This window comes from Meriones unguiculatus, chromosome 2 (genome assembly GCF_030254825.1).
Source record: "Meriones unguiculatus strain TT.TT164.6M chromosome 2, Bangor_MerUng_6.1, whole genome shotgun sequence".
NCBI classification, from domain to species: Eukaryota; Metazoa; Chordata; class Mammalia; order Rodentia; family Muridae; genus Meriones; species Meriones unguiculatus.
This window is the reverse complement of record NC_083350.1, coordinates 82510992-83087707: the sequence shown is the minus strand read 5'-3', so window position 1 is coordinate 83087707 and position 576716 is coordinate 82510992. Positions and strand designations below refer to the sequence as shown.

Sequence of the window (576716 nt, the reverse complement as noted above, 5' to 3'; positions counted from 1 at the left end):
GACCCTTTAAGCACCTCAATAATCTACTGCTTTGTGGGGGTGTATGATCTCAATAACTGGTGAGTAAGAGCTGCCTCCCTTTTCTCCTTGGCTTGCAGTGCAGGAGCTCATGACCTACACAGCCAGACTGGGTTTCCAGCCTCATTCCTAACACTTAGAGAATCTGAAACTTAAAAATTACTTTACCTCTTCAAGCCTCAGCTTGCAAAATCACAACCTGGGACCTTTCCCTTCACTTGTCCCTGCTTTTTGTGTGTTCAAGTGATTGGTTGATTCTGATTTTGTTTTGTGAGGTATGCTTTGGGAGATAGATAGATAGATAGATAGATAGATAGATAGATAGATAGATAGATAGATATGTCCCAAGATCATCACCATCTCTCCACCTCTGCCTCCCAGATGCTGGGATTACAGGAATGTGTGTCTCTGTGCCCGACTTCTCTTTGTTCTTTTTTTTTTATCAGTTACATTTTATTAACTCTGTATCCCAGCCGTGTCCCGATCCCGAATTCCCTCCCAGTCCCTCCCTCCCTCCCTCATCTCCACCGTGCCCCTTTCCAAGTCCACTGATAGGGGGGACCTCCTCCCCATTCATCTGATCCTGTTTTATCAGGTATCTTCAGGACTAGCTGCAAAGCCCTCCTCTGTGGCCTAACAGGACTGCTCCTCCCTTCGGGGGTGGGGAGACCAAAGAGCCAGTCATTGAGTTCCTGTTAAAAATAGTCCCTGTTCCCCTCACTTTGGGAAACCAATTGGTTACTGAGCTACCACAGGCTACATCTGAGTGGAGGTTCTAGGTTATATCCATACATGGTCCTTGGTTGAATGTCAGTCTCAGAAAAGACCCTGTGCCCAGATATATTTGGTCCTTGTGGAGCTCCTATCCTTTCCCCATCAGACTAACTCCCCTTCTTTCTTATGATTCCCTGTACTCTGTGGATTTATTTCTGGGTCTTCTATGCGGTTCCATTGATCCTCCTTTCTATTTCTATGCCAATACCATGCAGTTTTTATTACTGTTGCCCTGTAGTACAGACTCATGCCAAAGGTTTGGTCATGAGTCTTTGCTTTGAAAACACTGCTAGTTAGAGTCTTTCAGATGCGCTCAGTAGACTCCTGTCATACGTTCAATGCACATCCCATCTGTCTTTCTAAACGAGGATTGATCATCTTACCCCATGTCCGCTCAATTGATTATCTTTTTTAGGTATATAGATTTCATTATGTTTATCATATCTTATAGGTCTATATAAGTGAGTATATCCCATGTTTGTCTTTCTCCTTCTGGGATATTTCACTCAGAATGATCTTTTCTAGATCCCACCATTTGCCTGCAAATTTCATGATTTCCTCCTTTTTGATTGCTAAGTAGTATTCCATTGTATAAAAATACCACAATTTCTGTACCCATTCCACCGTTGATGGACATCTGGGTTGTTTCCAGGTTCTGGCTATTACAAATAGAGCTGCTATAAACATGGTTGAGCAAGTATCCCTTTTGTGTACTTGAACGAACTTTGGGTATATACCTAGCAGTGGTATAGCTGGGTCTTGAGGAAGCACTATTCCTATTTGTCTTAGGAAGCGCCAGATAGCTTTCCAGAGTGGTTGTACCAGTTTACATTCCCACCAGCAGTGGAGCAGGGTTCCCCTTTCTCCACAACCTCTCCAGCATGTGTTATCGCTTGAGTTTTTCATCTTGGCCATTCTGATGGGTGTAAGGTGAAATCTCAGGGTTGTTTTGATTTGCATTTCCCTGATGGCTAATGAGGATGAGCATTTCTTTAAGTGTTTTTCTGCCATTCGATATTCCTCTGTCGAGAATTCTCTGTTTAGCTCTGTTCCCCATTTTTTAATTGGATTACTTGGATTGCTGCTTTTCAGCTTCTTTAGTTCTTTGTATATACTGGATATTAGTCCTCTGTCAGATAAAGGGTTAGTGAAGAGTCTTTCCCAATCTGTAGGCAGTCATTTTGTTTTGATGACGGTATCCTTTGCTTTACAGAAACTTTTCAGTTTCATGAGGTCCCATTTATTGATTGTTGCTCTTAGAGCCTGTGCTGTTGGTGTTCTGTTCAGGAAGTTGTCTCCTGTGCCAATGAGTTCTAGGCTGTTCCCCACTTTTTTTCCAATTGATTTAGGGTATCTGGTTTTATGATGAGGTCCTTGATCCACTTTGACTTTAGTTTTGTGCAGGGTGATAAATATGGATCTATTTTCATTTTTCTGCATGTAGACATCCAGTTGGTCCAGCACCATTTGTTGAAGATGCTGTCTTTTTTCCATTGAATGGAATTGGCTTCTTTGTCGAATATCGAGTATTCATAGGTGTGTGGATTTATTTCTGGGTCTTCTATGCGGTTCCATTGATCCTCCTTTCTATTTCTATGCCAATACCATGCAGTTTTTATTACTGTTGCCCTGTAGTACAGCTTGAGATCAGGAATGGAGATACCTCCAGATGATCTGTTGTTGTACAGGATCGTTTTGGAGACTCTGGGGTTTTGTTTCTCCATATGAAGCTGAGAATCTTTTTTTCAAGGTCTGTAAAGAATTGAGTTGGTATTTTGATGGGAATTGCATTGAATCTGTAGATTGCTTTTGGCAGTATGGCCATCTTCACAATGTTAATCCTACCAATCCATGAGCATGGGAGATCTTTCCATCTTCTGATGTCTTCTTCGATTTCTTTCTTCAGAGACTTGAAGTTTTTCTCAAACAGGTCTTTCACTTGCTTGGTTAGGTTCACACCAAGGTACTTTATGTTATTAGTGGCTATTGTGAAGGGTGTTGTTTCCCTAATTTCTTTCTCAGCCTTTTTGTCTCTGGTAAATAGGAGGGCTTCTGATTTTTTTGAGTTGATTTTGTATCCTGCCACTTTGCTGAAGGTGTTTATCAGCTGAAGGAGTTCTCTGGTTGAATTTTTGGGGTCACTCATGTATACTATCATATCATCTGCAAATAGTGACACTTTGACCTCTTCCTTTCCGATTTGTATCCCCTTGATCTCCTTTAGTTGTCTTATTGCTCTGGCTAGGACTTCAAGTACTATGTTGAAGAGATATGGGGACAATGGACAGCCTTGTCTTGTCCCTGATTTCAGTGGGATTGATTTAAGTTTCTCTCCATTGAGTTTGATGTTAGCTATAGGCTTGCTATATATTGCCTTTACTATGTTTAGGTATGTGCCTTGTATCCCTGATCTCTCCAAGACTTTAAACATGAATGGGTGTTGGACTTTGTCAAATGCTTTTTCAGCATCTAAGGAGATGATCATGTGGTTTTTCTCCTTCAGTTTGTTTATGTAGTGGATTATATTGATGGATTTCCGTATGTTGAACCACCCTTGCATGCCTGGGATGAAGCCTACTTGGTCATGGTGGATGATATCTTTGATGTGTTCTTGGATTCGGTTTGCAAGTATTTTATTGAGTATTTTTGCGTCAATGTTCATAAGAGAGATAGGCCTGAAGTTCTCTTTTTTTGTTGGGTCTTTGTGTGGTTTAGGTATTAAGGTGACTGTGGCTTCATAGAATGAGTTTGGTAGTGTTCCTTCTGTTTCTATTTTGTGGAATAGCTTGAGGAGAATTGGAGTTAGCACTTCTTTGAAGGTCTTGTAGAATTCTGCGCTGAAGCCATCTGGTCCAGGTCTTTTTTTGGAGGGGAGACTGTTAATGACTACTTCGATTTCCTTGGGAGATATAGGGCTATTCAGTCTTTCTACCTGATCTTGACTTAGTTTTGGTAGATGGAATCTTTCAAGAAAATTATCCATTTCATTTAGATTCTCAAATTTTGTGGCATATAGGCTTTGGTAGTATGACCTAATAATTGTTTGGATTTCCTCAATGTCTGTGGTTATGTCCCCATTTTCATTTCTGATTTTGCTGATCTGGATAGTTTCTCTCTGCTTTTTAGTTAGTTTGGCTAAGGGTTTGTCTATCTTGTTGATTTTCTCAAAGAACCAGCTTTTTGTTTCATTGATTCTTTGGATAGTTTTATTTGTTTCTAGTTGATTGATTTCAGCCCTTAGTTTGATTATTTCCAGCTGTCTGCTCCTCTTGGGTGTATCTGCTTCTTTTTTTTTTTCCAGGGTTTTCAGTTGGGCCATTAAGTTGTTTGTATGTGATGTTATGAATTTCTTCTTGCAGGCACTTAGTGCTATAAATTTTCCTCTGAGCACTGCTTTCAATGTGTCCCATAAATTTGGGTATGTTGTGCCTTCCTTTTCATTGAATTCTAGGAAGTCTTTAATTTCTTTCTTTATTTCTTCCTTAACCCAGCTGTCATTGAGTAGTAAGTTGTTCAGTTTCCATGTGCGTGTTGGCTTTTTGTTGTTTCTGTTGTTGTTGATGTCTAGCTTTAGTCCATGGTGGTCAGATAGTATACAAGGGATTATTTCAATCCTTTTGTATCTGTTGAGGCTTGCTTTGTGACCCACTATATGGTCTATTTTGGAAAAGGTTCCATGCAGTGCTGAAAAGAAGGTGTACCCTTTTGAGTTTGGGTGAAATGATCTGTAGACATCTATTAGGTCCATTTGATTTAGGGATTCTGTGAGTGCTTTTATTTCCCTATTTGGTGTCTGTCTAGTTGATCTGTCCCTTGGTGAGAGTGGAGTGTTGAAGTCTCCCACTATTAAGGTATTAGGATCAATGTATGATTTAAGCTTTAATAATGTTTCATTTACAAATGTCGGTGCTCTAGTATTTGGGGCATAGATATTCAAGATTGTGATGTCCTCTTGGTGGATTTTTCCTTTGATGAGAATATAGTGGCCCTCCTTATCTTTTTTGATTAACTTGGGTTGAAAGTCTATTTTATTAGATATTAGGATGGCTACTCCAGCTTGTTTTCTGGAACCATTTGCTTGAAAAACAGTTTCCCAGCCCTTTACTCTGAGGTAGTGTTTGTCTTTGTTGCATAGGTGTGTTTCTTGGATGCAACAGAATGTTGGATCCTGTTTCCTTAACCATTCTGTTAGCCTGTGTCTTTTTATTGGTGAGTTGAGTCCATTGATATTGATAGATAATAGTGACCAATGCATGTTAGTTCCTTTTGTAATGGAGTCGATGATCTAACCCTGTTTCATTGCTTGTTTTCTTTTCATTTTTGTTGGGACATTATCTGTATGCCCTGTTTTCTTGGGTGAATTTGTTTTCATTGGATTGGAGTTTTCCTTCTAGTATCTTCTGTAGGGATGGTTTGCTGTGTAGTTATTGTGTAAATTTAGTTTTGTCATGGAATATTTTGTTTTCTCCATCTATGTTGATTGAAAGCTTTGCAGGGTATAGTAGTCTGGGTTGACATTTGTGATCTCTTAGAGTCTCCATGATACTTTCCCAGGCCCTTCTGGCTTTCATAGTTTCTGATGAGAAGTCCAGTGTGATTCTGATAGGTCTACTTTCATATGTTACTTGGCCTTTTTCCCTTGCTGCTTTTAATATCTTTTCTTTGTTCTGTAGATTTAGTGTTTTGACTATGATGTGACGTGATGTGTTTCTTTTCTGGTCTAGTCTATTTGGAGTTCTGTAGGCCTCTTGTATATTTATGGACATCTCTTTCTTTAAGTTGGGAAAATTTTCTTCTATGATTTTCTTGAAAATATTTTCTGGACCTTGGAGTCTGGAGTCTTCTTTTTCGTGAATACCTATTATTCTTAGATTTTGTCTTTTCATAGCATTCTTGATTTCTTGGATATTTTGTGATTGGAACTTTTCTGATTTTACTTTTTCTTTGAGAGAAGTATCCATTTCTGCAAGTGTGTCTTCAGCTCCAGAGATTCTCTCTTCCATCTCTTGTATTCTGTTGGTGATGCTTACTTTTGTGGTTCCTGATCTTTTCTCCAAGTTCTCCAGCTCAAGGGTTTTCTCATTTTGTGTTTTCTTTATTGATTCTAATTCTGTTTTCATGCCTTGCACCATTTCTTTCATGTGTTTGAATTTGGATTCCTGTCTCTCTACGATGGCTTCTATTTCTTTTTTCATTTCCTTCTTATATGCCACTAATTTTTTCTCTACTTGTGTATCTATTTGTTTGGCTATGTTTGCCTGTGTTTCTTTAAGGATATTGTCTATTTCTTCTTTCTTTGCCTCCAATTGACTGGCCATCTCTTTGAAAGACTTGTTCATTTCCTCCTTATGAGCCTCAAATAATTGGGCAAGCATGGCTTTAAAATCATTGTCCTGTGCTTCTGCTGAATTGGTGTATCCATCGATTTTGGGGTTTGCTGGTGAAGTCATGATGTCCTGATTTATGTTGGAAGTGTTCTTTCGCCTACCCCTGGCCATTGGCTTATCTGAAACCTTCCCTGTTTGTTTTTGGATTCTGCAGATCAGACTGGTGCTGTCTCTCTCTGGTGTCTGGAGAGTTCTTCAGGAAGCTGAGCACTCTCAGCGTGTGCTGAGGACTAGCTGTACCTGTGGGAGGAAAGTACGCAGGCGCAAACGGGGCAAATGTAAGCGTGTGTGTGCACGCGCGTGTGTGTGTCTGTGTGTGTAAGTGTGCGTGGATGAGTTTCTCGAGGGACAGAGTGATGGCTAATGTTGAACCCTTGAGTGTGTGGGAGGGGCTCTGCACTGTATATGTCGCAGGCGCTAATGATGATCGCAGCGCAATTTCTGGCATTAACTGTCTTAACTCCTCAATCAGGCCCACAGGGCAGGAACTTCAATGTCCCTAGTGCCCCTCTGTTTCCCAAAGTGGGTATGTGGGTGGGAGGGGGGTTCGATGCCTGGCTTCTGATTTAGAAGGACCCAGGATCTGGGGAACTGCAGATTCTCAAGGGTGCACTCACTTACAGGCAGGTCTCTTGGCAGAGATCTTGGTATCCGAGGCTCTCTGCTCTCTGGTTTGGCCCTGCTTCTTTGATGTGTTCCGCCAGTTCTGTGCTGCTGTCACTGCCAGGTTCTGAGTTCTTGCTGCAGCTGGAGATTTCAGGGTGGTCACTTCAGCAGGGATGGGGTAACCAGGCTCTCTGTTCTCTAACCAGGTTTGGCCCTGGTTAGTCCTAAACTGGAGGGCTGTGGTGCCCCGCCAGTTCAGTGCTGCTCTGCTGCCACGTCCCGCTGTAACTGGAGACTGGGTTGCTAGTCCCAATGCTTTCTGGGAAGTCCTGGGATCTCTTCGTTGTGCTCTCCAAGCTTGGGAGGCCCAGCGCCTGGTGTGTCCAGGTTGTATGACGTTTCTGCCTGGTTTTGGTGAGTATATAGCGTATTCTCTGTCACTGTGGGATTGGGCGGGCCGTACCGTCAGTGATGGCGATCCTGCGGAGCTAGTATGGTGTCTAGCAGATTCGCGCCCTGGGAGGATGGTGCAGCTGCTGCGCGAATCTGGGACTCCGGGGCATGTACTGCTGGCTTTTGTCTGCCGCTAAAGTGCTTGGGGCTCTGTCTCAGCGGCTGTATACCCCAGGCAGTTAGGTCTGTGCTGAGAAAGATGAGTCCGCTGTGCCGCTGTGCTGAGGAGGAAGGAGGTCTGGGGGAAGGGAGTGCCCCAAGAACAAAGGATTGTTTCTCTCCTTCCCTAAGCAAGTCTCCTGGTGACCGGAGGCCAAAGTTTTCACCTCCTGGGATGTTCCCTGGTGTTCAGAAAGCCTCGCTGTGGTTTTCCTGGGTTGGGGGTCCTTCCATTCTCCAACTCAGAAGATAAGATCAGGTATCCCACTGCTCAGAAACTGTGTGTGCTAGTCGCCATCTTGGCTCCGCCCCCTCTTCTCTTTGTTCTTTATCTGAAGATGTAGCTTTTTGTGATTATTTTATGAATGTTAGATGAGATTATTGGGGTCTCATTAAATGATACCCCCAAATGAAGCTTCAGACACAGCCTCAAAAGGAATGTTTCTCTTAGGGTCCTCTGCCTGAAATCATTCATTTTTTGCAAGGATCAAGCCATAGAACTCCTCTTCTTCAGGGTAGATCATACAAACAATTGAGATATAAAGCTAAAATATTTCTTATCTTTATCTGCGGGTGTGTTTAACAGTTATAAGAAATTCTCTTGGTTCTGGGTAGCAGACTTTATCCTACCCTGTACCCCAAAGGAAGGAATGCTGGCACGGAAGTGCAGCCTTCCAGGATGCATTAGTTACCTTTTAATGGCTGGGATAAACATTGTAGCCTCTAGGGGCCATCACATCCATCTCTCCACTTACCCTCACTGTCACGTCTTGTTTTCTACAATCTCATCTCTACATGTTTGCTCAAGTTTCATTAAACCTGAGTATAAAAATAGGCTACTACTGGAGCCAGCCTCCCCTGCACATATCAACAATATATTTGTACAATAATCAATAGATCAATTTATAAATAAATACACTTTATAAATTATTAAATAATAAAACAAAACATGAAGACTCTTCTCTTGCTAACCTATGCTTCCTTTATAGGGTGTCTGCCATCAAAACCCTTTCCAGGGGGCACGAAAAAGGTCGCCCCCTTTTTGCCCCACCCAGAGGCCTCCTGAGAATGTCTGGCTTATTTAAGAACCAAATATAAAAGCATACTTACCCTGGGAAACATGATCGCCTGGCTGCCTCAAAGATCTCTAGCATTAGTGCCATTTCTCTGCAGGCAGAGAGCGGAGATGGCGGTGTTCCCAGGTATCGCTGTGCCTATGGATTCCATATGGCCTCCATCTGGAACAGAGCTATAGGAGTCAGGTCTCATCCAATTCCCTCTCAGGCCATGGTTTCTTTGCCCAAAGCCCTCCTCAATTCCCAGCGCAGACCCCAGGAGGCGTCCCTGTTCACAGCCCACTTTCATTTTGTCGCTACATGACTATTAACGCTCTAACCTAGGCTTTGCGTTTTCCTTGTTAAGAAGCCTTCCGTGTTTAACTGGACAGGGAGGACATGCTCAGCAGGCAAGCCCTCTCCTCCAGAGAAGCATCTAGTTCTCCTTCCTACCCGGTAAGATTAAAGGTGGTTGTTTTGTCAAACAAACAGGCTAGACTAAAGCCGGAGGAATCAGGGCAGAACTCCTCAGGAGGGGATGCAGGGTAAATCTACACGGGGTGTGCACTCTCTCCCGACTCTGCTGGTTAACCCATCCAAGAAGCAAACAAACCCGCACACGCCTCAAAAAGCAGAATCAGGCGACAATTATTAGTTTCCATTATAATGCATTTTTGTCTCAGAAACACTCATTTGGAAACTATGCTCAAGTAGCTTAAATGTACTTATGATGTGAAAATGAAATTATGAGTTTTATTCTAAAAACCGAATGCTTCCAAAGGGGTCTCAATGACGATTCCACTCACATTGCTATGTGTCATAGAGAGGGAACTGGAAAAAGGAAGACCCCTGTTTCACACCCAGAACGATCTTGAACCAGCGTAGAGTGAAGAAAAGAGAAAGAAAGTGAGTAGTCATGTATTGGGCAACAGGAAGCATCTCTGGTGAGAGAGAAGCTCCTCCTGGACTGTTGTTGTTTAACTTCTTTCTCAGGACTGAGGATTCGACTTCTGCTCACGCTCCGGGTGAACCTGGCGTGTTCAGGCGGGTGGTCAGTTCCAGATGCCCTCTCAGCTGCCCAAACCTCCCGCTGTGTGCTTTCAGGCTGCGCCTTCCTCTTTGCTTACTTGTCTTTTCTTTTTCTCACCATAATTCAACCCACTTACTGTCAGTCTTGAAATCGGCAGCATCAGCTACGCTGATCAAAACAGCCTGGGGCTTTCTGTTTAAATCATTTATAACCTGCTGAATTTATCTTACAGCATTCTACCATACACTTTTAAAGTTATTTACATTTTAAAAAATGAATGAAACTATTAACTTCAAAACACATAGAAATAGTCACTAAAAGTACCAAGTTCACTTTGTGTAGTTGTGATTCAATTTTTAATCTATTTTGGAAAAGAAGAAAATGTTGCCAAGCCCTCAGCTACAGGTGAACAGACAAGCCATGGCTAGTGGCTACAGTGTAGAGCACAGGGTACTGAATCTCCCAACATGGCAAGTCCAAAGTTTTAGGCCCAAGTAAACAACCCACAATGGGTTTCATTTGAAAATGTGAAATTTATTTAAATTAGGATTTCTAAAAGTATATTTGACAAAATGTTCATCTTTAGAATTTTTAGTGTCTATCTATTCTCTCCCTCCCTCTTCCTCTGTCTGTCTGTCTATGTCTCTCTCTCGTGTGTGTGTGTGTGTGTGTGTACATGTGAGCACATGTACAATGAAATTTGTGTGGCATTCCTTAGATATCATCTACACTTTTTGTTTTAGACAAGGTCTCTTAGTGGCCTGGAGCTCACCAGTAGGCTGTTCTGCCTGGGAAGTGAGCTCCGGGAATCTCTGTCTGTAGCTCTGGGAGCACACTGTCCTATTTCCTGGGGGTTCTGAGGATGAGAGCTGGCTCCTTACCTTTGCACACCATGCACTTTACTAGCTGAGCTGTTGCCCAGCCCCGTTTTCCAACTTTATATGGAAGAAAAACTGTTCTTTTGTCAAATATCTGTAAGAATGTTTATGTCAGACAAAACCACAGAGGTTTGCTCAGTTAAGGATTTGTTAAAGGTTCTTAATCAGTCTCAAGCCTGTCTGTGCATTTCCCATGCCTATCCAATCACTGCCCTTCATCTGCTCTACCCCACAGTCCAGTTTCCATATGTCTAATGCATAAATACTTGGGAAGTGCTTATCAAGTCCTTGGACAACGACCTCCCACAAAATGGTTCTGAGAACTTTCTCAGCCATCAATTCTATTTGCCCACTTAAACACACACACACACACACACACAGAGAGAGAGAGAGAGAGAGAGAGAGAGAGAGGCAGAGAGAGAGAGAGAGAGAGAGAGAGAGGCAGAGAGAGAGAGAGAGAGAGAGAGAGGCAGAGAGAGAGAGAGAGAGAGAGGCAGAGAGAGAGAGAGAAAGCATGAAGCCACTGATTTATCTTCATCTTAAGTGATTTGCCACAAAGATTCTGAATAATTAGGACATTTCTGTGCTTCTTGCTGCATAAGCAGTCCCATACACACATGCTGGGAAAATACATTTCAGCCTTACCCTACTATCTTCTGAGTAGGTGAAGAACAAAAAAACAAACAAACAAACAAACAAACAAAAAACCACTAAAACTAGCAAAGAAAAGAAAGGGAAGCAGGCACAAAGGCAGAGGCAACACACTCTGTGCAGAAAAAATAAATTGTTTGAAGAGTTTGTTGTCCCAAACCTGCATCAGTTATTTTCTCCTTCCTTTTCAACAAATGTAAAACCCGTTACAATATAAACAGAGGCCTTGATTCCATTCCTGAAGCCCATACACTTACTTTGGGGGCATCAAATAGGAATGTAAGATCTCATGTGCTGAATGAGCTGGAAGACTATTTTTCTGGGCTACTTCCAGCAGTCCAATTTTATTCAGTCAAGTCACTAAGGAAAAGACTATCCTAACTTCTCCAACATTCCTTTGGAATACATCATGTTATTATGTGCTGTTGACAATTGGCTGAGCCCCAGGTATCTGCACCAATGACCAATTCCTAGAAAATCCAGTCTATGACGTTTTTGAAGGTGTTTTCTGCTTTTCTACAAGGAACTGATTCAGTTATATTAATTGGAATTGGCTCCCTTCGCAATACCAATCTTCTGAACAGCACGAATGTAGGACACTTACAGTCACCTAGGATGGATGGCTGCTTCTGGAGCAGCCCAACACCATGCTGTATGTAACATGTCCCAGAAGGCTCTCTTCCCCAGGAACATTTATTAGCAACAAGAGTTGTTTTGCTTATGTTAGCAGAAATAATAATCTATTAAACAATTCCCAACATTAATTTTTGGTAGGCTAGTACAAATTAAAATCTTGCAAATCAAGTTAAAGGCACAGGATTCTTGAAAAGAAGTTAAACAAATACATTAAAGAAGTTGTAGATTTCTTAGAATTGTAGAAAATGAAATTATAGCATACAGAGTTAGAAGAACAATAGAAATGTGTAGCTCTCCAAGGCAAAATTTCTGGAAAGGCCTCAGTAGCCACTGGTTTGTTTGTATCCTCCACAATAATAATACAAGTATTTATATTTCATTTAAGCGTTAAAAGAAAATTGAAAATACAAGAAAGTATCTTTGTTCTGTATTGTGCAGTATTTAAACATTGTCCAGGTAAGTAACTGATTGCAGCAATAAGATATGACCCTCTACTGAGCATCTCTTGCATATGCCCAGGTGTGGTATAGCTGGATCTTGAGGAAGCACTATTCCTAATTGTCTGAGGACGAGCCAGACTGATTTCCAAAGTAGTTGAACAAGGTTACATTCCCACTGGCAATGGAAGAGGGTTCCCTTTCTCCACAACCTCTACAGCATACATCATTCCTTGGATTTTTTTATCCAAAAAAATCACCCTGAGTGAGGTATCCTAGAAACAGAAAGACACATATGGTATATACTCACTTATAAGTGAATATTAGATATACAATATAGGATAAACATACTATAGTCCTAAAGAAGCTAAACAACAATGAGGACCCTAGGGAAGAGGCTGAAACCTCACTCAGAAGGGCAAACACAATAAACATTAGAAGTAAGAGAAGACAAGAAACAGGACAGGAGCCTTCCGCAGGAGACCTCTGAAAGACTCTACCCACCAGATTATCAAAGGAGACTAATAGCTAAACTTTGGGCAGAGGGCAGGAAACCTTATGGAAGAAGAGTGAGATAGAAAAACATGGAAGGGACAGGAACTCCACAAGGAGACCAACATAGCCAAAGAACCTGAGTACAGGGGGCTCTGCAGAGATCAATACTCCAACCAAGGACCATGCATGGAGATGACATAGACTCCTGCTCAGAGGAAGCCCATAGGCTGCTCAGTGTCCAAGTGGGTTTCCTAGTAGTGGGAACAGGGACTGCTTAGTCCTATGGGCATCTCTGATCTCGTGTAGAGATGCATGCGATGTGCTGCAAAGCTTCTACGACTACCAACAACCTCCTTGAGAAGGAGTGCTGCCTTCAACCGTAACATCTTAAGGTATTTATGGGGTGGAAAGATGGTTCCGTGGTATATAAGAGGACTTAGTTCAGTTCCCAGCACCTACATCATATAACTCACAACCATCTCTGACCCCAGCTCTTTGGGATCCAACATCCTCTTCTGTCCTCTTCCGTCACCACAAGTGGTGTAAATACAACCACAGAGAGAGGCAAACATACACACACACAAAAAAATTAAAGGTATTTTTTTTAAAAAATAGGTTTATGACAAATAAATGAAGCATTTTCTGAAATAATTTCTTTGCTTGCATAGTGTCTGTCCTTCTCTCACTACTATGCTGATTTTCCTTTGAGACTATTGATTCTCTAGCATATCCATTTTCACACCAGTTGCAATTTTCTTTGTACATCCAAAATGTAAACAGCGTGATTAAGCAAGAAATGGATGTCTCAGCTAGAGAACCATGGAGGTAGCTGGATTGTTTGGCATGAGGAAGGAACATTTGCTCTGGCTTCAGTCTTACAGTAAATGTATGGAGTGAAGCCTAAACAACTGTTCACTGGATCATCATATGGCTTGTGAGAGTGTTTAGCAAGCATTCTGCTAAAACTTAAAAAATAAGAAAAAAAAAAAGAAATGTCAAAATGTAGTCTGCTCTCTGCTAGCACACAACTATTCTATACCCGACATTATAGAAGCAGAAGAGAATTATATAACAAGCCCTTAGATGGTAATTTCTGCCACAACCCTGGATGCTAGGGTAGGTTTCTAACACTATCATGTCCAGTTGCTTCCAAGTATCCTCTTTTATTCAAAGTTTTAAATTTACATTTGGTTCCATGTTTGTTTGTTTTCCATAATACTTTCTTTCTCTTGACCCCTTAATCTTGCTGCCTATGATACTGTCGAGGAAAGGTACCCAGAATTTATCAAAAGAATGCTGCATTCTGTAACACAATCTTTACACCCAAGCTCAACAATGATCTTTGGATTAATACTTTCAAAAATAAAGTTAAACTCTGTGTCTCACTGCCCTGTTTTCCCCTTTACAGCACTTTTACCATCTGTAATAATTTTGTAACACTGTTCTATGTTTTTGTCGATGCCTCAAGTCAAGGGCTTCATCTGCTTGTTGTGTATCTCTAACACCAAACAGAGTGTATGAGTATCACTAATGCATGAGAATGATGGTGAAGCAACCATCAATCAAAGAACCAGTAAATGAAATCTAGTGATGGAATGTAAGGACCTTTCTTCATAAATTCATGGGCATCCGTGAGAGGAGAGAGCTTATAAGCTTCTTTCTTTGTTTGTCTTATACAAACCATCAATGCCAGCTGATCCTCCCCAAGGCAGATCCCTCAAATGGATCCTGCTGAGGCTGGACAAAGTCACTGCAGCGTTAATGCAGGACCATACATGCCCTTAACCACACCTAGAACCTTACTCATAGCAAAAGAAGCTATGGTATATTTTCTTCTCATCATATTACCAATTTAGACTATACACAAGTTTGGATCTTCTGTAACGTTTATGACATCTGGCCGGCAGCTTCTAAACCCCACGGGATGCCTTGAAATAAGCAACAGTTGTATTTTGCAACATTTGAGTTATGACATGAGACTGAGTATGTATGCAAGTGCTTTTATACTTATTATTTATATTATAAAATTCCATAGAGAGGAGAAATACATAGTCATGATTATTGTATTTTCACCATTTCCTTAGCAAAGACAGGGACTTCTTTTCACATTCTGTTCTTTTAGCATTTAAAGACAGTAAGTTTATGTCAGCATAAAAAGTAATGGGTCTTGTTATGGCATTTTAATACATACATGTCATCATATTTTGTTCTTATTCATCCTTCCTCTCAAATACTCATCCGGGAAAGAAGCATTGAACTACATATTTTCAGAGAAGAAATTATATTCTGACAATTAATTAGGAAATTTCCACAGCTCATGTTAACTCTTCCAAGCACCATTACAGAAGAGTGACCAAGCCATTCCCCACAAACTTACCTCTGATCCTCATTGTGAAGGACGGACATTTCTCAGCAGTTTCCATTTTCAAGAATGTTCCTGACTATGAACAATAAGCCTGATTTCCCCTTGACATAAACTATCTTCTCTGTCTCCTTATCATGTCAGGGAACCCAACAACACCTCACATCACATTGGACTCATTAGAAGACAGCTATAAATTAAACACTGTAATGTGAAGCACATCAGAAAAGCCCCCCTCCCTTCATGAGTTTGCCTAAAGGTGAAGGTATGGACTTTAGATAAATTGGGTAATACCCCAGTGCCCTTGAGTATTTTCAGTTGTCAAGCAACTCTCATGTAAGTAAACAGCCATATAAAAACACACATATGTACATATATATGCATTCTTTAACAAATATTCTACACAATATTAGAATAAATGCTGTTAAAAGTATTTAGTGCAAAAGCTACGGAAAGGATCTTGTTAGTAAATTCCTACTTCAAAAACCTCTGCTGTTCAAAAACATTCATCCCCCTTATCATGATTTTCTGTTCACACATTTTTAACAACTTATGTTAAGAGTCCCTGATAGCTATGACTTATTAAATAATAGTGCAGGCACTCGGGTTAGGTACTGTTGGTAACTAGTAACTGTACTATTATCAGAAATTGTATTTAAAAATAACCAGCTCATCGCATTTTGAACAAGCCAAGCACATAACAAGACTTATTTTTTTGCAATGTCAGGATCCTCAACTTCCTTCAGCTATGAGAATTGGAAGAGAAAAATGCTGAAACCCATCTCTGGTACCAGGCAATCGAGGAGGACTCCATAATTATTGACAAAAGCTGTACAATGACTTGAGGCATCACTGATAGCCGGACTGGAAACTGGCATCTATAATGAACCTTTGAGCAGGATACAGCAGCTTTTAAAAAAATGTATAATTTAGCTTTGGTAGTTTCCATAAAGTAGATGTTTGATCCTGCCAGTGACCTTCCATGAACTTCTAGCCATGTATAGTCTTTTGGTAAAAAGGTAGAAAATAAAGACTCTTATTTCCCTACTAAGGTGGTAATTACACTTAAGTTGATGTAATTGTGATGTTCGTGGGAGATCTTTATAATTTACCCTTCCATACACTCGCTCTCTCTGTGAAGCCTTTCCCCCCTGAGAAAGCATTTAGAAGAAAAGAACTAACATGCTTGCAAATTGAATAAGTGTTGCATTACAGTGGTTTGCAACCCATTGATAGACCTTTATGCTTTGAACTTCAGTAACAGCATTTGAGAGATTAAAATCGCCTTAGCCAGCAAGCATTCGCTTTCTAAAAGTTCCTATTTCTGAAGCATGAAAGCCCTAAGTTTTGAAAGCTGTGTAAGTCCAAGCAAAGCAAACAGTACCTCTCTCAAGTGAGTTCAATGGTGGTTGGGCTTTCAGAAAACGACTTTTTTTGAGGCTGTCTACAAATAGCCAAAGAAATTTGTCCTTCATTCAACATCTTGGGTTCCTCGGCCATTCTAGTAATTACACATGTTGCCAACCCAATTAAGATTTCAGAAGGAAAGATGATTATTCATTGTAGCAATTTCACTTTTTAGTCAGTGGTAAATTCTGTGAGAAAACTTCATCCTGCAACTTTCCCATCCTCCTGGAATAGGGGCTCTTGGTTGTCAGCCAGAGAAACATGCAAGCCTATCAATATAATTCATGCTGCTTAGAGGGGAAAATTACAGGCATTTCCCAAGCTAGGGCAATTAGCCTTTAGCATTGGAACCCTAGATTATTTATCCACTCAGAAACATCTATACAATGAGAAACAACTGCCTTGAAAGGCACTAAAACGTTTTGTCCAGTTCCCAGGGGCATCTCTGCCTGATGAAGCATTTAATCAACCGCTGCCTAGAGTCATTTGCATTCTATGCGTGTAAACAGTCATGGGAGATAGTCACCGAAACAACTAAAGAAAACAGCACTCAAATAAACTTATCTAAAATAGGACTTGTCTCTACAGGTCTCCAAGAAAAGATCCGAATCTACTAAGGGGCATGTCCAAGTCATCAGCTCTTCTTTTTATTTCATAAAGAGAGAACACTGATAAAAAGGATGTGTATGTGTGTGTGTGTGTGTGTGTGTTCCTTTAAACTCTCAGACTAATGGTCAGCATCATTTCCCTCATTTTTGGCACTACTCTTCTCTCCTCAATAAGAAAGTAGACTACATGAGGGCAGAATGATGGGAGTTCATGCCAATGAAGCTTAACAATTCTTTGATGAATAATTGGTTCTTGAAATCTTCTAATGGCTCAACTAGTCTAAACAAATCTAAACAAGATTTCTACCAGGGGCTGAGGACTATCCCCCTCAATATGATTACATCCTTTGATTCTTTGAATCAAGGTCTTTCCTGCTGTCTTGTACTTTCAGGCCATGTTCTACAGCCTGAATTAAGCTGCACTCCACACAGCTCTCTCAGAGGCAGAGGCAGAGGCAGAAACAGTCTGACACCATGCACAAGACCTGTGCAGGTTCAAGCCAGACAAAGCCAGGCACAGAGAAGAGGAAGGAACACCAAGAAGCTATTTGCAACTAATCGCTGCTGGGAAAGGAAAAGGCATTTATTTCTCCCCACTGGAGTGACAGGGAATGTATCAACCACACACCAGAGCACGCCCCTTGCTCGGAGCAGATGGCCAACACCAAATACACTCCATGTTTCTGTTGATGTGTTTTGTTTGTTCTGGTTTGGTTTGGGGTTCATTTTGTTTCCTTTTCTTTAAGAGAAGGAAAGAACATGGAAACAGAAACAATGTAATCAGAATCTATTGTGTGAAAAAAATAAAGTAAAATAGTTATCTATGTTAAAAAAAAAAGATGCAGTCTATGCCATGTCTTGACAGCTTACAATTTTTGATACCTGAGTCCTTTATGCTCTTAGCCATGCAAGCTATGCTGAACTAAATAATGTCAAACAAAATTTCCTGGTACCCTTCCAAGGATAAGAAATGTCAGGTTTTTCCTATGTTCTGGGGAATGGTCCAGAGACTACTCAGTGGGGGTTCTCTGAGGGCTGTTCTCTGAAGAGGCTCCTCTGCAACCTCCTACCACCCATCCTCCCTCTCATGGTAGTCATCTCTCTGTCTCCTTGCCTTCTATTCTCACTCCAGGTTTTAAAGGGAGATGTTTTCTTCCTACTAAATCTCCATTATATGTAGGTATTAGCATATTGTACTGTGTCTGTGTAAGGCTCTTCCCCCCACCTTGAGGTCTAGCACAGCTTCAAGGCCCCTTTTCCTAGTAAGCCACATTGTCTGAAGAAAAATATACACCATGTTTGTTTCCAGACCAACTCTGGGTTCTTATTGTTATTTCTTTTAATATATTTTCCAACTCCTCTGCATTTATGGTGCTTCCTGATTCTGACGTCACAGAAGTTAAAAGTGTGCTGCTTAAACTTTCCCTACACAAGATTTAATAAATACATAACTACATATCTGAAAAAAAACCAAATATTCACTTAAATAATAGGGCTTTGCACACAAGAATAACAGGAAAATGGTCTTTTGGAATTCAAGCTATTCATCAATAGAGGACTCTTCTTGCCAATTACCTAGGTTCCTTATTGTCAAATAACACATGGACCCTTGTTTTATATATTTGAATATTGTTAATTGATGCTGATAAAATTGGGGGTTCTAAATGAACCAATTTTTAGTTCTTATTACAGGAATAATGAGGACCCATTTGCAGTCTGGATTCAGCTCTCCTGTTTATTAGTCATTTGATTTTACATCATTTTTTGACCTCAGTACCTCAGTATCTAGATAATTTGCAGAATTTTATAGTGATTAAATGAATCAATACAAATAAAGAATGTAGTCTGTACTGCCAAATGTTAGTTTTGACTTTCTACCTTGCAGAATTTAGAACATTCCCATGTGCCCCAAGTACATTTTGCTAGTTTGTTTCACGGAGTCAATTATCAAAACTTCAGAGCTTAGAGATTTTGCACCTTGATGTTTCTTCTGTGTTTATTTGAATGTGATCTTCCTAAAACTCTGTCCTAAACTTTGCACTGCCACATTTAGCATGGTGTCTCACAGTTAGAGCTCTGCTTTTTCCTCTTCAGTTATTCATGGTTGATCACAGGCTCATCCTTCCTCTCTGCCCCTTCTTGCTTCTTCTTCTAATACATGCATATGTTGATCTGGTTGGTATTACAAAGCCTGTAATACATATCAGTAACTGTAGGGAAGATCTCAGCAGGGTCTCAGAAAGACAGCCTCTTTCTTGTCTTCTCATTCTCTGACTTTATACTCTTTCTGCACAGCAAGCCACTACTTACCTAATATAAGCAATAAGACAGCCATATAAGCCCATAGCCATAAAATACAGAAAAATTAGCCTAACTTTTCTTTGCCTTATGTGGAAGACTGGCTATATGGATAATTTTCAACCCTCATGTGTGATAGTAGCGCATAAGACCCTCATTCCAGAAAGAGTCTTGCTTCATACCTGGGGGAATAAGCTACAGAAAGACCAAAGAGAATCTGAGTGGGCACTTTATTGTCCACTTATTTTATTATCAGTGAATTCTGTCCTTCGTGTCTATTCATAGTTGTCCACGCTTCACTAAACTTAAGCATAAAAAATGTTTCCCCAGGTCTTTAGATCTTCAACTTGAATGATTCTATGCTCATGAAACTTTCACTAATAAGTTTGTTGTTTTGTTTTTTAATTCTTCCTTTCAATCTGCCTTTTGCTATAGGGATATCTGTCAGGATCATTTTGATAGATGAGTAAAGGTATCATTCTATGGATCACCAAGATATGTTCAATGAAAAAGAACCTACTGTGGAAAACTTATGAAAACTTAGGCTCTACTGAGCCAGACTATTTCATGCATTCTCCTGTGATCAAGAACAAAAGTGTCAATTTTCACTAGTTCATTGCACATTTGAAGGCTCATTACTCTCTCCAAAAAGGGCCTACCATCAATACTAGAAAATAAAGTAACAGAAAATTCCAAAAAAAATTTTACTGAACAGGAAGCAATTAATTATAGGAAGTCTCTTTTCTTGTTTAGTCTTTGCTTTTCCATGTGGCCTAATTCACCTATTATACTTTTCAGAATCATATTGTGATTATTTTTAATCCCGTACTATTTCAGACAGCATGGGATCAAGTCTTTATGTATGAAATTTATCCTTTCTGCTACATCTCCTTGCAAAAGTCTTGCATGTTTTTCATTTGTTTGTTTTGTTTTGTTTTGTTTTATCTTTAGTTAGCAATTTTTCTTGAATCTTTCTTTGGTTGATTGCTTCTATGACCTATGTCTAAGCATTTTTTTTTGAGAAAACAAGACATAAATATTTTATTTTTGCAATTTTTATTTACTTATATTTTATTAAAAGAATAAAGATTTTATTAAGCATCGTAAGTTGCATTCAATAGCCTGCAATTTGTTTTATTTAAATTATTGTCCGGTATTTTGATCACATTATTTTACTTAACCCAGTTCCTCTCATATGCTCCCTACCTTCCTAACCACCCACCCTCACATTCTCTCTCTTAAAAGAAAATCAAAGTAAAAAAAAAAAAATAACAGTACTAAAAACAAACAAAAACTAAAACAAAAAGCTATAAAAATCATAAATTTAATTTTGTTGTAAGTTTATATTTTTCGCATAACCTATCTTATTGAGGATTCTTTTTTTTTTAAAGATTTATTATGTATACAGTATTCTGCTTGCACACCAGATTTCAGGATAGATGGTTGTGAGACACCATGTGGTTGCTGGGAATTGAACTCAGGACCTTTGGAAGAACAGCCACTGCTCTTAATCTCTGAGCCATCTCTCCAGCCCTTATTTAGGATTCTTAAACACTCCTAACTCCCTTCTATCCACTGACCCAAGGTAGGTGAGAAAGAGGTTATTAAGTAAAGGGGCGGTAGAACATTTTAGAAGTAGTTCCTTGGGATGAGTCCACACTTTGTTGTCCAGATACCAGCAGTCCAGCTCTAAGGCCAGCACCAAACAGCAACAGGAATCAGCACAATTCAGCAGATCAGGGAAGTTCCCCGAGTTCTCTGCAATGTTTCTCTCTGCAAAGTCAGGTGTTGAAGCACAAAGATCAGCACAGCAATGCAGATCCAAAAAGCCAACTCACTGTCCATGGGCTTCTATATATCTCCTCTCCTCAGAGTCCACCCACTGATGTGCTCAGCTGACCAAAGTCACACCCCTTGCACAAGACAGCTCACAGCAAAACATCACATGATTCGACTGAATATCCAAGGAAACAGGAAATGTCCACTTTATTTTGTGTTGGTCAGCTGCTGCTGGGCATGATGCCAGCCTTGTGGTATGGTTGATAAACCCAGTAGCAGTTTTTCTCTTGAAAAAGCTTATTTTTCATTTCCTGGTGGGTATCAATTCAAATAACATGTTTGTTATGATTGGGACTTTGTGCTACCTTCTCCTCAGTGCTGAAAAACTGTTCAGTTTGAACTTCTGCAGGCCCTGTGTACAGTCACAATCCTACAAGTGCATATTGCATTGATCTATCGTATCGTGAAGGTGCTCGGAGTCACCCCCACTTTTGACTATTCTCATCTTCCTATGATATCTTCCACATAAAGTCCTGAGCCTTGAGTGTGGAGAGTGGACAGAAGCATCCCATTTAGGACTGGTGCTCCGCAGTCTCTCACTCTATGCTTATTATTCAGTTGTGAGTCTCTATATTACTTCCCATCTACTGAAAGAAAATCTTTTCTGATGAACAACTCTCTGGTCCATCAATATAGCAATATATAATTTGAAGTCATCTTATTGCTATTGTCCTTTGTCTGAGGAATAGTAGTAGTTTTTTCTACTAGAACCCATGACCTAGGTAACCTGCAGTTCTTGGTCTCTTTAGCAGGGTTGGGTATGGGTTCCATCTCAAGGAATGGGTGTTAAAGCCAATAAAAAATGGTTGGTTACTTCCACTAACATGTGTGCCACTAATGCACCAATACATCTTGCAGGCCGGTCACTTTTTCAGGTTTCAGGGTTTATAGCTGGGTGATGTTGGTGATTACTTTTATCTTCTGAGAGCATGCAAAGCACCCCCAGCACTATAAATGCTAGTAATGCTCATTGGGCACTGGCCTGATTTCTCCACACTCAATGACCTGAGTAAATTGCACCTTCAGCAACAGGGCCCTAGCATCAGGTTCCAGAAAGTAACCAATAACCACACATTTTATATAGAAAATCAGGTTGGCTTTTTGTGGTGCCTTATGCCTATAACTTATTTTGATTTTGTTTCTCTGCCTCATATATTGTAAAGCCCTGACATTATATGCTTTATTCATCTGTTTTCTTAATCAAAGGAAAACTGAACTTGAGGCTTGTTTTCAAAAGTGGGCAGGTGCTGGGATTAAAGACCTGTGCTACCACCATCACGGCTGGTTGAATTTCTAAGCAAAAAATAAACTATTGCCCTACACTTAGCTTGCATGTTTATAATGTAAAGCAAAGCTGCTTTGATTAGTTGTTGATTTTATGAGAGTATTTGCACTTCAATGAAAATAACAGTATGCTATTATTGAGTATGAGATATTAGTGAGAAAATATCAAATAAGGAGACCTCTTCCCATTCAAATTGTCATGAATATTAAATACAGTTACAAATGTATATAGTCAGTTTTGGTGGCTTCCAAAAACGTAATGACGTTCCATACAGGTATGGTGCTGGGGCAGATACTTGCACAATGCAAAGGTCAGATGATCCAAGAAAGAGGGGAAGAAGACATCCTAAGGGAGCAGACTTTTCTCTTTCCTGCAGTAAATTATAAGAGGGCCTAACAGTCTGGAATTAGAAGTGGACTTGCGTTTGTAGTTTCAGAAGTAGTAAAAGGCTGTTCAGATCTTCTGGAGAAAATCACTACCCCTGATACCAAGACCTTAACTTCTTTGTGCTTCATTTTCCGCACTTATAAAAGCTGGATATCTTTCCTCCTCATCACATCACATAAAAGAAAAATGCTAGACACATCAACTTCTCAAACTCTAATTATACAGCTTTCAATCTTCCTCATAGTTATTTCTATACAAATAAGGTGAAATGGAGAATTGAATCTCATACACAGTTTTCTTCCTGCAACATTCGCTGCAGAATTGTTCTTTGAAAACCTACATGAGTTTCTTGAAACCAGACTCTGGTAAATAAAGAAATAAACTGAATATGGTCCATATTTTTGTATGGACTTCAAAGAACTTACAAGTTACTTTGTTTCAAATTTCTGGTTCTACTGAACTTATCTGTGCTACCAATATCTTCCCTAGTTCTAATATCCCATGACCACTTTGTATTCAGATCTAAATCGACTGCGGGGTCATGTGGCATTGTGCAAATGTGCACTGTTTCCATATTAAAACCATTTCTTCCTTTCACTTCAATGAAGCATGGAAGAAGAAACAAAGGCACAGATTCTTGAATCATAACAAATTAATCTTAACCCCTAGCTGACAAGTACTCAACCTTTCTTTGTCTCAGTCCTCATCTTAAAAACTGAAGTTACTTAAGTAGGTTTAAACAAAGCTTCCCCAAGTAGACAACATCAATCAAATACCAGTTTATTTAGCACACTAGTTTTTTTTTCTGTTCTGATCATTGTTTCATGGTTTCAATAATGTGTTTTTCCAATACTAATTCATCTGCCTAGCCCATACCGTCACCATTTTGCTCTATATATTCATCTTACATGGCCATTCATTTAGAGTTCTTAGTTGCTGTGTAGATGTCTTTGAGGGTCAAGCTTCTCTCAATCTCTTTACTACAAAACTCTACTCAGTTTTATTATTAGTATCTCAAATTTAATATGTACCAACAATAATGCATATGCCCATGAACATTACAAAAAATTAGCTAGCAGAATAAAAACATTTCACTCAAAACCTCATGGTGGGCTGCCAAGGACTGATTGTTGAGTGAAGGGTAAGAAGCTAGGTTTAGCTTAGATAGTTTGAAGCCTTTTTTATAATCTTAGATTACATTTGGTAGTAAATGGGGAATAGCTCTGGGGATACTACTGATGGGGTCTAGTGATATGGTCCAGACTATAGACTCTGGTGATTATTTCAATAAATAAACCTTGAAAGTTGGCCTGACAACTCTGGAGGATGGTGTCAATAATCTATGCTTTGTCACCAAGTAAGCAGAACCTAATCCTAGCACACCTTTGTTAATAAAGGACATCGTTGATCACTCTTTCTGTGGATAAGTAATAGTAGGGATGTCCAGAAATAATGACTGCTACACACTTACTACACAAAATTTACTCAGGAGTCTTGATAGTCCACTCAGGAACTATTAAACTCAAACCTATGCATCAGATACTATTATAAATGCTGGGAATATGCCGGTGGACAAATTGACCAAAATTCCCATGCTCAAGGAGTATTGCACTAAAAAAAGATTTCAGATATAAAGAGCATTTAGTTGGAGAGTTTTGTTTAGTTGTTATGTTGAAATCATGTTCCTTGATTGTTAGTTTCTGCTGGAGTATTTTAAAGGGAAGAGAAAGCACACACTTCTACACACACATAAATATCTACTAGTGCGTGTATATATTCACATGCCAATATCTGTAATTGACAGCACCATCCCCTCACACCATATATATTTCTATAAGGGGGATGGGACTTGCTTTCTCATATGTTTCACAGTTGAAAAGCAAAGCAGATGGTGCTTCTAGAGGAGGCAGCTTGCTTGCTGAATATACAGAAATAAAACAGAAATATATATACAGAAATAAAACAGAAAATGAAAGGCAAGAAAACATTCTCATTTGAATAATGAACTATCTGATGTCGCCTCAAAGTTGCAGTTTCATTCTTATCCAATGAAAAGAAACATGCTCAGGCCTTTTGTTCTACATTTATAACAAAACTCAAACCACATGTCTGTCATGTAACAAGCTACTCTGGATAATTTTCTCAAAGAATAATAATCATTGTTTGATGGAACAACTTGTAAAACCCAGAAGGTACCCAGGAAAGTTGACACTTGAAGTAAACTATCTAAGGGGTAATTTGTGGTGACAAATGATCCATTGAATGTTGCATCTAGACTTTAAAACAATTGTTCACACACAAAAGAAAACAAAGGTCTGACAATATGCTCCATCTTAGCTTCCTCTCCCTTTTCATTTCCGTGTTTTCTCTAGTGTAAGGAAGCATCAAATACTCATGAGAGCCGAAATGATGCCTGTAGAGCTTTTATAATTATTAGTCTAAGCTAATGATTTGATTACTTTTTTCTGTGACTATCTTGGCTTATTTCAGCCAGATTATTTTTCAGCTTCTACTGTATGCTGTGTATCTTTCAATGAAATACACAGAGCGCAAATTTGTGGGTCCCCACCTACCATTTCACTGTTGTTATGCACATCAGCAATGCTCACTATTGTCTCCAGGAGGCTTTGTTTAGACCGGAAATAACAAAACTTCAAGGTAATCAACAATGTGTAATAACAGGTGAGGAGGTGGCTTTACTCCCTCCACAGGCCTGTGAGGAAGGAACCTTTTGATGCAACAGTTGACCTGTCCCAGGGAATCAGTCGTTTCTTTTCATCTATTACATACAGAATTCTCAGGAGCCAGGAACCACCTCTGCAAAGGCTGACCAAAGTTTCCTGCTTTTCTAATTATTTGCAGTATGAGGAAAGCCAGCAGATAAAGATGGAACAAAAGATACTCGTGCTACAATGACTGGCACTGTCACTGTGCTAAACTAAGTTGATAAAATCTGTGGGATCCCCACCTCCAGTGGAAACAGGCATTGTGTAGCAACATCATGTGGTTGCAATTCCACATAACAGGATAAAACTGTCCTATGTACCACAGCAAACACTTTATTTTCCCCCAACAACAGATAACAAAGTTCCTTGAGGAATTCTTACCTTTGTACCCCATAACTGAAATATAATAACTCAGATTTAACAATGTTGAACCACTGGTATTACCTCAATTTGTATTATACAACTTGGTAAAGGAGAGAAAAGAAAACATAAATATCTGATATGATATACCTATATATACATACATATCATATATATGTACTTATATATGTACATATCATATATATGTATATATATACATATATATATATACAAACAAGTTCTTTTTTAAGTAATTTATTCCCTCATATATTGCATCCCAACTGTAGTTTCCTCTCCCTTCAATCTCTCCCCTCCCCATCCACTCCTCCTCCATTTCTCTTCAGAAAAGGGCACCCCCCTACCATAGATATCAACCAAACATGGCATATCCGGATGCAGTAATAGAACAGCCCCCATTCTCTGTTAGGGGCCCCACAAAAACACGAAGCTACACAACTATAAAAAATGTGCAGAGGTCCTAGGTTAGAATCATGTGGGTGCCTGGATTGTCGGTTCAGTCTCATTGAGTCCCTGAATCCAGGTTTGTTGATTCTGTGGAGTTTCTGGGTTCTGTGGGTTGTGATGTCCTTGACCCTCTGGCTCTCACAGTCCTTCCTCCCCTTCCACAGGACTCACCGAGTTCTGCCTATTGTACAAACATATTCTTAGTAGAACATTCAAGATAATTACAATCCTCATCTTTGTCACTGGTTTTGTGGCTGTTGCTGGTATTTGAATCAACCTCCTTTGATTACTCATGCTATATTTCAAGCAACTCAAAAGTTTTCTTTTTGTTTGTTTGTTTGTTTGTTTGTTAATTTGAAGGATGACCGATGCCTTCATTCCTGAAGTCTAGACCATTTAAATCCTGCCTAGATTGGGTTGTTGTAGCTTCCTGTTGGTTTTAATTATTAGAAGTTGTAACATCAAGAGATGCCCTGCACTCCAGACATACCCTTCTTTCCCTCAGTTGAGGTGTAGTCGTCCAAGTTCTCCTAATGCTTCTGATCAGTCTTCCTTGATGACATTGTAACCCTTTCTTAACCTTGACTCAATGAAATCAGGAGTCCAGAAGCGGTCGGGACAACTGCTGCCTTCCATTTCAGTGAAACCGTTCAACCTCCTGGAAGGGCACTCTTCCTCTGGAACCCAGACTGCCAGGCAACAAAACCTAGGGTCTCAGGAGTGTGCGACAAAAACTTACCAGGGAGCTGCTAGGGATGACAGTGAGTGGTACTGTGCCTATCTTCAGAACTTGATTCTTGGACCTGTGAATTCTGTCTATAGGAGATGCAGTACTGGAATCTGATCCACGGCACATTCAGCCTTCTGGAAAGCTGTCTCCACCTTCCTGACTACTGCCACCTAGTTGGTACTGAAACTGCATTTTGTAAAGGCCACTCCACTATTCCATCAAGTTAGCTTCTTCAGGATGATGGAGAACATGGTAAGGGCAGTGAATTCCATGAGACTGAGCCCACAACCATATCTGTTTGATTATTAAGTAAGTTTATTAGTTCCCTCTCTCTCTCTCTTTTTGTAGGTCAGGAAGTAAGTCTCTCAGCTACTGGCCCAGCATCATATCTGTTTGGTTCCCAGTTGATAGTTGACTAGCCACCTTCCCTTCCTCTTCTCCTCCCATGGACCTCCCCTAGTCCACTAATGGCGAAGGTCCTCCTCCCCTTCCATCTGACCCTAGCCTAGCAGGTCTCAGGACTGGCTGCATTGTCTTGCATTGTGGCCTGGCAAGGCTGCTTCCCCCTCAGGTGAAAGTGATCAAAGAGCTAGTCACTGAGTTCATGTCAGAGGCAGCCCCTGTTCCCTTTACTAGAGAACCCACTTGGACACTGAGCTGTTATGGGCTACATCTGTGCAGGAGTTCTGTGTTATTTCCATGCATGGTCCTTAGTTGGAGTATCAGTCTCAGAAAAGACCCCTGTGCCCAGAGTTTTTGGTTCTGTTACTTTCCTTGTGGAGCTCCATCCCCTCCAGGCCTTTCTATCTCCCCTTTCTTTCATAAGATTCCCTGCACTCTGTCCAAAGTTTGGCTATGAGTCACATACAGGATAGTCATTGGAAGAGAAAGAAAACAGGGAACAGGACAGGAACCTACCACAGAGGGACTCTGAAAGACTCTTCCCCCTTCTTTCATAAGATTCCCTATACTCTGTCAGTGGAGTAGGGAACTGGTATAGGGAGAAAAGAGAGAGCGAGTGTGGAATTGGGAGGAGACAAGAGAGGGACCACAGGTAGGATACAAATTGAATAAATTGTAATAAATGATAATAATAAAAGAGAAAAGTTAAATACATACACACAAAGTAGGAACATTCTGTTTCAAGAGTAATAATATGATAAAAAGCAATGAGTAGTTGAGGACCCTCTCTAAATTAGAAAAAGAATAAATGAGATGTAGAAAGCAAATATAATATGCCATACTCAACTGGATTCTTTAGAGGGGTAGGGCTACAAAGACCTTACTGAATCATAGAAAATGAAATACTAATTATAGAATAGATGAGTAGTTACTGTTATTTTTTTAATGTTGACAATGAACTGTGGCTATATAAGATGAAGTCTCAGTCCTCAATAAAATATTTAGAAGTGAAGGATTCAATGGTGACAACATATTCTCAAATATTTTGAATGCAGACATTTTCCTGTTATTGAGATGCAACAAACTAGTGCAGGAAGTAAGTAGCCAGAGACTATTTATATGTGTCTTGCCATATACATCTTTTTTGTGAATTTGAAATAATTTCCAAATAAGATGTTTTTAAACTATTTTACAGTACATTTCAGAGATATCATTTTACTCCTATATCAATATGTTCTAGCTCATTTTATGATCTTCCCTGATTAAGGGTAATTAAATGATGGAAAAAACTATACATGGTATGAAGGCACATATTAGTTTATATGTAAGATGATTTGAGCCTCTTTTCAGCTTGTAATATTTACCTAGGGAAACACTTGAAAGATATTTCAAAAAAAATTTAAAGTGAAGTTTATGAAAAATTACTTAGTAAACATCACTTTCCAAGCAGGCTTCCATTAATACTGTGTCCTTACACAAGACGCTCTACTCCCATGAGTCTTTCCATCAAGCTAGCAATGACAGTACTATCTGTACTTATGCAAAGTTCATCAAAGATAACATGGGCATTGATACAACACTTGCAACACAAGAAAGAGTTATGATTTGATGAGAATGTTCCAAAACAGGACTTTTGTCAGAACCAATGTACCACCCATGCTTGTCTCCCTTGTTCGCATCTCCAGCCTGTAGGCTTAGATTTTTTTACCTAACCTACTTTATTTAGGGTTCTTCAATCCTCTACCTCCCTTCCACCCACTGACATGAGGTATGGAAGAGAAGAAGATCATTAGGAAACGGATTGTAGACATTTTTGGATGTAGTTCCTTGTGATGAATCCACTCTCTATTGTCCGGATGTCAGCAGTCCAGTCGAAATAACAATGCGAAACAACAACACAAATTAGCACAATTCAGCAGATCTGGACAAATCAGTGAAAGACAAAAGACTCATTTGGACTTTTCCTGAGAAGTTCTCTGAAACGTTTCTCTCTGAGAAGTAAGGTGTCAAAGCACAAAGATCAGTGCAGCAACATCGCTCCAAACAGCATTGTCTCACTGTCTGTGGGCTTCTGTATATCTCCTCTTCTCAGAGAACACCATGGATGTTTTCAGCTGGCCCTTGCACAAGACAGCTTGCATCAGTACATCACGTGCCCTCTCACAGGACAGCTTCTAGTGAAACATCACATGACACATATGATTCTTAAAGGACAACAACAATAACAAACACAGAAACCTCCACTTCACCAGCCAGTGTTCCCAGCTGTTTAAAGCCAATCAGAAGCATAGGGCAAGAGAGATCCTTCACAGTCTACCCAAGTCAGCATCTCTGGGCACTAAACAGGGTGAAGCAGGTGGAGGATCAATATGGAGAAGAAGAAAGATACCTTTCACAAAATGGTTGATTGAGTTAGTGAGTCAGTGACATTAATGATCTAAAACCCATCTATTCATCTACTACTCAAAGCTTTGGCCCCAGTTTCATCCCCCTCACCAGCAAGGGAAAAATAATTCCCTTCTAGTTTGATTGACCAGATGAAAGTCTCATGTTCAACCATAATCTAAAGCCTATGTATGTGAATGCACTGTTCTGATTGGCTTAAGTCTTCTTGCCATAATCCATCCTTACCATGATGTGAGTGTTCTGAAGTCATTCCTTTGTTACTGAACAAAGTAAAGGATTGTGGTGCAGCTGAGAGATCACCCTCAGTGTCTACCATAGGTGTAAAACACACATCAGTTTCATGCACAGAATGAAACATTTTATTAGTTTCCCACCATATTTACCAAGCTCAACAGAGTGTGCTCATGACTATGAAGTCATGAAAACATGATACATGCCCTCTCCTTTTAAAAGACTTATGACCACGATGAAGGCAATGAAGCACATTAAGAAAATATATAAGAATATAAGATAGGATATTGTATTAATCCATTACCAATTATTAAAAATACACTTCAGAAGGGGCAAATAGATAATTTTACTTATCTCAGAGTTGAGGAGGTTGAAATCCAAGACTGGGGGTAAGTTTTATTAACTGAGCCTCAGCTGAGGACTTTAAATCAGAGGGCATAATGGCTAGAACACGTGTAAAAGCCATAGCACAAAGAGGTAGGAAGCCAGAGAGAGCAAGGCACAACCAGCCTTACTCTTCCACAGTAACTCATGCTCCCAGGGAGTCACTTACTCCTTGAGATCAGCCTTGCTTTCTTTTGAGGGTAGTGTCTTTAATGACCTAATGACTCCACATCTTATTTCTCAAAGATTCTACTACCTTTTAGCACTGCTACATGAAGACATATTTAGGAAACAAATTGCATTCTAACCTTAAAACATGTTAAATGTCCAACCTGAGGAACATGTGCTTTTTAGGACACAGTCTGAAGTGGATGGGTAGATAAAGTAAATATAAGAACTTAGAAATAGATATGCTCTCCAAGCTTTGACAACAGGCTACATAGCCTGTAAGCCACCCACACCCAGCTTCCCTTCTACAGTTTCAGTCACCACACTCACCCATGTTCTGGAAGTTTTAAATGGAGAGTCTCAGAAATAAGCAATTTAAACATGTAAAATAACATGCTACTTTAGGTACATATTGAAGTCTGTATGCCTTTTCTAAACCTCTATCTTGCTTTAAGACACAAATTACATCTTTGCCAAATGTATGTGTTAGCTTTCTAACCATTACTCACTTTAAAAGCATCGTGTTTACCAGGTCATCTGTTTCTATTTGTAGTGTTGTATCCCAATAACCCTTAATAAACTTAATAATATCTCCAACATTTGAGAGGAGTGAGGATGACAACTTGGGTATAACAAAGAGAAGTATTTTTAAGTGTTTCCTGTATCATTTCACATCACGAGAATTATAATGAGGTAGGCTACAAGGCATTTTTATTGGGGAGGAAAGTCATTATCATGTAACTTTTATCATTATCATAGTATGTGGTTATATTTTTCTATTTTCTTTTAAGTATTGATAATTTCTTAATATTGTTGACTTATGAATTAAATTTTTTATAATTATTTTTATTAATTAGTTTATTCACTTAAATCTCCCCTATATCTTCTTCCCCCCTCCCCTCCCAATCGTACCCTCCCTCTTCCCCACCCCTGTCCCTCTTCCACTCCACTGATAAGGGAGGTCCTCCTCCCCTTTCCTCTGATCATAGTCTATCAGGTCTCATCAGGGGTAAATGCATTGTCTTCTTTTGTGACCTGGTAAGGCTGCTCCCCCCTCAGGGGGAGGTGATCAAAGAGCTAGCCACTGAGTTCATGCCAGAGACAGTCCCTGTCCCCATACTAAGGCAAAGAAGATGGACATCAGAGGAGGGAGAAAACAGGGAACAGGACAAGAGCTTACCACAGAGGGCCTCTAAAAGGCTCTACCCTGCAGGGTATCAAGGCAGATGCTGAGACTCATAGACAAACTTTGGGCAGAGTACAGGGAATCTTAAGAAAGAAGTGAGAGGTAGTAAGACCTGGAGAGGACAGGAGCTCCACAAGGAGAACAACAGATCCAAAAAGTTTGGGCCCAGGGGTCTTTTCTGAAACTGATACTCCAGCCAAGGACCACTCATGCAGATAGCCTGAAACCCCTGCACGGAGGTAGCCTATGGTAGTTCAGTGTCCACATGAATTAAATTTTATCATGGATATGTAAGTATAGGACAAAGAAAGCATATAAAATTTGTACCACATATGGTTTCGCGTAGCTATTGAGAGTGTAGGGACACAATCCCAGAGGAGAACGAGAACTACCACTGTACAGTAAAAGTTAATTTTTGTACTCATGGACAAGGACAGATCTTGGCCACAGACCGACCTCACAGTGTCTCTTCTGGAAGCAGCTTCAGTGGCTGGTTCTGTAATGACCACAGTTGGATGCTGGGGTACGCATCAGTCTCTAACAAGACCATGGCTAGCCAACCTTCAGTGTTTCTAGCCTCCATGACATTACCAGTACTGCTTGTTTTCAGATTGCAATAATATCTCTTGCAAAGGTCTATGCATTGTAGGGGTGGCAACAATCCCTACTACCTGGGTCTCTTCCGGGTCATTGGTCAGCACACTTTTTTTTTTAAAGGAAAATTTACTCTTCCATTCATGAGCAGTGTTGGAGTCCTTATGAAAGACAAGTCTCCCAGAGTTCCCACATCATGACCACTGTGACCTGGAAGGGAAAGCTAGGTATGCAGGGTAAAACCTAGCCCTGGGCAGTGACTATTACTGTTCTGGAGACCCTAAGACTATCATAGCCCCAGCACAGGTGGACAACAATGAGCAGAAAAACAATTCTTTCATGTGAAAAGATACTCAACACCAGAGAGCACATTTAAAGTGTTCCACTGCTCATTATCTAGCTGGTTTACGAAGTGTCCTGATTCCTTTAACTACTGGCTTAGCATGGAGTAGATAAGTAAATGCCAAACAACCAGCAAGAAAGAAATATTGAAATAAAATACTACAAACCAGCATTTGTAAAACATGGAGATGCATATAAAAAGAGAGAGAGAGAGAGAGAGAGAGAGAGAAAGAGAGAGAAATCTTTTGTTTTCAGCACTAATTAGCGCATGCCATGGACAGAAGGTTATGATTAATCCTGGAGAAGTGAAGGAAAGAGAGGTTGCTGTGTTCATTCCTAGCACTCTTACAGTATGTTTATATCAAAGACTTGACCTTCCCCAGGGACTAGAGGAAAGGAGGATGGTGAAGCTAAAACAGTGTTTCTCCAAGTGTCTCCTGGAGCCAGCTACATGAAGAATACCAGAGGCACAGATTTATGTGCAGGCCAAGGGGCCTCACCTCAACCTCACAGAGTCAAAAATTTGGAAGGCTTTCAGGGGTGTATTTGGAAAACCTCTTTGCATGACTATCTCTTAAAACTTGAGACAACTTATGAAAAAGGAACTCTTTAGTCATTAAAGCAGGGCTAAGCAAATATATTTTTATCCAGTGGTTTGTTTTACCCTTTTAGGCCATGAGTGTCCACGTGAATCACACAGAAGTGACCTTGTTTTGTTTTGCTTCTTACTTTCTATGGCAGGCTAGGCAGAAAGGAGCAAAGGGCAGGCTTATGGTTTAGATGTTACCAAAACAATTCACCATTTACTTATACACAACAGGAAAGGGCAAACCTGAGAAACTTCTTTGTATTTCTCAGGCAATTCAAATTGCATGACATTGCCAATGGAGCATTAGCTGATGTCTGTTTGTTAGAATATTGTGTGCTCTTTTGTCTTCCATGGGATACATGGCAACTCTCCAGAAACTCTGGTACATTGTCATACTATAATATTTTTCAGTACAGAAGGGAAATGTATCCCATTTCTCCCTTTCCTTCAAAATTATTTCCCATGCTTTTCAAGGATCTTGGCTATGTTCCAGAATTTTTCTAATCAATCTAACATTGTAAACTGTCGAAATGAATTTTCCTTGCTAGAGTTCATATGACACCATGCATTTACTATCTGTTCTACATCAATCCTTTTATTATTTTATTTTTGTGTTATTTTTGTTGTTTCTTGAATCTTTTTTTTTTTTTGTTATTCTTTTCCAATCTATTGGGATGTTTCCAGTTTAAACATATTCATTAAAATGGCTTTAGAAATACATTTTAAAAAATCTGAGTCAGCAAAATCTTATAGCAGTTGCGGATTCTGGCTGACTCAGAATTTGCAACAGCTCTGAAGGAAGTAGTTTGGGAGTTCTGAGGGTAGATGAACTTTTTGGTCTGAAATGACATGTAACTAGCAGGTTCCACTAACATGTGTGATACATATGTGCTGGCTTTGTCTTCGCCTCTTTTATGGTATGTGGCTGCCTTAGCAAGTTGACCAGAACACTAGTTTTGTTTATTTTTATTGTTGCTTTTCTGTATTTCATATCATAAAAATCACCAACAAAAATATGTATCTCCTCTATGTGAGCATCTCCTAAGTCTTCCACACTTTCCTTGCTGGTTATAATTGCTGACGCATACACTACTCCACTGTACAGCTATATTATATGGCCTTCTATTTCTAAAGAAAACCCTCACTGTGGCTTGTTGTTTGTGTGAAGAAGTTAATAATACTTGTTTGAAAATGCAGAACAGCCTTACCAGGCCACAGTAGAGGACAATGCAGCCACTTTTGATGAGAACTGATAGACTAAGATCAGAAAGGAGAGGAGAATCTCCCCTATCAGTGGACTTGGGGAGTGGCATGCATGCAGAAAGGGGAGGAAGGGTGGGATCAGGAGGGGAGGAGGGAGGGGCTTATGGGGGGATACAAAATGAATAAAGTGTAATTAATAAAAAAAGAATATAATTTCTGAGACAATTTTATAGGTAATTATTATAAAAAAAGAAAGAAAATACAGAACAAATAACTTTCGTTCATTCAATAATAGATCAAAGAATGAAAGTATTGGTCAGAGATGGCAGCTATTGGGCTCTGGGGTTTAAGGGCTGTCATTGCTGTCATACTGTGGTCTTCAACAGTAGGGCACTTAGTAGGGTAGTCTGGGGACCAATATCATCAGTTCACTTGGAAGCTTGATAGACATGACTAAACGGCCTTACCAAGATCTCAAGTCAGAATATGTATGTGAAAAGAACCTCCAGATGACTTCTGTGCTTTTTAAACGTGACTGGTCCCCTTCTTTCTGGTTTACTAAGTGGATTGTCTTGCATCTATTTTCCTGAACTGACTTTGGTTTCTAGAATTAATAATTTTTATTGTATATTATAAAACAATTATGATATCACCTATAAAACTCTTATTGTTTTCAATTTTATTCTCACTAGAGATGGTACTATAACAACACAAGCTTACCTAACTTTGGATGACTTCTTGCCAATGTGAATCAGACCTGTAGAGTCATGTGGAATGGTTTTTAACTTATACACCTTCTTTAAAATTAACCTAAGATAGAGCTTCATCAATACCTCAGAGCTTGGCCCAAACACATGTTTAAGTAAGTGTTAAAACACTTTGTAGGTGGTGTTGTTCTTACATTAGTGAGGGCAGAGCAGATGGCAGTCCTTTGTTCATCTTAGCTTGATGCCTGGCTTGGTGGCCAAAGCTATTTTATGCCTAGGGCGGCACAGTAGAGCTAGTCCTGGTGGAGGGGCCCTACACAAGAGCGCAGGAGAGCTGGCCCCACTCTTCTGCGGTGAGGTGGCATGGATGTGGGTATGATGTCCTCCCCCTACCTTACCACCTGCTGTATTTAGGAGAGCTGTCCCCAAGGGCATGAGACCAAGAGAGCTAGCCCTGTCCCACCACCGAATATAGCTCTTAGGAGAGCGGGCTCTGCACCATGCCTGGGCAACAATAAAGTTGGCCCTGAAGGGGAAGGCATGGGTGAGCCAGCCCAAGGGCGCGAGACTGAAAGAGCTACCAAGGCCCTCACAGGCTACAGCACTTGGGAGAATGAGTTCCCACCCCTTGATTGGGCAGCACAGTGAAGTTGCTCTGGAGGCCTTAGTGTGGGTGAATAGGCCCTGAGGGCATGAGAGCAGGAGAGATGACCCTGCCTCCTGCCAATGGTGGCCTAACCAGAGCAGTCCCAGAGTTCACCCTGGTGGTACAGATAAGGGGGATGATCTGGCAGGCTGATTAGCTCAGCTACCACCCAGGCCCAGACCCAGGGCTCTGAATGGCCCACTCCAAAATCTATATCATCTACAAATGGTTAATATGTGTGAAAGGGCCAGTCCTTGGGAGAGGATCTGCACCAATGCTATATCTGACAGAGGGCTAATGTCCAGAATATATAAAGAACTCAAAAAGTAAAAGAGCAAAAAATCAAGTAATCCAATTAAAAAAATGGAGTACAGAGCTAAACAAAGAATTCTCAATAGATGAATATATAATGGCAGAGAAACACTTAAAGAAATGTTCAACGTCCTTAGTCATCAGGGAAATGCAAATCAAAATGACCCAGAGATTCCACCTTACACCCATCAAAATGGCTAAAATCAATAATTCAAGTGACAACACATGTTGGAGAAGATTTGGAGAAAGAGTAACTCTCCTACATTGCTAGTGGGAATGTAAACTTGTACAACCACTATGGAAATGATCTGGCACTTTCTCAGAAAATTAGGAATAGTGCTTCCTCAAGATCCAGCTATAGCACTGCTAGGCATATATCCAAAAGATTCTCAAGTACACAACAAGGACATTTGCTCAGCCATGTTCATAGGAGCTTTATTCATAATAGCTAGAATCAGGAAACAACCCAGATATCCTTCAACAGAAGAATGGATGCAGAAATGATGTTGCGTTTACACAATGGAATACTACTCAACAATTAAAAAACAAGGAAATCATGAAATTTTCAGGCAAATGGATAGAACTAGAAAATATCAGCCTGATTGAGGTATCCCAGAAACAGAAAGACACACATGGTATACATTCACTTATAAGTGGATATTAGACATATAATATAGGATAAACATACTAAAATCTGTGCACATAAAGAAGCTAAGCAAGAAGGAAGACCCTGGGTAAGGTGATCAATCCTCATTCAAAAAAGCAAATGGGATAGATATTGGAAGATGGAGAAAACAGGGACCAGGACAGGAGCCTACCCCAGAGGGCCTCTGAAAGATCTACCCAGCAGGGTATTAAAGCAGATGCTGAGACTCATAGTCAAACTTTGGGCACAGTGCAGGGAATCATATGAAAGAAGGGGGAGATGAAAGATCTGGAGGGGACACGAACTCCACAAGGCAAGCAACAGGACCAAAAAATCTGGGCACAGTGTCTTTTCTGAGATACTCCAACCAAGGACCATTCCTGGATATAACCTAGATAATCTAGAACCCCTGCTCAGATGGAGCCCATGGCAGTTCAGTGTCCAAGTAGGTACCCTAGTAAGGGGAACAGGGGCTGTCTCTGACATGAACTCAAAGGCTGGCTCTTTGATCACCTCCCGCTGAGGTAGAAGCAGCCTTACCAGGCCACAGAGGAAGACGATGCAGCCAGTCCTGATGAGACCTGCTAGGCTAGGGTCAGATGATAGGAGGACCTCACCTATCAGTGGACCATGGGAGGGGCATGGGAGGAGATGAGAGAGGGAGGGTGGGATTGGGCAGAAATGAGGGAGGGGGCTACAGCTGGATGAATAAATTGTAATTAAAAAAGTAATTAATTAAAAAAGAAAGGGTCAGTCCTGCTTTTCCAAAGCTGCAAGATTTCCATGACACAGGGAAACAACACGATAATCAACGAAGATCCAATACGGATGGTGTCACAAGAGCCAGGTGATACTGAACAAGGCCATGGCTCATTGGATTGAACATTTTCAAGTGAAGATGTGTGGACAGAGTGATACACACTGTGGGGCACACTGTGACATACTATATGTTTTCCATGATGAGATGTTTTCTATGCTTACTTTGCTGATATTGTTGTTGCTACTGCTGCTGCTGCTGCTGCTGATGATGATGATGATAATGATGATGAGTGTTTTATTTGGGGGGGATGTTTCATGTGTAAAGAGTAGTTATGAATGTTGGGGAAACTCACAAAGAATCAGTAAAGATTTTTGAAAACTTAAAAAAAGACATCAATGTATCATACAAGTAGTACTTACTTGAAGTTTTTATTTTTCATAACTCAAATTATAAGATATTTTGTGTGGAAAATGTTATAAAAGACAAAGTAAAAAAATTTTAAAAAAAAGGTTGCATGAGCCTATTGGTAGACCACCCATTCTGCATTTTTCTTCAGGATGATATCACAGGTGTCTGGAAAAGCAGAAGGCTGTAGCTGCCAGAATCTCTGCAATCAGTCCTTTGCCACTTCCCTGAATCCAGGTTATCACTTTGTGAATTTTAACATTCTGAAGAGCTGTTGCACAGCCATTGCTTACAACACTAATTCTGAACCTGTAGACCATGAAAGTATCATAAGACATACTGGTTACGTGACATTTATTCTACCATTTAAAACACTGCATCTACAGAACCAAAAAGTCTGGACACAGGGGTCTTTTCTGAGATTGATACTCCAACCAAGGACCATTTATAGATATAACCTAGATAATTTAGAACCTCTGCTCAGATGTAGCCCATGGCAGCTCAGTGTCCAAATGGGTACCCTAGTAATGGGAACAGGGACTGTCTCTGACATGAACTCAGTGGCTGGCTCTTCGATCACCTCCCCCTGAGGAGGAAGCAGCCTTACCAGGCCACAGAGGAAGACAATGCAGCCAGTCCTGATGAGACCTGCTAGGCTAGGGTCAGATGGAAGGGGAGGAGGACCTACCCTATCATTGGACTTGGAGAGGGGCATGGGAGGAGATGAGGGAGTGAGGGTGGGATTGGGAAGGAATGAGGGAGGGGGCTACAGCTGGGATACAAAAGAAATAAACTGTAATTAATATAAAAATAAAAATTTAATTAAAAAAATAAAACACTGCATGTGTTTTAAGTGGATCTGTATATGAACTTTGGAGGGATATATGTTTGGAGACAGGAAGAAATGGAAGGAGGGAGAGAATCCAGTTGTGGTGAATATGATCAAAACATTGTAAACCCTTATAGAATTTTCAAAATATAAAGCATGTATTATATAGATAAAAATAACTTATAATCCAGGACAATGCACTGTTCAAGGAAGTGTCAGAAAGGGATATAAAAGAACATAAATTTAAAAATAGAAATTTGAGTCGCAAGTAAAATCCTAAGCCACTATAAACATAGAATCCATACTATTAACTTTGTGAGAAACACACTTTGTAGGCTATATGCATAATCCTATACATGACTTACATTGATTGAAGGTCTATGAACCAATGTGAAGGTGTGTAAATGGATATATGTATTTATGTCTGCATAAATATAAATATATATTGAATTTTATATCACTTGCTCTTGCTGAATTCTTATAATTTGGAAAAATAATTTTGTTAAGAGTGAGTGTTGAAGGGTGTGTGACTAAGAGTGGTAGACCAGTCAAGTCCGTGATCACAAGTTAGTAAAATGGTGGTTATTTGCAAGATGGTCTTTCTGTTAATTTTGGTTTAAAACTGAATAAACATTATATAAATACATTGAAATTAGAATGCTGACAGAATAAAAACATTTTGTTTTATAAAAACACCACAGACTATTTTAAAAACATTTAAACATTGGCATTAACTATATTTTCCAAGTACCTTTCCTTTATTTTGACATATGAATAATACAGCCCACATGTTTCTAATTCATTTACAACCAATTCATTGAAACTGGCAAGACCTTTGTGCTAACCACATTGCCTAAAGAGACAGTACAAAGAGAAGTCTCAAATCTTTCACTTGCTTCATTCAGTTGAATCATAGATGAAGGAGTTGTGATTGAGAGAGCTTATTGAAAACTGGCCAGCACAGAGCAGGTGTGGGATAGCTCCCCTTGAGTTGTTGGTTGGTGGTATCCCGGAGACTGCCCCCCCCAAAAGCAACATAAGCTCCCAATTGCTCCCATTGCTCCCAATTGCCCTCCCAAGTATGACCGTATTGCTGTTGACATAACATACACACTGGTCAGGAGGCAGTGAAATCAGGTTAACACTGAGCTGGAGGCCTCCCTCTTGGTGGCCAGCTTACAGCACTGGAATGGACCATGTGAACTCTCTGTGAACAGCATGAACTTCAAGATGACAGGCCTGGGAAGATAAGCTTGTGGGTGAAATGCTGGTGTGGTTGTTATGAGAGTAACCAGCTGCTTCCTACTGGATCTGAGTCCCATTCCACAGGAGGAAACACATGCTTGATACTGTAATTATGGACAAACCCCTATGGCTAAGGAATTTGCAGGCTCTGGGGTGAACCTAATGTGATTTTTCTACTAAATGGATGTAATATCAAACTATTCTATAAATTACCCTCACTCTACTCATAGATTAGTGCAGATCTCAGACTTCATCAGAGAAGTGTTTTTTTTGAGCAGATGACAGGTAACTAGGAACTCACAATTGGTCAAAATGCAGAAAGCAAGCATCATATAAGTGCTCAGTCATTAATGGGACATCTCTACCACCCCACCTCATTCCCAAGGCTCAAGGACCTTCCAGAAGAAGTAGCAGAAGGACTGTAGGAGCCAAGGTTGGCAAGCATTGGAATGAAACCGTGTCTTTTGAGCATGACAGAGCCACCAGATTCATGAACTCTCAGGAGCTCTGGCTGCCTATATGAGACCTGCAACAAGCTCAACCCATTCGTCATTCCAACATAGTGAAGGAATGAGTTCACAAGCCCCTATTCCTAACTGAAGCACCGCGGGCAGCTGATGGCTTCTGCAAGAGTTTTATTTAAGTGTGTGCCCGGCGTTATACTGACCATGCTCCGGCAGACGTTCCAACTCCCGGAAGTATAGCCAGCACAAACAAAGCTAAAGCAGTTATTATGAAAAAAATTAAAATACCATGAAGTTGGGGGCTGGAGAAGTAGAAGAGGTTAGGGAAGAAGTAGGGAGGTGAATATCATAAAAAATACATTGCATAAAATTCTCAAATAAATAATTAAATATATTTTGGAAAATGGGCAGTAATTAGGTGTTTCCTTTCACACTATTCAATTTGGCCTCTTTCATCAGTTTTAGAGGCCCCAAGTCTCCTTTGTTGGCTCTGTTCTTTGGATAGTTTGGAACATGTTCATTAATAATATTAGAAATAATAAGTTCCCCAAATATGTATTCTGAAAGGAATTCTTCCATTTACCGCAGACCTTATTTTCCAATAAAAAGAGCTATAATAATCCAATTACATAATAAATTTCTCGCATTTTACTTCTTTCATGCTTAACTGGTGGTGTGAGCCAGTGCAGACGTCTTCTGCCTGAATTTGCGTGAAGTCCCAACACAAATACTGAGCCGAACATTAATAATTAATGTTCATGTTAATTACTTGAATACCTACATGTTAACTTATCTGTTAATTAATCAATTAACAAACATTTTAATTGTACTTTCCATATACTGTCTCTCCAAAATGTACCTACTCATAAGTCCTACTCAGGCTTCTGTTTAATATACAAAATCCTGGGTCTCTTCTTTGGGGTTCAGAGAATTCCTGTTTAGCCAATATCTCAAAATAATTCTTGGCAACAGATAGATATTGTGCTAGTTAATTAAACTTACTATAAAGCAAAGTTTCTCAGAAGCTACTGATGCCAGACCACTTCACTTTTTTCCAAAATGATATTTGATTATATATTAAGTAATACTTATCTACGACAGGTTCTTTCATTTAATATAGTTGCTAGCTGGAAGATTTCTTCCATCAAGCCACTTACCATCATTTTCATTTGGAACGTGTGGTGGTTTGAATAGGGATGAGATCCACAGACTCGCACGCTTGAATGCTTGTCCCGTAGGTAGTAGTACTATTAGGAGGCTGGCCTTGTTTGAATAGATATGGCTTGGTTGGAGAAAGTGTGTCACTGCAGACGAAGGCTTTGGGATCTCCTATGCTCATGCTATGCCCAGTCTCTCCTTGCTGCCTTCAGATCAAGATACAGAATTCTTGGCTCCTTCTCCAGCACCATGTCTGCCTGCATATTGGCTTGTTTCCCACAATAATGATAATGGACTAAACCTCTGAAACTATAAACCAGCCCCAATTAAATGTTTTCCTTTATAAGAGTTGCCATGGTGTCTCTTTATGGCAATAACAACCCCATTAAGATAGAAAGGTAATCTGCATTGTATTAAAAATGGTCTCTTTAAGAAATTTGAAAGAGATATTTAGGAAGGATACCACATGTGGCAGTAAAAGTCACAAATAAACTCTCTTACCCTTCAAGAAAATCATTTAAGCTGGTAGTTAATTTAAACTGCAAGATAAATATCAAAAATAGAAATAAGCCCTCTATGTCATTGCTTTGATTTCGTATGTGCACTTAATTTGCTTTGCATTTTAGGTATGAGTGTGTGTGTATGTGTGACTATATCATTGAGAAGAACTGATTCAGTAGTTTCTACTGGTGTAAAAAACATGATCATTTCAGTCACATACACTCACCTGCCAGTGAGAGGTTGAGGTGTGTACAAGATGTTCTTCTGCTCAAGATCTCATGAGGCTGTAGTCTATTAATTCCCTTGACTAGGAGTTATTGGGAGGGGGGAGGCTTTTCTTTCCAAGATTATTCAAGTTTTTTAGAGAGCACATTTACTTGCGGATGTCTCATTGAAAGCCTTCAGTTTTTACTGGAAGCTGTTCATAGTTTACAGGCTTCTTGACAAACAGCTCAAAGCATGGATGTTTGCTTTTTCTAGGCCATAGGAGATGCTCTACATAATAATACATTGAATGGAATTTTCAACCATAAAACATGTAAAAAGAATCTTTCGTGCCTGTATGGAAGCATCACCTGTCAATAAAACACTAATGGACTATAGGTGAGGCAGGAAGTAGGTGGAACAGTCATCAGGCAGAAAGGATTCTGAGACAAAGCCAGGTGCTAGAAGAGTCATTCAGAAATATGCGGAGGACAGAAGCAGAGTACCTGAGCAGAGGTAGCCAGCCACATGGCAGAATGTAGATTAATATAAATGGGATATTTTAAGTTATGAGCTAATCAGAAAAGAGCCTAGGTAGTTGTAAATATTTTGAGTCTCATGAGTCATTATTCTGGGATCTTGGGGCAGGGAAGAAAAACCACCACAACAATGACATCATGAATGAGAATCTCTTCATGATCAGTAAGTCTCCCTCTTGATATCAAGAAAACAAAATATGAAAAACAAAGACATGACTTCTGGGTTAAGATAGAAGGTTTGAAGACACGCCCATCGTGGCACAAGTGGGAGAAACCAACAACTGTCTGACTGCATTTAATGCCCATTCCATAAGATGGATCAATGTTCTACAATGCTCAATCAGCCAAACATTTGAGATGCAGGGACCTAGGGGAAAACCAAGTACTAATGTTCTGATAAAGGAGCATAGCCATAAAATGACTCCTAATTCTGTTACACTCACAAGTCATTATCTTGCTCAGCCATCATCAGAGCTTTTTACTTCAGTAGATGGGAGCAAATACAGAGATTTACAACTAGAGAGAAAATGAGAGAGCTAGAAACATTCAGTTTTAAATGGGATATCTCCATTACATCTCTTACCTTGGGGCTCAGGAAACTCTGCAGAAGAGGAAGATTTTAAGAACCGATAGTGATGGAAGACACTAAGGAAAAAAGGCCTTCTAGAGCCAATGGGACCGATGCACATATGAACTCACAGAGACTGTGGCAGGAAACACAGACATGGCCTACACAGGTCTAAATCAGATGGGATACCAGCACTGAGAGGAGGTGAACACAACCCCAGCCTTAACTTAGATACGATCACCAGTTGATAACCACTCACAAAGGAAAAATTTATTTTCTCAAAAGGAGTCTCACTGGGTATACAAATCACTCTTAAGGGCAGGCCCCACGATGAACAATAAGTAGATGGACAGAAGGAACTCAGTGGAGTTTTTGGAGGGTTTGTATTTTGTTTGTTTGTTTGTTTATTGACTTATGGTACTTTGCCTCAACTTCCCCCACCCCACAGTTTTGCTTCGTATATGATTGTATGTGCTTTTGTATCTTTATGGGATTTTTTAATGTACAAACATGTGTTTCTGCATATATGTTTCTTGTGGTTTTATTTTGGCTCATTTGTTGTTGCTTATCTGTTCATTTGTTTGTTTTGTCTTATTCAGGTTTGTTTGTTTTTATTATTATTTTGTACTTTTTATATGCCTGTTTGTTTTCTAATGAGAAAGCAAGAAACATTGTGGATTTAGGTGGGTGAGGAAGTGGGGAGGATCTGGAAGAAGTTGGGGAAGTTATGTAATCAGAATACATTGCATGAAAAAAAATCTATTTTCAATAAAATAATAATAATAATAAATAAAAAGACAAGCCCATGTGAATCCATGAAGGGGGGGGGTCAGGAAAACAAAGAATAGTCTCTATTCTTAAAAAAAAATAAAAGATTGTGATAAGATCAGAAACCATGAAGGGAGTGACAGCTAGGCAGTCTGGAGAAACCAAGTAACACAGGGTCAAAGAGAAGAAGCACATGACTGTGGCCACTGCTTTACAGAAAGGGACCTAGGGGAAAACCAAGTACTAATGTTCTGTACTAATGTAAGGGACATCTAAACCTTTATTCAAAGGTAAAGCCAGGTAGGCTTGGTGAAAAGAGAGCAAGAGTCCTACTCAGATGGCAGCCCCACAGTTCTCAGCAGCCTTAAATCTAGTGAGGAGTGTGCATGAGACAATGAGGACTTCCAACACGGTCAGCAATGACTGAAGACACTCTTCTCTTCTTTCTCATCTCATCTCCGAGGCTGTGGTAGGGCAGCATCTGAAATGCGAACACGTTGAGACTGAAGCCCTGCTGAAGGGAGGGGTGCCTATAAGCTAGAAATAATCACAAAAGAGTGAGCCTGGAGTCAGCCTGCCACAGCTGGAAAAGGCAATCATGGAGAGAGGATGGGTGAACACAATGAGAAACCAGCTATCAGGTGGCTTAACTCAGAGGACAAAAGGGATGGGAGCCAAAGCCCCACCCTTGGTGGCTGGTAATAACAGTCCCAATTGCCAGGATGGCTGAAGAGTGCAGTGGGCCTGAGGCTGATGGAAGTGAGAGACAGCCTCCAGTGCTCCCTATTTGCCATGAGGTTCACCTCAGAAACTTGAAGTTTAAATTCTTTGCACTTTGTTCTTCCTTTAGCTTTCAGTATGCATTTAGTAGTGTTTTGACTTAATTTGTGTTTTAAAAAATGGGGCAATAGTTTTGTTCATTTTATAGATTTGTCTAATTTTGATATTGTAATTTTTCTGTATGTAGAAATTGGATTAAAATTTTTTCCCTTTTCCTTCTTTTTTTATTGTAGTCTACATTTTTTCTTTTTCCCTTCTTATACTTAAAATTGCTTTCTTCCTACCCCCATTTCTCTACACTCTTTCTTAATTTCATTCATCTACTATTTTTTAGTTACCTAGAGTAATGTTAGACTTGATAGAATATACTACAACATTTTCCTGTTTTCTGAAATGGAATCAATAGTCTTGTATTTGTTGGCTTTAAGTAATTTTAAGGAAGTGTGCATACATACCCATTTAGTGCTGTTGCTGTGGCAGAAGTTGGTTGAATTCAAGTTTCTATTTCCTCTTCTATGTGTTAGTGTGGTGTGTGGTTTTTGTGGCGGACTGTGTGTTACACACATGTGTGTGAACACACATGCACATGGGTACAGAGGAATACACTCGATGAGCGTGCACGTGCGGAAGAGAGGCCAACACTGGGCGTCTCCTTCCCACACCCTCCACCTTGTGCCTTTAGACGTGTCACTCACTAAACCTGCAACTCACGCTTTCAGCTATACTGGCTGGCCAGTGTGGCCCCACTCAGAATCTGCCTGCATCTGCTTGCCCATTGCCAGGGTTACTCATGCATGCTGTCATGCCTGACTGTTAGGTCAGTCCTAGGACATCTTAATTCAGCTCCTTACGACCGTGCAGTGAGAGCTTTACTCAGTAAGCCATCTCCCCAGCCCATGAATTACATTTTAAAGACTTTATCTTAAATGGTTTATGCACTGGATAAGAGCAGCAGGAAGAAATAGCAGCTTACGTGCTGGAACAACTCCTGGCAATTTTGCTAGCACAACAAATATTCTAAGAGTAGAAGGCCCCTTCATATGTCTCCACCACTTACCACCAAGATTTAAGTGGCATGGCTCTCTGCCTCCTGATGTCAATTTCCTTAGGGAACAACAAACAGCAAAAAAGTTTCTTTTCCTCAGATCTAAAAAATGACAGGTGGAAACAAGCCAAAAAAAAAAAAGGCACCAACATCAGAGACCTAAAGTCACTATTTTCTCTGAGAAAACAGCAAACGTATTACATTTGCTTGGTCAACTGTACATTTACATAAGGTAAAAAGAGCATGCTGGGTATTTTTTCACTTCTGGTTTTTTTTGTTTGTTTGTTTGTTTGTTTGTTTTTTCATTAGTATTAGTAGGACAGAAGAGAAAGTAAATGTATCTGTGGTCTAATTGATTCTGATCAAGATAGCTGTTATTAGGAAATTCACCGTAAAGTCTTTTAGCCTTAGACCTAGGAGTAGAAGGAATTCTTAGTATAGAAATAAAGCCATAAAGAAAACAAGGAGAATGCAGAGCTCCTCCATTAAGGGAACATTCTAAAGACAGCTAAGTTTTCTCGGGTTCATTTATTCATTCATAAAACCAGTCCACACATCAACGATGTGTGTTAAGCACATTGCCAGCATTCAGGAAAGAGCAGAAAAAATTAGACAGGGCTCTTGGTCTTGTGAAGCCTTCAGGCTACAGGGGAAGATTATATTAAAATTATATTAAACCAGTGATCAAACAAAGTACCGCGTGACTATGTGGCCAGAGAATGGGGGCTGGAGAGAGAGAAATGGAACTTTGGTTGTAGCTCTGGATGCTTCATTAATGTCAGCCTTCCCATTCCCTAGAATGCTATTTACCTCGTTCTCTTCGTTCTCTTTCTTTTCCTTTCTTTAAGAATTCCTTTGAATTTAACAAAGGCAATAACAAACACTTAGAAATGTTGGCGACAAAACAAAAGCTTAAGAAATTCCTTGGCTTAACACTGCTACTTCCTGTTGCAGCCACATTCACAGCAGCTACACTCTAAACAGTCCAGAGAAGCACCTGCATTTGTATTTTATTTTATTGAGAGGATCAAATGCTTTCTCTTTGTCTTTTAGTTTGCTCTCGTTTGTTACTGATGACATAGCTTATGCTAAGAAACTGACAATGATTCCTCCTGTTTGCTCTTATCTGAAATTCCTTCAACAACAAAAAGAAAAGAAAGTGATGTCTTGCATTTTACCACAGTATTTCAAAACCAGTGAAGCTGCAGACTTACTTTCACAGGATAAATTCAGATTTTAAAAAGCATATAGCCATGAAAATTAAAAATATTGAGCCAAATATCTTCATATAATACTAAGACGGTAGTATAAAAGACACATTTACTGGTGAGACACATAATCAAGAAAAAGTGAAAATGTAAATGTATAAGTGGCTTATTCTGTTTCTGCTTGAAATGGGCAATGTTCAAGCAGTAATTTCTCACATATTTGTACGTACTCACCGTAAGCAGGCACTGTCCTTAAAAATCAGGACACAAGCAACTAACTGATAAACAATGCCTGATTCGTGGTATTTATATATTCTGGCATACAAAGGCATACAGTAAATCCCAAGCACACTAATAAACATGGGTTCCAGTCAAGGGTCATAGTTATAGTATAGGGTATAATAGGGTAGAGGACAATTGAAAGTTAAGACTGAGAAAAGGTGTTTTATATTGCTGAGAAAGTATCAACTAGTCTCTGGTGTAGGTCTAGAAACAAACAAACAAACAAAAAAAAAAAACCTTTCAATGAATCAAGATAATTCACTTCAATGAACACTTTTTGCAAGCCAACCAATTGGCAGCCACTTCTGTCGTTTCAAATTAGTCAGTCATAAAGGAATGCACTCCAAACGCCAATCAACAGTCAGTCTCACTGGAATGGCTTATGTCTACAGATGAAAGCTATGCTTCTTAATTTCTGTAATTCTGGAAGCTCAAGTCTCCCAAGCTCTATGTAAGAGAAATGCAATGATCTGGTCATTGTTGTCATTTGGAGGCATAACTTTTCTTTACCATAGTAATCCAAACAACTGGGCTTTATCTTTTTGTCTTATTCCTATGTGGTGGCAATCAAGTAGCAGGGACTCTACTAAGAATACAAAATTTAAGAAAAGAAATGAGGAAAGCCAGAGAACTTGTCAAGTTATGCATTTGGAAAAGGTTCTCAAAAGAAGAAAGAGTTGGTACAAATGCTTAAATTAGAAACATGTTTAGTAAGGTAAGGTACTCTCCTTCCTCGGCAAGCTTAGGAAGCTCCCCGTCACCCAGAGACTCCTGAGGCCCAGGGAAAGTTAAGCAGAGACATCACGGTCGGAACACGGTCGGAAGGCCTCACAAGAAGAAGCAGCTGCTGAAAATGGCCCCATCCTAGGGAGTGGGCGCCTTTCTGTCCTCTATGGAGATGCCACCAGTGTGGGCATCATCTAGAAAGCACGGCCTCCACCGTGCTGATTTCTCTCTTGCTTAGAGGAAGTAGGCGGAATAGCCCTCAGGATTTTGGCTTCAAGTCATAACTAAACACCAGTGGGAGACCCTGTGGCACAAGATAAACCAAGCCAGAGCAAAGGCTTTGCAAAACAGATTTCCACTGAAAAGGCTGCCCCTGGAAGTGGTCCAGGTCCTGGATGCTAACACCAAACAGGTTGAACACATGCTGAAGTGAAAACATTAAACGGGGCTGAGTCTTATGCTAACATAATAGCAAATATTCAGAACATATTAAGAAATAACCCAACATACCAAGAGCTATGACAATTGCAATATACATAAAACAAGCTAATTTAGATTGTTATACCCAGTTCGAGAGCCCCCAAAAGATCTCCAGGAATCGACTCCGTTGCAAAACACATGAGGGTCTTTTTATTGAAAATTACAAGCTGCAGCTTGGGCTACACAGCCCCACCGCTGAAGCCGTGGGAGCTGAGCGCACCGTGCCCAGGTTAGTTGGGTGATTTAAAGATTCTGGTTCCTCCCAGCATGCCCAAGGCAGGGGCAATTCCTGCCTGACAAGCATCTATTGGTCAAAATGCTACATTTTGAATTGATTGGCTATAGGAAGGTCCCCAGACCATAATGACCTGGTGTCCCTCCCTAGAGGGATGGGCCAGTTTCCTAGCAACTGTTATCTCTAGTAGGTGGGGAAAGAATGCAGTAAGGCAGTCCTTCCCCTCAGGGTATCAACAGACTTCTCCACCCACATAGTTTAGCCCTTAATAATAGCTGCTAATTTTTAATTTTTTTGGTCTCTCAAGATGAAAAAAAAAAAGGAGAGAATTAATAGTTCCAAGATGAATTAAATGCTGGAACTCACTGATAAGAGTTTTAAAGCAACCAGTACAAAAATGAATCAATAAACAGTTACAAAAAGGCAATTTGTTTTGAAATACAAAAGAATAGAAAAGTCTTAGCGCTCTTCCACAGGCTGCCTAAACACTGCTTGTGTTTCGTCATCTCCAATAATCCCTGAGAAGTTCCAGCGCTTGGGCGAGTACTCACCAGCATCAACGGGCAGCGGAAAACAGTCTTTGACATCAGTGCCATTAAGGATGTGGAGCAGAGACATGCCCGTGGTGCTGACGAAAGCAGACACTGACCTCACTGAGAGGGCTGCAGAGCTCACGGAGGACGAGGTGGAGTGTGTGATCACCATTCCTCAAAATCCACGTGTCCGAGGTCAGCATACCAAGACCACTGGCCGCTGGGGCTGTACTGCGCGGTGTCCAAGAAGAAAAGAGTCTGTGGGCCTTTGCTGTTAATAAATTGTTTCTATACCAAAAAAAAGAAAGAAGAGAGAGAGAGAGAGAGAGAGAGAGAGAGAGAGAGAGAAAGAAAGAAAGAAAGAAAGAAAGAAAGAAAGAAAGAAAGAAAGAAAGGGAAGAGTCTTAGCAAAGGAATAACAATTTTAAAAACAGACGTCCTAAGAATTATGTAACTTAAAAAGTGTGAAAGGAAAGAAATAATAAAATGTTATAAAATATCAGTAATTACATTAAGTTTAAATGATCTAAAATTAGTAATGAAAACTTTGAGAAAGTTATAGTGAATGTTTCAAATGACTTAACTTCAAACTCTGTGTAAGAAATTTATTCCAAACTCAACCACACAGAAAAGTTGAACATAGATGGTCATGCTAAAAAGACAAGTGACTATTACTACAGAAAATTTCCAATCTTTTGATAAGACAGCTTTTATAATTTTTTTGATATCATGGTATGAAAATAGTTCATATTCTTAGAAATCATGCTGTGAATTTTAATCTTTTCTGGGGATGGCTGTCTGTCTGTGGTGAAATACACCCTTGGGTGATACCAAGTTGCCTCGATGACTCAGCCTCCTGTCAGTTACATAATCATGAGATAACTAGTGTTCCAGAGATGCCCATTCTTTACTCATGTACATTCAACAAATTACACCACCTTAAGTAAGATAATCATAAGCAGGCCTTGCAACTAATGGTTTTACCTGGTGTAGACTAATGTGAATATTTTCTGATATACTTAAGGAATGTTAGATGGAGCAATGATCCTCAGTAGATTTGGTGTGAGAAGGGCGTGTTTCACTTTGGTATGTTTAACTTATGGTTTATTAAGATGTAGCCCCGTTACAAGTTGTAAAACAGCAATATCAGATATGTGTATGCTATGTCTTAATGCTTATGCCCCCAAACCCATGTTTTGCAACCTAGTTTCAATGTGACAGTATTTAGAGGTAGGAACTTTTGCTTGTGACTAGCCCATGGGAGAGCCTCAAGAATGACCTGACACTTACAAACAAAACACAAAATCTAGAGGGCAGCCTGGAGCACCAACACAGGAGCACACAGCTGGAATGCATCACTCCTGCGGAAATAGGCCCTCCCCCTGTTAGCACATGAGGACACGGCTAGAATGCATCACCTATGTGGGGATGGGCTCTCACCCTGTTAGCACCAGGATCATGAATGTAGCTGTAAGAAATTTCTGTGTTTTTGTTTGTTTGTTTAATTTTGGTGCATGAGGCCAAATAGATGAAGGCAGCGAGCATTAGAGTAGCAGAGGCAAAAGGCATACTGCAATGATAAATAATCACCTAACTAGGAAGGTAACCATTTAAAAATATGTATGGACAAGAGAGGTAACAGCCAAGGTATATGAATCAAAACTAAAAGAATTAAAAAAAAATTAGTGCAATAATCAGTAGGCAAAGTGGAAGTAAGATGGAAGCGGAGAGACCAATCATGAGGCTGTCATAATATCAATGAGCTGTGATGGGGGTTTGGGATCACACTGTCAGCTCCAAGAGGTAATGAGAGTAATCTAATCTGGCAATATTTTGGGAAATACAGGGACATTTTTAATGTTTCTACTATGCAAAATAATACAGGGAGTAATAAACAATTATACTTACCCAGAAGATGACCATTTTAATTAATGAATTGATTTAATTTCACTTCTTTTTTTCTTATTAGTTACATTTTGTTAACTCTGTATCCCAACTGTATCCCACTCCCTCATTCCCTCCCCAATACTACCCTCCCTCCCTCATCTCCTCCCTGCCCCTTTCCAAGTCCACTGATTGGGGAGGACCTCCTCCCCTTTCATCTGACCCTGTTTTATCAGGTATCTTCAGGACTGGCTACAAAGTCCTCCTCTGTGGCCTAACAGTACTGCTCCTCCCTTGGGGGGTGGGGAGGTCAAAGAGCCTGCTTTAGAAATAGAAATAGTCCTGTTAGAAATAGTCTTTGTTCCCCTTACTATGGGAAACCAATTGGTTACTGAGCTACCATGGGCCACATCCGAGCAGAGGTTCTAGGTTATATCCATACATGGTCCTTGGTGGAGTGTCAGTCTCAGAAAAGACCCCTGTGCCCAGATATATTTGGTCCTTGTGGAGCTCCTATCATTTCCACATCATACTAATTCCCCTTTTTTCCTGTGATTCCCTTTACTCTGCCAAAGGTTTGGTTATGAGTCTTAGTATCTGCTTTGAAACACTGCTAGGTAGAGTCTTTCAGATGCCTTCTGCTGTACACTCCTGTCATACATCCAATGCACATCCCATTTGTCTTTCTAAATGAGGATTGATCATCTTACCCTGTGTCTGCTTTCTTGATTATCTCCTTTAGGTGTATAGATTTCATTATGTTTATCATATCTTGTAGGTCTATATAAGTGAGTATATAGCATGTTTGTCTTTCTCCTTCTGGGATACTTTACTCAGAATGATCTTTTCTAGGTCCCACCATTTGCCTACAAATTTCATGATTTCCTTGTTTTGATTGCTGAGTAGTATTCCATTGTGTAAAAATACCACAATGTCTGTATCCATTCCTCCATTGATGGACATCTGGGTTGTTTCCAGATTCTTGCTATTACAAATAAAGCTGCTATAAACATGGTTGAGCAAATACCCTTGTTGTGTACTTGAACAAATTTTGGGGATATACCTAGCAGTGGTATAGTTGGGTCTTGAGGAAGCACTATTCCTAATTGTCTGAAAAAGCACCAAATTGACTTCCAAAGTGGTTGTACAAGTTTACATTCCCACCAGCAATGGTTCCCCTTTCTCCACAACCTCTCCAGCATGTGTTGTCTCTTGAGTTTTTCATCTTGGCCATTCTGATGAGTGTAAGGTGAAATCTCAGGGTCGTTTTGATTTGCATTTCCCTAATGGCTAATGAGGTTGAGCATTTCCTTAAGTGTTTCTCTGCCATTTGATATTCCTTTATCGAGAATTCTCTGTTTAGCTCTGTTCCCCATTTTTTATTTGGATTACTTCGTTTGTTGCTTTTCAGCTTCTTTAGTTCTTTATATATACTAGATATTAGCCCTCTGTCAGATAAAGGGTTGGTGAAGATTCTTTCCCAATATGTAGGCTGTCGTTTTGTTTTGATGACAGCATCCTTTGCATCACAGAAGCTTTTCAGTTTCATGAGGTCCCATTTATGGATTTTGCTCTTAGAGCCTGAGCTGTTGGTGTTCTGTTCAGGAAGTTGTCTCCTGTGCCAATGAGTTCTAGGCTGTTCCCCAATTTTTCTTCTAACAGATTTAGAGTATCTGGTTTTATGTTGAAGTCTTTGATCCACTTGGACTATAGTTTTGTGCAGGGTGATAAATATGGATCTAGTTTCATTTTCTGTGTGTAGACATCCAGTTAGACCAGCACCATTTGTTGAAGATACTGTCTTTTTTCCATTGAATGGTTTTGGCTTCTTCGTCAAAAATCGAGTATTCATAGGTGTGTGGTTTTATTTCTGGGTCTTCTATTTGGTTCCATTGATCCTCCTTTCTGTTTCTGTGCCAATACCATGCAGTTTTTTATTACTATTGCTCTGTAGTACAGCTTGAGATCGGGGATGGAGATACCTCCAGATGATCTGTTGTTGTACAGGATTGTTTTGGAGATTCTGGGTTTTTTATTTCTCCATATGAATCTGAGAATCTTTTTTTCAAGGTCTGTAAAGAATTGAGTTGGTATTTTGATGGGAATTGCATTGAATCTGTAGATTGCTTTTGACGAGATGGCCATTTTCACAATGTTAATCTTACCAACCCATGAGCACAGAAGATCTTTCCATCTTCTGATATCTTCTTCAATTTCTTTCCTCAGAGACTTGAAGTTTTTCTCAAACAGGTGTTTCCCTTGCTTGGTTAGTGTCACCCCAAGGTACTTTATGTCATTAGAGCTATTGTGAAGGGTGTTGTTTCCCTAATTTCTTTCTCGGCCCTTTTGTTTTTGGTATAAAGGAGGGCTTCTGATTTTTTTGAGTTGATTTTATATCCTGCCACTTTGCTGAAGGTGTTTATCAGTTGAAGGAGTTCTCTGGTTGAATTTTTGGGGTTGCTCATGTATACTATCATATCATCTGCGAAAAGTGACACTTTGACCTCTTCCTTTCCAATTTGTATCCCCCTAATCGCCTTTACTTGTCTTCTTGCTCTGGCTAGGACTTCAAGTACTATATTGAAGAGATATGGAGAGAGTGGGCAGCCTTGTCTTGTCCCTGATTTCAGTGGGATTGATTTAAGTTTCTCTTCATTGAGTTTGATGTTAGCTATAGGCTTGCTGTGTATTGCCTTTACTATGTTTAAGTATATGCCTTGTATCCCTGATCTCTCCAAGACCTTAAACATGAATGGGTGTTGGACTTTGTCAAATGCTTTTTCAGCATCTAAAGAGATATTCATGTGCTTTTCTCCTTCAGTTTGTTTATGTGGTGGATTACTTTGATGGATTTCTGTATGTTGAACCACCCTTGCATGCCTGGGATGAGGCCTATTTGGTCATGATGGATGATATCTTTGATGTGTTATTGGACTTGGTTTGCAAGTATTTTATTGAGTATTTTTTATTTTTGTGTCAATGTTCATAAGAGAGATAGGTCTGATGTTCTCTTTTTTTGTTGAGTCTTTGTGTGGTTTAGGTATCAAGGTGACTGTCACTTCATAGAATGAGTTTGGTAATGTTCCTTCTGTTTCTATTTTGTGGAATAGTTTGAGGAGAATTGGTGTTAGCACTTCTTTGAAGGTCTGGTAGAATTCTGCGCTGAAGCCATCTGGCCCAGGGCTTTTTTTGGAGGGGAGACTGTTAATGACTGCTTCAATTTCCTTGGGGGATATAGGGCTAGTCAGTCTTTCTACCTGATCTTGACTTAATGTTGGAAGATGGAGTCTATCAAGAAAATTGTCCATTTCATTTAGATTTTCAAATTTTGTGGCCTATAGGCTTTTGTAGTATGACCTAATGATTGTTTGGATTTCCTCAGTGTCTGTAGTTATGTCACCCTTTTCATTTCTGATTTTGCTGATTTGGATAGGTTCTCTCTGCTTTTTAGTTAGTTTGCTAAGGGTTTGTCTATCTTGTTGATTTTCTCAAAGAACCAGCTTTTTGTTTTATTGATCCTTTGAATAGTTTTATTTGTTTCTAATTGACTGATTTCAGCCCTGAGTTTGATTATTTCCAGCCGTCTGCTCCTCTTGAGTGTATCTGCTTCTTTTTTTCTGGGTTTTCAGTTGGGCCATTAAGTTACTTGTATATGATGTTACAAATTTCTTCTTGAAGGCACTTAGTGCTATAAATTTTCCTCTGAGCACTGCTTTCAATGTGTCCCATAAATTTAGGTATGTTGTGCCTTCATTTTCATTGAATTCTAGGAAGTCTTTAATTTCTTTCTTTATTTCTTCCTTAACCCAGCTGTCATTGAGTAGCAAGTTGTTCAATTTCCATGTGTGTGTCGGCTTTTTGTTATTTCCGTTGTTATTGATGTCCAGCATTAGTCCATGATGGTCTGATAGAATACAAGGGATTATTTCAATCTTTTTGTATCTGTTGAGGCTTGCTTTGTGACCAACTATATGGTCTATTTGGAAGAAGGTTCCATGAGGTGCTGAAAAGAAGGTATACTCTTTTGAGTTTGGGTGAAAAGATCTGTAGACGTCTATTAGGTTCATTTGATTTAGGGACTCTGTACGTGCTTTTATTTCCCTATTTGGTTTCTGTCTAGTTGATCTGTCCCTTGGTGAGAGTGAGGTATTGAAATCTCCCACTATTAATGTATTAGGATCAATATTTAAGATTTAAGCTTTAATGATGTTTCTTTTACGAATATAGGCACTCTTGTATTTGGGGCATAGATATTCAGAATTTTGAGGTCATCTTGGTGGATTTTTCCTTTGATGAGAATATAGTGCCCCTCTACGTCTTTTTTGATTAGTTTTGGTTGAAAATCTATTTTATTAGATATTAGGATAGCCACTCTTGCTTTGTTTGTTGGGTCCATTTGCTTGAAAAACTGTTTTCCAGCCTTTTACTCTGAGGTAGTTTTTATCTTTGTTGAGTAGGTGTTTCTTGGATGCAGCAGAATGTTGGATCCTGTTTCCGCACCCATTCTGTTAGTCTGTGTCTTTTTATTGGAGAGTTGAGTCCATTGATGTTGATAGATAATAATGACCATTGAATGTTATTTCCTGTTATTGTGGAGTTGGCGATGTTACTGCGATTCATTGCCTGTTTTCTTTTGATTTTTGTTGGAAATTATCTTTAACCTATGTTTTCTTGGGTGTAGTTGTTTTCATTGGATTGGAATTTTCCTTCTAGTATCTTCTGTAAAGCTGGTTTGCTGTTCAAATATTGCTTAAATTTAGTTTTGTCATGGAATATTTTGTTTTTCTCCATCTTTGTTGATTGAAAGCTTTGCTGCGTATAGTAGTCTAGGTTGGCATCTGTGGTCCCTTAGAGCCTGCATTATATCTCCCCAGGCCCTTCTGGCTTTCATAGTTTCAGATGAGAAGTCCGGTGTGATTGTGATAAGTCTACCTTTATATGTTACTTGGCCTTTTTCCTTTGCTGCTTTAGTATCTTTCCTTTGTTCTGTACATTAAGTGTTTTGACTATAATGTGGCATGAGGAGTTTCTTTTCTGGTCTAGTCTATTTGGTGTTCTGTAGGCCTCTTGTATGTTTGTGGACATCTGTTTCTTTAGGTTGGGGAAATTTTCTTCTATGATTTTCTTGAGAATATTTTCTGGACCTTGGAGCCTGTAATCCTCTTCTTCGTCAATTCCTATTATTCTTAGATTTTGCCTTTTCATAGCATCCTTGAGTACTTGGATGGTTTGTGTTTGGGATTTTTCCGATTTTACTTTTGCTTTGAGTGACACATCAATTTCTGCAAGTGTATCTTCAGCACCCGAGATTCTCTCTTCCATCTCTTGTATTCTATTAGTGATGCTTACCTTTGTGGTTCCTTCTCTTTTCTCTAAGTTCTTCAGTTTCAGGGTTTTCTTGGTTTGTGTTTTCTTTATTGATTCTAATTCTGTTTTCATGTCTTGCAACAATTCCTTCATCTGTTTGAATGTGGATTCCTGGGTCTCCAAGATGGTCTCTATTTTTTTTTGTTTGTTTCCTCTCTTAGTGCCACTACTTCTGCCTCCATTTGTTTGGCTATATTTGCCTGTTTCTTTAAGAGCTTTGTTCACTTCGTTTTTCTTTGTTTCCATTTTGGAGGCCAAATCTTTGAGAGATTTATTTGTCTCTTCTTTAACTGTTTGAATCTGTATGACTACTTCTCTGAGAGATTTGTTGGTTTCCTCTTTATGTGCTCCAAATAACCAGATAATCATAGCTTTAAAATAATTTTCTTATGTTTCTGATGAGTTGGAGTGTCCAATAATTTTGGGGGTTGCCGGTAAAACCACAATATCTTGATTTACATTGGTTGTGTTCTTTCGCTGACCCCTGGCCATTTGGTTATCTGTAGTGTTCACTGTCTGTTCCTGGATTCTGCATATCAGACTGGTCTTTCTCTGGTGTCTGGAGAATTCTTCAGGAAAATGGGGGAGGTCCAGTGGTTTCAGTGTGTGTGTTGGTGATACAGCAAACCTGTAGAAGGAAAGTTCACAGGCACAGAAGGGCAAATGCGGGGTAGCGTGTGTTTGAGCGTGTGCTTGTGGGTGTGTCCTAAGGGACAGGGTGTTGGAGAATGAAGAGGCCTTCAGTGTGTGAGAGGGGTGCTTTGCAGGCACTGAAGGTGTTGCAGGCGCTAAGGGATCACAAGCGCTGTTGAAGACTGTGGGTGCATATTGTTTTTGCAGGTCTGCAGGTCTTTGGTGGCTATTCAGCTGGTTTTCTGCCACTGAGGGGTTGGATGGCCCATACAATCACTGGCTGGGCAGCCCTCTGTAGTCCGTGCTGCCACTTGCAGACTTGGGATCTGGGAAGGGTTGTACTGCGGACCTGAGTCTCTGTGGCTAGCACTCTTTGGGGGTGCACTCTGGCGGGGTGGAGTTTCCTGAGGTGCATGCACTCTGGCGGGACCAGGTAGTGATGGTGGTGATGGGTGTGCTCCGAGGGTCCAGAGCTCAGGAAGAGAGCACTAGGTAGGGTGTGGGCTCCTCAGCTGTGTGTTCCGAGGGCTGGCATGCAGCCCGCTGCCGCTGCAGGGTCTGGAGCCCTCTGCCTCTGCCATCTTGGGTCCCAGGAACTGAGCTTTGGGGCTTTGGGATCCAGGAAAGACTGTATTGCGGGACTGAGTCTCTGTGGTTGGCGCTCTGTGGTTGGGCCTGCGATTTCCAGTGGTGGGTGTGCTGTGGCGGGGTGGGATTTCTGGAGGGACATGAGCTCTGCTGCGCTTCTTGCAGTGAGATTGTGTCAGCGGGATGGGGGGAGGGGACACTCCGTGGGTCCGGAGCTCAGCAAGAGGGTCCTGGGCGGGCCGGGGTGGGGCGTGTGTCCCAGCTGCGCTAAGGAGCCTGGAGCTCTGTCTCTGCTGTCTTAATCCCCATGCTGTGAGCTTTGCACTCAGGTGCCTGGTGCTGTGAGCAGGTTTCCCGTGGGAGGCCCAGACAAGGGAAGCGCCTTACTTCCTTCCCAGAGAATTTCACGTCCGATCTAACTCTACAAGCACTTCATGCTTCTGTGGTGTCCCCTTATCTTTAGCAAGCCCAAAAGTCCAAATTCTAGTTTCGATTCTCTCCACTCACCAATTCCGGAGATTCATGTCCTCTGCCTCTCCAAAACGGTGCGGTCTGCTCGCCGCCATCTTGGAACCTCCTTAATTTCACTTCTATAACTTCATAATTAAGTTATTCCTCAGGATATTTACTTCATCTTTAATTTTGTGAATTCAATGATCCTCTCTCAACAAAGACAGAAGAAAGCGTTGTTAAAAAAAGAGAGAGAGAGAGAGAAATATGACCATCATTTAAATCAGGTTCCAATTTTTGCTTATAACCTCACCAAATCATCTTGTGCTAAAGACGGATACTGACCCCTCTTTCTCTAAATGTGTCCCTCAACCTCCTTTTCCCAGGGCCTCCCACCATGAGGCTGGTGCTTTTGAAACACCTTGCTGCCAAAGGTTCGATCAAGGAAGCGTCAGTATCTTCCGCTATTGTAGGGAAAGCAAGTGCTAGTCACATAGATGAACTATGGGTCTTAAATAACTTCCCAAGGGCTTTCAAGAACAGTGTGACTGTGTCTAAATTTCATTTGCTGTTTTTTAAACCTACATACCAAGTAACACAAATTTCCATATGACTGAGACAAAATGTTACCAAGGCTATATGCAACATACTACTGAATACATTATTTAATCCTCACAGTTAATTTAAATATACATTCATAGATGCCTGAATATGTGTGAGTCCTTTCTAAAGGAATCAAGAGACCAGATTTAACAACATAGAGCTTGGGTTTTAAACTCAATCTGATGCTAGAGATCAGGCTGTTAAGACTGGGGTGCAGGATTTCATGAATAGTTTTATAATGACATTCACAAATGACTAAGATAAAGAACACTTTCTCCAATCCTCTCTACTGGTCACTATGAAGTAGTCAGAAAGAGAGTTTTATGTTGTGTTTTGTAAGGATAGAATACACAGATTCCTGCTTAGAACAATGGAAACTCTTCACCTACCCCTCTCTCACTTGCTCATGGCCTTAGTTTAACCACTTTCCTCTCCAAACTGCCACCACAGTGGATACTTCCACTGTCTTCCTCTTAATAGAATTGTAAATGTTTAGTTCAGCATTATCCAAATGCTCAAAATTAGTTGAATAAGGTACTTTGAATTTTAAAACAAACAAACAGGGAAGCCAACAACAAGAAACTTGTGACTTAGATGGTGAGTTAACTTTAGTTCCTTTTTCTCTCCTCCCATGATGCTAATATGCAGCCACACTTTACCAACAAAGGGCTGGTTATGCCATCCTGGAAACACCCACTAAGACCAAGAAGCAATATCCTCAGGTGTTTGGTTCTTCTGTCCATACGTGACCTAAGGCAAAATTTCAGAATGATGAAAGTGCCATTTTATGTAACACAGAGGTCACTGTCTTTTATTACTGTGTGATACATTTGGTATCTTTACTGTCACTTTTGTAATAAGAGAAAATATGTACTTTTTGTCTGAACAATAGCGGTAATGAAATGTTGAGGGAGTACCCGGATTCTTTGCTGACTTCCAAAGATTAGCAGTAAAGATTGTCAAAGTTCAAAGGTGTTACTTCTGAGGTAGGGTTGTTGCCCCTTCCCCTCCTCCCTCTGGGCTATCTTTGTTCTTTAAGAAGACAAACCTGCTAATTGGTACCCTCCTCTGACAAAACCAGCCCGGGGCCCTTGTCTGTCTGTAATGAGGACAAAGGAGAAATAGATTATCGTGAAAAGACTCATTGTCCTCCAGAGTCCTGGAGTTTCATTGTTTGCAAACACCAGGATAGCCTCGGTCTTTAAAAACTCACGTCCTATGTGAGTACTAATTGTAAGTGAAATATTCCTTCAAATGAGATCTAAGAGGAAAACTTAAAATAGAACCACATATACACGTGTCTGAGATTGCGGCTCTTATTTTTAAGACATTTCCCTTCATTTCATGGCAGATAGCGCACACATTTCATAGAGGTGTTCTTGTCAGTCAGGCTGTGGTTTAGTTTTCCTCAGACTTTGCTTACGTTTCCTACTCAAATGCCTAACAGGACTCTAAGTCAACACATGCCCAGGCCTACAATTTTTGCTGATATACATAGAGATATGTAAATTCTAATTTTAAAAACATTTTTACCTGATGCAATGGGATTCAACTGTTTTCCCTATGTTTGCTCTTTCAAATTTCATGCAGGCTAATTTTTCTTTCAGCCCAGAATGGCCATAGCATACATTGGTTTGTCTGTGAGAGACCAAAAGATAAGCAGCGATCGTTAAGACTATGTAAAGTAGGCGTGGTATAGCAGTAAGTTCCCTGAGAGAGAGAGCTACCTCATTGCGTTCTTTCCCCACCCACTAGAGATACAGTTGCTAGGAAACTGGACCCTCCCCCTAGGGAGGGACACCTGGTCATGGTCTGGGAACCTTCCTATAGCCAATCAATTCAAAATGTAGCACCTTGACCAATAGATGCTTGCCAGGCAGGAATTGCTCCTGCCTTGGGCATGCTGGGATGGACCAGAATCTATAAATCACCCAACTAACCTGGGGCGGGGTGCTCAGCTCCCACTGCTTCGGCAGTGGGGCTGCGTAGGCCCAAGCTGCAGCTTGTAATTAACAATAAGACCCTCATGTGTTTTGCAACGGAGTCGATTCCTGGAGATCTTTTGGGGGCTCGCGAACTGGGTATAACATCTGCTAGTTGTCACTGGGACTCTTGGGGATACAAGTAGCTTAAACTGGCTTAAAATTTTAGATGATCAGCTTTGCAGAGTCAGGTCCAACGTAAGCTTATCAATAGTTCCACATCTTCTCTGTTGATTTCAACGGCAACTTCATCCAAAGTCTGGTTCTTCTCACTGACTCAGAGAAGAGAGAAGCTGTGGCAGGGGCATTGTGAGCTGAAGGCCAATCTGAGCAACACAGAGTCATCCCATAAAAATAAACAGATGAATAAATAAATAAAGTAGCTAGGGAAAAATGCATTAACATGCTACTTTACATATGCTGAATAAAGTAAATAAAATTAATTTAATTTAATTTTTTTTGAAAACTTTATACGCTTGAGCATAACATTTTGATCATGTCTACCCTTATGCCAGTGCAGTACCAAAAGCATAAAGTTGGTTAGTTTGCCTTGGGGACAGGGGATTTTCTCTGAGTGTGGTTTGCTGTTTCTTTGGGCACTTTTTTTCTTTTCTCTTCTTTTCTTTTCATATGCTTCCAGTGAGCAGGCCTATTTCCACAGTTACCAGCAGAAAGCCTTCAGGCTCTCTGATTAACAGCTTATTGCACAACTCTCCCAGGAGCACAGAGACAATGGAGTTCACAGAACAATCAAGAGGCCTGAGAGAGGAAAGAAATAAAATCTGTGAATTCTCAACCGATTGTATGCTATGGTTAGGAGGCTTAATGGCAAAGCAAAGGACTTCCATTGGAGTTCTTCTTGGTATTGCCTCTACCACAATCACTGAAAGAGTACCCAACAGCAGGACACTCTGATTGAGTCGGTTCACCCCCCAGGCTGATATTTTGCAGGTTTCAACAGCAACTATATCATAAAAGAAACGTTTATTGTAATTGATAAACAATTCTGAAATGCTCTTTCTGTCACCGTCCTGATCGCTACTCTGAAACCTTGCCCTGCGGAGGCTTTGAGGAGTGTGCTACACATATAAAATATTAAATTTATTTTCATGTGTATGTGCACATGCATGCATGCACTTATCTGTGTGGATTACCAAACACATGTGGACATCAGAGGGACAGCTTTCAAGAGGTGGCTATTTTCTTCCACCATGTGCGACATAGGGGTTGAATTTAGTCGTTAGTCTTGGCCAAAGGTGCTTTCGTTTACTGACCAGTAGACAAAAGCAGCTCTCTGTCACACTTCTAAAGAAACCGTTAAACAGTCTGAACCTATCTTACAATGTTGATCAGCTTTTCTTCTTAGCATCGAGACTGGAAAAGAAAATTATAGATATGAAAATGAAAAAGGCAATTTGATGATTTCCTTTTGATGATTCCTGATAAATCCCTACATCCTTATTGGTTTTTATTAATATATGCCAGTTAAGTATTTCTCTTAGAGGGCCATGTTGAGGCATTAAAGAGACCATTGCACTCAGTCATACAAGCACTGAACTCTAGTCCTTAAACCAACTACTGCGTGTGTGAGCTAAGGAAGGTCCTCAGTTTCTACAAACCTCAGTGTCCTCTTGGGTAGAGGATGGAAGTCTGGAGCTTAAAAATAAACAAACAAACAAACAAACAAACAAATAAATCTTGTAAAGCTGGAGAAGACTTTATGTTCCTTTTATTTTTTAAGCATAAAGCACACAGGTAGAAAAATGCATAAAAAATACCATTTCGTTTAATGGATTCTCACCAACAGAATGTATATAACCAGCATCCACATATCCATCACCCTAGAGTTCCTTCATGATTCCTTCCATTCACTCATTCCCATGGGCTTTGACACTGAAATAATTGAGTGTTTCAGTAAAATAAGATTCTACAAGTCCTGGTCTTTTAAAATAAGCAAAGACTGGAGGTAAATTGTTGTCCAGATTGAGTAAAGAGTATATCATAGTAAAGAGTATTGAGGTTTAACAGGAAACAATGACAAATACAATTATTAACTCTGCAAAATATGTTGACTTCCATTTGTAGGAGCAAAACAGTGTTAAAGATCATGACTCTTGTTTTCTGGGAATTTTACCAACCAAAAGAGAAGTAGAAGAAAAATGGAAAACCTCATGTCTAGGGACCAGAAGCATAGGTTTTTCCTTTGCCACCAGTCACCTCTGAGGGAGAGGTGACTAAGAATGGACATAGAATGGGACACCAAAAAACAACATAGGCCAACAGATCAGACCTGAAGCACCTGAAGGGGTTGTTAGGCCATAGGTCACTGGTCCCTTCTCCACAGTTCCACATTAGATGGTGATGGGTGAGGTGGGTAAGGTCTTAGAACCTAAATTCCTAATGAGTCCCCAGGTCCTTCTGCTGCTGGGGTGACTACCACGTTTAGAACCTCAGCATTCCAAGCACTTCCCATGTAATTAATTCACCATCCAGAGTGTAGTAAGAACAACTTTGCTCACTCTTCATTTCTAAAGAGAAAACACAGTTACATTTTTTGAGATTGGAGGAGAACCTGAGCTATTTAAAGCCGTTTAAATTTGTAGACAGACTTAAGAGCTAAGAGCTACTGGTCTAGAGGATGATTCTGAAAGGTACCTGTATATCAGAGTTAGCTGGGAATTTATTGAACAGACTCCTCGGTGAGTTCTGATGAAGGAGATACAGTAATTCACACGCAGCCACCTCCCACATAAGTGCATGGGAACGCTGGTTCTGGAAGTCAAGATGAACTCACAAATCCTGAAAGCAGCATGAGAAACAGCAACTGAAGAGATTTTCTAACATTGCTAACTAGTTGGATCAGCAAATCATGGGAAAAATTCGAAGCCAAGAAGGGAGGAAATCTGCCTAAAGAAGCTTGTGTAGCAGCCAAAGCATTGCCAGGGAAAACCGATGAGAGCCGAAAGGCCTGCTGCTTCAATGAATTTTCTTCTTGCCCACTTCCTGGCACACCCAGGAACTGCATCTTACTGGGCTCAGAGAATCAACTAAGGCTAAACTGTGATGACTAAGTCCCAGGAGGCTCAGGTCTCTAACACAATGGTTAAGTCTCGAGAAGAAACATTAATGACCAAAGTAGTCATCATGATAATCAGAATGCTAAGTAGTGACGGAATTGGGGAACAGGAAAATGAGTTACATGATTCCAATGTTTATAGATAATCACATTACAATTTATACTTCTCTACAAACACATATTGGGAGAAGCCTAAAGTGCAATCTCTGATGGATAATTCCTAATAGGCACATATAATATTTTCTCCCTTTGCTTGTGTATGGGTTACTACTGGCTGATGAATTGATGTCTCATTGCTTTAGATATCTGAATAACCTCAAGCAACAGAGAGCTGCCTCTTACTCATGCCCACACATTATGTTTATTATGCTGATTTACTGTAGCTTTCACTGGAGCAATGATATATCTCATAGTTTACTTTTCAGAGAATAATTTCTTAGTCCCATCATCTAAGGTTCCTCTTCAACTTCACTATTGCTACATAAGTTTGAGTTCCTGCAGGATGGCCTCGGAGAACCCTTGAGAGACTGACCACTGCTTCAGTGCGTGACAGTGCAGGAGCGGAGACCTTCACTATTAACCTAGTGCAGCAATGGCACAACTGTGATCCACATTCAATATTCTGATCAGAGTGGCACAAGGGCTCACTCCTGGCACCTAGAGCACATGGATGGGCAAACCTGTTTGAACACTGAAAATATACTGACTAAAGGAGAGCAGCTGATGAAAAGGCCTAAATGGTAAAACAATCCCAGATGTACAAGTTCTAATATAAAAATGTAAGACATATAAAAAAATCAAAGTAGCATTATGTTTTCAAAATTACCAGTATCACAATAATGGAGTGAATAATTTATTCTTAATGAATTATAATAAATCCCAGATGAAAAGAATAAAAAGCTCAATGAAGAAAGGCACTCAATATTCAATATAAAAGAGGAAGTCAATAAAGAAAATATCACATTGCAATTTTAGAAATAAAAATTTAATCCAGAATTTATTTCCAATTGATAACCACTTACAAAGGAAAAACTGATTTTCAGAAATGTAGTCTCTCTAGGCTTGCATACTACTCTTAAGGTCAAGCCCCATGCCCACAGTAGATGGTCGACACAGCATGAAATCAACAGCATTTCTCAAGTTTTTGTCTCATAAAGTTTTCTGGGAATTATTTGTTCTTTTCTTTTTCATTTTTTCCTTAAAGGTCGTCTGTGTCTGTATTACAGTTTTAATCAATGTTTTGTTTTTATAGGATTTCTGTGTATGAAAACATGTGTTTCTACATCTATATGTGATTTTTTCACTTTTTAAATTTTTTTTCTTGTTTTTCTGTCTGTTTCATTATATTCCAGTTTGTTTGTTTTTAATTTATCTTAAGTTTCTTATTATTTTTTCAGATACCTGTTTGTATTCTAGTGAGAGAGAAAAAAAAAGAGTGTGGATTTCGGTGGTAGGGTGGAGAGAAGCTGAGAGGAGTTGGAGGAGGGGAAATTATAAACAGAATATATTGTATAAAAAATCTATTTTCAATATTTAGGAAAGTTTTTAAAAAGGGTAGAACCTGGATTGTTTGGATATTTTCTTGGCGAACAAACATCCAAGCAATCCAGCCTGTCGCTAAGACAAGAACACACATATATATCACTATCTGCTTCTGAAAGTGATGATAATGGGGTGTGTGTGAGTGTGTGTGTGTCTGTGTGTGTATGTGTGCACTTTCATATGGATGGGTAGATAGATAATAAATAGAAAGATCGATGATAGATGGAAAGATAGAGGTAGGTAGGTAGGTAGATAGATAGACAGACAGACAGATAGATACAAAGAAACATAGATACATAGACAGATTCATTGATTGTGGTTGGAAACAGACACAGAGACCCACATCCAGACATTATTTGGAGGAAGAGAGTGTAAGGCAGGCATAATGTTACTGTGCATTGTGTAAATATTCAAATTTTTATTTCTGTAACTTCCATATCTGACTACAGTCCTGTTCTGACAATCTCTTGTTTCAATGCTGTGTAAACACTACTCCCCAATTGTTCCCTGATATGTCAATAAAGCAGCCTAACAACCAAAAAAAAAAGGAAAGAACAAGAAAAAGGAAAATCTTATTAATCCAAATAAAAATCTCTGTAGAAAGGTTAACCAGGAGACAATCAAGTGAGAGAACAGAATGTCAAGAATAGGTGGAAGACTGTGAATCCAAACATTCATGTATCATCAAACATAACGAGAAAACATGAACAGAATATACAGGAGCAGCATTAAAAGACCAAATGTATGAGTCATGGTGAGAAGGAAGAAGAGAGAAGCTGCAGATTAGAGGAGCAAACAATACCTACAACATAATCAGCAGGCAACGACCCAAATCTAGAGAAAGAGAAGAGCATTTAGATCCAGTAGACTGATCACCAAACAAACAAGTCCAAAAAAGAACTTCTAAATCCCATATTATAGATGGAAAACTAAGCACAGAGAATAATGATGTACGGAAATCTGCAAGAGAGAAGCACCAAGCCACATATAAAGGCAAACCCACTACCCACTGGGATTACAGCATAATTTTTAACCTTGGAAGTTGGAGAAGCATAGACGGTTGTATTCTAAGTTCAAAAAGGAAAAAAAAAAAAGACTGCCAGTCATGCTTACTATACCTACTATACTAACCACCACAATTTTAAAAATGAACAATTTTTCATGATAAACACAGAATAAACAAATTTATGATCACTAGCAATAATATACTTTATGACCTTGTAGAAATGAAAGCAAACCTACCCAAACTGAGTTGGCAGAAAAAGTAAGATCTCTGCAGAAATTAATGAAATAGAATGGAAAAATGTCAAAGAATCAATGAAATGAATGAATGCTTCTTTTGGGGCTGGAGAGAAGGCACAGCATTGAAGAGCCCTTGTTATTGCAGAGGACCTGGCTTCAGCTCTGCACTCACAGGGTGCCTCACAACCATCTCCAGCTGCAGGTTATCTGATCTCATCTTCTAATATCTATAGGCACTGGACATATACATATTGCACAAACATGAGAACACACACACTATAAATAGATAAATGAATAAACAGATAGATAATAAATAATAAATAAATAAATAGTTGCTCTTTTGAAAGGATAACCAACCCTGAGAAGGCTTTAGTTAAGTTAAAAGAAGGAAAGAAGACCCAAACTAAAAAATTTGAAATGGAAATGAAAATGTTACAACAGATGCAAATGAAATTCAGAAAGTTGTTAGGCCTTTTCTTAAAAACACATGATCCAATAAATGAGACAATTTAAAAGAAATGAGTGAATTTTTATACGTATATTATATACCAAAATTAAACTAAAAGATAAACAGCCTAATGTATCTGCAATATGTGATGAGACTGAAGCAGTTATAATAGTATTAATAATACCTTCATTTAAAAATAATCTAAGTTCAATGGATTCACTGCTAAATTCTCCCATACCCTTAAAGAAAAATTAATACACCCCTTCTTTTATTTTGTAAAATAAAAGATAAAAGAACACTAGCAAAGTTTTTGTTGTTGTTTACAAAGATAGTCCAGCCATGACACCTAAACTACATAAAATACAACAGTCAAATGTGATGATTCACACTTTTAATTCCGGTACCCAGGAAACAAAGGTAGGTAGATTTTTATGAGGTCAATCCCATTTATATTGCAAGTTCCAGACCAACCAGTACCAGGACTACATGTGAGATTCTTTTTCAAAATGAAATAAAAGGACATTACAGCAACCATAAACAGGAAACTTCTCTCTCAGTCTCCTTGATGAATATGCATACAAAAGTTTTCAATATAATACTTAGAAACCAAATTCAAGAATATATCACCAGGATGATTGACTATAACCAAGTCAGCTATGCTGTGGGAAGGCAGAAATAGTTCAACAAACCCAAATCAAACAAATGCAATTTATGCATAACAGAATTTGACTCAAAGATGAAAATCACATGATCATATCAATAATTGCTGGGAAAACTTTTGATAAATGTTGGCATTCTTTTATAATAAAAGCTGCAAAAAAATAGGAATAAAAGGGATATATCTAAACATAATAAAGGCTTTCTATGGGAACATGTCACAAATATGCTAATAGGAGAAAACCAAAAAAGCATTTCCACTAAAACCAGAACAACACTAAAGCACCCCCATCTCTATTTTCATCCAAATCATGCTTGAAGTGTTAGCAAAAACAATAAGACAAAAGAATTACAGTAAAAGGTATAAACAGGAAAGGAGGGAGTCTAACTTTCCTTATTTGAAGATGATACAACTTTATACATGAAAGATCCTGAAATTTTCTTCAGAAAATGGCAAGAATGGGTAAACTCTTTCATCAAAGTGATTAGAAATAAACATAACGCATCACTATCTTCCCTTTATTAAAAAATAAATAAATAAAAAGGAAACTAATACTATTCAGAATACGCTGGGGTTGAGGGCTGAAGGGAGAAATCCTTGAATGAATTTAACTAGTGAAGGAAAAGCCCTACACAACATATGTATATATTTTCTTCAGTATTAAATATATATATAATATATATATTTTATACTGAAGAAATAGAAGAGAGTACTAAAAGATGGAAAGACCTCCCATTCTCATGCATCTGTGTGATTATACAGACTACTAAAAGCAATTTACTATCAATGCAATCCCCATAAATGTTCCTTGTCATTCTCCACAGAAATAGAAACAATAAATTCCAAAATTTATGTGAAATTAGAAAAAACATTAGATGTTGAAAACAATCTGAACAAAAAGAGCAATGATTGAGTTATTGCCATGCCTGATGTGAAAGTTATGAGACAGATCCATTGTAACAAATGCTCATACTGATAGAAAAACCAACATATAGGTCACTGTGGGACCCAGATATAATTCTACATAGCTACAGCTTACTGAACTTTTTTTTATAAAAATATACATTGTAGAAAGAACAACCTTGTCTGTGAATAATGTTTTTTCAGTAAATGCTGTTAGGAATACTGGATTTGAATAATGCAAAAAATGAAACTAGATCCCTATTTCTCAACCTAAATAAATATTTGCTTCAAATGTCTCAGAGACATTAATGTAATGTCTGAAACATTGGAACTCTTAGAGAAAAAGTGGGGGAAACACTTCAAGACAGGCATAGGTAAAAACGTCATGAACTCAAATTGCACAGAAAATAGTAACAATTGACAAATAAAACATCATGAAATAGAAGGCTTGTGAATAGCAAAAGAAACAGTTAACTGAGTGAAGAGACAGTCTTCGAAATGGGGAAAGAATCTTTAGTAGCTATAAGCTGACAAAGTATTAATATTCCGGGATATTAATAAAAAGAACAGAAAAAAGCACCCTGAATAACAAGTGTTTTAACAATGATGAATAAGCCGCGCATCAGTTTTAAAAGACAAAGTTCAAATGGCTAATAAATATATAGGAAACTGTTCAGGATCATCACTAACCATCAGAGAAATGCAAATTCAAACAGCATGAAGGTTCTGTCTTAACAGCAGTCAGACAGTATTGCTGCAGACAGGTACTCTTTGGCCAGGGAGGAATAAAGATGGCAATAAGCTGGAAGTAGCTTTCCTTTTATGCTGGCTAGTTTTCTTTCTTTCTTTTTTCCAGCATTTAATTGTTTCCTTTTTATTCTTTTCAATTATTTTTATTAATTACAGTTTATTCCCCCTGTACCTCCCTCCCTCCTCCCTCCCAATCCCACCCTCCCTCTTCCCCACCTGTGTCTCTCTCCCAGTCCACTGATAAGGGAGGTTCTCCTCCCCTTTCCTCTGATCCCATCCCTCATCCCCTCAAAATACTGCTCTCCCACCCTCTTCTCCTCCTCCCTGCCTCTCCCCAGTCCATTGATAGGGGAGGATGTCTTCCCCTTCCATCTGACCCTAGCCTATCAGGTCTGGCTGCACTGTCTTCCTCTGTGGTGCCTGGTAATGCTGACCCCACCCCGCCTCAAGGGGAGGTGATCAAAAAACCAGCCACTGAGTTCATGTCAGAGACAGCCCCTGTTCTCCTTAGTAAGAACCTACTTGGAGACTGAGCTGCCATGGGCTACATCTAAGCGGAGGTTCTAGGTTATCTTCATGCATGCTCCTTGGTTGGAGTATCAGTTTCAGAAAAGACTCCTGGGCCCAAATTTTTTGGTTCTGTTGGTTCACTGCAGAATTCTACCATACTTTCAAAGAAGAGCTAACACCAATACTCTTCAAACTATTCCACAAAATAGAAACAGAAGGAACATTACCAAACTCATTCTATGGAGCCACAGTCACCTAAATACCTAAACCACACAAAGACCCAAAAAAGAAAGAGAATTTCAGGCCAATATCCATTATGAACATTGGTGCAAAAATACTCAACAAAATACTCACAAACCGAATACAAGAGCACATCGAAGATATCATCCACTATGACCAAGTAGGCTTCAACCCAGGCATGCAGGGATGGTTCAATATTTGAAAATCCATCAATATAATCCACCATGTAAACAAACGGAAAGAAAGAAAAATAAACCACATGATCATCTCTGTAAATGCTGAAAAAGTATTTGATAAAATACAACACTCATTCATGTTTAAAGTGTTGGAGAGATCAGAGATACAAGACACATACCTAAACATAGTTAAGGCAATATACAGCAAGCCTATAGCCAGCATCAAACTAAACAGAGAGAAACTTAAATCAACTTCACTGACATCAGGGACAAGGCAAGGCTGCCCACTCTCTCCATCTCTCTTCAACATAGTTCTTGAAGTCCTTGCTAGAGCAATAAGACAATTAAAGGAGATCAAGGGGATTTAAATCAGAAAGGAAGAAGCTGGCTAGTTTTCATGGTACCAAAATATGTTATGTGGCCTGCTAGGGGAGAAAAGTCATCAATAGTCTTACCCTGCTGAGAACCCTAAAGTACAGTAATAACTTAATGACTAACCTGCCAAGATATGCCTCTGGGCATAATAGTTGCATGCATATTATATTGATAATCAAATATGGTCTAATTGGATTTAAGGTCCACTCCACAAGAAGAAACTCATGCTTGGTACTGTGAATTTGATGGCAAACTAATGTGACAGGAGCTCATAGGCCGTGGGGGTAAATCTACTACTGCTATTTTGCTACATGATTATATTATTTAGAAACCCTTTAAATACATATTTTTATGCCTATGGATTGGTTCAGCTTTTAATCTTCAGAGAAACTTCTTTGTACAATGAATAACAGTTAGTACAAAAATTCTCACAATTGTTCAAAGCACAAAGAATGTCTGTGGAGTTTTCAGCCATAAAATAGGACACCACTCCTACCCCTCCAAGGCTCAGGGAGCATTAAACATTTACTCTTTCTTCTCTTCTGTTTTTCTGTTGGCTGTTGGCCAGAACTTAAGATTCTTTATTTGGTACTGTAGTGTTTCCTCACTCTTTCCCCCTCACTATGTTGCTGCTTGGCTACCACGTGGCTGACCTACATGATGGCTTATTCAAGGTATATCTTTTTCCCCTTCCATTTCTCCATTCTCTTCCTACAGTCAGCTGCTAAGATTTGTAGTTTCTTTGACACAGAGTTTTTCTTTTAAATACTAATAAAATTGTCCCCAACTTTCTTTTGAGTCATTCTTCAATTCTTTTATTAATGGGCCCAGCAGCAACATAAGAAAACCCCAATTTACCTGGTAACATATGGTGACTCTGATGTGATGCAACCTAATTTCTAGTGACAACAGGACTCAGACTTCACAGCAGCTTGCACAAGCCCTTTACTAGGTCAAGCCAGCCAATATTCCAGAACAGGAAGTGGCAAGGCTCATGAGTCTGTGCCACTAGCTGAAGAACTACTGATAGCTGATTGCTCTTAAGGGATAGAAAACAGTTTTCTTTAGGAGTATATCCCCTGGTAAGCTAACTATGCTCCAGTAGATGGATCTACACTTAAATTAATATGAAGTAGGACAGATTGTTCTCTGCGTTATAAAAAACAGGGGTAGAGGAAGTTGTGAAGGCTGAACCTAGCAGGAGATAGGAGTGGTGACATAAGGAATGAATAATATCAAATATATTATATGTATATATGTACTCAAAGGAATTTATAAATATATTATAAAAAAGAAATCAAATAACAATATATGCTAGCAATAATGTGAAGAAAAGAGAATTGTCTACACTGTTGGTAGGAACATAAATTCATGCATATCCTATAGAAATAAGTTTTCTTAAAAAAAAATTAGACCTGCTATGCAACCCCAGCTATACCACTACCAAGTTGCTTCATTCAGCCTTGATATGAGGGTTTGTGACTAGTCTAGTTGTAACTTGTTATGCCATGTTCAGTTGATTCTCCCCAAAAGACTGCTCTTTTTTGTTTTTCTTTTTCTAATAATTTTTACTTTTTTATATTAATCACAGGTTATTTACTTTGTATTCTAGCCATAGCCCCCTCCCTCATTCCCTCCTAATCCCACCCTCCCTCCCTCATCTCCTTCCTGCCCTCTTCCAAGTCATTGCTAGGGGAGGTCCTCCTCCCCTTCCATCTGACCCTAGCTTATCAGGTCTCTTCAGCACTGGCTGCAAAGTCCTCCTCTGTGGCTTAGCAAGGCTGCTTCTTCCTCGGGTAGGGGAGAGGTCAAAGAGCCAGCCATTGAGTTCATGCCAGAAATATTCCCTGTTCCCCTTATTAGGGTATCCACTTGGATACTGAGCTACCATGGGCTACATCTGAGCAGGGGTTTGAGGTTATATCCGTAGGGTCCTTGGTTGGAGAAGCAGTCTCATAATAGACCCCTGTGCTCGGATATATTTGGTACTTGTAGAGCTCCTTTTCTTTCCACGTCATACTAACTCCCTTCTTTCATATGATTCCCTGCACTCTGCCTAAGGTTTGGTTATGAGTCTTAGTGTCTGCTTTGATACACTGCTAGGTAGAGTCTTTCAGAGGACCTCTAATGGTAGGCTCCTGTCCTGTTACTTGTTTTTTTCTCCTACTTCCAATGTAGTATTTCCTGTATATTATCTTAAACTTTCTCTTTTCTTCTAACCTCATTTATATTTCTATCATACGTGTATGCATATATACGTGTGTGTGCCTGTACTGAGTATGTGTGTGATGTGCATGTGTGAGTGTGTTGTCTGTCAGTCTGCCCCTCTATGTGTGTGTGTGTGTGTGTTATGTGTTCAGTTTATTCTGACATGTGTGTGGGTACACAGTGCCTATGCCTGCGAGTGTGGAAGTGGGGTTTCTCACTGAACCTGGAGCCAGACTGCTAACCAGCAAACTACCACACTACTGAGCTACACATATGCATTTGTGTTGGCTAGGTTTTTATGTGGTCTAACAAATGTCCTTACTTAATGAGCTAAGTTTCCAGCCCTTGCTTTAGGCTTTTGAGACAGTGTCTCACTCTACAAGCCAGAGTGTCTAGGGACTCATTATGCATCCCAGGTTTCCCTGAACTGATGGTCACCCTCCTGTCTCATCTTCTGACTAGGAATTAGAAGTGCCCAGCAGCATGCTCAATGTATTGATTATTCTTACATGGTCCAGAAGAAGGTATTGAATCCTCTGAAACAGGAATCATCGGTGGTTCAATGTGTGTGACCTAAGCTAGGGGCTGGGAATCAAACTCTGGTCCTCTACAAAGCAGCAAATGAGCCATTTTGTCTTCAGAACTGTAGCTTCATTTTAACTACTTAGTCAACTAGCCAGTGTTATGAAGCAAGATGATTTTATTCTAAGTAAGCTGTTTGTATTAAATCACCTACCCCAGAAATTACACCATAAGGTATGCATTTTGTTTTCCCCAATCTTGAGATAAGGAATCTGCGGCAAAATGACAAAGCTGAGTTTGAACTCAGTCGGGTTTTGGGCTTTACACAAAGCAAGCCACAAGTCCCCTCACAGCAGGGCCCTCACAAGAAAGCCTCTTCCTGTTTTCAGGGTTTTACTTTCAAGATTGTTCCACTCATTGGCCTCCTCTTGTTTTTCACTTAGTTATTTAGTCTTTGGCTTATTAAGCTTTCCGGAAAGAGCATCTTCTGATTTTGAAGCAGAACAAGATTGATAAAGGAAAAAAACGACAACATAGAAAAGAACAGAAAAGGAAACTTGTGGAGAATTTGTCATTTTAGCCTGCAAATGAATATTTAAAAAGCACTTTCAATTTGCAAAGCAGTGGTTTTGAAACTACAATGCATGCAAGCATTCCCAGGAAAGCTTATTTCCCAGGTTCATCCTCTAATGTTCTTGTACTGAGAATCTGGGGTTTTGTCCAGGGCCACACTCTTTAAAGCAGCCTCCGGTGACCTGGAGGCAGGTGGTCGGAGAGGGGCACATCTGGTGAAACCCGTTTGTAACTGCGGAGCTTGGAAAGGAGAACTAGCTAATCCCCAAAGAATACGTGAGTTTTGTCTGTACATTAATTCAAACCGCCTGGGTGGAAGCTTACTAGCGCTTTTCTCTTTCTAGGCAATTCCCAAGCGCTGGGCCCAGGAGCCTGATTGAAAGGTTAGGGAAGGAGAGGGGAAGGAAGGGGGAGGGGCAATTAAAACCACCGCGGAGCAGAGGATTGTTAACTAAATGACAAAAAAGGGCTTGAGGCACCTTGCTCCTCCTTCCACAGCTCCGTAATCAGCTGTTGTGGCTCTCATTCCACCCAAGGGAGGTTAATGGAAGCTGGGAAAAGCGAAGGATGCTACATAACTTAAAAAGGGAACAAAAGAGGGAACAAAAGAGGAGCAGGCTCATTTTCATGACGAGGGAAGCTTCCTGGCTTCTCCTTCCCCAGTCCTTCTCTATACAAACTTCCCCCTTTTTATTCTTTTCTGTCTCAGTGGGACCAATAAACATTGGTTGTCTGGACAAGCAGTGAGTGCTTTATTAGTAATTATCCCGGGGAAAATCCGATGGCTTAAAATTTTGCTGTAAAGTGATATTGTGCAATTGTGAGTGGTGGTGGGCTGAGCCTGCTGAATTACATTTTCTTGGAGATGAATGTAAGGATATTTTAAACATATTTCCAGTCAAGCAATTGAGCCATTTGATTTTAATATTCGAGCATTATTTGACATGCATTAGCTGTGTATGTAATAGACAACATGATTTTCACTGAACTAAGTAATTTAAGGTAATTTCAGCATACAATGCAGCACAGTGATTAAGACTTCCTGGCTTCAGTCCTAGCCATGCAAATTGCTAGCTGTGTGACCTGACTTTACATCTCTAAGATGCAAGTACTAATCTGTAAAATTGAGATAATAATAGGAGCCTCCTCCCATCCCACACACGCACTTCAGTGGGTTGGGGCGGGCACCAGATGATGCGGTATGTGTATCGGTAAACCTCTCAAGTTAACTCTACAGGAATCTTAGCCTCTCTTGTTTTTGTCTTGCTTTCCTAAAGTATTTATGTTTGCTATTTTAATCCAGTATCTGAACAAAACTTCCAGAAAGAAAGAAAGAAAGAAAGAAAGAAAGAAAGAAAGAAAGAAAGAAAGAAAGAAAGAAAGAAAGAAAGAGAAAAGCCACTAGGGACAAAGGTGCTTTCACTCGTTACTATTGTATTTTAAAAGTTGATAATTCACCGAGCAGGACAATAGATAAATACATATCAAAAGCAAAAGACACACATCTTGAGAACCAAACAGAAGGTGGGTGTAAATCACCCAAAGACTGTGAGATCCTGAATGGTGGATTAGGAGTTTAGTCTCCATTTCTGAATAGTTTTAGGCTTCTACTCTACAAACGTTTCCCAGTGTAATAGACCTATCTATCTATCCGACAAGTGTATGACACTATGGAATTCTGGCACATTCTCTTGGAGCTCTCTGCACCAGGTAACGCTGAGTGTAAGCGTTGCTGACAGCCTTCTCACAGGCAGGTCCCTCCAGTGTACCACCTGAGTCAGCCCCAGCCTGTGCAGGGTTACTAGGCAACCAGCCTCCCACTGAGGTGTCAAGGAGATAGTCTTTATTTTAGAAAGAAAGACACATAAAGCACTCGGAAAACAGCTCATCTGTCCTCTCCTTTACGTAAGTTCACCCCCAAGTGAGTTTACCTGTACCAGATGTCACAACTTCCTGGAAACCAAATTAGAATGCATGTTTCGTAGTGTCTTTATTAAATTGTCATTAATAAATTGTATGGTTACACTGGACCCCCTGACACAGTTAATGATACCAGATCATTCCTCAATTATGAATGGGATACAAGGGAATTGCCATTTGAATCACTGTTGCAGCCACTAAGCCAACGTTTAATTGTAGCCTTTAGAATTGCTCTATTTTTCATGTTATCTGTGTTATACAGTCTTACATCTCAAACTATTATTTTTGAAGTAGCAAATATCACCAAAGTGGTGACAAAGAATAACTGAGTAGATCCTTGGCATTTAAGACAAATCCCAGGTAGATGTGTGAACGAATGCACTTTAATCTGTATTGCCCTGTAGGAAGCTGCAATGAGACGTTTTCATGTTGCAGCTTTTAACTTTCAGAGTGCTGGCTTTGTGAAGAACAGTGCAAGACCTTCTAGAGTTGAAGAGGGAAAAGAAAGAAGATGAAGAAAGAAACACCAGTGGGTCAAACACTCAAGAAGCATTATTTCTAATGGGAGAAATCATTTAAGAACCTTTGGAAGAATGGGGAAATTCTAAATTATATAGCAGTTATGGAAATAAACAGCTTCACATTGACAAATCAGAACAGCATAGCTCTTCATAGGGAATAGGCAGCAGACAGTCTAGAGGGGATACCGAGGAACTCGACCCTCTACATATAACTTGGCCTGCCCCTGATTGCACTGAATACTTCGAGATCTTTTTTATATTCTGGAGCACACACACACAAATGCATCAAACCTAAAGGACTTGTTTCAGGGAAAAATGAGTAGCTTACGGATGGTCCAGTTGCATTCAAGGATGCCAGGATGGTTACTATGCAGTCTCACTTACTTACAGAGAAACTGGATACTGGAAAATGCTGCTTACTTGGTTAGACCACTAGAGAGCCAGAACCTCAGATATAATATGAAAGAAATCTTCTCCACCAACTCTAACTACAGAATTATGATGTGATAATCTCAGCTAGCATGAAAGCCCTGGCTCAACATTCACTAACTTCTTCCCCAAGCTTCAGGAAACAAATGTCACTAATAATATGCATTGTCCTGCTCAGCCATGATGGAAACTAAGCCCAGAGGAAGGATTTGTGTATATATTTTAAAGTTATCAAAATATTCTCCATATTTCAACCAAGTAGAAAAAGTTAGTACATCAACAAAGCATTACTCTGAAAGGCCTTGTAATGCCAATGGGTTTACTTGCCAATATCAATCCTAATAAACTAGAGCGGATGCTGCTGAGTGGGCATGACTGTTACAGTTGTGCAATGATACTGAATTGTAGAATAACAGCAGCCTGTTTTTAGTTAAGATCATGATGTTTTGTTCTTTATGAATTTTATGAATTATAAATTTTTATGCCAATTTCTGTTTTAAAAACAATATTGTGTTTCAGGATATTTGATCATGCTGCGAACCCCAAGATTGTATTGTTTACCGGAAAAACATGTTTGTAGTTGTGATGTGGTTCAGCCCTACCACACACCTTTAATTCAAGAGCTATCTGCTTGAACAGGATTAAATAACGTCAACCATAGGTCAAGAGGTGGAGCAAGTGACCAGTTGACAGGGAGTAAACTTAGGAAAAAAAAAAACAACATATAGAGTAGGAGGAAGTCAGGAGGACAGGAAGTAGAAGGGAGTAGCATTGAGTTGGAGGGGTCTTTTGAGAAGGCATGGGGAAGAAGGATGTCTTCTTTTGGAACATGGGTGGAGGTGGAAGGTCAGCTGGGTGCTTTTTCTGCCTCTCTGAGCTAGCAGGCTTTCACCCCAGCATCTAGCTCCCAAGTCTTTATTGGTAAAATTGAATGATTGAAATTTGATTAAAAACAACAATATTGTATTAACATACTTGTTTTGAATACCTAGCTCATTGTCACTCCCTTCAATTTTAAAAATATCTTCATAAAATTTAAACTTAGAAATAGCAATTAATGGTTTTATAGTAACTAAAGATACACCATGGTTATTACAGAACATATTCATCAAGAAACAGTGGGAATTACAGCAATTTGCACTTTATTAACTATGCTCAGAAGTTGTACAGAGAGTCCTACCGCAGAACAGTCACTGATAACCCTTAACCAGAATGAGCAAAGAAAGCATTGGACTAAGTGGGACTTATCTTCTTCCGTGTTCTGAAAGACTTTATACAGCTCAAGGCAAGCTGTACCCTGAAAGCTACTGCTGCTGTAGACCCCCAACAAGTCTACCCAAAACTCAAGTTCTTGTTAAGTCGTTGCGCCTAAATAGTCTGCATGTTGACCAAAAAAGATTTCCAGGAAAAACCTTAAAGTCTGGCATGACTAATTGTCTAAAGGTAACTATGAATTTTGTCCCAATGTTGATTCTTGAGGAGCAGACCTGACTAGCTCACTTCTAGGAAATTGTACAGAAACATTTCCTTCTAGAAAGTGCTTTGATGGTCGGTGGCCTAGCTCCCAGCTTCTTCCCTCGGAGCCGCAGCTCAACAGCTTTCCTGTGTGGATCAGGAACGCACTGTGTTAAAGGCCTGGTCCTCAGTCTGGTGCTGCTGGGAGATGTTAAGTAGAGGCAGGGCTTAGTTAGAAGTCTTTGACCATCGGGAGAGTGTCCTGAAAGAGGATGTAGGGTGGCAGTATCCTCATCTCTCTTTCACTCCCTGCCCGCCAAGAAGTAAGCTTCTTGCTCCCATGTGCTCCTCTTGTCATGAGGCTCAGCCTCAACCTGACAACATGGCCATCTGAGAAGAGACTGAGGCCTCTAAAATTCTGAGTCAAAATGAAGCCATCATTATAATCTGATTATATCAGATATCTGACACTGTAACCTAAATTTATGACATAGAATACTTTACAGAAAATCTGCCTTTGTCTTTGAGACAATAGCTCAGTGCAATTTGATAATTAATACAATCAAAGCACTGATATACAGTTGTGTTTGATAAGCTCTGAAAATATTAGTGCCTTAACTATTTCTAATTTATCTATTTATTCTGAATAATGGTGTCTAGAGGAAATAGTTTCTAGTAATTTCAGAATATGTTGCTTTCAGCAGAGGAAGGCTGTCTCATATTTGCTGTCTCAGCATTTCATCCTGTGTGTTAGCATTTAGACAGCCTGCTTCTCGGTTGCCTAGTAATCTATGATGTCATCATGTGTCACCCTCCAGTAGATGTACCTGGCAAGTGCCATTCACCTGTACAGGGCTGTTAATGGACCCCTGCCTCTTACCTCTCTCTCTTGCTCTTCTTCTCTCTTGATCTTACAATCTTTCTCTCCTTTCTCCATCGGGACACCCCTCCTTCCCCCTATCATGTCTCTCTCCTTCCCTCTTTCTCCATCTCCATTCAATAAACCTCTTCCATATAATATCTGTTGTGCACATCATCGTTTCACTGTGAATGTTCAGAAGGGATTTAAAAAAACAACTTAAATATTGAATACTTAGTCATCAAAAAAGAAAATGCTTAAAAGAGGAAAGTTTTGACAAAACGTAGTATCTAGACATAGCCCGGACACTGAAAATTTATTACTTTCCATTTCACCTTGCTTCCGCAGAGGCCAAGGCTGACAAATAGCCCTGTGCAAATGATCATCACCCTTTGTCTACAGCGGATGCTGAAGGCCATGTGGGCAGTGACTGAGCAAGTGTGGAGTAAATGCTCACTGCTGGGCTGGTTCTCACTTGGTGTCCGTGCTCTCTCCAGGCCTCTTAGGAGCTCTTAGCAGAGCATCAGTCTGAACCATTTTCATGCTTGGGTTTTCCCCTTTATGCTGTCCTCCTTGTGCACAAAACAAGTGGAACACAGAGAGCAAAATGTTTAAAAATCTCTGCTAATCATCTACTTATTTTAAATAATTCATCAAAAATAAATTCAAAGTAACATTTGGATCTAATTTTTGCTTTTCCTCTGACTTTCTCTTATCTATTCAATATTCATCCATTTCTTTTCTCACTTACCTGAATTTATTTGAAATACCTCATATAGTAACTTACAAGTTATTCTTGAGTATGTGTCTAGTCCCAAAAGCAATGACTTTTATATTGACTGATGGAGTTGTAAGTGTTCTTTAGGTACTTGGAGATATGGCGTGGGTCTGGAGGAAAGATCAATTGTTCTAAGAATGCAGACTTCTGGGACTCTGGGTTCTGTTTTTAACAGATCAACTTTCATCACACATCTGTATCTTTACTTTGTCCAAATAGAATTTATTCTGCATCAGTTTTCTATTGGGTACATGAAATTTTGATATCATGCCTTTGTGGTAGCCACTTGGCTATGAAAACATGAGGGTTCTCATTCAGAGGTGAGGATGTTTTCCTACGGCAAAAAGGCAGTTTGTATGTACAATATGCACATAGCTCTTGTGTGCACCTAGGATGGAGTGGATGCCCTCAGTTGATACCTCAGTAACCTCTGGGTACATCTGTCCTCTTTCTACAAGACAGGATATATCTAAAACTTTTTAGAATATACTTTTGATGCAGATTTTTATAATAAATTTATACTTTATACTTTTTTATACTTTATATAAATTTATACTTTATACTTTTATGTCATTCTGGTATAATAATCTAAAATCTTAAATTGAAAGTTTACAATAAAATTAATGTTTTCATTACTATAACCTTATAATACAATATAGAAAACAATTTAATACAATTTCACTGAGAAAGCCCCACTAGATCTTTTTATTTTTTTCCTTTTGATTCTATTGTTAAATTTTACTTGTTTATTTATCTAAGGCACGCATGTATGTTTGGTTAAGAATTTGATTAACTTTGACTTCAAAGAAGTAGAATGTTGGGGAGCTAAGAAGCGGCAAGTCTGTACAGGCCAGTTCTTAAATGCAAATTTAGCAAACACTGGGGACATTTTCTTCCAGGGCCTCCTCAGAAGCCGCACGACCTTCGCTTCCTACCATTTGTCCTCAGTATCCGGGAGAATTTGTGAGCACAGTGGGTGGTGGGTGCATTTCAGCCCTCTGTTTTTCCCAGGAGAATGTCTGCAAAGGGTGAGCACACTGTCTGGTCCATCAGCACCTCATGAAGCTGAGGTGTTACTGGATCCTAAGTGCCTGCTGCTCCCCTAATAAGAATCATATGCTGTAAGCTGTGGCTAGCAAAAAGGATAGCCAACTAGCGAGGTAAAGAGGAGGAAACTAAAACTATACATTGGGAGGAGAGTTATCAAAGACTCATTTTTATTCTCCTGCAAGCATTTGTTATTATTGTAGAAGAACAGTATTTACATATGTCTGTATGGGGCTTCACCACCTGCTTTTCAGCCTTCTCTGCACATTGTATTGTCTCAGGCTATCGCGAGCAGATACACTCAAACTGCCTCAGGTTATGAGATGTATTTTAAAGATACCTGGGGAAGTGAAGCATCATAAGGCTCTTTCTAGTTGTGACAAAATTGTTGGCTCACTGCTTAAATATAAGGATATTTACTGGAATTAAAATGGCAGAAAACAAGATGATTTTACATTAGTATGTATCATATATTATGTTAATTATTGTATTGAGTCAGTGTCTTATTACCCTAGCTGGCCTGGAACTTACGTAGACCAGGCTGGTTCTAAAATCACAAAGCACCACTTGCCTGTGCCTCTCAAGTACCAGGGCTAAAGGTGTACAGCCCTGTGTGACTATTTCTTATTTATTTATTGTTATGTGTGTTACATGCTGTGGCTCCCATGAACTCTGCCTTATTTTGGTACTCCTTGTGGCTCTGACTAGCTGCCTTTGGTATTATCCTTTTTGCTTCAAAGCTGCCTGTAATTCAGCATATGACTTCTCCCTCCTGCCCTTTTTCCTCTTTGTCTTGCTCATCCTCTGTGACATTACTTTGCCAAACCTCTGGATATCTGGCATTCAGACTCATCCAAAGAGAGAATCTGATTAGTTCAGCTTGTCACCATACTTACTGAAAAGCTGCTGTAGTCGTGTCTAAACAGGCTGCCTTTGTATCAGAAATCAGTCCCTGGTCTTATTAGCCGTGGGCAGGTCAGGGTCACATGGTGGAAAGCATGAGACTTGGTGCCCAGAGAAGCCCCCCACAGCTGCCTTTCTCATAAAGACGCCTTGCGTATGCCAGCCTGCAGAGCAGAATGGCCTGCGTGGTATGGGAAAGTGTTCGGTTCTCATTCATGTTCCCTAACTCTTATTCTGCCACAATCACTGGACTTGGCATTGGTCACTGCAATGGCAAGAGCTCTGCAGAATGAGGCTCAAAGCAGCCTGTGTTAACGGTAGAGATTTCTTGGCCTTCATCCCTGAGACACCAGTCGGTGACTTAAGTCAAAAAGTGTAGCAGCTGCAATGGTTGGTCTATGTGTGCCCTTTGTTTTCTGAGTCACGTCAGCCTCAGTGAGCACATGAGCATCAGCTGGTAACTATTTGCACAGGTCCACCATCTCCTGTGTTGAAGGGATTGCTCCTCTCAAAATTACCACTGATGGAGCCAGGAGTTCCCAGAGGGATTTCCCTAGGCTTGTTGAAATCTAGCCTGAATTCTATCCTTCCTTTGTTTTGAGTTCTTGCAATGAACACCCTGACTGCCACTGATGCCAAGAAAAGCAGCTATGGTTTCTGCCAAAAAAATCTGACTGCAGTTGCTTCAGCAACTGCCACTGCTTTCCTGACTGAGGTCACACCTGCCTCTAAAAACCAGGTCACAAGACATACACGTCCAACGTGGAGGGGACACATACCCAGTTGCCACTCACTGTCTGCCACTGCTGCATTGCTCTTAATGTCAGCATTTCTGTGGTCGTCCTCAGGGTCACTCAAAGTACCAATGAGCCTCATGTCCTAACTTCATAATGCCTCAGAGAGATATAAGGGGGGAAAGTGCTTTGTTAATTTATTGGTTCTTTTATTAAAACTTCATCTCCTACAAATTCAGTCAAAGCAGGAGCTGGGTCAGAGGAGAATCTAGGTGACAGACTGCACTCAGAAATCAGCCTTCCGTCTCAATATCACTACATCGGCCTCTCTAGATCTCTTCATTTTCTTTTGGATAATTTTCTTCCACAAAAGTATTAGTTTTTCATGGTTATAGAGAAAAGACAGGGCTCAGCCATCCCAGGAATAGCTGAGAAGTTGACCATTATATGATCTTGTCATATGATTGACTAATTTAGGGGACACGCTGACCTATAGTATAAAAATTACATAAAAATGTATTTAAGGAAATTTTTATATGTGTACATATAAATGTATTTAAGGATATTTTTATATGTGTACATATACCTGTGTGTGTATGTAGTATAAATACATGTATGATTGATATAAAGAAGAGTTGGAACTTTAAGGCCTATATTACTCCTTATCTAAAGACGTTGGAGAGATTAATTGGTCATCAGGGATTACAGAATTAGAAAAATAAAGAAGTTGTGATTTTTGCATTTACTAACTGTCATCAAGAGGAAGAAGACACTAAATCTAATAGCCAAAAAAGATTCTAATCCCTATAAATGTGAAGCTAATTTTAGTACTATTACTAAAGTCACTAAATTTTACAATTACCTAGTTATATGTTCTTCCATGATGATTTAGATACTTTGGATATGTTTCTATGTTCCTCAAGAAAGTCTTCTGCCATAATATATATGTTTATCCTGAGTGTTAATAAATTTTGGTTTCATAAATCACTCAAATGGATATTTGGTGTGGATTTGTGGATATTCAAAGAACAAGAACTAACCTAAACATAAATCGTTAAGTTACAATATATAGATGAATCCCAGAGAATGTATAAAATTATTTGGTGAATTTTACTAGGAGAGTAAGGTTAAAAAATCAAGTTTCAAGGAGTTCCAGTATATAAATAATGAATGAAAGTGAAGGATGTAGCAAATAAAATTTAAACAGAGGGCCAAGAGGCCCCCTGCACATATGTGGCCAGTGGGCAGTGTGGTCTTCATGTGTGTTGCCTGGCTAGTGGCGGGGGGGGGGTTGTTTCTAACATGGACTCTGTTGCCTGGGTTTGGATCACTTCCTCCTAGCAGGGCTGACTTGCTTGCTCTCTGGGGATGAGGATGTACTCACTCCTGGTGTGATTTGGTGTGCTTTAAGGGTTAGTGGAGGAGTCCCCTTTTCTGGGTGGAAGAGGAGAAGGGAAGGAGGAAGTAAAGGAGGGGAGGATTGGAGGCAAGGAGGGAGAGGGCACCTTTGCGTGGTAAAGTAAATAAACTGAAATAAAAAAAAAGAACAAGAACAAGAGGGCCAAGAGAAAGACTTGAAGAAGGGGTATCATAGAAAGAAATTTAAGAGTCCCCCCCATAACAAGACAGGAGTGGTGTGATCCAAATATACGATATTTAAGAAATTAAATATTAAACATGTGACTTTCATAAAAACTATAAGACCAAACAATTTATCAACTTATTAAAATGAAAAACAACATGCTATTTAGACTGTTTAGTGGACAATTCATGGTTCAGAGATTAAGTCAAAGGCATAATGAATTTGTTAATAAGTAGAAAACCAGATAATATTGTATAAGACAATAAAGGTTGGGATTGTCTGTTATATTTGATAAAAATCAGCTACATATATTCTTATTGGTTTTTATTGTAGGATGCAAGGGTCATTTACATTTTTCTTAGCCAAATTTTTTGCCTTGACATTACTTTTATTTCTACCCCTAATAGGTGGCAAAATAGCCTGATCAGTAAAAATGAAATGCATGTGTATAGTCTTGTAGATTTATCCCATAACCAAGTGAACAGACAAAACTACTAGGAGAAAAATCAATTCCTCTTGTCTATTTCCAAATCTGGAATTAATTTTCTTAGCAGTGTGCATATAAGTGGAGATGGGAAATTGTTCATTATATTTAGTGACTCCAATAGTGACCGTCACAACAATAGCTGGAGCTCTCTGGAGCTGACAACAAAAACAAGGCAAAGAAGTTGACAGGTAAACAAAGGCAGGATAATAGACACAGCATCTGATTCATTTAGGCATTGAGGGGAATTGAAAAGATAGAGGGGAGAGCATTTGCTTTTCCTTTTTTTTAAATATTGACACGATTCTAGTATAAGCTCTAAGCTTATTCCTTAAGCTCAGTGTACAGATTACAATCTCTTTTAACTTTTTCTCATTTTTAAATACTTTGAAAAACTTTGTTCACAACTATTTAAATGCCACAGTAAAAAAAAAAATGATAAAGGAGTATGAATGTCTATTGTTCTAAATGGCCCTTATGCCACAAATCTCTTAAGTACTACTGTGACCCTGCCAACCTAACTTCAACAAGATTAGCATCAAGCTGAAGACATCTCTTGCAAAGCCTGAAAACGGAGTGTATTGGAAAAGGGAATGACTGGAATGGAAAGAGAAGCTGAGAAACACACAGAGGAAGAAAATTATTATTATCTATCTATGGTAGATGCTTTAAAGGATGAAAGATGAACTTGGCAAGTGGATAAAGAGGATGAAATGTCTGGAGAGATGCTGGCCAGTAGCCTCTGAGGGAGTGAATGCTCACGGAAATGTTCCTTACTTCTCTTGTAATGGTGTAGGAACTGGTGTTGGATGTGCCTGCTGTGGGACCTTTCAACGGGAACATGCCTTAACTGTTTCCTCTTTTTCTAAAGGAAGATCTATTTCTATATAATCTGATAATAACGATTTATGGCTTTGGGCACAAATACACAACCCAGAGCCATTCTGAGAACTGGTAGGCATGCTCAGTAGTGAACCGTGCATTTGCTTGCTCTTCAGTAGTGAGTCAGTATACAGTGTAGTTGCTGATTATTTTTTAAAATCTTAGTTACTCAAACTAAAGTCTTTGCTGGGAATTATGGATGCTGTTGATTCCAAAACATCTTTATTTTCTTAAATTCTTGTCTTTATTTATAATAATTATATTCAGTGAAAAATTAGAGAACTGTTGCTTAATTTCTTTAAAAATAATACATTTTTCCTTAAACTTCAGAGAACATTTCTTTGGAGAAAGAGGAAAAAAATAAAAGAGTATTTACGTGGTCTTTTCTCCCTAAGGCTACTAAACACTGTGGTAGCCCTTTATCAACAGTGTTTACACTTCATGATTTTGCTTATGTAGATGGTTGCGGAGTGTAAAATTATGGGTCTGGCGGTTTGTGACCAGAATTTGCTTCTCTACGTTTATCCCTCTTTTACTTGAATTTAAAGTTTTATTTTGGTATGCTTTTGTTTTCCTCTGAAAAACACATAAAGAGGACGTATACTCCCCAGGGAATGTTCCATGAATTGAGAATGGCAGAAAATTTCTCTCCACTGCACACTTTCCAAGTCATTTGAAGGGCATAGCATAAACCGTGCTACAGAATTAGGCTGAAGCTGTGGCTCTGTTTGGTAGAGTTCTTGCTTAGCATCCACACATCGCACAGCATAACCCAGGCATAGTGGCACATGGTTGTAACCCCAGCAAACTAGTGGTGAAAGCAGAGAGTGAGTAGTTCAAGGGTCTGCGAAATACACAGCCTTTCACACCAGAAGAGCTCTCTTTGCCTGCCATCTTTCCCAAAAGAGATCCTGTTCCCTCTCTGAGAACACAACTTAGCCTGATTTTCTCAAGAGTCTATAACTCATTCTGTGTGTAATAAATATAAAAACCACTTTGCAGGAAGACCTAAGTGATTTCGCTTTGTTCTTCAAAGTGTTGCTACGTGCCCTTGCTCTTAGTGGGTTTTCATTTTGTGACTCCTGCACTCTGCAGTGACGTCTGTACTCTTAGGAACTCTTGAGAGCTGAAGTCGACATGTGTCTCATAAAGCTTTTGCAGTTAAGTCTGCAGACTTTGTAGACTACATCCAGTGACTCACAGCCCTGCAGCTCCAGATACATTAATGTTTTAGGGAGTTGGGAAAAAAATCTTTCTTCTTTGTCTATCTTTTCTTTTCTTTTTTGTGGCTTCAAGTAAAAGAAAATTGGCTTCAACTTATTTTGACAACTAAAATAGGGAAAGGAATTTATTCATTCATGGAAAGGAAGAACTGAATAAGAAGATGACTCCGAATACATTGGCATCAACAGAGGAGGTTGGTATAAATATTCTTTTTGTAATTTATATTTTTATTGAAAATAAATTTTTATACAAAATATTCTGAATATGGTTCCTCTCCTCCAAATCCTCCCAGATTCTCATTACCTACCCAAGCAATGAACCCTGAGTCCCTTTTTGCTTTCTCTTTAGAAGATAAACAAGAAAAAAAAGAATAAAAAGAAAAAATACAGGAAATATGCAAAGACACACACACGCACTCACAAACAAACCCATAAAAACATCAGGAAACTATACTATATACAAGCAAAAGACCAGTAAGACAAAAACATGTCGAAACAAATCAATTAAGTGGTTTAAGGAGAACATAAGTACTGCAAACTTCCCTTGATTTTAATCCCCAATTCAGGAGTCATTTTATAATCCACCCATGAAACTGTCTTAGGGGTCACTTTTCATCTGTGCAGACTCCACACTGAAGGTTCTGTAAGCACTGTGTGCCCTGTAGCTCATCGGGAAGCTGCAGAAACCTCCCGAGAATTTCCTCTGGGATAAATTAATAGAAAGGGTGGAATGCTTTGTGGTGCATGATAAATTTGACAAATGCTTACTCATTAAAACACAAACCAAAGAAAAACAAAGCCACCCTGGCCTTGAGGAAGAGGACAGACCTCATTAATGATGATTTACCCACTTTGCTTCCCTTTTGCCCTGTTGGATGACTACAAAGCAGAGCACACTGTTGCAATCCTCAGCTAGACATTATCTCACACACTTCTCCTGCTCTGCTTTCTCTGTCATTCATCTTTCCCAGACAGTTGCCAACAGTCTATCTCAATAGCCAGGGAAGGGAGCATTGCCCGTTGGGGAACAGTTTGCAAATCACTCAGCCGTATCTTCTTCTGAGAGCCTACCAGGTACCAGGCACAGTGCTAGATGCTGGAGTTACAATGATGCCTGCACCCTGTTTTTGTCACGTGCTGTCCTTAAACTCTTTTTTGCTTGCTATCACTTGGAGATCACATTTAGTTTCCAAGTGTGTAAGTTATATTTCTATACATTCCTGTGCCAGATAAAGATCTCCCTGGGAGCTCCATCAGCACAGAGAACATGCTGTATTCATGGTTACCACATCCCATTCACTATGTCCTATAGAGGAATAACTACCACCCACTTCACACCCCTTTTCCATTCACATCCCCTAAGGTTGACAGTTAAGGCCCCGCTATGATGACTCTGTCATTCTAACTTGGAAATCATCCTGATGGCTTCACATTGTACTGCCCAGACGTACTCTGTAAAACAGATTAAGTACTGGTGCTAAAGGAATATTTATGACAAAGAATATTGCAGTCTGGGTTAGAGACGGCATGACGTTTTAGGAGCACTTGCTGCTTTTGCAGAGATCCAGGGGTGTTTCCAGTATCCACTTTGAAAGTCTCTCAACCTCCTGTGACCCCATGTCCTTGGAGTCCTGCTCCTCTGGCCTCTGTGGGCACGTGTCCTCACATACACAGAGACACACCCACACTGTCATAAGGGAAAATAAAATAAATCTTAGGAAACCAAAGGACTTTGTAACCCAGGAAGCAGAACCCTAAGTTAGTTCACTTTGCTTTAAGTCATTATGTTCCTATCCACCTGGTGAGCTTTTGCTGTCCAAGGCCAGATGGACTCCATCTTTTATCTACCTATTATAATTACCTGCCCTTGAATTTTCTGTGCATCAAATTACTTGAGTTATTCACTGCTTCCTGCCTACCTGCCATAGTGAAGCAGATTCTACCTTCTCCTTGGAAGAACACATCTCTCCATCTACCTCCATATGTCGCCTCCAGCCAGCAGAAGGAAAAGCCATGGAGCAGGAGTAGTGGAATTTCACAGGACACCAGATAACTTCACTTCACATGTCTGCGACCATGCACTTGTGTTTGGAAATTTCCAACCATATTCAAAAGCCAGGAGAGAGTGTTTAATTTGGGGCAAGAGAGCAGAAAGTCTTTTGAAACTTTATGAGGAAGGGCCAGCCAAAGGATGGTGGCTTGAGAAATCAGAGGGTTGCTCTTACCATCTGGGTCTGTGGGAAGTCAGGAGCTTTTTAAGAGTGGTAAGGGAGATGAGCTACTCGATAAGGTCCTTTGCAAGAGGAGCTGGTGAGGAATAGTCCGGGGATCAAGGACACGAGAAGGCTGCAGTGGAAAATTATCAGAGCCCAGCGCTACAGCACATCTCCCAGACACTGTCTTTACTACAGATTTTCCGAGAACAGTACAAAGAAGGCCCTTTTCAAACTACAGGAAAGAGAAAAATGAATAGATTAATTCTTTGTTATTTCTTAATAGTTCATTCGACTTGCAGAGACAAAGAACAAGTAACATTTGGAAGTAATCCAAGAATTTTCTTTTTGTTTGTGCTTGCCAGCACACCTGAATACAGTCAAACTGTTAAGACTTATCTAATTTGACATTACAGGTGGCTTTGGGGAGGAATACATATCTTAAAGCTTAAGGGCAAATCAAGTATAAACTGTGTTTTGTGAAGAAAAAAAAACCCAATGTATTTTGACATGGCATGCTGTACTGTAACAATACCAAGGACCTTTGAGTTTCAATGGTGCTAATTTGCAGAACAAGGGTAGAAGATTCTATGCTTCATTTGGAGGTTCTTTTAAGAAATTTTATTGATTGTTATTTAACAAAAACAAGGCAGATATGTTACAGCATCTTTCTATGTGAGATCCAACATTATTATCTGCTTATAAATTTCTTTTTAATTAAATTTTTATTTTTTATATTAATTACAGTTTATTCACTTTGTATCCCAGCTGTAGCCCCCTTCTCTCTCCCCTCCCAATTCCACCCTTCCTCCCTCATTTCCTCTTATGCCCCTCTCCAAGTCCACAGATAGGGGAGGTCCTCCTCCCCTTCCATCTGACCCTAGCTTATCCAGCCTCATCAGAACTGGCTGCATTGTCCTCTTCTGTGGCTTGGCAAGGCTGCTCTCCCATCCAGGGGAGGCGGTCAAAGAGCCAGCCACCGAGTTAATGTCAGAGACAGTCCCTGTTCCCCTTATTAGGGTACTTACTTGGATACTGAGCTGCCATGGGCTACATCTGAGCAGAGGTTCTAGGTTTATCCATGAATTAATCTTTATTAACTCAATTTAAGAAATGATATTTTAAAATGTGATTTTATTTATTGAATGCACATAATATTTCTTTATGTATATGAGATTTCTCAAAATTTCTATGTGTTATACTTAACTCTTGTTCTCTCCACCAGCCTTCTAAATTTTCAGAACAGAAAATTACAACTTCATTATTTTACTAACTCAGGTCATGACCTTTGAATTATTCTCTCCTCTCTTCTCCTCTACCCTCTTCTTTCTTCTCTTTTTTCCATTCCCTTCCTTCTTCCTCCTTTTCTCTCTTCTCTCTTTTTCTATCTCTCTCTCTCCCTTTCCTTCTTTCTCTGTCTCAATGTCTGTGTATTTATCTCTATCTCAGTGTGTCTCTTTTTGTGTCTCTGTCTTTCTCTGCATCTCTGTCTGTGTCTGTGTCTCTATCTCTCTCTGTGTCTCATGCTTTGAGAAAAGGGCTTGCTATGTAGCCCAATGTGGTCTGGAATTTACATAGACACTTCTGTTTTTCCATCCATAGTGCTAGAATTATGTCTATGTTGGGCTTTTGTCTTACACTTACACCACAATACTCAAATAATCAGGGTGACCCATTGACAATATCTTCAAAAAGATCCAGAATTGAATAACTTCTCATTCCTTTCACCATCATCTTCCTGATTCAAGCAACAGTGATCTGTATAATAGCTTGATAGAATAGTCTCAGTCTAGCTTTTTTCTTTTACCTGAATCCCATATAGTCTAATTTCAATAAAAAGGGATCTGTAAAAATCTTTATATTCTGCCTAAAAGTTTGGGTTAACCTCCTACTTCTTTGACAGCAGAAGTCCTTTAAAGAACCCCCCAAAGCTCTAGGAAACCAAGACTCTTTCTTCAGCATCCATTTATATCCCTGACCTCCTGGTACCTTTTTGCCTTCAGAGTCTTTGTCTTTTTCTCTCTGCCTCCATCCTGATGCCTGAATAATGTCTGTTTCTGAACCCATAGAAATCAGCCCCAGAACAATGAGCCCTAAAGAGAGCAGACAACAACATCCCTTTCCCTGAAGTCTCCTGTTGAAATCATCTGCCTAAAGTGGTGATAGAGAGGAAAGAAGGCAAGATCAGGACACAAAATATAATGAAAATAACCATGTGTCACTGCTAAAATCCTTTCCCAAGCATGTATTTACATTACCAACCTCTCATCCCATTAAAGCTACAAACTCCACGTAGCCCTTCCTATGTTATTTAAAAGAGAGACAGGAGCCAGAGAGTTTACAGCCGGAGTATTTCTTAGTCAACCTCCTAGAAGGCACACATAAGAAGCACATGCCTCTCAGACATCCAGCTAAAGCTCCCAATGTGTGTTTTACTCACTTTCTGAGAAATTCTGGTTGCCTTTGGGATATAAACATGGTCTTATCACTGACACCTTAGGCTTATTCAAATAACTGAAAAATGATGATAAATTTCCAGAAGACCTTAAGAAAAATGTAAACATAAAACAGCTTTCCAGAGAGCACATGTTCTGTGAGGCACACAGTGAGGATAGACACAGCTGACCAAGGTGAGCAGTACCATTTTAAGCAGCTATTCCGTAGTTCTTTACTTTAAAACACAAACAACAACAACAACAACAAAAACATCCATAGGGTCAGTCATGAGTGATTTCTCAGCAGAGAGTCAAGGACTTTCTGAGACTGACTTGTGTACCCTCATCCTCTGTGAACAGGGGAAAGGAAAGCTATTGATACACAGATATTCCCAGGAGACCGTCTGGGAAGCAGGACCAGCAGAACAGCTCTCCAGTAAGCACAGAAAGCTGGTGTTGAACACTTCTTCCCTCTTCCTGGTATCCTCCTTCCCTGTCCCCTCAGAAACCACCCCCCCACCTACCCATCCCATCACATCAAGACTTATCAGGACCACAAATAAATTATAATGTTGATAATGCTACTTTAGTTCCATGGACTTTCAAGACTATAGTAGAGGATGTGCTCGGTCCTGATAAGTCTATGGAACTAAAGTAGCATTATCAACATTATAATTTATTTGTGGTGCAGCTCAGAGGTGGCTCAGTTGGTCAAGAACAATTGCTGGAACAAGATAGACATCAGAAGAGGAGAAAACATGGAACAGACAGGAGCCTACCATAGAGGACCTCTGAAAGACCAGCAGGGTATCAAAGATGATGCTGAGACTCATAGCCAAACTTTGGGCAGAGTGCAGGGAATCTTATGAAAGAAAAGGGAGAGAGAAAGACCTGGAGGGTACAGGAGCAACTCAAGGAGAGCAACAGAACCAAAAATAAATCTGGGAACAAGGGTCTTTTCTGAGACTGATACTCCAAAAAGAACCATTAATGAAGATGACCTAAACCCCCACACAGAGGCTAAGTAGCCATGGCAGCTCCGTCTCCAAGCGGGTTCTCTAGTAAGGGGAACAGGGACTGTCTCTGTCATGAACTCAATGGCTGGCTCTTTGATCACCTCCCAGCCTTACCAGGCCACAGAGGAAGACACTGTAGCCAGTCCTGATGAGACCTGATAAGCTAGGGTCAGATGGAAGGGGAGGAGGACCTTCCCTATCAGCTATTACATCCTTGTAATTTTTATAATCTCCTGTCTCTGAATTTCCTGAAAAATCTCTTCAATAATGTTAATTGTTTAAACACTGGGTTTACTTTTCTCATAAGCATTTTTCATAAAGTAATGCATGTACATGTTTAAACTATGAAGTGGTAACAAAGGACTTAAAACAACACAGCAGTCTCTCTTACCCCGGCTCTCCATCCAGACCAACTTCTCTTTGATGGTTGTCAAAGGAAGCCATTCTGACTTCTGCCGCCTTCTGACAGATCTATTTAAAAATTTATGCTAGCCTTTAGCTCAATACTTAAAATCATATTATTAGCACTTATGTGCTATAATTCAACCTGTTTACACATTTATCTTGCACACTTTTGTCTTTGTGTTAGTATCTTTGTTAATTGTTTTTCAATGAACAATAAACATTTATTTACAAACATAAATTCAGTATTCTTCCACACTTTCAAGCATCTGTACTAATATATTACATTGTCAAGTTTGATGGCTTTTTATTGTTCTTTATCAATAAGTTTTATACTTTACATGTAATTTATGTGACACGGAATTTATTTGAGGACTTGTGAGGTTACAATGGGGAATTCTGTAATAGTAATTAAGAAAATGTCTAGATTCACATACCACTAAGAGTTTTAATAATATGTGGTTAGCGAACTATCTCTTTAGGTTGCATATTGAAGTTGAAGATTATTAACTGTTTTGTTTACATAAATGACAACTTAACAGTGTTGACTGCAGAACCAACCAGAGTACTATCTACAGTAGTTCCAGGTGTCTCCCTTACATTGTTTGTTGCCCACTAACATCTTTTCACATCATGAGGGTAGCACTAAATCCATCTCTCTCTTTCTTTTTTCCAAGCTGTCTATTAACCTGCAGCATGGGGTCTCATTTCACCCTATGGCTGCTTCCTGTGGGGTCATCTGTCCTTAGATCTCGTTTTCCTCTCTCTTAGATCAGTGTAGAATCATTGTGACATAAGACGTCTTCAACATGTTCTAAGAGGTCGTAGCAGAGGGCCAGTGAGATGGCTCAGCCAGTGAACACGCTAGCTGGGCAAACTTCAGTCTCTGGAATCCACCAAAAGAATCCATTCATGAATGTTGTCCTCTGACCTCCACATGTGCATCATGACACACATGTGCCAACCCTCACAATGCAATAGTAAATATTTTAAACTGTTTATTATTTAAATAGCAGTAACAATTGTTTTTGAAAATACTTACTTATTTTTATGTGTGTGGGTGTTTGTGCACCACATGCGTGCAGGAGCCAGTGGAGCATAGAAGAGGGTATTGGATTCTCTGGAACTAGAGTTGCATTGGTTGAGAGCCACCTAAAATGTGCACTGGGAACCAAACCCAAGTCCTCTGCAGGAGTTGTGAGTGTTCTTAAGCAGTAGACCATCCCCTCAGTTCCATAAATTATTTTATAAAGAAAGAAATGGTAGCAGAAAACACCCTTCTGGTGCCTGATATTTTGGAAGTCCCGAAAAATGCATACTTTTAAAAAAAATGACTTAACATCTTTAGAATTCTAAGGGAGAAAAACATTTCACTTAAAACTTTGAAGACCTCATTCTGACACCTTTTAGCACTTAAAACTGTTGAGCAGGTGATGAAAGCCATCTGTGTTGTTTTGTTGGTGCCCTGTAGTTTCATTGTCAACTTCTGGTGTAACAATCTCTTTGATGTTCTGAAAGTTTTGGAAAATTTGACAGAAGGTGTAATCATGAACATAATAGTAATATAGTCACTGCATAAATGATTTGTGAGCTTTTTTAATCTGAAACTACTTCTCTGTGTTTTCAATGATTTTTCCTGTTTCTCTTAGAGGCACTGGGTAATCTTCTCCCACCCTTCATTCATTGTGTTTTTCTTTACTTTTAGAAAATGTGAGGTCTATTTTTCTATTCTCTTAATCATCTTTTTTTTTTGTATTATTTATTGTTTTACGGATGCTCATCTTCTCTACACTGCACAAATTTTCCCAAATCATGAATTAGCTGAGTCTCCTCCACAGTCACTTTATTTCTGTTACGTTTGTTATGTTTGTTGCTGTATTTTCTCCAGCTTGGTGACCACCTTTCTTGTTTATAAAAGCACAAGCAAAAGGAAGTGTCTGAGAACTCTGGAGGGAGGAGGCAGCTTATACATTGGCAAGTAGGCAGGAAGCCAGTTCTCACAGGAGTGGCTTCTAAAACAAGGCTAGATAAAGGGCAGCTGCTCCAGGGCCCTTCCTGGCTGTCTTGATTCTCTTTTGAGTGTTCATCTACAGAGAGTAAAGACCCTCCTTCCCTCCTTCCCTCCTTCCCTCCTCCCCTCCTTCTGTCATTTGTTGGTTTGCTGACGGTGCTCATGTCTGGACTTCTGTGTGCTGAGAAGATGTGCCCATGCCAGCCGTCCTTTATCTGCTCCTCCATGGACATGTTCTGCGTCCCCCGCTTTGCTCCTTCCATCAGCTGATTTATGATCCTAAGAGACACACACAAGACTAATGGGTATCCTTCCTGCTTGCAAACCTTGCTCCTCCAATTTCAATGCTCATCTCTGTACTTCCAAAATCAGTGACCTCCCCATACTGGGGATGGCTCCCTAACCTCTTTTTGTCACAAACTTTCACCATTACTCTTAATGTTTCCACAGTCACAGTTTTTTTTTTTTTTTTTTTTACTCAGAGATTATGCTATGTGTGGTTTGAATATTAGACACTTCTTGTCAAATTTTTTTGTTTGTTTGTTTGTTTGAAATGTAGCTCCAGCCTTCTGGAACTACACAAATTCCTTTCTGGTTCTTCACATTGTATGCTCACCACAATCTAATTATATGAGAATTGTTTCTGGCCAGAGGCTATTATAATTACAGGGCAATAATATTACCAAGCTCGTGGAGTGCTACTATCAAGCGTTGCTATCAATATACACAAAGAACCATATTTAACATATTGTAATAGAATTGTAATAGACACGGAGGCTGAGAATTACCACACTTGCCATATGGCAGGGGCGGTGGGTTCTGGGCTATCTGAGAGCTGATGTCTGAATTTTTTTATTAGTTATATAACTCCTGACTTTTTGAACATTTTCCAAAAAAAATACTTGATTATTAATTAATAATAGACCAAGATTTCCAGAATTCTCTACTGATTCTGAATTTGGGGTCACTATCTACATTCCAAGAAGCCATTAAGTTTAGAAAACTACCCTGGGAATGTTAAATGATAGAGCCAAATTAATAGAAAAGAAAAAGCAAAAATGGGGGTTTGTTCACTGTGATGGCTTTGGGAAGAGGAATAAAGAGATCCAGTGACCACTTCAAGTCCACATTCTGGTCCTGGAGTTAAAACAGAGAACAAGCAATATGCACATCTAAGCAGCCTGGTCTAGGTGAGGTGACCCCATCCTTGCCTGGACTCTAGTCTTTACAGCAAGGTGGTCTGACAAGGTGTCAGTACTGTGTAAAATCTCTTTCTAGAAGTCGTTTCTCCTCGCCTTTCTCTTCTTCAAGCATGAGATTCCCAGGAGAATGTTCAGTTTCTTGGTGTCTTGGTTTCAATGGCAGGGTAACAATATCATCAAAATACTGGACTACTGCTAGCACGTACTGCTGTCAGTGCACACAGGGGCCATATTTAACAGTGTAGGATCCAGATACTGCTGAGCCCTTGTCTCCAGGTCCAGTGAGACAGAAAACCCTCCTCTGATATAAATCTACAGTAATGCAGTTTTCTCAGGACACCTACGCAGGGATGTGATGTTCTACCATTTTCAGACTTTGCACAGGGAACATATGTATTCATTATGCTAATCATATATCTAATAAAACCCAGCCAACTGTGCCAGTAAATTATTAATAAGATAAATTTCTCCAATATGATATTGGAAATTTACACTTTTAAGTATGAGTTGGTTCTCTTAGACAGAAATCTCTGGGTTACTGCCAGATCTCTCTCTGGTGTGCATCACCTGGCAAACTTACTGAAGTGTACAGCTTCTGATTCAGAGGACTGACCTGGGCCAAGAAATTTTTACTGAACTGGACAATCATTACAGTGCAAAGCATATTCAGATGTTCTTGAGAATCTCACACAAAGGCCTGCAGGAGAAAGAGGCATATTCTTTAATATATAGAAACCTTCTAGTAAGTGTTGTCAGAATAAACAGACCAGAGAAAATCAATATACAAATATGTCTAAAGTACCTGAATTATGTTAGGGTTAAATACATGGTAATTATTCACATTAAAGATGTAAATGAACCAAAGAACATGGATTGATGTCATTATCAATTTTCTTTTTCATTTTTTTAAAGAAATAACCCATTCGCTTAGATAAAGAGCATTTAACTACTAAAGAAGCTGTGGTGGTTTGAAGAAGAATGCCCCCATAGGTTCTTATATCTAAGTGCTCGGTCTGAGGAATTGGAACGCTTTGAAAGGATTAGAAAGATTAGGTGTGGCCTTGGAGGAAGTATGTCACTCACTGTGAGCAGGCTTTGAGATTTCAAAAGCTCAGTCTCTCTCTCTCTCTCTCTCTCTCTCTCTCTCTCTCTCTCTCTCTCTCTCTCCTCTCATGCTCTCTCTCACTCCCTCTTTTTGCCTATGGATTAAGATGTAGCTACATCTCAGCTAGTTCTCTGGAACCTAGCCTACCTTTTGCCATCTTGGAAACTATAAGCAAATCCCAATTAAATGCTTTCTTTTATGAGTTGCTGTAATCCTGTGTCTCCTAATAACAATAGAACACTAACTGAGACAAAGGTCAAGTTTTGAAATGACAATATTTTTGTTTGTTGGATGAAACATAATTTTACAGCTTAATGTACCTTGTCCATAATGAATTAACGAGTTCCTCTCAAATGCAAAAGGTATATAACCTCAATATGACATTTACAAATAAATAGCAGCTTCCAGGCATGCCTTTTGGCCAGGATAACTTCTCCCTGTATTAGTGCCTTGTGTCAGGGCAAGTCACAGACTCATAGATAACACAGACAAGAAACATGTTGGAACGAGAAGGCATTTTTCTGCTGTCAGTCAACCATTTCATAGACAGAAAGAATCAGCCAAGGGAGCTGTGTGGTTGAACACAACTATTCAAATCAGGGCAAAATTACATTCAAGGTATTTGGTTCACTTAAGAAAGCCCTGGGTTTTTCACTGTTATAAATGTGGGCAGGTAGAAACCCGCAGATTCTGAATGTGAGGTCAGTAGAGATGACAGAAGTCTTTGTCAGATTCCTGATGTTGGATTGGCTCCTTTTGCTCCACTGTCTATTCCCCAGACAGGCTCTTATGATTGCTTTATAGATATTAATTTCTGCAGGGAAGTCACTCATTCTGATTGAAAGGTCTGATGTGATTGAGCTCCAAATACCCATGGCCAGACGCCAAATGAAATTTCCCCTAAATATGAATGCCTTGTCTGTTTCTGCAATCCCAGACAAGGGCTGCTTCAACTCCACCCCTCCCATTCTCTACCCCTTGTCCTTCTGCTAGGTAGAGGAGAAGTCTCCCTTTTACTCTGTGCTGCTTTTCTAGCCTGCATCTCTTACTTGCTTGTACGTTCACAGTCTGTGCTTAATAGCCATAATGTCCGGAGGCACAGTGTTTCAGTCTGCTGAGCTGGCAGCTTTAAAATACTTTCCTACCCCCAAACATTTAAACTCTATAGGAATCGCCTCACTTTTTGTTACTCCTACAGGAGACAGAAAAAGGAGAAGAAGTCACAGGGTAGAGAAAGTTGTCCCTGGAGGGCTCCTTCATGCAGTTTACTCAGTTCAGGTCCTCTGACTAACAGGTCTTACACTCTGAACAAAAATGACACCAGAAATAAAGGAATATGATAATTTGTGTATGATATAGAGTGGTGCCAGCAGGATGAGTCTTTGTCCACCTATGTGTCACGAAGTCGTGCAGTCATGTCCTTTAAAACAGTATTGACTAGATGCCCACACTGTCCTAAGCACGAAGTTAAAATAAAGGTCCCTACTGAATCCTAGCCTTACCTTAACAAAACATAGAATGTGAATAACATGATCCTAATTTATACCTGTCACTGTCACTTGCATTTGCTCATTTTATCTTACTAAGGAAGCTTTTCAAGCCCTGCCCCCTACTGCTAGAAAAAAAATATTTTCTGTGCTTTTAAAATCTTTTATAATGGTTGTTGTTTAATTCAGTCTCCACATTATGATACAATCTGGGATGGGTGTATCATCTAAGCCTTTATAATTAAGTCGGGACTAAATTAGGCATACGATCTAGCCCCATAATCACATTTGTGATTTTAAGTGAAGAGGTTTTTATATAGGTAAGAAAACTATTCCTTTTTTTTTTTTTTTGGTGGGGGGAGTAGTAAGGACCAACATCAGAGAGGTATAATAACAACATAAGTGGCAGAAAATATGGACAAGCAAAATATTTATATTGAATCTAATCTTTTAAAAAAGGTAGAATAAAGATGAGTTTACCCACCATCCTTCTGTAATCCTTTTATGCTTTTGAAAAGATTCTTTTCCTTAGCCTGGTGAGTGACCCCTCTGGGTCTAGGAACAGGAAGGTTCAGTTCCATGGCAAATTACTAAAAGCAGTCTATCAAGCAAAACTTACACAGAGAAGAATGGGGGAGACAATTAAGCCACTGAGTGAAGACCAAATCATGTCAAACAGAGTTTAGATAACAGTATTGACAGAAAGAAGCTGGAGGACATAGGGTGTTTCCTGTGGTACCCATAAATCACAGCGATAGCTGCCCAACTTTCTGTTGCCATCCAGAGTTACAGAAATTATACCAGCAAAAATAATTGTAACATAAGATTGTAATTGAGAATGTGATGTCCTGTCACTGAATTATCATCTTTCTTTGCAGCAAGAATATTTTTTTCAAAGAACTGTTGTAGGACATAGAGGGAAAAGACAGGTTCTGCTGTTGATCCCTGACAGAATTCTTTAGCTTTAGTTCTCAAGACCTAAGAGGTATGGCTGTAACAGAGCTGCATTGTTCAGCAAAGAAACACGAGTGGACACAAGGGCTTAGAAGCTGGGAGGACGGAAAAGGAAGGTCGTACTCATCTTCCCTGCTCTTCACCAGGCTGAGGTACACCCTCAGCACTCTCATTCCCACAGCCATTTTGAAGGCACAAACAGTATAAAGAGATCTAGAAACCTGATAATAACATTTCTCATTGTTGTTTTGTCTTTTTAAAACATGGACTCATCTGAAATATAGAGCAGTTGTCATATTTATTTTATTTCAATTTATTTATTTTTCCCCCTCTGGAGTCCCCTCCCTCTTCTCCTCCTAGTCTCACCCTCCTTTCCTCTTCTACCCCTATGCCCATTTGCTAGTCCCCTGATCTGGGAGGACCTCCTTTCCTTCTATCTGACCCTAGCCTATCAGATCTCATCCAGACTGGCTGCATTGTCTTCTTCTGTGGCCTGACAAGGCTGCACCCCAAAAGGCAAGGTGATCAAAGAGCCAGTCACTGAGTTCATGTCAGAGACAGTCTTGTTTCCATTTCTAGGGAACCCACTTGGAAACTGAACAGGCTATGGGCTAACTCTGAGCAGGGGTCTAGGTGCTCTCCATGCATGGTCTTTGGTTTGGAGTATTGGTCTCTACAGGCACACCCCTGGGCACAGTTTTTTTTTTTTTTTTTTTTTTTTTTTGGTTCTGTTGGTCTCCTTGTGGAGTTCCTGTCTCCTCCAGGACTTTCTGTCTTCCTATTCTTCTGTAAGGTTTCTTGCACTCTGCCCAAAGTATGTCTATGAGTCTCAGTATCTCCTTTGATACCGTGGTGGGTAGAGTCTTTCAGAGGTCCCCTGTGGAAGGCTCCTGTCCTGTTCTTTGTTCTCTTCTACATCTAATGTCTATCCTATTTGCCTTTCTGAATGAGGATTAAGCATTTTCTCTGGGTCCTCCTTGTTGCTTAGCTTCTTTAGGACTATAGATTTTAGTATGTTTATCTTATATTATATGTCTAATATCTACTTATAAATGAATATATACCATGTGTGTCTTTCTGCTTCTGGGATACCTCACTCAGGATGATCTTTTCTATTTCCCACCATTTGCCTGAAAATTTCATGATTTCCTTCTTTTTAATTGCTGAGTAGTATTCCACTATGTAAATGTTCCAGGATTTCTGTATCCATTCCTCCACTGAGAGACAGAGAATTCTCAACAGAGGAATATCAAATGGTAGAAAAACACTTAAAGAAATAAATGCCCAATGCTCTTGCTCATCAAGGAAATGCAGATCAAAACTACCCTGAGATTCTACCTCACACTCTTCAGAATGGCTAAGATAAAAAAGATGTAGCCCATGGCAGCACAGTCTCAAAGTGGGTTCCCTAGTAATGGAATCAGGGACTGTCTCTGTCATTAACTCAGTGGCTGGCTCATTGATCACTTCCCCCTGATGGGGAGGCAGCCTTACCAGGCAACAGAGGAAGATGATGCAGCCAGTCCTGATGAAACATGATAAACTAGGGTCAGATGGAAGGGGAGGAGGACCTCCCCTTTCAGTAGACTGGGGGAGGAGTATGGGAGGAGATGAGGGAAGAAGGGTGGGATTAGGAGGAGATTAGGGAGAGGACTACAGCTGTGATACAAAGTGAATAAACTGTAATTATTAAAAAAATAAATAACATTAAAAAAAACCCTAAAGGGATGATACATGCTGGAGAGGTTATAGAGAAAGGGGAACCCTCCTCCATTGCAGATGGGAATGTAAACTTGTATAACCACTTTGGAAAACAATCTGGCACTTTCCCATAAAATTGGGAATAGTGCCACCTCAAGCTCCAGCAATACCACTCCTAGGCATATACCCAAAAGACGCCCCACCATTCAATAAGGACATTTGTTTAAACATTTTTGTAGCAGCTTTATTTGTAATAGCCATAATCTGGAAACAACCTAGATATCCCTGAAAGAAGGGATGGATACAGTCGGCATCATCAGTCTCTGAATTAATGACAGGATTTAGAAAAAGTAACAGCTTTATGGGAAGAGAAAGGCAAGTTGGCCAATTGTTTTTCTGAGTCATTTTCTAACTTTGTCTATGAATTAAGATTTAACTGGATGCAACTTAAATGCAACCAAAAACTTTTCTCACTCATTACTATAGAACCATAAAAAGTTAGTTGAGGAGGATCCAAGATTGCAGAGAACAGTGCACACCATATCTGAGAGGCCGAGGATCTGAAACTTCGAAATTGGTACAGCTAAAACACAAATGCACACTCTCAAACCAGTGGACCTCTCTAAACTTCCTGAAGACACCAGAGAAAGATGAACCCAGTCTGAACTACAGACACCAGGAACAAACAGTAAAGGTTATGGATAAGCAGATGGCCAGAGGTCAGCATAAGAACACATCTAAAAAATCAGGACATCATGGCTTTACCAGCAACTCCCCAAACCAATGGATACTACAATTCATCGGAAACACAGGAAAATTATTTTAAAGCTATGCTTATCCAGTTATTAGAGGCACATAAAGAGAAAATGAACAAATCTCTCAAGGTAATAGCCAAACAAATGGAGACTAATAAAGAAGAAACAAACAAATCTCTCAAAGAAATACAGGCAAATAAAGCCAAACAAATAGAGGCACAATTAGTGGCATATAGATAGGAAATGAACAAAAAAAAAATACAGGCCATCATAGAAAAACAGGAATCCACATTCAAACAGATGAAGGAAATGGTGCAAGCCATGAAAACAGAATTAGAATTAATAAAGAAAACACAAACAGAGAAAACCATGGAGCTGGAGAACTTAGAGAAAAGATCAGGAACCACAAAGGTAAGTATCACCAACAGAATACAAGAGATGGAGGAGAGAATCTCAGGTGCTGAAGATACACTTGCAGAAATTGATACTTCTCTCAAAGAAAAAGTAAAATTGGAAAAGTTCCAAACACAAAATATCCAAGAAATCAAGAATGCTGGGAAAAGACAAAATCGAAGAATAATAGGAACTGATGGTGTGACTCTAACCAAGCAAGTTAACAAACTGTTCAAAAAAAACTTCAAGTCTCTGAAGAAAGAAATTGAAGAAGATATCAGAAGATGGAAAGATCTCCAGTGTTCATGGATCAGTAAGATTAACATAGTGAAAATGGCCATCCTGCCAAAAGCAATCTACAGATTCACTGCAATTCTCATCAAAATACCAACACAATTATTTAAAGACCTTAAAAGAAAAATTCTCAATTTCACAGGGAAAAACAAAAACCCCCAAATTGCCAAAATAATCCTGTACTACAACCAATCGTCTGGAGGTGTCTCCATCCCTGATCTCAAGCTGTACTACCCAGCAATAGTAATAAATATCGAATGTTACTGGCATAGAAACAGAATGGTGGATCAATGGAATCGAATTGAAGATGCAGAAATAAATCCATACACCCATGGATACTTTTTGCCAAAGAAGCCTTAAAGCATACAATGGAAACAAGACAGCACCTTCAACAAATGGTGTTGGTCTAACTGGTTGTCTAGATGTAGAAAAATGCAAATAGATCCATATTTGTCAACCTGCACAAAACTAAAGTCCAAGTGGATCAAAGACCTCAATACAACCAATCACACTAAATTGGTTAGAAGAAAAAGAGAGGAAGAGCATAGAACTCATTGGCCCAGGAGACAACTTCCTGAACAGAACACCAACAGCACAGGCTCTAAGATCAACAGTCAATAAATGGGACCTCATGAAACTGAAAAGCTTCTGTAAAACAAAGGACACTATCGTCAGAACAAAACAACAACCTACAGACTGGGGAAGGATCTTCACTAACTCTGTATCTGACAGAAGGCTGATATCCAGAATATATAAAGAACTAAAGAAGTTAAAAAGTAACAAATCAAGTAATCCAATTAAAAATGGTGTACAGAGCTAAACAGAGAATTCTCTGTAGAGGAATATAGAAAGGCAGAGAAACACTTAAAGAAATCCTCAATGTCCTTAGTCATCAGGGAAATTTAAATCAAAACGACCTTGAGATTTCACCTTATACCCATCAGAATGGCTAAGATTAAATGCTCAAGTGACAATACATGCTGGAGAGGATGTGGAGAAAGGGGAACCCTCCTTCTTTCTGGTGGGAATGTAAACTTGTACAACCATGTTGGAAATCAATCTAGTGCTTTCTCAGACAATTAGGAATAGTGCTTCCTCAAGATCCAGCTATATTACTCTAGGCATATATCCAAGATATGCTCAAGTACACAACAAGGACACTTGATCAAACATGTTCATTAGCAGCATTATTCTTAATAGCCAGAACCTGGAAACAAACCAGATGTCCCTCACTGGAGGAATGGATACAGAATTTGTGGTCCATTTACACAATGGAATACTACTCAGCAATTCAAAATGAGGAAATCATGAAATTTGTAGGCAAATGGTGGGATCTAGAAAAGATCATCCTGAGTGAGGTATCCCAGAAGCGGAAAGACACACATGAAATATACTCACTTTAAAGTGATTACTAGCCATATAATATACTATAAACATACTAAAATCTGTACATCTAAAAAAGCTAAAAAAGAAGCAGTACCCTGGGTAAGATGATCAATCCTCACTCAGAAAGACAAATAGGATGGACCCTGGAAGAAGGAGGAAACAGGACAGGAGCCTACCACAGAGGGCCCCTGAAAACTCAACCCAGCAGTGTATGAAAGCAGATGTTGAGATTCATAACCAAACTTTGGGCAGAGTGCAGGGAGGACTGGAGCTCCCCAAGGAGAGCAAAGGAACCAAAATATCTGGGCACGGTGATCTTTTCTGAGACTGACACTCAAACCAAGGACCATTCATTGATATAACCTAGAACCTCTGCTCAGATATAGCCCACAACATCTCAGTATCCAAGTGGATGCTTTAGTAAGGGGAACAGGGAATGTCTCTGACATGAACTCAATGGCTGGCTCTTTGACCACCCCCCCTTGAGGGGGAGCAGTCTTGACAGGTCACAGAGGAGGACAATGCAGCCAGTCCTGATGAGACCAGATAATTTAGGGTCAGATGGAAGGGGAGGAGGACTTCCCCTATCCTGCACTTGTAGAGGGGCATGGGATGAGAATGGGGAAGGTGAGAGGATGGGATTAGAAGGGAATGTGTGAGGGGGCCACAGTTGGGATAGAAAGTTGTCTGGAGCCGTGGCTCAGCAGCCTGCTTTGTTATTTAAATCTCGGCGGAGAGATGGTTTTTAGCGGGCCTTTACTAACTCTTGGGGGGGCCTGTAACTGCCTATGTAAATTCTCCTTTTGTTTTGCTGCTTGGAGATCTTAAGCTTTCAAATGGTTCTGTTTGCTCGACAGCCTTTTACTGTGGTTCCTCTAAATGTTTCTCAGACTTGGTAATTTACACAGGGAGTCACCTGCTAGTCACTTTTGGAGTGTTACTTTGGACTTGGCTAGGAGAGTGCTCCTATCAGTGACAACTAAAATCTGCCTGAAGGCCTTTTGGTGTGTCAAAGCTGAGCTGATCTGCACAAGATCATATCACAGTGTCCACCCTAGCAGAGGTTGGTAGTCAAAGACGGGTAAGTTTTCTCTGGGGTGTATAAAAATTCATGTACAAATATTGACCCAAAAATGGGGACATGAATAAAAAATATATACCTTTCGAGAGAAACAACCTAAGACAGGCACAATCTTCTGCTCCATAACTAATAAGTTATGGCCAATTTTAATAATATAAAAAAGGGGGACATGTCGGGAGCAGTGACTCAGTAGCCTGCTTTGGCGGAGAGATGGTTTTTAGCAGGCCTTTACTAACGGCAGAGGAGAACTTGCAAGTCCATCTCCTTTTGTTTGTGACAACAGGTGGGATAGCTTGTGAGGGTTACACCTCTTCCTCTGGCTCCTTGTGCAAATTAACCTATTGTTCTGAGATGTTTGACTGACAAAAAGGAACTACTCAAACAATAAAGTGGTCGGAAGGCTGGAGGCAGAGGATGAGGCAGCACCTGAGACTTGCTGCTTGCTGCAGCAGTCTGCCTTTTGCAAAAGCTGTCGAGTCTGGACCTTTAAAAAGTTTCCTGTGTGCTGTGTGTTTATTTTATTAATTTTAATCCTCACACCCAACTCAAGAACCATTCGACTCTGCCCAGCTGGCCCTGGCAGAAAGTGAATAAAATGTAATTAATATAAAAAGTTAATTTAAAAATTTAGTTGATAAAATTGCTAATGTAATAATACCCAAGACTAAAATTTTCCATAATGTAAATTACTGAAAATATTGTATTAAATAAAAGTATTTACCATTTTTTTTTCTTTTCTTGGAGTGACAGATAAGAGCTCCATAATTTCAAAAGGTGGAGGCAAATCATATCCTCAACCATGAGCGTCAAGATGTGCTGTTAACTACTGTAATTTGATATTTTTTCAGGCCACCACAAATTACATCATCTAAAATTTTTACAGTGTTCATCCTTCTTTTGAACAAACTTGAAATTAAATAGGTAAGGGTCTGATGTGTACTTATACGCACAGCAGTGTCTCCTGGCCAGAGGTAAGTTTAGATATGAACTAGAGTCATAGCATCTTGTATTTACATGTTGAACATTTAAAGTTTGTATCCTTACCAAATGGTGTAGAAAACTGTAAATCCTATGGAGATTGAAAAAGGAAGAGGAGGAGGAGTAATAATAAATTATCTTTGATTAAAGATACCTAGAAAATGCATGAAAAATTTTTGGCTTTGTCTTGAATTATCTAAATACAATTTCAGTATATTTGGCATTTGTCTTATCTGTGAAATTTTTAGAATAAGAGATAAAGGATGCTATTGAACCTTAACTAGTGAGGATACATTCATATAAGATACAAAACACAAACCATTAGATTATTTCTTTCTTTCTTTTTTTTTTTCTGCCTACACCTTTCCTGAGAATCTTCATTGCAAGTTCCAGGCTATCCAGGGGCTTGCCTGGATAATGAGACTCTCTCAACAACAAAAAACTATCCTGATAAGGAGAGATAGTGCTCACAGAGTCATCCACTTAGCTTGAACAGTCATCCAATGACTTGAACAGATGTCATTGGCAAAAGGAGTTTGCCAATAGAAAGACTTTGAACTTGAATTCTGATAGTGGATTTCCCTGTGTATGTAGGCAGATATGGGAAATGCTACCTTCTATAATCACAAGAGTATATTTTTTAGAATTAATCATTTGAGCACTTTGTAACATCCATCCATACATAACTTTTGTAGGTCTGTTTTCCAGGATATATCTGGTCAATAATGTAGTTAAATTAGAAACATGGCAGGTCATGTCTTCATGTCTCTGGAACTTCGTCTATCAGCCTTTGTGTCCTTTTCCATCCTACCTCTTCCATGTGATGGTGTATTGTTCTAACACATCATCTGGTACATTTGTTGACTCGTAACATGTAACCAATCATTTCCTAATCAATGGCTCTTTAAGATACAAATTATCATCTTACTGCCTGTGTGTTGTAGTTCAGGAACATGTCTCGAGGCTCTGATCAAGGCCTCAAAAGTGTGAAATTAAAATATCACTTGAGAGGACAAGAGAGATGGCTAAGAGTGCTTGCCGTGTACAACATGAAGATCTGAGTTTAAATCCCCATTACTCACATAAAATCTAGGCGTGGCCTCATGTACCTGTAACTGTCATATTGAAGGGCAAAAATGGATGGCTCTGAGAACGTTGCTGGCCAGAAAATTTATCTAAAAATAATAAGTTTTGAGCTTAGTGAGGGGTCCTGTCTCAAGATAAGGTTTGTGCAAGAGGGAGACACCTGGCATCTGCAACTGCCTTCGGTATGTTCACAACTGAATGAGTGAATGTGGGCACGATCCTATGTGCACACACCACACACCGCTCATGGCTGAGAGCTACCCGACGCTCAGAGTGCCTTCCAAGCTCGTCAATTAGAGTCTGTAGATTAGAGCCTCTACCGGGAGAAACTTCTCTTACTGATTTGTCTATTTGGAACTTACTTAATAAGGCTCAGCAGATAAGATCACACTTTGTGCAATGTAAAAAGGTTAACATATCTCTTGCATTCTAAAAGGTGGAGACTTTTGATGAAGCTCCAGTCAGAGTTAATAATACACCCTAGAGTCACTTCAGACTGATAACCTATTGTGTATTCAGCTTGTTCAACTTGCTTTTAAGAGAACAATGTAACAGCAGCTTTACTTGTCTTAAATTTCCAATGTAATCAACTTTTAAAATCTAAGCAGACATATAGCTTTAATCTTAATCATCTACTCTTCCAATCCCCTGACTCTTAAAGATTTCTATAAACTGTCCCTTCCTTCCCCCTGTGATGCTTTCTGTGCTGCACAATAAAAAGAGCAAAAACTTTGTTAAGGACAGACACACAAAGACACAGACAGACCCAGGGACAGAGTCACAAGACAGCCTTTAGGTAGGCACAGTTTCAAACTGATGTGACAGACAGAAAAACGACAAGAGACACAGAGATCATGAAGTGGAGATTTTAAATCTGGATTTACTCTTGGTTGAATGACTTCAAATGTAAGTGCTTTTATTTCTTTCCTTGTGATACCAATGCATTGCTGGTAAATTTGAGCTAATCACTAATGCATTTGCTCGATGTATCACTCAAGGAAAGACTACATATAAGACATGCATACCATAGAGCAAGAATCTACAAAGCTGTCTTAGAATTCTGCCTCTCTCTGTAGCATAGACAGGAATGCTAACTGCTGAATGGTCATCCTTCTTAAATGTTCATTAAAGGTGCTTATTGTGTGGCCAAGACTGAGAGATCAGGTATTTTTAAGCTGATACTCAAATATTTCTCTGATTCAATTTGCTGCAAATGGAACTCACAGAAAATAGAGAGGTAGAGCTAGAGAAAGTGAGACCCTAAGAAAATGGACTGCATTCATAGGAACCAAATTGATCTGAACTCTGGAGCTTGAGAGAGTGGCTGCAGACCAAAGAAAGAGATATTGCTACAAGTTATTTGGAATAAATTTTGTGTGTTGGGGGTTTCATTCATGTATATAATATATTCTTGTTATTCTCCCCACACTCTTCTTATATTTCCTTCCTTTTCTTCAAGACTAATTTTAGTTATACATTTCTTTCCTGTAATCATTGCCATTTGTTTGTATCCCAGAGTTTTACTAGGTCCGTCTGTGGCCTGTGGCTGTCCATCACAGCCAGATGCCCTCACTGGTGGATATGTGTCTGGACCCTGTGCCCAATGTCCCTCCTGGAATCATTACATTGCCAGTTAATTAGTAAATTCTAGACACAAGAGAATTTCCCATACCTCGCTGACTGTTAGGGGCAGCGAATGTGGGGTCCACTGCCAATAGACAGTTCCTGTGAGTTCATGATTGATTGGCATGCTACATTGTGCTTGGCTTTCACAGAGATTCACAGAAATTATAAGAAATTATAAGAACCTCTATGCCGGTTCTTATAATTTTTTTCTATCCTCTCTTCCACAATATTCGAAGACCTTTAAGGGGATGCTATATGCACCTTGTTTAGGGCTGACCTCATAACCATACTTCACTCGCAGATTCCTGTACAGCATTGACACTATGCTTTCACTGCGCTCACAGAAAGAAACAGGTTTCTTAAATGAAGGCAGAACACTAACCTTCATCTTAATTCCTTCTCAATGGAGCCTCTCATTCATTTTTTACTTAAAAATTTCAACTGATTGGATGAGGGCTACCCACAATACAGAGGAAAAAGTGTTTTATTTACAGTCTAACTACCTAGATGGTAATCAGTCTCATCCAAATACATATCTTCATGGCAACATCTGAATTTATTTTTGACCAAACAGCTTATTACCCATAATCTAGATAGGTGGAATTATCCATGGTGAAATTACCCATCATGGCCTGTATACAAAAAGCAGATGGATGGACACTTTAAATCCTAACCGGTTGCACATTGCAGTATTTTAGTTTTTCTTAAAGTATTCTTTTGCACACACATGAATAGTTCTAGAGACTAATACACTCAAGGCCTGTTTATCTAAGTCAAGATGTACACTAGATAAAAGCAGCAAACTCTTTTGTATGGCAGTTAAGTACAAGTGTATTTATATGTAATCTCAAGCTCTGCAATCCAGCTTTTAAGCTTTGCATAAATATTGTTTTCTCATATTCAGTGGGCAATAATTCAGCTAGAGATTGACTGATCTAAAATGGGGGCATCCAAGCAGCTTTTCAGAATAGGCTGCGGCTCATCTGTGCCATGTGTGTTTATTATGGGTTGGGCTAAAGAGAAAGAGGCTGTTGGGGCATTGCTCATTTTACAGTTCACCAGGACACCAGAGCGTGGGAAGAACCATGCTATGAGTGCGAAGGCCACTGCTATTTCCTCCTGCTTTGTATGGCTGAAAGCCAATATTATGGTGAAATCTAATTTCATCAGGGTAGAGAAATATAATCTAATTCTATTAAGTAGAACTGCAAAGCCACCTGACAGACGGTGCGGGGAATGTATGAAGTGCAAACCGCTTTCTCATACCGCAGTACTCTGTCACAGCCTGACCCTCCCCAAACATTGCGATGTAAAGGGCATCCAGGGGATCCACCGAACCCACACTGCTCCTGCCCACTCAGATTTTGTTGTTGTTTTATTGCTTGTTTTTATTGTTTGGAGATTTCAAGCACTTACACAATAAACTGTAGTTGTTTCCACCCCCATTCCTTTCTGTGTTTGCTTGTTTCCCTTGTCAGTAAGTGTGCCTCCCAGTTGCATGCTTCTTTCTGTACGACATTTCTCTATCATTGCTGCATTTAGTGTCATTGACTAACCCCACTCACACATGAGATCAGACATTTTCTTAGAAAGGACTCCTCCTTTTTCTGAAGAAAACATGTCCCTAACGAAGCACTCGTGCTTGACCAGTCCTTGTTTATGACACTTTTGTTATACTTAGATAAACTATTACTTTATTCTCTCTTGGCCAGCAGACAGGAAGCCCAGTGGAAGAGCAACCACATTTATCTGTCTTTATTATGTGTTCTCAACACCTCACATAAAACAGAGCAACAAATTTGTTGAATGATGACTGTGCCATACATTTCTAACAATTTACGTTATTACAAAGTTATGGCCATCTGGGTGGGTAGAAATGCAGGAGGCACACTTCAAGAAGACCCTGTCAACCAAAGCAAGAACTTAAAGGTCAGGGCTACCGGAGCATTTAAGCAGACCCAGATGAGGCTACAGTCCCTACAGTGAGCTACATTGCATCTCTTATTTCTGCCAATAAAGAATTAAGTGTTAAGTGTTCTAGCGGACCCCAAGGTTATTCTTCTGTGAGAGCACTAAATGATGGGAGGTTGTTGCTTAAAGAGAGCATTACATGAAGAATTACTTTAATTGTGAGCCATGTGTCAAAAGAAATACTTCCCAAATTAATCTTTTTTTGGAAGAAAAACATATCTTCTTATAACTTATTTTAACCCTCAGTTCTTCTCTTTAATACATGCATGCACACACACACACACACACACACACACGCACATGCATGCAGGCACATGCACACATGTACACACATATACACACACACTGGTGGTCAGGTCAGCTTCTAGTGACATCTATCAAGAAGTGTGAGCTAATTACAGACATTAAAGCTTTTCTCTTCAAGGTATTTGATTTTTCTCTTATTAGCTGGGGAGGGCATGCCTTTTAGCTTTAAGCAAGATCATCTGGAGTGACAGAAAAAGCGTCGGTTCCCTTCCCCTCACCTACCCAGCACCTCCCCTCACATCACATGCCACAGGGGCCCAAGGGTCAGAAACTCCACAAATGCAGTGGTGTCTCTGAAAGGGAGCCCAGCTGAAAGGTTCCTGGAGACAGGGGAAAGCTCTTGGGTTGGCGTCACTGCTGACATTTGTTTTTAATCTATCACAGATCTCCAGCCAGGTTCACAGAGCCCTCTCTGAAGCCTCAACAGAGACATAAATCAGCCCCAATCACAGCAGCAGGGCACCATTTAAAGTGAAGGAGGGGGCGTCATTTTCATTTCTTTTTTCTTCTACTTCAGCAAGTAAGAAAACCCCAGCAGTTAAAAAAAATCTTCTACACCTCTCCATCTGCCCAGAGGAAGAATGATGGAAGGAGAATAGTCAGGAAACCAGAAAGAGAAAGAAAAGCAGCCAGAGAGAGGCATATACACTTGAGAAGAGAGGTGCAAACTCTGTATGGTGGCAGTGTAATAATCTTGCAATCTGAAACCTCGGGAAGAGCAAGGAAAAAAGTTTGTAGGGAAATTTGAGGTTTCCCATGCAATAAATTTTCATGGCCAAGGGCCCACGTCTTTCTGGGTTTTGAAGGCATTTTCAGAGTGCACACGTTTACTGTTTATTTTGTTTTTAACTGTACATATTTAGATATATCTTCTAAAAAGATGAGAGTTCAAGTGCAGGTCTTGGATGCTGTGATCTGTGATCTGTGGTGAAGAATATCCGAGGCTTCTGAAAGTCTCGTGGGAACACGAAACAGCTAACTTCCTGACAACTTTATCCTGTCCTAAGGAGTCATCAGCTGAAGATTGCAATAAGGGATCTGTGTGCAAAGAAGAGCAGCCGTGAACGGAGTGCCTAAGGACACTCGAGCAGCTAGTGCCAAAGTCAAGTGGAAGGCAGCCAGCAGGACATAAAATGTCAGAGCTGAAACCAACCAGATGTGGGCAGAAGTTGACCAATGATCTGGACAGACAGAACTGAATCGTTTTTCTTCCCCACGTGCAGAAAAGATGGGCATTAAGAAAGGGGAGGGACTCCTTGCTCATCCCATACCACAGAGTTCTGAAACAAAACTCTGAGGATGCAAAGTGGTCGCAGGAAAATACCCACAGAGAAAAACAACAACGTGTGGAAGTGCTGCAGTGAGTCAACCTAGCTTCCTTCCGGATGTCTCAGTTTCAAGCCTTGGGTGAGTTCGTTAGCGCTTTTTTATTGTGCAGGTATCTGTCGGCACCTATACTGATATTGAGTCTCACTGCTATGCCTGATGGTTTATTGACTGCTGCACTCCTCAGGTCCAAAGAGAGACTGGCGAGGATAGAGAAACAAAGGCGGTGACTCAGGTACTCACTGTGTTTGTTTCTTTTGTGTCACCATGACAGAAACAGTTGAAACACAAGGGAGGAAAGTTTCATATGGCCCATGGTTTTGGTCCATCATGGCAGGGAAAGCATGACAGAAGGAGTGTATAAAAATGACGGTTTATGTTCCAAAACACCATGGCAGTATAAAACCAAGGCCAGACTGAAACCTTTAATTACTGTTGCTCTATAGTACAGCTTTAAATCAGGGATGGAGATAACTCCTGAAGATCTCTTATCGTACACGATTGTTTTTACCTATTCTTCTTCTTCTTTTTTTTCTTTTTCCATGTGAAGTTGGGAATTTTTCTTTCAAGGTCCTATAAAGAATTGGGTTGGTGTTTTGATGGAGACTGCTTTGATTTTGTAGAATGCTTTTGGTAAGATGATCATTTTTACTAATTTGATCCTACTGATCTATGAGCATGGAAGATCTTTCCATCTTTCTGTTATCTTCTTCAATTTCGTTCTTCAAAGATTTGAAGTGTTTTCATACAAGTTTTTCTCTTGCTTTGTTAGAGTTATAACAAGATACTTAATGTTTTTGTGGTTACTGTGAAGGGTATTGTTTCCCTAATTTCTTTCTTAGCACATTTGTCTTTTAATACAAGAGGGCTGCTGACTTTTTTTTTTTTTTTTTTTGAGTTAATTTTGTATCCAGCCACTTCGGTGAAGGTGTTTATTAGCTGTAGGAGTTCTCTGGCAAAATTTTTGGAGTCACTTATGTATACTATCATATCATCTGTGAATAGTGATACTTTGACTTCTACCTTTCTGATTTGTATCCCCTTCTTCTCCTTTGGTTGTCCTTATTGCTCTAGCTAGGACTTCCAGTACTATACTGAAGCAATACAGAGAGAGTGGGCAACCCTGTCTTGTCTCTGATATCAGTGGAATTGGTTTAAGTTACTCTCTGTTTAGTTTGATGTTGGCTATAGGTTTGTTGTATATTGTCTCTACTATGTTTAGGTATGTGCCTTGTATCCCTGATCTCTCCAAGACTTAAAACATGAATGACTGTTGGATTTTGTCAAATGCTTTTTCAGCAACTAAGGAGATGATCATGTGTGTGCGTGTGTGTGTGTGTGTTTCTTTCAGTTTGTTTATATGGTGGATTACATTGACGGATTTTCATATGTTGAACCACCCCTGCATGCCTAGGATGAAGCCTACTTGGTCATGGTGGATGATATCTTTGATGTGTTCTTGGATTCGGTTTCCAAGTATTTTATTGACTAGTTTTACATCAATGTTCATAAAAGAAATTTGTCTGAAATTCTCTGTTGGGTCTTTGTGTGGTTTAGATATCAAGGTGATTGTGGCCACATAGAGTGAGGTTGGTAATGTTCCTTCTATTTCTATTTTGTGGAATAGTTTGAAGAGTATTGGAGTTATCTCTGCTTTGAAGGTCTGATAGTATTCTGTACTGAAACCATCTGACCATGGGCTTTTTTTTTTGAGAGAGAGAGAGAGAGAGAGAGAGAGAGAGAGACTTTTGACTTTTGATGACTGCTTCTATTTTCTTGGGGGATAGAGAACTATTTAATTTGTTTACCTGATCTTGAGTCAACTTTGGCAAGTGGAATTTTTTAAGAAATTTGTCCATTTCATTTAGATTTTCAAGTTTTGTGGCATACAGGCTTTTGAAGTAGGACTTAATGATTGTTTGGATTTCCTTATTATCTGTTGTTATCTCTCCCTTTTCTCTTTTCACTTCTTATTTTGTTGATTTGGATAGTTTCTCTCTGCCTTTTAGTTAGTTTGGCTAAGGGTTTGTCTATCTTGTTGATCTTCTCAAAGAACCAGATCTTGGTTTCATTGATTCTTTGACTTGTTCTCTTTCTTTCCAGTTTATTATTTTCAGCCCTGATTTTGATTATTTCCAGCTTTCTACTCCTCTTGGGTGTGTCTGCTTCCTTTTTTTTTTTCCCCTAAGGCTTTCATGTGTGCTGTTAATTTGCTTGTATGAGATGTTTTCAATCTTTTCATGAAGACACTTAGTGCTATAAACTTTCCTCTCAGCACTGCGTTGTATGGGACACAAACTTATTGTGTCCCATAAGTTTGGGTTTGTTGTTCTTCATTTTCTGTTGTAAACGGTTAAAATTTACTATGGGTTTAACTTCTGGTAACACTGCTGTTAATCCTCAGCATTTGTATAACCAAATCACCACACAGAGACTGGGTTTTTAGTTAACCTAGAACACAATGCTGGGCAATATTTACTCCCTCCTAAACCTCCAAACCCTCAGTTTCCTAACATTTAGATTTCCCACATTATACCTGCTTTTTGTGAAATCTTAGGTCTGGTTCATGCTCCAAGTCCTCCAAGCTCTCTCCTCCAACTCTGCTCTCCTCGTGCTCTGCTCTCTTCGAGCTCCTCCTCCTTCTCCCCCCACCCTTTCCTGTTCTCTAGCTCCTCCCCTCTTTCTGTCCTCTGGCTCCTCCCATTGCACAACATTGTATCTAGTTGCTTTATTTGTGTCCTGTTTACACAAGAGTTAAGACACAATGCTTATAGTGAGTATCACAATGCAGATTGTATACCAGAGATATCCAGATTGAAACCAGAGAGCTGGGGGTGGGGAAATCAGCATTTGAATTAACAAGGGTAAGGCATATACATTTTAAAAGAACATCATACCAACAATTTTCATTGAATTTTAGGAAGTCCTTAATTTTTTTCCCTGACCTAGTTGTCACTGTGTAGAGAGTTGTTCAGTTTCCATGTGAGTGTAGGCTTTTTGTTATTTCTGTTGTTGTTGAGGTCCAGCTTTAGTCCATCATGGTCTGATAGGATACAAGGTATAAATCTTCTTGTATCTGTTGAAGCTTGCTTTGTGACTGATTATATGTTCAGTTTTGGAGAAGGTCTGTGAAGTGCTGAGAAAAAGGTATATTCTTTTGTGTTTGGTGAACACAAAACACAAAAGGTCTGTTAGGTCTGTTAGGTCGATTTGATTTATGACATCTGTTAGTATCATTATTTCTTGGTTTAGTTTCTGTTTTGTTGACTTGTCTTTTGGTGAGAGTGGGTGTTGATGTCTCCCACTATTAATGTGTGAGGATCAAAGTGTGATTTAAACTTTAATGTTTCTTTTTCAAATGTAGGTGACCTTGTATTTGGAGCATAATTGTTCAGAATTGAGATGTCATCTTGGTGGAATTTTCCTTCAATTAGTATGACGTGTCCTTCCTTATCTCTTTTGATTAATTTTGGTTGACATTTTATTTTTTAGATATTAAAATGGCTATTCCAGCTTGCTTTTTGGGTTCATTTGCTCAGAAAATCTTCCAGGCCTTAATTCTCACTTAATGTCTCTCTTTGTGGCTGAGGCATGTTTCTTGTCTGCAGTAGAATGTTGGGTCCTGTTTACCCATTTATTTTGTTAATTTGTGTCTTTTAATTGCAGAATCTAGTCCATTGGTGTTGAGAGAGATTAATGAGCAGTAACTGTTAGTTCCTTTTATTTTGATGTTGGTTGTGGTATTGTGTTTCTGTGCTTGGCTACTTTTAGTTTTGCTATAGTGAAGTGTTTTGTTTTGTTTTAAAGTGTTTTTCTGAGTGTAATTAGTCTCTTTGGATTGGAGTTTTCCTTCTAGTATTTTTGGAGGCCTGGATTTGTGGATAGGTACTGTTTAATTTTGTTTTTGTCATGGAATATCTTATTTTCTCCATCTATGATGACTGAGAGTTTTGTTGGGTATAATAATCTGGGCTGACATATGTGGTCTCTTAGGGTCTACATGACATCCATCCAGGCCCTTCTGGTTTTCATAGTCTCTGTTGAGAAGTCAGGTGTGATTCTGATAAGTTTTCCATTATATGTTACTTGGCCTTTTTCCCCTTGCGGTTTTTAATATTTTTCTTTGTTCTGTAATTTAATGCTTGGATTATTATGTGGCAGAAGGATTTTCTTTTCTAGTCTACTCTATTAGGTGTTCTGTGGGCCTCTTTTATGCTTATAGGCATCTTTTTCTTTAGATTAGAGAAATTTCCTTCTTTGATTTTGTTGAAAACATTTTCTGGACCTTGGAGACAGGAATCTTCATTTTCCTCTATTCCCATTATTCTTAGGTTTCAAAATGCTGTTTTGATCTCTTGGATGTTTTGTGTCAGGAATTTTTTAGATTTAACATTTCTTTGATGGAAATATCAATTTCTTCCATTGTATCTTCTATACCTGAGATTCTTTCCTCCATCTCTTGTATTTTGTTGGTGATGCTTACCTCTGTAGGTCCTGTTTTATTCTCTAAGTTCTCTCATTCTGTAGTTACCTCAGTTTGTGCATTCTTTTCTGTTTCCATTTCCATCTTCAGAATTTGAAGCATTTTATAGAATTACTTCACCTGATTGCATTTTCCTGTATTTCTTTGAGAGACTTATTCCTTTCCTCTCTATAGAACTCTATTTGACCTCAATCTGTTTGACCATATCTTCCTGTATTTCTTTACATATTTTATTCATTTTCTCTGCTATCATATTCATAAGCATAGATTTAAGGTCTTTTCTTGTGTTTCAGTTGTGTTAGAGTGTCCAGAGCTGATTGCCTTGGGATAACTAGGTTCTAGAAATGCTTTTATACTGGCCCTTAGCCATGAGGTTGTCTTTGACATTGGCTGGTAGTTTCTGGGGTGGGGACAGGGAGGGGAGATGCAGGAAGTTGGATGTTCCCAAAGGAGCTCTCCTCAGATTGGTAGGTATAGTCTCTGATTTGTGGGTGGTTCTCAGGATATTACATAAGGCCCTCCTCAGATGTATGATCCTGTGGAGTAATTGGACTGCTCAGGAGCCCAGGGGCTCTCCTCTCAACATTGGGATGTCCCAGAGACAGCTGCCAGCCACTGGCTTTCTTGCTCTGATGTTAATGAGCCACTGCCCTGACACTGTGCGCAAATACTGTGCTTCCTGAACCAGCAAGGGCAAATTGGAGAACCAGCATGGCCAGAGGTTTGGTAGGTCTCCCCAGGGAAACAGGTTGAGCTTTGATGTGGCATCTGGGGTTGTTCCCATGGCTCCTGGGCATCAGAGGCCCTGAGGCTGGAGGTATGTGACCTGGTGCCCATAAGTTATTCACTCGTCAGGGAGACCAGAGTGCAGGCATGTGGCTATATGCTGAGACCACTCACTGGTAGGAACCAGGGAAATATTCTGGGGATAAGCTGGGTGACCTGAAGTGAGACCCTCTTGTTTCCCTCACTATGTGGTCTCCTCTCACCAGGGAGACCCATATACTGGTGTTTTGAGGCCCACGGTTCAGTCTGGAATGGTAAGCAAAACAGAAAGGCATGTGGCTAGGTGCTGGAGATCTCGAGTAGGGGGAACCCAGGAACTTTTCTGGGATAGCTGGGTGACCTGAGGTTGGGCCCACTTATTTCCCTCATCCTGGGTACCTTCTCACCTAGGAAATACGAAGGTTGGTGTTTTAGGGCCCATTGTTCAGTCTGTCAGTTACTGTGTAGTCATTGCTATCCTGCTGATCAGATATTGTATGCAATTGGGGCTGCCATTTTGAAATCTCCTTCTTTTAGTCTTAACAATTTTTTCATACAATATATTCTTTTTATATTTTTTATATTAATTACAGTTTGTTCACTTTGTATCCCAGCTACAGCCCCATCCCTCATTTCCTCCCAATCCCAACCCCTCTCCTTCATCTCTTCCCATGCCCATCTCCAAGTCTACTGAGGGGGAGGTCTTCCTACCCCTCCATCTGACCCTAGCCTAACACGTCTCATCAGGACTGGCTACATTGTCCTCCTCTGTGGCCTGGTAAGGCTGCTCCCCGCAAAGGGGGAGGTGATCAAAGAGCCAGCCACTGAGTTCATGTCAGAGACAGTCCCTGTTCCCTTTACTAGGGAACCCACTTGGAGACTGAACTGCCTTAGGCTACAACTGAGCAGGGGTTCTAGGTTATCTAGGATCTATCCATGAATGGTCCTTGGTAGGAGTATCAGTCTCAGAAAAGACCCCTGTGCCCAGAATTTTTAGGTTCTGTTGCTCACCTTGTGGAGCTTCATATCTCTCCAGCTCTTACTATCTCCCCCTTCTTTTGTAAGATTGCCTGCACTCTACCCAAAGTTAGGCTATGAGCCTCAGCATGTGCTTTGATATACTGCTGGCTACAGTCTTTCAGAGGTCCTCTGTGTTAGGCTCCTGTCTTGTTTCCTGTTTTCTCCCTCTTCCAATGTTCATCCCATTTGTCTTTCTGAGTGAGGATTGATCATCTTACCCAGGGTACTCCTTCTTTATTAGCTTCGTTAAGTGTAAAGATTTTAGATGTTTATCCTATATTTTATGTCTAATATCCACTTATAGGTGAGTAAAAACCATGAGTGTCTTTCTGCTTCTGCGATATTTCATCCAGGATTATCTTTTCTAGATCCCACCATTTGCCTGCAAATTTTATGATTTCCTTGTTTTTAATTGCTGACTAGTAAGTATTCCATTGTGTAAATGTACCAAAATTTCAGTATCCATTTCTCATTTGAAGGACATCTGGGTTGTTTCCAGGTTCTGGCTATTACAAATAAAACTACTACAAACACGGTTAAGCAAATGTCCTTATTTTATACTTGAGCATATTTTGGATATATGCCTAAGAGTAGTATAGCTGGATTTGGAGGAAGCACTATTCCAAATTGTCTGAGAAATTACCAGATTGATTTCCAAAGTGGTTGTACAAGTTTACATTCCCACCAGCAGTAGAAGAGGGTTCCCCATTCTCCACATCCTTTCCAGCATGTATTGTCACTTGAGTGTTTGATCTTTGCCATTCTGATGAGGGTGAGGTGAAATCTCAGGGTCATTTTGATTTGCATTTCCCTGATGAATAAGTACATTGAGCATTTCTTTAAGTTCTTCTCTGCCATTCGATATTCATCTACAGAGAATTCTCTGTTTAGCTCTGTACCTCATTACTTGATTTTTTTTTCTTTTTAACTTCTTTAGTTCTTTATATATTCTGGATATTAGCCTTCTGTCAGATACAGAGTTAGTGAAGATCCTTCTCCAGTCTGTATGTTGTTGTTTTGTTCTGATGACAGTGTCCTTTGCTTTACAGAAGCTTTTCAGTTTCATGAGGTCCCATTTATTGATTGCTGATCTTAGAGCCTGTGCTCTTAGTGTTCTGTTCAGGAAGTTGTCTCCTGGGCCAATGAGTTCTAGGCTCTTGCCCTCTTTTTCTTCTAACCAATTTAGTGTGTCTGGTTTTATGTTGAATCTTTGATCCACTTGGACTTCAATTTTGTGTAGAATGATAAGTATGGATCTATTTGCATTTTTGTAGACATTCAGTTAGACCAGCACCATTCATTTTCTTTTTTCCATTGTATGGTTTTGGCTTTTTTGTAAAAACTCAAGTATTCATGGGTGTGTGGGTTTATTTCTGAGTCTTGTATTTCATTCCATTGATCCACCATTCTGTTTCTATGCCAGTACCATGCAGTTTTTATTACTATTGCTCTGTAGTACAACTTGAGATCAGGAATGGCGATAACTCCAGAAAATCAGTTGTTGTACATGATCTTTTTAGCAATTCTGTGTTTTTAGTTTTTCCATATGAAGTTGAGAATTTTTCTTTCCAGGAAATCTTTCTCTCAAGAACTGTGGTTTTGTTTTTTGTTTGTTTGTTTGTTTGTTGGTTTTTTTGGGGGGGGGGGAATTGCATTGAATCTGTTAGATTGCTTTTGACAGGATGGCCATTTTCACTATGTTAATCCCACCTATCCATGAGCATGGGAGATCTTTCCATCTTTTGATATCTTCTTCAATTTCTTTCTTCAGACATTTAAAGTTTTTTCTTGAAGAGGTCTTTCACTTGCTTGGTTAGAGTCACACTTTATGTTATGTGTGGCCATGTGAAGGGTGTAATTTTCCTAATTTCTTTCTCAGCCATTTTGTCTTTTGAATATAAAAGGGTTACTGATTTTTCTTTTTTTAATTAGTTTTGTATCCAGCCACTTTGCTGAAGGTGTTTATCAGCTGAAGGAATTCTTTGGTTGAATTTTGGTGGTGGCTCATGTATACTATCATATCATCTGCAAATAGTGATAACTTGACTTCTTCCTTTCCAATTTGTATCCCCTTGATCTCCTTTAGTTGTCTTATTGCTCTAGCTAGGACATCAAGTACTATGTTGAAGAGATATGGAGAGAATGGGAAGCCTTGCTTTGTCCCTAATTTCAGTGGGATTGATTTAAGTTTATCTCCATTGAGTTTGATATTGGCTATAGGCTTGTTGTAAATTGTCTTTACTCTGTTTAGGTAAGTGCCTTGTCTTGTATCCCTGATCTCTCCAAGACATTAAACATGAATGGGTGTTGAATTTCGTCAAATGCTTTTTTGGCATCTAAGGAGATGAGCGTGTGTTTTTTTCTCCTTCAGTTTGATTACATTGATGGATTTATGTATGTTGAACCATCCCTGCATGCCTCGGATGAAGCGTACTTGGTCATGGTGGATGATATCTTTTATGTGCTCTTAGATTTGATTTGCAAGTATATTATTGAGTTTGCATCAATGTTCATAAGAGAGAATGTTCATAAGGTCTGAAGCTCTCTTTTTTTTGTTGGGTTTTTGTGTACTTTAGGTATCAAGGTGACCATGGCTTCATAGAATGCGATTGGTAATGTTCCTTCTGTTTCTATTTTGTGGAATAATTTGAAAAGAATTGGAGTTAATTCTTGTAAGTACTGGTAGAATTCTGGGCTGAAACCATCTGGCCCTGGGCTTTTTTTGAAAGGGAGAATTTTGATGACTACTTCTATCTCCTTGGGGGATATAGAACTATTCAATCTATTTACCTGATCTTGATCTAATTTTGGTAAATGGAATCTATCAGGAAAATTGTCCATTTCCTTTAGATTTTCAAATTTTGTGGCATATAGGCTTTTGTAGTAAGACCTGGTTATTGTTTGGATTTCCTCAGTGTCTGTTGTTTTGTACTTCTTTTTGTTTCTGATTTTGCTGATTTGGATAGTTTCTCTCTGTCTTTTAGTTAGTTTGGCTAAGGTTTGTCTATTTTGTTGATTTTCTCAAAGAACCAGTTCTTGGTTTCATTGATTTTTGAATTGTTTCATTTGTTTCTAATTTATTGATTTCAGCTCTCAGTTTGATTATTTCCAGCCTCTTGAGTATGTCTGCTTTTTTTTTGTCCAGAGCTTTCAGGTGAGCCATTAAGTTGCTTGTATGAGATGTTTCAAATTTCTTCCTGAAGGCACTTAGTGCTATGAATTTTCCTCTTAGCACTGCTTTCATCGTGTCTCATAAATTTGGGTATGTTGTGCTTTCATTTTCATTGAATTCTAGGAAGTCTTTATTTATTTTTTTTATTTCTTCCCTAACCCATCTGTCATTTAGTAGCAAGTTGTTCAGTTTCCATGTGTCTGTAGGCTTTTTGTTAGTTCTGTTGTTGTTGAAGTCTAACTTTAGTCCATGGTGGTCAGATAGAATACAAGGGATTATTTCAATCTTCTTGTATCTGTTGAGGCTTGCTTTGTGACCAACTATATGGTCTATTTTGGAGAAGTTTCCATGAAGTCCTGAAAAAAAGGTATACTCTTTTGAATTTGAGTGAAAGGTTCTGTAGACATTTATTAGGTTCATTTCATTTAGGACCTCTGTAAGTGCTATTATTTCTATACTTAGCTTCTGTCTAGATGATATGTCCCTTGGGAAATGTGGAGTGTGAAGTCTCCCACTATTAAGCACTATTAAGGTGTTGGAATCGATGTATAATTTCAGTTTTCATAATGTTTCATTTACAAATGTAGGCACTCCTCAATGTCCTCCTGGTGGATTTTTCCTTTGATGAGAATGTATTACTCCATTTCATCTTTTTTGATTAATTTTGGTTGAAAGTCTATTTTATTAGATATTAAGATAGCTACCCAAGCTTGTTTCCTAGGTCCATTTGAAAAACCTTTTTCCAGCTCTTCACTCTGAGGTAGTGTTTATTTTTGTTGCAGAGAGATGTGTTTCTTGGATGCAGCAGAATGTTGAATCCTGTTTCTGCAACAATTCTGTTAGTCTGTGTCTTTTTATTGGACAGTTGAGTACATTGATGTTGATAGATAATAGTGACTAATGAATGTTAGTTCCTTTTATTGTAGAGTTGGTGGTGTTACTGTGTTTCAATGTTTGTTTTCTTTTGTTATGAAGTTGTCTATATCTTGTATTTTCTTGGGTGTAGTTGATTTCATTGGATTGGATTTTTCCTTGTAGTATCTATTGTAGGGCTGGGTTGCTGTGTAGATATTGTTTAAATTTAGTTTTGTCATAGACTATTTTGTTTTTTTCCATCTATGTTGATTGAAAGCTTTGCTGGGTATAGTAGTCTGGATTGGCATCTATGGTCCTTTAGTGCCTGCATGACATTTGCCCAGGCCCTCTTGACTTTCATATTTTCTGTTGAGAAATCTGGTGTTATTCCGATAGGTCTAACTTTATATGTGACTTGGCCTTTTTCCTTGATTCTTTTAATATTCTTTTTCTTTGTTCTGTAGATTTAGTATTTTGACTATAATGTGATGTGAGGAATTTGTTTTCTGGTCTAGTATATTTGGTGTTCTGTAGGCCTCTTTTATGATTATGGACATCTCTTTCTTAAGTTGGGAAATTTTCTTTTATTTGAAATTATATTCTGGACCTTGAAGTCTGGAATCTTCTTTTTCATCAATTCCTATTATTCTTTGATTTTGTCTTTTCCTGGCATTCTTGGTTTCTTGGATGTTATGTGTTTGGAACTGTTATGATTTTACTTTTTCTTTGAGAGAAGTATCAATTTCTGCAAGTGTATCTTCAGCACCTGAGATTCTTTCTTTCTTCCATCTCTTGTATTCTATTGGTGATGCTTAACTTTGTGGTTCCTGATCTTTTCTCTAAGTTCCCCAGCTCCAGGGTTTTCTCTGTTTGTGTTTTCTTTATTGATTCTAATTCTGTTTTCATGGCTTGCACCATTTCCTTCATCTGTTTGAATGTGGATTCCTGTCTTTCCATGGTGACCTCTAATTTTTTGTTCATTTCCTCTCTATATGTCACGAATTGTGCCTTTACTTATATCTCTATTTGTAGTTGCCTATATTTCCTTGAGAGCTTTGTTTGTTTCCTCTTTATTTGCCTCCATTTGTGTAGCTATTTCTTTGAGAGATTTGTTTGTCTCCTCTTTATGTGCCTGTAAAAACTGGATAAGTATAGCTTTAAAATCATTTTTTTCTGTGTTTCCAATGAATTAAAATATCCATTGATTTTGGGGGTTGTTGGTAAAGCCATAATGTCCTGATTTTTGTTAGATGTGTTCATACACCAACCTTTGGCCATCTGCTTACCTTTGCTATTTGTTCCCGGATTCTGTACTTCAAACTGGGTCTTTCTTTGGAGTTTCTTCAGGGAAGATGAAAGAGGTCCACTGATTTGAGATTGTGTGTTGGTTTTTCAGCTCTAGGTAAGGGAGGAATGTCACAGTGCCAACACACAAGTATAGGAGAGCAAGCTCGGGTGTGTTCATGGAAGTGTCTTTAAGGACAGGGTGCTAGCAAATGTAGATGCCTGGAATGTGGCCTTAAGCACAGGAAGGGTTTTGGGTGCTGGCGCTGTTCAGGGGTGGAATGTGCATGCACAGATTCCCTGAATACCTCAGTGGCCTACAGGCCTGTCATACTGTCCTCCTAGTATTTAGATCTTTCTGGGCTGCAGGAATTGTTTGCCTGGACTTCACTGGTAGACCCACAGAAAAGGAGCTTCAATGTGGAGAATGCTATCCCAAGAATCCCTATGTTGCCAACAGTGGGGTTGTGGGTGGGAGGGATCCGATGTCTGGCTGCTAGCAAAGAGGTGCCCTGGATCTGGGGCTCTGCACACATTCACTTGAAGGCACAGTCACTCTCTAGCAGGCCTAATCAGAAAACACAGGGGTTCCCCCTGTTCTCTATTCTCAGATTTGGGCTTGCTGGGACAAATTCAAGTATAGGAAATCTGTCAGTTCAGTGGTGCCGCAGCTGCAGAATTGGGAGGCTGGTGCCATGGGCAGCTGGGAGGCCTGCTAAAGCCACAGAACTGGGAGGGCCTGGGGAACTCCTACAGCTGCCTGGGGACCTGAAACCTGGGGGCCAGTACAGCTGGCTGCCTACCACTGAAGAGCCAAGAGCCCCACCTCTGCTGTCTCAGTTACAGAGCAGGAAGTCCTGTGCTAAGAGCAACAGGCACTGTAGGCCTCTTTCACTGGGAAGGGAGGTCTGTCAAGGGGAAGTGCTCTGGGATTGACTATTCACCACTCTCAATCCCTGGAGAAGTCCACGGGTGACCTGAATCCAAATGGTCTCAGCCCACGGGTTGTCCCCTCTCACCCAGGAAGCCTCAATGTCAATGTTCTGGCTTCAGCTGCCCCTAAACTCACCAGTTTCAGAGTTTCGGATCCTCTGCCCCTCAGATAGGGTGCACGTGGTCGTTGCCAGCTTGGATCCCCCAGACTTAACACTTTTTAAAAGCCCATAGTCTCTTCTGAGAATTGAGGCCATATTTTAACTATAATTGCTGTAAAATTAAAATACAGTTACATATTTCCAACATTCAATGGCACAAAGAATACATTATTGTTCCAAAAGGGAGGAAAGAGGTCACAGAGAGAATATAGGCCAAAAAAAGGCAAAACCCAATTAGAACAAAGTCCAAATTCGATATCTCCATGTGTGATGTCATGGTGTTCTTCAGATCTAGCTCCTTTCAGTGTTGTTGACTACATCACACTCCTTGCCTAGGACTGATTCCACACCCTATGAACAGATCTCCTTGAGAGGCATCACAGAACTCTCATCTCCAACAACTGGATCACCAGCACAGTCAGGCTTCACTTTCATAGCTTCATGCAAGATTCTCTCTGGGCCTCCATGTACGTACTGCCCTGCCAAATGCCTGGCTTGGTGGCTTCCACTCCCCCCCCCCCTTAGAGGAAGATTCCATACCTCCTTTCTTGCATTCTTCTTGACTCTAAATTTAGAACTACTTGGCCAAAGCTGCCAAGTTCTTCTACTGCTGAGGTTGAAACTTGGCCTCCATCCTGAATTACATTTGCATGGCTGTCTTTGTGGTTTCCTTTGTTTCTTAAGCTTTCCTTTAACCCCTTTCACAAGCTGGAAGATTTTTGTGTATGTCTTGCCCTTAATTCCACTTTGAATCACTTCTTCAAAGGTTTTTATCTCCTTAAGCAGGGAACTTGGCTCCAATATTGCATTTTCTGGTGTTTTTATTATTATTATTTTTATATTTCTCCTCAAACCTTACACTTACATTTCTCTTTGCACCACATGCTCTTTCATTGTAGATCTGACTGGTAACTACAGGAGATACAATCAATATTAGTTATCATGAAATCTCCTTTGCCAACAGTATTAGCCCAAAACTCTTTAATTAAGCCTTAGACAGATTTTTTGAACAAGAGAAAAAAGCAGCCATATTTAAGAATAGTCTTTAGGCCAGAAGTTAATATTCTTCCTGTGTGATAACCTCTTGAGCTGGACTGCAACAGACTATATCACCCTCATCACCACTGTCCTCAGTGCTCCTACTAGGATGGTTCCGTTATCCTCACTTAGAACATTCAACTGCTCTTCTAATTCAATGTTCCAAAGTCCTCCGTATCCCTCCAAACAACCGCATGGCTAGGCCTATCACAGCAATGTGTCACTCCCGGTACAAACTTCTGTCTTAGTTGCAACCCAATTGCTGTGAAGAGACATCATGACGAAGGCAACCTGTTGTTGAATATCAATATTTATTATGGATTTACCTTTTAGTTAAATAGCAGTTGTTCCTAAACCAGCTGTATACCCAAATCACCACACAGAGACTAAGATTTATTTAATTACCTAGATGACAACACTGAGCAATAATTACTCCATCCTAAACCTCCAAGCCCACATAGCTTCCTCCCATTCAGATTTCCTACATTATATTTGCTTGTAGTCATATCTTAGGTCCAGATGGAAACCAGATAGTGGGGTAGAGAAATCAGCATTTGAACGAACAAGGATAAATTGTATATATTCCACAAGAACATTATACCAACATTTCCCCCTTTAAGTCCAATAAAAGGCTCCTTTTCTTTCAATACAATAATAATTATAAATGTTATGAAAGCTATTAAGTAAGATTTACATGTGCAATGTCCAGTCCATGGGCATTTGGAAACTTAGCAGAAAGTATTTGATTAACCTGTCTTGACAAGTTTAGATTTCAATACCTAAAATAACTCTTATACTTATTGGTTTACCTATATGAATACATTTTCTTAAATTCAAAAAAGCTTAGGCTTAATTATGGTACTGTAACTGTTTGGTCTTCAACTCCACCAGAGACTTCAGAAGGAATAAAATTAGTTATTGGGGTAAATAGGAAGTGCTTGTTAGTAGCTTCTAAAAAATAAAAAATTGACAGAGACAGTTTGCTGCCCGAACAGTCACCCAAAACTCTCGATAACGTTAGAGAATCATCTTCAGCCATCTGGCTCAGAATATTTGACAGACATATATTTGAAACAGGAACTATTTAGGACTTGCTTATGCTGTCTTGGCAGAGTTCAGCAGTTGACTTATCCTGCATTTAAGCTGCCCATTTTTGGCAGAATTATGTCTGTCGTGAAACCATGGTATTTTTTATTTACCCATGTGGCTGGTTTGCCACATTTGAAACCATATGGAAGTTCTTTGATGCTCATCATCTTCTTTGAGGTAGGCTGGGTTCTGCCCGGAGATGACCTGTCTCATCATCAAAGAACCTTTAAAATAATAAAAAATGTTTTTAAGTGTCATATTTTGTGGGTCTCTGAGATTTTTGAAGACTAACCTATCTTTATATAACTGACCTGTCTATAGATTCATATCTGTTAAACTTAAGATGTATACTCCTCTGATAAATTAGACTAGTGTCCAACATGACTGTGAGTTGATTAACTAACAATTAACTTGCATTACCTAATATCCTAACTTTATTTTATCTCTGAATAAGATCATTAACAACTTATAACCATCTCCCAATGACAATAAACATTCATAGCCCCAGAAAACAACCAAAAACCTACCCAAGGAAATTGGATTTCGTTCACATGATTTTTTTTTTCTGACTTTTTGGACACACTGAATTCCTGTTAGGGACACAAAGAAAATTAGGAAAAATGTTTAAGCAGCCATTAACATTAGTAATCCAGTCTTTGAATGTTGAGAAATTTCAGGCTTAATAGAAGTCCTATTTGGAACAGTCTAAAATACTGGACCAATTGAGATTAGTAGCTTTCTTCAAAGGTCTCTTGGGAGCAGGCTTTGATGAGAAACAGCAATTGTAGCAGTTGAGGCAGAAACAACCAGAATGCTGGAATATGCAGGGTGCTGGAACAAATATGTCAATGTCTCAGTGTTCTTGCAAGGATGATTTCTGTCAGGTTGGATCCCACATCTCTGGTCTCTGGTCCTTTTGTTCTTCAAACATATAATTTCTCACAAGCATTACACAATCCTAAATTTATAAATGTATGAGGTGTGCAGGATGAAACTAAACTGTAAACCAATTTTATCTATGGCAATTAAAAGAATGACATAATAAAATTTGAAGATATAGCCAAGGATTTATTGGCCATGTAATATTGAAGTTTTGGCCGGAGACATTTCTTATGTCTCAGTTTCAGGTTTGTTCCCATGTGAAGGTATCAGTACTTTTGTTACCTGTTCTGTTTAGTCTTCTTGATTTCTCTCTTCTTGTGTCTGGCCAAGATCTTCAGGTGGTCTTCCTCTGTCATTTCTGATTTTTATTAGTGTTGATGGAACCCATAATTTCTCCTCTCCTGAATGAATATACACAAAACCTTTACCCCAGCATAACACATTCCCTGTTCCGATTTTGAAATTAAGACCTTTAAATGCTACTCTAATTCAGAAGTCCTTTTTAAATTCCACTGTGTTTTAGCAGCTGTACTACTTATTTCATTTAAACATTTTAAAATTGACAAATCATTATTTAATCTATTTGGAGGATGTCCCTTCCGTTTTGTGACCGTATATTTTTTCTTTATTAATTTCACTTTAATCACTTTGTATTCCCCCTGTGATTCCCTTTCTCCTCCCATCCCAATCCCTCCCTTCCTCCACCCTCTGCATGCATGCCTCTGCCCAGGTCCACTGATAGGGGAGGTCTTCTTTTCCTTCTTTCTGATCCTAATTAATTAGGTCTCATCAGGAGTTGCTGCATTGTCTTCTTCTCAGTAGCCCTCCTGTATGCAAAAGACAAAAGGGCTGAAAAAGAAATTAGGGAAACAGCACCCTTCACAATAGCCACAAGGACATAAAGTACCTTGGTGTGAACCTAACCAAGCAAGTCAAAGATTTCTATGAAAAAACTTTCCGGTCTCTGAAGAAAGAATTAGAAGAAGACATGAGAAGATGGAAAGATCTCCCATGCTCATGGCTTGGCAGAATTAATATAGTAAAAATGGCCATCTTACCTAAAGCAATCTACAGATTCGATGCAATTCCCATCAAATTACCAACACAATTTTTCACAGACCTTGAAAGAAAAATTCTTACTTTCATATGGAACAACAAGAAACCCAGAATTGCTAAAACAATTCTCTACAGTAAAAGATCTTCAGGAGGTATCTTTATCCCGATGTCAAGCTGTACTATAGGGCAAAAATATTAAAAACTGCATGGTACTGGCATAGAAACAGACGGGTGGATCAATGGAATCGAATAGAAGACCCGGACATAAATCCACACACTTATGGACACCTGATTTTTGACAAAGATGCCAAATCCATTCAATGGAAAAAAGACAGCATCTTCAACAAATGGTGCTGGTCTAACTGTATGTCTACATGCAGAAAAATGCAAATAGATCCATACTTATTACCCTGCACAAAACTAAGTCCAAGTGGATCAAAGACCTCAGTATAAAACCAGACACACTAAACCGCTTAGAAGAAAAAGTGGGGAAGAGCCTTGAACTCATTGGCTCAGGAGACAACTGCCTGAACAGAACATCAACAGCAAAGGCTCTAAGAGCAAAAATCAATAAAGGGACACCACGAAACTGAAAAGCTTCTGTAAAGCAAAGTACACTGTTGTCAGAACAAAACGACAGCCTACGGATTGGGAAAGGATCTTCACCAACCCTATATCTGACAGAGAGCTAATATCCAGTATATATAAAGAACTCAAGAAGTTAAACAGCAACAAATCAAGTAATTCAATTAAAAAATTAAGTACAGAGCTAAACAGAGAACTCAACGACCTTAATCATAAGGGAAATGCAAATCAAAATGACCTTAAGATTTCACCTTACACCCATCAGAATGGCCAAGATGAAAAACTCAAGTGACAACACATGCTGGATAGGTTGTGGAGAAAGAGGAACCCTCCTCCACTGCTGGTGGGAATGTAAACTTGTACAATCACTCTGGAAAGCAATCTGGCACTTCCTCAGATAACTAGGATTAATGCTTCCTCAAGATCCAGCTATAGCACTCCTAGGTATATACCCAAAAGAGGCTCAAGTACACAATAAGGACATTTACTCAACCATGTTTGTAGCAGCCTTATTTGTAATAGCCAGAAGCTGGAAACAGCCCAGATGCCCCTCAGTGGAGGAATGGATGCACAAATTGTGGTATATCTACACAATGGAATATTACTCAGCATTAAAAAACAAGGAAATCATGGAATTTGCAGGTAAATGGTGGGATCTGGAAAAGATCATCCTGAGTGAGCTATTCCAGAAGCAGAAAGATGCATAGAGTATATACTCACTCATATAGATATATAATATAGGATAAACCTACTAAAATCTGTACACCTAAAGAAACTAATCAAGAGGGAGGACTCTTGCTAAAATGCTCAATTCCTATACAGAAAAAGAAAGAGGATGGACATCAGAAGAAGGAGAAAAGAGGGAACAAGTCAGGAGCCTGCCACAGAGGACCTCTGAAAGGCTCTGCCCTGCAGACTATCAATGCAGATGCTGAGACTTATGGGCAACTTTTGGGCAGAGTGCAGGGAATCTTAGGAAAGAAGTGGGAAACAGTAAGATCTGGAGAGGACAGGAACCCCACAAGGAGAGCAACAGAACCAAAAAATCTAAGCACAGGGGTCTTTCCTGAGACTGATACTCCAACCAAGGACTTTGCATGGAGATAACCTAAGACCCCTGCACAGATGTAGCCCATGGCAGTTCAGTATCCAAGTGGGTTCCATTGTAATAGGAACAGGGACTGTCTCTGACATGAACTGATTGGCCTGCTCTTTAATTACCTCCCCCTGAGGGGGAAGCAACATATTATCATATTGTTATAATTACTGTTAGATATTTTCATAATTGTGTGAAATGTAGGATTATGTTATATCTGTAACAACTTTCATGTCATAGTGTCTAAAATATTGTTGAATTCCAATAGATATACATGCTGAAGCAAAATCAGCCTCAATTTGCAAGGGTATCTCCACAACATTTACCATCTCAACAAATGTATAACCTTAGGATCATGTTCTCCAGAATTTAAGGCAAAAGACCACTGGAATTCTGAATATGAGTCTATGGAATGGTGCATGTATTTCAGTTCTCCAAACTCTGTAAAATGGAGCACACAAGCCACTGTATGACCTTGTTCCAAGACAACACTAAACAGGATCAGCATTTCTACTTTAGCATGTAGATCTTCATTCAGTAATTCAACCTTGACAATACATATATAATAGGCAGTCTGATCAAGTTGGCCTATAGCTGAAGACTTTCTCTCCAGCATCTCAATGGGCTGTCATTTTGCAATATCTTCGAGCCTCTGTTGACTTTTCTCATCTGGAACCACTTTTTTTTTTTTTTTTTTTTGGTGTTATTGTAAATTCCAGATTGGATTAGTGTGAGGGCTCTCTATTTAGATTCAAAGTTTCCCGTCTCCGTTTTATGGCCTTTAAATTATCATCTATTTTCTCAGTCTCTTTCTCCAAGTCTGTCTTATTCTGATCTTTTCCAAAGAGGATATACAAAACTGAAATCATCAGTGAAAAATTTATTTGTATGCTAAGAGAAACAAATTCAAATGGTATCCAGAAGCACTGTGTCATTGTGCCTTCCTCCATTTTCAACATAGAAAATTACCTTTTTTAATCTCAAAACCTCTCCCTAAGGACTTTATTTTCTTAGACCCAGCTTCCCTTTCAGACCAGTTCAGATGCTTGAGGCTTCTCTGTCTCTGGCTCCTGCTTCTAGGGAGAGGTATTTTTTCTGCCTCCTTGACGGGATCTTGACCCCTTCCTCACTCTGGGAAGTTATTGGGGTCCACAAATCTTTGCTCCTCAGACTGGGGCAAGAACCCCTTCTCAAAGGGATTTTGCTTTCTGCCTTGGCTAGTGAAGTCTAAATTTAAGAAGCTTCCTTGTTAAAGAACCACCTTTTTTTTTTCTCTACCTAAAGCCTTACTGGGGTTTGAGTGTATCAATTTTTTTTTTCTCAGCCTGCTGGAGGCCTTGATGCTCTGCGGGATGTCTGTCTAATCAGGAATCTGTGAGCTCCTAATTTAGTAACTATTTTGCTTTGTTTTTAAGGACAGAACTAAAAAACTGCTCTATCGTTTTACTTTCTATGTAAATTCTTTCTGGATTACAGTAAATTCTGCCACACATTGGTACACTGTTTGTTGTTGAATATTAATATTTATTATTGATTTATCTTTCAGCTAAACCAGCTATATACCAAAATCACAGTATAGAGACTAGGATTTATTTAATTAATTTAGATTACAACTCTGGGTAATAATTACTCCATCCTAAACCTCCAAGCCCACATAGCTTCCTCCCATTCAGATTTCCCACTTTATACTTGCTTGTAGTCATATCTTAGGTCCAGATTGAAACCAGATAGTGGGTAGAGAAATCAGCATTTGAATGAATAAGGGTAAATTGTATACATCCCATAAGAACATTATATCAACAGCAATCTTTTATAAAAGGAGGCATTCAGTGGGATGGAGGCTTGCTTACACTTTCAGCAGCTTAGCCCATCCTCATTGTGGGAAGCAGAGCTAGAGCAATAGCTGAGAGCTTTACACTCTGTTCCATATACAGAGAAAGAGAAGGGGAGAGAGAGAGAGAGAGAAACTTGCTTGGAATTTTTTAAACTTCAAAGCCTACCCCCAGCAACTCTGTTCCACCAACAAGGCTACACTTACTCTAACAAGGTAACTTCTCCTAATTCTTCTAATCCTTCATAAACTGTTCCATTCCATGATGACTAAGCATTCAATATATGACTATGGAACCATTCTTATTCAAACCATCAAACCATCATAGATACATATCCATTTCTAGGGTGATACTTCTATCATCCTTAAACAAACAAGCAAACCACAACTCTATTAAGCCCTTGAAGTCAGCATTTCTGTTCAAACTGGAGCCTAAACCTCTAACACATGAATATTCAGGGAACAAAACACAAAAGTTTTTTTTTAAAACATAAATTGCTTTCTCCTCACTTATTTTTCCTTATACTTTCTAGCCTTTGCCACAAACCTTTGCCGGTAGGATAGTAGCTGCCAAAAATCTTAATTTAGCTGTCTTTCCTATAAGCATCAGATTTAAATTTATTCAAATGACTATTTGTTGTTTCAATTTCTATCTAATTTCTATCACAGCTGCATCAGGTGAAACATTTGAAACACTCATATCATTGTGGGCATTAGTTTTGATATTTTATGAAACATTATGAATAATATATCATTATTCATGATTCTCCCTACATACTCATCTTCTACATTCTTTCCTCATTGATCACATTATCAGTTTTTATCTGTTTAAATTATGTTGTCTCACTTGGGTCTGCTCCTTTCTCTTATCAGTTTGGTCTCTCCACTATTAAAATAAATGTCTTTACTAAGACACCACTCTAATTCTTCTATATTTATTTATTCTTCTTTATTTAATTCTCATTGTTCTAAAAAATGTTACAGCTCCCACTTTACAGAGAGATTCAAGCTCATGAGGTGGTAGAGAAGGGTGCAGATGGAGCAAGCGAGGAGGTACAGGAAATAGGTCAGTTTGGGACAAGGAAAAGACATTGCTTAAACAGCAACAGAATTACCTTTGTGTTGTAAATCCTGGGTTCTATTCAAGCTGTGCAGCAGGTGCCCATAGGAGCTCACCTCTTAGGCAAATCACCAAAGTACAGTGAGTTCCTGTAGATCATTTACCATGTGTCTAAAATGTAAAGTTCCATCTCCCTGTCCTGTCTGCACAGTCCATGTATACTCTGACTTTATCTGTGATCTTTAAACATCCATCACCAACATCTGTCTCAGATGGTTCTATGTTCTGAGCATGTTTTCTTCTTTTATACCACTTTAAAAAAAGTCATTAATGTTGGCCCTAGGACCCCTGATAGATTCTCAAACCTAAAGATGCTCAGTTCTCTCGTTTACATTAGCACAGTATTTGTGGGTAACATGTGTACATCTCATATACATTAAATAAGGTATAAATTACTTATAACAGATAATTATCATACTTAATCTTGATTTTTATGTAGAGTGAAGTGCTCTTCTAGGTATATCTGTGAGGACAGTTCTAAGTACATTTAAGACATGGAAAAACTGAGAGAGAAGAACTATCCTTGGACAAGGGTGGCCCCATTCAATAGGCTAACCTCCTGTATAGAATGCAAATGGAAAAAAAAGTCTGGCGGTATGTGCAAACTCCATTCCTCCTGAGCAAGTGTATCTCCTGCTTCTTCCTTCACTTGTGGACATCAAAACCCTGCTTCTTTAGCCTGTGCATATGGACTCACTCTAGTGTCTGTCCAGATATCGGCAATGTCTTCAACCTCAGTTTTGGGCTATGTTGCTAGCCCCTCTTGCTCTGAGGCTCCATTCCTCTTGGTATGAGTAGCTAGTGGATTCTCTGGCCCTTTATCCTTCACAAAGACCACCCTTATTAAATACATTCCATTACATTCTGTTAATCAAATACCTTTCCCAATATCCTATTAAATCTATTCCTCTAGAGAACCCTCCTTGATGCACTACAAGAATATAAATAGTCATTGCAATATTCTGTTTAGAAACTAATGGGGAAACATCTATATATGCTCAGGATAGGTTCTTACTTTTTGAAATATTTTCAAAACACCAGTTGAATCCAAGAATGCAAACAGAGAGAGGTAGCTATATTCTGTTTCTATATTCTCTTTCTTATCTTTCTGAAAGCCATATCTTTGGATTTGCAAATTCAGTACAGTGAATTTCCCTTTCTCTCTCTAACCTTTACACTGAGAATACATGCTGCTATTGTCTGTTATCTTATATTTACACACATATTTGTCTAAAGTACATCCTGATATACAATGCACAAAGTTAATAGTTCTTTTTTTTCTGACTGATTCCTTGACTGAGATCTTCAAAGTAGGGTACTAATCAATTCTAGATAGACTGCAAAACATTCCAGAGATACTCTAGAAATACTAAGATAATAGAAAAAAGAGACCCTAAACTACTCAGGTCATCTGGTCACAAACATCATTTGTCTTTGTTGAATGGCATATAAGATATGCTTACTTTCACTCTATCAGTTTTACCTATGAAGAGCAAAGAACTAGGAAACCATTTCAGCCAGTGGTCCTATTTTATTCAACCAACTCAGAAAAACTTGTTTCAAAAGCTTCAGTAAAGAGTTAATATCTTTTAGTGAAATGCTGGAATAGAATCACAGGGTGAGGAAAAGGCATCTCTCTGTGCCAGCAACTTAATATCTCCCTATTCCTGTTGTCCTGCCAGGGATTGTAATTCAGGAACTAATCTCAAACTGAGGAGAAGAAACCCTGAGATGCTTCTCGAAAATGGCTGAATGTCCTCAGCAGCTCTTTAGTGAGCGATGATATGTCAGGAACAATTTATCCATAAAATGCACTTTCACCGAATCCCAGCCATCTGCAGGGTCACAGACTCACAACACTGACATCTCTGGAGGGAGTCTTTGCAGCTTTGTGCTTTTTCTGGCAGGAAGAAATAGAGACACTTGTGATTTACTGCTGCTCACTTACAGGGACAGAGTGAATTGTTTCTTAGAAAAGTCAGGCTGAGAAGAGAAATTCAGAAAATAAAAAGGTTTTCTGTTAAGATGCATGCATGTATCAGAGAGCTTGAAATCTGACAAAATATTTTATATTCATAAGAACCAAAAAAATCCTTTTGTTTCCATTATAGCTTTTGGAATTTCTAAATCATCTTAGCTCTCTTTCTTGCCGTAGGGATTCCAGGGTTGTGACTATGTGAGAGAAGCTATTCTCTTTGTTTCTTGCTTCTACTTCCCCCAAGAGGAAAGAGTGGCTTAATTAATTGCAGCAATTAGATACAGTGGGACTTCTTAGCTCTCTCTCTTCCCAGAGATGATCAGTCATCACTGTTCTTGTGTGATCGCATTCTTTTGGACCTGGAAGTCTGTTACCTTTGCTGCTAGTTGTTTTAGAATCAAGAAGAGAGTATGAATGATTAACCTAGACTTTCCAGCAATCCCAACAATATTACCTATGATCTTACTTTTGCACCAAGGAAGCAGAATGAACAATAAATTCACTTTGATCTCAGGTCACCCCATGGAAGTTCCAGTGATTTTTACCAAAAAGCCAAATTAAACAGCATTAACACAGAAAGAACAAGAGACAGAACTGTGGGGTAGATGGAGGGTTAACATTAGAATAGCTTTAAGACAAAATTTGGAAAGACGAAAGTGAAAATTCTGAGACTATGAAAATTATGAAATTGAGCAGAACAAAATGAAGGTCATATTCTACAAAGATCAGTGGAAGTGAAGGCTTTCCCACCATAGACAGAAAATTTAAACTGGCAAGTAAGGCATAATGTGGAAATAAAACATGAAGCAATCATGAGAGATTTGAAACAAATAGCTACCGATTATTTTTGTCTCTACACCAGCTAGAAAACAAAACAACCTCTGAGAGTAAAAGTGATTGAACCACTGTGGGCTTCCACAGGAATACAGAAGTTCCACACCTCTTTGTTCTAGTATTTAGGCAGAGTACAGCCTGTCAACTGCTATCTGTTTGATTCAGCCTAAGCAGGTTGCAAAATACCTTTGTCTACAAACCAAATGCTGCTAGGGAAATGCCAAAGCCATGATGAGACTTTCTGAGAAACGATGTATTCACAAAACAGCAACAAAAAAAGACTTCCAAAATTATCAGGAAAAATGAGCCGTATTTATTATTCTGAAGAGTCATTGGATTTTAAACAACAACAGCAGAAATCTATATTGGAAAGTCAGAAGTACAAAAGAAAAACACCAAAAAAAGGAAACAGATACACCTGCTATGCAGAGAAACATCTACTGTTCAGAAAACAGAATAAAAGTTAATAACAAGAAACAACCTTGATAGCAAATGTTGGGTGTTAGAGCTTGTCTCAAGGACAGTGTGCATGCATGTGTGTGTGTGTCTGTGTGTGTGTCACACAAATATCTTATGAATTACATGTTATGTTATTATAGCTTCCATTTTATAGATAATGAAAACAGGATAGAAAATTGCAGTGAGCTATCAAGGGTTTGTAACTGCTAAGTGATGAAGTTATGGGCAGTTTAATTATTTATAGTTTGAGTTCTAATTTTCATCAGAGATAAGATGTGAGAAGTCATTTTCTCTATGTTATAATAGAATGCAATGAATATGGAACAGTCCAGTTGCAGCAGGTGTCCTAGGAATGAAAAAATAGATAAAATAGAAAAATTTAACGAGAGTCAGAAGACTCAAAGATAAAATTGAGAAAAATCAAAGAAAGTAGAGTAAAATTAATGTAAAGTCTGAAAAATGAATCTTTTGCCTCTCCATAATGCTCACTGATCCTTGATATATGTATATGCATGAGCATTTGTATATGTGTATCCCCTATATACATACAACTGTACACACACATAGATACAAATATATATACATATATATTCCAGCTAGAGTTGATCATTCCACAAGCTCCTATTCTCTCCATTTTGGCCAGTTGTGGGTCTTATTAATCACTATCTGCTGAAAAAAGAAGCTTTTTAGATGAGGATTGAGATACGCATTAATCTATATGTATAAACAAAGAACTTAAGAAACAATTTATTTCTAGCTATGCTAAACAGAATAATAGTATTAAGTTCCCCTAGGGCCTATGTGGGTGGTATGAAGTGAGCACGAGGAGAGTTAAATGGAATACAGAGCGAGCTGGCAAGCTGAAGGACGGAACACTGTGAACAATAACTAAGGAAAATGCAATATGGAGTCTGTAGAAATGTCTTCAACGGGAATTATGTACACATGCAGAAACACTGTAATTGGAGTTTAGCTGTACTAAGGAGACAATGCCTCCCTTAGGCATTACAGGTTGACAGAACACCTGCTGCCAGCTTTGGGTTGTATCTTTATACATTGTTGGTCAGTGGAGTCCCGCAGACCTCATACTCCTGAAATTACAGGTTACTGACAATGTTGTTGATTATTCTCCAGAACTTGATGGCAAGACCCTAACACTTAAGCACATATTTGACCCACAGGACACAGAGAAATCATTTTAGTACCAATCTGGACAATTCACCCCTGCTGTACAAGGTTCTATGCATGTTCTGAGGGGAGACACCTAATCATCTATTTCACCCAGCTGTGAAAACTGTTATTAAAAACTGTCAGTAAATAATGACCTGGCAAAATATGCCAATGATACAATAGTGATGCAATTGTTATAGGACAAATCAACCTCTTTCTACTTGTATTTAAAGCCTGATCCACAAGATAGAACTTATACATGATGTTGTCAGCTATACCAAAGTATATTATTGATAACTACCTCTAAAGTCAGAGACCTTGGGGGAAAACTTAGAAGTTTTTGAAGAGAAAGCAGGTCACGTATAAAGAAATGAATGAAACTATCTTCAAAGGTCTCAACAGTAAGGACTGGATAGTAATCTGCTGAGTGTGCCTGACAGAACATCGGCCATGTCTCCACCTTATTTGGAAAAAGCTTGGACATGCTATACATTAGAATCTATGTTGGAAAACTGGAGGCCACTCTGTTAGGGCAACCATTAAAATGTCAAAAGAACAGAAATTCATATAAATAGAAATAAGAATGATGGTTACTGGGCACAGAGATAGAAGTTGATGAGAATTATTATTATTTTTATTTTTATTTTATTTTATTATTATTATTTTTATCAGTTACATTTTATTAACTCTGTATCCCAGCCGTGTCCCGATCCCGCATTCCCTCCCAGTCCCTCCCTCCCTCCCTCATCTCCACCGTGCCCCTTTCCAAGTCCACTGATAGGGGGGGACCTCCTCCCCATTCATTTGATCCTGTTTTATCAGGTATCTTCAGGACTGGCTGCAAAGCCCTCCTCTGTGGCCTAACAGGACTGCTCCTCCCTTCGGGGGTGGGGAGGCCAAAGAGCCAGTCATTGAGTTCCTGTTAGAAATAGTCCTTCTTCCCCTCACTTTGGGAAACCAATTGGTTACTGAGCTACCACAGGCTACATCTGAGTGGAGGTTCTAGGTTATATCCATACATGGTCCTTGGTTGAATGTCAGTCTCAGAAAAGACCCTGTGCCCAGATATATTTGGTCCTTGTGGAGCTCCTATCCTTTCCCCATCAGACTAACTCCCCTTCTTTCTTATGATTCCCTGTACTCTGCCGAAGGTTTGGTCATGAGTCTTTGCTTTGAAAAGCACTGCTAGTTAGAGTCTTTCAGATGCGCTCAGTAGACTCCTGTCATACGTTTAATGCACATCCCATCTGTCTTTCTAAACGAGGATTGATCATCTTACCCCATGTCTGCTCAATTGATTATCTTTTTTAGGTGTATAGATTTCATTATGTTTATCATATCTTATAGGTCTATATAAGTGAGTATATCCCATGTTTGTCTTTCTCCTTCTGGGATATTTCACTCAGAATGATCTCTTCTAGATCCCACCATTTGCCTGCAAATTTCATGATTTCCTCCTTTTTGATTGCTGAGTAGTATTCCATTGTGTAAAAATACCACAATTTTTGTACCCATTCCTCCGTTGATGGACATCTGGGTTGTTTCCAGGTTCTGGCTATTACAAATAAAGCTGCTATAAACATGGTTGAGCAAGTATCCCTTTTGTGTACTTGAACGAACTTTGGGTATATACCTAGCAGTGGTATGGCTGGATCTTGAGGAAGCACTATTCCTAATTGTCTGAGAAAGCACCAGATTGCTTTCCAGAGTGGTTGTACCAGTTTACATTCCCACCAGCAGTGGAGGAGGGTTCCCCTTTCTCCACAACCTCTCCAGCATGTGTTGTCGCTTGAGTTTTTCATCTTGGCCATTCTGATGGGTGTAAGGTGATAGCTCAGGGTTGTTTTGATTTGCATTTCTCTGATGGCTAAGAGAATTATTATTATTATTATTATTATTATTAATTGAGAATTTTAATTAGGATGAAAATTTGTTGAGACAAATTCTGTTGGTTGCTGTAAAACAGTGTGAATGAACCAACGAATTGGACAGTGAAAGTGGGAAGTCTTATATCTCTACCAGAACCAAAAAGAAAAAAAGCTCCCCCAAATTGTTAAGAGATACTGAGGTAGTCACCAGGGAGAAATATTTATTCAAGCTCTAATGTATTCGTTTAATTGACAAGTGAGTGTATGGACATTTGAAAATGGCTGTAAGTACTTTGTTCAGATCACACGATGCAAGCAGAATTTATCTTACTACAGAAAGATTGCTAGAAAAGGAAACTCCACAATTTCCTCTGTAACCACTTCTAATATTTAACAAATGACATTATTCAGAAATTCTTTATATCTAGCTGAAATCCTTCTCCTTTTATCTAAAAATATTTTTTGTTGCTCTCTTTTGTATAGATAGGCACCAGCTGGGAGATATTTTGCATGCTTTGCCTTTGGGTTGAAATAACTTTAGTTACTTTATCCCTTCCTGGAAGGTTATGTCCTGTGCTTTGAATTAATTTTCTAATAGTTAGTCATAATTTCACTCCTATTTTCTCTGCAATTCCCTTTCACAGGTAGAGCCTGCATGGCTAGTGGACACTGTGAAAAATGTACTTAAACCTCATTTTGCCATTTTCAAAGCTATCTTCTTGTTTACAAACCATTTGTCCATTTATACAGAGTCATTATGAGTGTATTACATCCTGAGAACACTGACAATGAGGTCACAAGACATGGGAACACTGTTAAGAGGCCACAGAGACTAGGAAGTTTTTGCCATGGGTGTGTCATGTGGACAATGAGATGAGTGGGCATGAGCCTGGGGGAATTAACTACTCTCCAGTGTCCTCAGATGTGGCACTGGAAGGAGAGCTCTTTGTGTGGTAAGCCACAGGGTCATATCTCCAGGGTGGTGGCTTCTGCGTTCAGCAGGAACTGGAAAAGTTGGGATGAGTGAGTAATTTAAATGGAAAACACCGTCTTTGAGGATGACTTGTTCTCCTGGCTGTGAGTGAGGAAGCATTGTTGTCCTCATGAAATACTAGACCCCAAGGCAGGAGGAATGGAGAGACTTGGCTTGCTCTACTATAGCAGGGCATCTATGAGCTCAAATACACGTAACATCTTACACTTGTCTAGCATGTTATAGAGTCCTACCACTTACACACGCTCTTGGCCTAATCTATGCTACCAATTTCCCTGAGCTTTCAGCAAGCCACATGCACATATGGTCCCCATACCCTGGAGAAGGAGATCCAGACATGGTCACATGACCAATAGAACACTTAAGATAGACGCATTGCAACTTTAATCTTTTGTTGTTCTTTTTTGTTTTTGTTTGTTTGTTTGTTAAACAGAGAAATAGATTTTATTCCTATATGAAATTTCAAGGAATGTATTGTTTTCTTAGCAACATGTTAATTCTCTGAAATCTTTAACATGACTTATGTCTCTCCTATGCTTTCAGTGACACATTTGTGCCTTTGGTAAATATGGTCCACAGGTAACGTTCAGGTGTATCATTCTTGATTAACAGTTGAGTTGTTACAAGAGAAAACAAAAGTAGCAACTCTAGTCTTCTTTGGGTCACATAACACAGCCTTTCCATGGAGGTCTGTCAGAATAGTACATACTTTGCTGGTGCTCTTCCAGACAACAGAAGTTTGCATAATTAGCTAAGGGCTTTTGTTACCTGAACCCACACCATTTATAAAGCAGGGACCATCATGTGAAAAAGAGCTGGTGGTTGATAGGAAGAAATATGACAGGGAGAAACAAGAGGAAGAAGTTGATTCCACTATCACATTGGATAGTAACCTATGTGGTTCCCAAATAATCTTAGAAACATTGTTTACTGTGGCTCGGGATTGAAGGAAGGCCCCTTTAGCTACTATTGTACTTTTGGTAAATAAACACTAAAAAAGAAAGAATACAATGTTTTTAAATGTGTGTGTTAGTTAATAACATAAAACTATATTCAAAGAATCACTAATGCCATTTCATGTTAACAATACCCTAAAACCAAACATTATCCCAGATAGAATGGGCTGTACACATTGAATAGTTGAGTTGAGACAGAAATAAATACTCTATTGAAACCAAAGCAAGTTAATTTTTTCCTAGGAAAGAAAAAGCTCCTACTTCCTTCTTCCAAGTTTCCATGCAGATTAGATAATGGCCATTTTGTTTGAACAGAGCTTTCACCGACACCCTGACAAGCCACACACATGGCCTTTGAACTTAGGATCCAAAAAGTTCATTGTTGTTCCTTTGGAAAATCCATGTTTTGTGGAGCAGATCTTAAGAAATAAGAAACTTGCCACTGAGTTCATGCCAGAGAAAGTCCCCACAGAGGAAGACAATGCAGCCAGTCCTGATGAGACCTGATAGGCTGGAGTCAAATAGAAGGAGAAGAGGAGGACCTCCCCTATCAGTGGACTAGGGGAGGCACATAGGGAAAGGAGCGTGGGATTGGGAGGAGAGGAGGGTGGAGGCCATAGCCATGATACAAATTGAATAAATTATAATAAATGATAATAATAAATTTTAAAAAATAGGAAACCATATGGGTATCTAACTTTGAAGCTCTATTAGCAAATTCACCTATCCTAACAATGTTAAATTTCTTAAAAGTAAGCTGCAACCAAATTATGGCACAGCAATAGTTATTCTTTTGTACTATAGTTTTAGTGATTTGGATATAAATTAAAGATAAGCTTAGTTGATGCTACTGTTTATTTGTGCCTTACTCATGTAGGAATGCAGAAAACATTCAACCTACCCAATTCTGCAGGCCAAATGTACGTCAGCATATTCATTTAACTGGCGTTAGCCAATGTATACAATCCATTTGAAGGAAAACTTGCCATCTTTTGTTTTATCATGTAACTCTGAGAAGTGGGATAGAAAACTCATTTCAGCACCCATTTTATTATGATATCTGCTTCACTTTTAAGATAAAGACAGAAGAGTGGCAAATCTGAGTACCAAGTTATTACATAATATACACAGCCTTTTGGGATTTAATATAAATCTGGATAACAAAACAGAAGTTCTATAAAGCACATGAAAAATAGATAAACCAACTAGTGAAGTGATCTGTGGTAAACTGATGTATGAGTTTTTATTGTTGTAAGGAAATATCACAAGCTTCAAACATGATTTTATTATCTCAGAACTCTGAAGCCCAGAAGCCTAACTTGACAGAGCTACATTCTCACTGGCATCTGGTTAAGACTGCCTAGTGCTTTGCCTTTTTCAGTTGCAAAGCCTGCTGGGAGTTTTTGTCTCTGGGATTTCCCATCTTCAAAGCCAGCAACACACATTACCAAGATTATTTCTTCTATTTCTGCTTCTATTCCTGTATTTTTTTTCTGTCTCTGCTGCTAACAACCTGTTCTGGAGGGACACTTATAACTATATTTTGCCCACCCAGACAATCTTTCCATCTGGAGATCTTTAATATTGTCACAAATGTAAAAAAATGTTGGTTTATTAATGTGGTTGTAAAAAAATGTGGTTTGTTAGTAAAGATTCTCTAAAGAAACAGAAATAATAGGATGAAAATATATATGTGTGTGTGTATGTATGTATGAATGATACATACGTATTGTCCTGTCTAATTTTTATGTCAGTTTGACACACTCTCGAGTCATCAGAGAGAAGGGAACTTCAATTGAGAAAATGCCTCTTTAACATCCGGTGGTAGACAAGCCTATAGGGCATTTTCCTAGTGAGTGATGGGGAAGGGCCCAGTCCATGATGGGTGTGGTCATCTCTGGGCTAGTCGTCCTGGGTTCTAGAAGAAAGTATGCTGAGCAAGCCAGCAGGAGCCACTCAGTAAGCAGCACCCCTCCATTTCCTCTGCGTTTACTATAACTCCAGGTTCCTGGCTTAAACTTCCTCTGATGAGGAACAGTGATGTGGAAGCAAAGCAAAAAACCTTTTCTCCTCAACTGCTTTCATCAGTGTTTCATCACAACAACAGTAACCTTAACCCCCACACACAAACACACACACACACACACACACACACACACACACACAAATCTACAAATATGAATCCAGATGTAGAACTATTAGGTACTTTCCCAGCACCATGTCTAACTGTATGCTACAATGTTTTCCACCATGATGACAATAGACTAAACCTCTGAACTATACATCAAAAATAAAAATAAAATACAGATATATGTGTATATGTATGAAGGTATGTATATATACATACATAAATATAAAACATAAGACACAATAAGAGATATAAATGCATGCATAACACATGACATGTATGATATATTTATGCATTTACATATGCATGCATAAAATGGATTTACTAGAGTGACTTACAGGCTAGTGTGGTTGATTCATGAAGGAGAGTATCCAGCGGTTGTTCAGCCCATGAAGCTGGATGTCTCAGCCAGCTCAGTCTTTTTTGGAATTCTGAGGAAATAAGTTCTAATGCTAGTGAAAGAATGCCTCAGCAGCAAGAGAGATGAATATTCCAATGAGTGTAGGTAAGCAGGCAAAAACACAAAAGCTTTCTACTTCCATGTCATCTTATTGTACTGACACCAGAATGTTTAGTCAGATTTAGGGTAGGTCTTCCTACTTCAAATGATCCAATCAAGAATACATCTCTCACAGGTATGCCCAAATGCTTAGTTTTGTTTGTTTGTTTGTTTAGTTTATTCTGGATATAGTCAACTTGGCAAAGAGATTAGCCATTATAGCCATGAAAGGAAATATTCACAATTTCAAAACTTAAGACTTAAAAATTTGGGGGAAGGGGGTTACTATTCCAACAGAAATGATAATGAAAATAATATCTTATCTATAATTAATAACTGTTCATTTCACTTAATGTAAAGTTAGTACATTTTATCTGTATACAGGTACGTAAGTGATAAGCACGACAGAGCAAACAATAGACTTTAAACGTTGTTTGGAGCTCTTGCTGTTGCCATTGCTCTTGTTGCGGTTTGTTTAGAGAAAGGGTCCCATTTCACAGTGCAGGCTGGCCTGAGACTTACAACACTTCTTCCTGAGGCCCTCTCTGAAGTGCTGGAACTACAGATGTCAGCCACCACACCTGGCCAAATCACTTTTAATGACTTTCAAGTGTATGTATAAACATCATGTACATGCAAATAAAATATTTGAATATACTATAGTAAGAGAAAAACACATTAAAAATGAAAGAACACTAAAGTCTTGGAGAAGAGCTCATATTTCCAGCATTTAAAAATATGATTTCACAAATGAAAACCAAAGAGTTGAAGAATCCAATAGAAAAATGTGAGCAAAGATGAGACGTTTATGTAAAATGCACAAATGGACAACGTGTGTGTTTCCTCTCAGGTTGCGGGTGTTCTAGATTGCACATGTGTATACTGGGAGTATTCTAATCTTCAAAGATTAACTCCTAAGATGATGTCATCAGGTTTGGGTTAGGTCAGGGGAGTTGATCCATCATAGTGCCCTTGAAAAGAGATGAAGGGTTCTAAAGGTAAGAGAGCCAAGTAGGAAGAGTTCCCTGCCTACAAAACACCAAACGGTGAAGACTCACTCAGCCCAAACTATGAAACATAAATGGTTACTATCTAGCAAATACAATAAAAATAAAGGCAAAAAGAGCAGAAATCAGAAGAGAAAGAAGACAGAGAACAGACAGGAGCCTACCCCAGAGTACCTCTGAAAGACTCTGCCCAGCAATGTATCAAAGCAGATGCTGAGTCAAACTTTGGGCAGAATGGAGGGAATCTTATGAAAGAAGGGGGAGAGAGAAAGACCTGGAAGGGACAGGTGCTTCACAAGGAGAGCAACAGAACCAAAAAATCTGGGAACAGGGGTCTTCTCTGAGACTCATACTCCAACCAAGGACCATGCATAGAGATAACCTAGAACCTCTGCACACATGTAGCCCATGGTAGCTCATTCTCCAAGTGGGTTCTCTAGTAATGCTAACAGAGGCTGCCTCTGACATGCACTCAGTGGCCTGCTCTTTGATCACCTCCCCCTGAGGAGGGAGCAGCCTTACCAGGCCACAGAAGAAGACTATTCAGCCAGCCTTGATGAGACCTGATAGCCTAGGGTCAGATGGGAGAGGAGGAGGACCTCCCCCATCAGTGGACTTGGAAAGAGGCATGGGAGGAGATGAGGGAGGGAAGGTGGATTGAGAGAGAATGGGGGTAGGGACGACAGCTGGGATACAAAGTGAATAAACTGTAATTAATATAAAAAATTAAATAAAAAGAGAAAAAATTAATGGTATACTTTACAGTGGTCTGTAAGTAATCTAATTCTGTGAGAAAAACAATGCTGTGGAAAGGACAGACAGACAATGCAAGAAAAAAAAATAAAGGTGAACTAAGCAATGTACAGCTCCTCCCTAGTGGATGGGAAGAAAGAGCAAGTCTCATTCAAAAGTGGTACTAAGGATCAGGCCCTCAAGAGAAACCTCATTAATGAGAGAATTTCCAAATAAAACTCATAAAGCTATCCAAACCATCAGTTGCATAAAATAAAGAAATATGACAAACATGAAAAAGCAAGGTATTATGACTTCTCCAAAAGATCCCCCCTCCCACGCACACACACACACACACACACACACACACACAAAAGAACACGCCAGATGAAGGGTTCAAAAGTGTGCTGGTAGAGTTATTTCTGCTCCTGCTATGATTGCACCAGTAAATCTTATCAGCAGGTTACTGTTGCAGCAGCTCACAGGGATTGCAGCTGAGCCAGTGCTTACTTTTCTTCTCCAGCAGCATGTAAAGTACTTTCACAGCACCATGAGCACTAGTTATTTGCACATATTTAATGATAAAATTCTAGTTTTATAAAGAAAGTAAATAGAGGAGCATGCTGAGGAGAGGGAGGACTTGCTCATGCCTTCAATCTCTGCCTTTCCTTGGAGAAGACTTTCTCCCACTTCGCATTCTAGTTGTCTGTAGTTCTTTGTTGAGGCCTCACGGAAGAGTTTAAAAGGAGGAAGGATTAGGGAACTATGATGTAATTATCTTATAATAGGAAAATTAAAGGAAATACTTTTAAATAAGCTAACAAATGGCTAATCAATACCAATAGCCACATTATTTATAATTGTCAAATTCTGAGACAGAAAACATGCCTTCAGTAGATAAAATAATAAACTGTAATATGTCCAAACAATGGAAAATTATTCATTGCTTTAAAAAAATTTCAAGCCATGAACATATAAAAGATAATGAAATGCACAGTAGTGGCAGCTGAGTGTAAAAAGTCTATGAACTTTATTATTGCAAGATAGGACATTCTGGAAAGTGCAAAATGATAAAGTAAGGGGATGGTTAGTGACTGTTAGTGACCCAGGAAAAGGATAAATTGGCAGAACATAGGGAAGTTTTAGGGCTGTTAAACTGAACCTATTTTCTGTTAGTAATAGCACAACTCTATAGAACAGGTAAGTTATTTTAAAATGTGGTCCATCTTGGCTGACATTTCTATTCATAGCCTCATTGGCATTCTTCAGGCAACATGGATTCTTTGTGATGAAAGATAGAGACCGAGTGATGGACAGAGTCAACCTGCATTTTTTGTTTGTTTTTGTTTTTGTTTGTTTTGTTTGCAGTGAACCCTTAATCTTCCACTTGGTTACATGAATAGAATATTCCATTTGTATAAGCAAAGCCCTAATCAACTTTTGACAGGGTCTTACTTGGTTCCATTTCTTAATATTTCATGATGTGGATTCAACCTCAGCATTAGTTTCAGACAAGCCATCTCAGACCATGGAAGAAAGTCTTCCGTGTGGCACCACGGTGGGGCGAGCAGACTAGCACGTATTGGTCCAAACTAGGAATACAAAATATCAGTGATAATATAAATGAGGCTGGGAAATAGAAAAACAACTCAGTGCCCCAGCTCTTTTCTGCCCTTTCCTGATAGAGCAACACAGTGCCTTCCCTCCTACATGATTTGTGTTCAAGCACATCCTGGCAGGTTGAGAGAAAACTGGCCTAACTGATGTTGGGCACAAACGGTGAAGGCCAGTCATCTGTTCCTGAAGTGACTTGTTGAGAAGAAAATTCTACTAGCCATATCATGCACATGCATGACAGGGTATGCATAAAGCTCGATCTCAGGATCCAGCTACACCACTCTTGGGCATACACCAAGATGCTCCACCATACCACAAGGATATTTGCTCAGCTATGTTCGTGGCAGCTTTATTCGTAATAGCCAGAATCTGGAAACAACTTAGATATCCCTCAACTGAAGAATGGATTAAAAACAAAAAAACAAAAAAAAACTGTAGTTTCTAAACAATGGAATACTATTCACCTATTAAAAACAAGGAAATCATTAAATTTGCAGGCAAGTGAATGAAACTAGAAAAGATCACCCTTAGTCAGGTAACCCAGAACCAGAAAGAGACACATGGTATACACTCACTCATAAGTAGATATTAGCCATATAATACAGGATTGAACCACACTTCAATCCACAGACCTAAAGAAGCTAAGTAGTAAGAAAGACTCTAGGGAGGATGCTTAGTTCTCAATCAGAAGGTCAAACTGAACAGACACTGGAAGCAGCTGAAGATACAAAACAGTATAGGAACCTACCATAGATGTCCTCTGAAAGGCTCCACCCATCTGGGGATAGATGCTGAGACTCACAGTCAAACTTTGGGCAGAGTGCAGGGAGTCTTATGGAAGAGTGGGGGGACAGAAGGAGGGGACAAGAGCTCCACAAGAAGATCAACAAAGCCAACAAATTTGAGCTCAGGGGGTCCTGCAGAGACTTGATGCACCAATCAAGGACCATGTATGAAGAGGACCTAGGCCCCTGCTCAGATATAGTCAATAGGCAGCTCAATCTCTATGTGGGTTTCCTAGTAAGGGGAGCTGGAGCTCTCTCTGACATGGACTCTGTTGCCTGCTCTTTGATCACTTCCCCCGGTGAGGCAGCCCTGCAAGGCCACAGAGGAAGAGAATGAAGGCAGTCTTGATGAGACTTGATATGCTAGGGTCAGACGGTAGGGGCGGAGGGTTCCCCTTTTTAAGGACCAGTAGAGGGAGATAGAGTGAAAGAGGGAGGGAGGTTGGGCCAGAAGGAGAAGAGGGATGGGGCTACCATCAGGATGTAAACAATAAATTAGAAGAAAAAATTGGGATACACCCTGTTAGGACGGTGCAGCAAAGTTACATGGCTGGTTCCACATGGGAGGTTTATTAAGGGAAGGAGGAAGGGGTCATAGAGACAGTCTCTGGGCAGGGCAGGAAGCGGTTGGTGGCATGAGTTCTCTTATAGGGTGACCCAGAGCATGTGCAGGTGGTTTCAGGTGGTCTGTAGGTGGCTTCACAGATGCCTGATGTCCCGTTTGTCAGGTCATTTGGGGAGGGCCTTAGAGATGCCTGCTTGTGAATCCCAACACACCTCTCTCCATACACACACAGACACACATACAGAAACTGAGCTCACCAACCAGCTGCACTTGTCAATCAGTGTAAGGATCCATTCCCATTCTGGGTTTCTTCTCCTTCTGAATCAACTCATCAGCAAACTTTTGAACAGAATTCGGAAACACTCATTTTGAGTGTACTCTGTACATTTACTGTCACTTGTAATAAATCTGTACTTTCACTGATGCTTTCATGTGTCTTGTTCAACTTTTTGTCACAAGGTACCTGTAAGCAAGGGTGCAGTGAAACCACCGAACTGGACATGGATAAAGGTTTACTGAAGATTAAACTGCCAAGGCTATTTCCTGGGGTGGAGTGGAGCCCATAGAGCAGCAAACTGGTGGGGAAAGCAAGCAGATTTTATACGGCAGTCAGCAAGGTGAGGGTACTTGAGCTGGTACAGGCTGTTTGGAACTAGATGCCCTTACCCAGGAGAGTTGATCTTTGAGGGCAGATCAAGGGAGATACTTGGCAAACATAAATCTACCCTAAGAAAATTGCTTCTCTGCTAAACAGAAACCTAAAGCCAGGCTTCTGTTTACCCAATAACAATCCTTCTGGTTACCTGGTTAGAAGTGTCCTGCTTAAGACACTGTCACCAGCACTGACATTTTGGGAGGTCACTTTGAACCAAACAGTATCATGACATTGCTTCACAGAAAGAAAGAAAGAAAGAAAGAAAGAAGAGAGAGAGAGAGAGAGAGAGAGAGAGAGAAAGAAAGAAAGAAAGAAAGAAAGAAAGAAAGAAAGAAAGAAAGAAAGAAAGAAAGAAAGAAAGAAAGAAAGGAAAGATGTCCTCTGGCAACAGAACCTTTGTATTTTGAGTGAAAATGATGACACCGCGGTTCACAGTCTGGAACAAATGTGCTTCTATAATGATAGTGGTGTGGGTGTCAACGCTGTGGGAGGGAGACACGGGTTGAGCTATGCTGGCCTCTCTATATTTTCTATTCAGTTTTGCTGTAGACTTAAAAATGTTCTAACAATAAATTTTATTATCTTAAATAATAAAAACGTGAGTGACAAAGGAAAGTGTTACTGGAAATTTGGGGGGAGCCACCACATATTACCAGGAAACCATAGTCATCACTTTTGATTCTTAGTTTCTGTAATAAAAAAACAAAAACAAAAACAAAAAAACTAAAGAACAAACTCAGACAGAAGCTAAAAGCAAATTTATTAGAGTTTAAAGGAACACTTCAGGACAGATAAGCTATAAATCTTGGCAGCTGTGTGGAGGAGAATAGAGGGGGACAAAATATGTGCTATTTGACTTAGTGTGGACATGAGACACACAACTGTCAAGCCACCCCAAGGCAGAGAGGGGAGTTTTAAATGAGAAAGTCCAAAACACACACACATACACACACACAAGATGTTTTGGAAAGCATCTGAAATGAAGAGATAGAAAAGAAAAAGAAGAAAAGAACTCAGAACACAAAACATCAGGCATATGCACCCTCACAGAACCTCACAGAGGCCTGTAGCAATTGAACTGAGGGGAAGAAATTCTGGGAAGGAAAGGCACATCAAAGAGCTAATTATTTCTCCTTTTTAGCATGGCTTAAGGTGGCCCAAGCTTCCTGATGGGTTGTACTTTTGCCAGCCCAACTGGATTTTAACTCTTTTGTTTTAAATATAACAAAATAAAATATAAGATAAAACAAAACTATTACATTGAAGTTATATAAGACAAACCAATAGAGAGAGAAGATCCCAAGAGCAGGCGCAAGAGTCATAAACCCTCATCTGTACACTTAGGAATCCAACAAAAACACTAAAGTGGCAGGGAGGTTGTAGTACATGCTTTTAATCCCAGCACCCAGGAGGCAGAGGCAAGTGAATCTCTGTGAATTCAAGGCCAGTCTGGTCTACAGAGCTAGTTCCAGGACAGCCAGGACTACACAAAGAAGCCCTGTCTCAAATAATAAAATGAAAAGAACCCAAACAACATCAAACCTTAATGTGAGCACAAACGACAATGTGCCTACAAGCACAGGGATTAAATAATATTGCTTGGCAGCTATCATCTCTAATGCCCAGATGTGCTGATATTAATTTTATTTTAGCTTAAAACATAAAATTTCAAAGTTATAATTTAATGCTGTTCCATATGTTTGAACAAACTAATTTAGATTGTGAGGATTTTAAAGACTCTCCATTATCTTCTACACACTAGAAGAGTGGTATAGTTCTTGGTAAGTCATCTGGCTTTAAGAAGTCTGGATTACAACTGTGTTCTCAGGCTTGTATTATACCCAATAGTGTTATTCTACAACCTGGTTTAAAGACTTGTGTCAGGGTGGAAATCTCAGGAGTTCACTGCTTCACTTTTTGAGAGTAATAAAAAGTGTAAAGAGTAAGAACTCAAGGTAAGTCTACAGAGTCAGCATGGGATCAGTTAGAAGCCTGGCAAGAACTCTAGGATATGCACGCAGCCTGAGCATAAGACCTGAGCCCCCGTGGACAGATGGAAATCCTTGGAGGTGGAAAAAAATGAAAACATTAAGAGTACACAAATCCGTATGGTCTTATATTCAGTATATTTTATACACATGTACAAGTGGTCTTGCAGTTATTAAGAGTTCAAGCCAGAATTACCCTAGAAGAATTTGGGATTCTGCCAGCCTCTATCCCAAGCACAGAATCCTAAGTATATGGGCTTTCCTTCCTTGCCCTTCTAAGGTCAGCTTCCCTCAGACAGAGTGGCTAGAAGCCACTCTCCAGTCAGCTTTGGGTTGAGGGAAGAGCTGTGACCACCTTTTATCCACCTTTCAACTTTCTTCCTATTGTTCTAGAAGGAACTGATTCCTAAGTCCCTCCAATTCAGTTTATTTTCTGAAAAACAGATAGCACAAGTGGGCAAAACTTGTTCTCTGCCTGACACTAGAGAGGGAAAACCCTCTAGCTACCGCTTACAAGATGAAGTTAATATTCAAGCTGTGACTAAGCAAAAACTTTGGACAGAATCAGTGAATTTTACAACACATTCTATGTATGTTTATTATTTATTAAAACAGTTTTCAGGTTTAAAGCTCCACATCCTGGCTTCCTCCGTACTTTGAATATTTTGGTTGGGAAACCACTTTAAGCAGTAAGAACTGACAAAAACATTGGCCCTAAACTATATGTTTTTATCAGGATGGGATAAAAATGAATCAGTACAGTAAAAACATGATAAATGTACAGATGCCGTCACACACGCCTGGTTTATTGAAGAGAAACCACAACAAAACCAATGTCTGCACTGAAAACTTCAGGTTCCCTAGTAACAAGACACAGAAATTCACATACAGGAGATTTTAGTTCTATAAATGATGGATTTTGCTATGCTTTGCAATTTAAAATATGATGTGTCGAAGATAGATTTATTTCCCTTAGGATTTGTTTCCAAGCTATGATATTTAATTTGATGCTGTCTCATTTTGCAATAGGCTAACAAAAATATGATGTACAATGTAACAACAAATAGTTTAGTGAGCTCTATTAGTTGCGTCCTTGAAGTAAAGTGAATACCTAACCACATGCATCTTGAATAGTTACGAGTTACACGTGTGAGCAAATGCTAGCCTATTATGGTTGGATTTACTTTATATTGTTTTCAGCACAATGGTTTAAGAATTCTTATGTCATATTTATGACTCGTTTATGTCAGCCTGTAACTTTTCTTCTCCTCCTACTATAGCAATGAAGGTGATTACGTGGCATAAGGCATCTCAAATGCTTGAACAGTACATTTGGACTGGGTAGCCACGCATTACCACCAGAGATAGACCACCATAACAAAATTCTACAGATCGGTGGGTTAAATCACAGAAATTAGTTTTATCACACTTGCGAAGGTTGTACATTCCAGATCAAGGGGTTAGCAAGACTGGTTTCCCCTAAAGCTGCCTTGGTGTACAGAAAAGGTTTCCTTCTAGCTGTGTTTCTGGATGGCTCTTTTCTGGGTGCACAGGCAAATAACATCTTTTTCTGTGTTTTTGTAAGAAAACCAATATCTCTAGATTTTTTATCTTAATTACCTTAATACAAGGTATTTTATCTCCAAATAAAGTCATACTGAATTTTAATCTAAGAATCTGGAGGTGACACAATTTAAGACATGGTATTCTAAAACCTGGGAGGAACAGTAGAGAAGTGTCCATTGTGATGCTTGTGTCTAAAATCGATACTACAGGTCTTCTAGACTCTGTTTTCATGGTGTGTAATTTTAACCCCAGTGTTATATATCCTATGGCTTTGAATCCACTGTCATAATGGGCATATATATTCCTGGGTGTTCTCTACTGCTGGAATCCTAGTAGAGCTGGCTTCAGAATTCTTTATCTTTGTAGATATTGTGGAAATAATGCCGTTTTAGCCAGGTTTCTTCAGAGATACAGAAACAAGGTGAATCTCTCTCTCTCTCTCTCTCTCTGTGTGTGTGTGTTTATATATATTCTGATTTATATATTCATATATATATCATATATTCCATAATTTATTAAGTGAGCTTCAAAGTAGTAACAGAAATATCGCTTAGATGCTGAGAACTCAGCACTTGTCCTTACGGCTGGGGGCCTTAGCAGTTGGGGACAATAAAAGTGACAGGAGCAGCTTGTGGAGAATACAATTTGTTGACCTTTCACTGCTTCCTTAAAGGAAATACAGACCCTAAAAGAACCTGTCCGAGGTCTATATAAAGAGGAATGAGAGTGTCCTTTGTTCAGGAGATGTTTAACCTCTGTCTCCTGTAATATTGTTTGGCTTCACATTCAGCAATCTTAGTTCAGTCCTCTGTGATAAAACAGCAGAGAGTAAATTACCTGGGGAATGATTTCTCCCTTTTAAGCATTTACTGGATAGGCTATATTTCAGAAAGGGGGAGGTGTATAGATATGCCACAAAAATATATCACAGGAAATCCAGGTTAAAGTTCAATTATCACAAAGAATAATTTGGACAGTTCATTTACTTCTGTCTTTATCACCAAGCATTTAATGAATTGGGTATTAATGGCAAACGTTTCTGCATACCTTCATCAGATGATTTAGAGGATTATGGTGGTAGCTGAAATAGGTCTCAGAGAAGCAATTAAAAGTTAGAGGTGCAAAAGAATAAAACTTTTATATTTCTGAGGTAGTTTAGAGATTCACCAGTTTGACCATAAATATATTTTAACAAAGAAGAGGTGTAATGTCGCTTTTATTTCCTCAGATGAGGGGATGAGATGAAGCAACACCCAAGCTTCCCAAATACATGGCTCAGCCTGAGTCCAGAGCATTTCTATTTCTGTACTATCTATCCCTAAGCCTAGGGATGGAAGCTTCTAGCCTCTGCACATTCTAATCTTCTGTAACATGGACCTTGATAGCTTCAGCTTCCAGCCTCCCTCACTATCATAGGCTTAGAATATTTTCAGCCTCTGGGACTTACTGCTGAATAAACTCAAACTTTCTAGCTCTTTCTGAACTCTGACTGGCTGGTTCAACTTAGCTGTTCTAGCTCAAACTCTACTTTAGCTGACTGAGGTAAACTGTCTACACACAGCTTCTGATTGAAATGCTCTGTTTGGAAAGATTCCCTCTGAACTCCATGAAGTGCAACTACGCTGACTGCAGGAACTGAGTGAAACTGAAAGGAGCTACAGGAACTCAACGGAACTCTACTGCATTCAATTAAATTGCACCAGACTCAACTCCACCCTCTCTCCTTACACTTCTCTTAAGCAGTGGTGTTGCCTCTTTCCTGTCCTTGTGAGAGTTGGGCATGTCTTTTCTCTGACTCATTCTGTCAAATCTTTCTCTGATTCGTCACCTTGTCTGCCTCTCAATTAGATGGCATTGTTTGGGATTAAAGATGTATACGGTCCTTGGTTGGCATATCAGTCTCAGAAAAGAGCTCTGTTCCCAGATTTTTGGTTCTGTTGCTCTCCTTATGGAGCTCCTGTCCCCTCCAGGTCTTTCCATCTCCCCCTTCTTTCACAAGATTCCCTGCGCTCTGCCCAAAGTTTGACTATGAGTCTCAGCATCTGGTTTAATACTCTGCTAGGTAGAGTCTTTCAGAGGCCCTCTGTGGTAGGCTCTTATTCTGTTTCCTGTTTTCTCCTTCTTCCACTGTCCATCCCATTTGTCTTTCTGAGTGAAGATTAATCATCTTACCAGGGTCCTCCTTCTTACTTAACCTCTTTAGGTGTACAGGTTTTAGTATGTTTATCCTATGTTTTATGTCTACTATCCACTTATAAGTGAGTATATCCTATATGTGACTTTCTGCTTCTGGGATACCTCACTCAGGATGAACTTTTCTATTTCCATCCATTTGCCTGCAAATTTCATGATTTCCTTGCTTTTAATTGCTGAGTAGTATTCCATTGTGTAAATGTGCCACAATATCTGTATCCATTCCTCAGTTGAAGGACATTTGGGTTGTTTCCAGGTTCTGGCTATTACGAATAAAGCTGCTATGAACATGGTTGAGCAAATGTCCATGCATACTTGAGCATATATGCCTAGGAGTGGTATAACTGGATCTTGAGATATCACTATTTCTAATATTCTGAGAAAGTGCCAGATTGATTTCCAAAGTAGTCGTACAAATTTACATTCCTACTAGCAATGCAGGAGGGTTCCCCTTTCTCCACATCCTTTCCAGCATGTGTTGTCACTTGAGACTGATACTACAACCAAGGACCATACATGGAGATAAACAAACCCCTGCACAGATGTAGTCCATGCCAGCTCAGTCTCCAAGTGGGTTCCCTAGTAAGTGGAACTGGGGCTGTCTCTGATTTGAACTCAGTGACTAGCTCTTTGATCATCTCCCCCTGAGCGGGGAGCAGCCTTGCCAGGCCACAGAGGAAGACAATGCAGCCAGTCCTGATGAGACCTGATAGGCTAGGGTCAGATGGAAGGAGAGGAGGACCTCCCCTATCAGTGGACTGGGGTAGGGGCATGGGAGAAGAACAGGGAATGAGTGTAGGGTTGGGAGGGGCTGAGGGAGGGGGTAGAGCTGGGATAGAAAGAGAATAAATTCTAATAGATTAATAAATAATTTAATAAATAAAAATTAAAGAAAGATGTGTACAAAAGGCATATCTGTATTTCAGCCAGAGTGGTTAAAGGTGTGTACTCAGGGCATATCTGTATTCCAGCCAGATCACACAAACATAATGATGTGATCCCCAGCCAGAGTAGCCATGTTGCTGGCTATTCCACAATTCTTCTAGAAAGAGACTTTATTCATTTACTGGCACAGGATACTCATGGCTCCAGGACTGTACCCAAGGGCATTCTCAAGACGTAGTTTTGAATTACATTAGTCAGGGTTTTATAAATACAAAACTTGCAAGGCTACGTACTTCCTTCCTTCATGCAATCAGGAGCAAGCACACATCATGACATACTTCCTTCCTATGTACGATCAGGCAACTGTTATGCCAAGATGTTAGGGTTCCCAAAGACCACCAGGAGCTGTACTATGTATTCAAGAGCAGAGAGCTTTATTTGGGCTTAAGCTCGGTCTCACCACAGTCACCAATGCAGTGGTTCAGAGAAGACAGCCTTGGGCAGCTATAAGGCAAGTTTTTATTGGGGTTTGAGCAAAGATGGGAATGCCCAACTTAGCAGTTACATGATTAGGTGACATTCAGCAAGGGCAAGCTTGTTATAACTTGATTGGTTAACAGACATGATTAACATTTAGGGAGCTATCTGTAGACCTCAGGAATGTTAGGTATTTTCTGTGCCATAAATGTTCTCCTATAAGGTCGGTGGGCTGCCCAGCACAGATGCCCCACCCTGAGACAAATACCCTCCTAGGGGATAATAATAAAACATAAGACACAGATAAAACAAAAATAAAATGTCAGAGTAGGACAAAACACACAGAAGGAAATAAGTGCAAGAGAAGGCACAAGAAACAAATAGGCACGTGTTCGCACACTCAGGATACGAGGACAGGTATTGTAATACCTTCTGCATTGTTCTTACTCATTAGGATTGCTTGGCTACTCATGATCTTTTGTGATTCTGTGTGAACTCCTGTGTTATTCCTCCTAAATCTGTAAAATATGATATGGGGATTTTGATAGATATTGGATTCTGTATATTAATTCTGTTACTGTAGACATTTTCCCAATATTAATTCTGTCTATCCAGGAACATGGAATTTTTTTTTTTCATCTTAGAGTATCTTCTGTGATTTCCTTTATAAATATCTTGAAATTTTTATTGCAGAGGTTTTTTACTTCTTTGGTTAGATATATTTCTAAATATATTTTTAAATGGAATATCCACCCCAATTTCTTTCTGAGAGTAGACTATTAGCATAGATAAAAACTAATATTGTTTTCATAAAAAATTTGATCCTGAAAATTTACTGTAAGTGCTTATTTGGTCCAGAATTTTATAGTATATTCAGTAATGTTTTTCAAGTAAAGAATTATTTCATCAGCATAAAGGGCTAGTTTGACTTCTGTTCCTATTGTTATTCCTTGTATGTCTCTCTCTTGTCTAATTGTTATAACTAAGATACTGAATAAAAGAGAGGTAGAGTGGACATCTTTGTCTCCTTCTTGATTATAGAAAAAAAAATGCTCTCATTATGTCTTCATTTGATAAAATGTGAACTATAGGTTTATTATATATAACACTTATCAGCTTGAGGTACATTTCCTTTATTCCTGAAGTCTCTGGGAATACATGAAACTTTTGTCATAAAGGCATGGCAAAATTTCTCACCTGCATTTCCAGCATCAATCAAAATAATTATGTGGTTTCTATCTTGGAATTGTTTATAGGGTGTATAACATTTATTGATATATGTAAGTTGAACCAACCTTGCCTTTTTAGAATGAAGCTCACATGATCATAATATATAATCTTAATGTGTTCCTGAATTCAATTTTTAAATATTTTGTTAAGAAATTTTGCATATGTATTTTCAAATAAATTGGTCTATAGTTTATTGTTGTTTTTTTGTTTTGTTTTTTGTTTTTTGTTTTTTTCCTCTTCTCTTGCCTCTGTCTCTCTTTTGTGGAATCTTTATCTGGTTTTAGTGTCAAGAGGATACTGAGTTCATAGAATGAATTTAACAGTGTTTTTACTTTCTATGTTGGGAAATAAGTTGAGAAGAATTGGCATGAGGTAGTCCTTAAAGCTTATTAGAATTCATAGTGAATCTATCTTTTTTTTTTTTTTTGAGGCTTTCGATGGTAGCTTCAACCTCGTTGTTTGTAATGGGTCTGTTTAAGATATTTATATCTTTGGAGCTTAATTTGGATAGATAGTGTGCTTTTAGAAATTCTTGTATATTTGCTGAGATTTCCAGATTTTCAGAGTATAAGTTTTCAGAGTAATTTCTAATAAATTTCATTGTAATCATATTGTACCCTTTTGGCCTATAATTTATTAATTTCAATCTCTCTTTTTCAGATTAGCAAAGAGTTTGTCTGTATTTTATTTTTTCAAAGAAACAACTCCATGGTTGGGTGGTTTCATGTATCGTTCTTTAATTCTTAGTTTCATGTACTTGGGAAAATTTTTTGTTGTTTTTTTGAAATCTTTAAGTTGCATCATTAGGGTATTTATTTGATAGCTCCTATAATTAATATTAACTCTTACTGCTATAAGATTTCCTGTTAGAATTTTCTTGGCTGAATCTTAGAAGTTCTTACAGAATGAATTTTCATTTTCATATCTAGGAATTTTTTTCCTTTTTTATCTAGGAAATTTTTTCTTTCCTCTGTGATTAGATGACCCAATAACCATTCAAAAATGTGTTATTTAAACTCTATGCATTTTGTAATTTCTATAGTTTATTTTATTGTTTTATTATTTTACTGCATAGAAGACAAATTCTCTCTTTCTCTCATGTATTTGTTTATTTGACTTGTGCCCTATTATGTGATCAGTTTTGGAGAAGGTTTTATTTGCTGCTGAGAAAATTGTGTGTTTTCCATTTGTTCTGTTCAATATTCTGCATATATTTGTTAAGTCAATTCATCCAGATTATATTTTAGTTCAAAAATTACTTCCACAAACTTTAGAAAAAATTGTTTCAGTTAACTCTTCAATTTCACATTCCAACCATTTTTTAAAGTTAGGAATTTAACAAATTTAATATCGTTGGGGATATGAAAATTGATTCTAAGGGTCTCATGTTGCTGACTTTCCATCATGATAGTTGCTGAAATACAATACAGTGTGGCAGACCTGCATCTGAAGTATTTCCCAGCTCTGACATTCACTTGCTAGGTAAGCTTATACAGCTGACAACATCTGTGTTTCACTTTTACACATCGATAAAATTAGACTAATAATACATATTCATGAAGCTGTTTAATTATTTGTGCATTAATACACATAAAATCTTAGAGCATCCAATCATCTTTATTTTGTGTTAAGTAATTCCTTTTTGTAATCCAGTCCACAAGTAGAAGAATAATCACAACTATTACTAGATAGTTAAATAAAATTGAATAAGTTAAATAAAAGATTATTAAATAAGATATACATGTTTTCCAGTGAAGCAATACATTTATATTTGTTACTAAGCACTAAGTGATTTTTATTGCATTCAGTTATCTTAGATTTTACATTTTTCCAAAAGCAGAAATATCTTCAGGTTATAAATAGGAAAAAAGTTTAAAATGCACAGCAGATTATTTGATCAAAAGACCACAGATTCTCCCATCCCCAGAAGAGTATGTCAGAAGGTAATATATGACCCAAATCATTTCAAAACACAATTGCTCTTTGTCAAGTGACAGCAGTTGAAAAAAACTTGTTATTTCTTTGGTCATGCATATGTTTTTCCTCCAAAAGAAAACCACCACATGACAGTGTACTGTGAGCTGAATAATTTCTTTAAGTGCTGAGGCCACAAGTATAAAAACATGTCCTTCTTTCCTTGCAGACTCAGCTGAACTCAGTGTCATCTACATCACCATTTGATGGCTGCAACCCAAAAATCATCAAAACTAGTCACACAGCAGGCTTCTATTCAGGGTTTATTTGATTATTCGTGCATTATGAAGTAAGAAAAATTGTGCTATACTTTTGGCTATTTTTGGTTATCAAAATTAGATTTCCCACTAGCATTCTGAATTGAAGAGCAGAAATAAAAAGATGAAGCGAAGAAAGGCGGTGTTTACAGAAGGAAGCTGTGTGGCTGCCCAGGGATGAGCTCCAGATGCCCCTCCTGCAGCCCTTGCTCCCAGGGAGGACCTTGTGTGGGTGGTACACGGTGCTCAAGAGGATACCTTTCCTTCAAAAGTGAATCAGCCAATTCCTTCATAACTGCAACTTCTAAGAGGGTTTCCTCACCTTGTCTGGTTTGTCAGCACACCTAACAGGGGCACAGTGAAGCCAGGCTTGTTGGAGAAACTGGAACATCTCATGAAAATTTGGATGGATGAAATTCCTTTTTTTTTTTTACAGATCCTGTTGCCATTTTGATCTACTTCTCCTTTATCACAGTTCAAAGACATGTTTTCTACAAGCTCACATATAAAAAAGCATTGAAAGTCAGTCCTTACCGCATAACTTATATTTTGAAGGCATTCTTCTTTATTATTAATTTTTATTTTTTATATTAATCGCAGGTCATGCACTTTGTATCCCAACAGTAGCTCCCTCCCTCATTCTCTCCCGACCCCACCCTCTATCCCTCATCTCCTCCCTGCCCCTTTCCAACTCCACTGCTAGGAGAGGTCCTCCTCCCCTTCCATCTGACCCTGTTTTATCAGGTATCTTCAGGACTGCCTGCCTGCCTGCCGTGTCCTCCTCTGTGGCCTAAGGGCATTCTCTAGACTTGAGAAACCGCTGGCTTTTGAATTATCAGTAAAGAAACATCTTTTTTTTTTCTTAATTTTATTTTTTTTCTTCACAATTTATTCGTTATATATCCCAATTGAAGACCACTCCCTTAAATCCCCCAGCCCTTCCCCCCCATTCTATTCTCCTAGTCCACTGAAAGGGGGAGTTCTCTACCATTGCCATCTTGCCATCAGCCCATAACTTGTTAAGTCTAATCAGGACTTCCTGGATCCTCTTCCTCCCTGGCCTGGCAAGGCTGCATCATCAGGTGCAAGTGATCAAAGAGCAGTCAACTGAGTTCATGATAGAGGCAGCCCCTGCTCTCCTTACTCAGAGATCCACATGGAGACTGAGCTGCCAATCAGCCATATCTGAGCAGGGTGTCTATGTCCTCTCCATCCATGGTCCTCCGTTGGTGCATCAGTCTCTGCAAGACCTGCTGGGCTTTCAGCTTTGTTGTTATTCTTGTGGGACTCCTGCTCCCTCCATGTCAATCTATTCCCACCCCTCTCTTCCTCCATAAGATTCTCTGCATTCTGCCCAAAGTTTGGCCATGAGTCTCAGCATCCTCTTTGATCCCCTGTTGGGTGGACCTTTTCAGATGACCATTTACAGTAGGTTCTCATCCTGTTTCCTCTCTTTCACTGCTCTGGTGTCTATCCTGTTTGTCATTTTGAATTAGATTTAGGCATCCTCCCCAGGGTCCTCTTTAGTGTTAGTTTCTTTAGGTCTATAGATGACTATCCTATATTATACAGCTAATATCCGCCATTGCTGGTGGGAGTGCAAACTTGTATAACAACTTTGGAAATCAATCTGGCATTTCTCAGAAAATTGGAAATAGCACCACCTGAAGATTCAGCTATACTACTCCTGGGTATATACCCAAAAGATGCCTCACCATTCAATAAGGGCATGTGCTCAACCATGTTCATAACAGCTTTATTTGTAGTAGCCAGAATCTGGAAACAACCTAGATGTCCCTCAATGGAGAAATGGATAAAAAAATTGTGGTACATCTACACAATAGCTATTAAAAATAAGGAAATCATAAAATTTGTGGGCAAATGGATGGAACTAGAAGAGATCATTCTGAGTGAGGTAACCCAGAAACAGAAAGAAACATATCTTTGATGAAATGTCAAAATTCATCTGTGAAATTCATCACAGAAAATTAACTCTGTGAATTATATGTTTCCAATAAGCTGTATGTATGTTATTATGTGTAGTTCTGTTAAAAGGAAGACTGCCTTTTATTAGTTTTACAGACAGCTTAGGTCATGATGAGTTAATTTTCTCAGCAGCAGTGTAAAAATCCTGACCTTCTGACTTCTAGCTGCTTCCTCTTCCACAGTGGTCTCTGAGCCTTGGAAGAAGGGTTGGAGCATATATATTCCATTGAGGGCTGAGTATTCAGCAATCTTCTCTCCTCTGTGCTTTGACCAGTTGTGCGTTTCTCTGTCAGTCACCATCTACTGCAAATGGACGCTTCTTCGATGAGGGTTGAAAGATGCACTGATGTTGGGTGTATGCAGAAAGGACCACAGAAGCAGCAGAACACATGTTCCTTGGGCAGGTCACAGGGGTTTCTGCGGATGTATATTTTAAATATGCATAGAGATACTTTCATTCAGCTTTTTCTTCGACCTGTGGGCAAATTACTCTCTCACATTAATTTCTTTCTCATATGTCACTGCTGTGATGAATATCATGAAAGAGGAAAAAAAGAAAAGGAAGTAATTAAGAAAGTCCTCCCAGAGTTAGTTTATTTATGTTGTGTAAAATGTATCTTAATAGCTAATATTTACACTTACACATTGGAATTCACTAATACTTGGGAAATTCCAGAGGATGTGAGAATAATGACAGTGGAAACCCTGATCATATTACTTTGGTGTTATTATATTGCCTTCTGACTGGTTTGAATATGCTCAAGCAGGCAACAAAGAAATGAAGAGTGATGTTCTGCCCTTAGATTCATTCCTTCTAAGTACAAGCATGAGATACATTTGTAGTTGAATATGGTCTGTGTTCATAAATTTTCTATAAATTATGTCTCAGTTCAATTCAACTCTTAAATGGGACTTTCTGCTAAATACTGGAATCTAACACACATGGTACAACTATATTACCAGAAAGCAACTTACAAATGTTTGGCAAAGTGAAATCAGAGTGAGTGTCATACACTTGGGAAAACTGAGCCTTAAGAATATTCTATTGAATATATGCAGTAAATGCACCTGGGCCGAACAGGCCAGGAACATGTCTTTTATTGTAGACTGACTGGTAGGCCCTTGTAGTTCACTAGCTAAGCTGGTTAAAGTTTAGTGCTAATAAGGTCAAAGTCATAAGTGTGAACTCAGTAAGACTTTCTTATAATTCATAACTGAAAAGTTTAACATTTAACCTCAACCAATCAATGTGTACTTTTATTCACAATAAAGAATGGATAAGAGTAGGTAAAATCATCTTTTTCCACAAAGAACAATAACATTTTTAAACTAATAAGCAATTTTCCTGTAATAGTCAGACAAGTGGAAAGAAAATGAAGAATGGTGGGGCTAGCATTGAGAATGCTATCACCACTGGGTATCTTTGGTACAATCCTTACACTTGAAAACAGAACCAGTTAAAATTTAGAAGGGACAGAGGTGGGAGCTATTGATTATTTCCTCAATATTTTGAAGACAAAGATAAAGGACAGACTCCAGTTATTCTGCTTTCTGATTAGGATTCCTTCTCTCAGACTAGCAAGGTGCATGCACTGTGATCCCATGGGAAAGGGTTTGTTGGTCATTTCTCAAATGTGAGAAACATGTAACCAATGACCTGCCTCCAGGGGAAAGAGGAAAAGTAGAGATGTCTGTTTCCATTAAAAGTGGACAGTTCTACTCTCCTCATTTTTCAGTTTCCAGATAGCATCTACATGCATTTACCTTAAGCTTAAAAATTTTACTTTGAATGTTTTCTTTTTTTGTATACTCCTTTGATTTTCAAAACCTCAGACCATCCTCCAGAAACCAAGACTCCACCATTGACTTTTACCTATAAAGCAACACCAAACTCTTTTACATTGTTTCAAAAACTGTAAGATGTCTCACATAGTTCTTTCCTTTTCCACATAGAAAATCTGGAATTTTTCTAGAACATGAATGATTTCTATAAAAATACTATTTTACTTCAGATGGATCTCTATATAGGCAAATTCTGCCTTAATTTTCAAAGTTCATAACTAGAGTAGCTGACAGTGACAGACAACAGATACTAAGGGAACTGTACAGAAAGAAAACTAAACAGAAATCCAAACCCTTAGTACATACATGACTTACAATGATTTATGCAAGTTATAATCACTTTTTTCTTTATATAAAATTTAAGCAAATGAAAAGATTTGATGGCCTTCAAATAACATCAAAGAAAGACTTTTGTTCAAATCAATATCTGATTTTGAAAACTTTACTTTTAAATCTGACTTTGTATCTCCACTATGCTCAGATAGAAACAGTGAACGATTATTTAGGTTTTACTTCCATTTGCGGTATTGTTGCTTCAAATTGTTGATACGCTTGAAACAGCGACACCCCTTTAATTTACTTATGCCACTGGCTCTCTACGGTAGTGAACATTGGTGGACGTGAGGCTGTGGAAACAGGGTTCTGTGCTTCCTCTCTGAAAGCAGGAACCAACCGAGAGTCTGAAGTTCTGATAGCTTCTCATGTAAGACTGGTCCTGTGATGGCAGGTTGAGAGCCACTGATGTATAACAACAAAGACACCATTTGTTCCTCAAAATCAATAAAATCTTAACTCAGAAGAAATTTCCCATGCCAAACTTTCGACTACTTGAATCAAGTTTGGATTTTATATTTTATAAATATCTGGAGGAAATGACCCTTTGCAATTTCACTGTATTTCTTTTTGAAAAAGTTCCTTGGTCCAGGTAAGTGCTGAGTTACTAATTTCAAGCCTGATCATCAAATATAAGCGCAAAAACAAGGATACTTGGAAAATGTGATAAAATATTCACATGTGCAATTGATCTTGTGAATAACATTGGTCATCCTTGGAAACTATTCACAGCTCCAACTATAGGAACGAAACACCATTTTATAATGTACGAATGAAAAATACTGAAAGAGAAAGAACATCAAATACTGCAGAGGTTTGTTATTAAGAACTACCTGGGTGGCACTGTTCCCTCACCCTGCCCTCATCCTGGATGAAGTCAAAGTCACTCTGTGGAGTAGTCAAAATAAATATTAGCAAGATAAGAAGGAAGGAAATAACAAGAAAAGATGTATGTAAATAATCGCCATGTCATGACTTGCAATTTCATTGCTGTTTTTAAGAGCTATAGAAATAGTCTCAGCTCTCCTTCCCTTACAAAACAGATTTCTAGTGTAAATATAAATCACCACCATTTACTTCCACAATGACAGTGTCTGCTTCCACAGCACAGTTTGCAGAGATTTACTGTGCTGGACAACTGTTTTAGATCCATAGAAGCTGTTTGGGAGACAGATATGTATAACAGAACTTGAGAAATGCTTGCATGTACTCCAGTGTGGTCTCTCTGAATGCTTTCTTCAGGAGACGATCCCTTAAAGAAAAAATTCTTCCTTATAATAGATTTTAATGACTTTCCTAATAGACTTCTTTGCTCAAAGTCTAAAGAAGAAACTTCAGTTTTCATTGCATTTGGCTTCCCCAGAAAGACCAGTAACAACCATTAAAGAATATATAATTTAAGGTGAACAGGCATGATTATGAGTCTCGATGTGCTAAGTGCAGAGAGCATTTTAAACAGAAGACTGACAGGCCTGTCAGCGGTAATGCATGTGCACTCGCATCTGACCTAAAAGCCCTTTCAACATCTGCAAGGACAAAAAGAGAGAAAAATCAGCCAAAGAAAGCTTGTCTTGAGATGAAAGATTAATGACATAGCAAACTGTCTACTTCCATCAGGACAGACTAGTGGCCTCACGAGCTGGAACTCAGAATCTGAACCTTTGAAATAAGCTGTCTTTGTTTTTTGTTTTGTTTTGTTTTCTTTTGTGTGTGTGTGTGTGTGTGTGTGTGTGTGTGTGTGTGTGTGTGTGGTGTTCTCATATTCCCCCTTACAGGCTAAAGTTAGTGCAAAGAGGCACAAAACATCGCTTCTCACCTTTGTCCCTGCTGTGACCTCCCACAGCCTCTGTGTCACAGAGGAAGACTCAGCGTGGATAGATGTTTTCTTTGCAAAGACTTTAGTGTCTAGTTTCCCTCTGAGCTGGTGAGTTCTTAATCGTTTCCTAGCATAAGAGAGGAAAGTTCCATTAGATTGAGATGGTCAGTTTCAGTTTACAGAGAGTGGATTGTGGAAGCCCAAAATATTCTAACTTTAGAGGTATTCCCTTACTCAGTGCACAAGTCTGTATGTGAAACTAGTGAATAGGTCTTGCAAAACAGATGTACAAACTGGAGAAAGAATAGAAAATGCCTAACCCTAAACCTAACCCTGATTCTTGCTCATATTTATGTTCGATTACTTTCCAACATTTGTATCTGTAGTGTAATATGAATTCTCAAATCCCAATTCAGAGTTGAAAGAGATTCTATTGATATATATTACTTCAAAGGCTCTCAAACTGATAAAATACAGGTGCCTTTGTAAAAAGGAAAGTTTTGAGATAATTTTGCAATATTTTACAGATATGCTTAAGTCCAGTCTCAGCTGCAATTAACATAAGAAGAGCTCTCTTGAAGCTATTTACAGAATGAAATGTCTCTAGGGGTTAGTAAATTGCATGCTTTTGAGGCAATTCCCTTCATAAAAAGCACTGATACCTTAGAATGAAATCTCTTGGACATCTCCCATAGAAACTATAGACTTTCATAAGAGACATAATGACTATGTGTCAAGGATAGAGTGATAACCCGTGAATCCTCAAAGAAATCAAAGCAGACTACAAGCTTTCTTTCTTCTGAACACATGTAGCATAAAATTAACACACAAAGACATTTGAAAATATACCTTTTTGTTGCTAAGGTGGTTAATTATTTTCAGCATCACAATTGCAGCCTATTCCATTCCTATTTTATTAGCAAAGAAGAAAATTCTATGAAAGTATAAAACTATTTTTAAATAAACTTTTTAAAAAATTGTATGGCATACAGTTTATTCTTATATATATATAAGCTATTATATATTAATGAATAATATATAATATGACTACTTGAATTTTAAAATCTATCTTTTATTCCCTCCTAGAGGCATTCGGTCCTCTTTTTAAAAATGTTTATTTATTTTATATATATGTGTGTCTGGAGGTATGCATGTATATCATACGCACGCAAATGTCCGTGGAGGCCAGACAGTGACATTGGATTCACCTGGAACTGGAGCTACAAGCAGTTGTGAAACTCTTGCTATGGGTGCTGGGAGCTAGACGCAGAGCCTCTGGAAGAAGAATAAGTGCTCTTACAGCTGGACCACCTCTCCAGGCCCTGTTTACTTCTTCTGACTCTTTGAATTGTAACAGGCGGCTCTTTTTTTTCTTAATTTTAATTTTTATGTTTTTGTATTAATTACAGTTTATTGACTTTGTTGTACCTCAGCTGTACCCTCTCCTTCATTACCCCCCAAACCTGCCTTCCCTCCCTCATCTCTCTTCCTATGCCCCTCCCCCAGTCCACTGATAGGGGAGGTCTTCCTCCACTTCCTTCTGATCCTAGTCTATCAGGTCTCATCAGGCGTGGCTGCATTGTCTTCCTCTGTGGCCTGGTAAGGCTGCTCCCCCCTCAGAGATTGGTGATCAAAGAGCAGGCCAATCAGTTCATGTCAGAGACAGCCCCTGTTCCCATTACTAAAAAGCCCATTTGGACACTGAGCTGCCATGGGCTACATCTGTGCAGGGGTTCTAGGTTATCTCCATGAATGGTCCTTGTTTGGAGTATCAGTCTCAGAAAAGATCCCTGTGCCCAGATTTTTTGGTTCTGTCGCTCTCCTTGTAGAGCTCCTGTCCTTTCCAGGTCTTTCTATCTCCCCTTTCTTTCATAAGATTCCCTGCACTCTGTGCAAAGTTTGGCTATGAATCTCAGCATCTGCTTTGATACACTGCTGGGTAGTCTTTCAGAGGTCTTCTGTGATAGGCTCCTGTCATAGTCCCTGTTTTTTTTTTTTTTCCTCCCTCTTCCAATGTTTATCCCATTTGCCTTTTTGAATGAGGATTGATTATCTTACCCAGGGTCCTCCTTCTTACTTAGCTTCCTTAGGTGTACAGGTTTTAGTATGCTTATCCTATATTATATGTCTAATATCCACTTATAAGTGAATATATACCATGTGTGTCTTTCTGCTTCTGGGATACCTCACTCAGGATGATCTTCTCTGTTTCCATCCATTTGCCTGCAAATTTCATGATTTCCTTGTCTTTAATTGCTGAGTAGTATTCCATTGTGTAAATGTACCACAATTTCTTTATCCACTCCTCAGCTGAGGGCATCTGGATTGTTTTCAGGTTCTGATTACTACAAATAAAGTTGCTAGGAACATGGTTGAGCAAACAGGAAGCTCTTAAGTCAGACATTAACCAATATTTCTCATCACTCGTAAAATAGTTTATGCTATTTGCTCCTTGTGTTTATTATAATGTAGATTTTATATGTTCCTTACATGTAAGTATAATCATGGAATCTTCTACACATTATGTAGGAGAAACAAAGAACCTCAATGCATGTTCCTAGGAAACTACCAGCTAAAAACTATAAAAAGATAAATATCTCCTTTCAAATATTTCCTTCAAATATCTCCTTTGTGTTTTGTCTGGCATTGTGTGTCATCCTGATGAATCTTCTGTCTTAGTCTTCCCTAAGCATATATACATTGCTGTCACAGATGTTCGTCAATATTTGCACCTTTTGGTGGCTTAGGATAGAAATATATATTCAGACAAGACCTGCCCTCATGCACGTGCTCATGCACACACACGCACACACTACAAACAGTCTATTAAAAATGAGAAATTTACACCTGGAAATAGAAAAGGGCTAGTGAGTTGTAAAAGAAACCTGGTTAAAAGCCAAATTAAAATATTTTTAATGAATACTTTCGCTTATAAACATTACCATACATAATGGAAACAAAAGATCTGATCATGTTATCGTGGGAAAGTAATTCAAAATACAATGAGTTTAGGTTCCTAGGTTTACGAAATGGCCATATTGAGAAAGTGGAGCTTGGGGCTAGCGATATGGCCCAGGGGTCAAGGCAATTGCTGCCAAGCCTAAAGACATGAGTTCCTCAAACCCATGGGTGGAAGGAGGGAATGAGTCCTGTATGTTGTTCTCTGCTCTTCACATGTCAGAACACATACATTTCCACAAATGTACAAACAAAATAAATGTAAAATGAAAATTATAAAAAGGAACTGCATACCAAAATAACGGATGATTTTAAACTAAATTAAAAAAATATTAGGGCTAGGTTTCAAGAGTACATTCAAAGCTTTCTTCTTTCCTGCTATTAACAGTAGCATGGCCCTCAAACAGCAGTGACTGCGATTTCTAAACCAAGAAACTGATGCTCAACGTGCTCAAGCGACAGAAAAAAATCTGATAATGCCAAGTCTAGAATGTATATTACCCAACTCTAGTACAATGTTGTTGCTCTGTAGATTCCTGCTATAACAAGACATGGAAATATTTTCAAAGGAACTCATCTTCAAATAGCTATAACCAGACACTGATTTCCCATGACTCCCAAACTTGGCAAGAGCCAATGTCTAGATTGGCTTTCCAGTACTCCTATCATTCAACTGCCACATCCCCCCCCCAACCTGGGACTTTAGGGACATCTTCCATTGCTTCAACAGGAGGATGGTAAAGGCATGTCCAAGGAGGAGCCTGTGATGGCGCTCTTCTGCCTTCTAGCAGGAATGTCTTCAGAATGCTCAGTGGCTACTGCCAACTGGCCATCTAGCACTTGAAAATCGCTTTTCGTTTCCCGTTTTCACGCCAATACGCACAAAGGTCAACACTTGTTAGCGCTCTAAGTTGCTCACTGTCCCCACACTGTCTGGCTCCTTTTCTTTGGTATCAGACTGTTTCAAAAAGAAAAGTCGTTTTACAGAGAGATGACACTGAACTTGGGCCATTTGTAAGGCCTTAAGCATGCTGGTTATGACAAGGTCCGACGCTTGAGGTGGGTGCATTGCTCAATGTTCTCGCACAATCGTTGACCCTAATTGTTGCACCCAGTTCTCGAACCCCAAAAGACGGGGAATAAATAGACTCTGCTGTAAATACATGAGGCTTTTATTATAAGTTACAAGCTGCAGCTTGGGCTCACAGGCCCCACCGCCAAAGCGGGGCTGTGCTCAGGTTAGTTGGGTGATTTAAATATTCCGGTCCCTCCCAGCATGCCCAAAGCAGGGGCGATTCCTGCCCGGCAAGCATCTATTGGGCAAAAGGCAAAAGGGATGCTGCATTTTGAATTGATTGGCTATAGGAAGGTCCCCAAACCATTAATGATCTGGTGTCCCTCCCTAGGGGGATGGGTCAGTTTCCTAGCAACTGTATCTCTAGTGGGCAGGAAAAGAAGGCAGGGCATTTCTGGAAATGTCTCCACTGAGCTAGTTCAGGCCTTAAACATTAAAATAGCCATTTTTAATCTTTTGGTCTCTCATAATCATTAACAGTTCAAAGATAAACAGAGAGTAGATAATCAAAGAACAGAAATGTTTTTAAATTTGACTTAATTACACTAAAATTTATTGATGCTTTTCTTTGCTAAGTACTAATTATCCAAATATGGAAAGAAAAACTCCTAGGAAGACCAATGCATTAGCTAGCATTTTAGAATGACTTTCTCTCCTTTTACTTTTTTCTGTTCCTAATTCATTTCCTGAGATAGGGTCCCTAAATAACTTACCTTGCCTCTAGTTTCTAGGAAGAAATAGATTAAATATTTCCAAAAAGTAGTCAGAATAATTTGGAAGCTAAAAAGAGAAATGGATGGGAGCTATATATTTGGAAACAATTGTTTAAAGGAGAAAAAAAAATCTCATGGGGTCCAGAAATCCCTAGACTGAAAACTGCAGGTAAGAAATTACTGCTAAGAAAGAAATAGTCTTTCCCCCACCACGAATAGTTGGTTACCTAATACAGACTGCTCAGTTCTGAGCTCATATGCACGTAACAACAAAACTGGGCTCAGCAGGTCATATTTATATTTGTGGTGTGTGTGTGCGTGTGTGTGTGTTTGTGTGTGACAATAATAACCAAAGCAAAGATACCATGAGTTTTAGTGGGAGTGGGGGGGATGGGAATGGGGGGAAAGTTGTAGGAAAGGATCAAAAGAAGTGTTTGTTAGAGGGAGGAAAAGGAAGGTAGAAGTAATATAATTGTATTTTAATTAAAATGCACCAAAAGTTTAAAAAGAGTAATACCAAAGCCTTAAGAATAGATGGTAGTAAAAGAGGAAGAAACCTGGAAAGAGAAAAAGGCTAAAGAGGGAACCCTGTGGGAGAGCATCATGTCCTAGGAGCTTGGAACAAGAAGATCTAGTGAAATAAGAATTAAAACCATAATATGGAAATAAAGAAACTCAGAAGCATAGTTTCAGCAGGAGGAGAGGAGCCTCTAAGAAGTCCTTTCCACCTACATCCGTGTGTTCTGTCATTTGTAATGTGAAAGAAAAAGCAAATGTTGACAACAGTGGAAAAAGTAGGGAAAAGGAAAGTGTCCTGCGGCTGACACTGGCTGCAGTTGTCTGCAGAGAACCACTTGTGAGCTCATGGACAGTGGCAGACTTTAGAGCTGGGCCCCGGGATGCGTCCAGGAGATGCTCCTAATGTTCACCCTGGTCACGTGAACCACGGAGCAGACTTCACAGTGGGTATCTCTAAACATTTTCCTGATCATAATTTATAAAATAAAGTGCCAGTTGCCTGGGAGGTTTATTATCTTTTGTTGATAGAAAAGTGATCTGTGAAACTATTAGTTTTCATTTTAAAGGCATTCATTGTAATCTGATATTTGCAAATATTTTCATGTGTGTATGTATCTAATAAAAAAATAAAAAAACAGTAGCTGTCATTAAGTATTGAAATTGTTAAAAATAATTTTAAAAATTTTGCAAGAAGGAAAAGGATATGATCAAAATGTATGACAAAAATGTTTCAGAAAAAATTTGAAAAGCATTTTATTTTTCTGATATTTTTGCATAGGGCATATTTCACCCTTCCATAAAACTACAGTATATTTTGAATAGAAACTCATCTGGATTATAAAAATGCTTAGGAAATTTTATTTTTCTGTATTGACCCATATTTCCTCAATTTTATGTGAGCTCAAATAAATACATGCAATTGAGTGTTCATGTCAAAGCAGTTTTCTGCACAGAGGTAAACACAGAATAGAAATATCTTGGTGTGTTTGTTTAAATAGGAAAACTGCATAGTAAAAGCAGCTGTCATTGTCTGAGGATTAAAACACTTATTCGAAGGATGTGTGCAATCAGCTATGGATTCATTTTTCCCTCTGTGAAAAGTGTGAGTGGAAGCGGTGAAATTTAATCCTAAAATTACCTAACTTTAGTCACAAGACTGTCTTCCTCAGACAATGGGTGGGCTCCCTTTGCTTAGTTTTCTCATTAATGTTCTTTGTTCAGGCGGCTGAATGTGTCAACTTCCATACTGTCACCTGGGATGTAGAACGCTGGAATGTTCTGCAAAATGAGTTCATTTTCTCTCATAGAAACCTGAAATGCTTTTCTTTTTTCTTTTTTAGTTTTAAGTGTGAAGAGGTTTAGTAGAAGGAGTGAAATTCTTCCACAAAAGGCTTTAATTTGCAAGGGACAAGGTCGCAGCTTTGAACCCTGCTGAGGATTTAGTTCCTCCTGACCCCTGGGGCTGTGAGGCATCTTCTTAGTTAAGATGCAGGGCACCAAATCCTTTCCACTGTGGTTTTCAACTCCTCCAGCTAAGAACTCTTAAGGAAGGTGAGAGGGGAGAGGGTAACACGGGAGAAAGGGAGAAAGGGAGAAAGGGAGAGAAAGGCTGTGTATCAATGCTGCTGGTCAGGAAAATACACAATATCAGAGATTTACAGTATATTCACTGCCTTTAGAATAAATATTTCATTCAAAAGATTATCATAGCACGCACATGGTTGAAACTATAGTAATTAACATGGACATCTAAATAATAAAAGCAAAAATGGAATTTCCAGTTTTTCGATGTGAGGATATCTCTGTTTTCAAAAAGCAACGCCATTAACAGTAGGGCTATTTGTTATAATGAATGATATACTGTTATAATGAGTGAAGGCAGTAACCAGTGGGCACTGCTGAGTAAAGTGATCTCCCTCAAACGACTGAAAGATCCAGACGTCTCTCTTGTTGGTTGGGTATTTGGGGAGGTACAGAGATTTTAAAGATTTAACTTGTAGGGATTAAGATGCCAATTTTCTCTTCTTGTGTGTCTTGTTTCTTAATTCTGTAATGAAAAGGAAAATCTAAAATAATTCAGAAAGTTTGAAGAAAGAAAGAAATGAGTTGTTGCTTTTCCTATGTTCTTCTCAGATACCGTTAATGTGGCATGGCTTATTTCCTTCCAACAGTCCAAATAAACCATGTTTTTCCTTGAGATTCCCGTTTCTCCTGCTGGGTGTTTAGATTAACAGGCATGCACCATCACTCCCGGCTAAATGAACCACCCTCTGCTGTCCTCATTTCAAGTATGGAAAGGGGTGATTTTTTTAGATTCTAGTGTGCCTCAGATACTTTTCATCCCACTCCCAACTTTATCAAAGTACAGAGACCAGGGTCAGCAGTCTGTGGGTGAGGATGTCCCAACGCGAAGCAGGATGAAACCATTACCAAGGCCTGTTTACTGACACCCTTGAAAGTGTAAGCAGAAGCAGGACGGGAACAAGGCTCAACAATAATACCTGCCGCTTTTATCTCCTGCTTTTCCTATCATGATTTCACTTTCTAGTGTGCCCTCGCCCTGGCTCCTGCCAGCTGCTGGCTGATTCCTGCCTCTGCCTCTCGCACCTCCATCTGAAGTCAACAGACAGACCCTGTTCCACATCCCCATCGTTTCTGACTTGGGTTTTACTAACTTAGTTTGAGTCTTCTTTCCACTTCTTAGCCAACCACTATGATCCAAGAGATGAAATATTTGTTGAACCATGTATCCACTTTAAAGACTGTTGGAGGTTGGTCTGATGCCGGCCTTCAAGATCTGGTTAAACCTACCTTTGTTGGGTAAACTTGTCCTTGTTGTGTAAACCTGCCTAAGTCAGTAGAGCTAATGGGTTTATTAAACAGCCTATACCTGGGCGAGGCAAAATGGGGTGGGCGTGGTTAAGGTTCCCTGCTTCCCACAGAAAAATCACCAGAGACCTAGGACAGATGGGAAGGGAGGAGGATGGAGGACGCCAGGATGGGTTAAGTGGAGACAGAACCACATGGGCAAGGAGAAAAGACTCCAATAACGGTGTGAAAAGGTCCAGATGAAGAATATAAGCAAATACCATGGGATTATGAATGGAAGGTAGACCAAATAAGGATTAAGGTGGATGGCATTGGATGGGGGCTGGGAGATGGATGATGCGGTTATTCACACAGTGTAGGTGAAATATCTGCCCCACCCAAGGTAAATAAGGCAATTATAAAATCTGACAGGTGTCTGCTGTGTCTTACTATTTGTGATAGCAGGTTAAATAATACTGCTGTCACAATCTTAGCTCTAATGACAAACAATACACAACCCAACAGCCACTGTTTTATTTACTACAACAGACTGCTTCTTTTATATAATAATTTTTATAAACAAAATCAAAAGAGAACATTAGTATTTCCAAAGGAAATTGATATATTTTACCAAAAGAAGAAACTGTTATTGGATCAACATGTGCAAAAATATTCAAGTCACTTAATTTGGGGTCCTCTTATATGAATGAATGCAGTTTTCTTGAAGTTATATTCTGGCAAGTCCTGAGCTCCCAGGAATTCTAACAGCCCAAGAGCAGAATACAGTGATTGAAGGATAGAACTTACAAGTGTCCACAAAGAAAATCCATGGTCTCTTCATGCTGTACTGATAGAATACAAGCACCTTGATTCAAATGTGGGGAAAGAAACCAAGTACAGAGTATACTGGAAAATGCTATCAAAGACCAGTATGTGAGGTGTTCCGTGTATGGAGACAACTCCCATCATTTATACAAATGGTTTAGAGTACATATAGATTCATACCATCTCTTTAAAATTTTATGACACTCTAGGAGTCTGTGAGCTTTGTAGTGGAGTTATTTTGTAGACCCAGATAACAGTTCTTTGATTTAGATGCTAAATATAGCCCTAAGCATGTCTAATCCCGCCCCCTTCCTCCTGTCTCTGAAAGCTTAGCCATTCACAGAACATGCAATTAATAAGTGTGTTTCTAATAACATGCATTTTGTAGTTAGACTTCTCGGCTTCAAACCTTCACCCCAATAAAAACAAACAAACAAAAAAATACATTCTGTAGCTTTCTAGTTGTGTGGCTCTGGCAAAGCTAATTATCTTTTCTAAGTTTTCATTCCTCATCTTTAAAATGGAAATTAAAGAGGCACAATCCTCACAGGCTGATTTTTTGTTTGTTTGTTTGGTTTTGGTTTTTTTAAACTATTGTTTCTAAGGCATTGTTATCTCTTACGTATAGTAATATCTTGATAACTGTCAGCTACTACAATCAATCTTTAAGAGCTTCTGAAAGGACCAGTGTGTCTATCGCATTTCAAATATCAGTACAAGATTCTTGGTCTAAAGGCCTGCAGGTACAATTGAAGAGCAGATTTGCTGATCAGTGGTAAATAGGGGATCACTTGTTTCAGGTGAGTGTCCTGCTGTCTTTGCCTGCAGCCATTAGCCAGAGTCAACTTGCTCTTAGTTGTGTATTCCCAGTACTTAGGTAATCACACCTTGTTCCATGAGTGGAAGGCTCCATTCTTTTCACCAATCTCTGGCAGGGCATACTGTGATTTGTCTGAATCTGCCCATGCTGTCTTGCACTAACTTCCATTAATGTATATCAAAAACTCAGCTGAGCTGGTTTACACAAAAGTTCAATTTAAATCAAGAATTACATGCATACTAAAAGTTCCCTCTTTTTTCATTTTTGTGATATAGACTTACCATGGTGTCCAGGATGACTTCATATTTGATATCTTTCTGTCATTAGTGCTGACTGTGCCACCAGCTTTCACTTCTATTCCCAAAGCTGATATTTAATATAATTAGGTTTATTTAAGTTCTATTAATTAAACTCAAAATTAAAACCAAAACAAATAAATTTATTTCCTTACTTCTAGGGAATCAGTTCACATTATAGATGGTTGTGAGCCACCATGTGGTCGCCAAGAATTGAACTCATGACCTTTGCAAGAGCAGACGGTGCTCTTAACCGCTGAGCCATCTCTCCAGCCCCTCCTTATTTCTAGGATATCAAGTTTTCCTTTGATTATCTGCATTCCCAAGAGAAAAGAACTCTAAAATTGTGAAAGTGCTCATTGGTTACAGGTAAATAATGACTAAAAAACAAAGGAAGAGGCCTTCAGTCTTCAGTTTACTAATCTTCTCCAAGGTCCCAGAAGAGAGGCTGGGTGATACTTGCTTGTATTAAGGGACACAAACAAGACACTAATATACATCTTCTCTAACACAGACATTCTGTGCCTACAGAGATGCATCTGATACTGGGTGAAGTGGATGTTCAACTAAGTACCAAGAGTCAGGTTCTTAATTAGAACTTATGGAGATTCATAGCTCAGAGAGCTCTAAAGATTGCCCTGACGACTTGCTTCATGTGTCCCTTTCCCTTTCCTGACAGTTTACTCCTTCAGCCTCAGTCTCTTAGGAGCCAAGTACAATTATCCACGTCCTTTTCTGACATGAACGACTTACCTACACATGGCATCGTACTCGCGCTGACACCACTCAAGCCATTTTAGAAAGGAAGTGTTAATTCTATAGGTCTAGGCACAAAAATAATTGTTCAAGTGTACTTTCTGAGGCATGGAGTTATAATGTCTTTACTAACAGAAAGTTTTCCCCTTTTTCTTTACCTTAATGTGAAGCTTTTTCAGAATGATAAACCATATAAATATATGTGTATGTGTATTTAATGAGATTCCAGCCTGTGTGCGTTTTCTTTCACAAATCTAAACTTTTAAATTTAGTGGCTGTATCACTCCCTTCTCTGTTTTTAACACACCTATAAAATAAAGTTTATTTTGGCTTATGATTCCAGGAGGTTAAAGTCATTAGCAGCAACATGAGAACTGCGTTAGAGGGCTGCAGCATTAGGAAGCTTGAGAACCACTGCTCTAATGGCTAAGTGCTCAAATGCTTCAGACTATGAAGGACATTTCTTCGAACCACTACTATGGTCTCTGCTATGGTCACATATTTTGATCAAGTTTGCATACAGCCTTTCTTTTACTGTTTTTGGTTAATATCTTTAAATTTTTGTGCCTTTTGTTGTTCTGTATCTCAGGAAAATCTTCGCATTCTAAGCATTTTTGCTTTGTTGTAATTTTTGTGTTTAATCTCCCTGGTAGGCATAAAATGTTTAACTTGGAAGTAGCTATATCTTTTGCAGCCTACTAAGTAATTATTCTTATCTTTCCTCTTTCTAAGAGCAAATGAGGTTACATCTGGGATCGGTTTTCTCCAGCTCTATGGTAGACGTGTAGTTTCAATAGGTTTGGATCTGTTTCTGATGCCAAGTCGACTCTGATGTGGCCCTATCTGGTACGGAAGGAAGTGAGTCAGGGTAGGAAGATCATGTGACTCCAGCGATGGGCTCAGTTTACTGCAGAGTGAAATGAGGGCGTCTGTATTATGGTGACGGAGACCCTTTGTGTGGCTCTGGAGAGTGTGGTGTTTACTGATGAGACCTACGATTACTGAAGCTCTCAGTGTGGCGGGTGTCAGTCACCTACAAACAGACCCAGAGGAGAAAATGGAACCAGACGAAATGCTGATGTCTCATCCTGTTCCTGTGCTGTCACTTCTCAGTTCACCTCAGTTATGTGGCCCAGAAAGTATTTGCTTCACTAGGACCCCGTTACTTGGATCTTAGAACCTCCAAATACATGGAATCATTTGCACTTTTATAACTAAACTTAATTTTTTGTTTTTTCTTACTTTGGAGCAAATTTCTTCCAAATATTTTTTTAAAATAACATGTATATTTAATTCAAATTTAAAGATAATTTTGGGGTTTGTTTGTTTCATTTTTAATTTTTTTATATGATCTCACTATGGAGCACTGGTTGGCATAGAACCTGCTACATAGACCAGGCTGGCCTTTAACTTACAGCCTCTGCCTCTGCCTCCCCAGTCCTGGGATTAAAATTATGTATCACCTTTACTAAGCTATCACAAAATTATACTGGATTGAATTTTTTTTTTAAGGAATGAATAATATTATATTTTTTCATGGCTAAAATTCCTTTTAAATACTCTTAGATCATAAACTGACTTAATCATTGGGTAAACTGTTGATGACACAGTTATATTTTTTCAATAATATAAACTTTAGGCATGAAACAATGTGATTTGATAGATGAGGCTTTTCCTGAAGAAAGACAGTGCTGTTAATATTAAATGTTTTCATGTGCTCCCTATAGAAAAGACAGACCTTCTTCTTTACCTTGGAGCTTGCTGAAAGGACAGACTGTCCCATCATTTCCTGTTTCTTTTCTCTGCATTTCCAGATGGTGACTAATCTGAATTAAATTTCTTCTTTAAGATATAGAGTGATTTGCTGTCGTGATGGTCCCTGAATAGTGCAGAGTGGCGTGCTGACGTATATTTTCAGGTCACCCTCCTGAGGTGGACAGTAAGAAACAATGCTGATATGGCTATGTCAGCACAGGGCTTGCCATGCACGGATGACCGTTCCTCTGTAAAGGAGCTGAGCAGGACGATGCATGCCTGCAATCCCACAGCTGGGGATGCGGGTAGGAGAGCCCTGTGGCTTAGATTTGGTGACCCTGCAGTCTGGTGAAATCAGCCAGCATCGGGTACAGTCAGAAACCCTATTTCCAAAATTAGGGTTTTTCAGAACAGCTGAAGATCACTGCTGGCAGATTCACACTTACACATGCGTGCAAGCACACATGCGCAATGGTGGCGGTGGTGAGTATACTCTAATAGCCATTCAAGTGCTATGTATTATGTCACGTTAACAAAACGGTGACCCTATTTTCAAGATCCTAACTGTCTAGCTACGTATCGGATAATCGCTGAGACGTCCCTCCATTCTCCACAGTAGCCACAGTGGGAGCTGTGCCAATGATTGCTTCTCTGTTACTGCCAATTTTCATGACATAGGCCTGTGACTGGTCTGCATACAACTTCGAACATGGACTGCCTGAACATGTATGCCGAAAACAAAGAACTGGCATCAGTCCTGACTTGGATTTACTGTCTGTGACACCCCGCAGGACCACTCTGCTTGCCCCTGGCGCGAAGGAAGGGTTCCATCCCACACGACGCTAGAAAGACACCGAGGGAGGCAGCAACAGCTTCAGGTTATCTCTGGATTGTAACTACTTTGGAAAGAACTTTACCTCAAGAAATGAAAACGCAGAGAGATTTCTCTCCCTGCATTCTTCCCATCTCAGATAAGAGAGGAAACAACAAGCACGGAGGAGCAGTTACACCAGCTCTTCGTCGGAGTCCAAGGCCCCTTCTGTTGAAGGCTCCACTGGCACAACTCCCCAAGCTCATGTATTCCTTGCTCTCAACTGAGGCTTGAGGTTAAAACCTGTGTTACCTATAACTGTATCTAAGTGATCCTGAATTACCCAGGGACAATTTGAAACTTTGCTCTTAAAAGACCAAATCTTTTAAATGAATACACGTTTAAACTAGACCCAAGAACTTTAAGTCATCCACATAATGGTTTGTTCAGTTTCACTTAAGCCAGATATTTAAAATAATCCTTAATATATGAAGATGTTTCATGCTATGAACTATAAATATTTATTATAATTATGTATTACAATTAAAATTCTTAGTTTAGATCTTCCTTATTTACAAATCAAGAAGAAATTCAATGTTCACCATGAGTCTGAGAAAGCCATGGTTTTATAGCTACACAGAAGCTTTTAAATAAATACTTATTTTTATCTTGTGTGTATGAATATTTGCCTGCTTGTTTGTATGTTTAGTATATTTAAAATACAGAAATGAACAAGAGAACCCCTGAAACTGAAGTTATAAGTGGTTGTGAGCCAACACATAGGTGCTGGGTAAAAAAACCTAAGTCCACTTCAAGAGTACCAGTGTTCTTAAATGTCAAACCACCCCTTCAGCCCCCACCATGCAGAAGCTTTCAAAACATAGTCTGTGATAATATAATTGTAGTGTCACTGTGAGTTATTTGTGTGTGTAAGGTTTGGTTGCTTGAGACCTGGTCTGTGTGATGTCTAGGCTAGCCTTGAATTCACTATGTCATTGACATGGGACTTGAACTCCTAATCCAATCCTCTACACTGCTGGAATTATAATCATATGCCATAATGTTCGATGTTCTACCTTTGCTAGTGGATTTAACAGGTTCATCACTTTGTTGTTAAAATTCAGATAAAAAGAACCTGTTTGTTGGATCAGCCTCAAAGACTTCCTAGGGTGAAATCTTGTAACATGGGCATGTTTTCAGTTTTTATTCTGGAGATTATAAAAAATACTGCTTCATTCTGCTCAACGACACTCACCGCCATTTCCTTTTATTCATTATATTCAGTAATCAGGCAACATAAGTCAAATGCCCCGTCTCGCATACACAAGACACCCTCGAATACCCTAACTTTCATGGCTGCGATTCTCTGCTGTGACGATCATGTGTGTCATCCTATACCAATTAATTTTCCATGTAGAAATACTGTTTTCAAGTAATCAGCAAAAATATGTGGCGAGCCAGTTGGCAGGCTGAGTAAGGGTATAAGCTTCCTTCATGGGAAGGCTGGATTCCACTGGGCAGCGCCATGGGCAAACTCAGCGTCAGCCCACAGCTCAGGCTCACACCTCCTGTGCCAGTCTCCTGGGTAATCTATGCTTTAATCATTCCAGTTCACTGATTCAGGAAAGGTAAACACGAGAGTGATAATTAGAAGTGCATAGTCCTTTCTTGCAAGTTGAGTGTATCTTCCTGCTAGAACTTCTCTCTCAGGAAAGACATGTAACACCCCACACTTTAGTTTATCTCAGTTCATTTTTCCTCAAGCTTTGATACCTGTGGCTTCAGATTCATAATATTTTGCTTGGATTTTCAACTTTATTCAAATTTGTATAACTTCCATAACCAGCTGAGACAAACCAGATGAAAGATTCCAACCACATCTGCTAACCAACTCATTTATCTGCCTATCTATCTATCTATCTATCTATCTGTCTGTCTGTCTGTCTGTCTGTCTGTCTGTCTGTCTATCTATTTTCTTTCCTTTGATTTCTGGTTCCCCATCTGTGTGGCTTAGTTTCTGTGAGGCCAGATTTAGAAATGGGTGGGAAAAGATTGCCTAACTAAAGGGGTGTTAATCATTTCCCCTTAATAGAAGCGACGTTTTTATTGCTGCTTCACTGATGGAATCTTTTCCCCAAGGCAAGAAACAATAACAAAATCCCTCCTACCTGCCTGCCTCGAAAGAATTCTAATCCGTGTGGGGGCTGGCTCCCCTGAAGGATGCTTAAGCTGGTTCTCAAGAGGTGCTGTTTGAGTAACTTCCTGCCGTCCAGGTGGAGAGAAGAGACCCTGGATTTGGACTTGAAGCAGGTGAGGTGCTGGTTCTGGCCGCACTTTGTCAGATGCGACCTCACGGCAGGCAATATTTGTTTAAATTTACCAGGCCTTGCATATTGATTCTGAAAAATGTCAACAATGCTGCAATTTGAAGACTGAGTTAAACCAAGGCACAGAGAGGGCAGGGACCCAGTGAAGTCCACACAGCTATTGGTTTGCTGAGCTGGATGCTGGCCCCAGGTTTTCTTTTTCTGTCTCAGATTCTACTGCCATCCACTGTACTATGATAGCTTTCCCTTACGGAGGTTTTGTTTTGGTTTATTTTAATCTGAAAAATAAGGTGATTGAGCTAAACCTCAAAAAACAAACAAACAAACAAACAAACAAAAAAACCCTTGAACTTGAATACCTTATGATCTTATAATTGAGCGTTATTCTCAACTTTGGGGAGGATACAATTTGGTTCAGTTCAGCCCAAACAATACACATATTTATAAAATAAAGTTGAGAAGCAGTGGGTTGGGAGTGGTATGGGATTAAGGGTCTGGTATTAATCTGAGGAAGCTTCTGGACTAACGGGTTTCATCTGGTACAGGCAGGAAGAGCTGTGATGTTGTTTGGCAGATGGAAGGGTGTCAGCTCAAGCCACTTTAGAACTCTAGCAGCACATTGCAGAGAATTCAAAAGGAAAGGCCATTAGCAGGGCCTCCTGATGGAATGACAGGCTCTCAGGATCAAGCATCTTGCTGAAGAAAATGAAAATGGGCCTTTCACTCAGAATCCTTCCTTTCTTGGGAATTCATACATTATTGATTGGCTGACTGATTGATTGACTAAGGTGAACTGAACTGCAGAATTGCTTTGAAGCCTGCAGTTAGCAAGCAGTAATTGAGAAACTGTCCAGAGATTCAAATGCATGGAAAACCACGAAAGAACAATGTTTTCATGTTTCAGAGTTTGCCAAAATACAGTTTCCTTTCTGCTGTTAGCTTCCTCCCTCTTTGGATTCATAACATTTGCATCAAGAAGTATTCTGAAAAAAAAAAAAAAAAAAAAAGAAGTATTCTGTGTGTGTGTGTGTGTGTGTGTGTGTGTGGTTTTTTTTTCTGATCAATACCTAGCATCTTTTTTTCCCCCAGAATATTGGCAATGTTAGCAAATATTGACATTGTATCTTTTCTACTGTTCCAGGGAGAAAGCACCTATAGTGAAAAATCGTTGTCTCTTTTTCCCTCAGCTTGAGTCATTGTTAAGAAGAAAATTATAAGGCTCACAGGGTCACTGTGAGTCAAATAGCTGCAGAAGTACACACAGCCTGGAGCAGTAGAGTTGAACTCTATGTAGTCAGTTCTCAGTGTTCCCTTCCTCTGATAATATGGCGCTAATTTTCTGCACTGAGTGTGGCTTATAAAATGAATCTATAAAAACAATTGTATTCAGAGGCTGTAAAGATCCTTCAGTCAGTGAACTATGGGCTTGAGTTCATTCTCTCATCCACGAAAAAAAAAAAGGCATGGTGTCACGTTCTTGTAATCCCAATGCCAGGGAAGCTGGAAGAACTAGACCCCTGGGTTCACGAGCTTAATCCAAGAGTGCCCTCAAGCCTACACGCATGCATTCATTCATGTGCACTCACACATACACGTATATACAAACATGCACACAAAGATGGACACCATCTTTGACTTGCATGACTGTTCACACGCTCATGCACGCACCCATGTATGCACCTACCCATACTTTTCAGTAAATAAATAAAATAAACATAGTTGTATCTACTAATGTACCAGAAGCTATAAATAGACACTTCTCTGTATGATCTTTAATTTTTACAATAACTCTTTAAAATAGAGCTTTCAGAAATGAAGTGGTTCACTGACATGCCATGTCAGGGCTGAAGCAGTGGTCAGCTTGACCAAACATCCTGCTTCTTCCACTCTACGCTTTGTAAAAGACACGTATGGATGCCTAAACACCTGGGCTACCGTAACAAGTTAAGGCCATGCTACCTAAGAACTACGTTTGCATATAATTAGTCATGTGTAAGAACATGAAATTTACTGCAAAACATGATGGCTCCAGGTCATTTTCTCCTTTCCTGAGAAGGAAAGCTCTACCTTTGAAGTAATCAGTTGGGATTTTAGGAATAAGTGCCCTAAAAGCATTGCTAAAATGGACCTTTTGCCAACAAACACAGGCAAACCTGTGGCCAGGCATCACTGGGATGTACAGAGTCCTTTTGTATTTAGTAACTGCCACCTTAGAAACTGAAAATGCTTGCCCTAATTGGGCTGTCAGCTCAAGTTTGTTGCAGAAATCTTCATTTGTGTTGCTTATATCCTTGACTTGAGGAAGGAAGAAAGAAATCAGAACACGATATAGGGTGAAGGAGAAATTCAAATGAACACCGTGGGTTCTTGCTCACTTCCAAAAAATATCCTTTCACTTTTCTCGTCATTACATGAAATGAGATGCTTCAAAAAGTAACAGAAAAAAAATACTTAAGACCAGAGAAGTGTCTAGATGGAACTAATAGGAAAAGGCCAGGGGCAAAGAGGATAATGAGAAGTGTGTATGATTGAAATACATTATGAAATTGTATGAAATGGTCATGAAGCCTATTATTATGTATAATTAATATATAATAATAAAAGGATAAAAGAGAATTAAGTGACTCAGTCAAATAATATCTGAATTCTAGATTTCCCTGAATTCTTTAGCCCAAAGAGGAAAATACAAAAGACTGTGGAAAAGTAGTTACAAGTTCTAACTTTTTCTAAAGGAAAATGAGAAGTTGCAAAGTAGAGAGCAGCTGGAGATTTCTGCAGGAACTGACAGAACTACAGGCACAGAGGTCTGTATAAACAGCTCTTCATCTGAGCTTCCCAGGCTGCACACTTGGCACTGTCTCCATGCCAACCGGCCCTGCATACTCTATAACTGCCACTCCGTCCATTTGTTTTCCGCCTCAGACCTAAAAAGTGCCTTCCATTGGAGCAAAGCACCTATTCCTGTGTCCGTCCTGTCTCGTGAGTGGTGTGCACAGTTCCCCAGTGAGTACTTGGGTTGCTACCGAAGCAGATGATTTCTTTTTCTCCCTACCAGGTCAGGAATTCAAATGCAATAAATCTTGAGAATTTAGTGATCCTGATTAGTAGAACTCTCAAGAGTGATGGAGGGGTGGAGTAGTCGAGTCGACCTTGGTCTAAGGTTTTTTTGTCCACACCACTTTTAAGTAAGAAAAGTAAGTTTCTTGCTGTCTCCAGACATTTTTGCCTTCTCTGTTACTTTCAGCCTTAAGCAGCCCTACCTAGTATATATGTAAGTCTCTGAAACTTTCTCTTCTAAATACCCACAGCTGTCTGATAGCTGCTATGGCCACACAGAGAATAATGCTTAACATACGTGGCACAGTTTGCTAAACCCCTCCGACTTGAGGGAAGTTCTGTTACTTCCAAAGAGAAGGTGTGACATAAGACGTGGGAAAACTCAAGTACCTCACCTTAGTGTGGAGGCTCACGCGTGTAACCCAGCAATCAAAGCACTAAGGCGGGGGCCTCTCTAAGTTTGAGGTCAGTCAGGGATTTAGAGTCAGTTCTAGGGCAGTCTGAGCTATAGCAGCAGGCCTTGCCTTAGAAATAAATTTCAAAAAAATAAAAAACACACCTATATTTAAACATGTGTTTATGGATACAGGGAATGTATTAGATTGTTTTTCTTTGGTAGTTCCTTGTTACTTTTTTTCAGAATTTGATATTTTTAAAGAAATTTCTGTGGGATGTTTACATTTTTACTATGTGACAACACAGCTTTGCTCTTCTTAAAGGATCCATGCACTGCAGATACAAGTATTATTGAATAGATTTGTCATCTTAAATAAAAGAGCAATGTGTCTGGAAGCCATAGGAATGGGTTCATTTCACTTTATTCAACAGAAAAGTATCAATGCCACAGGAATATTATCAGAAGACAAAGTTAAAAATGTTGAGTTTCTTACAAAATTTTCATATTATATAAGATAATTAAGAGGCCATGGAGGAAAACTTTCTCCATTCTCTGGCTTCAGTTCCATTGCATTTGCTGTATGTTTTCCTGGCAAGAATTGTTTCTGGGTTGTTTAAGCCAGAAGCGAAGCACAAACCACATGAATGAGGTCGAGCTTAGGCTCACTCCTCAGTGGCAGTGTTTCTGAGTCAAAACAAATGTGTAAACTAAGAAATGTTTTTGTAAATGCCACCTCCCTGACTGTTCCCAAGAGGCTCTCATAGGAGCTCAGCTGTAAAACTGTCATGCAGGGCTCCGTGTTTGGAGACCACCGCTGGAGGGCCAGGAGAGCAGATGACACTCACATCAACAACCTCTGCACACGTCACTCCCATGGCTGTCAGCAGGCTGCTTTTTCTATATTTGTTTGTTTGCTTCTACACTTATGTACTTACTCTTGCTTAAGAAAGATACTAAACTTTGATATAGTTTAAAAAAGAAAATACGTATTGTTTCATGCCTTTGTGCTTAACACTATTCTCTTACTCTTTTACGATTGATAAACTATGTGTGTCCTAAAAAGACATTAAACAAATAAAATTTTATATTTATAAAGATACACATGGATTTTGTCAGTATTTTTCAGTATCATTATTAAAAAAATAACAATAAAATCAAAAGGTTTTTTTTTCAAATTCAACATTTAGTTATAAAACCTTTTCTATTGAAACAACTCAACAGCATTTCAGAACCATTTTCCTCCTAGAAAGCGGTCAAAAGACAGTAGGTTTTAAATGTCCTGCTATAACAAATTCCTAACACTGATCCAAGCCTTCCTCTCAGGAAAAGAATGTATCCACTTGATATTCCACTGCAAACATGTTAAGAGAGAGAATGGTTACGTTCTTTGTAATGAAGTGAGCGATGTGCGCTAACCTTGACTCCTGCTTTTGAAAGCATTTGCCGTGAATTTCCCTCATGCTTTAAAAGAACCCTCAGGAATCTAAACTACCTAGTCATTGCAGTTAACAGTCTCTGGAACAAGGAACCTTCATATAGTAAAAAACAGCTCCATGTGTTTGACATCTGAGTTATCATTGAATTCTCTCAGTGGCATTGCATTATATTGTACAATAAGCATTTTTAATAAACATTTTATGGCCTTGGATTGGGAAGAATATAATCAATTCAAAGAGGGTTAGATTGATGTTTCTGTGCACTGTGTATTCAGGTGCTGATTTCTGTACTCAGAGTTTTGAGTGCAGGAGGACTTTAGCACTGTCATTGTTAGGAAGCATCTCCTGTCTTAGGATTTTGTAAACATTGTTCTCCATCATCTTCTACTTGGTCAGATAAAGACCTGAACGGCCAATAATTGGGCTGAAGATTTAAGGCAGGACATTCATTCCCAGTGAGAGTGTCTCAGGTGGGGACCAAAGGAAGGAGGAAGTATCATTGGGAGAAAATGCCAGGGTGAAACTACACTAGCAAGCCACGTTGCTGAGAAGCAGCCAGGACAGTATTGTTTGATATCTGCCCAGCTGTAGTGCCTGGCACTTTTAATAAATATTAAGGTCTCCATGTCATTATTCAGAACAAGGTTGGACACAGAAAAATTAATTGTATTTACACAGGAGATATGATCTGTTCCTGCTAACAGCTCCCCAGATGAAATGTCTATATCTTTATATCACTATGCATAACAGTAGTAACACATCAGCATGATTTAAGGCCTGATTGCTTGATGCTTTGCAAATGAAAAAAGTAACTCTACAGAATTCTTTTCAGGTAGAACAGTGAAATTCTTCAGGAAATAGATTCCTGGATGCTTGAAGTTGAAGGGCTAGATATCAAGTTTTACACAGTATTTTATAAAATGAAGCCAAAATGTAACTTAAGTAGAAAGGAAAACAATGAAAGTAGTTCTCCATTCTCCTACTGTAATCAGTAAGGTTAGAGGAGCATCTCAACATACTGCAGTGTGTCTATGAGTTAATAAATACCTTTTCTTCATTCTTATGTTTAATTTTTAAGCAGGTGACAGAGAGCAGATGGGAAAACAGGTGTTGGCAGAGAAGCACAAGACAAAGGAAGTAAAGTAAAACAGTTTCAGAGCTTTGAGTAACATTTTGCTAATATACTAAAAAAATTGGTAATGGCTTTGATAAGGTTTTCTAGAACACTGTGACTACTACAACTCTCATCTATGGAAACATGTGGTCAGAGAAAGCACTCGTTTTCCCTAAATGATGATTTTTATTCCAACCATTCTTAGTGAATATTTTCATATCCTATACACTTACCATTCAGATTTATATTGTGTAGATTATCTACTTATGGCTATGGAAATTGAGGCGCTATTAGTATCCTTAATGTGCCTAAAATAGACATTTAAAATTATACATATTTCAAGATGTTTAAAGTTTGTCAAGGATCATGTTCTTAGTGCATGAAGATGAGAAGAGTTATAAATTCCATTTACACAGCTTCCGTGTGGTAGTCCTACTTTACCTGACAGATGGAAGTGCTTGCCATCCCTTTGGATTCACATGGGAAAATCAGTCTTGAATTATGCATGTTATTCAATGTGATCAGGAATGCCTCTTTCCTGTAGACTATGATCATCCTGTTATAAAAAAAACAACTTGTAAAGCATAAGAAAGTGGCTGGTATTAAATAAGGAGTTTGAATGACAGGGCTGGAACAGGCAGAAATAGGATAATGTCATTTCAGAAAGAGAGCCATGGATGTATGAGATTGAAGTATGTTTGAGCAAAAATGTATGGTCACACTCATTTGGTGGCTGGGGGAAGGACTCATTCTTGGTAGGCCTCTCTTGGCAGAAGTTATGGTGTTCTTATGAAGGAAGAGTGTTCAGGCTCTCTGCACGGGCTTTTTATGCACTGGGAGATGACAAGTGGAAACCAGGATGCAAGGAGTTGTCAGAAGCCAAGTGTTGAGTACAGCTGGCAAACGTGTGTGATGGTAACCAAAATTATTAACGTATGGAGATTGTCAGTCTCCCCATCCTTTGACTATTTTCAACAGTAGTTTAACTTTCTATACCAATTCCAACCTTTCTCCACCAACTCAAAAGAATCCTGTCTTGTCAGTTCCATTCTCTTGGCTCTCATAATCAATAATGAAAAATGAACAGGGAGACCAAAATCTTATTCCACTGTTGCTGCATTGCAACAATCTTCAGAAAACATTCAACTTACAAACTGAAAGCCTTTTCTATAAAAATAAAATGATGCAAAACAAACTTATATAATCAGAAGCATAAATTGGAGAAATATTCCCTGTAGGGGATCATTTTGCTCTATTGTAATTTGTACATAAATAGAATCCATATTTATTAAATAGTGTAATCAGGAACAAAAGACACAGATGACACCCTGACAAGATTTTGCTTAATTAAACAAAGGCTAGGAAGCCAATAAAGCGTTCTCAATAAGATAGGTATATGATTAGTTTTTTTTTTGGAAGATTAATTTAATATCTAATTTAAAAGAGTAAAACGATGGAATAGAGACTAGTGAAAACAGACAGGAGATTAAAAAATGCCGGCAAAAACAATGAGGCAGTTTGATTCAGATCTGAGGAGTGGGACAAAAGAGGGAAAAGACAGCAAAATAAATGCCAAGATAGAAAAATAAACAAGAGTACTGTGAGAAAGTAGGAAAGGAAAGAGAAGGTTTGACAAGGTGGTAGTTGAGGCCACAGGAAGCAGAGGGAGAAGTGTGGGTGCTGGAAGGAAAAGCTAGATAGAAATGACTGGCTCAGCCACTTCTGATGTTCAAGAGGAACACCTGTGTGAAGCCGTGCCATAAAGAACAGGGGTCTATGTCCACACTGCTTACCTTTCATCATTGTATCTCTAGATCCCAGTGTATAATAGATCAGTAAGTACTGCTGATGAATGAGAAGTAATGCAAGTTGTCTAGTGCTGTTTTATTACGCAATATTCCAGTTTTCACATGCTTACTTTTTTATTTGTCTTATATCTTCATAGAATGTTGGTTGTGTAGCAGTTTTCTCAGAGATTAAAATGTCATCCTGCAGTGAAGCTCATTAAGAAAGAAAGTAAACAAGTCAAGATAGCGTCAGGAAGTCCCTGAAACTGATCAAAGTCCCTGGGCCCCTTCATCCCTCCCTCCCCAGAGCAAATAAATAGTAAAGGCTGAGAATCACTCTCCGATAACCCAAGCTGCAAGAAGATTCTCAGACAAGCCCACCCACATGGAAGAAACAGAGACCAGCCTGGCAGCCTGAAAGCAACAAAGACTAGAACTCCCTAGAAGAATAAAACATTAGCTGAACTGCATGGAAGAGTGTCCGGTTAACTGAGCACCTGGGAAAGGTGCTCTCCAGCTTGCTGAGCTGCCTGCAAGCATGGAAGAGTGTCCGGTTAACTGAGCACACCTGGGAAAGGTGCACTCCAGCCTGCTGAGCTGCCTGCAAGCTCTGCAGTGAGTTTCAAGTTCCCAGCCCTGTGAGCTGTCACCGTGGTAGTGTGAGCTTTGATGATGAAACTGGCTTTGAGTCATTTCTGCTCCTGTATATAACTCCTCACCCATATTTCTGATAAAATGTGATGGCTCACCAAGCTGGACTTCAGTGGTATATGTACTTTGGTCTGTCGTGGGATCCCTATGTGAGGTGAGTAGATATTTGTGTATCGTGTCTCCCTAGAAAAAGGCTGTCACAAACAGCCAGGTGTACATTAAGTCATCAGCAGACTGTGGAACTCACAAGTTACTAGCTGCTGCTTTAGTTTAGATACACTGCTCTTCATAATTCTCTCTCCCTCTTTTGTATTCAGATAAAACAGAATCACTACATCCAATATTAATAAGTGGATGAATGCATATACTCTGAAAGGAACGAGTGATGGTATTAAGCTACAGGTTAGTCCCATCGCCTTAGTAATAAAGCTTCAGACATTTAATACTTGGTAGATCCTTTTGGGGGATAAATGTCCTACTTGTATCTACCACTATTAATATTATCTTTCAACTAAAAGAGATTCTGAAAAAACATTTAGAATACAAGTTGGAAATTATTTATAAGGTAAATATTTTCCAACTGCATGAGTTGCTAGAGCTTTCTCAAAACCAGCTCTAATATTTGACTCCTCACTTCTAGGCCCTGCAAAATATTGCAAGGCAAATGCCTATTGTAAGCTAGGGATATCAGAGCACTTCTATGATTTCAAATTTAGTCCTTTCTGCACTGCTGTATGTATGGCGAGCTCTAGCATGTGCTCAGGCTCCAGCTCTTGGCTAGGCTAAAGGAGTGAAAACACATAGGCATTGTGCGTATTAGACTACTACTGAGATTGACTTTTTGGTCATTATGGATCATGTATTAGAGATGTTCCCTATAATCACGGCTTAATTATAAAACATAAAATTTAAAACAGTGGCCTACCATGATTTTCCCTCCTAGGCTGGCATGGTTCCTTGCTAGCTGGGGCAAGACAAATCTTGAAAGCAACATCTGATGTTGAGCTTAGAAATAGGAGCCAGATATGTTTCCTTCCCCGTGTTTCAGTTCACATGATTAACCTGGCAGAGTGGTGGAAAGGAAAAGACTTGATAATGTAACATTTGTTTTGTTTTAAAGAAATATTTCAATGCTCAAATGAGTTATGGGTCTTTTTAAAGTAGATAGCCCATCCATACAGAATTCTGGAGTTAATATGATTTAAAAAACAAACAAACCAAAATTACAATTACATTGAAAAGACTTTACTAACGGCCAAGTAACAATAGTGAGGCAGAATTAATCATTCTTAGATTATTTCAAAACTAGTTTTCTACAGAATTTATGATACATGAGCTCCAGAATAAAAACTGAGTGCAAGTCAGACATTAGATTTAACTGTCTCAGTGTCAGAACATGCCCCATTCAAAGGATCATCCTAAAAGCAGAGTTCTTGTTTCTGAAAAATTCAGACAATGATTAATATTGTAAAAATAATAATTGAAGAAATACGTAGACATTTGGGAGGTGCCTATGAGAGTCCAAGTTGTTAGACCTCTTGACTCATTTTGTCTTTGCAGTAATAGCAATGTGAACTGAGTGCCCACTACAACAGACTTGAGCAGCTAATAAAATCAAAACCTAAACCATCCTGTTTACCCACTTTTCACAGTGTCCAGGAGTTTCGGGGCTTAGTACCTCTGTGATTAACAGCAGATCTTTTTCTATGATCTCATGATATAATTTTCACATCTTTCCTCTAAGATTGTTTCTTCCCTTGCAAGTTACTGAAAATACAATAAATACTATCACTAAGTAACTATGACTGAGGAATTAGATTCTAACTGCAAGTAATGTTAGGAAAAAAAAAAAAAAACAACATTTGCATGGTTTTCAACATTAATGCTGCATTTAGAATACCAGCATGGGAAAGACTCAGATTGACCTAATTACTTTGACGAGCTATCTTTATTAATGGATTTTTCTAATTGATTTTGTAAATTTGATTTCATCTTCTACTTATTTCACTTGCAAGCTCCATAATAATTCCATTTCACGGATATCTACATTTACTAAGATAGGCCCACTCTTCATTCGGGTGTAGAGACAATGAATGGCCTAACACAGTCTGCATTAATAATCCAAACAGAAAAGCACCAATTGAAATCTACTGTACTTCTTAAAAATGAGAAAACTGAATGGGCGTTTTACATGTTTTAAACTGGGATACTACCTTTTTCTAGAATTTTAATCTTTATGTCATCACTAATAAACTTTCATGAGTAAATACAATATCTCAAGGTTTTGGGCATTATCTTTAGATCTGTTATCCACCTTGAGTTCTTTTCTGTTGTTGTTGTTTTGTTTTTGTGTTTTAAATATTAATTACAAAGTTTATTCTCTTTGTATCCCAGCTGTAGCCCCTTCCCTCATTCCTCCAATTCTGATGCTCCTCCCTCTTCTCCTCCCAAGCCCCTCTCCAAGTCACTGATAGGGGAGGTCCTCCTCCCCTTCTATCTGACCATAGCTTATCAGGTCTCATCAGGACTGGCTGCATTGTCTTCCTCTGTGGCCTGGCAAGGCTGGGAGGTGATCAAAGAGCCACTCACTGAGTTCATGTCAGAGACAGTCTCTGTTCCCCTTATTAGGGAACCCACTTGCATACTGAGCTGCCATGTGCTACATCTAAGCAGGGATTCTAGGTTATATCCATGAATGGTCCTTGGTTGGAGTATCAGTCTCAAAAAAGACCCCTGTGCCCAGAGATTTTGGTTCTGTTGCTCTCCTTGTGGAGCTCCTGTCCTCTCCAGGTCTTACTAACTCCCCCTTCTTTCATAAGATTTCCTGCACTCTGCCCAAAGTTTAGTTATGAGTCCCAGCATCTGCTTTGATACACTAATAAGTACAGTCTTTCAGAGGCCCTTTGTGGTAGGCTCCTGTTCTGTTTCCTATTTTCTCCTTCTTCCAATGTCCATCCTGTTTGTCTTTTTGAGTGAGGATTGATCATCCTACCCAGGGTCCTCATTCTTGCTTGGTTTCTTTATGTATAGAGATTTGTGTAGGTTTATCCTATATTATATATTTAGGATCCACTTATAAGTGAGTATATACCAGATGTGTCTTTCTGCTTCTGGAATACCTCACTCAGGATGATCTTTTCTAGATCTCATCATTTGCCTGCAATTTCATGATTTCCTTGTTTTAATTGCTGAGTAGTATATCATTCTGTAAATGTACCACAATTTCTGTATCTATTTCTCCATTGAGGGACATCTGGGTCATTTCCAGATTCTAGCTGTTATGAATAAAACTGCTATGAACATGGTTGAACAAATGTCCTTACTGTGTACTTGAGCCTCTTTTGGATATATGCTTAGCAGTGCTATAGCTGGATCTTGAGGAAGCACTATTCCTAATTGAGAAAGTGCCAGATTGATTTCCAAAGTGGTTGTACAAGTTTACATTCCCACTAGAAAAAGAAGAGGGTTCCCTTTTTTCCACATCCTCTCCAGCATGCGTTTTCACTTGAGTTTTTAATCTTAGACATTCTGATGGGTGTAAGGTGAAATCTCAGGGTCGTTTTGATTTGCATCTCCCTGATGACTAAGGACATTGGGCATTTCTTTTCTTTCTTTCTTTTTTTAGGTTGCTTTCCAGTTTTATTTCTTTTAATTTTAGTGTAATTTTTTAGACTGACATTCTTTTTAATTTGTTATTTTTTAATATTAGTTACAGTTTATTAACTTTATATCCCCGGTGTATCCTGCTCCCTCATTCCCTCCCAATCTCACCCTCCCTTCCTCATCTCCTCTCTTCCCCTTTCCAAGTCCACTGATAGGGGAGGACCTCCTCCCCTTTCATCTGACCCTGGTTTATAGGGTATCTTCAGGACGGGCTGCAAAGTCTTCCTCTGTAGCCTAGAAGGGCTGCTCCTCCCTTGGGGTGGGTGGGGGAGGTCAAAGAGCCTGCCATTGAGTTCCTGTCAGAAATAGTCCCTGTTCCCCTTACTAGGGTACCTACTTGGATACTGAGCTACCATGGGCTACATCCGAGCAGGGGTTCTAGGTTATATCCATACATGGTCCTTGGTTGGAGAAACAGTCACATAAAAGACCCCTGTGCTCATATATATTTGGTTCTTGTGGAGCTCCTGTCCTCTCCAGGTCATATTAACTCCCCCTTCTTTCATGTGATTCCCTGCATTCTGCCCAAGGTTTGGTTATGAGTCTTAGAATCTGCTTTGATAGACTCCTAGGTAGAGTCTTTCAGAGGCCCTCTGCGGTAGGCTCCTGTCCTGTTACTTGTTTTCTCCTACATCCAATGCACATCTCATTTGTGTTTCTAAGTGAAGACTGATCATCTTACCCCGGGTCCTTCTTGTTTATCTTCTTTATGTGTATAGATTTCAGTATGTTTACCCTATCTTATAGGTCTATATAAGTGAGTATATACCATGTGTGTCTTTCTGCTTCTGAGATACCTCACTCAGGATGACCTTTTCAAGGTCCCACCATTTGCCTGCAAATTTCATGATTTCTTTGTTTTTAATTGCTGAGTAGTATTCCATTGTGTAAAAGCACCACAATTTCTGTATCCATTCCTCAACTGAGGGACATCTAGGTTGTTTCCAGGTTCTGGCTATTGTGAATAAATCTGCTACAAACTTGGTTGAGCAAATGTTTTTGTTTCGTACTTGAGCATCTTTTGGATATATGCTTAGGAGTGGTATGGCAGGATCTTGGGGAAGCACTATTCCTAGTTGTCTGAGAAAGTGCCCAATCGACTTCCAAAGTGGTTGTACAAGTTTGCATTCCCACCAGCAAAACATAAATCAGAAGATATCATAGCAGCTAACATTGAAAATGAAAATGTTAGGTTTCCTTTGGAAATTTGGGGGTCTTAATACTGCAGACTCCAGCAGGCCAAATTCCATTGAGAACTGATCAGGAATTAGGTTTGTGGGGGTCTGCAGCATTAGATTCACATAATGTAATGTACAGAACTAATGTAATCCACAGTTTGACTTCAGACAACCTGTCCATAACAGACAGACAGACAGAACTTCCTTGGAAATGAGATTTTCCTTCCACAAAGATTTATGTACTATTGCTAATGCTTGCTGTAATATTTAATAAGTGAAAAGGGTTGGGTTTTCAGAGCTCCAATGAAGGGAAGAGGAAAACATGGGCTTTTAGAAATGGTATATGGGATATTAATGAATTCATAAACTTATAGTATTACAAACTTATAGAATTCATAGTAAATCATTTTTTTGTTTTTCTTCTTGTTTTATTTTGATTTGCTGTTTTATTTTAAAAGTGCTTCCAAATAGCTGACACAAAAAAGCAATTAAATATTTTTCTAAAACCAAAATAAGGTTGAAAATTGTATAAGTATTTATATCAATTGGTTATTTTAGTACGGACAGAACAGGCACTGTGTCTCAGAAAACAGTATAATTCCTGATCTTTTCTTTCTCTTGAAAAGTCTCCTATGTACGTGAGCAACTTTTGGATATATACCTAGGAGTGGTATAGCTGGATCTTGAGGAAGCACTATTCCTAACTGTCTGAGAAAGCGCCAGATTGATTTCCAAAGTGGTTGTACAAGTTTGCATTCCCACCAGCAATGGAGGAGGGTTCCCAATTCTCCCCAACCTCTCCAGCATGTGTTGTCACTTGAGTTTTTAACCTTTGCTATTCTGATGGGTGTCAGATGAAATCTCAGGGTCATTTTGATGTGCAACTCTCTGATGGCTAAGGACATTGAGCATATCTTTAGGTGTTTCTCTGCCATTCTATATTCCTCTACAAAGAATTCTCTGTTTACCTCTGTACCCCAATTTTAATTGGATTGCTTGATTTATTGCTTTTTAATTTCTTTAATTCTTTATATATTCTGGATATCAGCCTTCTGTCAGATATAGGGTTGGTGAAGATCCTTTTTATTTGCTGGCAAGTGGGAGGATCTAGAAAAAGATCATCCTGAGTGAGTTATCCCAGGAGCAGAAAGACACACATGGTATATACTCACTTATATAGACCTATAAGATAGGATAAACATACTAAAATACATGCACCTAAAGAAGATAAACAAGAAAGAGGACCCTGGGTAAGATGATCAAAGAAATTAAGATTACTAGAGAATAAATTGCCCAACTCAAAACATTGGTTAGGAACTGAGCACATGCAGTTAAATATTGGAGTTTCCCAGATACTAATGTGTTTTGTCTTCACAGAGTAAGAACTTTGCAAACTGAAGAGTCCTTAATCAAGAATAACGGAGCGAGTCCTGGGAAAGAGAACCAATATGGATAAAGGCAATTACCAAAGTACATGACACATACTAGAACTCTTAAGCAAAACTGCTCAGACCCTGTTTAGTGGGAAAACATATCCAATAGGGGAAGATTCTACAGATTATCATAGACGTCGACGGACTCATATAAATAACTCTCCTTATAAAATAATTAACTAAAACTCTGTGGTCACTTTATCACCCTTAGCTATATTTTTGAACTCTAAAGAACTTGGAATAAATGAACAGAGACCACTCAAAATCTTACAGATGTTCAGATTAAACTCAAAAGTATGAAAGTCTTCTTAGTAGCTGCTAATACGTTTCAAATCCTGGGTCAGGGAAACAGCAAGAGATCTTTCAGGGGACCTGAAAACCCACAGGCCCTAAGTGGCTTCCAGAGTTGTCCCTCCACATGCCAGAGCTTTGCAGTTTGGCCTTCTGTCACCATGATGAAGTCTCACATTCTGTGAGAATCGAAGTTGTCCTCCCAAATTGAAATGAGAAGAGTACCAAAGGAAGCAATTAAAAAAAAAAAAAACAAATTTACAAATATGTAGGAACTCTCTGGAAGAAAGCATGAGTGGTTCTCATTGTTATTTTTCTGGGAAGGTAGCTGGTAATCTGAAGAAAATGAGGAGACAAAGGATGGCATTCGTCCATTGATCATTGTTTGTGAAGCTTCCTATGTATTATTATTTATCAAATAATACATGTTGCAAGAAAATTAGCTTTCCATTTAAATATGTTATCATGCTTATAATATTTAATGAAAACAGATCTGGTTTCTGGTTTGTAATACCCCATTCTTCTGGTTAAGTCTGCTATGTTTTGTTAGACTGCATCAACTTTGACATCCAAAACTGGACACTAGCATAGGCGCTGTGGTCCAGAAAACAACTTCACTGCATTTCAGTTAATACAACTTTATGTATGTAGCGTCAAAGCTTAATTAATCATTTCAGTAGCTATAAATTCTTGTTAAATCATACTCTGATTACAGTCAGTAGAGACACTAAGTTCATATTTTCTAACATTGCTTCTGTGATTAGACATTTTAACTTTATAGATCATGGTTAAAGCTTACTGTGCTTATTCTGGCCCAGTACTTCATCTACCAATGTTGTGACTCAGATTTGCTTCTAATTCTCCTCTTCCTTGATTTCTCTTTTGAAAAATTTGACACATACTCCATTAACTAATTCTCCCAAACCACTAATGAGGAGACTAGCCAAAGATGTAGTTTCAGACTCCAGTCATCTCTACTCCAAGTTTTCAGATTAAAACTGGTCTTTTATTGTTGCTTTGAGAATAGTAATTTTCTTGTCACAGATTGACCAACTCTACTGTCAGCTTTCTTACATTGACTGAAACACTGCTAAGAAACAAACAAACAAACCTGAATTCCATACCAAACCCAAAGTAAACTAACAGGTGCGTGCACGAGATTCACAGGATGTGATTGGAGTCATGTAGTTTTTAAAAACACTGTATATGTTTACATGTATTCATAGAAATACAAATACATACTTCACTTGAGAGAGTATACATAACTTTATTAGAGTTTCAGAAATTTCCTGATGAAAAGAATAATAACCTTTAACTATAAATTCTTCCAATATGTAATCTGTAAGGCATTTTATTCTGAAATATCTTATGAGTTTTTATTCACTTGACACCCAAGTGCCAAGATTGATTTTAATGATGATGACAGCTGCAATAATAAGAAACCCGTGACAAAGACAATTTAGCCTGCCCAAAAAGCAGCCTGCTTGCTGCAGAGTATGAAGCATATATGAGTGAAGACGGAAGCGTGGATAGAGATCCAAAGTAGTTCTCCATCAGGGTTTGCACAGCCCTCAGTAAGCGCACATAAAGGTGAGGTGAAAGTGCTCTTTGGGTATCCAGTGACTATTGGCACTTGGGGCGAGCAGAAATATAAAAGATTTTGCAGTCTGAAGGAAATTTTTCAAAATAGAAAGTAGTTCTAGTCAAATACCAATTGCATCTTATTGTGAGGACCTTGAATTTTTTTTAAAGCTATTTTATAACCTCTGGCCTTATTCTGAATAAAATGAGAAAAGAATTATTATTATTATTATTATTATTATTATTATTATATAGGCCATAGTATAAAATAATGAATTATAAAATCTGTATTTTTCAAATCTAGCTTTTGTGTTGGGGATGAGTTAGGACAGGTAGGAGGCCATTACTGAAAATGATAGCATATTTCTACAATTCTAACATTCAGGTAGTTGAGGCAGGAGCATAGTGGTTTTGAAGTAGGTATGAGATACATAATGGGATCCTGCCTAAAAAGAAGGAGATGAAAACTATCTGGATTGTGCACAAGTAAGTAGCACAAAATCACTATGTATCATTGACACACTAGTAGTGGAATGTAAGAGAGGAGAGGAAAGAATGAACTTAAGATGTGTCTGTGTGTGTGTTGCAATACATGGTTGTGTAGGCAAATGCATGTTAGTGTGGGAATGTGTGTGTGTGTGTGTGTGTTGCACACACATGTTTGTGTAGGTGTATATGTGTGTCTTCACAAGTGTGTGCATGCATGTGTGTTTGTGTGTTCACACCCATGTAGAAATCAGAATAGATGTTGGGATCTTCGGTGTCTTCCTCTTACCTCTCCATGTCATGTTTGGGGGAAACAGTTCCTCATTGAACACACAGTTTATCAGTTTGGCTAGACTGGCTAGAGAGCTCCATCTTCTTTCTCCATCCCTCAGGCACTTGGAGTGCTCCCTAGCCCATTTTCTGCCTGTGTTCTGGAGATCCGAACAGGCCCTTATGCTTCAATGGCAGATACTTTACAAACTGAGCTGCCTCTGCAGTCCAGATCGGGATCCAAGGTTTTCACCTGAGACATCAGAAAAGGAGAATTTCCATTTCTTGTGATGGAAAACTTCTAGAGAAAAGTTGTGATTAGAGATGAAAGAATTGGGAGGAGAGAAGCCGTGCAGCATTGCCTAGATTGAGGAACAGATGTAAATGCACAGGACATGCGTTGCATGTAGACAGTTTCTGGGAGATGGCAATAGCGTTCGGCTACAATAAAGAAACAACAAAAACCGCAAAGATGTTAACAAGACCTACCTCTGGATTTGGGGGTTAGTGGTTTTTCTTGTCTCACTTGTATTCTAAATTACTTACAATAAGCATCTCAAAATGTAAAACTTATTTTTAATATACACAGGATGGCACAACTTTAGAAAACTCACTGGTGATGGAGCTCAAATTTCATCTCTTTCTACCAATATTTTCACCTCTCTCTTCCCAGCTGCTTGAATGTCAGCCACCACGTCACTCTCCAGCCACATCTGCCACTCTCTGGGACTTTAGATCTCAGCTTTACTCTGCTGTGCTTGTTATAACCATGCCATACATTTCCAGAACCCCACCCCCAGCATGTCATTCCAAGCAGAAGTGGTGGATTGCTTGCAGCTGGATGCTATTTGAAAAAACAAGCTGCACAGATTTACTAGAGCTTTGGAGGACTGTAGGAGGAGAGAAACAATTGTCACCCTGGTCGCTTTTCCTGGCAGCACCTCAAAAGTTGGCAAGTGAGAACAGCAGCACCCAGCTGCCCTGAAAGAGCAGAGAGAGCGGGCAACGTTTAAGCCTTGAATTGCTTCTCCCTCCTCATTATGTATTATTTGTCAATCATGGATAAAAGGTGTTTTTTGCCCTCCAGCTGCTAGCCCTGGGTGCATGTATCACTCCGTCTTGCCACTTTCTTGTGGAACACTAAGAAAAATCAATGATTTCCTCTTTCTTTGAAAGGTGGCCTTTATCTCTCCTCCCCCTCTTTTAAATTTCATTTTCATCTTCAACCCAATGGTTTAAACAAGGCAAATCATTTGGGAAAGAGTTTTAAAATTTTTGTTCTCTAATTCTTTGAGAATAACAACTTAGATTTTGAACACGTGTAGGGAGTATTGTTCCCTTCCTTATGGAGAAAACACAGATAACTGCAGCTTGTGGGGGGGGATAGGAGTTGTATTTCTTTGTACTGGACTGTGAAAATGAGCAAGAAAATGGATGCTGTCACTCAGTGTGAAACTCAGGCTTTAAACAGCAAATTCATTTGGATGCTCAATTTTCACATTTATTTTATACCATCGAACACATTTCTCTCATTTGTACGTTTTATTTTTGTGTTAAAGGAAGTGCTTTTAAAAAATTAGCACCATTTTATGGATTAAAAAACTTCTTATAGAACTACAAAAGGATGGGATGACATGGAATTCAGACATGTTTTAAGTTCATGTGATACACAACGAATCGTGTTTCAGATGACTTTCTAGCTAATGTTCCTAAACCTTGAGCCGACATAAGTCCATTCACAGAGAGAACCTGTTAGCTTCAGTCTTTTCTTTTAATAAAAGAGAAAAAATCTCAGTGGAAGAAACATTTAATTTTTCTTAAGATTTATTTAAGCAGAAAATTATAGTGAAAGTATACACAGAGTCACAGTTTTTTATCTTTTACTAGTTAAAGATCTCAGGAAAATGAGCTGTAGTAAAAACACACACAAGTGAATCAAGCTAGCAGAACTTATAATCTGCAAAAAAAAAAAAAAAAAAAAAAAACAAACCAAAACAAAAACAGAGATTGTTTTTATAGAACGTTTTATTCTTTTTGGCTTCTTTGTTTAATTATTTCATGACAGAAATTTAATGCCACCTGGAAAAATTTAATTAGAGGAGGCTCTGCAATTCAAGTTTTTCCTCTCCCTTACATACATGTAAATAAATGTAAGGTGATTGCATCTGTCGTCAATTTCGGGGCGTAGTAAGGGTAAGTTAGTTGCCTTGGCCCACCTATTTCTTAGTATCGGCAAGTGGGGCACTCTACAATTAACTCCGTATCAAACATAATAAAGCTGCTGAGGGAGACAAGCTAGGTGGCAGTGAGGTGCTCAGGCTTCAGGCTGAGACAGTGGCACTTCATCGCCTTTCATATTATTGCCATCTTAAGCTATGAAGATCTGGGGCATGTTTGTCTGTCCTTTTGAATGCATGTTTTTTTTTTTTTTTTTTTTTTTCAATGCAGTTTATTCAGGAACCTTGAACAATCCTCGGACCCTGGGGAAAGCCAGCCCACAGCTTAAATAGCCTCTGGGTAGCCAACCCAGGCGTGCCACGGGGGCAATGCAGATAGGTCCACATACATGGAAGCAAGCCAGATCCTCGGCCTTAGCCAAATGTGGAGTTGTTCGTGACAGAGAGCGCTCACCATCGGGAAGGTGGAAGGCGGAAACCAGCTCCATCTTTAAGGCATAGCATTCCGCAGCTCTCTACAGTTCCCCCTTTTTGTTTTAGACGCATCAGGCAAGAGTAGAGGTCTGATCTCTGATATTAGAAATAAATTGGGACTTTGTACAGATGTTCATTTAGGTGTCATCCACCCAAAGAGCATCAGACCGTCCGATACCTTTTTCTCAGAGGCGGGACCTGGGGCATCAACCCGCATGCAATCAGACATGCTCTTCTCTGGGTCCAAAGCGGCTGACCCTGAGTGCATGTTTTTAGGTCTTCACCTGAACTAGTTCTGATTGGCACATCTACTTACTGCAGGCTCCTTGGAAATGAACCTTTCTAAACTTGGTAAAAGTTCAACATTCATAATCAGATAAGAAATTCTATAAGTTTGTTCTGAGATTCCATTACAGACTAAGAACATGCTTATAACTATAGTTAAATTTGCAGCCCTAATATCTATCATGCCTGATGTTCATTTTGGAAATAAGTGGAATTCTTAGGGAATTTGAGCTTGAACTTAGAGGATCAGCAATGTGATACAGGACAGTTACAGGATTCTCTAGATTTCAAAAGAAGATCCATTAATGACCATAAAGAAGGTTCCAAGTAGATGAGGAGTCTGTGCTAGTCATTGGCAATGAGCATTTGTTAGTTGCTTTGAAGAATCTTCTTCCTTTTTTTCAATCTTCTACTCCTCCTTAGCCTTCCTTGACAAAAGCTAAATGTATATACACCATACCATTGGATGCTTATTCTTCCTTTGATATTTTGTCTTTTCTACTTCTTTGCTGAGACTTTTTTTCTCCTTCCACTATATTCTCATACTCTCACCAATCATAAGCCTCAGTTTTATAGCTCCTTTATGATTGGGACCTTTCCTGATTCTGTCAATCAGAAATGATTTCTCTTATATGTGAATTTCTAGAACTCTGTAGAGTACCCTCATCATCCTGGTGTGTGTATTAAATGCTCTTCTCACTGCTTTGACCAAATATCTGACAAGAAAGAATTCCAGGCAGAAAAGGTGTGTTTTAGATTACAGATCAAAGGCTGTGCTTCATTGTGGCAGGACATAATGACAGGAGAAGGAGGCATCTGGTCATCTTGCACCCACAGCTAGGACACAGAGAGTAAACAGGAAATGAGACTGGGCTATAAAACCACAAGGCCTGCCCTCCATGACCCACTTCCTCTACTGAGTCCCTACTTCATAAAGATTCCACAACCCTCTCAAACAGTTCCACCAGATCAGGACAAACAGGAGTCTAAAGGGAGAGTTCCACATTGAGAAACAATAGTGCATATGCAGAGACTGTCTCTTTTATTAGACCATACTATCCTTGAAGACAGAAATAATGTCTCCTTCCAACATTCAGTTGTTAGACGATGATGGAGCAGTGGTTCTCAACTTTCCTAATGGTGTGACCCTTTAATACAGCTCCTCATTTTGTGGTGATGCCCTCCCCCCATCATAAAATTATTTTTCCTACTTCATAACTAATTTTGCTACTATTATGAATTGTAGTGTAAATGCACAGGCTATCTGGTGTGTTCCAAAGGAGTTACACCCCACAGGTTGATAACCACTGTGATAGATCAACTGAATTGGCATTTTCTGAAGTAACATGAATTTATTAAGTGATGTTCAGTATATACAAATATAAAGTGTCAGGCTTAACCATAGCATGTGTGTCCCACAGCAGGAGAAAGCAGCAATTAGTAAAATAAGAAATATTTGAGAATCTTACATTGTTACTACTTATTGTTAAATTAATGCTAAAATAGCCATTCCCAGAAGGCAAGTGTCTCATGATTTTCATTCAATGTTGTACTGCCAGCCCAGGTAACAGGCAATGTTTGATGAATGAGCAATATAGTTTTGAATACCAAAACATTTTTTTCTACAAACCACTGGGATACAAAAAAAACTGTTTGAGCTTTCAGAAGGAAAAGATATGACCTATTTAAGTAAGGTCAAACCGAAAGCATTGTAAAGTAAATAACTTGGAAGGGTTTTCCAGTTACCCCCTCTCCTTGTGTAAGCCTCTGAGAGTGCAGATGTCCTCCTCTCCAGTGTCAAGCCCCTGAGGCAGTCATGAGAAATAATCTAGGGAAACTCAGAGTGTCTCCCATTAGCTCCAAGCAGATTGGACAAACTGATAGTGACTCCTGAGAGTTCTTCTTTGGAGCATGCTCTCATTTCCAAACTAGTTCACAACCTTGATAAGATTCAAATATTTAGAGAAGAAGTCAACATCAAACACAAAGTTGAATTTTAATCATATTAAAACAAGATAACATGTTGTATGAGAGAAAATTTATCCCCACTTCTAAACTCTATTTATTTGTGCAATTTGACACTTTTAACTACTTGTCTGATCCTTTTCATTCCTTGGGCTTTGCCTTGACATCTAGTTGCCTTTTATTTATGATAATTCAAATAGTTGTTGATTAAGAGACCTAAAACTTTTATTATTTCATGTTTTACTTCATGAATAAAAGAAGTAGTTCAATAATACTCCAATTAGAATTAAGCTTTATAACATTAAGTACTCAAAACTGATAACACAACAAGTTAATTTACTTTTGAACTCACAGTTTAACATTTGCTAGATGAATTATACAGAGTTGCACAATGACCTGCCATTCACAAAGGAGAAAGACTAATGTGCATGTTAATTAACTTAATGAAACAAGTAATCTCTTGTTTAAAATTTCTCACATTTCCAGACAGTTCTTATGACTTTTATGACATCATTTCCTATTTTAAAACACACAGAAACTTCATTTATAAAAGTAGCTATTCATTCCACTTTGTACAAAGAATTTTAAATATGGTGTTTGTTAATATGATTGCATTAGAAGAATATGAAGCTTATCTTCATTTTAAACACTTTATCTGATCGTTAATGGAGAAAAATATTAAGACTAAATTGTAGAAAAATAAATCTAAGCTTTTTTAATATTTCAAGTGCCTTTAATATGTTCTGTTTTATTTTGTTTTTTCAAGACAGGATTTCTTTGTGTAGCCTTGGCTGTCCTGGATTTGCTTTGTAGACCAGGCTGGCCTCAAACTCACAACAACCCATCTGCCTCTACCCCCTGAGTGTTGGGATTAAAGGCATGCGCCCCCACACCCAGTTGATTTTAACAATTTAACAAGCATTATTCATGTATTGTCTACATGGTCAAGAAATATTTCTCAGTCAACTGTATAACAGTAATATTCAAATTATTGTTAGTAAATTACTGGTGATTTTATATAGAAAACGTTTATTTTTTATTTTTTTCAAGTTAAAATATAATTACATAATTTCCCCATCTCCCTTTCCTCTTTACAACCCCTTCCATGTATATTTCCTTGTTCCCTCCCAAATTCAAGGCCATTTTTCTTTAGTTATTATTGTTTTATATTTATACTTAAATATATAAACACAACTGGCTCAGTCTGTTTATTGTTCCATGTAATTACGTGATTTCAGGGATGACGAATGGGTATCTGATAAACAATCAGCTAATCTCAGCAGGGCACAAATCAAAATGATCAGTCATAAACGTCTGACGTCAGGTGTCATGAAGAACTGGGTTAGAATCATTCATTCATGTCTTAGTTAACTTGTCTTCAATTTTAATTAATACTTTTTAAGTAAGAAGTGTTTCGGTGATGAGTTTGTTTATAATCAAAATTTCTGATGAGTCATATTAGTCAATAAGTCATAGCCACAAAAAACAAAATAGTTTCTTTTCAACCAGTACTCAGAAATGCTATGGCCAAACCAAAACTATGCTACACCTCTTATTTTTGGCAACTAAAACAAACCTCTGGGCTGGACATATGTTCTTGTTCCAACTAACAAATGAGAAATTTGAGTAAGACAGAGTAAGTTCTTCAAGATTGCTGGTAGTAAACAAAGACCAAACACCCAGCCTCTTGGGGAGGAGAGTAACTGTCAGCCAAAATAAGGAAGTCTTCAAGTCAAGCAGAACTGCTCAGCTTTCTACTTCATTTCTATAGCAGTCTGCTTTGCACATATTTTCATTTCATTCCAGTGACATTTCTATTTTTCATCGCCCTCCATACAAGTTTTCATATCCTTTCTTGATTGTCAATCAAATGTCTTACAATTTTTCCTTAATCAGTTAGTGAACTTGGCAAATACCATCTTTATAGCAGCTTTTATTTGTAATATTTTAATAGCCAGAACCTGTAAACAACCCAGATATCCATCAACTGAAGAATGGATACAGGAATTGTGGTATTTTTACACAATGGAATACTACTCAGCAATCATGAAATTTGCAGGCAAATGGTGGGATCTAGAAAAGATCACTCTGAGTGAGGTATCCCAGAAGAAAAAAGATACACATGGCATATACTCACTTATATACACCTATAAGATATGTTAAACATAATGAAATCTATACACATAAAGAAGATAAACAAGAAAAAATAACTGTGGTAAGATGATCAATCCTCACCTAGAAAGACGAATGGGATGGGCATTGGACATAGGAGAAAACAAGTAACAGGACAGGAGCCTACCGCAGAGGGCCTGTGAAAGACTCTACCTAGCAGTGTATCAAAGCAGATACTGAGACTCATAACCAAACCTTTGGCAGAATGCAGGGAATCATATGGAAGAAGGGGGGGTTAGTATGACGTGGAGAAGACAGGAGCTCCACAAGGACCAAATATATCTGGGCACAGGGGTCTTTTATGAGACTGATACTCCACCAAGGACCAGGTATGGATATAACCTAGAACCTCTGCTCGGATGTAGCCCGTGGTAGCTCAGTAACCAATTGGTTTTGTCCCTAGTAAGGGGAACAGGGACTAATTCTGACAGGAACTCAATGGCAGGCTCTTTGACCTTCCCACCCCCCAAAGGAAGAGCAGTCTTGCTAGGCCACAGAGGAGGACTTTGCAGCCAATACTGAAGATACCTAATAAAACAGGATCAGATGAAAGGGGAGGAGGTCCTCTCTTATCAGTGGACTTGGAAAGGGGAAGGGAGGAGATGAGGGAGGGAGGGTGGAATTGGGAGGGAATGAGAGAGTGGGATACAGCAGGGCTACAGAGTTAATAAAATGTAACTAATAATAAAAATAAAAATAAAAGATTAAAAATCAGTTATTAGCAGGTGAGGAGAGGAGCCCAGAGAGGAGAAAAAGGAGGAGCAAGGGAGAGGAGAGGAAGAGGGAGAGAGGGGAGGTAGAAAGAGAACAGGGAAGCTGACTTAAAAAACTAGATGTTGAGTATTACAACCTAATATCTGCCACAATTTCCACACTATAACCAAGTTTGTTAATCTAAGACTGTTTTTCCAAGTCAATTTTATATTTAATTCCATTGCTATTGTTTTTTTGAACTCCCAGTGAAACCCAAAGCCTCGTTCATGGTAAGCAAACACTAACCATTTCATTTTCCCTTTAGCCCATATAGCTGATTTTTTTTTTTAGGAAAAGAGAACGGTTTTTAGAAGCTTCAAAGAGTATGAAACACTTGACATCCAAGAGGCCATGGGATGCTCTGAGTCTGTCCTGCTCTATGTCCTCCATTTCTACAACACTAGTGGGCACCACAGAAAGAACCTAGTGTGCCCTTTGCCACACCAACATCCCAGCCATGTGGGCCTAGAACCCACCCCCAGGCTTTTAGTCACCTAGATATCTAAGCATTCAAGTCCAGCCTCTTTGCTAGCTTCTCATATTTTAAATGAAATGAATCATCAGACCACCAAGTAAAGAGCAGTAATTCAGCAGCCAAGGAGACGAAGGAAGAAGGGTTCCTAGCGTCTCATATTTCATTTTTTGTTTATTCTTGCTTAATGTGAAGCAATTTTTGAATGTTTTTGATTCATAAAGATATCACTCAATGGCCTGCTCTTCGATCACTTGCCCTGGAGATGCAGCCACAGAGGAAGAGGATCCAGACAGTCCTGATGAGACTTGATAAGCTATGGGTAGATGGCAGAGGAGAAGAACTTCCCCTTTCAGTAGACTAGTGGAAGGGGATAGGGGAAAACAGGGAGGGAGGTTAGGACTGGAAGGAGTCAGGGGAGGGGACTTCAATCAGGATATATAATGAATAAATTGTAAAGAAAAATAAAAAAAATTAAAAATCATAAATAACCCACTTGAGTTTCAGTGTAATATGAAAATAAAAATAAAAAAATAAAAATTTCCTTGCTAAAGAAAGCAAGACCTTAGAAATCAATATTTCATGCCATTAGTGTAAAGCCTTCTGTACTAGTGGTAAGTCATGTGCCAACAAGAGGTGTGTTTACTTTTTTAACATGGGCCACATGCCTCAACTGCACGGTCTATAATAACTTTCTGGAGTGAACTAGCCACTCAGAACCCTCTCCCAAACACAAATTCTGAGAAGAGGTCAAATGGCAGCTGCTGTGTGTTGCAATTTAAATGTCTCATTTCATGGGGAGCAGAGGGAGGTGACATAAGCCAGAGGAGGCTGTGAAGTGAGAGTGTTTGTGGGGGTGGCTGCCCTGTGTGACCTTTTAGGGGTCACCCTCCAATGCAGAGTCCTGGGGTCAATGACTGTGCTTCAGACACATCAGGGGCTCAGGAAAATCTTCGTGGGAGGTTTCTTTCAAAAGAGAAAAAAAAAAATGTTCTGCAAGTAGATGAGTAAGATGAAAGGGTTTCTATCATCCCCCACAGAACAGTTTTTTTGATAGTAAAAACGTGGCTAACTATTAAGATTTCTAGCATGAGAAAAGGATACATTTGTACTGAAAGAATGCTCGAGCAGCAGCCATAGGCAAGCATCAAACTGATCCTGCCATGTGGCTTGAACTCAGCTGATCTTAGCGTACAATTTGAAATCAGCTTCAAACTCTTCTTTCTTAGCATGGCTGAAAGAAGAAAGGAGGGGAGGAATGGAAGAGACAAGGAGATCACTATAAGAGTTCTGAAATACTACACAGGAAGCACAGATTTTTATCTTCATTCTAAAATTAGAAAACTTTTACCTTGAGTCAGATATATATATAAATATATATATATATATATATATATATATATATATATAGAGAGAGAGAGAGAGAGAGAGAGAGAGAGAGAGAATTCAGTTAGCATCAGAATGCCTAATATATTTCAGCTCCAACTGTAGTTTTCATAATACTCCAGGAAGTAAAGTGCTGTATAAAATTCCCAAGGCATAACATAACATTGTCTAAATATTCAAGATAAGATTTTTAGAGTTTATCATTAATATTCTTAAAAAAAAATCTTATCCACACAATCACTTGTTTGGACCAAGACTATTTTATATATTTATATTTTAATAATTACATTTAACAATAATGTGTAAAATAATAAATACTTTGTAAATAGTCTAAATAGTTTTAATCAACAAGGTTAAGATAACCTTAAAAATATTAATATTCATAATATTAAAGCCAATATTATAAAAAGATCTTGGCAGGAAATGAAAGTATTTAGACTGTCTTTGTCAAAGCACTTAAGATCATTGGATATAAACAATTATTATAGTAAAAGGTCTTGTACTGTAACTTAGACCTTATTGTGAACTCTGAATTATGTTCTGAGTAAAATATAGATTCAATTTCAATTCTAAAGGAAATAGAAGTGTCTAGTTTTTATCAATTTGTTATATATTGGACCAATTCCTCAAACTCTGTGAGAACTGTCTTGAAGTTTAATGAACCTGAGATTTTCCTATAGGGCATCTCTATGTATACATGAGTTTTCTGAGCTGCTCAGGTCCAGATGTTCTAGGCACAAGCCTGTGAAATGCCACAGTTTCTGGTGACATCAGACTTCACAGTAGAGCTGGGAGTACTAGTCACTTTCTTGAACTTCAAGTCTGGTTCTTCCTGATCCTGCCCACTGTGATGATGACCTTGAAAACTGCTTCCAGAGCACATGGCAGAAGCTGAACATATCCAGCATGGTTACCAAGGGTGACCCCAAATCATGTTTTGAGAATGAGTTTGGAGGTCTTCCCCTGTCTTGGTCTAGGCCTCATTTCCAAACGAGTGCTGAGCTTTTCACTTCTTGCGTGTTGAACTGAGAGCTGGAACCTGTTTTTGAAGTTCTTTTTGACTGTCTTGCACAAGGAGAGAAACTTGACATGAAACCACTCCTCCACACACTGCCTCTTGAAGAGTAGGTGTGTCTGAGTGGCAGAGATGATCCAGCCTTACCAACCTCCTTTGGCTTTTTCTGGTCCTTGCTCTGCCTTTGTTGTTGAGTCCTGGCTCCAGGCTTGTTAATATTCTCTTGTCCTCACTTTAGCCTCTTCCCATGCCATGTTTAAATAGAATTTAAAGAAGAATAATTTGTTGTGTTAGACTCAAAGAATTCCAGAAATCTGGACATCTTATTTTCCTTGTCTTACTCTTATATTCACCTAACCCAGTAACTTGTGAGAGACTGCAGACATGCTAAATGTTCATACTGTGTGTAACAGAATTAATGTTCATATATTTTATATTTATTGAAATTTTTATTGTTTCAAAATATTTCCGCATATAATTTCTCATCTGATTCTATAATATAAAGGATGGCTTTCCACAAATGACCTGTTTAAAAAAAACAGCGAGCTTAACAAAGAGGTGAATTCTAGGCTATGGAAATGCCTAGATCAATGATTGAAGTTTGATTCTCTGAGATTTTTGTCAAAAGATCCATGATGTTAATCAGACTTTATAATGGTGACACTGTGGTAAATGGGGTGGACATATTAACTCAAAGATGTCATCTGGGAAGGGAATAACTGTGAGTTTAATTTCTTATAACCTTTTGATTAGGAAGTTTATGGTGAACTCCTATATACAAACTTGCCATAGGACTTTAAGCATGTGTACTTGAGCAGTTCATATTTTTGTTTAGATTTTGTTCCAAAGATTCAATGAAAGTCTAAAGAGGTATTAGCCTAAATAATGGACTATGGATCATATAAAAGTTTTGTAGTTTATTCATTTTCAGACAAAATCAGTCAAAAACTCCAATTAGTGAGAATATTTGAAAGGATAAGTTGAAGACATGAAGGCCGAAGGTGTGGCCTAGGCCTAGAAATAACTACAGGAGTACAAAGAGCAGCAGACTGCAGAAGATTCTGGGGTAGCCAGAGGGAGTGACTCACCTAGTGAGCAGGAGCCAGGGTCCAATGAGGTCATTGCCCTACTAAATTAGAAGCAGAGGCATAAAAATGTGAGCCAGAGTTGTTTTGTATTAGTTTGTCTGTACCTGAAAAGAACACCTCTTTCACTGCTCTAAGATCAATTGTGGTGGAACTTTTCAGTGAGATCCTTGCTTGGCACAGTCTAGCTTTGTCTTAAGCAATAATTACTTCTCTTTCTTTGACAAAACAAAAGAAGTCTTCATTAATGACCTTGTGGGACCGAGGCAAGAGAGGAGCATCATAAAGGATTTACAATCAAATAGACCAGAATAAGTATTATTCCATATAAGCTTCTGTTCAAAACAGACCAATTTTCTGTAGTACTCATTTTTTTAATACTTTGAATACCCTCAGACTGAATGCTTATTATAATGTTTAGCAATGATATTTAGAAATTGATTACAATTCAGACCAATAGGTTTTTATTTTAATTTTTAAGTTTTTCTTCACAATTTATTAATTATATATCCGATTGAAGCCCCTCCCTCAACTCCCCCCAGCCTCACCTTCTATCCCTCTTCTCCCATCCCTTCCCCTGAAGGGGGAGTTCTCCACCATTGCCATCTACCCATAGCTTGTTAAGTCTCATCAGGACTGCCTGGATCTTCTTCCTCTGTGGCCTGGAAAGGTTGCCTCACCAGGGGCTAGTGGCCAAACTACTGACAGAGTGCAGGAAGTCTTATGGAAGAAAAGAGGGGTGGGGATAGAAAGGGATGGAGGAGACAGGAACCCCACAAAGAGACCAATAAAGCTAGAAGATCTGAGCCCAGGGGTTCTCTGAGATTGATGTACCAACTAAGGACCATGCATGGAGAGGACTTAGACCCCCTGCTCAGATGTGGCTGATTGATGGCTCAGTCTCCATGTGGATCTCTGTGAGGGGAACAGGGGCTGCCTCTACCATGAACTCAGTTGCCTGCTCTTTGATCAGACCAATAAGAAACATTTGTATGGTGTATATGTAGAAAGTCTTTAAATAAATATAGCCTTCCAAGGCCTTTTAACTTAGTGAACACTAGAACTATTACATAATCTTAATCCCTTTTCCAGTTACAGGCTTTCATCTTCCTTTGGATTAATACATTTTCTATTTCAATTAGGTAGCTTATTCAAGTGTCTTGTAATAATAATACAGTATAAATTAATATCCTATAATCTATTCTCTTTCATACTTAACTAACAGAAAAACAAGGTTAAGAAAAGACTTACTTTGTCAATGGATACATTTTTTTTTATTTGCCTGAATTACTAGTGATGAGAATAACATGGTAACATGTTATTGCTAAAGATTTCAGATACTCTCTTTTCCTTAAACCACACATAGGTCTGTCATGGGGAAGACGTTCAAGATGGTATATATTGCTCAGTTTGCGCAAGAACTTATAAAAAAAATCACAAAAGAATAAATAGTTGCCCAAATCTTGTTTTCATACACACAAGCACATGCACGCACACACCTCATCAATGAAAGGATAAAAGAACCTACATTCCTGATTCTGAGTGCAGGTCAGGAATCTTACAAAAATGAGCTGGGAGTTCCAGAAAATAAAGGAAATTTCAAACATAAAGAAAATTGTGTCTTCAAGAACTTCAGTAACAAAGACATGGCAAATAGAAAAGAAGCAAATGACATATCCAATGGCCAATAGGGGAGCAACAGAACAAAGTTCATTTTGATTGTAATATAAAGTATAAAATAAATAGTAATGAGCCTAAACATGTACAACCAATATTGCTGGACAGAAATAGATGGACCCTATGACTGAATACAATACCTGTATATCTCCTTGAGCATTGAGAAGCCGTGTTGATGCTTAACTGGAGCCTTCACCCCTACTCACTAGTGTTCATGGTACTAGAAGGTACCCACATTACCAGAGAAGAAAAGTCAGCACCAATCTTGCTACAGTTCTTCCTTCTACATGCTTAATATGCTGGCCAATAATGGTGCAAAAGTTTTGGGAGTTAACCATCTACTATCTAAATAGATTTAAGACCTACTCCAGGAAACAAAACCCACACCAGACACTGCTCAGCTGGCCAAGAACTTGAGACTATACAGGCTGTGGGCCTAGAGAAAAACAAATACACTTGTTCTGATAAAGAAACAACAATAAGACAACTCCTAATGGAATTCCGCCATACTCGTGTATCACCAGTGCCTCACTCAGCCAGCATGAGAGAAGCACCCTCCTGCAGGAGATGAGAAATACAGAGACCCACAGCTGAGTAATGTTAAGATGGAAAGACCTTGGAAAACTCAATCTTCAATGAGATGTTTCCATATCAAACCCCTTCCTCTCAGGGCTCAGGGAGCTATGGAGAAGAGGAAGCACAAAGACTGTAAGAGCCAGAGGGGATGGAATATACCAGGAAAGCAGTGTTCTCCAGACAGGAGAGGACAGAGGGACATATGAACTCAGAGACTGTGGCAAGTACAGGTCTAAGCCAGAGGGGGCTCCCGAACTGGGAGGGTGCTAGACACAGGCCTCTATTCCTAATCCTGAAGCTATCTCCAAGTGTCAACCACTCATAGATGAAAACCTAGTTTTTCCCAATGGAATTTCACTGGGTACACAAATCACACCTAATAGCAGTCCCCATGCCCAGGAGTGGATGACCAGCACAGAACATACTCAATGGCATTTTTGGCAGTTTTTTGTTCAAATTTTTTTGTCTGGCTATTTTTTTACCCTTACATGTCTTTTGATTATATATTATGATTTCTGATTTTGTGTTTTTTATGTGCACGTGTATTTGTTTCATGTGTCTTTTTGTTTATTTTTATTCCTGTTTCTGGTTTGTTTGCTGTTTTATTTGCCTGTTTCCTAAAAACAGAGAAAAAGAAGTGTAGGGAAGTGGGGTGGATCTACAGTTTGATGAAGGAAGGGAAACTGTAATCAGAAAATATTTTATGAAAAATTATTTTCAGTATAAATGTGGAATAAAATATTAATAACCTTCTTTTTCATAAATAAGTTATTTATGTAGCTTCTCTGCCCTCAAAGCATGTGTCCTATATGTAAAAACTTCCTTTCAAAGAGTAAAGCAAAGGAAGGAGTGGTTTTAGAATTCGGAGATCTGACAAATAGTAGCACAACTAGGTTAGAAGGGTTAACTCACAGAGAGTACCTACTATTAGTATTATGTGACATAAATGGGAGATCATAGCTGTGACCTTCCTTCTCAAACTTGGACTCCTACAAACAATTATAAAAACATAACTAACCAACTGTAATTGAGAATGCTACAAAGATCGAACTGCTAAGGTTATTAGAAGCAGAAACATCTGAGAAACTGCAACAGGAGAGCAAGAGCCCTAGTACTAGCTGTGATGTGTCTTGGATAAGATCCTGAAACAGAAAAAGGGCATTAGGAAAAACATAATTAATGTGAATAAAGATAGAATTTATTTAAGTGTGACAATACATCATATTAATATATTAACCAGGCTCAAAATGTATGGAATTCTATACTGTCAGGATTTTTTCTATAAATGTGCATTTGTTTTTAAGATAAATATTATTAGAATAAACCCAAATATAAAGAAATGAATCATTCCATGGCTCTGTGCATCTAAGAGATACATTGCTAATAATGTCTTTAAGGAAAAAGTGGTGGAAATAAGAAGTAAGGTGAAACTTCTAGTTTGGGAACATATCAAATCTTGATACCCAAAGTTCCACTGCATGCAGTTGTTCAAAGCAAGAAAATGAGCCTGCTTTGTCAGGATTGGAGCTATTAATTACACGCGAGCCTTAATTTCCCTGCATTAATGGTGAAGTGCAAACAGGATAGACATTGGAAGTAGGAGAAGACAGGGAACAGGACAGGAGCCTACCACAGAGGGCCTCTGAAAGACTCTACTTATCAGGGTATCGAAGCAAATGCTAAAACTCATAGCCAAACTTTGGGGAGAGGGCAGGAAATCTTATGGAAGAAGGGGGAGATAGAAAGACCTGGAGGGGACAGGAGCTCCTCAAAGAGACCAACAAAGCCAAAAAATCTGGGCTCAGGGGACCTGAAGAAACTGATGAATCAACCAAGGACCATGCATGGGTAGGATTTAGACCTCCTGCTCAGATGTAGCCAGCCAATGGGCAGTTCAGTCTCCATGTGGGTTCCCTAGTAACCGGAGCAGGAGCAGTCTCTGGCATGAACTTGGTTGACTGCTCTTTGATCACCTCCCCCTGGAGAGGTAGCCTTAGTAGGCCACAGAGAAAGAGGCTCCAGACAGTCCTGGTGAGACCTGATAGCCCAGGCTCAGATAGTAGGGGAGGACGACCTCCCCTATCAGTGAAATAGGGAAGGGACATGGGGGAGAGAAGGAGGGAGAGTGGGACCATGAGGAGATGAGGAAAGGGCTACAGCCAGGATAAAAAGTGAATAAATTGTAATAAATCATAATAATAACACAGAAAAAATGTAAAAGGTGTGCTGTAAGTAGAAAGTATTAACGAGATCTGAAGACAAAAATACATCTCATTAATATATTGCTCATCTGTTGAGATGCTTATATATTTGATATAGCATTTTTTTCATTTATTTTTTTATTTATTATGCGGCTAATGACAGCCATGTGCCATGTAAATTATTTATGCAGCTCACATTAATATTTTCTAGTCAGTGACGAATTAAATGTATCTCAGGAGCTCAGAGGAGTTGGTGGGTCTTGCCAAAGTGCACAGATTCTCTCACAGAAATCATAGGCCATACTGCATGATGCTGAAGTTGTGTTATATTAAGGCAATTTCTCTGAGATAACCTGTATTATCAAGGGAAGCCACTGGAATAGACAACAGACATTCTTGATTTCCCTTTATTTCTTACAGATCACATTTAAAAAAATGAATGTTGAAGAGTTCCTCTTAAAGCATGTCTGAGAGGTGTTGCTGTTAGTTTAATGGTAAGGTCTAATAATGTTTATTATTAGACATAATCATATCACCTATAATTACTATGGCAGTATTATTGAACCCACCTTTGTAATTAATAAGACACAGACACCGCTAAATGTTTGAACAGCTTCCTTTGGAGCAGAGCAGATATTAACACTTGAACCTACCTCTACCTCCCAGCCCAGAATTTCACAAATACTCGCTTATTCTTTATCTTGGTTGCTCCTTTCCATGACATTCTCGGAGTCCTTCCTTCTGGCCCGCATGGTTCCTTTCCACACCAACCCATGGTGGCTTCCTCCTTCCTTCTTCCTCATGTACTTTCTCCTTCCCAAGATCCTTCTGTCCCCAAAGCCTTTGAACCTTAGTCACTCCCACCCCATTTTATTGGTCAAACAGGAATAAGTAACAAACATCATTTTGGGGTACTTGAGTGTCTGCCCTTTTGGACAGCAACCAGATCTTGGGGGCCAATAATTAGCATCAGAATATATAACACCAAACCAACCCTCAACACAGAACATTAAGCCAAACAGTATAATATAGAACCTTTCTAACAGTGTGCATGTATGGGACACGGGAATGCATTTTCCTTGAAGGTGTGATGCTTCTTTCAAATTCCATCTGGGTTGACCCTTCCTCTCCTCCTCTCCCCTGCCTTCCTATCCTTTTCCCTCCCCTCCCCTTCCTTTCTGTCCTCCTCCTTCTTTTGCTCTTTTTCTTTCTTTTCCTCCTTTTTCTTTTCCCCCTCCTTTCTAATGAATGGATCTCTATATAGCTCCAACTGCTTTGGAACCTGCTATTCCAACAAGACTGTTTTCAAACTTTTGACTATCTTCCTGTCTCTGTTTCCCATAGGCCATTTCCCTGTATGCACTATGTGTATTCCACCATAACTGGCTGTGGAACCATACATTTTAAAAGAGTCAAAATTAGTATTCAGATTACAACAGAGCAATTGGCAGAAAAAATGAAATGTTAGTGACTTAGTTGTCTGGACTACAACCGTCAGACAGCCCACAAGAATAATGAATGAAGGTCTTCCTTCACGAGCAATAAATATCTTTTTCAACAAAGACTTGTTTTATGAACTGCACCATCTTAAGAAGGCAAAGAGAAACATTAACCTAAAATTTTACATTTTCTAAAGCAAAGAAAAACAAAGTCCTTCAATTGCCAGTACTTACTGTCAACATTTACTCACATGTTTTTTAGAGAGAAATCCCTAAACCAGAAATAAGTCATATTTTTGTTTTTTTTTTAATCTAAGAATACAGTGGGGAAAACATCAGTGTGGAATTTGCTTCTCTCTAATAAGTAGAATTGAGTATGAAATGTGTGACCATGAGGATGCATAAATCTATTTCATTATTATTGATATGTTGATTATGTATACAATGATGAAAGTGTAGAAGATTCATTCTAAAATTGTAGGATATAGCCAGGGTCAGCATTCCACATATTTACACAATGAGGATCCAAATGGGATAAGAGAAACAGAAAGGCCACATTGTCTATAGCCATGCAGTCAGTCACTCAGGACTGAGGGGAACATTAATACTGCAGGCTCTTTCTGTGAGCCTTCTCTGTCTCTCAAAATTGCTTAGCAGACACACCCACCAAGCGTACAGTTCTGAATTGTTATATCACAATTAATGCCAGGTTGGTGAATCACAGATGATCCAGTCTTGATTGTTTCTTTTAGCAGAAGGCAGAAAAGTTACTTCCATCTTTTTACTGTACAGTCTCCTACTGAGCTCATCTGTAACTGCTTAGCCTTACAGAGGCTCTGCTGTGGCTCTATCCGAACAGTGCTTCTTTTCCTCGAAGGCTCTATTTGCTCACCTCATACACCTGTGCAAAATTGAGTAAGCTTTAAGAGCTGCCACATTAGGTTTACAATGAGGATCTCCGCATATGCCTTCATGCACATGAACAGCAGGAAATACATCAAGGGCCTTTCAGCATCAGTATGTGTCCTGGGAAAAAGTCCCTTCACTCTGTCCCCTTTATTATAGCTCTGACATTCAAGTGCAGTGTTAAAGGACTAGAGAGCCTCTTGCTGTGCTAGGCCAGTCCTGTCTAGCACAGCTGAAGAAAGACATCAGAGATAATTAATTTAGCATTCAACAGCTGCAGGAGGGGAGGCTGCTGCCAAGCGCCACTGTTTGAGTCTCCTCCTCTACCAGGCGGTAGCTAGTGAATTCATTCCCTGGGCACCCAGCCACATCCCAGAGAAGGCAGGAGTGGTAATAGCTGAGACAGTGAAGACACACAGTTCTCTCAGCAAGCTACTATCAGGAACTATTCTGCAGCATTAACACTATTTAAGAATTGAGCCAATGGTACCCAAGCAGATATATGAGATGATTTAGCTAGTGATGAATCTATCATAAGCAGAACGTGGTAGGAATTCTTGCTTCTAGGGGGGCTTCTGAGTGAACCTCAATTCTCAGTATCTATAAATTGATGTATTTTTTATATATAATTTACAGTAATCACAGGTTATTTATTTTGTATCCCAACCATAGCCCCCTCTCTCATTCCCTCCCAATCCCACCCTCCTTCCCTCATCTCCTCCCTGCTCCTTTCCAAGTCCACTGCTAGGGGAGGTCCTCCTCCCCTTCCATCTGACCCTGGCTTATCAGGTATCTTCAGAACTGACTGCCATGTCCTCCTCTGTGGCCTATCAAAGCAGCTCCTCCCTCGGGGGGGGAGGGGAGTAAAGACCCAGCCACTGAGTTCATGTCATAAACAGTCCCTGTTCCCCTTACTAGGGTACCCACTTGGATACTGAGCTACCGTCGGCTACATCAGAGCAGGGGTTCTAGGTTATAGCCATACATAGTCCTTGGTTGGAGATATAGTCTCATAAAAGACCCCTATGTCCAGATATATTTGGTCCTTGTGGAGCTCCTGTCCTCTCCAGGTCATACTAACTCCCCATTCTTTCATATGGTTCCCTGAACTCTGCCCAAGGTTTGGTTATGAGTCTCAGTATCTGCTTTGATACACTGCTAGGTAGAGTCTTTCAGAGGCCCTCTGTGGTAGGCTCCTGATCTGTTACTGTTTCCTCCTATTTCCAATGTCCATCCAATTTGTCTTTCTAAGTGACGATTGATTATCTTACCCCGGGTCCTCTTTCTTGTTTATCCTCTTTAGATGTACAGATTTTAGTATGTTTATTCTGTCTTATAGGTCTAGTACCCACTCACTAGTGAGTATACACCGTGTGTGTCTTTCTACTCCTGGGATATCTCACTCAGGATGATCTTTTCTAGATCCCACAATTTACCTGCAAATTTCATGATTTCCTTGTTTTTAATTCTCTGTAGAGGAATATAGAATGGCAGAGAAAAACTTAAAGAAATGCTCAACATCCCTAGCCATCAGTGAGATGCAAATCAAAATGACCCTGAAATTTCATCTTACATCATCAGAATGGCTAAGATGAATAACTCAAGTGACAACACATGCTGGAGAGGATATGGAAAAAAAGGGAACCCTCCTCCATTGCTGGTGGGAATGTAAACTTGTACAACCACTTTGGAAATCAATCTGGCACTTTCTCAGACAACTAGGAATAGTGCTTCCTCAAGATCCAGCTATACCACTCCTAGGCATATATCCAAAATATGCTCAGATACACAACAAGGACATTTGCTCAACCATGTTTGTAGCAGCTTTATTCGTAATAGCCAGAAACTGGAAACAACCCAGATGTCTGGAGGAATGGATACAGAAATTGTGGTAGGTTTACACAATGGAATACTACTCAGCAATTAAAAACAAGAAACCTTGTATTTTCTAATAAAAAATAAATAACTCTGGTTAGACTTGTCCAAGAGACTCCCTAAAACTTTGCAAGATCTTGCTCTTGCTCTTTGTTCCCCAGAGATGGAAGTTAATTCCATATTACTGATTACACTGTGTGCTTCAGACACAGGGCCTGAGGCCCGTGAGCTAGAACCACCTGAATACCTTCTTCCTAAGGATTAGTTTTCATGGCACCAGAAAGTGCCATGCAAGTTTCCAACACTGGTAAGCAAGCAACAGCCCCCTCCCCAACTATGACACCTCTGACAACAAGGATGCGTGAAAATTCCAAGGGTGCAACATACCTTGGGGGTAACCAACTGTTCTCTAATTGAACCTAACCCTGCTGAACAACTAGAAACCTAGCCAACTACCCAGGGTTAATGAAGTCATGTATCTTGAAGAAGGCCCTGCAAACCCTGCTTTACTAAACCAGCACAATTCCTAACAACATTCTAAATATTTCTCTGTATGCTCACAGATAGGTGCAGTCCTTACCCCTCGTCAAAGAAACTTGCCTTTGCAGTAGATATAGATCTTTGCAAAAAGCCAAAATCAATCAAAATGCAGGGCTGTGTAGCTCAGTCTCAATGGATACATCTAGAAAACAACTCATTCTTTAGAAAGGGGATGGAAATTTTGTAAGAGCCAGAGGAATGGGGTATTTGATGTGAGACTATGATCCTAGCAATACCAAAAGCTATACTCATAAAGCCTCACCAACGTGAGCTGAACAAAAACAATACACATGCTAAAGCAGACAAAGGAAAGCTCAGGAGGTCTCAACCCTATACAAAGAGCAATAGAAAACTAAGGAATGCTGAAAAGTGGAGAAATGGTCTTCTCCAGGTAAGAATACACCAATCGGTTACCTAATACCAAATGGTCATCCCTGAAAACATACATACTAATAGCATATAGATTGAGCAGATTGTATTTATGTATTTGGGAATATATACACACATGCATCATATGCCTATACATAAGCATGCAGAACGTAACAGCAATTAATAAAAAATATTTTTAAAGGGAGCAATGGGTGGTGTATGGAAGGGCCTGGAGGGAAGAAAGGAAAGGATAAAATTTTGAAATTATAATCCAAAAAAAAAAAAAAAAAACTAAGTGAAATAGAAAGTAAATAAGTAGAGTCTTTCAGAGGCCCTCTGTGGTAGGCTCTTGCCCTGTTGCTTGTTTTCTCCTACATCCAATGTCCATCCCATTTTTCTTTCTAAGTGAGGATTGATCATCTTACCTCGGGTCTTCTTTCTTGTTTATCTTCTTTAGGTGGATAGATTTCAGCATGTTTATCCTATCTTATAGGTCTATATAAGTGAGTATATACCATGTATGTCTTTCTGCTTTTGGAATACCTCACTCAGGATGATCTTCTCTAGTTCCTACCATTTGCCTGCAAAATTCATTTCCTTGTTTTTAATTGCTGAGTAGTATTCCATTGTGTAAAAGTACAATTTCTGTATTCATTCCTCAACTGAGGGACATCTGGGTTGTTTCCAGTTTCTGGCTCTTATGAATAAAGCTGCTACAAACATGGTTGAGCAAATGTCCTTGTTGTGTACTTGAGCATCTATTGGATATATGCCTAGGAGTGGTATCAACTCTACCTAGCAGTGTTATCAAAGCAGATACTAAGACTCATGATCGGACCTTCTGTGTAGTGGAGGGAATCATAGGAAAGAAGGAGGAGTTAATATGACCTGGAGAGGACAGGAGTTCCACAAGGACCAAATATATCTGAGCACAGGGGTCTTTTATGAGACTGTTTCTCCAAACAAGGACCATGTATGGATATAACCTAGAACCCCTGCTTGGATGTAGCCGATGGTAATTCAGTATTCAAGTGGGTACCCTAGTAAGAGGGACAGGGACTATTTCTGACGGGAACTCAATGGCGGGCTCTTTGACACACCTCCCCCCCTTCCACCCCCCCCAGGGAGGAGCAGCCCTAGTTGGCCACAGAAGAGGACTTTGCAGCCAGTCCTGAAGATACCTGATAAACCAGGGTCAGATGGAAAGGGAGGAGGAACTCCCCTATCAGTGCACTTGGAAAGGGGCAGGGAGGAGATGAGGGAGGTTGGGTGGGACTGGGAGGGAATGAGGGAGCGGGATATAGTTGGGATACAAAATTAATAAACTGTAACTAATATTTAAAAATAAATGGAAAAAAAAGAAAGTAAATAAGTAAGCAAGCCACATTTCCTGGGAGACTGCAGGGTGGTTCCAGGAGCCAAAGGAACACTGGGGATTCCAAACACAAAAGAATCAATAGCTGTTTGAGATGGGGCTGGGTGACAGGCAGCACAGCTTGCCCTGCTCCGTGTTCCACAACACCCAGCCCCTCCTAGATTACTTCTGAGCTCGCAGCATCAGACGTCGCTCTTTAGGGCATTGGTGCTGGGCCTTGTTTCTGTTGGAAATGGGTCGCAGTTTCCTTTCCAACAACCTTCCTGGCTTCTGTTTATGGCAATCTGGGTTGGGTTTGTTGTCATTCTAAGGGGTTAAAATTCATTTTATATGACAGCATGATGAATACAGTCCTTCCTTTCACAGCTTCGGGTACTGTTTGGCAACGTGCGGTTAAAGTCACAAAATCTATTTTGGCTTTAAAACAAATTTTCTTGTAATTAGACATTTTTTTTAAGTTAGGAAGGTCTCAAATGCTTATTTAACGGGCATTTATTTTTATAGAATATTAAATAAAGATGTTTGAGAAATTACTTGGAGGGAGGAAATAGGGTGAATTTGATCAAAACACACTATATGCATGTACAAAACACTCAGACAATAAAAGAAAAATGTATGCTTTAGAAATCTACATACCCCCATGGAGCATTTAGAGGGGTTGAGGGAGTGTACTAACACTGGGATACAAAGTGAATAAATTGTAATAAATAAAAAATTAAACTTAAAAACTTAAAAAAAGAAATTTGCATACATATTATTGAAAGTAAAACAAAAATATTCTGTGGTTTCAATGTCTTAGAAGTCCTAGGAAATGCTTCAGCCTGTATACAAAGGACTCCTCCACCTTGAAAGTCTTCGCAGCCAGTATCCATCAGTGGTGACCAATGTTAATCACGTTTTAAGGATAGTGCCTTTGCTCTTTGTGGAAAAGTGGTTGCTAACAGACAGCCATATATTTGCACACAGATAATTTATTTTCTGGAAGCCACTCTAACAAGCCAATATGACCTTTAAATAGTGTTTTTTTCTGTCACTTAGGAAATGATGTAAAGGGATTTGCGGTGTAATTGTGATTTTCCTCCCTTCTTCCAAAATCTTCAAAACATCTTCTCTCATCTTCATTTTCTTTGCTCTCTGACTACAAAATGTGCTCATTATGAGCCTGTGTAAGCTATGAAAGGAAAGGAGACCCTCTCTTTGTCTGCATGTATGGGAGTGACTGTAGCTTTAATCTGCATGGAGGTCAATTCCACTCAATAAAACCCAACACTTCAGCTATCAGTCATCTGGGTGAAGCAGAACTGGGAAAAGACAAGCCTTGACATATTTTGAAGTCAAATGTAATTTTGCTATTTATTTTCCCAATTGTTTATACTCTCCCTTTATCATTTCTTACCCTACCCCTCCCCTCAGAATACTTCCAAATGAAAATAAAGACTATAGAGAAACGAAATAACAAAATATATTCTTTCAGAAGTTAAGAACCAGCACTAAACAATTAGCAAAAGGAAGTCCCAGATGCCTTTTCCTTAAGTAAACCAGACATGTGCAGTGATAAATACAGAATCCTGAGAATCAGCAGCATTATGGTTTTAAGGTAGTAGATTTCAGTGACTCTCTGAAAAGCGTCACTTAGGCCTTAGAATTGAATGGAATTATGGGATAGGCTGTCTTTCTGATACTAACTGCTGACTATTTCTTTTATGGAAAAGGCCATAACGATGCTGATTAATGCTAATTAATTAATAGAATCAGAAATTTAGTAACACAGAGCAGAATTTTGTCTAACTTGCCCTTGATTTTCCAGGTCAATTACTTTATAATAGTGAAAGAATTAACTGAAAAAAAATTTTGTTGCTTTTCATTTTTATCTTGCTGTTAATTCAAGGAAAAAATAAAGCTGTACACAATTCTATCCTATGTTGTGCAGATGTATAAGTGCCTTTTCCACTTTATAACACATCACATATCAAGGTATATGGTAAACATACAAATAAGAAGGCAACATACTCCTATGCATACTATATAATTTGAAATCATAAAATAAGCGCCACAAAGTACACCTCGCAAGTGAGTCACAAGGTGCCTGTGTGTGACTTATTAACATTCTAACAGAACAACCCAATGGTAACATGCCAATTAATTCAATAGTGTATTCCCAAAATATCTCTGAATATCTTTATTCTTTAGAAATCAATGATGATTCTTAATAAATTGCTCTTTTATATGTAACATAACATATCACTTTTTTAGGCTCTTTCCCATTCAGTATTAAGGTGTGCAGGGAAATAATTCCCAATGCTCCAGGACTGAAGTCAGAAGTCTGCATTTCACTGTGCAGTGGACTGGCATTCTGGGAAGCCTATGGTGACATATGCACCTATATTGAAAACATTGTTCAAGATACAAATTGTACCTTTCAAGTGTCTCACAACTCACCGTGGTTTTGCTTTTCTAACACAGACAGGTCAGATCACTGGTGTTTGGTGTCTTTTGTTGCGGTTGATGTCCTGCTGTACCAAGTCTCTTTTGCTTTCTCTCATGCTTTTACATGTCCAAGCATTATGTTAGATTACTCCTGTCTACCACCTCCCAAACCCAGCGTGTTCTTGGCACACCCTTTCTGCTCAGGACTCACAGCAAGAAAATGGAAGCTTGCAGTGTTGCGGAAAATGTAAACTACTAGTGAAATTATGTAGAAAACAACACATTGCTGCTTTATTAGAAGTTAGACGTAACTGCAAGGGGAGTATCCCTCATCCAAAAGGCGTGTAAGCAGGAGCATTTCAGAATTCTGGTATTCTCATTTTAGTATTGTTGCATACACATGCTTCCAAGTCTACACATGGAAGGTTCTTCTCCTTATATGCCCTCTACAGAAAGCTTCAGGATAATTTTGTGCAATGGTTTTATGAGCATGCTTCTGGCTATGAGCCATCACATGGGGTCAGGCAAAAACTTTTCCACTTGCAGCTTCATATTGGCACTTTAAAATTTTCAAATTATGGAATGTTTCAAATCTCCAATATTTGGATTAGTGATGTTCAAATGGAGGGTAATAAGAGACCCCAAATTTTTCATTGAGTCTGAAAATTAAAGAAGAATTAAACATTTTAAATTTATGGGAAGTATTAAAAAATAATGAAATTGGAGGCTGAGCTGCTGACCACAATGGATGATAGTCTTCTCCCCCTATTTGCAGCTCTTCTCGAGGGAAAGGCCACAAGTTTGGTAAAGGTGAAACTAGAGAAGAAAATAAAGGACTTACAAGTGCCTCTTTATATAACCAAATTTCCCCATTTTCAACACAAATGGAATTCATGTGTGGTTTTCTTTGTTTCTCTCTCTCTCTCTCTCTCTCTCTCTCTCTCTCTCTCTCTCTCTCTTTCTCAGCAGCATTTTATGAATCTAACGACAGCCCTGAAAAAGTTCTGACCTTAGTGTCAAGCTATCTTGTTCCTAACCTGGAGCTAGTACTTACTACCTTTGTGACTACTGACTCAAGCTTGTGGTGTTTTGCTTTGCTTAGCTGTGGAATTATGGTAATAAAGTTATCTACTTGGTAAACTATTGTGATAGTTTAATGACATCATAAAGAAAAGAACATATTTGTAACACATTGAGTACAACACAGAGGTCTACTTATTACTATAGTTATTTTTGTTGCTAAATTTTATTGAATCAGAAGATACAAGATTACACTATATTACTATTGAATCAGAAGATACAAAGTTCCCCTCAAATTTTTCTTCTTAACATCTCTATACTCTTGTTCCCTAAAATCCATCCAGAAAATCCATTTCTAATGTTTCTGATCCAAAAGACTTAGCACTTCTACCAAGTATCCAGCTTATAATGATTCTGTGAGTTGAGAATGACAATTGGAGCCCTAGCACTCTGTCACAGGGGCTAACAAAACTTTCCACATAGTAAATATTTCATATACAGACACAGGCAAATGAGAAAACTGACAAATGAGAAAACAAGTGTGACTGTATTGCCATTTTCAGATTATTTATGCACACTTAAATTTCATATTTTTAAGTCATAGCATTTTTTTGTGTGTTTTAAACTTCTAAATATGTGAAAATTGTTTTTGGCTCATAGGTATAAAGAAACAAGTGCTAGGCCATATTTAACGCACAGACTTTTCTGTTCTGTGCACTTGCTCAATTGTAGGCATTTCTCCTGGCCAAACTAGAGCCTATAGTTTGTTAACTACAGGATACCTACCAGCAAGTTGACTGGATCACTGTTAAACTAGTGTGGTAAACATAGCTATTACTAGAATGTGATGCTTCTGATACGCTAGATTATTGCCTACAGCTTCAGCCTCTTTTAGGGCATCAGCTTTACTGTATATAGAGCATTAGGTTAACTTTAAAAAAAATAATGTACATTCTTCTGGCAAATATACACTCATATTGCTTTGGTGACCTCAATTATTTTTACTGGTTGGTAGTGGCCTTGTGACTTGACCAAATCAGGTCAGCTTGGATATTTGATTTTCCATGCTGTAGTCACTGGGTTAGATATAAGTGCTTGACCATATTCAATGAAATGTAGATGGGTTCCTATTGGAGATTTACAAAAGTGATGTTTACTTCTTCGTGGAAAATTTAGAAAATTTAGGGAGAAAACCTGCCCCTTGTTCTGGACTGTATTATTAAGGAGCAAAATCTGGGATTGCTTCAGTCATTGATATCATGATGAAAAAAAAATTATCCCTTCTATTTCTTGGACTTGCTTATCTTCTTCAGGTTAAAGTTTTCCTCCTAGAACTTTCTATGGGGCTTGAGTTGTAAATAGATGCTGCCCAAATTTGGTTTCATTATGGAATGTCTTTTTTTCCCCTCTGTCTATATTGACAGTTTTGATGAGTATAGTAGTCTGGGCTTTCACTTGTGGTCTCAGAGTTTGTAGACCATCTGTCTAGGTCTCTCTGACATTTAGAGAGACTCTCCATTGAGAAGCTAGATGTTATTCAAATATGTTTGTCTTTATATGTTACTTAGTCTTTTCTCCTTGCAGCTTTAAATATTCTTTATTTGTTCTGTACATTTAGTGTTAGGATTATTATGTAACTAAGTGGAGTTTCTTTTCTGGTCCAATCTATTTAGTGTTTTGTATGTTTCTTGTACCTTGATAGACACCACCTTCCTTAGGTTAGAGAAAGTTTCTTCTATGGTTTTGTTGAGTATATTTTCTGGGGTTTTGGCCTGGCTTTCTTTTTCTTCCTCTATTCCTGTTATTCATGGATTTGGTCATTTCATAGTGTCCCAGATTTCTTTGAATTACTGTGCCTGGATTTTTTAATATATAATTTTCTTTGACTGAGATAACCATTTCTTCTATTGTGTCTTCAATGCCTAAGATTCTCTCTTTCAACTCTTGTATTCTGTTGGTGAGCCTTGCTTCTGAGTTCCTAAATTTTTTATTTCTAGATTTTCTTCAGTTTTGCTTTTCTTTTTGGATTCTATTTCAACTTTCAGGTCTTTAACTATTTTATTCAGTTTCTTCCACTGGTTTTCACAGTTTTCTTTAAGGGATTTATTTATTTCCTTTTTAAGGACCTCTACCATATTTATAAAGGTTATTTTAAGGTCCTTGTCTTAGGCTGCAGTAGAGACATCCTATCCTGGCTGTTATTGATGGGGTTTTTACTCTGGTATCTAGGCATCTAGGTTTGAGGTGATTGTTATTCTAAATATGGATGTCTGGTCTTCTGATTTTGTCTTTTTTGGGGGGTGGGTGTTTTGTTTCTTGGTTTTTGCTGCTCTCTCTAGCTCTTAGGAAGGTGTGGTAGCTGTGTGTGTCAGGTAGAAAGTTCTTCTGGAAGCTTACCAGGTATGGCCAGGTTTCTGGTTAGAATATGTTTCTAGAAATTGGGAACTGACATTAGGCATGGGGAGGGGCTGATGAGGTGATGGCGGGTCTATAAGAAGAGGTAAACTTGAGTGTTTCACCAGGATCTGCTTAGTCCCTTGGGAATGAGGCTAGTTACTTAGGAGAGGCCATAACAGGTAGTCTGCCACAAAACTGGAGATGGGATGGGGGGAGGGTGGATTTGGAAGAAACAAGGTAGAGTGACTATCTGTAGCTGGCCTACCTGCTTTGCTGGCCTGCTTGCTTCTGTGGCAGGCTTGGTTGGTTGATTCCCAGGAATGCTTGCTGGAGCTGGTGCTTGGACAATGGGTATGAGTGGGGAGGAAGTTTAGAGAAAATCCATGTTATCTTCTGAAGCTGAAGCTGAAGAGAGAGATGAAGGGGAGGCTGCAGGAAGTGGCCTTCTGCAGAACTGGCGATTAGACTGTGGGATTGAATTTGGAGGAGAGGAGAGAGATGTGAAGACACATAGTTCATGGCACTGAAGTATCTACATTAAAAAATGGAGAAACTTTACAACATACCTGAAAGCTCTAAAACAAAAAGAAGAAATCACACCCAAAAGGAATTGAGAGAAAAATTAGTCAAACTCAGGCTAAAATCAATAAAAACAAACAAACAACAACAACAACAAAATCCAAAGCATTGATGAAACAAATATCTGGTTCTTTGAGAAAAATCAATAAAATCAACTCTTAGCCAAATAAGTTAAAATGAGGAGAAAAAAATCCTATTAAAAAAAATCAGAAATGAAAATGGGGACATGACAACAGATGCTAAGAAAAATCTAGAGAATCATAAGGACATACTTTAAAAACCCATATAATATTAAAATTAAAAATCTAAAGCAAATTGTTAATTTCTTTAATACATACCACCTATTAAAGTTAAATCAAGATCAGAAAATTAATTTAAGCAACTTATAGCCAAAACCATACAATGGAAAAAAGACAGTATCTTCAACAAATGGTGCTGGTTTAACTGGATGTCTACATGTAGAAAAATGCAAATAGATCCATACTTTTCACCCTGCACAAAACTGAAGTCCAAGTGGATCAAAGACCTCAACATAAAACCAGACACATTAAATCGGTTAGAAGAAAAAGTGGGGAATACCCTTGAACTCAATAGTACAAGAGACAACTTCCTGAACAGAACACCAACAGCAAACGCTCTAAGAGCAAAAATCAATAAATGGGACCTCATGAAACTGAAAAGCTTCTGTAAAGCAAAGGACACTGTCATCAAAACAAAACAACAGCCTACATACTGGGAAAGATTCTTCACCAACCCTATCTCTGACAGAGGGCTAATATCCAGAATATATAAAGAAGTAAAGAAGCTGAAAAGCAACAAACCAAGTAATCCAACTAAAAAATGGGGAACAGAGCTAAACAGAGAACTCTCTGTAGAGGAATATAGAATGGCAGAGAAACAGTTAAAGAAATGCTCAACCTCATTAGCCATTAGGGAAATGCAAATCAAAATGACCCTGAGATTTCACCTTACACCCATCAGAATGGCCAAGATGAAAAACTCAAGTGACAACACATGCTGGAGAGGCTGTGGAGAAAGGGGAACCCTCCTTCATTGCTGGTGGGAATGTAAACTTGTACAACCACTCTGGAAATCAATGTGGAGCTTTCTCAGGCAACTAGGAATAGTGCTTCCTCAAGATCCAGCCATACCACTCCTAGGCATATATCCAAAAGAGGCTCAAGTACACAATAAGGACATTTGCTCAACCATGTTTGTAGCAGCTTTATTTGTAATAGCCAGAAGCTGGAAACAGCCCAGATGCCCCTCAACTGAAGAATGGATACAGAAATTGTGGTACATCTACACAATGGAATATTAGTCTGCAATGAAAAATAAGAAAATAATGAAATTTGCAGGTAAATGGTGGGACCTGGAAAGGATCATCCTGAGTGAGCTATCCCAGAAGCAGAAAGACACACAGGGTATATATTCACTCATATAGACATATAACATAGGATAAACCTACTAAAATCTGTCTGTACATCTAAAGAAACTAATCAAGAGAGAGGACCCTGACTAAAATGCTCAATCCCCATCCTGAAAGGCAAAGAAGATGGACATCAGAAGAAGAACACAGGAAACAACCTAGAAACCTGCCACAGAGGGCCTCTGAAAGGCTCTGCCCTGCAGACTATCAAAGCAGATGCTGAAACTTATGGCCAACTGTTGGGCAGAGTGCATGGAATCTTATGTAAGAAGTGGGAAATAGCAAGAGCTGGAGAGGACAGGAACCCCACAAGGAGAGCAACAGAACCAGAAAATTTGAACACAGGGGTCTTCCCAGAGACTCATACTCCAACCAAGTACCATGCATGGAGATAACCTAGAATCCCTGCACAAATGTAGCCCATGGCAGTTTAGTGTCCAAGTGGGTTACATAGTAATGGGAAGAGGGACTGCCTCTGACATAATCTGACTGGCCTGTTCTTTGATCACCTCCCCCTGAGGGGAGAGCAGCCTTACCAGGCCACAGAAGATGACAATGCAGCCAATCCTGATGAGATCTGATAGACTAGGATCAGAAGGAAAGAGAGGAAGACCTCCCTTATCAGTGGACTTGGGGAGGGGCATGCATAAAGAAGGGGGAGGGAGGATGGGACCGGGAGGGGAAGAGGAAGGGGCTTATGGGGGGATACAAAATGAATAAAGTATAATTAATAAAAGAAAATAAAATTTAAAAAAATTAAAGAAGCGTTCAACAACTTTAGTCATCATATGCTAATCAAAACTACTTTGATATTTTTATCTTAACACTTACCAGGATGGCTAGAATCAATTAAAAAATGAAATGCTAGATCATGAGCATTTGGAGTAAGGGGAACACTCATCCCTTGTTCTTGGGACTGCAGACTTGTGCAGTCACTATGAAAATCAGTATGGTGGTCCCTCAAATTGATGGGTCTCACTCTACCTCATGATCGAGCTATGTCACTCTTGGGCATATACCTAAGGATGCTTCATCCTACTACAAAGACACTTGCTCAAGAACATTTATAGCTGCTTTATTCATAATAGCCAGAAATTGGCCACAACCTTGATAACTATCAACAGATGAATAGATAAAGAAATGGGGTACATTTACACAATGGAGTGTTACTTTGAGGTCACCAAGATCTCAAAAACAAAACAAAAACAAATATGATATGTATTTGCTTATATGCGAATATTAGCTGTGAAGTCAATGATAAGAAAAGCTTCAATCTACAGAATGCGGAGGTAGCATATAGAATAAAGGACTGGAGGAAGGTGTGGATAGATCTTCCTGGGAAAGAGAAATAGGATAGACAGTTGTGTGAACAAGTTGGGGGCAGGCATGGCTAGAATGAGAGTATCAAGCAGGAAGGGGAGTGAAAAAGGCACAAAGAGGAAAGACATCTGAATTAAGAGCCACTTGTGGGTTAACATGGAAATTTCAAATGGTAGAAGCTTCCTAATATATATATGTATGTATGTGTATATATATATATATATATATACATGTATGAAGGTAATCTAAATGAAATGGCCAAGTACTGGGGGAGACAGAGCCCCTTCGGGACACCTCTCATCACCAAATGAAGCTGTCAGTGCTGGTTAACATCTAAGTGGTTTGTTGGCCAAAGGGGTTACATGGGAACCCCCAAACAATTCAGGCTGTTGCCAGAGCTATAGCTTATGCTCCAGGAACTGATGGTAAGACCCTATTGCTGATGACAATACCTCCACAAGTCATAGATTATGAAGAAGCCAGCTGGTGCCTACTTAGAGCACCAGCAAGTGTTCTTGGTGGAAGTACTCTGCATGCTACCAAAGGAGAAACATAAACACCAGCCCAGCTGCATGCCCTTTGATTTAAAATGGTGTCCTGCTGCAAAATAGGCTGTGCAATTTTAGCTTTTGGTAGCAACCACAATATCTGATTTTACTTCAGGCATACTCCATGAGATGAAACCCATACTGGATGCTGTTCAGTTGATCAAGAATCTGAGACCAGATATGGCATAGTCTTAAGGTAAAACAAAATACTACTGTTCTACTAAAGAAATGTAGCAATAAAATAATTCCTAATGATATTCTGCTATATTCACATATCAGTGTTTTTCTCAGCCGTCATCAGAGAAACTTTCTCTTGCAGCAGATGGGAACAAATACAGAGACCCACAGCCAGACAATGTACACAGACTGTGAGACCCAGGAACACTCAGCTCTAAACGGGGCTCAGGAAACCCTGAGGAAGAGGAGGCAGAAATAATGTAAGAACCAGAGGAGATGGAGAACACCAAGGAAACACGGCCTTCTAAACACATCAGGACCAACACACATATGAACTTAGAGACTGACGTAGCACACAGGGACCGGTGGGGTCTGCACCAGATGCAGCCTTAGCTGAAAACAGAAGAGGCTCCCATCCTCAACTCAGATGCTGTCTCCAATTGACAACCCCTTGCAAATGGAAATTTAGTTTTCTCCGGCAGTTTCACTGGGGAAACAAACTGCTCTCTCTTAAGGTTGGCTGCAAGCCCAGGTATAGATGGCTAAGAGAAAATGAGCTCAGAGGCAACTTTGGAGGTTCCTTGTCTCATAATGTCATGTCATTGCTCCCCCCGCCCCATCCCCATTTTTCTCTTCCTATACAGGTACTTCATGTGTATTTTATGGCTTCCAGTTTTGTGTTTTTTATGGGATTTTAAGTGTGCAAAGAGTACATCTCTGCATCAATGTGATTCTTATACCTTTTCATAGGATCTTTTTCTTCTGTTTGTTTGTTTTGTCCTATTCCAATTTGTTTGACACACACACACACACACACACTTTTTTTTTTGAGGCAAGGTTTCTGTGTGTAGCTTTGGATGTCTTGGACTTGCTTTGTAGAGCAACTCAAAGAGATCCACCTTCCTCTGCCTCCTGAGTGCTGGGATTACATGTGTGCATCACCACATCCAGCTTGTTTTATATTTTTATACTAATATCTCTTAGAAGCCTGTTTGTTTTCTTATGAAAGAGAGAATGGAGTTGGATCTGGTTGGTAGAAGAGGTAGAAAGACTTGAAATTAGAGGGAGTGGAACCCATAATCAGGGTGTATTATATGAAAAATATCTATTTTCAATAAAAAACAAAATAAACCAGCAAACAACATCTCAGGTATTCTATTCCAGCGGCACAAGATGGATTAAGACTAGAGAACTGTACAGAACTCAAAGCTTTTCCACGTCACAAAGAGCCTAACACCTTACCATTTCTCTTCTGTGGCCCCAAGGAGCTTTATTTAGCTTTTAAGGTCATTATTTGAAAAATAGCCAGACATGGCAATCTGGAGATTGGAATTAGAGTCAAGAATAAAGTGTAGGGATGGCTGAAGAGGATGGCTCAGAGGTTAGGAGCACTGGCTGTTCTTCCAAAGATCCTGAGTTCAATTCCCGGCAACCACATGATGGCTCATAACCAACTATAGTGAGATCTGGTGGCCTCTTAGGGTGTGCAGGCAAAATGCTGTATAAATAAATTAAAACAAAACAAAACCAAACCAAAACGCAGTGTAGGCCTGAACACACAGTTGCAGCCTGAGCTCTGCTGCACTGAGTGTCTGATGATGGGTAACTCATGCAACTTACGAAGCTTATTTAGTGTCCCTTTACTCACCTTCAAACAGAAGAACAACTGTTTCAGTCTTATTTGCTGATTTTCAGGAGTAGACAGTTTTCAGCAGGGTGAATGTTCAAATGTGAACTGTAATTACATTTCTTTCAAAAATTCTTTGAGTTAAGCAATCACCAAAAACAAACAAACAAACAAACACACTAACTAAAAAGAGCTTTCCTCCCTCATCTTTTCTCTTGTGAGTTCCACTAACTAGGTATTACATACAGGAATCATGGATAAAAGGAAGGTACTTCAACAATTTCTGTGATCTTAATGAGACTCTTATTATGGCAAAAGAAAATGGTTTCTGCAAGTCTGTTTTACCAAAAGACTATTTGGGAAGAGACAGGTTCTTAAGAGAAGCTGGCAGGAATTACAAGCATCCTTTGATTTTTTTTTTTCTGCATATGTTGATTCTCACTATAGGAAATCGCCTCTGGCTTATCTAGAAACATCTGGATACCTTGCAGGACCCTCTAGGAATGGTCTTCTCTGAAACTTAAGATACACAAAAGTGTCTGGCAAACAACCTTTCAAATGAACTTAGGCATAACAGTAGACAAATACTGTGAAGTTTTCTAATACTTCAAAGCATTACTAAGCTTTAGCTACTCCTCTCTTAGTACAAAGACAGGAAGTACACAGCATAGGCTTCTGTTTAGGAGGGTGTTAGTGGAGGATGCTTGACCCCGAGCCTTTTCTTAGATTCTGAGGTTAATATAAAAGAAACCAGTATAATGTGTTTCTGTGAGGCTTACATATCTTCAACCTGTGTTCCTCCAAAGAAAGCATGTTTAACATTTACAGTGTCAGAAAAGAGGAATTGATTCCAGCTAATGAGAGAGAGAGAGAAAGAGGGAGAGAATTAAAAGAAGGAAATAAGTGAGATATATACAGGAAAAAGTTTTGGAAGGTATTCATACTCTTACCAGAGTTTCATTGATGCATCTTAATTCTGCTCATCCTAATTCTCATTGTATCTCCAAACTGGATTTTAAATAGTTGAAAAGATTTATCACCTTTGTTGATCAACTGTCATTCATTCCTTTAAACTAAAATCCATGCAATGTTATTTTTTAGAGAAAGAAGAACACTAATGTGGTTTGGTACTCTGAAAGGGTAGTCTAATACAGAAAACTTATGCCACTCAAATTAAAGTCACACAAACACATTTGATGTCCATGAAAGTGCCAGAGTTGAGTACAGAAGTAGAATTGCATTTCTTTTGTTGTTGAATTTAATTAAAACCAAATGCTCTTATTTGCCAAAGCAGAGTTCAGTACATCTGCATTTTGATGGGCAGGCCAAAGCAGATGTTTCCTTCCCTCTAAGATCAGTGCCTCATGCATGGACTTGACAGGAAGATAGAAGTTGTTTAAGATGCTCCTTAGAGACTGCATAAAATTAATAATAAATGCTTGGTATATTTCAACAGTCTTTTTGTAAACTGGAGAAATCAACATAACATATGGTCACCAAAAAGCGATACAACTGTGACTTATTTATGAAGCTCAGATCTCTGATGAGTCTTTTCTAGAGTAGCATTATAGAAAATGGTCTATCTTTAAGCCTAGTTAGCATTTTTCAAAGGATAATACAGAAATTCACCTTGCAACAAGGTAGGCGGGTCTTGCAGGGTGGTGGTAGTGCATGGGACTGTTTCCCATAGGATCTTGGATCTCTCATCTCTAGGTGCTGAAAGGTTAATATCTCCTGTGACTACTATAAACTAATAACTCATTTATTTTAGCAGCTGAATTTAAAATATTTATTCCTATTAGGTAGGAAGGTCCAATGCTTGACCTATATGAAGAAAAAGCAACAAATCAATGTTCCTCTTTTAGATCATAGCTGTGCCTTTGTCCAATAATGTTCCTCTTAAAGATGTTAGTAATTGATTATTTATTAACCAAGCCACCTTTCCTGCCCCTTTATCACTTCTTCAATACCTCATATTATTCCTGTTAACTCTGGCCATGGCCATGTCTGTAGTCCCATTAGAAAGCCAGGCGTCAAGAGGGTAGATGTAGAATCAAGCATCATTTGATGGACACCTCAGAATTGTTCTTACAGAGGAGGAATCAATATGATTGTCAAAATTCTTACAAGAACAAAAATGTAGGTTGGCAGGAAATGTTCATGTTTTGAGGGAGTTTTTTGCTGCTTCCAGTACTCAGAAAAGGAATGCGATAATTTCATTCAGCTCACATACAGTTGTTTTTGTAAATTTGGGGTAGTAAAACAACATAAAAACTTATTGATTCAAAGTTCTTTTTTAAACTAGGCAACGTGTCTTACAAGTATGAACAGCTCATAATTTATTCTACAAAATATGGTATTTCCCTTTTTCTACTCTATAACCTAACTTTTCAAATATCTTTTCTAACTTAATTTACATTTTACAGCATATATCTTTATTTTCCACCTGAACTCATTAAAAGGAATCAGAAAGCATAAAGACTCAGCCCTTTTTAAGCAAAGTATTTGGCTCTTCTTGGTAGAAGGCAGGCTGTTTATCTCCTGTCTTTTCAGGAGATATAAAGTGGACTACTTGTCTCACTGTTATGAAGGCAGGGCACTATCATTAGATCTGCCATTGGAATAAATTAAAGTAATGGTCCCATGCTGTCATCTCATCCCGTGCCTAGGACTTAATCTTTATGGCTTTGGATTTCTTTTCATCAGGAATAACATCTTTTACATATTACTGTTTTTTGTCCTATGACTTGCTTTCTGCCAATGGAATGTTAAAAGATGTGATGTTACAGGGGTTTCAAATGCATTCAACACAGGTTGGTTTGTCACCTTGAACTACTGGTTAGTTCAATGAAATGAGGCAGATTAGACTGAATCCAGTGCGAGTTTGGAAGCACACACTTGCACAGATCAGATCAACTAATCCCCCGTTGGTCACATATGGAGATGAGTAAATTATTATTATAATCCACCATGTTCAGAGTTATTTTGGCATGTAAGATGATTATTTTGACAACTGACTCTTGATTCTGGGACTTTTATTCTACAGTTCTTGATGCAGAAAAATAGAGATAGAGTAGAATTTATTCCATCCATAGAGATTTCATATTCAGGGGAAAGCAACAGAGTGCTAGTGAAAAGTCCAGAGTCAGTCCAGTGTACCAGTATAATTGCTCATATGAGGTTCTAGTATTCAGTTCTTACATTTTTCAGCTGACATTGTTTCAAATGAATTTATTTTCTTCTTCGCTGCGCCTGAGTCAATGTCTATGATTTTCAAGTAAGAGTCATCCCAATCATCTTTTGTTTTTCATTGGAATTACTGGACTGGGAAAAGCTAACAATGAAACTGGATGAAAGCAGGTAAAACAGAGATAGTAGTCCATGGGTCCACAGTTCCATGGGAGGTGTCAAGGGCAATTTCTCTATGCTGCAAGCAGGGTTTTCATTTTATGATTCTAGTATCACACAGAACATCTGAGCAAGGGATTAGGTGAGAAGAATGTGATTCAAGAGAAATAAATGACAAAACCCTAAAAATTGTGTTTATCACAATCTGAGAATGAATGAATTGTGCTACCCTGACATTTCTGTTCATTTTTCTAACTGTGCACACTCAGACATTCTTCTGAAGTGCCTGGAACTCCCAATTAAGAAGAGTTGAATACATCGTTAAGGGTAAATTAATATTTAATCTGATAGGCACAGATTCTCACAACACAATACTTCAACATGAAATCTAGTACCAGCTTCAATAACTTAAGGAAATTATAGAAAAAAACAAAACAAAACAAAACAAAACAAAAAAAACCCTGATGCTCAAACCCAAACTTACTTACTGCAAACCCATGCATGGTCTTTCTTTTCTCCCCTTTCTTTCCTTTTTTTTTTCTTTTTTGTTTTTTAAATTTTTTGTAGTAGTTCATCTTTTTGTCTGATTATTGGAAATGCTCCAGTTTTCAAATCTCAAAGTATATATAATTGAATGGCATAATAAATACCAGATTTGCCAGTATTTTATAAGGTATGTAAAAAGCATGGAGATATGTTTGTCATTATTTTCATAAACCAGAAAAAAGAGAAATTTATAAAGTTGCAAGTTTTGTGCCATGCAATCTCAGATAAATAACTTTCATTTCATTCAAGATAGAATTAAGTTTCACCATTCAAAAAAATAATGCCATTTGGTTGGCATTAATTTTGTATTTATTACAAGGCATTCTAGAAAGTGGATCATACTTTGTCATATGTGTAAAACCTCCCTTGACTAATGTATACATTTTAAGTTTATTATCTTCTGCCTTTATACAAAGTCCTTGGCAGACTATTCTTAACGCATGTATTTTAGAGACAACTGAGTCTGTTTCTTGTCACTTCTAAATGTAAATGATTTTCTTTTCCTGGTGGTTGAAAACTCTTGAAGTAAAGGCATTAGAGGGTAAATTCAGTCCATTTGTGTTTCTCCAAAGAACTAAGAATTTACATGGCACATAGCGATTTACTAAACAGTGTTCATTCTGAATTTCCAAAAGCAAATACAGATTGGCCACCCTTAAAAGACTTTCAATTCAGATGAAACACTGAGTTGCAAGAGTAAGTGTGCAAGAGAGAGGGACAGAGAGAGAGAGACGAGGAAGGGAGGGAGAGAGGGACAGAGAGAGACAGAGAGACAGAGAGACAGAGAGTCACTGGGGGACAAAGATTCACAGAGACGATAAGACTTTTCACAAAGGAAAAGAGGGCTGGAGAGATGCTCAGTGGTTAAACGTGTTTGGTGCTGGTAAGTGTGCTCTTCTGGTGATATGAAATCAATTCCCAGCACCCACGTCTTCAGGCAGTTCACAACTAATAGCAACACTGGCCTCAGGTATCTAATGCCTCATTTTGGCTTCTTTGAGCATCCATGAATGTGATATTCACTCACACAGACAAACACACACTCATACACAAATAGTAATAAGAACAAAAATAAACAAGACAAATAAGAATCTTATGGTCAAAAAATATCAAGCATATAAAAATTCGAGTAAGAAATTCAGATGTACTTACTTGTCATTAGTCTTACCACATTTTTCCTGCAAAAGCAGGAAAAGTAAGTATCCCAAAAGTAAAACAAACAAACAAACAAACAAATAAATTCACTGCTCTTCCTGCATAAAATTGTTACCATGCTGGCATATGTTTTTGCAGTTATTTTGACTATGTGTGGTGGGCTGCATATTCTCATACATATGAAGTTTTACTCTGAGACTCACAGTCCATAATCAATCGATATTACCAACCGATATTATTTATGTCAAAACTTTATTTCATATTTAATGGTCATATTGATACAGCATTCTATAGATTAAAAAAATGGTGACTTTAATTAAAATTTTCACTAGATTCCCCCCAGTCTTACTGAAATGAAGACATAGCCGTACTGCACTGCTACTGTGTAATAACAAACTAGAGGAAAAGGCTGTTAGACATGAGCATGAACTGGCATTCAGGCTGTTGCTCAGGATGAATATTTCATCACATCCACTTCTGCTCACTCTCAAAGCTCTCATATCTGTTACTCTAGCTCCATTAGTCTTGAAATTTCTGATATCTTTTTTTCAACCTGGAGCCCATCCATTTTCTATTAAGAGCTTTACAAACTGAGTAAGCCTCCACTTTGTCCAATGCCCCGCTCTGTTTAGTAAAAGTGGATTCAAATATGGGGCTCTACCTATTGAGCCCCTATCTAGCATGTAGTACATCAGAGACTCATGTTGACGTGATAGACTTATTTAAAATGCAATCTATTAAAAATTTTACAAAATATAAATGACAAGCTGTGTGACTACAAGTTACAGGTAGGGTGACATGTAGTTTTCCAACTAATTGCAAAACATCTGAGCAAATCAGTCAACATTCTTGCTGACATATATTAGGCAAATCAAAGTGGAAATGAGGTACATTTTTAAATTCAAGTATATGTGTAAATTAAATTAATCTTGAAGACACTGTTGTGATTTGAGCCATGCTATCATTTAAATGTCATTTCCAGAGTGGAAACAATTTGTGTTTAATAATAAACTATTGCTTAAATAAATTGCAACCTATAGAGGAATGCTCTGTAATTATTTTTATATGTCATAATAGCAAATTTCTATAAGTTCTATAAAAATGTTTATATTGTTAAATGGAAGTAGGCTAAAACTAAAAGTCAGTATGCTCCATTTCATTTCATGAAAATAACTTGAAAAATTCTTCACAGACATTTTTGCATAATCAATAGTATATTGCACTGTTACTAGAAATCCTATTACTTTTGTGCATGTATTTTGTAATTTCCTGTGATTCAGATTTTAATTTTTAATAAGAAAAAATCATGTTACAAAAATTGTACGATGGAATTCTAACGAGGGCATATTGAACCCTTTCTTGAGCACAGGGTTTGAGATTCTGAGGAAAGCAGGAATCATGTATTTACTTAGTGATTCATGTTATCCTAGGGGCAGCAATGTGTGTTGCCTTGGATCACAGCAAATAAAAGCACACGGAAGGCAGAGAAAGTAGTATGAAAAAATTAAGCCATTGTTGTCCTAACAGTACATTTTCTGTGTCCCCCCATTCTTCTTCCAGTGTGTTGTGGATTCTGTCTTTGCCCTGTGTAGCCGACAAATGAGTTCATTCTTACTGACACCTTTAAGGAGCCTATGCCCATCCATTTTCCCTACTGACATAACTACTGCTGCAAACACATCTCCCATGACTTCTAAAAGATCAAAGTGAGCCCTCGTACAATGCTGGGGAAGGCGGGCATGTTATACAAATAGAGAAATTTCAGCTAAAATGGGATTTCCAAGACTTTATCTTTGAGAAACAAACAAAACTCCGAACTTTTCTTTTCCAAGTGCTTTGTCCATAATTAAGATACTGCTGGAAACAGAAGTGGAGACCAGTGAGTAGCCACACTTAACATAAATCCAGGGCTCTCATTAGAGTTCAGGGTTGGGAAAGCTTTTGTGACCCAAGCCTGTGATGAGATTTGTTCCCAAATTCTATCTACCACGTGAATTGTGGTTCCCTACTGCTATCTGGCCTGCATGTATATGGAAAAGAACTGCGTTTTAGGCTGGATGTCTATTCCTCACTCTTGTGGCACCTTTTGGCATTTGTGTTCTGTGTGTACAAGTGCTTTATTGAAAGGAGAATGTACAAGTAGGTAATGTGTCATCAGCTTTGGCTATGTTATGCAGATATATGGGTTATGTAGATAAGTAAAAAATAGAATGTACACAAGGTATTTGCTCTTTTTAAAATGACACATGAAGTAAGCTTGATTTTAAGGGTAACATTTTCTGAGAGCCATGTTTTTCTTGATTCCCATGACTAAGAGATGACAAATCTGTATGGAGCTGAAAAGGTCCTTATGGGATAGATGAAGTGTTAGTGCACTTAGAAAGTTACTGATGATGCAGGTAGTGAGATTCTGCAGCTGCTGATGCCACATGCCAGCATCAGTTCACCAATATCTTCCAGTGACCACTTACTTCCTCTAAACTCCACTGGGTGTGATGAGCAGCATGTCCAGGGCCATCTATCACTCTGTTAGACTTTTTCATAGCCCCTCTGTTTCCTGACTGGGTTATTTATGTAACATTATTCCACATAGGAAAGCCCAGCTGTTAAAGTTTTAGAATCAGGAATAGGAACACATTTTTATTAGCCCTTTCATCTTGTCTACAGTGTTTTTCTTTGTTTAAATAATGACAGCAGCATGCTACCTCCTCTGCTGTAACTTTGTGTGCTTTTCGAGGGCAGAATGTTCTTTTCATAGTCCTGGAGTTCCAGAAGGAGGCTTATATCGCAGTAGATATGAATTCAGGATGCGGGACTGCCTAACCACTTGTGAGGTTGAATTCACACACTTGGGTGGGAGATGTAGCGCTAAAACAGATAGTTTTAGACTGGTGATAGCACAGGGGAGGCAAGAAATCAGTATTAGAAGATTTGAGATTAAAGTGGTCCTCTCAGGACTCTACACTGTCAGCTGGGTTAGGCAGATAATATGTTTTCACAATTGCCTTCCCTCTCCAGCTCAGGCTAGCATGGACCACAGCAGAGTGTGAAATGTGCTCAGTAAGATGAAGCAGCTTATACGTAGTTATCAGAGATCTGCAATTAATCTAATTGTGTGAGGAAACATTTGAACCTACAGTAATTCTACTTCCCCTTCGGTCCTTTCCGCCTGACTCAGGGGCCAGATGTGGTCAACCTTAAGATAAGGGTGCTGGTTTCTTTCGGTAAGGACGTCTGTGGTATGACGGCCAGAATAAGAATGAAAACAGGTTTCCCTTCATCCTTATTCATAGCTCCAATATTAAACACAGAGATTGTACTATATAAGCCCCTACAATTATGAAAGGTTAAATCCTTTGCATGACTGAAGTAGCCTTTACTGAAGTTAAAAATCTTCTATGATTGAATCTTTTTTAAAAATCTCCAACTCCCACCATTCTTTCTATCACTTATTATATTTAATTTTTTATACTGGTTTTCTATTTCTTCATTACCTTAAATCTTAAGGTCTTTCCTAGACCTTGAATATACTGCTCCTATGGTCATGATCTTTATCTGCAAGACGTCATAGCTTTTCCATCAAATTATTGGACTGGACAATACAGGGTATTCATAGAATACACGGCTCTCATTAGAGTTCAAGGTTGGGAAATTATCTTTCAGGTTCTTTTTGGTTTTTTGACACCCCCTCCACCCTGTCTTGGTCTCAACTTACACCTAGGTTCCTTGAGCAGTATTTGTTTGATTCTACTATTCTGACCTTAGCAGTACTTGGCATATGCAAGTTATCTCAAATGCAGCTGACCTAGGAATGTATAGGAAATAGTGGACTATAGCCTGTGGGTTGGTAATATGGCATCAATTTCCATTGTCTGTCCTGAACTCTGTTATTTCTGGCCTCCACAACAGATCAATGGAAGTACTTGAGGGATGATCTCAGTATAGTCACTGTTTCCTGTTACATAATAAAGATTTGAGAAGATACTTGTGATTGAAATACTGAACAATATTTCTTGCACCTATTTGTTTAGAATCACCACCATACTTTGGGTGTTGACTTATGTAGAGGCAAGAACAAGACCAATACAAGACCGGAATGTTCCCTCATAAAACCAAGTTTTCAGAAAATCTATGTAGCTTTATTATTATCTGAGTGATACATTTAATTTCATACTGCGAACTTGTTTTACAAGTCATCATGATTTTATCTTTCAAGGCTTACTATAAGTTTCACTTGTAACATATAGTTAAAAACGAAAACAAGATTTCTATCAAGTAATCAAAAAAATAAAAACCCAATACTTATTAAGTCCTTTAAAAGTGCTAACTGATGGATTCTCAGTATTTTCCTCACTTTATAATTTTCAAGTTCCAATCTTTCCATGTCATTGTAGGCCTGCAGATCAGTTTTACGATTTGGATACTACACATATATCTACGGTGCCAGCCTTATCAAACTCCTTTATTCCTGAAACATGTATTTCTTTTAAGAAGTTTAATCTTCTCACAGCACCTTTTCACTATTTAGCCTAAGGTGAGTAGTTTAGGAAGCTAGAAGAGACTGACAAAATCTAGGTTTTGAGTACTTAGCAATAAACCCTCAATCTCTACACATTTGCTTGAAGCCAGTTTCCTTGTCAAATAAAACAGTAACGTTAGTGTCTGGCTATTACCCTGCCCTTGAACATTCTCATGCCCCAGAGTATGTGTAAATAACTCATTCTAACTTCAATACTAACATCCTTACTTTTTCTTATCCCTAACCCCAATTTTGGTTTGGTGACCATGTAAACCCTCTGAATTGAAAAGATTTCCTTTCTTGTATATGTTAAGCTTAATGGTCAATTCTAAGGCCATTTTGAGTTCTTTTGAGAGAAATTTAGTAATTGTTTTTGAATCAACTGGAAGCCACAATGGCACAGTGAGAAGGTACACACCATCCCATATGACTACAATACTGCTGCCCCACTCACTGTATATTCTGAATTTAAAGCAGAGTTAAAAACAAAATCCTTGCTACTGTTAGGAAAAATGTGTCTAGGGATTTCATCTTGGGAAGACTACAGAAAGGCCATGCAAAGCAAAGAACCAGTATTCCTATAGATTTTAAAATAAGGTGTTAATCAAATTAGATGAACTGGATCCTTATGTTTTGGGTAGAAATTGATAGCTAATTGCCAAAATTTGTTTTCTATAGGCCCTCAGAGAAGATTAAGCTTGAAGAGGTTAGTCAGTAATTAACTACTGCTATTTAAATACAGAATCATAATTCAACCACCTCTGTGGATGTTCAAGACCAGATCCAAAGCAAACCAGCCAAGTCATTGTTTTTGCTTTTGCGATACTGATACTTATTTCCCACTTGTGGGGATGTAGAGATTCTGGACCGTGGGGACTGCTCAGAAGTAGGTCTCCATGGGACAGCCTGTGAAAGTTAAGAGCTTGGCCTACTCTGTAGCTCTGGCCTCCTTCTCAGCTTTCTGGTCCACCATGACTTTATAAGGCCTTGCCAAATGTTCATATGGAAACTCCAGTATGCCTACAGGGAAAAGTACCCCACAAATATCCCCTATTTGTTCCTGTCTGGTATCATGATCACAGTAACAGAAGTCATTACTTTAGATACTCAGGGTTTGGAAAGAAGCAACAAGACTGAATGAGTACTCTTAATACAAAACAATAAAAGTATCCATCCAAACTTGTCTTGGCAAGCCACATATTAATGTAGATAAGCTACTCTAGTCATAATGGCCAGCCTCTACACAACGCTTTCTTTTAATGTGACAAGACAAAACTAGGAGGCTTTTCATAATTCAACTTTTATTACATAGCAGACATATGAACTAACCAGAAACTAGGATGATTCCCTCCACTTTTAAACATGAATTATAGTTCTCTTTTCTCCAAAAGGTACTGGAATATGGCATTTCAGATTATTTAGGAACTAGTTTAGGGCAAAGTGAAAGCAATATGAAAGTATTTCTCAGAAACTAGTCATGAATCCTCAGTGAAGGTAACAAGGGTGATTGCCAGCACCACTTTGAGAACATTTATTATTACTAGATGATACTAAAGGAAGAGAAGCTTGGCCCTTAAGAATTTCCCATTCATGTTTTCAGATTATAAAGGATGGAGTAACTTTTCAAAGGCTTTTGTAAAGGTTAAGTTCTTGAGTAACTGGAAATATTTTTTGTATATCCAGGAAATGTAAACAGTGCACTTTCAGGGTGGGTGTTTGCTTTAACAGCTGAGACTTCTTTTAGTAGATGTAATATGGGATTTTACAAGTTTCTGAAAACACTGCCTTCACTGGATAGTTGCTTCTCCAATGTTTACAGAAGTCTCAGGAAAATCTACTATTATATTTCTCTGTCAACCTTGCTTGCTCATAAACAAAGGGATATTTTATTATCCTCCTGAAAGATTTGTGAGGCAGGAGGGGAAAACCTAAATTTCTGTTTTGAGGTAGGTAAAATACACGACTCTCCAGGATATAACATCTGTCCACTTTACGTCTCACGACATACTTCACAAGTGCCACAACAAACTAAGGAACATATAATCCCTAACATACAGCTATGTTTTTGGAAAACACAGTCAAGTTCAGTTTATTCCATGCTCTTGAAGAAGTTCTGGCCTCAATGAATCATTACCCTTCTTTTTCTTTTCTAGAACTCTGGAATTATCTCAACAAGTATTAGCACCTTATACGTCATATACATTAATCTCATCTTTCTTGTACATTATGAATACAGAAAAACTACTCATCTATTTTCAATGGTCACATGCCATATGGATTGTGTAAATGTTTCCTGAAAGAAATACATACTATTTACAGCGTTAAATATTTTTCACAAATGGAGGCAAAGATTTGTTTGACTCTGTAAACTTGGAAAAGTCAATTCATGGAAATCTGTATCATTCTAAGGTATGAGACTAATATTATGAAGAGAAAGGAACTTATAAATTTATACATATTCTTACACCTTAAATTGATGCATATAAGGTAGTTTCTGGCATAGATAAAAAAAAAAAAAACCAAAAAAAACCCCAAAAAAACCTATCAGCAAGACACTGGACTGGAGTTTAAACTTTATAAACCTCATGTAGCCTTTTGACCATCTTGCAAGACTACCTAGAAACAAGACATGTCTCTGCCCTGTCAATGACACAGATGAAACTAATCAGGCACCAAACACCAACACATGGACAAGCACGCACACGAACACACACACACACACACACACACACACAAACACACAAATCCTGAGACATGAAATTGAAGATTCTAGAGCCAGCATGGTAGCTAGGGAGGATATCTGGACCTTGTCAGCTCCAAGTCTCTGTGCAGACAAAAGCTGCTTGGAGTGCTTTACTGCTCCACCACATCACACCAACATACAGGGAGCTACATATTCGGTGGGCTTCACACCTCCTACAGGACCTTGTGGCTTAGAAAACAGGAGTCAGTGTTTGCACATCATAAATGCTAATTGCTTTCCTTTATAAGATCCTGTATCTTTGCATCTTTCCTACCCTTCCATAGAGCCTGTACTTTAAAAGATCAGGATGGTGGGGGTTAGAAATAACTGGCCTGGCTGCTCAGCATCTACATATGGTTAGAAGTTTTGTATATTACCATGGATGTTTCTTGATGACTTCCTCTAACTTCCATCTACATTATCTATTAGATTAGATTCTTTATTCTCTCCCCTTTTCTATGACATATGTGCCAAGTCAGGAAACATGTTGACAACACTTCTGAAAAATTCAGTTGGTAGCAGAGATGAACAGATGGGCACCCAGATATCAGATGCTGAAAGGTGACTTCCTGTGCACAAATATGCTGACAAGGGAGTCCTACTTTGGGGATACCCTGAAAATCCTTAACCTTCACCAAAGGTAAAGTTCAGAGTAGAATAATTATCATAACCTGATTTCCTGTCCAAAGTTAAGACAAGTAGACTAGCTTCAGACATTCCAAAGATCTTTTTGAAAACAAACAGGCAATCCCAAGAAAATACAGAGTAAGCTTTCCTAGATGCTACTCTATAGACTATAGTCCAAACAGCTTAGAGCCGTCTTTAAGAGCTGGTCATCTAGCTAGCTTTGATGGCCGTTTGGACTACAGAGTAATGTACTGCTTTAAGGAAAGGCTTCAAGTTCAATGCTTTGTTTTTATAGAAATTTCATTTCTAAGAAAAAGCTTCTATTTTACTTATAAAAGAACAGTCAAAACCATAATAAATGCTATGCATTTTCAGGTAGGACTTAACTTCTCCGAGCTTTGGGATAGTAATGGATTTCCAGCTGAACCTGAAGAAATGTTGAATACAAACTTCTGAGTGCCCTTTGATATCTATCTTCATTCCCAGTCTATTCACATCCATAAGAAAAACTGCTCAAATTCTTGCTTTAATGTCAAAACTGAAGGATACTTAGAGCATAGTATGCAGACTAAGCAGATATGGTATGCTGCAGTAAAAAGACAACAAAAACCACATTTGGGGTAACTGAGATGAATGTTCTATTTGGAAGACTTAACACTAAAGAACAACAACAACAAAAAATGTAAGGATGGCAGCTATCTCTTTCACCAAATTTGACTAGAAGCCCCACATTTTATGCTAATTAAAGAAATACAGAGTTTTGTTTAAAATATTTTAAACACCTGTAATAAACTACAGATTTTCCCCAAGAATAGAGGTGCTCTGGTTAGCAATGAAAATGGTTTAAATATGAATGCAATCCATAAGAACAGTAACAACAACAAAAATAGAACAATTTTTCTCAATAAAAATAGGTCAGTTGCTAGAAGGTCTCATTCTATGAAGACATCAATTTCAATCCCTAGTGAAAGGAGTCTGTAAAACTTGCCACTGTGTTTCCACTTCATGCTTCAGGACCTTACGAAAAGCAGCCCCGACAAAACAGAATGACGTTTGCAGAGTATAATTCTGCAGTGACAGAACTGAGGTTGATCGCTACAATAACATTCCTGTGTTTTAAACTGTCACACCTTAATTATTTACATTGCTCATTGGTCCAATAGCATAAAAATAGAGAACAGCATCTTGAAATTTATCTCATTCCATGTTCAGAGATAAATGGCTTAACCATTCTTCCCATTATTTTCTGGAGGCAAGTCCTTGTTTCCACAGTCCGATGGCATTCCCATGCTGGTAGTTTCCAAAGCTACTGTATGAAGAGGATGCTGAAGGCCATCACTATACAGCATATGGCCACATAAGGACTCTTGCGTTCACCTGTTGAAAAAAGGAAGATATTCATCTGGGTTGAATGAAGACTAATATGGCTAAGATAAGGCTGCTACTACAAGAAAAGGGAAAAGAAGGAACTAGAGGCAACGTAAAGAAAATTTAGTATGAACTGCTGAATAAAGTGCACTAAAACCGTAGCCCAACACATGGCGATACACTTAAGGACTTTGAAATCAAACCAAACCCATTCTTGTCACATGTTATGTCCATACCAGCATGAAAGCACGGAGGTCAGAAGACAACTTTAGAGTGGGTTCTTTCTTTCCAACATTATATGAATTTTAGATTTTGAACTCAGGTTATCAGGCAAGTACATCTTCCTGCTGAGCCTTCTTGGTGGCCCATCGTAAGACTTTATTATTATTATTGTAATTTTACTTGGTAGTTTGCAAGCATAAACTATATAGATAACAATGTCATGTCTCAATGTAAAAAAGATGGATCTGGCTAGCTGCTAAACCCAATTTATTTCTGAGACTTGTACCTGAAAGTACCAATGCTGTCCCCTATAAACTATAGGAGAGAGCCATAGAAATGCTCTCTTGCAGCACAGATAAAGGATAGTTCTTATCTTGAAAAAAGAGAATTTTTACCTATATAAAGGAATTTAAAACACAGCATTCAGCAATACCTCCTTTCCATCATGGCAGTAGTTCATGACACTTATGTTCAAAGCACAGATATAGGAAAATAAACAAGATAGCCAAAACTACCCCATTAAAAAAACATAGGCATTAGCTCTCCATTCTCCTTTCCCCCCAAAAACAACTACTTTTAATACAGGTATGGTACAGAGTCTTTTATAGTCAAACATCCCTATCAAAACTGACGAGGTTTCATCAATTGAGCATCCCTCAAAAATTCAAAATTCTCTGAAGCCTAAAATATTTTGAGCGTCATCTCCACACTCAAGTTTCTGAAATCTCAGTATTTCAATAAATTAAAAAGACAAAAGTAGAAATTAAACACAATGACTTCTATAATGAATTAAGTCCAACTCTTTTAAGTGCCTGAATTTGAGGTTTTCCTGATCTATATCTGATGTCTGCTTGTGAAAATGTCTTGCCAGTATACAGAACCTGTAGGGGAATTCAGCTCATTTTAATTCTTGTTTCTTTAGTAGCTGTAAGCTGCACTAAATCAGAGGGTACCAGGCATAAGGAAGGACGGAAGGACTGAAGGAAGGAAGGAAGGAAGGAAGGAAGGAAGGAAGGAAGGAAAGAAAAAAGGAAGGAAGGAGCATGCACACATTAACAGCTGAGTACATCTGGGTCCTTTGTAAGCCTAAGAGCCATGGCTTTGACTAGCCTCACTTAGGTTTTCCCAGGCTGACTAAATTTCACTTCCCTAAAACTAAGCTCCTTATTTCACCTTAGGTGTTTACTTACCTATCATTTGTAACTGACCCTGTCTTCCCTCATTAACTAAAATTCTCAAGGTTATTCTCACTGTTACCTCTTCACTGAGCCCACACTGATATATTACTCTATATATTTATCTGTCTGTTCAATGCCAAAAATCAAGAAATTATCACGTAATATTAAAGAAGCAGATATTTGCCAAGGCATGTTTTTTGTTTTTGCCTGTAATCCCATCACCCTATCAATGTGGTTCACAGTACTGAGACCTGTCTTCAAATCTAAACCAAAAAAGAAATAAAGAAACAAAACAAACAACAGAAGTCCTAAGTAAAGCCATACTAAAACAAAATAAAAAACGATGTGGTGTTCAGACGTTTTATTTTTATTACCTTTGCCCTCTTCCCCCTCCTCCTCTAATAAAACAAACATTTAATAGAATGTTGTCTATTAAGGGAGGATCTACTACATGGAAAAGGTTTTAGAGTAACACTATTCCAACTGAAAATAAAAAGATCATTTAAAATCAGAACACACGGAGAGTTCCAAGACAGCAGCAGCCAGTGTGCATGGTACCTGAGGAGCAGAGAGTCTGACACTCTGAAGCTGGCTAAGTGTAGCAGCTGGATCCAGAGCATCGACCTTCCCAGGACTAGAGGAGACATTCCCTGAGCTTGAGGCTCGAAAGGATCCAAACCCCCAAGGCTGTGTCTTGGATCGGGGAATAACAAACTGTGAACCCCAGGCATTTTCTTCACACCCCAGCCAGTGGAGAACTCCAGGTGAAAGGACCCTCTGCTCTAGCAGTCAGACATTGGATCTGTCCTGTTCCCCTGAGGGCGGCTTCAGGTTTCCTGGGACATTTGGTGCCTATCAGATCCTGGGCCCCAAGGCTATTTCCCTGATCGGAGACTCAGAACCGTGTACCCCAGCACTACCCACAGACATCAGCAAGTGGGGAGCATCAGGTTAGGGACCCTCCTCTCTAGCAGCTAGACATTGGATACTTCCTGCCCCTGGGTAGTGTTCCCAGCATTCAAGCCACGGTTCTGGTTCTGCTAGTCAGCCCGTGGAGACCAGGCAAACGTGAAAGGGAAAGCATACAGATCATGGATCCAGGATGGCAAATCCAGGCGAGTCTGAGTATTGGAGTCATGAAGTCTGGCATGCAGCCCAGCTACCTTCTGAGAACCCCCGAGAGACTGCCACCCATGCCCAGCCCATCTGGGAACCTGCCCACTCATGCTGCACCCACACCCAAACCTGCTCTTGCACCCCGCCCTCCATGGCAACTGCCCACTCGCTCCTGCCCACCTGCACTTGCCCTGCCCTTCAAGGCACTCATCCCAGTTCCATGCCATGACTCTCAAGACAACTGTACCAGCGACCTCCATTTCTTACCTGCACCCGAATCACTAGCACCCATTCTTGAGCCCCTGAACCGCTCTCATCTTCTTGGATACTGCTCCAGACTCCAAGGACAGGTAGACCCAGTCCAGGGACAGACAAACAAGGCTATGGATGCCTGGCTAGAAGCCAGACATCATGGCCTCACCAGAATACCTCAAAATCAATATTCTAATGCAGTTGAAACACAATAAAACTACCTTAAATCTATGATTACGTAGTTATTAGAGGCACATAAAAAGGAAACGAACAAATACAGGCCACCACAGACAGACAGGAATCCATAATCAAATAGGTGAAGGAAATGAATAAAATCACTTAAGACATGAAAATAGGACCAGAATCTATACAGAAAACACAAACTGAGAAAATTCCAGAGATGGAAAACTTAAAGAAGAGATCAGGAATTACAGAGCTACAACTGCAGAAATCGATACATTTCTCAAACAAACAAAAAAAACCCATGAAAATAGAAATGTTCCCAACACAAAACATCCAAGAAATCAAGGACACTGTGAAAAGATGAAACCTAAGAATAATAGGAATAGATGAAAAAGAAGATTCCAAGCTCCAAGGTCCAGAAAATATTTTTAAGAAAATCATAAAAGAAAAATTTCCCAACCTTAAGAAAGAGATGCCCTTAAACACACAAGAGGCCTATAGACCACCAAATAAACTAGACCAGAAGAGAAACTCCTCCCGCCACATAGTAATTAAAACACAAAATCTATAGAACAACAACAACAAAAAATTAAAAGCAGCAAGGGAAAAAGACCAAGTAACAGATAAGGGTACCTATCAGAATCACACCAGACTTCTCAACAGAGGGTATAAAAGCCAAGAAGGGCCTGGGCAGATGTCATGCAGACTCTAAGAGAGCACTGATGCCAACCCAGACTACTATATCCAGCAAAGCTTTCAATCAACATAGATGGAGAAAACAAAATATTCCATGACAAAACTAAACTTAAACAATATACAACCCAGCCCTACAGAAGATACTAGAAGGAAAACTCCAACTCAATGAGATCAACTGTACCCAAGAAAGCATAGGACAAAAATAACTTCATGACAAAAAGAAAACAAGCACACAAACACGTAATTACTACCAACTCCACAATAAAAGGAAATAACAATCAGTGGTCACTAATATCTATCAACATCAATAGATTCCCTTCAGGCTAATAGAATGGTTGTGGAAACAGGATCCACTATTCTGCTGCATTCAAAAAACAACACCACCTCTGCAACAAAGATAGATACTACCTCAGAGTAAAGGGCTGGAAAAAGGTTGTCCAAGCAAACTGAACCAAGAAGCAAGCTGGAGTCACTATCCTAGTATCGAATAAAATAGACTTTTAACCAAAATTAATCAAAAGAGACAGAGGGGACCTCATTCTCATCAAAGGACAAATCCACCATGAGGACATCACAATATTGAACATGTATGTCCCAAATACAAGAGATCTTGAATTTGTAAAAGATACATTGTTAAAACAGAAATCACATATTCCCAACACATTAATAGTGGGAGACTTCAAAACCATACTTTCACCTAGGGACATATCATGAAGACAGAAGCTAAATAGAGAAATAAAGACACTTACAGATGTCTTAAATCAAATACACCTAATAGATGTCTACAGAACCTTTCACCCAAACACAAAAGAATATACCTTCTTTTCAGCACCTCATGGAACTGTCTCCAAAACTGACCATATAGTCAGGCATAAAGCAAGCCTCAACAAATACAAGAACATTGAAATAATACTTGTATCATATCAGATCATTATGCCCAAAAACTACACCATAACAGAAATAACAACAAGCCTACACAGGCAAGGAAACTGAACAACTCTCTCCTCAAGGACAGCTGGATCAGGAAAGAAATAAAGAAATTAAAGCCTTCTTAGAATTCAATGAAAATGAAGGCACAATATACCCAAACTTATGTGACACAATGAAAGCAGTGCTAAGAGGAAAGTTCATAGCAGTAAGAGCCTTCATAAAGATCTTGGAGACATCTTATACAAGCAACTTACTGGCACACCTGAAAGGTTTAAAAAAAAAAAAAAAAAAAAAAAGGAGACACACCCAAGAGGAGTATATGGCCGGAAATAATGAAATGCAAGCTGAAATAAATAAATTGGAAACAAAGAAAACAATTTAAAAAATCCAACAGCTGGTTCTTTGAGAAAAATCAACAAGATAGACAATCCCTTGGCCAAACAAACTAAAAGGCAGAGAGACCCTATCCAAATCAACAAAATCAGAAATGAAATGAGGAATAAAAGGACAGATAGTGAGGCCATCCAAAGAATCATTAGGTCTTACTTCAAAGCTTACATACTACAAAATTTGAAAATCTAAATGAAATGAACAATTTTCTTGATAGATCCCAGTTACCAAATTTGAATCAAGATCAGGTAAATAAATTAAATAGTCCTATATCCACTAAGGAAATAGAAACAGTCATCAAAAGTCTCCCATCCAAAAACAGCTCAGGGTCATATGGTTTCAGTGCAAAATTCTACCAGTCTGTCAAAGAAGAGGTAACTCCAATACTCTCTCGAAACTATTCCACAAAACAGAAACAGAAGGGACATTACCAAACTCATTCCATGAGGCCACATTCATCTTGATACCTAAACTGCAGAAAGACTCAACAAAGAAAGACAGTATCACATCAAACTCTCTGATGAACGTTGGTGCAAAATACTCAATAAAATAGTTGCAAACTGAAACCAAGAACACATAAAAGCTACCATCCACCATGGCCAAGTAGGCTTCATTCCATTGCATGCAGAGGTGGTTCAATATATGGACATCCATCAATGTAATCCACCACATAACCAAACTGAAGGAGAAAAACCTGGTCATCTCCTTAGATGCTGAAAAAGCATTTGATAAAATTCAACACCCATTCATGTTTAAGGTCTTAAAGAGATAAGGGAAATAAGGCACATACCTTAACATAGTAAAGGCAATATGTAGCAAGCGTATAGCCAACATTAAACTAAAATGAGAGAAACTTAAATCAATCCCACTGAAATCAAGGACAAGGCAAGGCTGCCTATCTCTTTTTATCTTCTCAACATAGTACTGAAAGTCCTAGCTAGATGAAGACAAATAAAGAAGACCAAGGGGATGGAAATCAAAAAGGAAGAAGTCAAAGTTTCACTATTCCCAGATGATATATATATATATATATATATATATATGAGCGACTCCAAAGATTCTACCAGAGAACTCCTACAACTGATAAACACCTTCAAAAAGTGGCTGGATACAAAGTTAATTCAAAAGAATCAGCAGTCCTTCTATATTCAAAAGACAAATGTGCTGAGAAAGAATTCAGGGAAACACCCTTCACAATGGCCACAAATAACATAGAGCACCTTGGTGTAAAGATAACTAAGCAAGTAAAAGAAGTATCTGAAAAAAAACTTTAAGTCTCTGAAGAAAGAAACTGAAGAAGATATCAAAAGATGGAAAGATCTCCCATGCTCATGGCCTGGCAGAATTAACATAGTAAAAGTAGCCATTTTACCAAAAATAATCTACAGATTCAATGCAATTCCCATCAAAATACCAACATAATTCTTTACAGACCTTGAAAGAACAATTCTCAGCTTCATATGGAAAAACAAAATACCCCCAGAATTGCTAAAACAATCCTGTACAATAAAAGATCTTTGGGACGTATCTCCATCTCCGATCTCAAGCTGTACTACAGAACAAAAATACTAAAAACTGCATGAAAACTGGCATAGAAACAGACTAGTGGATCAACAGAATTGAATTGAAGACCCAGAAATAAATTCATACACCTATGGACAACTGATTAATTACAAAGAAGTCAAAACTATACAATGGAAAAAAGACAGCATCTACAACAACTGGTGCTGGTCTAACTGGATGTCTACAGGTAGAAAGATGCAAATAGATCCATACTTATGACCTTGCACAAAACTAAAGTGAAAGTGAATCAAAGACCTCAACATAAAAACAGACACACTAAACCTGTTAGAAGAAAAAGAGGGGAAGAGCCTTGAATGCATTCGTACAGGACACAACTTCCTGAACAGAACAACAACAGAACAACAATCAAACAATGGGACCTCATGAAACTGAAAAGCTTCTGTAAAGCAAAGGTCACTGTCAACAGAACAAAATGACAGCATACAAACTAGGAAAAGATCTTCAACAACACCTATATCTGACAAAGGGCTAATATGCAGAATATATAAGAACTCAAGTAATTGAACACTAGCAAACTAACTAATGCAATTAAAAAGTGGGGCACAGAACTAAACAGAGAATTCTCAACAGAGGAATATCAAAAGTCAGAGAAAGACTTAAAAAAATGCTCAACGCCCTTAGTCATCAGGGAAATGCAAATCAAAATGATCCTGAGATTCATCAAAAGAGCTAAGATAAAAAACTCAAGGAATCATACATGCTGGAGAGAATCTGGAGAAAGGGGATTCCTCTTCCGTTACTGGTGGGAATGTAAACTTGTATAACTACTTTGGAAATCATTCTGGTGCTTTCCCAGAAAATTGGGAATAGTGCTACCTCGAGATCCAGTTATACCACTCCTGGGCATATATGCAAAAGATGCTCAAGTCTACAACAAGAACATTTGCTTAACCATGTTTTTAACAGCTTTATTCATTATAGTCAGAATCTGGAAATAACCTAGATGTCCCTCAACTGAAGAATGGATACAGAAATTGTGGTACATTTATACAATGGGATATCAGTAAGCTCTTAAAAACAAGCAAATTTGCTATGAACACAGTTGAGCAAATGTGTGGGTTTGTCTATGTGGGTTGTTGATAAACTAGCTAAAAAGGCAGATATTTTTTACATTATGAATGTTAACTGTATTTTAACAGAGTAAAGTAGTTTCACAGAAATTCAAGGCTAGTAAAAATATTAAAATATAAAAATATTAATTATGTGTATGTCATACAAATAATTCTAAAGAGGACAACAGATTTCACTTTCAGTATAAGTAAAAATGCTACAAAGTATTTTTTAATTAGACATGTTAAAAAGATATAAACTATCATTAAAAAATACTTGTACTTTTGAATTGTAGTTCATGTAGTCACCAATCACTCTGAACTTATGTAAAGAGTGTCAAATGTGAGGATAGAATAAGAATTTACCCTGCTATACCAGAATCATACTTAAAATACAAACAATCTTCGTAGTTCTAATAGATATGAAACACATCCTTCGTTATTAAAACAGTATACATGAGGGCTGGGAGATGACTCAGTGGGTAAGGAGGTCACCAGGTCCAAGTTTCCTCTCTGGAACCCACTTGTTGGAAGAAAAGGAGTAAGTATTACAACCTGTGCTTTTAATTTCACATGTACATGTGGCATGTGCACCTCAACGTTATGCAAAATTAAAAATTTACAAAACTAGCAAATACTTTAAAATTCTGATTTATAAATTAACAAAATAGCACACATGATCCAGAAGAGCATGGTCTAAACATATACTATAAATACTGTCTAAATTTGCCACAGGTCCAGAAATACATGGGATCTGATACCTGATTTCAATCATTTTTCTTTTTTCCATCTCTCTGTTAATAAAATATTATGAAGTCCCCCATTAAGTAGCAGAAAGAAAACAATTGGTAGAATTCTGTAAACTCTTGGACAATAGACTCCTACACGTGGAAAATAGACATTTGATTGCCATGAGTATAACATAAGTGGCCAATAGTTTATAGTTTAAGAAATGGACGGGGATTAGACACTTACCAATTCGAGCACACTTCCAAAATATTCCCAATAGTCTGCACAGCATAAGAAAAGAACAAAATCAATTACTGATTACTGAGAAAGTCAATTATTACCATTAACATCACAGAGCACATTAATTCTACATACTAGATTTCAAACTGTGGTCTTTGTTGCACATCTGAGATCTACTTGTCAGACATTGAGCCTCCACTTATGAAAATAGGCCAGGACATACTATGAACCATTTCTAAACAGAAGTTTCCAGTAACTGGAATATGTGTATCATATTAGAATTAGGGTAACTTAATGCAAGAGTGGCTAAAGTTTATCTAAGTAAATTATTTAACTTCAAGTTCCTTGACACTCTCAAACAGGAAATGTAACACATCAACTTACATATTAATTTTTAGAAAACAATAAATGAGATAGTTTTTAGATGAGTTTTGTAATATAATAGAAGATTTATTTCTTACAGAATATAGCTGTGTTTAATTAATCTATAGTTGTGCACTCTTGGGGCAGACTTAACCTGTGCTACTCAATAAGAAAATATAAATAAATGTGCATCTACAGTTTTAACATAATGAAAATTATTAGTTTAAGAGAAGCTAAGCATATGAGTTTCCTAAGTATGAATGACACATATTCTAAGAATAACAATTAAAATGAACTTGTTCTTTTTAATTCCATGAATAAAAAATTATAAATTAAATACATACACATAAATGGACATATTTCTTTGGAATGCAAAAAATACAAAAGCTTTGGCAAAAATCAAATGAGCCATGGACAGAAAAATTAAAAAAAAAAAAATCTCAGCATAGATACTATTTTGGTGGTTTGAAATATTGTATGTATTTGTAACTATGCTTATATATTTTTATAATTATGTTTTAACATAGAGTATTAATTACAACAAATCAATCTTACTTATATTAGGACTGGCTTAATAAACTTACAGAAATTAAATTTCAGGGATATTTATGTACTTTTTTCCTTCAAAGAAATAGATTGCAAATGAATCACTATATGTGAAGAGAAAGCTAATCCAATTCTAAAAGTAATCTAAGTCACTAATAAGGCCAGATTATTGTGTTTAACTCAGCCTACTTATTGTTGCGTGGTTGTGAGGAGGCTCTTTATCTGCTTAATAACAGCATCAATGGTCAGAGGACTTTCTGAGGAATAAATGAATGATGGGCTAAGAAATGTCAGGTGGTGCTCAGAATTTGCTTACTCTTCACCAGAGTCGAAAGCTGATGTCACCCAGCAGAGCCATGCATGTTCGAGTGTAGGCACTTAGGGTCCTAATAAACACTAATGATGGAAAGCTGTCCAGGAGAGTGAGCTGAAGGACACACAGCAAGATAGCTGAAGCTCTGTCATGGGAAACTCAGGACTCAACAGTCCCAAGATTAGGATTTCCTGGTCTTCCTGGGTGAAATACCAAGTTGTCTTTGAATTCTAACCTGGACTTAGTTCAGGACCGTCAGGTATCATGAATTGTTTGAATGAACTTCTGAAGACACACATCTGTGACATCTAGCATGCTAGTTATTTTTTAAAAAAGGAACAATGTGAGTTGCTAAAAACCACACAATTTGGTGCTTAATTTCTATGGCCTGAGTGTATATGCATCTGGTGAAGGGACTATTTATTAGCTTAGGAAAAAGGGAAGAAGCAATTTTTCAGTAATGCCCATGCTCCATCATTTGAATCAGATGAAAATTCATTTTAATTTAAATAGTGATGTCATCAAAAATGCCTCACACGAAATATCTAGGGATCTCCACCTAAGCCTGTGCATACAATAATAAACTTATTTAAGTCTCAGAGATGTTAAGGAAAGAAAATCTAAAAGTTACCTTAATAGAGAAGTAGCTCTTATCTATAATCAAATAAAATTGTTTCCAATCACATGGACGACTGCATTAACTTATATTTGGAAATGTAAAAGCAGGAGAGACCTTGAGGGCCTTTAATGTAGGAGAATTATACTACTATCCAACCTGTACTGTAAGGTTGGTAGCCCTGAAAACTCCTCAGGTAATGTAGCATGCTATGGACACATTCCTACTCCCAAAGAAAGGAGGGGCAGACATGTCCACATGCAACTTTCCTGTCAATGAAAAATTTCATGATCGCACTAGAGAAGTGAAAAAATGCAACTGTAATTTTAATAGTGATAATTCTCTTAATGATAAACTCCTACCTTATTAGATCTTACATACTGTATTACAAATAACTGATCAACGAGAATAAAATGGAAAAAAAAATCATGTACACTAGAAGCTCAGAGAAGAAGGTAAGATGGGGATAACCCTGTCTACAAAGTTAAGAGTGCACTCTTAGAACAGCTGATGGAGAATTAACATGTATCACCTGTGTTCAGAGAAACCCTTCATCTCCTTTTACTTAGTAGGTGAAATTTCAGTCACACCAGATCATTAAGATAATGCAAATATATTTTAGAGCTTTAAAACATAAAGAAAATGTAAAAAGTTACTGAAAACTAAGTTATAATAGAATTAAACCATTCATTGACTTCCATAGTAATTTACATTCGATGCTGGTGAATGCTGACCTGACTGATTATCATTAGTAACATACCCAGTTTTATTTCTGTCCAGGAGGCTGGGTGCCAGGGATCGGATATAAGCACACGTACATATAAGCAGCAAGATTACAGTCAACAGACTCTGAAAATTGAAAATGGCAGACTATGGAGAGAAAAAAAACAAAACAAATTAATATCACAAGAAAATTTCCTATGCAAAAAAAAGCCAGACAATTCCACATTACAGGAAAACAGGATGTTGTACAACATGCAAACCAGTATCACGAAGTCTCTAAAGGTACACTTTCTTCCATTCAAGAATGCAGGATACAGCAGAAAATATAAATACACAAACTAGAATATATACATTCAAAAACAACATCCGAGCAATGTGGACTCAGTATACAATTAGCAGATTTTAAAGGTGTGCACAATACTAGACAGAAAACAGTGTAGTCTCCATATACTGCCAGTGGCTGGCCCTGTGACCCCAGTGGAATTACTGGCTTCTTAGTCTCCACTTGGTATTTACAAAACTGGGCAGAGCCAGGGAGAAAGATTAAATACTGACTAAAGTTTCTTTCAAGCAAACTTACTGCCTGGGACAAGCATGTTTTAAAATGATGAGATCATGTTCCAAGTTCTGACAACTAAGATTATTAGACAATGGTGAAAGAAAAGCACCTGCTTTTTCTTTCCACTGTTATTCACTATGCAACAGTTCACTCTATTCTAAATGTTAAAACAGGAATCCTAAGAATTACATATTTAAATAGGCCAACAGGGACTCATAGGCATCAAGTTTAAATACCTAAAGTTTGGCTCATTCTATTCAGTATTCAGGTTTTCTTCAAGACCAACAAGTGCTCTTAACTGCTGAGCCCACTCTCTAATTCTCAGCTCAGCTCTGTCAGAGTCTCCTGGAATCCACCTGATCCCCTCTCTATTTCAGTCATGTTTTTTTTTTTAAACTGCCTAGACTACTCCTGAACTAGAGATCCTTCTGCATTTGCCTTTCAAGTGCTGAGACTGTAGGTGCACACCCATGCTTTCCCGTAGGAATCTCATCTCTTGTGTCTCCCACAGCAATTGACAAAGCACAAACACCATACTGTCAGACTGTCTCTAATACTTGGCAATGTGTTTGAAGCATAGTACAAATCCAAAGAAGACAGATTTCACTCAACATCATGGTATATGGATAAAAACTCTTCCATTATAAGTTGGCGCAGAAAATACATCAATTCCACTCGGCAATCAACAGAATGTCTGCTTAGGAAATTCGGAAGCACTCTCACCTGATTTCTTAAAAACTAGAAGGAACATGTCATAATTATTTTTCAAAGGAAAAACTGCTACTTGTAAATGGGATTTACATGAAAACCTCTGAGGTAGTAGGAAAAACATTATAAACTTTAAGGGAATTAAGAGATGAGGGGAATACATAAGCAACACACACATCAATAAGCTTCAGAACTTCATTATTAACCAAATGAAAGACAAAACAGAAAATAAGACTATTAACATAGAACTAGATAAAACCTTCAGATTTCTAAGCTTAAAAAGAAATGTACTACATTAGGATCAAGGAAAAAAATCTTAGACGACAAAACCCAAACAATCAATCACTTTAATACACACAGAAGACCACTTCCTAGAATTAGGACAGACTGATAAAAGTTCTTATTAAAATTATTCTTTCTATATATTTTTATAAATACAACATTACAGAAAAACAAGAGTACGGACTGCACATTACTTACCAATAGTTTGTGTGCGTGTGTGTGTGTGTGAATGCTTATGTACTTTGCACGTGCATGAATGTGTGGAGGCCAGAGGTTGGAATTTGGCGTCTTCTGCCACTCTTCGCCTTCATTTTTTTTTTTTTTTTAAACACTCAGGCTCATTTTTTTCTTCCATTTATTTACTTAATCATTTTACAGCCTGACCACAGGCCTCTTCCCTTCTTCTCAGAGAGGGGGAGGATGCCAAGGAGTACCAACCCACCCTGGCTAGTAAGTCGCAGTAGGATTAAGTGTACCCTCTTCCATTGAGGCCAGACAAGGCAGCCCAGCTAGGCGAAAGGGATCCAAAGGCAGGCAACAGAGTCAGAGACAGGTTCTACTCATTGTTAGGGAACCCACCTGAAGACCAAGCTGCATAGCTGCTACATATGTGTAGGGGTCTAGGTCCAGCCCATGCATGCTCTTTGGTTGGTGGTTCAGCTTCCCTGAGACCCCATGGGCACAGGTTAGTCTACTCTGTGGGTCTTTTTTCACCTTCATTTTGAAGGCATGGTTTCTTAAGAAACTTAGGCCTTGCTGATTCAGCTAAACTGGCTGGACATTGCTTAAACTGTTTGGTAAGCAATCTATGAACTGAGGCATTTCCTTACCTCCAAATACTATTATCATTAGTGACAAAAATGCTTACACATGAATTGTAATGTGTTGGGCCAAGGATGCAAGATCTCAAGGCTAGCATAGAGAAGTTTTGTAAACACTGATGCAAAAGTGATAAAACAAAGATGACTGTGAATGGGTTTTTTAAGTTTTATACTCTGAAAATGAAAAAGACTATTTCCCCACCCAAGACAGGGTTTCACTGTATAGCCCTGACTACCTTATAAGTCACTGTATAGACCAAGCTTTGAACTTATGGAGATCTGGCTGCCTCTGCCTCCAAGTGCACCACCACAGTATTAATGTTTTTTAAAACATTCGTAATACTTGCTTTCCTAGGTAGAGTCTTTTCACTTACATAGCAAAGGTGATATTTAATATGGATTTTACTTAAATTGGGTTTTAAGTTTGCATCTGTGAAGGCAAGTGATTACTGATGAATCCTAAATAGAAAACAAGGCCAGAGGGTTGTCTTTCACAGATCATGTTGAACATGCACATGAATATACTGTTTGTATTTCCTCTAGACAAAAACCAAGATGGGTATTTAGACTAGACTCTGGGAAATGAAGTTAAATATCAAGGATTTAAAAAGTTAGGTTGTACAAATCTTTCATTATTAGGAGTTTAAAACCAACAACAATCACTGACTGACCTTCACCTATTCTTTCACCCTATTATCTTATTCTGTAACATAGTTGTTATTATCTTTGTGTTACAGATGACACATAGCAATTATCTTCCACTTAGAAAAAAAATGGATATTTTCAAAACTAAACAGTAATATATTGTAGCACCTGCAAGAGACAGTTTGGAAACCTGGGGACAAAGACAAGTTTTCAAAAGGAAAAGTTTTAAAAAGAAAGCAAATACTCAATTGACAAATGACTTCACTTAAAAGGGCCAAGAATATGGTAGAAAAGCAAAATGACGGCAGCAGAGGTTTTAAGAATGTTAGGAAGGAACAGACTTATATAAAGCAAAGGATTAGTTTATTATCTTCTTAATAGGAGATCTAAATTAAGGATTTTATTACCTATTTCCCTTTCCTCCCTGAATGCCTTTAAAAACATGCTTAGTGGTAAAACACCCAAGATGGTTTTTCACTGTGTGTGTGTGTAGGGGAAAGTAGAGTTGTCTGTGAAATGCTAAGTATACAAAGGCTCATTTTTCCCTCTTTTTATCTTCCTGTATTTGAAGTTTCTCATAACAAAAGGTAATACAACACTTACTACCAAGCCGACTATCTGTGGAATGCATACACACACATATTTGTGTGTGTACAATCATTTACAAATGAAGGCTGTTAATATGTACAAAATATATGATATATACAACCTGGTTCTGGGGTTTAAGAACTGTATTTTAAACAAATAATACTAAATGGTAAAGTCTTTCAGGTGTACTTAGACTGTGGTCAAGAGTGTTTCCTAACATTTCTGTCACCTACAACATTTCTCCTAACCCATAGCATCTACTATCTACTGATACAAACTGTAGTCTCTGGGTTAAGAGGAAAAAAAAAAAAGTGATTTCTCCCTACACAAATGTGAGTAAGGGAAGATGGAAGCTAAACAAAGAAACCATGATAAAAAAAAAAAAGATGCAATATTTATTAATAGCATCACTGAGAAAAACCATTGTAGATTAGAACACTGTGTACACTCTTTTGTTAATTATCCAAGAGAAGTCTACCAAATGTAAATTTCTTAAAGGCAGTTTGGAAAAATAAGCAAAAAGACAAAAAAAGAAATTATTATTATGTGAAAGGCTTAGCCAGCGAAGGCCCAAGGCAGTTTCTACATCGTATGCAGATTAACCACCTCCAGTATGCTCACACTTTGAAGAGCATGTGTTGCTCTAACTCATCCTAAGACATACAAATTACACATTTTCAAAAGATCTGTATAACCAAGTATGTAAACTTGCTAGGTGAAAACTAGAGATTTAGTTATTCTAGAATCTAAAGTACTAATTATAAGACATTCTGAATATAATGGGGCCACAAGTATCTGTGCGCTTGTGTGCTAATTTGCTAATTACTCACTCTGGTCTTCTCACTGTTTAAAATCCATGGGTAATGTAAGTAATTTAAATAGTGAGAGATATCAAAGAAAAATATAAAACCGTTCACTGGGCTGACCCTCTTTTCATTCTTAGAGGAATGGGTCTCAATTTTCTTAATGCTGTGACCCTTTAATATAGTTTCTCGTGTTTTGGTGGCCCCCAACCATAAAACTGTTTTCATTGCTACTTAATAAGTATAATTTTGCTACTGTTATGAATTGTAATAGACTTATCTAATATGCAGGATATAGGACATATGAACACAAAGGGGCCAAGACTCACAGGCTGAGAATCACTGCTTTAGAGTAACAATATATTTGTTATTCTTGCACATAAAGAGAATCTGGCTATTTTCCCACACATAAATACCCATTTATGGAGATTTTGATTTTAATGGGATGCTGCTGCAAGGAACTTAGAATCAACATTTCCCACAGAAGAGTTTCACTTTTCTTCTTTAAACAGCTTGAGGAAGCGTCATATTTACTGTTCTGTACTTCACCCTCACAAGCACTGTGCAACAGCTACAGGAACCATTCTTGCCCTGGTGCCAGTGCTCTTTCATGAACTGGAGGTGAAGAGATCAGTAAGATTAAAGCTTCTAGGGGAAAGCAACTTATACATCACACCCTGATTAGTCCTCATCTGAATTCTAGAAAGGCTGAACAAATCTGTATTTTCTAAAACTTCCATGACAAAATGTACACAGCTCCTATCTTTGATGAGTTGTGGAAGATAATGAATACAGAACTTATGTCCCCAAAGAAGTATTAGGCTCCAAATGGCTCCTATGCTCATAAAACTACTAAAAATTTGGGGGCTTAAACAAATACAAATTTATTACTACCTTGTATTTCTAAAGGTCTCTACCTCAGTCTGACATCTTGACAGATAAGTCACTATTCTTGTGGCCGTGATCCTACTCTTCTCATTTGTTACATTTTCTTGTGATTATATTGTCCCTCTTCCTGTCAAGATAATCTTCCAAATGAAAACTTGGATGCAAAGACTCTTGTCACATATGATTAGAAACATATTAGTGAGTGTGTGTGGGGAGGGGGGAACACACTGTTTTTTCATGGGGTGCATTCTACCGCATCTGTTTCCTATTCATCAAGAAGCATCAAATGGCATCTTCTTTAGTCAGGGCTGCCTGTGGTATCCATTGGAACAAAATACTGATTACAACTAAAAGAAACACTTATCCTTATAGGACAAGAAGCCCCTGCCTTGACCTTAGATTACTCAGAATTGGGCTCTTCCTTTTAAAACAGTGTATCAGTGGCTTCCAAATTATTTTTCTCTTAAGCTTTTTAAGTGTATCTACCAATTGCAGACATCACCAACCATAACTAACCAGAGCTTCCAACTCATGTGTTAGTGACATGAGTTAATGTGGCCAGATGAGAAGTTACTCGATAATCTTTCTGAAGTACTGTACAGTTTAGTGAAATAATGAAGGGGCCACAGCATTATTTCTAGAGTCACTACTACTGCTATATGATATGGGAGCTTGTTCTAGAATTATAAATAAAAGCAGCCTGGGCAATTGTTAACAGAACTTTTAAATGAGAAATCTTTAAAAAAAACATATTTAAACATTAGAAATATGGAGGAGGAGGACTGGGTCCAAACAACATAGAAGTACAAAAATAAATAAATAAATGAAATCACAGGGAACTACATTAATATACTAGGTACCCTTTACATAAAATGACTGGTTACTGCCTAGACTTAATCAATAGAAAGGATGCTGTTTTAGCTATTTGTTTGGCAAACTACTTTGTTACTGAGCAAATAACATGTTTTCACCCTGGCCTCTACCTTGAAAATAACAGGATGTTTTGCGAAGCTCTTTTTTTGTGTGATCTTGGACCATTTCTCCTATACAGAGAGATGGGCTAAGAAAACAAGTTTGACTGTTCCATAAACCATCCTTGTATTGATGTGTTTTGCTTTGACTATAAAAAGGAGCTGTAGAATTAACTGGGCTGCTACAGTTTTTACTGACAGCCCTCTCAAGCTGATTCCTCATGTCTTGCTTTATTTCAATCCTCATTCCCAACTCAGGTACTATTCCACTTTGCCTGCAGGCTCCAGCATGGTATTTTCATTAGTACTGGGTCCTTGAAGCTATATGCAGACTTCAGCAAAACAAAATGTTTACTTTGCTTGCTGAATAAGAGGTTCTTGGTGAATAACACTGTCTTAGAGCTTAAAATGTTCATTAAATTTGGAATTTTAAAATGAATTTTTACTGACATTAACTTCTCCAGCTTCACACAATTACACTCTATCATTAAGAGTTAAACACCAAAGACAGAAATTCACAACACTAGCATGTTAACACTTTTACTTACTAATATGGACGTGTTTGTTTTACATTAAAACTAAAGTAGTTTATTCTTTTTTCAGGGTAGAGAAGAGCACAACACCAACACCCTTAACCTAATTATGGTAAAATTTATACTACAGTGGGAAAATGGATCAACATTTTATCATTTGCAAATCTAGGTCAGGTCAGCCTTTTCCAATTAGATTTTACTTCGAAATTCATATATACTATTGTCTTTTTAAAAAAAGGAACCACAGAAATGGAAATAAATATTATTCTGAACATACAAACATATCTGATCTACACAACTGACCAAACTAAATGAACACATAACACAGGACAAGGGTCTAGTGCACATTTAGACTACTTAACACATTGGATAGATCAACATTGCTTGTCAGTTGTAATTGCTATAACTGGCCCTGTTTGAAAAGTGCACAAGGAGCACCTTATCTACTTAAATTCCACTACACAACTGGTTACAGGTCAAGCTACAGTTCAGAGTTCATACATCTCTGGCAGTGTCAGAAGCTATGTAGTCCAAAGGTAGAATTAATATTTGATTAGCCGTTTAAAGAAATTCTTCACATGATACCTTGATAAAATGACTGAGAAGATATTATGAAGAGCAAAAACCAAATCCTACTATGAAAAAAAGTACTTATCTATCAAGAAAAATAAAATGTTGGTTATTAATATTTATTATTGACTTATCTCTCTTGCTTTCTCTCCCTCTCTGTATTAGGGTAAGCCCTCCCCTTACCATGCCTGTCTCTCTCCCTTCCATCTCCATTCAATAAACCTCATTGGATTTAAAATTGGTTGTGTGCATGGCATTTTTTTATATAAATACTAACACTATGAGCAAAGTAATTCTCTAGTTATTAGGTAAATAGATAAGAAACTAATTTTCAACGTTTAGTAACAGTTCGTTAACAGCCTCCTTATGACCAAGCGTATATTATTCTGCAGTAGGTAGAAAAATAGTCTGTAATGGACAATGAAATCCTTACCCAGAGGAAAAAAATGTGCCAATAAATACTACCTCCTTTACAAGGTGTTAATCATGTTTAGGAACAAATCCCCAATTTATGCCTAAATATAAATAGTTGTTAAGAAAGCAGGAAAGTCTAGGTGAGCTTTTGACCACAGCTTTAAAGGCTGTATACTGTAGAAGATGCCTGAGGAAATTCTGGGAACTCAAACTCAGTGTTTTTTCACTATGGAATGTGGGAGGGTTGTGGGAGGTGGGGGAGTTTGAGATAACACAAACATGCTTTCCTTTGAAATATGGTTACAAATGGCTTCTAAATTCACCCACGTGGTAGTGCGGGGGTAGGCATGGCCTTTCCTATAACACTGATAAGACCTTTCACACAGTTTTTAATGATTTACCAGTAATGTCTACATTTATCTATTCCCTGGCCACAGGGGCTTTCTGTTCCTTGCCCTTAACTTTTGTTGCTGTTGCTATTTTGTGATTTACAGTTCAAGTTTTTCTTTTTTTTTTTTGAGGTCTAAATTATTAATCACTCCATTACAACATAAACTCCCACTGAGGGTGGTGGTCTGTGAAGGCTTCCCAGGCCAGAGATCACCATGAGAAAGCACATTAAGGTCCTATAAGACAGGTCCACCTTTGCAGGTAATTGACATCATTAAAAGCATTCGTTTGCAAAGGAGCATCTTTAGACCTGAAAGAGTGGTGGGTATCTCTCCATCGACTCAACAGGTAGATGGGAAGTCCTAAGGTCTAGAGTTAAGACAACCGGTAATCCATTAATCACTATTCAAAGATGCGGGTGGGGCGAGACAGGAGCACATAAATGGGGGGAAAGAAAAGGAGGAGAACGAGACTCCAGCGTCTGAGACTGTCCACAGACCTATGTAACCGACCGGCTGGCCATGCCACCGCAACTCTACTACACAGGGCAGCGAGGCGGACTCCTGGCGTGGAGTCCACCTCCCCGGGTCTTCCAGGGCTGTGGCCTGATGCTCCGGGGTGAGCAGGAGGGTTCCCTCGGCCTGTGCACCCCGGGTCCCGGGAGAGCCTCGCTAGCGCCCGGGCTCCCGCGCCCTCCCGCCGCCCGCGCGAGGCCGCGGCTCCTCCGGGGCTCCTCCGCGGCCCTGCAGCCCAGGTTCTTACCATAGCGGAGCCGGTGCTGGTGCAGCCACATCACCCTTCCGGGCCGGGGCGGAAGAGGATGCACGCCCACGGCGCTCCCGCGCCCTGCAGGCGCCCGGTTGGGCCTGCGGCGGCGCCTCCGCCCCGGCCGCGCCACGCCGACGTCGTGATAGGCTCCCAGGGTCGGAAAAGGCGGGGCTCGCGCGAAGACCCGCAAATCGCGGAAGCAGAGCGCTCCCTCATTGGGCAGACGGATTTACCGCTGGAGTTCCGCATTTTTTTCCTTTTTTTTTTTTTTTTTTTGAGGAGACCGGAAGTGGAGTCACTCAGAGGTAGGGCCCGGAAGTGGCTGCGTCCTCTTTTTATAAGCAATGCTGTTTTCTTGCGCTCTCCTCTTTGTTTCTTGCTGTATAAACCTCCTCTAGTTCTCTGATCCTTCTAAAGCTGCTCAGTGCGCGGCCTTTGCCCTGTTTGTGACACCTGAGGATTTTGTTTGTGGACCCAGGAGGATGTCAGTTTCCTAAGGTGTGCTCCTGTTGGGCCCCCTAAATCCTCTATTTCTGTCACATGTATTTTTTTCTTTTTAGTAGTGAGAGGCTCATTGGAAACATGCTGTGTGATGCACACTTGTTCAGTATGATGACCCACCATCCCCTTCCACCCGCCAATACTGGCCTTTCCAGCTTTCCCCTCCCCCATCCTTTTGCACAGTCTGCTTCTGGAACTTAGACCTAGGCCCTGAAGAGAGGGAAAGAACTCTGTGGTAGCTACTGGAAAGGAACGGTGTATTGCTCAGGGTAGTAATTGGCTAGTATAATACCATTAGGTGAGACTGTTTTACCTCTAGTTTTCTTTATGAATTTTGTAGATATGGGTAAGATGTAATTTGATGTGTTCAATTTTATATAAGTTCTTGGAATGATTCTGAAGTCATATTTTTCTCAACTCTTCCATGTGTATCAAAATTATGGAAACCCTATGTATCTAAATACTGGCTTTTTTCTTTAGGCAGTATGGCTTTCTTTTTTTATTCAGAATGTTACCTGTTCTTTAATTTATTGGCGTAGAAGATGTATAGAGAACACGAATGAAATAAACTTATGTGATATGTTGATTTATGAGTTCTATTCAGCCGAATCGTAAGAATCAAATATATATGGCAACATAGCATTTTTACTTAGTGCTATATGCGATTATGTTTATTACTGCATGGCATCCATGATTTTGTTTGAAATTATAACTACATTTTAAAAATCAGTTTAAAATAACCCATTACTATATTTGTTGGTCAAATATTCAAATTAAGGATCTGTATTCTAGTTATATCAAGAGGCTGCAGCAGAAGCGGGATGTTTCCTTGAGTATTTTAATGGGGAAATATTGAAGAGGGCAATAGGAAGGGATCACGTATATCTTCCACATGTTAAGTAGTTCATTAAAAAATCTCAAAATACTTTGTGATATACCTTACTCTTCAAGTTGAATAAACCTAATTGTTCCAAACGTAGTTATAGAAAATTTAGTTTGCAGCTCAATAAGTTTGTCTTTTATAGTAGCAAAAGTGTTGGTTGATATTATAACTGATTTATTCTTGTAAATATTGCTAAGTGCTACCTTTTGACAGTTAGCATTGTTATTTCTGTATGAGGTTATGCTTCAGTCTCTATTAAAGAGCACAGTAAGCTAAGGTTGTTAAAGATGGTAGTTGGTTTGTGGTATTTATAACAATTTCGGCCATAGTTTCTTATATACCTCAACTTCAGAGTAGTAGCAAATAACATTTGTCAATTATTGAGTTATCTATAGAAATACATAGTGTCAGAAGATAAAGCTGAATGTGTGTGTATAATATTTATTGTATTCATGTAAACTAACAAAATTAATTTAACAGACCTGTGGGGAAGCTGTATAGTTATTAGGCAAATAGAGCCCCTGATTTTAATTTTTGTAAGTGAATGATAATCAACGCTATTTTAAATCCTTTTTTCCCCCTCCCTTCTGGTAGCTCTGCTGTGATTTCTTATTCAAATCCTCTTGGGTCGTTTTCCTCCTAACAGTAAAACTTGACTGTGTTATTCATTATACAGACATTGTCTTCACTCAATCTGGAAGAGTATTTTCAGTTTTCATATCATGATACCACAGTGTTGTATATAAAATGGTATATTTATAGTTTTCTGTAAGTGCATTTAGCTTTCCTCACTGTGTGAGGATTAAATGAGTAAATACATGTAAATAATGAAAACCTGTTCAGTATACAGTATAACAGTGTGCATTGCCTTCTCCTTTTTGGAGGGATAATGTTGGATAAATGTTTGGTTTTACATATTATTCACACAATAAAAGGGTTAAAATTAATGTGGTTTACACTGTCAGATTACTTTCTCTACAGTTTCTATTTTTTTTCTTGATTTCTGATATTGATAGTGTTTGTGGTTTCTTTTTTTTAAATTTCGTATCTCACTTATTGGTACTCAAATACATAGAATTAGGTTTTATTTTTGCTTATCCTCTATGTATTTATCTGTGTATCTATCTGTCTTCTATTTAGCTCTGTCTATTTCTGTGCTTTCTCTGACTCTAAACCAAATTCATAAACTTAAGCTAGGTTGTTTTGGTCTTGATTCCTACTTTTTCTCCAGTGACATCTAGATTAAGGTGTGCAAATTTTGTTGAATGACAAATTTTATTTTATTATTGCTTTGATGTTAAGAAATTATTCCATTAATCTTTTTCCATTTCAGCCTAATTTACTTACTTTCCTCAGCAGTAACATTTCCATGTAGTTCTTTTTGTCCCAGTATTTAATGTTTGGTTGTTTTATATGTTTTCTCCAAAATAACTTCTACTCCCATACTGTACCAAGATTCTCTTCTTAATGACACAACAGTGATATCAGGATGTTGATCTTCCTCAGTAATGGGGCTGGCTTACATGTTCAAAGGTTTAGTCCATTATTGTCATGGAGAAAGGAAAGGCTGTTGCAGGTAGATATGATGATGGAGAAGGAACCAAGAGTTCTACATCTGGATTGGCAGGCAGTAGGGAGAGAGAGACACTGGGCCTGCCTTCAGCATTTGAAACCTCAAAGCCCACCCCCAGTGACACACTTCATTCAACAAGGTCACACCTCCTAATAATGCCATTCCCTGGTGACCACACATTCAAATCCTTAGCCTAAGGGGGCCATTTCTATTTAAAACCACTACAATCCCAAAATGAACACCTTTCCTCTAAAACCTGTGTTAGATATTTTCATCCTCATTGATTGCAACAATGTACAGCCAATTTCTGTAAATTAAAATTTGGAATTATTCTTCATTCTCACATTTCTTTTATATTCAGCTAGGTCCATTGTCAAATCTGCTTCACTCTGTCAATAAAACATATCTGGAATCTTCCAGTCTCTACTACCTTTCCTGTACTGATTTTCTCTTGCTTGGATTTCTCTTATATTAACCACTTTTTGTTTTTTGTTTTGTTTTGTTTTGCATTGATTACAGAATTAGCATTATTACTGGTTTTCACAGACTTGCTTTATAAAATATGTGTTAAAAATTATGTTAGGTTGTTGGATTTTAAGTGTATTTCCTTACCCTGAAGATTACATCTTAGAATAAGGACATTAATGGGAAAAAATGTGAATTCCAAGTAGAATCTGAAGTTTATTGTAATGTATCAGTATTGGTAACATGGAATTTATTAAGTTCTAACTGTCTATACCATTCTTCTATTTTAATTTTAACAGAGTCAGGGTGCTCTACCATAAGATGCTATCAGTTCAGCCTGTACAAAGTCTTTTCTAATTGAACAATATGATGCTCAGAACTGAAATCTAATCAGAGTCACTAGTGTGGAAAAGGACTATGACTTACATTGTATACCCCAAATCTAACACTCATAACTGCGTAACTATATATATGCCTTCTTACTAATGGCAAACGAGACTGAGTGACATTGGGATACAAGAGAAATGAGAATCAATATTGGGGAGAAAACTCTATACAATATCCCAAGTTGTTACTATCTACAATTGAACCATGTACAGAAAAATTTAAGAATCGTAGGCTACCAATGTTTAACAGTTTAGTCAACCAATAGCAACTCTATGAGGTGTAAATAGCATAATCTGTTATAACAGCACATGAATACTTAAATTCTTAGTTGAGTAATTACATACTTATCTTTCAGGTACCATATTCCTGAATAAATTTTGAACAACTTTAGGGAAAATAAGTTCTAATGCCCAAGTAAATGATTTTATTTTGTGTTCTATTGGTGATACATTTTCAAGTTGAACTGAACCATTGTACCTAAATCATAGTAAAGCCATAATCTCTTTTGCAAACGTTTCAGTTCTAGGATCTTCTGAACTATGCAGATCAAAAACCAACAAACCGACTGACCAACAACAACAACAACAAAAACCCCAATCTATCCACCCCTGCCCAAAAGTGAATATAGTGATTGGAAGATGGCTCAGTTACTGAGAGCATTTTGGCTGCAATCATAAAGATGCAAGCTCAAATCCAGCACCCACATTAATAGCAGAGCATAGTTGAGTGTCCCTATAATCCAAGCATTGTGATGTAGAGGCAGGCAGATCCTAAGTATTCTTTGGCAGCAAGTCTTGCACAAAACATCAGCTTATGCTTTAGAGAAAGACTTTATGTCAGGCAATAAGGCAGAGAGCAATAGAGAAGACACCCCAAGATCTGCTCTGGCCTTGGCATGTGTGTACTGGGCACACTCGTGTTCATGTAGCACACATACTGCACACAAAAGTAAATAGTGTGTAGTGGTTGTGTAAATTTGCCTCTGTATAAAAACTGTATGTCTCTATTTTTGAAAATTTAAAAATGTGATAAGGCTTCAAAATCTGTCATTATACTTTTGCTTTGCAATTACATTTTTTTCCTTTGGTATAAAAGTAAATTCCAACAAAATAGTGTGGGCAAGTATCTACTTACAGACTGTTAACAGCTGGTTCTATATAGTTATTTTTATTCTGAATTCCCTTTCCTTGACAAGATGGCCACTTAAGTAATTTCTTCGTTAGAAACATGAATTTATCTCCTTCTAATCTGTAAGTACAACACCTTGGCAAAGCTGCAGAATTTGAACATCTGCAGTCCAAGCAACTTGAAGAGAAGCCATAAATGACTATTAAGAGAATAAAAAGAAGCTCAAGTTCAAAATGGTATTATCAATGATACAGTGTTGTAACTAACTCGAGCTGACCTAAGCGCTGGCTTCTGCACTGCTCCTTATCAGCATCCAAAAGGGCATACAAAATGCTTTGTAAACTAATTAAAAAAGTGTCTTGTTTATTCAGAAGCAACTGTGAATGATATTTGTTCAGAGCAAGATCACATCAATTGCACACCAGCCAACAACGTATTAGTCTTCTAAGAGAGAGGCCATGTATCAAAGACACAAAGTACTAAAGATAAGCTTCTCAATTCTCAACTGTTCTGAGCTCTCAATAAAGCTACTGATGTACAAATTGGGGTGGGACCCAAGTGGTTCCACCTGCAGGCTCCTCTTAGATCCCTGGCTTTGGCTGAGGTGCTGATACTAATGTGTCCTTAGGAAACAAAGCATGGGCTCTCTTGCAGCCCTAATCAGTCAGCATCTCTGAAGAGGATTCCACTCATTTTCTCCAAGTAGCCACAGGGCAAAACACTGGCTATTTCTGTGTACAAAGTTGGGAGGAACAAAAATATGGCTGATTTGCTCTAACTGAATCTCAAGCGAAGTTTTGATTCTCTCATCTGTTTCTGTGGTTGATTCTCAGTTATTTTGTATTGATAATTAACGAGAGGGTAGTCTTAGTAAAGGGATGACTTATTAAAGAAACTAGTTAAAATATATATTATGAAGAGGCACAGATTATTTTCAGTATACAGAGTTGTCACATGTAATTGAGCTTATTAATATGTGTATTACTAAATTCTAACTACTAAAGTTGGAATGACATGCTTTACAGATTCCATCCCAATTTGAAATAAAAGTCTGAAAAAAACAATATTTCTTTTTTTGTTACATTTTTAAAAATTTTTTATATTAATCACAAGTTATTTACTTTGTATCCCAGCCATAGCCCCCTCCCTCATTCCCTTCCAATCCCACCCTCCCTCTAAAACAATATTTCTTTAAAATACAATTAGCTTAATTTTATGATGTCTTAATGAGAAAATTGAAAACTAGTTGAACTGTTAACAATTCAAATATATTTTTAGAATTGATATGATTCCTAGATGTCTTTTTAACGTTATTGAGCTTAAAATAATTTTTGTTACTGTGAAATAATGAGTGACTGACAGGCATGTGGAGTATTGAATTTTAAATAAATTTGTCTTTATATTTAGGAATTTGGTAGTGATTTTAACTATGGAATTAAAAAAAGCAATGATACAATCTGTTTTATGGGATGTAAACTGCTGGATTTTGCTTTAACAATAGCTACGACTCTATAGGCTTGTGTGTATGTGTGTGTCTGTGTCCTTGTGTAATGTTTCTATGAAAGTCTATACAAGCAGAATATGTAATTCTAAGTGTAGATCTAATAACCTCCCCCTCTACCCCAAATTAAGGTTTTTGTTTCTCTCTGTCTGCTTGTTGTTTTTTGTGTATTGTGTGTGATGTGTGTGCATATGCACGTGTGTACATGTATGTGCATACTCGAGGTTAGCCTTGGGTGTTTCTCCTCTAGTGTTATTCTGCTGTCTACATCTTTATTTTTGAGACAAGATCTGTGATTAGAAACACAAGTTTGCCAATTAAACAAGGCTGGCTGTGAGCTCCAGAAATCAGCCTGATTCTGTCATGCTTGTGTGGCAAGCACTTCATCTACTAAACTCTCTCCCCACTCCCCAAATTAGGGTTTGAATCCACATGAATGATGTGCTCTTAAGTTAGAGATGTAGTTCACTCAATATAATGTTTGCCAGGTACTCAAGTACCATTCATTGGGTTCCTTCCCTAGCACTACAAATTACTTGGTGTGGTGTCATATGCTTGTGATATTAACACTTGGGAGGTAGAGGCAGAGGGATCAGATCACTTTAAATTCATTCTCAGGCAATAGCAAATTCAACTTTGAGGACAGCTAGGACTCCATGACACCAAGTCTCAAAAAAAATAAGAACTCTTAAGAAAACTATAAACACCAAAAAAAAAAAAAAAAGACATTGAAGGAGACACTAGAAGATGGAAAGACCTCCATAATCATAAAGAAGCAGAAAAGTAACCCACAGATTCACTTCAGACCCCAGAAAAATTGCAAAAATATTTTTCATAGAAACAGGAAAGCATTAAATTTATATGCATATTCAGTTAGATAATAATAAAGAATTCAGAATGGGGAAATTTGATTTCTAATTGTAGAAGAATGAAACTAGATTCCTGTCTGCCACCTTCCCCCAAACTCAGTTCAGAATGGATCAAAGAACAAAGTTTCAGGCCTTAAGGTAAGATCTGAAACAGACAAAAGAAAAAAAAAAAAAAAAAAAAAGGAAAACATTTCATGATGTAGCTATAGGTAAAGACTTCTGAAAACGACTCCAGTAGATCAGGAAATAATCCCAAGAAATGACAAATGAGATTGCAGTAAATTAAAATGCTTCTTAGAGTAAAAGAGAATATACAGTGAAGAGATGTTTTTGGGAATACCTTTGAGAGCTGTGCATTTGATAGAGGATAGAGGATTTTATATAGCTATGTAGATTCACATGCAGACACACACACACACACGAGGGAGAAAGGCATTTTGGAATTAATTGCATCTGTGCAAAGAACACACTATAGGAAATGGCTGAACAACTGAAGTGTGCATTATGTTTAGTAATTATGCATTATATTTAGTAATATTCAGTAATATCAAGGGTTCAAGCTTAAATGTTTTGTTTGTATCTTTAAAGTGGGTACAATATGATTGCATTTGGTATTATTAGGCCTTGTTTGTGAAGTGAGAACAACATAGGTTCTATCTGTTTTCAAATTAATTGAAAATTTATATTATGAGACTCATTTAACATGGTATATTAGTATCAACTTAAAACTCAAGATTTTATGAATTTGTAAGTTACAAAATTTTAACTCAATTTTCAAATATAAATTTGCTTTTGAATTTTATAATATATTGGCATAAAATCTTGAAGGCATTTTATATCCCCTTAAGCAAGAGAAATTAGAATATTCTTTTAGGGGGCTGGAGAGATGGCTCAGTAGTTAAGAGCACTTTGTGCTCTTCAGAGATCCTGGGTTCAATTCCCAGCAACCACATGATGGCTCACAATCATCTATGCTGGGACCTGATCACCTTTTCTGGCATACAGGTGAAAATGCACATAGAGCACTCACACATAAAATAATAATAATAATAATAATAATAATAATAATAACAACAATAATAATAATAACTAAATTTAAAAGAATATTCTTTTAGACTTTCAAAAATGGGGGACATTATTTATTTTATTTATAAATGTGGGTGTTTGGCCTGTGTCTCTGTATGTACACCATGGGTGTGCAGCACCAGAAGAGGTCCCAGAGGGCATGGGTTCCTCTAGGACCAGGGTTACTGACAGTTGTTAGCTGCCATGTAGGTGCTGGGAATTGAACCTGGGTCCATGGCAAAAGCAGCCAGTATGCTTAACTACTGAGCTATCTCTTTAATTCCCTTTTTTAGATTTTTAACGGTTTATCCGGCAGCGATTCATGTTATGTGATTATAGAAGATTTTTAAAAATTTTTATTTGTTTCTTTTTTTTCTTTTTTCTTTTTTTTTTTTCTTTTTTTTTTTTAATAAAAAAAAAAAACACAGGGTTTTTCTGTGTAGCTTTGTCTGTACTGGACTCACGTTGTAAACCAGGTTGTCCTTGAACTCACTGAGATCCTTCTGCCTCTGCCTCCCTGAGTGCTGGGATTACAGACTTGTGCCACTGTGCCCAGTTTTGTAGTAGTTTTCGTTGCTGATAATTGTACTTTAGGTTTTTACCTTTCATGATATTTTTCTTTGCATTTTAATTTGATTTCTTTTTGGTAGCATCTTTTAATATTAAGCATGTTTTACTTTTATTTATTTACTCTGCACGTGAGGGTGAGTAATGTTTGTGGGCGTGCTTGTGTTATGTATGAAATTGGAGGACAACTTGCAGAAGTCCTCTCTTGCTTTTTTCCCTTTGTCATGTGGATACCCAGGATCCAGCTCTGATCACCAGGAGTGGTAGCAGGCACTCTTATCTGCTGCTGAGACATTTCATTGTCCTATTGACAGATTTTATGGGGCACACAGAACCCAGAAGTAGGAGGGTTATAGAAAATGCAGTGTGTGATAATTCACCTGTAAACCTAAAAATTGAGAATAAGATCACTAAGTCTCTGTTTCATTTTCGGTCTTCCTCTGCACTCCCCCGTTTCCTCATATGCTAGAGGGAGAGTTAGGTAGGTATGGCCAAGAACACTTCTGGTTGACCCTGGTGCCTCCTGGAGGAGATGGGAACAGGAGAGTGGAGTCCTATTGATGACTGATGCCTTGTTGGGCCTTTTTCCAATGGCAGTCTTCAAGGGTATATTCCTGAGCCTGTGATGATCAACATTTTACATGAATCCTTGAAGCCCTTAGATGGCAACTTTTCAAAATTTTTGGTGACAGAGTCAGATAGACTTTATAAATGTATTAAATCAAGAGAATAAACCAAATAATCAATACAATTTCAACAACTGAAAAATGAAATTTTACTCCTGCTTAAACACCAAGAATCTGTATCAAAAACTGTATATATACTAGGCTGTAGTAAATGACTCATATAAATTTTGTTTAAATATTTAGGATGATTATAAATTCAAATAGATGGATTAGCAATCTAGATGTAAAAGGTATGACTGTAAAGCTTTGATATAATAGAGGATAACAGTGTCCCATACCTGATAATGCAAAACTCACAAATACTGTTCAAAATATGTACATTTTGATGAATTATTTTGGTGAAATATGTTTCATTAAAACTACAGTATTTTCACCATTATAAGAAAAGAAAACTGACAGTTTAGGGGAAAAATATACTTGCTTAAAATAGACAACAAAACCATGAAAAAACAGAAATGAAAACAGATCAGTAAGAAAAAAGAAACTAAATGAAAATATTGCCAAGGTTGAAGATAGGAATATAGTCACATCTAATAAGTATTTGTAAAGAGTGCAACACGCAATACTTCTCAGGGGATAGGAATGAAAGCAAAGGACACCGTCCTCAAAACAAAGCGACCGCCTACAGATTGGAAAAGGATCTTCACCAACCCTCTATCTGACAGAGGACTAATATCCAGAATATACAAAGAACTAAAGAAGCTGAAAAGCAGCAAACCAAGTAATCCAATTAAAAAATGCGGAACAGAGCTAAACAGAGAATTCTCTGTAGAGGAATATAGAATGGCAGAGAGGCACTTAAAGAAATGCTCAACGTCATTAGCCATAGGGAAATGCAAATGAAAACGACCCTGAGATTTCATCTTACACCCATCAGAATGGCCAAGATGAAAAACACAAATGACAACACATGTTGGAGAGGTTGTGGAGAAAGGGGAACCCTCCTCCATTGCTGGTGGGAATGTAAACTGGTACAACCACTTTGGAAGTCAATCTGGCGCTTTCTTAGACAATTAGGAATAGCGCTTCCTCAAGACCCAGCTATACCACTGCTAGGCATATACCCAAAATTTGCTCAAGTACACAATAAGGACATTTGCTCAACCATGTTTGTAGCAGCTTTATTTGTAATAGCCAGAAGCTGGAAACAGCCCAGATGCCCTTCAACTGAAGAATGGATACAGAAATTGTGGTATATCTACACAATGGAATTTTAGCAATGAAAAACAAGGAAATCATGAAATTTGCAGGTAAATGGTAGGGTCTGGAAAGGATCATCCTGAGTGAGCTATCCCAGAAGCAGAAAGACACACATGGTATATACTCACTCAGATAGACATATAATATAGAATAAACCTACTAAAATCTGTACACCTAAAGAAACTAATCAAGAGGAAGGACTCTGGTTAAAATTCTCAATCCGCACTCTGAAAGTCAAAGAGGATGGACACCAGAAGAAGAAGAAAACAGGAAACACGTTAGGAGCCTCCCAGAGAGGGCCTCTGAAAGGCTCTGCCCTGCAGACTATCAATGTAGATGCTGAGACTTATGGGCAACCTTTGGGCAGAGTGCAGGGAATCTTAGGAAAGAAGTGGAAAACAGTAAGATCTGGAGAGGACAGGAACCCCACAAGGAGAGCAACAGACCCAAAAAATTTGAGCACGGGGTCTTTCCTGAGACTCATGCTCCAACCAAGTACCATGCATGGAGATAACCTAGAACCCCTGCACAGATGTAGCCCATGGCAGTTCAGTGTCCAAGTGGCCTCCATAGTAATGGGATCAGGGACTGCTTCTGACATGAACTGATTGGCCTGCTCTTTGATGACCTCCCCCTGAGTGGGGAGCAGACTTACCAGGCCACAGAGGAAGACAATGCAGCCACTCCTGATGAGACCTAACAGACTAGGATCAGAAGGAAGAAAAAGCAACCCTCCCCTACCAGGGGACTTGGGGAGGGGAGTGTGTGGAGAAGGGGTAGGAAGGGAGGCATTATTGGGAGGGAGGGAACTAGAGGAGGGATACAAAGTAAATAAAGTATAATTAAAAAAATAGCACAGTGTAATGCTAAAATTTGTTCACCAATGTGGCTAATTAAGGGAAATAATTGTTTAGGAGTCTCATACATCAATCACAATTTAAAACAGCTTTTTAAAGGATCTTGGTTATCTAGTACCCAAACTGAACATATATCTTCTGTTCTAGTAGTTCTGTTTGTAGGAATGAACCCCTCTTTCCCACACTTGCAAAGACATTTCTACAAATGCTTATGGCAGTGGTGTTTGTATAGTTGTAGTAGTAAGACTTGGGGAGTTCCAAATGTCTGTCATTAGGAAAACAGAAGAACAAATAATATCAATGGAATTAATTAATGTCCTGAATGATCTGTAACTGTAGAATATAGTATGGATGAATCTCTCAACTATGTTGATTTTAGAAACTTTTTTTTTTTTTTTTTTTTTTTTTTTTTGGAGAGAGCGTGTCTGTTTATTCTGGAGGACAGGAATATGTGAAATTTACTCATGTTGCTATAGTAATTTTATGTAGCCCATCAGTTTTGCCAATTATTTGCCCTTTATGAGCTTCTGCTTTTCTCATCTATCAAATCTGTGAGTCATTATTAAGCAAAACTATGACTTACTGAGTTCAGTTGTTGGCTCTAATATTACATTTTACTTTTATTTCTTTGGATTCTGTATAGTTGAAAGACAGGTATAAAAGTTATCATTTGATAATTGTGGTCTCCTTTTAAGTAATTATTTTGTTTTTTCATTACAGGTAGCCAGAAATGGAAAGAAAAGTAAGCAGAATCTGTCTGGCTTCTGAACCCAACGTAACTTATTTTCTGCAAGTGTCTTGGGAAAGAACAGTAGGATCTGGCTTTGTTATTACGCTTACTGATGGCCATTCAGTCTGGACTGCAGCAGGTAATCTTGATAACAAACATGTTTCAGTTAAAAGTTAAATAATGTCAGCTGGGCGTGGTAATGCCCACCTTTAATCCCAGCACTCATGGTGGCAGAGGCAGGTGGATTGCTGTGAGTTTGAGGCCAGCCTGATATACAAAGGAAATCGAGGATAGCCAAGGCTATACAGAGAAACCCTATCTGGAAAACAAGCCAAAAAAAAAAAAATTTTAATATTGTCCTACTGTTTAGTCCTCAGGGACTCTTCTAGTTAAAGTGTTTGTTTGTTTTTGTTTTTTTTTTTTCATAGACACAGGTAACAGCAAAACTCATTTGTCCATGTTATTCACTTCCCATTTTCATATAGGTCTGTAATACTTGATGCTATTTTCTAAAATTGACACTCTGTACAGTAGCTAATGGTGCTTTTTATGTCCGCTTTAGTGTTTGGACTGACTCATAGTTTATAGCGATCTCTTCACAGAAAACAGAAACAGCACTATATAAAATATTTACCCCTCTGGGGGCCTGAGAAAAGCCTGGGAGGCAGAGGAAGTAGATTGGTGGGGCCAAGAGATTCTGTTGGGTGGTAGGTGTGGGGTCCTCATGCTTTGCTTTGACTCCATCTAGTTGTATAGCTGGAATTTCTTTTGAATGGGTATGTACTGCACTTTTAAAGAAATAAAACAGCCCCACAGCCTACCACTGTAGTGCAAGGGTTACATTATTATGTGGAAATCTGGCTGTTTTATCATAAAGACTTGATTTTGTAAAAGTTTTCTACTGATCTTTTAAGCTGTGAATGGGTCTCAAGTCATATATAGCGTATGACAGGGGCACCTTGCTAGTGCAGTGGGTGGCATGTCAGTCTCGGCTTATGGTAGGTGTGAAGTTAAAACATTACAGTTATGTTGTTTTCATATACCAAGGCTTTACTTTTTAAAGTATTTAAACAAAACCAGCTGTTTTTGTAGTTACATAACACAATTATTTCTAGAGTTGTAAATGGCATATTAGATGACAATTAGATGACATTTATATACTCTTTATTTATTCTAACAGAGTTTCCCTCAGATTTATCACTATAATTATTTCCTCTAAAATTAAAGCCATCATGAAATTCTGTTTCATCCTTGCTTGGTACAAATACTATTACCCAGCACAATCAAAATGAATGGAAACTTACCATTTTTTTCATTTGTCTTTCCTGGCAAAGAACGTTTACATTTGTATTTTAGGAAAGCAAAGAGATTTCAAGGATAATGTGTTCAGTACTTCTTATGTTACCTACTTGAGGTGTGAATTTCTCTGTGACAAATATCAGGTGCCTCCTGCTTGTGACACAGTGGCAGTGAAGGGAGATTTCTTATGTGAGTGCTATGAGCAAGTATAGCCACATGACCACGCTTGCTTGAAAGAGTAGAGAATGTGCGTGGCTATAAAACCACGGGATGCCTCAGTGCTGACCTTTGTTGAGTTAGTGCACTCAGCAGACTTTATACATACATACACCCACATACACACACAGATACATACGTAAACAGTAATAGAGAAGAGAGTTTTAAGTATATTAGACTAGTTAGAAAAAGAGAAATTGCGCTGATTACTTCACAGTTAGCATATTTGTAGATGAGAGCTTCACTTTCCTATTTACTTCCATTACACATTTATTATGAATTCACTGCAGCCTTTGTCTTGTTCTGTAACTACTATAATTTAGTGTGACAACAATGTGATATGAAGCTTCTTGCTATAGTCCCTGGTGGCTTATTAACATTTTGGCTTCCTGTAGTGACTATATTTCATGCACAGATTTTTTTAGTGCAGTCTGTAATTAATTTTATTTTTAAAAATTATCCAATGAAGTTTTATATTTTACGTATATTTTATGCCTTGCATTATCCATTCATATTTTCTTGTTCAAGTTTTAGGACAAATATGAGCAAGTATTAAAATGTATCTTTTTATTTAATGTTGTTACATACATGCTGTATGGTGCCTTACAGACATTACACAATTAAGAATATTGCAACAATTAAATAAATGAAACATGAAAATAGGTTTTTCTTCCTATCCTCTTCCTGTGTTTTAGTTGTTGCTGTTCAACTTTTTGATTGCTGCAACCTTCAATTATGGACAATTTTTACTCTATTCATTTAAACGGAAAGGATGTGAGGTTTGTTTTAATCTCCCACACACTAAGCTTGTTGATTTCTTTCCCATTAACAATGCTTTATCTAATGAATGTTTGGCGACCTAATTATCATGTGGCCTGTCATCAATCACTTCTGTATTACAGAGTGTTGTGTCACAAGGTTAATTCACAAAGTAGGTTAATGATTGATGATCACTATTTGCCTTGTAAAATAATTGCTTTTGGCAGCAAGAAACTTCTATCACTTATCTGTGGGGTGTGTTTAAGTATATCAAGCCTTACTTATGTTTTATTTTCAAATATTTAAATTTCTGAATAATTTTTAAAAATCGGTCATTTCTGAAGTAGTTGGTAGTAACATTACAGAACCCATAGGAAAGGCCTCAGGTCTCCTGTGTGATGCCAACAGTATTCTTAATGGCACAAGGTGTCTTCAGCTCTCTGGCAAGGTTAGAATAAGTCTGTGCAGTCTTTACTTACATATAGGAACATTCTTTTGGTGTATATTTACTAAGCTAAACATAATAACAAAATGATGTTTTTGGAGTTCCTGCTAGTCTATGAAGAGTTCGTCATTTTTATGTTCTTATTTGTCCTCTCATCTTTTAATGAAGTTGTTTAACTTTATTCTGGATGGGTTTTGTTGTTACTACATTTTCATTCTAGCCATTTTAGGTTTACAGCAATGAATGCATACTTCTATGCTGTTGTTCTTAGCATAAAAATAAACTGATTTTCCAAGGTTGAGCCTTGGAGTAGACAATAAAAATTTCATCTTCCCTTTAAATAGGAAATGTTTGTTCAGGCTTTTAAAAACCAATCCCCAGCTCCACAAAAAGAGCAACAGAACCAAAAAATCTGGGCACAGGTGTCTCTTCTGAGACTGATACTCCAAAGAAGGACCATGCATGGAGAGGACCTAGAACCCCTGCACAGATGTAGCCCATGGTAGCTCAGTATCCAAGTGGGTTCCCTAGTAAGGGGTATAGGGACTGTCTCTGACATGAACTCAGTGGCTGGCTCTTTGATCACTCTTCCTGAGTGGGGAGTAGCCTTACCAGGCCACAGAGGAAGACAATGCAGCCAGTCCTGATGAGACCTGATAGGCTAGGGTCAGATGGAAGGGGAGGAGGACCTCCCCTATCAGTGCACTTGGAGAGTGGGCATGGGAAGAGATGAGGGAGGGAGGGTGGGATTGGAAGGGAATGAGGGAGGGGGCTATTGCTGGACTACAAAGTGAATAAACTATGATTAATATAAAAAAATCCCCTTTTCACATAGTTTTTGTTACGTTGAATTTAATTTACATTTTTAAGATTTTTCTTTACATGAGTCCTATATCATTTCCACATCAACCTCTTCTAACTCCAACTCTTGTGTATTCCCCTCTCCCTCTTAAATTCATGTTCTTTACATATATATGTATTTATTTATGTATATATAAATATGGTCTGATGAGACCATTTGGTGTTGCTTATAGGTATGTGTGTTTAGGGCTGACCAATTGTGGGAGCTAAGCCACTTTAGGAGGCTTATCCCTGGAGAAGACTGGAGAAGTGATTCTCCCTTTCTCAGCATAAATATTGTGTGGTTCTTTATCTAGAAGTAGCAACTTCCGAGATTTCTTCCATCCAGGCTGGACAACAACTGGCATTGCTATTATGTAGGTCGTCTTTTAGCAACTGTCATATTGAGATTTTATGGGTGTTGCTTCTTTGTGACGTACAGAAGACACTATCATCCAGCAAACATCCAGGTTTTCTGGCTCTTTAAACTTTTCACTCATTCCCTGATGTTCCCTGAGTCTTAGTAGTAGGGATTGTTGTGGCTATGTAATTGGCATTGGGCACTCTATAGTCACTTGTTTCTGTGTTTTGACCAATGGTAGATTTCTTTAATGTTCTCTGTCTTCTACAAAAAGAAGCTTGTTTGAAGAAGTCTGGGAGCTACATTTATTTCTGGGATAAGGGTAGGAATTAACTATTTAGAATGTAGTGGCAACAGCAGGTTCTCCTTTGTGGTCCATGACCTTACCAGATACAAGTTCTGAGCTAGATTTACTACTGTAAAGATAAAAAATTCTTTCCTATTGCATGAGATTTAAGTTCAATTAGACAGCTGTTTATTGCCAAGGTATAAGTGCCACAATTGTACCCTTGAGAACATCTGGCTTGTCTGTTCATTATTGCATGACAGTTGGGTAGGACTATTGATTCTTTTTCTCCCTTGGAAACTTATATAGACCTTTAGATGCTATAACAGGTAGTTCTCAGCAGATTTCTAGTTCATTTCCAGCTCAACTCCTCCCAATCTCTGTTTGGAGTAGGTAGAGGCTTCAGCAATAGTGTCTGACTTTCACGTTCTGGGAGGCATTTGAGGGCAACTGAGCTGGAACTGAACTGGAAACTTTTTCTCTGAGAACTAGGTCTTATCATATCTGAAGGTGCTGTGTAATTTCCTCCCCCTCAACCCCCTGCCACTGACCTCCATTTCTCTTCAGAAAAGAGCAGGCCTCCCAGGATATCCATTAAACACAGCATAACAAGATACAATAAGACTAGGCATAAACCCTCATATCAAGGCTTGTTATCATATCATATCATATCAAAGTACTTGTTGATTACTCATATGGACCTGTGGCCTGGGTTTTCACATGCATGTGGAAAAGCTGTGTGTAACATCTGTAACCCCAGTACTCAGGGATAGACAGGGTTCTCATTGAGACAACCCAGCAGGAAGAAAAGGGTCACAAGAGCAGATGAAAGAGTCAGAGACACCATCACTTCCATGGTTAGGAGTCCCACAAAACTCCTAAGCGAACAACCACAACTTGTATGTAGAGGACCTAGTAGAGACCTATTGTGTTCCATGGTTGCTGCTTCAGTCTCTGTGAGCCGCTAGGAGCTTAGTTGATTCTGTAGGTCATATTCTCCTGGCATCCTCAACCACTCTGGCTCTCACAAGTTTTCCTCTCCCTCTCCCCAGGGCTGTCTGAGCTTCAGGGGGAGGGACCCAATGGAGAGCTCCAACTTGGGCTCTCTACCTACTGTTTTGCTGTGGGTGTCTGGATCTGCTCCCATCAACCTCTCTGATGATGATTGTGCTAGGCACCAATCTTTGAGTATAGAAGAATATCATTAGGAATCATTTTATTGAGTTTTTTCCTAACAGGTTTCTAGACATTGAGACAGCTTTGGTCTCATCATTAAAGAAAACTGACTGTTTCATCAGCTATCATAAACCAATACATTTTTAACTTAGGGTGGGACTGCATGTTCACATTCCCCCATTCCAGGGCTCACATAATTTTAAAAGAAGAAATATAAACAGAGGGATGGTATCTTGTCTTTTTTGTTTCAGAAATTAAGTTTTTCATATTATAAAAGTAATTCACAGGAGGTGGAACGTGGGAAATTATTAGATTAGATGACATTGAGAGCATTTCCTCAGATGTGAACACTTGAAGGTAAACTCCACCTGTCCAACTTTTTTTGTATGTTTAATCTATGTGTTTATGTACAGAATAATCTGTTACACAGTTTGTTTCCTTACACAATTGTAATAGATGAATTGGCCTAATAAAATAAGTTAAATATTTTAAAATAGATATAATTTCCTTTGAATGAAATTTAGCATAGTTGTATGTTTTCCAATTTTTGTATTGGCACAGTACTTGGTAAAGTACTTGTTGATTACTCATCTGGACCTGTGGCCTGGGTTTTCACATGCATGTGGAAAAGCTGTGTGTAACATCTGTAACCCCAGTACTCAGGGATAGACAGGGTTCTCATTGAGTCATGTCTAAATAGTATACTGCAGGTTCAATGATAGATCCTGTCTCAGAGAATAGCTGGAGAGTGATAAGGAGGATAGCAGGCGTGCCCTCTGGCCTCCACATGTGCACAGGGGCACAGACACCTTCACAGAATATGTGAATGACATCTCTAACCTTGTTTTATTTATGAATGATGGTTGAAAACTTAGCTATTAATCTCTAACCTTGTTTTATTTATGGATGATGGTTGAAAACTTACCTATTAATTGTAAAAAAAACCAAACAAACAAAAACATAAAGAAAAAAAATTTACAAACAACTCCATACATAACTGATGAAACCTACAGGGAACTCCAGAAAGGCAGTCATCAGTCTGCTCAAGACTGCTTCTGCTGAGAGTTCAGCTGGTGGGGCCATTATTTTGATTTTGTTTAGGCTGTCATATTGCTGAGATTGTGAGTGCAGCATTTTTTTTTTTTTTTTTTTTTTTTTTTTTTGGGAAGGTTATCTCACAGCATGTGTTCTAGTACCTTTTCTTTCAGTCTTTCTCCCTTTCATTCCTGGTGATTCCTGGGAGGAGGGGTTATGTTGTAGATGTATAATTTGGGGCTGAGGACCCTAAAGTCACTAATTTCCTGCAGTTTTACTAGTTATGGATCTTGGCAGTAGCCTCTGTCTATTGCAAAATGAAGCTGCTTTGATGTGGGCTAAGAACTATACTTTTCTCCATGCATGGTCCTTGGTTGGAGTATCCGTCTCAGAAAAGACCCCTATGCTCAGATTTTTAGTTTTTTTCCTCTCCTTGTGGAGCTCCTGTCCTCTTCAGGTCTTTCTATCTCCCCCTTCTTTCATAAGATTCCCTGCATTCTGCCCAAAGTTTGTGTATGAGTTTCAGCATCTGCTCTGATACTCTGCTGGGTAGTCTTTCAGAGGCCCTCTGTGGTAGGTTCTTGTCCTGTCCCCTGTTTTCTCCCCTTTCCGATGTCCGTTCTGTTTTCCTTTCTGAGAGAGGATTGATCATCTTACCCAGGATACTCCTTCTTGCTTAGCTTCTTTAGGTGTACAATTTTTAGTATGTTTATCCTATATTATCTGTCTAATATCCCCTGAACAGATGTAGCCATGGCAGATCAGTCAGTCTCCAGGTGGGTTCCCTAGTAAGGGGAGCAGGGACTGTCTCTGACATCAACTCAGTGGCTGGCTCTTTGATCACCTTCCCCTGAGGGGAGAGTAGCCTTATCAGGCCACAGAGGAAGACAGTGTAGCCAGTCCTGATGAGACCTGATAGGCTAGGGTCAGAGGGAAGGGGAGGAGGACCTCACCTATCAGTGGACTTGGAGAGGAGCATGGGAGGAGATGAGGGAGTGAGGGTGGGATTGGGCAGGAATGAGGGGGCTATAGCTGGGATACAAAGTGAATAAACTGTAATTAAGAAAATAAATTACAAAAAGAACTATACTTATCTTTGAGGATAAGGAAAGGCATTTAACATACTGTTTGAAGCCCTTGATTAGGGGAAATGGCAGTAGTTGCTCCTACTATAGGGTCTGTGTTCTCTCCAACCATTACACGTTAGCTAGGTTTACAGTACCAGGCTTCAGTTCCCTCTTGTTGAGTACACTTTAAGTCTAATTAGATGACCATTGGTTTTTTTCCAAGATAGAATGGCACTATTGCACCATTAAGTATATCTTGGCAGGCCAATTATTATTTTGCTTTGCATGCTTTGCAGTTGGGAGGAACTATTGATTGCATTTGTCTTTTGTCAGGTTGCATAGCACTTTCTGATATAAGAGTAGTAGCCCTCACATAGCAAGCTTCCACATCAGTACTGATCCATTGTCTCCAGTCCTGTATTAGAAATGTATGCTATCTTCATCAATAGCATCTTACTCTGGAGTTGTAGGGCAATGGAACAATAGAAATATCCTGTATTGTTTGGTGGATCTCTAGGACCCTTGACCAGTAACTTGAATTTTCCCTTACCTGGCACAGGGTGTTTAGATAATATATGATTCCTGTGGGAGTAAGGAAGTATTCCCCCCCCACACACACTTTCTAGCTCAGAATATTTAGCTTTGACTACAGAGCCTGCCATAACTGCAGAAGCCGGAGAAGTAGAGGGGTATTGGAGAGGAAGAGAAGGAGATCAAGTGATGGGATTGTAGGACACAGCAACTTCAAAAGGGCCAAGGAGAAAAAGATGGGTGCTTAACTATGGAAAGGTGGTTATGGTGCAGGAGAGGGAGGGAAAAGAGATAAATAGCACAGAAGGTATTTGAAAAAGCAACAGAGAAGATTTGATTTTATTATTTTTCAAATTTCTGATATGTTTGGTAAAGTATTAGTAATAGCTAAATATATATTTTCTAATAAAAACATTTTATTTCATCACTTTTATTAATCTTTGCCATAGTCTCTGAATTGGAGATTTCCCAAGAAGCTGATGACATGGCTATGGAGAAAGAAAAATATGTGGATGAGCTGAGAAAAGCTTTGGTGTCAGAGTCAGGAGCAGCTGACACGTACAAGTTCACCTTTTCTAAAGAGTCCTGTCGTTTCTCTCTTGAGAAGGAACTGAAAGATGTTTCAGTAAGTACAGCTTTCCACAAATTTGTTTGTCTAGGTGAATTTTTGTCACATTAAAGTAGTATGTCTACTGTTCTTGGAACCCTCTGAAATAAATACCAAGACATTATTTGGTATCCTTATTAGTATGCTTTGATTTTTATAAAAGAAATCATATATATATGAGGTCTTAGTATGTGCACATGTCTGTGAGTATGCATATCTGTGTCTCCCCTCCTCGTCTCTTTCTCTGTTCCTGTGAGTGTGTGCTCTATCTCATGTGTTCTGGTCAGTGGACTCAGCCCTTCAGCCTTTTTAGCATGCACTCACTGAGCCATCTTACCAGCTCACAATACTTTAAAGTTCATCACACATTTCTTTTAATACACTTTGGAAAGTAAATGGCAGAAAATGTATTTAACTCATAAATACCTAAAACATTTTAAGCATTATTGTTAATTACATGAATGATGAATGAACAATTTTGAAAAGTTGAGATCAAGACTTTTAGACTAGTTGTGTGCAGTGGCACACTCCTGTATTCCCAGCATTCAGGGAGGCAGAGGAATGTGGATCTCTGTGAGTTCAGTGCTAGCCTGGTCCACAAAGCGAGTCCAGGACAGCCAAGGCTACACAGAGTAACCTTGTCTTGGGAAAAAAATTTTTTTTAGACTATTGCAACCTGGTTTTCTCAACATAAGTGTAGGAAAATACAGAGTTTTAGAAATAAAACAATAAATGTACCTTTGCCTATTTAATACCTAATTTACTTTCTGGGAGTTATTTTGAAGTTTTATCATAATATATAATTATTTTAAAGAATTTTAAGTTTTGATTTTATAACTATTGGTTCTTTGCCTGCACTTGTGTCTGTGTGAGGGTGTGAGATCCCCTGGAACTGGAATTACAGACAGTCGTGGGCAGCCTGCCATGTCAGTGTTGGAAATTGAACCTGGGCTCTTTGGAAGAGCAGCCAGTGCTGGTAGCCACTGACTTCTCACTCCAGCCCCTATATTTTAAAACAACATAGTTAAGTTGAATAATACATATAATTAATACTTAAGGAAACTATTTATAGTCATACCTAAAAGCCATAAAGCAGAGATAACTTTGTGTCTAAGCTTTCCAAAGATGGCATGATTCTAGACAAGCTTTCTGCTGCTTTGCTCTGTTTCTGCACCAGTTCTGACTACAGTGCTAGCTACTTTATTAAAGTCTGTGCTTACTGTCTTTACAGCTTACCTAAGTGAATTAGACTTTAAATTAGCTTGTGCCATTGGTTTATTAATCAATCATATGAGATCTGAAGCTTAAGAAAAGGAAAACTTTATAAAGTTCATTGATAGTAATTAAGAAATTACTAATTTTTTTAAGCTAAATCTAATTTTTAAATGTTTTTAAAGCAAATTTTCAAGCTGTGAGAGGTAAAGGATTATTCATCAATCTTAGAAATATTTGAATAAATAAATAAAATTATTATTTTCAAATATGTGTTATTGTGGGGAATAATGTAGAATGACTGGCTTCTGTGATTTCAGTTTAGAAGACAATTATTCATATCAGCTGTAAATGCATATTTTTATTATGTTGAGGTTATTAAACTAATAATTTGAAGATAGGTGAAGAAAATTTGAACTGATAACTGCAGTTTAGTACCAGTTGTGTTCTTCTCTGTGGTCCATGCTCAATCAGATGATATTAAACAACTGCTACCTGTTTCTTCTCATATTGTGAAGTGGAATAGGACATCTCCTATCTAATAGGCATTTCTTTTAGACAGTTAGTGTTATTTGTGATAACGCATGCCTAGTTAGTGAGGAGCTTTTGGTACCTGTGCTGTGGATCAAGGCTGGGCTCTGCAGGAACAGTACTGGAGGACTTGACCTGTATGCTTCCTTGGTCATTCTTTCTGCTTTGCTGTGTAGAAAAAAATGTTCGGTTCCTCCTGACACCCATCATTCACAATAGGGTTGTTATATATATGAACTGTAGATTGACAGTAATCCTAGAACATTTCTTGCTTTCTGTTCTGAAATTATTCACTCTTTATCATAATCTTGAATACTATCTGTTCAACTTTTTTTTTTTTTTACAGTGGTTAAACAACATAAAAAATATCCAGGAATGCATAAGAGTACTGAGCCCCTAGACAAATTGCCTTCAACTATTACATTACAAATGAAATGGCTGTTCTCGTGTTTACTCATTGTTCATTTGTTGATGAAGGTATTCATGTCTGGCTTGCTTGAGAGATGTTTTTGGATAATTAATTCGGGCAAAACTTTCTGTGCTAAGATCACTCTCTCTGGATGCAGCTGAATCACTGACCATCTTATTTTGTCAGACCTCCTTGGGAATCATCTATAATGCCATGTGTTTCTGCAAGCTGATTTCAAAGTAAATTCATCTGCTGGCAAAAAATGTGCTGACAGTTGCACACATGGCAAAATACTCCAAGGTTCCGTGCACTTGGATGACCTAGACATTGTAAAGAAGTTTGTAATGCTTTCCTTAATGACACAGATAACTGACAGTTGCCAAAAAATGACCTCTGAAACTTAGGAGAAGGGGAAAGAATGTACAGATTCAACTTAGAAAGCTGTTCTAAATTCTGTTGTGTTTCCACATAGTACTGTTCCCATGGCAAAGAACCTTCGTGAACCCTAACTGCAGTTGTTTCTAGTCTACCCCTCTGGCAGTCACAGTTTGAGGTATTTCTTGCCATCATTCAATCAATCTTTACTCAGAAAGGCAAACGAGACAGACATGGGAAGAGCTAGGAAAGAGGGAACAGGACAGGAGCCTACCACAGAAGGCCTTTGAAAGACTCTACTCAGCAAGCTATCAAAGCAGATGCTGAGACTCATAGCCAAACTTTGGGCAGAGTGTAGGGAATCTTATGAAAGAAGGGGGAGATAGAAAGACCTGGAGGGGACAGGAACTTCACAAGGAGAGCAACAGAACCAAGAAATCTGGGCACAGGGGTCTTTTCTGAGACTGATACTCCAATCAAGGACCATTCATGGAGATAACCTAGAATCCCTGCACAGATGTAGCCCATGGCAGCTGAGTATCCAAGTGGGCTCCTTAGTAAGGGGAACAGGGGCTATCTCTGACATGAACTCAGTGTCTGGCTTTTTGATCACCTCCCCCTGAGGGGCATGCAGCCTTGCCAGACCACAGAGGAAGACAATGCAGCCAGTCCTGATGAGATCTGATGGGCTAGGGTCAGAGGACTTGGGGAGGGGCATGGAGGAGATGAGGGAGGCAGGGAAGGATTGGGAGGGAATAAGAAGGGAGGAGGCTACAGCTGGGATACAAAGTCAATAAACTAATTTAAAAAATAAATTTTAAAAAGGTAACCATTTTTTATGCTAATCCATGGGAACTGTGAGCATGGGAGATATTTCCATCTTGTGATATCATCAATTTGTTTCTTCAAAGACTTAAAGTTTTTGTCATACAGGTTTTTCATTTGTCTTGGTTAGAGTCACCCCAAGAAATTTTATATTACTTGTGGCTGTTTTAAAGGGCGTTGTTTCCCTGATTTTTAACTCAGCCCATTTGCCATTTATCTATCTATCTATCTATCTATCTATCTATCTATCTATCTATTTATTCAGTTTAATCCTGTGTCTAGCCACTCCACTGAAGGTGTTTATCTCCTGTAGGAGATCTGTGGTGGAATTTTTCAGATCACTTTGTGATCTAAATGATATGATATAGCTTCTCACCTGCAAATAGTGATACTTGACTTTTGCCTTTACAATTTGTATCCACTTGATCTCCTTCAGTTGTCTTATTGCTTTGGTTAGAACTTCAAGTACTTTCCTGAAAATGTGGAGTGGGCAGCCTTGTCTTGTTCCTGATTTTAGTGGAATTGCTTTGAATATCTTGCTATTTAATTTGATGTTGGCTTTAGACTTGCTGTAAATGAAATTGCCTTTATTAGGTTTGGTATGTCCCTTGTTATCTTTGCTCTCCCCAAGATTATGATCATGAAGGGGTGTTGGATTTTGTCATAGGCTTTTTCAGCATCTAGTAAGATGATCATGTGTTTTTTTGTTCTTTCAGTTTGGTTATATGTTGTTTTATATTATATATATTATATATATATTTTTTATATTTCATACATTATATTATTCCTGCATTGTGGTGATCTAAGTTGACGCTTTCTTTGATTTGGTTTGAGAGTATTTTATTGACTATTTATTGACTGTTTTTGTATCTGTGTTCATGAGGGAACTGTAATTTCTCTTTGTTGAATCTTTGTGTGTTTTGGGTATATGAGTGACTATGGTCTCACAAAAAGATTTTGCCAATGCTCCTTGTTTTCATTTTGTGGAATACTTTGAGGAATGTTGGCATTAGCTCTTCTTTGAAAGTCTGGTAGAATTCTGCACTAATTTTAGTAAGTTTATCCTATATTAAATGTCTAGATGAATGAGCATATACCTTGTGCATCTTTCTGCTTCTGGGATAACTCACTCAGGATGATCTTTTCCAGATCCCACCATTTACCTGCAAATTTCATGATTTCCTTGTTTTTTTTTTTTTTTTTGCTGAGTAACATTCCATTGTGTAGATGTACCACAATTTGTGCATCCATTCCTCCACTGAGGGGCATCTGGGCTGTTTCCAGCTTCTGGCTATTACAAATAAGGCTGCTACAAACATGGTTGAGCAAATGTCCTTATTGTGTATTTGAGACTCTTTTGGGTATATGCCTATAATCTGTACACCTAAAGAAACTAATCAAGAGGGAGGACTCTTGCTAAAATGCTCAATTCCTATCCAGAAAGGCAAAGAGGATGGACATCAGAAGAAGGAGAAAAGAGGGAACAAGTCAGGAGCCTGACACAGAGGACCTCTGAAAGGCTCTGCCCTGCATACTGTCAATGCAGATGTTGAGATTTATGGGCAAACTTTGTGCAGAGTGCAGGGAATCTTATGAAAGAAGTGGAAACAGTAAGATCTGGAGAGGACAGGAACCCCACAAGGAGAGCAACAGAACCAAAAAATCTGAGCACATGGGTCTTGCCTGAGAGAGATACTCCAACCAAGGACTATGCATGGAGATAACCTAAGACACCTGCACAGATGTAGCCCATGGCATTTCAGTGTCCAAGTGGGTTCCATAGTAATAGGAACAGGGACTGCCTCTGATATGAGCTGATTGGCCTGCTCTTTAATTACCTCCCCCTGAGGGGAGAGCAACATTACCAGGCCACAGAGAAGACAATGCAGCCACTCCTGATGAGACCTAATTGACTAGGATCAGAAGGGAGGAAAGAAATCCTCCCGTATCAGTGGACCTGGGGAGGGGCATGCATGCAGAGGGTGGAGGAAGGGAGGGATTGGGATGGGAGGAGGGAGGGAACCACAGGGGGATACAAAGTGAATAAAGTGTAATTAATAAAGAATAATTTAAAAAAAGAATTCTGAACTAAAACTGTCTAGCCCTGGATGTTTCTTGGCCCCTCCTTTGGAGACTTTTAATGATTGCCTCTTTTTCTTTGGGGAGTTATAGGTCTACTTAATGGATCTTAACTTTGGTAAGTTGTATCTTTTGAGAAAATGACCCATTCTTTTAGATTTTCCAATTTTGTGAAATACAGGTTTTTAATGAATGAAGTAATGATTCTTTGGATTTCTTCCATGTCTCCATGTCTATTATATCCTCCTCTCCACCTTTTTTTTTTTATTCTTTTGATACAGATTTCTCAGGGTAGCTTGTCTGTTCTGGACTTGTATTGTAGACCTCAAAGTTACAGAAATACACCTGCATCTGCCTCCTCGAGTGCTGGGAGTACAGGGGTGTGCTGCCCCATGTCCATCTGTGTCCCCCTGATTTTCAAAGGTGAATAATCTCTCCTTCTTGTTTGTGTGGATAAGGGTTTCTCTATTTTGTTGATTTTCTTAAAGAACCAACTCTTTGATTGATTGATTGGTTCTATTCTGTATGTTTCCATTTTATTCATTTGTTTTATTTTATTTCTTTCACTTCTCACTCTATTATTTCCTGTTGTCCATGCCTCTTGGTTTTGTTTAATTCTCTTTGTTGTAGAGCTTTCAGGTGTGCTATAAATTTGCCAGTATGAAAGCTCTCTGAATTTTTTATTAATACACTTACTGCTATGAACTTTCCTCTTAGCATGAATTCATTGTGTCCCATATGTTTGGGTATATTGTGCATTCATTTTCACTGAATTTTAGAAAGTCTTTGATTTCTTTATTGTTATCTTTTCCCAGCTATCATTCAGTAAAGAGTTCAGTTTCCATGAGTTTGTAGGCTTTCTCTTGTTTCTGTTGTTATTGAAATCCAGCTTCATTCCATTATGGACTTGCTGTGTGACTGAGTATGTGGTAAATTTTGGAAAAAGTTCCACAAAGTACTCAGAGGAAGATACATACATACATACATATATATATATATGATATGTGTATATATAATATATAATATAATATAATATAATATAATATAATATAATATGTATATGTTTGTTTTTGTTCGAATGAAATATTCTGTATATATTTGTTAGGTCTTTTTGACTTTCAATGCCTGTTAGCTCTCCTATTTCTGTTTACTCTTTGTTTGGATGACATGTATTGGTGAGAGTGGGGCATTGAAGTTTCCCACCGTCAATGTGTGAGGATCAATGTATGTTTTCAGCTGTAGTAATGCTTCTTTTACAAATATAGATACTCTTATATTCGGGGCATATTGAGAATTGAAATGTTGTTTTGGTTGATTTTACCTTTGATGGGTATGATGGGTCCTTTCCTGTCTCTTTAGATTAGTTTTTCTATTTTGTTACATATTAGAATGTCTACACCAGTTTGCTTCTTAGTTCTATTTGCTTGGAAAATCTTTTTCAACACTTTACTGTGAGGCAATATCTACCTTTGATATTGCAGTGTGCTTCTTGTATGCAGAAAGATGGATCCTGTTCTCTCAGCCTTTGTCTTAGTCTGTGTCTTTTTCTTGGAGAATTCAGAGATGTCAGTGACTAGTGATTGTTAATTCTTCTTATTTTGTTGTTTTTGTTGGTGGTATTGGTAATGTTGGTGTTGGTTTTGTTGGTGTTGGTGGTGTGTGTGTGTATGTATATTCCTTTTTTGGGTTTTTTTGGTGTGAGATTTTTATCCAATCTTTATTTTTTGAATGTAGTTAATATCCTTGGGTTGGAGTTGTCCTTTAATACCTAGGGATGGATTTATAGAGAGAGATTGTTTAAATTTGACTTTGTCGTACAATATCTTGTTTTCTGCATTTATGGTGATTGAAAGTTATTCAGTGTATGGTAGTATGGGCTGGCATCTGTGGTTTCTCAGAGTCTGCAGGACATTTGTTTAGGCCCTTCTGGCTTTTCGAGTCTCTGTTGAGAAGTAGAGTATAATTGTAATAGGTGTGCCTTCATATGTTACTTGCTCTTTTTACTTGCACCTTTTAATATTCTTTCATTATTGTTTATGTTTAGTGTTTTTTTTTTCATATAGACAGGGGACTTTCTTTATTTGGTCTGATGTTAAGTCTTCTATATGCTTCTTGTAACTTTATAGGCATATTTTTATGCTTGGAAAATTTTATTGTATGATTTTCGTGATAATATTTTCTGTGCCTTTTTGCTGTTCTTTTCACCTTTTTCTATTCCTATATTTCTACTTTTTATATAGTCTCAAATTTCCTGGATGTTTTTGTGTAAGGAATTTTTCAGATTTAACATTTTCTTCTACTGATGTATCAGTTTCTTTTATCGTATGTTCAGCACTTGAGATTCCCTCCTTTATCTCTTGTATTCTATTGATGAAGCTTGCCTCAATGTTCCTGTTCACGTCCCTAGAGTTTGTATTTACAGAATTTCCTCAGTTTGTGTTTTCTTTATTGTTCTATTTCCATTTTCATGTCTTTAACAGTTTCATCCATTTCCTCAAATGTTTTTTTTCTTTCCTTTCTTGGCTTTATTTAAGAGATTAATTTATTTACATTTTAAGGACCTCTACATCTTCATGAAGTTGGTTTTAAGGTCTTTTTCTTGTGCTTCCTTTGTGCTGTAATAATTCAGGCCTTGGTGTGGTTGAAAACGGGCTCTTGTAGTAACATATTGCCCTGGCTGCTGTTGATTGTGTTCTCGCTGGAGTCTAGGCAAGAACATTCCTGAGTATTCTGGGTGTTAGGATTCAGAATACACTGAAAGAACGTTCTCATTCTCATGTAGCATGCAAGCAACATTGGACATTTATTCTGCAGAAGTCCAGAGGGTGCTAGGACCACCATCTTCTCAACATGGCAGAGGCCCCAGAGGGAGTTGAAGGTCCCTTTTAAAGTGCGAGAGGAATTCCTACTGTGGCTATGTTACCTCAGTTGGGATTGGTTGGTGCCCATGGAGGCTACATGACTCTGTTTAGGACTTAGGTGCTTTTTAAATAAGTAGTTAGGCAACCTATTTCCCCAGGCCAGATGTCTTGGCTATTTCTGATTGGTTGCCCTTTTTTTGTGATTTTTTTTTCCTGCAACCCTTAGGCCTGTTTTGTCTAGCAAGAAAATGAAGCCTGTCATGGAGTTGGTTAGGCTTATTTAGCCAGGTTCTCTCATTTTTTGGGAGATTATAGATTTTTGGGTGATTATAGATCTAGGTGCAGATTTCTGAGTTTGTTGGATAGGTGTTTTTTTTTTTTTTTTTTCCTTGGTTTCTTTTGGTCTGTGTGTCCTGTGATTGAGCAGAAGTTCTTAGCCTGAGTTGGGGGCTGGCTTTTTGACAGCAGACATGACATCTTCTCTGGTAGGGGATCTCACCATGAGTTGGTGACTAGGAGAAGATGATAAGGAGGGGAGGAGGCATTGGCTTAGATGGTAGACCGTCAGGGAATGGATGGAGGAGATCCAGATATGCAGGCAGTCTGGAGTTCTTCAGCTTATATGGCCTCTGATCTAGCAGTAAGTCTCAGCCTCAATTAGTCTACCTATTCTTTTGGCTTATGTCTCTAGTTTTTGAGCAAACTGTGAGTTGAGGCCTGGGGAGTATAGATGGTACAGAAGCGATGGATGAGAATTGGGTCCTGAGAACTGTGTGAGTATGAGGTTTTTTTAGGTGGGCAGCCTTCCTATTCTTTTGGCTGATGTGCCTCTGAGCAGCGGATCTCCCCTGGAGTTGAGGGCTAAGACATAGCAACTAACTAGGGTACGGAGTAGAGAGGGAAGGGATGGTGATGGATTGGGTCTGTGAACCCCAGCGAAACACAGTGAGTGGGAGAAGGCGCGCCCGCTACCTATACTCGGGCTTGCTTGGCTTGCATCATTCACGATATTCCATCCATAGAAAGAAAACGGCCTGAGGTAAGTGAGGGACAGTCAATGGAAACCATAGTGCCAAGAGAACTTGAGCATATGTATATATTCAACAGACGAGTGTGGACACATTTCTAAGGATGTTTGAAGTTTTGTTAGGGTAAACCAAGTTTCTTTTTAAAGTAAGTATCATCGTTTGTCTTCTTATCAATAGAAGGAACTTATTCTAAAGAATGTAAATGTGGGGATGGCATCTCAGTTTCTTTTGTAAACTCATGTGTGATCTTATTTTTATTTTTAAGTTACAGCAGTCTTTGCAACCTTCACAGACAGCATAGAGATGAACCATAGGAGGCAAGAAGGCAGTTTGGTGCAGCATGACTCAGTAGCCAATGCTGGTTCAAACTTTGGCAGTCTGACCCCAACTTGTTCATTTTATGCAAATTTAAACACAGCTCAATTGGTGAAAACTGTTCTTGTGATTAAGTCCTTTGTACACAACAGAGCATATCTAAATCTCCGTGAGGAACAAAGTACACTACTGGCGTCTGTGACCACATGACACTCTTTGTAAAGTTCCTGAGACTCCTAACAATTTTACAAGGAGGGTCTGGAGGTGGGCCAAGTATTGGCAAATCTTTAGCCACACATGTTGCACAAAATCATCAGGCTAGAAAACATATCTGTTCCACCCTTCTGTGAGCCCAAAGACCTCCATGCTCCCTACATCTTCCCTCTTCTTGGTTTTTTAAAGAGAAAATGTTTATTGTAATGGAGGCCAAGGCTGAATGCATTGCCTTCATGACTAACTCTTTGGCAAGCATAACAGAATTATAAAACTATCTAGTAGAGGACCAAGGATAGGGGGAAAGCATCTTAGGCGTGATGGCCACTCAAGGTTACTTGAGAAATTTTGTTTATCTCTTTATGCAGATCATTAAATTGATTATTGATAGCATGAGAAAATTCTGACACATTAAAGCAACAAATGCCACGAAATTGTTGACAATATAATGCTTAGCTAGAAATGATCTATAGTATATCCATTTTGTAAATCTATTTTACAAATGATCTCTAGTGTATCTATTTTGTTCTCAATTTGCCTATTTCTGGATTAATTTCTGCTAATATTTTTGCTGTAATAGTAGTATTACTAATTAGTAATACTAATTATACAGTTTTAGTATTTATACAGACCATTTTTGAAATTGCTCTTTGTATTCCAGCAATCACTCCTGAGACTGGTAACAACATCAACAACAACAACAAGCCATTTTGGAGGGCAACCATTGAAGGATACAATAGATGCAAAGAGTCATCACAAATTTCAGGGAGAGATCTTTTAATTCTATTGATTGATTGTAGAGATTTACTGGGCAAAACATGTGTAATGCAGCCTATCCTATATAACTTTATAACCTGCAGGAATGGCAGTATAAATAGCATTCTTTGGGTGGGGAGGTCCATTCACAGAGTAGTTGTGTACCAGAGAGAAGTATATGATTAGAAATAGAATGACAATAAAGAGTTGTGGATATAAGTACGTTTAAATTAGAAGCAATGTGATTAAAAAGAAACAAAACAAAAATACGATTGATCGGAATGTCAGGGGAGTCCTATGAATATGGTTGTGTGTGGGCTCTACTTCTTTCCATTTTATGTGTGCAGTGTGTGTGCACAATTCCTATGCTATAAAAGTGTTTTTAAGAGGTAGAAATAGGTAGGTTTTCTCTGTTATAGAAAGATTCCTCTTGTTGACTGCCATGTGCCAAATGAAACCAGAGGAACTCTTGCTTTACAAAATAACCTCAAAGATAGTGCTATTCTTGAGATAATAATATCAGCTTTAGTAATCAATACATCAGACACTCCTTTCTTCATCTTTATACAACTATAATTTCTATAATCGGAACATTCTAAAGTGTATTGAGTTGTGCTATAGTTTGTATTGCAGAGTTTGTATTGCTCAGTTAGTTCTTCCATGTCTTCCATTCATATAACTAAAAATTAGTGTGTCATCTTTTGTCCAGACAACTGGTCCTAAAGACTGTCCTTGGCATTGCAAAATAACATCATACTGTTTCATATTACAAGGGTGGTTTTTAGCCCCTCTGACCAAAAAAATAAAATAAAATAATAATAATAAAATAAATAAAAATAAAAAATGGATTCTGCATTGACAGTCTGAGAATTAACATGTAATATAGTCAGTCAACGTATTACTATCATTTTTCGGGCTGGAAGTATTGTGTCCTGGTTTTCATCATTCCAAGATCTTGGCTTGCTGAGTTAAAGTCTTGGGGATATCTCCCCAAGTCGTCAGCTCATTCTTTCTCTTGGGACATCTCCTCTTGATAGGTTTGCTGTCTCTCAGGTGGTCTCCAGGATGCTATGCTGGTCTACTGTATCAGAGCAGTTTCCGTCTGTGACTTCCTTCATTTTCTAGGATACAACCTAATGTTAGAAAAACCTTTGTCCTTTTCCACTGACATTAAGAAATAATAGGGATGGGCTTGAGGGATTTGGGGAGCTGGTTGAGAGTCTCTAGAGGAGGGAAGAATGCTGAGTCAGCCACTGCATAAACTCCTAGGAATAGGGCAGAGAGGAAGGAGAGGCCATTGCCAGAGGTCTTTTACAAGCTGGGGTAAGATTAAGGGACTGAATAGGAGGGTAGGAGAGAGAGAGATGAATGGGAAGCAGATTCCCTGGCTGGCTTGGTGGGCTGGTTTCTAGGGAGTTCCTCTGGGAGTTGGCAGCTGAACCAAAGGAATGGGGTAGTTCACGAAGGCTGGTTTTTTAGCCAGTATGGCAGGTGGGTCCTCGGAGAGTATCTGGCTTGAAGGTTGGCTTCTCAGGGAATGCCATATTGTCGTTTCTTAACAGTTTCTAATGTTTGGATCAACCCATTGATAGTGTTTTTTTTGTGACAGATTTTGAAATAAGACACATTTCCTCTTTATCTAGTATTTATCTAGTATTTAGACTGTTCTCTTCAAATGACTAAATATAATGAAGTATGCCGGTTTAATTTCCGGCATAAAATAGTTTTTTTTTTGAAATTTATCAAATATATGTAAATGATATGTCACTACATGTTATATTTTTATTATATGTTATACTTTAATACTGGCATAGTAATTATAGTTAACATTAAAATAAATATATAATTCATTCAATCCAACAAAGATCCAAATAATACTAATATTTTGAATTATAGTGATTGGTCTCCTTTCCATCTTTTGAAGCAGTGATCAGAGAAGGTTCTAGGTTTTCCAATTCAAAATTATATTTGCAATTCAAAATTATATTTCATGCAAAGGGATATTGTTGTTAGAATTCATTTGTAAATGTGCTGTTTCACTGACACTCTACACTGCTCTCTAATGCTAGTAACTTGTAGGTATTCTGTATTCTGAATTCTGCCCTTTCTTTTGGGGTTTGGGATAGCGAGAACAGGGAACATTGTTTCTTCTTACTGTTTAAATAACAGTTTGGCTGGTATAGTGTGCTTTAAGCCAGCTGTGACATCAGAACGGACCACCCACAGAGAGGAGTGAGGGATTAGTGAGCTTTGGCTAAACTACTGCCACCTAAACAAATATTGCCCATTCAGTGATTTAGTGCCTGGCCTAAGTGGCTACTTAGGAGTGGATCTTTTTAAGTGCTTGATCTACTGGGAGAGAATGAGTAATAACCACTGAAACTAATTTGGTCCAAATTTGCAGTTTTATAATTAAATTTTGAATGGTTGACTTGTAATATTTACTTTAATTTTGTGTCATATATTCTTGCAATTATTTTAAACAATATTTAAATATATTTTCATACACTTTATTCATTCATAATTAATTTTATTTTTATTTTCTCTATAGTTTGACTTTAGTAGAATTTGAGAATATAAAAGAAGCAGTTATTCTCTTGAATATTCTTAAATTGTATATATTTAAAACACCCAAGTTAAAGTGAATTACTTTCCAAAGAAGTTTCTTGGTATTTAAAGCTTTGTAAATATTATTTGGAAGGATTTGAATGATAATTTATTTATTTTTGAGGCCAGGTGATATTCTGTTATTATAGCAGAGGTCAGTGCAAAGTGTTTCCAAGGTAATATAAAGAAATGTTCAATTAAGGAAAAATGCCGCCTTGCAGATAAAATGATTCAGTTGTTATAGAAAATATAGGTGCAATGAGACTGGGTTTCATGTATATTAACTTTTTAGGGCATTGACTGCTTGCTGCTAGGTCAATGTAAACCCTCACACATACATATATACACATATGAAAACACAAATCCATGCACACATATAAACACAGACACATATAAACTTACATATATACACCCTAGCACGTATACAGTCATATAGAAATATATGCACACGTATACATACATATAAAAACATACACATATGTACACAAATACACATAATACATATATGTGCATATACATATACAAATATACACTTACATACATGGACACAAATACACATTCATATATATATACACATATGCAGATATATACACACCTATCCATCCATACTTATTCATACACATAATACATACATGTGCATATACATATACAAATATACACTTACATACATGGACACAAATACACATTCATATATATATACACATATGCAGATATATACACACCTATCCATCCATACTTATTCATACATGCCCACACATTTACACACAGGCACACATATATACATATACATTCAATTATGTCAATATAAACACATGTATACACATACACATGGATATACACATACAAGCATGCACACATACACACACATTCTGACATCGGTGGGATATAATTAATGATAAAGTTTATTACAGTTACCCACTCCAAAATGCATTTTAACAAAATATATATCTGAAAATTTTGGGAATTATTTTTTTCTCACAGTTGTGAGTGCGAAATATTTCTTTAGCTTCCTACCTCTGTAATTGTTACCCCCATAATAAAGATTATTAACCATTCTGAAGAGTCAGGTTTGTGTAATGTGTAGTCTCCTGGCCAAGAAAAATTTGTAGTGTTTTGGTATTTATCTTTTTAGATATAGATCTTTAAGATGACAACTTCAGCATAAGATTTATTTAATCTTTTTTTATTATTAATTTTTATGTTTTACACATAAAACTTAATCACAGGTTATTTACTTTGTATCCTAGCAGTAACCCCCTACCTCATTCTCTCCCTCATCTCCTCCCTGCCCGTTTCCAAGTTCACTGCTAGGGGAGGTCCTCCTCCCCTTCCATCTGACCCTAGCTTATCAGGTATCTTCAGGACTGGCTGCCATGTCCTCTGCGGCCTAGAAAGACTGTTCCTTCCTCGATTTATTTAATCTTAAATGTAAATTGTTTTACTTATCATTCTTATAGAAACACAAGCATACTGCAGTTTCAAGTTGTTTCCTTGTCTGTGGCCCTCAAATTGATGAGTACAGTGTTACAGTACAATTTTTAAAATTTTTAAATTTTTATTATTAGTTACATTTTATTAACTCTGTATCCCAGCTGTATACCTCTCCCTCATTCCCACCCAATCCCACCCTCCCTCCCTTATCTCCTCCCTGCCCCTTTCCAAGTCCAACTGCTTAGGGAGGACCTCCTCCCCTTTCATCTGACCCTGTTTTATCAGGTTTCTTCAGGACTGGCTGCAAAGTCCTCTGTGGCCTACCAGGACTGCTCCTCCCTTGCGGAGTGGGGAGATCAAAGAGCCTGCCATTGAGTTCCTGTCAGAAATAGTCCCTGTTTCTCTTACCATGGGAAACCAATTGGTTACTGAGCTACTATAGGCTACATCCAAGCAGAGGTTCTAGGTTATATCCATACATAGTCCTTGGTTGGAGATAGAGTCTCAGAAAAGACCCTTGTGTCCAGATATATTTGGTCCTTGTGGAGCTCCTATCCTTTCCACGTCATACTAACTCCCCCTTCTTTCATATGATTCCCTGCACTTTGCCGAAGGTTTGGTTATGAGCCTTAGTATCTTTGATACACTGCAGTCTGATACCTAGCAGTCTTTGATACATCACTAGGTAGAGTCCTTCAGAGACCCTCTGCGGTAGGCTCCTGTCCTGTTACTTGTTTTCTCCTATGTCCAATGTACATCCCATTTGTCTTTCTAAGTGAGGGTTGATCTTACCCCGTGTCCTCTTTCTTGTTTATCTTCTTTAGGTGAATAGATTTTATTCTGTTTATCATCTTACAGGTCTTTATAAGTGAATATATACCATGTGAGTCTTTCTTCTTCTGGGATACCTCACTCAGAATGATTTTTTTCTAGATCCCACCATTTGCCTGTGAATTTCATGATTTCCTCATTTTTGATTGCTGAGTAGTATTCCATTGTGTAAAAATACCACAATTTCTCTATCCATTCCTCCATTGATGGAAATCTGGGTTGTTTCCAGGTTCTGGCTATTACAAATAAAGCTGCTACCAAAATGATTGAGCAAATGTCCAAATTTGTGTACTTGAGCAAATTTTGGGTATATACCTAGCAGTGGTATAACTGGGTCTTGGGGAAGCACTATTCCTAATGTTATAGTACAATTTTATTAAACTATCAGAAATAGTCTTACAATATTTTGTTTGTATTTAATTCCTGAATGAAAATTCATTGTCGACTGGCCTATACAAGATTGATTAAGATCTAAATTAGGAAACAATTTTTCAAATGATCTTAAATTTTTCCTAACATCAAAATATGCTCCCACAACACTGTAAAAACTTAAAAAAAAATAACCTGGATGAAATATCATTACCAGTCATTTAAACCTATAGAATATTTTAAAACGTTTATATAGTTTTGTTATTTCCATAACAAAAATTCTGTTGTTTTAAAATAACAATTGAAAAATAACTTTAATGAGGATACTGTATTTAATTCTTTTGTTTTTGCTTATTTTTCTGTAGCCTTACACACATAGTAAGCAAACCTTAATGACTTGAAAATACAAATGAGTCAAATGCAATAAATGATACACTACATCTGAAAATGAATCTGTCAATCTATCTATCTACATCTATCTATCTGTCTATCTGTCTGTCTATCTATCTATCTACCTTTGTATCAAGAGATATAAAGGACTTAGCTCTTCCAATTTGAGATTTGTGGAAGGTCATCCTGAAAGGAAACATTACGTTTTTATTGAAATGAGGGCTTCATGAATGTACAGATATAGATTCATAGATTCTTCAGGGACTGTACCATACATTTTTGCCTTTTCAACAACAAACATCATTGAAAATATGTGACATTAATTAAAGCAGTTCTCCTGCCAGCACATGTCTGATCCCTGTGGAGTTTCCTTCCATGCTTTGTCTGGGCAAAGTCTCCAGTTAAGTGATGGGGCTTAAGTTGCATTCCTAGGGACACTGCTTCATCCCTTGGTAGGCTTCACTGTAAAGTGCTTTTTATTTATTTATTCATTTTTGTTCAGAGTTATGCCTGACTTGTGGCTGTGCATCTTCATATTTCTCGCTAGTCCTTCTTCTCTCTGCTTCCATACTTGTCTTAGTGTAAAAGTATCTCATAATAATTGTTTACATAAGGAGTTTTGTGATTTCAGAAGACCTGAACCTAGTTAGTAACAGCAAATTCAAATTTAACCTGATGTTATTTTTAAATTATTGATTTTTTTGTGATCATAAAATCAGGGTTGTTTTTAAATTATTTGAAAAGAATACTCATTGTTTTTCTGTTTTGAGGCCTGGAATATACATACAGGAGGAGCTTACTGAAGAATAAATGTTTACTGCTGAAAGTTATGTACGTAATTCTTAATTTTATATATAATGTAAAATATTATTACTATATCATATATAATTTTGCAATTATACATTTGTATAGTTGCAATCTAAAGTAATAAATACATTTAACAAATTAAGTAATAAGGTAATAAATACATACTAACAAATTAAAGTAACTCATTTAATTGAATTAATAATTATGTGAAAACATGTCAGCCTATTTGCTGCATATTTTGAATAGGACTGTTAATTTCTTTCCAAAGCCATTAGCTTAAATTGATAATATATATCCACAAATATAATTTTTTGACATACACTAAAGCATTTCCCACTATATGTTAAAATTCTATATTCTACAAGGGATCTGCAGATTTTCAGTTACAAAGTAAAAGATCAAAAGAGAAATTTTTATATTCTCAGGAGAGATTTTTTACAACTCATTGTATTACACAAAAACTATCATAGAGTGATGAAATCATTTTGAAGTTAACTAAAAAACCAAAAATGTTTGTGTTAGAAATGAGCTAGCATTTAAAACAGCACAAAATATCAAAATATAAAGGCTTGCTAAATTACTTGGCTCAAACACCGCCATATTTATTATTGTGTGTTTATTTCATATGTATAGTATTGCTGCAGAACATAAGCTGGCTGACACTTTGGTCATGGCCCCTTTTAAATATATTCAGGAAATTGTTTTTTTTTTTTTTTTTTTTTTGTATTTGGCAGTGACAGTTTGCTCTGCCTTTTGGATTACAGTATTTGCGTACTGAGGCTACTGTAAGTGCATTTATGTTATGAATATACACTGGATAGCTATAATTTGTCTTATTCCTAAATAAATGTTTCCTATGCTTACAAATCACATGAAATATTTAAATTAATTTTCAAATCCATAAGTAAAATAACATGATTGGGCAAATATTTCTTCTTTTGTTGTAGATGTCATCTTTGAATTCAAGGAAAGAGGGTGGGGAGAAGGAGGGAGAGAAGAGAAGATCTGGAGGAGGGAAGGAGGATGAGAACTCATTATAAAGAAAATTTGTGACACATGGTGCTATATGGGATAAGAACTAAAATCCATAATTAAAAGTGAGAGAATATTATTTCATTACTTTTTAAATTTCAGAGAATTAAATCAATGTCAGTTGTTCATTTTTTTTTTTCCCACTCAGCTCTCCATTTTGGAAGAGGTGCTTAAAAACTAGGTACATAGAATGTGGGCTATCACAATTGTGTGGGTTTTTTTTTTTTTTTTGATGGCTTCTGATGTTTTAATAGTTTATGTGAGGCTTTCTGTTGGCAGGAAAGTAATCAACTATGAATCCAGAATGCCAAGAATAGTAGAGGATGTTTATAATTGGTTAAGGCCTATGGAAAATTTGTGTGAGTGCTCTTAGGGAAGGTTGCTACAGGGGCAATTTGAAACCCCAAGCAGGAAGCCTCAGTTGGTGGAACAGCTAACCTCTAATAGTGAGGAGGACAAACCGGAGTGGAAGTCATGAAGGTTTGTTAGTCTCCCGAGGAACAGTTAGAGCAACCAGGGATCTATAATTCTATTTTCCTCTGCTCTCCTTCTAAAATTTCAATTCATAGCACTAAACAAAACAGTTGAAGGAATACTGAGGAACTAAGAATCACGAGGAGTCTTTCGCTTTACTCAATTATATGTGTATAAATATATATATATGTACATATAATTAATTGCAAAAATGCTGTTAAAAAAGACTGAGATATTGGTACAAAGTGGAGTGTGTCTCTGAAGTCAGGGTTTCTGAATGATCAGAGTATATTGAGCTTGGTATATATAGATGACATTCATATTTATTCTTCAGTATAAGTAATAATAACATATTGGCAGATATCAAGGAACTTCTGTCATATAAATAAATGATTTATCTATATTTTCAGAGGTGTGCAACATGTTTGTCTAAACAAATCCAAAGAGACATAACTTTTTGATAATCTCTAACTACCACTTTCAGGTGAATTAGATCAATTTGCATCAGTAAACAAACAAAAAATGGGACACACAATATTTTTTTTTGAATTTTATTTTTTTCTTATCAGTTACATTTTATTAACTCTGTATCCCAGCCGTGTCCCGATCCCGCATTCCCTCCCAGTCCCTCTCTCCCTCCCTCATCTCCACCCTGCCCCTTTCCAAGTCCACTGATAGGGGAGGACCTCCTCCCCATTCATCTGACCCTGTTTTATCAGGTATCTTCAGGACTGGCTGCAAAGCCCTCCTCTGTGGCCTAACAGGACTGCTCCTCCCTTGGGGGGGTGGGGAGGCCAAAGAGCCAGTCATTGAGTTCCTGTTAGAAATAGTCCTTGTTCCCCTCACTTTGGGAAACCAATTGGTTACTGAGCTACCACAGGCTACATCTGAGCGGAGGTTCTAGGTTATATCCATACATGGTCCTTGGTTGAATGTCAGTCTCAGAAAAGACCCTGGGGACACACAATATTAAAGCAGCTGTCAAAGAAAGAAAAACTCTCTTGCAAATGCAATTAGTTTGAAAACATTAGAATGGTAGATGATTAATGGAAGTAAAGTTTTAGGAAGTAAAATTGAGAGAAAATAAGAGGTGAATAGCATGGGGGATAATGAAAAGAAAATCTGACCAGGTCCTTCAGTATCCAGTAACTATTTGCAAAGAAAATGAAAGAAGAAAATGATAATGATTTTACTTTTATAGACACACACACACACACACACACACACGCGCGCGCGCGCGCACACACACACACGCAGACACCAAGAAAACAAAACATCAATAGCAAAAAATGTTTTAAAATGTGGTTTACTCCATTATATAAAATATTTATCCTTATTTTGAAATGTGTTGTATATTCTGTTAGTTTTTTATCAGAATCTGCTCCTGGTGGATGGCATGTAATTTGGTTACTGTTTATTCACATGTAATCTAGAAGTGATTGCACATATAGATATGTCTGGCTTCACATTCCTAACTCTAAAGGGTTGTTTGAGATTTTCATTTTTAATTTCTAATTCATCTTTATTATTATATTTTGAAAATATAATATAATTTTATCATTTCTCCCTCCCATCTCCTCCCTCTAATATTAACTGTTGCTGATACAGACTTTGGAGATCAGTAAGCAGAAAGCTTCTAAAGAAAACATAAAAGTGATAGAAAATATAAAACTGTTCCATAATTTTGAAACTCAAATAATGAATTGCCACTATTTCAGTCCAGTTATATTTTTAAATGTATTACAAAACAAATAATTTCCCTTCTTTAATGTTTTATTGTAGTGTGGCTGTTAGTGTGACTGGTTTGATAGGGCACATGAAGTTTGAGGGCAGGGCAAAGAGTGACAGAATTCTTACAAAGAACTTAGAAAGCCCTGAGTGTCTAATCAGGGTCTCCAGTGACTCACTGTACCAGATGAAATCAGGGATTTGTATTTAGGGAGTTGGTGAAGTAATAGTACTATACTTATGTATAGCCAAGATGTGAGTCAGTGTAGAGCAGGCCTCTGTGCTGATGGTGAGGGAAGCAGCATCTTGCTGGCACAGGTTGAATGCCTTCTTCTATGTACTAATGTCTTCCACAAAGGAAAATATGGAAGTTAGATTTAGTCAGAATACAGGGAGTGAGGTAAGATTTGTGTAGAGTAGAACCTCATTAAAATTGATGAATGAGCCTGCTGGCACAGGGTTGTAATCATAGGTCCTCAGGAGGTAGAGGGAGGAAGATTACAAGGTCAAGGCCCACATGCAGGACACAGTGTGATTAAGGGTGTGTGTGAGCAGCTTTGTGAGAGTCTGTCTTAAAATACATAGTGAAAAGAAGGATAAGGTATGTGTAGTTCAGGTAAAGGAGTTGTCTACCATGTAGGAGAGTCTATGTTCAAATAAGAACTTATGATGAAAATATATAATGATCACCCCAAGTCTTACTAGTCATTGCATTGAACCTGTCCTGGTAGCAGACTTCCCATTGTAAAATGTCTAAGACACTGTGATTTCATTGTTTGTAAGATTCTGGATTCAGTCATAGGAGGAACTCTTGACATATTTTCATCTTACTGCTCTGAACTCCCAATATTTTCAGATCTTCTCTAATTTTGTTATTAATATAAATCTATAGAAATTTATAATAAAATTAAAAAACAGAATTTTATATTAGAATATTTTGTTAAATACTATTAGTAAATATCCCAATTTTTTGAGTTTATTTTAATTTTATTTTTATTATTTATTACATTTTATTAACTCTTTATCCCAGCTATATCCCACTCCCTCATTCCCTCCCAACCCCCCCTCCCTGCCTCTTTCCAAGTCCACTGATTGGGGAGGTCCTCCTCCCCTTTCATCTGACCCTGTTTTATCAAGTATCTTCAGGACTAGCTGCAAAGTCCTCCTCTGTGGCCTAGCAGGACTGCTCCTCCCTTGCGGGATGGGGAGGTCAAAGAGCATGCCATTGAGTTCCTGTCAGAAATAGTCCCTGTTACCCTTACTATGGGAAACTAATTAGTTACTGAGCTACTATAGGTTACATCCAAGCAGAGGTTCTAGGTTATATCCATACATGGTCTTTGGTTGTATATATAGTCTCAAAAAAGACCCCTGTGTCCAGATATATTTGGTCCTTGTGGAGCTCCTATTCTTTCCATGTCGTACTAACTCCCCCTTCTTTCATATGATTCCCTGCACTCTGCTGAAGGTATGGTTATGAGTCTTAATATCTGCTTTGATACTCTGCTAGGTAGACTCTTTCAGAGTCCCTCTGTGGTAATCTCCTGGCCTATTATTTGTTTTCTCCTATGTCCAATGTACATCCCATTTGTCTTTCTAAGTGAGGGTTCATCATTTACCTGTGTCCTCTTTCTTGTTTATCTTCTTTAGATGAATAGATTTTATTTTGTTTATCATCTTATAGGTCTATATAAGTGAGTATATATCATGTGTGTCTTTCTCCTTCTGGGATACTTCACTCAGAATGATCTTTTCTAGATCCCACCATTTGCCTGCAAATTTCATGATTTCCTCATTTTTGATTGCTAAGTAGTATTCCATTGTGTAAAAATACCACAATTTCTTTATCCATTCCTCCATTGATGGAAATCTGGGTTGTTTCCAGGTTCTGGCTATTACAAATAAAGCTGCTACCAAAATGATTGAGCAAATGTCCAAATTTGTGTACTTGAGCAAATTTTGGGTATATACCTAGCAGTGGTATAACTGGGTCTTGAGGAAGCACTATTCCTAATTGTCTGAGAAAGTTCCAGATTGACTTCCAAAGTGGTTGTACCAGTTTACATTCCCACCAGCAATGGAGGAGGGTTCCCCTTTCTCCACAACCTCTCCAGCATGTGTCGTCATTTGAGTTTTTGATTTTAGTCATTTTGATGTGAGTAAGGTGAAATCTCAGAGTCATTTTGATTTGCATCTCCCTGATGGCTAGGGATGTTGAGCATCTCTTTAAGTGTTTCTCTGCCATTCTGTATTCCTCTACAGAGAATTCTCTGTTTAACTCTGTACCCCATTTTTTAATTGGATTTCTTGATTTATTGCTTTTTAACTTCTTGCTGGATATGAGCCCTCTGTTAGATATAGGGTTGGTGAAGATCCTTTCTCAATCTGTAGGCTGTCATTTTGTTCTGATGACAGTGTCTTTTGCTTTACAGAAGCTTTTCAGTTTCATGAGGTCCCATTTATTGATTGTTGCTCTTAGAGCCTGTGATGTTGTTGTTCTGTTCAGGAAGTTGTCTCCTGTGCCAGTGAGTTCTAGGCTCTTCCCCGCTTTGTCTTCTAACCGATTTAGAGTATCTGGTTTTATATTGAGGTCTTTGATCCAGTGTACTTTAGTTTTGTGCAGGGTGATAAATATGGATCTAGTTTCATTTTTCTTCATGTAGACATCCAGTTGGACCAGCACTACTTGTTGAAGATGCTGTCTTTTTTCCATTGAATGGTTTTGGCTTCTTTGTCAAAAATCAAGTATTCATAGGTGTGTGGGTTTATTTCTGGGTCTTCTATTCAGTTCCATTGATCCTTCTTTCTGTTTCTATGCCAATACCATGCAGTTTCTATTACTATTGCTCTGTAGTACAGCTTGAGATCGGGGATGGAGATACCTCCAGATGATCTGTTGTTGTACAGGATCGTTTTGGAGATTCTGGGTTTTTTATTTCTCCATATGAAGCTGAGAATCTATTTTTCAAGGTCTGTAAAGAATTGAGTTGGTAATTTGATTGGAATTGTGTTGAATCTGTAGATTGCTTTTGGCAAGATGGCCATTTTAACAATCTTAATCCTACCAATCCATGAACAAGGGAGATCTTTCCATCTTCTGATATCTTCTTCAGTCTCTTTCTTCAGAGACTTAAAGTTTTTTTCAAACAGGTATTTCACATGCTTGGTTATCCCAATTTTAATAGCCTTTAAATGTTTCTTCATTTCAAGATATGTCATGCACTAAAAAATAAAAATACAAAGACTGTAGACATTGCCCTGGATTTTCTTTCAATAGTTAAAACTTTTCTAAAATTAAAAATTACATTTATCAAAATGTTTTTTGAGAGACTTATACATAGATAACATTTAATAATAAGTTATATCAATAAATTTTGTCAAATAATTTATTCAAGGGCACAAAAACAAAAACAAAAATTTTGAGAAGCCTGTGTAAAACTCTATATAATTACCTTTCAAATTCAGAATCACATAGTGATTTTATTCGGAAATGCTTTGTGTATTGGTAATTAAATAAATTAAGTGTACATATATGTTTAATCCAAATGACATTTTATGTGTATGTATGTCTATGATGCCTTTGTACAATGTGCCATGATGATGTTATAATGTGAAAATCTTTATTTTTACCAAATAAAGTGGCTTTTCAAATTTCTTATAAGGTGGTATGTTCATGTAGGAAGTCAGTTTTTTTTTTTAATATTAGTTACAGTTTATTAACTTTGTATCCCAGGTGTATCCTGCTCCCTCATTCCCTCTGAATCCTACCCTCCCTCCCTCATCTCCTCCCTGCCCCTTTCCAAGTCCACTGATTGGGGAGGACCTCCTCCCCTTTCATCTGTCCCTGTTTTATCAGGTATCTTTAGGACTGGCTGCAAATTCCTCCTCTGTGGCCTAGCAGGGCTGCTCCTCTCTCAGGGAGGGGAGAGGTCAAAGAGCCCGCCATAGAGTTCATGTCAGAAATAGTCCCTGTTCCCCTTACTAGGTACCTATTTGGATACTGAGCTACCATGGGCTACATCTGAGCAGGAGTTCTAGGTTATATCCATACATGGATATATACTGTTCTTTCGGTTGAAAGAACAGTCTCATAAAAGACCCCTGTGCCCGGATATATTTAGTCCTTGTGCAGCTCCTGTTCTCTCCAGGTCATACTAACTCCCTCTTCTTTCATATTTCACTGTACCCTACCGAAGGTTTGGTTATGAGTCTCAGTATCTGCTTTGGTATACTGCTAGGTAGAGTCTTTCAGAGGCCCTCTGTGGTAGGCTCCTGGCCTGTGACCTGTTTTGCAAGTTTTAAGTGTTCTAGTTTTATTTTATTTTTTCAAGGTAATTTAATTTTTAATTTTCTTTTTTTAAATAATTTCATTTTTTATATTAATCATAGGTCATTTACTTTTAATCCCAGCCATAGCCCTTTCCCTCATTCCCTCCCAATCCCACTCTCCCTTCCTTATCTCCTCCCTGCCCCTTTCCAAGTCCACTGATTGGGGAGGACCTCCTCCCCTTCCATCTGACCCTAGCTTATCAGGTATCTTCAGGACTGGCTGCAGTGTCCTCCTCTGTGGCCTAGTAAGGCTGCTCCTCCCTTGGGGTGGTGGGTATCAAATAGCTAGCCACTGAGTTCATGATGGATAAATATACTAAAATCTCTACTCCTAAAGAAGATAAACAACTAGGAGGTTCCTGGGTAACATGATCAGTCCTCACTTTGAAAGACAATGGGGTGGACATTGGAAGTAGGAGAAAACAAGTAACAGGCCAGGAACCTACCACAGAGGGCCTCTGAAACACTCTATCTAGCAGTGTATCAAAGCATATGCTAGACTCATAACCAAACCTTGGACAGAGTGCAGGGAATCATATGAAAGAAGAGGAAGTTAGTATGACATGGAAAGAATAGGAGCTCCACAAGGACCAAATATATCAGGGCACAGGGGTCTTTTCTGAGACTTCCACTCCACCCAAGGACCATGCATGGATATAACCTAAACCCCTGCTTGCATGTAGCCCGTGGTAGCTCAGTATCCAAGTGGGTTCCCTAGGAAGGGGAACAAGGACTATTTCTGACAGGAAGTCAGTTCTAATTTTCTTTGATTAAAGTTCCTGAAGTTGTTCTAAATACTTTCTCGTGCCTTAGCTTTTGGTTATCTGTGGACTGAACATGGTAGTCCTACAAGAGGTAGTACTGACCTCTGTCTTTAAGGAGAGTGTGTATGGGGTGCAGTGATCCTGAGGGGTCAGGAGAATGTTTGTGAGGTGGGGGGGACGCTGCAGGGGTTTTTGCTTACTTCTGTCTTTTAAGAAAGAGGCTTATACAGGGTCAGAAGAGCATGCTAGGTCTTCTCTAAATATGTTGTGATTGTTTAACTGTGTGCGTGTGTGTGTGTGTGTGTGTGTGTATGAGAGAGAGAGAGAGAGAGAATGAGAGAGAGAGAGAGAGAGAGAGAGAGAGAGAGAGAGAGTGTCTGCCTTCAAACATGGGAGTAGGTTGTCTCTAACACTTTTACATGCTCCTCGAACTCCTTTCCTCCCTTGGGTCTCCTAGTTTAGCCTTGATATGAGGGTTTGTGCCTAGTCTCATGGGATACTGTTGTTCTGAGTTCAGTTGATACCACTGGGAAGCTTGCTCTTTTCTGAAGGGAAATGGGGGAGCAATGGATTTGGGGAAGAGAGGAGGTGTGTGGGGGAGGAGTACTGGAGTGGCTATTGGGGAGGATGGGCTCAGGTTGTATTGTATGAGAGAAAAAATGAATATAAAAAAAGGCTAAGAAATTTTAGTTACTTGGAAATTATTCAAAAAAATTTTCATGATATTATAAATTTGTTATTTTCAGGAACTTAAAATGTCACTTAAATAGCCTGTTCTAAATGCTTTTAAATAGAACCCTATTTAATGTGTCAACTATATGAAATAGATCCTCTTATCATTCCCACCTTATAGACAGGCAGTGATTGCAGAAGAAAATATACAGCTACTAAGTGGCTACTCTGGATATAGCTTGGTTTTGTTAATTTTTATAAGTTGATGTTTGCATGTGCTTTTACTTTAAAGAGATACCTCTGTGATTACAAATTATATATTGAAATAGATGAGAGAATAAAAATCATGCCTGATTGATAAAGTGTAGAGGTCTTTAGTGATTAATAACACACACAATATCTAGGTTTTATAGTTCAGATCAGTTATATATGGCTATTCTAGTGACCCAGTAGACAATGAAAGCAGAACACTTGATTGCTGCCGGTTCCTCATAAAATGCTATTTTTTTCCTTTATTTTTACATGTATCTTGTTTATTAGAAGTATAATTAACTTCAATAAATAAACCACATTTCATACCTTGTTCTTGAATCTGTGTACATTTGGTGTAGTGAACTGTTGGTTTGCTGACTGTAGCAATTTGAATCTTAAAATGTCATTTTCCATTTACCTTTAAAATAGTCTTTTTGTTTAAGCATTTGTTGAACTCAAATGCTTACATAAAATTTAAGTTCACTAATGTTTTCATAACACTTTTGCATTTAGGCTGAAGTGCCCAACTATCTTTTGTCATGTTTTTACTAAACCACTATGGTTTTCTTGAATGCCACTGAGTTATTAATTAGTGAATCCTGGGGGAGAAAATAAGTTAAAGAAATTGTTTTTTTATTTCTTCCTTTTTAGATTCCTGTTTCAGTAATTGTCAAAAATGTAATAGTAAGCTATGAATTTTACCAGCTTCAGTTAACTTCTGACCGTTTCCCAGCGATTGTGTTTATTGTTGGAGAAATGAAAGGCTTTTTAGTCATGCTTTGTGTGTATCTACTAAAATCCTTTAAAGCACAGAGTCAGTACTTCACTTTCTCCATTTGTGTTTAAACATACTTTTTCTCTATACATTTTGAAAGTTATTTTGTTTCTAGAAACATAAATAAAGAACAGATGGCTGTTCACACCTCAGTAGGAATACCAGGGGACAGGGGACTTTCATCATGTTCCTGTGGTTCCGTGCTGGCTCTCATGTGGTGGACATCTGGGTCTGTTTGGAATAGTTCCTGCTGCTGTTTGGAGCCTCCTGGGGCTGCTGTCAGTCCTTCTTCCCTTATTTTAAGGCAGCTAGTTTTTTTTTTCAGCCATTTATTACTCTGAAGACAAGTCTAAAATATATCATAACAAGAGAGTCTTAAACATACCATGTATGCTACTCTTGTTTATGAGTATCCTGTTTATCTATATAAACTTTCCTCATCCACAGTTAATATGCTTTAGGCATCTTTTTATACTTCTAAGTCTCCTGACAGAGCACTGCAGAACAATATAAAGCAGTGTAAGTTGGAGAAGATCTGGGAAATAACCAAATGTAACCATTGGACTCATGTGATATATGAATACAGTTCTAGTATTTGTGGCTTTAATATCCAAATAATGGGAAAGCCCGTAACAGTCTATACTATATCATTGTCTCAATTTTGTATAGTAGTGAATTTCAATTTCACACCACAGATTCGTTGGTGGGAAAGTTGCCCATTCTGTTGTCACATATATGTCTTGGTTCTATCCTTGTCGTTGCATTAATATTTCAAATGTTGAAATCATGTGTCCTTTCAGAGAAATGATCAATTAAGAAAAAACATTTTAGAGAGTATCAAACAGTCGTGTTATCTTGAGATATAACATGTATATTAGAAACAAATTATTGGAAAGCATTGTACCTTTGAAAATGGTATAAGCTGGTTAAATGTTAATATTTTAAAAAATGTTCAAAATTACTGTGGTCTTAGAAGATTCAACCAGTATATAAAACGTCATCGAATGGAGTAGTGAGATGTTATGGTAGAGAGCATCATTATAAAGTAAAGTAAGTAAGAATTGTTAACTTGAGCAATAAGATGTTTTTACAAATTACTGAGAAGTAGAGTTAAATTCTTAGAAAATAATTACCTTCACTCTAAAGGATCTCTGATACCCAACTTAAAAAAAAATTATTGAATAAGGGAATGGAGAGATGCCAGCAGGTAAGGCCACTGTTGTTCTTGCAAAGGATCCAGGTTCATGACTCAGCTCCTTACAGTAGTTCACAACCATTTATAATTCCAGTTCTGGGAGATCTAGTGCCTCTTCCGGCTCCTGTATGCATGTTATAAAGTTGCTTACACTTAGACTAATATACACCATAAATAATAAATAAATATTTAAATAAGGAATTACTAAGCAGAAAAATATCTTCAACACATATCTATACGCATTTATCAAGACATACAGAATTCTAGAATACGATGAATTTTGTTACATCAGAACAGAGTTTTGTCATATTTTTAAAAAAATAACATTTTCAATAAATCACTTAAAAGAATCTAAATATTGGGGGCTAGAGAGATGGTTCAATTATTAAAAATGCTTACTCTATTTCAAAGGACTGGGATTTAATTCCCATGTGAATGGCTCACGTTTTCATATAACTACAACAGGGAACTTCACATCCTCTTCAGTACTCCCCAGGCACTTACTACTCTTTGAATGCTTTTTATGTTAATAATAGGATACTTTTTAAAGTTTTATAATTTGGGATATGTTATAGCATGTAACATATTGTATTGAAAATTTCTGCCGTTGTCTGTCTTAAGAATAAAGACAAAACCAACAGCAACAAAACTCCTTTCAGTTCAGAGATCTCATAGCATTGTGACTCTTGTTAGTAGTTTCATGATATATACTTGAAATTCACAATGAGGGCAAGTCTTAAATACCCCCCCCTCACAATATGGTTGCTACATGAGATGATAAATATATTATTAGTGTCATTGCAGTGGCCATTTCACAGTAAGTATATGTTTCAAAAACATGTATTACACCTGAAACGGTTGTAATGTTGGTTGACAGTTATAACTCAATAAAGTGGAAAAAGGAACCAATTAAATTTCATTGAATTAAATTCTTATGATTATTTAATTAAAATGAAATATGCTTAGTAAATCACATTTGATTTCACTCTTTAAAGAAAGCTTTAAAAATTAAGCATAAATTATAATAATAATTATAACTAAGAATATATAGACTAATTAAAATATTCCTTATGCTTATTTTATTTAATTTTAAATTAAACTTTTTGCTTTGCATTCTTGAAACCGTCATTGTATTAGGTAAATAATAAGATAATTTCACTATAAAATAGCATAAAATAGGCTGAAATGATGACTTAGTAATTGACAGTATTGGATGTTCTCCCAGAGAATTCAGGTTCAATTCCCACCACCCACATAGCTGCTCACAACTGCTTATAACTGCAGTTTCTGAGGAATTGATGCTCTCTTCTGGCTTCCACGAACAATGCTCATGCAAAGCTCACAAACACACATGCAGAGAAAACACCCATATGCATTAAAGAAAATTAATAAATCTTTTAAGGAATCTAAATAAGATTAGGATCTGGGACATTTACCATTCTTCTCAAGCATGTTGATTTATAGTAGTTTTCTTTTAAATGTAATAAGGATGAGTTTACTTGTTCAAGGCAAAAGGAGACAACCCTTTTATATAGACCTCTTTCATCTCTCATAATTAGAATTATGTAGTTTCTGTAGATGTTATTTTTTAATAAAACAATCTTTCAGCATTTCTTTTGGTGACATGCATGTCCATGATTAATTAATAGACTTATGAGACTTCTATTACATTAAATTTCAATATTGTTAGCAAGCCGATATAAAATTAGAGAATTTTATGTCTGGGACACTGGCAGTGTTACACATTGAGATTTCTGAGGAGAGGCGGAATGATTCTCGGCCCTTTTTATCTCCACGTTAAGTTAGCAGAGATCATGGATTTCCTGCCATTCACATTAGTGCCCAGTGGAGCACTTGTGGATGAGCAGATGACACTCCCTTAAGTTATTTGAGTGATGAGAACAGTGCTGTATAGTCTTCTGGATGAGCATGGTCAGTTTTGTTATGCTCTTCCCACTTCACAACAGGCTCAGCACAAGGTTACACCACCCTAATAGTACTCAGAAGTAGACCATGACCTATGCCACGTTGACCACAGTGGTCATTTGGCCTGTCTGTAAAACCTGTGGCTTCCATCTGGATAGGGAATTAGGAAACTGCGTGTGCTGGAAGGAGCCTCCTCCACACTTGTTTGGATGGGGTCACAGTTCATAGCATGTGTGTAGCACAGGGATCTCAAGCTAAGGATTCTCTGACCTCTGCAGTGTAGAAGCAAATACAAAGGTGTGTAGAAGGCAAGGTAAAGCCCATTCACTTGCAGCTTTTATGAAAATATAATTTTTCTGAAGATAATTTCCTAATAGAATTAAACACATATAATGGATTACTTGTAGAAGATTGCATATAATGCCCAGTAATATGGACTATAACCACCAGCAGCCATAGAAAGGAGGATATTACTAGAAAACATGAAATATATTACGAGTTATAGAGATCTTGTAGGTTTAGATATTTTCAAACACACCTAAGCCACGCTGGGCACCACCTTTACACGTAGCTATTTCACACACCTACTTTATTTGGGGTTCTTAAGTGCCTCTACCTCTCTTCTAACCCTGGACCTTAGGTAGGCGATTAGTAGGGAAAGGGCTGTAGACCTCTTGTATCTGCTTCCCGCTTAGGGTTGTTGGGTTCTTTGGGGATATACCAATCTACAGCTTGTCCATAAACACACCAAGAGCCATGAATAGAAATGTTTATAGCAGTATTGTTTATAAAGAGACAACTGGACACAGTTTAAATGCTTACCAGCAGTAGAGTGGGTTCCTAAACAAGGTCTACTCCCAGTGCTGAGTGTTATGGAGTAGCAAAGCTGAATGAATTATTCTTCTGTGTATCAGTGTTTGAAGAACTAACACAGTGAACAAGTTAACATAAGCCCACTTACATAAATTGCAAAAGCAGGCAGAATTAGATAACAATTACACAAATATAATAAAAAACGTAAATAAGGAAAGATTAAGAAAGTTTCAATGTATTAGTTATTCGTAAAGAAAGGAAAGGTCCATCAAATTGAATCATAAAAGAAACTTCTAAGATATTGTTACTATTACTTTATAATTCTAAAGAAGCATAGTAGAGACTTTTTTTAAAATGTTTTTTGTGTTCTCACTTAAACAGTATCCCCCCCCCACATTCCCATTGGACTACAGGAGAGCTATGAACAGCAGGAAAAAGTTTAGAAGGTTTTGGAGCTGGAAAGAGGAGCATCCTCTTGTGCTACCCCTCCCCTCCCCCAAGATCTCCTATGTTTAGGCCTGCAAGCTTGATTCAGTTCTGAGGATGGGAGGTAGGGGAGCAGAGCCTTGGAAAGCAGATTTGAATCAAATGAGAGTGAAACCTTTTGTTTTCAATGGTATTGGACTGGCAGATGTCTAAGCAGAGGCAGCACATCAGGGGGCTTTTCTGGAGACTCTGTACAAGAGGAGGAAGGACTCTTTGAGGGTTGGAAAGCAGTGTAGCCAGAAAGAGTAAATTCACTTTCTTCCACTCCTGACTGAGTCAAGCTCATTTATTGAGCCAGGCAACAGTTAGACAGAAAAGCTCAGGCAATTGTCAAACAGCAAAGTAGCAAAGCAGAGCAGTAGCTGCAGCAAACAGCAAGCAACAGCAAAAGCAGTGGCACCACTCAGCAAAATCGGTTAGAGTCCACCCAAATGGCATTGAAGCTCGAAACTCTAAAAGTTCTCTGGAGGGATTTTCTGTGAAAACCAGCAAAGGAGCTATGCAAACCATTGCAAAACATAGAGGTGCATAAAGTGCCGCCTCACTGTCTGTGCTTCAGTTTATCCCTTTTCAGAGTCCACATGAAGAAGTGCTTTCCAGCTCACAGAAACCCTATAACTCACAGGAGGTAGTTTTCAGCTGACAAACATCATGTGCCTCTTCATGGAGTCTGTTTTCTACAGGGACTGTTTTTCTTGAGGGATCAGGGGAATCGTCCCACATCCCATACTAGGGACCAAAACAAAAAAACATATTCACATGACTTAACTGAGTTTACAAAGAAACCAGAAACTTCCATTTCAAAATAGAAAATAAACATGTTTTTAGTACTTATATAAGCTTTAAGGGACTACTAGATATAAAAACCAAAGGTAGGAAAGGACTCACATAGAAAATAGATATGCAAACTAATAAGGTAGAAACAAATTAATCAGATGTATGAATGTAAATTCTTTGCAATAATAGATAACAGTTTATATAAAATGCTAATTTTAGGGCTGAAGAGATGGGTCATTGGTTAAATGTTTTGGCTGCTCTCCCAGAGGACCCATGTTGAGTTTTCAACACTCACATGATGACCTCTAACCATGGTAACTCTAGTTCTAGAGGGTATCTAGTTCTGATACCCTCTTCTGGCATCTGCAAGCATGACACACACACACACACACACACACACACACACACTACACACATGTGCAGGCAAACCATAAACATAAATTTGTTTAAAATGCTAATTATAAGTAATGCTTTTATAACAAATATATAAAAATACAAGAATCAGAAATGCTGGAAATCAATACAAATAATATACCAGGAAATATTAATCTAAATATAACATAGGCATCATGTCATTATAGAAACTATGTAGTTAAATAGAATAAGTGTTGGCAGTAATAGGGAAGACCAAACAACTGAAAATAAAAATAATGTGGAGGGTCTATATTCACTTATCTACAACCTCAAAATATGTATTGAAAAATACAGAATTAATTACAAGTTCAAAATTGAAATTCCAAAATCATATAGAAATATCTTCAAGCACTTCATTCAAAAACAATCTATCATGCAAGTGAGAAAGAAGATCTTCACAGTTCCATTTAACAAGGTGATTCTGATGGATGGTAGCAGATCTCCTTATGTCAAGAAGAGAGAATGCACATTTCCCTTCAAGCATACTAAAACATCAGAAAATTTAGCCATGTAATAGTCTCAGAGCAATTCTCAGAGAACAGTAGTGTACAATTTCTCTCAGTAATTGAATTTAAAAAAAGGATTTCTCCACTACTTTTAACACACAAAATTTTTATGCCAGAAATAAAGATTACAAAATGTTTAGAGCTACAGAGCAGCCATTACTCTTTAAATTAGAACTTACGTCTAAGGCATGAGCAGGGCTGTAGATGCAAGTTTTCCAAAGCCTGAAACCCCTGCATATGCTCTAGGAAAGTGCATGATAGGCAGAAGCGATCTTTAGCTGTTGTAAAATGCACTGCATTAGAGAACCCTGTTCATCCTAGAGCCAGGGCCGAGTGCCTCAGAGGACTGAGAAGACCAAGAGCACGGGGCTGAGGCAGGGCCTGGCTACCTAGGACCCCACCATTTTGAGCTTTTTAAATGTTTAAGACATTTTTCTCAATCTTACTTAGTTTCTTCTTACTTTGTCTCAAACTTCGTTTTTGTGACCAAAGGTAAGTCAGTTTTCTGATTTAATAGAAAGCCATCATTTTCCTAATTTATTTTTTCCCCTTTATAGTATGGATCACTTCACTTTTCACTGAGGCATTTTTGTACAACCAAAATGTGTCCTGGTTGTACAACTCTGAACTGTCTATTTTGTTGCATCACAGCATGATTTCTTATGTGTACATGTTTGTGTGTGTGTGTGTGTGTGTGTGTGTGTGTAACTTGATTTAAGATAGACTCCCATCGTTAATCAGGAAAGAAAATTATTCAATGTTTTGTTTTTAAGGTTTACTTTGGGGGAAGAATGTTGGCATTGACAAGAGAGCTGGAGCCCCAAGCAAGTGCAGTGCTACTAACAAGAAAAAGTACTAACAGAGCGGGTGTTAGGGTCCTGGTTGCTGTTCTCAAGAGAAAGGGTGTCAGTAATTGCGGACTCCTTCAGAGAAGTGAGAGCAGCTGGGGTTTGACAGCTTGCCTTTTTCAAATCTAAAGACTGGATAATGTTCATATTGGATCTTGCTTGTGTTAAACAGTTGGTCCCCTGGGTTCTTTTTGGCTTAGACAATTGGTTTTGAATGTAGTATGAGTTTTAGAAAGAAAAAAAAAAATCTTAACCCTTGTCACTTCAGGGTGCAGTGTTTAAAATACACAAGCTGTGTGTTTATTACTGTTGAAACCAAACAGTAAGCATGACTGTAAGCAGGAAGGTTTCAATAGGTGGAGTGCTAAAATGCCAATGGGACTGTTGTATTTAATAACTTTTAGTTCTTCTGTAATTATGGAAGGGCTTTGTGAAATAATTTTGTGATTGATTGTATGGATCTTTTACCATGCGTCAATCATTTTCATTTTAGACATTTAGTAGAAACTTAGTCATTGTTCCTCTATTGACAAACTAATAGATATATTTCATTACAGCACTTTGCCACGGACGTGTAAGTCTGTGAAATCTGCAGTGATGTTCTTCTGTGTTATTTGTGTAGCTGTTAGGGAGCGCTGAAATGCTCAGTGGCCTGTCAAGGTAGCTTGAAGCATCTTTTCCTTCTGTAGTCGTTGCATATGTATAGCCTCTGAAAACCAATTTATAGCCCCCTAACCCAGTGCTTCTCAAACTGTGGGCTTCAACCGTTTTGGGTATTGAATAACCCTTTCACAAGAGTCATTTATCAAATATCTTGCATATCAGATTCAAATTATGATTGATATCAGGAGCAACATTGTAATGATGAAGTAGTAACAAACATAATTTTATGGGTGTGGGACAGCACAACATGAGAAACTGTGTTAAAGGATTACGGCATTGGGAAAGTTGAGGACCACTGATTTTACCCCTTTGTTTTTTTTATAACACGAATAGTTGTTTCTCTTTGCAGTGAATTATTTTTTATTCACTATAAGATTTGATATTAACAAAGTTTACAAACAATTAGTTGAACTTGACAGTTTAATTTGATAGCATACTTATCTTCTATTTTATACCTGAGTAAAATTCCATTGTATATCTATACTCCATTTTCTTAATTTAGTTGCTGATGGGCAGTCTGGTTGTACATTTTGACAATTGTGAAGAGTGCTGTAAGAAGTCTACATGCACAAGTATTGCTATGGTATACACCCCGTTGGGGATTCTTTCAGCAACTGTATAATTGGATCATATGTCACTTCTATTTTCATATTTTAGAGAAACCTCCATACTGTTTTCCATGGTGGCTAGATTAATTTATATTTACATTAATAAATGTATAGAGGTTACCTTCACCCTAGCAATTTCACCAGCATTTTTCTTTAAATGGTGGCCATTCTGAAATACAAAGTACTATTTGTTTGTATTTTTCTGATGACTTTATGTGCATATTGGCTATATGTATTTTATTCTTTCAAAAATACACATATTTTGAGTATTTCTTAAAGGTCAGAAGTCTTGGCAGAGCAAAGATGGTATTTATTTGTTTGTTTACTCTGGGTCTCATAGGTTAGAACTCAGGGTGCCATCTGTGCTACAGGTTGTGTGCCATTTAGCATCACACAGATCCTTGTAGTTGGAGTCAGTTGTCCTCTCTTTCCTGACTGTTAGGTCAGGGCAGCTCAGGTTCGAGGCATTATCCTCTTGGCACACTTTGTCTTTCTGGCCAGCCACAGAAATATTTTCTCAACTCTTATTTTTACTTCCTCTGGAGGCCTACTACATCTGATTTGTTTTGACAGCAATATCTTCCTTTCTATAAATGCGTGTTGCCCTAACTGAATCTAGTTATAAAAGTAAATAGCCCATCAAATTCTTAAACTGTTGCATACAAATAAATAGAGAAAATATATATGCCTGAATATCAGAGAATCAGAATCCAGAGAGCCATCTTAGAATAATTTCTAGCTAACAGAAGTCAGTAGGTTCTTACTTTTTCACTTTCTTTTTGCCATCTTCTAATGTATCTGTACATTATGTTATTAGGAATGTTCAGTCCACATTAAACAAAACTAACAATAAATATGCATACAAGTAGTTTCACTTCTTTCTGTTGAAAATAACCAGGAAGTTGGGTGCAGTGGTGCACACTTGTAATCCTAGCACTCAAGGAGACAGAGGCAGGCAGATCACTGTGAGTTCAAGGCCAGCCTGATCTACAAAGGCAAAGTAAGTCCAGGACAGTCAAAGCCCCACAGAGAAATCCTATCTCAAAAAAAGAAGGAAAAAAAAAGAATGACCAGGAAAGGAGGTATCTTTCATATATATCTTTAAACTCTGTAAGGCTGGCATATGCTCTTGATACTGGGAATTTTCTGGTTATTGCCCATGCTTTATATATTTGGTAATTTTACTATTACCAAAATTTGTATATCTCTTTTGAGATGGGTTATTTGTTAAAAATATTTGATATTTCATCAGTTAACACTCCCATATATAATTTTCCTAATAGTTTGCTTCTTAATACATTATTTTGCATGCTAAACTGCGTGTTACTACATAGGAGCAGGGACATTGCATTTGGTATTTGCTTTGAAGGCAGATATTGCAGGTATTCAGTTTCAAAATGTTTTTTATTTTTTAATCGATTAACTAACTTATTTGAAATAAGGTCTCATGTGGCTAACACAGGCTTCAGACCAGCTATTGAGCCAACACTGTCTTTGAACTATTCTTCTCTGCCCTCCTCTTGGATGCTAGGTCATAGGAATCCATGACTGTACTTGGCCACAATGTTTTCCTAGAGTGTAGTGTCACACTGACCAGTTTTGTTTGTATAATTTAAAAGATAATTTATAGAATAAGCTTGAAGGTTAAAGTGTGTCAGAAATATCTACAAGTGGGATTATGTTGTCCATGGAGAAGGTAAAGACAGAGTGGAATACAGACTCAGTGGACCCCAGTCATAATGAGTTGTGGCTTCTACCAGGATATCATATGAAGTTCTGTCCAGTGGAAGATGACAACATCATCTCAGAAGAGCTGTAGTACATTTTCTGACATCAGTACTTTCATGGAAATTCACAGTGATCATGAAATGTGAGCAATGTTTACTAAGTTTATAGACTTGCTTTGAAAAGGTATATCTGCTCACTTCAGAAGCAGTTAGCCATCACAGAATCCAGTCTTTTTTATGATTTCTTTTGGCTTATGCTTTGACCTAGTTATCAGTACCTGAGTATCCAATTTGAATTTACTCAAAGCACGAACTTGTGAAAACCTACCTTGAACTTCTGGATGTTTAAAATGTCTGAGTTGTGTCTAAACGGTGACGCACATGTGACAGGAATACTGTGTACTATGACACTTTAGATCATTTATGGCCAAATGGTAATGTATACATATACTGATGATACTATTATCGGAGTTCAAATTCATGTTTTTAAGTTTTTTCCTGACTATATTATACATATGATATTGTTACCAGAGCACTTCTAGTAGTGACCTAGTGACTCTCACCTTTTGAATCTACATTGGAGTGATTCAAAACAGTAAAATTTATCAGGCATTTATTTTGTATATAAGGTTGTTTTCTTTTTAATTAAATTTTTATTTTTATATTAATTACAGTTTATTTATTTTGTATCCCAGCTGTAGCCCCCTCTCTCATTCCCTACCAATTTCATGCTCCCTTCCTCATCTCCTCCCTGCCCCTCTCTAAGTCCACTGATGGGGGAGGTCCTCCTCCTAAAGTTGTTTCTTTTCCCATTGATCTGACTTTACATATAAGCGTGGGTAATCTTAGTATAAATTGTGTTTTCCAAGTGCCATCCTACTCTTTCATTTAGGTTTTGGGATTCATCTCTAGCACTTCATTGAATGAATTGTGATCACTAAGTTGCCAAAATACAATGGCTCCTCTTCTGTTTGAACTGATTTTTGGCAGTAAGTGAGCGTTCTCATTTGACATTGCTTCATAAAAAAACAGTCCACAGAAGTGGAGCGATAGTATGCCAAAACAGTTGATTTCTTTTGGATGCCACTGAAACTGAGTTTCTGGTTTTAATATTTGCTAACAGTGAGAAGCTGTTCTATGTAAAATGACTTATTTACATAGTTACCACACAACACTTGGTATTTCGTACAGTAGTGACATTATTTTATTGTAAACATGGATCTTAGTGTTGCAATATTTTAATATTTTTTTCTGGCTACATTTATACTTGAGCTTTTGAAATTTGAAAAGTCATGGTGGCAAAGTTATAGTCATGGTTTGTAATAGTTTTCTGAAATCACTTTACTAATATTGTGGACCATGTAAAGTATTGCTTCCCTTAATCCACTTATAGGAAGCACATATTCTGTCTGATTTATCTTAGTATACTGTTGGTTGTCTTGCTCACATACACAGTGAAAATTACAGAAAGAGTGTAGAATTAAATCTTGAGTTTCCATGCAGGATTACACATGTGTTCTCTGTATCACTTTAGTGTTAGAAGGAAAACTTCAAAATTGAATTTATTACTGTAAATTCTGGCAGATTTTTCTCTGTACAGACACATCTTAATAAATGCTACATGATAGCTGTATACTTTTCAGGTATTTTTCTCCTACTTTCTTTCTGCTTCTGCTTTTTAGAGTCATACTTATTGAAATTGAAGTGACAGATTTTACTCTCCTCAATAAAAATATTTGAAAAGTATATATACATATGTAATTTTATAAATGTAGTATTAATGGATTTCATAAATATATAGATATTATCCATAAATACTTCCAACTGACATTTAACTAATGGTGTCACCATAGTTTGTTGTTAGTTGATTAGTCTTAATTATAATATGTGTTAATCATCTAAAATGTCTGACCAATGACCTAAGTATAATTTATTAACTTCTGTTTAAACAATAAATATATTGTTGTGTTAAATGTACATTGATAAAGAATTTAGGCATCTTTCATGGGCTTTCTAATTGTAAAACAAAGCAAACAAACAACAAAACAAACCCAACAAGGGGAAGAAAGGAATAAAGACTTCCTTTGGACCTCAAGTGGCTGAGGAGAGAATGTACTTGATCCCTGCCATATATTTGCATCCTTCAATGATACCTTTATTCTTATCCACGTCATTGAATTGTCTGTCAAGGAGTAACTGGTGGGATGATGATAAAGGCTGACCAAGACGAGTCCTTTACATGCACAACCATTTTGTTTCCCAGGATGTGGTCTAGATGTGTAAGCTTCTGGGTGATCAATACTCTACATCTCAAAAGGGCCACAGATGCAAACAGGACCAAGGCCCCTGCACTGGGAACACAGTTGGCCTTCAGAGCTTCTGCTGGATCAGGAATGATAGTCAGGTGATGGAGCATGTTATCCCCATCTTCTCCGACAGCATGTGCAAGAAGGGGGTTGCCATGGCTGCTGTGGGTGAACAGGAGTTTTCAGATTATTTTCTGTCGTTGTGTCATGTAATAAAAAGAGGATGAGGAAGAAGAAAGCAAAATAAATTATTCATAATGCACCGTGGATACTGTGAAGGTTCCCTGAAGTTTCATAAGACAGAAGACAGGCTGTGTGAAGCCCACTGTCAGTGGCTGCTTTAGTTATTTATGGTGTCTCTCTTAAGTGGTCAGGGTTATAAATATTCATCTCTTTATCTGTGATTTTTAATGAAATTGACACATAAAATACTCCAAAGGGATCTTGATATCAAGATTATTAAAATGGCAATAAAATCTTGTTCTAAGCTAATCTAATTCAAATTGTTTAGTATTAATTTTAATGGTGGTGTAACAGATATGACAAGCATATAATAACAACATTTTTACTCATTTGAGCTATTCTAGAACTTGTTTCTAGTACTGTTTCAAAAAATGGGGGTAGTGGGGTTGGGATTTGAATGTTCATTCTGCAAGATTTTCTGCTTTATCTGTGAGGTGATTGTCGTCCTCTAACTGTGAAAGAACCTTTGGAGGAGGTTCTAGCAATCACATTGAATATGCACCAACATGGTGACACACAAACACAGTGCCAATGATATAAGTAGAGCCTAGAAATAAAGAGAAACATTGCTGCCTTAGAAAGACTGTGTTTAAGAAAGATTGAATCTTACTTTATTTATTACTGGGAAAGGATATTTTATTACATTGCTCTCAAGTCTATTAAACAGTAAAGTAACACATTATCAGTATTTTGTTAGAAACATTTATTTGTTGATTTTGTGTTCATAAAGGATATTAAGTCTTGTCTCATTGTATGAAGACCATATGCATTTATATAGCCCTCATGGAGCTGTTCTTGAAGATAGCTGTTTTGTTATGTTGAGAGTTATCACATCCCAGAATGAAAATAATCACGGAAGGATTAGAGAACTATCGTATGATTAAATGTTCAAAAGCAGATCCATCCTGTAAGGAGGGTGAGAAAAAATTATGAATACATGTTGGTGATGAGGGCTACAGATAGTTTAGAAAAGTGGGAGGTGGCTTATTGTAAGAGATCAAGCATGAAAGATAAGCAGACAAGTGCCATCAAAGCCATACCTTTTAGGCAGGAAAGGGGCATTACACTCTTCACTTAGTATTAACAATCTGATTTGTAGTGTGAGAGACACAGAACTGACAGGGCAGGAAGTGTAGTTGGAAGGCTGTCACAGTCATGCAAATGCCATGTACTGGAACTAGCACTAAGAAAGGCCATTCAGATAGAAGGAGACACACAGACATGTGTAATTGAAAAGATGGGGTAAAGGAGGACAGAAGCAGAAGTAGGCTCTATTGGGTTACTAGTTGGGAAGAGATTTGGTTACTAAAGATGAAACAGGATTGTGAGCTAATGAGCAACTTAAGTTTTAGATACTGATTTGTGTTTGTTCTGGGACTTATACATGGTGACAGTAGAAAGCTTCCCATGTGGATATGAAGCTGAGGATATTGATCTAACTTCATGTGTGATACAAACTTGGCGGTTCTCAGCCTGCTGCAGTAGTTGTAAAACCTAGAGAGTGCTTATGACTGAGAGAGAAAAAGGAGAAAGAAGAGGAGTGGAGAAGAAGCATACAAGCAGCCTTTAAGCAACTGATCCAAAAATAGCAGTCTGCAAAGGGCACTGATAAGCATTATAAGAGAAAAACCAGGCCAGCAAGGTGTCACTGAAGCCAAGGCAATGCTCATAAAATAAAAACTGTGTCATGGCTTCTGACTTAAAACTAGGGCTCCTAATGTACTTTGCTAAGAATATTTCAGTGGAGCATATAGAGGTAATGGGAAAGAAGACGTAGAAACTTATCTTGAAAATGTTAGAGGTGGAGTAGGGACAGAATATTTTGGAAGCATGCGTAAGCAGAGGGATGGCACTTAAATTGGTTACATGCTTACTATATTCTCTTTTTAAGCATAAATCCCACTGTGGATCCAACTCTATAGGAACTCACTACAATCTTAGATTGACTGTCTTCCTGTTTACATTATTCATAGAGAACATGGGACTCAAGTCACCCTTAACTGAATCAGGCTGCTCTAACTCTACCCACTTAGCTCTGGTGAAGGGGATTTATGAGATGTAAACAGAGCAGCTTAGATTGTGTGGGGATGGATTCTTTAAAAACTGAGGTTGGAAAAGGGAGACATAATTTTAATAGCCTTTTTAATAGAATGCAGATAGGACTTGGTGTGTCAGAAATCTGTGGGGATGTTTGCATGATCTGCAAATGAGGAGATAAGGTCTTTTTGCTAATGTAAAAAAGGGGCAAAGGAGGGTGGTGAAGGCTTATAATGTCTGAAGCAAAGAAGAGTCTTTTCAGCATCAGGGAGATTTGTCCCAAGAGAGGCTGATGATGGTGACAGCGCATTTTAAACATTTTCCTATCATCCCATTTCCGTATTTAGAGAACTCTGAATTCTGGTATTTAGATTGATTAAAACTGGAAGGAGTTGCTGTTGAACTTTTGGTTAAAAGTGTGGTTGGAATTTGTACCATTGCCATAACTGAAGCGCAGTAACATTGATTTCAGGGAAATTCAGACTGTGAAAGCCAGTCCTGCTCTAGTTAGTTAGAATGCAGAGTGTTGATAATGAACTGAGCAATGGCCAACACAGTCCACAGTGACTCAACACACAGTACTCTCCGATGCACATTGAATTGCATATGAAATGGCACATGCAGCTTCTTTCTCTTAACAAACATGGAACAAGAGCCAACTGTTCTGTGAAATGATCTTGTGTTTTCTTCTACAAGGAAAAGCACAGTGTTCAATTTTTCATATATATTTAGTTTATGATTTTTAAAGAAATATGCAAAACAATCAGTCTGACACCTAAGTATCTTATAAGCGTAGGCCTAAATTATTAAGCTATCATTAAAAGTTAATATCATAAAACAGTGCAAGAAACTGAATATGCTTGATAAAAGAAATTAGTTGATATGTACAAACTAACTGCCTATTGGGCTCTGCTTCCAGCTGGAGCCATGACCTCCTGAGGGAAGAAAGATAGTGAGATCATCTCTGGTGGCTTTGGATCAGTAAAAAAGATTTCTTAGGAGTCATGCTTCAGTGAGACAGCTTGTTTAATTGGGTCAGGGGACAAAGGCTATTTAAACCTTTGGGGAGTGGGAAGAGGCTTTCTGGGGGACTGAACTTTATTGGCCAGGGTCAGGGTTTTGGGAATGCCTTATTTGCATGAAGAGGAAATCTAGCACACATCCTTAGAGGAGAGAGAAAGCTTAACCTGTAACCTGGCAGCCAGATCAGGTGACCAACTCAAGGGTGGCAGAGGTAGGCAGGCTCAGGGCAGGGAGGGAGGAGTCCTGTTCCTGCTGGTCTCAAGATGCGATTTTGGGGTTTGGACATGCCTCAACCTCACTCTTGCTGCCTTGACTTTACTCTTGGGCTGGATATCCGAGTTGCAAGGCTCCTTGGCCTATCAACTGTCATTTTGAAGATTTACTTAATTTTTTCTTTTGTACTGAATTCCATTTTGTTTTGACTTTATATTGATGTGATCTAAATGCATTTGTTTTGTCAAATTTTACATGTTAATTTTTAGTCAGTAATATGGTAGTATTAAAAAAGGTATAAATTATAATTTCTTCATGGATAGGCTTAATATCTTTTACAAAGGAGTTTGAGAGACCTACTAGTTGACTGCTTTGTCACCATTTGAGGACACATCTCAATGGTGTTTTCCATGAGAAAAACCCTTGTACTAGACACTGAATGTGCTTGTTCTTCCTTCTAGACTTCTTAGAATTATGAGCAGTACATTTTTGTATTCTTGCTTATAAAAAATTAGCTAGTTTGAAGCATTTTCTTACAGTAGCCCAAATAGACTAAGACAAGTAAACTAAGACAAGTGTCTTACTCATTCTTAGTGTGATTCAACATATTGTCAAATAGCTTCTCATCGGAATATATCTTGTTCGTTTTGGAAAAAATAATTTGCTGCTTTCTAGTTCCATTCTTGCAACAGGAATTAAGTGTCAGAATCTGAACCTTCATGTATAACCTATTTCATTTCTTTGGGAGTTTTTAGAATCCTCCTTTTGTTCCAAGTGTTTTAAAATTTAGTGATTATATTTGTTTGAATCTCTGTCTATAACAATTCACTTTATCTTAGGACTGTACTTTTAAAATTAAAATTTGAAATAATGAGTTCATTCACTTTTAGATATCCATATTTAAAATTCCATGTCCTTTGTTTTGTCTCCCTTTGGCTGTCTGCCTTATATGAATTTGAACTCTTCTGTGGGAACTCTCAGTTGTCCTGGGGTCTCTCAAGTTTCCCATATATTTGTCCACGAAGACAGTGACGTAAGCCTACCACCTTTTTACAGCACTACCTTAGGAAATTCTGCAATTTCATCTCTTTCTTTTCCCTATGTATTTGTGTGTGTTTTAGTTTTCTACAGCAGTGACTGCTGTTGTGTGTCTGTATGTTCCCTGCCTTGGCTCTTGTAGTCAAAAAGTGGTATTTCACCTTGAGGTCTAACATTCTCTCTGTGCACTGGACTGGTCCTGAAAAGCCATGTCAACATGGATGTCACCCTGTTTCAGTATCTTTCAGTTTTTATTTTGTTTTATTTGCTGAGCACTTGAAACTGGGGTTTGGCTATTATATTTTTTCTGTTCGTTTATTTTTGTTTTTACTTTGTCCCCAAGTTTTTAATTACAGCAGATGAGCTAGTTTAATGCAGTTTAGCACTACGTGAATTGGAACATTCAAGAGCTAACCTTTAACAAGATATTTTTGGCAAGAAATCTCAGTTAAATACAAGGTCACCATCCATTATGCTCCCCATTTTTTTTCAACCTTGTCCAAAGAAAAGTATTTGTTGAAATGTCTGTGTCTTTCACGCTGGTCACTTTTTTCATTTATCTGTAGGTGAAGTAGGACACATCAGAGTAAACACTACTAGGTTTTAGACTGCCCCAAGGCTCTGGTCTAATCAGTGATTACTAACTACCATGTTTATGATATGATGGCAAGCAGAAAGTAGGAGAAATTTGTTTGCTAGAGATCTTAGGTAAAATTGTAATGAACAAAGTTCTTTCCTAGCATTGTTAGAACTATTTTTTATGCAGAGTATTTGAAGATTTTATAATCAGTAGTTTGAAAGTTGTTTGTTTTTCTTAGCAAGGAATTTATAATTAAGCATACAAATAGCTTTTAAAAATAAATCCTATATTTTATTATTTTCTTTGAAGATACAGTGATATTTACCATTTTTAGTTTTAGTTTTTAATTTATTTATTATTTATTACAATTTATTCACTTTGTATCCTAGCTGTAGCCTCCTCCCTTGTCTCCTCCCAGTCCTGCCCTCCCTCCCTCTTCTACCTATATGCCTCTCCCCAAGTCCACTGATAGGAGAGGACCTCCTCCCCTTCTATCTGACCCTAGCCTATCAGGTCTCATCAGGACTAGGTACATTGTCTTCCTCTGTGACCTGGTAAGGCTACACCCCACAAGGGGAGATGGTCAAAGAGTTCTTGTCAGAGACAATCCCTTTTCCCCTTACTAGGGAACCCACTTGGAGACTGAGTCTATGGACTACATCTGAGCAGGAGGTTTAGGTCCTCTCTATTCAAGGTCCTTGGTTGGAGTATCAATCTCAGAAACAACCCCTGTGCCCAGATATATTTGGTCCTTGTGGAGCTCCTATGCTCTCCATGTCATACTAACTCCCCCTTCAATCCTGCACTCTGCGGAAGGTTTGGTTATGAGTCTTAGTATCTGCTTTGATTCACTGCTAGGTAGAGTCTTTCAGAGGCCCTCTGCAGTAGGCTCCTGTTCTGTTACTTGTTTTCTCCTAAGTCCAATTCCCATCCCATTTGTCTTTCTAAGTGAGGATTGATCATCTTATGCCAGATCTTCTTTCTTGATTATCTTCTTTAGGTAAATAGATTTCATTGTGTTTATATGATATCTTTTATGTCTCCTTGGATTTGGTTTACAAGTATTTTATTGAGGTAGTTTTTGTTTTTTCTTTTCTTTTTTTTTTTGTGTGTGTGTTTTTGTTTTGTTTTGTTTTGTTTTTTTTTTTGCGTCAGTGTTCCTAAGAAAGTTGGGTTTGAAGTTCTCTTTGTTGGGAATTGTGTAGTTTAGGTATCAAGGTGACTGTGGCCTCATAGAATGAGGATGGTAAATTCCTTCTGTTTCTATTTTGTGGAATAATTTGAAGAGTATTGGAATTAGTTCTTCTTTAAAGGAGTGGTAGAAATCTGCACTGAAACTATCTGGCCTTGGGCTTTTTTTGGAAAGGAGACTTTTGTTGACTGCTTCCATTTCCTTAGGGGATATAGAAGTACTTAGTCTATTTACCTAATCTTGATTATGTTTGGTAAATGGAATCTATTTCATTTATGTTTTCAAATTTTGTGGTGTATAGGGTTTTGAATTAAGACCTAATGATTCTTTGAATTTCCTCTTTGTCTGTCTTTATATCCCCCTTTTGTTCTGATTTTGTTAATTAAGATAGTTTCTTTCTGCCTTTTAGTTAGTTTGGCTAAGGATTTGTATGTCTTGTTGTTTTTATTAAAGAACCAGCTCTTGGTTTCATTGATTCTTTGAATTCTTTGTTGTTGTTGTTATTTCTAATTTATTGATTTATGCCCTGATTTTAATTATTTCCAATTGTGTACTCTTCTTGGGTTTTTGGTTTTTGCTTGTTGTTTTTTTTTTTTTTTGTTGTTTTTTTGTTTTTTTGTTTTTTAAGAGGTTTCAAGTGCTTGCATGAGATATCTCAAAGTTCTTTCTGAAGGCACTTGGTGCTATGAACTCTTAGCACTGCTTTCATTGTGTCCCATAAGTTTGGTAAGTTCTGCCTTCATTTTCATTGAATTTTAGGAAGTCTTTAATTTCTTTTTTTTTTCTTTCCTCACCCAGCTGTTGTTGAGTAGAGATTTGTTTAGTTTCCATGTATATGTAGGCTTTTTGTTATTTCTGTTGTTGTTGAGGCCTATTTTTTGGCCATGGTGGTCTGATAGGATACAGGGGATCATTTCAATCTTCCTGTATCTGTTGATTTTTGCTTTGTGTCTGACCTTTGGAGAAGGTTCTGTGAGGTACTGAGAAGAAGGTATACTCTTTTGTGTTTGGGTGAAAACTTCTATAGACATCCATTAGGTTCATTTGATTTAGAATCTCTGTAAGTGTCATTATTTCCCATTTTAGCTTATGTCTTGATGATTTGTCCCTTGGTGAGAGTGAAGTGTTGAAGTCTTCCACTATTAAGGTGTTGGGAATGATGTGTGATTTAAGCTTTAATAATGTTTCATTTAAAAATGCAGGTGCTCTTGTTTTGGGGGCATAGATTTTTAGAATTATGATGTCCTCGTGGTGGATTTTTCCATTGATGAGAATGAAGTGTAACTTATCAACTTTTTTTATTAATTTTAGTTGAAAGTTCATTTTATTAGATATAAGGATGACTACTCCAGCATGTTTTCTGGGTCTGTTTTGTTGAAAAGCCTTCTTCCACCTCTTAAATCTGAGGTAGTATCTATCTTTGTTGCAGAGGTGTGTTTCTCAGATGCAGCAGAATGGAGGATGCTGTTTATATACCATTCTGTTAGTCTGGGTTTTTTTTTTTTTTTTTTTGCAGGTTGGGTCCATTGATGCTGATAGATAATATTGACCAATGAATATTATTTCCTTTTATTGTGGAATTGGTGGCGATAATGTGTTTGTGTGCTTCTTTTCTTTTGAGTTTTTGTTTTGTTTTCTTTTGCTTTGCTTTGAAGTTATCTATATCTTGTGTTTTCTTGGGTGTAGTTGTTTTTCGGATTGGAGTTTTCCTTCTAGTATCTTCTGTAGGGCTGGCTTGCCGTGTAGATATTAAGTTTAGTTTTATCATGGAATATTTATTTTCTCCATCTATGTTGATTGAAGTATTTTATCTATTTGTTTATTTATTTATTTATTTTCTAATTAGACTTTATTCACTTTGTATCCTGCATAAGCCCCTCCCTCCTCCTCTCCTGATCCCACCCTCCCTCCCCTTTCTCACTAATGCCTCTCCCCAAGTCCACTGATAGGGGAGGTCCTCCTCTCCTTCCCTCTGATCTTAGTCTATCAGATCACATCAGGAATGGCTAATTGCCATCTTCTGTGGCCTGGTAAGGCTGCTCTCCCCTCAGGGGGAGGTGATCAAAGAGCAGGCCAATCAGATTATGTCAGAGGCAGTCCCTCTTCCCATTACTATGTAACCCACTTAGACACTAAACTGCCATGGGCTATATCTGTGCAGGGGTTCTAGGTTATCTCCATGCATGCTAATTGGTTGGAGCATGAGTCTCTGGGAAGTTCGCTGTGTTCAAATTTTCTGGTTCTGTTGCTCTCCTTGTGAGGTTCCTGTCCTCCTCAGTTCTTACGATTTCCCATTTCTTACATAAAATTCCATGCACTCTGCCCAACAGTTGGCCATAAGTCTCAGTGTCTGCTTTGATAGTCTGCAGAGCAAACCCTTTCAGAGGTCCTCTGTGGCAGGTTCCTAGGTTGTTTTCTGTTTTCTTCTTCTTCTGATGTCCATCCTCTTTGCCTTCTGAGATGGGGATTGAGCGTTTTAGTCAGGGTCCTATGTCTTGAGTAGTTTCTTTAGATGTACAGATTTTAGTAGGTTTATCCTATATTATATGTCTATATGAGTGAGTATATACTGTGTGTGTGTTTCTGTTTCTGGAAGAGCTCACTCAGGATGATCCTTTCCAGGTCCTACCATTTACCTGCAAATTTCATGATTTCCTTATTTTTCATTGTAGAGTAATACTCCATTGTGTAGATGGACCACAATTTCTACATCCATTCTTCAGTTGAGGGGCATCTGGGCTGTTTCCAGCTTCTGGCTATTACAAATAAAGCTGCTACAAACATGGTTGAGCAAATGTCCTTATTGTGTACTTGGGCCTCTTTTGGATACATGCCTAGGAGTGGTATGGCTGGATCTTGAGGAAGTGCTATTCCTAGTTGTCTGAGAAAGCACCAGATTGCTTTCCAGAGTGGTTGTACAAGTTTACATTAGCACCAGCAGTGGAGGAGGGTTCCCCTTTCTCCACAACCTCTCCAGCATGTGTTGTCACTTGAGTTTTTCATCTTGGTCATTCTGATAGGTGTAAGGTGAAATCTCAGGGTTGTTTTGATTTGCATTTCCCTAATGGCTAATAAGGTTGAGCATTTTTTAAGTGCTTCTCTGCCATTCGATATTCTTCTACAGAGAGTTCTCTGTTTAGCTCTGTTCCCCATTTTTTAATTGAATTACTTGGTTTGCTGCTTTTCAGCTTTTTTAGTTCTTTATATATACTGGACATTAGCCCTCTGTCAGCAAAAGGGTTGGTGAAGATTCTTTCCTAATCTGTAGGCAGTCCTTTTGTTTTGATGATGGTGTCCTTTGCTTTACAGAATCTTTTCAGTTTCATGAGGTCCCATTTTTTTGATTGTTGCTCTTAGAGTCTGTGCTGTTGGTGATCTGTTAAGGAAGTTATCTCCTGTGCCAATGAGTTCAAGGGTATTCCCCACTTTGTCTTCTAACCGATTTAATGTGTCTAGTTTTATGTGGAGGCCTTTGATCCATTTGGACTTCAGTTTTGTACAGGGTGAAAAGTATGGATCTATTTGCATTTTTCTACATGTAGACATCTAGTTAGACCAGCACCGTTTGTTGAAGATGCTATCTTTTTTCCATTGTATGGTTTTGGCAATTTTGTCAAAGATCAGGTGTCCATAAGTGTGTGGGTTTATTTCTGGGTCTTCTGTTCGGTTCCATTGATCCATCATTCTGTTTCTATGCCAGTACCATGCAGTTTTTATAAATGTTGCTCTATAGTACAGCTGAAGATCAGGGATGGTAATTCCTCCAGAAGATCTTTTATTGTAGAGGATTGTTTTATCAATTCTGGGTTTCTTGTTATTCCATATGAAGTTGAGAATTTTTCTTTCCAGGTCTGTAAAGAATTGTGTTGGCAATTTGATGGGAATTGCATTAAATCTGTAGATTGCTTTTGGTAAGATGCCCATTTTTACTATGTTAGTCCTGTCAAGCCATGAGCATGGGAGATCTTTCCATCTTCTCATATCTTCTTCTAATTCTTTCTTCAGAGACTTGAAATTTTTTTCATACAAGTCTTTGACTTCCTTGGTTAGGGTTACTCCAAGGTACTTTATGTCATTTGTGGCTATTGTGAAGGGTGTTTCCCTAATTTCTTTCTCAGCCCTTTTGTCTTTTGTATACAGGAATGCTACTGATTTTTTTGAGTTAATTTTGTATCCGGCCACTTTGCTGAAGGTGTTTATCAGCTGTAGGAGTTCCCTGGTAGGGTTTTTGGGGTCACTCATGTATACTATCGTATCATCTGCAAATAGTGATAATTTGACTTTTTCCTTTCCAATCTGTATCCCCTTGATCTCCTTCAACTGTCTTATTGCTCTAGCAAGGACTTCCAGCACTATGTTGAAGAGATATGGAGAGAGTGGGCAGCCTAGTCTTGTCCCTGATTTCAGTGGGATTGTTTTAAGTTTCTCTCTGTTCAGTTTGATGTTGGCTATAGGCTTGCTGTATATTGCCTTTACTATGTTTAGATATGTGCCTTGTAACCCGTATCCCTGATCTCTCCAATACTTTAAACATGAATGGATGTTGGATATTTCAAATGCTTTTTCAGCATCTAGGGAGATTATCATGTGTTTTTTTTTCTTTCAGTTTGTTGATATGGTGGATCACATTGATGGATTTCCATATATTGAACCACCCTTGTATACCTGGGATGAAGCCTACTTGGTCATGGTGGATGATTTCTTTGATGTGTTCTTGTATGCGGTTTGCAATTATTTTATTAATTATTTTTGCATCAATGTTCATAAGGGGGATTGGCCTGAAATTCTCTTTCCTGGTGGGTCTTTGTGAGGTCTAGGTACCAAGGTGACTGTGGCTTTATAGAATGAGTTAGGTAATGTTCCTTCTGTTTCCATTTTTGGAATAGTTTGAAGAGAATTGGTGTTTTTTTTTTTTTTTTTTTTTTTTTTTTCTGAGATTAGATCTCACCTTGTAGCCCTGGGTGTTTTGGAATTCATTATGTAGACTAGGCCAGCCTTGAACTTACAGAGATCCTTCTGTCTCTGCTTCCTGAGTGCTGAAATCAAAGGTGTGTACCATACCTGTCCCTTAACAATTTGATCTTATTCACACCCTGTTCACTGCCCCCTTCCATCTTCTCCCATGTCCTCCTTATAACTTCATGTCTTGTATTTTTCTGTAACCCAGGTAGCCTCTAATTTCTACCTTGTGGCAGCATATCCTGTGTGATATACTGAAGAGATGGCATTAGAAAGAAAGATCACAGTTTTTGGACAGCTTGGGTTATACCAGCTAAATTTTAAATTATTGAAATAATATAGCATAGGTTTTGGGTGGACTTCTTCTTTTTAAATGGTATGAAGTTTCCAGTTTTCCTACGCTCGGGGAGCACTATGAGGATGACCTTCATGCAGAGGTAGAGCATGGGAATATTTTCCTCTCAGGCTCCAGAGGAGGAGGCACTTATGAAATCCTGTCCCTGTAGCTGCATCAACAGTGAAAAGGAGCTCTTCTCACCCTGGCAGTGAGCATTGTGCACAGGGGAAGAACAGGCCTTCCCACTCAGTAGTCAACAGTAATCATACGGGCACTTCAAGGAAACCTTATCCTTGCATTTTCTGCCAATGTACTTGTCTTTTTTGCCTTTTGTTCTTGGGAATAACATGTGTTCATACCTTTCAAAGCAGCAGAAACTAGTGTAGGCAGTCCATATCAAGAAATTGTTTTCTCTGAAGGAAAAAAGGTACATTAAGTTCATTGTCAACATTATAATTAATTAAAATCATAGTTAAGCTTTTTTTTTCCTTTTAAAAAAGGGAACATGAAGTTTAGATGGGTATTGGAGGTATATCTTGGAGTAGTTAGGAATGATGAATTAACACGATAAAAAACCATTATTTTTTAAAATAGTTCTTAATATTTGAGTGATATTTTGACAAAAGTTGATTTAGAATTAATTTTTTCCTTCCTTTTTTTTAAGACGGAATGCATAGGGCTGGACTTGGTTCTGTCTCTGCATTAATATTTTATAAATTGCTATATTTGAGATCAAAGTAGGGACACATTTTCTATGCACTTGGCATCCTGAAAGTTTCACATGTTGGAAACCTTTCTTCTCTAAATGTGTACGTCTTTCTTAGCACACTGACAACTGTTGTGTGAAGAGGGTGGAGGGCACCTTTGTGAATATATGTCTCGCTGACAGTGCCATCTGTTGTTTAAAGTTAAAGTAAGCTTAGTTTTCTCTTGATTACAATACCTCAAAAGGTGATACTGTAGATGACCTTAAACTTCCTGTGCGTTTCTACTCAGAGAGGCTTTTATATGTACATGTTCAAATTTACTTTCAGTTTTTAGAATGTTCATGTCATTAAAATTTTCTTATTTAGATATTTATCCTTGTTACATGGACTCATCTTCTATTACATGAAAAATTTCAAATGTTCCTGACCATGTAATTAAACTTTTAAAATAAATAATTAAGTTAGGTACAATGTTAAATAATTTAGGCCAACTGCATTTCTTTCTTTCTTTCTTTCTTTCTTTCTTTCTTTCTCTCTCTCTTTCTCTCTCTTTCTTTCTCTCTCTCTTTCTTTCTTTCTTTCTTTCTTTCTCTCTCTCTTTCTTTCTCTCTTTCTCTCTCTTTCTTTCTCTCTTTCTTTCTCTCTCTCTTTCTTTCTCTCTCTTTCTTTCTTTCTCTCTTTCTTTCTTTCTCTCTCTTTCTTTCTTTCGTTCGTTCTCACTTTCTCTCTTTCTTTCTTTCTTTCTCTCTTTCTCTCTCTCTTTTCTTTCTCTCTCTCTTTTCTTTCTCTCTCTCTTTCCTTTCCTTTCTCTCTCTCTTTCCTTTCCTTTCCTTTCTCTCTCTCTTTCCTTTCCTTTCCTTTCTCTCTCTCTTTCCTTTCCTTTCCTTTCTCTCTCTCTCTCTTTCCTTTCCTTTCCTTTCTCTCTCTCTTTCCTTTCCTTTCCTTTCTCTCTCTCTTTCCTTTCCCCTCCCCCTCCCCCTCCCCCTCCCCCCCCTCCCCCTCCCCCCTCTCCCTCCCCCTCCCCCTCCCTCTCCTCTCTGTGTAGCTCTGGCTGTCCTGGACTCACTTTGTAGACCAGGCTGGCTTCGACATCACAGAGGTTTGCCTGCCTCTGCCACTCAAGTGCTGGAATTGCAGGCATGCTCCACTGTGCCCAGCCATTTCTACTCTTTCTAGCTACATTTTGTTTAATATTTCTTAAATTGTTTAATTTTATCCAAGCAAATAAGTTCATTCAAATGGTTATACTCAGTGAAATAAAGGAAATTCTGTTGTTTGTCTGAAACCTTTTTAGTTTTTTTAAGATGAGAAAAAAAAACAAAGGATAAAGTAAATATTATGAGCACTTTAGGTTTAATAATAATAATGTATGTATACATATTTTATGGTTAGAAAAGTAATTCTCAGAATTTATAATCTCAGAGACTCAAAATATTCATCTTCCTTCCCTTTTCTGCTGCTGTAAAAAAGGAACTTGGAGGAGAGAGAGTCTCTACCAATTCATAGGTCCAGTTCACAGTCTACTGCAGTGCAAAACCACAGTGACAGGCCCTCGAGGGAGCTGGAGCATGCCGTCCACAGGGAGCAGGAGAAAACAGTGCATGCTCTTGAGCTGGGATCTCTCTATCCTTTCTTTTACCATCCTTGATCTCCTGCTCAGAAGCCATTAAGTGGGTGACTCTTCCCACCTCAGATAGCTTAATTGTGTTTTTCTCTTTGGACATATCTTCAGTCTCTCTCATCTAGACAAGTCATTGAGAACTTTCCAAGTGTTTCTGGATTGTGTCACATTGACTGTTAAAAGCAACCAACCATCACAATATTGATGTTTCTTTATATACTAAATGAGTATAAATAAGTGTTTATTAACATCTAAGGTTCATATTTTCAAGGTTTTTGTCATGGTCTGCACAATGTTGAACTATCTTCTAACCATATGTTCCATCTGCACACATTTATCTAGACGAGTTCATCTTTTGGTGTTATATATCCAAGTGATACTACGTAAAAGGAAGCTGCAGAGGTTACTAGTTCCTTGCCACATAGGCTGTAGGCTTTGGATTTCTATAATAATGATTCTAGGAGGGTTTTCTTGTTTGTTTTATGAATTACATGTTAAGTTTTTGTCTCAAAATTCTCAGCCTGAGAAGTGATGCATTCTGGGAATGTTTTTATTGTATGTATAACATACTATAAAGTACTGATCTAGAAGCAAAAATTGAAAATAAACCCTAAACAAATGACTTTTTGGTAGAGCTAATATAAATTTATGTTTATGTAAGTATATAGATAACTAGTGTGTATGTTCATTTGAGTTCCGTAGCTGGCACATGCAATGTAGTACTTCATTCTGAAGTTCCCTCTTAAGGTTTTTTAAGACTCTACCTTTTGTAAATGTGTTCAAGTTGTCATTTAGTGTTATGTTAGCAAATCATAGTCTTTACATAAAAATTTAATTACTTTGCAATTTCCCGAGATTATCAGTTTTTCAAAACTCTAGTTTTCTCTCAAATATCCCCAACTGTATATTTAACTATTTAACTTTTAGTTATTACCAATACTGGGTATTACTTCATGAGTAGCTTATATGTGAATTATTCCAATAATTACAGTACAGGTGTCCACCTACTACATTAGTAATGGTAATAGTACATTAGTTAAAAGTCCTCTTGTGCGGCAGGTTCATTATTCTGAGCAGCCAGCTTCCACTTGGGCATTTGTAAGCATGTTGTGTGGCTGCATCAGGGCAGTCCTGTTGCTTCCTTTTCTGACAGGAAGGAAAAGGCATTATTTCAAACTATTTGTTGATTCATATGATAAAGGCAATAGGAAAACTAGGGGGTGACCCAGCATTATGTTCACTGTATTACATGTGCTAAGTGCAGTTTCACTCATATAAATTTTCCCCTGAAAATAAAGTATGTTGAAAACTGGAGGGTTAAATCTCAACGCCACTTCCAATCTGACTCTGCCCCCACCCTTTCTCTCTCAGTTCAGACTTGGTTCCTTCAACCTAAACAAAGTTACAAAGCCAACTGAAGTCATTCGAGAACTCATTTGTTACTGCCTGGACACCATTGCAGAAAAAGAGGCCCAAAACGAACACCTACAGAGAGAAAATGAAAGACTCCTAAGAGATTGGACCGATGTCCAAGGCCGGTATGTACACAGCATGCTTGCACCAGAGAAACACCGAGCTCTTTCATTCCTGAAGACGTAACCTAATGATATATAAAGTCACAACTTATGTACAACAGGCATTTTATAAAATCCCTCCCTATGATTTCTTTACTCAATTTTATTCAATCATGTTATTAGTGGCTGCTTTGTACTGTAGGAGAGCAGTAACCCTTTCAGGTCTCTTGTTGTTTGGTAGAGTCAACAAACAGCAAAGTAAATAGTGACTAAGATCGAGTATCACAGGCTATCATTATGTAATTAATACAAAAAAATTAGTTGTGTTGTCTGGAAAGAGAATGTGAACTTAGCATACACATTGTCCAGCATAGTCCCCAGCACTTGCAAAGAATAGGAATCTTTATACAAAAAAAATTAATTTAGCTAGTTTATAGGATTAATAATTAACAAAAGGAGATATGAAATGTTAATAAGCACAATTGACTTTTTGTTTAAGAATCAGTGAAAAATAACTACTTCAAATGATGTGTGTTTTGGCTCTACTAAAGACATTTCCCCTGGCTGAACCTTCATGCTACATTCATTTTTAAAAGATGAAGTAATTGTGGCTACTGAATAAGACAGTGAAAGCTCTTTCATTTTCCTGGATATGCCTCTTGTTTTTGTTTTTATTTTAATGGTGAATAAGAATGATATATTTCTTTTCAATTATTACTTTCTTATAAATCATAATATACTCTTACCCACTCTATAATTTGCAATATTCTGTTAAACAAAAGTTTTTGAACTGTATCACGAACAAAAAAACCTCTCTTTTAAGGTAAAGATACAATGGCATGCTGCTTATTTAAAGGGACATGAATTTTTGGGCAACTGTTATTATTGCTCCATGTGGACATGAGTAAGTCCTTGAGGAAGTGTGTATTAGAGTTTGATGGTTAGCCCCATATGTATGAGGATGAGAGTAACTAAGGAAGTTCTTCATAATTAGTAAAAGGAATTAAGGTAGCTCAGATAAACTTAAATGACTAGTAACCAATTATTTTTGACCTTTATATTAAGGGGATATTTGTGGTCTCTTTTATTGCTAAAGTGGTTTTGTATCCACATATATACACTAAATGTATAAATGAATAAAGTTACAGTTAATATATTAGTGAGCTACATAAAAAGTCAGTAAATTCTTCTCCTAGACTTAGTTTATTTTGTTTATTATGAATCACTATCAAATATGTGTGCTGCAAAGTGTTGTTTAGAATGAGAGTCGTAGTGATTCTGTTTTTCTATTTTATACATGAAATTGAAGGAGTTGAACTGTGTTTGGGCTAAGCCACTGTATTTTTATATTTAAAACTCAAAATATCCTCAGTTGATAAAAAATTTGATCCATAAATTGCCCACAAAAATGCAGATAGGGTCTGTTGTATGAACCAATTGCTTTAAAATGGAAGAAGTGTTGTCTCATCAGCATTCAGCTCCACTCCTTTAAGTGGCAAACAGTAGGGAATGATGAGGAGCTGGAGACTGCAGTCTATGGTGGAAGCATGTGTGAGGCATGCATAATTCTGTGGCACACAGGTGCTTCATTTGCTGTCTGCACTATCTAGCATCTGGGCATTTCCTGTCACCTGTCTTTTATGACTGCTCTAGGTATCTTTTCTGATGTCATCACTGTGTTCTTTGTCATTAACAATGTGTTGCCACTGGAGAGTACATACAGATTGAGAGGAAGAAATCCTCTTTGGAGAATTCTAGGCTCTTGTTTGTAAATCTGATAGAGATGAGGGAATTTATCTATTTCTCAGATTGGCTTTTCTTCCTTTTGAGTAGACATTGTGACCATTTTGAGGATCTCTGAGTACACAAGCACAGCAGGAATTCCTCAAGACTGAGGTTCTCTGTGTAGTCTGGTCTTGGCTGACCTCTCAGTGTTCATCTCTCTGCTTCTGGGGGTTTCTCTATGTAGCCATGTGTGTCCATGAACTAGCTTCTCAGACCAGGCTAGAGACAGGGTTTCTCTGTGCTGCCTGATCGCCTTTGAACTTGCTCCTGTGACCTGCACAGATGTAGCCGATGGCAGCCCAGTGTCCAAGTGGGTTCCCTAGTAATAGAAACAGGGACTGTCTCTGACATGCAGTCAGTGACCTGCTCTTTGATCACTTACCCCTGAGGGGGTGGGGAGCAGCTTTACCAGGCCACAGAGGAAGACAATGCAGCCAGTCCTGATGAGACCTGATAGGGTAGAGTCAGAGGGAAGGGGAGGAGGACCTGCCCTATTAGTGGACTTGGAGAGGGACATGGAAGGAGATGATGGAGGGAGGATGGGATTGGTAGGGGACAAGGGAGGGGGCTACAGCTGGGATACAAAGTGAATAAACTAATTAATATAAAAAATTAAAATTAAAATTAAAAATACGTTTTAAATGGTATTAGAATATATATTAATTTGTGTGTGTGTATTTTTAAAATAAAATATGTATCATTGTTGTGATTTGAACTGAATATAAATCTCCCTTTAGGATTAGAGGAATAAACAAGGCTCGAAAGAGGAGTAAGGAATTATGGGCTGTGTAGAAATTGTTAACTTTAGTGCACAGACCTTAGCATCTTCTTGCTATTACTGTTTAATTATTGCTCAATAATTGTGTTCTTTGTGCCTTTTGAGCAAGTCTCATTATAGTGTTAGTTTTTATACTTTATATAAGTAAAAAGGAAAACATTAGAAACTTGTATGTGAATCTTGAGGTTATTAGATGTTTTTAGATGTATTTATTTATTGGATTTCCTACTTAATTTCAAATAATAAGTCTCAAGTTCTGTGTCACTGAATAGATCTTTTGTTTGTAGTCAGACTTCAGTTTAGAAAATCTCTGGCTTCATTCTGAGTTATACTTATTAAACCCATAATAGGAAGCAGTCTTTACTGAACTGAGCTGGCTGAATTAGCAGGCCTTGGATGCTCTTTCTCTTTGTCTTTATGCCTTCAAGGTAGAATCACATTATCTACAGATGAATTCAGTCTGATTTTTTAAAGACCTCAGGGGATATTTTTATGTCTCCATGGTAGCCCATTGGATTGTTTAAGAACAGTTACAGAAAGCCTTGCCTTCAGAGAGCATAAAGGGACAGCTGTGGCCTTCCTCTTCTTGGCTGGGGGCCTTATTCAGTCTCTGCTGTCACTGTCTTCTCCAGTTCTTCTCAGCGTTCTTCGGCCACTCTATGCTGCTAAGATTTTCTCGTTACTCCGCCTTGACCTGGTATTTGGACCAGAACTCGCTGTCGGTGTCACGGTCACTATATTGTTTCTGTTCCATATGCTCACATGCGTGTGTCTATTTGTTCCGGACTGTCAATCTTATTTTATTTGGAATATTATTTTTGTGGGAATGTCCTTGTTTTTTGTTTTTGCTTTTTTTTTTGGCATGCTGTTTTTAGATTATGTGCTACATCAAAATCCTTTTAACTTGTTGAAACTTTTTTACATATATCTGTCTGTCTATCATCTATCACTTTTAAAAATTACTTACTGTGGTCTAACTTCCCAAATTCCTAATTAATGATGAATCTTAGCATTATTGATTCATGTTATTGCCAGCTTTGTAAGGACGAGTGTCATTACGCCTTTCCTCCTTAATGCTAATTATGGTGTCATCTAGTTTGAACCTGGCCTTAAGAGTCCGGACTATTTGGACTACTTGTCATCTGCTTCAGTGGTCTGTGGGTTTGTTTTATTGTCACTAGATTAACAATGATTCCTATGTCTCTCCTTGATCAATGGTCTTAACTATTAAATCTTGTCACGCTTTTCATATAGAAGTTTGGCAGGAGGCAAGTAATATGTAAGGCATAGCAACATTATAATGCTATGGCAAATTCGTTTTAAAGATAATGTAAACCACATGCTATGTATGGCTTAAGTGCTAAATATTAGATAAATGGCTAATATTCTCTGAGTCTGTTGAGAAAGCAATAAAGGAGAGTAAATTTGTGTTCCATTACTGCTTATAATAATATACTCTATGCCATACAGCTCAGCTTTTTCTGGGAAGTGTTATCCTATTTTATGACTACTTTATTGCAGTAAGGGCCTAAAAGCAGGGAAGGTTAATCCTATATGATGCATAACACTTTTTTGTTATAGAAATGATGTTAAGTTGTGGTATGGTTTTTCGATTAGTCCCCATTTTATTAAATTTATATGAGATTTCCACTTGATGTCTTTTTATTATTTAATGTTTTATACAAATGGTAGTTTTCATAAAGTTGTAGGAATTAGCTTGATACTGCTGGATAGTTAATATATGTGAAAATCTTTCAGTCAGGAATTTCAGGGATGTTTTACATGAAAATTAAATATGAGATTAAATCTGATAGATTATGAATTTGTTTCTGTTTCTCAATTTTTCTGTGAGAAATTGTGATATACTTGAAATCTATTGTGCTATACATATTTGTATTAATAAAAGTAATGAAAGTATTTTATTATTATAAATACTGAGGTAGATTATGTGTATACATAAATATGTTCTATTAATATTTAAATTTCTTGTGTTATTTGAGAAAGTATTATATGAAAATAGGAGAATGTTCATCTGATGACAGTTTACATCTGAAATTATAGATCCAATAACGAACCCTTACATAAAATAAATCATAAGCGTTGCCAGTATCTTGAAAGTTGAAAGACTGAAGGGTAAGCAAACATTCCTGAGTGGAACCACAAACCACTGGTGTATTCTGTATCCAGTGAAGCCAAACAAGTCCACCAACCCCCCTTTGCCACTGTAAAGTGGACAAAGAGATACATATGCCAACTCATACCCTTTAGGAAGTAATTCCTCAACCCCCAGCAGGGACATAGTTCTGCTGAAGAACTCAGATTAGTCTCCCAGTTTATAGGACCAGTCATTTACACATGGAAGGTTCACAAGGAGAGAGAACATTTCCTAGGAGGAGGACTTCACAGTGTGTGTCACACTGTTCTCAAACCAATCGAGTGCCTGACTGGTTGGCACCTTGGAAGGCAGGCTCAGAGAAGCTATGGAATGGAGTGCCGAAAAGGAAGATACTATTGGACATGTGTAATAAATCAGCAATGGAAAAATTGTGCCTGTGAACTCACTTCATTTGTTTATCTCATGAATGTCCAGATATGCTGGACATATCTGCTAGGCACTGAGCATGAAGCAGTTGGTAGAACACACATGTTCTGTGGTATCATAGAATGACAGCCTTAGTCAAATCTGTGCTAATAAATGTGCACTAATTGGTTGTTAAATGTTCCTTTTTATCCTGAAATAAATTCTCTGTATGTTTAATTATGCATGTTGTGGGACACGTTAAGGCTTCAACTCACTCCTTAAAATGTTTAAGCCTTTGAAAGCATATATAAAAATAACCTGCATAAGTTTTCTTGAAATCATAAGAATGAGATTGAATGATTAATGATATAAAATGTACATGATTTACAGTTTGCTTACTTGTTTAAATTTTTAGATTTGAGAAATGTGTAAGTGCCAAAGAAGCCTTGGAGGCAGATCTGTATCAGCGATTTATCTTGGTGCTGAATGAGAAGAAAACAAAGATCAGAAGTTTGCATAAATTGTTAAATGAAGTCCAGCAGCTGGAAAAGAGTGCCAGAGCTGAAAGGTAACATCCCTTCTGCTCTTAGATAACAGAAGTGTAAACTAAGGAGAATGTCATTACAGAGAGTTGAAACTTTAAGTGCCAACTTTTAGTAATATGGTTTTTTTTTTGTTTTTTTTTTTGTTTTTTTTTTTTTGGTAATCTGCCTTTAGTCATTCTAGGTTGTTCCAGCACATTCTCCACACAATTTCTCCATGTCATCTCATGGTCTCAGTTAAAGTACAGCATTCAGGCTGTCATTTTGTTCTGATGACAGTATCCTTTCCTTTACAGAAGCTTTTTAGTTTCATGAGGTCCCATTTATTGATTGTTGCTCTTAGAGCCTGTGCTGTTGGTGTTCTGCTTAGGAAGTTGTCTCCTGTACCAATGAGTTCAAGGCTCTTCCCCACTTTTTCTTCTAAGTGGTTTAGTGTGTCTGGTTTTATGTTGAGGTCTTTGATCCACTTGGACTTTAGTTTTGTGCAAGGTGATAAGTATGGATCTATTTGCATTTTTCTACATGTAGACATCCCGTTAGACCAGCACTATTGCGGGACTTTCTAGGTGTTTTTTTAAGACTGAGGTTCTCTGTGTAGTCAGGTCTTGGCTGACCTCGACTTCTCAGTGTTCATCTCTCTGCCCATAGGGGCTTCTCTATGTGGCCATTTCTGTCCTTGAACTCACTTCTAAGACCAGGCTGGAGACAGGGATTCTTTGTGCTGCCTGATTGCCTTTGAACTCGCTGCTGGGACCTGCTCAGATGTAGCCCATGGCTATACGTGCAGGTGGGTTCCCTAATAATGGGAACAGGGACTCTCTCTAACATGACTCAGTGGCTGGCTCATTGACCACCTCCCCTGAGCAGGGAGCAGCCTTACCAGGCCACAGAGGAAAACAATGCAGCCAGTCCTGATGAGACCTGATAGGCTAGGGTCAGAGGGAAGGGGAGGAGGACCTCCCCTATCCTGGACTTGGAGAGGGGCATGGGAGGAGATGAGGGAGGGAGGCTGTGATTGGGAGGGTATGAGGGAGGGGGCTATAGCTGGGATACAATGTGAATAAACTGTAATTAATAAAAATAAATAAAGGAAAAGGAAAAAATACAGCATTCGGTTTTGATATATGAAACTGGAATGGGGTTTAACTTATTTATTTATTCTTAGACACTATGAACTAAAAAAAATATATCACAAAACCTTTTACCTTCTCCAAGGCTGCATGGTGCTTGCATATCCATAGTCTTAACATAGACGCAATGTTAACTTTAGACCCAGCTAGTGAATGCTAAATTCCATGGGACATTATGTTGTCTGATGAAAGTATGTTATTTTATCCTATCATTGTTGAGGTTTTTTGTTTGTTTGTTTGTTTGTTTGTTTTTCTTTTCTGAAACTGTGTATGTACTTGATTCCTAAGGAGGGAAAATCATGGGTTACAAGTGGCTAATACAGATTTGGATAATTTCAAGTGTTTTTAGTCATTAACTTGCATATATTAGATTCTGTTGCCTTGAATCTGAAATGAAGCGAAGATTTTTGGATAACATAGTATAAAGAAGGTAACATTCAATTTTAGCCTTTCCTAAGTCAGGTATGGTCTGCCTGAGGGCTGCTTGCATATGGCACTGAGCATTGATGTAAGCTCTCTGTGCCTCATTTCAGGGCCATTTAATGAAATGTAGAACTGTTTTCAGACCTTTACAATGCTGAGTACTGTCCCTAAAGATAACTTGGTAGAATAGTGTTTTCATAGAAGAATAAAATGTGATAAACTAATTCAGTAATTAATAATGGTAGACCTTAAACACCATTCAGTGTACTAATTAAAATAAAACCTTTTTTTTTTAAAGGGACTTAGTCTTTCAGTGATTACATGTAAATCACATGGTTCACTATCTGTGTGATCACAACTTTTTTTTTTTTTCAGGAATATTTTTCTGTATTTGCATGGTAAATTAGATAGTTGGCTAGAGTGAACTGATGATTTCCATTTCTACCTTTCTCTATTTTCAGGGAAACTACATGTTCTGAAAAAACACCTGACCACGATACAATTTACGACGCGAGCACTGATGAAGACAGTGGGGCTTCAGGGCCGGCTGCAGGTGAGAGGGACATACTTCCTCATGTGCTTAATGTGTCACTTGGCCTTACTATTATAATAAGAAACCAAAGTGAAAAAAATATATGAAAAAAAATTTCTATACTTTTTCATTAACATGAAACTACTGCCCTTTCCCTCTTCCTGTTCCTCTCTTTACCCAAGTTAACCTCCGTCTAACTTTTCCCATGACACATTCCCTCTGGGATGACAGGCTTATTTCCCCAGTTACTTTTGCGTCCATCTATCCATTATGTGGATTTATATGGATGCACAAATATATAAACACAACCTACTGTGTTTTTTATTATGTGCTTATGATTTCACAACTATATAAATAGTCATTAAAATGCAAAGAAAGAGAAAAATCTGGTTTATCATTTTAAACTTTTCAGAATTTGTAATAACTGCTGTAGACTTTGATTTGGTTCTTAAAACTAAATAGCATATCTCACCAGCACATATAGAAGATGAAAATTATGGATGAGAAATAAATATATCAATAAGTGTGTATACATGAGATTAGTGCCTTTTATATGTTAAACCCAATTTTACCCAATCTTGATTATAACTGTAATATTTTAAGTTTGGCAAATTTATGACCTCTCTTAGTTATTTACTATTTTTCCTTTCTTTTATATGTCATGTAACTCTCAACTAAATATTTGTCATATAAGACCATAGTTCTTTTTTATTTTTAATTATTTGTTTTTTATGTCTATATTTATTTCTATTAATTACAGTTTATTTACTTTGTATCCCTCCCTCCCTCCTCCCATCCCAATCCTCTTCCTTCTCCCTTCTTTACCCATCTCCCTCCCCAAGTCCACCAATAGGGGATAGCCTCCTCTCCTTCCTTCTGATCCTAGTGTATCAGGTCTCATCTGGAGTGGCTGCATTGTCTACCATAGAGGGCCTCTGAAAGGCTCTACCCTCTAGGGTATCAGAGCAGATGCTGAGACTTATAGCCAAACTATGGGCAGAGTGCAGGGAATCTTTTGAAAGAAGGGGGATATAGTAAGACCTGGAGAGGACAGGAGCTTCACAAGGAGAGCAACAGAACCAAAAAATCTGGGCACAGGGGTCTTTTCTGAGACTGATACTCCAACCAAGGACCATGCATGGAGATAACCTAGAACCCCTGCACATATGTAGCCCATGGCAGTTCAGTGTCCCAGTGGGTTCCAAAGTAATGGTAACAGGAATTGTCCCTGACATGAACTGAATGGCCTGTTCTTTGTTCACCTTCTCCTGAGGGGGGTAGTAGCCTAACCAGGCCACAGAGGAAGACAATTACTTGTTCTTAATAGAAAGAAATCTCAGATCTGAAACTTTGATTTGGAACCACAAACTTGATGCACAGACGTGAGTGGAAGGCTGGCATGTTAGGTGGATCTGCCTCTGTAGACTACCCTCTTTTGCAGGGGGTGTTTTGAGCCTGTAATGCAGCGTTTTACACTGTGCAAACCACAGTGATTTCAATGCAGGTCTCATGCTGTGTGCTTTATGACTGTGAGTTTGAAGCTGAGCTGGATCTCCTTTCTGAACTTCCAGCATCTTGATTCCCTGAGATATATGTAAACCTGCAGCTTTCTTGTAGACATTACTGTTTCAGGTATGTCCACCTTACAAATACTAAAACAAGTGAGTGAAAAGTCATTGAGCATTAATACAGTACTAACTCTATCTTTCAAGAAGCCATTTCTTTTTTTTAATTTTATTTTTTTCTTATTAGTTACATTTTATTAACTCTGTATCCCAGCCGTGTCCCGCTCCCTCACTCCCTTCCAATCTCACCCTCCCTCCCTCATCTCCTCCCTGCCCCTTTCCAAGTCCACTGATCGGGGGGACCTCCTCCCCATTCATCCGATCCTGTTTTATCAGGTATCAAGAAGCCATTTCTAAAAAAGTGTTTAATTTGGTAGTAATTTTATTATGTGACTATTGTTATCAGTTATTAAAATTCCCACAGTACTCATGAGTTGTTTATGTGACTTTTGTGTTCCTTTGTGAGTTGGAAGTTCACTGAGGTAATGATTGTTCACTTATTCAACCATATTTGTTCAGGGAAAGACCTATCTAATTCCTTTTTTTTTTTTTTTTCTTTTCCTCCTTTGAGATGTAGTATCTCATGTAGCTCTGGCTATCCTGGTACTCACTATGTAGATAAGGCTGACCTCAAACGCAAAGAAATCCTCCTGCCTCTGCCTCCTTGGTGCTGAGATTAAAGCTGTGTTCGACCACATCTGTAAGATCTGTTTATGTTTATACTTTTATCCAGAAATAGAATCTGGACATTGTAGTTTGGAACGTATGTGTATATAGTAGTTTTAGATATAGTCATTTTTCTCTTACTACCCACTGTTTAAAATTCCCTCTGTTTTTAGGACTATTACAAACTAACTCCTAAGTGAGGATTAATCTTCTTCCCCTGGCTCCTCTTTCTTTTTCATCTTCTTTAGGTGTACAGATTTTAGTATGTTTATCCTATCTCATAGGTCTAGTTAGCCATTTATAAGTGACTTTATATCATGTGTGTCTTTCTGCTTCTGGGATACCTCACTCAGGATAATCTTTTCTAGACCCCACCATTTGCCTGCAAATTTCATGATTTCCTTGTTTTTAATTGTTGAGTAGTATTCCATTACCACAATTCCTGTATCCATTCCTCCACTGATGGACATCTGGGTTGTTTCCAGGTTCTGGCTATTATGAATAAAGCTGCTACAAACATGGTTGAGCAAATGTCCTTGTTGTATACTTGAGCATCTTTTGGATATATGCCTAGAAGTGGTATAGCTGGATCTTGAGGAAGCACTATTTCTAATTGTCTAAGAAAGCATCAATCCTCACTTTAGAAAGACAAATAGGATGGACATTGGAAGTAGGGGAAAACAAGTACCAGGACAGGAGCCTACCACAGAGGGCCTCTGAAAGACTCTACCTAGCAGTGTATCAAAGCAGATGCTGAGACTCATAACCAAACCCTCATCAGAGTGCAGGGAATCATATGAAAGAAGGGGGAGTTAGTATGACCTGGAGAGGACAGGAGCTCCACAAGGACCAAATATATCTGGGCACAGGAGTCTTCTTTTTTTATTGTTGACTTTTTTTAATTAATTATACTTTATTCACTTTGTATTCCCCCATAAGTCCCTCCCTCCTCCCCTCCAGGTCCCACCCTCCCACCCCCTTCTTCACACATGCCCCTCCACAAGTCCACTGCTCAATCCCCATTTGGAAAGGCAAAGAGGAAGGACATCAGAAGAAGAAGAAAACAGGAAACAAGCTAGAAACCCGCAACTGAGGGCTTCTGAAAGGCTCTGCCCTGCACAGTAACAAAGCAGATGCTAAGACTTATGGCTAACTGTTGGGCAGTGTGCATGGAATCTTATTGTAAGATCTAGAGAGGACAGGATCTCCACAAGATGAGCAACAGAACCAAAAATTTGAACACAGGGTTCTTCCCAGAGACTCATACTCCAACCCAGTACCATGCATGGAGATAACTTAGAACCCCTGCCCCGGAGTCTTTTATGACACAATTTCTCCAACCAAGGACCATGGATTGATATAACCTAGAACCCCTGCTTGGTTGTAGCCCCTGGTAGCTCAGTATCCAAGTGGGTGCCCTAATAAGGGGAACAGGGAGGTACTTTTTCTGACATGAACTCAATGGCAGGCTTTTTGACCTCCCCCCAACCCCTGAGGGAGGAACAGCCTTTCCAGGCCACAGAGGAGAACATTGCAGCCAATCCTGAAGATAACTGATAAGCTAGGGTCAGATGGAAGGGGAGAAGGATCTCCACTATTATTGGATTTTGAAAGGAGCAGGGAGGAGATGAGGGAGGGAGGATGGTGTTGGGAGGGAGAGAACGAGGGGCCTATGGCTGGGATACAAAGTAAATAACCTGATTAATTTAAAAAAAATAAAAATTATATTAAAAAAAAACTAACTCCTGGCAAGTAGGCCAGTCATATAAGCTGTATCATGCTTATGTAGGATGAAGAACTTGAGCACTGGGAGAAAGAACTAAGTTGAAGAGTATCTGGCTTGTATAAGGCCTAGAGTTCAGTTCTTAGCATTGTTTAAAATAAACAGATCTTAAAGCTCTTAGGAGCAACTTATTGGCTAAAAAGAGTTCCAAGTATTACCAAATATGTTTTTCTCTAGGAAGGTTTACTTTCCCAACATCTTGATGTCCAGAATTTTGAGATAGCTTAAAATAACATTAATGAGTTTATTTTTAAAATTATAACTGTATGCTATGCCCCTAGGGTTGGTAGAGTTTTTGTTTTGTTACAGATTAAGATTCCAACAGCTAAAATAGCTGAAGTTACTATAGTGAAGCCTTGGATTACAAACAAAAATGAGCTACCTTCATTCTCATGTAACTGATTTGTAAAATTTTATTTCCATTTTATATGCATTGGTGTTTTGCAAGCATGCATGTTTGTGTGAGGTTGTCAGGACATCTGGAACTAGATTACAGATAGCTGTGTGCTGCCATATGGGTGTTGGGAACTGAACCTGGGTCCTTTGAAAGAATAGCCTGTACTCCCAACTGCTGATCCATCTCTCCAGGCCCTAAGTGATTTAAATGACTCAGAGACTTGAAGAATTTCTTAGGTATTCTTCATTCCCCTTGCCTCAAAGTGGTATTTTTTTTCCCACTTGGAACCTGAAGGGTTATTATAAATACTGTGAAACACTCTTCTGTACAGGAAATGGTGTTTTTCTATCCAAAAGGAAAAAACAACAACAACAACAACAAAACCCACTAGTTTAGTTTAATGAATAATAAAACCTCACAAAGTAATAGAAAGTTATGAGTGCCCAAGTATCAGATATAGTGCAATGAACAGTTTTTAATTATGAACTCTTTTAATATTATTTCAGAACTGCATGGACCTGTAACATAAAAGTTATATAGTAAAATAAATTTAATTACATAAAAATATGAGAATTTTTTAATTTAATTTTATTTTTAATTATACTTATTTACTTTGTATCTCCCCCTCTAGTTTCCTCCTTCCTCTCCTCCAATCCCTCCCTTCCTTCCCCTTCTCCATGCATGCCCCTCCCCAAATCCACTGGTAGTAGAGGGTTTCTTTTTCTTCCTTCTGATCCTAGTCTGTTAGGTCTCATCAGGAGTGGCTGCATTGTCTTCTTCTGTGTCTTGATAAGGCTGCTCCCCGCTCAGGGGGAGGTGATCAAAGAGCAGGCCAATCAGTTCATGTCAGAGACAGTCCCTCTTCCCATTACTATGAAACCAACATGGACACTGAACTGCCATGGGCTACATCTGAGCAGGGGTTCTAGGTTATCTCCATAAATGATCCTTGGTTGGAGTATGAGTCTCAGGAAAGACCCCTGTGTTCAAATTTGTTGGTTCTGTTGCTCCCATTGTGGAGCTCCTGTCCTTTCCAGATCTTATTATTTCCCACTCCTTTCATTAGATTTCCTGCATTCTGCCCAAAGTTTGGCCGTGAGTCTCAACATCTGCTTTGATAGTCTGCAGGGCAGAGCCTTTCAGCAGCCCTCTGTGGGAGCCTCCCAACATGTTTCCTGTTTTCTTCTTCTTCTGATGTCTATCCTGTTTTCCTTTTGCAATGGGGATTGAGCATTTTAGCCAGAGTCCTCCCTCTAGATTAGTTTCTTTAGATGTACAGATTGTAGTAGGTTTATCCTATATTATAAGTCTATATGAGTGAGTATATACCGTGTATGTCCTTCTGCTTCTGGGATAGATCACTCAGTATGATCTTTTCCAGTTCCCACCAACCTGCAAATTTCATGATTTCCTTTTTTTTCATTGGTGAGTAATATTCCATAAAGACAGAATGGTGGATCAATGGAATATGAGAATTTTAACCAGTTCAAATAATTTTATGAGTTGGTATGGTTTAAAAGACAAACAATTCTCTACAGTAAAAGGTCTTCAGGAGGTATCTCCATCCATGACCTCAAGCTGTACTATAGGGCAACAATACTAAAAAACTGCATGGTACTGGCATAGAAACAGACTGGTGATTCAATCGAATGGAATAGAAGACCCTGACATAAATCCACACACTTATGTACACCTGATTTTTGTCAAAGATGCCAAAACCATTCAATGGAAATAAGACAGCATCTTCAACAAATGGTGCTGGTCTAACTGGAAGTCTACATGCAGAAAAATGTAAATAGATCCATACTTATCACACTGCACAAAACTAAAGTCCAAGTGGATCAAAGACCTCAACATAAAACCAAACACTCTAAACCGCTTAGAAGAAAAACTGAGGAAGAGCCTTGAACTCATTGGCCCAGGAAACAACTTCCTGAACAGAACACCAACAGCTCAGGCTCTAAGTGAAACAATCAATAAATGGGACCTCATGAAACTGAAAAGCTTCTGTAAAGCAAAAGACACTGTCATCAGAACAAAAAGACAGCCTACAGATTGGGAAAGGATCTTCAGAAACCCTATATCTGACAGAGGACAAATATACAGTATATATAAAGAACTAAAGAAGTTAAACAACAAAATTCAAGTAATCCAATTAAAAAGTGGAGTACAGAGCGAAAAAGAAAATTCTAAATAGAGGAATATCGAATGGCAGAGAAACACTTAAAGAAATGCTCAATCATTAACCATCAGGGAAATGCAAATCAAATGACCCTAAGATTTCACCTTACACCCATCAGAATGGTTAAGATGAAAAACTCAAGAGACAACACATGCTGGAGAGGTTGTGGAGAAAGGGGAACCCTCCTCCACTGCTGGTGCTAATGTAAACTTGTACAACCACTCTGGAAAGCAATCTGGTGCTTTCTCAGACAACTAGGAATAGCCCTTTCTCAAGATCCAGCTATACCACTCCTAGGCATATACCCAAAAGAGGTCCAAGTACACAATAAGGACATTTGCTCAACCATGTTTATAGCAGCCTTATTTGTAATAGCCAGAAGCTAGAAACAGTCCAGATGCCAATTGTGGCACATCTACACAATGGAATATTACTTAGCAATAAAAAACAAGGAAATCATGAAATTTGCAGGTAAATGGTTGGACCTAGAAAGGATCATCCTGAATGAGCTGTCCCAGAAGCAGAAAGATGCACACAGTATATACTCACTCATATAGACATATAATATAGGAAAAACCTACTGAAATCTGTACACTTAAAGAAACTAATCAAGAGGGAGGACTCTTTCTAAAATGTTCAATTCCTATCCAGAAAGGCAAAGATGATGGACATCAGAAGAAGGAGAAAAGAGGGAACAAGTCAGGAGCCTGACACAGAGGACCTCTGAAAGGCTCTGTCCTGCATACTGTCAATGCAGATGCTGAGACTTATGGGCAACCTTTGGGCAGAGTGCAGGGGATCTTAGGAAAGAAGTGGGAAACACTAAGATCTGGAGAGGACAGGAACTCCACAAGGAGAGCAACAGAACCAAAAAATCTGAGCACAGGGGTCTTTCCTGAGACTGACACTCCAGCCAAAGACTATGCACAGATGTAGCCCATGGCAGTTTAGTATCCAAGCGGGTTCCATTGTAATAGGAACAGGGACTGTCTCCGACATGAACTGACTGGCCTGCTCCTTAATTACCTCACTGTGAGAGGGAAGCAGCATTGCTAGGCCACAGAAGGAGACAATGCAGCCACTCCTGATGAGACCTAATTGACTAGGATCAGAAGGAAGGAAAAGAAGTCCTCCCCTATCAGTGGACTTGGGGAGGGGCATGCATGCAGAGGGTGGAGGAAGGGAGGGATTGGGACAGGAGGAGGGATGTAACCACAGGGAGGATACAAAGTGAATAAAATGTAATTAATAAAGAATATAAAAAAAAGATGGAACAGAAAAATAAAACAAAACAAGGAAATCATGAAATTTGCAGGCAAATGGTGGGAACTGGAAAAGATCATCCTGAGTGAGTTAACCCAGAAGCAGAAAGACATATATGGTATACAGTCACTTATAAGTGGATATTAGCCATTTAATATAGGATAAACATGCTAAAATCCATAGTTCTAAAGAAGCTAAACAACCTGGAGGTCCCTAGGGAAGATGCTTAATCTTCATTCAGAAGGGCAAATAGGATAGACATTTTTTTCTTACCATTGCAGAATATTTGAATTAACCTTACTAATAGATTAAATACTTAAATACTTTTCTATAATGTCTTGCCTTTCTTCAGTGCAGATTAAAACAGCACTGATATTAAAAACAAATAAATAAGCTTTCTATTCATGTCTTTGAATAATTAATGGCCCAAGATTTAGCACAATAGTTTAATTAATCCTGTATCTTAACCAACAGGTAAGTCCCTGTATAATTATTGTCAGTCATTTGGGCTTCTGCTTAATGGCTAGGCTTTCTGGAGGGACATGTGGTTATTAAATAGCCTTTTTGAAAATAAATGAATGGTCATGACAAACAGTTGCTGGGTGCTGATACAGTTGCTTTTAAAAATATAACAGAACCTAAAATCTCTAATTATCAGAGGACTTGTTGCTTTCCACAGTGAATCTCCACTCACACTGGGAGAGCAACATACACTGCTGGAGAGGTTTCTCTGAACCTTCACTTTAGACCTACACATGTTCTTAATCTTACCAGCATCCTCTTCAGGGATATATTTATTTATGCATTCTAAATGGAAAGCTTAATTTATCAAAACTTAGCTCTATCCTGAAAAGATAGTTTGGTTTGTTTCTCAGCAGTACTGTGTTTCATAGGTAGTCATTATTGCTTTGAGCAACATTATATGCATTAGAAGTCCAGACTTTCCCTACTGTAGATTTGCTAGTTCATATCAATTATTTTTCCAGAGAGAATGAAGTCCTAGGAAGGACTTCATTTAGTTTGTTTAGTATTACCCTGGGGCACACAGAAGAATATAAATAATCTAACTTTTGTAACGTGGTTGAAATTTAAAACACTTGGAATTTCCTAATAATGAACACTTACCCATTGACAGGAGGCTATTGAGAAAACTGAGTGTAGAGAGAGATCCTGTGTGCAGGTGTCTGCTGTCAGGAGACTGAACAAATAAAACTTCATGATATGTTACCTGTGCAGAAAATTTAGATATACATGTTTCTAATGATCTTGCTCTGCTTGGTATTCCTTGGATTATTTTTTAATTTCACATATGCACACTGTATTTACATCATTTGTGCACATTCTCTAGCTGAATTTATGGCCTCTTTTTAAAAATACTGTTATACATATAGGTATGCTGGTTCATATTATGATATTAATATATATATATATGACTATATAATATAATCTATTGAGCCTAATTATTGTTGCTGATATTTGTTTTTAGGGATGACTACTTGATGTTGTCAAAAGGGTTCATCTCCATGTTTGGGAGGAGGCTGGTTCTCCCTTTTTTGCCTCCTTTGTGTATAGCTCTTCATCTAGACGCTAAAAGAGGGAGAACCATTATCCCTCACCCTTGAAGATTTCCCTATTAACTTTGTGATGGTAACTGACTTTATTCTTTATGTCTTGCTTAGGCAGACATACTGTTTTGACATCATGGGCACAGCTTCCCTCTCTGTATTTGTTAACAAATACAGTCTCCTAGCAGATGTATGTGTCCTTTGTTTCTCACAGTGTTTCTGCCTCTGCTTCCATGGTGTTCCCTGAGCTTTAGATTTAATATTGTATTATAGGTAGATGACTTCCTAGATAACTATTCTTACTTTTTTGTGTGTTCCTGAAGAAACAAGGAAATGATGTAAATGTCTCTGAGTATATGTAGTAAAAAAGACTGATGTCTCCTTTCCTTTCAATGCAACAATGAATCTAAAATTGATCAAATAAACAAGCAAGCAAACACACACTCATTTCTGAACATCCATGAAGGGCAACCAGGAACACACGTACTGCTTTTACTTGCAGACTATTGAAATGTGGGTAGGAACTGACCATCTGTAACATTTTTATCCAGTACTGCCATTCTTCCTCTGTGCCCCTTTTGTGAACTTTGTGTGGGGATTCTCATGGGACCTGCCAGACCAGAAGGATTGACAACTAATTTGCATGTGACCAAAAAGACTCAGTTGATCTTACAAGAGATTGAGATTCACATCTGGTGGCATTTCTTGCTGAAAGTAATGGTCTTGGCAGTGATGAATAAGTGAGTTTTCAACAAAACCAGACATAAGAGGAGACAGGAAACCATGATCCATACCCAGTCGGGGAGAGCAAGGAAAGAGTCAATAGAAGCTTTCAGATTTTCCCCAGATGTTGAGTACAGTAGAAAAAGACTTCAAAGCACAATTAAAATATTTTAAGAAAACATGCTTAAAGAATTAAAAATGAGCATGATAATATGTTAACGTGAAAAGACTCTTAACAAGGAGATAGAAGTTATTATTTAACAAGTACAAAATGGGAATTTTGGAGTTGCAGAGTACAATAGCTAAAATAACAGAGCCACAGGGGGAGCTCAACAGGTGATTCAAGATGGCAGAGAGAGAATCAGTAGACTTAAAGGTTGATCAATGGAGCATATAACATATGAGAAGAACAACAAAAATTGCCAAAGAAAAGTAAACGGACTCTCAGAAGCCTTTTAGATGACCTCAGGGGTGTTGATAAAAGTCCATATGAATTCATGAAGAGAATATGGGAGCTATACAAATGCTTGAAGAAGTAAGACCCAATATATTTAAAGTCTTACTAAAATATACAAAAATATAAACCCCAGGTAGAATAATGTCCAGACATGCATACTGGGATACCTAATCAGTCTGAAAATCATGGGTGGAGAGGAGATTGTCACTGATTGCAGCTGCGCAACACAACACCTGCTACCTACACAGGACCTCCAGTGTGGTTAACTCATGAAGGCAGAAGAAAAAGCAATGACAGTAACAGATTTCTGAAAGAGAAGAATATAAAATTGTAATTTTATACCCAGTGAAGTGCCTTTCTAAATAAAGAAAAAAGTAAAACCACATTCATTTTCAGTTTCTTAACCCATACACATACATATGCACACCACACGCTGGGATCCACATTTGAGAGAAAACACATGGTTCTTACCATTCAAAGTCATGCTTATTGCAATGCTTTCCAGCTTCATCCACTTTTCTGTACAAGATTTTATTTTTTTATCATTGAGTAAAATTCCACTGTGTGTATGTAACATACTAATGAAGAGCAAAAGAGAGGGAAGCAGGGGTGATGTTGAACAGCAAAATGAAATAAGACAGGGAAGCAGAAGACAGGCCAAAGAGTAGGTGAGAGGAGGAGGGAAAGGAGTCATGGGAGGAGAGGCTAGGTGGAAGGACAGTCCACCGTAACACCTTATTTGAAAATGTTATTACTATAACTGACATTGTGTATGCTAATTTTAAAATTAAATAATGTTTGCAGAATAAGACATTAGAAGCCTGCCTTGTCAGGCACATTAAGAAAAATCTTTAAGGATAAGATGAAATTGTCAGAAATTATAATAGGAATTACAGGGAAAAATTAATTTATGAAAGCATGAAATATATGGATCAATATAAATAATATATGTATGTATGTATAAGTAAATACTGTTTGTCCCCTTCATGTATTTGACTGAAGACTGTACAATAAAGTAATTGTAAGACTATGAGTAGGCTTAAAACAGAGATACAACAAACAGCAATGATAAAAGTATGCAATTTAATTTAAAATATTTCCACAAAGATATTTCTAATGGCATCCCATCATTTTAAAAAATTAATTGTTTAAACAAGATGTAACAATGGGCCCTGATGGCATCCTAGCATTTAAATAAAATTAACTCTTTAGAGAAGTTTTTGTAACAATCTCTGAAATTTTGTTTGAGAAAATAGAGATGTCAATACCGCCACATCAGTCTTTGAGGCTGATATTAGCAAAATGTGAAGTTCATAAATAATAGAAGAAATTATAATGTCTAAATATTTTGTATCTACCATAGATAGAAAAACTATAATGAAAATATTAGCAAAGTAAAACTAGAAACAGGAAATATACATCATGAACAACTGATTTTCATCTTCCTAATGAAAAGTAGATTGCTTCTTAAAATTCGTCAATTTACCTTAGATTGCTAATACACTAATGCACAAACATAATGAGATTTTGATACATGTCCAAAAAAAGCACATAGAAATTCCTGCACATTTTAATGAAAAACAAACTCAACAGAAAGGCAATATAACGGAACTTCTTCAACCTAATGAAAGCATTTTGGAAAAAACCTCACACCTTTATTATAGTCAAAGGTGAACTGCTGAATAATACCTCCTCATTATCTAAAAAATAAAGGATGTATGCTGCCATCGTGTCCTAACTTTAGTCGACTTTGTGTTGCAGGTTTCGCCAGCATAGCTATTTGTGAGTATAAATAAGAAACACCCAGATGGGTTAAGAAGGAAAACTGTTACTTTATTGACATGATTATATCAGATGAGTGAACCTGGTGTTAATAAGTGATATTGATACACAAAATTCAATCATTTTTTCTTTGTTTTTAAAAGAAGAGAAGAAAATGGACAGCAGTGTCAAGAAGAATAGAGCTGGGAGTATGTTCCTCCCGTAAGCATCATCTTGGCATGAGTGAGGCCCGCCATCATATGACACTGACTTCTGAGAGCCGAGTTCAATTATACAGACATGTATAGCTTATCTATTAAAATATACATTTATATAACATTTATACAAACAAACAATCCCAGCATGTATGCCAAAAACCTCCAACTATGAGAAAGACTTAACTACAAAAGCATCTGAGTTTGGTGATTGGAAATTTTTATTTTCCTAAGTTAAAGTCATCAAATTATATCCATTTTAGGTTCAAAGCATCCCTAAGAAAATCATTGCTGAAATTAGAAACTAACATGCTCATCAAAATTCACATGAAAATTGAATAGCCAAAGCAACCCTAAACATAGACACCAGAGCCTTAAGAGTTACTGCAAAGTTGTAGAAATCAAGATCGTTTAGTTATAGCATAAGGAAGGCCATTACGTGAATTGAACAGAATTGTCTGTGAATGAACTTTTGTGGATGTGTTCAACTTTGTCTTAGCAAAGTTACCAAGACAACTTAACAGAAAGGGTAATTTGATTTTTTTCCTCCATTTTATTTGGACATTTGATATGTATTTGAAAAGCAAATTAGCTTAAATGTTTGTTCAACATGAAACACCAAAATTCACGTAAGTATATGATAGGCTAAATGAAAAAAAAAATCTTAGTCTTTATCTATAATATCAACATCAAAATACACAGCAGGCAAAAATGATTGTATTTTATCATAAAAAAATGTTGTACCTCAAAAGGACATCATTAAGTAAGTGCAAGTCATGCATCTGACAATGAACTTGTTTCCTGAATAAAGAAACCCGTGAGTAAGATAGAATGAGCAATCTAATCTAATGTTGGCAAAAGACTAAAATTGGCATAGATAGAGGATCTACTATTAGCTAATAACCAAATGGAAGTTCCCAAATGTTATCAGGCAATAGAGAAATGTAAATTTCCTAAACTTACCAGTCTTTCTTACCAGAAACACAAGCAAACCAAGTGCTAGGGAAGCTGTAGAGAAAACTGGTCTGTTTCACACTGCTTATGAGAAGGAAACATGTTCCAAACGCTTCAGAAAACCGTTTAGAAGTGCTGGGTTTTCGTATTACAAAAACTGTATTTCACGCGCATGAATGTTTGCCTGTGTGCATGCAGGAACCCATGGAGGCCAAGTGGAACATAAATACATCATCTAGAACTGTAGCTAAGTATGGCACTTAGCCGCAGTGTGGGCCCTGGGAACCAGCCCAAGGTTCTCTGCCTGGCAGCAACATGCTCTTAATTATTGAGTTGTCTCTGCTGTCCCACATTCAGCACATTTTGAGGTTTTTATTGTTGGTTTCTTTTGGTTTGGTATGGTATATTTTTGTTTTATAGTGGAAAATTTATTGCCATGAATCAGAATCATAGAGGTAGGTTGATTGCATCTTACTTGTGAATCACAAAACAAAACTCACAGTATACTCATTTCTGGACCTTTGAACCTTCAGTCATTGTTGGCAGAGTCTAACTGTAGGGCTGGACCGCCACACTTTTTCCCCTTAGCTAAGAGCAATTCTCAGGTAATGGAGAACTTGCTGTTAGGCACACCCATAAAACCATCCAACCTCTGTAAGTTCAGGAGGAATGCAGTCTCTTTAGAAGCTCAGAAGAAGCCCACCCAGATAATTTTTATGTATTTATTTTTGTTTTCTTCAAGGCTTGTGCTCTTAAACAAAAAATCACCACTACTTATTTATGTAGAGGCTATTTTTCTTCTTTTTAAAATTTGACTTTGTTATTTGACAATTTTGTTCATATAAGCATATTACTCTTTTCTCACATCCACTTACCTCTTTCTCATCCCTATCAGTATCCCAGCCCATTCCTATGAGTTTTAGTACCATAACTTTTGGGTTCATTTTGGTTTTGTAAGTCATGTAATTTTTATTATTATTATTATTATATTTTTAATTTTATTTTTCTTTTTAGTTACATTTTGTTAACTCTGTGTCCCAGATGTATCCCGCTCCCTCATTCCCTCCCCAACCCCACACTCCCTCCCTGGTCTCCTCCCTTCCTCTTTCCAAGTCCACTGATAGGGGAGGACCTCCTCCCCTTTCATTTGACCCTGTTTTATCAGGTATCTTCAGGGCTGGCTGCAAAGTCCTCCTCTGTGGCCGTAAGTCATGTAATTTAACTTGAGCCATCTGTGTAACTATTGGATTGAAACTGTCCATTAGATCTTGATGTGGTCATTAGGGGGTTTAGAGCTGAAATAATGATTCTCCACCCCTGGAATCTGTGTGTAGCAAATTGTAAATGTTGTTTTTATTTCCTCAGATGAGGAGTTGAAATGAGAACCCTACCCAAAGCTTTATAAATGCACGGTTTGTGCTGAGTCCAGATTGTTTCTATAGTTTCTATCTAACTATTCCTAGGACTGAGCCTGGAAGCTTCTAGGCCCCATACAATCAAGTGTTTTGCAAGCCCATACCTTGAAGGCTTCAGCTTCCATCCTCCATTGACTAACCTAGGCCTAGAATGTCTTTAGCCTCCAAGACTTACTGCTGATTAAGTTCACCCTTTTCTTTCTGAATGCTGGCTGGCGGGTTCAATTCAGCTGCTCTGGCTTAAAACTCCTCTCAAAGCTAACTGATTCAAATTGGCTTCTCTCAGTTTACTGAATTGTTCTGCTTGGAAAAGCTACCTCTGACCTCTACAAACTGAACTCCAGGAACTCTGTCACATTCAATTGAACTACACTGAACTGCATTACACTCCTGAGCTCAGGGGTGCTGTCTCCACAAACTGTCTTGCTCTCTGCGCTGCTCTTCAGTAGCTTCTCTTTCCTGTCTGTTCTCCAGAGAGTCTGAGTCCTTTCTCTGAGTCTTTCTGTTAACTCTTTCTCTGATTTGTCACTTTGGCTGCCCCTCAATTAGAGATTAAAGATGTGTCTGTATTCTAGCCAGAGGGATTAAAGGTGTACACTACAACCAGCAGGATTAAAGGTATATTCTAAAAGTATATGTATATTCCAGCAGAATCACACAGAGCTAGGTTTTTGAATGTGATCCCTTACCAGAATATCCATGTTGCTGGATTAAAATTCCTCTACCACTAATAGTGCAACACAGAGGAACAAGGCCACTTGACCCCAGCCTTTATCCATACTGACAGCCAAGAAGGCTCATTTTCACCAGATTGGGACAGGTATCCACAAGAGCTGAGTGTTCCTGATTGCAATGACTAGAAGATGACCTTTCCCTGCCCTTTCTCCTGTTTTCTAGCTCTCACATACTATAACATTTTCAAACTCAAAAGGTCTTTGGATAATTTTCAACGAATATAATTGTGGAGAAACATTTGAGAAAACACTGTTCCTGATGGTTCCAAGTTCCTGAGTCCTAGGATGAGAAGGATGTCACTAAATAAGATGAGCATTTTCCAAGGGCAGAGTTACTGTGTTCCTATGCTAAGAATTAATGTGCTGAATATGAGAGGAAGATCTCAAAATAATGGATACATTTTCAAAGTAGAGCATAGACTTATGAGAATATTAAACTTCAGAATACAAAGAAACAGGAGTTTGGAGGGCAGTTAAATATATATATATATATACATATATATGTATGTATGTATGTATACATTAAGAGGAGTACACTGGAATTGAGTTCAGATAATTGTTAGTTGGTATGATTAATAGCATCAGTGTAAAAGCACTACACAAATGCTCTCTTATTAATATCTCACATTGAATTACTAATATGTAATTGACTGTTTAGAGGATGAATCTGTCTTTTGGGTTATGTGTAAAATAATACATGTATCTTCATGTATACTTAGTTGCAACTGCTAACAATGTTTAATAAGTTGGTGCTGAAGCAGTAGAAATACATTTATTTTCTCATGGTTGTGAGGACTATGAATGTAAAATTGAGGTATTTGCAGAGCTGATCTGCTCTAGGACCTTTCTGATGGCCTGTAGACTACTGTCTTCTCCCTGTGTCATCATGCCATCTTCTTACCTGCACAGTACTGCACTTAAAAATAGAAATACCAGCCATATTTAATTAAGACCCAAGCATTATTTATATAAATACGTTAACTTGTATTCTTAGGTACAGATTTTAGAACTCCTAAATACCTTTAGTTTATATTTATTTCTCTCTTTCTCTCTCTGCTCTCTCTCTCTCTCTCTCTCTCCCTCTCTCTCTCTCCCTCTGCTTGTACACCCTCTTCTTGTCTCTCTCATATGGCACTCAGAGGAGGACAACTTATGGGAATCATTTCTCTCTTTGCACCGTGTGGGTTTCTGTGATTTAGCTCAGTTATGTAGGCTAAGTAGCAAGTGCTAATACTCACTGAAGCCATCTTTCTGGATAATAAATAGCTTTTTGTTCCCTTGGTAGATGGAAGGTTAAGAGCAACAGTTTAACTTATAGCAATAAAAAAATAAGCATTTTTAGAGCAGGGATCCAACTTTTTCTTGAATTCTTAAAAGAAGATTCAGAGCTAAATTCACATACAGAAAACAGTATTTAAACTACAAAAAACTGGATTAAGATCTTGTATACAAACTGAAGCCTGATGTGGATGTAATGTTGAGGTAAGTGAAGTAGAAGAATCAAGCAGAAAGCTGAATTTCCACCTCTTCATGCATTGACCTAGAGATCTGTCTTTAATTTTATTATTCAGTAAGGTAGCCTCTAAACACGTGGGACTATTGGGAATGAAACTATATTTGCTACAAATTGTGATGTGCTTTAAATATATTACATGTTATTTCAAAGTCTTTTAGTAGCATTTAATATAAAAATATATAGAATATGCTTCCTTAATGCAATTTTACATTGTATGTTAGAGTAATATTTTGAATCTCGGTATAATAAATATTGTCTTTTTGTAATTCAGGTCTTCTTAAAACTCAGAACATGCTTTATCACTAAACTTCAAACTTTTTTTCTTATTTTAAAAGTTTGGCTAATACACAATTCATGCTTACATATTTTGTTTTAGCCACATTTTTAAAATCAAAGACTAACATTATACTTATTTTTATACCCATCATAATGTCTGTGCTTAAAAGTTTTATTTCATGCTTATTCTGTAGTTATAAAATAGATTTGTAACATTGTGAAAAGGAAAAGAAATTGAACTACCAAGTCTTTGTCGAGCTTTTAATGTAAGTTAATATTTACTCCCTTAGATCTAAGGTCTCATGTTTAACCCTGACTGTAGACACCACTGCATATTAAATACATAATGGAATGAATTGTAGTAAAAACAACTTTAAGGTCCTAAATCCAGAGTTGTAGCTAAATGGAAGACTGCTGCCTCCCACCTATGATGCCCTGGGTTCAGGCCCCAATACTAAGGGGAAAAAAACAAAGTGTTGATCACTTATTGAGCTTGTCCTAGGAAATTGAAGCTTTACATCTTCATTGACCCTATAAATCTCAGAGCAAAACTGAGCTGAAACAAAGACTGGTGTGAACATAGCAACAATCTCTAAATCAGCTGAAGTGCAATAATGCCATATGCAGACTTCGCACCTCTCGTTTATTGTGACAGGGTTCTCTACCACAAACAGCACATCTGGTCCCCTAAGCCAATTCATCATTGTCACTTTAGACCATGTTTAAGATCAAAAGGATAGACAAGGCTACCCAGGATGAAGTTCTGGAGTGCTGCCAGCCCACCAGCATTGATGCAGTGCTAGCTGTAGCTTAACTCTGAGAGCCTGGGATGTGTGGAGGATGGATATCAGCAGGCTCTCTAGACAGATCGGAGTGTGTGCTGTGTGGATGAGAAGGGTCGCAAGTAGGGTGGCCAGATGAAAGGCACAATGTGAACCCAAAGTGCCAAATCCAGCCTTTGGTAAAACTGAGGAATAGTAGAAGACAGTAAAGCTAGTGACAGCTGGGATTTTATGAGGAGATGGAAGATACAGGATGTTTTGTAGAGCGTCAAAACAAAAGAGAGCTTAGGATACTATTCATCATATCACTTTTCAGGCTCTGGTAACAGCCATACTATTGTGTAATTCAAATTAATAACCCAGATGAAATTAAAAGTTGTAAATGGATAATTTCTTTTTTTAATTAAAATTTTTATATTAATTATAGTTTACCCACTTTGCATTCCAGTTGTTGCCCCTTCCCTCATTCCCTCCCAAGATAATTTCTTTTATAAAGTAAATTGTATATTGTGTTTTCCTTTGGTGTTAGGCATTTCAAGTATGAATACATATGCACTGAAGGAAGGCACTGGCCCTGAGCCTCTACAGTTCTTTATTTCTTATTTATGGCTCAGATACTCCAGTCATATCACTGGTGTTGCTTCCTAAAGTACGTGTTTGTGACTCTTTGGTGAAGATGTTGTCTAATGATGCTAGTATCTCTGTTCCTTTGTGTCCACAGGGCATTTTGTCTGGGGTTCCTTGCAGAGGTCAAGCCCCTTATATAACGTGTATCTTATACACATATCACCTGCTCATAGCTTCCTCTATACTCAGTTGCTTTTGTTTGCCAATTTTCTCACCTACACGCTCGACCAACTACAGAGTGTTTTAGTTGCCTACCAAAACACCAGCTGTTTATACAAGACTTATCCTGTGTTAGGTAGTATAGACAGTGTAGACGTGATTTAAATTATAAAGCAGAATTTTTAATTATATGAAAAGATTATACTATCTTGGATAAGGAAATTGAACAATGGATGATTTTGATATGCACAGGGGTCCTGAAAAACAAAACCTTTGCAGATATTGGAAGATAAAAATTATTATTATTTTTAACACTTTTTTAAATTTTTATTTTTTAATATTAGTTACAGTTTGTTAACTTTTCATCCCTGCTGTATCCCACTCCCTCTTTTCCTCCCAATCCCACCCTCCTACCCTCATCTCCTCCCTGCCCCTTTCCAAATCCACTGATAAGGGAGAACCTCCTCCCCTTCCATCTGATACGGGTTTATCAGGTGTCTTCAGGACTGGCTGCAAAGTCGTCCTCTGTGGCCTAGCATGGCTGCTTCTCCTGGGGGGGGGGGCTCAAAGAGCCAGCCATTGAGTTCATGTCATAAGCAGTCCCTGTTCCCCTTATTAGGGTACCCACTTGGATACTGAGCTACCAAGGGCTACATCTGAGCAGGGGCTCTAGGTTGCATCCATACATGGTCCTTGTTTGGAGAAACAGTCTCATAAAAAACCCCTGTGCCCAGATATATTTGGTCCCTGTGGAACTCCTGTCCACTCCAGGGCGTATTAACTCTCCCCCCCACACACTTTTTTTTTTTTTTTGGTTCCCTGCATTCTGCCGGAGGTTTGGTTATGAGTCTTCATATCTGCTTTGATACACAGCTAGGTAGAGTCTTTCAGAGGCCCTCAGTGGTAGGCTCCTGTCCTGTTACTTGTTTGCTCCTACATCCAATGTCCATCCCATTTTTCTTTCTAAGTGAGGATTGATCATCGTATCCTGGGTCCTCTTTCTTGTTTGTCTTCTTTAGGTGGATAGATTTCAGTGTATTTATCCTATCTTATAGGACTATATAAGTGAGTATATACCATATGTGTCTTTCTGCTTTTGGGATACCTCACTCAGGATGATCATTTCTAGGTCCCACCATTTGCCTGCAAATTTCATGGTTTCTTTGTTTTTAATTGCTGAGTAGTATTCCATTGTGTAAAAGTACAATTTCTGTATCCACTCCTCAACTGAGGGACATCTGGGTTGTTTCCAGGTTCTGGATGTCTACAGGCAGAAAAATGAAGATAGATCCATATTTATTACCCTGCACAAAACTAAAGTCCAAATGGATCAAAGATATCAATATAAAACCAGATACACTAAATTGGTTAGAAGAAAAAGTAGGGAAGACATTGGAACTCATTGGCACAGGAGACAACTTCCTGAACAGAACACCAACAGTACAGGCTCTAAGAGCAACAATCAATAAATGGGACCTTAAAGAGCTGAAAAGCTTCTGTAAAGCAAAGGACATAGTCATCAAAACAAAACAACAGCCTATAGATTGGGAAAGGATCTTCACCAACCCTACATCAGACAGAGGGCTGATATCCAGATTATATAAAGAACTAAAAAAATTAAAAAGCAGCAAATCAAACAATCAGATTAAAAAATGGGGTACAGAGCTAAACAGAGAATTCTCAGTAGAGAAATACAGAATGGCAGAGAAACACTTAAAGAAATGTTCAACGTCCTTAGCCATCAGAGAGGTGCAAATCAAAATGTTCCTGAGATTTCACCTGACATCCACCAGAATGGCTAAGATCAAAAACTCAAGTGACAATACATTCTGGAGAGGTTGTGGAGAAAGGAGAACCCTCCTCCATTGCTGGTGGGGAATGCAGACTTGTACAACCACTTTGGAAATCAATCTGGCGCTTTGTCAGATAAAAATTATTTAAATCATCTTGCATAAAAGTTTTAACTGGTAGAAATACATCTCTAATCCTTGTGAATATTTGAAATGGGAATGAATATTCCTTTAGAATTATAATAATAAGTTTGGTACTTCTGAGTTCCTGAAAAATTTGAGTCTCCATTTTTATTTTAAAAGTTGGACAGTCCTGGTCGTTGGCATGCATGCACTGGGGAGGCAGAAGTCAGCAAGTCTCAGATTTTGAGGCCAGCCTGGGCTACATAGAGAGTTCCACACTAGCCAGAGCTGCACACTGAGACCTTGGATAATAATTAACTGAGCATTATTACAATACATAGGACCCAGATTTTTCATAATTGCTTTGAAAGCATGTCTTGTTTTATATTTGCAGCGTGTTTATTTTGGTGGTAAACTTTGTTTATTGTAAAAAATATATTTGCTCTCAGAACTGAGGTGACATTGGATAGTAATTTTGAGTAAAAAAATACTCCCCCCTGTTTTGCCCACATTTTCTTTCATAACTTATTTTTTGTTAAGTCTGGTTATAACTTTTTTCTTAAATATTGTTCAGGCTCCACTTTTTAAACTAAGATGTGTTCACAGGGACTAGAGCATCAACTCAGCAGTTCAGAGCACAGTTGCTCTTGCAGATGACCTGACTCCATTCTCTACATCCACATAAGCAACTCCTAAGTGCCTGTAACTCAAACTCTGTGATTTCTTAAACCACCTTCTCTCTAGGTCATCTCACTCATATGCATATACCCACACAGGCAGACACACAAAGACACACACATGCATGTGCACCCAAATATATAGAAAACAAAAAGAAGCTGTAATTACAGGTCACATACCATTCACAGCCTCGGAAATTTTGCAATTTAGAATCTGTACATCATGGAAATCAAATATTGACAGTATCATCTGCCCATGTAATCTTTACAGTCACTATGGTACATAGAAAGGGAGACCAGCTCATTTGTAAATTTAATGATACACATTGTCAGCACAACTTAAGTGAGGCAGGATGCAATTAGAAAGCCATTAGAAAGACCTCCAGAACATAGAAACTGTGTGTACAGTTTTTGTATATCAACAACTTTTTGTCATTCATAATAGTAAACTCTACTACCTGCCACCAGAGGTGTTTTTGAAAGGATTAGAAGGGAACTGGAAATTTGATCCCAGCATGATAGAGACATGAAGAAATCCCCGTATGAGCTAGACTTGCCTTCCCAGGCACGTGCACTGGTCTCTCAGTGTTTTGGCTGATACTGTGATGGCTACAAGAATAAGGAAGGTTATTGGATCAGCTTGAATCTTTTCTTCAATATGTCATCTTGATGACCTTAAGATTGGTGGGCACAGTGGCACAGTGGCCTGACAATGGTAACAAAAGAACAAGTGTGGTTCCAGGGTCATTCACTGAAAAGACCACTAATGGTTGTAAGGACAGAGCTACCTGCCCTTCTTTTGAATGCACTTCTAGTGGTTTTGTTTAAGTGGGAAAAGTTAAAGTTCAGTAAAAGCAGTAAGATATTATGGATGAGAGAAATATCTTATAAGAAATTGTTTTCATTCCACTGTAACTACTTAACTATTTTTTGCTAATGATAGGTTTTATAACCAAAAAAAAAATTTTTAATGACTTAATAAAATTCAACTTTTTTTATTTATAAATTACTATCTTTAATGTGGTTATTATTGTCTTTAATGTGATATTTAAAAGCAGTTTCATTAAATTAGAATACAGATGGCATGTATCATTTTCTTTATTTTAAAATTTGCATTGATAAAAAGTTACTTTTCTTTTTTATATTTTAGCAAATTTTTGTTCAAATGTCTAGTTTTAAAATTATTTATTTATTATTACTATTATTAGTTATTACATTTTGTTCACTTTATATCACAACTGTAGCCCCCCCAATTGTGTCCTCCCAGTCCCACCTTCCCACCCTCTTCTACCCCTATGCCCTTTCCCTTGTCCCCTGATAGGGGAGGACCTCCTCCCCTATCTGACCTTAGCCTAACAGGTTTCATCAGGGCTGGCCACATCAACATCCTCTGTGTCTTGGCAAGGCTGCTCTCTGTATGGAAAAGTGACCAAAGAAACAGTCCCTGATCCCCTTAATAGGGAAACTACTTGGAGACTGAGCTACCTATGGGCAGGAGATCTAGGTCCTCTCCATAAATGGTCCTTGGTTTGAGTATGCCTCTGCAGGACCCCATGGGCCTCTTTTTTGGCTATGGTAGTCTCCTTGTGGAATTCCTGATCATTCCAGCTCTTTTTATCTCCCCTTCTTCCATAAGGTTCCCAAAACTCCACCCAAAGTTTAGCTATGATTATCAGCATCTGCTTCAATACCATGATGGGTAGTCTTTCAGAGGTCCCCCGTGGAAGGCTCCTGTCCTGTTCAATGTCTTCTACTTCCAATGTCTATCCTGTTTGTCCTTCTGAATGAGGTTTCAGCCTCTTCCCTAGGGTCCTCCTTGTTGTTTAGCTTCTTTGGGACTATAGATTTTAGTATGTTTATCTTATATATTATGGCTAAAATAAATTTATGAGTGAGTAAATACCATATGTTTCTTTCTGCTTCTGGGTTACCTCACTCGGGATGATCTTTTCTAGTTCTATCCATTTGCCTGCAAATTTCATGATTTCCTTGTTTTTAATTGCTGAATAGTATTCCATTATGTAAATGTACCACACTTTCTATATCCAATTCCTCCATTGAAGGACATCTAGTTTATTTCCAGATTCTGAACATAGTTGATCAAATGTCCTGGTTGTATGGTTAAGCATCTTTCAGGTATATGCACAGGAGTGGTATAGCTGGATCTTAAGGATTCACTATGCCTGATTTTCTAAGAAAGCACCAGATTGCTTTTCAAAGTGGTTGTACAAGTTTACATTCCCACCAGCAATGGAGGAGGGTTCTCCTTTCTCCCCATCCTCTCTAGCATGCACATGTATCATCCATTGAGTTTTAGATCTTAACTCTTCTGATGGGTATGAGGTGAAATCTCAGTCGATTTGATTTGCATCTCTCTGATGGATAAAGACATTGAGCATCTCTTTAAGCGTTTCTCTGCCATTCTATATTCCTCTACAGAGAATTCTCTGTTTACATCTGTACCCCATTTTTTAATTGGGTTGCTTGATGTATTGCTTTTTAACTTCCGTAGTTCTTTATATGTTCTGGATATTAGCCCTCTGTCAGATAGAGAGTTATTGAAGATTCTTTCCCAGTTTGTAGGCTATTGTTTTGCTCTGATGGCAGTGTCCTTTGCTTTATAAAAGCTTTTCCATTTCATGGGGTCCCATTTATTCATTGTTGCTCTTAGAGCCTGTGCTGTTGGTGTTCTGTTCAGGAAGTTGTCTCCTGTGCCAATGAGTTGAGGCTCTTCCCTACTTTTTCTTCTAACAGATTTAGTTTGTCTGGGTTTATGTTGAGGTCTTTGATCCACTTGTAGTTTCTTTTATGCAGGGTGATAAATATGTATGGATCTATTTGCGTTTTTCTACATGTAAACATCCAGTTAGACCAGCATGATTTGTTGAAGTTGCTAACTTTTCTCCAATGTATGGTTTTGGCTTCTTTGTCTTAAATTAAGAAATTAAGTTACTGTGGGTGCTTGGGTTTATTTCTGCTTCTTCTTTTTGATTCCAATGATCCAGCAGTCTGTTTCTATTGCCTGTACCATCCCATTTTTATCGCTGTTTCACTATAGTACAGCTCAAGATCAGGGATAGAGATAACTCCAGGTGATCTTTTATTGTACAGGATTGTTTTAGCTATTCCGGGTTTTTTGTTTTTCAATATGAAATTGATCATTATTCTTTCAAGGTCTGTAAAGAACTGTGTTGGTATTTTGATGGGAATTGTATTAACTCTGTAGACTCCTTTGTGTAGGATAGCCATTTTTACTGTATTAATCCTATCAATCCATGAGCATTGGAGATCTATCTTCTGATATCTTCTTCATTTTCTTTCTTCACAGACTTAAAGTTTTGGTTTTTTGGTTTTTTTTGTTGTTGTTGTTGTTGTTTTGTTTTTTCCATGTAGGTCTTTCACTTTGCTCAGTTAGTCACACCAAGTTACTTTATGTTGTTTGTGGCTATTATGAAGGGTGTTCTTTCACTAATTTCTTTCTCACACCATTTGTCTTTTGTACACATGAGGGCTTTAGATATTTTTGAGTTAATATTGTATCCAGCCACTTTGCTGAAGACGTTTATCAGCTAAAGAGCTCTCTGGTTGAATTTTTGGGGTCACTCATGTATTCTATCATTTCATCTACAAATAGTGATACTTTGACTTCTTCCTTTCTGATTTGTATCCTCTGATCTCCTTTAGTTGTCTTATTACTCTAGCTATGACTTCGGGAACTATGTTGAAGAGCTATGGAGAGAGTGGGAAACCTTAAAATTTTTACTTTGTAATTTTTTTTGTTTTCAATATATTATGAACACAGTTTTTCCTCCCTCCACTCCTTCTAGAATCTACCTTCCTATATACTCTCTCCCCAATTCTACTTTTCCATTTCCTTCAGTGATATTAACCAAATACAGCATAATAGTATACACTAATACTAGGTACAAACCCTCATACCAGGCCTGGACATGGAAACCCAGTAGGAAGAAAAGGATCGTAGGAGTCAGAGATTCTCCATTCCCACTGTTAGGAGTCCCGCAAAAACACTATGCTACCAACCATTACATATGTGCAGAGAACCTAGCACAGACTCATGTAGTCTTTATGATTGCTGCTTCAGTCTCTATGAGCCTCTATGAGCCATGCCTAGTTATTTCTTAGGGATGTTTTTTTTCAAGATTTTTCAAAGGAGTAGCAAGCCTACACAAGGTCTTTCTGTGAGATATTATCATACAACTTTGCAATGTGAAATAGAATTGGACTTTTATAACCATTGAAAAAGCATTTATGCAGAAAATTGTTTTGACAATTAAAGGCACACACACACATACACCCATTTATATTTTTTGTTGGCTTACCAAGTATTAGGTGGCAATATGACTTCTTCAGATGAATCACATTTTCATTATCCATTTATCCACTGATAGACAAATATACTCATTCCAGTTATAACACTTTTGGGTGCATAATGCTCCATCTAATAGCAATCAGTTATTACATAAAAATTGCAGGTCCCAGTGTGGGGTGCCCAACATATGCTGTTGGTCAGGGAAGTCCTAGATGCTCCCTAAACAATACAGGCTGTTTGTTACTCTTGGTTGCCCATTAGAAGAATTTGAACGTATTGCTAAAGAAAGCACACACCCTCGGAGTATGATACAGGGGAATCAAGCTTGAACTGAGTGGAAGATTTTTTCCCTGATAACTAGCTTCCTTATTCCCAGAACCTTCAATGAAGATGGCCAAAGCAGAAAAGGCATCAATGGTCTTACTGAGCTGAGAACCCTAATAATCCTATGTGGACAACCAAGCATTCACTCCTTGGCTTAGATACACAATTCACAAGAGGACAGCACATGATTGGTACTGTAAATTCAGCCAAAATCCCGTGACTGAAGTGGTGTCATGTCCTAGGGGTGATCTCACATTCAGTGTTTAGCTAAATTGACACAGCACCAAGATGTCTCCCGAATACTCATTTACACCTGTACACAGATGCTCAGTCTTAATGAGAATACTTGTCTCCACAGTGAACAGTGGTCAATGCAGGGACACATGGCTAGTTCCAGGTGCTGGGAATAATTTACTGAACAGCACTAAATGGCACATTCATGGAACTCTCTTGGGGCCCAGTGAACAACAATACAGGAGAACAGAGTTAAAAGAAGGGAGAATGTGAGTGCTTTAGGATTTGGAGAAGGGCTATGAAGTGCCGTCTTATGATTTTAAAACAACCAGTGTGATCATGATCCTATATAGTCAGTGGATGCCTTCAGTGAACTGCACCACATCAAGCCTTTACATTCTGTACCATAGATCAGGGAGGAGCAGATGTTGCCTTAGCCACACCTGCTGTACTTCTGCATCCTTATGAATTCCGGAAGAAGGAACTTCTCTTCCAATGAACCCACCCTGTATTCTAATGTATCGCTCCAAACCTATGCTCATAAATGTCTGATTCACTTTAGTGGATCGCAAAACGACAACAAAAGACTTAAATATGAGAAATGGGTGTGTGGAGAAGAGGTGTGGGGTGATGGGGCATGATGGAGACGAAGATCAGAAAGCATGACAGTGACAATAATCTAAGTGTACTATATACATATATATGTATGAAATTTTAAAGAACTTAATATTTTAAAAGTTAAAAAGAAACAAAAAGGAATAGTATCTGATAGTTACACAGACAGCCTTCCTTAAACTCACGGTCAGAAAGTCTTTTACTCAAAGCCAAGTTTTTATAACTTACATCACAAAGTGTGATTAGCATTTTCTTCGTAGGATATGAAGCATTACTTTGAGAACCAAGGATTCAGGGGCTATTATTTTATTATTGGTTTTCTCCTGCTTCTGTTTATGTTTATTTGGAAACCAAAAAATTAAAATTAAATTATGAGCTGCAAGAATCCAATAATTTACTCATGTGTTCTGCTGTGTCATAGGAGGAAAACTGTGGCATTTTGAACCAGCTATTCCTAGTGAATCTAAAGAAAATCTCACTACTCTGCTGAACAAACTAATTTTGCTTCCATGAGACTCCTTGTTTCATGTTGTTTTACCTTCCTGCTTAAATAGCACATTAATTACAACAACTCATGTATTTTAGATGGCACTGCATTTTAATTGTATTTTCTTTTAAAAATGATTTCATTTTGTTTGTGTGTGTGAGTACATGCCTGTATATTTGCAGACATGTATGTGTAAGTACCCATGGAATCCAGAATAGGGAATCTGATTCCTTGTAGCTGGAGTTGTAGGCATTTATGAACCAACTGACCTAGTGAGATTCAAATTGTTTACTCCCCACAATTTGTCAGTGAATGTTCTTATCCACTGAGCTCCCTTGTAAAAACCCGATTTCTTACTGCATTGTAAGCATGATGAAAATAAAAATTCTTATCTCTAAGGAGGTGTGATACGGTGCTTTTAATGAAAATTATCTGAACTATGAGCTGAAAGCTCATGTCTATGAATTCAGTTGCCTGCTCCTTGATACTTCTCCCAGTTAGAGTGACCTAGCCACCCACAGATGAAGAGGATCTTGGTAGTGCTGATGGGACCTGAGAGGGGATAGGGACTTCCCCTATCATTGACCAGGGGAGAGGGATAGGGAAGGAAGAGAGAGGGAGGGTGGGGCCATGAGGAGATGAGGGAGGGGTTACAACAGGATGAAAAGTGAATAAGTTGTAAAATACTAAGACTACTCATAGTTACAATAATGAAAAAAAAAAAAATAGCTGTCTCTTATAAACCAGGCAGGGATTCTGGAAGCTATACACGTGCAAAAGTATAACACAAACTACTCTTAATCTAGGAATTTTATTCTTGTAAATAAAACTTCATGAGTTGCAAGCACTGAAGATGCATTTTTCTTTGTTCTTCTACTCTCTATACATTTTTGTTATTTTCAAATGATGCGTGATCCAATCTGGTGTTTTCTTGTGTCACCCATTATTTGTCTTGCCAAAGGTAGAGTTTTAAAATTTTAATAAGTTGTGACCAACTTCCTTATAGCATAACTGAATATATTTGAGACAAACACAATAAATGACATTTAATCCGATTTTTTTTTTAAGTAATCTACTTTCTGGGCTGTTTTAATGCTGTTTGTAAATTGTTGACAGATTTGGTCTCTTTTTGTTATCTGGCAGACTATGAAGACAGACTAAAAGTTTATTTGAACACAATTACTTTTCTAAACAAAACCTAACAGTCAGTACTTTAATTTGGCATAATTAAATCCTCCTCAGCATTTCAGGAGGATAAAGTACCTTTTTTAGCAGTTGTTTTTCTTTAAGTCTTATAACATTTATTTAAACATTGTGTTATGCTCAAGTCAGCCTAAAAGACTCCATTTTCCTCTGTTCTTTGGCTGGTGTGGCACTTATTCACAGAAGCACTGGGATGGATTACAAACAGCTTGGGAGAACCACTTCCTCAGATTTGTCATTTATTGCAGTTCAAGTGCGTCACAATTCCCTTGACTATTGGGCTTTGCAGGATTCAGTAAGGTGCTTTTAATGACCTACCCCTTACTGTGCTTCTTTTAATAGTAGTTCATCCTGGTATGATCCAGCTGTTGGATACTATTCCAAAGAACCATTTCACCCCTTATTATCCTTTTCTTTCCATAAAACTATTCTGGGATATTTTTAAAGACCTAAATGCAGATTGTATCTCCATAAAATATTTCTATAATAATAAATAGCTACAATGTTTTGTCAGCCTTATATCACTTACCTTTTATAACCGATTTTCTGAATTTGTTATGTATAGCAGTGTTTTTTTTAGTTAATTGTATACTTGCCCGATTTTGAACTCTAAGAAAATAGTGAACCATGGTTTAGCATCCCAACCTCGGCATGGTTCACATTTACCAAGTGTTGAACTATTTTATTAGATTGAACCATCCAAACACTTTGGTAGCACATCTGTATGAAAATTTAGCTAAGAATGTTCCCTAAAGATTTAAACAGTACTATTGGCTAACGCAAAAATATCTAGGGTAGTAATGAGATTCTCACACCATTCCCAGGCATGTGTATGACACTATGCATTAGAGTGTGGGTCTTTCAACATCCTTAGTCATCAGGAAAATACAAATCAAAACGACCCTGAGATTTCACCTTACACCCATCAGAATGGCTAAGATCAAAAACTCAAATGACAACACATGCTGGAAAATGTAAACTTGTGTAACCACTTTGAAAATCAAACTGGCTCTTTCTCAGAAAATTAGGAATAGTGCTATCTCAAGATACAGCTATACCACTCCTATATATTTTGGCATATATACAAAATATGTGCAATTACAAAACAAGAACAGTTGCTCAACCATGTTCATAGCAACTTTTTTGTAATAGCCAGAATCTGCAAGCAAGCTAGATGTCCCTCGACTGAGGAATAGATACAGAAATCGTGGTACATTTAATCAATGGAATACTACTCAGCAATTAAAAACAATGAAATCAAAATGAGGAGGGGCCACAGCCGGGATACAGATTAAGTAAATTGTAATAAATAATAATAATAATAATGCTACCGAAAGAAAAGAAACAAGGAAATCATGGAATTTTCAGACAAATAGCTGAAACTAGAAAAGATCATCCTGAGTGAGGTAACTCAGAAGCAAAAAGACACACATGGTATATATACTCACTTATAAATGGATATTAGCCATGTGGTATAGGATGGTTATCCTAGAAATACTAAATACTATAAATACTGAAATTTATAGTCATAAAGAAGTTTAATAACAAGGAGGACCCTAGGAGAAGTTTAGGGAGGTAGCTACAATTGGGATATAAAATGAATAAATTGTAAAAAATAAAATAATAATAATAATGACTACTTATTAATTCAATTAGAAAATTGAATGTTGTAGCGTTTGTTTAAATCTATCTAGGTAACCTCTTACCTACCTTCCCAACAGAATCTCAGTTTGTCTAACCAGGATTACTTCAATTGTTTCTTGTTTAAAAGCAAGGTCATTTGCTGTTGGAAGTTGGTAAAAAAGAATGAGGCACAATTGAGACAAGATTGATTTTATGTGCTCTGTGTAGACTATTGTGCAGCTAGTTACTTTATAGAAGGTATCTTATTTCATCTGGACCCGATCAATATTAGGCCTTATAGCTCTCACTTAGGGAAGGTCAAGTAATCTATCCAAGGACGTACAGTGATTAAGAGGAAAAGGCAGATTCTGACCACACAGATGTCTTCCTGTGTGCTGGAATAGAGGCATGTGTGTCGTGCCTAGCTGAACTCACATTTGAGAGACAGATGCATAGTCTTTCATGACTTAATGTTTTAGGGTGTTACCCTATGGTTGATAGTTTTGTTTTATTGTTAATAATGTTGACTGTCTTACATGAACTGAAAATGGTTAAAGTGAATTGAAATTGAAGAGCAAAGTTTCTTATTTTTTTTTTAATCAGGAAATCCTGTGCCATCACTTAAAAACCAGTTGAATATAAAGACATGATCATCTATAAAGAACTTTTAAATTTTTTAATAAACTTAATGTCAGTATAAATCCTACACATTTCCTCACTTTCTAGAATTATATCTGCTATAGTTCAGAAAATGGCATTTTCATAAAAATGGTGAATTTTCATATCCCTGGACATTTAAAAAATGTAGACAAAGCTCTGTCCTGTAATAGTTCTGAGAGGGATTATCACAGTCAACACGTTATAAAATTCTCATAATGCTGTTTCTGAGTAGAGGCTCTAACCTGTGACCAAATGTGAGACAAAAAAGGCCAAATATGAGACAAAGAGAAAAAAATAAACAGTAAAAGTGAGATAGAAAAAAAATACAATACAAACTGATAGATAATAATCCATACAAACTCGTCTTTGTGTTCTATACATACGCGAAAAGAAAAATAATTGTTTTTACACAAGTATAGATGTTGCTGATATCAAAGTAAGTTTGATCACTGTTCATGAGGCCTGTTGTTTTTCATGGAAAATTTAAAAGCAAGCTTGTATCTTAATGCTATTAGCTACAGGGAAATTGGGTTCTTAAGGGACAAAAGAAGAACAGAATAAACAATACCAGGAAGTATAAAGGTGACCAAGATACAGAAGGTTTAGAATATAAAGAAATCAGCAAAATATTTTCTTTATTAAAACATTAAAGTTAAAAGTTAAATATTTTTTAAGAAATATTTGCTTAGAAATTTTAAACCAATGCTAAATATTTCAAAGTATTAGATAATTCTAATTGATCTTTATTTTCTCTAGCTCTCTATATATTTCTAGATTGATGTATGATATAAATCATATATATTTGTGTATGTATCTATCTCCCCCTTCTCCTCTGCCAGCTCTCATAAAATCTTATTTTCTCATGGTATGCTGTATATATTAATGATATACATACATGTAATATACATACATAAGCATAGTTTTTGCATATATGATAAAGCATGAGGTATTTGTTTTCCTGGATGGGGATTGTTTTGTTTTTCATAATGGTTATAGTTGCATTTCTTTTCAAAAAGTATTAAGATTTAATTTTCTTATTTATTTTTATGTGCATTGATGTTTTACTGATATGTATGTCTTTGTGAGGGTATCAGATCCCCTGTACCTTCAGTTACAGATAGCCATGAACTGCCATGTGGGTGCTGGGTATTAAATCCAAATCCCCTGGAAGAGCAACCAGTGATTATAACAGCTGAGCCATCTCTCTAGCCCCAAGATTCTTAATGTCTGAGTAAATTTTTTATCGTGTTTATGTATCCAATTCTTTGTTTGTTCATTTTCTGATTGACATAAAAGTTGGTTCAGTTTATTAGTTATTGTAAATTGTGCAGCAATGAGTTGTAGCATAAATAATTTGTGAAATACTATCTTAGAATCCTCTGGATATATATTGAGGAATGATACAGTTGAGTCATATGATACTTCTATTTTTAGTTTTCTGAGAAATTTCCACTCTGATTTTCATAGTGGCCACATCTATTCACATTGCCAGGGTGGAGAGAAATGCTATTTATTTCTGTTCACCTTAGACTATATCGGTAATAATTAATGCCTAATGAGTATTTACTTACAGAATTTTAATTATTTGTTAGAGAAAGTAAAAATAATTGGAAGATAGAAGAAAAGTGTGTTAGCATTAAATTAATTCATTTACTCCAATATTTGTTTATTGGCTATTAGATATTAGACCTGAAGTCTGGCTCAGAGATGCCATGTTAAATAAAACATTGTCACTCCTTTAAGCGCCACCTTCTAGGGGAAGTGGAAAACAGATAAACAAATGCAATAGAAAAAAGCAAATTCAAGCAGATTGCTTTGATAATAGACAGTGCCCTGCTTGTATTAAATTAATCAATGATAGATTAAGTTATACATATTTGAAATGCTATATATCAAATTCTTGAAAGAAAAAAAATACTCATCCTCAACCCCATGGTTTACACAGAGCAAAATATTTGTACTGTATGAGACGGATAAGTAGGAGAACTGAAGAAGTGTGAGCACGGCGAGTGGAAGCCCAGAACACACAGAGAAAATAACTTAATACACAAAGGTACTAAGAATTGAAGGACCCAATTGGAGATAGTCAAGGAAAGGAGACGAGGTGTGGCTGCAAGTCTTGGGCTTGTCTGGTGTTGAGAAAAAGGCTAAGTAAAATGTGTGAAAGTAATATGGTGTAACTTTTAGAAAAATGGCTGATCAGAGTGTCTAGGCTGAACTGTAGCAGTAGAGGTGGTTTTAAACAAAAGTCAGAGTTGAATGGGCTTAGAATTGCAATAAAGAAAAATAAAAAACTACTCAAACTAAAGTATTGTTCTCATCACTAGAAAAGAGAAAGACTTAGAGCTGGTATAAAACCCACTGACAGTTCTTAATGATTTCTGTGATAATCTGACTTTTAGATATTGAGTTTCTGATTTGGGAAACTCACGTTTTGTTTTACATAAATGTTCAAAAACCAGACAGCACTCTATCTCCACAGCTCTGTGGGTCCACAAGGGTGGATACTCTGCCCTTGTGACTGCTGAAGGAGCAAAAATGGATAGGCTCCCTGGTGGGCTAGAGCCCTGAGACTTATATTACAAGAGCTTCCAGGAAAACAAAGATAGTTTGAGGTATTTGCTAAGTAATTCAGATTCAGTAATATGGGCACATGAAAACTAGTGGTTATTGTAAGAGTAACTTTTGTTCTCCAGATGTAATTGTTGTCTTTCAGAAACTTACTGCTGAATAGGTGCAGCCTTTCTTGTTCTTACTGAGCTCTGGGCGGCTGGCTCAAGTCAGCTGTTCTGGCTCAATCTCATCTCCAAGCTGACTGATTCATTCTGGCTTCTCTCTGTTTCTCACTGAATAGTTCTGCTTGGCCTCAAAAGAACTCTTGCAATTTGTCCTAGTCTTCTGGCTCCTTCTGGTACCAAGAGCCATTCATTCACATGGGAAAAACTTAAATTATAAACTAAATGAAATAAGGAAGTAAAACAATTCTGTTCTAAGGCTTTATATGAAAGCATTTCTTTAGTAATTGCAACCTCATCTTGATATTTTTCTTGCTTTTCATAGTTATTTTAATGTATAATAGAATATCATGTTTGGCTGGTCTGTAATTTATAAGCATTCTTTGCAGAATTTTGTCTTTGATTTTTTTTTAATTCATACATATATGAATCTTCATTATCTTCACACACAACCTTACTCTAACTCATAATACTCTTTCCTGATTACAATTTTCTCAAGAAACTCTTTCATAATACTATGATGACCTTCCTTTCTTTTCTTCTTCTTCTTTTTTTTTTTAATCACCATGCTTAATTCTGTGTTAACAGAACATGAGGTTGTTATTTATTGGAACATGGACAGTTATCAGTGGCCATAATATGGCAGGTAGTGGTACTCCTTCCTCAGCACCCATTTAACCACCCGTTTTATCTCAAGAAGGGGTGGAGTCCCATGAACCCTACTTGTTGTTATAAAGAAAGAAACTCCCAGTCAACAGTTGGATTTTATCAATAAAGACTCGGAAGCCAAATATTGATGGTGAAAGCCTAATAGCTCAGAGAGCTCCTAGAGGCAGAGAAAGCTCCCAGCTGACCATCCTTCCAGCTAAAGTCCCAAAGGGAAGGGAGGGGGAAACCTTCCCTTCTCTGACATGTGTCTCTCTATCCATCCTCTGGACTTCCTTTTATTCCACTTTGTTTTTTCCCATGTTCACTTCCTGTCAATCTGGTTGCTTGTTCTACCTCTTGACCTAGTGTTAACTTTATTTAATCCTGTTGGCAGAAAGTTCTTGGATTAAATGTGTGTGCTAGAGCTGAGAAACACAAGTATTTGTTTAAAATAAACAGGAAGTTCAAGGATCAAAGACCACATACCACGGGTTTTTACAGTCTATAATTTCAGGGTTCACAATCAAATCAAATATCCTGCAACACCTACTCTCATGCATGATAAAAGTTGAGTGTCCCAGTCCTGTCCAGGACTTGTACAGGCAATCATAGTGGCAATGATATCATGAGTACAATGGTCATATATTCCAAAGACATCATTTTCTATCAATTGTCCCCAACCTGAAACTCTTAACATACTTTTTGTCCCTTTTTCCTTGATAGTGCCTGAGACTTGGGAGAAATAATATGTATGTTCTATTAAGGGCTGGGCACACCAGTCATTTATTCTCCATATTGTGATCAGTTGTTTTCTTTGAATTAACCCCTGAGGAGGCAGGGGAACTGGGTGACCACAAAACAAAAACCGGCAAACAAAACCAAAATGGCTTATCTGATGATAGCTGAGGGCAGCTCTAATCTATGTGTATAAATGTATTTCGAAGGCAGTTTGACATATTGTTCATTTAATAACATGTTAGTATTTTTAAAGAAAACACTGCATATTTACTAAACTCATATTATGTATAGTGCATACAAAATGAAAGTGAACAGTCTCCTTGTAAAGTATTTCCTCTTTCCACTCTCTAATCCTTTTCCTTCTTACTCCAGAAGTCACTAAAATGAGAAAACAACTGTAGATTCTAATGAGACCCCAGGTTCACTGAGGCCACTTGTAATATATTTTGCTTCCTCAGTGAGTGTATACATATGTGCTGAGCTGATAGAAAGTGTGCATGAGTCACTGTGTATCCTTGCTTTCTTCATACACTCTGGTAATCTTTTCTAAATGGTGTGTACTACTCATTTTATTTAATAACTCACTACTGGATCTTGTCCTGTTACTTGAAAATCTGTACTCTTGGTTGGTCTCTATCTTCATCTGCCCTCTCCCTCCTGCCCTCCTTCTCTTTTCTTTTCTGCTGTGCAGACCATATTAACAAAGCAACTTTTAGAGAAAAGATTGTTTAGAGATTACAGATTCAAGGAATAGAGTTCATTACCAACATCATAGTCGGGATAATGACAGCAGGCAGGCAAGTAAAGCTCTGGGGCAGTAGATCAGAAGCGGAGGTGGGGAAGGAGGACTAGAAATGGCAAGGGCTTTTGAAAACTCATAGCTAGTCCCCAGTGATATGCTGTCCCAACAAGGTCAAACCTAATTTTTCCAATACGGTTCCACCAATAGGGATCAAGTATTCAAACATGTGCACCTAAGGGAACCATTTTCATTTAAACCACCACACTGAAGTACCAGGGATTCAAGAATTGGAGGAAACATATTCAGTTTCTAGTATGGAATTTCTTTTTCACCAAAGAACATTTACTACATAGTTTCCAAAAGAAGGATCATGAAATAATTTAATAAGAGCTAAGAAATATATGCCAGAAGAAAAGTATTAATCCTGAATACTGTTTTCAGCAGGATTAAGGAGGGTAGAAATGAAAGTAAAAATAACATTTGAATGAGGAGAAAAGTGGGACAAAGTGGAAATGTGCTAAGTTTTTACCTAACTAACTACCGATATTGCAATTAGAAATTCCATGTTCAGGGTCTACAATGCAAACTCCTGTTAGTCAGAATCTCTAGAGCGTAAAGAGGCCATCCTGTAGTGGGGGAAGCAGATCTTAGATCATTTTAAACACTGCATAAAGCCAAGCTGTTTTTAGAATTGAGATGTAAGTAACTTAGATACTGTTTTCTGAGGAGTAAAAAAATGTAGTAATTGAATTTTATTAGTCTTTCTCTTGCAGCTAGTAGTAGCAGTAGCAGTACTGGAGTAGTAATTAATTCCTCTTTTGAGTCATTTTTTTCTCATTTCACAGTAGTTTTCAATTCTTTTAGACGTAGTGATTACTGTGTTGTGGAGAGTCAGGAATTTCTTCTTTTCCTTTAAGGAGGTTTGATTTGTTTGGCAGGCAGTCAGTTTGCTGGCAGCTAATCTTGGCCCCTTCTTAAGCACAGCATGGTGGGTCTAGACCATTCTGCATGTCCTGGAGAGCTCAGCACTCTCCTCTGTGAACCTCCAGTGCATTGGTGACATCTGGCTTTCTACTCAGCTCTCAGCCCATGGCTCATCAGAAAGCTCCTCTCTGACAGAGTCCTGCACTGTCCATGTGCAGCTTCGCATCCATCCAGCAGCTGAGGATGACTGTGTGGGGCCTGTTTACTCTGCATTTACCTCCTCTTTGCTACTTGGTTAGTAAAGCCGAGCTATGGCACAGACCTCTAATTTTCACTTCTTCTTTTCGGTTATTATATTCTGCCTGGACTCCAACTTTCTGTGTGCTAACTAAGGTCAAGAAAGAGCCTGCATGGACAAAGGTAGTCTTATGGCTCTGCCCTTCTCCCCCTTTTAGTGCCCAGTCTGTCCACTGTGGAAACTAACAAATCTTTATTGAGAACTTGGAAATATCGTCATGGACTACATAAATGTAAATGCACATTCTGTGTCCCTTGCGATGATAAGTTCTATCTTCCTATGGCAAACCTGGTGACATTGCTGCTAAAGAATCTAGCCTTACATACAGATTAACACTTTCTCAAAGGTGAATCACAGCAGCTTGCAGCTTGCAGCTTTAATGTAATCTCCTTTTCAAAACCCTGTCCCAAGAAAGAGTGGCCAGTGTGAATCACTGGAGTTGAGGAAAGCTCTATGAGTGGCCATGGTGAAAACTTGTTTCTTTCCCCTTTCTGTTCTTGACTAACAAAGTCAACATTTTTTATTTAATGAAAACATCTTTGAAAACAACAGATGCTTTACTAACTTAAATAGTAAATCTCTTTAGGGCTTGAATCATTAGCTTTCTCTGTTTTCTTTAATACAATTACTGAAACTAAGCAAATTGAAACTTACCTGGAACTAAGCCAGGAGGAAAAAGTCAAGGAAGTGAGTTACATAATCTGACTGATATTAGGACCTGCCATGTTTAGTGCTATTACTTAGAATTAAAATTAGTGGATTTTACAGTGATTTATCATCACCAGGTATCAATCACATGTACAAATCTGCTAGACACGAGAAATTTAAATTTTATTGTCACTATGGAAATGACATAACTACTAACGAATGAGTAAATAAAGAGAAGTTAGATTTTAAAAATACTGCTTGAGATAATTACCTGATGTTTTACTGAAAATTGGGAGATGTTAAAATATGCCACTTTAGAGTTTAAAATAAATGTCCACTTTATTTTTATGTTTAAAAGAAAAGATTACTCATCAAGAAACACAGAGCCCTGCATGAAAGACAATATAAAATATTTATTTTGATAAAACATGAAATAAAGTCCACATCCTGAAAGGTTCCATAGACACTTATTATTCCCTCTCACCGCCTTCCTGTTCAGTCTGCTCCCTTCTTCCCTCTTCAGTAGCCATGAACACTAAGCAGTGATTGCTGACTACAAAGATCCATTCTTGAAGGCCACTGTTTCCTCCACTCTTATTTTTCTAAATTTTCATTTCTATGTCTATATCTGTATCTATCTTAACAGTAACAAGAGCTGAACTTCTTCTCTACTTTCCCAGCTGTGCTATACTAATCTCCTTTGTGTGATTGTATTTCTTGCGTAAGATTATCTTGTAGTGGTTATAGGGTATAATATACTGCTTTGTACAACATTAGAGTACTCTCTATGGATGACCTCAATATTAGTTTTATATGAATTCAATATTAGTATTATAACAAAAACCACAGGTTTATATTTTAAAATCTTAGACCCCCTGCTAAGATGTAGCCTATGGACAGCTCAGTCTCCCTGGCTGTGCCCTAGTAAGGAAAGTAGGGGCAGTCTCTGGCATGAACTCAGTTGCCAGCTCTTTGATCACCTCCCCCTGGGGATTCCAGCCTTACCAGGCCACAGAGAAAGATGATGTAGCCAGCTCTGATGAGACCTGATAGGATAGGGTTGGATAGAAGGGGAGGAGGACCTCCCCTATCAGTGGACTAGGGGAGGGACATAGGGGGAGAAGAAGGAGGGAGGGTAGAGCCAGGAGGAGATGGAGGGGACCACAGCTGGAATGCAAAGTGAATAAATTGTAATAAATAATAATTGTATTAATAATTATTATTAAAAAGAAAAAATATGATAGTCTAAAATCATACACACATACATATAGACATACAAATATAGTTTCAACCATTTTATTTCTGTATAAATACAGATTTTACAAGAGGACAGAAAATTTTGAAGTGAATTTTGAAGTGCTCATTACCTGGATCCTCAGTTAACATTCTCAGTGTTGGCCTGCAAAGTAATCTATTTAAGTAGCCTAACTGGAGTTAATTCAGGCTTTATTTAGTCCTACTTAGAAGGAACAGATAGTAGTTTAAGTAGCCAAGCAAGCAATATGATGATACTATATTTAGAGGAAAGAGGACAATCAGAAATTTATTAGGAGTGACGGAACCCTGCTGACTATATATCCTTGACAGTGTTTCTTTAAAGATTTCTGTGTAAAAGTGTGTCCTATGAACATTCACTACATCTGCTTACATGCTGCACCAGGTTATATAGATGGCACTGTGTATTCTTATATTTTCCAGAGAACTTTAGTTGTTCTTTTTGTTTTTTTTACATTGTGTGTGCTGGTATATCTGCTACTCAGTAGAGAAACTCAATATGTTTCCTGTTTTCTCAGTCAGATTCTGTCTCTTGTCGCTGACCTTTACTCCCTCCTCTACACTGCAGTGATGAGTGCCGTGCTGCCAGACATAGAGGACAGTCATTAAGTCAGTACTTCTGGGCCCAGGAGAGCCTTCCCACAGAAGTGATGTCCTTAAGGACAGGTCAAGGGTGGATGAGACCAAGTGCACTTGCCTTTTCTCTCAGAAGATGCAGTGAGGAAAGGCCTAGCATGAAGAGGGAGGAAAGAACTTCAGACAGAATCCAGTATATCTATAGATGTAAGCCGAATCACAAAAAATAGTATGTTAAATATGCTCTGATTAACACCTCATTGTAATGATAATTAGGAAAGAAGGAATGGTCAAATTTACATTGTTAGAATTATCTTGCTTTGAGTCTACCTAGCCTACAGCAGGTATCTGGGTGAAATATTATAGAGTATTGGTGATTTGGAATTATTAACATATTTAGGTTCCTTATGAAATACTGATTATATATCCAAAATGACGTTATAAAAAGATGAAGATGTATCCCAAATTCAGAAGTTTACTAGTTGATCAAACAGTAATAATAGGAAGTCTTTTGCTGAACATGTTAATAAGGTCACACCACATTAGCAATGATGGTTAAATGTGGGTTGTTGTAATCTTATATATAAATACTAATAGAAAATGAAATCAGAGTTAATAAAATGTAACTGATAAAAAAAAATAAAAAAAATAATTCAAATCCAAAAAAAAATAAAAATACAAAAAAGAAAATGAAATCAGATATTCATAATAAATGATACATTTGATATATATGTCTTATCAATTAAATCTTAAAATAATTTTACTTTTGTCTAATTTTGAATGCACATGATAAAAAATATAAGCTATTCAGTTTTTAAAATAAAGACTATACTTTTTTTTGTAACACAAAGTTATAGATAACGTTAGCTACCACATTAAAAAGAGTATCATACTGATGTTTGGAAAAGAAAAACTTTCCTTTGTGTAAGATATTTGATCTAATACTAACTTAAACACCATGAGATAGTCTGGGATTGCATTTAGTGTACTTTGGAAGTTTAAGTAATAGAAGATCACCCTTCTTTGAAAGAATAATCAGGTACATTATATTCACTGTAACTACTTGATCTAATGTCTTTCTATACTTTAAATACATTTTATTAAATCTTTGAGGATATCATATATGTGTGCAATGAATTTTTATCAAGTAACCCTAGACTCCTTCCTCAAGCAATTCCCAAATACATCTGCTACCAAAACCACAAACAGTGCTTACTCTTAAAAGGCCCATAGTACAGAGAGGTCAGGCTAGCCCTCTCGGCAGCTTTCCCCTAAGACAGAGTTGTCTTGTGTTGTGATTGTTAGAGCTCCTAGTTTATGGCACTAAGCAATACTTGGGACTTATGTTCCTTGTCATGTATTCTATGTTGAATGAAATAACATGCCATAAACTTCCTGCCTTTCCTAAAAGCTTATAAAAGACTAAGAGCCCCTTTGTTCTGGAAATTGTTCAGTGAATCTCTCTGAAATAATTTTTTTTTTGTCATCTTCCACCCATGCCTCTCCTGGTGATTATCTCCACGTCTCCTTTTCTCACAATCTCCCTTTTCATTATATGTAAGCTTCATACGTGGATACAGTGTCTCTTGATCATATCCAGCCATTACAGCTCCCTTTACAACTATCCCCAGATCCACCTCTCTGTCACATGCCGTCCTTTCTGTTTTGTTGTTTGTTTCTTTATGAAAGCTTGTGTCCAGTTAGTGCTGCCCATGAGCATAGCAGTGTGGGATCATCCAAAGGGAAATAAGGAACCTACCAGTGTCCACCTTCAAAAAAAAAAAGTCCTCTCCCTCTTCTGCAGCCCACACCTGTCAATAGCTTGTCGCCAAGACACCCTGAGAGCCCTTCCCTCACCATGGCAGAATGTGTAACTGCCTTAATCTTTGCAAGTCCTATGGCTTCATGGTTCAACAGCCAAGTCAGGTCTAGACGATAGTATTTCACAGCACTCTTCACCATTTTCTGACTCTTAGATTCTTTGTGTTTTTTCTTCCACAGTGCTTCCTGACCCTTGGGAGCCTTTGAGGCTGAGGTTGATACACTTGCCCAGTTTATGGCTGAGTACCCAGAGTTGCTTATTCTTGGCAGTTTGGACAGCTATGCATTTGTACATTAAACTTTATGCACTGTAATAAGAAGCTTTTCTAACCAAAGCTGAGAGACACACAAATCTATGGATAGAAAGATAAATATATATCAGGAAGGTTGCTAACATGGCAATTTAAAAAAATCTCCAATCGGTTTTCATCCAGGGCCCATGACTCCCCTAGCCATGGTTGTAACTGGTTACAGTACCACGTAGGGCGCTGAGATTACTCAGTTTTGGTTAAGTTGCTTTTTGCCAAATCTGATGACCTTAGTCATATTGTCTAAAAGTTTCTCGTGTGATGTTTAGCATTACCAAAATAGTAATTTATTTTTTTCAGCATCACTCCATGCTTTTTAGGAATGCCTGAAATTGGTAATAGGGTTTGTCTCTTCAAAGAACCATTAGCAAATTTGTATCAACCTTAATGAAAAGAATATCAGAGTGCAAAGACTCCCTTTCCTTAATGTATCAAAATGTGTTCAAACCCTGAGATTAAGCATGAATGGTCAAAAAGAAGTAACTGTTTCGTCAAGCAGCCTTGTTCATATCCTTCTTCCTGCTGCCATTGCTCAGCAAAGAGAGCTTGTAGCCCTTGGGAGTGGGTTCCACCCACCCTCTGCTGCTGTTACCAGCCTGTGGTTTTGAGTTGTTACCTAGGCTGGTGATCATTTTCTAATTCTAACCTGTCAATGTTCAGTTCTTCCAGAGTATATCCTGCTGATGTATTTAAGAAGGGAAACAAAGGATTCCTATACCTAATGAAAATGTTTTCTGTTCTGTTTCATTTTATCTATTTGGTTCTCATTTCACTGAAGCATTCTACAAGTTTTATAAAGAGTTATGTTTCATTAAAATTTCCTCAAGAGAAAATAACTAAAAATCATAGAAACGAGTATGAACAAACACTAGCAAATGTTTTCTATTGACTGAAGTCCACACCTGACACAGGAACAATGAGCCCTGTGTTGGCTCAAGCATTGCACAACATGGGTAACTGTTGGAAGCTGAGGAATTAGAGTTTAGTTTTGTGAAAACTTATTAACTATAAAAGTACTTTCCAAGGTTTGTTATTTTAACGGTAAAATTATATTAACTGGAGGCTTAATGGTGTTTATTCATAACCTGTTTCTCCTAAGTATGTTTTTTTTAAATGTTAGCTCGATTAGTGGCAGCAGACATAGAAGTGTAATATTTAATAACAAAAATACAAACTAATTTGAGGAATTACTTTAACTCAATTAGTATTTAAAATTTATAGCAGTTAATCAATGAGTATGTATTGAGGAATTACTCTTTTTTGTACATTTTATTAATATGATTAGCACATAGTACAATTCCAGCTCAGCTTTATACTGCTTTAAAGTACAAAATTAATTATTTTAGGTGTGATGAAATCTACTAAAGATGATGGAGAAATATCCAAATGACTCTAGAAGATGAGTAGTCAGCTTTGATTCAAATTTGTTATTTGAGTTCACTCTAGAATATCCTCTAGGGTTTGGGGTATAATGCAATGGCAGGGTGTTTGCTCACTGTGCAACTAGTCCTGAATTTGAAACGGCACTGCACCGTATAAAAACAATTACACTGAAACAAAATCTCAATTTTAAGCTTCTCTTAAAGCAGATTGCTCAGAAGTAACATAGACTGTTAGCTTCCTCGTAGGATTAAATACTATCTTAATATAACTACTACATTTTTAAGAGAAGTTTCTATAAATAAGGAAAACAGTATACAAAACCAATTTTAATAGATATTTGGCAAAAGAAAATAAGAAACAGTATAAATTAATTATGAATGTCCAATACTGGAAAGTACAGGTTTAAAAGAAGGGACTCCTTTTTTATACTTTATGCTGTAATAGACTCTGTATGGCTCCTTGTAAATAGTTGCATTTTCCTGTTCTATTTGGCTATAAGCCAAGTACTATCTTTTAGATAGTACCTGACATAAAAGATTTCCATACATACTGCATTTGAAGAGCAATGTATCCCTATTGATTCAAGAATATAGCTTCATTACAAGTCGTTTAACTAAAAAACATTTGAAACATAACTACTGAGTTATATGTTGTTGACAAAGAGTTCTGCTCCTTTTTATGTGATCAGTACTTCTGAGATGGTGAGTGCCCCACTCTGCCTCTGGCTTTTAGGGGGTTTCTAAAAATACATTTTATGCTTCCCCAATTTAGTAAGTACTTGTTGTGAAGTTTGTATTCTAGCAAAAGCCTGATTGTCAGTGTGCATAAACCTGGTGATATGTACACACACAGATGTTTTCACTGTTTGGTATAGTAGTATCATTTTCTTTTTAATGATTGCTGCTGAATAGGTTATACTGTTGACCTTTTTAGTGAGACGGCCATCTGTTAGTCAGTAGATCATGAAAACAGGATGATAAGAGATTACAGCTTTGAAAGGGGCTATTTGATGAATGATGAGGAAAAATGGTGTTTATCTGTTTTATTGGATTACAAATTTACTACCTTGGGTAGATCACTTTAGATACTGCTTTTTGAAGTGTGGCGTGAACCACTTTACCTCAGCTTCTTTTCCTGATCATCTGTGGGTTCTTGTCACTAAGACATACAACAGAAATGCTGCTCAGCTTCAGGCAGTAGGGTATTTTCTTTCTCTGAGGAAAAAGGACTATGTTTTCTAAGATTTCAGATTAAAGATTATCTTTTTACCCCCTTTGAAAATAAAATGCTATGCCTTATTGATTATAAATACTTAATAAATTCTTGCAAAATAAATAGATGAATTAACTGGCCCAACAGTCTGAAGATTCATATAGCCATCTTCATAGTTGATGGAGATTTTGTGACAGTGAGGTTATTTTTTATTCAAAATCCACCAGTTTCCATTTTGCTTTTTTTAACTTATGAGAAAATCTAGAAGTTGTCCTAAGAATTCATTCTTAAAATGTATTCAATGTGAATATCATTTTTTTTCTGTAAGATCACAAGTATTCTTAATACTACAGTTTTGCTATGCATTTCTGAAATGTTTTAACTTAAAAAAACAATTTGTACATGTATAAAGTGATATCTAATTTGTTTACAGTTGCTTGGTTTTTTAATGATATCAGAATTCAGGATAATCATGAATCTTTTCATCTGAAAAATTTAGAGATTCCCTGATTTGTCCATGATAAATGGCAGAGCTGGATATACACACCTGTGTTCTGTCACTCCTCTACTCCCATCTTAAGTTTCTAAGTAAGTTTGACCTTGAAATAAGAGCTTACATGTTCAGATCTCTCACACATAAAACTATTGAATAGTAAGATAGCAGTATTTCTGTGTGTAACATGTAAATCATTACTAATGTTCATACTCTAATTGGAGAGAGAAGGTTGTATGGGAAAGAATAGCAACAATAGAATACAGTATATTGTATAAAATGAGTGCATGAAACTACCAACCCCAAAGAAAAATGAAGATTTCTGTGGATTAGAGCTGATAGAGGTGATAGTTAGTGCTGAAGGGGACATAGCAGTTGGCTTTCAAAAAAGAAATAAGGGACAAATATGAATATTAATAACACTGGAGATCTTAACTTGCAGAACTCATCATAATATAAAAGATGTTTTCTGGAGGATATAGTCACAAAAACATGTTGGGGTCACAGTAAATTCTAGGGAAGCAAGTGGTTTTGGTTCTGGTTTTGGTATTTTTATCCATGGTCTTTGTAAATAACACACATACATATTATATTCCTAATCAAAAATTAAAGGTCAGTGCCTTCTTCGTTCTACAGTGTAATATGAAAGCTACATTGCCAATAACATGAACAACAAATAGTGTGCCTCAGGGCATTTGTGTGGAAGAGAGCCTGTGAGAGGATTGGAGTAAATGTTGTTGCCTAAAAATAGAATCTTTTCTCACATAATACATCCCAATCCTACTTCCATTCCTTCTTGCCTTGCCCCAACCCTCCACTCCCCGAGATCCATTCTCTCCCTTCATCTTCAGAAAAAGCAGGCCTCTAAGAGATGGCAGCCAAACAGGGCAAAGCAAGATACAAAAACACAAAGTGAAAGCCCTCATACCATAGCTAGACAAGGCAACCCAATAGGACAAAAAGAGTCCCAGGAGCAGGCAAAAGAGTCAAAGATACACCCACTCCCACAGTCAGGAATTCTACAAAACCATCCATCTAACAGCAAAAGACCTGGCATAGGCTCTTATAGGCCCCATGCTTCCCATTTTAGTTTCTGTAAACCCATATGAGCCCTCTTAGCTGATTCAGTTGTCTGTATTCTCCCTGTGTTCTCAATCACTCTGACTCCTACAATCCTTCCTCCCCCTCTTCCAGTGGTCCTCCAATCTCATAGGGGAGGGACCTGATGATGACCTCCAATTTGGACTCTCTCCATATAATGTCTAGTTGTGGATCTCTGTATCTGCTCCCATCTGCTACCATAGGAAGCCTCTCTGACCATTCTAAGAGTATAGCAGTGTATCATCAGGAATCGTTTCATTGATTTTTTTTTTTGCCAATCATGTTTGAGAAAAATGAAATCTAAAAAATATTAAGATTTAAACTTCTATTGATTAGAAACTGAAGTTTGTTTTGTTTTTGTGTTTTCTGGGTTGGTTTGTTTGTTTCCTCATGGATTTGGCCAAGTTTCTTGCAGTTTAGCCAAGGGTCATTTAATTTGACATTGAGAATACCCAGGGAAGCCAACACTCTCCTCATGTCTTCTTTTTGCTGCCAAGATCCTGCAGTTCTGCTGTCAGATGAGAAGTGTAGGTTTTTGTGAGACACCTTTTACAATAGCAGGAACTGTGTAAAGACCCCTCACTTCCAGGGCAGTGAACCTGATGGGAACTTGAGATTCATCCCACAGCCTCTGAAATCAGAGTTTCCGTGTTAGTGGGTTGGTTAGCAGTGGTCTTATTCCTCTATTTTCTTGTTTAGAAATTACTGAAAATACTCAGAGATACATTGTGATGGTGAAGAACTGATGATAGTTTTTAAAACTGGGTATTCTAGAAGTATAGTTGTAGAAACTGTACTTTCAGTCAATAGAAATTCTTAATGTCCAGTCTGCATTTGAGGTGGTAAATTTATTATATATGAGTCTCCTTTATCCTCATTTTGTCCAGGTGGTCTACACTTAACTATTTTGTTTTTTTCTCTCTTTTTCTTTTATTGAAAATAGATTTTTTATACAATATATTCCAATTAAGGTTCCCCTCCCCCAAAATCCCCCGAGATCTTTCCTTCCTACCTTCCTTCCCATCTGAATCCATTGTCTATCTTTTTCTCCTTAGAAATCAAACAGGCATCTAAAGAAAAATAATAAAATAAAGTAAAACAAAACCAGACAAATAGGAGCAGGACAAAACAAACAAACACAGAAAAAAAAAAAAAACAAAGCAGAACAAAAGAAAATGATGCAGAGACACATATCCATACACACAAGAATGAAAAAACAAAATGGGAAGCTGTAATGTATATGCAGAGGACTTGTAAGGTTAAAAAAATTTCCTGAAAAAAAAAAGTTATCAGTGGCTGGCTCTTTGACCTCCTCCCCCCCCCCCCGAGGGAGGAGCAACATTGCTAGGCCACGGAGGAGGACATGGCAGCCAGTCCTGAAGATATCTGATAAGCTAGGGTCAGATGGAACGGGGAGGAGGTCCTCCCCTATCAGTGGACTTGGAAAGGGGCAGGGAGGAGATGAGGGAGGGAGGGTGGAATTAAGAGGGAAAGAGGGAGGGGGCTATGGCTGGGATACAAAGTAAATAACCTGTGATTAATATAAAAAATAAAAATTATTAAAAATCAGTTATGACACAAAGAGCCTACAATGATGTCATTGTGTTCATTTTGTGTTGGCCATATACTATTGGGCATGGGACTTGCCCTCAGGAGTGGTTTTTATCTCTACTGAAACTCCTTTGGAAAGGATTTTGATTTGCAAATGGTTATCCATTGGAGATAGCTTCAAGGTTAGTGATGGGGGTTTGGGTCCACTTCTCTCAGCACTGTGACCCTATCTGCCCCAGACCTGTCAGGCCCTGTATACTGCGAAGACTGCTAGTAACTTTGAGTTTATATGTCAAGCTGTGTATAAAAGACCTTGTTTCCTTGATGTCTTCCATAACCTCTTGTTCTTACACTCTTTTTGCCTCCTCTTCTAAGAGTTCTCTGCAACCTGAAGGGAGAGATTGGATGGATTCCTACCACCTACAACTGAGTGTTCCAAAGTCTTTCACTCTCTATACATTGTCCATAGTTGTTCCCATCTACTGCAGGAGGAAGCTTCAACTGGTGATGGCTGAGCAAAGCACTGACCTATGAGAATATCATTAGGAGTCATTTTATGGTTGTGTTCCTTTAGCAGAACAATAGAATTTGGTCTTCTCCTCGGCCCCTGGCATTGTGTTCCTCACCATCTGAGCAATGTGTGGGATGGGCTCCATCTCATGAGTGGGCCTTAAATCCGACTAAACATTGCCGGTTAGTTCCATGTGCTGTGACAAGAATGTGATCGCGATGGCACCAGCATGTCCTGCGGCACACCGTCCTTGTGTGGCGTTTTCCTTTCCTGTGGCTTACAGTGCAGCCGCCAGCACCAGAGACACCACTAGTAGCGAACAGAGGTTTGAAGTAAGCCCCAGCTCAGTTGCTCCGTGCCCGGTGACTTGTGTAGGTGTTGTCTTCAGCAAGATGTCCGTGCCGTCTCTTTGTGGACACCAGACACAAGCCTTGAAAATACTCTTTTTTTTTTTTTTTTTTTTAATGGGCATGATTCCATTCTGGCCATGCGCTTTCTCATTGTTCTTGAATAAAGGTTTTCCTTTCCTAACTCTATTCGAGTTTCTCTGAGTGTTAATTAATATCACGGATGCAGAAATGGCTTAGCAGTTAAAGGTACTTGTTTGTTTGGATGTTGCCCCAGTTTCTGTTCCTAGTACCACTCCATATCTGATATCATCTTCTGACTTCTGCAGGCACCAGGCGTCAACATGGCACATATCCAAATATGTAGGCAAAACATTTACACACCTGAAATAAACCCAACAATGAATAGAATATGCAATTATAACATATTGTACTTAATATTTTCTTTAAAGTAAGGTACAGGAATTAAAATGAAGACTTTAGTTGTTCCGCTTTTGAAATATTGTAACATGCAGAGATGGTGGACAACTAAGAAAACAGCATTTTCCAGACACAAAAGGGATGGAGCACATAAGAATTCATAGAGACTGTAACACTGTGTACATGACCTGCACAGGCCAAACAAAATCTCAGCAAGGAGAAAGGCATGTGAGCACAAAGCATCTGTTTGCAGTTGACTGCTGCTGGGAGAAGAAGAATTTCTTCAGTGGAATATCACTGTTTATGTAAACCACACTCCAGGGCAGACCTCCTGCTCAGGAGTAGTTGACCAGTGTAACTCAGACTCTATGTTTTGGTTGATTTTTCTTTTTTGGGGGAGAGGGGTGTTGCTTTGGTTTGATTTTAGTTTTTTTCCTACTGTTCTTAAGAGAGAAAGAACATGAAGGTAGGGAGAAGGAAGGATCTGGGAGGAGAGTAATTTGGGGAAAGAAAGAATATGATCAAGATATATTAAAAATTTTTGCTAGGTGTGGTGACACATGCCTTTAAGCCAAGTACTCAGGGAGGCAGATGCAGGTGGAATGCTGTGAGTTCAAGGCCAGCCTGATCTACAAAGTGAGTCCAGGACAGCCAAGGGGAAACCCTGTCTCACAAAACAAAAAAAATTTGTAAATGAGATAATTTAAGGAGAGAGACTAGGAATCAAGAAAACAAAAGCAAACAATCAAAAATACATAGTCATTTCCAGATTCTGGCTATTGCAGATAAAGCTGCTACAAACATGGTTGAGCAAATGTCCTTGTTGTGTACTTGAGCAACTTTTGGATATATGCCTAGGAGTGGTATAGCTGGGTCTTGAGGAATCACTATTCCTAATTGTCTAAGAAAGTGCCAGATTGATTTCCAAAGTGGTTGTACCAGTTTACATTCCCACCAGCAGTGGAGGAAGGTTCCCCTTTCTCCACAACCTCTCCAGCATGTGTTGTCATTTGAGTTTTTGATTTTAGCCATTTTGATGGGTGTAAGGTGAAATCTCAGGGTCATTTTGACTTGCATCTCTCTGATGGCTAAGGGTGTTGAGCATCTCTTTAAGTGTTTCTCTGCCATTCTATATTCCTCTACAGAGAATTCTCTGTTTAGCTCCATACCCCATTTTTTAATTAGTTTGCTTAATTTATTCTTTTTTAACTTCTTTAGTTCTTTATATATTCTGGATATCAGCCCTCTGTCAGATATAGGGTTGGTGAAGATCCTTTCCCAGTCTGTAGGCAGTCGTTTTGTTCTGACAACAGTGTCTATTGCTTAACAGAAGCTTTTAGTTTCATGAGATCCCAATTATTGAGTGTTGCTCTTAGAGCCTGTGCTGTTGGTGTTCTGTTCAGGAAGTTGTCTCCTGTGCCAATGAGTTCTAGGCTCTTCCCCACTTTTTCTTCTAACCGATTTAGAGTATCTGGTTTTATGTTGAGGTCTTTGATCTACTTGCACTTTAGTTTTGTGCAGGGTGATTCAAATGTTTGTGGGAGCTACTAACAGTCTTAGGTATTTAAGTACTTTCACAGAGTGGCTAACTGTGCTGATAAGCTACACATTCACTCTGTGTGTATTTATTATGCCTGATAATACTTAGGCACTACTTAGGAGTTATTATGCTATATCTTTTCAAGAAGGATTGAAAAGGGATCAACATGTACATGCTTAGTTCCAAGACAATTATTGAAAATACATTTGATCTTCAGTTGGCTGAATCCCTAAATATGTAATCCACCACTTTATATCAATTCTTAATCGTATTTAAGATTCAGGATGCGGTAAGCGTTTTGGAAGTCTCTATTTTTTTAACTTTGTATTGATATGATTCAGTTCCACATATTACTTGGAGCAGCTTAGAAATGTAGTGTGCAGCATCAAAATCTGAAGAACTGAGAGGACCAAACAACAAGAGAGCATTGGGATGCATTAATTTGAAGATTCTGGAACTAAGTAATGTAAAATTTGGGAGCAATGTGTCTTTGTCTTCTGGATTTACATGATGAACTAAGAAGAATGTAATTCAGTATCTTGCCATTTATTGAAAGGTCGGTAGATGTAAAAAAATCTTATTTTAAACAATACCTGAAGGGAATACATCACAATACAGTTACTGTTACATGTACCTGAAAAGCTCCAGAGAAGCAGAGCACACTATTTCTCTGGTTATGTTTACAAATGGAATACCTATGTGTATGTAGTTGGATCCATTTAAATGTAGTTAGGTTATACAGCTGCCCTTTCTCCTCACACCGCTTTTCTTGAAAGCTTCCATTGTATTCATCAACAGGTATGGATCATAATGTTGTAGTGAACTGTCCAAAAATACTGGTCTTTGTGGCGGATGATGCGCACCAAGATCTTGGAAATATGAGACAATTACAAACACAGCTTTGCCTCGAGATAATAGTATATTCTTAGATTAAACTTGCCCACATGTTTTGTTAATTAAATATTCAATAATTAGTTAGCACAGAGTTAACATGAACTAATCCTATAAGCTTGAAGAAATTTCAAGTTTCCTGTCCCTCAAGGAGTACGAGTGATCTCCCATGTAAAGTACTTTGAAAAATATAAAGATTCTTGACATTGGAGTGCTGACTCTCCGCTTATTGTCGTCAAGCAATTATTCTGTCTAGAGTTCACAGCTGGACACAGTCACTTCAAGTGCCAGCAAAGAAGTCATCACCAAGTGTAAATTCACCTTTGGGATTTGCATAACTTGTGTATAAAATGGCTAGCAATATCTCAACCTTTTCACTGTGTTTGCATATTTCTGACACCATTAATGTCATACATAGGAGTCCATATTACAATTTTTATCAGCTTAGTGTACATGTCTCCTTTTGAATTGATGTTTAAAATTTTTATTTCTGAGATTATACTATAATTACAATATTTCTTCCTTCCCTTTCCTTCTTCTAAACCCTATCTTTGTACTCTTTCAAATCTGCAGTTTTTTAACTTAATTCTTATTATATGCATATGTACATATATGAATATTATTATAAAATATTATATACTTATATTCCTAAATATATGATGCTAAGTCTGTATAATGTTCTATTTATAAGCATTCTAATTAAACTTCAAACCTATTCAACAAGAGGGAAAATTTATATCTGGTGTTAAAACCCCAGCTAACTATCCAGTGCCAGTGAAGCCATGGATATTGGAGGACGTCCTACAATCTCTGCCTTACTAATGCAGCAGAATCTCTCACAGTCATCCAGACATTTAATTCAGTAAGCTAACTAGTAAATCATCACTTCTGGCTTCAATGTAAGGACCTATTGAGGTGCCCTGAGGAATATGGAATTTCTTCATTTTATCATGCTTCTTATTTGTGCATTGCTGAACAGGTGTGGAACAGCTGGGTTATAGCTTCTCTACATGATTGGTCATATTATATTTTATTATACAAAGCTATGTTCTAAAATGTCATTCTTTTGGTGAAATCATTCCAAGTCCATTCTCCTTTCTTAGGTACCTTTATATTATTTCTGTCTGTGTTGGTACTGACAGATCCCTCTCCTGTCACTCCCTCTCTCCTACTGTCCCTGGACTCTGGTAAGCACCAACTGGCTCCCAGCTACCATGGGATGGGATCTGCTTTAGCTTGCAAGTGACTGAAGTCAACATTCTATGTTAAAGAGAACTGTGGACACTAACAAATCCGTCATCATTTCATGAATAAAGTATCCTTTGAGCTGCTAATTTTTAAGTAATCCTTTACACTTTTAAATTTAGAAATTTCTAACTTTAAAAATGTGTATGTGTAGAGCCAGGCATAGTGGCAAATGTCTGTCATTCCAGAACTCAAAAATATGCACCCTACATTTCAACTAAAACTTAATTTTCCCTCCATGATGTTGAATATAATTTTTCTGTATTCTTCATATTTATCTATAGTTGAAACATCTTCTACTTCCAATATTTATACTATGTCTGTTCTTATTTATTGTGCTTGTCACTTCATTAGTCATCAGCTTAATAAAAGATAGGAAATTGTTCAGCGTGAACATTTTAAGAGGGAAAACATGTTTTCTGTTTATTCACTTTCCTGTCAGCACGTTATGAATGACTAAAATTATCCACAAAGAATCTGCTAGAACCTGATTCTTAAAACCTGTAATAATTTTGGAAAATAAAATGTTTGCATGGACATTCAGCTAGGATCAAGCAATCATTTACCATTTTCTGGTTTAATGATTTTTTTTTTTTAAATATCAAAGTAATAGAATATCCAAGTAAGGGCTTTTTGTTTTATTTCTGCACATCACTTAACTTCTCTGAAACTTTGGTTTCTTAATGAGTTCAGTGAGTGTGGTAATAGCTAATCACAAAGCTATTTTATGAATGAAAGGAAAATGCATATTAAATCCAAATAAAAACACTTAACACATGATTTTTCAAGAATAGCACTTGTTTAGGGACAAAAGTAATGAAGAGTTTCAAGAGTGTAGCTCACAGTGTCTGAGCTATCTCAGATACCAAGGAAAGCATGAAGTACAGAGTCACATACAAATCAACATGCAGGTCTCTCTACGAGCATGGGACAGACAGACACACAAACACTCACAAATTTTCACACTCAGATTATCACTGTTCTAAGTTAACTTGCTTCACGCATCCTTATAGTTTATTTCTTCCGTTTATTTAATCACTTTACAGGTTGATCACAGTTCTCTCCCTCTTCTCTTCCCAATCCCGCCTTTATGCCTTCCCCAGTTTTCCCTCAAATTCTCTGTAGGTCTTCTAGTGGTGTCCTTGACCCCTCTGCCTCCTACAACTCTTGTACAAAACCCCCGAGCTCTGCTTCTTGTTTGGCTGTGGGTCTGCATCTGTTTCCATCAGCTGCTGGAGGAAGCCTCTTTAGAAGACCATTATGCCAGACTGAGGCCTTCATGTTTTAGCCACATTAAATTCCTCTTTCACCAATTTATATTCTCTTGTTTTTATTTTAAGATCATTTGATTTTTAAGGTTGCGTTTTTCTATAACTGGCGTATTTCCACACTCACACGATCACTGTTCATTTCTTATGCTGTTGGAGAATGTACATACCCCAGGTAGGCAGCGACTGTTTTAACTGGAGTGTCCTATGCTGACTGTTCATAATTCTCACTCTGGTAGTAGAGTGCTGCACACTGCTGACATGTTTCACATCACCAAATGTGAGAATCATCCTGCTGTGTCATCATTGTGCTACTAATGTCATTGTTGAGCAAGCAACTTAATATTTAAAATAAATTACATGCATAATGTTATTGCTTCGAATTTTCATTTTGTTTCAGCCACGTGTTGTAAAGATGATTCCTTATTTTCAAGTCCTGATGTCACTGACATTGCACCAAGTAGGAAGAGGAGACATCAAATGCAGAAGAATCTTGGGACGGAGCCTAAAATGGCACCACAGGAGCAGCAGCAACAGGAGGAGGAGAGGTGAGAGCAGCCTCATGGGAGGCTATTGGAAGGACCAGTATCTGAGATCTCTGGTTTTGGTTAATTCCTGTTAATGTTAAAGGCAGAAATGCGGGAAGTATATGCAGTTTTCTTTGTGTTTTTCACAGTTTAATTAGAAATAGCATGGAGGATACTAAAAATATTAGAATGTATCTTGTGTTCAGTAAAGCACTTCAATCTAATTTATTGCTTAAAGGGCACCAGATCACATTCAAATTAGCTGCTCCTTCTGGTTATGTTTGTTTTCCCCTGTCTGGTACAATCCCTCTTTCTAGTTATTTGTGTACAGTTATCAAACTTTGTCATTATATGCTTTATTTTTACTCTATTTTAAACATGAATTTATATTCTAATTTAAATAAAATAAATTCTTTAACAAAACAATGGATATTTACAAATAGTATTATCAGTTGAATTATAAATGAAAGTGTAAATTGATACAAATCAATCTGTGGTTGTGTATACATAGATACACACATATATATTATGAGGATTCATTTCTTTTTCTGATAAGTTGTGGTTAATATAGCAGATGGTGTCATTGTTAGCTCCTTGTAGTATGTGGAAAGAGAAGCCCAGCGTCTCAAGGCCCTTCCTTGGGACTGCATGTGGTCTTTTCTTCTTTTAAATCTATGCCTCTGTGAAGCTGGGTTTTATTTGTATCCTCTTTAATACAGTGTGTTATAGTTGGTAAAATGCAGAAGCAAATAAAAACTGAACTGCTTTCAATGAAGCCACCACAGAACAGTTTTGCAAGTTTACAAAATGATGTCACAAGCTTGTTTTCCCTTGTTTGTTTGTTTGTTTGTTTGGAAAAATAGAGTAATATTTCATAAAGAGTATATTATTGCAGTTAGTGAAAAAAGAGCTCATGAATTTGAAAGAGGTTGGGAAAGGATGTATGGAAGGTTTTGGAAGGGGAAGGGGAGGGAGAAATATAATTATATTATAATTTCAAATGTTAAAAAATTAAAAATTATTTTATTCATTCTGTTAAAATGATGTGTGTAATATTAATATAATTAATGCATATTTTAGTGTTAATTTTCAAGATGTCATCTGTAGCCCACATAAACAAGAGTGTGGATCTAGTCCTCTTGAAGTGCTTGAAAAGTTTAAAAGTGTAAAGTGATCCTGAGACCAAAACAGCTTAGAATTCTAGAAACAGTGAGGATGCAAAGGAGGCACATAGGCTTTGTCTCAGGGGTCTGGCAAAATTACGGGAGGATGTTTTCAAGGTTTCTATCAAAAGTAAGTATTACAGATGGATATACTTGCTCTCCTTCATAATCCTAGCACTCTTATGGCCGGGGATAGTGGGTTGTATAAATTCAAGGCCAACCTTTATATACATTTAGCTGAAGGTCAGCTGGTTTAGAGTGATATTCTGTCATTTAAAAAAAGATAAAAATGGGATTAATTTGCATATTTGTTACTTATTTCTGTAGTTTGCCTGATGTATTTGCCCATTTTACAGGATCCATTGGGTATAGTATATGTGTTTAGATAACATATTTAAAACATCAATGTGCACTCAACGCTTGCTGTTCATGTTTGTCTTCTGAGATTGTTCCTTGGCTCTTAATGAAAGATTTTGCAATTCAAGGAACATTATTTATTACATAATGAAGAAGTTATTCCTAAATTATATTAGAATTGCCATGCTATTTATATAGATACTCATTACCAAGAACAAATCAACAGCAACTCAGAGAACTCTCTCCTTCATTTTGCCAAACAGCAAAATGTAACTGGTGGATATAAGTTATGTGCCAGGAATGACAGAGGATCTTAAGGATACAGGAGTGTCAAAAACAGAAATAATTACCCACTATATCTTGTTATTTTTGTTCTGATTCCTTTGCTTGATGGAAACAGGAAGCTTTAAGGAAGGAAATGTGTTGGATCATGTGGTAGAACAGCAGTTTACGTCTTTTGGTGCACTTGAGAACTTGGTGTCAAGTTTTAAGATTATTAACATTCCCTTGGATACTGTGTTCCTAAACCAAGTTTGTGATACATGCGTGGTAGTCAGATGAAAGAATTTTTGTTCTAAATTGTAACTATATTTATAACGCTTTTAAATAGAAGTAATGTGCTTTTGTTTCTAAAACATCCACATACTATGTATAACAGTATGCAAATGTATGACAAACATAGATTTGAAGGAATTCAGGATGTATTGAAAACCCCACAAAGGATTCAGATTGAAGGGTCTTCATTTGACCTGTAACCTGAGGGGAAAGGATTAGCAACCCAGTGGAGCAGGGTGGAGATAACATGGTCCAGTCACAGTGTAGGCTGTAGCAGGAGCTCAGCAGTGTGCCTGTGCTAGGAGGGAGTAAGGCAGGAGGTTTAAGATGCTGCGGGGCACTGCTCTCAGACCAGACCACAGTGGGCATGTCTGCCTTTCATGCCATAGAACAGCATTCCTGCTTTTAATAGTGTGGAGCAGTTCTCTCTTCACTTTCTCCAGCCTGTTGATACTGCTTTGTAAACTCTTATTAAGACATCAGATCACTCCTTCCATACTATTGGGACCAGCATCTTGGTACAGCCTCCCCCCACCCCCAAACCAATACACACACGTTCTTCCCCATTGCTCCCTTTCAGGCTTTTCTTCTGTCCTATCTCTGGAGAAATTGAGCTGTGGACTAACTAAAGGCTTCTCCCTTTCTTGCAAGTGTTTGTGGTTTTAGAAGGTACTTTGCATTTCTGCCAGAGGTGAAAATTAATTAATATTTCCCAGCTACAAACTCAGTTACGAACAGCAGTAACCTATCTGCATGCAAGATGCACTGGTGCAAGAGAGACACAAATGTCATGGGAGTTACCAACCACTATGTAAATATTTTATGTAAGGCCCACGCCATGAGATGGAACTCATACCCAACGCTGCTAAAATAGCTAAGATCCTGAGACTAGATCGGTTATGGGTCCTGTGGAAAAACCTACTACTGTTATTCCACTGAATGAACATAGCAACAAATGACCCCTAATGGCACATTGCTGTATCAGTAGATCAGAGCAGCACTCAGCCCGAATCAGAGAAGGTGCTTCTTGTAGCAGATAGCAATTATCACAGACCCACACTGAGAAAATGTGGAGTGAAGCACTAAGCCTGCTCTGGAGCACTAAGCCCTGAAAGGGGTATTATCAAACCCTTCTCCTGAGGCCCAGGAGTCTATACAGAAGAAGTCCTCGGGAAGCTGATAAGATGGAATAGATGAATCCAAGAACACAGCATCTTCCAAACACAGCAGAAATTATACAAATACAGGCTTATGCTGACCATATCCACAAGACCCACACAGGTTAAGACCAGACAAAATATAAGCACTGAAAAGGGGAAATGGACAAAAAGTGAAGCTGTTTGCAGTTGATACCTTCTGGAAAAAAAAAAAAATCACAGCAGGCTGCATGCCCAGTAAAACTTGCACAACAAAAAATAGACTTTTTTTTAAATTTTTGTACCTTTTGTCTTTTTTTAGTATTTTTTCTCATTAGTTTTTCTTTAGCTTCTTTGTTTTGATTTTTATTTCTTATTAGCTTTAGTTGTTTGAGAGAAAGCATGAAGTTTACTGAGTAGGGAAGTTGAGAGGATCTGAGAGGAGATGAGGGAGGGGAAAGAATGGAATCAAAATGTATGAAAAATTTTAATAAAAATAAGTCTTCAAGGGGGAGATAGACCTAGAGGGAATAGGAGCTCCACAAGGAGAGCAACAGAACCAAAAAATCTGGACACAGGGGTCTTTTGTGTTGATACTGCTTTGTAAACTCTTATTAAGACATCTGATCACTGGTACTCGAACCAAAGACCATACATGGTGATAACCTAGAACCTCTGTACAGATATACCATGGCAGCTCAGTGTCCAAGTGGGTTCCATAGTAATGGGAACAGGACCTGTCTCTGGCATGAACTGATTGGCCTGCTCTTTGATTACCTCCACCTGAGGGGGGAGCAGCCTTACCAGGTGACAGAGGAAGACAATTCAGCCAGTCCTGATGAGACCTGATAACCTAGAGTCAGAGGAACTGGGAGGAAGACCTCCCTATCAATGGACTGGGGGAGGGGCATGGGAGGAGAAGATGGAGGGAGGATGGGGTTTGTAGGGGATGAGGGAGGGGGCTACAGCTGGAATACGAAATGAATAAATTATAATAAATAAAAAATAAATTAAAAAATAGTTAAAAAATTTTAAGAGATAAAAAGAAGCTATAAAAAGAAAACTGAGTAATACTCTATGGTAACATATGTAGTATATTTTATATATCCATTCATCTGTCAGGGGACAGGTAGGTTGTTTCAACATTTTGATTAAATGATTAATACAGACATGAAAAAGCATCTTCAAAATATACTGTCAAACCATTGGATTGGCAAGAAAATTCTGATATTTGGGCTGCTATTACCTCTTTGGAGTATAATGAGTTAAATTGGCCTAAAAGGTATTGTACTTTTTTTTTTTTTTTTCAGTTAAACTATTCTAACTTCTTACATTATATGATCTTGCATGCACATGGTGCAGGTTTCTTTTTTTTTTTTAAACACAGGAGATTAAACAATCGAAAATATACTGAGTATTACTAGATGCTTACAGGAATAAGAGCTTAGTTTAGCGTGCAATTTCAGTCCACAGATGCAGATTTACTGTCATATCACTTCTTTCTGGTGAATATAAATGCTGTTTCTCAGGAATATTTTTAAATTGCTAATAATATTCTGAAATCCTTAAATCTGGTGTCTATTGATATTTAGTCACAAATCCATGTGACTAACGCAGACAGTGTGGCTATGTTTCATGAACAACACCCTCCCTCTCGTATCACTCAGCCTAAGCAGTTACTGTTCAAGGCAACCAAGCACTGGGCATCCCCTGCTTCATGCCAGGCTGAGCTGGGATTGTGCGCTTGTTAAGTCAGCCGTCTTACTCCTTCATGATCACTAAAATGAGCCTCTGGCAAAGTCTACAGAGGTTGGGAAAATACTGCTCAATTTATATACTTCAGTGACATTACCAGGGACAACGCTGAGACATACCAAGAGCATTATAAAAGTACTTTCTATGAAATTTTAATGGCAAATTACGTAAACAAAATAACATGGTATCCTGGATTTATCTGACATCCATCTTTAAAGTTTTTTTTTTTAATTTTAATTTGTTTAATTCATTTACTTTTGAGTGTTTTGCCCACATTTATGTATGTCTACCATGTGGGTGCCTGGTACCCATGAAAGTCAAAAGAGGGCATATAGAACTCTGAGAACTAGAGATTCAGATGGTTGTGAGCTGCCATGGGCTTGCTCTGGCATCTGAAACCTGGTCCTCTGCAAGGCCAACTAGTTCTCTAAAATGCTGAGCCCCTGTTCCAGCCTCTCAGCTTAAAGTCCTAATAAACCCTTACTTTATTAGATAGATACTTTATTAGATTCATGTTTTCAGATAGCAGAATATCTAAAAAAGATTTTTTTCCACACAAATCTTTTTTTAATTAGAAATCTTTATTATTTCTTTCAAAATCCTATAAAAGCTCATACAATTATATGCAACTCTGTTCATAGAAGTAAATAGAGGGCTGGAGAGATGGCTCAGAGGTTAAGAACACTCGCTGTTCTTCCAAAGGTCCTGAGTTCAATTCCCAGCAACCACATAGTGGCTCATAACCATCTATAGTAAGATCTGGTGTACAGACAGAATGTTGTATAAATAATAAATAAATCTTAAAAAAAAAGTTAAAAAAAGAAGTAAATAGAATTCCATTCATAGCAATCTGTTAGCTTGTCCTGGAGTAAATTCTAGCTAATCTTACCAGGATTTTTTCTGAAGTAGCTGATGAATATGTTCATTATTTTTTTAAACTGAGGCAATTTCCCTTTCTTATTAGGGTTCTCAGGCAAATAATAAACCAAAAAAAAAAAAAAAAACAAATACTATTTATTCCCTTTTACGTTGTAGAAAGTCTACTTTTCCTTTAATCGCCCTGCTTCTCAGCCTCTCACATGCACACACATACATAAAACAGTTTTATCTAGAGATTAGAATTACATGTTAACAAAGGCTTGGTTATTATTCATAAACACTTATAAATAAAAACATTCTTTTGCCTCAGAATAAGTTTTCTGAAAATAATGTTGAGGAGGCCAAGAATAGAGTCATCTTATTACCAAGTTGTTTTACTCAGTTATCCAAGATAGGAAATCAAACATGGAAATATGTATATTCCATAGCCAGTTATCAAAAATGTAAATAAGAGTCTCTTGTAGAAAAGCCTAATAGATAGATATAAACAAAGTGTCTCTGGCAGACATGCACCAAAGAATTGCAAGCATTTACTGGAATTTTGTGCTGACTTCAGTACATCCTCTTATGGCAGCATTCATTTTATGGGCATGAGCCCAGGAAGGATTCTACCTCCAAATCATGTTGGGATTGATGTGACTCATCATCACTAGCCCTTTGTGCTGTTATCTTCATAACTTAGGCAGGAAAATTTCTGAGAAATTCCACAGTAAATAATTTGTTTGATATTCTTAATATTCTTAAACATAGAATTATCAAACAATTAAACCTCCATTACAGTCTCAAAAATGGAGCCATACAAGCCATAATAACAACCCAAAGAACAGTATTTAGTCTTCATAGTACTGATTTTGGATACACGTTCCAATTTTTTTTAATAGACAGTGATTTTATAATAGGAAGAGATTCCAAACACAATTATAATGTTAGGCATTTAAATGGTGTGTTTGTGGATTGCCTTATGTTCCCTGCACAATCCTGTGTAGGAAGCTGTTTGCTTACCACTTTGATAGTCCTGGCTGGGAGTAACAAGGTCATTTTCTGAGTGATAGGACACATGTGAAAACATTCAGCACCACCTCACTTGCAGTTGCAGGACAAATCCATTAAAGCACTGAGCCAAAGCATGAACAACTTCTCACATAGCTTTTAGAAACTTCTCTAGACCGTCTTTGTTTTTACAAGCTACAAATAAAATACATGGAGGTTTCTGTATTTCAAGCAGAATTTGATGGGGATGATTTCGTTTTCTGTCTGGTAGATGTCTTCTAAAAAGAGTTCAAACATGTTTTCCAACTTAATAAAATAATATTATTAAAACCTTACAGATGTTGCTCCTTAAACTGTACCAAAGGAGTTTGAGCTGTGTGTTCTGAGTTATCCTCGTTTAAGTGTTCCATTTAAAAATTATGTAAGCTGTTGTATTTCAGATGGCTAGTGAATGGTAAAAGGCTACACTCTGAAGTAAGAGTGTGACTTGGATCTTGCCACAGACCTTATAGTCACATGGTCTTGATCCGCACTGTGTGCCAAACTAATTGATCTGTAAGCTTCTGGCTATTCTTCTCCCATATCTTTGTAGGCTCCCATGGATTACAGACACATGTGTCCACATCTGGATATACATGTGTTCTGGGGACCTCAGCTCACATCAGCATGCTGAGTAGCAAGCTCTTCAACCACTGATCCATCTTCCAGTTCTGTAATGCTTCTTCGTTTATATAATCAGGGTTAGACATAATTTTAAAAAACTAAGGGATGGGATGGGTTGCTAAAAATATAAGGGAGAAAGGTACTATTAATCCTTTGGTTTTAGTGAAAAGCTTCATTTTGTTTGTTTTCTAATTATAGAAGGGTTAAATGGTCATTCTCTAATAATCAGAAAGTACAGACAGCACGGATGAGAACTGAGGGGCTGTGGTCTCTTGAACATAGAGAAGAGGAACACTAACACTGTAGCAGAGCTGTGTCTTCTCCACTCGTTTTTACATCTATATTTGGTTTGTAAAACTAAGCTCTCAGAGTTTATGATATAACCTGTTATTAAACACAAATACATGCAAAAATTTTACATTAATAGATTATTTCAACCTAATTTCACATTCTACTCCTTGAATACTTTCCTTTCTTTAACCAATCCTCCATTGGAATGTATATGTGTGCAGTATTAGAAAAATCATTGTCTTTCTTTTAATATAGTATGTCATATAATTTTTATAAATTAGTTATTTCCTTTAGTAGAGTCCCAAAAATAAAATTACTAGAACATCCAGAATATAAACCTGTAACTCTTGTGTCATATTTTGTCAGAATTCCTTCAGAATCTCTTAACTTGGACTTCGAGAAGTGTTTACTTCCTGCCTTTTCATAATCTGCTTCATTTTGGTTATGGCCAAATCCTTTAATAAACAGTTATTATCCCTTTATTTAAGTGTTTGTGTTTAGCTGTTAAAGGACTTTTTGTGTGTATTTGGATGTGTTTATGCGTAGGTGTGTTATGTGTACATGTGCACAGCATGTGTGTGTGTGCATGAGTGATTGTGTGTGTACTGTGAAAGTGTCTTAATGTGTTACCTAGGCTGCCGTTGATAGACCTGAGTACTTTCCCATATTTCAGGTATTTCACTCAATTTTGCTTTCTCAGAGATTTATTGCTTATTGGAATATTATCATTACCTATTTATAATTTCAGCTAATTTATAGTAGAGATATGCACTTCCTGTTGTTTTAGGGCTCCTAAAATCTTAATATTAATCTTTATTTTCTAATTTACCACCTACATTGTAGTTTTTGTAATGACAAATGTTATTAAGTTTATCATTTTTAATGTTTTTGTGTCAAAGGATTATAATAAACCAGATAGATAGATAGATAGATAGATAGATGAGTTATGTTACTTATCTGTATATTTCATAGATCAGAAATCTCAGATCTAGAGATGTTATATGATTTGAACAAAAGTAAGTAATTTTCCAGTTTTGTCTTAGGATAGGACCATTTTTTTAGATACTATTACACTGCTGTGTTAATTTTGGTTATGTTCATGTGTGCTGAGCGGTGTCCTAAACCATCTAAACTGAACATCTTTACTATATTTAATTTTCACTGCAACTCTGTTAATTAGGGCTACATTTTCATATGCATTTCTAAGACAGCTGAATAAAGTTAAATTCCAGTAAGGTTTGATTGCTTGCTTAAAAACACTGTACTCAGTGTCATTAAACTTAGTATGCACTATGACTTAAAAAAAAAACAACACTGTCTTACCATATCAATTAGCTTAATCATGTGTATCTTTTCCTGGAAAGGCAACTGTAATTATGAAATTTTTCTACCTAGAATAATTCCTTTTTTTTTTATTTCTTGTGAAATTAAGAATTGTCTACACCTATTTTTGTTTGCTCAGCAAATATTCCCCTTCTCTTTAGTAATCAATGAAGCCTTAGATACTGAATGAAAGCAACATGTTTTAAAGGTTGGTACAATTGCGGTATGTACACATGCACATGTGCAGTGCAACACAGAGAAGAAACTGTATATAGCAAAGTCAGATGTTCTGCCTTTTCTCTAACTGTACTCGATTCCTAAAGTTGCTTATAACATATGGCTTTTTGAAGTTAAAACACAAACTATTTGAGATATTAACATATATGTTTATCCACATGGAGAATGTCAGAGAAATATCTAATTCTTATAATTTGGGGTATATGATTTTTAAACTTTTTAGGGGCAAATTAAGAATGTATAATTAAATTGCTATATATTTTCTTTAGTCAACAAAACAAACTTCTTTTATTATACAACTTTAATTTTACCATAATGTTTACATTATTTGCAAAAGTAAGCACTGTGTGGTTTTAAAACAAGGTAGTTTTATTAGCTTCCACATGTGTTTACCTAGCTGTTAAGGCTGTGGCTCTCACTTTCCCTGTTGCATGTTTTCATTAATGGCTCACTGGACTCATTCCAGAGTACGCTGATTATAGGCAGGTCACTTCAGTGATGATTTATTAATTGTGCTCACAACACCAGTCAGTAAGATCGCTCATATGTATTATTATGCAATTGCCAATAACATCAGGAATCACATTTTAAAATAAATTGGCCTTGGAAATTTTTTTCACATTTTAAGTCAATGACAAAATATTAGTATATTTTAAATTGTGTGCACTAGTAACCTCTTGTGTTACTAGTCTTGTGGCCTTTTAAAGCGTAGCTAGGAAATTAGTACATGTGTTGTAATTTCTAATTTAATAAAACCTAAAGATAACATACTTCAATAGAACTTCAAAGTTATTTTAAAATATTTTCTACTGTTTATAACTTGCTCTGGCAACAACCCTTACTTAGAGCCCTGCTCTAACCTCAACCCCAGGCTAATGCATGAGTTCAAATTGAAAAATACAGATAGATCCATATTTATCACCCTGAACAAACCTAAGTTCTAAGTGGTCAAAGACCTGAACATAAAACCAGACACACTAAACCTATTAGAAGAAAAAGGGTGGAAGAGCCACTTTCTGAACAACTTCCTGGACAACACCAACAACACAGGCTCTAAGAGCAACAATTAGTAAATGGGACCTCATGAAACTGAAAAGCTTCTGTAAAGCAAAGGACACTGTCATCAGAACAAAATGACAGCCTACAGACTGGGAAAGAATCTTCACCAACCCTATATCTGAAGGAGGGTTAATATCCAGAATATATAGAGAACTCAGGAAGTTAAACAACAACAAACCAAATAATCCAATTTTAAAAATGTAGTACAGAGCTAAACAGAGAATTCTCAATAGAGGTATATCGAATGGCAGAGAAACATTTAAAGAAATATTCAACATCCTTAGTCATCAGGGAGATAGATACGAATCAAAACAATCCTGAGATTTCTCCTTACACCCATTAGAATGGCTAAGATCAATAACTCAAATTATTACAGATAAAGCTGCTATGAACATGGTTGAGCAAATCTCCTTGTTGTGTACTTGAGAATCTTTTGGATATATGCCTAGGAGTGGTATAGCTGGATCTTGAGGAAACGCTATTCCTAATTGTCTGAGAAAGTTCCAGATAGATTTGCAAAGTGGTTGTACCAGTTTACATTCCCACCAGCAGTGGAGCAGGGTTCCCCTTTCTCCACAACCTCTCCAGCATGTGTTGTCACTTGAGTTTTTCATCTTGGCCATTCTGATGGGTGTAAGGTGAAATCTCAGGGTCGTTTTGATTTGCATCTCCCTGGTGGCTAATGATGTTGAACACTCCTTTAAGTGTTTATCTGCCGTTCGTTATTCCTCTATTGAGAATTCATAATAGCCAAAATATGGAAACAACCCAGATGCCCCTCATTTGAGGAATGGATACAGAAATTGTGGTACATTTACCCAATGGAATGCTATTCAGCAATTAAAAATAAGAAGATCATGAAATTTACATGCAAATAATGGGATCTAGAAAAGATCATCCTGAGTGAGGTATCCGAGAAGAAGAAAGACACACATGGTATATACTCACTTATAAGTAGATATTAGACATATACTATAGGATAAACATACTAAAATCTGTACACCTAAAGAAGTTAAGCAAGATGGAGGACCCTGATTAAGATGATCAATCTTCATCCAGAAAGGCAAATGGGAATGACATTGGAAGAAAATGAAAGCAAAGAAGACTGGAGCCTACCACAGAGGGCCTCTGAAAGACTACCCAAAAGGGTATTAAAGCTGATGCTGAGACTCTTGAGTCAAACTTTAAGCAGAATGCAGAGAATCTTATGAAAGAAGGAGGAAATAGAAATACGTGGAAGGGTCTAGAGCTCCACAAGGAAAACAACAGAACCAAAAAATCTGGGCCCAGGTTTGTTTTCTGAGATTGGTACTCCAATCAAGGACCATTCCTGTAGATCACCTAGAACCCACAGAGGTAGCTTATGGCAGTTCAGTATCCAAGTAAGGGGAACAGGGGATGTCTCTGACATGAACTCAGTGGCTGGCTCTTTGACCACCTCCCCCTGAGTAGGGAGCAGCCTTACCAGGCCACAGAGGAAGACTATGAAAGACAGTCCTGATGAGACCTGATAGGCTATGGTCATATGGAATTGAAGGAGGACCTCCTCTATCAGTGGACTGGGAAAGGGGCATGGGAGGAGATAAAGGAGGAAGGAAGGGTGGGATTGAGAGGGGACAAGGGTGGGGGTACAGCTGGGATACAAAGTGAATAAATTATAATAAATAAAAATTATATTTAAAAAAAAACCCAGGTCACAACACATGCTGGAGAGGATATGGAGAAAGGGGAACCCTCCTCCATTGCTGGTGGGAATGTAAACTTCTACAACCGTACAACCACTTTGGAAATCAATATGGCACTTTCTCAGACAATTAGGAATAGTGCTACCTCAAGATCCTATACCACTTCTAGGCGTATATCCAAAGTATACAAAAAGGACATTTGCTCAACCATGTTCATAACAGCTCTATTCGTAATAGCCAGAAGCTGGAAACATCCTACATGTCCCTCAACAGAGAAATGGATACAGAAATTGTGGAACATTTACACATTGGCATACTCTCCTCAGCTATTAAAAACAAGGAAATAATGAAATTTGCAGGCAAATGGTGGGAACTAGAAAAGATTATCCTGAGTGAGGAATCCAAAAGCAGAAAGATACACATGGTATATACTCATTCATAAGTGGATATTAGATATATAATATAGGATAAACATACTAAAATCTATACTCCTAAAGAAGCTAAACCACAAGGAAGACCCTAGGGAAGATGCTCAATCCTCATTCAGAAGAACAATCGCAATAGACATTGGAAGCAGGAAAAGACAGGGAACAGGATAAGAGCCTACCACAGAAGGCCTCTCAAAGACTCTACTGATCGAGGTATCGAAGCAGAGGCAGAGACTCATAGCCAAACTTTGGGCAGAGTGAAGGTAATCTTATGAAAGAAGAAGGGGATAGAAAGACCTGGAGAGGACAGGAGCTCCAATAGGAGACCAACATAGCCAGAAAAAAAAAAAAAAGAAAGAAAGAAACTAAGTCCTGGGTTCCCTGAAAAGAATGATATCATCCCAACCAAGGACAATGCATGAAGAGGACCTAAAACTCCTGCTCAGATGTAGCCCATAGACTCATTATCCAATTGGGTTCCCTAGTAAGGGGAACAGGGTTGTCTCTGGCATGAACTCAATGGCAGGTTCTCTGTTCACCTTCCCTTGGGTTGGCGGGTGGGGTGTATCTTGCCAGGCTACTCTATCTAATTGTTAATCTTCATTATCAACTGGATTTAAAGTGACTTATTCTATTGCTTTTATATTAAACTTTACTTGAATTATCAAAACACTGGCACAGTACATACACACACACACATATATATATATACATACATATCTATACATATATCTATATGAATGAAAATAATGATAGTACATCCAATAGTCCAGTAGAAGTCGTAAATAACCTCTGCTATTTGGAGAAGTTTTTGAGGAGTTCCTAGATCCCAGAACTGTTGTTGTCAGCAGTAAGTTGTCAGGTCATGCTTGCTCTTAGAGGTGGTAATGGAGAAGAAGAGGAATCAAGGGTATTCCTATCTGGGTGAATGATACACTTAAATGAATAGATACACAGGGCTGTTGTATTAGTGAACAGAACTCATTGTATATATATACACATGTATACATACATATATATATATACACATACATAGAATATATATACCTACATAGAATATATCTATGTATTTATATATGTATATAATGTAAATATTAAATGAGACTTTATTAAACTAGCTTACAGGTGGAGGTCTAGCTAGGCTATGGCTCTTATCCCACAGAAAGGCCAAGAATCCAATATTTATTCCGTGCACAAGGTTGGATGACTCAGCAGTACTGCCCTGGAGCTGGAGTCCTGGAGGATTTCTGGAGAGCTGCTGCTCTTCACTCTACATTGGAATCCTAAAGAAGTGAGATATAACACCAGCAAAGGAATGAATAACTCCGAACAGGACAGATGAACTTGCCAGTGAGAGGGAGGTCAAACAGGCAAAAAGCAAAAGTCTTCTTCCATTTCCTTTTATGTGGGCTACCAGCCAGAGCTGTGGCCTAGATTTAGAATGGGTCTTCTCACCTCAAATGATCCACTCAAAAATTCCTCCTAGTATGTCCACCTGCTTGGATTTTAGTTATTTCCAGGCATTGATAAGTTGGCAATCAAGAATCACCATTACAACTGTCAAAGATCAAAATTTAGATTCTGTTTTGATTGGATTAAATTACCAAAACAAAAATTACTTATCAATCATCAAAAGATGTATATGAGCCTGGTTTTCTGGGAGAAAAGAGATCTGGAAGTAGAGCTTTGGGAGCATTGGGCATACGAGAGTCATAACAGATGGTCTTGAGGCCAGTGAGGATAGCATGGCTGAGCGTTCCCCTCTGCAACAATATTTGAGTGAGTGCAGAGGTGAACCTTAAACACCAGATAAAAGAAAGGCAGAGAGAGCAGCTGAGCTGCCAAAGCTCCATGCTTCCTCCTTTATAAGCAAGTTAGCCAAAGCTTGGATATTTATTTTGCGAGATATCCTGCATTTAATCCTGTGTGGTTCCTTTCTGCATCCTCCATCTGTTTGAGCTATTTTACTATCTGTCTCTGGCAACATTTTATCATTTCAGAACTAGATTTAAATATACAGTAATAGATAGCCAGAGTTTTGGGAGAAAAGGCCTAAGCAGATTTTGTTTCCTTTTTTTGTTTATGTTGAAACTGACTCTGAAACCTAGACTGGCCTCAAACTTTTCTGCAGTCCTCTTACTTTGAGATCCCAAGTACTTGAGAACTGTAGTTGAACAATTATATTAGACTAATTCTTGACAGCAGTTTTGATTAAAAGTGGTATCTGTAATGTGAAAGCCAGAAAACTTTTCTTTCTTCTGCCTTAGTGAATGTCACTGTTGATATCTGCCTAGTCAATTTAAGAAATGGGGACAGCAGAGACTAGAGTCTCCCTACCTCCCCTAGGACATATCTGATGAGTGTAGCATAACTGAAAAGTTCCAGATCTGTTATTTCACGAAACTATTTCATATAACTGACTTATAGAATGTGGGGACTTATCTAATTATACTGTATTTTTACCACCTTCTTGTTCCTATGTCCTTTCAAGAATAAAATGCATCAGATAACATAGACTGAAGTTTGTTACCACTGTCCTTGAATGAGTGTTGATTTTAAGCAAAGTAGAGAATTGGAATAAAGGACTTCTTAGTTGTGTTATTATAAAAGTACAAACATAAAACTTACTTCCATATGTAGTAACTTAGCAATTTGCATTATTCATATATACTACAGAAATATACAACAAATAAAATATCTTCAATGATTTTATGAAAAAATAGCATTTTACTTAAAATGAAAAATAGAGCATTATTTTTTAGCTCTTTTAAAGCTGGCAGTAGAAATTGATCTTATTATCCACAGAGCTGTTTAAAAATGCTCTTTTTATAATGTCATTTTGTGCCAGTTGGGCAAATGGAATCAAGTTCCTAACCAAAAGGTTAAGAGAAAAAACACTCAGAGGTTTGACATCACCTCGCTCCACCTAATGACCTCACTTTCCATTTGATTTACTGTTGTCTGGCCTTCCTCATTGAACTAAAAGAAAACTTAGTTAGCCAGCATAAGCCTGCCCTCTCTGCTTGTTCTAAATATGCAGTTTAACCACAGTGCAGATGATCCAGAAAATTTGCAAAGTGAGTGATTGTTAGTCATAGCACTTGGGAGTGTGACTAGGGTAGATAGTACTTTTTGTTCCTTTGCTACATATGTGATGATATCTTTCTTAGTGTACGCATGCTGTCATACCAAAAATCCAGAGTAGTGGGTAATTTATAATATAGCAAACATAACAATATATGATAACTATATTGTTATATTATTATATAATATTTTATATTTTCTATAAATTTATATAGTTATAGTATAAATATATAACATCTAATAATATATAAATATATTATATATTAATACATTATATGTTATGTATATGTATATTTGTCTGTGAAGTACACAATGAAGGTACATTCTAAGATTCTGTGTTCAGTGAGGGCCTTCTTACCATATTATCACCTGGGTCTGGAGAGATGGCTCAAAGCTTAAGAATACTGGCTGCTCTTCCAGCGGTCCTGGGTTCAATTCCCAGCCTCCACATGACAACTCAAAACTGTCTGTAGCTCCAGTTCCAGGAGATCTGGCAGCCTCACCCAGTGATACATGCAGCCAAAAACACCATGTTATCACCTGGTGTCCTGGCTAGTTTTATGCCAGCTTGATACAAGCTAGAGTCCTCATTCAAGAGGGAACCTGAACTGAGAAAATGCCTCCATAAAATTGTACTGTAGGGCATCTTCCTAATTAGTGATTCATGCAGGAGGACCCAGCCCACTGTGGGTGGGGCCATCCCTGGGCTGTTGGCCCTGGCTTCTCTAAGAAAGCAGGCTGAGCAGGCCAAGGGGAGCAAGCCAGGAAGCAGCACTTCCCAGCAGTCTGCTCCAGCTTCCTTCTCTGACTTCCTTAAATGATAAACAGTGATATGGAAGTGTGGACCACTTGCCTTCCCAAGATACATTGGTCATGGTGTTTCATCACAGCAATGATAACCCTAAGATTCTTGATAAAGGAAAAAAGTGAAGGCAGAAAAGAGAATTCCTTCCGACTTTTTTTTTTTTTTTTTTTGAGACAGTTTCTCTGTGTAGCCTTGGCTGTCCTGGACTTGCTTTGTAGACCAGGCTGGCCTCACACTCATAGAGACTCACCTGCCTCTGCCTCCCCATGTTCTGGGATTACAGATGTGTGCCACCGGGCCTGGCTCCTTCCAGCTATTTTATAAGCCACCAATCTGTTCATAAAGAAAACCTCTAATAGTCTAATCACTTTTTTCACAAGGCTCCACTTCTTTACTGACCACAAACGGAGATTTTCAACATAAATTTTGAAGGGCAACATCATTCAAACCATTGTAATATGTCTGTCTTTTCATTAGTTATAAATTAGAACATTACCATAATGAAGCATGGATTGAGGGGCCTTATTCAGGATTCTATAATCATGATTTTTGTTTATTCTCCATTTTAGTGGTTATGTTTGTACAATATTTACCTATGCTATGTAAATTTTTGTGCTTGTAAGGAATCATCTGGCCACCTTATGCATTACATAATGTACCATCTCCTTAAAACGACATCCCTGGCTTGGCTCAAAGGTACACCTGTATAATCACAAGCTTTAAGCCAGCCACACAAGTCCTGGCTATAAGTAAATAAATAAACAAATAAACAAACAAACATCAAAATCCTGGGGTATATCAAGCAAGGTCAGAGCCTGACTTCAGGCTTACACTGTGCCATATACAGCATTATGCCTAATTTAAGTTGCTTAACTTTGGCCATTTGAGTTTGCATCTCTTTCTCATCTCTTTACCAACCACTTTTTATTTCATCAAATTAAATTTATTTTTCCAGTCTTTTTTTAAATTTTAAGTTTATTTACTTTACATCCCAAGAGTGGTCCCACCCTCCTCTCCTCCCAAATCCCCCCTTTTTCTTCCTTTTCCCTTCCCCTCTCCCTTTTTCCTCAGTAAAGTGGAGTTCCCTTCCCCAGTATCAACCCTCCCAAGTCACATCAGGACTGAGCATTTCCTCATCCCCTGAGGCCAAGCAAGGCAGCCCCACCAGGAAGAAGTGATCCAGAAGCAGACAATAGAGTCCATGTTTGAACACCCCCCACACACACACTCACCAGGCACCTCATATGAAGACCAAGCTGCCCATCAGCCACATATGTGCAGGGGCCCAAAGTCTAGACCATGCATGCTCCTTAGTTGATGTCTCAGTTACTGTAAGCTCCCATGGGACTGGGTTAGTTCTCTCTGTTGGTCTTCTTGTGAGGTTCTTATCCCCTCCAGGTCCTTCCATCTTTCCCCCAACTTCCACAGGACCCCAGAACTCCACCGCATGCTTGACTGCAAGTCACAGCATCCATATTAATCGGTTCCTGGCTGGAGCCTCCCAGATGATAGTCAAGTTAGGCTCCTGTCTGCAAGCATAGCAGAGCATCATTAATAGTGTCACAGGCTCTACCATGGGGTGGGTCTCAGGTTCGGCCAATTATTAGTTGGACATTCCCTCAATCTCTGTTTCCTCATTATCCCTGCACTTCTTGTAATTTTTGGATCAAAGGATTTTTCCTCCTCCTTCCACTAGTCCTGCCTGGCTGGAAGGTGGTCTCTTCTGTGTTCATGTCCTTCTGTGAGGAGTCTCAGCTAGAGTCACACCCACGTCCTCCCAGGAGCCTACCCTATAGCAGGCATCCAGCTTGACAAAGAGATGTACCTCTCCTCCCCACCCCCAACCCAGCTCAGATTTCCTTTCTGTTCCCAGCCCTCTTACCTCCCACTCCCATTCTCTGCACATATGATCCCATTCTTGTTTCCCTCCCCATTCTATCTCCTGCCCAGTTCGCTCTTTTCATCCTCTTCTGCTGTCTATTCTATTTCCCCTTCTGAGTGACATTCCAGTACCATCCCTTGGGCTCTCCTATCTAAAATATACAAAGAACTTAAGAAATTAAACATTAACAAATCAAATAATCCAATGTAAAAATGGGGTACAGTGCTAAACTGAGAATTCACAACAGAGAAATCCTGAATGGCTGAGAAGCACTTAAAGAAATGCTAGACACCCTTGGTCATCAGGGAAATGTAAATCAAAATGACGCTGAGATTCCTTCTTACACCTGTCAGAATGGCTAAGATCAAAAACTCAAGTGACAACACATGCTGGAGAGGTTGTGGAGAAAGGGGAACCCTCCTCCACTGCTGGTGGGAATGTAAACTTTGTACAGCCTCTCTGGAAATCAATCTGGCACTTTCTCAGAAAATTGGGAACAGTTCTACCAACCACTTTTTAACTCTTTATCATCCATAGCACTGAGTGATACCAAGTTTCTTCAAGGATTGATGATCATTTCTGCTTGAGACTTGTCCAGAGTTTGTCCCACTGCCTCCAACTGCAGTGGGAGCATCAGATTGTTCGGCAGATTCCCCTACCCACCAATTGTCTGCTGGACTCAGAGTGAATTACATTTGTTACAAGTGTTCAGTAGAGTCTGCAGGTTTTTCTTTTCCTTGCAGTTGATACTTTTTTTTTTTTTCAAGAAACATGTAGTTTCTCTTTCCAAACTCTTCCTCTTGGAACACATCAGTAACTGGCTTAACTTCCCATCTTATCATCTGTCACATCTAAACATCTAAATCATAGGATTATAACCTGCTAAAGGTAGGAAATTTTTACGACTGAATATTGCAAGCTGTAGAGAACATTGAACATTTATTTCATTTCCCTCACTAATAACCAAACAGTCTTTAACTATACTGAAGATAGACCTATAGACCTAAGATCATTTCTATGATTTTTATGATATCCTCTCAGTTTGTATATTGGATTTTCATAATTCTCCCTTCTTCTGTTTCTGTGTCTACCTATTTGGAGCATCCTTCATAACTTCTTAATTTGTCCTTTAAGTAAAATATTAATGATTTTTTTTAATATCAACCTCCAGAATTTCTCTATTTATAAAAATCAGCACAAATTAGGAAGACTGCTGTGTGACTCAGTTTCCTGATTTATTTGATGATTGTTTTCTAGTGTATTTTATTTCATTAATTCATTAAACACATGAATCTATTCAGGTTTATAACTTGAATGTGAACTAAATTGACTCATACTGGCCTACACTTTGGTGTCAGAAAGGAAGACATGAGATACATGTTCCATGGCCCCACCCTCCTTCACAGACATGAATGAGTTGCTGAAGCACTCTGTCCTGTATTTTGAAATCTTAAGTCATCTCTTCTTTTTTTTTTCCTAGTGTAAGTCAGATCTTTTCCGTAATTCTTTTTTATTTTGTTATTGAGATATTAAAGTTGGTATCCAATTGAATTTGGAGAACCAGAAGAAATAGTGAGGTGGTGTTTTTCAAATACTGGAAAATCAGAAGGTTAAGAGTCATCAGTCATTCCTCCAAAGCCCTCTGCTGAGTTCCATCCCCCTCCAAAGAGTATGTAATGAATAATGCAAAGCAATTCGAATAAACACATGGAGATTTTAAAACAGAGTGACACAGTAAATTGTAAAAAGGTTTTGAAAAGAAGAACTTTGTAGATCATTTTGTTCATTTCATATTAAAATATTTTGTTATAAGGTAAACATTTTAGCAATATGTAACCAACTTTATCATAATACACGCTAACTCAGAGACTAGAGTATCTTTCCTTTCTCCACTGAGAGTCTTAATGACATTATGTACTGAGGTGGAGGCTTTTAGTCTTGTCTTGTAGAGAAGGACCTGAAAGTATTACAATTTCATTTACCTAACTTTTCTCTTCAGTCATTATATGTAGGAGATTCACGTTGAATTTTTTTTAATGTTAAATTTTTTTAGACTCACATTGTATTTGATTTTTCTAAGTTTTTATTTTAATAGTTTTAATTTTGAGGATTTTTCTATCCATATGTGGTTTGATCAAATCCATCCCTGAGCCTTCCCCTCTAGCTCCTCCCCTATTTCCTTCACTAGGTTTCTTTCCTAACTTCATGTGCTATTTTTTCCCAGCCCCACAAAGTGTAGATAACAATGCCTTTATGTACATAGGTTTAGGCACTTCTATGGAGCATTAGTGACCTTTTAGTGGCTACAGTCCTGAAGAAAACTGACTTTCCCTCTGCAGGCAGCCATCACTGGCAATAGCTCTTTAGGTGGGAGTGGAACTTCATGGCTCCATGCAGGGATTTGGACTGGCTTGACCTTCTGCAGGTCTTAGACGTATGGTCCCAGTTGCTGTGAGCTTATGCATGAAACAGCTTGGTCATGTCCCAGCCAGGGCTGTTTCTCATTAGCCCTTGAAATCAAACAGAGAATCTTTCATATGGAAAAATGCTGTTAAGAATTATAAATTGTATATTCAGTAACTAGATTCTAAAACTACATATATTTCCTTGTGAATTAATATTCATAAATGCACAGTAGGTTTTGGAACAACTCTATCAGGGAGGAATAGGTGGGGTAAATGAGGAAGTCGTGGCTTTTGTGATATAAACATGGGACATTATACTGGTTCTAGAGTCTGTCCTATTTTTCATGGCTTGCTTTAACTTGCTGTGTTATATAAACAAAGGAATCAAAAGTAAGCCTCCTTTCAGAACAATTCTGATTTGTTTGTAGTACTGGAAAATACTCAGACAATAAAATAAAATGGCTATGGTACAGTATTGTGCAACAAATTAATGTCAGTCAAGGGGGGTTGTTGGTTTTATTACAATAGCCTTGAGAAATTAAAAGTAACAAATTCAGTTGAGAACCATGAGTCTGTTGTTATAATTCTGAGTAGTATATATATTTTTTTTCTGCTCCCGTTGGTGTTTCCTCTGGGGGTTGTTCATTGGGGCAGGACACGGTCTGTGATTCTCTCTGCTGTCACCCCACCCTCCTGCTATGTGGCAACCAACTTTCAGAAGCTTAAAACATGACATTTCACAGGAGCTTCTTACTCCTTTTCCAAACTTTACTTCACATTAATCTGAGGTATCTGCATCCCTTAAATATGCTCATTTTGGAAAGCTGGACCATCTAGCACTTAATTCCTGGTTAGTAAGATAATATCTGGTGAGATCTAAGAGAGGGAATAATTTGGTAAATCTCTGGGAACAGTGGGCTAGGAATTGGTCTGTCTACAAGAATTTCAGTTTCCTTTCTCATCTCATGAACTTGATTTCTCAAGCTCCCTGTTAGGCTTTCCTACGGACTTTTTTGGCTCACAGGTTTGATTTTCTGTCTGATAGCTTGTCACTTTATTTCTCTAGCCACTAACAGTGGTTTCCCCCTTGCTTAGTTTAGATCTGCACCCCATATTTTAATTTGTTTATTTGGTTTGTTGATATGAAATGGCTCAGTCATTAAAGGGTAGGCTTACAGTGAAAAATTATTATATTTTGACAATTTAAAAATATGTGCTTCACTTATACTGTATGTTCTTTATGAATTTACTATATTGTAATTTCTCTGCTTGTATTCTGTAGAAGAAAAGATTTTGTAAATGTTATCTACAAAAAAATCAATTGCATTACTTTGATACTTTAGAAACCATTTATTAAGACTCCGTCTGGCAGGTTCTTATCTGAAAAATAAGCAAACAAGTTAGGTTTACTTTATTACTTACATAAATGGAATTTTTCTTCTTAGAGACTTCTCATAATTTATGAAGGGTTCTCTAAATTAGTATTAAATGTCTTAAGTTTGCCACAATTTTGTTTAATCTAAATTAATTGAATCTTTTTTCTTTTGTAAATATTTATAAATTGCTACCGTATTACCACTTCTAATGAATATTAGCAGATAAAATACATTCTTTCTTCCACAATATAATGTAGCAATTCTGAAGGGAAAATATATATCCATAAAATTATTCCATGGAGCTATGGAGTTGGCTTTGCCTAGTTGCCTTGAGAGACATGTGTCATAGGTTTGTCGGGTTGGAGTCCTTGGCTCCTGGGGAACAGTGTGCCTTCCCGTTCCTGGGAGACAGTGAATCATTCAGGCTGCTTTGTTTGTCTCTGGGTGTTCCGTTTGTAGTCAACAAAGCATGAAAGTTGACAGGACAGAAGGGCTTAGACATTAATCTTGTGTGCTCTGTAGAGATTGCAAGAGTCATTGTATCCTGGCATCTACAACTGTATTGATTCTGGCAATTGCCATTATATTCTGTTTTTATAAAAACTTCTGATTTCTCTCAATAAATCACAGTCTCAGTTGTGCTGTTGTCCCTCCAACCTGAAACTACCTTAATTCCTCATGGCCATATCAGGTGACCTTGGCCTGATAAGTAAGCATGTCCACTTACAGGCCAATGGATACAAACATATGAGAGATATGCTGATGAGGTAAAGGCCTAAGAGACAGAGTTTGAAAACTTAGGCTGTGTGTTTTAGTTATACCATGTTTATATGATCTTGAATTTACTTATCACCCACCCTCCTTTTGAATTTTTATTCATCAATGATAATATTAAGGGCTGCACGGAAAGTTCATTGGTTAAGAGCACTTACAGCTTTTCCAAGGGAACCAAGTTCAGCCTCCTGCCCATGTCACATGGTTCACAACCACCAGTGACCTCAGATACAAGGCATCTGAAACCCTGGTCTGGCTTCATAGGGTACATACACTCATACTGACATACATATGCATACATTAAAAATATACAAATGTTTGGAGCAATAGTTAGTATAAGCTAGTATGAATATCTTTACACATATTCATGTGCCTGAGATGCATATACAGAGGACAGAGGTTAACTTCGAAGAGCTGATTCTCCCATTTTACCATGTGTACTCCAGAAATGGAACTCGGTCATCAGCTTCACTGCAGCTGTCCTTACCAATGAAGCCATCTCATCTCACCAGCCCATTCACAGACTATTTATTGGCTCCCTTTCTTGTGGAAACTTGGCTTTTTTATATTTTTCTGAATTTGGAATCGGAAAGGCTAGAACAACAATAAAATGTAAACATGATTCCCTCAGGAGGTGGCACTGCTTTTCCTCCATCCTGGCCACTAGGAGCACGGCATGGCTGAACAGGCAAGTGGTGTAGACAGCAGTTGCTGGATTATCTGGGTAAAACAGATGTCCTCTTTCCTTGAGACAACAAGATAGTCACCTTCTAGGCTTACACAAGCAGACCTGTGTGCTGTGCCGGGAGACGGCCCAGTGGGTTTAGGGCGTGAGACCAAGCCTGACAGTCCGTGATCAGCCCTCAGAGCCCACATCATAGAAGTCCAAACAATGAACGCATCTTGCAACTAGTCCTCTGCCTTTCACACATGTGTCATGGCACATGTACACACAGCGCACACAAATACATACTAAGTGAACCAGTACAATTCTTTAAATTCATGTATATCTAATTGCTTACCTAGTGACCTGTCAAGTCATTATGATTTGTTTTGGGCCTTTCTTTATGACAGCTGACTTGGAGGCACTATGTCTAAGCCTTTTATAAAAGATGATGGATGGGAACAACTAGGGGTTGAGTCAGCATCAAGAAGAGCATAATGTTTATCTCTAAGTGTGTGTGTCAGATAGGTACTAGGTAAGCACCTAGTTAGCTAGATAAAAATAGATGTGCACAATTTCTCCACGTATATTTTAAGGAACAGAACTTGTGTGTATTCTGTGAGTGAGATATAAAAATGATTAAGCAAAACCACAAGTTTTATAAAGAGAAGTGAAGGTTCTGTAATTTCTCAGAATAGAATTTCATATAGAGTTTATTCCCTGAACTGATAAAAAAGGATCTGGCAAGTACCATGTTCCCTCCTTCCATACTTTTGGGAAACTGAAGGAAAGAGAACAGGCCTTGGATTCAGAACACACACTAGCATATTAGCTCTATTCAATCAATACTTCCTAAATGTGTTTGAATTTAAAACCTTTGTAAATGGAGTGCTTTGTGGGATTTTGTAAAACACTGGCCCAGAGCACTTTCTCATTAAAACTATTACAACGTGTACTAAATGTCCTCAGAAAAATTAGGATTGACTAAATGTTTCTCTTCTAAAGAATTTAGAGTGTTTTAGGGTATTCTTTCCCCACAAATAAAATATAATTTAAAGCAAATATTTAAATATGCTTTTGAAGTTCTCATTGTTTGCCTTATGGTAATGAAATATAAATATTTTATCTAAATGACATTTTGAATGCTATTGTATTCCCCAAATCATTTCGGTGTTGTAATTCCTTCCTGACGATGATGTTAGTTTACAGTTCTGGAAGTTAACAAAGAATCCTGTTCACTCACTGCGGGCTGGTTGGCATCTCACAGCACCATACACATGGGACGCTTCTTTTCCTCTCCTTCCTACTTTCTGTTCCCTCTTTTCTTCAGTCTTTTCTATTTGGTCATGTTTTTTAGCATATTAAACTCTTTTATAAACCCACAATTAAATCAAATGTGCGTTCCTTGTTTTCTGAACGAAATGATAAAAAAGTTTTGATTTCTGTTCTCAAGGGAAGAGAATATCTGATAGATATAACTGCAGGAAAACATGAGCTTTTTAAGACAATATGTAGTAATTGGGTAGAATTGTCATAAACAATAAGAATAACAATGAGATTTATTATGAGCCTGTTTCTTGCCCAATGTAATTTTATTTAACAATTATGAGTTAAACGTAGATGAGGATGTGGAACTTTGTGTTGGCCTGCTGATTCAGCTTTTCTTTCCGGGGACTCATTCCCAGGCACCACACTGGAGACTCTGTGTCTCCAGTAATTGAAGCTCGCTTTCTTATTTCTGACCAGTTTGTTTTTTCCTTCCCAGAGGAACTTACAGTCCTTCTTGTGGCAAAAATCTCAAGAACTCTAACTTCTTTAATTGAAAATATATTTTTAATAAAGTGGATTTTGATTATGGCAACCCCTCTCCCAACTCCTCCAAAATTCTCCTTTAATTCCCCACCTGCTCAAATCAACAATCTTTCTTTCTTTCTCTCATTAGGATGCAAACAGACAATTCAACGAGAATAGTAATTGTTATTTTGATGATGGTGATGGTGATGATGATAATGATAATAATAATAAAATTAGATAAAATCAAAACAAAAAAGAAATGAAAATGCTCAAAAACACATATAGTCACAGGAACAAATACAGGTCCCATAAAAACCACAAAACTGGAAACCATAATATATATACATGTATATATACATATACGTATGTAAAGGATCTATAAAGGGGAAATGCCATAAAAAAGGCATTGTAAAACAATGACCTTCCACCAGTGTCGTTGAGTTAGTTTTGTGTTGGCCATCTGCTTCGAGGACTGCTACCTAACCTTCAGGGTAGTTTTAATACCCAGTGAGATTCTGTTGCAGAAAACTAATTTTTCCATTTGTGAGTATGTTTTATTACACATAGTTTCTGAGTTAGAGATGTGGATTGTGCCCATGTACCCGAGTATGCAGGGACCTCACTAGGTCTAGTCCTGTGTAGGCCCTGAGCTTGCTTTCAGAGTCTCTGTGAACTTCTGTGTGTATCTGTCCTGCTGTGTTTAGAAAGCCTTGTTTACTTGTGTCCTCTGTACCCTTTGGCCCTTATAGTCTTCCTGCCTCCTCTTCTACAGGGTTCCCTTTGTCCTAAGAGGAGGGTGATATTATTAATCTAAAGGTATGGTCTAATGTTTATAATTAGCCCTATAGTTATCATGGTTGTATTACCTAACCTGCTATCATAATCAATAAAGGCATAGATACCTGTTGAATTTCACTGGGACTGGGCAGATATTAACCCTCTAAACTATCCTCATCCTTTCCCAACCCCCATCCCAGGCTGTCTGCTTTAATCATTCCTAGATGGGCTCCTCCCCATTTATAATCTGAAAGTACTTGCTAATGCTCATCATGTGGGCTATTTTTCTCCATCCATGTTGATCTGACCATGCGCTTATCCCATGCTAACTCATGGTGCGTCCTTCCTCCTCGTCCTCCTCCTCCTCTTTGTCTTCTCCTGTGATCCTCCCATCCCCCCAAGCCCATGAACTTTGGGTATCCCTACCCCATTCTCACTGCCCAGGTATATAGGCATCCTATTGGTAGGCAAAGTTTACAATGTCTTTTGAGGATATGTTAGTGTCTGCTTATAAAAAACAGCAAGCAGGCCCGGGGGGGGCAATAATTAGCAATCAAATATAGAGCATCAGACTGTGCTATTACAGGAGGGCTTGGATGGAGGCTGTCTACAGGTCTCATTCTCTGCACAATGCATTGCTTTGGATGTCTGTATTTGTTCCTGTCTGCTGCAGGAGGAAATTTTGTTGATGAAGGCTGAACAAAACACTGGTATATATGAGTATAGTTGAATGTCATTAGGAGTCATTTTATTGCCACCCTCCTTTAGTTGAGGAGCAAACTGTTGTTTTCCCTAGGTCCCTGGCCCATATGCTCTCAGGTTCCTGTCCACCTGTCTAGTGTCAGGGTTGGGTTCCATCTAATGTAGTGGGCCTTAAATTCAGACAGTTATTTGTGGGCTACTCTTGCAAGTTATGCCTCTATTGCATCAGCATATCTAGCAGGTGTCACCATTGTGATCAAAGAGTTTGTAACTCCTATGTTGGTGTTTATCTCCTTTGACAGCTTGCAGAAAATGCTATTCAACAGAAGGTGAAGGCACTAGGTAGGCACCTGCTCAATTTTTCCATGTTCACTGAATTCTAATGTGTTATCCTAAGCAATAAGGCCTTGCCATCAGTTGTGGATAGCAACCAATAATCTTGCCAAAGCAAGATTGCTTGCTATTGTTGTTTGGCTGTTTGAGAGTTCTCAAGAGACCCCTTTGGGCAGCATATCAATTAGATGTAATCTGTTTTCAGAATGGTAGGTTTTGTTTGGTGGCTAGAGATGTCCAGGTAGGGTTCTGTGTTGGCAATTCCATTTAGATCACCTTCATATATTTATATGTTATAAGATAAGAAACTATTCCTGTATTAGGTTTGCATATGACCCCTTATATAGCCCTTAGTTTAGCTGTCCCTCCCCATAGTCTCTCTCCTTCAGTCCCCTCGGTGTTTACCACTTCAATCCTAATTCCAGCCATCACCATCCATCCACTATCGGTTACATTTCCCTTTCTAAGGTGATATAAACCACACATCTATTCCCTTATTCTACACCTACTGTATCAGAATATCAAAAAGGGGAGTGGGGTTAGGCTTCATGAATACAGAAGAACTAGTGGTGTTAAAAAAGATTTTGAGGAGATGTCATAACGAAATCAAGTTATAAAAGAAAGTATTAAATTGATGGTTTGCTTACAGTATCAGAAAGTAAGTCCCGTGACCATGGTGGTGGGAGCATGGGATAGTACTTAGCCTCACCTCCTGATCTGCAAGTGGAGGCAGAGACAGACAGACTGGTCCTGCCATGGGTCTTTTGAAAATTCACAGTTCACCTCTGTGGAACAGCTCCACTAGGAAGGTCAAACCTCCAAATCTTTCCCTAAACTATCCACTAGCTAGACACTAGGCATTTAACTATGAGCCTGTGTAGGCCATTGTCATTCAAAGCACTGTAGTCCTTTAACACCACAAAACTAAGCAAGATACAGATATTGTAAAAAATGTTTTTATTAAAATATGCATATAATAATGCCATTGTTATCTATTCTGGAGTATTTTCAAATTTCTTTCAGAACTGATCAAAAGTAAATAGGTAAACATCAAATTTTGCGGATGCAAAAACAAAAATAACATTATCAGATAAAACAACTATTACTGACTTTTAATATTGTTTGAAAGCAACCACCTACTTGAATTCCAGACGGTGCCATGGAGACACTTAAACGCCTACATTTATAGAAAGAACATTGGAAATGTGTTTTTAATAAAAACATATGATAGTGAAGTAGATGAAAAAGAAAGATGTGCTTTTGTTGCGTTTTTACAGAAGTAACACTGTAATGTTTTGAAGATGGTTGAACATGGAGCTTTAACAACAAAAATGTGTTAAAGTGCATTGTGACTCAAAGCACAACTCAGTCAGCTATACAGAATATTTTAGGGGCAATAAATATTGAATACATAGTGTGGCCTGCAAAGGCATGCATGAAATTGAAATAAAAGCATGTTCTACTTGGACAGCTTTGTAAAAGTAAGACTTCTGGTCATCTTATTAATTCCCTAACAATTAATAATGAAGCTTATAAAGTATTCTATGTGCCTAAAAAGGCTTTGGTAAGGTTTTAAGGGGTTGATTGTTAGTTAAGTTTTTATTTCTGTTTGTGAGGGAGAGGGCTACAACTGGGGTATGAAAATTTGTAAATAATAATAATAATTGAAGAAAAAGAGAAAAGTGGCAAGAACAGAACTCTCCAGAATGACTTAGGAGCCGCTTTGATGTGGTATGGCACACCATGCAGTTACAAACTGAGTTTTCTAAGGTTTTTGAGTGTGTGTATAGATACATTCACATGTAATATGCAAGAGTTAAAATTGAAAGAAAAGCCCACCACAGGGGCCTCTGAAAGACTTTACCTAGCAGTGTATCAAAGCAGATGCTGAGACCATTAACCAAATGCTGGGCAGGGTGCAGGGAATCATATGAAAGAAGGGGGAGTTAGTATGATGGGGAAAGGATAGGAGCTCCACAAGGACCAAATATGTCTGGGCACAGGGGTCTTTTCTGAGCCGACACTCCACCAAGCACCAGGTATGGATATAACCTAGAACCTCTGCTCCGATGAAGCCTGTGGTAGCTCAGAAACCAATTGGTTTCCCATAGTGAGGGGAACAGGGACTATTTCTGACAGGAACTCAATAGCAGGCTCTTTGACCTTCCTACTCCCCAAAGGAGGAGAAGTCCTGCTAGGCCACAGAGGAGGACTTTGCAGCCAGTCCTGAAGATAACTGATAAAACAGGGTCAGATGAAAGGGGAGGAGGACCTCCCCAATCAGTGGACTTGGAAAGGGGCAGGGAGGAGATGAGGGAGGGAAGGAGGGCTTGGGAAAAATGAGAAGGTGGGACACAGCTGGGATACAGAGTTAATAAAATGTAACTAATAAAAAAGTAAAAAATAACAATGTAAAAAAATTAAAATATTAAATACAAAAAAAAACCTTTGCAACAGTTCTGTCTGTAAATAATGATCTAGCTAGAAATAAAATTAAGAAAACTGTTACCTGATCGTATAAAAACAAAATAACAAAAGCTAATATGAGCAAGAAAAAAAAAGGCAGGTATCTAAGCGACTATTATTAGGATTAACAATTATGTTAATTTGCTTGTTCACCAAAGGATTTCAAACCAATGTCCATGTATTTGGTAACCCTTGCTGTGATTAGTTTTCTTTTGGGCTGAATTATTACATTTCTTTTGAACATGGCTATTTGTGAAGATGTGACCATTCAAACTGGGCAAGCCTTTGTATTTTCCATCTTGTTTATGAACAGTTATGTCTGACATGTATACCTGGTTTTAGATTTCTGTTAGATTTCTATGCTAGTCTTTACTTTCTACCAAAGTTACCATTGTAAAGCATGTATTTCATCTTTGAGTTCATTCAGGGCGAATGCAAGCTTTTTCTCTTAGTGCAAGGCGCTTTCACGGTTTTTGTCTCTTTGTCTCTCCCACACTGCAAGCATTCTATTGCTTCATTGCCCTTTGTAGGTTAGGAGACTGAACTAGAAAGGCAATGACTTCAGAGGAACAAAAAGATACAAATATGAATTTGAACTGTGAACTTTTCTGAAAGCTGTGAAATGGCATTATAAATGTTCCAACTGTGCTGAGGAAATATGTCTGCCGTGTTTTAGTGGGTCACATGTATAAATCTTGTTATATATCTCTTCTAACTAAAGTTCATTTTCTTCTCTTCAGTAAAACGAAAGGTGTTAAAATCCCTGCTATGTCAATAAATGTGCCATAGGTATATGGTGCTCGGTCTGAAGCTATGTTATTAGGTAAAGTAGTTTTCCTGGAGAACAGAGAACAATTTAGATTGTTTTGTTTTTCTTAATTCTGATAGATTTGATCTGTTGCTGCTGTGGAGGTGGGTGTGCCTCTCCTCTACTTCAGCAGCTCTAAAATTCCAACCCTGTTTCAACTCTGCATCACAAAAAGCCAAGCAGACACCTTCCATTCATTCAGACTCACAGTATCATGCCCTGGGGAAAGGTTTTCTTGGAGTGCAGATTATAGACAATGGCAGACTGTTACTTTCAGAAACCCAGGAGAAGGTTTTCATTTGAATATTTTCAGCACATTATTAAATGACACATACTTGTATCAAAACATCACCTGTTAACTTAAAAATATCTTATGTTTTGATGTATCATTTATTTCCATGACGATAATTAGTATTTCTTGTGGTTAGTTGCCACATCTGAACACTGCTGTCTTTCTCTTAGTCTCATGAGCATGTTACCTGTGACTAAAGCAATGACTTGGTGTATGATACTCATCTTCCTTAGAAGTTTTCGGGATTCTGTTATCAAGGTATTTTTTCTACTTCGTTTCTGCTACCTGAGAAAATTGTTTGTATTAGTATGTTTTAAACTAGTAATATCACAGTTTTTTTGTTGGACACAAATATTATGAAATTTATCGTCAAATATAGCCAAGGGCAGGCTTTGTATAATGTAATTACAAACCTGGCCATAATCTTTTGAGGGAAAGAAGACCCATTTGATGGGACTTTAAGCTTTGTCCTTCTTATCATGCTTCAGAATTCTGTGAAAATTGAAGTAGAAGCTCACTTAGTTTAGTAACTCAAAGACAGAGAGGAGGAGATGGGGCAGAGTAAAAGAGTCTGTAAAGGGTAAGTTTCCATTCAAGGGTCCTAAGTTTTTGATATTATAGTATAATTTTTGATATTATGGTATAATTGCATCTTTCCTCCCTCCAAGCCATCCCATATACCACTCCTTGCTCTTTTTCTATTAGAAACAAACCCTCAAATTCAAAACCTTTTGAGATTTATCGAGATTTTGCTAATAGTATAAAGAACAGTGTTACAGATAGAGTTAACCAGATGGGGAAAGATGGGTTCATAGTACACAGGTTTCATCCTAAACAGAAAACAAACATAAACAACTGCATTAAAGGAGAGATAAACCTCTTACACAGTTGCTTGGGATAATTAGACATGGTTCATGCTCCTGCTTACTGTAAAGGACAAGGAAGCTGCTGCAGTGTTCCCAATGACTGCAGATTCAAAGTGGAGAAAGAAAGACATAGATGGCTGCTCTGACAATCTGCACCCCCACTCCACAAAAAACAACCTAGACAGGAAACCATCTAAGGGAACTCTTAACAATTGTGATAAGCTTAGTGAAGTAGCCACAAATGATGGTTACTGGCGACAGTGGGGTTGGGGAAGGACTGCTTTTCTTTAAGAGGGCGGCCACCTAGAGTTTGACCATGCTCTGGTGAGTGTAAAGACAGCATAAATTGGAGTTCTTGTTGGGGAGAGGTGCCCAAGAGAGATAAGACAGAACAGTGAGGATTGGATAGTGAAGTTGATTGGAGTGCTTTATGTGAAATTTCCAAATATTAAAAATGTTAGGTAAAAATAACTCCAAACAAAACATTAATAGGTACTTCTGAAACAGTGTCAAAATAACTTTCCCAATATATTTATGACATGCATCCTCAGCATTAATTTGTACTGATTATTTTATAGTGGAAGACACATCACATATATGTTGTATGGTTAATAAATGGTTTGTTATGAGAAAACGTGAATTGCAACTGTGAGATTATAAAAGTAATATTATTTGAATACATTATAATGAAAATAAATAGCAGAAATCATTTATAACTCCAAGATTATTATGAAATCGTGGTTAATCTTTTAAGAATGAGTCAATTAAAACATCTTTAATTTTATGGTACTGTAATTTTGGAAAATTAGCTATACTCTCATAAAAAAATAACAACAAACCTACACATAATCTAAGAACAAATCCTATCAAAGAGACAAAGAACAATACTTAGCCTACATGTTATTAGTGATTTATGAAGTATACTGAGAGTGAAATAAATAAGAAAATGATTCAATTGAGGCCAATTTCTTAGTTTAAATATTGCAAATATAATGAAAGAAAAACTTTGATAGTATTTCAAATTAGGTGTGAAAAATAAGAAAAGGATTAAATTAGTTTCTTAAATTTGTCCATAGTCAGCTGGATTATATGGCAAGAGTCAGATATGGTATAGATAGAAAGGAAATTACAGATTACCAAGAACAGTGGCTAATGCAAGCCTATAAAACTAGTAAAAATGAGAGCTAATTCATTTACTTTTGATCCTATGTTTTAGAACTCAGTGCATAAATACTATCCCAAAATGGAAAAAAAAAATATGAATGTATACATGTTTTGTACCAGATCTCATGAATCATTTTGAAACACCCTAGCCTTAGTAAAGATCCTTGCATTTGTAAGATAGGAATTAAACAGGTATTTGCTACCATTCTATTTCAACTATTCATTGCATATTTGTTGTCAAAGATCAGACCCTACAGAAGGCTAAGCGATGAGTCAGGTCAGTCTGGATGTATTAGCCACTACAATTGTCTTCTGGTAGATGGACAATATTTCTTTTTCATCTTCAGTGTATGATTTGTAGTTACTCATGAGTCCTCTGAGATTGTTACTCTCTTCTATGGAATAGTCCATAGTTTACCTCTCTCCCACTGTGGAGTCATTTAGAAAACTCTATAAAATTTACATCTATTATTGTCTTATAAATTTTTCTTGTAGAATGCTCTATAAGTTAATAATTGTTTTCATGAATTGGGAATTCTGAATATTGTTTAATTTGTTTCATAAAGGAAAACTTTTAAGTTTGTTCAGATAAATTCAGGTTACCTAAAATACATGAAAAATGAAATGCTGAACTAAAGTTGAATTTCTCAATTAAATCTTTAGAAACTAATTAGGATTTGTTTCTGTCAAGGCATTGTTTCATAGTGACTGAAGAAATATTTGGTTCAATAATAATTTCATGTTAGATCTTGATCTTCCCTCACTAACTCAGCATAGCCGGAATAGAACTTCACCTTATTTCATGTTTTACTCACATATCTCAAAGTAACATTTTATAAGTAGGCTATTTTTAAAACAGTTTGAATTCACAGGACAATTAAGATTATAGTACAAATTTTCTTATACCTCATCCTCAGTTTTCCCTGTTCATATTTAACCTTAATGTTTGATGAATAAGTATTGCTAATAATCTGATATTATTGTTATTACCAACTAAAGCCATGATTTATTAAAATTTCTTTTTTTTATTTTTTTTTATTTTTTATTTTTTTATAAGTTACATTTTATTAACTCTGTATCCCAGCTGTGTCCCGATCCCTCAAGACAACCTAAAATTTCTTTAATACTCTCCTTTTCAGATTAATTTTCTCCATTGTTTGTAGGTATTCTCAGAAACCTACAGGGAAAACCTACAGGGAAAAGAATTATAATGCAGGGAAAATTATAATATTTATTATTTGAATTATCTTACCTGGATATATTCTGAAGTTGTAACCACCTGCACTTTTTGAAATTTATTTTTCTTCCTATTAAAAAAATTGTTTTGTATCACCGATGGAAGCTCAAACTTTATGAAATATAATCTTGTGGGGGAAACCTAAAAAATTTACTTGTTTAATTTAAATTTCAAAGTGTGTTTTAAGCTTCATCACAAGACTGTATTGTTCAACTTTTTATACAATAATTTTATATTGGTTTTTTTTAGGATTTTTTTTTCATTTTATTGAAAATAGCTTTTATTTTCCTCACATGATATATCCTGATTACAGTTTCTTCACCTTCTTTCCCTCCAAGTTCCTCCCCACCTCTTCTTCCATCTAATGCACTCCAATTCTGTCTTTCATTAGAAAACAAACCAATTTCTGTGAGATAGTAATAAAATAAATAAGATAAAACAAAAACTAACATATTAAAAATAGGCCAAAACAAACAAACAGAAGAAAAAGAGCAAGGAAGGAGGAACAAGAATCTGAGACCCACTTGTTAGCACCCTCAGGAATCCCATAAAAACACTAAACTAAAAGCCATAATATATACACAGAGGACCTGGTGCAAATCCCTGCCAGCTCTGAACATTCTGCCCCAGTCTCTCTGAGTTCATATGAGCTTTGATCCTGATCTAGAGGATGTTGTTTTGTTGGTGTCCTTCGTCCCACTGGCTGTTACACTCTCTCTACCTTCTCTTCTACAAGGTTCCTGGAGCTCTAAGTGGAGAATTTAGATGGAGACCTCCCATATAGGGCTGAATGTTCCAAGGTGTCTCACTCTCTACATATTGTCTGTCAATGGGTCTCTGTATTTGTTTTCATTTTCTGTAAGAAGGACCTTCTGTGATGATAGCTTGGTAGGACACTGATCTATGAGTATAACAGAATGTCATTACGAGTCATTTTATTGCTATGTTTCTTTAGTAGAACAGCACTGTTTCTGGAATGTCTAGTCTTGAGATCTTGATAACTCCAGCAGCATCCTGTATGGGTTCCATCTCATGGAATGGGAGTTAAGTCAAATAAGATATTAGTGAACTACTCCCACAAGCATTGTGCCACTACTCTCATAGCATATCAAGCGGAAAGGACATTGTACATCAGAGGGTTTGTGGTTAGCTTGGTGTTTACATTTCTCTTTTAATAAAGTGCAGAGTATAAATGTTGTAAAAGTTGTTTTGATTTTTTAAAAGAGGGGATGAGATTAGAGCCATACCCAAGCTTTACTAATACATGGTTTGGGCTAAGCCCAGAATGTTTCTAACTATCCTTTGGCCTAGGCTGGAAGCTTCTAGCCACCAATACAATCTAATCTTCCAAAAGCCTAGACCTTGAAGGCTTTAGCTTCTCGCCTCCATCTAGTAACCTAGGCCAAGACTTACTGCTGAATAAACTCACCCTTTCCAGTTCTTTCTGAAATCTAGCTGGCTGGTTCAACACAGTTCTTCTGGCTCAAACTCCTCTCCTAGCTGACAGATTCAAATTGACTTCTCTTGGCTTCTGACTAAATTGCTTTGCTTGGAAAAACTGCATCTGTACTTCACAAACTCAACTGTACTAAATTGAACTGCATTGTACTATACCAAACTGTACTGTACTGTCTCCGCAAACTCTGCTTTCTCTCTGTCTGCTCTTAAGTAGATTTTCTTTCCTGTCTGTTCTCATGAGAGTCTTTGTATCCTATCTCAGAGTCACTTTGTCTGCTCTTTAATTTAATCCAGTTGTACAACTGTGGCCAGGCACAGGAATCCCAGCACTCCAGAGACAGAGGCAGGCAGATCTCTGTGAGTTCCATACCACACTGGTCTACAAAGCAAGACCAGTACAGCCAAGGTTACACCAGAGAAACCTATCTCAAAAAAGTGTGTAATGTGGATGTGTATTCTAGCTGGATCACATAGACTTAGATTTTTGGATGTGATCCCTTGCCAGAGTATCCATGTGGCTAGATTAAAATTTCTTTATAAAATGTAGAACACTTTAAAATCAGTATTACAGAAAATTATTGTTAGAACTGTTCAATATCCTTAGCAATCTGGGAAATACAAATTAATTAAAACTACTATGAGATTCATCTTAACCTAGTCAAAATGGCTAAGATCAAAAAGTAAATAACAACAAATATGGTGTATATAAGTACAAATGACAATATTTATTTACTGTTGGTAGGAGTGAATCTTGGCCAGGCACAATAGGAATTGGTGTGGAGATTCCTAAAAAGCTAGAAATATGCTTACTATATGAATAGCTACACACTCTTGAGCATATTTTCAAAGTACTCCATATGATACTACAATGGGATTTACACATCAATATTTATAGAACATGGAGAAATCAATACAGGATCAACCTGGAAGCATCATTCCTAATGGATAGCTTTCCTAGAGCTTGAAGAGGAGAAAAGTAACCAGCAGTCTTACCCACTAGGTAACAATGACCTTTGCAGAATTGACTGGCTGGCAAGGTTTGCCCACTGGTAAAATAATTTCATGGATTTCTTTAACAATCACTTTCTGTTTGATTTAAGGCCTATTCCACAAGACAGAACTCATACCGGGCACCTTTAACTGTTCCAACAAACCATAGCTGCCTAAGTCACAAGGAAAACAAGCTTGGCTATTTCTTAGATGAGCATAGAAATAAAATTCTTGCTCTTATTCCCATTGGTTAAGACACCTTTATATTCTTTCTTTCTATTTTTTTAATAATTTTTTTTTCAATGCAGTTTATTCAGGAACCTTGAACAATCATCTGACCCTGGGGAAAGCCAGCCCACAGCTTAAATAGCGTCTGGGTAGCCAGCCCCAGCATGCCACGTGGGCAATGCAGATAGGTCCACATACATGGAAGCAAGCCAGATCCTCAGCCTTAGCCAAATGTGGAGTTGTTCCTGACAGAGAGCACTCATCATCAGGAAGGTGGAAGGCGGAAACCAGCTCCATCTTTAAGGCGCGGCATTACGCAGCTCTCTACAGTTCCCCCTTTTTGTTTTAGACGCATCAGGCAAGAGTAGAGGTCTGATCTCTGATATTAGAAATAAATTGGGACTTTGTACTGATGTTCATTTAGGTGTCATCCACCCAAAGAGCATCAGACCCGACCGATACCTTTTTCTCAGAGGCGGGACCTGGGGCATCAACCCGCATGCAATCAGACATGCTCTTCTCTGGGTCCAAAGTGGCTGACCCTGAGTGCAGTGCTTAGCCTCACATCCTGAGCGTAACATTTTAGCTTTTTATGGTAGCCAACCATGCTTGGGGAGACTGTCCTGCTTCAATGGCTGTAAAGGCCTGAATGGTCATGGCTGCATTACGCTGTTGTGAGACTCTAATCTTGCATATATACCACAGGCAAACCAAGGAGACCAACACCAGAAGGCCTGCTAATGCTCCCATGCCCGCCCATTCCTTCAGATGATTCATGGCTGCAGCAATCCATGATGATAATTCTGTGGCTAGTCCTGCGTCCACTCTGGTAGAATTTACCATGACAATGGCCACTCTCAGCTGCTCCATTGTAGTATCGAATTCTCCAGTCCAATTACCTAAAATATAGCTAGACAATTGTTTAGACAGATTTGCAGCACAGGGAAAATTCTCATGTTGTATGCTAGTGACTCAAAGTCCAGCATACTTTCATTGACAGCCAAGTTGGGCGATTTGCCATAGGGTATCAATTTGCTCCTGCATGAGGTCAATCCTCTGATTGAACACCATCAAGCCTCCTTTTAGTTGAGCATTAATTCCTTTTGTACATCTAAGGCATGAGCTACATTGGCTAAAAGGTTATTCAGGGTCTGAGCAGTCTGCCCAGTATGACTCCTGGCTAATGCCACAGTGGTAGCTCCAACAGCCGCCAATGAGATGGCAGTAACAATGGTGGCTGTAATTCCAAGATCCCTTTTCTGTCTGAAGAGAGTCATAGCATGAGGGGCATCAACGGGCACAGGTACCCAGCGAGGCATGCGAGTAACCAGCTAGTAAATTTACTAGCATTCCAGCATTGGGCAAAAAAGCAAGTATCATTACCATAATTACTTGGCTCTATCTGGCTAATAATGAATAGAAATGGGGGATATAAACAAACAGGTGTGGGCTTATAGGAAATATTATGAGAAGCCTTAACCCCCTCGTTGGAACATCCTGCATCAGTTCTAGAACTAGCAGTGGTGGTGTCCGAGGTCTGAGTAGGTTCAGGAGACCATTGCCCCCAGGGGCAAGACATGCTCCATGTAAATTGACTAACTCCATGTTTTCCTCCACTTTTGAAAGTCATTTAAGGTTCTTAAATTATTTTTTCCCTTTTTTTTTAAATTTTTCATCAATTACACTTTATTCATTCTGCATCCCCCATAAGCCCCTCCCTCCTCCCCTCCCAATCCCACCCTCCCTCCTCCTATTTTTTTAATATTAGTTACAGTTTATTAACTTTGTATCCCAGCTGTAGCCTACTCCCTCAGTTCCTCTCAATCCCACTATCCTTCCCTTATCTCCTTCTTGTCCTTATCCAAATCCTCTCATAGGGGAGGTCCTCCTCCACTTCCATCTGACCGTAGCTTATCAGGTATCTTCAGGACTGGCTGCATTGTTCTCCTCTATGGCCTAGCAAGGCTGCTCCCCCCTCAGGGAGGGGACTGGTCAAAAAGACAACCATTGAGTTCACATCAGGAATAGTCTCTGTTCCCCTCGCTAGGGAACCCACTTGGATACTGAGCTACCATGGGCTACATCTGAGCAGGGGTTCTAGATTATATCCATTTATGGTCCTTGGTTGGAGAAACAGTCTCATAAACGACCCCTGTGCCCTGATATATTTTGTGCTTGTGGAGCTCCTGTCCTCTCCAGGTCTTTATAACTCCCCCTTCTTTCATATGATTCCCAGCACTCTACCCAAGGTTTCTTTTATTCTCAGCATCTGCTTTGATACACTGCTAGGTAGAGTCTTTCAGAGGTGCTCTATAGTAGGCCCCTGTCCTGTTACTTGTTTCCTCCTACTTCCAATGTCCATCCCATTTGTCTTTCTAAGTGAGGATTGATTATTTTACCCAGGGTGCTCTTTCTTATTTGTCTTCTTTAGGTGTACAGATTTTAGTATGTTTTTCTTATCTCATAGGTCTAGTATTTACTTATGAGTGAGTATATACCATGTGTGTCTTTCTGCTGCTGGTATACCTCACTCAGGATGATTCTTTCCAGTTCCCACCATTTACCTGCAAATTTCATGATTTCCTTGTTTTTAATTGCTGAGTAGTATTCCATTGTGTAAATGTACCACAATTTCTGTATCCATTCCTAAACTGAGGGACATCTGGGTTGTTTCCAGGTTCTGGCCATTACAGATAAAGCTGCTACAAACATGGTTGAGCAAATGTCCTTGTTGTGTACTTGAGCCTCTTTTGGAAATATGCCTAAGAGTGGTATAGCTGGATCTTGAGGAAGCACTATTCCTAATTGTCTGAGAAAGCACCAGATTGATTTCCAAAGTGGTTGTACAAGTTTACATTCCCACCAGCAATGGAGGAGGGTTCCCCTTTCTCCACATCCTCTCCAGCATGTGTTGTCACTTGAGTTTTTAACCTTTGCTATTCTGATGGGTGTCAGATGAAATCTCAGGGTCATTTTGATGTGCAACTCTCTGATGACTAAGGATGTTAAGCATTTCTTTAAGTGTTTCTCTGCCATTCTGTATTCCTCTACTGAGAATTCTCTGTTTAGCTCTGTACCCCATTTTTCAATCTGATTGCTTGATTTTCTGCTTTTTAACTTCTTTAGTTCTTTATATATTCTGGACATCAGCCCTCTGTCAGGGTAGGGAAAGAACCTTTCCCAGTCTGTAGGCTGTCGTTTAGTTTTGGTAACCATGTCCCTTGCTTTACAGAAGCTTTTCAGCTTCATGAGGTCCCATTTATCGATTGTTGCTCTTAGAGCCTGTGCTGTTGGTGTTCTGTTCAGGATGTTGTCACCTGTGCCAATGAGTTCCAATGTCTTACCCACTTTTTCTTCTAACCGGTTTAGTGTATCTGGTTTTATGTTGAGGTCTTTGATCCACTTGGACTCTAGTTTTGTGCAGGGTGATGAATATGGATCTATTTTCATTTTTCTGCATGTAGACATCCAGTTGGACCAACACCATTTGTTGAAGGTGCTGTCATTTTTCCATTGAATGGTTTTGGATTCCTCTTCAAAAACCAAGTATTCATAAGTGTGTGGGTTTATTTCTGGGTCTTCTATTCAGTTCCATTGATCTACCTTTCTATTTCTATGCCAATACCATGCAGTTTTTATTACTATTGCTCTGTAGTATAGCTTGAGATTAGGGATGGAGATACCTCCGGAGGATCTGTTGTTTTACAGGATTGTTTTGGAAATTCTGGGTTTTTTGTTTCTCCATATGAAGTTGAGAATTTTTCTTTCCAGCTCTGTAAAGAACTGTGTTGGTATTTTAATGGGAATTGCATTGAATCTGTAGATTGCTTTGGCAGAATGGCCATTTTCACTATGTTAATCGTACGGATCCATGAGCACGGTACATCTTTCCATCTTCTGATATTTTCTTCAATTTCTTTTTTCAGAGACTTGACTTTTTTTCAAAAAGGTCTTTCACTTCCTTTTTTAGAGTCACCCCAAGGTACTTTATGTGATTAGTGGCTATTGTGAAGGGTGTTGTTTCCCTGATTTCTTTCGTGACCCTTTTGTCTTTGGTATACAGGAGGGCTTCTGCTTTTTTTTTTTTTTTTTTGAGTTGATTTTGATAGGCTTGCTGTATATTGCCTTTACTATCTTTAGGTATGTGCCTTGTATGCCTGATCTCTCCAAGACTTTAAGCATGAATGGGTGTTGGACTTTGTCAAATGCTTTCTTTGAATCTAAGGAGATGATCATGTGGTTTTTCTCCTTCAGTTTGTTTATGTGGTGGATTACATTAATGGATTTCCATATGTTGAACCACCCTTGCATTCCTGGGATGAAGCCTACGTGGTCATGGTGGCTGATATCTTTGATGTGTTCTTGGATTCGGTTTGCAAGTATTTTATTTAGTATTTTTGCATCAATGTTCATAAGAGAGATAGGTCTGAAGTTCTCTTTTAATGTTGGGTCTTTGTTTGGTTTAGTTATCAAGGTGATTGTGGCTTCATAGAATGAGTTTGGTAATGTTCCTTCTGTTTCTATTTTGTGGAATAGTATGAATAGAATAGGAATTAGCACTTCTTTGAATGTCTGTAGAATTCTTTGCTAAAACCATCTGGCCCAGGGCTTTTTTTTTTTTTTTTTGGAAGGGAGACTATTGATGACTGCTTCAATTTCCTTGGGGGATATAAGACTGTTCAATTATTCTACCTCATGTTGACTTAACTTTGATAGTTGGAATCTATTTACAATATCTTTTAGATTCCATATCTTTTAGATTTTTTTTTTAATTTTGTAGCATATAGGCTTTTGTAGTGAGACCTAATGATTGCTTGGATTTCCTCAGTGTCTGTAGTTATGCCCCCCTTTTCATTCCTGATTTTGCTGATTTGGATAGTTTCTCTCTGCCTTTTAGTTAGTTTGGCTAAGGGTTTGTCTATCTTGTTGATTTTCTTAAAGACCCAGCTCTTGGTTTCATTGATTCTTTGAATTGTTTTATTTGTTTCTAATTGATTGATTTTAGCCAGGAGTTTGGTTATTTCCAGCCATCTGCTCCTCTTGGGTGTATTTGCTTCTTTTTTTTCTAGGGCTTTCAGTTGGGCCATTATGTTGTTTGTATGAGATGTCAAACTTTCTTCTTGAAGGCACTTAGTGCTATGAGTTTTCCTCTGAGCACTGCTTTCATTGTGTTCCATAAATTTGGGTATGTTGTACCTTCATTTTCATTGAATGCTAGGAAGTCTTTCATTTCTTTATTTCTTCTTTAACCTAGCTGTCATTGAGTAGCAAGTTGTTCAGCTTCCACGTGTTTGTTGGCTCTTTGCTATTTCCATTGTTGTAGAGGTCCATCGTTGTCAGAAAGAATACAGGGGATTATTTCAATCTTCTTGTATCTGTTGAGGCTTACTTTGTGACCAACTACATGGTTATTTTGGAGAAGGTTCCATGAGGTGCTGAAAAGAAGGTATACTCTTTTGAGTTTGGGTGAAAAGTTCTGTAGACATCTATTAGGTCCATTTGAATTAGCGCCTCTGTAAGTACCTTTATTTCCCTGTTTGGCTTCTTCTAGATGATCTGTCCCTTGGTGAGAGTGGGGTGTTAAAGTCTCCCACTATTAAGATGTTGGGATCATTGTGTGATTTAAGCTTTAATAATGTTTCATTTACAAATGTAGGTGCTCTTGTATTTGGGGCATAGATGTCAGAATTGTGATGTCCTCTTGGTGGATTTTTCTTTGCTGAAAATGTAGTGCCCCTTTTCATCTTTTTTGATTAATTTTGGTTGAAAGTCTATTTTATTAGATATTAGGATGACTGCCCCAGCTTGTTTTGTGGGTCCATTTGCTTGAAAAACATTTTTCCAGCCCTTTACTCTGAGGTAGTGTTTATCTTTGTTGCAGAGATGTGCTTCTTGGATGCAGCAGAATGCTGCAATCCAATCCAATCTGTTGGATCCTGTTCCCGTGCCCATTTTGTTAGTCTGTGTCTTTTTATTGGAGAGTTAAGGCCATTGCTGTTGATAGATAATAGTGACCAATGAACATTAGTTCCTTTTATTGTGGAGTTGGTGGACTTACTCTGATTCATTGCTTGTTGTAATTATAATTTCCAAAAATAGTTTTAATTATTTAAAAGTACAAAAAGACAAAATACATGTGTATGAAACAAAAGAATTTTTGTTTTCAAGTCAGTGAGTCTGGAGAAGCTATCCCAAACATCAGGGAGTATTGAAGTGCATTGACCAGCGTCTTCATCTGGCCTTGGTGCAGAGCATGCTTTTCTGGGAGAGAGTCTGACTAAGGAAAGCTATTGTAAAATTCTTTGCTGGTGGAACTTAAAAGTATCTTGTAGTAGTTTTTTATAAAAATAATTTCTTTTTTATATATTTATATCACTGCTGCTGTTGCTTATGAGACAGTTCTTCTTGCTCAGCATATTTATAGTACCTTTGTTATCACTGTTTTACTGTCCTCATAGTTCCAGGAAGCCTGGTGCATTCTTTATCACTGTTACCATATAGCCAAGCAGAGACAGACACAGTAGTCAAGGATTTTCCTCTTGATTTCCCAGAGATCCCAGGGTGCTATCAGCTTCACTCTCCTGAACAAGCTTTCTGGTACATCTTTTTGTTTAATACTCCCTAATTTTACTTGTAGCTTTAGTATTAGAATCTCAATAATGAGACCTTCCATAATATTAACTAAAAGAGAGAAAGTTCATATATTAACCATATCTAAGGATTTTCAGAATTGTGTTTTCAGAGTGGCATCACAGTAAGAACTGATGTTGAGATGCTTGTCTCAAGCAGAGCTCTTCTTTGATGACAGCTTCAACTTAGTGACAGGAAATTATAAGAAAACCTTTTTACAGAAGTTTTTAAACAACTTCTTCTATGTAATTAGTTTGATTATCCAGAAGAAGAAGGAAAAGGAAGAAAAAAAATCTATTAACTTTATCCTTGGTACAGTGAATTCTCTACACTCAGCTGCAAGTTCCCAGTGAGTAGAACCGAATGCCCTGCATCAAGTGCAGTTATTATACCTACCAGAGCTGGTAGAAAGTCAGACTAACACATATCCATCTGTAATATTCATAAGCTTCAAGAAGTGGGAGAATTTATAACTTCTGGAGATAGAACTTTTCATTAAATTAAAGTTTATTCATGATTAAGTACTTATATGTTCATCTTCAAATATGAAAAGAAAAAGACTTCAGTTCATGAGATCAAGACTATTACTAATTTCTCATATTGGGCAATCTAGTCACATTTCAACACAGGACTAAACTTAATAAAAACATCAAGTGATTTGGCAAATCTGTCACAGTTGTGTACTCTTAATAATGACTTTGAAAATATCAAATTATTATCAGTTTTAAGTTAGTATGAATAATTTCTTAATCATAAGGAAATATTGTACTAAAGATGGTGGAATATAGGGTTCACCCTTTGTAGCTTGGTAGTTTGCAGGATTTGTGATGTCTCCCATTAAGTTGGCAGTACATGGTACTGATGGAAAGCAGTGACGTGAGCGAAGCCACAGCACTCTCCCACCCTTCCTCCATCGAGGCCGATTAGGCAACAGGGTCCCACTGCTGAAGTCCTGCGGCTGCGAGCATGTGCAGTGGAGATCCTGGAAATTCTGAGTCACTCTCTGTGGTTTCTTTTCTTTTATGAAGCTCATGATAAACCAGAACATAAAACAGGATTGAAAAGGGAAATGAGGAAACAGAGAAAGGGAACTGTCATAACTGTAAGATTTATCAGCATTCCACCCTTTGATTACCCCTTTGTCTATGGAAGAATGGATACAGGGATAATTGCATTTGGCTTCCAGTGTCTTTGCTAAGAAAGAGGGAGATTTAACATCACTCCTCCTCTTCTATTAAACAGTGAAAGATTATTTGGCCAAATGATGCAAAGAAATTTAGTTTTTTTCAAGAATATCTTAGTCTGATATACTCATTAATAGAGGAGTACTAGAAGTGATCCAATAATTTTAAGAGGATTTTTAATTTTATTATTTCAAGCCAGTAATTTTAGTAATTTGTTTTAGTATTTAGATAGTGACTATGCATTGTTCCTGCTAATTGCTTAGGGCTTGGAGTGGGAATAATTACAAAACATAGGCAGTATTTCATTTATGACCATCCTGTAAGTATACAGCTTTGAGGGTCTCCTCGCTTTCTGACAGACCTTTCAGTATAATTTAGCTAAAGAACAAGCAATAATAATTCACTTTTAAGACAAAGTAAGACTTATATTTTAAGAAAACTATAAAAAAATTCATTTGATTGTTTTCAGATAATCACAAGCTGAATGTCATAGACTGGGGACTTAGTACCAACTTAGTTGTCAGGAAGTTTACTCAAATGGCTCAGTGCTGGTTTTGGAAATGTAGTGAGTAAGGCAAAAAAAAAAATCTCATGAAAGATTCAAAAATATTGAAATAGAAAAAAGGAACAGAAAATAGATTATTGTATTAAAAATATGGAAATAGAAAAAGAAATATGTGTAAGTAACAGAAAGCAGACTAAGGTATAGCTGAAATGTAGAGTATAATAAGTAAAGGTGAGAGAGAACTACAAAAGTCCTATGAAATCTGAGAGGCATTTATATGTATATGTGTATACTACATGCATATACTGTAGAAGATGAGCCTCATAGAGCCATAGAATTTCTGGAAATTCTATATATTGTAACAAAATTAGAATTAATAAAAATTAATGTTTCCATTTGTTTGAAGAAAGCCTTTTAAAAAGACATGATATGTTCTGTGTCTTACTAAGCATATATTTCTCTTCCTGTGACTGCATTTCATTAAGTATCTTGAAGGCCCATGAAAGTTGGCGATAAATGAGATGTTCTCAGTGACAACCCTCTTCCTCATCCTCAGCCCAGTTCAGCTTTTTACTGTTTTACTCATTAAATAGCTAACCTGCAAAGCTGCACTTGAAAAACAAAACTCTAACAATTAAAAAGTTTGAATCTAGGAGAAATTTTTGTTTGTGTTTCTCTAAAAAACTGTTTACTCAGTCTGATGATTCTACTATCTCTCCACAGTTCCTTCTCAATATACAGTCCTTAATTACCATTGTGGCAAAGACAACACTCTAATAGCACAAAAATTTATAAGCTACTGGAATGGAATGGATAATGCACAAAACTAAAATCATATTTTAAAATCTAAGATATATAAAGGACTACAAAATTAAACACTAAAGAAAATTATCTTCAAATCCTTCAGTCAAGAACTAAGCTTTTGGACTGGAAAAACAATACTCAAAACAAGTAACACAAATGTCTAATAACTATTTGAAAGAATATTCAGTATCCTTAGTCATCAGGGAAATGCAAATTAAAAGTGTTCTGAGATTCATCGCATTCCATTCAGAATGGCTAACATCAAGAAGATGAAAAAATATTATCAAGTATATGGGAAAAGAGGAACACTTATTAACTGATGGTGAGAATGTAAATTGTGTGGCTGCCATGGAAATCAGAACCATGAAGACTTCTCTAAAAACTAAAAACAGGGACTGGAGAGATGGTTTAGCAATTCGATGCACTGACAGCTCATTCAAAGAACCTATACCTATCTGCCACATGATAGAACAGTGCACAACTGTTTAGGATTTCAGTCCCAGGGGTTTGGACTCTGTCTTCTTCCCTACATGGGCCCTGCATGGATGCTATAGTGCACAACCACACATACAGGCAAAACACCCGTTCACATGAAATAGAAAATAAAAATAAAGCTTGAAACACCAAGAGTACAACGACCTAATGACCCAGCTATCACACTCCGTGTGTACTCATTTACAAACACCCTTACACATGAATGTCCATGGATGCACTAAACATCGCGGGTGGAACCCACATTACTGCCTCCATGAGAACCAGACAAGTGTCCTACACATGGCTGCATTCCTGCGGTTTTAAAGAACAAATAATAGAGGTAGTTTTAGAACCCCCACGGTACAGGAAGTATTAAATGGGGGGTAAAAGTTGTTCTTTATTGAACCTTTCCTCTGAATCTTTATCTTTTTTCAATTGAAGACTGTGTGCTAATGTTCACAAGTGGGATCAGGGTAAACTCACTGTGCTGACCCTGTCCCCTGAGATACACATGAGAAAAAAATATTTTATTGTATATATTTCCATGATAAAGATGAACATATTTGCGTTCATTTTGTTTTTTTATGGTTGTTCCCGTGTGCCCTCAGAACTTCCCTCAGACTGCCCTTCCCCTTGCTTGCCCTGCTTTCCTCCACCAACTGCAGCACTGCAGGATGCCCTGTAGGCCTGCCTGTACGCAGAGTACTCTCCTGTGCCGGGAGTGCTCTTCTGGAAGACACCAGCCATCTCCTTTCACCTCTTAGCTCCTAATTCACCATCTTGCACCATAGTAACATTGTAACCTATTCCGTACCAAAGAATAGGTTTCTTACTTAATTTTTTTCTCTGACAATACCAGTTTCTAAAATATTTTACCAATGTACCTTTCCCATCATATATGCTACATAAAGACAGTAATTTGTATGTAGAGTGTATTGCTTACAGCTTTAAGTAAAGGATTTCTATACATTTTAGTCCAACCAATACCATAATCTTAAATAAAACATTCTCCACTAATGCTACATAATCATTATTGATCATTTTTTTCATATGAATCCCTTTTGATTTTTAAATATCCTAGACTTTTCTTTTAGCAAATTTCAGGTTAATATATATTCCTTTAAATATCATAATAATAGTATATGGCATGAACCACTTTAAAAAAGTGTGCCAACTAAATAAATCAGAACCTTAGCTCTAAAATGGACAAGGATAATATAGTGTCTTCTGACATGGCTGTAAGTTATTCACAGCCTAGTGTCAGAAGGTCACTTATTACATAAGAAAGTATGCCAATTTTATATGAAATTGATATATATATTATAGTCTAGTATAGTCGGAATTTAAAAAGCAGTGATGTCTACTTAAATTGAAATATACATGATATGGATAATAACAGATTTTAATGGGTACTATTAATGATTGCAGTACACTGATATTAGTTTCACTTCATTATTTAGAATTGCAAAATTTACCACAATTTTCATCAGAAATTTTGAAATGACACAAAAAGTACATCAAAAAGTTTCCTGCTCAAGCTGAGTATGTATCTCAGAAGTAGCATGTGCAATGCCATTGCTGTACAAAATGCAGCGGCGTGTGTCATCGTGGGAGGGGAGGAGAGACAACAAAAAGGCAGGGAAGAAAGCAACAGTGTGGCTAAGTGAAGAAAGCACGCGGTAGTGAGGCTCCAAGCCGAGGAATGGCAGCCCCGGAAGCCCAGAGCTACAGGGCTGTCTCCTCAGAGGCGCGGAGACCACAGCCTCTTCATTTGACAATGTAAATTTGTTAAGAATGCACAACTGTGAGAGGAAATGTGCTGTTTTAAACCACCCAGTTTGTGCTAATGTTATACAGTATTCATCCAAACAAAAACATAATGACCATAACGACAGACACAGATACAAATACTAACAATTTTAGTGAAATGAGAGTATGACTGAGACATGGTGAAGGAAAACAGAAGCAGAGTCCTGGTCTTAAGCTGGTAGGCTGAGTTACGTGAAGCTGCTGACCTTATAGCAGAAGTAAGAGTTTCCCAAGCAATCAATAGTGCACATTTGCAGAATAAAGACGAATCTGGTCAGTTTTATACTACTAAACTACGTTTTCCCATATATTTCAAGTAAGAAAAATGTTAAGAGCTAAAGCAATATTCATTGATTTTTGACATTTTAATCAGTCATATTTATTAAGAATAGAAGCTGTCTGCGTGAATAGTACTAGCACATATGGTAAAAGAACACACACTTCGAGTGTTTGAGAAGCGTAGCATTGAAATGTCAATCAACCCTTCTCAAAGTTACAGTCTTTCCATCAGTCAAAGGAATCAAGAAATTTGTTCTGGTTATGCACAACTCCAAAACCTGAAATCCTAATAAAATTTTGGCTGTGGTGCTTAAAAATATATAAAATATATATTTGTTTCTCCTTTTTTTTTAATTGAGAATTTTTTGCCTGTAATTTTTTGCAAAGTAGGAAGAAGTCACTTCCCTGTGTCTTTTTATCAAAGTGGTAGCAAAGACAATGGAAAAATCTAATGTTCTATAGTTTGGCACAGCACACACCACTCAAGTGGGATGTGAAATATGTCTGCAGTGTAAATTTGAGTGAATTAGAGGATAGGTGAGAAAAGACACTATGAAGAAAAGTGAAGACAGACTGTGATATAAAGGCTTTAGAGATTTGTCTGTGAAAACAAAGAGTAATAGGCAAATACATTTTATAAAGAACAATTAGATCTCATCCAGTGATAACAAAAGAAGTAAAAAGGCAGCTATTGATTTGCGTTCTGTACCAAGAGCCAAAAAGCAGAGCTTAGGCGATCAGTGAATCCCTCAAAGCTCACTCCCACAGCATGGCATTAGATGCTCTCCAGCTTTCCAGTTTTGTAGGGAAAGAGCCCACGTACTTCCTACTGCTTCCTAAACTACTAGGAAATGAACATTAAAGGTGCTGTTTATCCATATATACCAGGTGTCCTGTAGGCCCAACACTTGCTTTCTTTCTCAAAATGCCCAGCTCACCTAAGAGCCTTGGAGCACACAAGTCTATCCCTTCCTGGCTAACAGCCCATACATTTAATAAATTAAGCTGTTTCTACATCACAGTTACACAGGTTTGCAAGCTCAGCCCGTTAGGGAGGCCTCCCTTCATGTTTTATTCTGGCAGAGGGCTTGCAGGGATAATTGCTTCCATCACAGGCTAAATAAGTTGACTATTAATGCAAATGAGCACAAAACTGCAAAGGGGAGTATAATTCATGTAGACAGATGGCAATTTCCTGTTTGCCTACTTGCTTGCTTTCATGAACTGCCTAAGAAAACTCTCCTATTGATAAAACTCTTAAAAATGTTTTGTTTATATGCATAGCCATTTTGCTCACCTAGAGTGAGAAGTTTCTTCTCTTATTTTTCTCTGAGCACCTCCACCCCTTTTCAACCTGGTATACCTCACTTGGGATTTCTTGAATGAATGAATGAATGAATGAATGAACGAAAGAAAGAAATAAGTAGAAGAAAGTTCTCAAGTTCTCACATACTCCACTGCAGGAAAAACATAGATGCTAAATTTGCTTCTAGAAAGATGTGCAGTAAGTAGTTTACAATTTCTAGTCCTCACATAAGAGCCCTGGGAATTTCTGGTACCTTCACTGGTAGGAATAGTATGTGTGCTGATATCTCCTGATGGAAAGATGGATGTGCTTAAACACTTGACATTCTTTACTTCTCATTTTGTTGTAAGATTCTCAAAACTATCCTAAGATACATTTTAACTTTTAGATTTGTAATTATGCCCAAGTATTTTATATGATACTTTTATTTAGACAGGCGTATATATTTCTATTGGTTTTCCAAGTTCTTTCATACAATGTACCATAGGCTATTTTAATTTTTTTAGTGGATTACGTGCCTCTATTTTAATTCACTCCATACCACCAGAAGCATAGAAACTTGAATCATTCGAAAACTGTTCTGCAAATCTCTACTAGACAAAAAAAAAAAAAAAAAAAAAAAAAAAATAGTTTCTCACTTCACCATTCAGGCTACAATATAAATAATATGGTTTTGTTTTCTTTTGTGATTTCTGATCATGTTATCAATAAACGACAGATACAAGATGTTAACACAACTTTATATGATTTGAAAATTTACTGTTTTCTATGAATCGTATTGAGAGCTGGAGACATGGCTCAGCAGTTAACAGTGTTTGCTACTCTTGCAGAAGATCAGGGTGTAGGTCCCGGCAGCTAGAAAGCTCAAAACTGTCTATAGGGAGGTCCTCCTCCCCTTCCCTCTGCTCCTAGTCTGTCAGGTCTCATCAGGAGCGGATGCATTGTCTTCCTCTGTGGCCTGGTTAAGGCTGCTCCCCCCTCAGGGGGAGGTGCTCAAAGAGCAGGCCAATCAGTTCCTGTCAGAGACAGTCTCAGTCCCCATTACTATGGAGGCCGCTAGGACACTGAACTGCCATAGGCTACATCTGTACAAGAGTTCTAGGCCATCTCCATGAGTGGTCCTTGGCTGGAGGATCAGTCTCAGAAAAGACACCTGTTCGTAGACTATTTGTTTTTAAAGCATAAAAAGTAAGGGAAGGGAGGAAGAAAAATGGGAACAATGGAAGGTCAGAGGGCATAGAGGTTAGGAGTCTGTGGACAACAGCATGATTAGTTGAGGAAAGCAGTATTTAGAAATGTGCTAAGATGGGGTAGAGATTAGTGTTCTCACCACAAAAAAAAGCAGCTCTGGGGTCATATGTATGTTGATTGCTGTAACTGTGTAATTTATTTCACAGTAATACATATGTCAAAGCATAAATTTATATATCCTCATGTATACAATTTTCACTGCCACCAAAATATCAGTAAAGCTGATAAACATGCAAAAGTTGTTTTCTTTCAAGGAAGAAAAAATAGTTATTATATATCACATTTATGGCAGGAGAAAGCTACATGATAAAGTAAACTAATGATTGAATGTTAATGTAATTCATCATTTGTACATAAAATTTCTTTATGAGATCATATTAATAAGAACTTATGTGCCCTAGAAGGAACTAAATGAAATAGAAAGATGTTTATATATAGTGGCACTTTCAGGTACTCCTTCAGCATTGTATTCGAGATCCTCACTAGTATAAGTAGAACACAAAAAGATAAAATATGTACATCTGATTGAGAGAATTTACTCTTCATGGTTGATATCATGCCCTCACAGGGAAACCAAAAGAATCATTGACAATGACACTGAATTAGTAGAAACATTTCACAGCTTCTCCTACTACCAAGTGTTAGCAAAGAACTGGACAACTGGAACCTTTATCCAACTGTAATGGTGCTAGAAATTAATTAATGCTAACACTTTGACATGATGTTTTACTTAAAAATAACAAAAAAATTAAACATTGGCATGTACTGTGACCCAACGATTCATGCATGCATATGCATGAGAAATCCTGATATATTTTTAAGTGATTTTTTCTTTTTTATTGATTTATTATTTATTACAATTATTCCATTTTTATCTGGGCTGTAGCCCCCTCCCTCTTCTCCTCTTATGCTCCTTCCCTAGTCCACTGATAGGGGAGGTCCTCCTCCCCTTCTATGTGACCCTAGCCACTCAGGTCTCATCAGGACTGTTTGCATTGTCTTCCCCTGTGTCCTGGTTAGACTGCTTCCCCTTCATGGGGAGATGATCAGAGAGCCTGCTGCTGAGTTCATATCAGAGACAACCCCTGCTCCCCTTACTAGGGAAAACTCTTGGAAACTGAGCTGACCATGGGCTATATCTGAGCAGGGGATCGAGGTCCTCTCCAGGCATGGTCCTTCGTTAGCACATCATTCTCTACAGATCCCCTGAACCCAGATTTTTTCGATCTCCTCCAGGTCTTTCTATCTCCCCCTTCTTTCATATGATTGCCTGCATCCTGCCCAAAGTTTGGCTATGAGTCTCAGCATCAGCTGATGGGTAAAGTCTTGCAGAGGCCCTCCGTGGTAGGCTCCTGTCCTGTGGGGTTCCTGTCCTCTCCAGCTCTTACTATTTCCCAATTCTTACATAAGATTCCATGCACTCTGCCCAACAGTTGGCCATAAGGCTTAGCATCTGCTTTGATAGTCTGCCGGGCAGAGGCTGTCAGAGGCCCTCTGTGGTAGGTTCCTAGGTTGTTTCCTGTTTTCTTCTTCTTCTGATATCCATCCTCTTTGCCTTTCCGGATGGGGATTGAGCGTTTTAGTCAGGGTCCTCTCTCTTGATTACTTTCGTTAGATGTACAGATTTTAGTAGGTTTATGTTATATGTCAATATGAGTGAGTATATACTCGGCGTGTCTTTCTGCTTCTGGGACACCTCACTCAGGATGATCCTTTCCAGGTCCCACCATTTACCTGCAAATTTCATGATTTCCTTGTTTTTCATTGCAGAGTAATACTCCATTGTGTATATGTACCACAATTTCTGCATCCATTCTTCAGTTGAGGGGCATCTGGACTGTTTCCACCTTCTGGCTATTACAAATAAACCTGCTACAAACATGGTTGAGCAAATGTTCTTATTGTGTCTTTGAGCCTCTTTTAGATATATGCCTAGCAATGGTATAGCTGGATCTTGAGGAAGCGCTATTCCTATTGTCTGAAAAAGCGCCAGATTGATTTCCAGAGTGGTTGTACAAGTTTACATTCCCACCAGCAGTGGAGGAGGGTTCCCCTTTCTCCACAACCTCTCCAGCATGTGTTGTCACTTGAGTTTTTGATCTTGGCCATTCTGATGGGTGTAAGGTGAAATCTTAGGGTCGTGTTGATTTGCATTTCACTGATGGCTAATGTCTTTGACCATTTCTTTAAGTGTTTTCGGCCATTTGATATTCCTCTACAGAGAGTTCTCTGCTTAGCTCTGTACACCATTTTTTAATTGGATTACTTGGTTTGCTGCTTTTCAGCTTCTTTAGTTCTTTATACATACTGGATATTAGCCCTCTGTCAAATAAAGGTTTGGTGATGATTCTTTCCCAATCTGTAGGCAGTTGTTCTGTTTTGATGACAGTGTCCTTTGCTTTACAGAAGCTTTTCAGTTTCATGAGGTCCCATTTATTGATTGTTGCTCTTAGAGCCTGTGCTGTTGGTGTTCTGTTCAGGAAGTTGTCTCCTATACCAATGAGTTCTAGGGTATTCCACACTTTTTCTTCTAACTGATTTAATGTGTATGGTTTTAAGTTGAGGTCATTGATCCACTTGGACTTCAGTTTTGTGCAGGGTGATGAGAATGGATCTATTTTCATTTTTTTTTTCATGTAGATATCCAGTTAGAAGAACACCATTTGATAAAGATGCTATCTTTTCTCCATTGTATGGTTTTTGGCATCTTTGTCAAAGACCAGGTGTCCATAAGTGTGTGGCTTTATTTCTGGGTCTTCTGTTCAGTTCCATTGATCCATCATTCTGTTTCTATGCCAGTACCATGCAGTTTTTATTACTGTTGCTCTGTAGTACAGCTTAAGATCAGGGATGGAGATACCTCCAGAAGATCTTTTATTGTAGAGGATTGTTTTAGCAATTCTGGGTTTCTTGTTATGCCATATGAAGTTGAGAATTTTTCTTTCCAGGTCTGTAAACAATTGTGTCGGTAATTTCATGGGAATTGCATTGAATCTGTAGATTGTTTTTGGTAAGATGACCATTTTTACTATGTTAATCCTTCCAAGCCATGAGCAGGCATCTTTCCATCTTCTGATATCTTCTAATTCTTTCTTCAGAGACTTGAAATTTTTTTTCACACAAGTCTTTGACTTGCTTGGTTAGGGTTACACCAATGTACTTTATGTCATTTGTGGCTATTGTAAAGGGTTTTATTTCCTCAATTTCTTTCTCAGCCCTTTTGTCTTTTGTATACAGGAGGGCTATTGATTTTTTGAGTTAATTTTGTATCCAGCCACTCTGCTGAAGGTGTTTATGAGCTGTAGGAGTACCCTGGTAGAGTTTTTGGGGTCACGCACATATACTATCATATCATCTGCAAATAGTGATAATTTGACTTCTTCCTTTTCAATTTGTATCCCCTTGATCTCCTTCAACTGTCTTATTGCTCTAGCAAGGACTTCCAGCACTATGTTGAAGAGATATGGAGAGAATGGGCAGCCTTGTCTTGTCCCTGATTTCAGTGGGATTGCTTTAAGTTTCTCTCCATTCAGTTTGATGTTGGCTATATGCTTGCTGTATATCGCCTTTACTATGTTTAGATATGTGCCTTGTATCCCTGATCTCTCCAATACTTTAAACATGAATGGATGTTGGATTTTGTCAAATGCTTTTTCAGCATCTAGGGAGATTATTGTGTGTGTTTTTTTTCTTTCAGTTTGTTAATGTGGTGGATCACATTGATGGATTTCCTTATATTGAACCACCCCTGCATACCTGGGATGAAGCCTACTTGGTCATAGTGGATGATGTCTTTGATGTGTTCTTGTATTTGGTTTACAAGTATTTTATTGAATATTTTTGTATCAATGTTCATAAGGGAGATGGGCCTGAAATTCTCTTTCTTTGTTATGTCTTTGTGAGGTGTAGGTACCAAGGTGACTGTGGCTTCATAGATGAGTTTGGTAATATTCCTTCTGTTTCTATTTTCTGGAATAGTTTGAAGAGAACTGGAGTTAGCTCTTCTTTGAAGGTCTGGTAGAATTCTGTGCTGAAAAGATCTGGTCCTGGGCCTATTTTTTGATGGGAGACTTTTAATGACCGCTTCTATTTCTTTGGGGGATATAGGACTATTTAATTAATTAACCTGGTCCCGATTCAGCTTTGGTAAGTCGAATCGATCAAGAAAATAGTCCATTTCATTTAGATTTTCAAATTTTGTGGCATATAGACTTTTGAAGTAAGTCCTGCTGATTGCTTGGATTTTCTCAGTTACTGTAGTTATGTCCCCCTTTTCATTTCTGATTTTGTTGATGTAGATGGTGTCTCTTTGCCTTTTAGTTAGTTTGGCTAAGGGTTTGTCTATCTTGTTGATTTTCTCAAAGAACCAGCTCTTGGTTTCATTGATTCTTTGAATTGTTTTGTTTCTAATTGATTGATTTCAGCTGTGAGTTTGATTATTTCCAGCCATCTACTCCTTCTTGCTTTGTCTGTTTCTTCTTTTTCTATGGTTTTTAAGTGATCCATTAAGTTGCTTTAATGAGCTGTCTCGAATTTTTTCTTGAAGGCACTTAGTGCTATGAACTTTCCTCTTAGGAAAAGGAACTTATGAACTGCTTTCATGTGTCCCACAAATTTGGGTATGTTGTGCCTTCATTTTCATTGAGTTCTAGGAAGACTTTAATTTCTGTCTTTATTTCTTCCCTGACCCAGCTGTCATTTAGTAGCAAGTTGTTCAGTTTCCATGTGTGTGTAGGCTTTTTGCTATTTCTGTTGTTTTTGAGGTCCAGCTTTATTCCATGGTGATCAGACAGGATACAAGGGATTATTTCAATCTTCTTGTATCCGTTGAGGCTTGCTTTGTGACCAACTATGTGGTCTATTTTGGAGAAGGTTCCATGAGGTGTGAAAAGAAGGTAAAATCTTTTGTGTTTGGGTGTAAAGTTCTGTAGATGTCTGTTAGGTCCATTTGATTCATGACCTCTGTTAGAGACATTGTTTCTTTCTTTAATTTCTGTTTTGCTGACCTGTCCTTTGTTGAAGTTTCTCACTATTAATGTGTGGGGATCTATATGGTTTAAGTTTTATCAATGTTTCTTTTACAAATGTGGGTGCCCTTTTATTTGGGGCATAGATGTTCAGGATTGTGATGTCTTCCTGGTGGAATTTTCCTTGATGAGTATGAAGTGTCTTTCCCCATCTCTTTTGATTAATTTTGCTTGAAAGTCTACTTTATCAGATATTAGAATGGTTACCCCTGCTTGCTTCTTAGGTCTATTTGCTTGGAAAGCTGTCTTGCAACCCGTTATCCTCAGGTAATGTCTATTTTGTGACTTAGGTGTGTTTCTTGTATACAACAGATTGTTGGGTCTTGTTTACGCATTCATTCTGTTAGTCTGTGTCTTTTATTAGAGAATTGAGTCCATTGATGTTGAGAGAGATTAATGTCCAGTGGCTGTTAGATCCTTTGATTTTGATGTTGGCTGTGGTCATAAGGTTGTGTGTTTGGTTGCTTATTGTTTTACTGTAGTGAGGTTAATTATTTCCTGTGTTTCCTTGAAAGTAGCTTGTTTTCTTGGGTTGTATTTGTTTTTGTCATTGAATATCTTGTTTTCTGAGTCTAGGAGGATTGAGAGTTTTGCTGGGTATAGTAGCCTGGGCTGACATCTGTGTTCTCCTAAGGTCTGTATGATGTCCGTCCAGGCTCTTCTGGCTTTCATAGTCTCTGTTGAAAAGTCAGGTGTGATTCTAATGGGTTTGCCATTATATGTTATTTGGCCTTTTTCCCTTGCAGCTTTTAGTATTTTTTCTTTGTTCTATGTACTTACGGTTTTGATTATTATGTGGCAGGTGGATATTCTTTTCTGGTCTAAATTATTGGGTGTTCTGTAGGCCTCCTGTATTCTTATTGGCCTCTCCTTTAAGTTGGGGAAATTTTCTTCAATGATTTTGTTGAAAATATTTTCTGGGCCTTGGTGCAGGGAATCTTCTTTTTCCTCTATTCCTATTATTCTTAGGTTTTGTCTTTTTATGTTGTCTTGGATTTCTTGGACGGTCTGTGTCAGGAATTTTTTTTAGATTTAACATTTTCTTTGACAGATACATCTATTTCTTCCATTTTATCTTCCACACCTGAGATTCTTTCTTCCATCTCTTGTGGTCTATTGGTTATGCTAACCTTTGTAGTTCCTGTTTTCTTCCCTAAGTTCTTTCTCTCCACAATTTCCTCCATTTGTGTTTTGTTTAATTTTTCCTATTCTATCTTCAGATCTTGAGCGGTTTTGTTGATTTCCTTACCTGTCTGACTGTATTTACATGTTTTTCCATCAATTCCTTCAGCTGTTTGTTTGAATAATTCTCTGTTTCTTTTATTTCATTCAGTGATTTAAGTATTTCCTCTCTAAAGGCCGCAAACTGTTTGGCTGCAACTTCCTGTATTTCTTTATGGATGGCCATAATTTGTTTGTTTTTATCTTCCTCTATTTCTTTACAGATGGCAATATTCTGTTTGAGTTTATCTTCCTCTAGTTCTTTTCGTATTTTATTTGTTTCCTCTGGTATCCTCTTCATGAGCATAGATGTTAGGTCATCTTCTTGGATTTCAGTTATGCTGCAGTGTCCAGGTCTACTTGCCCCTGGATAACTGGGTTCTAGAGATTCCATATTGCTCTGTCTTTTGTTGGTTGAGCTTTTATGCTGGCCTCTACCCATTGGGCTATCTTAGGTGTTTGTTGTTAGTTTCTGGTGGATCCTGGAATCCTGTGGTGGAGAAAATCCCCTTGGCAGGAAGATGATTTTTCCTGAAGGTAGCCTCCTCAGTTTTTTGGGTATAGTCACTGGATGGCTGTGTTTTTCAGGAGTTGCCACAGCTCACATCAGGCATAGAGACCAGAGTGGTAACTGTGGTCCTTGTTAGTTGAGAGGGCTCTCCTCTCACCCGGAGACGTCCTGGAGACAGCTGCCCTGCTTCTGGGTTTCTTGCTGTAAATTTAGTGAGCTGCTGCTGTAACCTGTGTGTCCCTTGGCTTGGTCGGTTCTGTTAGGGGTAACTGGTTGCCCCTTGGAGCAGTATCTGGGGGTTGATCTCAGGGATCCAGGGCTTTTGTAGGTCTGAGGTTGGGGCTCTGTGCCCCAGTATCCAAGCGGTAATCTGTGGCGGGTGGGTACCGCTCTCCTGGTAACAGCAGGCTATCTGGTGCACAGCAAGTCACTGGTTTGGGCCATTCAGCGGGACCTATTCCAGGGATATACTGGGTGGCCTAAGTCAGTCCCCTTTGCTTCGTTCCCTGTGGAGTTCTCTCCCGACAGGGACTCCCAGTCTGTTGCCCTGAGGTGCACAGCTCTGTCTGTGCTGGAGAGCTGGCGCTCAGCAGATGTCTGTGCTTTCAGCTGGAGCCCAGTTCAGTGATGGTGGCTCATACCCGCCAGTCTGAGACTTTTTCCAGGGAAAGACTGGGTGACCCAAGTCAGTACTGTTTCTTTCCTTCCCTGTGGAGTTTTCTCACGACTTGGACTCCCAGTCTCTGGTGTGGTGCACACTGATCAGCCTGGGAAGGTGTTTGGGACAGGCAGGCATGTTGCTCTGGTCCGGTGACCTATTTCCTGCGCGAAGCAGGATCTATTTTGGGTTCTGTCTGGGGACCTGAGCGTGGACCCGACTGGTTCCCATGCCGTGGGGGTTTCCTCTCACCTGGGAACACGATTCCTGTTGTTTTAGGGCCCAGAGTTCAGTCTCTTGGTCGCTGTACAGAAAATGTTGTCCTGCACCTCAGACGCAGTGTTCTCCTGGCGCCGCCATCTTGTCCCCCTTGGTGTGCTGCTTTTAAATAGTCTCTTTAAAACAGAAAATTGAATTCTTAAAAGACTTCCAGTAAATAAATATTTTTATTTGTCATATGGTTTTCTAACACTTGAAGGAAGTAAATTGCTTATGTAAGTAGGCTAATAGGTTTATGAAACAGAGTAATATCCCTTAATGCTCTAAAGGCTGGTGTTATAAAGTGTGGATATTTCATAACAAAGTTGACATGTGTTTATCTGCAATAGATAGATAGATAGAGAGAGAGATTTATATATATTTAGCACTTAAACAATATGCAGAAATAAAATATAATTGTACCAAGCTTATATTCTGAGATATTAAAAATGAATTTTTGCCTTAACTGCCATTAATTATATAGGCAAGCATTTTGTGGCCACTAAATGTTTTCATTTTGCTCAAGACAAGGTAATATAATATAAATTCTTTTGCCATAATCTTTACTAATATGAGATGGCAACATATGCCTATCTCAAAGACATTTTATTTGAAACACAATCATCACTTACCTTGTCACAAATATAATAAAGCAAAACAGCACAAGCAGAGTTATGGCTTGAACAACTCTAGGTAGCCACTTTTAAATTTTCTATGACTTCTTGTTGGACTGTTCCATATGGCTTTGTCATAAGTTGACCTGTTACTAATAAAGCAGGACTGATGTATAATTACGTTTTCAGTGATTCATCTGTGAAACACTCTGGATTATTTTACATGGACCATCTGTTCAACATGTGTACAGTTGTTTTTATGTGCTGATTGACAACTGTATTCTTCTGAAAAGTCTTAGAAAGACAGATGCAAACTATTCATTTCGTAGAGAGACAAAACGTTGCATTTATAAAATTTGTACCTTAGCGATGTTTGAATGTAAAATTTATTCTTGTATATACACTCCAACAAAACACAAAACTTGCACTGTTACTGAACTATAATGTAAACATTTCATGAAATGTTTTTCTGTCACTGAGCAGATGCAGTGAAGGCACCTTGATCTTTGAGTATTCATTCATACCATGACATCTGTTTTAGATTGTGAGCTTGAGCTCAAAGAAGGCAGAGACCACGTCAATTTTATATTATGCAGACAACATCCAGTAATGCATAATTCTCTTTTGGATGTTTGCTAAGTATTTGTCAGTAAAGATGGAGATGCTAATGACTTTTACAAATAGCATTTATAATCTGTAAGCAATTTTTGTGTTAAAGGGGAATTAGCTATATAAACAGTCCTAGTTTGAATTGCATACATCATAGTTAGTGAGATAGCACATAACCATGTTGTCCTTGGTATCATGGGTTTAGTATATGTTAAAATATTTCTTTTGTGTGGATCAAGGAACTACAAGAAAACCCACATAATCAACTAACCTAGACTCCTAGGGACTTATTGAGACTGAACTGACAAGCAGGGAGCCTGTATAGGTCTAACCTAGGCCTTCTGTATATATGTTATAGTTGTGTAGCCTGGTGTTTCTTGTATGACTGACAGAGGAATGGGGGGCTGTTTCTGATGCTGTTGCCTGCTTTTGGGACATTGTCCTCCCACTGGATTGCCTTGTCTAGCCCAGCCTTACTATGAGGAGAAGTGCCTAGTCTTATTGCAACCTGATATGCCATGTTTGATTGATATCCCTGTGAGGCCTGCCATTTTCTGAAAGGAAATGGAGACTTGGGGGTGGGATGGGAAAAAGAGAAGGGAGAGGGAACCACAGTCTGGGATTTAATATCTGAGAGAGACTAAATAAAACGTTTTAAATATTTCTCTAGTGATATTGGACATGAGTAAATGTTCAGAGTACTCAGGTACAGTCTACACTGTACATGTTCTAAGGGACATTGAACGATGCAGCATTTTAGATGACATTTCCTCAGTAGAACTTAAGCCCATAACAACAGGGTGAAAGCTGAAGAATAGAGGAAAGCAGGAAAAGAAAACATGGTTAAGAGCATGAGGGTAATAGGAAGGCCTGGGGTCAACTACTGCCTTGGTCACTTTTTAAGCTGTGAGGCCCTGGCTAATCACTATTGTTGTGTTTATGGTTTTATTTTCATCTGGAAAATAGACACTATAAGAACATGGCATTATTGTTCGTATAAGGAGCTTGGCATAAGATTAGTAAATACTTTTCAGTGAGTTTCCATAATATTTCATGTATTACATGAAATGAGACCGCCAAACCAGCAAACCAAAAAGAAAAGTGGGGAAAGAAGCTTCAGGTGCACAAAAACATCTAAGATGCCTTTTCATTCACATGGAGAAAGGTTGAAAACTATTTCTTTTGTATATCTTATTTCAATTATATGTGTTCTCTGAGTGATGCCAAACTATAATCGTACATATTTGAGCTTAAATATCACTATGATAAACACAAAGAATAGGTAACATTTATTTTTAACTCATGTGTTCATCTCTATATTAAGCTCAGACTTTGTAGATTCTAAGCAATAAAAACTTGTTCCTTATTTCAAAATGAATAATAACCATTTATTTCATGTGCATGAAAGAAATTTTACCTCCACACAAGTCTATATAGATACAACAGTCCACCTATCACTAGTAAGATGAAAGGTTCTGAGTTTCCCAAGGGAAAAATGAGTAAAAGGTATCTGTGGATCTGGGCTCAGGAGGTAACCCTGAAGTGTGCCCTGGACTTGATCCCAAGCACCCAAAACCAATATGGTGGTGCACAATTGTAATGCCAGTACTGAAGGGGCAGGAGGGTCAGAAATCCAGTGATAAGCAGGTACATAGTGAGTTCAAGGCCAGCAGCAGCCTTATTGGATTCTGCCTCCAAAATAGAATTTTAAAAATAAAAACCTTTCACTTGCAGTAATGTTTGTGAGGTCTACAGAACACTGTTGTAACTACATGTTAAGAGAGAGGGTGGAGGGCTGGAGAGATGGCTCAGCAGTTTAAGAGCACTGTTGGCTCTTCCAAAGGTCATAAGTTCAATTCCTGGCGACCACATGGTGGCTTGCAACCATTTATAATGTGAACTGATTCCCTCTTCTGGCAGATGTAAATGCAGATAGAACACTCATATACATAAAAAATAAATCTTTAAAAGAGAGAGAGAGAGAGGGTGGGGAGAGTGCAGTAGTCCTCAAAAAGAAGCAGAACAAATTTATACCATCCTCCATGTGAGTAGTGTGCACTATTTTACTAAGTACCATCTCTACTTCCTCAAGGTTTAACCCTTCTTCCCAGCTTATATGGTTATTTAGTTGTTGTTTACATCAGCTATAGCTGTTCACAACTCACATCTTTGTATGGTAATAATTCCATACTATCAAAATAGAACTGTATTAAATAATTCAATTTCCAACTGTTGGGCAGAGTGCATGGAATCTTATGTAAGAAGTGGGAAATAGTAAGATCTGGAGAGGACAGGAACTCCACAGGAGAGCAACAGAACCAGAAAATTTGAACACAGGGGTCTTTCCAGAGACTCATATTCCAACCAAGTACCGTGCATGGAGATATCCTAGAACCCCTGCACAAATGTAGCCCATGGCAGTTCAGTGTCCAAGTGGGTTACATAGTAATAGGAAGAAGGACTGCCTCTGACATAAACTGATTGGCCTGCTCTTTGATCACCTTCCCCTGAGAGGGGAGCAGCAGAAGAGGACAAAGCAGCCACTCCTGATGAGATCTGATAGACTAAGATCAGAAGGAAGGAGAGGGGGACCTCCCCTATCAGTGGACTTGGGGAGGGGCAGGTGTAAAGAAGGGGGAGGGGAAGTGAGATTAAGAGGGGAGGAGAGAGGGGCTTATAGGGGTTACAAAGTGAATAAAGTGTAATTAATAAAAGTTAAAAAAATAATTCAATTTCCAGGCTGTAAAAATCACATATGGTATTCCCACAAGCTGCTTCCTGTGGCATTTCTAGAACTTTAGAAACATAGAGCTACATTCAACCTTTCTAGTTAGAAAGAGCTTTTGCCATAGAAGCATTACCCCTAAAATTAATATATTCAAGTGTTCATTGAAATGGTTATTTTTATATTTAATTTATATTAGTATTTAAATTGTTTCCATTTTGTTTTACTGTTGATCAGGAATAACTTTGGGGGCATCAGGATGGATCCATATGTTTTTTTTTCCATAATTTTATTTTTCTCAGTTACATTTTGTTAATTTTGTATCCCAGCTGTATCCCTCATTCCCTCCCCAATCCCACCCTCCCTCCCTCATCTCCTCCCTGCCCCTTTCCAAGTCCATTAATAGGGGAGGACCTCCTCCCCTTTCATATGACTCGCTTTTGTCAGGTATTTTCCGGACTGGCTGCAAAGTCCTCCTCTGTGGCCTAACAGTACTGCTCCTCCCTTGGGAGGTGGGGAGGTCAAAGAACCAGTCATTGAGTTCATGTTAGAAATAGTCCTTGTTCCCCTTACTATGGGAAACCAATTGATTACTGAGCTATCACGGGTCACATCCAAGCAGAGGTTCTAGGTTTTATCCTCTCATGGACTTTGGTTGAGTGTCCATCTCAGAAAAGACCCTGTGCCCAGATACGTTTGGTCCAACATGGAATATACTCGCTTATATAGACCTAAAAGATAGGATAAACAAAATGAAATCTATACACCTAAAGAAGATAATAAAGAAAGCAGACATGGGGTATGATGATCTATCCTCATTTAGAAAGACAAATGGGATATGCATTGAACGTATGACAGGAGTCTACCACAGAAAGCATCTGAAAGACTCTGCCTAGCAGTGCTCCAAAGTAGATACTAAGACTCACAACCAAACCTTCGACAGAGTGCTGGGAATCATATGAAATAAGGGGAGTTTGATGTGGAAAGGATAGGATCCATATGTTAAAGAGATTGTTTCACAAGCTTGATGACCTACATGCAGTTCTTGTGACCCAGGGTAGAAGGAGAGAACAGTCCCCCAAGTCATCTGATACCTACACTTGTACTATGGAACACACACCCACACATGCACACAGAGTACATGCATACAAATAATAGAAAATAAATTTTAAAAAGAATCTATTTTACTTTTAGGACACTTCAAGTTGAGAAATAAGTATGAGGCTATTAAAAGTGGTTATGCAGGCTTTCTATTTTTTAAAAGGCAGTCTCTAATAAATTGTTAAGAGAAAGTGTTATTCATAATTTTATGGTATAAACTAGTACAAATATATTCTAAATATATAATGTGTATATAGCTATAGCTATAATTTTTGAAGATTATACACTAAAATGACAGTAGGTGAAGATACAGAATATGATCATTAATTCCTTTGAATTTTCAGGTCTTCGTTACAGATGTACTAGATAGCAAACAGAAAAACAAATGTGGTTCATGATCTAGAAATTCTGTGCTTGAGCTTTTAATCTTCTTAAAAATCATAGGAAATACGGTATTTATTTATGCCAGATATTGGATTACTATTTTATGGTATTTATGACTGAACACAAATTAAACCAAGGCAAAAGATAATACAGAAAGGTCAGCACGGTGGCTTTAGATGGAACCCGAGAGCCAGTGTTCTCATCCATCATGAGAATATAGTAATCAAATCTTGTATGCCTAAGAAACATGCAAAAGTAAAAACAGCTTATAAAGTCTCACTAAAATTTTAGCTATTTGCTTTGAGCTTGTCAGGAAAGAAGGATCTAGTAATGTGTGAGTATAATAAAATAGACTGAAAATACACATAAAAATATCCTACAAATATTCAGTGGACTGATATATCAGTTAACTATTTTGTTATAAAGTTGCTTAGAGTGACAAAAACTTTATTGCTGTTATGAATAACAATTGCTTTGCATCAATAACAGCAAAGTATCTCTGCTGGGGTAAGTGATAACTATTCTGTAGATTACTCACATAGCATTTTGTGGGATTTATATATCTTTAAATACAGAGGGGCCTTCCCTAAAGAAAAGGAAGGCCTCTCCTTAGCAGTGTATATCAGGCTTAAATAAGCTTTAAACCCTACAAGTCAATACTTCACACCTTTGTCACCATCAGCCTAGCTTAGTTGTTTAATTATACGTTTGCTCAGTTCAATGAGAAGATTGTCAAAGTACAAGATTTGTTTCAGTCTTTTCTATCAAGAGCTAACATAATGCCTGAGACTTTAAAATGTTGAAGGAATATATGAAAACACATTCTGATGTTTTGCTATTGGTTAAGTTCTTATGAGTACTATTTTCTAATAATTCATCTATGTCATAGGTCAAGAAGTCTTTGTATGTGTTATTAATTGAAAAATGTATCTTGAGTTTCAAACGAACTTTATAGAAGAAAAAAGCATTTCTTGAGTTTTAAGTTTTCGACATATTAAAAAAAAAATAACTCGTAGAAGCCATGGTTGCTGCTGTAAAGAAATTCCAGCTGTTATGAATAGTTCTGTAAGGGGTTTCTGAGAGTTAGTTACAAACTGTCCACCTTTAGAAAAGTGTTCAGTGGTAGAATGGGAAATATCAAACGTTCTTTTTCTGACAAACCTTCTGTTATGAAAAAACAAAAAGTGTACTTTAGAAGTCCACTTACGGTAATTAAGTATTTTTTTTTCCTGTAGAATAATAGTTTGGAAGAAGTTAGAAGTTACATACACATTTAAAGGTTATTATGAGCAGACTAGGCAACCAAGGTCAATATTTTCCATGGTTTTTTTCTTAAGTTTTTATGGAGTAAATTTTATATATGTAAATTTTCTAATTCCAAACAAGTGTTATTTTTTTGCTTTAATATTTTAATTGTTGCTGATTGATTCTGTTTCTTAGTTGATTATTGAGAGACTGGTAGGTAATCCCCTCTTGATGTGAGAGGTATGTGGAGCAGATTGTATTTCATCTTTGACTTGTTTTTCAGTGGCCTACTAGAAGATATTTACATTTAAAACACTCCAAAAGAATTAACAACAACAAGGAATGATAACTTACTGAATCATGTAAAGGGAAAATTCGATACCCTAGAGTCTTAGGATGGTTAGGATCTGAGAATGTGTGTGCCTAGAAATTTACTAGCATTTCCTATTGAGACCACAGCCATGAAGACTGAAAGACCATTCATTCATTAACCACAACTTGTCTCTTTCAAACATGGCAGTAAAATGGACTGAAAGCACTAAAATGAACTCTAAATATATAAATGTATAAACTCCAAATGTATATATTTTATGTATATTTCACTGTGTATACATAGATGTAGTTATGGTTATATTCTATTATATCTCCTCACACCTCTTCTAAAATAAGTTATGATATGCTTCTACTAGTGAAGAAACTCTGAGGCTCATAAAAGTTAACATAAGCTGGAGTTTCCAGAGATGGTGACATTATAATAATGAATCAGTCAAAGTTATTTATTCCTAAGCTGTAATATTTTCATTTCTCATTCATACCTCAAAACATACAGAAAAAAAGAATATTTTTTAAAGAAAGAGACTACTCTTATTAAATATTTCTCTATTTGAAGTTCACCCTCAGTCCTAAAACAGGGAGATTAGCACCATTGGAAACTAAAATACTGACAAAAATATATCTCCAGATATATTGTCAAATGGCCTGGAAATTTTCATATCTCTGGCCTGTCAGGCTTCCTCGTTTGCTCTTATGTACACAGAGTTGGATGAACACTGCAAAAAAATTTTGTTCCAGAACATTCATTTTTAATTTTACCCTTTAAGTGCATTTTTCTTGATTCTTAAAAATTATAGAAAGGTCTTGCAGAATTGAAATGTGATTATTTCTGATAAAAATGTAACTACATCTATGTATACACAGTGTCATATACATAAAATGTATACATTTGGGGTTTGGTATGAAGAAATTGTTTAACAGATAGCCATGCTGTGATAAAATAAGTACCATGATTTTTAACTTACCAAGAAAAAGGAAACTTTCCTAAGATTCTGATAAAATCTTAAAGAAAGAAAGAGAAGAAAAATTGAGGAAGAGGAACATGTATTGGAATATAGGAAGAGAAGGGAGCAAAGATGAAAGGGAAAGAGAATGGGAGGGAGGATAGTCAAGGAAAGGAAGCAGAGAGGAAGGAAGAAAAGAGAAAACAAATTGTTGTACCCCTTTCTTGGTGTTTGTTACTTATGTGTTCTGGAACTCTTATTGGCTGTAAGAAATGAAAGTGTTAGAATAAAAAAAAATGTATAAACTCAGAAAGTACTTCGAAAAGTAATTGTGTAAGCTCATAATTTAAAGTAAGAAAACCTTTGGCCAGGCCATGTCAATGATTCTGGTTCCATTAATCTCTAGAGATGACCCCAGATGTATTTTCTGTGATCTTTTGGGTCATCTTGCATGTGTCTGGCAGATGCCTTTCTCTTTTCTTTTTTTTTTTTTAACTAAAATTTTTTATTCACTTTACATCCTGGTTGTAGCCCCATCCCTCTGCTCCTCCCAGTCCCACTTTCCCTCCTTCTCACTCCCCCTCTTCCTCAGAAAAGGGGAGCTCTCTTTCCCATCCACCCCAGCTCATCAAGTTGCATCAGGGCTGAGAGGTGTTTTCTTTTTCTGTGGCCAGGCAAGACAGTCCTGCCAGGGGAAAGTGATCAAAAGCTGGCAAGTGAGTCTGTGTTCAAAGCAGTCCCCACTTCTGTTACTAGAGGACTCATCAATCCTAAGCTACCCATCTGCTACATCCTTGTAGGGGACCTAGGTCCAGTTCCTGCATAGCCCTTGGTTGAGGCTTCAGTCTCAGCAAGCCCCTCTAGGCCTGGTTAGTTGGCTCTGTAGGTATTTTTGTGGACCTCCTGTCACCAACCAGTCCACGATTAATTTAGTTTTTCAGCTCTGGGCTTTACATACCCTGCTCTTACTCCTCCTCCTCTAATTACCTTTCCTGAAATGTATTTATCCTGGTAGGTTGGAGCAACATTGAGCCCTAACAAATTGAATGGGGGAATGATAGCAAAATAATGCTCCACTCCAAAATGACCAAATTCTTAATCCCTGGACTCAGAGGCTATGTTTGACCACATGGACCCAAAATTTAAGTTCATGGGTGTGTTGAGGTTGCAAATAAACTAGCTTTAGATTAGCACAAATGCAATACTGGATTATCCAAGTGGATCTAGTGAAATCAGTAAGTGGTAGAATCAGGAGGAAAAGTGAGAGAAAGTGAAAATGTGGTAGTGAGGTAATAAAGTGTACTCTCCCACCTTGAAAGTGGGAGAGATTTCTAGAAGACGAAACAGTTTCTTCTCCACCAGAACCTGCAAAGGACTGCCTATTCCGGCAGCTTCCTGGTTTTAACTCAGGCTCCTAACTATCAGGTGATGGAGTTGTTGCCACACTGTGTGGGTCACAGTGTCAGCCATGGGAATTAGAGCAGCTCCTTGCACACCATGGGGAAGCCATCCTTGGCCCTGGGTTCATGAGAAAGCACGGCCTTCCACAGCTCATATGACCATCTCACCATGCAATTACTAGGGCTCCAGCACTAGGCTTGGCTAAATGTGGAGTTCATTTTCTGTGTTTCCATTTCCTTTGATTGGACTATTAAATTCTGGAGTTCTAGTCAATAGATTATATCCTCAGGGAAGCAAGCCCATGTTGACTGTTCAGAGAACATTGGTTTCTTGGAATGCTGATGCTTAAGAGATGGAGAGAAAAGAGTACCCAGTGCCAGACTTTTTTGGAAACTTTCTTTTGTTTGTTTTTTTCTTAAAACACTTTAAAAAATGCAATTGTTGAGTAAGTTGCTTTTTTTAAATAGACACGAATTTTAGGAGGCTATCTAGCACCAGTCATCCCTGTTTCCCAGTCATGCAGCTATGATCTCTGGCACTCCAAATTCTTCTACGACTCTTCTAGACACATGAGCATCTATGTATGTGCACATATGTGCACACATATTTCTTCAAATACATATATATAATATAATTTTCTACAAAATACAGAAAACTACATATTTTTGCTCTCATTTTACTTAAAAATTTAATTACAGAAGGATTTTCATGTCTTCTGTTATGTACTATCTTCCATAATTAGAGGAGTTAGTAACATTTACACCACAGGTCTCCTTCCTTTTTAAAGTACATCTGAAGAGACAATTTTTGAGACAAACCATAGTCACACTCATGCTGCCCTCCTGAGAATAGCAGCATCCCCTGTAGGAAACACAGAAATCAATAGTCGCCATGAACTGGTGTGGAATAAGCACTGTTGATGTTGGAGCGAGGAAGACAGAGCCTAACACCCTGGCTGTGCTGCCTGGCTGCTTGGTACCACATCCACTGATGTGTGGTGGTGAACTGTCTGACTTTAGCAAGCCTCTCCTCAGCACTGTCTGCATCATTCATGCTGTCATTTGTCATTGTTAATATATGCAATCATTGGAACATTTGCGTGCCAAACAGGTTGCCAGGTAAAATAAAGCAGAACCCTCCCAAGAAGGTTTTATGTGTAGTGCATTGAGCAACAGAAGCAAATACCTCCTGTGCCAATACAAACCAGTAAGTACACAAAGTGGGTTGAAGATATTCGAGACAGGTTTTAAAGCATGAGGAAGCTAGTCTACTAATTACCTGCTTGCCCCGAACAATATTATTTATCCAAATAAGTCTATCAGGCGTCAGAAATCGTTCAGTTTATTTTTATGAAATGTCTGTACAAGCGCTTCCATCCATAGGGATTATGGGTGTAGTTATCCAATGGTTGGTTTTTAAACTAAATTATATGCAGAACTCAGAGGACAACTTTGTGGTTTTGGTTCTCTCCATCTATCATTACGGTGGGTTCCAGGGATCCAACTCAGGTCATCAGTCATGTGGCAGATGTTTTTACCTGCTAGCCATACATTAGTTCCTGATAATCTTATTTTTAAATCTATTGTAGATAGTTTTACGGAGATTTTTGTTCTTTAGAATGTCTATAAATTATTAAGTGCATTATAGGGTCAAATATAGCTACTTTTGTTATTCTTCTCCTGTTTTATTCAACATCATATGCTTCAGGGGTCATTTGTATGTTCTTGCCCATGTTTAAATAGCAGTGCCATGAGGATTCGGAGATAGCTATGAGTTTAATTGAAACCAACTAATGCCCCTGTTTACCACATTGGTTGCCAGGCTGCCTCTCCTTTTTCACTTTCTTGGGCCAGCTAAGTGACACGTCTAGACCTGTGAGTTCCAGACAGTGTGAGCCTCTGCTTTCCTGCGTCCTGATGACTCCGTCCCTTAATTTGTTTAGGAGAAGCCTTGGTTTTTATAAGGTCAGCGAGAAATTGTCCAGCCACTGTTCCCATCCGAAAATTTGATATATTTCAAAGTACTAATTTCTAATTTGGAAATAAACCAGTAACTAGGTGATGTCAAATCTTTACATTCATTCTTTATGTATTATATTTAAATGATAGTAATATATTGAGCTTACCAATTCATAAATTTTCTTGTAAAATGCATGAAAGGAACTATGTTAAAGTTGGTTTGATATTTGTCTGGTTGCATGATCTTAGCGGGTACCTTATATTTTGATTCAGTTTTGCTGTTCCTTTGTGTAGGGTTTTGCTGTTTTCTGTGGGCCTTTTTTTAGGTTTTTCATGAAAACTTGAGTTGATGCATCCTGAAGTTAAACCATTCGATATTTGACATCTATTGAGTTTTGTGTAAGACAGATTTTATTTTTTTAGACAGAGTCTTAATATATACCTGCAAACTAGCCCAGGCTACCTCAAACATGTAACCTTACTGCCTTCATCTCCTGTATTCTAGGATTACGGACATGCTTCAGCAATGCTTCACAATATATGGGTTTTTTTAAATGTTCACTTTATATACTGATGTGTGTGCTGTACATGCGCTTGCAGGGAGATATTCATATGCCACCACTCAAACCCAGGGAGAATAAAGAGTAAAACAGAGCTTTACTGTATGGACTTTTTTAACATAAGCAGAACAGTGCCTTCAAGCTACCTTGCTGAGATGGCTGGGTGATGGTTCAGCAGTGAATATGTGATGGCTGCTATCTGGGAGTTTGATACCCTTTCTTCCTGGGAGAAAACACGATTTTCTCTTCTCTATGGTAAATCTTAAGCATAATAGTATCCTTCCAGATTCTTTTTCTCAGGACCAGATAATTAATAATGGGTGAAATAATTGACCGAAAGTATAAGCTTCAGAAGTAAACATTACAGTGAGAGCCAGAATTTGGCTCAAGTAACAACAGCTCCAGCTGCTAACTTTTTTTTATTAAATTTTTATTTTTTTATATTAATTACAGTTTATTCACTTTGTATCCCAGCTGTAACCCCCTCCCTCAGTCCCTCCCAACCCCACCCTCCCTTCTTAATCTCATAGGAGATGCCCCTCTCCAGTCCACTGATAGGAGAGGTCCTCCTCCCCTTCTGTTTGACCCTAGCTTATCAGGTCTCATCAGGACTGACTGCATTGTCCTACTCTGTGGACTGGCAAGGCTGCCCCCCGCCTCAGGGGGAAGTGATCAAAGAGTCTGCCACTGAGTTAATGTCAGAGACAGTCCCTGTTCCCCTTACTCAGTACCCACTTGGGTACTGAGCTGCCATGGGCTACATCTGAGCAGGAGTTCTAGGTTATATCCACAAATGGTTCTTGGTTGGAGTATAAGTCTCAGAAAAGACCCCTGGGCCCAGATATTTTGGTTCTGTTGTACTCTTTGTGGAGCTCCTGTCTTCTCCAGGTCTTACTGTCTCCCCCTTCTTTGATAAGATTTCCTGCATTCTACCCAAAGTTTGGTTATGGGTTTCAGCATCTGCTTTGTTACCTTGCTGGGTAGAGTCTTTCAGAGGCCCTCTGAGGTAGGCTCCTGCCCTGTTTCCTGTGTTCTCCTTCTTCCAGTGTCTATCCCACTTGCCTTTCTGAGTGAGGACTGATCATCTTACCCAGGGTCCTCCTTCTTGCTTAGCTTCTTCAGGTATACAGATGTTAGTATGTTTATCCTATATTATAGGTATAGTATCCACTTGTGTGTCTTTCTACTTCAAGGAAAACTCACTCAGCATGATCTTTTCTAGTTCCCACCATTTACCTGCAAATTTCATGATTTCCTTCTTTTTAATTGCTGAGTAGTATTCCATTGTGTCAATGTACCATAATTTCTGTAGCCATTCCTCCGTTGAGGGACATCTGGGTTGTTTTCTGGTTCTGGCTATTATGAATAAAGCTGCTACGAACATGGTTGAGCAAATAACCTTGCTTGAGCATATTTTGGATATATGCCTAAGAGTGATATAGCTGGATCTTGAGGAAGCCCTATTCCTAATTGTCTGAGAAAGCACCAGACTGATTTCCAAAGTGGTTGTACAAGTTTGCATTCCCATCAGCAATGGAGGAGGGTTCCCCTTTCTCCACATCCTCTCCAGCATGTATTGTCACTTGAGTTTTTGATCTTAGACATTCTGATGGGTGTAAGGTGAACTCTCAGGGTCATTTTGATTTGCATCTCCCTGATGGCCATTCTGACAAAAGCAATCTACAGATTCAATGCAGTTCCAATCAAAATACCAACACAATTCTTTACAGACCTTTAAAGAAAAATTCTCAACTTCATATGGAAAAACAAAAACCCAGAATTGCCAAAACGATCCTGTACAAGATCATCTGGAGAGATTTCCATCCCTGATCTCAAGCTGTACTACTGGGCAATAGTAATAAAAACTGCATGGTATTGGCATTGAAACAGAATGTTGGATCAATGGAACTGAATAGAAGACCCAGAAATAAATCCATACACCGACAGAAGCTAAGACCATACCAAAAACAACAACAACAACAAAAACAGCCTTTTCAACAAATGGTGCTGATCTACCTAGATGTCTACATGAAGAAAAATGCAAATAGATCCATATTCATATTTATCACCCTGCACAAAACTAAAGCCCATGTAGATCAAAGACTTCAACATAAAACCAGACACACTAAAATGGTTAGAAGAAAAAGAACCTTGACCTCAAAGGGGAAGAGCCTTGACCTCATTGGCACAGGAGACATCTTCCTGAACAAAACACCAACAGCACAGGGTCTAAGATCAACAATTAATAAATGGGACCTCATGAAACTGAAAAGCTTCTGTAAAGCAAAGGACACTGTCCTCAGAACAAAATAATAGCCTACAGACTGGGAAAGGATCTTCACCAACCCTATATCTGACAGAGGGCTAATATCCAGAATATATAAAGAACTAAAGAAGTTAAAAAGCAACAAAGCAAGTGATCCAATTAAAAAATGAAATACACAGTTAAACAAAGAAATCTCAATAGAGGAACATCAAATGGCAGAGAAACACTTAAAGAAATACTCAACGTCCTAGCTGCTGTCTAGAACCACTCCTCTGTCTCCTTTTGGTCATTTCTTTGTCCACCTCTGCAGTTTTGAGCTCCATTGTTTATGTCAGGACGTTTTTCCTTTGATAGGCTCTTCTCTGGGTTTCTCTTCAGCTTCTCCATTTGCTTTAGTGACCAGTGAAAAGGCACTGACAGCCATGTTTGCCATCTACTCTAGATGCCTTTCCTTTTCTCTGTTCCTGTGTAAGCACCCTCCACAATATCCTCCCTGCAAGCAAATGACCTGCTGTGCTTCATCTCTCCTCATATCTAAACATCTACGTTGCCCAAGAAAGTTAAAAGCAATTAAGACTTCTCAGACCAGGGAAAAATGGGTGTGTGCATGCAGGTAATGATAAGCTGTTGTTTATACAACAGTATTATTTTTTCTTTTATGAAATAGACTTTAGGTATTTGGCTGCATGCTGTGGTAGTTGCAGCTGCATTTACCATTAATCCCTGAGGTGGCACTTGTCATCATGACAACACTCACACCTAGCACCTTGGCACCTTGGCATAACCAGCTTGTCTGCCCTTGGATAAAGTGGCATAAGCTTGACACACCCCAGGTTAGAGGTAGCCAGTCATGCTAAATTGTGCTTAGTGAAGAGGCCAAGGAAGACTGGATGGTGAATTCATTTTTAATAATCTGTGCAGCTAAATGTAGGTGCAGGGATTTTAACATAATCATACAAAGCTAATATCTCTGCATTTCCTTGGATTTTTATTCTGCTGTAACCAGGATATCTTAATATTTTATTCAACATTTATCCACTAACAGTTTCTTAATGTCTTATAGGAACTATACTTAAACGTACACACCAAATCCAGTGAACTACTGTTTTACTAATATATCTAAATAGAATCTAAGTAAAATTTGGTTTACTGTGTAATATGTAGGCCAATAAATTATGTGAACAAGTATATTTTATTAACATCTGCAATGGATATTGAGTCATTAATTATATACAGGTACTCAACTGATCAGCTGGCTACTAGAGGAAAGTCATGTGATGAGAGCATACAACAATAGAGAGACAACGTAGATACTAAGAAGGAAAGCAAATACAGAGACACATATCAAGAAAATATTCAAAAAGTAAGAGAACTCAGAAGCCTCAACCATAAACAAGATGTTTCTACCTAATGCCTCTCATCAGGGATTAACCATGCAGATGAGGAAGCAAGAGGGGATGTGAGACTAAGGAAATAAGGCCTTCTAAATCAACATTATGGATGCACATGTGAATTCACAGAGACTGAGGCAGCATGCACAGGGCCTGTATGGGTCTGCACCATATGGGGTCCTAGAGCTGACCCCATCCCTAACCCAGAAGCTGTCTCTAATTGAGAACCATTTACGAATGAAAATTTGTTTCCTCTTTGGAGTCTCATTGGAGAAACAAACTACTCTTTAAAAAAAATAGAAAGAAAGCTATGATTTTTCTTTTTATTTTTATTTATTTATTTACTACAATTTATTCACTTTGTATCCCAGCTGTAGCCCTTTCCCTCAGCCCCTTCCAATCTCACCCTCCCTCCCTCATTTCCTCCCATGCCCCTCCCCAGATCCTCCTCCCCTTCCATCTGACCCTAGCCAATCAGGTCTCATCAGGACAGTCTACATTCTCTTCCTCTGTGGCCCAGCAAGGCTGCTCCCTGATCAGGGGGAGGTTATCAAAGAGCCAGCCACTAAGTTCATGTCCCCTCTTCGCCTTCCTAGACTGCCCATTTGGACACTGAGCTGCCATGGGCTACATCTGTGTAGGGGTTCCAGGTTATCTCCATGAATGGTCATTGGTTGGAGTATCAGTCTCAGAAAAGACTGCTGTTCTCAGATTTTTGGAGGTTCTGTTGCTCTTCTTGTGGACTCCAGTCCCCTCCAGAAGGAGGACCTGGGTAAGATGATCAGTCTTCATTCAGAAAGGCAAATGGGAGGGACCTCAGAAGATAGAGAAAACAGGGAACAGGACAGGAGCCTACCACAGAGGGCCTCTGAAAGACTCTACCCAGCAAGGTATCAAAGCAGATTCTGAGACTCATAACCAAACTTTGGGCACAGGGCAGGGAATCTTATGAAAGAAGAGGGAGATAGTAACACCTGGAGGGGACAGGAGCTTCACAAGGAAACCAACAGAACCAAATAATCTGGGCCCAGGGGTCTTTTCTGAGACTGATACTCCAACCAAGGACCATTCATGGAGATAACCTAGACACCCTGCACAGATGTTGCCCATGGCGGCTCAGTCTCCAAGTGGATCACCTGGTAAGGGAACGGGGGCTGTCTCTGACAATAATGATCTTACGGGTAGGCTGTGTGCCCAGCAACAGATATCCAACAGAAAACAAACTACACAACATCGTTGAAGTTCAGATTATTTTGCTGTTATTTAATTTTATTTTTTATTTTATTCATTCATTTATTTATTTATTTTCTTCTTCTTTTACCTTACAGATCTTTTGCATATAAGATCTTTTGTAATAACTTTCACCTTAGAGATCTTATGGGAGACTCACTGTGTGAATGAATTTGTCTGGTTTCTTTTGTTTTGTTTTTTGTTTGTTTCTTTTCCTGTTTTTCTTTTTTTTTTATTTTTGCGATTGTGTGTGTGTGTTTGTGTGTGTGTGTGCCTTCTTCTCTGGTTGGTTTATTTGGTGCTATTCTGATGAGTTCGTTTTTGTTTGATCTTACATTACTTTATTATTATCCCTTTAAGCCAGTTTGTTTTTTAGTGAGAGCCAGAAATTGGTGGATCTGAATGGAAAGGAAAGAGGGGAGGAACTAGGAGGAGTAGAGGGCGGGAAAACTGTAATCAGGATATATTATGTAAGAAAAGGAATCTATTTTTTAGGTTTTTTTTTTTTTTTAGTTTTTCATATTAATTACAGTTTATTCACTTTGTATCTCAGCTGTAGCCCCAACCGCCATCCCTTCCCAATCTCAACCTCCCTGTTCTTCTCCTATATCATTCCCCCAGTCCTATGATAGGGGAGGTCCCCCTCCCCTTTCCTCTGACCCCAGCCTATCAGGTCTCATCAGGACAGGCCACATTGTCTTCCTCTGTAGCCTGGCAAGGCTGCTCTCCCCCCTCAGGTGGAGGTGATCAAAGACCCAGCCCATGAGTTCATGTCAGAGACAGTCCCTGTTCCTATTGTTGGGGAACCCGCTTGTCAGTGAGCTGCCATGGGCTAATTCTGTGCTGGGGTTCTAGGTTATCTCCATGCATGGTCCTTGTTTGGAGTATCAGTCTCAGAAAAGACCCCTGGGCCCAGATTTTTTGGTTCTGTTGCTCTCTTTGTGGAGCTGCTGTTCCCTCCAGGTCTTTCTACCTTTCCCTTCTTTCATATGATTCCCTGTATTTACTCAGTGTTTGGCTGTGAGTCTCAGCATATATTTTAAAACAACGAGGTCACAAGAATGTATTTTTAATAAAAGGAAAAACTAAAAATTTAATTAGAAATTTTTTTAAAAAAAAACTGAAAGTAACTATCCTGATTTTCTTTTTACTCCAGGCTTGACTCTTCACTGCCTCAGACCTTAAAAGAAGAGAACACCTCAGCTGAAAACATGTCTTTAGAAACCCTGAGAAACAGCAGCCCAGAAGATCTTGATTAGATATAAGCACTAGAACTCAACTTTGGTATTCATCAAAGTTTGTTCTCTATTCAGTTCTTTTAAATGGAAAGACAGGCTTTCAACTTAGCAGCAATGGTCTGTGTCTTCCAACTTCACTATATGCATCCAATGAATTACACAAATATCAGCCAAACTGAATGACAGAGGGACACTTTCCTCAACCATTCATGTTGTTTGTTAAATCTGAGTCTTGTTACAAGGGACACATTTATCATATTTGTTTACATAATATTCTAACTTTCTAATGACTCTTGGAAGATTTTGGAAATAGGGGAAAAATATCTGTTCTAAAAGTTTCCAATTCTTTATTAATTGTACTTTAAGCAACATGTTTGAACATTTTAATTTATGACATGACATATATAAAATATATCATTATCTTGTATGTAAACAATTGAAAACCTGGTTGTTAATAAAAGCATGTGTTCTTAAAGGAATTTTATTTAACTGAAAGTTTTTATTGAAGGAACTTGTCTTTCTGAAGTGTTTACTGGTGGGTGTTTCATGTCTCACTGATGGCCTCCCACCCATGCATGCACTGGCAGACTAACTGGCCTTAGCAGGTTAGTTATTTACTTATTTACAGTTAATTAACTTTGTATCCCAGCTGTGGACCCCTCTGTCATTCCTTCCCAATCCCACCCTCTCTCCCTCTTTTCTTCCCATGCCTCTCCCTCAGTCTACTTATAGGAGAGGTCCTCCTCCATTTCTGTCTGACCCTAGCCTATCAGGTCTCATCAGGACTGGCTGCATTGTCTTTCTCTGTGGCCTGGTAAGGCTGCTTATCCCTCATGGGGAAGTGAGCAAAGCGTCAGCCACTGAGTTCATGTCAAAGACAGGCCATGTTCCCCTTACTAGGGTACCCACTTGGAGACTGAGTTGCCATAGGCTACATCCATGCAGGAGTTCTAGTTTATCTCCTTGCATGGTCCTTCATTGATTAATGTCCGGAATATATAAATAACTGAAAAAGTTAAAAAGCAACAGGTCAAGTAATCCAATTAAAAAATGGGGTACAAAGATAAACAGAATTCTCAATAGAGGCATATTGAATGACAGAGAAACACTTAAATGCTCATCATCCTTAGTCATCAGGGAAATGCAAATCAAAATGACCCTGTGATTTCACCTTACATCCATCAGAATAGCTAAGATCAAAAACTCAAGTGGCAACACATGCTAGAGAGGATGTGGAGAAAGGGGAACCCTCCTCCATTGCTGGTGAGAATGTAATGGGTTATTTTTAAAGAATAGACCTAAATGTTGGAGGAGAACATATTGAAAAAGGAAGGAATTGGAGGGGAGAAATTGGGAGCAAATTGATCATATTTCATTGCACACTTATATGAAATTCAATAAGAAAGAAAAACTTCTGTGAGTGCTTACATATATAAATGTAACCATTTGGAGGAAAAAACCCAATAGCATTTTTTTTAGTCCCTTCTTTTTTTTAATTTTTTATTTTTTTATTATTATTATTTTCTTATCAGTTACATTTTATTAACTCTGTATCCCAGCCGTGTCCCGATCCCTCATTCCCTCCCAGTCCCTCCCTCCCTCCCTCATCTCCACCGTGCCCCTTTCCAAGTCCACTGATAGGGGGGACCTCCTCCCCATTCATCTGATCCTGTTTTATCAGGTATCTTCAGGACTGGCTGCAAAGCCCTCCTCTGTGGCCTAACAGGACTGCTCCTCCCTTCGGGGGTGGGGAGACCAAAGAGCCAGTCATTGAGTTCCTGTTAGAAATAGTCCTTGTTCCTCACTTTGAGAAACCAATTGGTTACTGAGCTACCACAGGCTACATCTGAGCGGAGGTTCTAGGTTATATCCATACATGGTCCTTGGTTGAATGTCAGTCTCAGAAAAGACCCTGTGCCCAGATATATTTGGTCCTTGTGGAGCTCCTATCCCTTCTTGAAAGCTGGTAATCATGCATACCGATCACCAGCAAAACCCAGGACATTTTTTTTTACTGTTTACCATTCAACTTCCTAAACTTTCATTCTGTCATCATTTTTCCAAATGAGATCCATCCCCTTTATCAAAATTATTGTGTAAAGCATGCTGTCAAATACAGTATTTGGTCCATTCCTTGTCATGAGCATGTTTGATAAATCTCATACTTCTGCTTTCTTCTTTTGATTTGTGGAAAAGCATATGTTCTGTATGGTCCTCCTTTATTCTGGCCATCTACTATTTAGGCTTCTTGTCTGATTGTTTCTTCTCTGCTCATTAGTTAAATGCTTGATTACTTACTCTAGGTTCAGTCCTCGATACTGTGCTCTTCATTAAACTTCACCTTAAGTTTTATATGATTTTAAATTCCACCTATTTATTTTTATTGCCAAAGTTAATGGAAAAAGTTATAAAGAGACATGTACACACACTGTGTGTGTATGTATGGAGAGAAAGAGAAGGAGAGAGACAGAGAGATGTTCCTTCATTTTAACCATGTTTGGCTTATGCCTATGTTCCCATGACTAGGGAAAGCAAAGCTGGAGAAATTGCAGTGGATTTAAGGCCTGCCTGGATTACTTAGTGAGTTCCAAGTTAGCCTGAGCTACAGAAAAAAAAATTAAGAAATTTTATCACATCTCAATTTTTTGTTTTGTTTTTGTTTTTTGGTTTAAGTTTTGTTTTTTGAGACAAAGTTTTTCTGTGTAGCCTGGCTGTCATGAACTCACTTTGTAGCCTGCCTGGTCTTGAACTCACAGAGATCTTCCTGCCTCTGCCTCCCCAACCTCTGGGATTATAGGCATGTACCACTGTGCCCAGCTCCAAATTTCAATTTTTGGTAGCTTATATTTAAGAAGATATATATATACATATATATATATATACACACACATATATATTTTATAAATGTGCCAATTGTAATATAATTCTAAAATATAAATTTGTACTTAGTCATGCAGGAATGTTACAATACTGTTGAGTTTCTATAATCTAAGATGAATGTTTCTTTGATCTTTCCAAGAGACTTTTAAATATGAGACAGAATACAACCAATTAAAAGTACACGACCAGTATCTGTAGCATAAATGAGAATTAGTTATGGGTGAATTCCCAAAGTAATACTAGGAGTAACACCCATAGAGTTCATCATAGTTTGAAAGTTTTTAATTTTTATTATATCTTTGTAGGGCAATGGATATTTTTATGCATTGGTGTGTTCTGTTGATTCAGTTGGTTAAAAAGAGTGCATTCAGCTTATAACAAGTTGTTCATATCTTGTGGAGACAGGAAAGGCATGGCATTCTGCTTTGTGCACAGTGTGGAAAGCACTCTACAAGGTGGTCAGGTCCTGCCACTCCAAACCACATGTATGCCCATGCTTTTCAATGTCTATGTTCCAAAAGAAAGTATTCTGAGGACCACTGTCTGACTGTAAGGCATAGAGACTCAGTTTGAATGCATCGTGACTTTTTCATGGTAGTATCTTCACTCCTAAAACAAATGGATTTCATTTCTGAGGGATATTTTTCAGTATAAAATTTACAATTTGGGGATGGCATCACATATGGTCCCGAGATCATTAGGGAAGAAACAAGTTCCTGCACAAGCAGAGGTGTCTTTATTATGTGGTTTTAAAATGTCAGAGATCTATTTTAGAAAAGCATTGCTCCATGTCCTGTAATCAATTTTATAAAAGACAAGACTGTGTTTTTGAACCAAGCAACTCTTTATTAGGTGTCTGATTCAACAAATGTTTACTACAGAAAGGTTCTACACAAAGTACAAAATTGGGCCATCTAGAGAAATAAAGGATAAATGTATTCATTTTGCAAACAGTTGGTGACCATTTGTGCTAGTTTCTGTTCTTGGCATTGGATGTGGTAGTGAGCAATACAGGTAAGCACCTTTGCTGTTAAGCTCGGAGAGTAGTACATGTAGCCTGGGGCACCTCAGAACAAGACTGCATGTTGGGAAGCTGGAAATCCTCTATTATTAACTGGGAATTCAGGGGGCCGTTAAGGATATCTGAGAATAAGGAAAAAGAAAACCTGTTGGCCAATGAGATGTTTGCTAGACACGGCCCAGAAAAATCAGCCCTTGTCCTTTCATGTCTCTCTTATGCCTATACTCAGCATCATTTATAGGTTCCATCATAAACATCTCACATCTGCATTCAAAGTAAGCCTCTTCAATTTACTTATGATCTAATAATCTCAGAAAACACAGTTACATTTCTGCCTCATCCTAATGATATTGTTAGGAGAAATGATGATGCAGAAGACGCTTCCTGCTCAAATTTATGACTGTTGTCTGGATTTAAGTTTTGCACAAGGGTTCTGAAATTTTCTAGCAAATTCTTTTCGCATACGATTTCATTATAGATGTTCCCTGAGTTAACCTAAAATGGTTTTCTCTGTATCCTAATTGTAAAGATAGGATAAGCATACTGAAATCTGTACACCTAAAGAAGATAAACAAGAAAGAGGACCCCAGGTGAGATGATCAATCCTCACTTAGAGAGACAAATGGGATGGACATTGGATGTAGGAGAAAACAAGTAGCAGGACAGGAGCCTACCACAGAGGGCCTCTGAAAGACTCTACCTAGCAGTGCATCAAAGCAGATACTGAGACTCATAACCAAACCTTTGGCAGAGTACAGGGAATCATATGAAAGAAGGGGGAGTTAGTATGACCTAGAGAGAACAGGAGCTCCACAAGGACCAAATATATCTGGGCACAGGGGTCTTTTGTGAGACTGTATCTCCAACCAAGGACCATGTATGGATATAACCTAGAACCCCTGCTCAGATGTAGCTCATGGTAGCTCACTATCCAAGTGGGTACCCTAGTAAGGGGAACAGGGACTATTTCTGATGTGACCTCAATAGCTAGCTCTTTGACCTCCCCACACACACCCAAGGGAGGCACAGCCCTGCTAGGCCACAGAGGAGGACTTTGTGGCCAGGCCTGAAGATCCCTGATAAGCTAGGGTCAGATGAAAGGGGAGGAGGTTCTCCCCTATCAGTGGATTTGGAAAAGGGCAGGGAGAAGATGAGGGAAGGAGGGTGGGATTGTGAGGGAATGAGGGAGGAGGATACAGCTGAGATACAAAGTTAATAAACTGTAACTAGTATCAAAAATAATATAAAAAGGATACCTTGAAATGATCATCCACTTTCTCTCTTCCTGACCAGTAACTCACTTATCTCCTCAATATAAAACACTATCCAGGCTATACTTGATCATATTTTACCTACCTATGTATAATCCTTTTGTTTATCCATTATTTTTATTACCCACATTTGAATAAAATTCAACATGAATTTTATTGATCACCTCCTAATTTTTTTCTTCTGTTCTTTGAAGAAATTCATCTAAAATTCTCATCCCACAATCCCACAGAATGGACTTCCACACCAAGATCTCATTAACCATAAAGACTCTTGATTCTGCAGAGAATCACCCTAACCTTCATATTCATAAGAGATTTTGTTTGTTTGTTTGTTTGTTTTCACAGAAGGCAGGAGAGATTTTGGTGGTCAGAGAACCAGTTGAAGGTATATGGATGAATCTTGACCCATTTGTTTTCTTTATGAGGAGTTTACAATTCAGTGGTGATCTGGGATATACTAGCCAACCAGACACAGGTAGATTAAACAATACTTGTGGGACCTGCTTATACAAGAGCCTTCTATATACGGTTTATATGTATATGTTTCCCAAAATATTAGAGACGAAGTTCACGTTGGTTTCTTTCACTGTGATGAATGAGTTAGGAAAATCAGCTAAAAGGAGAAAAGATTTACTTTTACTCCCAGTTTCAAAGAGACAGTGAGCTGTGCTCTTTGCCAAAAGCTGAGAATGAGTCAGGCTTTTAATGAAAGTAATATTCTCAGGGATATAATCCAGACATCCAGAAAGTGTGACACAACACAAATCAGGAAAGAAGATACTCTCAGATGCTCTATCAAGATAGCAACCATGTGGATGTCATGTGTTCCCACTAGGATCTTGGAAGAAACTCTTTGGATTTTTTTTTTTCAGAACTACATGTAAGGAAAAGCAAAAATAAGAAACATGTTTTTGTTTGTTTTGTTTTTTGTTTTGTTGTTTTGTTGTTTTCGTGGGTTTTTTGTTGTTTTTTGTTTGTCTGTTTGTTTTGTGTTTTGCTGCTTTCTATTAGTCCTTGATAGCCTGGATGCCTTGGTCACTCATATTGCAATTCTTCCTGATAACCCATTCGGCAGCTACGGAGAGCCCTAGGATCAAGAGCAGAGCTAAGAAGCCAATACTGAAAGAGGTCTAATCTTACTAGAAAGAGCCCTCCCAAAAAAACCCCACAATTGATTGATAGTAATTTTGAGGATGTGGAGACCCAGCTAAAGGGCATGCTAGCCAGGATGCAGAGCAAGGGGAACACTCCTCCATTACTGTTGGAGATGCAAACTTGTACAACCACTGTGGAAATCAGTCTGGCTATTTCTCAGAAAATCGGGAGTAGATCTACCTTAAAACCCAATTATACCACTACTGGGCTATACTCAAAAGATGATCTACCATACAGCAAGGATATTTTCTGAACTTTGTTCATAGCAGCTTTATTCATAATAGGCAGAAATGAAACAACCCAGATGTTCCTCAACCAAAGAATGGATAAAGAAGCTGTGGTACATTTACACAGTGGAATACTACTCAGCTTTTAAAACCAAGGACATCATGCAATTTGCAGACAAATGGATGAAACTAGAAAAGATCTTCCTGAGTGAGGTAACCCAGACCCAAAAGACACATATAGTCTCTACCTACTTATAAGTGGACATTAGCCATAATGTACAGGATAACCATGCTACAATCCACAGACCCAAAGAAGCCAAGGAGCGTCCAAGGGAGGATGCTTGACTCTCACTCAGGAAAGGAAATAAAGTAGACATCTGAAGTAGATGGATGGAGTGACCTGGGTGGGAAAGGAAGTAAAAAGAGTAATAGGAGTAAGGATCAGGTGTGGGGAGAAAATGGAAAGGGAGGGGAGGACCATGGAGAGAAGGGAAATCAGTGGGGTAGTATTTCTGGGACAGGGAGAACCTCAGCAGCCTATGAGGTGAACATAGCTAAGATATGGAGCCTGGAACCACCACCTCCTATAGCTAGGCTGGACATCAGTGGAGGGGGAAGGACACCAACCCACCCATAAAACATTCTGCCCAAAATTGACTTTGCTTAAAAGAAGTGTAGGGATAAAGATAAATCCAAGATTGAGGGAATAGCAAACCAATGGCTGGCCCAACTTGAGACCCACCCCATGGTAGAGAGCCAACCCTTGTCACTATTAATGATACTTTGCTATTCTTGAAGACAGGAGCCTAGTGTAACTGTCTTCTCAAAGGTTTCATCCAGCAGCTGATGGAAACAGATGCAGAGATCTACAGCCAAACAATAGGCCAAGCTCAGGGAGTTTTGTGGAAAAGTGAGAGAGATTGAGGGACCCAGAAGGGTCAAGAACACCACAAGATGACCTACAGATTCAACAAACATGGGTCCATGGAGACTCACAGAGACTGAATCACCAACCAAAGAGCTTGCATGGTTTGGAACTAGACCTCTATAAATATGTACCGGATGTACTGCATGGTCATCTGGTGGGTTCCCTAGTAATGAGAGTAAGGGCTGTCTTTGACTGTTGCCTACCTTTGCGTCCCTTTTCCCTAGCTGGGCTGCCTTGTCAGGTACACTTAGGAGAGGATGCTCTTAGTTATGCTTTGACTTGCCTGGGTGGGTTGGTGCCTCTTTGAATTCCCCTTCTATGAGAAAGAGAGGAGGGAGTGGAGGGAGAAGTGTGTGAAGGCAGAACTGGGAGGAGAGGGGGACAGGGCTGGGATCAGGCTGTAAAGTGATAAAATAATTTTTTTAAAAAAGATTTACCTTTGGTCTCTCTCTCTCTCTCTCTCTCTCTCTCTCTCTGTGTGTGTGTGTGTGTGTGTGTGTGTGTGTGGTAGGGAGGGAGGGAGATGTTGGGTATTGCATGAATGGAGGTACCTGGAGAGGCAAGAAGTGGGATTGGCAGGCGCTGGGATTCTAGGTACTTTTGAGCCACATGATGTGAGTGCTGAGAACTCTTTTAACCACTGAGCCGTCTGTCCAGCCCCTACATATTTCCATTTCTGAAGTTCATTTCTCCATTAGCACCCTAAAATATTATTATACTTTCATTTCCTTGAGAGAGTTCAAGGAGATTAGAGACCAAGGAGGTGCAAGTAGGACATAAGTGAAGTTTTTTAACCCCTCTTCAAGAATATTTGAAATTTGTCTAAAGAGACACCTGTGCCAAATGAAGCACAGAAGAATATATGTAGCGTGATTAGTACTTTGTTGTAGGAAGGAACCATGGGGTTTAGGAGATAGACAGTTTACCAAATAAGAATCCTGAATTTGTTACTAGGAGTGAAAATATTAGTGAATGGACAGCTCTCGAAGATTCTCGCCAGAAGTAAGGAAGTGAATTAGGTGGATCAGTGTTCCGGTGAAAACTGTGAAGGTAAAGTGAGGGCAGGCACGACCATATGTGCTCCTGGGGTTCAGATTTGTCTGTAGGCTGTGCATCTCATTCCCCCTGTGATGTGTAGAACATCATCAAACTGCGCTTCACACCCAGGAACATTTGCAGGCTAAATTCTCCCAGCTCCTTTGGAAATGTTCTAACTTCAATTCGTACCAACAAACATTCACAGATTAAATTTTTCTAACAATCTGGAAGCTGAAAACTAGCTGGGAGGGACTCAGTCTGCCTCTGCCTGGAGCTTTGGTCACATCTTCAGTGATGATTTTAGGAGTGTTATAGGTTCTGATAGAATTAACTTTCTCTTTTGACCACCCTCAGTCCTGCTTTGAGTCTTCATTTCTTACCAAATGCTACTTGTGTACACCTTTGAAATGATGGCTGCTTCTGTTATCTTTAATTCATTTCTCTAGAAACCTCCTTCTAGAGGCTATAGGTGGAACTGTGATTTTGGAAGCAATAATCATTTCATTCTTAAGGCAGTTAGCTCGGTATCTAGTCTTTGTAAAGGACAAAAGAAGGAGTTGGTTCCACAAACTGGTCCCCGTCAAATGTTGTTAATATGGAGGAGCATGAAAGAGGGTCTACACTCTGAAAGAAAACAGTATGAGCTGCTACTTGTTCCATGAGATTTCGATCCCACGTCCGTTAGAAGGGACAGAGTACCCCTCCCCCAAGCAAACAGTGGCAGAAACAGCACTCCTTAAAAAAATGTCAAATTATGTTTTGTTTCCAATTTCAAAACAGAGCTTGAGACAATATTTGTCATCATCTTTTGAGCAAGGGCCACAAGCCAGCCCAAAGACCTTAGGGGGCAAGTGCATGAAGAGTCACTCTTTTTCACTTCTTGGATGATTTTTGCAGTAACTTATTTTCCTTTCTTTTATTTTTGGGACTATAATATAATTATACTGTTTCTCCCCTACCTTTCCTGCCTCCAAACCCTCCTATACACTTCTTTTTGTTCTCTTACAAATTCTTGACCATCCATTTTAATTAATTCCTGTTACATACATGTAACCAGCTCAGTCTGTATAATCCTGCATGTGTATGTTTTCAGGGGTGGCCCTTTTGTATTGCATGACCAATTGATGTGCTCTTCCCTGGGGAAGACTACTCCCGTTTTCCACATTCCTTTGTTGCCTGTAGGTCTTAGTGTAGGGTGAGGCCTCACTGTCTTTCCCCTGCCCACTTGTCTATTGTGGTTGTCCTCTTTCAAGTCATGTTTATTGTCTATTGAAGCTTGTCTATTGTGGTTGTCCTCTTTCAAGTCATGTTTAGCCAGTCATATTGGTGAGACATTGTGGATTTAGCTTCTGATACAGTAATTCAAAAAACTTTCATGAGTAGGTCATCCAGTGTCTTTGAAATCAATTATGCTTTCTGTCATTATCCTTCAAGTAATTGTCAGAGAAGCAATTGCAGCCAAGTCTTCTATAATGTTGCTTAAACACATAGTAGAACCATTGATAAGGTCTTAAATAAAACAACTACCAGCATCCTGGCAACCTAGACACAGTTGCCAGCACTGGCCCTCGGAGTCATCCATCAGTCCTGCTAATAGAACAGCTAACTCCAACAGACTGGCCTCAAAAAGAAATGTGAGGTTAGTTCTTATTTTATTCTTCTCAATTAAAGAACCTCTGAAAACCCTGTCCTGCATTTTCAACACATGTTTCCAATTAGTGCTGCAGAGCAGGCCCCTGACTTGATAAAAGCACTGGCGTGTACCTTCAGCGCCTGGACAATGTTCTCTTTCATTTTACAAGGTGGCCAAAATGCAGTTATAAATATCTTTTTTAAATGTTAACAACAATCCAGAGGTATAAGCTTAGAGCAAGGTGAAGAGAGGGGAGGGCAATGTTTGAATAGCCTGCGATAGATTTCTAGAACTGTGTGTACACGGGGGGGAATTCTGTGCCGAAGGCTGCACTGGGCGCTTGCAAGTTCTTGTGCAGAAAGCACTATGGCTCTTCAGAATTGCACTCTAAGCCCATTAGATGGGAACTTAGTTACCTCAGGAAATATAGCTTACTGTACAGTAAATTTGTTTCATACAACCGCTCTGCTCAAAAGCTAACAGATCTTCCCGTTCAAGTCAATTGTTCTGGAACCTGCTGCAAACTGATGGGATATTTGCCTGCTTGTGGAGCTCTTCAGAGCAACCACTGGAAGCTCAGTGAGCTTCCAGGTTTGCTGATTCTGGGTGTCCCCGAATCCAGAAAGTCAAAGTAAGCGTCTTTAATTTAGGCCATCAGACCCTACTTTCTGTGAAAATAAAGGAAACCTGCAAGAAGAAAAAGTAAGAGAGATAAAATGACTCTATTGCATGCTGTATCCTCCTCAGCTCAGGGAATGCCAGGATGATTTTCTGCTCTGGGTCATGGGAAAGCCTGATGTCTTCTGTCTTAGAAGGATGAGATACTACCCCTTTCTGTGTTCCTGCATAAAGCATGCAACAAAACTCTCAGTGTCTGGCTTTGTTTGTTTATTTGTTTCTTTGTTTCTCATTTATTTAGTTTATTTACTTCATGTCCTTGTAGTCCCTTTCCTTTTCCTCTCCCGTCCTACCCCCTTTTCTTCCCCCCTCCCCCTTTTTCCCAGAAAAGGGGAGCCCCCTTTCCCATCTACCCCAGCTCATCAACCTACATCAGGACTGAACCTCTTCCCCTGTGGCCTAGCAAGGCAGTCCCACCAGGGAAAAGTGATCAAAAAGCTAGCAAGTGAGTTTGTGTGGATACAGTCCCCACTTCCCTTACTAGACTACCCACCTGAAACCCAAGCTGCCCAACCGCTACATCCTTGTAGGGGGCCTAGGTCCAGTCCATGCATGGTCCTTGGTTGAGGCTTCAGTCTCAGAAAGACCCTCTTGGCCCTGATTAGTTGGCTTTGTTGGTCTTCTTGTAGTGTTCCTGTCACTTCTGGGTCCTTTTCTCTTTCCTCCCACTTTTTCACAAGCATCCTATGCATCGACCAATGTTTGGCTGTGAGTATCACCATCTGTTTTGAGGTGATGCTGTGCAGAGTCTCTCAGAGGACAACTCTGTCGGGCTCCTGTCTTCAAGCTTAGCAGAGTGTTGTTCATAGTGTCGGGAGTTGGCACTCTCCAATAGGGTGGGTCTGCCTTTTATGTTTTCAGGTACCACTCGGCTTTGCTCCATAATACTCAAATTAGAGAACTGTGTCCATCAAGAGCAAAAATCTCTGCCCTCTAGATACACTACCAATTGTATAATTTTGAAATGCAGTCACTAATACAAAGCAAAAACAAAAGTCTGAGCAGATAAAACTAAATAAATGGATTTTTTTTTCTAATTTCTAATTTCAGAAAGGGCAATAGATAGGAACTTTCTCGGGGCTTTGCTGTCAGACTGTGACAACAGTTGCTGTGACAACAATTGTAGGTCTAACAACTATATAGCAGTTGTCCACTTTTAGAGTGAGGGCACCACAAGGATGGACAGAAAGCCAGGGGACCCATCTTCTCTCTCTGTTGTCTTACTCCAATTACCCTTTCTAATGGCCATCTGAAGTGTACGCTCACAAAGCACCTCGAGAGAAGTACACCATTTTAATGCCTCTCCTCTCTGCTCCATGTACTCTTATTGAGCTGGCCTCTTTACAGAAGTTATTATTCTCTAACATTTATGAATAACCCAGCATTTAGCATATTGCTAACTTTCCAGACCACTGTCTCAAACAAACCATGTTGGAAGCTTACATCCTATGATCTGTTGAACTCCATGGCAATGGGGCAGTCATTTCTACCACAGAACCGGAGAGTTCCTCATGTCACCAAGATTACTAAATTCCATCGCCCTTCATAAGTTTCATCTTAGTTGTTCTACAACATTGACAATAGAAGATTCCACATTTACTATGTTCTTACTATCTTAATATATCTTACAATAACCCACTTTCACTTTTTTCCTTCTGAGTTTGCTAATACCCAGGAAAGGCTCTCTAGTTGGACAGTCTCTTGTGTATCATCCCTCATTGTGGACTAAACTGTGACTCCTCCTAACATAGTTGAAGTCTCTACCCAATGTTGTGAAGGTATGGTCTTCAGTGGAATAATACATAAGGTCATGAGAATGGTTTCTGCAGTGAACTTCACACCCTCATATGAAGAAGAAACTAAAATATGGATGTGATGGCACAGCCCTGTAACATCAGCAGTTAAAAGGCAAAGTCAGGAGTATTGCTGCAAGTTTGAGGCTAGGCAGAGCTCATCAGGAATTCTAAATGGTGTGTGTTTGCTTTTAATCATCTTTTTCTACTACACTGTGAACATAGTTAGAAAGGGTATTTAGTGTAATCCATTTTTTGCCTACAACCTCTGTCTAGTGCAATGGAAATAAATTATCAATGAATATTTTAATTATTTAAATATGTGTCATTACAACTATGCAAAAGCATTAATATAAAAAGGCATTTGATATGGTTTAAAATGGTTTGTCTCAATGAATTTTTTCTGGAATAAGCTATTTACTCTATAGAAAATCAAACTTGAAAGACTGAGTAAAAGGACAGAATCAGACTCAAAACATTGATAGTGTTTTAGTTATGCGTTTCTGTGCGCACACCTTATGTGTAAGTCCCAGCAGAGCAAGGCTAAAACTGAAATCATTAAATTGAAGTTTGCAAAGAAAGACCTTGTCTTTCAGCTTGTACGAATGGTGGGTTCTTCCCTCTATAAATCCATCCTGGTGATCATCATTTCAACTAATCCATATGGCTGGAGTCTTGGATTTCTGTCCCTCTCTGGGCTCACTTCTCTGTAATCTTAGAATGAGAGATCTTGAGTTGTTGCACCCAAACAAAAATTTCACTCTTCAGATGGACCTCAGACTTCTCTTGCCCATACTGTGAACAAAGCCCAGTTGAGGTGAGGATGCCTTTTAAATTCTCATCTGTTCTCCAAAAACCTCTGCATATTTATGTCCACTGCACATTCCATGGTCCTCATTGTATTTATACTCTAATGATGAGTGTGTAAAAACTCAAAAGATTCTGCTAAACGCACAAGCTGAGGAAGTGACCATAGCCAGATTTCAGGAAAATTACCAAAAACAGGTAGTTCGCTACAAGAGCCACACATATGTCTATGTCAGCATGTGGAGTTGATGCCCATAACTGGAGTATTCTCTAACATGCCTGTCCTCTCAGGTCAGCTTTCCTCAGACTGCAGGGGTGAGGAAATAGTTTCGTTTTTTCTAATGCTTGCTTTCTGGCGTTCACTGCGTACCCCTGCTCTCATTCTAGAGTAAGATATTCTACTCTTACTCTAGAGTATCCCCAAATAAAAAGGCAAATAATGATTTAATTTTTCAAGGTGCTTTTGAGTTCATTGTTATTAAGCTGTACTGTCTTCTCATGTACTTTGGCATGTCTGAGTTGATCTAATCCAGAGTTACTGATATAATGTCCAAAAGGGTCATTATTTCAGTTGACCATCTGGAGATCCCAGAATGAACAGCACAGACATTTCTACATTTGCATACACATGTTGTACTGAGCAGCAGAGGAATTTCTTGATTGATAGGTTTCACACAGTTTTTTAAAACATGGCTGTTAGCCCCTGATTGTAAGCTCCTCATGGAGCTTCAGTACTCAAGGCAGCAGCGGAGGCGATGCTATGGCTGCAGTAAGTAAGTTCTCCCTTAGGGAGCAAAATTTGGAAGGCATTAGTGTAGTAATTATGAGAGCACACTCAAGAGCCAAACTCAGTTCAAAACCTGATTGGAAAATGACCCTTGGAAAATGGCTTTTACTTCCAACCTCCAGCTTTGTCATCTCTAAAATGCAGCCAATAATTGCAGGTGGTTCAGAGGACTGAGTGAGATAACACAAACAGTGATTTTCCTTGTGCCTATGCTCGAGGATCTCTGAGCAAACAGGGGGCTTGATGTGCTGACACTTTCATCTGGGTATAAGTGTCCTGGGGGAAGGACTGCGCGCTCTGATGCCCTGGCCAGCAAAGCCTGCTGCTAGTGACTAACACTGTCCCTGAGGACAGTAGAACAATCACTTTTTTGTAGGCCGGGTTAAGTTCCTCCCTCTTGACTAACTGTGACTAATACAGAGAAGGGAGTTGGCCACTGTCTCGTAAGACACTTTGGGGAAGTTGACCAATCACTGCTTACAGAAATTTCACTATATATCACCTCTGTGGATGCAATAGTATTTCATAAGCTGGCATAAATGTCCTCATTTTCAGGAAACAAAAGTCAATCCGTAAGATACACTAAATGCAATTTTCTAGAAATTAATTGTAAATTCCTAAAGTAAAATTCATTTTCTTAATGGTGTGGAAACAGTCTTTAGATAAGGCAGGTTGTATTCCTGAATATTGTGTTGGCATGGACAGAGATCTGGGACTTGGTAAGTGATGGGGATTGACATGTAAACTCATGTTCCTAACACAAAAAACTAGCCCATATTGTTTTGGATTTGTCTTTCTGAAAGCACTGTGAAGCTTTTCCATGAGAAATAACAAAAACATCATCGAGAGTAGTCAAGTCTGTAACAGTGTGCAGGACTTCTTGAAAGTGGCTTGGTTTCTTAGATATCCCCTACCTTTTGTAACCTTCATCTAGTTCTCAAAGCAATGACCTTACAAAACTGACTTGTGCTACAAGTGCTGTGTGCACTATAAAAGGCAAAAGGAGGAGCAAAGCAACCAAGATTGAAAAGCCATTGGCTTTCTTCCCTTATATTTCATGTCTGTATTTACTACTTTTTAACTTTTTCTGACTCGCAGACCTCAAACCTGGTCATATGCCCTTGGCAGGATGCTGAGAAAGTATGAGCCCACTAGCCTTTGCAAGAATTGTTCTAAGAATTCTTTTACTACACGAAGCTTTTCATAGCCCCTCTGGTGACTGGTATCATTCTAAGCATAATGATGAGAACACATGAAAGTCATGCGGGTTCTGTTACTATATATACCTGTGATTATTTTTATAAGTTTACTTATTTAATGAGCTTGTGCTTTACATTTGTCTATTCTTTTGCAGGGCCAAGGTTCAAATCTATAACCATATGATTGTAGGCAAGTTCTCTGCCATTGAAGAATACCTGTAGCCCTAGGAATGTGATTTTTTTTCCCACAGAATCTTTGATATCTCAATGTAAGCAGTCATGAATCCAGAGCTGTGGTTTTTATCTATTGAAAAAAAAGAGGTTTCCCCAGAACCCAGTGTGTTGTATTATGGGTCACTCAGACATGCTCTATAATAAAGTTCCTGGGACCACACAAATCCTGATTATTACTTTCTTCTGCTACCTGTCTATGGAGAGCCAATACCTTTCTGGGTACCTCCTATATCTCTGAGTGTGTCTGCTTTTGAAAAGTACCAGTAAATGAAGACTGAAACAACAATATCCTTTCCACTGTCAGCCACACCACATTTTAACTTGAGCTCTTTCCAAGAGGCTGAATGGCATCACCATACTGGTTATAGACTGCTATGACCTGGCGTTATACCTACTTCTGGCTTCCAACCAATCTACGAAGTCTTTATTTCTTCCCATGTGACAGTTAATTCAATTCTCTCTCATCTCCCTTCCTTGCTCCACTTCCCTCCATCATTCTTTTCTTCTTTTTCTTTCTCCCTTCTTTCTTTAACACTGCTGCCGTGATTTCGCATCACCACCACCACCAGCACCAACAACCCCTAACAGTGTTGGTGGACAGAATGAACTGATGATTGCACAGGGAAATACACCATTACCTACAGACAGGGGCCTGTGTAACCATTACACTATACAGGTGTGAAGTGATATATGTCTGCCATGCCTCTAACTTTGCTACATTTCTAACCTTTTCTCCAACCTCAGAAATCTCCATCTCTTTATTATTTCTCTGCTCCATTAAACAGTCTAATCGTGAGTTATCTCACATATGGCCTGTCATGATGTACGCTGCTTCTGTGCAGCGATACGTTTTCTATTCTTCCCTTTATCACACTCCTCCCAAACTCCACAACTTTGTATGTGTAACTGAAACCCTCTCTCCCTCGTCCCCCCTCCTTCCCCTCTGACATTGAGCCCTTTTGCATCAGCGCTTCTGTTTTTGTTGTCTTTTTCACTACACTGCCCTGTTCTCTAGACAACATACAGTCATCTGACAAGCGTCTCTAGCGAAGTGTCCCCTTCCTCACGAAGTTTCCCTTGAAACTTAGCTAGGTAGTCCTCTTAAGTCCTCTCTCAAAACTGTGCTTTGTCAAGCATCACACTTGCTGTATTGTAGCCATATGTTTACTTCTCTAATTGTCCCAGACTTTCAGCTTATGCGTTCAGGCAGCCTCAGCCTTCCGTTCGTTTTCTGTGTTGTGTCCTACACATGAGCAAATCTTCCTTAATAAATGAATGAACATCTCATGGAATGTTCATTGTTCAGACCAAAGGGAGCATTTAAGGAAGGGGAGACCGACACACACACTAGTGTAAGAGTCCGTGAAGGAGAAGCGATGGGCTAACTTCAGACCCAGACACCACATGACTTGTGTTTGTGGTAAGAACATTTTCAGTGACATTGGGGCTGGAAACCAGCGTGGAGTTGGCTGGAACTGGTGTGGACAGAAGTGTATATAGAAAGCAAAGAAGAGCAAACTCGCTGGAAAGTCGCTACACGATCAAAAAAGAAGAAGAAGAAGAAGAAGAAGAAGAAGAAGAAGAAGAAGAAGAAGAAGAAGAAGAAGAAGAAGAAGAAGAAGAAGGTGGTGTTGTTGCAAAATAAAGTAGAGACCCTTGTATGAAGATACATACATGAAAGATTTTTTTCAAAGTCACTTCTGGGAAAAAAAAATCAAAGTTCAATCTAGTATACACTAAAAAGGAGACAATAAAAATGGATGAGGTAGAAAACACAATTAGATAAGTGTCTACACTAACATTTTAAATCACAAGCTTTGACTAAATCTGTTGAGAGAAAGAAAGAAATGCAAGAAGGCACTAGAAAGTGAATTTACAGCGTGGCTTGGCTGCGCGAGGTGTGTCATTGCTGCCGTTGCTGGTAGGCTTTGCTACTATATTGCAACCGCGATGTAAATGAAATCTGAACACAGATGTGGACAGTCTCTTGTCTTAATTCATTAAAAAATATCTTATCAGAAAAGTAGAGTGAACCATGGAATAAATAAGCATATAGTCACCTTCCACTTAAAGTAGTATTATACACATTTAAAGACCTGATGGATCCTGAATCAAAAATCATGTTTCTCTCACTGAATAAATCTTCATTCAAGGTGCACTTCAGTTTTTTGTATGAAAAATGTTTCTGCTGTAGAAAATCATAACTAACTTCTTGAAGTTTACACAGAAAACATTTCCAGTAAACACAGCCTTTCAAGGAGGTTGTGTGAGGGCTGGGAGGATGAAAGGCACGGAAGACCAGCAGATGTGCCCCAGGGCCTCGTCATCATCATCAATCATAGGCCTGTCCTGATCCATGGTTCTCAAGCAGTAGGTCTTGGACCCCTGAGGGTAGCAGAATTTATTGTGAGGGGTCTGGAAACCCATATTCTCATCCAGTCTAGGGAGACTAAATAAATAATATGTCATGTACATACGTTACTATTTTTAACATGTCTGTAGATGAGGTGATGGGGAAAGCACCGTTTTACCCACTTGGCTGAAGCAACAGCAGTGCTTGGCTCTTTGCTCGTCTCAGTCTACAAACACTGAAAATACCATTTCTAGCATGACACACCCTCATAGTCAAAAACAATTGAGTGACAATTGCCACGTATAAAACTGCCTGTAGAGAATTTAAGTGCCAAGCAAAGTACTGTTGATTTATATTTATTTTATTATAGTTATTATGTTATATATTATTATATATTAAATATTGTATTTATTTATTATATTTTATTTATTTGGAGTGTGTGAGTGCATCATCATACACATGTGCAAATGGCGGAACAACTTGTGGCTGTCGGGTCTTTCACCATGATCCAGGAATCTCAGGTCACCTGGCTTAGTCACAAGAGCTATTGCCAGTGAGTGGGGTGCGGTGGGGTTTTATGTTGCCCAGGCTGGCCTAGAATTCATTTGTAGCTAAAAATAACCTTATAATTGATTTTCTCCCTAGTGCTAGAGCTACACCTGTGTGCTACCGTACCTGGCTTTGTGTTCCTGGGAGTTGAAGGGAGGGCTGCAAGCATGCTAGGCAAGAGCTCCATCAACTGAATGACGTCACGAACCAGTTACACTGAGTTTCTAAAGTTCTATATGCATTATTAAAATTATGTAAAGTAGTATAACATCCTCAAGGAACAATCTTGTTTTATTCAGTGGTTATTTCTGTAGAATTTTTTTGTGGGAAAGCCAGTCTGTACTTAAACCATCAACGTAACTTGGCAACAAAATGTAGAATCCGAGACCAGATCTGTAGCCTGACAGAAAAGGTTTCTTTTCCTCTTTTGAACACTGATAGTACTCACCAAGGCAGAAAAATGGGAGCGCAGGGGTGGAAATCCTGCCTTGCTTCTACTTGCTTTCTGCCTGGGGGGAGCATCCTTTGGTTTTATGTAATGTTGTTTTCCTCTGTGTTACGCTGTCTCAGGAACTACTCACGTAGAGGGTAAAGATTACATTTTGGAACACCAGCAGGGTCATCTCAAGCGCCTCACTCAATCAGGTCAGACGTCAGTGATACCGTTTTTTAAAGCAGGGGTGTAAGACTCACTGTTCCTTCCTATTTGTGAGATAATCCTGGCTCTCCCTTTCTCTCCATGATGCTGTTGCCAAAAGAATGAATCCCACACCTACCTCACTCATCGTGACCTCTAAAACAAGCATAGTGAGAGCTTCTTACGGCTGGCTGGAAATACTCCCCTCTACAGACTGCAAGTAGCACAAAGGCCTATTCCAGTGGTGGATGACGCTCGCCATACTTTTTCTTCCTATACAGCATATTAAAGAGAACATGCCAAGTAGGAAGAAGTGGCCTGAAGGGACTAACTTTCAATCCTAGAGCTCCCCTCTTAACTCTCAAGCTTCAAACTAGCCTCTTGACCTCTTTTTGGAAGCCATCTTCCTTGGAAACAAAACGTGATTGTTCAAATTTTCCTTCTATGTAGCAGGCAAGGGCTGGCACCGCACAGGGGTGGTAGTCGTCTACGAAAACAGGCTCCTCCAGAGAGACGTTTTCCTACGGCTTCAGTCAGCCGCGCTTGTATTCTACCAGCGTCCAGAGCTTGCTAGAGACAGGCCCCTGCTGTACTCAGGACCACCCAGTCTCCTTATGAATACTCCCTCATGCACCTCAATCTGTTTACAGAAGCAGTTGGCATTACTTTTACTCATGGTTTTACTTTATTCATTATCATCTAAATTGTTAATATTTTCTTTGAGACTGAATATATGTAATAAAAACTTGCAAAAAATACTTTATATTTCAGATACATGATTTTTAATAAAAGAGGGGAGCTACAAGTTACATGCAAAATATGCTTTGCTAACATTATATAGAATGTAGAGACATCACTCGTGTATCTGTTTGGGCTGAAACTAGATAGTAAAACTTTAAACCCATAAAAATGCTGTTGTTCCCGTTCACTTTGCCATTGTGAGAAGACTGACCTGAGTTAAAATAGAAGTGTTTTATTTATTTTATTTTTTATTTTATTTTATTATTTTATTTATTCATTTATTTACTTATTTACTTATTATGGATATGAGTGCTCTGTTTTCATGCATACCAGAGGATGGAGTCAGACTCCATTACAGATGGTTGTGAGCCACCATGTGGTTGCTGAGAACTGAACTCAGGACCTCTGGAAGAACAACGAATGCTGTTAACCTCTGAGCCATCTCTCCAGCAAAAAAGGAATTTTATGAATCAAAACAGGCAGTGAGAGAGTGAGCAGACTGTGCTAAGAAATGGCCTGACAGAGATTTTTCATGTCACATACAACATATAGAATAAACACTTGATATAAAAAGTATTGTACTATTCTGACATTTATGAAAACGTGAATAAAATATATATGCTTGTAGCCGTATTCATTTTAGTACTTGCAACACCGTTAACACTTCCCCTTTCATAGACTATCTTCCTAAACATGCTCCCAAATTAATACAAAGTGAACATAAGAAGAATGCTATGCCTGTTTGGGTTAGAGCATCTCAGAATATCTTCTGTTGTAGCCTAAAAGGATTGACAGACATAGGTCAACAAACAAAACCACTTTATTAACCAGACACTGTGGTGCATGCCTATAATCCCAGAACAAAGGAAGCAGTAGCAGGCCTGTGCCTGTGTGAGTTCAAGGCCAGCCTGGTGTAAAAAGTAAGTCTAGGGCAGGCAGGGCTACACAAAGAAACCCTGTTAAACAAACAAAACAAAACAAAACAAAAAGGTAGAAATGATCTCTGGTATGAGGGATTTGAGTGATGACTCACTAGTTAGGAGCAATGGCAGCTCTTTTAGATGATCTGAACTCAATTCAAACACCCACATCGTGGCCAACAAACATTTCAACTTCAAAAGATCTAATGTTCTGTTTGGTCCTTTACAGGAAGAGCCTGTATGTGTTGTGTAGACATCTATAATGGCAAAACACTCACATAAATAAAAATGAAATGAACCTTTAGAAATGTTCCCTTGTATGGATTCACTTGGTTGTGTGCTTGAACCAACCCACCACTTTGAACATGGTGTTACACTTGGTTTGTTCCTGCGGGGCACACGCATGGTATGTGAGGACACTGTACCATAACTAAAACCACAGCATGTGGGGAGAGTTTCAGTCATGCTAAGTGCTTTCAAGTCTCATTTTACCAAGGAAACAAGAAGATTCAACTCAAATTCCTTCAGACATAAATTGAAGCATATAGTTAGAAGGTTTTTTTGTTTATTTGTTTGTTTTTTACTTCTTATGATTATGAAAAACGTTACTATTTTCTAAAATAGTTTATGAATTCTGCCTTGATGCTGAGAGTTTAAGGTAATAACTAATAAGACAAGAAATGATATGTGTGGAGGTGTGGCAAACAAAGTAAGGGAAACTTCTGGGGCATTATTTGTACCTCAACTGGCCTAATTTATTCATTGTTTTGGCTTTTAATTCCACGTTAAAAATGGTCTTCAATGAGATATTAATTAGATAAATTGCAGATAGTGTCAATGAGTTGTCCCTTTTTCTTTCCTTGAAGCTGTTCAGAGCACTCCTAGTGGTTCTCCTAATTGGAGATGTTGGAGCACTGAAGTGCCTTTGTTCCCCTTTGACTGTGATTTAGGGCTGAATATCCACCAACAGGAAGTATCGCTTGTGTTGATCTCAGCTCAGGGAAATGACTGGGCTCCACCCCAACAAGTCACCAAAACATTTGAGTTTAGTCAGAACACTAATTTGTCACCCCATAAAACTAAAAGTGCCTTTCTATTCCATAGTGACCTGTTCATGTGAGAGCTCTGGATAAATTCATTCATGATAAAGCCAAGATCTGAGAGTCTTCCATTTTTTTCCAGTCTCCTTGAATATGGGAAAAGAGGAGGAAAGAAAGACTATGACAGAGGACAAAGAGAGAGACAGTGTGTGTGGGGGGGGGTTGGAGAGACATTTTAAATTTTAACTCTTTAAAATAATACTGTGCACACATAATAAAATAAAATAAAATCATTGTTGTGAGAAAAGATTGTGTAGCCCAGTTAGGCATTTTGTGAATACATGGCCTAGTTACAATGATTTCATGACGAAGTTAACTCTCCCCGTCACAGGCTTTCCTCAGCACTGGATAGATACTTCTGGGACCAGTTAGCTTCATTTTGGAGATAAGAAAGCTGATGTTGAATAGTGTAAGGACTGCGCAACAATGGGGTGATGAAAACATAGCATCTCTGCAGGCAGAAGAGGGACATTCTGAGTGTGCATACAACCACCATAATTAAAAATAAATGCAGACTGAGAGCATGACTGCAAAACCACCATAAAATTCCACAAACTATGACCAACCAAGACTTGAAGTTGCTCTAGAAAGGATGCAGATAGGACTTTGTTCCATGTAGTGGAGAGAAACTTTAGAAATTCCTTATATCCTGCATTTTTATTCTGTTTCCAGTCTTAAATATGTAAGTCTATGTAAGACACAACTTTTTCTGATTGGGTGTTAATCTTGAAAGCAGAGGTAAGTAATCGTGACTCAGCCTTTTGTGAGACAGACTTTTTTTGAGCAATGCTTCAAAAATTTGTAATGACTTTATTTGGGGGGAAGAATTTTGTAGAGATCCAGGAAAAAACCCTCCTTTTCAAACATCAGAGCAGCTGCCAGGAAAGCAGATTTTTGTGTTGGGAATCTGAACTCCTGAGTTACTGACCATTTTGAACCCAAACTTAGGCAAGTGCCAGGAAAACAGTTGATTAGATTCTCACATAAAGATTAGATACACTGATAACAGCAGCCTCAGGCTCCAGGCTGTGCAGATGGCAGTCTATGGATACCATCTGCTGTAAGTGGAAATGAAATATGATACAAAGATTCTGCACTATACACAAAATTCCTCAAAACATACATATTTTTTTCGATTACAATGACAGACTGGTCATATACACTGGCCTCCCATTTCCTCCAAGAACCCATTGAATTAGAAACATAAATATACAGACTATCCCTTATATTTTTCAGAATACAGTAAGAAAAAACAAGTCAAATAGTTGTGTAGAAATATTCAACACATGTCATCACTTACCAAAGTATGAGGTGATATAAAATGTGATATAAGTAAGCAACATCAGATGCTTTTAACACCATCGTGGCTACAGAGGTCCACAGGGCTAAAAGCAGATTACTGTAAGCTGAATATAACAGAGTTCAAGCCAATATCTTGGCTAAATCCTGTACACATGGCACGAAATGCAGCATTTTGTCCCAGGGAAGACATGTAAGAACTCATTTCTTTAAAACAAACAAACAAACAAATCCAGAGAAGTAAAACTTCTAAATGTGTTGGTACATAAGAGAAAAGCCATCATCTCTGGATTGTTTGGAAACCATTAGTCTAGCACATCTCTCCCAGCTTCACCCTGAAGAGCCTCCTAGCCAATCTTGTCTGACCCACCCTGGGAAGACAGGCACAGGAAAAACAGCTTAAGAAAACTGTCCTATTAGCACAACAAAGCAGAAACATATGGTAATCTCTTCAAGCCTTCTTCCTTAGTAAAAGACAGAAGTCACTACTGGTTGAGGAAAACTAGCAAAATGAAAAGGGAAATGCCAAAACTTTGAAAATAGAAGAGTCACCTTAGAGGAAGTTGAAGTAATTGAGAAGAAAAAAAAATCCTATCCCCTGTGCACTCCATTCCAGGCCCACAGCTCAAACTCCATCCCAAGAAACCTGTGGCCACCCAAGACATACAACTGAGACCTCTGCACACCAGCACTCTGCATGCTGGGTGCCCTTGGGCCAGCCCAGCAGTGGTGAGCTATACCCTGACCCTGCACTCTCCTTCTTCCAGACCACAGCCCTACTTGCATTCCCAGAGGCCAGTGGCCATCAGGGGCCACTGGAGATAAACCATACCTGCTTCCCAGAGCACCATTCCGGCCCACCCTAGGCCTGCATTGCCTGAAACTTGCCAATACCAGAGACAACCAGATGGCTAAGGCCCAGCAAAAGAACACAAAGAAGGCCAGGGCAATATAAAACCACCAGAACCCAGATATCATGCTAATACAAGCCCAGGATAGCTTAGCACAGCTGAAGCACAAGAAAATGTCCTATGATCCAATCATATGAAAATGATAGAGGCCTTTTAAAGAAGAAACAAATAAATCACTTAAATAAATACAGGGAAACACTAACAAAATATTCCAAGACAAAATCAAATTTAAATAATATATGCCTACAAATCCAGCCCTACAGAAAATACTAGAAGGACAACCATAACCCAAGAGGGTAACTACAAAGGATCAGTAATTCTATACAAGTACAAACAAAAGAACAGAAGCACACACACACACACACACACACACACATTTGAACTCTTTGGCACAGGAGAAATCTTTCTGAACATCACACCAATAGCTCAGACACTAAGATCAATAATTAATAAATGGGACCTCATGAAACCGAAAAGCTTCTACACAGCAATGGACACTGTCAAGAGGACAAAACAGCAGACCACAGATATAGGGTTCTTCATCAACCCTATATCTGACAGAGGGCTGATATCCAAAATGTATAAAGAACTCAATAAAGTAAACAACAAACCAACTAACCCAGTTAAAAAATAAGGTATAGAGATAAACAGAAACTTCTCAATAGAGTAATCTCTTATGTTTGAGAAGCACTTAAAGAAATGTTCAGCATCCTTAGTCATCAGAGAAATGCAAATCAAAACATCTTTGAGATTCCATCTTACAGCAGTCAGAATGGCTAAGATCAAAAACTCAAGTAACAGCACATGCTGGTGAGGATGTGGAGCAAGGGGAACCTCCTTCATTTCTGGTAGGAGTGCAAACTTGTACAACCACTGTGGAAATCAAGCTAGAGGCTTCTCAGAAAATTTGGAATAGATCAAGACCCATCTATATCTGTCCTGGGCATATACCCAAAAGATACTCCACTATACCACAAGGACACTTGCTCAGCTATGTTCATAGCAGCTTTATTCATAATAGCCCACAACCGAAAACAACCTAAATACCCCTCAACCAAAGAATGGATAAAAAAAATGTGGTACGTTTACACAATGGAATGCTACTCAGCTATTAAAAACAAAGACATCATGCAATTTGCAGGCAAATGAATGGAACTAGAAAAGATCATCCTGAGTGAGGTAATCCAAACCAAGATAGACACACATGGTATATACTGACTTATAAGTGGATATTAGCCATAATGGACAGGATAACATGCTACAATCCACAGACCTAAATTATATATATATATATATATATATGTATATGTACATAAATACATATAATATATGTATTAGAAATACATACATGTCTGTGACAAATAATGAAAAAAGCACTGAATTAAAAGGAGAGGCAATTGCATTGATCTTAGTTACACTCCAGAAATTTATGATAAGACCCTATTGCTGAATACATAACTTACTTGAGTCATAGAACATCTCAAAATTAGCCTGGTACTTAACTTACCTGGAAACTTCATCTCTATTGGCTAGTTCTTCTCTTCTCTTCTCTTTCTTTCTTTCTTTCTTTCTTTCTTTCCTTTTCTTTTTTCCTTCCTTCCTTCCTTCCTTCCTTCCTTCCTTCCTTTCTCTCTTTCATTTATAAGTAAGCTTTAGGAATTATAGCTGGGTGGATACTCATCTATTTAACCTGACTATGGTGGTCTGAACTATTTCCCAGCCATGTGCCTTGTCACCGTCCACTTAGACTAACCCTGGCTGCTTCTGCTTTATCTTTGCCCTCATGGCAACCTCCACAAGCCTATCTCCTAATGGCCACATGACTCTTTTCCCTCTTCTTTCTCTTTCTCTTCCACCTGGGACTCCCCAACTGAATTCAGAAGCTTCATCTCAACTCTCTTGTCCTCTCCTGACCAACTGGCTGTTCAGCTATTTATTAACCAATCAGAAATGATGAAGAACAATTTTTACACAACATTGAGACAGGTTATTCTTCAATAGTAATGAGAATGCCCACATCTAGACTGCAACCAGATCTCTGGGCACAGAATTCAGGATCTGAATATATACTGCACAAAACCGTCTCCCACCATCTCCCCATTAAACTATATACAATATGAATCGTTATGAAAACCGTCAGTTATAAATTACATTCACAATGTCCCGACATTTTGTATTTGGCAGCTTGGGAGAAAGTACTCTGTTACCTGTTTTATCTTGGTGAGTCCAGAGTTTTATACTTAAATCAATTTCCATTATAACTTGCATTATCAACCTGCAAACATTTACTTAGACCTAAAACATTTTTGAGACCCACTCCATGGGAAAGAAGCAGTCTCTGTCACTGTTAATGATACTCTGCTATGCTGGAGTATCAGACAGTCAGGAGCCTAGACAACTATCTTCTGACAGTCTTCACCCAGCAGCTGTTGCAGACAGAAGCAGAGACTCACAGCCAAACAATAGGCCAAGCTTGGGGTCTTGTGGAAGAGTGCAGGGAAGCCAGAGTGATCAAGGACACCTCAAAAAAATGTACAGTGTAAATTAACCTGGGCCCATAGGGGCTCACAGAGGCTGAACCACCAACCAACGAGCATGCACAGATTAGACCTAGGCACCCTTCCCATTTGTAGATGTATAGTTTGTTCTTCATGTGGGTCCCCTAATAATTAGATCGAGGGTTGTCTCTGATTCTGTTGCCTCCCTATGGATCCCTTTCACATAGGTGGGCTGCCTTGTCTGACCTCAGAGAGAATGTACCTAGTCCTTCTGTGACTTGATGTACCAAGGTGGGTTGGTATCCATGGGGTGCTTTCCCTTCTCTGAGAATTAGGGGATGGGGGATGGGGGGATGGGGGTATGGAGGAGGAAGAGTCAGGGCGGTGCTGGAAGGAGAGGAGGGAGGAGAGCTGTGATCACACTGTAAAGTAAATTTTTAAATAGGAAGAAAAAAGGAATGTAAGTTCATAGTGATTCAAACTTATAGTCATGTTTGGCTACTAATTAACTCAATTAACCAAGCTTTAGTTAGCCTCCTGAAGATACTTTTAAAGTTAATCATATAATAAATAGCTAGAAACAAACAATGTTTGTTTGTCAGATATACTATAGATAAATTGATGCTCTTTAAAAACCACAAAGATCTACAGAATATGGCATTTACAGAGCTTTTTTTTTTTTTTTTTTTTTTTTTTACAGTGAGACATATCAGTTCCTGGCAGTACCAGCATTCTACTTCAAAGAAGATAACAGGCATTGGGGAAATTCCATGTGGAGCTGGCTTCCAATCTGGCAAGCTAGCCACTGGGCAAGAAACTGTCTTGTCTTGACTGCAGACATCTTGATAGACATCTTGATGACCAAACTGGACAAACTGGACCAAGGGAAGTTGACTGCCAAGTTTTGCCAAGACAAGGTAAGCACTCCTTCATAATTCCTGTTTAAAACAAAACAGTCTGTCATACACTGGGCCAGAAGGCTGAAGATGATGCCCAAAATTGCAGAGGAACCTTGAGTGAGTGTCCAGGTGGCCAGCTGTCTCTGTCATTTTCTTACCTTTGGAAGCTGCTTGCTCTGTGCTTCTTGTCTATACAGGTAATATCTTTCCTTCTCAGGTTTCGAATGGGTTTGAAACCTAAATAGTTATAGTATCCCAGTTAAGCTAGCTGGCTTTCATAATGCTGAGAGGAGCTATGGAGGCTATTGGAGGAGAAAAGTAATCATCAGTCATACCCAAATGTGAATCCTGTGAGCTACAATAGTGACTGACCTAGCAAGACAGGACAACAATGCAATAGTGGCATGGGTGTAAACAACCACTTTCTGATTGGATTTCAGTCTCACTCACCAAGATAAACCCTATACTTAGCACCATTATCAGGCCAAGAACCTACAGATAGCTAGACCATAGACCTATTATTTTGCTAAATGGACATAGTATTAAACCAACACCTAATGAGAGCATTACGGCCATAAACCAAGACACCCCTCAACCCTCTCTGAGAAGCATCTGTTGCAATAGATGATGATTAGCACAAAAACTCACAATGGGCCAAAGTGCACAGAGTAAGAGAGCACAGAATATTCATCATTAAATTACATATAATCTGTATAATATACATATGAAGCCACCTCCTGCAAAGGCTTAGGAGTCAATAAAGAAGAGGAAGGGGACAGAAAAAATAAAAGCGTCAGGGGCAATGTGTTTTACAAGGAAAAGGTGTCCCTGGACACAGTAGGGCAGCTGTACATATTAATGGGTAAAAATATGTGCACAAGGCCTGTGCAAGCCCAAATCAGACCAAATTGGTAGCATATAGAAGGAAGTTGGGTATGAATTACACCCCTAGTAGAAGAGTTAATGGAAATTGCCATCTGCTGAGAGAGGAAGGGTCAGTTTCCTGTAAGAGTTTACCCCGGACAAGTTAAACATGCTGTAGTGGAAGCATACCCAAGAACACTGTGGCAGCACAAGTTGGCGTTGATGGCAAAGACAAATGAATAAATAAAAATAACAGAGGGAACAAAGCTGGGTGAGAAGAAAAGGGGTTGATATTATCTGGGAGAGCTTTGGGCTGGTGGGTGAATATTATAAAAGACATTGCAGTAAATTATCAAAGAACTAATATCTTTATTAAAAAATACTTGAAAATTGGAGAGAAAGTAAATGCTTGAGTCTGGCTCTTTAGACATAGGGTCAGAGAGAAGGGAAGGGCGTCCTCCCTTATCAGGGGATTAGGGAAAGGGCATAGGGGGAGAAGAGAGAGGAAGGGTAGGAATAGGAGAAGACAAGGGAGGGGGATACAGTGGGGATACAAAGTGAATAAATTGTAATAAATAAATAAATAAATTTTAAAAAAGAAAATTGGAGAGAAAAAAATGATTTTCAGTCATTTTATATAGAGTTTGGAATAAAATCAGTATTAAAGCAAAATGATAAAAACATTCGGAAGGGGGGTAGGAGAATGTAATGAGCATGAGCAAACCTCATCTCAGAGAATCGTCGGTGATTCCCGTACCTAAAAGCTTGGCCTGCTTCCCACAGTGCTAGCCCCAGGTGGCCAGGCTAAATTAGAGCAGAACCGTTCGCTGGCATGGAATCACTGTGAATAATATTCATTAGCGTCATCAAAGGTACACAAGTGCTTGTGCATCTACCGCATCCATTATTTCTGTTGTTTTTAGTAAATTCTGTTAGGATGGGATAATGCATTGCTTGATTTTTGTATGTTGTATGTCGCATGAACAACTATCCAGTGCATTAAATATTTATATGGCATTTTTCTACAATTGTGATACTGAAACTTACTTATGTGGGATCTTAAAAAGTTATTTTAAAGTGGTTGGGGGTGGCAAGATGTCTCCAGGAGTGAAGACTCTTGTTTTTTATTTCCAGAACTCACATGATATTCCTCCCTTTCAGGAAATGTGAGCAAGTAAGTAAGTAAGTAAGTAAATAAATAAATAAATAAATAAATGTAAAAAAAACTAAAGCCCATACTATATCTTAAGTAATTTGACTTTAAATGGCCTTGATGGCCTCAATAATTACTTTTTTTTGTGTTTGAGGAGATGGGGAGAAGAAAGAATATAATAAATGAAACAAAGGTTATTGAAATAGAGAATTTTTAGAGGTAAAATATCAATGAAGACAATTTTTTTAATAGGAAAATGAGATAAGGCTAAAACTATAGCAAATTCTAAAGGAACACTAGTTATGGAACTCAAAAAAACTTATGAATATTATACATAATTGCCAATGATTGTACCTACATGACACAGATACACATAACTGATACACATGATCAGTTGTTTATCTGGGAAAGTCAGGACAGACTGTATTGTGAAAAGCAGAAAGTCTCAACAATCAATAGATAACCTCACTAGAAAATTCTGACAACATTTCGAGAATAATACTAATCATCCTTAAACATTTCCAAAAAGTTCAAGAGGAATTTGAATGGTCACATAAAACTGTTGTTTGTGTGTTTGTGTGTGTGTGTGCGTGTGTATGTAAAATAAAAGTAGAAGTGAAATTATCTACATGAGGTAATGGACAAAGAAAAACAAGAGAGGAACAACAGTAGTATCAGGTGGATATAAGTTCAATGTACAGTAGTCTTAAGCGAAACTTTTAACAAATTGCATATTAAAAAAGAAGAATCCCTAAGTGAGGATTGATCATCTCACCCCAGGTCCTCTTTCTTGTTTATCTTCTCTAGGTGTACAGATTTTAGTATATTTATTCAATGGACATTGGAAGTAGGAGAAAAGAAGTAACAGGACAGAAGCCTACCATTAGAGAGCCTCTGAAAGACTCTACCTAGCAGTGTATCAAAGCAGATGCTGAGACTCAATACCAAACCTTCAGCAGAGCACAGGGAATCATATGAAAGAAGGGGGAGTTAGTATGACCTGGAGAGGACAGGAGCTCCACAAGGACCAAATATATCAGGGCAGGGGGGTCTTATATGAGACTGTATCTCCAACCAAGGACCATGTATGGATATATCCTAGAACTCCTGCTCAGATGGTAGCTCAAGTGGGTATCCTAGTAAGGGGAACAGGGCCTATTTCTGACATGAACTCAATGGCTGGCTCTTTGACCTCCCCCCACCCAAGGGAGGAGCAGCCTTGGTAGGCCACAGAGGAGGACATTGCACCCAGTCCTGAAGAGACCTGATAAAACAGGGTCAGATGGAAAGGGAGGAGGACCTCCCCTATCAGTGGACTTAGAGAGGGGCAGGGAGGAGATGAGGAGGGAGGGTGAGATTGGGAGGGAAAGAGAGAGGGGCTACGGCTTAGATACAAAGTAAATAACCTGTAATTAATATAAAAAATAAAAATTATAAAAAAAGAAAAAGAAGAATCCCTTATCAGTGGACTGGGGGAGGGACATAGGGGGAGAAGAGGGAGGGAGGGACTGGGAGGAGACAAGGGAGGAGGCTACAACTGGAATACAAAGTGAATCAATTGTAATAAATAAAAAATAAATAAAAAGTAGAGTCTGTTAAAAAGAGGAAGGAGAAGAATCTCTTTCTTCAAAGCACCTAACCAGCAGAGTGAAAAGGTAATTGACAGAATGAGAGAAAAATATTAGCAAATCAACTGCTAAGGATTCGATATGCTGGATACATTAAAAAAAATTCCCGAAACTCAACTGCAGATTGTTATCACACAATCTTATTTATACAGGTGCAAGAATTTCAATAAACATTTCTCACAAGGAGAAAATGTTTAACACTGCCAATCATCAGAGAAAGGAAAATTAAACCCACAGAACAGAACGGGATGTCTATTTAATGTGACTATTATTTGAATGTATGGGGAGGGTGAATGCACATGTCTGTACTGGGGTACACACGGCCTATGGCTGCACATGGTCATGGTTTACAGGTACATGTGTGAGGATTAGATGTTGACAGGAGGCGAGCATTGCTGTCCATGTGTATTTTTGCTTTGGCTGAACCTGGAGCTCACAGATTCAGTTAGCCTGGCTGGACAATGTGGTTCTAAAACACACTTTCCCCAACCCCTTAGTGCTGTGATTACAGATGTACAGATGTATGTGGGCTTTTATGTAGATAGTAGAGCTACTAATTCAGGTCTTCATACAGTTTTCTGATAGTCACCTCTCAGTCTTGCTGTTGTTGAGAACCAATGAAATGAGAATATTTTTTGCAAACTCTACAAAGATGTACAGTGATGTGACCATCATGGCAAATGGCACTGCATTTTCTTTAGGTTAAAAGTAGCATTATCTTACAGTGTTTTAGTTAGAGTTTCTATTACTGTAATAAAACACCACAACCAAAAGCAAGTTGGGGAGGTAAGGATTTGTTTCATCTTATAGCTTGTAGTTGTTTATCTGGGAAAGTCAGGACAGGAACTCAAGGCAGGAACCTAGAGGCAAGAGCTACGGGAGTAGTCATAGTAGAATGCTGCTTATGGGCATGCTTCCCATGAACACTTGCTTTCTTATACATAGACAGTGACTGAGGCCCTTTAAAACTACACAGTAATCATGAAAATGCCCTACTAAAAGCCAGCCTTGTGGTAGTATTTTCTCAATACAGATTCTCTCCTCTGGTATATGTCTAAGTCTGTGTCCGCTTGACAAAAACAAAACCAGCACATCTTGTAATTCACCAGTGAAATTATGTGTTGTATAGCAGTTTCCTCTGAGATAGAAATATTATACCAACCAGGGAAGAATCTTAAGACAGAAAATAACTCAAAAGAGTTTCAGGAAGTCCCTGAAACTGATCAGATTCATTATGTCCCTCCTTCCCCCAGAGAATGCCAGAAAACACTGCTGAGACTGAGTCTCAGGCAAGGCAAGATGCTAAAGGCACTAAAAGAAGCAATGCTGCAAAGATACAGAGGCCAGTCAATCAAGAGACCAGAGGTGGCCTAGGCCAACTGAAGCAGCTAGAAAGAACACTCTCCAACCGGTTTAGCTGTCTGCAGGCTGTGCAGTGTGCTCCAGGTTCCCAGGTTTTACGAATTGTCGCCCATGCTGGAGTGGGCTTTGGTGTTGCAGCTGTGTTTGAAGCATCTCCTCACACACATTCCTGTAAGTAACCACAAAAAACTCATTGGTTCACCAAGTTGAACTTTGGTAGTGAAAGGAAAAGGAAAAGCCCAGGAACCCCTGACCCCCAAACCAAGTTTTTAGCACAAAGGAGATTTATTTTTTTTCCAGAGGGCAGAGGAGAGGAGATAAAGGATGAGAGAGGGGGGTGAAAGAAACAAGGGAGAGGAGGAGGGGTATTTATCCAGAGGCAGCCTCTTGGAAAAGAGGAGACACACATGGCCCATAGAAAAGTGGGAATTTATAAAGGGAAAAGGGAAACTTTGTGTTAGAATGAGGTGTTTAATTTTAATTGCACATGTTAATTAGGTGAGCCAGAAGAGGCTTTTGATTGCTGAACTTCAATACTTTGATAGCTGAATACTGGTAGTCAGCCTCAAGAGGACAAAATGGCAATAAGGGAATAGACCTTGGTGGCTAGCTTTAGGAATGTAATCTGATGGGTTTTAGCAAAGCCAAGGGATTGGGGAGAAGGGCAAAGCCCGGTAGAGCCATGTCCCCCCACTGAAGCTGGCCAGAGTCCCTTCAGGTACTATTTGTACTTTCATCCGTTGAGGGACCCGTAGCTGGTGTGAGTAGATAAGTACGTTTTTCATCTCCCCAGAAAAAGTCTGCAACACAGCACTCTTTCTCAGATAATTGCAACCAGGTTCAAAACATACTTCTGTGCAATCATGCCGTCAGCACCACTATGCAGTACAGTAGTCAAGAGGCGGAAGCAACCAAAACATGCACCAACAGTTAAATGAACTAAACAAGGCAGTGTGCTTGCTCAATGAATATTGCTTGCTTTAAAAATGAAGAAAGGCCTGTCACATGCTACAAAAGATACGAAATTTGACATGCTAATAAAATAAGCCACTCACAGAAAGACAAAATATGTTGTATCAAAAGGAAAAGCTACCCAAAGCCATCACATTTTAGGAAATGGAATGGTATCTAGGGGACAGCAAAAACAGAAATTGAAGAGCTTCAGTTCTGTGAGAGTAAAATGCTTTGGAGGTCAGTCTCAGAGTGATGCAAATAAATGGATGACTTCAGATTGTGGGGGCTGCTAAGGTAGCTTCGTGGTAAAGCATTTACTTAGCATGTGAGAAACCTGGGATCAGTATCTGTCAGATTCCTAAAATTGAAATGGTATATACTTTTACCACAATATTGAACAGAATATGCGCTTTGATTGCCAACTTTGTGGGCATGCTAAATGCACATTTAAAGTGCAGAAGAACAGATAACAAAACACTTGGTGAATACCATCCAAGCTGTAACTAAACATGGCTTTCTAGACTTGCTGACATCTGTACAGCAGGCACATTTAATAATTGTCAGATTTTCAACAATAAAAAATAAAATAAACCCGGCTTTCCCTGAGTGAATGACCCATACTGTGAAAAGTTTAATGTGATAAAGAAGCAATTGCATTTTCTGAGAAACTCAAGGCATCAGGCTTTTTTAGGGACCCTTGTGTGGCCTTTAGATCTTTGTAGACTACTGCTGCTTCTTTCTAGTCTTGGGGAAAAAGAACTAAAAGCTAGGAAGACTTTTAGCACATGAATTGGAAAACTTCTATTTGAGAGTGTCTTTGTTGGATATATATATTAGAAATTCTTACCTGAATGCTGTATTTTTATCATTTCTACTCATCAATCCTCCCCAAAAACTTCTGTGTTCCCTCCACTTCCTGCTAAATCATGACTTCTTCTGTAATTATCTTTGTTGAGCACACACACACAAACACACAAACACACCTTCCTGGGTGCACTTAGTATTGTTCATATGTGTATGTGTTTGGGGATGACCACTTGGGATTGGATGACCTCTCAGGGGTCTTGCTTGACCTTAAAGAACACGGATTTGTCCTCTCTTACTAGCTATTAACTGCTATAGTTCTTCACCAAGGGAGCAAAACTTCTCAACAGTTTTTCCATCTCGGTTGGCATGCCAGTCAGTGTTGTCATTTTGCAGGCCTCGCTTCCCTGTAGTTAGGAATTTATGATTGCTGTTTACCTGTCAAAGAACACACTATCTCACAGTAGAACTCTGGTCCTCTGGCCCTTATGATCTTGTCTGCTGTCTTTCCCGATCGTCCCTGAGCATTAGGTGGAATCATTGTGTTGTAGATGTATCATCTAGGGTTGGACAACCTACAGTCAGTTTTTCTCAGCATTTTGATCACATGTAGGTTTCTGTAGCAAAGTCTCCATATACTGCAAAGAGAAACTTCTTTGATGAGTTGTGAGAGCTCCTGTGGGCATAAGGACGCATGTTAAATTGCAGTTAGAAGATGTACACTGGTTGTGCCAGGCATTGACTGGCCATTTCCTCAATCTCTGCTCTATCTGTTTTATCTTTATCTCTGCATTTCTTGTACTCAGGGTAAATTTGGGGTTGAAGTTTTTGTGGGTGGGTTGGAGTTCTCCTCTAGTAGGAGGCTAGTCTAGTTAGAGGCTGTCCTCTTCAGTCTCTATGTTCTCTGCTACTAGAAGTCTCTGCTTGAGTCCCCCTCATATCCTCCCAGGGGCCTACCCTGACTTAGGTCTCCAACTTGTCAAAGAGATGGCCCCACCCTTAATTTCTCTTTTCTCTACAGGCCTTCCCAACCCCTGACACTATGAATGATGCTCTGCTAAGCTTGCAGACAGGAGCCTGACAGAGTTGTCCTCTGAGAGACTCTATCCAGCAGTGCCTAAAAACAGATGCTTAGACTCACAGCCAAGCATTGGTTGATGCATAGGGAGTCTTGTGGAAAAGTGGGAGGAAAGAGAAAAGGACATGGAGGTGACAGGAGCTCCACAAGAAGACCAACGGAGCCAACTAACCAGGGTTCAGAGGGGCTTGTTGAGGAGGAAACATCAACCAAGGACCATTTGTGAGCTGGACCCAGGCCTCCTACAAAGATGTAGCAGATAGGCAGCTTAAGCTTCAAGTGGGTACTCTAGTAAGGGGAGTGGGGACAGCACAGGACACAGAGTCACTTGCTAGCTTTTTGATCACTTCTCTCTGGCTGGACTTCCTTACCAGGCCATAGGGGCAGAGGACATGCTCAGACATGCAACTTGATGAGCTGGGGTGGATGGGAAAGGGAGATCCCTTTTTCTGAGGAAGGGGAAAAGGGAAAGGAAGGTGGAGGGAGGGGAGGACTGAGAGGGGAAGAGGGATGGGGTACAACCAGGATGTAAAGTGAATAAAAAATCGTTAAAAAATAATACATATATATATGCCATAAAACAGAAGTTACACACCGGTTTAGAATAGTAGTAGATCCTTCTCTGTGACTTCACCAGCCATGGGTAGTTGGGTAGGTTTACAGTACCAGACACAAATTCCCTCTTACTAAGGTGGCCTTAAATCCAATTATATAGCTGTTGGTTACCCAAAAACATAAGTGCCACTATTGTATTTCAGGGGATCCATAGGCACACTGGCCATTGCTTTGTTCAAAGGCTTCGCAGCTGGATAGCACTACGGATTAATTTTCTTCTGGGAGCAGGCATAGCATCTTTGTATACTATGAGACTTAGGTGGTCAGGAGGGGGCCTGCCAAATCAGTTCCAGCTAGATTTCTTCAAGGCCCATATCTGAAGTGTGATGTATCTTCAGCAACAGGGTCTCAACCTTATTATATAAAAAATTCAAGATTGTTCAGACCCTCAGAAAAAAATAAAATGTGTAAATACTCCAAAGTTGTTTTAGTCAATGTAAAATAATTCGCTCTCAATAATAGAGATTAAACTGTTAATACTAATTTAAAATAAAATTTTCAAGACAAAAACATCACAAAGAGAAAATAAAAACATTTTCTTATTTTATGCAGGATAATTTGGGTCACAAGCCACACAACATTGTTTTTTAAGGAACTGGAGCTGACAGGAAACATGGGTCTTAAGAGTAATGCTAGATCACTTTAAAATGGTGCTATGTTCTTAGCAGATCAAGAATAGGAGATATCTTGGAATGTTTGTTGCTTTGCTTCAGTTTACATGTAGCCAGCTGGTTTCTGACCTCTTTGTGTAAAAATTCAGCTTTTCACACAATCAGATTCCATACTACCTTGTTATGATATCATTCTAGGCAGGCTTTGATCCATACACATAAACTTTAAAGAGTTTAAGATTGCTTCTTATCCCATAAATACTGCTCCTTCTTTTACACATATATGTGTGTATATACACGTATACACATACACTTATTATTCATATATGTATTTGGCAGAGTGACACTAGAGCCTCAGTGTCAGTACGCTCATGCTATTTGCTTGTGGTTTACAGAACTTTCACACATGTTTTGCACATCTCTGGTAAAATACATATACAGCACAACCTCTCTTTTTGTGCAATTGTGCGAGCCTGTATTTTTTTAATTCATATTTTTAAAGGAGTTGAGTTGAAACATAGAATTTAGAGATTCTGTTACATATTTTTCCACATGAATGGAAAAAAATAGAGCTTACATTATATTTTTTGAAAGGCTAGAGGCCAGAAAAAAAAAGAGACAGTTATCTTAATATCTTAAGGAAATAAAGGCTTATTTGGTCCCTGATCAAGACAAATGACATAGGCAGCTGTAAAAAGAATTCTCACCAGCTACAGCTCCACAAGCAATGGTGCCATTTTTCATTTTTAGAAAAGTATCAAAATAAACTTAAAATAACATAGTTATTTAGGGTTAAAATGAAATATCTTATTTCATTCTAAAACTTCTATTTTAACTGTTATTTTTTTTACAGTTTAAAACCATTAAATATTCAACTTTTTACAGAATTTAATGGTTGTTAAACATGAATCATTTTTTTTTCTACAGACTTGCTGTTTCCCAAATGTCTAGTACAGTGAATGGCATATTGTCTGTAAATATTGTTAAATCAGATGTTCATAAGATAAAAGTCATGTGAGTGGTATCACTCACACAAAAATTATACAAAAAAAATCAGGGTCTGGGCAATTTTTAATTTCTTGTAGATTGAAGTTAAGACCCTATTGCTGAAGATGCATAGTTGTAAAAGTAAAATATGTTTATTCACTAATTTTGTGCCTGTACCTACAAATGTGTGTGTGTGTGTGTGTGTGTGTGTGTGTGTGTATGTGTGTGTGTGTGTGTGTAGGCCAGGGCCAGAGATCAGTGTGAGGTGTCACTCTTCAGGAGCTAGCCACTTGTTTCTCTCACCTTGCTGTTGGAGACCATTTCTTACTGATACCTGGGGCTCACGGATTAGAATGGTCTGACTAGCCTGTCTCTGTTTCTCCAGTGCTACATTTGGAATTATAACTGTGTGCCACTATGGTTCTATCAGAGAGTGAAAGAGATGTCACCACTCTTGCAGTTGTGCAAGGGATAGTTACCCCCTGTTGGGTGTATTTATGATCTGGTTACTGTTTTCATTTGGAAAATAACGGAAGGAAAGATGATTGTGTGTCAAGGTGACAAGGGCTGAATTATCTAACACCCAAATGGCTGCGCACACCTGTGAGGGACTTTACTTTTTAAATGATTTGAAGTGAGAAGTGCCATTTCTAGTCTGGATCATTTGAGGATAGAAAAGTCTGGATCTTTTGAGGTGGGAAGAAGCGCCTTTATGTTGGGCCACAACTTCTCCTGACAGCCTATGTAAAGGGCATGGAAGGAGAAAGCTTGCTCTTTTTGCCTGTTAGCTTCATTGTCATGGCCAAGGGTTTTTCTTCATTGGCATTAGAGCTTACTTTGGGATTCTGGCTTATATTAAAGACCAGCTGAGACATGCAGCTTCATGGGCTGGGAAACTACTGGATTCTTGGAACTTCAGTTGCTAGAGAGCCGGTGTTGGACTAGCTGAACCACAGTCTCTAAGCCACTTTAATAAATATAATAAATCTATATAGAGAATATATATTCCATATTTATTTATTTATTCTCTATATATTTGTATATATATGATAATCTATATGGTGTCTATTATGTATTTATATGTTTATTATTTAATAAATCTAATAAATACATACAAAATATATTCTACAGAATATATATTCTGTATATTCTATATACATATGTATATATGTTTTTGCATGTGTATATAAACTATGTATATACATATATGTCTGCGTAAGTTCTGTTCTTCTAGAGAAAACTGATTAATACACTAAGAAAAAGAAATAGCCAGGCATGGTGGCACATCCTCGCGTGGCAGGTGAATCTTTGTGAGTTTGAGGCCAGCCTGGTTTACAAAGCAAGCAAGTCAAGGACAGCCAGAGCTACACAGAGAAACCCTGTCTCAAAAAACCAAAAGAAGAAGTAGATGAAAAAGAGAGAAAGAAAGATATTTTGTTGTTGCTTTATTCAGCTAAACACAATATTTACTTTGCCACTGAGGACATGTTTTGAGACAAAACTTCATTTAATTTTTAAATATCTGATACTCACTAATTGATAATTAAATGCATCAGTGATTTATGATGCATAAATGAAAGCAGATACTGATTTGTGCTCAAGCTTTCTATAGACGGCACACATGCTCTTCTTTCCTTCTGTGAGCGATGAGGGCTATAAAGACAGAGTAGGCAAGTCAATTTCTGTGGTCATCCCAGAACTGGAACCCTGACTTTGCTGTGAACACACTACCTTTAGGCTCATGGTTGATTTCTGGTTGTACCTCATTTGTTCTTTTTAAGAACATGTAGACTGTTAATGGGATGGCTCGAAATAGAGTTGATAAAGTCTGGCCAATAATTACATTCCTACCTTCATGAGGAGAGGCTGTCTGACACCATGATGGAGTGTCCAATGAAAATGAAAGGTCAAAAATAGCCTTTGAGCATTCATTTATCAACAATTGCCAAGCGATTTGAAAAGGAAAACATCAAGAGTATATTAGTATAGAAACTCTTTACAAATACCCCACTCAAGCTTATTTTAAGTCCTTACAGCCATGCTCAAACACCTGCGCTTTGCCTTAGTGTTTTAATCCAACCTCATCTGAGAGATGTCCTAAACTGGGTAGCATCCCACAGTAGGTAGGTAAGACTCAGACTTGAGTATTGAAAAATGCCACTCAGCAGCAGGGAAAGCAACACACAGCTGCATCCATGACACGCCTTGGCTACTCTCTTGTGAGAGAGAATTAGGGACCTCTCTTCTTTTTGTTTATTTTTTAATTTATTTTTAATTTATTACAGTTTACTCACTTTGTATCCCAACTGTAGCCCCCTCCCTTGTGCCATCCAAATACTGCCCTCCCTCCCTCTTGTCCTCCCATGCCCCTCCCCAAGTCCACTGATAGGGTAGGTCCTCCTTCCCTTCCATCTGACCCTAGCCTAACAAGTCTCAACAGGACTGGTTGCATTGTCTCCCTCTATGGCCTGGCAAGGCTGCAACCCCCTCAGGAGGGAGGTGATCAAAGAGCCAGCCACTGAGTTCATGTCAAAGACAGACCCTGTTTCCCCTTACTAGGGAACATACTTAGACATTGTGCTGCCATGGGCTGCTTCTGTGCAGAGGTTCTAAGTACTAATTTAAATTGCAAGAAGCAAAGTTCTGTTGTTGATTTCAGCATTCCCAGCTGAGAAAGAAAAAGGAGCCAGCATCTCCACCTAGAAAAGTGAAAAGAGTCTGAGGTCATTGCTCCAGTCACTTGAAGGAGAATTGCTCACATGGTAGAATTAAGGTGCGCAGTGTAACAGTGCTAACGGCAGACACTGATAGAGCATGTGCCAGATGCCGGATTTTGTTCTAAAGTGCTAATTTTTTAATCTTCAAAACTACATTATGACATCCAACTCGATGGGGTGAAACTCAAACCAATCCCACTGAAATCAGGGACAAGACAAGGCTGCCCAATCTCTCCATATCTCTTCAACATAGTACTTGAAGTTCTAGCTAGAGCAATAAGACGACTAAAGGAGATCAAGGGAATACAAATTGGAACAGAAGAGGTCAAAGTTTCACTATGCACAGATGATATGATAGTATACATGAGCGATCCCCAAAATTCAACCAGAGAACTCCTTCAGATGATAAACACCTTCAGCAAAGTGGCTGGATTCAAAATTAACTCAAAAAAGCAGAAGCCTTCCTGTATACCAAAGACAAAAGGGCAGAGAAAGAAATTAGGGAAACAACACCCTTCACAATAGCTACTAATACCATAAAGTACCTTGGGGTGACTCTAACCAAGCAAGTGAAAGACCTGTATGAGAAAAACTTCAAGTCTCTGAAGAAAGAAATTGAAGAAGATATCAGAAGATGGAAAGATCTCCTGTACTCATGGATTGGTAAGATTAACATAGTGAAAAATGGCTATTCTGGCAAAAGCAATCTACAGATTCAATGCAATTCCCATCAAAATAGGAACACAATTCTTCATAGATCTTGAGAGAAAAATTATCAACTTCTTATGGAGAAAAAAAGAAAAACCCAGAATTTCAAAAACAATCCTGTAAAACAACAGATTGTCTGGAGGCATCTCCATCCCTGATCTCAAGCTGTACTACAGAGCAATAGTAATAAAAATGGCATGGTATTGGCATAGAAATAGAATAATGGATCAATGGAACTGAATAGAAGACCCCAAATTAAACCCACATACCTATGGATATTTGATTTTTGACAAAGAAGCCGAAATCATTCATTGGAAAAATGACAGTATCTTCAACAAATGGTGCTGGTCCAACTGGATGTCTACATGTAGAAAAATGAAAATAGATCCATATATATCACCCTGCACAAAACTAAAGTCCAAGTGGATCAAAGATCTCAACATAAAACCAGATACACTAAATCGGTTAGAAGAAAAAGTGGGTAAGACATTGGAACTCATTGGCACAGGTGACAACATCCTGAACAGAACACCAACAGCACAGGCTCTAAGAGCAACAATCGATAAATGGGACCTCATGAAGCTGAAAAGCTTCTGTAAAGCAAGGGACATGGTTACCAAAACTAAACGACAGCCTACAGACTGGGAAAGATTCTTTCCCTACCCTGACAGAGGGCTGATATCCAGAATATATAAAGAACTAAAGAAGTTAAAAAGCAAAAAAATCAAGCAATCCGATTAAAAAATGGGGTACAGAGCTAAACAGAGAATTCTCAGTAGAGGAATACAGAATGGCAGAGAAACACTTAAAGAAATGCTTAACATCCTTAGTCATCAGAGAGTTGCACATCAAAATGACCCTGAGATTTCATCTGATACCCATCAGAATAGCAAAGGTTAAAAACTCAAGTGACAACACATGCTGGAGAGGTCGTGGAGAAAGGGGAACCCTCCTCCATTGCTGGTGGGAATGCAAACTTGTACAACCACTTTGGAAATCAATCTGGTGCTTTCTCAGACAATTAGGAATAGTGCTTCCTCAAGATCCAGCTATACCACTCTTAGGCATATTTCCAAAAGAGGCTCAAGTACACAACAAGGACATTTGCTCAACCATGTTTGTAGCAGCTTTATTTGTAATGGGAAACAACCCAGATGTCCCTCAGTTTAGGAATGGATACAGAAATTGTGGTATTTTTACACAGTGGAATACTACTCAGGAATTAAAAACAAGGAAATCATGAAATTTGCAGACAATTGGTGGGACCTAGAAACGATCATCCTGAGTGAGGTGTCCAAGAAGCAAAAGACACACATGGTATATACTTATATAGATCTATAATATAGGAAAAATATACTGAAACCTGTCCATCTAAGAAGATAAACAAGAAAGAGGACCCAGGATATGATGATCAATCCTCACTTAGAAAGACAAATGGGATGTGCATTGGATGTAGGAGAAAACAAGAAACAGGACAGAAGCCTACCACTGAGGGCCTCTGAACGACTCTACCTAGCAGTGTATCAAAGCAGACATTAAGACTCATAACCAAACCTCCAGCAGAATGCAGGGAATCCAAAAAAAAAAAAAGGGAGGGGAGAGTTAATACGACCTGGAGAAGACAGGAGTTCCACAAGGACAAAATATATCTGGGCACAGGGGTCTTTTATGAGACTTTCTCCAAACAAGGACCATGTATGGATATAACCTAGAACCCCTGCTCAGATGTAGCCCTTGGTAGCTCAGTATCCAAGTGGGTACCCTAATAAGGGGAACAGGGACAGTTTCTGACATGAACTCGATGGCGGGCTCTTTGACTTCCTCCCCCTCCCCAGGGAGGAGCAGCCTTGCTAGGTCACAGAGGAGGAATTTGTAGTCAGTCCTGAAGAGACCTGATAAACCAGTATCAGGTGTAAGGGGAGGAGGTTCTCCCTTATCAGTGGACTTGGAAAGGGGCAGGGAGGAGATGAAGGTGGGAGACTGGGATTGGGAGGGAAAGAGGGAGTGGGATACAGCAGTGATACAAAGTTAACAAACTGTAACTAATACTAAAAAAATAAAAATTAAAAATTAAAAAACAAAAAAACTACATTATGTGCTATTTTCTGATATAAGTGTTCTAAATAATACCCGCTGAAACCTTAGTGAAGCTTTAAACCCAGCCAATGAGAGTAGAGGGCAATCTATGAGTTTAGGTAGCATACCCAGCGCCACCACCTCTGAGTGGCTCCGGGTCTGTGGGAGGACAGGAGGTGCTTGTCACCAGGTCCCAGCCGAGCTGATGGAGAGAGCCAGCCTGGCTTTACCTTCTGCTGTGCAGAGTCTTTGCTGAGAGAAGTCACTGTTCTTAACCAGATCAGCCTTGGCTTTTGCAGTCAAGATTGTGAGTGAAGCAATTCACTATTTGTTCAGATAGTACTTGCTGCATAGGCACTCTGTTAATGTCTCTACCGCTCCGAGCTTGCTGTTCTTGTATTAGAAATGGAAATAGTAGCATGCACTTTCATCACTGGTTTGAAGAGTGTTGTGGATGTAAACATGTTTTTGTTTAATCCCAAATGTGGATCATGGGACTGATTCAGATTATGCATAGCGGCGGACTATTTGCCTTGTACAGGCTCTGAGACACGTTTGTATCCAGCTGGAATTAGTTGAATTCTGAGGACATTGAAGGGAATAAATATAATAGCCCAGAGGAAGAAGGGGTGGCGGCTTGGAGGACTAAGAGGAGGACTGCTTGCTGCTCTTGCTGGCTTGCTGGCTTGCTGGTTTGCTGGTTTGCTGGCTACCTGGACTTCTGGATTTCCCAAGGACGGATATTTGTATTACCTCTAAAGGAATCCTACAACCCTATCCAGTAGGAAGAATTAAAGAGGCCTGCATCCCCTTTCCTTACTACCTTCTTTTACCCCTACCTGGGGTTAAGGAACCCCCAAATAAAGTAGCGTTAGAAAAACTAGCACCTATAGAAGTGTATCAAAGCATTTTGTAAAGCGTGAGTACTATGACTGCTGTATAGAAAGCACACAATAATTTTTTTTTAAACTTACCAGAAAGCGGGACAAGATGGCGGCGCCAGGAGAACACTGATCTGAGGAGCAGGACAACATTTTCCAGTGACCAAGAGACTGAACTCTGGGCCCTAAAACAACAGTGATTGTGTTTCGCAGGTGAGAGATAACCCCCATGGCGAAGGAATCAGTCGGGTCCACGCTCAGGCCACCCAGCCAGAACCCAGAAGAGATACCAGGTAGGTCGCCAGACCAGAGCCACACGCCTGTGTGTCCCGATCACCTTCCCAGGTTGAATGGTGGGCACAAAAGCACCAGAGAAGGGGAGTCCCAGTCACGAGAAAAACCCACGGGGAAGGAAGGCAGTGGGACTGGCCACAGATCACCCAGTCTTTACCTGGAAAAAATCTCGAGGACCAGTGGGTACAAGCTGCCATCACTGAACTGGGCTCAAGCTGCCAGCAGGGAGAGTGGCTGAGCACTAGCTATCTGGCACAGATGGAGCTGTGTACCCTAGTGCAACAGAGACTGGGAGTCCCTGTCTGGAGAGGCCCCCACAGGGAAGGAAGGAAACGGGGACCTGAATTAGGTCATCCAGTATATCCCTCTGAAAATACCACAGACTAGCGGGCAGGCGGGCAGGCCGCCAGCCCAGAGACCTGCATTGTACCAACTATTCCTCAGAGACAGAACTGTGTGCCCCAGGACACCAGTAACTTGGACTCACTGTCAGAAGAAATCCTCACAGGGAAAGAAGCAAAGGGGACGGACTTCAGCCACCCAGTATATCCCCAGAAAAGGTTCTGCAGACTGGCCCAACCCAGGGACCTGCTGTGCACCATATAGCCTGCTGTTACCAGGAGAACAGTACTCACACGCCACAGATTACTGCTTGGATACTGGGGCACAGAGCCCCAACCTCAGACCTTCAAAAGCCCGAGATTCCTGAGATCAACCCCCAGATGCTGCTCCAAGGGGCAACCAGTTATCACTAACAACACTGACCAAACCACAGGGCACACAGGTTACAGCAGCAGCTCACTAAATTTGCAGAAGGAAACCCAGAAGCAGGGCAGCTGTCTCTAGGACTTCTCAGGGTGTGAGGAGAGCCCTCTCAACTAACAAGGACCACAGTTATCACTCAGCTCTCTATGCCTGAGGTGAGCAGTGCCAACTCCTGAAAAACACAGCCATACAGTGACCATACCCAAAAAACTGAAGAGTCTTCCTTCAGGAAAAACCATCTTCCTGCCAAGGGGATTCTCTTCACCACAGGATTCCAGGAACCACCAGAAACTAACCCCAAATGCCTACGATAGCCCAATGGGTAGAGGCCAGCGTAAAAGCTAAACCAACAAAAGACAAAGCAATATGGCATCGCCAGAACCCAGTTATCCAGGGGCAAGTAGCCCTGGTCACCCCAGCATAAATGAAATTCAACAAGAAGACATAACATCTATGTTCATGAAGAGGATAACAGAGGAAACAAAATGCGTAAAGACCTAGAGGAAGATAAACTCAAACAGATTATAAAGAAGAGAAAAACAAGCAGATTATGGCCATCCGTAAAGAAATAGAGGAAGACAAAAACAAACAGATTATGGCCATCCGTAAAGAAATAGAAGACAAAGAAAAACAGATTATGGCCATCCATGAAGAAATACAGGAAGTTGCAGCCAAACTTGAGTTTGTGGCCTTTAGAGAGGACGTACTTAAATCACTGAAAGAAATAAAAGAAACAGGATTGTTCAAACAAACAGCTGAAGGAATTGAAGGGAAAATAGGAACATACCGTCAGACAGGTGAAGGAAATAAAAAAATGGCTCAAGACCTGAAGATACAATTATAAAAATTAAAGAAAACACAAATGGAGGAAATTGTGGAGAGAAAGAACTTAGGGAAGAAAACAGGAACTACAGCGGTAAGCATAACCAATAGACTACAAGAGATGGAAGAAAGAATCTCAGGCATGGAACATACAATGGAAGAAATCAATGTATCTGTCAAAGAAAATGTTAAATTTAAAAAATTCCTGACACAGACCATCCAAGAAATCCAAGACAACATAAAAAGACAAAACCTAAGAATAATAGGAATAGAGGAAAAAGAAGATTCTCTCCTCCAAGGCCCAGAAAATATTTTCAACAAAATCATTGAAGAAAATTTTGTCAACTTAAAGGAGAGGCCAATAAGAATACAAGGACCTACAGAATACCCAATAAATTAGACCAGAAAAAAAATCCTCCCGCTACATAATAATCAAAACCGTAAGTATACAGAACAAAAAAAAAAAAAAAAAAAATACTAAAAGCTGCAAGGGAAAAAGGCCAAGTAACATAAAATGGCAATCCCATTAGAATCACACCTGACTTTCCAACAGAGACTAGGAAATCCAGAAAGGCCTGGATGGATATCATGCAGACCCTAAAAGAATACAGATATCAACCCAGCCTACTATACCCAGCAAAACTCTCATTCCTCCTAGACTCAGAAAACAAGTTATTCAATTAAAAACAAATTTCAACAATACCTACACACAAATCCAGTGTTACAGAAGACTCTAGAAGGGAAAATACAACCCAAGAAAACTAGCTACTTTCAAGGAAACACAAGAAATAATTAACCCCACTACAGTAAAACAATAAGTAAACAAGCACACAACCTTATGACCACAGCCAACATCAAAATCAAAGGATCTAACAGCCACTGGACATTAATCTCTCTCAACATCAATAGACTCAATTCTTCAATAAAAGACACAGACTAACGGAATGGATGCGTAAACAAGACCCAACAATCTGTTGTATACAAGAAACACACCTAAGTCACAAAAATAGACATTACCTGAGGATAACGGGTTGCAAGATGGCTTTCCAAGCAAATAGACCTAAGAAGCAAGCAGGGGTAACCATTCTAATATCTGATAAAGTAGACTTTCAAGCAAAATTAATCAAAAGAGATGGGGAAGGACACTTCATACTCATCAAGGGAAAATTCCACCAGGAAGACATCACAAACCTGAACATCTATGCCCCAAATACAAGGGCACCCACATTTGTGAAAGAAACATTGATAAAATTTAAACCATATAGATCCCCACACATTAATAGTGGGAGACTTCAACACCCCCCTCTCAACAAAGGACAGGTCAACAAAACAGAAATTAAACAAAGAAACAATGTCTCTGACAGAGGTCATGGATGAAATGGACCTAACAGACATTTACAAAACCTTACAGCCAAACACAAAAAAATATACCTTTTCTCAACACCTCATGGAACCTTCTCCAAAATAGACCATATAGTGGGTCACAAAGCAAGCCTCAACAGATACAAGAAGATTGAAATAATCCCTTGTATCCTATCTGATCACCATGGAATAAAGCTGGACCTCAACAACAACAGAAATAGCAAAAAGCCTACACACACAAGGAAATTGAACAACTTGCTACTAAATGACAGCTGGGCCAGGGAAGAAATAAAGAAAGAAATTAAAGTCTTCCTAGAATTCAATGAAAATGAAGGCACAACATACTCAAATTTGTGGGACACAATGAAAGCAGTGTTAAGAGGAAAGTTCATAGCACTAAGTGCCTTCAAGAAGAAATTCAACACAGCTCATTCAATCAACTTATAGGCTCACCTGAAAACCCTAGAAAAAGAAGAAGCAGACACACCAAAAAGGAGTAAATGGCTGGAAATAATCAAACACAAGGCTGAAATCAATCAATTAGAAACAAATAAAACAATTCAAAGAATCAATGAAACCAAGAGCTGGTTCTTTGAGAAAATCAACAAGATAGACAAACCCTTAGCCACGCTAACTAAAAGGCAGAGAAACACCATCCAAATCAACAAAATCAGAAATGAAAAGGGAGACATAACTACAGACACTGAAGAAATCTAAACAATCATTAGGACTTACTTCAAAAGTCTATATGACACAAAATTTGAAAATCTAAATGAAGTGGACAATTTTCTTAATTGATTCGACTTACCAAAGCTGAATCAGGACCAGGGAAATCAATTAAATAGTCCTATATCCCCCCAAAAAAGTGGTCATCAAAAGTCTCCCATCTAAAAAAAAAGCCCAGGACCAGATAGTTTCAGCACAGAATTTTACCAGAGTTTAAAGAAGAGCTAACTCCAATTCTTTTCAAACTATTCCAGAAAATAGAAACAGAAGGAACGTTACCAAACTCATCTATGAAGCCACAGTCACCTTGGTACCTACACCTCACAAAGACCTAACAAAGAAAAAGAATTTAAGGCCAATCTCCCTTATGAACATTGATGCAAAAATACTTAATAAAATACTTGCAAATCAAATACGAGATCACACCAAAGATATCATCCACTATGACCAAGTAGGCCTCATCCCAGGTATGCAAGGGTAGTTTGATATACAGAAATCCATCAATGTGATCCACCACATTAACAAACTGAAAGAAAAATCCACATGATAATCTCCATAGATGCTGAAAAAGCATTTGAAAAAATCCAACATGGTTAAAGTATTGGAGAGATCAGGGATACAAGGCACATATTGAAACATAGTAAAGGCAATATACAGCAAGCTTATAGCCAGCATCAAACTAAATGGAGAGAAACTTAAAGCAATCCCACTGAAATCAGGGACAAGACAAGGCTGCCCACTCTCTCCATATCTCTTTAACATAGTTCTGGAAGCCCTTGCTAGAGCAATAAGACAGTAGAAGGAGATCAAGGAGATACAAATTGAAAAGGAAGAAGTCAAATTATCACTATTTGCAGATGATATGATAGTTTACCTGAGTGACCCCAAAAATTCTACCAGGGAACTCCTACAGCTGATAAACACCTTCAGCAAAGTGGCCGGATATAAAATTAACTCAAAAAAAATCAGTAGCCCTCCTGTATATAGAAGACAAAAGGGCTGAGAAAGAAATTAGGGAAACAACACCCTTCACAATAGCCACAAATGACATAAAGTTCCTTGGTGTAACCCTAACCAAGCAAGTCAAAGACTTGTATGAAAAAAATTTCCAGTCTCTGAAGAATTAGAAGAAGATATCAGAAGATGGAAAGATCTCCCATGTTCATGGCTTGTCAGGATTAACATAGTAAAAATAGGCATCTTACCAAAAGCAATCTACAGATTCAATACAATTCTTATCAAATTACCAGCACAATTCTTTATAAACCTGGAAAGAAAAATTCTCAACTTCATATGGAATAACAAAAAACCCAGAATTGCTAAAAATAATCCTCTAAAATAAAAGATCTTCTGGAGGTATCTCCATCCCTGATCTTAAGCTGTACTATAGAGCAACAAACTGCATGGTACTGGCATAGAAACAGAATGGTGGATCAATGGAATAGAATAGAAGACCCTGACATAAATCAACACACTTATGGACACCTGATTTTTTACAAAGATGCCAAAACCATTCAATGGAAAAAAGATAGCATCTTCAATAAATGGTGCTGGTCTAATTGGATGTCTACATGTAGAAAAATGCCAATAGATCCATACTTATCACCCTGCACAAAACTAAAGTCCAAGTGGATCAAAGACTTAAACATAAAACTAGACACATTAAACTGCTTAGAAGAAAAAATGGGGAATACCCAAGAACTCATTGGTACAAGAGACAACTTCCTGAACAGAACACCAACAGCACAGGCTCTAAGAGCAACAATCGATAAGTGTGACCTCATGAAACTGAAAAGCTTCTGTAAAGCACAGGACACTGTCATCAAAACAAAATGACTGCCTACAGGTTGAGAAAGAATCTTCACCAAACCTTTTTCTGACTGAGGTCTAATATCCAGTACATATAAAGAACTAAAGAAGCTGAAAAGCAGCAAACCAAGTAATCCAATTAAAAAATGGGGAACATAGCTAAACAGAGAATTCTCTGTAGAGGAATATCGAATGGCAGAGAAACACTTAAAGAAATGCTCAATGTCATTAGACGTCAGGGAAATGCAAATGAAAACGACCCTGAGATTTCACCTTACACCCATCAGAATGGCCAAGATGAAAAACTCAAGTGACAACACATGCTGAAGAGGTTGTGGAGAAAGGAGAACCCTCCTCCATTGCTGGTGGGAATGAAAACTTGTACAACCACTCTGGAAATCAATCTGGCACTTTCTCAGACGACTAGAAATAGTGCTTCCTCAAAGGACATTTGCTCAACCATGTTTGTAGTAGCTTTATTTGTAATATCCAGAAGCTGGAAATAGTCCAGATGCCCCTCAACTGAAGAATGGATGCAGAAATTGTGGTATATCTACACAATGGAATATTACTCAGCAATGAAAAATAAGAAAATCATGAAATTTGCAGGTAAATGGTGGGACCTGGAAAGGATCATCTTGAGTGAGCTGTCCCAGAGCAGAAAGAAACACACAGTATATACTCACTCATATAGACATGTAATATAGGACAAACCTACTAAAATCTGTACATCTAAAGAAACTAAGAGAGAGGACCGTGACTAAAATACTCAACCTCCATCCTGAAAGGCAAAGAGAAAGGACATCAGAAGAAGAAAACAAGAAACAAGCTAGAAACCCTCCACTGAGGGCCTCTGAAAGGCTCTGCCCTGCAGACTATCAAAGCAGACGCTGAGACTCATGGCCAACTGTTGGGCAGTGTGCATGGAATCTTATATAGGAAGTGGGAAATAGTAAGATCTGGAGTGGACAGGAACTCCACAGGGAGAGCAACAGAACCAGAAATTTGAACACAGGGGTCTTCCCAGAGACTCATGCTCCAACCAAGTACCATGCATGGAGATAACCTAGAACCCCTGCTCAGATGTAGCACATGGCAGTTTAGTGTCCAAGTGGGTTACATAGTAATGGGAAGAGGGACTGCCTCTGACACAATCTGATTGGCCTGTTCTTTGATCACTTCCCCCTGAGTGGGGAGCAGCCTTACCAGGCCACAGAATACGGCATTGCAGCCACTCCTGATGAGATTTGAGAGTAAGACCAGAAGGAAGGAGAGGAGGACCTCCCCTATCAGTGGACTTGGGGAGGGGCATGCGTGAAGAAGGGGATAGGAGGGTGGGATCGCGAGGGGAGCAGGGAGAGACTTATGGGGAGATACAAAGTGAATAAAGTGTAATTAATAAAAGTTAAAAAAAGAAAAAAATTCCTATATAGTTAAGTGAGATATATACAAACCTTTATTTCTATATTATACTTTAACTAAAATAGCACTTAGAAGCATAAGAAGACATGCTTTTGTGAAGGAGACCCTGCAAGCGTCATGCAAGATGACTCTGGTTCTAATGATCTTTTTGCCATAACCCCTTTGTTTCTAAACATCAGCAATAAAATAAGCCATAGCAACATCAGAAAAAAAAACTTAACCAGAAAGAATTTTTTTCCTGAGATGGTTATTCTATATGCTTTTTCAAGATGCATATTTTGTGTTGTTAATAAATTTTAAGTTAATTTTAAAGCAGGATGAAGAGTTTGAAAAATATCATTTAAAAATAAATGTGATACAATATAATGGCATGAAGAAAGAAGATTAAAATAAAATAAGAGAGGTACTACATTACAGACACTGGAGCATTTAGTTTCAGATACAAAATCCCTACATGTCTTTGAGTACTGGTTGTGTATAAGATGTATTCCTTATTAAGGTCTGGAATCAAAGTTGGAAAGATTTTTGTTAATAGAATATGAACAGTGCTTTGTAGATATTGTTACTTGTACAAAAATCAGAATATTGTTTGGGCTTGTCGTGAAGCTTTTTCAGAGAAATAGTTTTCCTACATGTAGCAATATCACATAAAAGATTTTTAAATCAATCAATATGAAGCTTTGGTGAAGGCGGCAAATCTCCTGCATAAAAATAAGATACTGACAAATTATTCTCTTCTATGCTACATCAGTTTTCTGTCATCTATCTGTAAAAGCAAGTTATTTGCAGTGAAGCTTGGTCATATAGATAAAAAAAACCTTTGGAACACTCTGCATGAAATCTGTTTCCTCCAAGGCAAGGTGAAATCCAGTCCTCTGTAGCTTTTATTGTATATAATGACTCAGACTAAAGGAAAGAGTGCTGTCACCATTGGCCTGAAAAAGCTATGAATAATTGCTGTCTTCTCAGGAGAGTCCTTTGCCCTAACAACCCTCAGCTCCAGCTCGTCTGTCTCTGGATTTGGTAGGCACACCGGCCTCCTGTCTTTTTCTTCAAATTAAGGGCACTCAGCAAAGCTGCCACACTGGGCATTAATGAATTCTCTGAGACTAATCTACCCAGTAATGAGACCAGGAATCTGTCACTCACTCTCCCAGGAGGTAGCAGTTCACACACTGTTACATCACCCTATTAAAATAACTTATTAGCTTCCTTGCTTGTCTGCTTCTATTCATTAAGAAGGTGTGACCAAAGAGACATGCATTTGAACAAATTATGCAATTTGGTTTGCATTGTTCTCCACTTTATTTTTATGGCTGTGTGCACACACGTTTTAAATAAATTCCAACATTTTTTAGAGGCTGTAATTACCTTAGAGAAATCTCAATAAAATTATGACTTTTACCTACTTGATGAAAAAAATGTTTGGTGATGAGCCACATCTTGTTCAGTTTCTGAAGAAGCTTTGAGGCTATGTGTTCCATTCTCTGCTTTTTTGACCTCAGTAAATATTTGTTTCCATAAAGGTCTTTTGGCACATGTGTAGTATATCTGTCCTATGATGTTGCTGAATTATTTTGAAGAGGAAATTTAGGCAGAGTATCTAAGAGTTGGGAATACATTTTCCCCATATCCTATGAATTCTGTAAACATTTATTCTCTTTATTTTTGTCGGTATAGTATTACAGTGTGATCTTGGGTTTTGACCGATGGAGGATATTTCAATGTTGGGTTTTCTTTTTTAGAACTACACAATTCAGGGGGGGTTAACTTAGTACTTTTTATATTTATTTACTTCATTTGCAGAATGAAAGTAAAAAAATATTTTCACATACTATAGTTATGGAAGCACAGAAGATGTTTAAACAGTGTTTGTCACGGATAAAATCTGAGACATTATTTATTGTTATTATTGTAATCCTGCTATCATTCAGTTTTCCTCAAAGAAAATGGCAGGACAGAAGCTACGTATATATTTTTTTAATAAAAAACTTTTCTTGTTTGCTTTTCATAGAACTGTTTGAAAACTGGAAACATAGGATCTAGCTTTAAAAATACTGAAAATTAATTTACGGGATTTCTTAAGCTCAGTTAATCAGCTGCCCTGTGGTCCAGTCTCAGTCAACCCTCCCTGAAGCAGAGCACTGCCCTCATGATGTTACCAGGTACAATTGTGGGATGTTGAGCAAGTTTCTTTAACTCTAATCTGCACTTTCTTCATTTTTGCAAGACAGACATAATGCATCAATTCTTCTGATGTTGGGGGAATTGCTGGAAGAAAGAAGCTGTAAGATGTTTAGCATGCATGAGCTCTCATTAAGCTGTTGTGATTACTATTTCTCATGGTGCCTCTGATCCACCAACTCAAGACCCAGCCCTGCGTCATTTTCTCACAGTTGCTTACAGACTTCCCTGTTCAGGCTCCATTCATTTCTAATCTATTTCCTCAAAAGCTCACTTTCCCTAGGGACTAGACTAGTTCCACAGCAGAACTTTTGAAAGTAGGCCACATCACACTTCAAGAGCATTTATAATGTTGGCAGTAGCTCAAACTTTTAGCAAGTTGAGGTAAAGCAGCCTATAGTAATGTTCTATTTATTTTATTCTTAGATCATTAATGATTAAGTACTATTAAAACAAACATTTAAATAAGACTTGAATTCATTTTGTTACTGAATAGCATAAGTAATTCATAGCTTTTCAAAACTATTGAAATTAGAATAATAGTCCAAAGTAACAGCCACATAGGAATATTGTTCCCCAGTAGGTAGAACAGATTCCAAATCAATTTGTGTTTTTCACAGCCAATAAATTCATGAATAACTGACAGGTATGTGTATGCAATAGCAATCAATTAAAAAGAGGCCATGAATTTGAAAGAAAGAAAAAGAGAACAAGGGAAGGCTGGGAGGAAGAGAAGGGAAGGGATTAATGTTGTGAAATCTCAAAAATTAAAGAAAACTAAGGGGGAGGAAAATCCCTCCTGGGATTGGCGATGCAGTTCAGTTCCTAGAGTCCTTGTCTCCAAGCATGAGACACCGAGTTCAGTACAGTCTGAGTGTGGAGGAGCAGACCTGCAGGCCAGGGCTCAGGAAAGAGAGGCAGGGGTCAGGGATTTCAGGTTACCTGTCCTTTTTAAAGTTATTTATTTATTTATTACCATTTACTCATTTTGTATTCGTGCTGTAGCACCCTCCCTCATCTCCTCCTAGTCACACCAACCCTCCCTCTTCTTCCCCTATTCCCTTTTCCCAGTCCCCTGATAAGGGAGGACCTCTTCTCTTTCTATCTGACCCTAGTCTAACAGGTCTCGTCAAGGCTGGCTGCATCATCTTCCTTTGTTGACTGGCAAGGCTGCACCCCCCCCAGAGGGAGGTGATCAAAGAGCCAGCCACTGAGTTCAGGTCAGAGACAGGCCCTGCTATCTCAAGTTGTACTATAGAGCAACAGTAATAAACATGGCATGGTACTGGCATAGAAACAGACTGGTGGATTACTGAGCTCTAATTGAAGACTTAGAAATAAACCCACACACCTACAGATACTTGATTTTTGACAAAGAATCCAAAACCATACAATGGAAAAAAGACAGCATCTTCAGCAAATAGTGCTGGCCTAACTGCATGTCTATATGTAGAAAAATGCAAATAGATCCATACTTATCACCCTGCACAAAACTAACGTCCAAGTGGATCAAAGACTTCAACATAAAACCAGACACACTAAATTGGTTAGAAGAAAAATTGGGAGAGAGCCTTGACCTCATTGGCACAGGAGACAACTTCCTGAACAGAACACCAACATCACAGGCTCTAAGAGCAACAATCAATAAATGGGACCTCATGATACTGAAAATCTTCTGTAAAGCAAAAGACACTGTCGTCAGAACAAAACGACAGCCTACAGACTGGGAAAGGATCTTCACCAACCCTGTATCTGACAGGTTATCTATCCTTAGCTGCACAGTGAGTTTGCAGCAGACTACCTGAAGCCCTGCTCAAACCAGAACAAGTTGAACAGCAACTAAAAGAACAACAACTACAAGAACAGCAACAGTAACAATAACAGCAACAACAACAACAGCAGCAACAGCAACAGCAACAACAGCAGCAACAACAACAGCAACAACAGCAGCAACAACAGCAACAGCAACAACAGCAACAGCAACAGCAGCAACAACAACAGCCGCAACAACAGCAGCAACAACAACAGCAACAGCAACAACAGCAACAGCAACAGCAGCAACAACAACAGCAACAACAGCAGCAACAGCAACAACAGCAACAACAGCAACAGCAACAACAGCAGCAACAACAGCAACAGCAACAACAGCAACAACAACAACAGCAGCAACAGCAACAGCAACAGCAACAACAGCAACAACAGCAACAGCAACAGCAACAACAGCAGCAACAGCAACAACAGCAACAGCCACAACAGCAACAGCAACAACAACAACAGCAACAGCCACAACAGCAACGGCAACAACAACAACAGCAGCAACAGCAACAACAGCAGCAACAGCAACAACAGCAACAGCCACAACAGCAACAGCAACAATAACAACAACAGCAACAACAACAACAGCAGCAACAGCAACAACAGCAACAGCAACAGCAACAACAGCAACAACAGCAGCAGCAACAACAGCAGCAGCAACAACAGCAGCAGCAACAGCAGCAGCAACAACAACAGCAGCAACAGCAACAGCAACAACAGCAACAGCAACAACAGCAACAGCAACAACAGCAACAACAACAGCAACAACAGCAACAGCAACAACAACAGCAACAACAACAACAACAGCAACAGCAACAGCAACAACAGCAACAGCAGCAACAACAACAGCAACAACAGCAACAACAACAGCAACAACAACAACAGCAGCAACAACAACAGCCACAACAGCAACAACAACAACAGCAACAGCAACAACAGCAGCAACAGCAACAGCCACAACAGCAACAGCAGCAACAACAACAGCAACAACAGCAACAACAACAGCAACAACAACAACAGCAACAGCAACAACAACAACAACAGCAACAACAACAACAGCAACAGCAACAACAGCAACAACAGCAGCAACAGCAGCAACAGCTTACCCACATGCAGTTTCAATGGGGGAGGGTTGTCCAGCATTTGGGGCTTGGTGTCTCAATAAGGTCAACTTTTTAAATTTGAATTTATTTTTTATATTTTATTCACTTTACATTCCAGTTTGTAGCTGCCTTTCTCATCTCCTTCCTACCAGCCTCCCTCCTTCAAACAATGTCAACTTTTATAAACATAGGAAGCACACAAAATTACCAGGTTAATTCCTACCAGTATGTGTGAAATATGTCTTTCCAGAAAATGTTAGCACAACTCTTACTTTTCTAACATGTGGCTGTTTGTTGAACTGCTGACTCTTAGTAAAACTCTTGAAATACATATGAAGGGAAGAAGCATCTGCACTGTCTTCTATATTAACATGTCTCCAGCAAGTAGTTCACTACTCCAAAGTAGGAGAAAAAATGTAACTGTATAGGATATTAAGATATAGTTCACCGTTTCTTTTTTACCTGGGAGGTGTGATCATTAATTTTGTGGTCAAGTTCACAGGGTTAAAATCATCAAAGGCACTCACCTCTGAATGTGTCTGCAAGGATGTTTTCAGAAAGGTTTAATTTAGGATGAAAGGCACCTGCATATGGAAGGCAGCTCTCCATGGGCCATGCTTGTGAATGAAAAGAAGAAAGTAAAAGGAAAGTCTCTTGGGCAGCAAAGCTCCTGCAATTCACTATTTGCCACCTTAAATGCCACATTGTATCACTTATTTTTTTTTATTTTTTTGGAAATCATGCTCTGTGAAATACAAGTCTCTGTAAGTTCTGTATTTCTCAAGTTTCTTCCAGTGGCATCATGTATGTGTTCATATTGTACAAGTAGGTGTATTTCTGTTTTATATAAGAATATATAAATATATATATATCACATACATACATATGCTTATTTAACTTAGCCTCTAATTTCTAAGTGTCTTTTGATTCTCCTTTTCTTGACTTTGCTACAACTTTCTGAAGTAAGTGCAAGTGGGAAACACTTTTTTTTTCATTGTACAGCTCCAAAATTGAATTCAGAAAGCATAACAGGGAAAGATGATGATCGCATGCCAGACACAAGCAATCTAATGGAGTAAGTTGTCTATACAGGAGACAAGTTCTCTGATGAGCCCTGTTTGCTGTTTTTAAAAGCCTGCTGTTTTCTGGAGGCTGCTACTACCAATTCTTCTCAGTCTTATGAAGCAATTGATCTGGAAAGGTTAAGAACTAAAGGAACAAAATGTTTTTCTTCTACCCATCCCATCCAGCATGTGTTTCTTATGAAGCCAAGATAATTTGCCACTGTTGATAATTAGCATGAGATTTTTTAACATCACCAACAAATGCAGTGCAAGCCCTAATATACCAAACAAATGTCCAGATATGCTGCAAACCCAGAGCCAGACCATAAAGCCAAATGCAGGTAATTACGAAAAATTGAAACAATGACTCAGTCTCTAGGGCCTCAGTAACAAGAGGAAACCAAACAAGGCAGTTCTATGTGTTCCAGGGAGGGGCTATTCCATTTCATCTGGACAGGTACAATACTAAAAATGGTATTGTGGATGTGGCATGTAAAATAATTGTTATCCAGAGACTACATCTCCCACAATGGGTATGTGTTCTTGTGTGTATGTGTTTGTATGTGTAGCATAATAAATAAAACACCTTTAGGAATGTTATACTATGTCACCACAGAGCCCATTTGGTCGTCTATATAAAAAATAAAGTAAATGAAATGGAGAATCCTCTGTTCTTTCCACTTGTATTTTTAGAAATATTTTGTTATAAATTGTTTAAACTGAAATGTTAATTGTGGTTTAGATAGCTTGAGTGAGGCTTTTTTTCAAAACGCCTATATCTTCATTTCTGCCTTTTAAAAAATGTGTTTTTATTTTTGTGTGTCTACATCTCCGTGTATGTGCATCTGTGTGTGTCTGCGTGTTAGTGTATCCATGTACATGCAGGTGCTTGAGGCATTCAGAGGAGGGTTTAGGACCCCTTGGAGGTGGAGTTCCAGCTGTTTGTGATCAGCAAGATGGATACTAGGAACTAAACCAGGGTCTGCAAAAGAAGCAAGTCTCTTAACCAATCAGCTATCTCCCGGCTCCCTCATTCTCACCTTTTGTCCCAAGAAGCCATGATGTGACAATTAGAAAACTATGCCCATTAGGCAAGCCTGGACTGTAGCCCTCTTCTGTATGGGATGTACGTCAAGAATCTATTTTAAATGTTGTTTGTTATAAGGAAAAAGACAGAGAAAATATATTACAGAGACCACAAGTAGACTATAAAAGCCAAAATGCCTACTCTCTGGCCTTTTGCAGGTAAAGTTCACCAACACTCAAGTTGGGTTGTGTTTTTGTGCTAACTACCACAACACATACTGTAGCAATTTTGTGCAATTGAAGTTTATATCTTGCCACCCATGCCAATCACAGGGTATCAGGATTGTCTGCATATCAGAACGAATCAGAAACCCAGCCTGGCAAAGACTTCAGGTCAATATTTGCTTGACAGTTACCATAGTAATGGGAATGATGTGAGCAGAACACTGAACACTGGTTCTTGGAATTTCCACCTGCGTGTGAAATGTACTGCATCTCTCACATTCTCTGGCCATGTAAGTCACATTTTATCATCTTAGGAGATGCCATTCTGTCTCTGGCCTGGAAGAAACAACTGAATTTATTTGGTGGATGACGGCATTAATTCAGACCACATGTATGTCTGAATATATACATATATATATACATATATGTACATATATACCTATATACTTCTTTGTGCATATAAAACTTGTTCAAGAAGAGAAGACTAAGAATCCATGTCCTGTGAGATCTCATTTGTTGTTTTTTCTATCTTTCTATTTGTAAATATAGATACACAGACATTACTATGACATAAATATGTAATCAATGTTTCTGTTATACATACTAAATTCCAAGTATATAGATGTATCTATTATATATGTTACATGCTGAATTCATACATATACAAAATTACAAAAATAGAGATATCAATATAGCAGTATTACTGATTATAATATTATATCTAATTTAATTTAATCTACTATATAATAGAGATCTTACTACACCTACTTATCTGTACAAAGATAGCTTTCATATATATTGATATGTGATATTCAATATTGAGTGCATAATAAATGTTTAAAGGATAAAAATTAAAATATGTAACAGCAAAATCAAATTTTGTGGGATATAGATTTTAAGTTTAATGTGTGTATATGCATATGTAAATACTCTGTATTAGTAGTATTGTTCATGAAATATTTCTATGTTTCTTTGACACACATATGTATATAGAGAGAATTATGTATTGTATACATAGTCAAAACTCTCATCTATAATTAAAAGAAGAGGAGGAAAATCAAAATCAGTTTAAACTTAATTTTAAATGTGAGTCTCAAGGTATGCAACAGTATGCATCACACATCAACATGCATTCCTCAAAGTTGTCTGAAAATTTAATGATATACTTTTTTACTTCCAAGTTTTTGATTTTAAGGAATAAGGGAAGTGAGGAAGGAAGAGAAAGTTTGTTCCTTCTAGTTTTGTGAATAGTTAGCTCTTAGTCAAAGATGGGGATTTGGTGCAGTGAATTTTCTTAAATTAGAGTTGCCTCAAGTTTTTCAAACAAGTAGTAGTGTTCAAAGAATCATGAGATGGTGAATATTGTCATTAGAAAAACATACATTTGATTCTGATTTAAGTTCCATTTGGTTAAGATAATGACACGAGGGCAGGCACAATGGCAAGTTCTCAGGAGCTTTTATTTCCGGGTAATCTCTGAACTTTGTATCTTTTATTCTGTACAGAAACTCTTCTAAGGAAAAACCTTAGATTATTTTGGAATCCTGCTCAATAGATTTTTATAATATTTCATGTTGGTAATACTTGTCACAAAGTAAAAGAACACTGGGGATCCAGTGGTCTTATATTCCAGGAGCAAGGACAGAGTATAATTTCCCGAATCGACAAAGAACAGCGGGCACACCCTTTCTAACCCCCTGGTAAAGCAGAAAATTATGAGGGTAATTAAAGGAATAGTGTTTCTTTTCCCAAGATGCATCCTATCTTGAATCAAAGATTACTGCTTGTTTTTAACGCTGTATCACCAAAAGGCTAAGACTATCCAGATGGTAATACTCACAAGTAATTCCTGGTGATGGTGAGTAAGTGGGGAACAGGGTAGGGGGAATCCCTGAACGAGAAAATTTCTTTCCAGAAGAACAAATCAAAATCTTTAAAGGGCCGAGATCTTGTGCAATAGCCAAGAGTGGACAAGTCGAATCCCGTCTTCCATCTGTGTTTGGGGAATCGTTAACAGCAATGTGTGGGAAGTCAAACAAAATGGAGAGCAGAGATTTCTTTGCTTTTTAAAACAAGGATGTTTGTTTTAAGGAAAGTATGTGTGGGGCCAGGAAGGGAGAAATCAAGGCTCCTGTGAGAGAAAAGGGATGTGGAGAAGAACACAGCAGTCATTCAAAGGACTTTTGTGTGCTCCTGATAGCAAATAACCAGAGTCCCTTTTCATTTAAGAAAGAAAGAAGAAAGAAAGAAAGAAAGAAAGAAAGAAAGAAAGAAAGAAAGAAAGAAAGAAAGAAGAAAAGGAAAAGAAAAATGTTGCGTCATTATACAGGAAATATTGCAACCCTAATGTTTCTGGAATATTAAACTCATTAGCTAGGGCTTGAACCTTAAGCATTACTGAGCTCTCTCTCTCTCTCTCTCTCTCTCTCTCTCTGTTGGCTTTTCTGGATTTTTCCATCTTTTCTGTGAAAATCTTTGTATTTCCATGGAATTTCTTCTTGAATTAACCTGTGCCACTGAAAATTTTGATTAAGTTGTTAATATTTTGATTAAAGGATAAAGGGGCATAGAGAGTGAGGAAGAGATTAAGAAACACCGAGGAAGTATAAAAAAACTTATGAAACACAGTAGTTTGTAAGCGCATTCAAAATAAAGAGTTTGACAAAGGTACCCTTCAAAGATGGACAAGCTTCATCCCAAACACATGGAATATTCAATGAAAATCTCAGTTATTGTCTTAAATGTTATTGATCAGGGAAGCCCCAGAAATACCCAAAATAACATAGACTATTGTCATTGTCCTTGGCTGCCCACTATAGCTAGATGGTAACACCCTATTGCCGAAGATACTAAACACTTTGAATATAAGACATAGAGAAATCAGTCTCAAAGTGACCAGCAACCCATCCCTGATGGCTGCCTGGAATGTGCCATGTGGTTTGTCGGAGCAGGGAAATGACATCTGTGGTAATACTCAGCAAACTACAGTCCCACCATTGCTAGCCAGATGTACCCACTGCTACAATAGTGGCATGACTGTTTCTGGGTTTGAGGCCTGCTCCACAGAGGGGATTCATGCCTACTATTACATACCTGGTTAAAAATCCATACCTGGTTTCTCCTTCTTCCAATGTCCATCCTGTTTGTCTTTCTGAGTGAGGATTGGTCATCTTACTCTGGGTCCTCTTTCTTGTTTATCTTCTTTAGGTGTACAGATTTTAGTATGATTATCCTATATTATAGGTCTAGTATCCACTTATAAGTGAGTATATACCATGTGTATCTTTCTGCTTCTGGGATACCTCACTCAGGATGATCTTTTCTAGATCCCATAATTTGTCTGCAAATTTCACGGATTTCCCTAGTAAGGGGAACAAGGACTGTCTCTGACATGAATTCAGTGGCCTGCTCTTTGACCACCCAGGGGCAGCAGCCTTACCAGGTCACAGAGGAGGACAAGGCAGGCAGTCCTGATGAGACCTGGTAAGCTAGGGTCAAATGGAAGGGAAAGAGGGCCTCCCCTATCAGTGGACTTGGAAAGGAGCATGGGAGTTGATGAGGGTGGGACTGGGAGGGAATGATGGAGGGGACTGCAGCTGGGCTACAAAGTGAATAAAATGTAATTAATATAAAAAATAAAAATTTAATTAAAAAAATCTGTAGCTGGGAATGCCATAGGGAAAACCTATTGTTGTTTTGCTAAAAGGACATGATGTCGCACAGTCTTCTATAATTTATGTTTATATCCAGATTTGTGTTTCTCTTGTCTTGGTCAGAGAAGCTTTTGTTTGAAGTGTGTAGTGATCAGTACACAGACTTGGAATAGTCAAAGGTTGAAGAATGAATGACGGTGAGCAGTCAACCATGGATTTGACATCTAGATCACCGGTCCTCTTCCAGTGCTCAAGGAACATTACGGGAAAGGAGACAGAAAAAATATAAGACCTCAGGGGTGGGGAGAAGTGCTATGAAGTGCTATGAAATGTCTGGGCGTGACACGGCCATTACACTCACGACTCACAGCAGCAGTGCTTGCCTGCAAGAGATCAAGCCAGTTAAAATTCCAGCATGTGCTGGGGGAGCGGAGAAACACTCTCACCAAGCCCCATGCCCAGCTAAAGAGAGTTGACTTCACTCATTCATAAATAGAAATTCCTTTAAAAGAACGAGCAAGTCTTTAGTAGTTTATTATTTCCAAAGAGAATAAAATTTAACAGTGTCAGACTTTCATCACTTTAAGAATGAGTTGTTTCATTTCCCATGAAGTTATGGAAATGGTAACATTTGTTTTAAAAATGTTAACATCATGTAGTTAAGTATTTCTTATTTGTGTGAATGCAAGTAAATACATGGATGTAAAGAGCAGGGTTTGGGGGTGTTAAGTCTATTTCAAAGACACTATTCCTATACTGTGAAACATTCAGTTGCAGAAAATAAAAATCTTCAGGTTTCATATCTTGTAAAGATAAAATATTGTTGGATATTTAATTACCAAAAGTGGTTAAAATTATATACATACTAAAATGTAAAACAAATAGGTCCATAAGCTACGTGCAGTAAAAGGTGCCAAGAAAAGCAAATATTTCACTTCTGCAAATAGCACATTTCTAATTCTGAAGCATTAGCGGAATCTTGTGATGTTTGTTCATTTATCTAAGACATTCTTCTTGGACTTATGAATATTTATTAGGCACAGAGTTCAATCCAGCATTATGAGAAGTGAGAAGCAGTGTCTTCTAGATGCAAAAGACACTTTTCATTCCACGGCTTCTCTGCAGATTCACTGGCATCTTGTCACGCCTGAATAAGCTGTTCAACACAGAACTGCCTTCTAATCTAAGTACCTGAAGTGCAAAACTGAGAGGAAGCCTAATGTAGCATGTGTTGTCTGTTCAGCTGGAGCTTCCGACCCTTTGAGAGCAGCACAATTAAATAAGCACAGGAGAGGCTTCTATTCCTCAGCCTGACTACCTACCTTCTGCTTCACAGACAGAAAACCTAGGAGTTCAATTAATGTCTATATTGCAAAATGGTACATGGAGCAATCAGTGAATCAGGATAATCTTTCTCTCAGTCATCCACACACAGATTGTGTGTGTTTGTAATAAATAATTTACCACATATAAAACATGGAGTTCAGTGCTGGTAAGGGATACTGTGAGCAATCAAAATGGTCTCACTATTTATAGGAGACAATGATCTCTATTAGACACTAACAGGCAAGTCTTTTAGAAGGGTTATCATATAGACAAACATAGTGGAAGGTCCAGGCATTGGAAGTTAGCAATAATGCAATTATTGTAACACCACACACACACACACACACACACACACAACATATGCATGTGCAAACATAAACACACAAATACACATATACACTCAGAGATACACAAATACACATATATACACACACAACAAATTCACATATACACCCATAAACATACGAACACCTACCCCCCACACTTGCTATTTTGCTATAAAGAATTTTCTCTTGATAAAGAACTACATCAAATTTCTAAATCGTATGGGTATGTCTGTGGAATGGCATGGTTGTGAAAGACTGTGGCTTAATCATCAAGGGGAAGGAAGCAGAAAACAGGGTAACAATCAGCATATCCTTTCCCCATTTCTAATTAATTCTGTAGGAACAAACAAGTTCAAGAACATACTATTCATTTCATCCATTTATAATTTTAAACAACAGTATACATGGAAGCATTTCTCTCCTTCTCTACACATATATATATATATATATATACATATATACACATATGTATATGATACACACACACATGATTAATAGCAGTGAACACAGTTGAGGAGATCCTCCATTTCTGTAGGTTATAACTAGTGATTAATGGCTGGGAGCTCAGGATATAGGGCTGCATTATCTACCGCTTGTCCTTGCTCTTTGTTGAGGATCTAGTTCAGAATCACTTACTGTCTTTAATTTGTTTTGTATCTGTATTCTGCTTTAGTTTAGGACAGGTCTCTGATAGTTCGTTTTCTTGGCTTTGATTCTGAAAGATGCAGACCTGTTATTTATATAGTGTCCCTGCTTTTGATTTCCAGTGTTTCTTTACAATTGTAACCAACTTTAGCAGAGATCACCCTACCTTCTCACAGTATTACAGAGGGAGACACATTTGAGATCATGTATGTAGCTGCCGTTTATCGTTTATACTTCTCTGCTGTTGTCTACATTTCCTCAGTTTTTCCATCTCTAATCTTTACATCTGCATCTTACTCATACTTACCTGGCCTGAACACTTTCTCTGCATTCTGCATCTAGAAACCCAATTGCTTACACTACAGATCTCCTTAGACTCATAAACACCCAAAACCCAAGCTCAAATCCACCATCTCAAGTATTGGCATCCCGTCCCATTCACTTGTACAAGCTAGATTTTTAAAAGAAATGTTTGATGTTTTATTTCTCCTTAACTCTCAAATCAATATACAATCAAATCTTCTCTGTTTTACTCACTATATTGTTTCATATAATAATTTTTGCCTCTCATTCTTCACTGATGGCATTTTGATAAAAATAAACAAACAACAGAAACAAAGGAAACGCAAACAGATTGCTACTTCCACCAAGTCCACTTGGCATATCTACTGAGTGGTCTTCCTGTGGCCATACTGCTCTTCCAGCTTTAGTACATATTTCAAACAAATTAACTATTTTTATAAAGTAGTTTAGTTTTGAGATTATAATAGAATTACATAATTTTCCTCCATCCTTTTCTGTCTCTACATCTTTCCATATATCCATCCTGAATGTAATTTTCTCCAGGTCTTGTTTTAATTGCCCTGCCTCAACCTTGCCTAAACTCTTTAATACACTTGTATTTTTCTTAGACTAAAAATTAAAGTGTTGGTATATAAAAGTGAGCAAAATAAAATCTAATCCCGCTTTGATGGGGTTTGCGTTCTGCTGCGGAAGACTGGTATTACTCCAATGGTCACAATACATAACAGAAGGAAGCGCTCTGTGTGTTTAGACTCTTGTCTGCCTCCCAGATGAAACTCGAGCTCTGGCGATTTCTGCACTGTGATTACACTCGCTATTTTAAACTTGCAAAGCAGCTCTCACACTTTCAGACCATTCTGTTTCTGTGCGTGCTGTTCCCATCATCTGCTCAGGCCTCTTCCATTCACTTAGCCAATCTATCCATCCTTTGGATCACAGATTTTCTGTCTAGGCAGGGATATTTTGTCACATGCATTTGTAAAACGCATTCCTTATATGGGAAATTCACATCGCTATTTGTAGTTATATGCTAATTATTGTGATTATTGGGAAAATATTAATCTTCCCCAACAGAGCACAGGCATGGTGGAAACAAGGATTGTATTTTGATTTTATGGTATAGCTTCTAGTGAACAACACAGCAGCAAGCATGCACTAGGTTGTTTGTAAATATTTGTTGAGTAATTGAGTAACAAACGCTAAAGATCTGCTTCATAATTAATAGAGCAGACCATGTATTGCACATGAAACACGATTGCTGCTAAAATTCTGCTTACAGGTACTAATGTGCCTTTAGAACTTCAACGTTTTCAAGATTCAAATATTTTTTTAGCCCACACAATGAAAACCTTTCTCCTTGTAATATTTTGGGAAAGATTTCATCAAACACACTAAACATATTATTCATTTGAATTTCTCAGGGAGAAAAATTCTCTTTGTTTTTGATCCATAAAGCCAACTTTTAAACTATTAACAATGATGAATGACACAAAGATGAATTTTTTATGTGCACAATTGTTTGGGGTAAGTCAATACTGCTTCGTTATCTCAACATCAATCAGAACCACTTCTGCACTAACAGTACAGCCTGAGGAATTAACCTGCGCACATTCTGTCAACACGCACCAATCAAGTACCTGACTTAATCTTATTATAATCTTCTTTCAACTCAACTGTATTTCTTTTCAATCTGTGTAGATCTTCAGTCATAATGTTGCTACAGTTAGTTGACTATAGTGAAATTTTGCCATCTAAGATCAGGCTAAGATCAAGATTTTCTGTGAGGAGAGAAAAGAAATGCTATTTCTTGCTGTTAAAAAAAAATAAAGGCATTGATTTTATTTGGATACACCATCCTAACAGTGTGCTAAATTGAATATTTCATTTATACCGCAAGTCACACGCAGAGTCATTTTAAAAACAAGTCTCAGTGGCTAGAAAGATGAATAGGCAATTAAGACACTCCTGGCTCTTACAAAGGACCCTAGGTTTGATTCCCAGGTTACAACCACCTATAATTCCATTTCCAAGGGACCTGACACCCTGTTCTGATCTTTGCTGGCACCAGGTACACATGTGGTACACAAACATCTATGGAGGTTAAAAATACATAAAAAGTAAATAAAAACAGGTATTGAAATCATTTTCAGTGAATCAGATTTACAAAACGTATTTGCTCTTTTGAATAACACTACACCAAACTTTCACACATTGTATTTCCATGAAAATGAAATGAAGGAAATGAAGGATGAAGGAAAGATGAAGGAAAACTGTTTTAGATCTATGTATCTGAGATTTATCCAATTTTTGAATAATTTGAGTCTGAACAACAACTGTGCAGTATTTTTGCAAAAAATTAGTAAAATCTCTTTAACTGACCTACTGAGCATGCTCAGGTGGAAGGCATACTGGTCGCTGAAGTCAGAGCAGGTTAATGTGAGAAGGTCCTGAACGTTGAGAAAAAGGCGGCATCCGCTGCAAGCTGAGCTTAGTGCAGGAAATTAAAGTACCTTTCACGAACTCAGAGCCTCGAAGGAATATGCCTCCAAAGTCTGCAGTCCAAAACCTCAGGACGTAGAAATGTAATAACCACATCGGACAGAACAGAGGACTTTTAAAAGCCTAAGCACCGGATTCATAGACTTCTGGAGATGCTACACACTGCTGAAGAGACATCTTTTATATTCAGAAAGTTGGTGGCGAGGCAAAGAGCAAAGAGAGCTTGGTGGGTCCATGGATGTGCAGGCCTCACGTTCAGCAAAGCTTGGGTTTCACCATCAAGTCATCTTGACACCATGTTGAACTGGCCCACGTGGTTTGTCAGAGCGGGATGTGCCATACTCTAGGTGACAGGTAATGTTCTCCTCTGACAGTTTGTACTTAACACTGGACATACAGTATGAAAAGTAGAGTCAAGAAGGAGTTCATCCAGAATCCAAAAGAGAAATGATGAATGGACTCAGGAAGACCATTACTAATTTCTCTTTGCCTTGCTCAGCTCTCTCCCAACCATCTCTAGTTACTTCCTTTCTGAAATCTGCCCCATGAATTCTAACTTCCTTGGCTCCCATACCTTCTCATCTCTAGTTCCTTTACTTAGTGAAGCCAAGTGAATTTCAAGTTTCCCTTCTTTCTTCTCCATCTGTAAAGCACTTCCAGTTATGATCTCACTCCCTTACTTTTTCTTTTCTTTTTGTTTGTTTGTTTCTTTTTCCAGTGGAAGGCAATACTCTTATAATTCCTATTGGTTAATGCCTGGGAATGATTATTTTATAAGATGTTATTTTTTACATGTATTTATTGTTTGTGTGTTTGCATTGATGTATGCATACATGCACGAGCGTGCTATGACACACAGGTCAGAGAGGAAGCTTCCATTAATCGGTTCTCCTCTAGTGCCCTGTGGGTCCTGGGGATCAAACTCAGCTTTTTGGGCTTGGCAGCAAAACCTTTTAGTCACCGAGCCATCTGCTTAGCCAGCATTGCACATATTTTTGCCACATTTTCTAATAGTTTAAGATGAAAAAGTTTACTATGTCATTATAGCCAAAATTGAAATTTGCTATTGTTTTTCATAAACAAATCTAAAGCACTGTCATGCTATCGACTGAGAATATGCATAATACAGAGAGTGACATGATGCAATCTCATTCTTCGGTGGGAATTAAAATGGAACAAGGACCTTGTGATTCATCACTAGCATGGACATGCTTGTTGGCACCAAAGCGAAGAAGACATGCTTAACACAAACACCAGCAATATGTCTTTTCCTTTCCTTTCAGCAAAAACAGAAATTCAGCTTACCTGGAAGTATTCCTCTCTGCCATCTTTACGTTACAAACTAAGTGTGCCCAGATATGTTCTTATATGCCACTGAACCTCTTCAGCAGCTTCTTTATGAGCTTCAGCTAAGCAGAACCATGCATGTGTCTCCCAATGCTCTTTGTCAATCTATGGTCCTACACTGAGCATGTTCAATAATACACATTTGAATCTACATGTGCCTTGGAATATATCCAATCTCCAAGCAATTTCCTATGTAAGAAATATAGGATCTGGAATAATATTCTCATGATTCTCTGTTTGGAAGGGTACTTGTTTTGGAATAGACCCAGTCCTCTCCTTACCTGCTACCAGTAGAAACACTTTCTCTGTTCTTTCATCTTCTGGTTGTGCTAATTTGCTTTGCACTTACTAAGAGAAGGATGAGGACTACTCATGTGTTTGTGGACATACCTACTTCACCACCACGTTCTGTGCTTGACCTTCCCAAAGACCCAATCACCCAATCAGTTGCCGTAGCCAAATGTTCCCAGTAACTGCCATGATAACTTTCTCACAAGTGCTGTGGAAATACTATAGACATCGCGGAACTCAGAACTGACCTTATTCTCTGTGTGGTATCAAGAAAACAGATGTTAATGGTGGAAAAGCAGGCCACCTGTAAGAGAATAAGTTTAAGTGACAGAAAATAAATGAATAATGTTGTTGCTAGAACCATAAAATCCAGCCAGTGGCAAAAATTAGTACCTTTGACTTCTTAAATAAGTAGGTAAGATACACTTTTGAAATGGAATAGTTATATAGTAAGTGTGTGCAAGAGAAAAACTTAAATCCTGTTCTGGGTACATGTCTGTTCCCAACAAACATGGGGACAGTAACCAAACAGAGAGGCTGAAACCTGGGTCTCCTGGAGCCAGGACAAAGGTTGATGAATGCTGGCATTTACTCTCATTTGTGTCATCTTCACATTTGCTAAAGAGCCCACCTACCTCTTCTGTCGAATATTCACATTTTTTTGCAATAAAATAATAAAGAACTAAGGAATATGTAAGCATATATATATATATAATAGATATGGTAATAGCTATGAATAAGTGTTAAAAACATTGATAACAGAAGAAATTTTGATCTTTGTATCCTGACTTGCTGCCCAAGGGTTTCACAATTTAAATAATGTTTTTGCTTTTTATGACAGTAGACCACTTTAAGGGTCAGGGTTCGAGATTGAGTTTTGTCTTTTATTTTTGTAAATTATAATACAATACATTTTAATATTTCAGAGTTTTCTTGGATGCAAATGTTTTTATCAAGAAAATTTTCTTTGTGGTTCTTTGATTCTTCCAGGGTTTATTTCATTATTATGAATATTTAACTTCCAAAATGTACTCACTTGCTTTCTAAGAACTATTAGATGGGCACGATGCCTACGAGCCTAATAATAGTTCATTCTTTGAAACAGGAAGCAAAATTTTGCCAAGATTAAACAAGCCCAAACACCAAAGGTTCAAGGTCAGGTTGAAACAGAAACCATAAATTTTGATTGGATCTAAACTTGGCAGGGTAAACCTCACATGAATTGTTTCTACTATTGAATAAAGGAGATAAACATTTGCGGTTGAACAAAGAGAAGAAGGGAGGCAAGTTTGAGCTAGCGGAATGCTCAGGGAAGGATTAAAAGCTCTGATCTGTTTCATCGGGCATGAACCTGAGGCCCCATTCCCATGTCCCAACCAATGCACCTGGAGAAAGCTGGCGGAAAGGTTGAATGCTTTCAGAGAAGTCAGCTAAACTTTCCGGGGTGAAGGAGAAGCACAAGCACACACATATGCCAGATTTGCAGAAGGGATGTTCAAGACGGAAAAGTGATCAGAGATAAAGTTTAAATGTACAAAAAGTCAACTTCAAAATACCATTTACTCAACTTACACCACATAGTTAATGTGGCCAAAATTTCTTCATCTGCGTATCAGAAATCTAAAGAAAGAAAAGGGCATATGTAAAATGTTTTCAAGTCACTAATACACACAGATACACACAGATAAGCATATATATATATATATATGTATATATATATATATATGTTTCTTTTAAGTTGATACTTGACCCTGCAAATTGGCTTCACAGTGTCAATGAATGTCACAAAGCTACTGGCTGGGTATGCTAGATAGACACTCATTTCCTGAAAGGAGTTTCAGAAGCAGAGTCCAGAACAATTTTATTTTGAGGCTCTAAAGTACAATGCAGAACACATATATAAAACACAATGAATTGTTAGCTTAACAACCCATTCAGCTACCAGGTTAGCTCATAAGGTCTACAGGCAAAATATGTTTAGGAGTGGCATCCAGTATTGAAAATAAGACCCTAGTTTCCTGTATTGTTTCTTTTCATACAGGTGTGGACCTTTGAGTAAGATAACCATCATAGCTGAATACAATTGTCACATTGTGAACTTACTGTCTCTCTTGAGCTTTATTGGTCATGAATGAACGTGATTCTGCTTATGTCCTCCATTAATGGATCCTGGGATACATGTATCTTGAAAGTACCTCTTCTGCCATCGAGATGTGTTGGAAACTCTCTGAGTAGGATAAATTTAACTACAATCCAGATTCCTGTACCCTGCCCTACTTACTTGGTCACCCACTGCTCAGCTTCTCTACTGTGGGAAAGGGAGACGAAATGTATTATCTTTTGTTTTGTTTCATTTGGTTAAAGGGTTAATTGAGACAAAAGTAAAATTATCTTTAAAGAAACTGTAAAAATGCCATTTGACGAAAATCCCCCTGAGTCAGCATATTTCTAAAAAAAACAAAATATATGCTTGGGTTTCACTCTCCCTAGAAACTGCATTAAATTGGCCAATTGCATTCAAATGAGAGCTAAGATCTGGGTACTCAGAGTGATGCCCAGGACCTATTGCAGTTAGTTTAAAAGACCCAAGGAGGATCCTGACTGACTGTGCTGGGGTGCTTGACTTAAAATGGCTAAGCACTTTCTCCAAAGTAAGACCTTGGGTTTTGCTGAAACAAATACTTTGGATTGTGTGGCCATTTTCCATGGGACTCCAGTCCCATTCCTAACACTCACCCAGGGATGCTCCCATTGCCTAGCCTAACCCTCAGGTGCTTTGGCTCTAGTCAGCTTGTGTAACTCCAGAGGAATCCTGGAGTGAGCTTACTCATTGCAAAGCCTCCTTCTTCACTTTCACCACTGACTCTTCTTAGCATTTGCCTTGTCTGATTACCTGCCTGACTTCTTTTAATAAATATTTTTATTAATATCATTTATTACAATTAATTCAATTTGTATCTTGGCTGGGCCCCTTTCCTCACCTCCTTCCAAGCCCACTCTCCCTCCCTCTTCTCCTCCTATGCCCCTCCCCAAATCCCCTGATAGGAGGTCCTCTTCCCCTTCTATCTGACCCTAGCCTATCAGGTCTCATCAGGACTGGTTGCATTGTCTTCCTCTGTGGACTGACAAGGCTGCATTCCCCAGGAGGATGTGATCAAAGAGCCAGACTCTTGAGTTCATACCTGAGAAAGTCCCTGCTCTTCTTACTAGGGTACCCACTTGGATATTGAGTCTATGGGTTACATCTAAGAAGGAATTTTGGGGCTGGAGAGATGGCTCAGTGGTTAAGAGCACTGTCTGTCCTTCCAAAGGACCCAGGTTCAATTCCCAGCACCCACATGGCAGCTCACAACTGATCCACTAATGCACATAAAATAAAATTAATTAAAAAAAAAGAAGGAGTTTTATGCCCTCTCTATTCATTATCTTTGGTTGGAGTATCATTCTCTTCAGGGCCCCCAGGGCTCAGTTTTTATGGCTCTGTTGGTCTCCTTTTGGAACTCTGTCCCCTCCAGGTATTTCTATTGCCCCCTTCTTTCATAAGATTCCCTGCACTCTGCCCAAAGTTTGGCGATCAGAAATTGTGGTACATTTACACAATGGAATACTACTCAGCTATTAAAAACAAGGAATTAATGAAATTTGCAGGCAAATGGCGGGAACTAGAAAAGATCATCCTGAGTAAGCTAACCTAGAAGCAGAAAGACACACAGGTTATATACTCACTAATAAGTGGATATTAGACATATAATATAGGATAAACATACTAAAATCTATACTCCTAAAGAAGCAAAGCAACAAGGAAGATCCTAGAGAAGATGTTCAATCCTCATTCAGAAGGACAAATGAGATAGACATCGGAAGCAGCAGAAGACAGGGAACAGGGCAGGAGCCTAACACAGAGGACCCTAGAAAAACTACTGATTGGGGTATCGAAGCAGAGGCTGAGAGTCATAACCTGCCTGTCTTCTAACGTTAGCCCCTCTCTTACGAACATAGCCTTGCCTCTCCCTTCTCCCTGGATCAGACCTGGCCTTGTCCCACGACAGGGCCCAATCCCCTCTGAGCCCCAGTTAGAGAGCCATCATCACAGAGCATTTTCTGGTGTGTGATCCACAACATCTGTTAGCTTCTTTCTCCAACTATACAAGATGGTCTGAGTGATAGAGCTCTTTCTCCACCTTCGGCCACCGGCTTTGTGCTGCTTTTAGTCTTGTTTGGTTGCCTTGATTTGTTGGTTCTGGAATCAAAGTTGTACCCTTAGTCATACTTTGTAAGCCCTACAATTAAGTTGTAGCCATAAAAACTTTTAGCCTAAGTAGGATAATTGGGTGGCCAAGTGGCTAATACTGGATCCCAAGGATATTAAATGCTTCATTATCAGTGTCCTCATCAGGAACACAGGGCTGAAATGATCTTTAACATTGCTTTCAGTTCCCCACATAAGCTCTGCTTTGAGTATATAGACTGTGAATTCTTCTGAAGTGATTGCATTCTATCTTCTCATGAAAAAAAAAAAAGACGTTTACTGCTCTCCCTACTACTAAAAATCGTGTCTTTAAAACACCATTTTTTTAAGTAAATGACTTCTATTTACTTTTACACTAACCAAAATGCTTCCTACTGATGGCGATTCTTCAATTACAACACCGATCTGAGCGGTGAAACGCCACCTGGTGGGCACACTGTCAGCCAGGTCTCAGGCCGGCCAGAACAAGAGAGCTTTGTTCTCCGGCCAGGAAATCGCACTGTAGTTTCCCTTCCTACACTCACATCTCCACTTTGTAATTACCGTTGTTTTCTATGAGTCACACAAAAATTTTATTTGTTTAAAGAAAATGTATTGATTTCGACCATGTCTATTTGATTTCTATCTACGTGTTTCACATTTACGACGTGGCAGGCACTTTGAGGGGAAAAAGATAACTGGAGCGAAGTAAGACTGGGTGTTTTTAGTCTCTTATCAATTTGGTTTGGAAACAATCCTTGAACATTCAGAGACGCCCTGGCTAGACAGACAGACAAGGGACAGAAGGGTTCTCACGTCATGGAGCAGCGCATACAATAGAGTCCAACCTTTCCCCCAGTTCCTAGCACTGGCTCCGCGGTTTGCAGTTTGCCTTGTTTCAAAGGGAAACCACTTAGAGGCTAATCGGGATTCGCAGTTATTTTAGTGTGAAGTGGAATCTTTGTCTGGATAATGTTTTCACTGAGTTTAAGGAAATCTAAATGACCTCCACTTAGAAGGAAGGAAAGGACATGATTATGCTGGGTTTTCTTTCTCTACCTCAGAGAAAAATATCCATTTATGTCCACTAAGGTTCAAAGAAACTTAGGAGAAGGTGGTCACGGTTAATTAATGAAACATCAAGAGGATTGCTACCAGCTTCCAGCCCTGCTTATGATGCCTCTAAGGTACTTTATTTAATTTTCACAGCAGAAACTCGTTCATTTAGTCAAAGCTGATGATTCTTTCCAGCAGCCCCAAGGCAGCCAGCTTTTCATATTGTAATTGCATCGCTGTCCTTCTGTATTTCAGCCTCTTCACAAACACGTTTTTCCCCTTTTCATTAGTTTTTCTCTGCCCTAATTGTCATCAGTAAGCTTAGGACATTATGATATTTCAATTCTGTTTCCTGTGTCCTCCAACAACTTGCAAAATGTATTTACTTCATTGCAGGTTTGCATTTATTTATTTTTCTTTTTCAGACACTTTTTAGGATGTCTCAGAAACTTTGAAATCTCTCTGAGCATTACAAATATATATATTTTTTAATTGGGATAACCACTCAAATTGGAATTGCCTCCTTCTTGCCTCTCATCTTCCTTTTTTTCTCATAGCTGGGGTGTAAGTACAGGCTCCTTGGGCATGGGCATTTCTATACAGCCTCTGTACTGAGACCTTCACAAGGTTCCACAAAAACGTCTAGCTAACATTCTGGTCCTTCTCTTCTTGAAAAGACTTAATAAGCTGGCTCTTCTTACATGTAACTTTTAAAAGGAGGGTTGTAGGTCAGTTCAAATAACACAAAAGAAAACTCAAGGTGAAAATGTGGAAAAACTGCAACCTTGGTCACAGTGCCCCATTCTCTATCCACAAGGTAAATTACATTGTCATGCAAAACTATCTTTATTCCTCCAAAACATTTCATACCCTGATGAAAATTTCTACAAAAGCCATTGACAGATACTAATTTAACATCATTTGTATCAATAAACAAGCATGGAGTTAATATCTACCTGTAAGTATTAATGTATCTTAATACTGAGATAAGGCACAATTTTACGTTCTAAGAATTTATACTATTATTGGAATTGCAAGACTGATTTCAGATGACATTCTGAGTGAGGCTCTAATGCTAGCTTTTTATAGAACTGATCATAAGCAGCATGTAAAACGTTATTAATGTTCAGTGGGGTATTTACTTAGAGGCACAGACGTAGACACAGCACAGTCAGTGGAATAGTACCTTGACTGAAACTACATCCACACGCTCACCACTGGAACCCTAATGTGAGTTTATTTGGGGGAATAGTACACACAAAGATAACTGAAGAGCTTAAGATGAGGTCATTCTAGGTTGCCTGGGCAGGCAGTAAATTCTAATTAGAGACATAGAGAAGGTATATATGCAGAGGAGAAAACCCTGTAATTATTCAAATTATGCAGACACCAACCGTGTAATTCCTGTATTCATCTGAAACTAGAAGTGGCAGTAAGGGATTGTCCCTTCCCTAGAGGAGGTGAAAGGCAGGTGGCTCTGTGAACACCTTGATTTTAGAACTTTAGGAAACAGCTATAAGAAAATACATTTTTAAGAGATTTATTTATTTATTATTTATACAGTATACAGTATTGTGCCTGCATGTGTACCTATAGGCCAGAAAGAGGGCACCAGATCACAGTATAGATGGTTATGAGCCACCATGTGGTTGCTGGGAATTGAACTCAGGACCTTCACAAGAACAGCCAGTGTTCATAACCTCTGAGCTATCTCTCCAGCCCCAAGAGAATACATTTTTTTTTGTCATTTCATACAACCAAATTTGTAGAACTTTATTATGGCAAGTATAAGATTCTAGTACACAACTCTTACAAATTGCTACAGGCCAACTGTTTTCTAGCAATAGGGTTAATTTATCTTAGTTCCAGAGGCTGAAAGAACAAGATCCTGGTGATAGTCATCTTGGTGTGTGCTCAGGGTCCTCTCTGCTTACAAGATGACACTTTGTGTCCTTACAAAGCATGGATGCTGTGTCCTCACGTGGTGAAAGGACTATTACAAGGAGAAATGAGCTGGCTGGTTTCCTCCAACATCTTTTTACCAGACCATTAATCACATTACCGAGGGCAGATCCCAACTGTCCCCTGTTACCTAACACCATTGACTTCCCCCATTGCTTCCCACTGTTGTCTGCCTTCCACCATTGTCTGCCTTCCCCCACTGTCTTCCCACTGCTCCCACCACTGCCTTCCACCATTGCCTGCCACTGCTGCCTTCCCCCACTGTCTTCCCACTGCTCCCACCACTGCCTTCCACCATTGCCTGCCACTGTTGTCTTCCACCATTGTCTGCTCTCAACCACTGCCTTCAACCAGCAACTTCCACCATGCCATGAAGGTTATATTCATACATATGGATTTTGAAAACACGTTGATACCACAGCACCTGACAAACAAATAAAACCTGTCAGGATTCTGGGTCTACTTGCACCAATTTTTTCTTTACCTCAACAGTAATGAAGAGGAAATTAGAATAACAGTGTGACAGAAAAATAACCTTAATAGTATTCATGCAGAGTATTGCTGACATCCTTGATGAGATCTGAAGATAAGTGTTAAGGAGATATATCCAGTGTATTTGCTTTCACCCTTTCCTTCCTTCAATAACAATTCTAGGTAACACAGACATCAGACCATCTGTTACTTTCAAACAAAGGTCTGGCCAACTTTTTGAGATACTTGTACTTGAAAATTTTTGTTGTTTTTCTCATATGTAGCACAGTTGAGCAAACAACATCACAACTTTTGAAAATATTCCGATATATCCTCTTGAGTGCTTTGATCTCTTGCAGTTTTGCTTTATTATGCTGGAATCTTTAAAGCTGAGCTTAGACCAGAAGACTAAAGGCAACCATACATTGTTGAAATTTGATTCTGAACATAGGTAATCAAAAGCATTTGTAGCTTACTCCTAGGGTTGGCTCTTTATCAAATAAAAATCATTTGCAATCATTGTTTTTCCTTACTAGTGATCTTAGGAAAAAAATTGAGACTTAAGTATTAAATAAGTTTAAATCTTAAAACAATACCCAGAACACAGTAGGCACTCAACAAATATTTGTTTAATGGATGAAATTTAATCACAGTTTACCTTTATGTAGTTCTTAGCTTACGATCTGGATAGTTCAGATAAGCTTACTGAAGTTACAGGTATCTATAGAAAAGGCAAGATAAAGGCCAGGTGATTCTCTTGTACAAAGGAAATGGCTACAGCTCTGTAAGGTACTGAAAGAAGAAAACTAACCTGGAATTAAGGAAAAGAAGAGGGAGGGCCTGAGATTCCATAGCGGCTGATGGCCCATAGTAAGAGAGTAATCTATCTGCAGTAGGATTGAGGAGAGAATCCATCTTGTCCAGGTCTGAACTGTGCATTGAGGTTTCCCTTGAAGAAGCTGGGCTGGAAGGAATCGAACCTGAGCACATATGGGCCCACACCACGAGTCTTCGGCAGACAGTTTGCAAGCAAAACATCTTCCAAGGTTTTCCAGTGGACATCTAAGCTTCTGAAAATATGTTATATTTTATAATACACAAGGTATTTAGCTAGCTAGTAACTTTACTGCTTGTTACTTACCAATCTTATCTATCAGCAGATACCAAAAAGTAACATAAAACCATGACCCTCTTTGAATTTAACATTTTACATTAAAGGCACTAAAAAGCTTTTGTCCTGAGTATTTTATGAACTTTGCCGTCGGTGGCTTTCTCTTTCAGTTTGAGATGCTGCCATGCTTGAATGCAGTCTGTGGTTATATATTTTGTCGTTGGTTCTTCGCTATGACTACAGACTCTTTATTTTATCCTTAGGTCAATGACTCTTACTCCCAATAATGTAAATAGCAGGTCTTTATTCCTACTTAACAAACTTTAATTTAGGCTGAATGTTCTTCATCTGAAACTCTTGAGAACAGTAGAGTTTCAGATTTTGCATTTTTTTTCAGATTTTGGGGTATTTTTATATACTTAATGCGATATACTGGACATTGGACCCGAATCTAGGCAGGAAATTTATTTATATTCCACATATACCTCAGGTACATGATTTAAAGGAAAATTTATATGATACTTTTAATGCCCGTGATTTTTGACTGTCACGTTGTGTAAGGTTAGGCATGGAACCTTGTACAGCTATGTTTCATGTTTCAAAGAAATTCAGAGTTTAGAGTTTGTGGCTCAGGATACACAACTCCTAGTCTTGGTAAAGGACAGTGTGTAAATAAACACACGGAGACAAGGAAAGAAACAAAGCTATGCAGATATCAGATTGGGGATCGCATGGGTAAGTTGACATTGTCCACATTCGTTCCCAGTACTGCCACTCAGACACAGACAGAAACACACACACACAGCTCGAAAAAAAAAAACATAATGGAAGAAATTATCCATATTAGTAGTATTTAAGTTAGAAAATTGGAAAGTACTTGAAATTAGGAATATGCCTCTAACCCTGAGAACTGATTGCTAAACACAGGCAGCTCTACTATCCCAAAGCTGTTTAATAACCCCAAGTGAATTCCTGCTGCCCATCACATACTAATGGGAAATTTCCTTTGCTTATACTAGTGAGAAGATGATTAATTTGAATAAGTTCAACTTGCTAAATGCTATTAAGGAAGTACTAGGACAGACAAGTGTATGGCCCTCGTGTACTGCATGCAGAGATTTGTTACCACCTGAGCTCACTCCCTGTAGCCCTCTCCTTAGGCTTATGACATGATATCATCAAGAGAGTTAATGAAATATTTTCATTCATTTTTAGTGCATTTTCTGAGAGCTGGCTTTTATTTTAGACTCAAGTTATTTATGTACCCAGAGATATTTTGGTTTTACAACTGGCATTTCAAGAAAAAAAAAAAGATGAAACATTGATGTCATATTGTGTAAAGGATCTTGACCTTTACCCACTGGGCTTCTTTTTCCCATTACCTTTTAGTGTTGCACCTGTTCGCCTTACTTGAGAGTGTTTGGGCATCACTCTCAAGTAAGGGTAAGCAGAGAGGACCCTTGGGGGGGGCGGATATTTACATACAGGCCCTCTATGCATCGAGGGTATTTTACCTAATTGTGCATCTGCAGTCTGGTCTGGTCTGCTCTGCGGCCGGACACGCTCGGGAGGGTTGACCCAGAAGTTGCTGAAGCTTCTGGGAACAGCTTCACTTCCCCAGAAGCTCTGCCGCTTTCCACCCCCCAGTGTCTCAGGTTGCATACCTGCCAACTGTTTCACCAACCAACCGTAGTGTGATTTTCTCATCTAAACTGACTTTCATTTAGAGAGTGTAAAGACGGAGGGCAGACCCGGGGAAAGGTATACTAATTAGAATCCTCAGAGCCAGAAGCCTGTGTGCTCTCCTCCTTCCTGGGAGGGATAGACAGTGGCTCCTCAGAGTTTCAAGGGATGGCCTGACTGTTGGTCCTGATCCACAGACAACTACGCTTGCTTGCACTGATTCCATGAGACCAAGAGATGTACTCATAACAGATGAAGCGTCCACCGTAAGGAGAGCGGATGAAAAACGGAGCATGTGTTAATCAGCCACCGAGTGTCCGGGGCAAGTGCGTCTTTACAGACCTACTTAATGAAGGAGCTGCTTGGCGAACCTCATCAGAGAGGTGGGTGGAAAAAAAGTAAATACATTCATAATATATGTATAGATATTTTTCTAAGTATCCCTTGTGCTCAACTGATTTGCAACTGGGCTTCTACCAAGCTATTCAAACTTAACAGATAATTTCATGTATTAAGTTCTTATTATTGAATGTGTCCAGTGCTAAGCAGCTTTATTGCCATAGTCGTCTCTGGTACTAATAGAAGTGATGTAAAATTAGTAGCCACGGAAAGATGATCTTTTCTGCTTCTCTTTTTGCCAAGTGAACAGTTTTAAATTTCAGTTTACTTATTTCTAATCCAGTATACAGAAATGAATATTTAAGTGTAACAAAATATAAATAATGGACTGGCTACCTGGTGTTCATTGCAAGATATGATACATTTGCGGGTACAAACATATGATTGCTACTCCAGTTAATGACTAAAAGTTCATTAGTTTAACCAATACATTTAATTGTTCATAACCCATCTGACTAAGATAGAATGTAAGAACCTACATCTATTCTCTGAGCAGAAACAACGGAAGAACTGGATGCCTTGGGAAAAGTTTACCTTTTTTCTTTTTTCTTTTTTTTTTTTGTTGTTTTAGGGTTTATTGAGTTGTTTAGTGTGTTTGTTTGCTTGCTTGCTTGCTTGTTTTGCTTTTTAAGTTAGAAACACCTTTTCTATGTAATGGAGATTTTTGTAACATCATGAATTAAGAGAGTGGAGACATAGTCCCCTAAGAAGACTGTGAATGATTTCATAGCATCTTTATGTGTAATTAATGAATGACTGGAAACAATGCAAGTGAGCATCAATAGTGAGTGGATAAACACACTGTGATACAATCCATGCCATGGATTACTACCCAGAAAAAAATAAGAAGAAGGAAAGAAAAAAACAAAGAGGCAGCAACAGCACCACAAAGCACACTAAGTATAGATTCACTGACAAAGATTCTAGAAAGTATTGGCTAGTTTGTAAATACACAGTAGTCACTGAGAGTAGGGACAGGAGTGGTGAGAGGGCCACAGGTGGGTAAAGGCCTGAAGCCACATCTTTTGAAGATAATAAGTTCATAGCTACTATTTTGATGGTAATACAAGTATACACATACATGAAATGTGTTTAAAATATTATATACTTTTCACATTTGATGTTTATCACATGATACTTAAAATATTTCCTAAAATTTGTAGATTATGTTTATTATAAAATGTATTATTTTAAATATCTTTGGCATTTATTGATTTATATGTGTGTATTTGTGTGTGTGTGTCTCAGTTCTAGAAGTCAGAAGGCCATTTGTAGATTTCAGGAACCACACTCCACTCAAGGAGTTTGGTAAACGTTGCCTTTAGCCACTGGACCTTTATTTTAGCTTTTATTTATTTATTCATTTATTTATTTTATTTAGCCTTTATTTTAGCTCTTTTTAAAGGTTAGAGTTTGCTAGACAGGGTGGCACATGCCTTTAATCCCAGCACTTGGGACCCAAAGGCAGAAGGATCTCTGTGAGTTCAAGGCCAGCCTGGTCTAGAGTTCCAGGACAACCAGGGCTCGATACACAGAGAAACCCTTTCTCTAAAAACAACCAACCACCCAAACAAACAAACAAACAAAAAATAAAGGTTAGTGTTCAGTGGAATTAAGTGTATCTAGTTTGTTGTACAGACATCATCACCATCTATCTCTAGAGAATTCCAGGCTCATTAAAACTAAAAGTAGCTTTGATGACGGTATCCTTTGCTTTACAGAAACTTTTTAGTTTCATGAGGTCCCATTTATTGATTGTTGCTCTTAGAGCCTGTGCTGTTGGTGTTCTGTTCAGGAAGTTGTCTCCTGTGCCAATGAGTTCTAGGCTGTTCCCCACTTTTTTTTCCAATTGATTTAGGGTATCTGGTTTTATGTTGAGGTCCTTGATCCACTTTGACTTTAGTTTTGTGCAGGGTGATAAATATGGATCTATTTTCATTTTTCTGCATGTAGACATCCAGTTGGTCCAGCACCATTTGTTGAAGATGCTGTCTTTTTTCCATTGAATGGATTTGGCTTCTTTGTCGAATATCGAGTATTCATAGGTTTGTGGGTTTATTTCTGGGTCTTCTATGCGGTTCCATTGATCCTCCTTTCTGTTTCTATGCCAATACCATGCAGTTTTTATTACTGTTGCCCTGTAGTACAGCTTGAGATCAGGAATGGAGATACCTCCAGATGATCTGTTGTCGTACAGGATCGTTTTGGAGATTCTGGGTTTTTTGTTTCTCCATATGAAGCTGAGAATCTTTTTTTCAAGGTCTGTAACAACATGGGATATACTCACTTATATAGACCTATAAGATATGATAAACATAATGAAATCTATACACCTAAAAAAGATAATCAATAGAGCAGACATGGGGTAAGATGATCAATCCTCGTTTAGAAAGACAGATGGGATGTGCATTGAACGTATGACAGGAGTCTACTGAGCGCATCTGAAAGACTCTAACTAGCAGTGTTTTCAAAGCAAAGACTCATGACCAAACCTTTGGCAGAGTACAGGGAATCATAAGAAAGAAGGGGAGTTAGTCTGATGGGGAAAGGATAGGAGCTCCACAAGGACCAAATATATCTGGGCACAGGGTCTTTTCTGAGACTGACATTCAACCAAGGACCATGTATGGATATAACCTAGAACCTCCACTCAGATGTAGCCTGTGGTAGCTCAGTAACCAATTGGTTTCCCAAAGTGAGGGGAATAGGGACTATTTCTAACAGGAACTCAATGACTGGCTCTTTGGTCTCCCCACCCCCAAAGGGAGGAGCAGTCCTGTTAGGCCACAGAGGAGGGCTTTGCAGCCAGTCCTGAAGATACCTGATAAAACAGGATCAGATGAATGGGGAGGAGGTCCCCCCTATCAGTGGACTTGGAAAGGGGCACGGTGGAGATGAGAGAGGGAGGGAGGGACTGGGAGGGACTGAGGGATGGGGACACGGCTGGGATACAGAGTTAATAAAATGTAACTGATAAAAAAAATAAAAAATAAAAATAAAAAAAACTAAATGTAGCTACTATAGTTAAGTTAATAAACTATACGTGACCTTAGTCATCAGGGGAACGAAAATCAAAACGACCCTGAGATTCCACTTTACACCCATCAGAATGGCTAAGATCGAAAATTCAAGGGATGACACATGCTGGAGAGGATGTGGAGAAAGGGGAACCCTCCTCCACTGCTGGTGGGAATGTAAACTTGTACAACCACACTGGAAATCAATCTGGGTCTTTCTCAGAAAATTAGGAATAGTGCTTCCTCAAGATCCAGCTATATCAGTCCTAGGCATACATCCAAAATGTGTTCAACTATACAACAAGGACATTTGCTCAACCATGTTTATAGCAGCTTTATTTGTAATAGCCAGAACCTGGAAACAACTTAGATGTCTCTCAACGGAGGAATAGATACAGAAACTGTGGTACATTTACACAATGGAATACTACTCAGCTGTTAAAAACAAGGAAATCATGAAATAGAAAAGATCATCCTGAGTGAGGTGTCCTAGAAGCAGAAAGACACACATGGTGTATACTCACTTATAAATAGATATTAAACCTATAATATAGGATAAACATACCAAAATCTATATTCCTAAAGAAGGTAAACAACAAGGAAGAACATAGGGAAGATGCTCCATCCATATTCAGAAGGACAAACATGATAGACATGGGAAGCGGAAGACAGGAACAGGACAGGAGCCTACCACAGAGGGCTCTGAAAGACTCTACTGATTGAGGTATCGAAGCAGAGGCTGAAACTCATAGCCAAACTTTGGGCAGAGGGCATGGAATTTCATGGAAGAAGGGGTAGATAGAAAGACTTTGAGGGAAGAGAGCTCCAAAAGGAGACCAACAGAGCCAAAAAAAAAAAAAAAAAAAAAAAAAGCTCTGGGGTCCCCGGAAAGAATGATACCCCAGCCAAGGACAATGTGTGGAGGGGACCTAAAACTCAGCTCGGCTGAGTTTTAGACTCAGTATCTCAGTATCCAAGTTGGATCCCTAGTAAGGGAACAAGGACTGTCTCTGACATGAACTCAGTGGCAGGCTCTTTGATCACCTCCCCCTGAGGGGGGAAGAGGAAGACAGTGCAGCCAGTCCTGATGAGACCTGATAGGCCAGGGTCAAATAAAAGGGGAGGAGGACCTCTCCTATCAGTAGGAGGGGTATAGGAGGAGAAGAGGGAGGCAGGGTAGGATTGAGAGGAGGTGAGGGAAGGGGCCACAGCCAGGATACAAAATTAATAAATTGTAATAAATGATAATAATAATAATAATTTGCTATGAAAAAATAGCACTTACAAGTAAAAAAATAAAATAAAATATTAAATTATACATGAATCTAATGCTTAATCAGATGATATATGTATTACAGTACAACTGTCTTATAACGATGGAGTCAAGAATAGACCCTCAGATTTAAAATACAAAAACAAGTTCTGACACTTCAAAACAAGAGTCTGATAACAAAGTATTCGTGAAAGTTGTTACCGTGTCCTGGGCCTTGGACAGAACTCTCTGTGTCATGAAATCATTTGACCTTTAGGAGAATACCCTGTGGTGTACAACACGGCCATCTACCTCACAGACTAGTAGAACCAAGACTTTTTTCAGGGGAAGATGAATCAAGGAGTGATCACACTCACCTAGAAAGGTGAACAAGCAGAGTTTAAACCCACGTGGCTAACTGAAGAAATCCATAATTTTTAAGTGCCCCAGCCACCACATAAGAGAAATGATTTCTCTAATAATTCTTTTAAAAATGGGAAGTATCTCTGACAGAAAAATGTCACTTGATGGTGACCTTTTCAGATGACCTGACTATCAAACAAGGAGAAAAGCTGCCCACAACCACCCAGGCAACACCTTGGAGCTGTGCGTTTCACATAAGCTATCTGCTGTAGCCTATAGGGGTAAGGCAGCAATGGAAGCTCCTTCTTGTAAAAGGTCGTAGTGGGAAGGCTGAAGGGACTCAGAAAGTGGACCTAGGGTCCACTGAGGAAAACTTCATCTAATAATGTAAGCTTAATCTGAGTCTGAAATTTTGAAGTCCATTGTTTTTTCTAGCTGGGTAAAGATGTGAAACAAAGGAAAGTTCACAAACTAGAGAAATAATGTCTCCCAAGGCAAGCAGAGGCACCAAAGAAGCACCATGTTTTCTAGCGTAGCAATTACCCCAACTTTTAGGTTTTTAAAAACTTCTGTTTTTAAAAAAATTATTCATTCAGGAATTTTATGTATATGAACTCTCTGTCCTTTATGCACATCAGAAGGGGGAATCAGATCCCATTACAGATAGTTGTGAGTCACCATGTGGTTGCTGGGAATTGAACTCAGAACCTCTGGAAGAGCAGCCAGGGCTCTTAACCGCTGAGCCATCTCTCCAGCCTCTTAGGTTAACTTCTTACAAAAAGAAAAAAAAATCATTATATATTTGAGTTGTAAATTTCTGGAATGTGGAAAGTATTCATTAGGATAACATAATTTCTGTTTTTGGCTTCTGGCAACAAAATCAGACACTTGTTTTTGTTCTAATGTGTATCCCAGGATCCTCTGGGCTGGGCATCCCTCGGTGCTATACCGATAAAGGACAGTGCTGTGAGTGTGGGGGGACTTTCAGGGCTTAGAAAGTTTACCTGCCAAGCAAGCACTCTGAAGTTCCTTTACTGCAGAGCGGAGGCTCAGCAGAGCTCTGTGAGGTTTCTGCGTGCGTGAGCATGCCACAGGACGACTTTTCTAGTTCCCCAACTCTTCACAGACGTGGGGAACTTCAAATACCAAACCCTGAACCCTGATTCTCCCGAAGAAATCTTATTCTTACCAAGTCAATGTCTCACAAGGAGATTTAAGTCACTAATATTTATCCCCATATTTACAGGTTTCTTAGATATCCTCTTACTCAGTCTCTGGTCTAACCTTTATGGATTTTTGACCCAACTCATAAAGATTGCATTCGCTTTGGAGATACTCCCACAGACCGCTTTTCTTTGGCTTTGGCCTTAGAAGCCAGAATTTCCTGCAGATTTTGAAGCTGCACTCTGTATTTATTATGACTACCTCCGGCCCTGATAAGAGTCTGAGAACACGGGCAAAGTTCTTACACAAAGTCTTACTGTGCTTACTTCAAGAACACTTCTATCTGTGGGGACTGATACCGAGGCCGGAGTGATCACGCTGGATTACTCTGAAGCATGCTGGGAGAGGTGAGGGGTAGGAAGCAGCATTTGATTGAGTAAAAGCAATGGAACAAGACACTAGGCATGTTTTTAACAGCTGTACATATAACTAAATTGCATAGAAGCCAAACTATCAAAACCAAAATAAAATATTCCCAGAACAGTGTTTATCAGTGTCCTGGACGGAAGGATTTGCAGGGCACTCAGCTAGGCTGAGGCCACTTGAATGTGATAAGTAGTTAGGCCACCAACTGCCCTTTTTCTTTTTTTAAACTGGGATAGAGCAGAGCTTTCTGTTCTGTTCTACTTCACTCTGGAGAAGAAAAGCTGAGTACATGACACTCTATAAAAAACAGTAATAGTTTTTTGGGGTTTTTTTTGTTTTTGTTTTTGTTTTTGTTTTTGTTTTTTTTACTCTGAAGACCCAGTTGTGAGCTTTTCCTTACAAACGATGAGCTTTGACACAGAGGGCATCCTTGTTCTGAGAATGGAGTAGAGCATATTAGTTCTGTGCTGCTGTAGATGAACTTGCTTGCTATAATCTCACTGCTGCGCCTCCTCCCTATAGCTCCTTCTTATTGACTCCTCTTAAAACACGTAAATACATACAGACAGATGAGGCGTGTCAAGCGGCAGTGTGGATCAAGCTAATCTCAGATGATCGAAATGATTGTTTTCCTCTCTAAATTTCAATTAATCTCATGTAAAACTAGGGCGATAACACCCACTGCTACTATTTCAATATCATCATGAAGATCATGCTTGGTTCAAGAATCCAGAACTATGAGTCAGATGTTTTTGTTGTTGTTGCTTTCATTGCCATCATCACCGTGTCTGGAAAACGAATGAGATTTAAAGCTCATTTGAGACAGTAGCATGCTTTGTAAATTTTGGATAAGCATGACCCTGGAAACTAAATATTTTGGTTTTGATAAGGAAAAGATAATGTGATGAGCAGATAGAATCAAACAGAAGCTAGAAATCAACGTCAGCCTTGGGTGTTTACTTTATCCAATTAGAGCATCCTTTTAAAACCCTAGTGGCACGGTTCCTGTTCAATTCCAGAACTAGTACTAGCAGCAAAATATTTCACCATTTTAGGTCATCGTTGTTGTAAGATCACCCTTTTGTTGTGGTTGGCAGTTATCTCTCCATGCTAACCCCTAGCAGTGGGCAAGTCCAGGGGCCTCTGCTCAAGCACACAGTCTTTTAGCAACTCCACCAGCTCCTGGAAATACATTCAGCAATACATAGCTACTTCAAGCATATAAAGCACTTGACAGCACCAGAAACCTAGCATGTGGTATAGTAACAGAGAGTTTTGTTCATGGTAATGTAGTAATTATCCATGAACAGAGACATAGTATGTGTTTAAAATAATCTTGCTTTGCAGACCATTACAGTTTCTGGGGAATATCTTTTCACAAATGGAAAATAATTTGACTTTTCAAAGTAAGAGAAAATGTTTTCACTTAAACTATGAACCCAGGGTATTTTTAGGAAAGTATTTCTTAGGTTTGGCGGAGGCTAAAACCTAACTTTGGAATTGCTAGTATTAAGCTCCTCTGTTAAAGCGACTGGCGCTGAAGTTCAGGGCATTGCTATGCTTCCTGAAAGCATAAAATCTGACACTTTCATAAGACAACAATGTGATATGCATACCTTGCTGATTAAATTATACATATTTTCAGGTTGTTCTCTCAACCTGAAAATTACTTGAATGGTCATTGAACATATCTACCAACTAAAGTACATTCTTGTAAAACATAAAATTAAAGTTTTCACAATTAATGGATATCTAAATATCAAACATTTAAAGTCTTCAGGTTTTTTTGGTAAAAATTGGACCTCCCAATAGAGTTATGGGGTGCCCATTTCTATCCTCAAATCACACATTTACTTCACAAATCAAGTAACTATGATTTCAAACTAATTGTCCTAGCATGTGCGTGCTAACCGGGAATGTTCAGTCTCCATCACAGTGTGTTCGAGCGGCAGATCTCTGTGTGTGCTCCTGCAGCTGCCCTTCTGCATGACCTTTGGTCTTGGCCTCTGAGTGTGCTGAACACTTTCAACACAAAGATGGTTTTCACTTTGGTGTTTGCTTACATTTCTTACTTTCGTTATTTATTTAGTACTTATAGCATTTTTATCTTTTCTTAAGAATATTGAGATATTATATCTGATATTATAACTAAAGAAGCATATTTTAGTCCTTTGAGACTAATCAAGTATTTCCTAAGTGTGCACACTAATCCCCATGGGATGTCCTTTTCTGAAAATTAGACAGGGTTCTGTGAGCCCGTGTACATGAAGACATTATAAACTGAGATATATGAACATTTTTTGGACTAGAGAACTGTATGTGGTAACTGAGCCCACCCGTTAGAATGTAACCCAGAGTGATTCACTCACTGCAAATCCATTTCTCCCTGGAGATAGGGTATAAATAATTGCATGCGAATAGAGTCAATTGACATGGATGACACACAGCGTCAGGGACCTTGGAGTCCTTTCTTCATCTGCCCTTCCTGAGGTATCCTCATAAAGGAGATTCAAGCCACATCTATGTGTTGTAGGCAGCAGAACAGACGAAGCAGACAGGAGGCCATGCTGCCCTCCTTCCAGAACATAGCCCAGCAATCGCTTGTATCACTGCTGCCACATTGGTCAGAGTTGAGTCTTACTGTTCTGTCAGAATCCTGGAGATTGCTTTTCCAGGAACTGTGACACCGGTGCGGTGTAAAAGGAGGAATGGCCTATTTGGAAAGGAACAACTAGCTGTCTGTCATGAGGTGAGAAGAGCCTCTTCCACAGGGAGAAAATTCCTCACCTTCCATGGGGTTGTGTCTTGCCAAACTCACAGCAAATCGACAGTGTTTAGAGAAAGATGAACACATCTAAGCTGAACACTTCGATTTAGCCACATAGAACTTTGAGCTTATTCATGTGAAAGCCGAAAGGCGGAATCTTACACCTAGCTGTCTTTAGTAACACCAAGAAATGAATTAGTTTTTGTTCAAGCCATTTCTTAGTGCTATTTTCACAAGCCATACTTGTATCCGGGAAAAACTGTAGCATAAACTACTGTAGACATTCGGTTCAATAAACTGGTGGTGACTGGCAAATGAAATGTGTGTAAGGAGGAGTCCTGGGGTACAAGGATATTTCAGTGTGTAAGGTAATTCCTGAAGAAGTGTCAGAATTGACCTGGGATTTGGATCGCCAGAACTTAGTAAATGCCAGGCCGTGTAGTGGAATACATGTAATGCCAACACTGGGAGGCTAGCCAGGGAATCGCGGAAACAAGTAACCAGACTAGCTGAATTGGCCAACTTGACTTCAAGTGGAGCACCTTGCCTCAAAACATAAGGTGGGGAGTGACGGGAGAAGAAAATGGCATCGGATTCTGACTGTCCTACGTATAAGCATGACTGTGCATGCAAATACACACGCGCGCACATACACACACACACACACACACACACACACACATGTACAACCACAAATGCACAGACATGCATGTAAACATATAACACACTCCCACAACACATGCAGAAAATGATTTCTATGAATTCATACTATATATATGTAGTTACACACACACACACACACACATTGTGTGTGTGTGTATGTATTCATAGCTATTCTAATTTACTAGGCCCGGGGAAGAGTTTTATCCCTAGTTTGAACAGGTCTCCCAGCTCATTTTTCAAGAGTGTACATTCAGTTTTCTGGTAACAACATTGAGCAATGTAATTCACATACCGTGCAGTTTATCTTTTCAATTACACAACTAGATGAGTTTTAGTAAATTCACAGAGCTAAGCATCCCTCGCTGTTAATAACTGTAGAATTTGTTCACTGACACAAAATGAAGTCTCCTGCCCATTCTAACCCCTCTGTCCTGTCCTTTGTTCCCCAGCCTGAGCTAGCCACGTTATGTCTGTATTGACACACTATTGCATTATAAGTGAAACCATTCAAGACCTGGTCATTTGTAACTAGTTTCTTTCCTTTAGTGTGTTTTCAAGGTCTGTCCACGGTACAGAATGCACCAGCACTTCATCTCCTTTTAACATTAAATAGTATTCTGTTGCCTGATGTGTTGCATCCTAGGTATCCATTCATCAACCCATGGGCTTTGATTTGTTTCCATTTTCTTTTTATAATAACTGATGTTGCTACAAACTTTCATGATCTTTTCTGTTTTCATTTTTGTTTGGTCAAATAGTCATGCCTTCACTTTTCAAGAAATTCAGGTACTGCTTTCCAAAGTGGCTACAACATTTGTACTCCAGTGAACAGTGCCAGAGCAGTCTCTCTCCACATTCTCACCAGCACTTGTGGCTATCTGGCAGTTTCATTTCACTGTCCGAGTAAGTGTGGAGTAGTTCTTCACTTAGGTTTTGAATTGTGCTCCCTGACTAATAACAATACTGATATTTAAAAAATTAATTTCACAGTAATTTATACACACACATACACTTTAAGGAAATGCTCATTCAATATACCCCTTTAAAAATAAGAACTATTTGTCTTTGAATTGAGTTTCTCTTATATTCTGAGTATAAGTTTCTCATTATATATATGCATATGTTATATTATTTGCAAAATTTTCTTACTTTCCATAGAAATCTTTGGAATTTCTTAAACCTTCATTATTGAAGCACAAGAGACTGGTGTAGAAAAGGAAAGAGAGAGAGAGAGAGAGAGAGAAGGGAAGGAGGGAAGGAAAGTAGGGTGGTTGGTTGTGGTTTCTGCTTTCTTGTCTTATCCTATAATATTTCTCTCTTCTGGTTGAACTTCTGCCATGATGTCCTCTACAACACTGTGGTGTAGCCAGGAAGGCCTTCACCAAGCTAATGACGTGATCCTCCCCAACCTCGGAACTGTGAGATGAATAAACCTTTTTACAAAAAGAGCCAGCCATAGAGATCCTGTCATTAAAACGAACACACACAGGGGGACAAATGAACAAATTAAGCAAGATAAAGCATTGGAATCAACATAAAAGCGTCACTTACAGGCTGGGGAGATAGCTCACTGTTAAAATGATAACTCTCCAGGCATCAGGATTTCAGCTGAATCCCCGGAACCCATATTAAAGACAAAAGTCTTGGTATAGAGTCTGTACTTGAAATCCCAGGACTGGAGAAGTGGAGACAGGTAGATATCTGGAAAATCCCAGACAAGTGACAGACTCTCAAAATATATATATTGGTGAATGTATCTTTAGCAATGGCATCTGAAGTTGTCCTTTGGCCTCCACACACACACACACACACACACACACACACACACACACACACACATGCACTAACACATGTGCACACACATGTGTAGACATACAAGTATGTACCTGCACACACTTGAACATACACATTCACAATCCAACACGAATCACTTAAATTCAGCGCATAGATTAGCAGCACACTATCATCTATCTAGCGAATGCGACCTATCGGCGTTCCCTTCGCTTCAGCACTTTCCACTGCTAGAGCAGAGTATCTGCCTATAAATCCTTCAGGCTTTACAACAGCTGATATGGACCAGACATAGTAATGCCAATGCAGCAGGGCTTCATATGCTTGAAGTCTACAGAAGTTGAATTTAGAGAAGCAGAGAGGTGACACATAGTTATCTAGAGTAACAGAGCAAGAGCAATGGTCAAGGGGTGCAAAATCTTAAGCAGTTCCAGAAGCCTAATTAGAGCATTGTACTATGGGTAACAAGTTTGCATTGTATGCTTGGCGTTTGCTAAGTTAGTAGATCTTAAGCAGATGAGTGTATTAGATAGTTTTGTTGTGACAACAATCTAACAGCCTATATAAAAGCATAACATACTGTGAATATCTAAAATTTTATTTGATCATTACTCTTCAGTAACATTCCACATCAGAGAGAGAGGGGAGGAGAGGGAGAGAAAGAGCGAGCTTGCAAACAAAAAGAACTAAGGACAAAGATTAGCTCACATTTGTTGCAGCTCTTCTTCAGAGTGAGAAAGAAGGGAAGAGGGAAAAGGAACAAAACAGAGATAGGCAGTTTTTCCTCCTTCCTTCTGCTCCTTGAGCAACAAAAATGGAAGCTTTAGAGAGAGAAGGTTTATGAGGTTGTCCTGTGAAGATTCACAGGTTGTCCTGTGAGATTCTGTGAAGACAGAATCTCTTAGTTTAAAGTATACACAGAGTTATGGACTCTACACAAGATTAAAGGCACCTAATCTCATGGTGAGAAGAGAGCATCCAAACAGTTCAGTCAGTGACTGGAAAGAAATTCATTTCGCATTCTTACTGGATAGAGTTTGTCAAATAATCTGAGTTTAAGCAACATAAGTTTATACCGTCCTTGTTTCTTCCCACTCCTAACACTGCTTCACCTGTCTTCAGGTTAACAGGGTCATCTCACAGTTTCTCCATTCAATATGCATACTTTCAGTCTTGATGAGACTTCTCTGGATAGTTCAAGAAACAGTGCCTAATTATAAGTAATTTTCTGGCTTATTCCCCAGGTTCTTGCATTCTTACAATCTTTTTTTTCCTACTTCTTCCTTTCCTATTAAAATATAATTGTATGTCCCAGAATACATTGAGTTTTTTCTGTTTTATTTGCATGATAAGGTGCCAGTCTCTATTTATAATGATTGGGAAACTGTTCTTTAGTTCTTGGAATATAGTCTCTAGGATATAAAATCCTGGAAAGCCTATTTCATAAGACTGTACATAAGAAGTGCAGACTTAGCAGTCTTATGACCGAAGACTCCCTTAGAGAAATACAACCGCGAATGCTACTTGGCTGCTACAAAGCTGACCTCTGCACTGCAAGGACTGTTTTGGCTGTCAGAGCAAGAGCTCAAGTAAAGCAGAGCTGCTGGTAGCAAAAGTTCATGGGACCAAAAGAGAGAACTGGGCAGGCCTGGGACATCTTCCTTCCCTTTCTTGTCTCATCAGAAATGATCATGCATTGGTATCTTCTCTACCTTGAACTGCTCCTTTCCTTCCCCCTTGCTCTCCTCTCTCTCTCTCTCTCTCTCTCTCTCTCTCTCTCTCTCTCTCTCTCTCTCCTGCTGCTCCTTTACAAATTTTTTGGAGATAAAGATGTTTACTGATAAGGGGAAAAAAACGGGTTCTAATAAAAGGAGAAAATAGATGACGGGAATAAAATGACTCCTGTTCTTTGCCCTGTACCTGGATCATTGAAATCTTGGGTTGTGCTCTGGCTTGTCTTAGGTAGGTGTCATCCTATAGTTTATTTTTCTATGATTTGCTTAATGTTTTAAGATCTTAAAGTCCTGGCGCAAGTCCTTCCATTACAGCCAGCTTGCACTACATAACAATGTGCTCTCTACTTGGCCACCCTCCTCATGGCTATGTTTTTTTTCTCTGCCTTCTCTCTTAAACCTAGGCTCAGCTAGGTATTGGAGTTTCTACTCCTTCTCAAGGCAAAGAGTATGCTTTACTTCTATCATCATCTCTATTACCTAAGAAATATCAAAGGGCATAGAGTACCCTCAATTGGTGTGGCCTTTCTACACACACACACACACACACACAC

At 38.4% G+C, this 576716-nt stretch overlaps 2 protein-coding genes and 1 non-coding gene across 4 annotated transcripts; 1 reads left to right on the top strand and 2 right to left on the bottom strand.

Moving 5' to 3' along the window:
- Positions 1-245156: 245156 nt before the first annotated feature.
- Positions 245157-268821, bottom strand: Tmem167a (transmembrane protein 167A). Its single transcript, XM_021654681.2, has 4 exons — positions 268675-268821; positions 259778-259887; positions 257186-257220; positions 245157-248619 (listed from the first exon to the last, which is right to left on the bottom strand). Exons 1-4 carry the CDS (start codon positions 268675-268677, stop codon positions 248549-248551), a joined length of 219 nt encoding a protein of 72 aa, XP_021510356.1. The 5' UTR covers positions 268678-268821; the 3' UTR covers positions 245157-248548.
- Positions 259147-259281, bottom strand: LOC132652675 (small nucleolar RNA U109). Its single transcript, XR_009590252.1, has one exon. It is a non-coding gene; the product is annotated as a small nucleolar RNA U109 (small nucleolar RNA).
- Positions 268822-268855: 34 nt separating the features above from the next.
- Xrcc4 (X-ray repair cross complementing 4) lies at positions 268856-483552 on the top strand. Of its 2 annotated transcripts, none has more exons than XM_060377747.1 (8): positions 268856-268985; positions 281083-281231; positions 289557-289732; positions 344370-344536; positions 350012-350164; positions 352153-352244; positions 406405-406552; positions 482992-483552. In XM_060377747.1, exons 2-8 carry the CDS (start codon positions 281093-281095, stop codon positions 483092-483094), a joined length of 978 nt encoding a protein of 325 aa, XP_060233730.1. In that variant the 5' UTR covers positions 268856-268985; positions 281083-281092; the 3' UTR covers positions 483095-483552. The 2 variants fall into 2 exon arrangements, with proteins under 2 accessions (XP_060233730.1, XP_060233731.1); XM_060377748.1 differs by lacking the exon at positions 268856-268985 and adding an exon at positions 269050-269178.
- The last annotated feature ends 93164 nt before the right edge of the window (positions 483553-576716 follow it).

Bases quoted from the DNA above. Each gene is read 5' to 3' on its own strand.
- Tmem167a (XM_021654681.2), bottom strand. The intron at 257,221-259,777 runs GTATGTTACTAA...TATGCTGTGCAG, and splicing joins CTGGACAGAAATAAAACTGG to ACTATTGGGAATATTTTGGA. The intron at 248,620-257,185 runs GTAAGTGTCTAA...TTTTTTCAACAG, and splicing joins TTGGAAGTGTGCTCGAATTG to GTGAACGCAAGAGTCCTTAT.
- Xrcc4 (XM_060377747.1), top strand. From the start codon at position 281,093: ATGGAAAGAAAAGTAAGCAGAATCTGTCTGGCTTCTGAACCCAACGTA. The intron at 281,232-289,556 runs GTAATCTTGATA...TCTTTGCCATAG, and splicing joins TTCAGTCTGGACTGCAGCAG to TCTCTGAATTGGAGATTTCC. The intron at 344,537-350,011 runs GTATGTACACAG...TTAAATTTTTAG, and splicing joins TGGACCGATGTCCAAGGCCG to ATTTGAGAAATGTGTAAGTG.